At 40.0% G+C, this 576,716-nt stretch overlaps 1 protein-coding gene across 1 annotated transcript; it reads left to right on the top strand.

Annotated features, from left to right (window-relative positions):
* The first annotated feature begins 220,556 nt into the window (after positions 1–220,556).
* NAV3 (neuron navigator 3) lies at positions 220,557–576,367 on the top strand. The gene is given in 42 exon segments (XM_043492958.1): positions 220,557–221,399; positions 328,860–328,977; positions 329,626–329,678; positions 353,962–354,034; positions 360,699–360,882; positions 380,952–381,020; positions 383,873–384,012; positions 396,032–397,067; positions 407,182–407,297; positions 425,520–425,628; positions 425,899–426,282; positions 427,897–428,016; positions 480,001–480,139; positions 493,395–493,671; positions 496,585–497,290; positions 498,720–499,208; positions 506,370–506,411; positions 508,873–509,033; positions 511,474–511,662; positions 514,261–514,311; positions 515,543–515,544; positions 518,301–518,324; positions 520,502–520,544; positions 520,547–520,578; positions 535,801–535,844; positions 535,846–535,882; positions 541,226–541,337; positions 542,567–542,688; positions 543,260–543,280; positions 544,457–544,629; positions 553,106–553,259; positions 555,555–555,729; positions 558,465–558,562; positions 559,753–559,848; positions 560,125–560,293; positions 561,070–561,305; positions 563,417–563,571; positions 564,638–564,709; positions 565,185–565,381; positions 566,137–566,255; positions 570,812–571,015; positions 573,577–576,367. Coding segments are annotated over 42 exon segments (7,104 nt in total). The 5' UTR covers positions 220,557–221,156; the 3' UTR covers positions 573,697–576,367.
* The last annotated feature ends 349 nt before the right edge of the window (positions 576,368–576,716 follow it).

The following is a 576,716-nucleotide window of genomic DNA, read 5'->3' as shown; positions in this document are numbered from 1 at the left end:
TGCATGTACATTGGTACCCATTAAAAAGGTAACATTTACCAACAGATACTACCAGATGCATCCGATGAAGTGAGCTGTAGCTCACGAAAGCTTATGCTCTAATAAATTTGTTAGTCTCTAAGGTGCCACAAGTACTCCTTTTCTTTTTGAGAATACAGACTAACACGGCTGCTACTCTGATACCAGATGGTATGTGATATCTGCCCAAATTGCACATTTTTGGGCTGAGGGGGTTAATTCTTCATATAAGATAAAATGGAGGTCCATTACCTCACTGTGTGGTATCTAGAAAATGTCCTATCTGTCTCAATAGGTACTTATGTAGCCTTCATTACTGACAGGTGTAAGTACTGCATGCTTATATGACACTCATACTGTGCAGATTTGCATCCCATTGTATGTGACCTGAATTTTATATCTGTACATACTTGTCCCATGGCTGAACACTGTGCAGTTCAGGAATCATTGGGTAAATCCCATGATAAAATGATAATTCTAATGATTTCTTTCAGTGTTCCACATCTAAAGAACTGGCAAGTGTCACACAGAACCTGCATTTGCCCTTCCCCTCACATTCTCTCAACCCTGCAGAATTTTTGCACATAGCAGGGCTCCAGGAATGAGCAGGAGTTTTTCTGAAGCTACTCCTTTAACCCACAGGGGCTCAGTGGTGCTGGGTGCCAGAACTGACAGCAGGGAGACTGTGTCTTCAGAGATCTCAGTGCTCTCACCTATTGGCACCCAGGCAGCATGGAGCTGCCACACCAAGAAGGAGGAAGCTGCCTGACTTTATTGCTGGGGTGGCAGGAGCAGAGGGGAACTGGTTGGAAGAGTTTAATTTATAGATATCAAGGCCAGAAGAGATTGTTGGGATCGTCTATTTTGACCTTCTGCAGAACACGGGCCATCGAACTTCCCTGAATTAATTCCTGTTTGAACTAATGGGCTGGGACAGAAGTATCAGAATGAGGGTGAAGGAGAAAGGGCTGTTGCAGGATCTCATACCACCTCTGCGATCATCAGGATCTTCTGGCCCTTCCACCACCTTCCAAAAATGCTCCCAGAATCCCTAACCCCTGGCTGTCCCTCTGGTTCATATTAGTTCTCCAAACTCCTCAGTCGTCCCTCCAACCCTGTTCTTCTGTGAGGTACCATTCCCAGGGCTTTGGAGCACCCTGACAGGGAAATAAGTGCCCATTTCTTACTGGAAAGAAATGTCACTTGTGCAGCTACCTGCCCACAAAGCTTTAAGATTAAACTCTTAAGATCTTCATCTATTTTTTGTTAGCTACGGGTTGTCTTACTGACTTCAGTATGATACACATATTTGAATTTAATACACCCTGAACTGTACAAGGAACCCTAGGATATCAGCTTGAATAACTGGCTCCTGTAGTTTGCCATATTTGACTATGTTAAACAACAGTAAAGATTATTTCAGCTGTATTTCATTGTTCAGTATTATACCTTTTGTTCTATAAATCCACTGAAAATCAGTGATCTGCTCTTCATATGCATAATTTAAAGTCAACAAGCACAAATGTATATAATCTATTTCACTTGCTTGCAAAAGAACATCCGGTATTCCACAATTAACGTAGCTATTTTTTTGCAAGAAAGTCTTGCTGAAGACATTCCTTTGATGGACTACCCAGGTTACGTGGTATCTTCAAAGAACACCTGCTAGCCTGAGGCAGACAAAGGAAAGCATTTGAATGATTGCTGCAGCTGTGGCCTTGTCAAAGTAGGAGACTACATGCACGTAAGGGTGCATGTGTGTATGTGCGTACGTGCAGGTGTGAGGCAATGCTCAGGCAAATAATAAAGCTGCAATATCTTCAAGCATTGCTTATGCAGGTGACCTTGTGCAAGCTTGTAAAAATGCTTTCAGAAAGATGGAAAAGGTATAAAAGACATCTCAGAAACAACACTGCTTCATCGCTCAACAAAGTTTTGGCATGTCTGTTTTGTTGTCCTAGTGATTTACTGCTCTCTCTTTAATGTTACCTAAAGATGGGGGCGGAGGGGAGGAGGGAAGAGAAAGAGAAAAATAGGTTCTCTCTGATATCTACATTCAGTGAACATGACAAATTTTCTTCCTTTTACAAAAAATGTGTTGGGAGTATATTTGTTCATTGAGGTTTTGGTCTATTAACATATTTCTTGTTTATATTTAAAATCACTCCATTTTAATGGAATGCTATAGTAATGGTCTTTCTTCACTCTCAGTATTAGCATTTGCTACATCAATGTCCTTACATCATAGATAAGGACATAGGCCCAGATTTTTAGAAGTATTTAGGCATTGCTCCGCTCCACTTTGCAACGTCAAGTCTCACTTTCAAAAGTGACCAAGGCATGTAAGAACCTAAGTAATTGACTTTCAATAGTACGTAGGCTCTGACATCACTTTTGACAATGAGGCTTAAGCTCTCAAGTCAGTTAGGCATTGTAGTGCTGAGTGGAGCAACGCCTAATACCATTACAAATCTGGGCCGTAACATAGTCTGATTCTGCAATCTTGACACACCTCAAGCTCCTACTGTACAAAAAAAGTATAAATGTCTAAGTAAACCCTAAATTAGCAAATATTTTTCTTGGTATTCTCTATTAACATCCCTAGACCAAAATTTGAACAAGTGGGAAAGCTAAGAATCCATAATTTGTAAACCTTGGTAATATATTAGCATATAAATAATTTGACCTATGTTCCTGATATAATTTATATTATCAGGAAACGTTAATTTTTGGGAGCTTTGAGACGTTAAGGGCCTGATCCAAAGTCCACTGAAATCAATGGTCTTCACTGGTTTTGGATCCTGCCCTAAAGCTTTGTCTAAGCATTTTACAGAGATTGTATTTACAGTTCAAAAAGTGCTGGGTCCTGCAGTCCTTATATAGGCAAAAGGACTGCTGATATCAATGGAGTTTTTCTTGGCTACAAAGACTCCAGAATTAGGCAAACAAATAATAAAGTAACAGTAACAAGGCCAGCACACCCAAAAATTAATTTAGTGTTTTTTAAAATTACCTAGTTGAATAAAATACTAACCATAACAATGGGAGTTGTAACATGAAAAATCAATTTTTTTCCATCATCAACAAAGCCCATTCATTGGTATCTTGGACATGCAAGTGACATGAATGTGTGCATGCCAGCAAAATGTACTGTTCATCTAGCCTTGCTGTTTTCCTTCTTGTAAGGCGGAGGATTTTCAATTTTATAAGAGTGCTGTTCTGTGTCCTTCCTATTTACTAAAATGGAGCAGACGGGAAATAGTTGAAGGTGTGTTTACTAGCATTTCAATTTTCCCATTAAACTCTCTTTCCTAGATTTGGTTTTGGATGGGTCACATAGCTGAACAGGGATCTGAATAATGTTGCAGATCTCCTCTTGGAAGGCCCCTCTCCCATTCACCCAAACATATCTTGTCTCTTCCCAAGTTCTCCTGTACTGCGCTGGGCCCCACCTTGCCCCACTACATCCGTATGTCTCTCAGGGAACACTTTAGAAAATGAAGGACTGAAGACCTAGTTAGGAATTGTAGAGCCCAAAAATCACATTCACTACTACCATGTGTCTCTCAAAAAACTGAGAAGACTCCTGTCCATTGATTTTTACAACAAGCAGTGTTTTTGTCTCTGTTTTTGTCATTGTTGTGAACTGGGCACCTGAAGGCAAAACCACCCAGCTGAGCAGGTAAAATTGACTGCAGGATGACTGAGTTGTATTAGTGTTTGCGCAACATGCCTCAAATGGCATGTGACCAGGATTCATCACTGAATTTGGTCCGCTGGTTGGATCATTAGCTTCCCTGGCCTGAGCCAGGTACTGATGGAGAGAATGACATGAACGCTGATCCTGAGTGCATTTGTGTTTCAAGAACCATCTTATAGCAGGCCTGCCATGTGTTGCCACCCTCCCCTTTCCTTCACCCTTTCCTTCACAATGCCTCCCTGTGAGCCATGTTCCCCAGCACAACTCTCTTGATCCCCTTCTACCCATCTGCCAAAACCCTCCTGGGGAGACTCCTTTGCTCCCCCCCTGAAATCATTCCATGTGCTGCTCTGCTATAAATTGTCCCAATTGTAAAATCCATTTACTCTATGTTAAATGTGCACTATTTAACACACTGTATTATACAATGGGAAAACAGGTTTTAATAATGCAACAAATAACCTTTTCCCTTCCCTTATTACTATTTTAGGACCATGCTAATAAATATGTAAGCATTTGTTTTTAATATGTATTTGTTCTATTCATTGCTTTTTTGATTTTCTGTAGCAGGCTCTTAATTAGAAATGTTTTGACCCGAGCTGAACAAAAATAACTAAGAAGTAAAATGCAAATTATTGGTACTTTCCTTTAAAAAAAATTGCCTGGCTTTGTTTCGTTTTCTGTTTTTCATCCTTATACATTAGTCCTATAACTGGCTGCTTTTCTTTCAGCCCAAATTTATCTTTTAAGCTCTTGCTGCTAATGCATGCTTGATACAGAATAAAACTCATTATGGAATACAAAGTAGAAGTTACACCAGAATGTCGTCTCTGTCTGCTCGAAGGGACTCAGCTGCTTAGCAGTTGTTTGTGTTGGCAGATTTTTGTGTAATCAAATAGCTGAGATGAACACTGCTTTGTATGTACACATACTATATTATTTTCTGACATGCACTGGAGAGGGGATTGGAGAAGAGAGAAGGGTTTGTGATTTGTTTCGTTCTGATTGCCTTTTTTGTTTTCAATGCCTTTCCAGCAAAATGTAGGTTGTAAACACTGGAGTAATATAATGATTATTATTAATTATATAGCACAATGGTACTTTGCTCAGCAATAAAAAGTGACAGATTCATGTCTCCCTGAATTTGGAATCTAAATGAAACTTACAAGAATGTAAACTTTGAACTAGATATTATGGGGCCATGTTTATTCCCTTTTACTTAAGGTGATTACTACTTGTATTCCAGTAAAGTCCAAAGATCCCAGTCAGGATTGAGGCCCCATTGTGGTGGGCTCTGTAAACAGAGTCCATGCCTCAAAGAATTTACAATCTAATTTGTAACAGGGCACAGCCAGAAGAAATAGGAGGGGGCATGAAAATAGCAACAATTAAGGCCATATGGTTACATAGCTTTACTATTGGGCAACTTGATGGTTTCCAATCATTTCTAACATTTTTGTTTATCAAAAATAAAAAGATTGTAACCAGCCTTCTATTATAAATCCTATTTTTCATCCCCCGCTATCTACTTTGACAAAGAAAATTCTCATTTTTAGCCTTGGGACAAAGAAGAAGTATTTTGATGGCAGTAAATTTCTGAGTAAATAGGCTAAGACATTAAGCTTTTCTGTTGCTGCTGTTCGCTAGTAAGGTTTGAGTAACCAGCCTGTATACATTGGCTGCTATTAAGTGGTCAGTGCTTGCCAGCCATGATTGTCATTATTTCCTAATCCAAGTGAATGTGAATGATAATTATTTAGCTGCTTCTCTCTTAAAAATGCTGCCTTTCAGGATTTTGGTCAGTGGGAGCAACTTATGCTGGAGGCAGTGTGGTTTAGTGGATAGAGCACTGGATTGGAAACCAAAAGAACTGGGGTCCAGTCTCAGTTCACTCACAGACCTGCTGTGTGATCTTGGAAAAGCCCCAGTATCCAGATACGTACGTCTACACAGCAACAAGACACCCACTGCTGGCCTGTGCCAGCCAACTTGGGTTCACAGGGCTGGGGCTTTTATTGCTGTGTAGACTTCTGGGCTCAGGGCTAGAACCCAGGCTCCAGCCCTTAGCGTCTAGGAGCTGTGTGCAGACATACCCTCATGTATCTCTGTTTCCCTTCCTACCTTTTGCCTTGTAAAGGTTTGGACTCACCCAGCAGCACTTTCTGCTGGTAGTCTTTGGGAATTAGCTCGATTTCTAGCCCAGAGTGCCCTCCGCAGGCCGGTGATCTGTCTTACCACTGGCCCCTGGTCCCTCCCAGTGTCCTTGCCTTGGGTGCTGCCCTGGCAGTACCCCCACCCCAGGGAACCCTCACCCACTATCTCCATATCACCTCAGTCATGGCTACTGCCAGTCACCATCTAGCCCCCGCACCCTGGGGCGGACTGCAGCGTAAAAGCCAATAATCACAGGCAACATGGGGTTTGGATTAGCTGCCTTTACCCACCCTCAGGCTACCCTCTGCAACCCCAATACCTATATGGACCTGGAACCAGACCCGGCAGGCAGGCAGAGAGACTCTGCCTGAGCTTCTGGCTCCCAGGCATGCTCTGATTGGGGCATGGCCCAGCTGCGGCTACTTCCCCAATCAGCCCAGCTTCTAGCCCACAGTCATCGCCAAGGTCTGGCTTTTCAGCCCTTCAGGGCAAGAGTGGGTAACCATCCTGCTACATGCCTGCATAGACTGTTAGCCCTTCAGGGTGATTTTAACATGGTGACCAGCCCCTTTATGGGCCAGGGGACCTGGGTCCAGCCTGTCCTGTTTGATCATCAGACCCAGCTGGGAAGAGGTTAGGTGTTTTCTACAAAGGGCTGAGAGAGCTCAGTTTGAGGGGAGTTGCAGAAAGGAGGTTAGGTATGCTGGAAGCCCTGGAGCAACAGGGAGAGATGCAACTGGAGAAGCATCTGGGTCCCTGCAACCTGCTTTGGTTGTGAGTTTTGTGTTTGACAAATAAAACTGTGCAGTGAAAGAAGGTTTTAGAAGATACGGGGCATTGTGTAAGTCCTTCCTGAGCTGAAGAGAGAAACCAGTGGCATACAGTGAGAGACTCTTACTTTGTATTTATACAGCATCTAGTACAATGTGGGATCTTGGCTGGGATTTCTAGGTATTACTGTCATCTTATTATTAATCATCACAACATTATGACATAGTTGTAGCATTTCACGATCCCACATCATGACATTGCAACAATAGTACATGGGTCCCAAAAGATATTCCAGGACTTTTTAATGTGAGTCCCCGTTTGAAGTGTGGTCAGTCCTCATATTAGCAAATTAGGGGTTGACAGTACTATCTGAGTGATTTTTCTAAACCTTAAATATTGTGCTTGTTTTTTGTAATCAAATTAGTCTTGGTCAAAGTGTAATCTGCTGTTTCCCTTCCCAGAAATTCCAAACTTCCCAGGAACCAGTCAGATTCTCCTCTGTGTTGCAAGTTGTGTTGCAAACACATCCATGATTACAAACCTATAGCTAGAATTACCTCTCAAACTTGTTAAAAATGAATAGACCAGATCTTCTGCTCCCTTCAGCCTCTGACAGAATAAATAAGCCTCAAACATAAAAATTTCAGAGAGGAGTTTTAATACACATAGACTGGAGCAGAGATAAAGTGGGTGAGATAATATCTTTTATTAGATTAAGAAAAACTCCTATTGGTCCAATAAAAGATATTACCTCACCCCTCTTGTGTCTCTAATGTCCTGGGACCAACCTGGCTACAACAACACTGCATAGATTGGAGCACTTTATTTGTTCAGCTTTTTTGCTTAGTGCTAGTTGTTCTGCCATGTTTTACATTCTGCTCCAAGTGCTGAGAAAGTCTTGCTGTGTTTGGAATAACAGGGACACTTTTTCTCAACCGCTCTATATGTTTGATTGCCGCTTTATTAATCCCTTGTGTTGTGTTGTCTTGAAAGATTTGAATTGGATTGTAAAGTCTTTGGGGCAGGGACTATGTCCTCTAGGGAAATTGCTTAGTGCAACTGGGCCCCAAAGCTGACTGAGGTCTCTGGGAAGTTCTGCAATACAGATTTAACATCATTTCTCCTACTTTATTTGTATGTCTGTCAGGTGGAGTTCCCAATCTATCCTGCTCCTGTGATTCACAAGCACACTGACTCTTCAGGAGCTCTTGCCAAACTTCAATGAGATGCCTCTTTCCTGCTGCTGTAGCCGAATCCAGTGAAGAATTAGAGCAGCTAGTGACTGTACTAAAATTTCTGTCATGCTGTATTTGTACAGAAGGGCACTGTTGAGATATTTAATAATTTCCAGAAATAATGTTTGGTTACCAATATCATTTTTCCTCTAGTGCCAAAGTGCAAAGGAGTGTCTAAAGGGCAGAGAAGCATTTAGGGAAGGTTTGCATTTTATCCTCAACTCTGAACATCCTTCCCTTTCTCAGTTTCTGTTACAACTAAACATATAAATATTCACTTTGATCAGTAATTAGGTGTATTGTTGTATACCTACTGTATATAAATAGAGCAATGTTAGGTTGCTTAAGGGGAAGAAAAACTAGACATAACTACTAATTTTTTTAACCTACACTTCAATGTTGTTGTATTTCCAGTACATGAAAACAGCATTTATTTAAAATTGAAGGATACTTTTTTTGTTAAATTGGAATGACAAAAAGTATTAGTTTATCATAGAATCATGTTTAAATCTGGTATAATTCTGTTTTAGTGGAGAGGGAGACGCTACCTGTACATCAGCCTTCTTTTCAATACGTTTTTAATATTGCATTCCTTCATGTCATCTTCATCTGCCTGCATCATATACTGCTATTCCCTTCAACTGAATTTCTTGCCAGAGTGACATAATACAGCTCTAGCCCTTAGGCTTTGCGACTCAGAGGAAAAGCATCCTAGCTTCCAGACTTTTTTTTTTTTTAATCTGAACGTATGCAGCAGGCCAGTTGCCCTTCCAGTCTAATGTTCTTCATTCATGACATATTGTCAAAACTAGCCACCTAGCTTCTGTGTGTAAAATGAATCCATGACTCACTGTGTCAGGCACTATCAGAATATAAACCCCAAAATTGAATGTGCATTTACAATTTGGCTCATCGACGTTCTTTTCTGCCTGCCAGTTCGTGGTTTGCTTCTCCTTTCCTTCTCCATTGCTTTCCCCCTTCACTGTCAGCCTCATTCTCCCTGCTGGCAATACTCTTACCAAGCTCTTCCTGCACTCTTGCCTTGCTCTTTTTTGCTTTCACTCCCTCGAGTACTTTCTCCTCTTCCTTCCTTTTCCCTACTCCCTTGCTCGTGTTAACTCCCCCTTCTATAGTTCCCACTCTCATTCCCTTGCTGTCCCTTTTTATGTAGAACGTAGTCACAATGAGGCAGGCCAATAAGCACCTTGATCTTTTATTTAAATGTTATATCCCTTCCCCCCATCTTTCATCTGTTTCTGTGACATGTCAGTTCCTCAGAACAACATATGTGTTTGTACAGCATCTAGCACAATGAGGCCTGGACTTTAATTGGGGCCTTTGGGTAATACAAATGACAACAATAGTAGCAACAATAAATGGAAATATTAAATATTCCTTTTGCTGTATGTCTCAAAAATGAGTTTTTAAAGAAGTATGAAATCTACATTTCTTAGGCTTTGCTGATATGAAATCTCATTTTTGTGATCTGATTTCCATCCGCGGATGTTTATTGTGACTAATTTGCCATCCTTGTCTGTAATCAAGGTGGCAGTTGCACTTCTTACACATGCTTTTTCTTTTTGTCTTGTCTCATTTGCTGTTATATTCTATTTTAATTTAATCAACCCAGATTTAAGCACAACATAATTCATCCACGGAGAGGAAGGGAAAAGGCTGCCTCTCTCTGCTGCATGTAGTGGCAAAGTCTCCACATACAGCACAGAAGGGATTTCTGATGTATATGGAGAGAGACCTCTCGAAGGGGGCTGCTTTCAGCAAAGTCAAGCTGATAAGCTTGGTCCCCCCTCTCCACGCCCAAAGGTCTTTCCCCCCGACTTTGCAAAGAGCTCTGTGTGGCTCGAAAGCATCTCTCTCTCACCAACAGGTGAGTGTCTCTCTCTCTCACACACCAATAAAAGATATTACCTCACCCACCTCGTTTCTCTACTTGTGGTAATGACATTTGTTGCATCAGTTCTGTGAGCGAGAGCACAGTGATACTCATGCCCACACGTAAAGAATCTTAAGGGCAGCTGCCAATGCTCTGTGTTTTAATGAAAGATTTTTAAAGCATACGTCCACAATTTGCAGCTTGGAATGGATGAATTCCAGCAGGGTGTGTGAAAAAGGTCACATGGCTCTGTATGTATTGGTTGGCATCAGAAAAGAGAACAAGAGGAGATTTTAATGCACAAACACATAGTGGTTCCCCGTTATGACTCTGAGAGCTCTAATAAGCTTCAACAAAGAACCAACAAATGCTACATCTTTGACACTGCAGTTGCCACCACGGAAAAGGAACATTTATCCACAGTTACCACAAAGTGAAATATGAGGTGCTAGTGTTATTTCCCAATACTTTCTCTACACTTGTGGTAACAATGGGAAAATATTGACTTTTTAATGGTAGGCACTTTTTCTGGACCCATTGCTTATATGCATCTCATTGTAAACTTCTGTTAAGGCCTAAGCACCTTGATTTTGTTGACTCTTGTGTTACATTTAGATAATAAGCTCTTTGGGACAGGACACTTGTCTGTCTTATTGCTCTGTGAAGCACCTTGTGCACTTTTGTGGGTTATAAAATAATTAATAATAATGCATATGTATGCATTGCTATCCTGGAGTCATTAGTACATTGTTTTCAAGAAGAATGATATTAAATCATGGAACAGGAAGTGAGAGTTCTATTCCCAGTTCTACCAACTTCTGTGTGACTTTAGGCAAGTGACTTAAACTCTGTTTTCTCCATCTATAAAACTAAGGAATTTGCGACTCTTAATTCATTAATATTCACAAAAAGCTTTGAGATACTCAGATGAAGGCCCAATATATTTGCAAAGTATTTTAAAAATACATTTTTTTAATTACTCATAATAATACATACTAATTTTTATTTTATTATTCATTTTATTGTTGGGTTCTGGTAGTACCTAGAAGCCCTGCTCATGGACCAGGATCCCACTGTGCTAGGCACCTGTACAAAAGCATAACAAATAGATAGTCCGTGGCCCACCATTAGATGGTTTAGTCTGGTCTTTTTGTCTCTGACAGTGGAATATTCCCAATTGTTCCATAGTTCTGTAGAAGATGACCCCCTATCTTGCTATAAAAACAAAGGTCAATTGTGTAGCATTATGCTATGTGAGGGAGTTGGGGAAATTACTCATCTTAAAATAAGCGAAGGTTTACAGATTAAGCTCCCCTCCCCAGCTACCTCGACCAAGAAGGAGCATATACCTTGAATCATGCTAGTTGTTATCCCTTGTAACTTTTTGCTTAATTTCCTAGTTAGTTTCTTGGATCCTGTTTATTAAATAAAAACAAATCCAAAATCAGAAATTCCATTCACAGTTGGGACAAATCACAGATACAACAAGAAAACATCCGAACTCTCCCCAGCCCAGACTCTTTATCTGGAGAACTAGCGGATCAATTTGATATGGACCCCCATGCCGATTGCCATTTTGCCAAGTTCATCTTTTTTTATTTTTGTTTTCCTCAGTCATTGCTAGCAACTAAAAGACTGCACAAACAGCGAAACTAGAGTTTCAGGTGAGTTGTTCTGCACCTGCAAACAGGCTGGACAGTAGCTCTGCCATTAGTAGTATTAAAGTACTGTTTTAGTAAGTGCCACAGTCTCAAAAACAAAAACAAAACAATGTACGCAGCATATGTCTGTCCTCTTTTACCGTGGTAGATAAGGCTAAATCGTCTGGTGTCTGAGAAAGTCAGAAAGCCAATTGTCCATAAGTCTGACTGTGCATCAATGGAACTTTTATATTTAGGTCAACAGATCCCAAATAAAGATATTAAGGGAGTAAAATAGTAGAAAATGTTCCATAGTATCCTCTGATCCAGAGCAGACTTCCTGTGGGCAGCCTTTATCTATTGTGTGGTTCCCTCGTAGGTTACCTCTGACATACAATTTACTGTGAAATACTTGCCACTGTATTATCCCAGTGCTTGAAGGGAACTCTAGTTTGTGTCTACATGTTACACTTGGTCATAGTTATCTAACCTCTTTCAAAATGACAGTGACCTCTTTGGTTTATTGATTCTCAGTGATTGTTAATTCATCAGGTTGACTATACATTGTGTAGAGAAATATGTCCTTAATTAATTTAAACATGTTCTACCTATCAATTAAATTGAGTGTCCCTTGTTCAGAGGCTGAAATCTGATTGTGTCTCACAAAGCCAGATATTTATTTTATATACCTGTATATTGCCCTGTAAAGTAAAGCAGTGCACAACAAATATCAAGTGTGGGAGAGGGGAGAAAGACAATAGAAAAGAGCTATCCAGAGAACTGGGATTTAGTTCTTCCCTGGAAGCAGATGGAGCTGGTAACACTGAGCTTTCGAGTGGCATCAGTCCCTTTGTAGAAAGAGTTTTCTGGCTCTCAATCCAAAGCAGCTCTGTTTTTACAGATTGTACCAGTTGTGGAAGCCAGCTTGTATGGCAGCCCTGGCCGCAAACAAATAGAATAAAATGGTACAAATAGTACCCAAGAGTCCAGGAAGCCAGAGCTTACATTACTTTAGGTATAAAAGCTGCTGTATAAATACTTGGCTTCTCATACAGAAAAATACTCCCGTTTTCTACATTATCCAGTAATCTGTGGTAATGATCCAAAACAATGCAGTAAACATTGTTATAAGCAGAGATGGGCCCAAGCAGAAAAATTCAAATGTGGACTTGTCTTTCAGAAGTCCCAAAGTTTGTATGTTTAGATCAGGGGGTTCATTTTAGCCCAACTTGAATCAAGATAGAGGGTGGCTTTTGTTTTTCTATTTTTTTTACAAATATGTTGCATTTTATAAGGGCTGTTGTATGCAAATTATACAGCATGAAGACAGCTGCAAAGTACCCCTCAGGTGGTAGTATTTATTTTCCTTTCTCTGTCTCTTTCTCTCTCTCATTGTTGAGAGAATGATTAACGCAAGTTAAGTCATTCTTCCACAGTGTACACACAAAGTGTTGCTGCTGATTCTGGCCAATGCGAATTTGAGTTGTCAAAAATCTTGTAGTGTTTTCTTGATATGTCAGTTCATGGCAAAGCTAGAGAGAGAGACACACAGACAGTTCTCTTTTGTTAGCAGAACAGCTGGCAGAACAGACTGGAAATTGTGCTCTTCAGGAATGAGCTTTCACCAAGGTAAGTCCAGTGTCAGATCTTAAAGTGCTAAATTTGCAACCCACATTGTGCTGTTTTGTTGAGTAACATGGAATTTCAAAAGAGGCAAGTGAAACAGTGGGAAAATAATTTTTCTTTAAAAGAGGGGACTGTGACTGAGGTGATTGCTGTGGCAGCTGTCCAGAGAAACTGGAGGCAGCTCAATGTGGGAATCAGACACTCTACAATGGTCTAATTGTTTATTTTGTCTCATTTCATTTGTAATCAACTCCTCTCTTTCCTTAATGGGACTTTACTTAATAAAACAAGCAAGTAAAATGCCCATTAAAGAAAGAAAAGAATTCATTACCAGCATATAATACTTGTGAAAATGCTTCTCGAATACAGGATCTTAGTTAGAGCAATGCTGTTTTGATTACATTAAATACTATCATTTTCTTTTCTTCCTCTTTTTCCCTTACACAGCATGTGTTTATGATTACCATGGGCATAAAGTTCCCAGAAATGCACTATTTGGAACAAAAAAGGACTTAGCAGAGGGAAGGAGAGATGGTGTTGGGAGGTTCTGTGTGGGGAAAGTACACTTTGCTTTTAATATTTATTTTCTGTATATTTTTAGTAACACTAGAGATTTTAGAAATCTTTTACTACTGTACATTGAGGTTAATGCTAGGGATCAAAAATAAGAGTGTAGTCTTTTGCTGTACTTCCCAAAATACAGATCTTGTTGATTATTTCACAAGTATTTCATATCTTGTATCTAAGAAGTGTAGCTTAGCAAATGTTCCTGGTATATGCCACATGCAGCTATAACACAATCTCTGTTTTAGCAAATTGCATTATTAATTACTCTTCAAACGGATTAATACAGTAGATATCCATACAGTGATTTGGATAAATGAAATATATAGAACTGTTAGTGATTCCCAAGTTAAGGCTTCATTTAGATTTGAACTAAAATCCCTCTTTGTCACACTGTAAAGATTTAAAGTAGTGTCCAAATGGGTGGCACAAGGGGCCTAATCCAAAGCCCACTGAGATCAATGAGAGTCTTTCTAGTGACTTAAGCAGGCGTTGGATCAGGCCCTTGTACTCTTCAGAGGACAACTGAGTTTTCCATATAAAGGACTGAAGTTCTGGAAAACCTTCCAAGGGGAGTAGTGGGGGCAAAAAACCTAACTGGCTTCAAGACTGAGATTGATATGTTTATGGAGGGTGCCTACAATGCCATATGGCCCCATCTGTGACTGCTAGCAGCAAATATTTCCAATGGCCGGAGATGAGACACTAGGTGAGGAAGGTTCTGAGTTATTACAGAGAAGTCTTTCCCATGTGTTTGGCTAGTGGTTCTCTTCCACTTGCTCAGGGTTTAACTGATTGCTATATTTGGAGTTGGGAAGGAATTTCCCCTTCAGGTTAGAGTGACAGAGACCCTGGGGTTTTTTGCCTTCTTCTGCAACTTGAGGCATGGGTAACTCACTCATCTGAACTAAAGTAGATGGTGGATTATCTGTAACTTGAAGTTTTTAAGCCAGAGGTTATAGGTCTATTACAGGAGTGGGTGGGTGAGGGTCTGTGCCCTGTAACGTGTAGGAGGTCAGACGAGGTGATCATGATTGGCCCTTCTGGCCTTAAAGTCTTTGAGTCTCCATAAAATTTGTAGTAAAATATTGAATAATATTCCTGTTTTAGAAAATTTCCCTGTTTATCTCTTACTCATTTGGCTAAAGAACCGCAGTCCCCATGAACTGTTAATTTTTAGTACATATGCATGTATATGCATACAGATACATTATGATAACATCGTGGTCATAGGCCACTTCTGAAAATTTAAGATTAAATAATCAAGAGTTGTTCACCTCATTCAGAGCAACCTAACAGGTATGCCAAGGAAATACACCAACTGCTCAGATCCAGCAGCTACTCCCCTTTCTGATACTAGATGGATCAGCTGCTTCTTTGGAATTGCAAGCCGCCAAGCTATGACAACAAGGATTTCAGCTCTTTCTCTCTCTTTCTCTCCCACCCAGTTCCCCACACGCATCCTAGACCCTGCTAATGGGTTAATGAAGAATTTGTAGAGCTTGGGAGTTGAAGCCCAAGCTTGCATCTCTGCTACACAGCTGCTCCCTTTGACAAACCAAACTCTGGTCTTTCAACTTCCACTGTACAGGCAACATAATAAGTGTTGTTTTGTAGGCCCCACAGAAATGGCTGCAATTACATTGGGGGGGAGGGAAGTCTTAACAATGAAGTTGTGGATTTAAAAAATAACCAACTGTCAAGGTTCCTTCCCCACTCTGAACTCTAGGGTACAGATGTGGGGACCTGCATGAAAGACCCCCTAAGCTTATTCTTACCAGCTTAGGTTAAAAGCTGCCACCACCAAAGTGTTACACAAAGAACACGGAAAGAGCCCACTTGGAAACGTCTTTCCCCCCCCCAAAATCCCCCCAAGCCCTACACCCCCTTTCCTGGGGAAGGCTTGATAAAAATCCTCACCAATTTGCATAGGTGAACACAGACCCAAACCCTTGGATCTTCAGAACAATGAGAAAACAATCCGGTTCTTAAAAGAAGAATTTTAATTAAAGAAAAAGTAAAAGAATCACTTCTGTAAAATCAGGATGGTAAATACCTTACAGGGTAATCAGATTCAAAACACAGAGAATCCCTCTAGGCAAAACCTTAAGTTACAAAAAGACACAAAAACAGGAATATACATTCCATTCAGCACAACTTTATCAGCCATTTATTTATTTATTTATTATTTTATCAGCCATTTAAACAAAACAGAATCTAACGCATATCTAATTAGATTGCTTACTAACTCTTTACAGGAGTTCTGACCTGCATTCCTGCTCTGGTCCCGGCAAAAGCATCACACAGACAGACAGACCCTTTGTTTCGCCCCTCTCCAGCTTTGAAAGTATCGTGTCTCCTCCTTGGTCATTTTGGTCAGGTGCCAGTGAGGTTATCTTAGCTTCTTAACCATTTATAGGTAAAAGGACTTTGCCTCTTGCCAGGAGGGATTTTATAGCACTGTATGCAGAAAGGTGGTTACCCTTCCCTTTATATTTATGACACCAACCAAAATCTATTACAGAGGATCCCTCTTGGCTTGGTAGTGAAGACAGTGTTGAGAATTGTGCTTTACAGCAAGATAGAAATCTTTCTGGTTCACACTTTGACTGAATGTGGTCTCCAAATGTAATACAATAACTCTTCAGAGGATGATTGAATTTTCTCTAATAATATTTACTTATTTACTAACATTGACAAAGGAAACAATTTAAAATGACCCCTTTGTGAAATTTCATCCAATATTCTAAGATTTCAGTAACTAAAGAACCACATATTCTAAATGTCACACACATACACTTTTTCATAGTACCTCAAACACAGGAAGGTCTTCAAATTTTGCTCATATATATTATTCCCCATATTTATTAAAACCTAATTTAGATCTGTGAAAACAAGCCAATGGAACGGCCAAGGTCTCCCAATCATTTCCATCTCCAAAGCTGCCCAGCTTGTCTGCCAGAGCTGTGCTTCTTTCATATAACCCACCATCTCTGGATATAGTGGAGAAAAAAGGAGATAATACTAAAATGGTGGTAATGTATTTGGAGATGAGAGGGATTACTACTATGGGGGCATATTGAACAGGAAGCAGCAGCACCAGAGAGAAATTATGCTCTGAACCTCCTGTGGTTTGTCCTAGTTTTATAGATTCCAAGGCCGGAAGGAACCACTGTGATTATCTGGTTTGACTTCCATGAGTTAATTCTTGTTTGAACTGAAGCACATCTTTGGCTTTTTATTTAAAAAATAAAAAATAAAAAAATCTTGATTTAAAAATTGCCAGTGATGAAGAAACCACAATAATCCTCATTGTTAAAAATTTATACTTTATTTCCCATCTGAATTTGATTAGCTTCAACTTCTGGCTGTTGGGTCGTATTATGTCTTTTCTGCTAGATTGAGAGCCCATTGTCAAATGTTTGTTCCCCATGTAGGTATTTACAGACTGTAATCAAGTCACCCCTTAATCTTCTCTTTGTTAAACTAAATTGATTGAGCTGCTTGAGTCTATCCCTATAAGGCATGTTTTCCAGTCCTTTAATTATTCTCCTGGCTCTTCTTTGTGGAGTGATCAGATGTGTGGCTAACGACTATAAGTGGGGACTTCATGACTCCTCCCTTTGCTTCTGTGGCCAGTTAGAAGAAGTAGGCCACACATTTGTAGGGTGCATCCATGGGGAAGGGCTGCCTGGTTCCCGCATGGACTTGCTAATATGCTGCCCTCAGCTGTTGAATGGTTAAGATCTTTAGACTAGCAAGCTTGACTTGATAGTCTATGTAGATGCCTCCCCCACCCCATACACAGATATTCTCTGAACTCTCTCCGGTATATCAATGTCCTTCTTGAATTGTGGACACCAGAACTGGACACAGTATTCTAGCAGTGCCAAATACAGAGGTAAAATGACCTCCTTACTCCTACTCAGGATTCCTCTGTTTATGCATCAAACGATTGCATGAGACCTTTTTGGACATAGCATTGCACTGGGAGTTCATGTTCAGATGATTATCCACCATGATGCCCCCAAATTTTTTTCAGGGTCACTGCTTCCCTGGATAGAGATTCCCATCTTATAAGCATGGCCTACATTCTTTGTTCCTAGATGAATGCCTTTACATTTGATCATATTAAAATGCATATTGTTTGCTTGGGCCCAGTTTGCCAAGAGAGGCAGATAGCTCCATATCAGTGAGCTGTTCTCTTCATTATGTATCACTTTCCTCCCAATTTTGTGCCATCTGCAAACTTTATCAATGATGATTTTATGTTTTTTTTCCAAGTTACTGATAAAAATGTCAGACTGTAGCTGCACTGCTAAAGCACTGGAATTTAAGTGAAGGACTTCTCCTGTCCAGCAGTGCTTCTCAAATCAGTGGGAGAGCTCAGGGCAGAGGTCTATTGTGGGAGCAGGGCTATGGAGGAGAGTAGTGAGGGGGAGTGAGCCTCTTCACCCTGTCCCAATTCACTCTTCTCACAAAACCCACCTATTTTCTTAGGATTTAAGGATGGTGGAGTTATTTGAGGATGGCTGGGACCTTAAAAAGAATGGGGTATTTATTTAGGGCTTAATTCTGCCATCCTTTCTCCTCAAGTCATCCTAATGAGGTCCAAGGACACATGTAAGATATTTGGTTGTTCAGGTTGTATAGAATGGGGCTGTATTGGCCTGGTTTGTTTCATTTAAATGTTTGTTTTGTGTCTAGGATCAGTGCTGTTAGTATGTAAATTCAAGTAAATAAGAAATCATATTTGTAATCTATTTCATAAACTGGCTTAACAATTTGCCCCTGGCACATTCCTGAGTGATATAGGAGTGGAGGGTTAGTAAATCAGGATTCCAGCCCACACATCATCATAGTGCAAAACAGTCATTTAGGTGATGCAGAGTTTCCACAAGCTACATTACAAAGAAAAATAGATAAACCAAAGTTAATAACAAAGTAGAATATGGTGAATACTTAAGTCACCACACACTAATATCTGAGGTGACCATATTTTTCTATATTCATGTAGAAGATGCATTAGTAGGGTGACCACACATCCTGTTTTGGCCAAGACAATCCCCTTTTTAAGTTCTGTCTTGGCCATCCTGCCTTTTTTGACAAAAAATGGTCATTTGTCCTATTTGCTCTTCCCGACTGATTGGTTGGCAAGAGCAAATGACCAAATGCTCAGTTACCAAAAAAGTGGGGTGCATCCCTGTAGGGGAGTGTGGAGGAACGTAGGGTGGGGTGGTGGAAAGTGACACGAGATGCCAAGCAGTGCGGAGGTGTTTCAGGCAGTAGGAAGCGAGGGGCAGCTCTGGCGAGCCTGCGGGCGGGGGTGTGTGGGGACTCTGGCGAGCCCCATGGGCTGTCCCATTTTTAATTTAGGAAATATGGTCACCCTATGCATTAGTCATAATGATGGTAAATGTTGACTTTAATTGTTGATTTTTTTAAAATTTGCATTAAACACAAAAAAAGAAACTGGTTTCAGCAATGGGAAATCAACTTGGCTAGTCTTACCTGCTCTCCTTTTCAGACAACTATACACCCCTCTAATGGAGTCAGACCTCAGTTAAAAAAAAGAAGACTAGGATGGAAAGAAAAGAAAAGCCTTTACTTTAGAGAACCCTGTGGGAGATAAAACTGTTTCAGCCTCCTGTCACATTCACAAATGATGACTCCCTTTATGTACAGATCTGCTTTGTCATATTATTGGTAAAAGAAACATGGCCATCTTGGTGATGGAATTTAAAATTCACCTTTTTTTTTCTCTGTCTCAAACATTCTGCTTCTAAGTGTGGTCTTTTGTTAGAGAGAGAGCGATTGGGTATTCCTGAGACATCAAGATTCTTGCACTTGGTCTTTATCAAAAGTTTGATACTCCTTGTCTTATGTTTTCTTTCCATAAATATGGAGTCCTTTCTCAAAAGAAAAGTTGCTAATCTTCTTCTAACAATTGCACAATAAGTCTTACTGTAAAACTGTCAAGACCTCAAACATTTGGCCTTTAGCTACTATCTACGCTGTACGTCTTGCTTTTATATTTGAAAGGCAGCTGCAGGAAAAAAAGGTTGTACAAAAAATGTGCAGAAAATTATTTCAGTAATAATAGCATAGCTACTCCCTTTGAATCACCTACAAACATTGGCAGCCTTGTCACTGCAACCACCTTCGTGCGTCCCTAAATCAGATATTTTTTCTTCGACAATATTTTCGTTCACCTATAAAATTAATACTTTGTGTTTGTTGTTCATCAATATTGTTTAATTTTAATAAAAGTAATAAAATTTACCAACACAGAAATTTATCTGCTTCACCAATTCAGGAACCTGCTGGTTGAAACAGAATTCAGATGAATAACATACTTGTATCTGTTCAGGGAATCCAAAGTTTTTTTACATGAAGCACAGGATATATGCTGGCTATGAGAACCAAGCTCAGCCTCAATGCCCTAGTAATGCAGATTCCTATCTATAGAAGGATGCACTGGAAGATAAGTACCTACAGCAATTTCAGATAAAGATATAAATGTTAGGTCAAGTTACCTTCAAAAGAGTTCTGCATTTTGTGGTGAGAGTTTTCAGAGTCCCAGGCTGCTAGTGATATGGAAAATAATATGGAAAACATGAGAATATTATTGGACTGTTTCATGAAGGTGACTTTTAGTGAGAATTAAATTGGACTTCTGAGTCAATGAGGCTATAAAGACCAATGAGTAGAGAACCAAACTGTGGATCATCAGAACAAAAATACAATTTATCTTCCCTGGTTCAGAATCTAAGGAAACTGACTGGCCTTTAACATGCAGATGAAATGTAAGCAATTGTTTATCTGAGTGCAGGTTTTTTATATATGACCTTTTTATTGTCCTAGTACATCTCTAGGGCAAATAAAGAGGTTTTTGATCATCCTGTGTAACTAAACTTTTTAATGGGGATAAGGGGAAAAATACTGTATGAGTAGGAAATGAATACTTGTGCTTCCTTCCTCTAAGTCAGTTTCTTTTCTGAACCATTCCACAAGATAAACATAACTGTGCCTTTGTTTGAAATCTTCTGCAGTGGTAAGAGTTATTAATGTAACCCTGACACTATCTTTGGTAAAATACATTTGTCAATTAGGGGTTGTCTCAGCTGTCTTTATCCTGCAGAATTTCTCAGGTACTATCAGATTTCTCTGAGATTCAGTAGCGCTTGTTCAGTTTTTTGAACTGGTATGCCAAATAAAATAATTTAACTTTTTTGGGGGGGAAAGGAAGTATGTGTGTATATATATATATAATGCTGAAAGAATGAATGAAGTTGTAACATAAAAGGGATAAAAGGTTCAAGTGCTGGGTGTAGAGTGTGTTGTGTCAGGCTGCAGGACTGAAGACAGATTAGTTGAAATTTGAAAATTGATTTAAACAAATAGCTCTTTTGAAGTGTTGTTTGCATTAATTGACATGATCCCCCCACTAAACCCTGCTTAATGACTATCATTGGCCAGCAGGTAAGTTGTGACTATGGTTTACGGTACAAAAGTTGTTCATTTCCCTGTTACCTCATCCTCCTTCCTTCTGTTTGCTAAACCAACATTGTAAGCTCTATGGGACAGAAACCATCTCTTTACATCATGTCTGAATAGTGCCTTGTAGAGAAGGCTTATTTTTTAATGTTTACATTTTAGATTTAGCCATCCTACTTTTGCTAAAGACTAAAAAACATGCTTTTCGTGCCAGTCGGAGCATTTAGGCAGACCTTGGGCAGAAGTCTGAAGTGTCACCCTGTATTGCAGGGTGAGACAATGCAGGGGGGGATGGGACTCCTTTTTTTTTTTTTTTTATCCTCTGTCATATTGCAGATTGGCAGTCTTTGGATACATGCAAATACCTGCTTTTGGCTTGGTTTGACAGTAACCCTTTTAGGAGGAATAATTAATACTACCATAACTATTCTTACTATCATTATTATTTATTAGTCACATATATTCAGGAAGCCCTAAGGGCCACAGTCATGATAAGGGAGTCCCATCGTACATACAACAAACAAAGACATAATCTCTGTCTTGAGGAGTTTAGAGTCTAAGTAAAACAGGTAGCTTATTTAGGGAAATTAGGTCTCTTCTAAGAGCAATTTCTGCTGTCTGTACCTTCCTTATGTCCCTATTTATAATATATTTTAAATGGCCAGAAGTCAAAATATTTGAAGGTTAGAATGCAAACAATAAACTGGAAATATTTTACCATATTAATGTAGACGAATTGAACAATTAAAATAGTATCAGAGCTTTAAAACACTATAGAAGATCATAGATATTTTTCTGTAACAGTGTCGTCTGTCAGGATGCATTTAGATACACTGATACTTAAGCACGAATAATACATGTGGTCAAGGTAATGCAGAAGAAATGTCAGTTTACTCCGTGGTAAGTAATTTTACATGCTAGGTTTTATAGTTCAAAAAATGTTCTAACACTGATTTGTTTTCATTGTTGTTATTATCCCAAAGGCTTCATTGAGTATTTTTAGCTGTTCTCTGTTTTGAAAAGCAAACAAATAGCTTAATGCAAGTGACAATTAATGTACATTTTCGTGCTTTCATTTTTTAAAAATAATCTCTTTGTATGTAACCTGCCTCTGTGGATTTCATATTGTATAAGCAGTTGATAGTGTTTCAATGTTAACTTACATTATGGTGGAAAGGGTTGTTTCATGGCACTTGCTGCCTGTGAAGAGCAATGAACAACTAAACCTTGTTGTGTATTTTACAGTTGATTTAAGTTCTGCACCTTTGTGATGACTAACTGCAGTGTAATGCTGAGTATATACTCATGCCGTTTTGTTCCTTTTCCCCTAATTTAAGGAGGATTCATGATTAAGGGGGATATTTGCAAAGGCACAAATGGTGAAAGCTAATGGGACTTAGGCCCTTAAGCACCACGTAACTTCTCTGCCAATAGTTATATTACCATAATGCCCAGAGGCCCCAAATAGAATCCAGGCCCTATTATGCTAGGCACTACACAAACATATATGAAGATATGGGTCCCGTCCCAAAAATTTATTCACAATCGAGGGCCTTGATCCTGCAGTCCAATGCAGTGGACTCTTGTTCCTCAGGAACTTATTTCAGGGTCAGAGTCTAGATGAGCATATTAAACTGAGTAATGAAAACATTATTTATGTATAGGATTCTGTATAGCTTTGTGGTGTTCCGTTTTCTTATAGGCAGTGGAATTAATGCAGCAGTATTCTTATGTATTGAATAACATGCCAACCACACCTATTTCACAAATGTATTTTTTCACTTTCAGACAGTCTAATGCTGGCAGAGGGCAATAGTCTAGCATCAGAAGATGCATGAGATCACTTTTTTGTTTTCATCCTGATAAAGGGAAATATTCTTGGCAAATATTTGGTGGTGTTCTATGTTTCTGATGATGAAGAGAAAAGAACGGCTTAGGAGTTGCAAAAATACAGGTGCTTCCTTTAGTTTCATCATAACACATGCAAGGAAACACAGCTATATGACACACCCTGACAAGAAAGGAAATTCACTGCTTTATCCTATCTGCCTCAGGACAATATGCTCAATAAATAAGGATGAAGGGGGCATTAGGAGCTATGGAATTTGAAACCAGAAATCATTGATACCTTTGAGCTAAAAGGGAGAGGACTCTACTACAGTGACAGGGCAGGCTGCTTGAATCAAATGAAAGTGAATATCTTTTGTATCCGAATAGGACATAGTTGTATTGATAGCTGGATTTACAAGATTTTGTAGCATTCTCATCATATTTTGCCAAGATTAAGGTGACATCTTCTAGTTGCCCAAGAACTTCAGCAGGTTTGATGGACTTCTATCCGCAGGATGAAAGGGGGACCCTTATGAAGGGTAGACTGGCTTTGTATATTAAAGATGATGCCCCAGTTTGGAGTATAAATAGCAGTGGGCACATCTAGAAGCAAACTGAGGTAGAAGTAAATATTTTATCCTTAATGGAAAAATACAGCACTATTGCTGCATGTCCTTGGTTACGTGTGTACTCTTAATGAATATTATACTGTAAATTAATTTGGTAGGTATAACAGCAATGTTCATCAACATCAGGAATAAACTATCTCTTTCCAATGTTAAACTATTGTTGTATGGTTACTTCTAAAGAAGTTTCCAACTTCTCTTCAACCTGCATGCTCAAAGATCTTAAGACACCTTCCACCTTCCTTTCAGCTTTTGCCAGACAGCATCATTATTTATTCTTTCCACTAAGAAAACATTTTTGGTGGCCATGAATTCAGAGCTTGCAAGTCTTTTCAATGAATTTCTAAGACATATGAACTAGAACTTGCACTGAAATCCCATCAGAAAAAATTCTCTCATCGTTATATGCTAGATGCTAAGGAAAAAAACATGGCATTTAAAATCATAGTACTAGATAGCAAATCATGCAAAACTGAAGTAAACTGAAAGACAATAGTATAGAATTGGAAGAAGATAATTTTTTTTACTTAAGACCATGGTATAATTTGGATGATTCAATATTTGTGAGAGAACGTACTCTGGTTACAGAGGACAAAGCAGCTCATCATGGTTAACACAGTTACCAAGAGACTGATTTTCCACTTCCATGCAAAGTCTATGTAAAGTGCTGCCAATCTGATTTAGCAGTATTTTAGTGACTTTGCACATGGATTGCACAAGTGTAACTAACTAAGGTGCAAGGCAGTGGATAATTGGGCCTCAAACTTTAGTTGTACTCTGAAGAATGACTGTGTAAAAATGGCTCCTTCTTACTATACAGGTTTATGTGATGTGATCATTCAGAGATGCAACTACTTCTTCAGTAAGAAAAATGAGTTTTCAGTCCTGTGATGTGGTATCCATCCCACACAAGCCCTGGAGGGGTTAAGGTGGGGAGCAGGACCAATTAACTCACTAGGCTGCACTTGGAGGAGGAACCAGGGAGAAGGGATTAATAAGATGAGGCTCTGCAGGGGCCTGTAGAAAGCCCAGTAGCTGAGAGCAGCTAGGGGGCTGCAAGGAAGTAGTTTGCAGTCACTGGGAGAAGGGAGATGGGTTTGGGGCTATAGCAGCAAGTAGCCTACACTTACTCTCTAGGTGGAGGGAGTTTTGCAGCTGGGAAAACCCAGAGAGGTGGAGGAGGAGCCAGAAAGGTAGGAAAGGCTCAGGCAGTGCTTAATTTGTGCCAAGGCTGAGCCTGGCAACTCTAGGATTGGCAGTTAAGTGCCCCAGAACCTCTGGGCTTGCTGCATCAGTTATGAATGTAAAAAAATGGCTTGAGCCCCAGCACCTAATTACTTGAACTCCAATACCTCTTTCATTACAAGTTATAAGCATTGGGCTCAGGGGAAAGGCAGCAAGATCTGAGATAGGACAGATCTTAGCTGCTGATGAGAACCCCTGAGCTGGAACCTGGAGAAGAGGGTGGGCCTGGGTTCTCCTACTAGCTACATAGATCAGGCAGGAGAGAGAGGACTGCCTGGGACAGTTTTAATGGGAAGACTCTGATACCCTGCAAGGGGGGAATAGTGATAGTGACCTGGCCAGAAAGCCAAGTCACAAAGAAGGAGCACCTAGAATTGCAGAGATGGGTGAAGAGACTGCCAGAGGAGGGTGCAGCACCTGGAAGGAGCTAATCCCCTGAGCGGCCAGGAGTAAGTGCACCCCATGACAACTCGCATTAATTCCACAGTGCCAACACAGCAATGTAATGCAGAGCTGGGTTCTATTCCAGCTCATGCATTGTCAACTGAACTGTTAGTTCCAACTGCAGGACAACAATGTTCTTTCAAGTTTACCTGTGCAATCCCACTGAAAGTCAAGAGGGTGTTGCCCTGGTGTAGAAGAGAACTAAATTTACAAACCATACAGTTGCACAGATGTAACTGAGTGCAGAATTTGATCAGTAGGACCTTAATTTACTGTTAGTGATGCATAAGCCAGGAAGAAAAATAACTTGGTTTCAGATCTGAGTTGGAATTTGCAGGGTGGGCAAACCTGTTTTTTCTCTTGTTAACAAATTATATTTGATAGGGAAGTCACTGGATTAACGTTTATGCTAGGAAGATCTCACTCCTTCTCACTGACAGTTCCTAAAACCTCAAAGGTTCAAAATACTATTGGCCATCAAATTACTGAGTGAGCTTGTTCTCTACAAGAGTTGCAGAATAGAAACTCCCTAGTTGGAGAACACTGAAATGGATATATTATGTTGCCATCTGGTGTTTATGGATCTTCAAAATGTATTGATTACCTTGTAAGAGTTTTATATTACCTTAGTGCACAGGCTATCTGTAGTGCCACACTTTCCAGTTCATTTCTCTCAAAGATTCGTTATGTGAAAATGCTGTTCTGAGATGTCTACTTAGAATGACTGGTTGGTTGAGCTTTATCATAAGGAGGAGAAAGAATGTACCAGGAACTTTCAAAGCTTTGCTGCCATCACTAAGGTTATGTTGATTTAGTGTTCATTGTTATGTGTCAGTGAAGTGTGCCTTGAGGGTGATAGCACTGTTGAACTCAAACTGAATGTGCTAGAGAGGTTTTAGTACCTGAGAGTGTTGGAGTAGTACGGCAGGGCAAATGCTTGGTATTATTAAGTATTAAGTGAAAACTTGTGAACACATTTTTGCCTCCATATTTGTCATTGCATAGCAGTGCCAAAATCAAACCAATGTGATGTTAATGAGTAGCTGCTAACAAGCCATATACAAATTTAAAGGAAAGAACTCTTTTTTTATGGGACCATTCACCTTGTCCTATCCTTTAGTTCTATCTTCTCTCCTAGGAATTTCGGTGTGTGTATGTATATAATGCATATTCTGTGTGCTAGAGGTGTTTAACCTATGGTCTTAACTGTGGCTCTCCAGGGTGACTGTGCTAGGAAGAAAAATTGTATTTATATTTGATTACAAATTGAAAATGTGTTTTCCCCAATAGCTTTTTTCCTCCTGAGAGAGAAGGGGAGAGTGAAAAGCAAAATAGCCGTTGAGCCTTAGGAGGAGGGGAGCAAGTACTGAGAGAACAGGAAGCTCAAGGTATGTAGTCTCCACAAGAAAAGAAGAGGAAAGGAACCAAAATAGCTGCACACAAATAGATGCAGCAATGCTGGTCCTCCCCAGAAATTGAGTCTAGGAAGAGGGATCGAAGCACTGGTTCAACAAAAATAAGGTAGGGGTAAGACTGATTAATTTTAGGGCAAGGAACAGCCACTACAGTTGTTTTTATAATGGTGATAGGGCCCCAGTAATTGTCTTGAATTGATTTTGAGCAGGAAGCAGGTCAGGGAGGATCGGTGTAGTAACAAGGGATGTGGGAAGGTGGGGGTATTTCTGAATAGCATAGTGGGGAAGAGGGCAGAGATTTGGGGGTTAGGGTGTGTTCCTGGGAATGCTGGAGGCCTGTGGAGACAGAGTCCAGACAGCTAAGTCCTTGAGGTTTTGTTGGGAGGGATGCAAGGGTGGGGTTGCTGGCGAGGAAGGATGCCTCCTCCTTCAGGTCTTTAGGCTGAAAAGGTGGTTTCCAGCAGATGGGTTGGGGAAGAAGGCTGTGATGAGTGTGTTTCTGAGGGACTGGAGGGGGCTACAACCCAGGACATTAGAAGGAAGCACTTTCCACTCCAATTCTGTCTGATACTCAGGAAAAGCAGCTGAGCAGCTTTGAACCTTTGGTGTTCAGGATTTGAGTTGAGAAATACTTTTATGTTCTCAGTGTAGCTTATTGAGAATTTAGGAGAGGATAGCAAGAAGAGGGAGAGGGAAATGATCACTTTAAATGGCCCTTCCCCTCCTGAATGCACTCCCTTGACCTTCTGAAATAACCTGATTGGTCCTTGGGTTGAAAATGTTGGATACCACTGCTGTATGTTATGATAGATGTATGTCATCACTAGCAGTATTTCAGGACCTGCTCCTGCTCCAGTTGAAGTCAATGAGAGCCTTGTCATTGATCTGAAATGGGAGCAAGATTGAGCTCTAAGCATTTAGGACAATTTTTTTACAGTTTTTAAATTGAGGGATGATATTTTTCATATTTCATTAGAAAATACTTGTCCTGGGATTTAGGTTTTTTTTATTAACATGTCTATTAGTTATTAGGAGCAGAGTTTCATAAACGATGAGGCATTTAAGGCTCAAACTAGTGGCCTCCTTACTGAAGGAACATTTTCTTATGAGAGCTAACCAATTTTCTGTACTTATTTTTTCTCAACTTGATTCAGAATCTTCATTTTTAAATGAGTCTAACCACTGAGGTCTACGTGTTGTGCTTTGTACTTTATGTGAAACTAGTCTGTACTACCCTAAGTTTCTATACTTTCCTGAGTTGCTTTTTATAACAAAAATCTGATGTTAATAAGCTCTCTGTGCCGTGCCGCTGACCTAGTTATGTGTGACTGGAGTCAGAATGGGAAGAAAAGACTGCTGTTTTTCTATTTTGGTTTTTGCTGATAAAATAGTTTTAAAATATTAGATCAGAAAGACTACTAGCTATTCTTAAAAAGGTAAGCATGGAAATATGATTAAAATTGCAGACTAACAATGACTTTAATACAGGAGTTCTCAAACTGGGGGGCACGACCCCTTGGGGGTTGTGAGGTTGTTAAATGGGGGGTTTGTGAGCTGTCAGCCTCCACCCCAAACCCTGCTTTGCTACCAGCATTTATAGTATCTTTATTATATAAGAGGGAGTTCACATTCAGAGACTTGCTATGTGAAAGGGGTCACCAATACAAAAGTTTGAGAACCACTGATTTAATATAAATTTTATATTAAATATATATATTTTCAGAAAATTCACATATTGGCTTGAAAAGCATATTTCTTAAATGCAATAATTACTGTAATATGCCAGTTAATTTTTTTTAAATTACAGGATTTTACACTCAAAGCCATGTGCTAGATTTTGCTATGTTAAGAAGGATATAACAGATCTTTTTTTGCTATTTTCTTACCTTGTCAGTTTAGATTCTATTTTAAAATCATTCCATTATTTAACAGTGTAACAACTTGTACAGACGAAATTACCTCTTTAAGGTGACCTAGGCAAAGGAATATAATACCTATTGTTTTGATTTAATTTAAATGCTCCTCTTTGAATATAATGATATTAAACATTCTAAATAAATACATTCAAATGAAGATCAAGAATTAGCAAGAAAAGACACTTGGAAATCACTGAAGGAGAATGCATCAATTTGCAGATGTTACTGCTATTCTAATCTTAGGTTTTAATGATTTTCAAACAAGTAGTGGATGCTGTAGGAAATGTGTAAGAGTGTATCACATTAGCCCTGTTCAAAATGTACTTGCACAATTCATAAATATGAGATAGGCTCCAGTATTCTGCCATTCAGAACATATACTGTATTTTAATAGACATGCAATAGGATTAGAGTTGTGCAGGATCATTACTGTTCACATCCTTGAGCTGCTGTAAACAGTGGGAATGTCATTGTCTGTTGTGGGCTTGTTAGCCTGTTTCTTTCTGTCAGAAGCTTTGTGGAGTAAGTCCTTATTAGAACTAATCACAAGTGTCTGTTATGGCACTGTTGTTCCTGCTCATGTTATTCAATGAGAATGGGGCATCTCTGTATTAACATACTTGTGGTTTATCTGATTTCAGGCATTGATATTTTTACCACAAGTCAGATGCAAATAAAATGAAGATTTGGAACTGAAATGTTTCCCCTTTCTATCCGTGCCATACACATATGAACCCCAAAATATTTGTGTTCTCCAGCAAACAGTAACATGTTGGAAGGAGAAACCCCACTATCTTTTGATAGTGAGTGAGGAAAGGGACACTGAACCAAAATCTTTCTGGGAAGGTTTTTAGAGATTTTTGTCTGTTATTTATTCCTTTCAATTTATATATGTTTTTTTAAAAAACCACCCATCCAGCTGGTGCCTCTTACAAACATTTAGATGAGATATTGCAATACATATACAAATTCAGTAGCTACTACTCCCCATACAACACATAACCAAACAAAAATCAACTTAACTTACAAATACCCTAGTTTCCCCAGACATCCCAACCATCAGTCATCTCCCCCACTTCCCTAAGCTTGAAAATATAGATCTATCTTGCAACATGCCAGGGAAGTCAACAAATCTGGGTTATTTTCCAAATGACAGATGTTAATTCTAAAGCAAAGGGGTCCTCATGAAGATTGCCCAATCGGCAGTTCTTTCTGTGTTAAACTGAGAGAGACCCAGCTCAAACCCCTCTGCTATCTCACCTAGGGCAGTACAGCACATGGACAGAGGTCATCTCTCAAATAGGCAGGTCATAGCAATTGAGGGTTATATGCACAAAACCAGCATCTTAAACTCAAGATGGAAATCAATAGGTAACCAGTGCTCCATGATATTACCAAGTGAACTGTGTATTTTATACCAGCCTTGGTTTCTGAATGGTTTTAAGGCATCTTCTAGAGTGGGTTGCATCAGTGTAACACATGGCCCTGATCATGGCAATACTGTCCACATCTGAAAGAAATAGTTGTGAACTTCTCTCCAGACACAGATTGTAAAAATCAGTATTGGTCTTAACTGGTCATCCAGTACCAGATGTGAATCTAACTAGACCATTATAGTGCAAATGTGAGTGACACACTAACAAAAGATTCCTTTCAATATAATCTTAACATATCTTCCAGTTGATTTTCTAGATTAACTGGAATATTTGTCGCCATGATAAAAAAAACTATAGTTATGATTGTGTTTAACATTTCTGGTATGGACTGTAGTTCTTGAGGAATGATTAGGGTCTACTATGTAAATTTGTTTCAGGCTAGAACTTGACTTGGTTTTTGTCTTGGAAATGATATTTTTTTGAACAAATTTATTTTAAATCGGTCTACATAGATTTTAAATTTAGATGTTTTTACAATTTTGTCTCATGTATTTACAAGGAACTGACAACATTGTGAAATCTTAGATGATCAATTATTATTAAAAATTGCTTGTTTTGTATTGTAAGCATATATGTTACTTTACAAACATAGCATAAGTCATGTTTCCTGTCTAGAAGAGTTTATAGTTGAATATGCTGCTATACCTTCAGTGCAGTCTGTTTAAAAGTATGGGGATCATACCTCACAACTTTATCAAAGTCTGGCAGTGAGTTATTTTGGGCTAACAAATATTTTAAGTGTCACGGGCTTGCATGAGCCACTGGAGCGCCTCATGAGGTGAGCTCACCAAGTCTTACAACAGTCAAAGTAATATTCAGCTCAGGATGGTCCACTAGGGCTTCATATTCCACAAAGTAAACAAAACCATCTTTTGTTGACTCAAACAAAACGATGCATTCAGAGTTAGGCCTGGACCAGACCAGTTTTCTTAGGTTAAGACACAGGGAAATCCTTCCTCTCTTGTTCCAGCTTGACCCAGCACCCCTTGGAAGAAGCAGCCAGCCTTTTTAAATCCTCCCTGTTGGGCCCTGATTGGCAACTGCCTGCTCCTAGCCCTTTTACTTGCTGGAGGACCACTTTTCAGTGGTTCCATCCGCAGCTGATCTTAGGCGGTCTTTCTAGGCAGCTACTGGAGGTCTAAACTCAATGCTCTTTTCCTCAAAAGAACACCAGCTTCCGGTGGGATGTGCCAAGGCAGCGGGGGCCTCCAGCAGGAGGCAGGAAATGCCTGATATACTCTGTCACAAAAAGCCTTATGTTCAGTTATGCTGTTCTTCAAATAATCCTTTCTAATGGTTATCCCTCTTATTGTCAAAGATATTCCACCCTTCTTCCTGTTTTCCCCTCCTTCTCATCCTCCATCATGGGCACTATCCTGCAATGCTTATTCTGGGAAAATTCTCACTGAAATTCGCAAGAGTTTTTTGCCTGAGCAAAATATATAGGATTGGCCCTATATTATTATTTATTCCAAAGATACAGGTATGGTATATCCTCACTTTTAAGCCTGTGCTCCTGACTGAGACTAAGGCAGAAATTTCCTAGGCTCAAGCTGCAAGGTCTTCACCATCTGCAGGCAGTGTCACACAGCAGCCCCCTGATGCTCCCTGTCACAAGTTACTTTCTGATTGCCGTTGGTGGAGGAAATTACTTGCATTGCTGTGGCCAGCTGTCATGCCACCCAGCTCAGTTTGCAGCTTAGCTTATTTTACATCAGAGATCTTGGGTCCTGTCACCACAACTTTCTGATGCCCATCACTTTTAATTAACATTTTAACTGTGTCTGGTCAGAATGTCTTTGAAGGAATATACTAGTTGTGCATCAGCTAATGCCTCTGGGCTTTGAGTCCTAAGGCTTCCCATATCTCAGACTCTTGAAATTGCTGGATTACTGCTTGGTGACTGTTCCCTCTCCAATCCCACATTTCAGAGTATGTGGGAAAACCCAGTAGCTTCAGAAAGTATCTTGAGCATAGGCATACTGACTAAATCCTCCTGTCAATTGCTGCCACTCTGTTGGAATCAAAGGCCAATTTAACCTAGCTAAGGATCTAGCCCATTGTGTCTGTCATGGGCAAACATGATTTTAGCCTCATGTGTCTTGGAGGAAGGGTAATGCCTGGGTCAACTTGTGGCTCAGTGCATAGTTATTACCGCTGCATTGAGCAAAATTGATAGAAAAACCTAAAAGCTTCACAATAGCACTTTCCAGGCACAGAACTCTGGGGTCAGCTGGCTGAACTGAAGGATTGATGCCCTCGTATCCCTTCTTTGCCCCACTGATGTGCCTTGCTTTTCACCTCCAGGAGGATGGGTCTTGTACCACATACCTGGCTGGCATTGTTCTGTTCCCTCTGCTCTTGTCCATGTGGCTCTGTAAGGCAAGGACAGAGTTTGGCTACAGTGGTAAAATTAAACAAACAAGGCCTAATTCTTGTTTACACCAAGGCCACTTTACACCACCCTGGCCGCATAAATGGGTCTTGTGGCAGATATAAATTCCACTACCAATTGTACAAATTCAAAAGGAAAAGTATCATAGCAACATTAGCTCATCCACGTTGCATATGTCTGATATGTAATATTTTGGATGTTAGGTTATTAAATATATTCCCTAATACACACATTAGTTAAGTGCTGTGTGAGTTAGTTAGCCAGCTTTTATAACCTGAGTTTTTCATTTCTAGACTCACAATCTTAATATTGCAATAAAATTTTTGCATTTTGTTTTAATGAATTTTAAAAAGCACAGAACGCCTGCCGACCTAAAAGCTCCCGGCTCTGTAGAAGCTGGCACTTCTGGATGCAGCTGCAGTCTGAGCCTTGGCATCTGCTGTTTGAAGTATTGGAACTGAGTGCAGCTTCAGCTTGAGCTGTGTCCCCTTCAGAGGGGAAGCAAACACATTCCTAGTCTCCTCACAGACAAGCTGTACTGGATGCCTGCTGCCTCACTTTTCTCAATATCTACACACCTAATCATGTGTAATCCTTATGTTACCCTACACAAGGAAAATCTTGTGTGCACACAACCAAATGAATTTGTGATTGTATATGTATTTACACAGACACATACCTGTATTTTACTCTACAAACCAAATCACTTTGAAACTATGTTTATAATGTCTTTGTTTTCCAGAAGCTGGGAATAGGCAACAGGGGAAGGATCACTTGATGATTACCTGTTGTGTTCATTTCCTCTGGGGCACCTGGCATTGGCCACTGTCAGAACACAGGATACTGGTTTGGACCTTAGGTCTGATCCAGTATGGCCGTTCCTATGTTCCTTATGTAGTAGATCGAGACCCCCCTGGAAAGATTACATGATCTCACTTGACTGTTTTGCCTTGCTATTCTGAGTCCTTATGTCATATACCCTTGTAGTGTAGTTAAGCTTCAACCGACATTGCTCTTTTTTCCATAAACAGGGATATGAATCTTTTTGGGAAAGAACAGTTTCATTTTTCAGGCCTTCCAGGTGGAGACACTGCATCCACAATATGCTAGAAGACTGCATGTGTCAACCGTTCAATAATAATAGAGGCCACTTAAACCTCCAAAGATGTAATGTCAAAGGTCTTGACAATTTTAAGCTGCTGGTCAAGTTTTGGTGGAGTTTATTAACTTCAAAGATAAGCTTGATTGCATTCGGAGGAAAATGTGACTTTCGTTGGGTGTCAGATACTTGTGCTCGCTGAGGCACTTACGGTGTTTGGCAAACTTTAGGGTATGAGCTAGGATTTGTATATATGCCCCTCATGGCTAGTTAAAATCTAACAGGCAAACACTGAGTCCAGAAATAGGGTGTCAGATGGTAGGGTCCCTCGTAGCGGTGCAAAGCTGTTTTTCTTGTTCACTCTGATCTTTGGTTTAAATATCTGGTATCTAAATATCTCTCTGAAATAGAAGCAACAGGGAGAGGGACACGTGGATCTGCAGGGAAAATGTTAGAACATCTAAATTCAAAAGAAAGCTTAGATTGTTGCTTAGGTTTTGTTTGGTGTTATTTAAGTTAACAATAAAGGCAGATCCCAGAAATGGAATAAGTTTATACCTGAGAGCGCACTTGTGTGTGTGTGTGTGTGTGTGTGCACGCGTACCCGTGTGTGGACTTAGTTAGGAGCAGAATGCAAATGCCACCTGTTTACAGTTCATTATTGCTGGAGTTAATCAGCCTCTCGCTAATGGCGGACAGTGATCTATCGTCTCAGAAACAAAAAATTGTTTGGCATTTTGCTCAATCCTTTATTTTTCCTTGACTCACTGCATTCTGCTTTTATACTTAGTTGTAGTACAGAGACTGTCTTGGAATCTTTAGTTGACCTCCTTTTAGAGGTGGACAAAAATGTTCAGATACGTGTTTATTTTTTGTTTGGTTGATTTTTGTGGGGAGGGGGATGTGTTTGGGTTTTTTTTTTTTTTTAAAGATCTGCAAACTGCCTTACATACCATTGATCTCCAGGTTTTATTGGGGTCGCTGTGACTTTAATGAGGGTTGACAGAGTGCTGCTTCAGTTTTTCTATCCTTTTCCCTCTGAAAGATCTCAGAGTGTAGTACTGTTGATTGTGCTTTTGTCCTGTATGTTCTTAGACCTTTTCACAATAGCACTGACCAGTTTTCCTAGTTTTGACATGGCCTCAGGGTTAAGCGTCTTTCTATTCTGTGACCACTCCTTTGAAATGTGTATGTAAGGCTATTTAGAGAGATAATGAGGCAATTTGGACTGCAGTGCCTTGCAACCAAACTGGACTTTTCAGTTTTTTGGATTTCTGGATATGTGATTAAAAATTAGGACCTGAATGAAGAGTGTTTTGAAGCTCAGTCTGGATAGGATAAATGTGATGCTGATTGGCTGTAGAGTTGAGATCAACTCTCTTGACAGATATTTGCCCAGCTTTGTTAGTAAGGTGTGCGATTGAGGGGTTCTCCCTCTGCTTTCAATTATCAGCAGTAGACAAAAATTAATTATACATCTTTAATTGGAACCTTTCTGTTAAGAGCCAGACCTCACCATGTTGATCCATGTCTTTGCCACTTCAAAACTGGATTACTGCAATGCACTGTACTTGAGGCTATATCTGAAAACCCTTCAGAAACTTCTGCTGGTGCAGAACTAGTCTTCCTGCTTGCTTACTAGTGTTTCCTGCAGGGGACCTGTGCTCTACAGTATGCATGGGCTTCCAATTAATTTCCAGCTACACAATTTTATTAGTAAAGAAAGGAGATGGAAAGCAGAAATATGTTATGGCAAAATAATTATTAAAAGAAAAAACGAAATTGAAAATAAAAATAAACACTCATTACACACAGCTATTTGTTTTACATCTGCTATGAGCTCACCACAATATGCCAATAAACAGGTTACTTGCACATAGAGTTTGCTGAAATTCTGAAGTATAAAAATAATCGATTTACATTATATCAAAAAAGTGTATTTCACTTGTACTATATATACATATATATTACACTGTGCAAATTAGGACATTTTCTGTTTCTGGGCCCTTAAATATATCCTAATATATTCTGCATTATTGAAATCCTTATTCTAACTATTCTATTTTGAGCCTTAGCTTTCCCTCCTTGTTAACTCTATTTTTAATATTCATTATGAGGTATTAATGAAATTCTATTTCTCCTGTTGAGAGTATGCTTGTTATACTAGCAGACTATCATGCACAGTGGTAAGGAAATTAGATTAGCTTTTTCTCACATTAACAGATTGATTCTGGGTGGTGGCTTTATTACTTTACTCACATCTATTTCAAATCACTCAGTGCTGTTTTGTTCTCCATGTGCCACAAATATGTAAGATTAAAAAATAAAATTATCATGAAGAGCTAGACTTGGATGTTTTCACTTGTATTTGTGATGTGATCTAATTTGATTTTTGCTTTTCAGATGCTTCCATCATAGTCATAGTAAATTATTGTTATTGTTTGCTGTACAGCCAAAATGTAATGGGTTCATAAATCCAAAGCATGAGACATACCGTAGATGTTCTTTAAGATGTACAGTGTAATCAGAAGATAAAGCATTTGAAAGATCAGTTTTAAATAAAATATGCTATGATTCATATAAGAAATCTTTGATTTTTAAATGCATTGTTTTATTTTTAAAAAGTAGTCTTCATGCAATTCCTCTTCTCTTTAGAAAAGAGTCTTGTAATTTACAGTAAGTCCTCTCAGAAAGAGAAGAAAACAAGTAAATCTGGGAGCCTGGATATGCAAGCTTTACTCCCGTTCATTAGTCCTCATGGTCATGTTTGAATCTGCTCTTGTGAGTAAAGACTGTTGAAGATAAATAAGAGTTACAGAATTAGGTCAAGGTTGTTAATGGGGTGATGCCAAATGTTTCCTACTGTTGTTGCTGTAATTAAGTGTTTCCTGTTGACTGGGATGGTGTTAGAATCTTTTACTGTACTTTAGACCAGAGCTTCTCAAGCTATCTGAGGTCGGGGACTGGAAATTTTTTTTTCCAATGTGCGCGCAGACCGGCAGCTGATGGTTCCGCAGACCGCCACTTTGAGTAGCACTGTTTTAGACTACACCTTGATCTTTTTCAGTCTGCTGTTTGGCTAATGTTTAGTCAGCTTTTAGTAGTTGTTTTTGTTTTGTTTATTTAAAACATTGAGGCCATGTCTACACAGCAAGTTACTGCAAAGTCAGATGGTGTGCTGTAGATCCATACCCTGGCCTGCTGTGCAGTGATTCTTTGTGGAGACAAGCCCTCAGATTAATATGGCATAAATAGCTTTATGTACATGTGTATTGTATTGTTTTGTATCTGTAGCCAGAGCCGCCACTTCTTGCAGTTTACCTATTACCATTGTGAAGGGCTAGTCCATTGGGAAGCTATTAGGGTGGGATTTTCAAAAGCACTCAGCATTGGCCCAGCTCTGCTCCAGTCGAAGCCAAAGACTGTCCCACTCTTATTTGTTAAGAACTGGTTAAAGAAATTTGAAATATGTTGGGAAGCAGCTGTGGCTGTGTTTGGCATGGGACATACTCAGGCATGCGTATACAGGGCTATGACTTTAAGGCAGCGTTGAGTAGAGAAGCATGGAGGGGCTGTCTAATTTATCAGCCCCAAGATGCACTGTGCCTCGGGCAGGCAAGACATGTCTGGAAGGACTAGGGGAATTCATGCAATTGCCTTTGTTGTACACTTTTTAATAGGAAGCAGTGTCACTATCCATGGACCACATCGACTCTATCGTTGGTGCATAATGTGTGAGGGTCATGAATCTAGCCCAGGGGTGGGCAAAATTTTTGGCCTGAGGGCCACATTGAGGTTGCAAAACTGTATGGAGGGTCGGGTAGGCATCCGCAAACAGCCTGGCCTCTGCCCCCTCCCACTTCCTACCCCCTGACTGCCCCCTTAAAACTCCCCACCCATCCTACCCCCCTGCTCCCTGTCCCCTAGCTGCCCCGACCCCTATCCACACCCCCACCCCCTGACTGGCCCCCCGGGACTCACACACCTATCTAACCTCCTCCTGCTCCCTGTCCCCTGACTGCCCCCCAGGATTCCCCCTCCCCCCCACAATGTTGCTCAGAGCAGCATGTCTGGCAGCTGCGCTGCCTGGCCGGAGCCTGCTGCGCTGCCCTGCAGGAGTGCACAGCCCCGCCGCTCAGAGTGCTGCCTGGGAAGCGACATGGCTGCAAAGGAGGGGGGGCAGCAGGGGAGGGGCCGGGGGCTAGCCTCCCTGGCCGGGAGTTCAAGGGCAGGCAGGACAGTCTCACAGGCTGGATGTGGCCCACGGGCTGTAGTTTGCCCACCTCTGATCTATCCCCTTTGGGATTTCTAGAGCCACTGAAGTCCCCCATTCCTTGTGTGATAGGAACTCAAGTGCTAAGTTTGTGTCAAACCTCAACATGGGAGCAAAAATTAAGGGGAGGTGGCTTCTTGTGCCCTCTCCCTTCCCTCCCTTGTGCACCCACACAGCGTATTAGGCACAGTCAAATCTATAGCTTCTAAGCTCTGTACTGTATCCACCAAACAGGCTAATTTATCCACTCAGTGGAGAATGATGGAGAGCTGTGCCACCCTATGGGGAGTTTGGGAGGGACTGTGTTTGAAGGAGGCACAAACTCTCATCAAACATTCCAGTGTACAGGACCTGGATAGGCTACACTCCAATTTGGTTAGTGGGCGAGTGCAGATGGAGGAGTGATGGTCTCACCTTTTCCTTCTGCCTTTGGGATTCTCTGTGGCCCAAGGGTGCATTAAATGAGCAGTCCCTGTGCTTCCTGGCATGCAGGAGCTGCAACTGTTTTAGGTATTTGTGCAGGCTCCTTGCACACTTAGGCTCCTGTGTGGGAGGAGGACAATCTCAATCTGACCCTATATGCTGAATTTAGCTCTTGAATGTACTTTCCCTCATTGTTTCTTGAACTCCACCACGGTAGTGGAGTATATGTAGTTTCATGGATAATCAATACTTTTGACAAACACATGGTACAGATAAAAAAAGACGAAAAACAGGAGAAAAGATGGTTCCAGCCTAGATTTTTTTTTTAAATTTGGAAAATATCAAGAAATGTTGGACCTGGATAACTACAGCTGTTTTCTCCTGAATTACTGCAACCTAGAAAAAACCATTAATTGTCTATCAGAATTTTCAGGTAATTAAGGTCTGAGTGAATTAGAGCAATTGCAGTAAAGAAAACCTAGGACCCCGACTTTGTGTGAGTGGATCTTGGTGCCTGTCTGGATGCCTGTTGTCTTCAGTGAGGCTCCACACAGGTGTGTGGGTCTGCCTGAACTAAGATAGTTGCAGGAGAGAGGCCCTTCTGTGTATGAGGTGCACCACTTTTTTCCAGCAGTGTATGTTACACTTCATTTTGAATAAGGGATTCTATAAACATTGTGTAACTTCTCTGTCTAGGTTAGTAGCTAATCATGAGACTGACTTGATTTTTCACACACACACACACAAGAAATTTTCTTAACCTAGTCTGAAATGCGTAATAGTTCTGTACATTGCCTAATCCAAGTGATGCAAGGGCCCAATGCTCTACGGTACTGTTACTAAGGTAATTAAGGTAGTGTCAAGCTGTGTGGCGTGGCTCCAGGGTATGAATACCAACCTGAGACCAGACTGTAAAGAAGAAGGAACACACACCAAATTGGTTGTGAGTTCTATACTTAGATTTCACCAATCCATTATCAAGTGTAAACTCTTTAGGCACCACAACAGCCTTAACATGGAGTCACAGACAATTCCCTTGGGTACGCCCATCTATCTTGCCATCCAGGCAGGCTTCTCTTTGCGATAGATGGTTCCTTACACTAAAAATCACAACTATATTCAGGCTACTCCCAGTCCCAAAGGACTAATCACTTACCTGAGATCAGTTGCACTTTAGATCTCACAGCAAAGATGACCACTTGTAGCCAATCCTATAATAAACTAACTAAAGATTTATTAACTAAGAAAAAACGAGTTATTTACAAGGTTAAAGCAGATACACCCACCCACCCACCTCAGTTTTAGGTTCCAAAAAGTGGTAGAAGCTTCTATAATAAGCAAGTTTTATATGACCTTTAGGGCTAATCAAGGCTAAGCAGCTGGGGATTCCTTGCTTATGCTTAGAAATCTTGTTCTCTCAAAATCTAAGCAGCATACAGATCCTATTTCTTCCTGTCAGGGATTTATATTCTCTTCCCCTAGAGTTCAAGCTGATAGGATGAGTCCTTGTGCACATCTCTTCCTGGGTATGGAGGGAACAGTCAACAAAGTGTTTTGTTCTCTGATGTTCCACGTTGGTTTGTCTGGTTTCTATGGACTTTCTTTTGTTGGCAGGAAATAACACTCCTGTGGCAGAGTAGAATTTCACTCTTGGTAATGTTTCTCTCCTGACTGTGGGGCTTTACAGTTTCAGAGCAAACACTTATACAGTTCCAAAGCAAATGCTTAAATATTACTTTATAACATGGGATACAGATAAAAGTGAGATTAATGCAATTTACAAGCATTTCATAAAGTCTGAAGACATTTCTATAAACTTAACATCTATTTTTAACAATGCTGACATGTAGGTGAGCCAGACTGGTTTCCAGCTATACCTTGGCCAGTGTTCAGTTGAGTTGGCACCTGGTCTGTCACTGTCCCAGGCAGTTCTGCTTTTTATTTGTGGTGGTATTTTTATTATTGCCTACATTTATTCTGAAAAGATGGCTTATCAGTTTGGTGTATTCTAAGAAAAGGAATAGAAGGAATCTTTTATAAGGAAGTCTTTAAATGGTCACACATATAATCTTACATTATGGGAGCGACCACCTTCTCCACTTTCAAATCACTTGGTGCTGGTTAGTTCTTGATGGAAGCATCGTCTACTGGTTAGGGGGTCAGTTCCTCCTTAGTACGGGGGGGGGGGAGGGGAGAGGAAAGGTGTTTGGTAGAGAGGTCTGCATTCCATTGCATTCCACCAGCCTCCTGCCCAGGGTTGCCCAAGGGTTGCCAAAGACCAGGCACCCAAGAGCAGTTTACAGCTACCTTCCCTAGGGCACTGCCTACACCCCCACCTGCCCTATGGTCCAAGTTTTGCATTCTGTAGCAAAAGGTACTGAAGAAAAGGTATTACCAGACTATTGGGCCTAGCAGGTAAGCTCCTTTTTCCCTAGAGGAACTCCTGCAATCTCCCTTCTCAGGAGATCCCAGTGCAGGTCCTTCTCTCTACCTTCTCAGAAAGGGTCTGACCTGTCAGGCTCCCTTTTAAGCTCCACCTTCATCTGGCTCATGCACTGCAGGGGTGTGTGTGTGTGTGTGTGTTTTTTTCTAGGCCAAGAATTGCTCTTTAACCCCTTCAGTCTCAGTGCAGGGTTTATACCCCCTGTCACACACTTCTTAAAGTCTCTCTTGCCCATGAAGCCCCTATGAAGTAAGTCAACAATAGTATTTATTTTTGGATATTTAAAAAAAATAACTGAGGCACAAAGACATGCACTTAACTGAGTCACTTGGTAACTGCATTGGTGAAACCTTTACATGTCTTTGCCCCATTATCCTTATGCTATATTGTGCCTGTCTGGTTATATCATATCCAGAATTAAATTAAAATGTCTTTGGATTGCCGTTCTGTCTGGAAAGCAACTGGTTGCTGTAAAAACAATAAATAGAATAACAAGTCATAATGCATAGCATAGAGTTGCAGAAAGATTCACATGTATAATAATGTTTCATTGTTTCATGTTCTCTATGTATATAAATCTCCCCACTGTATTTTCCACTGAATCCATCCGATGAAGTGAGCTGTAGCTCATGAAAGCTTATGCTCAAATAAATTTGTTAGTCTCTAAGGTGCCACAAGTACTCCTTTTCTTTTTGTGAATACAGACTAACAGGGCTGCTTCTCTGAAACCTGTCATTATGCAAGACACTGAATTTAGCCGTATGGAGTGGAAATCTATCAACTTCATGAAAAAACTCGTACAGATACAGACAGACATCATCTTCCTTTCCAAATGCAAACAGATGGACATCATGCCAAAAGTACTGAAGGTAAAAAAATCCATTATAATCTACATACCAGACAGACTATACTGACAGCTTGTGCCACACGCTCTCAAAGAAACTGCGGAACCACCTGATCAACATCCTCTACAGCAAACAGGGAAAGATTAAGAAAGAGCTCTCAAAACTGGATACTCTCATAAAAAAAACAACCTTCCACACAAACTTCCTCGAGGCTGGACTTTACAAAAGCTAGACAAGCTATTTACAACACACACTTTGCTTCTCTACAAAAGAAAAAGGACACTAAACTATCTAAACTACTACATGCCACAAGGGGCCACAACAGTGGTTCCCTTAATCCACCCAGCAATATTGTTAATCTATCCAACTATACTCTTAGCCCAGCAGAAGAATCTGTCCTATCTCGGGGCCTTTCCTTCTGCCCCTCCACCCCCACAAACATGATACAGTTCTGTGGTGACCTAGAATCCTATTTTCGACGTCTCCAACTCAAGGAATATTTTCAACACCCCTCTGAACAACATACTAACCCACAGAGAGCTTCCAACCAAGACTACAAAAAGAAGGATTCTGGGTGGACTCCTCCTGAAGGTCGAAACAACAGACTGGACTTCTACATAGAGTGCTTCCACCGATGTGCATGGGCTGAAATTGTGGAAAAGCAGCATCACTTGCCCCATAACCTCAGCCGTGCAGAACACAATGCCATCCACAGCCTCAGAAACAACTCTGACATCATAATCAAAAAGGCTGACAAAGGAGGTGCTGTCGTCATCATGAATAGGTCGGAATATGAACAGGAGGCTGCTAGGCAGCTCTCCAACACCACTTTCTACAAGCCACTGATCCCACTGCAGGTTACCAAAAGAAACTACAGCATTTGCTCAAGAAACTCCCTGAAAAAGCACAAGAACAAATCCGCACAGACACACCCCTGGATCCCCGACCTGGGGTATTCTATCTGCTACCCAAGATCCATAAACCTGGAAATCCTGGACACCCCATCATCTCAGGCATTGGCACCCTGACAGCAGGATTGCCTTGCTATGTAGACTCCATCCTCAGGCCCTATGCTACCAGCACTCCCAGCTATCTTCGAGACACCACTGACTTCCTGAGGAAACTACAATCCATCGGTGATCTTCCTGAAAACACCATCCTGGCTGCTATGGATGTAGAAGCCCTCTACACCAACATTCCACACAAAGATGGACTACAGACCATCAGGAACAGTATCCCCAATAATGTCACAGCAAACTAGGTGGCTGAACTTTGTGACTTTGTCCTCACCCACAACTATTTCACATTTGGGGACAATGTATACCTTCAACTCAGAGGCACTGCGATGGCCCCACAGTATGCCAACATTTTTATGGCTGACTTAGAACAACGCTTCCTCAGCTCTCGTCCCCTAATGCCCCTACTCTACTTGCGCTACATTGATGACATCTTCATCATCTGGACCCATGGAAAAGAAGCCCTTGAGGAATTCCACCATGATTTCAATAATTTCCATCCCACCATCAACCTCAGCCTGGACCAGTCCACACAAGAGGTCCGTGTCCTGGACACTATGGTGCTAATAAGCGATGGTCACATAAACACCACCCTATACCAGAAACCTACTGACCTCTATATTCCTACCTACATGCCTTCAGCTTTCACCCAGATCACACCACACGATCCATTGTCTACAGCTCTATGATACAACGGCATTTGCTCCAACCCTTCAGACAGAGACAAACACCTACAAGATCTCTATCAAGCATTCTTACAACTACAATACCCACCTACTGAAGTGAAGAAACAGATTGACAGAGCCAGAAGAGTACCCAGAAGTCACCTACTACAGGACAGGCCCAACAAAGAAAACAACAGAACGCCACTAGCCATCACCTTCAGCCCCCAACTAAAACCTCTCCAATGCATCACCAAGGATCTACAACCTATCCTGAAGGACGACCCATCACTCTCACAGAACTTGGGAGACAGGCCAGTCCTTGCTTACAGACAGCCCTCCAACCTGAAGCAAATACTCACCAGCAACCACACAACAGAACCACTAACCCAGGAACCTATCCTTGCAACAAAGCCCGTTGCCAACTGTGTCCACATATCTATTCAGGGGACACCATCATAGGGCCTAATCACATCAGCCACACTATCAGAGGCTCATTCACCTGCACATCTACCAATGTGATATATGCCATCATGTGCCAAAAATGCCCCTCTGCCATGTACATTGGTCAAACTGGACAGTCTCTATGTAAAAGAATAAATGGACACACATCAGACGTCAAGATTATAAAATTCAGAAACCAGTTGGAGAACACTTCAATCTCTCTGGTCACTCGATTACAGACCTAAAAGTTGCAATTCTTCAACAAAAAAACTTCAAAAACAGACTCTAAGGAGAGACTGCTGAATTGGAATTAATTTGCAAACTGGATACAATTAACGTAGGCTTGAATAGAGACTGGGAATGGATGGGTCATTACACAAAGTAAAACTATTTCCCCATGTTTATTCCACCCCCTCCCCCCGACTGTTCCTCAGATGTTCTTGTCAACTGCTGGAAATGGCCCACCTTGATTATCACTACAAAAGTAGATCTTCCTCCCCCCCACTGCCCTGCTCTCCTGCTGGTAATAGCTCATTTTAAGTAATCACTCTCCTTACAGTGTGTATGATAAACCCATTGTTTCATGTTCTCTGTGTATATAAATCTCCCCACTGTATTTTCCACTGAATGCATCTGATGAAGTGAGCTATAGATCACGAAAGCTTATGCTCAAATAAATTTGTTAGTCTCTAAGGTGCCACAAGTACTCCTTTTTTTTGTGAATACAGACTAACACGGCTGCTACTCTGAAAAATGGCTAATATAGCACTTGCTTACACATATGTTGCTTGTAAATTCCCATGAAAGGGGCACTCTTCTGTTCTTTATAGGAGGCTTGATCCAGGGGCAAAGCTTCTATTTATTTCGGTGCAAAATGACGCATCGCTTATGATGCTAGAGAAGTGGACAATATGCATGCAACATTGTTCATTCAGTACAAGTGTTTTGTTGCATTATCCTTAGCTTGTTTTTCAATGTGTAGCATTTCTTGTGAAGCAGCTGCTTGAACCACAATGTCATGGTTAGCATTTAAAAAAAAAAAAGATTAATTGGAAACTTGTAGCATCTGCGTTTATTGCAAGAGGCCTAGTGTGGATGCTGACTTTTGTGTTTCTATAAATGGTCCATACATCAGGCTTAGGGGCTGTTTTCAAGGGAGAATGTTGCAGTGTGTATGTCACAATTTCCCAATAATGCCAGAGCAGAGAAGCTCTGTGTGTATGGGAAGGGGACAGGTAGAAGAAAATTGTCTGGTAAAGAAAAGAGGCTTGATTTTCTCTTTGAGTTTTGGGCTCTCTCCAGCAGTAAATTCATCTGTTGTGGAGATGCGTGGCACAAGCTGTGTTCTACCCTTGTTCTACTATAGGGCCTGGAGCTGATTGGGCCAGCCTGGTGAGTTGATTCATGGTCACACCATGAGGAGCAGATTGCATTGTCCTTCCTCAGCTTCCTCCCATGGGCTCAAAAACTCAAGTGGCATCATATCAAAAACAAAAATAAAATAAAATGCTCAAGTGTCACTTGACTTCCTCCACCAGCTTTCCCAACCGATGCCAACATAAGTGGACAGTATTGTGAGTAGGGTCCCCTCAACATAAGATTCCTGGCCTAAGGGCTTTTCCCTGAAAAAGATAGTGGGACACAAATCTATTTCACATAGGTATATGGGTCCATCACCACTGCGATCAGGTGCTCAGGCATATCAGTTCCTATCAGTTCTTAGTACTAAAGTGGGAAACTTGATGGAAAACTAAGGCTATTAAGAGGCATTGGAAAAAGTAGACTTACAATTCTGGCTGCTATTAGACACCATAGAAGAGAATAGAGATCACATGGCAAGTTGAAGCAGTCCCTGGAGTAAAACAATAAAAAGTGCTACTTTTCAAGTGGAACAAAGCCAGATGCTGAGATGAGGTCAGTAACTGCCCTCAGGTGCATCAGAGTTCTCTGCATGACTCCCAAACAACCCTTTATGGAATTAACCCCGATTGGTACCAGCTTCTTTTAGTTTGGGAACAAATGACTATCTACAGCTTTAGTCAAAGTGAGGTCACTGGACATTGTACAGAGGGGTGCTGTATGCAGCTATGGGAACAGCTTTGCCCCAATTTCAAGCAGCCTATGGAAATGCCAGAACATGAATTAAACCATACATCTACTTCAGATCAGAGGAATATAAACTATTCCTTCTCAAGGGCTGCTCCCCATTCTATTTCTAGCCTCCGAGAATAAGGAATAAACAGAGAATGGTTCTGTCTGGAACATCTGAACAAGTTCCTAAAGTAGACTTAGCTTCACATTCCCATTTTACCATTCCACAAACAGTTCTCCTGCTTTGCATATGGATGGTAGGGTGTGGGGTTTTTTCAACTTTGATCATTGACATTTAAACTGACCTTTGCTTCCAGGGTCTCTTTCAGGATCATCGTATTATTCAAACTTGACTTTAAGGAAGTAGGAAATTTACTTCTCTCTTTTTCTGGATAAGATTTCTGATTAGGGCTCAGTACAAAGACAAAACAAATTTACAGAATGATATGATTCCTTCAGTATCTTGGATTCATGCTAACCACAGTAGTGTAGTGCCAGGGAAGATGACAGCCTTGGGTGAGGGTGAACACTATCAGGTACAAGATCTCATCTCAGGAGAATGTTAACTGAAGATGACCATAAAGAAACATAAGTGGTGTGTCAAATAAAAATCCAGTTCTTTGTGAGAACTATTGGGAATGCTGATCTCATACACAGATGGGGTTCAGTCACCCAGAGTTCACATGATCCATACCGAGTAGTTCTCTCTCACTGAAGAGGTCAACTATTGCAAAAACCAGTCCTCCATCCAGGACCAGACAAGTTCAGAATGTATATTTGGATGAAGGGATTAGCACTTTTATGGACCCTAGAAAGAAGTTAACCAATAGAACTTTCTATTGGCTGAAGCAAATAGACAAGTGGTTCTCACAAACATCGTAGCACTCATTCCCAAAGTAAATTAAACAAATATTCTTCTATCTGTCAAGTGTCAAAGCTCTAGGAGCATTGAATCTCAGGGCAGCAAAGTCATTTCTGCTGCAATGAGATCTGTTAGGTTGCCATGTGGCCATCGATACATGAATCCATCATGTTCTCCCATTGGTCATCTAATCTTTAGCCAATGTCATTTTTGGCAGAAGTCTTCCCCTCCCTCATTGCTTAGGGAAAAAGAGAGGATTTTTGCATACCTCATTTCAGATGCCCATAATTAATGGATGGTCCTATTTTCCACCTTGGAGGCATGCTGCTATGGAAAGCCCATTGTAACAGATTGGTGGACCTTAGCATAGTGAAGAATAGGAAAAATTATCTCTGCTTACCTGAAAATTTCACTTCTTCATGTAATTAAGTCCACAGATCTAGGCTACTCTGGAGACAAATGAATCATCCTAAAGGGAGATGGAAATTGACACCTAAAGATGCAGGTTTATTCTGTTACGGGAAATTATTCCCATAATCTGCAATAGCAGAAACTGTTGTTTTTCTTCAATAGTTAATGCAACCTGTAAATTAGGGTAGTTTTATTCTATTTTCCTAACCGTGGAAGTTGTCTCAACTGGAAGTAACTTTATGGTTGGGTCACTCCACTCTGCCAGTGACTGACAGGTTTGTTTTGTGTCCCTACACTTCAATCAGGCCAAAGTACCCATTGTAACTAATCTGTGGACTTTATTATTCAGAGAAAGGAATTTGTCAACTAAGCACAGATAAATGGTTCTAGTCTATATTCTGTGTCCTACCTCAGAAACCTTGAAACCTTTTTGTTTAACCTGAAATAAGACTTAAGTATTTTTTCAAACAATCTTCTTGCCAACCTTTGAACTTTTAATGTTGAACTTCTGTTGCATTAACCTAGATTTCTAAGTTGTTTGCAGTGTTAAAGTCATCTTGGTCCCAAGATATTAGAGAGAGAACCTCACTCACCTTCTCTCTCTAGTGTTCTAAGGTAATTCCTGACAACAAGTCTATTACTCAACATGAACCCTGATCCAGAAGGCAAAATAATCATTTTACTTCTGCATTCCTTTTTGCATTTCTTTTCATGAATTCTCTATTGATTTCCTTACTACAGGGAAGTTGACAAGGATTTAGTTGTAGTTAGTCATTGCAAAATCATTATCTGGTTTGCATTCTGTACTTTGCTGGTTGTTGCTTGTATTTTTCTATATTTCTAAGATTTTTGTAATTAATATAGAAAAATACAAGCAACAACCAGCAAAGTACAGAATGCAAACCAGAGTAATTTGACAGGTTTCAGAGTAGCAGCCATGTTAGTCTGTATTCGCAAAAAGAAAAGGAGTACTTGTGGCACCTTAGAGACTAACAAATTTATTTGAGCATACATCGGATGTAGCTCACGAAAGCCTATGCTCAAATAAATTTGTTAGTCTCTAAGGTGCCACAAGTACTCCTTTTCTTTTTAGAGTAATTTGAATATGAGCAAACCAGAATGCATTTGAGTAATTTGAGATCTATGGACATTTAAAAGACTGAAATTTATGTTGTAATGAAACTCTTAATAACAATCTGTAAGAATTTTTTTATTGAAATGCCTTTTTTAGATCTGCATTAGAGCAAGGCAGAGATTGCAAACAATTTTGAAGAAATATTTATTCAGATTTTTAATAAATTTGTTTAAACTGTGTAACCTTGTTGCTGTCAGAGTTGGCAGCAACAAGGGCTGGGTTCAGTATCTAGGGGTTCCTTTTCAACAATACAACACAAAACCAGCTTGAGCCCCCAGTCAGTGACCTGGGACAATTGCACACCCACCCCCTGGGCACCTCTAAGAGGCAATACTTCCCCTTTTGCAAGCACAGAGTCTGAGTGTAGCAAAAAACTTTTCATAAAAAGAGGGAAATGATGGAGCATTAATTTGGGGAAACACCGCAAACAGGGTTTATAAACAAACCATTAGCAAAAGACCGACCACCAAGTAAGTTGGGCAGTATCTTTTTCCCCTCAGGTTCTTAAGTCCAGCAACCCAAAAGTCCCTTTGATGTGCCTGTCCCTTCTCTGCACCCCAGTCACAGTTGCTGTCCTTGGACAGTGCAGACCCAGAGTTCAGAGGTGCATCTTCAGCTTTCACCTCCCACCCTGGGTGGAGTGGAGGTAATAAGGAGGCACCTTACTTGCTCTGCTGCTTGGGCACTCACTCTTCACCTGCTGACTGCACATCTCCACCAGCCACGACAAGAGTCTTCAGGGCCCCCCCACTTAAGAGAGCTCTCAGTGATTTCAGCTGCTAGTAGGGGAGCCTCACTGCTGGTGCACACTGGGCAGTCTCTTGCATCAGAGACACTGTCCCAAAGCAGGATTAATACTTGGGCCTAGGTATCAGTGATTTCAGCTTTTGCTGTGTTTAATAAAATTCTCAAATGAGAATAACTTAGCTGTTATTATACAGTGGAGAGGAAGGGTTAAAGGGTGTTTAAGGCCCCTGGGCAAGGCCCACACCCCCAGGTACAAGTACCTATCCCCACCCTCTCTCAACTCTCTGGGCTTTGGAACCCATATCCCCTGCCTAGTGAGTGCCATTCAGTTGAGGGTGAGTCCTTCCATCGTGATATGCCAGGTACAGTTTTACTGCCCTCAATTCACACAACAAGGATAACTAGCCTTTATTACTCCTGCCCCATAACAAGGAGACTGGGGATCTAATACTAGCCAAAAGTGATCATTTGGGCAAGCAATCCCATCATGCTGAGCACCTAGGCAGGGTGGATGTGCCCATGCAAATGAGATCAGCTCCTGAAGTCCTCTTCCATAGCTCACCAGGTCAGGGGAGAGCTCATTCAGACTCTGCTTACAACTGTATTTGCACCTCCTTTGTGATTACTTTCCATAAAATATTCTTTTAAACACATTTTTTGGCAGTAATAGTCATCGGCCTTCAGTAGCCTGGGACAATATCTGAGTGAATATGTGAATTTGTCCTGAAAATCTCTCTTTTTACAGACTTATAAGACAACCCAATAATTTCATGCAATCAAACTCAAAGATATTGCCTCTGTGGCAAGGTAATATATTTTTAACTGCTGATTTAATCTAACTTTCATGGTATCAATGCATTTTAAAGTTTCATAGAAAGCTTTTCTCATTTATAGGAGGTTCAATATTTTTATCCAACATAATTTCCAGAGAGTATGGAATGTTTTTACATGAGTGCTCTCCTCTGGCCTCTTCAATGAGAGCTAATAATCTCAAATTACAGGTTTTCCTTTTGTTCTCCAGAAATCTGATTTTACAACATAGAAAATCCATTGACCTGACCCAGGACACTAGAGAGCTTTACAGCTGTCCATTTCTGTTTGTATAGTCTGCATATTGTCAAATACAGCTTTAATAGTGTTTTCTGGTGTTTCTGAATTTTCTTAGTAATTCAGGTCTAAAATAAGAGAGTGCTTCTAACCCATTGTAAGAAACTACAAGGAAATGCACTTTTCCAGGAACAGTCCAGGGAAGGTATTGTGGCTCTTAGAGTCACAGTGGGAAGTCACCCATTAGTCTGTGGAAGCTCAGTTCTGCTGGCTGTATATTGGAGATAGTGGTGCCAATGTTTTGCCTATTCCTCACTCACCCGCATGGGGCGTGGGGGGGGGATGGAGGGAGGGAGGGAGATATGGAATAGAGGCCTTGTGGAGACTTTTCCTCCTCTCATTCTCAGACTGGTGATCTGGAGTCTCTGTATATCCTTGAAATACTGAGGGGAGGTTTCTTCCTCACACAGACTGTGAAGAACTGTGGTGACTAGTACCATGTCAAGTGAGGTAGGATAGGATCTGTCATTATATGTACGTGTGGGGGAGCACTGTGGCAGCTGCTGCAGCCCATATCCATAATGTAACTTCCCAGGTTGGAATCTAGCCAGGACAATGTGATTAACATCCCTACTTCTATGAGAAATATTAGTAATCAGGGCCTTGGTTTTAGGCTTCAGTAAGGAAACAGGACCTCCAACAGCATCGTGCCCCTTAATGGCATGCTGAGAGCCCTGGTTCTGTACTGACTCAGAGTTAAGAAAGCAACATAGCAAATAATGAACACCAATCCTGGGGCACTCTGGATTTCACCGAGGAGGTCTTCCAAGTGCTGACTAATATCAATATTTTGTAGCTTGTGAAATTTGATGAAATTATAACTGGAGGCTGTGTAACTGTTTCCATTATCAAAAGGAAAGATATTTGTCTTTGAAGGGGATATTGAGAAAATGATTATTTTAGGCTAAATAATCAGCAGACTCTGGGAGAAGCAAAAATCAGAAAGAGGTTAACACTTTTCTTTCTTTCTGCTCCCTCCCCCAAGAGGGTCATTTTTATCCCCCAGAAGCCCTTTGACTTGAGTTTCCAAGATTGTTGTTTCTCTTGTGGCTACAACCTAGGACCCGCCCCCTTGACAAGCTAATCTGGTGAGTTCAATAGGGTGTTGGAGGGAGGACCTCAGAGTGAATGGCTCCTGCATTGTCTCTTAGATGTTAGCCAATGACTGGCTATCTGAAGCCAATGGTCTCTTACCTCCAGTCAGCCTCTTCTTGAATTGACTTTGTGTTTTCATTCAATAACCCCTGTGACAAAGTTCCTGCTCTACCATGGTAGGTTTTGCGCTTATTGGCGGATTTGCTCACCTTGGAGCTTCATAGCAGCCCTCAGCTTGGCCGTTTTCTGAACCCACAGTCCAGGCTGACTCCTCCTGTGTCTGACCAGGAGTTGGGAGGATTTGGGGGGAACCCGGGCCAACCCAGCCCAGGGCCCTGTGGAATGCAGCTGTTTAGAGTGCCTCCTGGAACAACTGTGCGACAGCTACAAATCCCTGGGCTACTTCCCCATGGCCTCCTCCCAACACCTTCTTTATCCTCACCACAGGACCTTCCTCCTGGTGTCTGATAATGCTTGTACACCTCAGTCCTCCAACAGTCCATGTTCTCACTCTCAGCTCCTAGTGTCTCTTGCTCCCAGCTCCTCACATGCACACCACAAACTGAAGTGAGCTCCTTTTTAAACCCAGGTGCCCTGATTAGCCTGCCTTAATTGATTCTAGCAACTTCTTGATTGGCTGCAGGTCTTAATTGTCTCCAGAAGGTTCCCGATTGTTCTGGAACCTTCCCTGTTACCTTACCCAGGGAAAAGGGACCTACTTAACCTGGGGCTAATATATCTGCCTTCTATTACTTTCCTATAGCCATCTGGCCCGACCCTGTCACACCCCCTTACAGCAGACCAAATATACACAACATAAGTATTCCTCAACAATTACCGACCAATTCCACATCCTTCACACAAACATAGATGGAAAAAATGCTTTACACACACAAGAGAAGCTGTAAATCCAATCATCCACTCTGCTTATTACCTGATTTACATGTTGCTGCTCAGTATATTGCTCCACTGAAAAACAAGTAGTATGTAAATGTATTTGCAGCTGGTCTTTGATCCCAGACAGGCATTTTATTTTCACATTTTGTACTCTGGATCATGAAATGTGCATGTATTTATTTGGAGAGTCTTGGAATATCTGGGTGGACAGGATGCTTAACCCCACCATAAAGCTGCCATTTTTACCCAGATTAAGGGAGCAATAATTCTTTTTTTGGACATGAGGATACATCATATTACTCATGCTCCATGAAATGAGAGAGTTTGTGAATTTGTTTATTTATTTTTTAGAAAACATGTAGGTATCATCTGTGTGAAGATTCACTTTTAAAAATTCCTATTCCCTTTGTGTCACTTGTGTTGATGATGATGTCCAGGAGATAGAATCATGACTCCTCTCCTTCCCCTCCCCGCCCATCTGCTTTCTGCCGGCTCAGTGGTACTAAAGTAGAAATAGAAATTACTCTTCACATCTTTACCTCTTTAGTGTCTCCATTGATAGCACTTGACTTAACAGTTAAAGATGTAATTCTCAAGAGTATGCACTTATTGAAATACAAATATACAGTATATATAGAGCTTGCTTTGTGCAAACTTTAAAATGCTAGCAATATATCTAACCAGCCTTATTAAATGCATGCTTCTTACCTGTATCTGTATCATGTAATGAAGGGCACATACTCCATGGTTTTGCAGAGAGGATATTAATCTACATACAAAAACAGGCATCTGTTGAGGTTATCCAACTAAAAGCATAAAGCAAGAGTGTTGCGGATAGCTCAGATAGACATTTTATTTATATTTTCCATACACAAAGAATGAATCATAGGTCAGTTCCAGCACTTAACTTTGCTCTCCTTCCAAGGGAGTTTTACCACCGATTTCAGTGGGGACAGAGGTAGGCCAATGCACTTTTGAAAATCACCTTAACTGTATGTGATTTATTTTGTATTAAGGAAAACAGAGAAAGGAAGAACAAATAAGCAATCTCCATGTGAGTGAGAGCAGAAATTCCCATTCTACAACAAAAGGTTGAGAAAACCTGACCCAGGTTTTTTAACCCAGGAAGGGTTAAAAAAATGCAGTCTTGAGAAAAAGAAGACTGAAGTGGGACCTGATGAGTTCTCATATTTGTTAAGGGCAGTTATAAAGAGGACGGTGATCAGTTGTTCTCCATGCCTGCTGAAGGGCATTCACTAGGGCAAGAAATAGTTAGCTTAATCTGCAGCAAGGGAGATTTCAATTAGATATTAGGAAAAAATGTCTAACTACTGGTAGTTAAGGATATTAAGTACTAAAATAGGTTACCAAGGGAGCTTGTGGAATACCTATCACTGGAGGTTTTTAAAGATAGGTTAGACAAACACCTGTCAGGGTAGTCTAGGTATACTTTGTCCTGCCTCAGAGCAAGGGAATGGACTAGATGACCACTTGAGGTCCCTTCCAGCCTCTATTTCTATGATTCCATTATTCTGTATTCTGGAATCCCCCTACCAAATATGCAAGAAATCTTTTTCCATTTCACAGGTGCCATATGGAGGGAAAAAAATCCAACAACCCCAGAGCCCTAACTGTGCACACAACAGTCTTGTATGTTGTTAAAGATCTTGATGGTTTCATCTTCAGAATAAATCACCAAATTTGTGTAAGGAAATACAATATATTTAATATATATATTTATATATAATATGTACCACTAAGTCCATTGCACTCAAGGGAGATTCAGTCCTGCAGAGGATAGGAGATATTTCTGACACTGTTGGGATTCTTACAGAGGCAAGCTAACTTTAGGTCCTGCTGGGACTCCATAGGAGTTCCCCTGACAGAGAACCTCTTGGGGCGGGCATAGGGTGCCCAAAAAAACCTCCTGTGTCAGATGACAATTCAGATGCCCTCAATAGACATTAGAGACCATGCTTTTTCCTTTACAATTTCCTCTCAATGAAGGAAACTGGCTACTTTGTAGCACTTTTGTTCTTCCATGTGCTTTTGTTCCTCAGGATCCCCCATCCATATTTATGCTGGCATAAACCGACGGAGTATTTTGAAGTTGGTAGACAATTCAAAAAATAGCAGTGTATCCCAGTCAGCTATTCTCTTTGAATGAAACACTTAAAATAAAATAATGCCTTTAATACAGGTCCTTTAAGCAAGTGAACTATTAATTTGTTTTCTGACAATTTATGAGCAACTGAGAACACATTGTAAAAACCACCTGTGCACATAAATATACGTCCCTCCATTCTGCGGGAAGACTGCTCTCAATGATTTTTCTTTTAAAGTAAATGTTTATATAATTTGTTTTATATGAGCTTTTTGGCTTTGATGGATTACAGTCCTATTGCCTATTCCAGAAAACATAATGGAAGGCCTCTCCAGGAGTGGGGAGTTCACTTGGGGGTGGGGTGGGGGGAGTTCATACATCATGTGCAACTGTGTATTTAGTGGAAACTCATTTAAATATCATGGCCAGTTTTGTGATTTTGTAAATCATTTATGCATGGAATACTACTTATGTTATCTAGAGAACAAACAGTAAGCTCCTTCGGTGGTCATATATTGGAATGGGAAGAGGCAGGGTCTGTACAAACTGGTTGCTAGTTTAGATTCTGATCTCAATTGCACTGTAGTAAGTCCAAAGTAAGGCCCTTGCCTTAGGTGGGGCTACTCTGGATTTATACTTGTTAACCAAGATTAAAATCTGGCCTCTTTATTTATAATTTTTCATTTTGCTGCTTTTAAGTATGGAAAAATAGGTTGTATCCCAAATTCTGTGAAAAGATGAAATCTAGAATATATCTTATCATACTAGGAGATGATTACATTAAACCAGAAATAGGTTAATCTGATTGGTCATTATTTGTTTTCTAATTGATTTTATTTGTTTGTGAAATATTGCTGATGCTCTATATTTGGGATCAGATTTTATATCCACTTCATTGCTGAGTAACCCTAGTTTACTCACTCAATACACAGAAGACCAGAGCAACCAAATTATTTTAATTTTCCAGGGGAAGGAGTCCACAAGTCACCGTTTACACAGCCAGAAAATTTCCCCAGCATGGGAATTGCAACCTAGGCTTTAAAATTCCATTGATCGCAGGGTCACGTAATAGAGATTACTTACCTAAAATGTAGTCCTTAAATCTCCTTAACTTCCAAGCCAGCTTTGGAACAGCAAATTACATTATTTTGCTTTAAAAGTTGAGGAGAAACTGTTCCTGCAAGCCTACAGATAAAAGGTTTGGGTGGAAAAAAAGAGCATCTGCAGCACTGCACTGTATAGTAAGTCAGCAAATCCAGGTTTGATATAGAAAATCGTCTTTGGAATCACATATTTATATACACAGAGCTTAACTTGATCTGAATGTTCAGTAAACTGAAGGGTGTGGGTATGGGAGGAGTTGATCTACCTCTGACTAGATCATCATGTTTTTTCAATCCTTTAAGACATTTCAAATAAAATATACTCCTTTCTCCCCCTTTCCCACTCAATGCTTCATGTTACTAGCATTCTATTAACCAGAAGTTTGTGTTTTATGATCATTTACAGGGAATGTAATAAACCTTTACAATATAATTGTTGTTCATCCTGACTTTGTTTTACTATTCTATATATACCATACATTGGCTATGTTACATTTATTTGATCCTACTGTTTTCTCTGATGTACTCTTTATTCTCTTATCCATTTGATGTATTGTATCATTCATATGTTATCTTTTAATTATAGTTTACTTAGGTATTTTGTATTCATTCCGTCACCTTTCACTCTCTCCTCCCAAAAGAGAGAAACATAATGCAATATTTGAATAAGGAAAAAACAAATAAAGTTTTAGGCTTTTTAATCACTATTAAATATTCCTCAGCCACTTAAAGACTGGCTGCCTGTATGCTTCACATCATACCTCACAGTGTTGCTAGTACTGACTAGTATATTGCCTTATTAACAATAGCATGTACCCATTTGTGACAGACCTACGATCCCTACTGCAATAACCAGCAGAGTTTATTCCCGGCTATGTCCTTTTTGCCAACCACACTCTCCAGTGAGGGGGAAAGGAATCACAGAAAATGATTGCATGATGGCAATCCTCAGGGAAAGCCATTACATAACAATACCATCTTTGCAATATATTTACGCTAAATTTAGTTATCCACACTCTCTAGAGCTTTTCATCTGAGGCTCTAAGCTCTTTACAATAATTAATCAATCAAGCTCCTCTGAGGTAGGACAGTATTATTATTGTACACAGTTTACAGATTGAGTCCCAGAGGGGTTTAAAAAAATATACCCAAGGTCAAATACCAAGTCAGTGGCAGAGCTAGGAATAGCATCCAGTCTTCCTAGAACCCTTCTCTGACCGCTAGATAAGCTTACACTGTCTGATTCTTTTCTCCTGTCTTCAGGTTTGAAACTATACCAGTCAAATAATTAGGGCTGAGAAAAGTCAGGATAGTTTCTTACCCTTATTTCCTATGATCATGATTGAACTAAGTGGCGGATTTGTGTTTACTGTTAGCCCTAGGGTTCATAACACAAAATAGTGCTTACATCGACATAAATATTTGACTAACATAACTCTGACATGTAGTTACTTAGTATTATCTTAATGAGCCCACACTGGACTCTATTCTGTCTCATGATGAATGCTGGCCTTTGTTATTACTTAAAAAGCAGGTTTTTATTCAGTGATTAAATTGAATAAATAGCTGTTTAAAATGATTACACTTATCAAAATAAAGAATGGGAATTGTATTTTTTAAAAAGATTACATGGTTCCTGAGAATTTTTATTATCAAATAAAATGGAGGATCAAAATAACCAATAACTGAATTAAGTATCATTTGCAATTTTGATTGTTGAACCCTGTCTGAATTCTTCCTTCTGTTGATATTTGAAATTTCAAGGACACTCTTGATGTGGGCTTGTCTGTTAGAGGCAATGTCTGCTGATCCTCTGCAGGCATTTCATAGAGGTTTCACATGGTGTGCCCTGTCAGTTTAGTTCATACATGATATATAGCATTAATTATCCGTGGGCTGCTGAAAGGATAAATGCTTTTATTATTGCAGGATACCAGCTAGAAGAAAAGTATTGAGAACAAAGACAGTTGCCATTATTTCATTACTTTTTTTTTTAAATTGTCATTTTCTATTCTCTTAAATTCAGTGCTTGTTTAAAAAGGACTAATTCTGGCAAAGGCTTGTGTTAAGAATAATGGTATAAATATATTCAAAAGTAATTAATAGGTATAAAGAAAAAAAAGAGGTGATACAGATGGAATGCTGAAGTAGACTTCAAATCTAGCTTTGCCCATGTAATAAAACTAACAACATAGATTGGAATGATGCTTTTTGTATTAACTGGTAGTTAAAATGGGACTATGTTGATATTAATTTTTTACTTCCCCCTCAGAACACTGCTGTTACAGAAAAACAGCTATCAAAACAGAAGTGGGAAAAAATATGCCATCTTTAGCTGGGGAAATAACACAATCAAAGCACGTGTAAGGCTGCACAGAATTACAGTGGGGCTCGGTTACAGGGTGCCCTCTATAGAACCTGGATTTGATTCACTCTACAAGCCAGAGTATAGATTCATAGATACTAAGGTCAGAAGTGACCATTCTGATCATCTAGTCCGACCTCCTGCACAGCGCAGGCCACAGAACGTCACCCACCCACTCCTATGAAAAACCTCACCCATGTCTGAGCTATTGAAGTCCTCAAATCATGGTTCAAAGACTTCAAGGAGCAGAGAAGCCTCCCTCAAGTCAACCATGCCCCATGCTACAGAGGAAGGCGAAAAACGTCCAGGGCCTCTCCAATCTGCCCTGGAGGAAAATTCCTTCCCGACCCCAAATATGGCAATCAGCTAAACCCTGAGCATATGGGCAAGATTCACCAGCCAGATACTCAGGAAAGAATTTTCTATAGTAACTCAGATCCCATCCATCTAATATCCCATCTCAGGGGATTTGGCCTATTTACCCATAATATTTAAAGATCAATTACTTACCAAAATCCCATTATCCCATCATACCATCTCCTCCATAAACTTATCGAGTAGAATCTTAATGCCAGATAGATCTTTTGCCCCCACTGCTTCCCTTGGAAGGCTATTCCAAAACTTCACTCCTCTGATGGTTAAAAACCTTCCTCTGATTTCAAGTCTAAACTTCCTGGTGGCCAGTTTATACCCATTTGTTCTTGTGTCCACATTGGTGCTGAGCTGAAATAATTCCTCTCCCTCTCCTGTATTTATCCCTCTGATATATTTATAGAGAGCAATCATATCTCCCCTCAACCTTCTTTTAGTTAGGCTAAACAAGCCAAGCTCCTTAAGTCTCCTTTCATAAGACAAGTTTTCCATTCCTCGGATCATCCTAGTAGCCCTTCTCTGTACCTGCTCCAGTTTGAATTCATCCTTTTTAAACATGGGAGACCAGAACTGCACACAGTATTCTAGGTGAGGTCTCACCAGTGCCTTGTATAACGGTACTAAAACCTCCTTATCCCTACTGGAAATGCCTCTCCTGATGCATCCCAAAACCACATTAGCTTTTTTCACAGCCATATCACATTGGCAGCTCATAGTCATCCTATGATCAACCAATACTCCAAGGTCCTTCTCCTCTTCCGTTACTTCTAATTGATACGTCCCCAACTTATAGCTAAAATTCTTGTTATTAATCCCTAAATGCATAACCTTACACTTCTCACTATTAAATTTCATCCTATTACTATTACTCCAGTTTACAAGGTCATCCAGATCCTCCTGTATAATATCCCGATCCTTCTTCGAATTGGCAATACCTCCCAGCTTTGTATCATCTGCTAACTTTATTAGCACACTCCCACTTTTTGTGCCAAGTTCAGTAATAAAAAGATTAAATAAAATTGGTCCCAAAACCGATCCCTGAGGAACTCCACTGGTAACCTCCCTCCAACCTGACAGTTCGCCTTTCAGTAGGACCCGTTGCAGTCTCCCCTTTAACCAATTCCTTATCCACCTTTTGATGTTCATATTGATCCCCATCTTCTCCAATTTAACTAATAATTCCCCATGTGGCACAGTATCAAATGCCTTACTGAAATCTAGGTAAATTAGATCCACTGCATTTCCTTTATCTAAAAAGATCTGTTACTTTTTCAAAAAAGGAGATTAGGTTGGTTTGGCACGATCTACCTTTTGTAAAACCATGTTGTATTTTGTTCCATTTACCATTGACTTCAATGTCCTTAACTAATTTCTCCTTCAAAATTTTTTCCCGGACCTTGCATACTACAGATGTCAAACTAACTGGCCTGTAGTAACCCGGATCACTTTTTTTCCCTTTCTTAAAAATAGGAACTATATTAGCAATTCTCCAATCATTCGGTACTATTCCTGAGTTTACAGATTCATTAAAAATTCTTGCTAATGGGCTTGCAATTTCAGGTGCCAATTCCTTTAATATTCTTGGATGAAGATTATCTGGGCCCCCTGATTTAGTCCCATTAAGCTGTTTCAGTTTCGCTTCTACCTCTGATATGGTAATATCTACCTCTATATCCTCCTTCCCATTTGTCATGCTACCATTATCCCCAAGATCCTCTTTAGCCTTATTAAAGACTGAGGCAAAGTATTTGTTTAGATATTGGGCCATGCCTAGATTATCTTTAACCTCCACTCCATCCTCAGTGTTAAGCGGCCCCACTTCTTCCTTTTTAGTTTTCTTCTTATTTATATGGCTATAGAACCTTTTACTATTGGTTTTAATTCCCTTTGCAAGGTCCAACTCCACTCTACTTTTAGCCTCTCACTTTATCCCTACATCTTCTGACCTCAATTAGGTAGCTTTCCTTGCTGATCCCTCCCATCTTCCACTCCCTGTATGCTTTCTGCTTCTTCTTAATCACCTCTCTAAGATGCTTGCTCATCCAGCTTGGTCTACAACTCCTTCCTATGAATTATATCCCCTTTCTTGGGATACAAGCTTCCGATAGCTTCTGCAGTTTTGATTTAAAGTGTTCCCAGGCCTCCTCTACCTTTAGATTCATAAGTTTTTCAGTCCAATCCACTTCCCTAACTAATTTCCTTAATTTTTGAAAGTCAGCCCTTTTGAAATCAAAAACCCTAGTTGCAGATTTATTTTTGTTAATCCTTCCATTTAGTTTGAACTGAATTAGCTCATGATCACTTGAGCCAAGATTGTCCCCTACAACCATTTCTTCTATGAGGTCCTCGGTACTCACCAAAATTAAATCTAAAATGGCATCCCCTCTAGTCGGTTCAGCAACTACTTGATGAAGGAATCCATCAGCTATCGCATGTAGGAAAATCCGAGCCCTATTATTATTACTAGCACTGGTCCTCCAGTCTACATCTGGGAAGTTAAAGTCTCCCATGATCACGCAGTTTCCATTAGTATTTACTTGATTAAAGACATTAAAAAGGGCTGTATCCATATCCAAATTAGATCCCGGAGGTCTATAGCACACCCCAAGCACTATCGTAGGAGAGGCTTTACTAGTTTTCTTCCCCAATGTAATTTTTGCCCAGACAGACTCTGTCTTATCCATTGCATCGCTTCTTATTTCTTTACGTTCTACCTCATCATTGATATACAATGCTACTCCACCCCCTTTACCTTTGTTTCTGTCTTTCCTAAAGAGCACATACCCTTCAATACCTGTAGTCCAGTCATGACTACTATTCCACCATGTTTCTGTTATCCCTATAATATCTGGTTTCACTTCCTGTACCAGTAACTCTAGTTCCTCCATTTTGTTACCTAGGCTCCTCGCATTGGTGTATAAACATCTTAATTTTTGCTGTTTGGCCTCGCTCACATTTTGTACCCTATTAGGCACAGTCATTCTACAGCCAGTATAACCTATTAGACTAGTATCCACACCGCCCTCACTCCTTATATACATTCTCCTACCCACGCCTGTAACCATTCTTACTTCATCTTCTTCCCTCTCAATGCTAAAATCTGGCGTGGAGATTTTTTGGACAATTCCTAGTTTAAAGCTCTCTTTATCAGTTGTGCCAGCCTCGATCCTAGAAGTCTATTTCCTTCCCTACTCAGATGAAGTCCATCCCGAGAGAACTGACCTCTGTCCGTGAATGCCTCCCAGTGGTCATACATCCCAAAGCCCTCCTTATAGCACCACTGCCTAAGCCATCTGTTGACAGTCATAATCTTGTCAGACCTTTGTTGCCCTTCTCTAGGAAGAAGAAGGATCCCACTAAAGATCACCTGAGCCTCAATTTCCTTAAGCGTCTTCCCCAGCCTAGCATAGTCTCCCTTAATACTTTCCAGCGAGAATCTAGCCGTATCATTTATTCCCACATGAAGGATAATTAGGGGATTCTTTCCCGCTCCCTTTAGGATCTTTTCAACCTCAGGTCTACATCCCGTATCTTAGCACCCGGAAGACAGCACACCCTTCTATTCTCAGGAGCAGCTCTAGTTACAGGCCTGTCTATTCTTCTCAATAAAGAGTCCATCACATAGACCTGCCTTTTCCTGGTGACAGTGCTATTCTCCAGTGTCTCCCCTGTTCTCTCTGGCTGCAAGTTCTTTCCATTCCTATTTTCCCTTACAATCTTCTTCAACCCATCCTGTATCCTCCTGGGGCTCATATTTGGTGTAGTCTCCCTTGACTCTTCCCCTTTTTCTATAGGGCTAGCCTCTCTTCTCTTCTTCCTTACCCTTCCACCTTCAGCAACTACCTGCTGAGCCCCTTCTTCATTTTCCAACTCTGCAAACCTGTTCCTAAGCTCTATTTCTCCTTCACTAGCCTGTCTTTTTCTCTGCCTGGTTCTTTCAGTCACATGTTTCCACTGACCACTTTCCTCATCCAGTCTCCCCTCAAAATTCCCCAGCCCTGCTTCCATCCGTGAGTCTGAGCTTTTCCCTTCAGATACCTCATATCTTTGCTCCATCATCTGCTCAAACCCCTTCCTAAACTCAACCAGACTTTCCACCTGCATCTCCAAACCTCGGATCTTTTCCTCCATCAGCTCTATCAGACGGCATTTCATGCTGACAAAACTCTTACCGGTACCCCCTCCAGGATCATGTACATACCACAGCTTCCACATCCAGTCATCCTCAATGTGTCTTCCACTACAGTAGTCACTCCCACAGCTGCCTCTGTATCTGTCATCTCCTTCCCACCTAAATCCTGTTAATCTGGGAAACACAAGCCACACCAAAAAGACCACCCCCCCAGCAAAAGCAAACCCCAAACAAGCACCACAAGCCAAACTCCCCTGTTTAGAACTCTGTTTGCTAGCTCTTGTGCTGCTACAGCTGTCTGTGCCACTGCCTGACTGGCTGGCTACCTTTATAGGGCCCCTAGTCAGAAGCCCCACCCCCTAGGCAGGGCTCAGCTGCTCTCTCAGCACAAAGCCCCACCCCCTAATCAGGCTCAGCTGCTCTCCCAGCACAAAACCCCTACACACACACAAATACAAATACTAAAAATACAAAACCAAGTACAACTACCTTCTCCTCCAACAGAACTCCCACTCAAACTCCCCTGTTTAGAGCTCTGTTTGCTAGCTCCTGTGCCGCTGCAGCTGTCTGAGTATGGGTGTGTCAGTGCAGGATTCCCTGCAGGAGGAGAGAGAAGGCTGCAGTACTGCTGGCTTAGGGTGACCAGAGGGCAAGTGTGAAAAATTGGGATAGGGGTGGGGGGCAATAGGTGCCTATATAAGAAAAAGCCCCCAAAATCGGGACTGTCCCTATAAAATCGGGACATCTGGTCACCCTATGCTGGCTGTCCATGGGCAGCTTTAAAAACTGACTATATCTTCATAGGATCTCTGTCAGTTGAGACTGTACAAAAGATGGGCTGAATAGCCCATTTCCCAAGTGTCCTGATCCAGCTCCTTTCAATAGCTGTTTCCCTAAGGGCTGCCTTAGCCAGTTCCAGACCCCTTTCCTGCTGGAAACTATGCAGTGTATCTGATCACCTGAATCTCAGTAAATCTGCCCCATTTTCCAGTTAATCTGTCTGATAGCCATATACAAAATATTTGATCATGTATAGATGTCTTTTTTTTGGTATGACTAAAAATAAAATAAAATACAATGGAAATTGTCCAAATGTGTACTCCCCTCACAGGAAAGTTTTTGCTTCATTTGGTAACTGATCACTCCTTTTTTTCCATGGCGTGAGCCTGTGATTCTCCCATTGGGGATTAGATTGTTGCTGCTATGTAGCTGGGCACACATTGGATCCAGGAGTGCATTGGTTTGCTGGTAGTTCCTGCAGCAGCCACCAGGCCTACAGAAGTTCATGTACAGTGGCCACTGAGAAAAGACTTCACAGAGGTGCAGTGTTCCCTCCTCCACCCCAGTTTAGCCCTCTGAGGGAGAGCTGAAAGGAAATAAGACTGTGTAGGCCAAGACTGAGTAGCTAGAAAAGGAGCTAAGGGCTTGCAACTTGACAGTTCTTGGAGAGGAACAGACTGATTTAATGGAATTAATAGAGGGAAAAAAGCACTTAGAAAATATTATTATCCTGGATATGAAACAAGTCCCAAATACACTAACATTAGAAAATATTCTGTAAGGATCAATCCCACACTGATAACCTGAAAAAGGCTTGATCCTGTAATTCCTGCACATTTGGAACTCCCATTGATTTCCTCTGTATGCATATTGTCAAACACATGTGAGGGGTTTTGAGGTCAAGAGGGCATTTAGAATGCTCAGGAAGAGCCCCACATGGCACCCCAGGATAAATGACTCCCATGAAAACCAGAGGATAAGGAATTGGTACAGCAGTTCTGTTCATCTCCTTTGTTTGCATCCTACTAATTCTACCTTACTGACTCTTTCCTGTTTCTCCCCTCCGGACTGCTGTCACTGAGCTCTGTTCAGTCTACTCTCGCTCTCTCTCTCCATCTGTTCAAAAATCAGCTGCTATTCCTAGTCTGCCTAGAACCCTCTAATACTAAGATTCATTTCCTTTTTAAAATTTTCTTTTAGGAGCAGAGATTACAGGGATAGCTCAGTCTTATAAGACATATATTGCTTAGCTGTTAGAGTGTGAAAGGTGAGCACCTCACACCAGGGGCCAAATTCAATCCCAGCCCCTCAGTCCCTGAGTTGTTGATCACTAAAACCATCAAGAGAGCATTTTGTCAGTTTTTACGGCTGACTCTAACCCTCCTGGGCATTCTTGAGTTGCAGCTCATGAGATGTCTTTTTTTCTGTGCTGTTTTTTTCTGTCTTCAGTCTATGTTCTGTATAATGAACAGGACAAAATTCCAAGCCAAATTTTATTAAAAGGACATCACTAAAAACATTCTGCTGGCTGCTTGTGTACTCCTTGGGAATGCTTTAATGGTTGTGCTTAAAAGGAAAGGTCACCTTTTACATAAGTGCTGTTATTCTTTGACTTTCAGAAATCCGAGAGAAAGGTAGGACCCTCACTGAGGCTGTAAACACAAGGGACATCCAATGACTGGTGTTTCCTGATGTGGGATCCTGAACACTAATAACACAGTTCTGCTAAGACACCACTTAGAATATTGAATTCAGTTAAATAGTCCAAGAATGTGGAATAGAGGGAAGTCAGAGAAAATGATTGAGGCTAGTGGTTTTATTTGAAGAATAATTTTAAATAAGAATATGTAGGCCTTGATTCTGCAAAGACTTATGCACATGTGTAAATTTTATAGACTGTGAATAGTACCATTAAATCCAATAGGATTATTTGCGTGTGAGAGTGGGGGACTGATTGGGATGTATGGGGCAGCAAAATGTCTAGTGCCAGCCCTATTGCCTGGTATTCTGCTAGTCGTAGCTGAGTTCTATCTTGAGGAGAGCCTCACAATTTGGTTTTGGTCATATCTTGTACATTGACTTTCTGCAAAGGAGACTGCCATTCTGGAAGACGAAAAGCAGTACTTGTGGCACCTTAGAGACTAACAAATTTATTAGAGCATAAGCTTTCGTGAGCTACAATTCACTTCATCGGATGCATCCGATGCATCCGATGAAGTGAGCTGTAGCTCACGAAAGCTTATGCTCTAATAAATTTGTTAGTCTCTAAGGTGCCACAAGTACTGCTTTTCTTTTTGCGAATACAGACTAACACGGCTGCTACTCTGAAACCTGTCATTCTGGAAGATGTTTCAGTAGGCAGAGTAGGATGAACGATAACAATTACCCTTCCCCAACCCCAGCCCACAGTGATTTCTATGATGTTGAGAGGAAATATTGTACCTATAAAATGCTTTAAAAACAAAACAAAAACCTCACTTTTTCCCCCCTCCAAACTTTCCTGGATTGGCATGTGTTTTCTGGAATGCTGACGCTTCAAAGGAATTATTACGTCACATTGAAGAGGGTCAGATCTGTATGACACTATTGGTGTGTAACTCTGAAGTTAGGTCAGAACTGAATAAAACCTGAATTTAATAGCCAGTTTTTGACGTAGGTTCTCAATTATTCTCCCTCATCTACAGATAAGTAAATTTAGGGCACTATCCTAAAGATTAGTAATTAGAAAGCTATTTGTAATGTGTTTGGCATTTGTGTACCTCGATGATACAAACTGTATTAAAACCTTAAATAGTTGTGTAAGGGGACTGTTGCCCCCTTACTAACATTCAGTAGGGGTGTTTTAGTTGCTAGCTCCCAGTACTCAAAGGGGGAAGGGTCGATGGAGAATCAGGACCCTGAGACTGACAGTCCCCAGGAACAGTGCGGAGAGGCCAATGCCCCAGGTCAGCCTGAACGACAGGGTGGGCAGGCTAATCAGAGAGTCAGGAGGCCAGGGAGGTCCCGTCCTTCGTGTGAACTGGATTTGCCTGGGTCAGACAGAGTGGGGCCAAGCTAAGGAGAAAGCAGGGGCCCAAGCTGAGCTGGGGAGCAGAGCTGGAGTTCCAGAGGGACCAGAAAAGCAACCCAGAGAGAGCAGACCCTGTCCTGGGAGCAGAGCTGCAGCCCCAAAGCCAGAGGCACAGCCCCAAGAGAGCAGACTTGCCCTGGGAGCAGAGCTGCAGCAACCAGAGCCAGAGGGGCCAGAAAAGCAGCCCACGAAGCAGGTCAGTGCTGGGAGCAGAGTCACAGAAGCAGCCTGCAGAGCAGACCTGTGCTGGGAGCAGAGCAGCAGCAACCACAGGCAGAGGGGCCAAAGAAGCAGCCCAGGGAGCTGGAGGCATAGCATCAGCAGCAGTGCTGAGACAGAGTGGTGGGACTGGGGCTGGGGCTGGAGTATCTGGAGCTGGGTGCAGTGCGCAGCTGGGGAGAGCGAGGGGGAACCTGGGCAGCGGGCCCAGCACAGGGAGACCCCTCAGCCAAGAGGTTCTGTAGGCCAGACTTGGATTGTAACCCCGATAGGGCGGGGGCGACACTGGGAAGAAGGGTCCCGCCACCTAGAGCCTGAGAGCGTGTAGCCACCACCAGAGCAAGTGTCCAACCCACAGCATCCCTACAGCACTGCCAGGGCGGAGAAGGAGGCCTGGGACTTACAAGGAACAGACTGTGAACTGCCCTGACATTCCAGAGACACTGTTTGTGATGTTCCCTGCCACAGAGCGGGTTGATGTGTTTCCTTTAACCTTTCCCATTTTTCCTTATTCTTTTTAAAATTAATTGTTGATTCAATAACTTGCATTTGCTTTAAATTGTATGTAATGGTCCGTGGGTCAGAGAAGTGCCCAGTGCAGAGAGAGTACCCCAGAGTGGGGACATCCTAGCCCCTGTCCTAGGTGACCGCAGCAGGGTTGGGGGTCGAGCCCCCCAGGAATCCTGGGCCCAGCCTCGTTGGGGTTACAAGGACTCTGCCAGACAGGAGAGTGGAAGGGGAGTCCTCAAGGGCAGGGAGGCCACCGGGTAAAGGAAGTGGAAGCGAGGATTCAGATCCTTTCACTAGCTCTCTTCACTGGGGTAGTGCAGAAGCCAGGAAAGTTCCCCACAATAGCGGGACTATTCCTCCGCTTACAGTTGGATTACTTGGCTACACCTTTCTGTTTGTTGAGCCATGAATAAGCTTTCTTGAGTCATTATTCAGTTCATCTCCAGAACTGACAGAACTCAGTACTTAAGGTCTGATTTGGATTCAGTGGGAGCTGCAGGTCCTCAGCACCTTTGAAAGCTGGGTCATAATCAAATTGCCCACAGTCACACAAGTAGATTGTGGAAAAGTGGGATATAAATCCCATGTGTCTAGACTCCCAGAAAAGTCAAGCCAAAGGGGAAAGCTTTGAAATTAAAATTGTCCAGTTGAAATATGAACAGATTTTTTAAAAATGACCAAGTACAAAAAAAAAGTTTCAGAACCTCAATTACTAACTGAATAAATGGTAGGTTTAAACATTAATAAAGTATAACAAAAAAGGTTTCCTCATTTGATGAGATCTTTATTCAGGCTTTCTTTGTGCCTCTTGCAATAATTATTAACATGATCAACACTTACAGCTCTGTAATGAAGGAAGTTCAGCTTTGGGTATTAGTTAAATTGTTAGCTGTTGCTGGGTGAAAACCCTGAATGTAGCTCTTGGCAGATATGAAAACAAAAATAATTATTTACTTTTAAAATGTGTTTTACTGTTATAGCTAAGATTTCAAATAATTGTATGTATTTTTTGGTTAAAGCATTTCAGTTCAACTTTAGTTTTGTTACTATCCATTTGAATAAGCTAAGTGATGGCATTAGGTATAAGGGACTTTTGGAGAAGTGAAATGTGAAGGTAAATAACAACTCATTAGGATTTTGGCAGTAAATACTGGCTTCACTGGTGGCAATTCTGAATGCCATTTGGTGGGATATTAACAGGAGAGGTTGATGCTGTATTTTTTTTAATTGCCATTTAGATTTTATGCCCATGAAAATATTAATTTAGTAGATTCAAACAAAATTGAAAGACAGGGTGTGTTTCATTTCATGGTACTTTGTTAGCTGTACTTATTACTTTGTAGTAAGGATTGCTGAACTCTGGGTTCTAGGTTTCTGTAGTCATCATAACTTTGCTGAAACTGCTGGTTGCAAACATAAAATTATATGGGTTTAGCCTCAGTGGGAAATTCGCAAGCATTTTTAACGTGGTTTGAGTAAATAAACATTTGTCACCTTTCACATTCCAGGTGTATAAAGAAATCTCAAACCCGTTTATTAACTGAGCTGAACATTGAAAAGATACCATATACAAAAGGCAAAAATACCATTTGCTTGGTGATAATTACTAGTGTTCATTTTCTCACTTAAGTGATAGGACACATCACACTGTTGCCATAGCAACCTCTATTCTGTTCTATTAACTGCTTAATGTGAATTTATGAGTGCAAGTTTCAATGTGTGAAGAAAAAGGCTTGAAATAGAGTGTGATTCATCATTTAAAATGTGTACAGCCAAGTTATGGGCTAATTGGACCTTTCTTATTTGTTTTTGAATATTAAAATAGCATATATTATGATCTATAAATTGTGTGGGTAACCAATTAAGCAGGAAGTAATTTAATATTAAATGAATTTCAAAATGATTTAAGTATTTCTCATTTTGAAAATGTTTCAGCTGTTTTGTGTGACATTAACAAAATAACATCATTTTATATTTTTATGAGGAGTTGGAAGGACATTGGCTTTTTTATGGTATATTTGAGACATGTCGTATGTCATTCTCTTTTAGTTCAGATTGTTAATTTTGGGTTTATGGGTCTTATATGGTCCTCACTAATTTAACTTCATTATTGTAATTAGTGTTACTCCTGATTCACAGCAGAGAAAAAGGAGACTCTTATGGTTAAGGCACTGAAAGGAGCTGTGGATTCAAATTCTGGGTCTGGTCACAGACTTCCAGTGTGACCTTGGGCAACTCACGTCATCTGTGTCTGCAGCAGTTCCTGCCTGTAAAGTGGGAATAAAAAACCTTGTTATCTCCCACCTTTTGTGTGTCTTGCCTGTTTAGGCCAGATCCTGTAAACATTTATGCAGATGTATAACTTCATGCATGTGAGCCGTTCCATTGAGTATTAGTGTCTGCAGGATCAGCACCTTGGATTGTAAATTCTTTGGGGCAGGAAATATGTCTTGATTTATTACAGATAGGGCCCTACTAAATTCACAGTCCATTTTGGAGAGCTGCAGCTGCTGGCTGGGAGCCCAGCTCTGAAGGCAGAAACTGCCACCAGCAGCAGCACAAAAGTAAGGATGGCATGGTATGGTATTGCCACCCTTACCTCTGCGCTGCTGCCTTCAGAGCTGGGCGCCTGGCTAGCAGCCTCTGCTCTCCGGCCACCTAGCTTTGAAGGAAGTGCAGAACTAAGGGTGGCAATACTGCAACCCGCCCCATAACCTTGTGACCCCCCTGCGACTCCCTTTTGGGTCAGGCCCCCCAATTTGAGAAACGCTGGCCTTCCCCATGAAATCCGTGTAATATAGTGTAAAAGCACATAAAAGACCAGATTTTATGCAGGGTGGGGTGGGAGATCAGGTTTCATGGACCGTGACGCATTTTTCATGGCCGTGAATATGGCAAGGCCCTAATTATGGATTAGGCTCTAATCCTAGCTGTGGTTTGTAAACTCTACCATAATGAGAATAACATGTTAAAAAACAAACAAAATAAACCCTACATTAAAGGAATGATATTAAGATTGCAAAATAAAGAACCCAAAAGTTAATCAATGACAGAATTAAGACTAATTGGGCAGGACGGTCTTGAAATGTATATTTCAAGTCCTGGGCCCAGGCTGCATGACTCTGGAATGGCATTAGTCCTGGATTCCCTGCAGCGCCACTCCATGACTGCCCCAGGCTCAGGGGTGGCACCAGCCTCCTCTTGGTGGGGTAGGGGCTCAGGTGGGCCTTAGGCTCCTCTCACCACAAGGCCACTCCCTCTGCTCCTCCTCTTCTCCCTAAGGCCCTGCCCCGGCCAGACCAGAAGCTGGAGCTGGGCAGTAGTAAGAACCACCCATGGAGTCCAGGCTGCTGTGGAGAGCCCCGGACCCTCTGCGTGCCCAGGGTGGTGTGCCCTGGGAGACAGGCGGACAGCTTGGGGGCTGCTCTTGGACACACCTGTCCCCTGCCCAGGGCAGGTGGAGAGTCTGGGGCTCCCCATAGTAGCCCAGGCTCTATAGGTGGCTCTTATCACTGCCTGACTCTGGTTTCTGGCCTGGTCATGAGACCTCATGGGGAAGAGGAGGAGCAGGGGGTGGGGCCACAGAGGGGGGCGAAGCTCCTGCATGTATCAGGTTTTTGTATTTTGAAAAGGTAGTCAGCCTAATTAAGACTTCACATACAAACTTAATTTAGCTCCATTCTGCATATACATTAGGATACAGCCTTTAATTATATGATCACATACTACTTTTGGTAAGTTGTTCGGTGTTTAAGAAATGTTATTCTATCTTTGGAAAAAAGTCTCAAACTATTCACTGATGTGTCATAAATATAAAGGGAAGGGTAAACACATTTAAATCCCGCCTGGCCAGAGGAAAACCCCTTTCACCTGTAAAGGGTTAAGAAGCTAGAATAACCTTGCTGGCACCTGACCAAAATGACCAATGAGAAGACAAGATACTTTCAAAGCTGGAGGGGGGAGGAGAAACAAAGGTTCTCTCTGTCTGTGTGATGCTTTTGCCGGCAACAGAAAAGGAATGGAGTCTTCAAACTTAGTAAGTAATCTAGCTAGATATGCGTTAGATTCTGTTTTGTTTAAATGGCTGATAAAATAGCTGTGCTGAATGGAATGTACATTCCTGTTTTTGTGGTTTTTTGTAACTTAAGGTTTTGCCTAGAGGAATTCTCTATGTTTTGAATCTGATTACCCTGTAAGGTATTTACCATCCTGATTTTACAGAGGTGATTCTTTTACTTTTTTTCTTCAATTAAAATTCTTCTTTTAAAGAATTTAAACCTGATTGCTTTTTCATTGTTCTTAAGATCCAAGGGTTTGGGTCTGTGTTCACCTATGCAAATTGGTGAGGATTTTTATCAAGCCTTCCCCAGGAAAGGGAGTGTACGGTTTGGGGAAGATTTTGGGGGGAAAGTCGTTTCCAAGCGGGCTCTTTCCCTGTTATATATCTGTTAGACACTTGGTGGTGGCAGCAATAAAGCCCAAGGGCAAAAGGTAAAATAGTTTGTTAAAACTTGGGGAAGTTTTAACCTAAGCTGGTAAAAATAAGCTTAGGGGGTTTTCATGCAGGTCCCCACATCTGTACCCTAGAGTTCAGAGTGGGGAAGGAACTTTGACAGACGAGTATAAAGAAGCAGGAAGGAAGTGTTTAGGTTTACTGGGAATAATAAGAGATGCACTTTTTTATGTTTGATGCTTTCAGACTGACAATTCTCATTACAGCATATGTAATCAATTCTTTTTTAATAGCACATTCTTAGTAGAATCAGACCCTGGGCTTCATTTTCATGTAATTCCAGGAAAAATTCAATTTTATTGTTGTAATTCAGAAGTTCACCTTTTGAGGATGTCATGTATGAGAATGAAAGACATACTGTGTAGATAGGTGCTTCGGTAACCTATAAGGTCAGACACGACTCACTCCCATGTCCCTCTCCCTTTCATTTTCCATTTTTTCTCTAGATTTTTCCCAATCTTTTTATGCCACATTTAACATTTTTGCTGTGTATCTCTATGGCTCTGTCAGCAAATGAGGAATGCTGCTATTCTGTATTAAGGATGATTCCTACCACTACTAGTCACGGGATCAAAGAAGCAAATTCTGCCCATAGATGTCTGCATACATACATCTCTCATTGAATCAGTGATAGTCACATGTCTGTATCTGGGGTAGACAGTTTAAGGTCAGTTGGGAGCTCTTGATATTTGACTTCATAAGTATATAGTGTTGTCTTAAAATAACCTAACTGAGGTTTTAAAACAGAGAAGATTTAATAGAGTCCTTGACTTTAAGTCTGAAGCGGTGTAAGGAGCAGGGGATGGCGATCAGGCCTAGTGGTTAGTCAGGCACCTGGAACCAGCGCTGGGGTCAGAGTCAGATGCCAAGCCTAATGTCAGAGCCAGAGACACAGTCAGGTGCCAAGCCAGGGGTCAAAGCTGGAGTCCATGTCATGGGTACGGTGTAGCAACAGGACCTGGAGCGAGGCAGGGGATACCAGGAACAAAGTGGGAAGGCAGGACTCAGGCAAGTAGGCAGGGTCAATAGTAGGAGACAGCCAAGGATTCACCTAAAAGAAAAGGAGTACCCGTGGCACCTTAGAGACTAAAAAATTTATTAGAGCATAAGCTTTCGTGAGCTACAGCTCACTTGAGCTGTAGCTCACGAAAGCTTATGCTCTAATAAATTTTTTAGTCTCTAAGGTGCCACGGGTACTCCTTTTCTTTTTGCGAATACAGACTAACACGGCTGCTACTCTAAAAAGGATTCACCTAGTAACTCAGACAACTTCTTGTGCCTCTTTCTGGTTTAAGTAGAGCTTCCCAGGCAATTGGTGGGACTAGATGTCACTCCCAATCCGGAGCCTCATGGGCAGGGCCCTTTGTAGCTAGAGCTACTTTAGCTTCCCTTCTCCAGTGGTTTGGGTGGTGGCTGTGGTCTGAATGCTGCTGGGAGACCAAGGAGGCCATTATTGCTGTTGGAATGCTGACAATAAATGTGATCATAGATGAGTAAAATGAAGTCCTCTATGCTTCAGGCAGTGGTAATCCTTTTGGCATTCACAGAAAAGATGCACAAATATTAAACCTTTCTGAACATATGTGAAACAGATAAATAAAATTAAATAGATGTTTAACTTCCAAGGAATAAAGCATTCTGTCATTTCTCCAGACAGAGTGGGGAAAATGAGAAGTTTGTTGATGTGGAAATCCATGTTCACGATAGATCTCCATCATTGTCAGATTTTTATCTTCCCAGTAAAAAAAAAAAAACCCAGACCACCCTGAAGATATGTGTATGAGTGTTTTTAATAAAGTAGGAACTCAGTTCTATTACTTATCCAGCAGATTTTACAACAATTTAACACTCTACCTTAACACACCACCTTATTACAAATTAACACACCGCCTTAAAATGCAGTGGCTTGAAAGAGACTTTCTCTGTTGCTTAAGATGGGAATCTGTGAATACTTTAAAAACAAGGAACATGTCCCTTGAAGAGTCATGGGACTGGATAAGAGAAGAATAATGGGCTGTGAAATCAACACACCTAGAAGTGATGGTCTGTTTGAAAGATCTGGCCACCAGGTCACCTACCTATCTATCTATGGAAGAGGCATCATAGCTATCAAGTCGGCGGCCATCAAGTCTGAAAAGAAAATGGGCTTGGGTACAAGAGAATGATTATCCTTACTGGTGATGTGGGAGAAGGGAATGTTAATGATGAAAGGAATAATCAGAGAGTAACTTTCCTTTTTCTAATCACTGAACTACCCTGCCAAGCTATGTTAAGAGTACCGTGGAATAGGATAGTTTGCATTTTCACATGTTGTAAGCAGGATGAAGTCTCCTGAATCATATTGATAAAGACATAATTTCTCCTAGAGCCTTAGACTATTGTTCAAAGAAGACAGGAGGATCTGGGTGACTTCCAAATGTAAGCCACTGCATTGTGGGGGAGAGTCTGAAGGACCAGCCACCTGGCATAGCTTCAATTCTTTTGTAGCTTCCTATTCACATTGGTAGAAACCACTGTAGAAACTGTATCAATTCAGCAAGAGCTGAACTCTAAAGGATTTCTCCCAAGTGTTATGATTATATACATAGATGCAAGTGCTTCAAGGTCAAAATATTTCAGTTAATGATTCCTTGCAATCCCTTTTCATTTATTTAGCCAAGACTTCATTGTATCTGGTTTCTATTCAAAACTATGAACCAGGACCTCTGCCCTGCAATAGGTCCTGAGGAACCCCTCTTGGTTTCAGGGTTTGCAATGAACGTTTCAATGATTAGAAGAAGTTAGATATTCATAAATGGAAGTTAGGATGACCAGATGATAGTTAGGAAGAGACGTTATTTCTTTGTAACCTTCTAACATTAAAGCAATAACATTATTAGATTACATATGTGTAGAGGGTGTTCAGGTGCAAACAGTTTATTACTTGTATTGCAGGGACAATGCTAACCCCTTTTTAACAAGAAAACCTGATGAAAATGTGTGAATCAGGGAGTGGCAAAAGGTTGAAGTTTAATCCCACAATTCTTTTTGGCAGCCTGCTATTAAACAAACAAAACATAATCATGTACTCTTTGCTGGGTGGTTGTTCTAAAGTGCTTTGACTTTACAACTGCAGGCATCGTATAGTATAGCAACACAAAAAGGTATTGTAAGCATGTATAGTTAAGAGAGGGGAAAAGAGAAAAAGGAAGCAGGGCAAATGGGAAAAAAATGGCAAGAGAATTTACTGAATTTCAATAATTATAAAATGATCTAGGTCACTGTTTTTTAAGGAAAGAATTTTTTTTATGTTGCTTATTTCATATTCCTGCTAGCCCACTGGGGACCCTATGCAGGAATATTCCCCTCAGTACTAAAATAGGCAAGGTATTATAATAAAAGCAAATAGGGGGTCCCCTTGAACTGGTTGGGGCCCTAAGCAATTGCTTAGGGCATGTCTACACTACAGACTTAAATCGACCTATGTTAAGTAATTACTGTGGTGGCTGATGCCCACAATTCCTTCCTTCTGTTGGTGGTGTGGTGTCCTCATCAGCAGTGCTTCCACCTACTGAAGAGGGACAGTGTGGGGGGCTGAGAGCGAGAGCTCTCAGCTCCATGCAGCTCCCCGTCGGGAGCCCAGGTGCTTCCTGGGCTCCCCGCTCCCAGATGGGAGCAGGGGCCAATCACCCAGGCTTCTCACCTTCCTGTTCCCTGCTGGGGTTGGGGGCCAGCCCCCATAGCTTCTTGGCCTTGAAATTGACAACAGAGCCAACAGCTGACACCCTAACTACACCGACATAAGCCCTACGCCTCTTGTGGAGGTGGAGTTATTGTGTCAGTGTAGTAGGGCACTTACATCAGTGGGACAAGGCCTTATGTCAACCTAACGGTGTAGTATAGATCAGGCCTTAGTCTGCTAATGCCTAGTGCCTGTTCTGCTTATATTCAATTTTAATTATTGGATTGAAGTCCGGGGAAAAATAGTTTTAAACTTGTAGTTGAATCCACGGAAAGATAACTAAATTAACAGTGGGTAAAAAGTGACATGATTTAAAAAATGTTGAATGCTCCTGTGTTTTAAATACATCTATATATTAAGGTAATGAAAGCCATTGTATTTGTATCAGCAGCTGATTATCAAATGTTTAAAATGATTTACAGTGTGTGGAGAGCTGACTGATAGATTTTTTACAAAACTTGCATCATTCCATTTAGGATTTTGAAGCCTGCTGATTTAGACCCAGATTCAGCAAAGCATTTAAACGTGATTAAGTCCCAATGATCTCAACAGGATTTAGAAACATGTTTAAAGTTAAGAATGTGCTTAAGTATTGTGCTGAATAGGGATTAACTTAAGCATGTGCGTAAGTGCTTTGCTGAATCAGGGCCTGAATGAGTAGTCACTGATTGATCTCTGGTTATAGTAGAGGCATATTAGAAAGAGGAATAGTCTGATGTTTCATGTCTCCTTTAGTACAGCCAAAACCTACCTTTGTTTACAATTACTTATTCTTTACAAATATTCTGAGTATTTAGGTAATATTGAATTGTTTTGCATTAAATCTAAGATTCAACAGTTCTGTTACTTATGAAGAATGCAATATATCCTCTCCAAAATTACAGCACTTGCTTTTTAAGAAAAGAATGAATTTTCTGAGAATTTCCAATAAATCCATCAATTTCTACACCTTAACATGTTTAATTTTCTTTTAACGTTAATATTAACTCTGGAGTTCCTGGATTTGTTCGTTTAGGTAATAATTACAACAACCCTATATTGTATTTTACCCTAAATTACTGATTCGATTCTCAGCTTTAGCTCCATCTTAACGTAGTTTTTCTCTGACAATGGGTTAAGCAAGGGTTAGATTCACAGATAGACACTCAGCAATGGTACATCTGATTGGAGTGGGATGATATAATTCTCCTGAAGTCAGCCAGCACTGCCCCAAATGGGAGTAGGTCTGATGGAGAGGTAACAGGGCCAGGCAGCTGGGAGATGGACTCTTTCAGTGATTTCCTGACAAGGTCCATCAGATGAGATCCTCTGGGCTGATTTAGAACTATTCACAAGGGTAGAACCTGTTGGTGAGGGAGGTGATAGTTTCCCCTTCACCACAGCTGTCCTTGGTGGTCATAGAGGGTGCAGATTGTACTCACAGAGGTGAAATTTGCCCCAGTTTCCTACAAGGGATTTTAACACAGAGAATGCATATTCTGGATATCTTGTTACAAAGTTATAGGTATCAGACTGTTTCTTGAATGAACATTTGCCAAAACACTAAATGGGTAATCTCTGATTTGCAAATTTCATGAGTATTAATTTGATTCTGATTATCCTATAAAACCAAGTAATTGGATGATTTCAGTCTGTAAAATAACTCCAGAGTGACTAGAATAGAAGAGATGTAGTTACCTCAATTTTCTGTTTAGTTAACATTTATGTACTCTCTGGGGTGGTCAGTGTGGGAGGTTAAAGAGCAGTGTTTTCCAGTTAATCCTAGAATGCCGTTCCTGGGCAAAATCCTGAGCCCCTTTTATGTATTGGAATTTTTATTGGAATGGATGGCTATGTAAGCAGTCTCTTCAGGGGTCATGAGTTTGAGGTATGGTTAGCTTGATGTGCAAGGGTTGGTGGATGGGATGTTCCTTTGGAGGTAGGTGCAGAGCTGCTTGAGGGACTGTAAGGGAGTGATACAACTAAATACCCTGTGCCTTCCGCCAAGCAGCTCAACCTTGATCTTGGTCCTATCCCTAACCCTCTTCTCCACTTGGAGTTAGGAAGGATACAGACGGAAGGAGAGCCGTGCTGGAACAGGAGACCCAACATTAAAAAAATAAACACATTAGTATCTAGGCCTGTCCCAGCGTGGCTGGCTCTTATGAAGGGAGATAAGTCCCAGCCCACCTGTGACACAGCTAATTTGACTCCTCAGGTGGAGAGACTTCAGCAGGTCATGTGACTACATGGAGACTCTGAGAAGGTATTAAAACAGAAGCTTGTGGTTAGTCAAGGAAAAATGAAGCTTTAGGAAGGGAGTTGGGGCTGGGCAAGAAGACCCATCTACAAGTTCTCTTTTTCCTTTTGGGAAGAAGGCAAAAGGGCAGGCCAGGTCCTGAATATTCTCCATGTGCTTAGAAAGCAGAATGGGGAAGTATCTCAGGCATGAGAGGTTGTGCCCAGGTAAAAGGCTGGGTGGAAAAGTTTTGGTGTTGGGTTTTGGAACTTTATGTTAATGAAATCAGACCCCCAGGAGGGCAGTTACTGGGTGAGCCAGAAGGTGTGGAGTTCAGGAGCCCTGAAGAGGGGAAACCAAGGCAGGGCACTGCAGAGTGACCTCTGGCCTCAAGGGCAAGCACAGGAGGTGGCTGCCCTATTACAGGGCTCCAATCCAGCAAGGCACTTGGCACATGTTTAGTTTTATGTATATACATAATCCCACTGACAGCAAGGGACTACGCGTGTACTTAAAATTAAGCAAGAGCTTAAATGCTTTCCTGAATAGGGGCCTTGCTGTGTGTAGTGGGGTAAGGAAAGCTCAGCCTCAGAGCTGTCGGCCAGGTGAGCTGAGGAGAAACTTATCCCCCCACCAAAAAGAGATGGGGAGGCACTGAACAGCCTAAGTTCTTCCTCGATACTGTAATGAACAATGCTGTATACATCCTTAGATTTTTATAAATGAGCATTACAATATCCAGCAGGCAGGTGTGGGTGGAGAAAGAGATTTCAACCCCTGTCAACAGAAAGGATGGGTCCTAGTCACACCTCAGTGGAGCCCCCGATGCTGCTAGGACACAAGCAGAACTGGGTCAGGTCACACACTTTGTATGGCCTCCATAGCACAGACATGCCAGGATGCAGGATTTAGCCTCACATTCATTTGTACACCATTAAACTACAATGCTACCGATAACAGAGCATGTAGGTAGTTGTTCCATTGTTTATCTATTCAGATACTGTGTGGTGTATGCTAATATAACGCTTTCTTTGTGAGAGCAACAGCATGACATAAATCCTGCCTGTTCAGCTTTACATTGTAGCTCAAGAGGAGCCTACAATTGTTCAAATCACAGTGTACTCCCATTTCTCTGTCAGATAATTATCTTTATTTTATTTTGGTTAAAAAGAATGTGTTGTGGTTTGAGATTGCAATTAGTAAATAAAAGGTTTTCACAGCTAATGGGTTCCCTTTCATACACCAAGGGCAACCTTTGTCTTGCTGTTTTTACAGCTTTTGCCATATTTATTTGTAGAGTAGCTATAGGATAGAGTGAGGTCTCCTTAGAGATTTATTCAACCAGTGATTATCAATTGAAAAACTAATTTCAGATAATCCCCATGAGTGAGCAGGACTCCTGCCTCTTCCAGCACATAGGATGGATGGTGTTCACTTAATGAAGAACTATGCAATATTGTGTTTTGTCCTCATTGTTCAATATGTGACTGCAGGCCTTATTAGCTGCTCGCTGTTCACACCTTACTCAGAAAACCAAATTAATGGGTTTTTCTTTGGTGTTACAGTAGATCACTATAGTGTCTGAGTGCGTCACAAACACTAATCAGTCTTTCTGGAAGTATTTTCTTGCGTACAGGTTGCAATGTTTGATGGGTTTGCGCATGTTTAATGTCTATACTGTGATTTCTGGCTAAGGGAATTTGAGCCAGAGGTGAAACTAGAGGAAAATATAGTCAAATATTATCGCTGAGCCTTGTTGTGTCCAAAGACATACAGTCTGGGTACCTCAGAATCATAAGGCCAGAATCAGATTAACTGCCATCCTTGGATGAATGAACAGATTAATGAAATGAGCTTGATTCATAATTTCTTTACTATTTTGGAGGTATGTATTGGGCATCTAATTTTCTCTCAGTGCAGGAGACGGTTGCAATTTCCCAATGCACTGAGAAGACAATAATAGACCCTTTCATCAGTAAACACAATTAGAGATTACTGTGTTCTGCACCTACTGGAATTGCAAGGGCCAATCTCATTAGACTCTGACTACAGAGTTTGTCTTTTCAAGCTGTAATGCATTTTCCATGTGTCACTTTGTGGAGTGGCTCCTGACTGAGAGTGCCAACCTCAGAGCACACTGTCAAAAAGCAGGGCAGACACCCCAAACTGGTTTTATGTTCTATAATTAGATTTCACCAACCTCGTAACAAATGTGAACTCCCAAAGTACTACAATAGTCTTATAATGGAGTCACAGACAGTCCCTTTAGACACTCCAGCTGGACTATGTGATAAATGGTCACTTGCACCACAGATCACAAAATATTCAGGTTGCTTCCAGTCCCAAGAGATCAGGTCAATTTGTACTTCAGAGCTCACACTAGAACAATGTTGGTAGCCAATCCTGTAATGAACTAACTAAAGGTTTATTAACTAGGAAAAAGGAATAAGAGTTATTTATAGGTTAAAGCAAGCAAGTATATATACACAAATGAGTTCCAACCTGTAATTCAAAAGGTAACACAGTTGTTGTAATCTGTCAGTTCAAAGTATCTTTCATGTCTACACCATACCAAGCAGCATGGGGATCTCCATGCTTATGTTTTGGAATCCTTGCCCCTCAGAATCCAAACAGCATAAAAGAGATTCAGTTTTTCCTTGTGAGGAAGTTTTATCCTCTCCACTTCAGAGTCCAAAACTGATGGGACATGTTCATGCTTAGGACTTTCCTTCCTGGAGGTGGTTAGGAATGCAGTCAACAAGCCTTCTGTCCTTTATGCTACAAAATGTCTCATTTGCCTTCAGTGGGCCATCTTGTATTCAGAATGAACACTTTACCTTAATTTCTGCTGCTTTTTCTGTTTGGTGAGTTACACAATTACAGAGATTTACAATGCAAACATTCAATATAACTTTATTTCATGAGCTATAGCGGCTAGGAGGGAGATCAATACATGCAGCATCCTACAAGCATTTAAAAAGTCTAACCACATTCTTATCAATTTAACCTCTAATATCACACAGGTAAGCAAGACTGGTTTCCAGCTATGCTTTTGAAAGTGTTTAGTGAGACCTGGGGCCTTGGAACGAGCTGGCACCTGATCTGCCAGCATCACAACATGATATCAAACTGGTCGCAATTATTATTTTTTCCTGCATCAGTTCTGGGAGCATCTAGGGCTGAAATATTAACATTTTAAAGAAATACAGGGTACTAATCTGTGACCCATTTGCATCTGGCAGTGGCATTTCTTTAGTACATTTACGCAAAAAAAATCTGGTATCTGCTAAGTGCTGATGTCTTAAATTTAGGCATCTGCTACAGTTTTTTCAACTTTAAATAACTAGGCCAAAATTTGAAAACTAAATGCCTCAAATTCATACATTTAAGTGACTATTTAGGCACCTGACTTTATAGCCTGATTTTTAGAAGTGTTGAGAATTTGCAGCTCTCCTTGAAAATGATGATTTCTGCTCATAATCTTGATCTCAGATAGAACAGGCAGTATAATTTGGGAGCACTTAATTGTCAAACCAAAGATGTTTGGCAGGAAAAAACCCAAAGAATTATGTCTGTGTTTTTGTATATTTGATTACTTTTCTTGAGTGACTGTGCAAACAACTGTACCAATGTTCTTAACTTATGAAATTGCTCCAGGAGCAAAAATAAATACTTGCAAAATGCAAAGCATTGGAGAATTGTCTAGGGCCGGGAGCTCTCGTAGCATTAACTGTACTATACTCGAGCACTTTTCAGTAAAAAGTGTCACAAGGAAATTTTTCCATAACTGAGTCAGTAAGAGCCTCTTGTTTATATTGTGTGGCTTAATGTGTTCCTTTAAAATTTGCTTTTTAACACATTGTGCTGGAGAATGGCATTTGCAATGCTAATGCAATTAAGTAATAAAAGTCCTTCTTAAGCACTCAGTAGGATTATGGAAGTATAGAAATTTGTACATTTCAATATAAAGAAGAAAGTAAAATGTTATTGAACCCTCAACAGAGCATAATCCAATAGCAAAAATATTGTAGTAAAAGTTTTGTGTAGTTACATGAATTACACTTGATTTCAGTGCAAATAGGAAAAAAAACCAAAGTTATTTTTCCTTCTGAGTCTGGTTTTCATAGGAGCTATTATCCATTCCCTAAGCTAATGTAAGAGCATTTTCAGTAGTCAGGTGCCTCTGTAGTTTCAACTCCTCTACATTACAAAACTACATGAACTATGAACCATTAAACTTACTATCAATATATTAAACTACTTTATATATACATTTGTACTCTAAAAGGTGGAGTTAAAAATCAGAAATTTTAGGACATGGATTTCCCTGAAAAAGCTGATATTCACACCTACCCAGTTTTAAGGAAGAGATTGCTTTTTTGGTTCAAGGTATTTAGGGAGCCATCAGTAGAAAGCCTCATCACAATAGGAGCTATGACTTAAAGGGATGGATGTTCTTACCTTGACAACTACTGCTGTGGCTGTCACTGGGAAAGAATGAACTGTAGGCAATAGCAATTCAGGTCTTCTGTAATAGTTCAGGCTCAATTAGAAATATCTTTTTTTTATTGAGGCATCATCAGTAGCCCTTTACGAGTGAAATAAAAATGAATGTGCTTATGTGAACAATCTTTTTTTTTTTAAGTTTTCCATCAGGTTTATTCTATCTTTTTGGTGCTTGAAGTTGGGACCAACACACCAAGGTGGAAGTAAAATAATTAGATGTATCTTTCTAAGACAGCCTAGTAAGGCTATGACATCCCAGGAAGCTTTCAGTCCAGAAAGAGAGAGATTCCTGAATTCCATGTTCAGGCTTAATTAGTGATGTCCTTATGATGATGAGAGAGTGTTCTTTCTGATTTTGTTCAGTATGTTTAGGCTTTTGAAATGGAGCGGCTAATACTTTGTGCAGTGGCTTACAGGAAATATTTTCCCTTTCATTCTGTATTTGAAATTGGAATGAATTACAGAGTAAAGTTTCAGCATATTATTAAAATCACCTTTATCAGCACTGGGAACTTGACAAGAACTAGCAGCTAGTGTATAGTGTTGTGTTTTTTTTATTGGAGATTGCTGAGAAAATAACATATCAGTGAGGCAAATTTGTCTAAAAAGCACTTCTTTGTTTGCAGGCTAATGATGTTGGAGCAACCAAAATTGTGAAGTGAAAATGAAATGGAAATGAGTAACAAGGGGATATAAAGGAAGAGATCTAAGAGAATGCTACAGGAAGAGAAGAGAGACACACTGTCTTAACATTTTGTTCTGCACTTCAAGTTTTTATTGGTGCTCATCATCAGAGATTCTGAGCATCTCTATAGTAACATATAGTAAACATGCCTGTGGCAGGGGAGCATTTTTATCTGTGGTTTACAAATAGGAAACTGAGGCACAGAGAGATTAAGAGCCTGATTTTAAAAGGTATTTACGTGCATAATGGGATTTTCAAAAGCAATCAGGTGCCAAATATTCATTAATTTCAATGGGTGCTAGCTGCCTAAATGCTTCACAAAATTCCACTTGGCACCTAAATACCTTTAAAAATCTGGCCCCAGGTGACTTGACCAAGATCTCACAGGAAGTCTGTGGCAGAACCAGGAAAGGAGCAGAACTTATGAGTCCAAGTCCAAAGACTTAACCACAGAAGCATCTTCCTTCCATTGTTATTGTGATTATTTATTACTTGTGTTCCAGTAGTGCTTAGAGGCCTCAACTAATATTGGAGCCCAATTGTGCTAGGTGCTGTACAAACACATAGAAAGAGACATCCCTACCTGAAGACTTTACAGTCTAAATAGACAAAACAGACAAAGAGGGAGGGAATGAAAATACTGCTGCTTATGTTGAAGGGTGTAAAGGTCTAAACAGAAAAAAAGCTAACTGTATGCAAACTTTAGCCATGGCAAATGTGCCATGCAAACTGCCATTGTGGACAACAGTGAATTGCAAAGTTGAGGTTTCTATTACTGTTTTACGTATTGCAAAACCTGTTATCAGGGTGACCACATATATTTCAAAGACATACATGGCAACTGTTTTGAAAAATACGGGGCAAAGCTTATTTTTAAGAGAGCAAACTCCATTATGGTTTTTATTTAGTGTACAAAATCCTACATTAGAGTATACAACCCTTTGCTGAAATATAGGGCATGGTGTGCATGATGATAAAATTGGATGTGGGATGTAAGACCTGAAATAAGGGGCATTTCTTAAAATATTGTAAGGAATAAGGACCTTATACCTGTCCACTTTATCGATGATTAGATAGTCCAGTATTTTCTATCAAGTATTTTCTAAAGTATATTTGCTTTGAAGAAATATGAGACATGAAAACCTCTGTGAGAAGATGCTCCTCTCACTCTGGATGCAGATGACAGGCCAACTGATATAAAAGGCCATTACTTATTTGATTCCTCTGGTTGGATTGTGCTGGACACCCTCCGGGCTCGCCTTCCCTCCCATCTATGCTGCAGACAACCTTCCCTGAAGGTAACACTGCCACCTTGAGATCAGAAACTGTAAAAACATATTCAGGAAATACAGACAAGACACTTGTCTTCTTTACAGTAGGGGTTTCTTTACAGTAGGGGAATTAGCTACCTTTAACTTGAAAACTTAACTCTTCTGCTCAAGCACAGTAAGTCAACTTTTGTCTCAGATAATCAAACTACTACTCATTAAAAGGTGATTTTCTTACTTTCACCTTTAGTAGTGTCTTTTGGGTGCTTAATTGTGACCTTAAAAGTCATTCTGCTGTGGATGCCTAAAAATATAATTTGGACAGCTATTTTATTTCAATGAGCTTTTTAGTTTTAAGTTATTCTTTTGATTGGGCCTCCCTGTAATCTCAGATGTCACTGATTAAAAACCAAATTCCTACCAAGGTTACCCCTAGACAGTCCCCCAGTTGCCTCCCATGTAGGTGATTGGGTGCACTGATGACAAAGTTGTACCTGTTGATGCAGAGGGGTAAGTGAAGGCAGAATTTAGCCCTAATTGACAATTTTGCTGAAGAAGATAAAACCTCTTTGAGTGCACTGAAAAAAAATTGCATCTGCAGATTCACCTTCCCTTCTTGTATCAGCCCCAATGTTAATTGACTTGGGCTGATCTATAACGAGGGGGGGGGGAAGCGTTTCCAAAAAAGAGGGAACTAATTAGCATTGCAAGGCTTCAGGAGCAGATTTTGTTTTAAATGGACTGTGAATTATTCTGCTTGAAGACATTGCTTTACCAGCTACTGCAACTATGCTCTAATGAAACTTGACCATTATTTTGACACTTAGTAAAAACATATTTGATGGAAAAATATAACCCCCAATATGCTATGCAATCTTCAGCTTTAATTCTCTTCCTAAAGTTTGCATACAGTTAGCTTTTTTTCTGTTTAGACCTTTACACCCTTCAACATAAGCAGCAGTATTTTCATTCCCTCCCTCTTTGTCTGTTTTGTCTATTTAGACTGTAAAGTCTTCAGGTAGGGATGTCTCTTTCTATGTGTTTGTACAGCACCTAGCACAATTGGGCTCCAATATTAGTTGAGGCCTCTAAGCACTACTGGAACACAAGTAATAAATAATCACAATAACAATGGAAGGAAGATGCTTCTGTGGTTAAGTCTTTGGACTTGGACTCATAAGTTCTGCTCCTTTCCTGGTTCTGCCACAGACTTCCTGTGAGATCTTGGTCAAGTCACCTGGGGCCAGATTTTTAAAGGTATTTAGGTGCCAAGTGGAATTTTGTGAAGCATTTAGGCAGCTAGCACCCATTGAAATTAATGAATATTTGGCACCTGATTGCTTTTGAAAATCCCATTATGCACGTAAATACCTTTTAAAATCAGGCTCTTAATCTCTCTGTGCCTCAGTTTCCTATTTGTAAACCACAGATAAAAATGCTCCCCTGCCACAGGCATGTTTACTATATGTTACTATAGAGATGCTCAGAATCTCTGATGATGAGCACCAATAAAAACTTGAAGTGCAGAACAAAATGTTAAGACAGTGTGTCTCTCTTCTCTTCCTGTAGCATTCTCTTAGATCTCTTCCTTTATATCCCCTTGTTACTCATTTCCATTTCATTTTCACTTCACAATTTTGGTTGCTCCAACATCGTTAGGCTGTTCTTGTAATATGTTAGCAGAATACCAATTAGAAGGCTGATCAAAGAGAGCGGACCTGATGGCCTGAGTGCAGCACTGCATTTCCACACAATAGGGATCAGAGGAGTGGGAATAGGGAGAGAAGTGGCAGGAAAAATGGTGGGCAAGGGGAAGGGACAGAAGGGATTTAGTGGCAGGAAATCAAGAGGTGGTTTCTAAATGATGACCAGAAAACGACCCCCAAAGTTGGGATTTCTTGAGAAATGTTTTATTGCAGTTGTTTATTTACATCTAATAAGCACACAAGAGTGTGGACAGTACATCAACATTGTTTACTTGTAGCATGGGTTAGAAGATGGAGAAAAATGCTCTTTGTTGAGACTGTGGTATTGTAGGGGCTTAACCAGATATGGAGGTTGGAATACTGTGCCTGTAGCTTACTGTTCTTCCATTGACAGGTTTCAGAGTAGCAGCCGTGTTAGTCTGTATTCGCAAAAAAGAAAAGGAGGACTTGTGGCACCTTAGAGACTAACATATTTATTTGAGCATAAGCTTTCATGAGCTACAGCTAAGCTAAGCTGTAGCTCACGAAAGCTTATGCTCAAATAAATTTGTTAGTCTCTAAGGTGCCACAAGTCCTCCTTTTCTTTTTGTTCTTCCATTGACTCTCTCATTGATTTTTGGAAGGATCTGGAGAGAGAAAAATTAGTGTTGGCTTTCTCCCTTCAAAAGAGAGAATATTGCTGGCCCTGCCTGAGAATGAATGCTGTTGAGTAAGTACATTACAGACTTACTGCTCTAAATTGTGCGTTTATAGTGGCGTCAGATTTTTCTATAGAGCCGTTAAGTGTAGCACTCATTTCCTGCATATTTAAGCATTCTCTTCAGGAACTCTGACAAAGGAAAATATGTTAATTCCTTTAACCATCAAATGATCTATCTGAAAAATACCTCATTTTAGTGAAAGAGCAGTTGTGATAGAGATGTGTCTTACATTATTTTTAGTTTGTGCTATATTGATACTCTGTCTTCATGTTGGCTGGAAGCAAATGAGGCAAAACCCTGCACAAGTCACATGAAGCCTGCCTGATGGATCGATTCAGTTAGCTTCAGTAGAGTGTGTATACAGCCTGGTGTGGATGTGTAAGTAAAATAGACTTTAATGTTATACCTAGCACAGTATTACCAAAAATGTGACTAGGAATCAAAAAGGGATGTTAAATGTATCTTTGGATTTTGTTATTGGCACCCATCACTGCAGTCTTAAAGAGGGGACTTTTTTTATTTTGTTGTTTTTGTTTTAAGCCATATTAACATGAAAGGGGCTGGATTGACAACACTGGAAATCTGTCATTGATTTGTTTACAGCACACGGGAACCAATGTATAATTACTATGGGTGGTCGTTTTTGTGATTGGAGGCATCTTTTCACTGTAAAGTGGAGTGAGACTATCCATCTATTTCAAACAGGCCTTCCATTTAAAAAAAATTAAGTACGTTTTATTATTTATATCTCATGTGAATATAGTAGTAACATTTTATATGAAGACGTAAATGTTTAGTCAAATTTATGTAATAAGGTAGACACTACAGACCTGACGCATCATATGATGAGCATAATGATCTATATAATAAGATTCTAGTTTTGTCATCTGTCTGTATGTCACTCTGAAACCTAGAATGTCATCTGAGTCAGTGAGAAGCAATAGAGACTGCTACAAGCATGGTTAAGAGCTCTTTTTGTTCAGAATATGAATAGATTAAATCATCACACTGATTCGCAATCTGTTACCATCCAATTTGTAAGTGTTCAGATATTTTAACTTTATGAATTACACATGTGCAGTGTACAGCTAAGTAAAGTATGTATCTATTCCATGCCAAGGTTACTAGACCATTGTGATATCAGACATAACTCAACCAATCACCACCCTTACTCTACAGCTGATTTTTACACCACAATTTCACAGTTGAGCAGAGATGGTGGATTACTTGGCCCAACTGCCATACCTTTTCAGCAGCACGGGCTAGTCATGGACTAGAACCCCATTCTGCTAGGTGCTATACAAATACAAACCAAAAAGATGGTCCCTCCCCCAGGGAGCATACATCCTAATAACAAAACAAGAATCAAGAGAGGGACACAGTGAGACTGGCAGGGCAGTACAAGGAAACAATGAGACAGTTTCGGTCAGCTTGATAGGCGGTGGTCTCAGCACACCAGGGACCTAACTGTCATGTGTTTTCTAGTCCTCATGAGAAAGGAGAGATTTGAAGATGAAAATGAGGTATCTTCATGGAGAGCTCCATCCAAGCACGTGGAGCAGCATGGGAAAAGTCATGAAGGTACTTGGTTAAGAAGTGGAATATGGATGCTGGTATCATGAGCTGCTTGGAGGCAGGAGTTGAACTCTCGATAGAGAATGAGAGGTAGGATGGGGACAGTCTGTGAAGAGCCTTGAAAGTGAAGACCAGCAGTTTGATTGATGCAATAGAAAAGGGTGAGTCAGTGGAGGGACAGAAGGAAATGATTGATATGGTCAACGTGCTGGGCGAGGAAAATGAACTTTTGCAGCAGCATCTGGATGGATATCAGCAGGACAAGATTGCATTTGTCAAGGCCAGAGAAAAGGACGTTGTGATTCTCAGGACATGAGATGGTAAGAGCCTGGATTGAAACTTTAGCTGTGAGGATGGATAGGAAAGACCATATCTTAGAGATGTTATGCAGAAAGAATTGGCAAGCTTTAGACATAGTTTGGAGGTGAAGACATCAAGAGAGGTCCACATGAAAAATGATGCCCAAGTTGCAGGCCTGTGTAACAGGCGGGGTGGTGGTGTTGTCCACAAGAAAGAAGTAGAGGAGAGGGGGAAGATTAAGTGCTCTGTTTGAGCCATATTGAACTTAAGCTGACAACTAGACATTCATGAGGAGATGTCAAAGAGACAAGCCAAGATTTTAGTTTGGATGGAAGGAGACAGGTCTAGAGAAGAAGGTAGAACTCTGAGCCATCCGTCTAGTGGCCGTAGTTAAATGTGTTTAGGGACGAGATCAGCCAGACTTAAGGTGGAGAGGAGGAGAGGACTAAAGAAACCCCTCTGGAATCCCTACAGAAAGCTGGAGGTGGATGAAGAGGATTCTCCAAACTTACACACTGAAGGAACTACTTTTAAAAGCTTGAAAAGAATTATGTTCTTATGTGAAATACTAGGCGGAAACCTATTTTTATTTTAATTGGGTTCATTTATTTCATCTCCTATTTATGAGAGATCGTTTCAAGGTTCTCATTTATTTTTATTATTGTAGCAGAAATTAACTTACGCTTATGTTTACTGTTTTTATTTTACTAGATGGAAGTTTATCTGCTGCAGCTCCCTGCCTGCTACTTCCATAAATCACTCAGCATAACTAGATCTTGTGTATCAATCAGTACTTACCCATGTACCTACAATTTAACAATAGAAGCTAACTAAGATGTAAATACATTTCCTCCCCATGCAAAGCTTGAGTAAATTGGCTTTGAGCAGGGTTTCTCCATGGGGATAAAGGAAACGTAATCATTCCCTACACCACAAAGGGCAAGAAAAGCTGCTCCATAGCTGCAGCTATACCCTCTGAACGACTGCACTCCTTGCTCTGGCCCCAGTTCAATGAAAAGCTTGGAGATGTCCTTACATCAATTTGTGTTCAGCAAAGCACTTAATTATGTGCTTAGTATTAAATTCACTTGGACTTAACGTTAAAGTTAAGCACATAAGTGCATGTTTAATTGCTTTGCTGAATAGGGCTGGTTTGCTGTACTGCGAATGGAGAGTGTGGCCTTTGGACCCTGCTCTATCCTCAAAATTCATCTCAGTGATACTGTAGATGGAGCCTCTTGAGAGCACAATTTCACAGAGCTCAGGGCTTTCCCTGACTTGTCATCTTTATTGACAGAAGTGGCACTGATTCAGCTCCCTTTCGGGACCTAATCATCTTTAGAGAGGTTTGCAGGATTTTGGCTGTATTATAGTGGAGCAGCAGCTCTGCTATAATTAGGGTTGAGAGTCGCTTACTGTTTACAAGACAACTGACTATTCTAAGGGCTCTAAAATCCACAAGCTAACTCAGTTTGCCTTGACATTTGATGTATCCCATGGTGGTGCAGGATAGTAAAAATGTGAGGAAAGGGCTTGTTTCATTCTGGGAAGTATTAATAGCAGTGTTGTATGTCAGAGAAGAGAGGTAACTGTCTGCTGTACTTGGCATTGGTGAGGCCTCAACTGAAGGGCAGTGTCCAATTCTGGGCACCACACTTTAGGAAAGATGTGGACAAACTGGCAAGAGTCCAGAGGAAAGTAACAAAAATGATAAAATACCCAACCTACTATGAAAGGTTAAGAAATCTGGGCATGTTTAATCTTGAGAAAAGAAGACTGAGGTGGGACCTAATGATAGTCTTCAACTATGTTATAAAGAGGATGGTGATCAATTGTTCTCCATCTTCACTAAAGGTTGGACAGGAAGCGGGCATAATCTGCAGCAAGAGAGATTTAGGTTGGATAGTAGGAAAAACTTGCAAAGTACAAGAGTAGTTAAGCACTTGAATAGGCTTCAAGAGAAGTTGTGGAATCCCCATCTTTGGAGGCTTTTAAGAACACACTGGCCAAACACCTGTCAGGAATAGTCTAGATTTATTTGGCTCTGCCTCAGCACTGGGGATTGGATTTGATGACTTCTCAAAATCCCTTCTAGCCTTACATGTCTATGAATGTAAGGTAAATTCTGGGGTCATTTCATCAAGGGGTTCCTGATACACAACCCACCTAACTTGAACTGTGCATAACATTTTCAGATACTTATAACTTTTTTTTGGTGCAGAGCTATTGACTCTCGGGGGATGTGGAGATTGTGGTAGCAGGGCAAGCTCTGTGCTGTTTGGGGAGTGCATGGTAGGGGCTCTGCCTCTCTGCCAACCTTAATGTGGTGTTCTGACACAGCTACTGAGGGGCCAGCATAGCCCTAGATAACAATCCTTAGTAGTATAATTACAGTCAGTAATCCTAATTTCAGTAGCAGGCCAATTAGATGAAACTATAGTACAGAATAGAATAATCAGACAGAGAGATTAACACAGTATGTTGGGGAAGAGTCAACACAGCCATTGTAAAGGGAAATCATGAGTCACCAGTCTGTTAGAATTCTCTGGGGGGGTGGGGGTCAACAAACATGTGGACAAGTGGATACAGTGTACTTGGACTTTCAGAAAACCTTTGCTAAGGGACCTTATCAAAGTCTCTTTACCAAAGTAGGCAGTCATGGGTTAAGAGAAAAGATCCTCTTCGGGATCAATAACTGGTTAAAAGATAGGAAACAAAGATGAGGAATCAGCATCAGTCACAAAAGCTAACAGAATGTTAGGAACCATTATAGGAAAGGGATAGATAATAAGACAGAAAATAACATAATGCCACTATATAAAGCCATGGTACGCTCACACCTTGAATACTGAGTGCTGCCCTGGTCGCATCATCTCAAAAAAAGTACATTAGAACTGGAAAAATTACAGAGAAGGGCAACAAAAATGACTAGGGATATGGAAAGCTTCCATATCGGGAGATATTAAAAATACTGTGACAGTTCATGTTCTAAAAGAGTCTATTAAGGCAATGCTTCTCAACCAGGGGTATGTGTGCCTCTGGGGATACACAGAGGTCTTCCGGGAGGTAATCAACTCATCTAGATATTTGCCTAGTTTTACAACAGGCTAGATAAAAAGCATCAGCAAAGTCAGTACAAACTAAAATTTCATACAGACAATGTCTTGCTTATACTGCTCAATACGCTATACACTGAAATGTAAGTACAATATTTATATTCCAATTGACTGATTTTATTATTATATAGTAAAAATGAGACAGTGACCAATTTTTCAGTAACAGTGTGCTTTGACACTTTTGTATTTTTATGTTTGATTTTGTAAGCAAGTAGTTTTTAAGTGAGGTGAAACTTGGGGGTACACAAGACGAATCAGACTCCTGAAAGGGGTACAGTAGTCTGGAAAGGTTGAGAACCTCTGTCATAAAGTACCCAACCCAAAACAGATGCTCTATTTAAGGAGCAACATAGCTTTATGGAAGAAATCTTTACTCCTTCAATTTTAATTAGAAAAAAATACCACAGAAAATAAATTCTGATTTTTGTAAATATACTTTCAGGGTGTGGGAGGAAATAATGTATATTTGTTTAACATTTAGGAGTTATACCATGAAACAACCTAGAGAACAAACTTTGAACTTTATACTCTTGGATTCAGTTTTCTAATGCTACATCTTTTGTTATTATCAGTATGTTATCGTAACATTGGGCTGCATCACAGAATACCCCCAAATGATTATGTTACCATGTGGAGCCTTTGGATGGATATATATGACCTTTATAAAATAGTCATTTGGCTAGGAGCCTGGAAAATCCTCATACACTAATTAGAGAGGGGCTTAAGCAACAAAATTCAAAATCTAAGTTTCGGTCCAGATTTTGAAGTCAAGGTCTTCTGACTCTCAGTCCAATGTCTTCTCCATTGGCATACACTACCTACTGTACATACTGTGGCCCAGAGAGTAGATCATCTTTCTTTCCAGCAGTGGAAGGACTGCACTTAGAATTCTGTGCAAGTTGGCACTAGAAGTGAAGCAACAAATTGGAAGGAATTCATAGAAAATCATCGACAGTAATTAAGGATTTAGATTCATGAAGATATATTAAAAAGTAATTATATTTAGTTTGACTAAATGATAAAATAACCAATATGCCAGCACAAGATGATTTTCATGGGAGATAGCTGAGAAACAGTAATTAAGAAGAGATGGTAGATGGTTGTCTCTGCAAACATTTTGTTGTGATATGAATATTATTCCTTGGCTGCTTCTTTGCTAATCCACAGAAATTGCATGCTAGAGGGTTGTACAGTGCCTTACATGGCAAGCTGAATTTCAGTGGTAACCATGTTCCTGTATAATCATGTTAATGTTACTTAATCAATGGTGGTGGTGTTGTGCCATTTACAGTTTATCACACTTTCCTATCCTCCGGGGTGGGGCCAGAAATGAGGGGTTCAGGATGTGGGAGGGGCTCTAGGCTGGGGCAAGGGGTTGGGGTGTGGGAGGGGGTTCTGGGCGGCACTTACTTTGGGGGGCTCCTTGGAAGTGGCAACATGTCTCGTCTCCTAAGTATAGGAGCGGCCAGGAGGCTTTGCACAGTGCGCTCTGCCTCTGCCCGCAGGTGCCACGCCTGCAGCTCCCATTAGCTGTGGTTTTCCCCTGGCCACATCTACGTCTAGGAGCGGAAGGATATGTCACTGCTTCTGGGAGCTGCGCAGAGCTGGGTAGGGAACTTGCCTCTCCTATGCTAACTGCGCTTTTAACGGCCACCAGGGTCCCTTTTTGACCAGGTGTTCTGGTTGAAAACTGGACACCTGGCAACCCCTACCTAGCATAAGGGGGATGGACTCACTAGGCATTTCTGTAATGGAAATAATGGATACTAATAATTATGTGACCTATTTATTAGCAGGCTAGCAGAAGCAAGGCAGAGTTTCCAAAATAGTGACATTAGGCACAAATTCAACAGACAGACAGAGTCACATTTGTTTATTGCTGGAAGATAGTACAGAGGCAGCTCCCCTCCTGTTGCTAGATTTGCTGTTACAAAAGAGTTCCCCTTTTTCCCAGAGGCAGGAAACACAGACACAACCATGAACTTCCTTGGAGAGTTAATTTCTCAGACCAGGGCTCTTCCCATTTGGGAGCTGAAACACCATTTAGTATGATTTGTAGCTTTTTAGAGAATGTTTTGTGTACCACGTACTGGGTAATAACATGAAAGGATGCTATATTTCTTAAAATGAAACTGTCTCTTAATAAAGAGAACTATCTACAGAGATACTACAACTGCAGCTAGCATTCCAACCATGGACATACAGACTGAGTTCCTAGGGCCTTCTCCAAATTCTTCCATCCTGCAACCTGTGCTCCCTTCCTCCAAGTTCTATGCAGGTTGCTACAGGGCACAAGATGATTTTGCTGATCTGTCATTTTGTTGTACCTATTCTTTAAATTTGTTTGGATTTTAACCTCCATTTACGTTTATGGGGCAGGGACCATGTATTCTTTTTGCTTGTACTGAATTGAGCACATTGTGGGCACTTAACAAATAATAAATTAAATGTTTGTTTTGGTTTGATTAGTTGTTGCAAACCTGCAGGCATACTATAAAGACTAGTGCACAACTCATTGTAGAGTAAGGATAAATCCATAAGCCAGAATTTTCAAACTTGAGTGTCTAACAGTAGAAATCTAGATAACTAGCTTTAAGCACTCAAGGTTGAAAACTTTGGCCAAACCGTGAGGGGAAAAGACTTCCGTTTCAATATGTCAAACAAGTTGATGTAGATTCTAGATTATGCTGATAATGACAGAGTGAACAAAACACTGAAAATCAGCTGAAGGAGCAAGAAACTAGCTGAAAGAAAAAAGTTGCTGTAATATAAAAAAGAAAACAGAGTAATAAACTGTCTGATTGTGAAGCAGAAATTCTCATAAGGCTGTCTGGAGTAGCCCAGCCCCCAGGTACACACATTATATTCCCTCTTCGGCATTACATAGATGTCCAAGAAAATAGGCATGACTGAAAAACAAAACCCTATTAAGAGAGCACGGAACAATCCGTTTTTTGCTAGTTAAAGGACTTAAAGCATGAAAGAGAGAGCTGAGACTAAAAGAAGGTGAAAGATGTACATGATGTGCATGAAATAGTAAATAATATTTTAAATGCTAGTAAGGATGCCTGAGCTAAAAGCTTTGAGCAGTTCAGACAGTTAAAGTTTCATAAAATAGCCTTTTAAAATCCTCCTGCTTAATATGATTCAGTATAATTTTCCAGTCTGCACAAGATGATCCAGACATTCATTGGCTCATCAAATCCCAGTTTAAATAATACAAAAGACTGTACAGAAAGTTGAGCCATGAGTTTTCTGTCATTTTCTCCCATGGAACTACTTGTTTGAAAATATTAACTCCTGAAAATTCTGGATACTGACTTTGCTGGATCTTCTCAATATCTACACATCACCAGTGGCTTTACTTATTCAAATTTACACTAATTGTACAGAAAACAGTGGATGTCCCAATCTCTGTGCACTGCTGGCATTCTTAAGTATATATTCATACAGAAATGGATTCATGTATTTGATCTGAGATAACATTACCCAGGAAATATGTGATTATAAAAATAAATAAACCATACAAACAAACTCACCCCCTCCAGCCACTCTCCAGCTTTACCAACCTTCTTGCAAGTAAGGGAGAAAAGATGGGCTTTGTATTGTGTTACAGCACATAATTAAAATTTTATAACGTTTTATGTGCTTTCAGGGAGATGGGAAAAAAATAAGAAATAATCCTGGTTTCTGATCTTTAGATCGCCAGATCGGTGCTTAGCTATCAATGTGAGTTGCATCTTAAGTAGGTAGGGAGGACCTGGTCTATCTAATTTATCTATTGTGTCTGTTTTGTGTGATGAAAGGGATCATTTGACTTAGCTAGAACGTGTTTCCCTAGCAGCAGAAGATGGCTATTGTTTTAACAGCCTTCAAATTTAAAAATGAAATGCAAGGGACATGAAAGGTACCCTTGTCTTTGCTTTTCCATAAGTAAGTGCCTCAGGCTGTTATAAGATCAACTAATATAAGGAAAAGAAGATTTGAACATTTATGAGAAGGAGTTTATAATCCAAAATTTAATCCAAGGGATCATAACTGCAGAATTTAAAGATTTAGTTGACTATGCAGATGGATGCAAGAGCCCTTGCTTAGAGACTGAAGTAATTTTACCTGTTTATAAGGGACACTAGACTGAAGTTAAAATTAAATGTACGGTGTGTCCTATTAAAAGTGAACTATGCAGCGTGTGAGGAGAGAGATACCTGGGTTTACGCAGTTATTTATATCTGAGGTATATTTCACAGACCTGAGTTAACTTTTTTTTCTGACAATCTCCATTAGCAAGATTGCCTGTTAGGTAGGAAAAACCAGGTAGAAAACAGAGCACTCCCTGAATTTCTACTTAGATCTTCCACTGCTTTGTTTTCATGGGGATCATCATACAGAACAAGCAGAGGATTCAGCTCCCTAAAGAAGTGGTCCCCCAGAAATCTGTAGAGATTCTATGCCTTTGCACTGGCTCATTGGACTATCATGATGTGAACAACTGCTGTTGCCAACCTCCTCCCTAAGGGATTATCAGAGTGTGAGGGCAACGAATGAGATAATGTTGACAGGGAAAACATGAACTTACTTTGAATAACCCCATACAGTTGAGAGGGAATACTGCCATGGAACCAGGCATGATCTCTCGTTCCCACCCTTCTTACTGTTGACCAGCCTCCTCCCAAGTAACAGATCCTTGTGGATGGGGCCTGTGAAGGGCTGGGGAAAAGATTACAGTGCACAGACCTGTTACTTTCTCTTCCCCTCTTCATTGTCCCAGCTAGATCCAACGGGTATGCAAACTCCAAAGTTAGAATGATAAAAATGGGTGCCTTATGGGTGTTATAGGTGGAGAGCATAGTAACCTATACTTAAGGTTTCCTAATACTTTAGATTATGACTGTCTGTTTTCAGTTGCATATAACTCAGGCTGAATTTTCCATACTTTAGTCTCTGCATGAGTTTGAACTTTTTTGAACTACACACACATAGTATTTCTCTTTCAGAAATGCTCTCTTCCCATCCCTGCTGTATTCCCAGTCCCTCTGAATTTATATTTTCCTTTGCTCTATTTTCACTACACCTTTCATTATTTTTTTTCTCTCTGCTCCTTCTTTCACAGTGTCCTTTAAGCAGAAAATAATTCTAATGGCATGCAAGTTCACATCATACTTTCAAACACATCATTTGAATGGATTTGTGACTAGGCAGAACTACCAAGAGTTTGTCCATCCCCAACTCCTTGCTTTATCTAGTAAATTTCTTAGTTTCTTTTTCTCTTCTTCTACTTACCTTTTTTTTCCAGTTCCTTTAATGCTTTGCTTCCTTTGCTTTCATGCTGAAACTTTCGTCTCTTCAGGCATGAAGCGATTGTCAGCAGGTGCCACTCTTCGCTTTTCTGGCAGTTGACCCATAACATCAGGAGACTGAATTCTATCTGGCCAATGAGGATGATCTTCCTCCTATCTTTTGCTCTGGCTCCTAAAGGGCTTGGAACAACATCTTACACTGGGAAAGCATATCTGGACAGTACATTCTGGGACATCCCATAAGCTGTTACTTAATGAGTGAGAAGAGGCATAATATATTTTAATTGTTATTTATTATTTGAATTGGGGTTGCCCCGGTTGTGAACCAGGACCCCATGTACTAGGCGCTGTACAAACAGAAAACAGAAGATGGTGGTCTGAAAAAATAAAGTTACAGGAGAACTTTTTTCTTGTGAAAAGTGAAGGTATCAAATATAATATAGAAATTGAATAATGAATGATTCTCTTTAAATGTGGGTTTGGTTATACAAGTGGATGGGAAGAAACATTTTGTTCCCAACTTTCTGACATTTGAACACTCAGGACAAAATACTCTCCTCGTATGAATCAATGTGACTATGACACAGAAAATGTTCTGAAATTAATAACTCAAGGTTGAAGATGAGGTTTGGAATTGAGTCAAATAATATTTGACAGTTTTTTATCAATGAAATTATGAAATGTTCCAAAATATACAGGACACATGTATATAATTACCCTTTATTGACAGACAAATCCTTTTTATAAGAGGAAAGATTTCCTGGAGGCAGTGTTGCAGTATGTGCGCAACACTTTGTTCTTTGTTCTCTTTATGATATATCCCTAAATTGATAAAAATATAATAATTGGCAAATTGATTTATCCCTAAATTTTTAAAGTGGTGCTCAAGGTTTGAGTTATACATCTCTCTGACTTTAATTGACTTCCCATTGACTGAGGATTTACATGTGTAGTGGTTGAGATATTTTTTGGAATAAGACCTTGTGTAAATCTCAGATATTGAAAAATCTGGCCAAGGAAGTATTCCGTGTGTTGTTGCTGAAGTTTCTGCATATTTGTGTTTGGTTACATGCTGCTTGGCATTCTGCTGGCTACATGTGCATGGCAGGCGTTTTCTTTTATTTAGTCTCGCATAAAAATACCCTGGGCACATTACACATAAAAAGTTACAATAAATGGCTCAGCCACTCTGAATGAAACCAAGACAGGATATCTGACACCTTGCAGAGGGCAAAATAGTAACGGCTTCTGAATTCTAAATTACCGTTTGACTTTCCCAAAGGTCCTAGCTATTCTGTCAATATTTTGGACTGAGGGAATCAAACTCTTTACTTGGATATGTGCAACAGCACTTAAAGCCATGTGAGTTTTACAGACAGAACTGAGCTGATAATTGAATAATATATAGTGAGCTAAATCCTGAAGTCCTTACTCAGACAAAGCCCATATAGACTTTAACAGGAGTTTTGTATAAGTAAAAACTTCAGGACTTGGCTCAATATTTTTATGAGAAATAATTTATTTTTTTCTAAGTAGGTATTTGTACATGTAGGGGAATTAAATTATGTGTCTTTGGCACTTTCCCCATGACTGTGCTGAATCTGGTTAAGAGTGAGATAATGCTATAAAAAGAGAAATAGCTGGAAGGTAAGGGGGAAACTGTATAATCCTGCTGTTGTGGAATTTTATTCATCTTCTGATACAGAAATTCACAATCTGGGGTTCCAGATGGAATTCAGATACAGCTTCATTTGCTTTTAGGTATCGAGAAGCAAACAAGAGAAACTTGGTATTCAAGAGACCTTCAGTACTAAAAGGTGGTAAAATCCTTCAACAAAGGGAGTTATATAATCTTGCCCTACATCTTCCCACTGTTTGTTTCATTTTACCAACATTATCTCTGCCTTATCCAGACTGTACATTAGCCAGCAAGCTTTCTGGCTAGACAGTAGGAAAGCAGCACACACATTAGAGATATCGCTCGATTGTGAAAACATTTCCAAGTTCTCTTTTGTTTCCAGACTCTCACTAGCTCTGATCTTCCCAGTTCCCCATATGTGCTTGTTGAATAATTCCACAGTGCTTCAGAAATAAGAATGAAAGTTGAAATTTTCAAGGCTAACTCAGGGATTAAGCGCCATGACTTCCATTGATTTTAATAGTTATCTGGCTAAATCCCCAAGAACATACTGATAGATTTCAGTGTGTTAAAGGTTAAGGACATATTACAGACCAAAAAAGAAGGCACTTTTATTCACCCAAACGTTACCAATTTATGGGCCCACTTATCAGTTCTATTACTTTTCATTGTGCTTTATCACTAATGTGCGTTTAAGAAATGTCAATATTTTTATTCTTTGTAGAGTCAAATGTGATGTAATGCAGGATATTTCCATTCTGGAGCATGTTGCTAATTGTTGTTAACAATGCTTCATACAAATCAGACATAAACTGCTAGTATTATCTGACTTCTTAGGTATTGCTTAATTTAAAGACCAGAATGCTATAGTTTGACCTGATGGCTATTAAATTCTGAGTCAAGTGTCACAAATATTACTAATTAGATAAAATGCCCCACTGGAAGTCTTTGATGATAGTCACAATTTAATATGCTCTTGCAAAAGAAGTCTTAGACCATGGAGCAATTAACTTGTCACTGTGTAAGCCCTTACGTTTACTGCTTAAAGAATTACTCTGAATTCTGAAATTAAATCTTGTTACTGTAGTTCAGGAATTCTGCATTTTTGAGGTACTGGCTAAATGGATTCAAAACTTTGTCTTTGCAGTACAAAGTTGTAAGGTAACATGAATTCAACCTCTCAAGAAGGGTAACCTATGATTAAAAAAATGAAAGGTCTTAGAGGGCTAAGAAAAAAGAATAAAAAAATACTTTGATTTAACTTCTTCTTTTCTTTTTCATAGTAGTTCAAATTTGCCAGACCCTATCCAACTGTATATTTGACTTGCATATGAACAACTAGAAGCCAAGTTGAATTGCCTTTGAGGAAAGTCCCCTTTGAATAGCTGTACTATTTAATATATCTACGACATAGAGTCTTTAAAATGAATGCTGGAGTTTTCATCATTATATAATATGTACAATATTTAATGTACTATATATAATATATAGCATTTTAAATTGCCTCTTTGTATAAGTAAATTTGAGTAGCTCTGTTCTCAGGAAGATGTCTTTATACTGAAATGAAATCAAATCTTCTTTTCCATACAAAGCTGGATTTGGTTCTATAGGGGTATCTAATTATGAAACCACATTTTTCAGCATACTGGTGACTGAATTCTCGCCCCTCTTTTTTTTTTTTAAATAATGATCTTCCGGTGTTTTCTGTAGAAAGTTAAGCCCCACTGACATTGAGTAATTGTCTTTAAAGCTGACATACACTTTGAATTTAAAATTTAATCTGTTCAAATCAGCTTGCATTACAAGCGACTTGTGCTTAGCATGTTCCATGAATGATTCAGTAGATCTTAATAGCTACCTTAGTAATTTCTTATGAATCATTGAAAGAGATCACATAGTAAACGTTAGTGGTAAGTACTAGGAACACTTTGCATAAAATAGTTTTCCATGAGCATTGTTGAATCAAGAATCTGTGTCTGTAACTGCCATAGAAAGAGTTGTTTACTGCCTCTTAGATTTATTATATTTGAAGAAGAGGGCATTCAAGATTTTCCAGTTTCTTCCTGTGAAACATAGAATTAGTGTGCCAACCTGACAGCCATAGTACAATGCTTGACCGCTTACATACAGAACTATGCCTCATTGGCCAACTCATTGAGTAAGATAAATATATGTAATGCCAGGAGTGGCTTAATATTGTCAATGAGATGAGAGAAAGTGCTTTTGGCTTCCACAGAAATCCTTCCTTGTATTGTATTCATTATAGCATATAGAGTAGTTTTGCATTTCTATAAAGGCAAATAGTATTAATAGCAATTGGGTGAATTGAAATATCTCATGGAAAGTATCATTAGAAAGGGAGGTTCATATTTTGTAAACTTGATGTTCTAAGGACTTATGAGTAGTATTCAGTGCAGCAACAAAGGAAATATAGTGCTTTTTCCCCTTAAATATGTAAATTATGAATGGGGAATGCTATTATTTTTTCTGACAGGGTAATTTTTTGTTAGATTTAGCTTCTTGGTGAAAGAGAAGGCTAAATATCATCCTTTTGAGAACCTAAATCTAAACCGTGGAGCTGTGATTATCATATATTCATTATATTTAGTGTGTTTTGCTAGAAAAACTTTCACTTTTTTCAAAGTCATAAATATCAGTGAAAAGTGATACTTTTTAAAGCCATGAAACTTTAAGGTATGTTTGTGCCATTGGGACATTGTATGGTGACGCAGAGTAATTATGATAAATTGAGCCATATAGTTCCAAAGAGAGTCAGTAGAATCTGAAACAGTTGTAGAATCCATACATATATTTAGTACTGGAAGAGACCTTGAGAGGTCGAAACATGACCAAGTACTTAACTATCCTTATAATTAGGAACTTTTTCCTAATATCTAACCTAAATCTCCCTTGCTGCAGATTCAATTGATTGCTTCCTGTCCTACATTCCCTGGACATGGAGAACAGTTAATCACTGTCTTCTCCCTAACAGTTATTAACAGGTCCCTCTTAGTCTTCTTTTCTCAAGACTAAATATGCAAGATTTTAGAATGATGTCTAATATCATTTACTGTTTGGGTTTTTTAAACTAAATGAATATATCAGGGATGGATGCAGTATTATAACATATGTGGGGCTTCATTGAGATGGTTTGTTGACCAACATTGACTGGGGCTTATATGAAGAATGTATTTCAGTAAACAAAATTCTAATAACATCAGAGCACTTCATTTTGACTGTAGTTATTTTTGTGTTATATTACATAATAAAATCTAAATGGTAAAGTCAAAATGAGGTGATTCATTAATGCCACTTTGATATTTCCAAAATGAATTTTTTCAAAATGTTTGTTTTGTGAGAAATTTCAAAATATTTACTTTTTGTTCCAATTCAGGATTCAAGGAAATTCTGAAATGTTGGAATTTCCTGACAAATGGAAATTCCAGTTTTCAGCTAGCGCTACTGTAACCCACACACTTCTTGGGTGTGGTGTTCCGTCCTCTCTAGTGGCACCGAGACCACTTAGAGATTAATGAGTCTGCTACACCCTGAGCTAACTGCCATGTGGTTTTTGGCTCATGCATTTAGCTCCAGAGGTCCCAGATTCAATCCAGCCCACTGATGACTGGGGTGTATCAGTGTTACACTACTCTTTTGACAGGCAGCCAATTTGTTTCTGTCTCAACAGTGCTGGTTTATGTTCTGCAAAGACGTTATTATGGTCTATTTTATTTTGGTCTATTTTTATTTCAGTTTTCCTATTAGACCGTAGAATGGAGTAAGCAAGTTTCTTCTCAGCACTTGAGACTTATGGGTCTGAAACATTATCCCCAAATAAAACGATACAACCAGAGCAGTGCAAATATGTCAATGAAATTGATAATGTTCAATTTGAGGTTGTTTGAGTTTTGTAAGATAGTTGAAAATTTATATTACATTTTGCATTTATCATCTGAGAAACCATTTTCAGTGAAAATTGACAAATGTAAATGTAAAAATATTTCACTAAATTTATGAAATATGGAGTGATAAGAACTCCATTTTTCAGAAAAGGATCACCAGCAAATGATATTTTTTTCTTTTTGATGCAAAATATTATTTCACAAAGAAGAGAATTTTTGCTAGTCATGAAATCTCCCAAAACAAAACTGCACAATTGTATATTTTCCCACAGTTTCGTGCAGCGCTTGTTTCAAGAGATATTTTAGTTCTAAGTTATAGACACTCTTCCCTGACTAGCCTTAGAAGTTAATGAGGTCTGCTGAGAGATGTCGACCTGTATATGACATATACTGTAATGGTGGGTAAATAAGTGTACCAGCATGTTAGAAAGTTGTAATCATCTCTGTTCCTGCACAACAGTTTTATGTATGGAATTATCTTTCAAAAAGCGAAGCCTGCTCATTTAGGACTCAATTTTGCCAGGTGTTGAACAGACATGTGAGGTGGGCGTTGAGTGCCTTGCAAGATTGAACCCTTAATCAATCCATCCTCTATGTAGAACACCAGTGTTGAGAATGTCTGAAGGATATTCTGCAAAGTAAGGGCTAAATTGTGCTGTTTAGGTGCTGCCCTCAGAATGGAGAGATGGAACCACACCTCCCAAGGGAGAGTTGCAGGACACCCAAAGCATCAGTGTGGCCTATAAGGGATCAGAGTCAAATAGTCCTACAGTTACTTGAGAAATTATGCATAAATATAACTCTGCAAAAATAGCATCTCTCTCTAATTAAATGTAGAATTGGGGTGATGTCAGGCACAGTCTTATGTTTACTTCTTGGTGTCTGAAATGAACAGACACCATGTAGGAGCCTAAATACCAAAGTATGCTAAGATTACTTAACATGGTTTATGATACATTACTATACATACATATGCATTAGTAAATATATGCCATTTTATGAATATCTGTTACCCACAGCAGTAATACAGCACTGACATTTATATTGTGCCTGCTCTGCTGGGTGGCCTGGAGCAAGTCACTCATGCGCTGTGTGCCTCAGTTTCTCCATCTGTAAAATAAGAACGATGTGGGTCTCCATAAGTACTTTGAGATCTATTGATGGAAAGAGCTATGGAAAGGCTAGGTATTATTATAATTTCCCAGGTGATGGCCCCAGATTTTTACAATCCAGCCTTGGATCCACCGACTCAGTTTTTCTGTCTGTGTGGAAGAAGCTGAAATTTTCTTATTAAAACTCCTATCTCCTCTACAACGATAATGGACTCAAGAGGGCCCGGTTATAATACTGTTATCTCTGAGTGTAATACAAGTAAAAGTATAGTTGATGGGAGCCAAGCACCTCCTGACTTAGGGGTTAAGTACTGATGGCCTCCAGGGAGGGGCTGCTTCAGGAGGAAAAGGGTGTTCAGTCTCAGGCCATGTCAACCCAGAAAGTTTTACCAGTAGCAGCAGAGCAGGCCAATGGCAGGGCCAGGAATACAACCCAAGGCTTTAGCCTGGTCCGGTTTTCATTCAGGGAGGAGGGATAGCTCAGTGGTTTGAGCATTGGCATGCTAAACCCAGGGTTGTGAGTTCTATCCTTGAGGGGGCCGTTTAGGGATCTGGGGCAAAAATTGGGGATTGGTCCTGCTTTGAGCAGGGGGTTGGACTAGATGACCTCCTGAGGTCCCTTCCAACCCTGACATTCTATGATTCCATAATGTCCCAAAGTGCCTCACAAATACATTCAGGTGTATCTATATGATATAATGCTACAGAAATAGCTGTGGTGCACAGTATACTTGATAAAAGGGGCGGGGAGAGAATTTTTGGCCAGTGACATTGGGGCAAGCCCCTTCTCTTAAGAAAATTATTGTGGAGTCTGTTTGAAGCAACAGGTCAGTTTCTCCTAATTTTTCAATGGAAAATTACCTGTGGCAAAAAACCCTTGCAGTCTTTATATGATCCCTATTCAGGAAAACTTTCACTGAAGTTTTAACTGCATAAAGACTGCTGGATTTGTCCCTCTGCCTGTGAACTGGTTCCTGTGTTTGTCACTGGGACCACATCTAGTAGTAAGCTCTGTGTCTGCTGGTTACAGTTTGGAAGATCTGACCCGAATGCAGGAATATGAAGAAATTTCTTCCAAAAGCAGGAATAAATATTTAGTATTCCCTGTGTATGTATGTATGTATGGTTAAAAATGCATATTATCATATTTATGATAAAGAATTGCCATGAAAATAGATTCTCATTTACAAGCAAGTGTTAGGAAGTCTATGTATTTTTAAAATCATGTACACATTTGGGAAATCAGCAGGGCTTGGAGATGAAACCAAAAAATCTTCTGGATTGATTTCTCATCCGTCATTTCCTTGAGCCTAATTAGATTTTTTTTAAATGCCAGATTCAGTCAATTAGGACAAAGACTGCATGAGTTATTTTTTGTAACATGTCCTGTGATATGTCATCTACTAATAGGAACATACGTTAGACCTTTTTTAGTTAGATCTCTTTCATATCCTAACACTAGACCAACCAAAAACAATTGTGACTTTACTGAGGTCCCGTTTCTACATTGCAATCTGCTGATGTGGACTCTTGCACCTATTGAGAGTCTTACTGACTCAAAAAAGGAAAGGAAAGGAAAACTAATGCTTTGGCCCCCAAGTGTTTCATGTGTAACAAAAGACAATTTTCCAAAAGACAATTTTCCATTGTATAAAGATATATACAGAAGAATTAGTAGGGGAAGCAAAAGTGGATGGGAACCTGGGAGGCAGTGACCATGAGATGGCTGAGTTCAGGATCCTGATACAGGGAAGAAAGGAGACCAACAGAATACGGACTTTGGACTTCAGAAAAGCAGACTTTGACAACCTCAGGGAACTTCTGGAAAGGATCCCCTGGGAGAATAACACGAGGGGGAAAGGAGTCCAGGAGAGCTGGCTGTATTTTAAAGAATCTTTATTGAGGTTACAGGGACAAACCATCCCGATGTGTAGAAAGAATAGTAAATATGACAGGCGACCAGCTTGGCTTAACAGTGAAATTCTTGCTGATCTTAAACACAAAAAAGAAGCTTACAAGAAGTGGAAGATTGGACAAATGACCAGGGAAGAGTATAAAAATATTGCTCAGGCATGCAGGAGTGAAATTAGGAAGGCCAAATCACACCTGGAGTTGCAGCTAGCAAGAGATGTTAAGAGTAACAAGAAGGGTTTCTTCAGGTATGTTAGCAACAAGAAGAAAGTCAAGGAAAGTGTGGGCCCTTTACTGAATGAGGGAGGCAACCTAGTGACGGAGGATGTGGAAAAAGCTAATGTACTCAATGCTTATTTTGCCTCTGTCTTCACGAACAAGGTCAACTCCCAGACTACTGCACTAGGCAGCACAGCATGGGGATGAGGTGACCAGCCCTCTGTGGAAAAAGAAGTGGTTCGGGACTGTTTAGAAAAGCTGGACAAGCACAAGTCCATGGGGCCAGATGCGCTGCATCCGAGAGTGCTAAAGGAGTTTGCGGATGTGATTGCAGAGTCATTGGCCATTATCTTTGAAAAGTCAAGGCGATTAGGGGAGGTCCTGGATGACTGGAAAAGGCTAATGTAGTGCCTATCATTACAAAAGGGAAGGAGGAAGATCCGGGGAACTACAGGCCAGTCAGCTTCACCTCAGTCCCTGGAAAAATCATGGAGCAGGTCCTCAAGGAATCAATTCTAAAGCACTTAGAGGAGAGGAAAGTGATCAGGTACAGTCAGCATGGATTCACCAAGGGCAAGTCATGCCTGACTAATTTAATTGCCTTCTGTGATGAGATGACTGGCTCTGTGGATGAGGGGAAAGCAGTGGACGTGTTGTTCCTTGACTTTAGCAAAGCTTTTGACATGGTCTCCCACAGTATTCTTGCCAGCAAGTTAAAGTAGTATGGGCTGGATGAATGGACTATAAGGTGGATAGAAAGCTGGCTAGATTGTCGGGCTCAATGGATAGTGATCAATAGCTCCATATCTAGTTGGCACCCAGTATCAAGTGGAGTGCCCCAAGGGTTGGTCCTCAGGCCAGTTTTGTTCAATATCTTCATTAATGATCTGGAGGACGGCATGGATTGCACCCTCAGCAGGTTTGCAGATGACACTAAACTGGGAGGAGAGGTAGATACGCTGGAGGGTAGGGATAGGATACAGAGGGCCCTAGACAAATTAGAGGATTGGGCCAAAAGAAATCTGATGAGGTTCAACAAGGACAAGTGCAGAGTCCTGCACTTAAGACGGAAGAATCTCATGCACCCCTACAGACTAGGAACCTAATGGCTAGGCAGCAGTTCTGCAGAAAAGGACCTAGGGGTTACAGTGAATGAGAAGCTGGATATGAGTCAACAGTGTGCCCTTGTTGCCAAGAAGGCCAATGGCATTTTGGGATGTATAAGTAGGAGCATTGCCAGCAGATCGAGGGACATGATCGTTCCCCTCTATTCGACATTGGTGATGCCTCATCTGGAGTACTGTGTCCAGTTTTGTGCCCCACACTACAAGAAGGATGTGGAAAAATTGGAAAGTGTCAAGCGGTGGGCAACAAAAATGATTTAGGGAGACTGGAATAGGGGACTGGAACACATGACTTAGGAGGAGAGGCTGAGGGAACTGGGATTGTTTAGTCTGCGGAAGAGAAGAATGAGGGGGGATTTGATAGCTGCTTTCAACTGAAAGGGGGTTCCAAAGAGGATGGATCTAGACTGTTCTCAGTGGTAGCAGATGACAGGACAAGGAGTAATGGTCTCAAGTTGCAGTGGGGGATGTTTAGGTTGGGGATATTAGGAAAAACTTTTTCACTAGGAGGGTGGTAAAGCACTGGAATGCGTTACCTAGGGAGCTGGTGGAATCTCCTTCCTTAGAAGTTTTTAAGGTCAGGCTTGAGAAAACCCTGGCTGGGATGATTTAGTTGGGAATTGGCCCTGCTTTGAGCAGGGGGTTGGACTAGATGACCTCCTGAGGTCCCTTCCAACCCTGATATTCTATGATACAATAGCTACATTTAGGACAGCTTAGCCATTTAAATAGTGAAATAACAAAAGACAAACATTGACTAAATGTGGCACGTTCATAAATCTACATATGGGAGTTCTGACTAGAGGAGGAGGAGCCATGCTAGTCCTAAATATGTTTTGTTTAAAAAGACTTTTTAAATCACTAACCCCTTTCTAACCAGGCTTTCTCCACTGACAGCGTTGGACAGAGGATCTGCTCCTGCTCACTTTGCACCATTCAGACAGCCAAAGGGAGTGGAAACTTCCTCTAAATCCCCGATTGAGGATACCTGTGTTATGGGGGAGTCCCCAGGAGGCACAGAGCTGGAATAGCTGTCTCCTACACCTCCCTTCCTGTAATTCTGGGGCACTGTGCATGTTGGAGTGGGAAAGGGGAGAACGGGGGAGTGCCTGGAGCACATTGCACTTTGGCAACACCCAGCTGATATATGAACCCTAAGACCATAGTTAGCTGATTCCATTTAGAGTAGCCCCCAGGCTGTTCTAACTCATGGTGGGACTGGGGCAGGGGCAAAAAAGCAGGGAGCCATAACGAGCTTCCTGACAGAGAATGGAAACTGCAGCAGAGACTCTGTTCCCACATACTTGTCTAGAGTGAACCAGTGCCGATGTAGAGAGAATAATCACAGCAATCAGCCATATAAAGGCAGCCATTGAAAGCTATAAGTTATCTACTATATATGTGCAGGCCCAGGATCTTGTACCGGTGGATTGCATTGCAGGACTGCAACCTCATTCAGCATAGGGTGCTCTGATTTTGTGTCTGATTTTTGTCTGGAGTGGTCATGAGGATCTATAAAAAGAATATTGCAAGCTGGTGGGGAGAGGGGAATATGTGCTGGCAATGAAAAGGACCGTGTAAATGGCTCCCAGGAGTAATTAAAATATGTTTCAAAATATTTCACTTGTTAAAAATCAAGTTGATAAAGAAATGTTGTTAAAATCATGCCCTTTTGTATATTAGAACTCATGGGTCTGATTCTGATCTTACTGGGCTTTTACATCTGTGTAACTTTACTACCAGAGTTACTTCTCATTTACGTGGTGGCACCTGATACCATACTTGGAAATATTGCCTTTGATTTATGTACTAGATAATCTATCCTCTAAGCTACATGGTCAGTTTTTTACTGTCTCCTATGCAAATTTGTAAATTGTTAAATTTTCTACACCAAAGCTCCACTGTTGTTCCTTGAACATAGTGGAAATATAAGGAGAACTAAAAGCACAAAATTAATAACCTTGTGAATATAAGGGTGCAGATTTCAGATAAAGACTGTTTTCTGGCTTATAGCACCATCTACATGACTTTTTGTTTACAGTTAGATTTAATACCATACATACTTTTTTGGTTTACTTGGTGAATAGAAAGTTGTTTTATGTTTTTGTTAAAGACAACATTTTACGATCAAAATAATTCAGTGTTATAGTGTAGTGATCAGTTGAAAATGGAGAAAAAATGCATATACTTCTTTCATAAAAATGTGATTTCCATAGGATTTGAACACTATTTTTATAATATAAGGAGGATCCTTTATTCACTTAGCTATTTTGTTAACATCCATGGGATTTCAAGTAAATTAATTTACAATAGAAATATATTACTTCACATTGGACACCTGTTACAAATAGCCATGTGACGTTGCACCCCATAATGCTTTATAGAAGTATGCTTATGAGTGTAAATATGACATAACTGGAATATGTTAGATATGCCATGTCACATATCTGTGCAAAGGTTATGTTCTTCTGCATGTATTCATCCTATTTGTATGAATGTATCTCTATTGTATCTGAAACTAGAAATATGAAATATAACCATTAACCAGGACAACTGACTGTAGATGGCTCTGTTTACTTGTAAGCCTTCCTGTGAGTCAGGCCAGGAAGAATGAAGGCTTGGGGTCTCACAGAACATGTGACCTTGTCACCTGGCACTGGAATCCATCTTAAACCTGGTGCTTTTCCATTTAGAAGGAGGGGTAGAAAGCCAGAGAGGTACAAAGGATTCCTGCCTTGTGCAAAAGATATATAAGGGGGTGGAACAGAACAAAGGGGGCTGCAGTCATGAGAAATTCCCTAGCTACCACCTGAGCTGGAACAAGGACTGTACTGTGGAAAGGATTGGGCCCAGAGTAGGAAGGCGTCCAGTCTGCATCCGATGAAGTGAGCTGTAGTTCACGAAAGCTTATGCTCAAATAAATTTGTTAGTCTCTAAGGTGCCACAAGTACTCCTTTTCTTTTTGCAGTCTGTGAAAGAAGCTTATTAAAACATCTCTGAGGGTGAGATTTTATCTCTATTCAGTTTTCTACTGTATTAGGCTTAGACTTGTGTGTTTTATTTTATTTTGCTAGGTAATTTACTCTGTTCTATTTGTTATTACTTGGAACCATTTAAACCCTACTTTTTGTGTTTAATAAAATCACTTTTTACTTATTAATTAACCCAGAGCAAGTATTAATTCCTGGGGGAGCAAACAGCTGTGCATCTCTCTCTATCGGTGTTATAGAGGGTGAACAATTTATGAATTTACCCTGTTATACAGGGTAGAACGGATTTATTAGGGGTTTGGACCCCATTGGGAGCTGGGTATCTGAGTGCTGGAGACAGGAGCACTTCTTAAGCTGTTTTCAGTTAAACCTTCAGTTGTGGGGGATGTGGTTCAGACTTGGCTCTGTATTTGCAGCAGGCAAGCGTGTCTGGCTCAAACAAGGCAAGGGACTGAAGTCCTAAGCTGGCAGGGAAAACGGGCTCAGAGGTAATCCCAAAGGGGTTTCTGTGATGCAACCCGTCACAATCCTTTTTCCCTAGTCTAGATAAAGTCTTACTGTCACTTGTAGAGTGACGATGTCAGTAAAGGCAGAAGAATATAGCATCAGAAATGCACTGCTGTGCACACAGGCAGACCCCTGTTCACCATTCCATCCCTATTCAGCAAAGCACTTAAGCACGTGCTTAGCTTTAGGCACATATTTAACCCTCATAGATTTCAGGTGTTCAGATGCTTTGCTGAATCAGGACCTAAACCCCACATTTGCAGTTTGCAAAGGAAAGTCTGACCCTACCATTATTATAGGGTTACAAATGATGCTGCAATAATAAACAATACCAATGACAAGTTCTGTCATTATGGGCAGAGCTAGTTCCTTTAAAATTAACAAGAGAATTTGGATGACCACAGTTTCACCATAATCAGACCTTTTTCATGTGGAGTTGTCTTTCCCTGTTATAAATGGCTCGGGTAGCACCCCTCATTATTAGGATTGCCTTACATGTCCCATTATAAGACCCTGTTTTCAGTTGCTTGTCACTTTGCTAAACTTGAATGATTTAGGCTGAAATATTCCAAGCCAGGTGCCTGTCTTAGGCTGAATTATTTTGGAAAGTTTCAGCAGAGAGGTTCAGCCCTTTCTAAGAATGAAGCTAGACAAAAATTCTTCATTTTCCAAATATTAAAAATAATGCTGGTGATCTTTTCTTTAGGAAGTTTTAGTGCTCCTGTGCTTTGCAACAGGGACTTTCAATTTGGCACTGGAGTGGCCTTTGTGTCAGGGATGTTCCTTTTACTGTTCTTGTGAAAGTCCTCTCAAATTTAGCATATTATAAGGCAGGGGATTGAAGGAAGAGGACAGGCTGACAGTTAAGGCAGTTGAATGCTGTCCTAAAGAACTAGATTAAATCCCACCCTCTGCCAGAATTCTTGTATGATGCTAGACAAGTCACTTAAACCAAAACTTTCACAAGTGGCCACTAATTGTGTGTTCCTCATTTTGGGTTCCCAGCTTGATACTCTGGGTATGATTTATAGAAGTGCAGAGTGCTCACAGCAGTAACTGTGCTCCGAACAATGCTATATCATGCTAAGTACTCTGAAAAATCGGGTCCTTCAAAAATCAGGCATTTCAAATTGGATACCCAAAATTAATGTAAACTTTTGACCTTAATCTCTCTGTGTCTCAGTTTCCATCTGTAAAGTGGGGATAACAATAGCCCTCACATGGGTGTTGTGAACATAAACTGTTTGTGAAGCACCCACATACTATAATGATGAGCAACATAAAAAAAACTGTGAGGAAATTAATAATTCTGTATTCAGACCAAGATTTGAATAGTGTATAGGAAATAAGGCAGGTGGCAAACACTGAACAAGTAGGACAATATCAAATAGCTGTTCATTAAGTGAGCATTGTCCATTCTGTGCATTGGATGAGGCAGAGGTCCTGTGGAAAAAATAGTATGGAATCATGTAATTAAAGCCTGCATCATAATTCATATGCACAAAGAGGCCAAATTAAGGTTACACAGGCAACCTTAATTCTGGCATTTCCTAACTTTTGAATGCTTGATTTTGTAACCTTAATAATGCTGTTTTAATGTTATTTTTTGTGTGCAGTGTTCTATAGAGTTAAAATCAAAAAGTTGCTGTTTGCAAATATTTTATGCATTTCAGACGTGAACTCTCTCACTCAATGGCAGTTTTCATGAAAGTACAAGGGTAGAATTTGGCCCTCCATTTGAGAAACCATAAGTGAAGAAATTCAGATTTGAGTGAAATGAACCATATGTTGTATGCTATTGAAGCAAAACAATGCACCTTTTGCTAAAATGCATCCTGTTGTGCCTGGTTTGAAGGACAGGTGCTAGGTTTCTTCTTTCACTATGAATTTCATAGTTTGTTAATTTCTGTCACAATATCGATATTATTTAAAATAATGTATTCGTAAACTAAGATTTGGCCTATAACTATATAAAGAGAATTATGTTTAGCTTCTTCATAGAAGGGTAATGTTGTAGCTCATTGATATAAGCAAAATAAAAGTTAATTAAGCAGCAATAAGATTTAGCTCTGTCCATAAAGTCACCTTTTTTAGAAACATAAAATACACGTGTGTATTTTTGACACAACAGTGAATCAGAGACTTCATTTAAGGGTTGGAGTGGGAGGGTGAAGGGGCTGGAGTAGTTGTGACTGTACTTTGCCCTAGAAGTGGAGCCTAGAAGGTTTATGGGGAAAGAGTGAGTTTTGTATGTGTTGGGGGAATATGTATAATATCTAAGTAACAGTGACTATATTTTTGTAAACATTGCCTGCTGTTCCTATCCCTGAAGCCTATTAGTTGTGTCACGACTATCATTAGAATGTAAGCTCTTAACCCAGATTTTTAAAGGTAGTTAGGCATTGCTCTACTCAGTGTTGCAATGCCTAACTAATTTAGAAGCTTAAATGTCACTTTCAAAAGTGATTTAGGCACTCAGGAGGCCAAAATTCCATTGCAAGTCAATGGGATTTAGAATCCTAAGTGCTTAAATTACCTTTTGAAAATGATATTTAGGCTCATATATCAGTTTGGTTTCCTCTAGCTAGCCAGATCATTTTGTTTGTCCTGGATAGAGGCAGCTGGTGAAATTATTCTTTGGGGTGAGTGCTGAGCAGGGAATAGCTATGGATGGACCTGGGTGGGCCACAGCCTACCCAATTAGCAATCAGGTCTACCTAAATATGAACACTAGGCATAGTGCTTAAAGTGAAGGTTGTTGAAGGGGGTACAAAGTGGAGTGGAGCCCCAAACTGGATGCAGGAGCTCATGTGCTGGGGTGCAACATCAACCATCTCTCTATCACTCCTGCAGGGGAGGGGATCTGCTTCATTTCCTCCAGCTTTGATTACTCCCTTTCCATTGGCTCCCAGCTCCCACACCCAATCTGATAGTGGCCACCTCCCTGCCCCCTGGTGTGGGAAGCTCTGAGAGCCCCTGTTCCAATGTGGAGGCAGTAATCAGAGGTGGGTGGCACAATGGCAGAGTCGGTTCTCTGCTGGCATAACAGAGGGGCAGTAGGGCTAAATTTGAGTGGCATTGTGACTTGATGCTATGGGTTCTGCTGCTCCCAGTATCTGCCTCTGCTCTGCTCAGGAGCTGCTCAAGAAGATCTGCTGCCCTAGCCAAAACTCTCACAAGTTTGGCAGCGTTTGTTTAAGAAATGCCTACAATAGGCATAATCTCAGCGTTTCTACTGAGGCAAGATTTACACAAGTTGCATCAAATTAATATCAAAATACTATAAACCACGCAAAACTTCCATGAACATCAATTCACTGCAGAATCTGGCAACACATGCCTTAAAAAATGTAATCAAATGCATTTGGACACATGAGTGTGTGGTACTTGCAGCTTCGCATAAATCTTTGTTGCGGGCGGTTGGCAGTAGACATGATTTAATTTTTCTATTTGGATGAATACCTGGAGGTACAAATAAATAAAAAAAAAAGTCCACATGGATGTTTCAATAGTAAATTGAAAATCTATAGGGATTGTGTAATGAAGAGCCTGTGTTCCCTGCCTTTTAAGACTAGCAAATATGCACGTTTCTTAAGACATGCACATCTAACCTGGTTGTCAGAAGTTCCCTATGGGAATCAGTAGATCAGGACTTTCTTTGCTTTCTTCACTGCAAAATCTCAAACCACATCATTTAGATCCAGTGCTTTGGGTAAAACATGTTTAACAGATTGTTTGAAGACCCACTAACCACATTTGAGACATGGAAGATCACACATATGAGTTTTGGTTTTATGAGTTTTTTGGTTTTGAGAAGATGCGCTCAGCACTGGCAACAGTTATGTGAAGTGTCAGAAGAATACGCAGGGCAATAAATGTATTAGGGAAAACTGATGTCATGTTATTCAGGCAGCAGATGTATTCCAGCTATTGTGTAGAACTAGCCTTAGGTTCCACTCTGTAAGCAAACACAGCAATTCATCACATAACTCTGAAGCATATATATTCTTCAAATCACCATCTGTCTGGACGAATTGGAGAACAGTGCACTTTTCAAATAATGTCTCCTGACTGCATGAAGGCAGTTCCGGAATTTCTACTAAACACTGAAAGACTTACTAAGTTTTTGAAGTTGAGAAAATCATTCCTCAGCTGACTGTATGGCAGTATCACTACTGAATAAAAGAAGTTCACTTTGAAGCTCTGTTCAAGGTTGACAGTTGGTTCATTGCAAGCCTCAGCGAAAGAGTCTTTTTCCTTCAGCTTTTGACTTGGATCTCTTCTTCAAATCTTCCTTGTAAGTTAAGTGTTCTGCTAATTGTCAAGCAATAGCAGGTGCAGATGCAAAACTGCAATCTGACCAATAGTTTTGAAAGAAATCTTGTAGACTGCTTGTTTGATTGCTTGACACAGAGGTCAAGTTTTACCACTTGTAAAATGTTGCTCACTATGTTAATTTCAAACAAAATATCATACCGTTCCACTAAGCTGCACAGAAATTTGAAATTAAACATTTGTCCACTGATGGATCTTGCTTCTTGCGAGATTTGCTTCAAGAAGTACCCGTGTTGCATCATCAGCTATAGATAGCCATGCATTGTGCACTTCTTAAACTTGATACCTTATGGCTCTGACTCTGGTTTCCCAGCTTGTTCCAGACAGTTGTTTCTCTGTAAGACCCAAGTTTCTCTTATTTCAAAAAATATCCCATTGATATGTTGACAGTGAAAAATAAACAAAAATTGCCTGAATGACCTCACCAAAGCGTTCTGCATCAGTACAACATCCAGCAGCATTGCTCAGTAGCAAGTTGAGTGAATGGGCATTGCTAGCCATGAAAAATATTCAAGTTAAGGTTGTGCACCCATTTCTGCACTCCACTATTCTTTCCCCTCATATTAATTCTGTTGACATAATCATGTCTGCAAGAGATAGTCCCATCTTGTTTAACTTATGAAGAAAAACTTCCATCATACCTGCACCAGTTGAATCATTCAGTTTCACAAAAGCTAAGAAGTTTCCCTATATTTCCATGTTTACATCTTGTTTTCCTCATCTTGTGGAAATATATCTTACAATCACAGTGATTTGTTGTATGTGTCTAATTTCTGGTGTACATTCAAGATGACTGAGTAATATTTTGACTCCTTCACCAGGGATAAGATGTTGTCTTTGATTTTGATACTAAGAGGTCAATCAACTCTTCTGAATGTTTTTCCCCAAGGTAATGAAAATAGGATTTATTTGATGTTATTCTTCTCAAATGTTCTTTTGCAATGCCATTAAACATGCCCATCAACTCTACAAATTTTATAAAATGTCCATTACTTGATTTATACAGCCTGTCTGAGTGGCTCAGAAAAGCCAAGTTCTCAACAGCAATTGTCCAAGAAAGAGCCATAATTCTATGCAGATTATTGCCCCAGTGTTCTGTTTTGACTTTTAGACACTGATGATATTGATCAACTGTCTTATTACAGTTTAATCTTTCTTCCATTTTCCCACATCTAGACCAATGAGATGTGATCAAGAGATTTTTCATGACTGCTGAGAATGGCAGATAATTTTTTCCAGTTTCAAATGCCATCACTTGCCAGCCCAGACATCACATTCAAAGTAAAGATCTTGCAGCAAAAACAAATACACTTCCACGGCTTACTGAGTAAAGTTACCAGATCCTTGCAACAATCCCACCATGACATATGGTGCTTGTCGTGATTTGGAGCAAACTTCCTGTTTCCAGTGTGGGAAGTTCAAAAGTTTTTACTTGCGTGGGTCCTTTTGCCACTAGCTGTTCTGCAACTCTTCAGTTTATATTGGACAGTATCAGATCAGCATCAGTCTTTTCGCTAGTGAGGTTGCTTATAGTACTCATATAATCACTATCTTTTTCTTGAAGAGGCTTGGTCTGACTCCAATCCAAGAGTGATTTTTACTTCAATGACTTCATCACAGGCAGTTCTGGTTCTGTATTTTCACAAATTTCCTCCACGTCTCCAGTATTAGCAGCATTCATTTTTTATATATTTTAACATAGAACCTTTCTGTGACTCACAAAAAGCATCTTTTTCTGCTTTGTGTTTTTCATATTTTGCACCAGACAAATATTTTCCGTTATCTGACATTGTAAAGCTCCAAGAAGCAAAAAGCAATTTTTAAAACTCATGTTGGTGTTTGCAGCACCTGAATGATCAAAAAACTCCTAATTGATGTCATTCATTGTTGCTAACAGTTTGTAACCTCAAGTAGGAGTTTGTTATTTAGGTATTAGTGACACTGGTAGACTGCTTTATAATGAGTAACTGAATTGTAAAACTATCATTTCGTTCTTGTTTCAGTTTCGCCAGTTAAGAATTGAAACTATAAATAGCTTCTACCAGAAATATGCTGCCTTAGAGAGCTACCTAGTTTGCCTATAGCTAGAGTGGCCCCCGGCTCTGCTCCCCGTCGATACAGGCTGTCTGTCTTGTGAGGAGCCCAGGTGCCAGGCTTCCCATCAACACAGGGACCATCTCCATCCCCACACCACCCAGCTCTTATTTCCTCCCCATTGACAGAGGTGTGCCCTGCCCACTACTGGAGGGACCTGGTCAGAATCTCATTGGCTCTCAGTTCCCAATCAGCCAATGGGGAGGTAGTCACTGGAGTTGGGTGGCGTGGGGCAGAGTCTGAGACTGTGTTGATAGGGAAGCAGCGGTGAGCAGAGTGGTTCTGAGGTAGGAGCAGCTTTAGTAAAAGACTGCCTTAATCTTTTTTTTTTTTTTTTTTTTTTTTTTTAAAGTCTGTATGGCTTGTCAAATGGTTTTAGTAGATTTTGTGGTCCTCTACTACCTTAAAATTGCATTGCTATCCCTGAGTTATGCATTGCAATGCTGAGTGTAGCAATGACTAAATACCTTTAAAAATCTGAGTCTTAAGGCCAAGGATTTTGTCTTCCTATATATTTATAAACCACCTAGAGCATTTGAAGTATTACCTCAATATATAAAAATAATTGATAATATTAAGAGTTATAATAATTAATTTACAGTAGTTGTGATTACTGTATATAGATTTAATCAGAAATAGTGCCAAGCGAGAGCTTTTACATGCACAAACCTTTTCAGCATTTGGAATGTGCTGAAGTAGATATGAAAGGCTTGAAAGATAAAGAAGGATTTTAGGAATTTTAATACCACATTAGTTTTCAGGCCAGACACAGGGCTTTTATGTTTGTTTTTATCAAGAATGCTTCAGCTACAAAAAGAGAGATAATTTTGCAAACTACATTTTTTTCAGGTAATTAGTCCATAATGTGTTCTATAGTCCTTCTTGGTGTTTTGGAAACATTCTGAAATAGTTCAACATTTCATGTTTGCAAAGGAGTAACTAAATGTAGATTTTTTTTCTATTTGCATCTGTGTTTCACAGTAATAAATTCCATGTGGTATGTTTTAGCATATAAGCTCTGATTCATTTAACTGGGAATGGAACAAACAGTGTAGACTTGAGTACCACCTGCTTTTTATCTTTCATACTCTATAATTATTTGCATATTGTTGGGATTCATGTTTTGTAATACCCAGACTAACCAGCATTCTATACAACCTATGCTATTAAATATGCAACACATATTACTGCTGTATCGTATGCTATTAGAATATGTGTCTGGTACTTGAAATGTCTTAGTAAAAACAGTAAAAAAAGGTGCAGAATGAACATACACACTTTGTTTTTAGTACACACAGTGCTGTAATACAGAGGGGTCATGATAGATTATCCCTGGCTCTTACACTGGGGTGGTGTGAGAAGGGGAAGAGTGCAAAGATTCATGCTGCCAATTGTAAGGCTATAGGGGAACACTGTGATTAACTGGTCTAACCTCCTGCATAACAAAGGCCTGTTTGAAGTAGACCATATCTTTTTTAGAGAAACATCCCATTTAAATATAAAGATTTAAAAATTGCCTGTAATGGAGAATCCACCACAACCCTTGACAAGTTGTTCCAGTGGTTAAGTACTGTCACTTGTTAAACATTTGCATCTTATTTCCAATCTAATTTTGTCTGGCTACAGCTTCAAGCCATTGGATCTGGTTAGACAGTTGTCTGAAAGAACAAAAAGAAGGAGGAGGCTTTTCCCCTTTGTGTGCCCAGCACAGGAGCCCAAGTCAATACCTGCACTTAGGAAGTGCATGGACTGTTCCCTCATTGAACCCCACAGGGCCCTAATCACCTTAAATGAAGCAAAAAGGAGACAAGTCTCTCTTAAAAACCACATTGGCCATAGAGGCCACAATCCAGCAAAGTACGTAAACATATACTTAAGTTCCTTACTGGATCACAACCAGCGTTAGGTGAACAAGCTCACTGTTCTAGAGAGTTGGTGCAGGCCAGGTTGCATGGTCCCCTCCCCTTCCCCCCGCCCCAGTGCACTGAGCTACCTGGGCAGGGTTATTGTGAGGCACAATCCCTCCCTCCTCAAGCTCATTATGGTATGGTGAGACTTTGCATCACCCCTCCTCTGGGCTAGGGACTAACTGTCACAAATGGACCATTAGTGTTCATCTTGCCTGAATTTCCAACTTTCACCACAACATTGTAGTGTGTGGTTACATTAGCCACTACATCAGTGCTTGGTATTTAGGTTCATTTTTCTTTTGAGAGTTGCATGTGGAATCCTCAACCTGACCTGCAACTGAATGAAAAAGTAACAAAGAAAATGACCTTGGGAAATGATTTCCTCATTAATTGGGCCTGATGTTTATATATTACAATATAACTGGCATTAGGCTGGATTTATCAAAGAGATACCAGGTATTGTAGATATTTATTTTTAAAATGTTAATAAGTGGCACTCCTTTCCCAGTACAAAAGTAGAAAGGACTGAGAATAGATATTAGATATTGTAACTTTCATCTCAAGCTTTCTTGTTAGAAGAAAGACCACATTGGTAGTAACTGACAGTTAATTATAGCCTGCCAGTTGTTGTTTGGCCTATATAAAGTGAGTTGATAATTTCACTTCAATCCAGAATGGCCATTTCAGGCAACACCATGACAATTAGCTCTAATTATCATTGTAGCATGAAGTTTCAAGAAGGGGTAGGGAGAAGAACTGAATTAGCCTGAGAACAGAATTATTCTCTCATCCTCTAGAGGTGCTCTTTCCATTGTAGTATTGGCAGGGCTTTGTGGGATAAGACTGCATCACGACTGCCCTGTGATGTAATTGATCTGCAGATCAGCAGCACACTTTCAGTTTCTGTAGTTATGAATCAGTCACCTATCACAGTTAAACACTAAGCATCCAGATTCTCCTATCCATACTCATGTTGAATAGTGCCTTATTCCAGGAGTAGCCCTACCAAAGTCGATATGACAGCTACTGGAGTAATGTGTTACTCAAAGGAAGGGTATCCAAATCTGTTCCTAAATGCATTTTTTAAATGTTTCTCATATCCAAGAGTAGACAAACAATTGTGAAATTTAGTGCATGTTTTACAGTAAAATTGCACTTACTGTATATAGCTTATGGACCAATTTGATGTTTATGAAATGCCATTTCTCTGGAAATGTGATACTTATCGCTAGACTAATCATTTACTTCCAAATTTTAAAAAAAGGAATTGTACTTATTAATTTAAAAACCAATCACCAGTTGTCATCGAAGTCTGCCAACTAAGTGAAGAACTTTTTACCATAGTAGTTTGAACCAAGAAAAACATTCTGAAATGAAACTTGGTTCCTATCACCCTCTTCAGTATTATGGAAGGTCAAAAAGTCTGTTCAAGAAACAGGAAACACTGTGTGTTTTAAGAACTGGTTTAATGTAAATTTGACAGAATATTTAGAAGGATGTAGACAATTGTTTTTAGGCTCCCTCTTTGAAAGCCCTGATGCCTGACAAACTTCAATGTGTTTTATTCTTTCATCAGCCATGCCCAGAGTAATATTTCCATTTCATAAATGGAGCTAGAAATCAACCTCCTCAGAGCAGCACTCATTTCCCAGTTTCAAATCCTGATAAATGTTATGATTTCTATATGCTGATACGTAAAATATGTGAAGAGTCTTGATGAAACAGTATTGGAAACCTAATTCCTAATCTGATATGCTGTGAATTTTCAGTTTAAAGAGAAACTTGATTGTTATGGTGAGGGACAACAGATTTAATAAAATGCAATAAAATGCATAATTCGATTAGTATAAATTGATACCGTAATCCATTATTGCTCAAAAAGGACAGAAAAACAGGTTTTTTATTAATGGTTGGATTTTTCCCCCCTCAAGATAAGTTCTTGCTTACCTAAACTTACATCAGGAAAGTAATTCATATTGGAGGTATGAATTGAATTGGAGGTATGAATTGAATATTGGAGGTTCTCTTTGTATATAGTTACATACAAATTCAACATTGTGATTTCTAAAGTTCATAAAAGTTAGAAGCAAAGGTGCTATCAAATCACTACAGAAGTGGATACAGGCAGGTGGTAAAGATAGTCAAACGGGATTTGACCACAATAAAGCATGTTCATTCAAGGCCATTTAAAAATCAATTACTGTCATGAGTCATTGTTTGACAATTCAATTAAGGTCTATGACTTTCCCAGTTGATTTAATCAGTTACTTCTGCCTAATTTAATAGATCCTATGTCTTTAGCTGTTAAAGCATGATTGGCATTTCCATGTTGAAATGGTTATACAGATATTATGATTTGGCACAATTCAAAAGAATTCACTGTATCTATCTGTGCAAAGAGGTACCTACAGAAAATATGGAAGATGTTCTTTATATACATTTTTTATTGTTGAAAATAAGATCTGAATTAGGCCTTTTAATGAAGCTTCAGCCCTTTTTCTTTACAATCTGTGGTTTGGAATATGCTTATATAAAACTTATGTACTCTTGAAAATGAATGTCAGGTATTATAAAAGTATTTTGATGTTAGATCTTTTATTGCTTAAAGAACTGGTACTTGGATTTGAAAAGACACCTAAAGACTTCTTGGCATTGGAAGCATTTAATGTATTATTCGACCAGTTATGTTTAAAATAAAGAAAATTATTCTTCCTTTTCAGTTCATTTGAAAGATGTCCTTGTGGCAGCATATTAGTTTTGTGATTCAAATATTCACTTTCCCGAAAGTGAGGACTACAGGTGTACACAAACCCTAATGTTGTTCATCATATATACTATCTGCATTTAAAAGAGGAAGTGCTATTAGATGTAATTGGTCCAGATCCTCAGCTGGAATAAATTGGTGAAAGTGCATTGGCTTCACTGGAGCTATTCCAATTTACTCTAGCTGAGGGTCTGGCCCAGTTGACTAGTACATTGTAAAAGGAAGTAATTTTGTGAAATATTTGTTCCATATGTTCATAGATATATATAATGACTGCCCACTTTATTTCTCTTAAAATACATTTAAATGTTCTTGGAATTTATTTCTTATCACTGAATTTACAAACAACATTCTGCAGTGTAATCTTCTTTATGTGGTAACCGCATAGCTTTTCTTTCATCCTTTGTGAAGTCTGTGGAAATATGGGAAGGATGGCCAAGTGTTTTGAAAACAGGACTGAAAAATCAGGGAAATGAGTCTTTTTCTGGGTTCAGCCATAGATTTCCAGTGTAACTTTTGGTAAGTAATTTAACTTTCTTTGTGCCTGAATTTCCCCATCTGTAATATGGGGCTTGTAATACCTACTTGTAAAGCACAATAAGATCTTTCTACATGAAGGCACTACAGATTAAGTACAGAATATTGTTGTATTTTTGAAATTGGATTGTGACTGTAGTGTTAAGTACGTGAAACTTAATATTGCTCTTCATATCTTAATAATATTACCTTACGTTGAAACAAGCCTTTCATCTTGAAGGATGTCAAAGTGCAGAGGGCACCACTGCCGCTGAAATCCATTGTAAAACTCCCATTGACTTCAGAGGGAGCAGGACTTCAGCTATTTGTAAATTTGGACTGGAAGAATTGTTTTGCAATGTACTATAGCACTAAATGACATTAGTCAGGAAATGAGGAATAATATTCTATCTATTTGGAAACATCATAGGGAATTTATTTAACTTGGATGTTCTTGAGTTAGAATTTGACCAGGTTGAGGGGACCAATACCCCATTATTTTTTACAAGTGCCAATGGATAGTAACAAGTAGTCAGACTTCCTGTTTTGTGTGTCATCTGAAATATTTTTCTGGCAGAATGGAGGTCATATTGTATGTGAATAACAGATTTCTTTTTGAAGAGGTAACAGCAGTGTTGTTGTTTAGAGATTCTTCTTTAAATATTTTCTGTAACTGTGAACTAGAATGAGTAGAAGAACAGGTTGGCTTTTCTTAATATATTGCCCATATTTTTTCTAGAAGGTATTTCTATTTCTTATACTGAAGATATATTCTCATATATAGTTTTACTATATGTGCCACATGCCATCTTCTGGGCATTTTTAGAATTGTCAGTTTGTTAAAATTGCCCTTAAACTGCTGAGTTGTTTGTTTCTGTATTTAATTATACAATGAAGAAACTTAGAATAGTTGACATCCATCTACATTACAACATTATCCTAGAAGAAATCTTGAATTTCTTAATGAGTCATTTTTAGAATTGCAAGATAATGGTTTCATTCTCAGTACTAAATACACTGGGTATTGTCTCAGTGCAGGGACAACAATTCTTTGTAGAGCCAACAAATTCATTGACATCACAGGAGTAAGTATGCATTTTGTACAGGCTGCAAAAAAGCACTGTAGGAAATAAAAGCAGAAAGAAATAAAGAGCAATATTAAGTAGCTGAAATGAGAGGTGTTCAAATACCAGAATGATGAGAATGGTATATAAGAACCATAGATAGAATTAGAGTACTTGTGGCACCTTAGAGACTAACAAATTTATTTGAGCATAAGCTTTCGTGAGCTACAGCTCACTTCATCGGATGCATTCAGTGGAAAATACAATGGGGAGATTTATATACATAGAGAACATGAAACAATGGGTGTTACCATACACACTGTAACGAGAGTGATCACTTAAGATGAGCTATTACCAGCGGGGGGGGGGGGGGGGGACCTTTTGTAGTGATAATCAAGGTGGGCCATTTCCAGCAGTTAACAAGAATGTCTGAGGAACAGTGGGGTGCGGGGGAGAAAAATAAACATGGGGAAATAGTTTTGCTTTGTGTAATGACCCATCCACTCCCAGTCTCTGTTCAAGCCTAAGTTAATTGTATCCAGTTTGCAAATTAATTCCAATTCAGCAGTCTCTTCTTGGAGTCTGTTTTTGAAGTTTTTTTGTTGAAGAATTGCAACTTTTAGGTCTGTAATCGAGAGACCAAAGAGATTGAAGTGTTCTCCAACTGGTTTTTGAATAGTTATAGTTCTTGACGTCTGATTTGTGTCCATTTATTCTTTTACATAGAATCTGTCCAGTTTGACCAATGTGCATGGCAGAGGGGCATTGCTGGCACATAATGACATATATCACATTAGTAGATGTGCAAGTGAACAAGCCTCTGATAGTGTGGCTGATGATTAGGTCCTATGATGGTGTCCCCTGAATAGATATGTGGGCAGAGTTGGCAACGGGCTTTGTTGCAAGGATAGGTTCCTGGGTTAGTGGTTCTGTTGTGTGGTGTGTGGTTGCTGGTGAGTATTTGCTTCAGATTGCGGGGCTGTCTGTAAGCAAGGACTGGTCTGTCTCCCAAGGTCTGTGAGAGTGATGGGTTGTCCTTCAGGATAGGTTGTAGATCCTTGATGATGCGTTGGAAAGGTTTTAGTTGGGAGCTGAAGGTGACGGCTAGTGGCATTTTGTTATTTTCTTTATTGGGCCTGTCCTGTAGTAGGTGACTTCTGGGTACTCTCCTGGCTTTGTCAATCTGTTTCTTCACTTCGCAGGTGGGTATTGTAGTTGTAAGAATACTTTATAGAGAACTTTATTTCCCCCCCCAGCCCCCACTGTTCCTCAGAAGTTCTTGTCAACTGCTGGAAATGGCCCACCTTGGCCCACTATAGAAGGTTCCCCCACCCCCCCGCTCTCCTGCTGGTAATAGCTCATCTTAAGTGATCACTTTCGTTACAGTGTGTATGGCAACACCCATTGTTTCATGTTCTATATGTATATAAATCTCCCCACTGTATTTTCCACTGAATGCATCCGATGAAGTGAGCTGTAGCTCACGAAAGCTTATGCTCAAATAAATTTGTTAGTCTCTAAGGTGCCAGAAATACTCCTTTTCTTTTTGCGAATACAGACTAACACGGCTGCTACTCTGAAACCTGTCATTGATAGAATTACTATGTTAGAAGTTAGTTCTGTGCAAAAAAAATTTGAACCAGTTCAAATCCCAATTTTTGGAGACATCTTGTAGTGGGGAATGGAGGGCTCAGTGGGCAGAACATTACATTTGTTGCTACAAAACCAAAAGTAGGATCTATATCCTTTGGACTTGTTCAGGTGATGCAGGCTTTTGTCCCTTTTCATCCATATCCCAACTCTCTCTCTCTCTCTCTCTCTCTCTCTCTCTCTCTCTCTCTCTCTCTCTCTCTGCCAGGTACCTATCCCAAATTGAAATCGTCTTCCACCAAATAGAAATGCCCCGTGGCTTGTCTACCCCCCACTATCTCAAAATCCTCTACTATTAAGGAACAGATCCTGCCACTCTTACTCCTGTTTCATATCTCTTTATTCATTGTGTAACCCTTTGGAACAGTGGTTCTCAAAGTTTTGTACTCATGACTCCTTTCAGATAGCAAGCCTCTGAGTGCACCCTCCCTTATAAATTAAAAACACTAGTTTATATATTTAACACCATTATAAATGCTGGAGGCAAAGCAGGGTTTGGGGTGGAGGCTGACAGCTCATGACCCCCCCATGCAATAACCTCACGTCCTGACCCCCAGTTTGAGAACCCCTGTTTTGGAAGCTTGTTGGCCTTCTTAATAAGTAATATGGACTATTCAACATGAGTAAGAGTGGCTGGATATGACCCTTCATTAGGCTGCTGTTTAGTAGCATTTTGTTGCTTAGAAAATGAAAATTTTAATAGGCGGGTTTAATTCCATTCAGTGGACTAGTATTCTAGTTGATATAAATGAAGGCTCTTTCTACCTACAGTTTTTTTTTGGGGGGGAAGGGGGGAGTTGGCTTATTTTCATTTGACAGTAATAACACAGCTACATACTTAAATTTGTCTTTTGTCTGTTTTGTACTGTTCACTGTTCTGCTTAATAAGATTTGAGGTTCTAAATAGATTTTTAGATTATATATACACAAATTATATACAAATCTTAAAGATAATTGACAGGGGGTCGTCATAGTCAAATTGGATTAGAATTGAGAGAGGAGATCTGGAGGTTTCTAAGATAATTATAACAAAGCTTGCATTTTGATGTGGAGCTGCAGAAATTTCTCTTTCTTTGCCAGGAAATTGATGGTAAATCTAAAAAATGTCAAAGCTGTCCCTTTCAAATGGCCCTGCTATAGATGCTATGTCTCTAAAGAGATACTGTGAATATGCCATCAGAACCCATATAGCAGCCAACAATTCCTTCTTTTAAACCTTTCCCAAAATATTCCCTCCCTTGTGAGCTACTTCTTGCACTTCAGAAAAAAAACAAAATGTTTTTTTTTCCCTGAATTCCCTGGTGGATAATGTGCTTGCAAAAGAATCTATGGGTTTTTATGCCCTATTAACTGCAAATGGAAAAAAAAATGCCCTTGAGACTTGCCTAAGTGAAGTCAGTTTAAAAACTTTTAAATGCAAACTACACAGCTAATGATAGAGCATGTGCCTGAAAACCAATATGAGAGTATCTCTATTAGTTAAATTAAAGAACTGTTAAATGTGCATTTTGAACTACTCACACATTGTGGGGGGAGGAAAGAAAAAATGTAATTTTTAAGGAACAGTAACTTCAGAATTATTGTTACAGGGATTAAGAGTGAGTGAATGGAGCTGAACAGGCAAATTGCACAAAAAATCTCCACTGACTACTCAAAAGCTCACTAATGGGCAGGAAGTCAGAACTACTATACTTGAAGAAATTTTAAATTGAATTTCAAAATGAGAATAATCAGGTATTTCCTATGAACATAGAATTAGAACTAAATAACACAATCCTGCTGGTCGGTTTCAATTTATATTGCAGGCACTCACCAAATTCTCCACCAGTGCAACTTTAATGGGGCATTCCCTGGGGGGAATTTGCCTCTGTTCCTTTGGATATGGATGAGGTTCTTCATTTTTAAGCTACCCAAAATGTAAAACCACCTTACTCAACTCTCAGCTTAATAGATGCCTGTAATGAATCCTTTCCCTATACAGTGAAATACACCTTAATATGCCAAATAGATAGCTGCTTCTCATAGGAAGTCCAGTGTAGTGTAGTTGGGATGGGTGTGCCTATTCCAGTTTAATTGCAGAGGTACTTGTGCACTCTCAGCTTTAATGCAAAACAGAATTGTTCCCCAAATATTGTGTGCCAATAGCTGCACCACCATGAAATGTAAATAGTTCAAAAAACAAAAAGTGGTGTAGGAGAAACTAGCAATATGTCAAGTCCCAAACCACAGAAATATTCTTCCCATCTCGGGAGATAAAATATTCTCTCAATCTTCCATTTTGAAACAGTCTGGAGGAAAAAAAAAGAGAGGGGAATCTGTAACTAAGGGGTATAGCCAATAAGTATATTTTTTGTATATGGTCAACTCCCTTTAACATGTTTGATGTACAACATTTAAAGAAAAGTAGATGTATGGCGTTGTGTTCATTTTAATGTTATATTTAACTTATATTTTTAAGTGGGAGTCCTCTGCCCCCATTTCAGAACTGTAAGGGATTCATATTTACCTCCACTGTACGTCTTCCTCCATGTCACAGGCATTAAGGAAGAGGATTGAATGAGGCTCCCCGCGAATCCCAACAGTGCTCTTCCTACAATGGGGATCTATAGTTAACTTTAATGTAGTAAATCCTTACAAGTAAGTCTAGTTTTGAACTCCTTGAGAAATTGTCTGGTGCAGAGCTTTTTATCTCTGCCAGGGGACATCGGAGAAATTAATGGAAAAGTAGACTTGGAGTGCTACTGTGTGCAGTTCTCAAATCACTTACTATGTAAAACAGGCATTCTGAAACCTACCATAGGTAGTCTCAGCTGAGCTTTCGTATAATCTCTCAGGAACAGATCCTGCTGACCTAATGCAGATAAAACTCCCAGTGAACTCAATGGAAATTTTACTTGTGTAAGGACAGCCGTATCATCACATGTTGTTGTTTGTTATTACTGTAGCGCCTGGGAGGCTAATTGTGTACTAGGACCTCATTGTGCCATGGACTATACCAACAAGAACAAAAAGATCTGCTTGGCTTTGTTGAGCTCTATCCTAGGTCTACTCCTTGTCCAAAGTTGCTAGTTACTTTGTATTACAGTTGTATTAGTAACTGCAGTTACTAATACAATGCCAAACAAACACTGACCTCTGACAGTACTGTTTGACATCACTTACCTCCATTTTCCTTTCTTTTAATTCTGATGGCTCAATAGGACTCCATTTACTACTACTCAAGAATTCTGGAATCCTATTTGCTGCTACTACTAATGGGATTCTGCTTGCCATTTCATGTGTGACAATTTAAGATCCTGCCTGTTTTCCTGATTCCATAATCTGAGGCTCCTCTCTGGTTCTGAAATCCTGTGGATGCTCTTGATCCTATTTGTATTTTCTGTGTCCAGTTTCTATTGTTCTAAACTTTGTAGCTAAATTATAACTCAAGGGATAGGATAGGATAAACCTCTGTGTAACACCAAAGAGAGAGTGGAATTATTTTGTGTTGCCCCAGGAGATAACTAAGAATAATGGGATGAAACTGAGAAAAGGAAATGATAGGTGAATATCAGGAAGTGGTGAAATCCACATCGCTGAGTCATTTAAAATGACACTGGAAAAAGCATGTACTGCGGGGAAGAATCATGCTTTGGTCCCAAGGGAGTGAAGCGAACAAAAGATGACCTCATAGATTTGTTTTGTCTGTTGAATTTTGATTCTTTCCTTGCCATGCTCTTCCTTTCTCTTAATGATTCATTTTCAGTGTATTGTCAAGCATATTTCCACATGCTCCCTGATAGATTGATAAAAGTACAAAGATGATTATTTAGAAATAACTCATTAAAAATGTAGAAAAAAGTTACCAAGTACAGTCATCAGTTAAATTACAGCTTTCCGGGTTTTTGTCCACCCTGTGACTACTTCACAGTTGATGAGTTAGTCCAAGAGTTATAAACAAAATAAGAGATTTCTCTCTGAAATCTTTCAGAAAATTATCCTGACAAAGTCATCAGATGGGCCCAAGCCTAGTTATCTTCTTTTCAAGTCTATCACTGCCACAAAAGCCAGAGAAATGTCAGTGCACTTTTTTCCTATAAATACACATTCTGTTCTTCGTCTCTTCTTTTTGTCCCTTTTGGCTTAATTTAAAATTAATTAACCTATTATACTTAATAGATTTTTATTTTCTATTAATGTGGATATTTTTGGCATCGATTTCCATTTTATTTTAACATTTTGGTTTAATTTCTATTTAATATAACATTTTTTTATGGCCTGAACTTCAGAATCATTACACTAGTTAGCTCATATCCAAACCAAATGACTTATAAACCAAACAAAAGTAAAGTACTTTTGAAATTATGGATTAGTTGATACTTCACGCAGAAATTTGAACTAAGGAATAATTAACATTTCTGGAAATCCCTTTATTTTGGACATAACTAGTTTTCAAAGTGTTTGTTAAAAAGCAAAAAGAAAAGGAGTACTTGTGGCACAAGTACTCCTTTTCTTTTTTCTTTTTCCGAATACAGACTAACACAGCTGCTACTCTGAAACCTGTTAAAAAGCACCAACCTTCCAAACTTCAATTGCGTTTCAGAGAATGAAGTAACAGAAGCCTCTGTTTACTCGGTTTGGAGAAACTGTTTCAGTGTCCCAGATGGTCCTAGTGAGACTTGGGTTTTGTTGTGGTTCCTTAAGAAACCAGAAGCATTTCATTTCTTTCCCAACCAGCCACTCACCTATGCTGTGTACACCCTGAACAACAACTGACCCTCATCTACTTAATTTCTGTATAGCTGAGAGGAGTCATGTGCAGAGGAAACTCCACTAGCTCCCATCAGGCTCTCTGAGCTGCTCCAAGTCCCTCATCCACCTTCTAACCTACAAGCTGCTCTGCCTTCCATTCTTGCTCTCAGCAAATCTTAGGGATCTCCTGGATCCCAGCAGGGAAGCTGGGGTCAAGAGTAAAAGGATAGAGATGAGAAATGAGCGAAGAAAGGGTGCAGTTAAATTGAAGGAAATGAGAGGGGGAAAGCATTCAGAGAACTGGGAAGGAAAGGTAGTGAAGACAATGGGGAGAGAACTAGGGAAAAGAAAAGATAAGGAGGAGAACATTTTGGGTTCAGATTTTGGGTAGGGAGAAAAGACTGAGGGGAACATTTCAAAACCTTTAGGTTAGTGGTCGGTTGAGGGAAGACAGAGAAGTGAGAGGAAACAAAACCAGAAAACCCCAAAAGAGGAGAAGAGAGTATACAGACAGGAGGGGAGAGAAGCAATAAATCAGGCAGGAGTTGAAACAAGTGGTGAGTGAGAATAAGAATTAAACAAGAGAAGGGCCTATGGAGGGCAAGGTGAATATGCTCTAAGGAGCGGGACACATGCAAAAAAATGGCAATGTTTCCCAGATGTTCATTTTGAAAAATTTTTCACCCTAAATCAGATTGTTTAGAAATTGGAACCTATCAATAATGTGACAGTGCACTTCTCCATGGTTGGCCATTGTATTTCCTCGTATATCAGACCTACCAAGAGGACTGATTTTCTTGGTCCTGAGAGTCTCCCTCCCAACTTCCCACAGTGACAGGTCCCACAAAGCAGAAGCTTATTCTCTAGACTCTCAATTGCTAGACTTTTATTTCTTCAGTTGTTGTCTCCCAACTCTAGGGTGCACTGTTCTGACTAATAAGTAGGCATCTTCTGTCTACCTCAATTCTCTGACCCAACTTACTCACTTTTTTGAATTTCTGCTATTTACTGCCTTTGAATATATTAGTGAATGATGTTGCTCTCTAGTGGCTTATAAGTAGAGAGGACCTACTACTACTACTATCAATTTCCTGCTCTGTTCTGCAAAGCAGAATTTATGACTTCTTCACTCTGCCTCTACGTATGGAAAAAGCTATTTTAGTTCATTTTAAAAGGTTTTAAAATGTTTATAATTTCTCCCCTCTGTCTTGTACAGTAGAACTAATCATAACTGGTTAGTGCAATATCTACACTGCAATCAGGAAAAATTATTTCAGCACATGTAGAAATACCCAAGCATGCTTTGATCTACTTAAGTAACGATAACCATGAAACTGCAGCAGCACGGGCTGTGGATTCTCAAGTATGTACCAACATCCTGGGTGGGCAGGTCTAGACTGGATTACGTGCTAGAATCACACCTTCTGACGGCAGTGTGGACATAACCTAAGCTATCTAGCTTCATAGTTGGACTGATGCTAACATAGTTATATATAAATAAAATTTCTCTAAACATATTTTTGTTAAGCAATATACAGAAAATGTGGTGGTGTTATGTAAAAGCTTTAGTTGACCTCATTCGGAATGTTCAGTCTGCATACCTCACTGCTGAGTAATGTGGCCATCCTGAACTCATGCTGGTGCCTTTATATCACAACTCAACATCATGTTGTTTTTTTTCTTTTGTGTGTGTGTATATGTATATATTGAAGTAAATGAAACTACTCGTATGCCTAAAGTCAAGCATGGACCTAAGTGCTTGTCAGAATTGGGTTGAGTGCTCACAAGATTGAACCCTATAAAACACAATATCAAATTTTGATCCCAAGTGCCACAGTTTTTACTATAAAATTAAGGATGGTTTTTTTAAAAAAAACAACTTTCATCTTTCATATAACCTGTAAAAAGCCATTTTACGTTAAATGTGCTACATCATGACTTTTGCAAGGCCACTCTATTTTATCTCACAATGTCATGTGACCTTCTCAACCAAAAGCAGAGCTCCAGAGGTAACATCAACAGTTATCTTGTATCATTGTAAACATTAAAAGTGACAACTGTTAGATAATTCTTTCTGTGTTTTCCCCAGAATCCCACCACTCATTTTAAAATAGTTTTACAAAACATAGTTCTTCTTAAGTCCTTGTGTTGATTGGTAATGGTTAAAAGTCCATTAATTGACATTTAAGTCTGTGTTAAATTCCTTTTCTCGCTATAGTGTTTGTGTCTTGCAATATGAGTTACAAAATTTGGTAGAAGAAAAAGGAAATGTGTCCTTAAAGTTTCCCTAAATGTGTAATAAGTTTAAATTTCTCAAATAACAGACTCTTTTGGCTCCAAATCTGCTTCTAGCATCTGATCTATTTTGCTTCTATTTTAGGACACAGGGTTATGTGACTTTTGTCTAAACCAGTGACTGATTGACTGATCACCAATTTTTGCCACACTCATAGCATGGCTAATGTTCTGCTAAGAGTATAAATCTATTTTATATTGCATGATCTTGTCAACCATTTATTGCATTTGACAGTCCAAGGTTATAATAAATACATATTCATTGAGGGTGTGAATGTAAGTGGTGAGAGAGGGTTTAATTTCAAGACAATGGTTATCCTTTTAATAACAATCAGAGTAATGGAAACAATAACACAACAATAGTAACTGAAATTATTTTTAATAGAAATATTTAATTGGCATTTTATTGACAATGCAAAGAGGAAAAAAGAGTCTGACTGAGTCACAGCCATTCTATGGCAGATCCCTTTGGGTAAATAAGCATATATGGCATGATCAATAAAGGTGAACGTTAAAGTTAGTATGTCACAATACCAGGCATAAAGAAAAATGTGCTAAACTGTGTACAAAAAAAAAGTGCACAGCTATGTGTAAATTGTCAACATGTGATACATCCTACAAGAAAACTGCTTTACTATACATCTTAGTTAATGTTGATGAGAATGAAAGGAAAAAGTGTATAACTTTTAGCAGAAATACTCTGAAAGACTTTTTTTCCATTAAAAGAAAAAGAAATCAGATTATTAAATTGCAGTAAAAAGAGTAATATTTAAGTATTTATTAAGTGAAATAAAAGCTTCCATTGCCAGGAACTATTTTTTCAAACAAACAAGTTATTGGTGAGTTTTTAAGTAAAATTCATTTTTCTATTAGCTTTTCTTAATATACCTCAGGGTGCATCATTAATGAAACTCGGCATGTGGTCTGAATATCCCAAGTTTGCTGATGTGGTCATTTTCATTTCAAGTATTTTTCTTAACTACCATGTGCCAATTTTGCTGAGAATGAAGAAAGAAATTATGATAAAGTTCAGTCATTGTTCCTGGAGGCCTCTTGTTTACATCATGACATTGAAGAGCTATGCCGAACAGCTTTTGTATTCCAGGGCCCATATCATCCCTGTAGAGCAAATTTGCATATCACTGTGAAAATATTCCTTTGAAAAGCTCCCCACAGGAGGATAAAAGATATTGTTGTACATTTACAAGATATAACTCCAAGTTATAATTATACTGTCTGAAACTATTGCTCTATAAGATTCAGGCAAACTTAAAAAGAAAAAGACAAAATGCAAACTACCCCAACAGCCTAGAAATAAACATGCTATTCTCAGTATTACTCCAGCATAGTATTTGTAAACATTGACTATATTAGCATTTCTACAATTTTTAAAGGGAAGGGGTTATATCTCTTGTTAGAATTGCTAATTGAAATGTCTAGAACAAAGGATCGGAACTTTAAAAAAGTAATTTCAGAGTGGCCCTTATTACGGTCAGATCAGATTTTCAAACTCTGAATGCCTGACCTTTATGAACTTTGCAAAACCCAGAAAATATCTTTAATTTTTTTTTAAAAAAAGTTCTGATCCATACATTAAAGATTTGGAAAAGAGCAGGGCACAAGATATATGCTGTTTTTTAAAGCTGTGTGAACAATCAATTGATCTGAAACTACATAACACATTTTCATTGTTCTTGGTGAAAAAAACTGGAAAAAAAATCATTTCAGGTGCAATCCACTGTTTTGTTCCATTTTCATGCATTTTAACTGCTTTTTTAAATTGAAAACAAAGGGATTTTGGAAACAGCATTCACAAAACTATTGGTCCTTTGTTCTATCCTATGGCCTTGTTGGTTAGAGCAGTTCCCTGGACTGTGGGAGACCTGGATTCAAATCCATATTCTGCTTGCTTCAGAGCAGGGACTCGTGCTTGGATTTCCCACATTGCAGGTGAGTTTCATGTTGTCATAAAAATAAAGGGAAGGGTAGACACCTTTAAAATCCCTCCTGGCCAGAGGAAAAATCCTTTCACCTGTAAAGGGTTAAGAAGCTAGGATAACCTCGCTGGCACCTGACCACAATGACCAATGAGGAGACAAGATACTTTCAAAGCTAGAGAGAGAGAGAGAGAAACAAAGGGTCTGTCTGTCTGGGTGATGCTTTTGCCGGGGACAGAACAGGAATGGAGTCTTAGAATTTAGTAAATAATCTAGCGAGATATGCGTTAGATTATGATTTCTTTAATGGCTGAGAAAACTAAGCTGTGCTGAATAGAATGGATATTCCTGTCTTTGTGTCTTTTTGTAACTTAAGGTTTTGCCTAGAGGGATTCTCTATGTTTTGAATCAAATTACCCTGTAAGGTATTTACCGTCCTGATTTTACAGCGGTGATTCTTTTTACCTTTTCTTATATTAAAATTCTTCTTGTAAGAAATTGAATGTTTTTTTTATTGTTCTTAAGATCCAAGGGTTTGGGTCTGTGGTCACCTATGCAAATTGGTGAGGATTTTTATCAAGCATTCCCCAGGCAGTGGGGTGCAAGGTTTTGGTGAGGATTTTGGGGGGAAAGACGTTTCCAAACAACTCTTTCTCAAAAATAAATCCAGATGATGGCAGTGGAAGTCCAAGGGCAAAGGGTAAAATAGTTTGTACCTTGGAGAAGTTTTAACCTAAGCTGGTAAAAGTAATCTTAGGAGGTTTTCATGCAGGAACCCACATCTGTACCTTAGAGTTCAGAGTGGGGAAGGAACCTTGACACATGTATTCCCTGGGCCAGAGAGAGTGAGAATGGCTCTACAACCTGGTGGTTAAGAAACTCACCTGGAAGGTGGGGACAGCTGGGTTTCAGTCACTGCTTTGTTAAATATTGAGTGATTTATACAAAATGAGACAGCTTCAATGTGAAGGATCAAGAGACACCCACCCCAGAATGCTCAATCACCCAATGGTTAGGGCACTCATCTGCAATTCGGGAGACCCAAATTCAAGTACCTGGTCTGTATCAAGCAATGTGGGAACTTGAACCATGTCTCCCACATACCAGGTGAGTGTTCTAACCACAGGGCTGAAGGGGTGTAGCACCTCCTCTGGTGGTTTTGTGAATGGCACTTCAGTCCCTTTGTGAATCTAGCCTGCAGGTACGGCTGCTCACAGCACCCAGTGGCCGCAGTTCACTGTTTCCGGCCAATGGGAGCTGCGGGAAGTGGCACAAGCCGGGCCACCGCTTCCCGCAGCTCCCATTGGCCTGGAACGGCGAACCATGGAGCTACGAGCGGCCATACCTGCAAACGTTCAGGTAAACAAAGCATCTCACAGCCTACCAGGGGCTTACCCTGAACAAGCTGCAAACCAAGTTTGGGAACCCCTGATCTAGCCTATGCTTCCTCCCCACAAATGTTTTGGCTGAAACTATTCAATGAATTTGACATGAAGTCATGACTCGTTTCAGTGGACTTGAAACTGTGTTTTCAGCAAATTAACTATTTGTCCAAAATGTTTTGCCCAGCTCTGTTGATTTTCTTTTTAACAGAAGAACCTCAGCAATCCTTACTAGTGGCTGGGAGGCAAGTTATGGGTTAGCTAAATGAGCAAATTAGCAAGAGAACAAACATGATTAAAAATAAATCAAATATATTACATTAAAAACATGTTTTGTTCTCTCTTTTGACAAGTGCAATTTACAGTAGTTTATTTACTATAATACTTCAAAGCATGGAAGGAAATGTCCTGTAATATATTTTGTAGAAGCAAGAAGTCTTTATAATACGACAACTCACCATAGCAGTTTGCTATGAAATAACTGATTGAGAAATCTGGTGAGACTAGCATGCAATTTATGAGCATTATTGGGTTTTTGGGTTAGCAAAACAAGAACCGGTAAAGTTCTGCTACATATAGTAAAAAAAAAATTAATACGGTGTAGAATCTATGTGAGAATTAGTTACATTTTTAGAATACTGAAATAGCTGACGTCTTAAAATGTTGTCTGTCAGTGTAACAAGCCATAATATCAAAGTTTAATTTTGATAATGATTTTGTTGAAGAATGCACCCTGGAACACCAAAAATCATCACTGTGCCCTTAACACTTGTTATGACCAGTATTTGCAATAAGTCAGTTTGTTTGGGATCCATGCTGCCTCTAGTTTAAAATGTTCCCTGTGTTTGGGGTTGGATGGTAGGGTAGGCCAGGCCAAGCTAATGCTGACTTTCAGATCGTTAATTTCTTATTTACTTTTTAACACTGACAGGGGTTTTAATAATAGGGGAGTTAGATTATACAATGCCTAATAATGAATCTGAGTAGGGAGATATAACATTTGTCCAATCTTTATGAAGAAAAAGACAGATGCTGCTTTTATTCTTCATGTGCTTCTCTAAGAATGAGCAAGAATTAGTAAAAATGGATGTGTAAATCTGAATTGAAATGTCCAGATCCAAGGATGTGATTCAGGCCTCTTACTAGTTGTACACTATGTAACTTAACTGACTTCAGTGAGATTACTTTTGATTTACATCACTATGAGATCATATTCGGACTGAAGAAAGTAATTTTATTTAGATTGTCATCTAGTCACACGTAAGACTGACACTAGATTATGCAGAGATCAAATCATACATTTTTCTCCTGATTGTTCAGCGTTTCTGGGTACAATGTAGTTGGATTATTCATGAAGATATTGTTTCATGGGTGACATTTACCTCTCCTAATATGAATACTGCTTTGTTGTACTTCATCACTGCAATTTAATAGGGATAATATTATGTTAAATTACTTACTAGGTAGCAGACATCTCTCATCTCTGACATTTATATGTGAAGGTGTAGGAGCTTTAATATGGTAACTGTATGAATGCATTCTCTGAAGTTCCACATTCAGTAGCATACTTTCAAATGCTGGAGCTCAAACAGATAAAGTATCCCATATACTAATGGTGCATTACAGTAGGTTTTGGTTACTTCTAACAAGATTTTGTTGATGTCTGCAGCAGTACTCAAATTACACCAAAAATTGCAGAAATGGAATAAAATGAAAAATACTCTCATACAATCTGGTAGAAATCGCTTTAATTTATATTATTATATGGGCCATTGAGTTCTTTGAAGAACATCCAGGCTGTTTCCACACTTATTTTTGCAGGAATATGGTTTAAATAAAAGAACAATCAGAACTATTCTGGGATACAGCCACATTTTTAAATTGCCATTACTGGCAGAATATTATCCAGTTCCTTTGAAATTAGGAATGTTCATCAATATAATAGTTTTCAGCCAGTTTTTAGTCTGTGATGTCCCATTAACATATTGTCCACAGTTAACGTACTGACGGAGCTTTTTTGCTCCTCCTTTGCAAGGCTTGAGCCTGCCATGAATTAAGAAGTATCAGTTCAAAAGTTCAAAGGTTACAAACATGAAGCAGATCGTGGACCTTGCTAAAATCCCCTTGAACTACCTTAAATCCGCCCTTACTTATTACTGTTATTTATTATTTGGTATTACAGTAGTGCTTAGAGGCCCAGTGAGAGACAGCATCTGCTTCAAAAAGCTTACGTTCTAAATAAGACAGACAAATTGTGAGAAGAAAAATGACTTGGGCAAGGAATAGAGCCAGGAATAGAACACAGGTCTGGTGCCATGTTAATTAGTCCACAATATTGCCCAGTCTGAAGGAATACTCATTTAGCATAAAGCTCTCTTCCTTTAGGAGGCAAGAAAGAGGCATTTTAAGGTTGGGAGTAGGGAACAATGCACTGTGGTGGTCTGGGTTCAGTGGAACTTTCCTATGTGGCCATTTCAGCCAACATTAATTATAGCAATCCTCAGGCTTCTTTAAAATGTGCTGCTAGGAGCCACTCTGGTCACAGGATCAGGAGTGATAGAAAGATAGCTTAAATCTACATATTCTTATCCCACCTCAGCTGCACTGAGCGCTGTGTAATTATATCTACTCTTTAAGAAGAAAAGGAGTACTTGTGGCACCTTAGAGACTAACAAATTTATTAGAGCATAAGCTTTCGTGAGCTACAGCTCACTTCATCGGATGCATTTGGTGGAAAAAACTTTTTTCTTTTTTTTCTTTTTTCCACCAAATGCATCCGATGAAGTGAGCTGTAGCTCACAAAAGCTTATGCTAAAATAAATTTGTTAGTCTCTAAGGTGCCACAAGTACTCCTTTTCTTTTTGCGAATACAGACTAACACGGCTGCTACTCTGAAACCTGTGATATCTACTCTTTGTTTGCCATTTTTGAGTCAAAATGTTATTTTTGTTTCTAAACAGCATTTTGAAAGGAAACAACAATTTTTGTTTCATTTTGACTTAAAATATCATTTCATTTGGTTTTTCTGTTTCAAAAAAACCAAACCAACATTTTAAGTTGAAATGAAATTAAAAGTGTCATTTCTAATCAACATATTCATATAAAACTCATTTTGGTTTGGTTTTTTAAAACTGAAAAACTGCAAGGAAACAATATTTCCCATGAGAAAATTTAAAAAAATTAATTGGAATTGACGTTTTGCCGTGAAAAAATTTGGTTCAAGTGAAACCATATGTTTTGGTGGGAAAACTTTCCACACACAAAATTTTGAGTAGCTCTGTTTTGTACACTCTCAGCTTTGTGGTACCTCATTGTGGGAGTGGAATAGAACAACCATGAAAGGGATGTCTGCACTCCAGGCACGCTGAGGAGGTATGAATCTGTGCTGGCTACAAATTTGCCCATATGAAGAGGAGCATTACAGGCACACCAAGTTGTGTACATGGATCCATTGTTCCAAATTATCTGACAAAGGGCGGTGTACACAATTTCAGTCCATAGGTTGCAGTAACAGCTAACAAGGGTGTTAGCTGTCATGGTGCCTCTTAATGGGTTGTACGCTAGTTATTTAGCTTTGCATAACGAAGGAATACATCCAAAGAGTATTTCTGGAAGATAAACATGTGCCTTACGTGTTATTTATATACGGCATCAACGTAAAGAACTCCAGCATTACAAATATTATTTTAAAAATGCACAAACTGGTGAATTTTATTGCTATTATGAAATTTGCTCATTTCATTTCAGTAGAGGTTAGAAGGAAACTCAAGAGCTTCATTGGCCTGTTACAGCAAGGTGAATCACGGTAAAGGAGCCATACCCTCTGTCACAGGGTATAGCTGGGTCTCCGACAACCCAGTCTCAGATACCTGCTGCCATCATTAAACTTCTAACTTCGAAAGTTTATCTCAGGGCACCACTCCCTCTTCTCCCTTGTTACAAGGACCCTGTTTCTAGGAGTAGGGCTCCTTGATAGATATGGTAGTAGATGTCTTTGAAGACCCTTTAAGAAATCCCCATTCATCAAACTTCACTTCAAACTAAATTAAGGGATTTGTGACTTATTGTTTACAATTAAAAATTAAAACCTATGAATGTACTCTGGTACTGATCATCTGGCAGGACCCTCTATCCTTTTTGAGCCTCAGAAAGTCTTATTTCAGGGTTACCTAAGTCACTGGTCTTATGTTTGCCCAGTCTGGTCTCATCATCATCATCTTAGCAGCCCAGATCTCTATCATCCCTGATGGACCTGTCTCTGCAGCCTGGAGGGAACTTTCTTGGCAATTTCCGCCAACTTGGACCAAACCATCTCCAGCTGGCAAGTCTCCACTCTCCCTCCTCCAGTGGTCCTCTTCCAATGCTGACTTTGCACCTAACATTCCAGGGTAGCTCCCAGCAACCCAATGGGCCCTCATAGAGTCTTTAGGTTTCAAAGCACTTTCTCACTTCCACCATATATTTTACCTCCCACAAACTTCACACCTAAAATAATATAAATGCAACCCTTAACGTTCTCCACAGTCTTTCTACAGGGATTTGTGCTGTCAAGGAGGCAGATGTTGGCTAGTTAACTCAGACGGAATGATTCAGAAAGTGTTTCTATTCTGGTAGAATAAAAGTAAATTTCACAGGAATACAGACTCCAGGTTTGATCCCCATCTTATCCAATGAGTCCAATAAATTATTTCATTCCTGTTGCTTTTTGAACATTTCCATGATATTACGATGTATATGCCTTAAAAATGTGGCTTTAGTATTTTTTTGACATCCTTGTTCTGAAATTTTACTATCTTGGTGGATCTTCTGTGTAGCAGTTTTGCTGAAGGAGTCTGTATGCACTCTGATCCTGGGTCAATGTCTACTACATCTTGGTTTAATATGTCTCACAGTATTGTAGTTTTTTGAACAAACCGTAGAGCATTTTCTCCTTCAACTCCCTACATTACCACTGATTCCTACATTTGAACAGTTTTCCAAGGCTTTGGTATCCAGTAGAATAAATAAAATTCAGATATTTCTGAGCTCGGTAATTTCATGTACTATCTCCACCTCAAGACTGTCTCAGCAAGTTTAGTCCATTCAATTTATTTTTGAATGGCTTGAGTTATTATTTATTATTGAAATATGAAGCCCTTTTCAGTTTCCTCATTTCTGGCTGTCTAGACATTTATACTAAGGTGTCTGACCACTTACAGATTTGTTAGAGGAGAACCACTTGCAAATGTTCTGTAAGGCAACTGAATAATCAATTGCTCCAATGTTGAAAGGTGGTCAAAAATCTAGTCCTTTGCACACAAAGAGGCACTAACTTGACACCTCTTTGCTTGATCCTCATAGAGAATTTTTATTGTCTTTTGAGTAGTTAGATGCATTGAAGGCCAGTATCACTGAAGTTTGTAAGTGCTGATCTCAGCTTTCTTTTGAATAATAAAGTTATTGTAAGTATCAACTCTCCTCTTCTTAAAATTGCGATGGTCGTGTCCTTCCTTTTTGTGTTGCTGCTGCTAGAAGAAAATAAGTAGATAAATGAAACTGGAGCCAACACAGAGCCTTTTAATTTCATTTCAGGATACAGTCACTGGTTTATTTGTTCCCTGGCACTGGGAGTATGTACTTGCCTCTGTGCCATTGATGACAGATGGAAGAAAGAAAGGGGAAAAAACCTGACTAAGATTGAAGACAGCCTTCTTATTTCTTATTATAACTGGGGTTGTAGCACTGCCTATTGTAAAAGTTGCCCAATGCTTCCCATTATAAGACATTTATTCAGTTGTTTATAACTTTGCCAGATTTTAACTGTTTGGGGTGGAATTTTTCATCTCTGCCTCAGGATTTTAAAAAAAATTAGCCAAAATAGTTCAGGCGTTTCTGAGAACAAGGCTAGGGAAAAATACATTGTTTTGCAACTTTTTCTTTGAGAAGATCCCCAGGCTTTCATAAATTCCAAGGCCAGAAGGGACCATTGTGATAATCTAGTCTGAGCTCCAGTATAAGAGTTGATAGAACTTCCCCAGAATAATTCCTAATTATACCTTTTAGAAAAAACACCCAATCTTGATTTACAAAATTGTCAGTGATGGAGAATCCACCACAAGCTTTGGCAAATTGTTCCAATGGTTATTACTCTCATTAAAAATTTACGCCTTATTTCCAGTCTGAATTTGTCTAGCTTCAACTTCCAGTCATTGGATCATGTTATACCTTTCTCTGCTAGACTGAAGAGACCATTATTAAATATTGGGAGCAGGGACTTGAAATTTGGCAGGGTGGTGGTCATTGTGTCAGCGACGTCCCTTGTAATGTTCCTGTGAAAAAGTTATAAGCCTTTGAAAATTCCCTATTTGTACATGATCACTAGAGATTTCTTATAGTTTAGTGGCTAAAATCTTTGAAAAATCTGTCCTCACTGGGCATACTCCATTCCATCACAGCTCTTATATGTGATCAGACTCTGCATGCATCATCCCCATACAGTGACGGCACACATCCATTCCAGGGCTGGAGAGGCAAAGCTCTAATTGGGGTCAGGGTCTCGGATCTGGGATTGGAGAGAGACTGGCACTTGGTTGGGCAAGGAGACTGTGATTGTGAGCCAGTAGGGATTCTGGAAGTGAATAGGGCCCTACTAAATTCACTGTCCGTTTCAGTCAATTTCACAGTTGACGGATTTTAAAAATAGAAAATTTCATGATTTCAGCTATTTAAATCTGAAATTTCACAATGTTGTAATTGTAGAGGTCCTGACTCAAAAAGGAGTTGTCGGGGGGTTGCAAGGTTATTATGGGGGGGAGTTACAGTACTGCTGCCCTTACTTCTGCTCTGCTGGTGGCAGCGGCGCTGCCTTCAGAGCTGGGCAGCTGGAGAACGGCGTCTCCATGGCATAGTACGAATGGATGGCATGGTATGGTATTGCTATTCTTACTTCTGTGCTGCTGCTGGCGGAAGCGCTGCCTTCAGAGCTGGACAGCTGGAGAGCGGTGGCTGCTGGCAGGGAGCCCAGGTCTGAAAGCAGAGCTGCCGCCAGCAGCAGCACAGAAGTAAAGATGGCATGGTATGGTATTGTGTTCTGCTGCCTGCAGAGTTGGGCCCTCAGTCAGCAGCTGCCAAGCTCCAGCACACAGCTCTGAAGACAGCAGCGCAGAAGGAAAGGTGGCATGGTATGGTATTGCCATCCTTACTTCTGTGCTGCTGCTGATGCAGTGCTGCCTTTGGAGCTGAATGCCCAGCTGACAGCCACCGCCCTCCTGCTGCTCAGCTCTGAAGGCAGGGCAAAAGTAAGCGTGGGAATACCATGACCCCCCTAAAAATAACCTTGTGACCAACCTGCAACTCCCTTTTGGGTCAGGATCCCCAATTTGAGAAAAGCTGGTCTCCCTATGAAATCTGTATAGGATAGGGTAAAAGCACACAGAAGGCCAAACTTAATAGGGCGAGACCAGATTTCACAGTCCATGATGCATTTTTCATGACCTTGAATTTGGTAGGGCCCTACCCATGAGGGTATGGGGGCAGAGATTAGAAGCCAGTTAGCAGAAGTGAGGGGAACACTGAGATCGGACAAGGTATGTGCAAAAGGCAGGATCATTGGGGCCAGCTGGACAGGGAGACTTGTGTAATAAAGTTTCTGAGAATTCATATTATTTTATGTAGAAACAATATTTTACCTCCTTAATGCTTTGCCCCCAACACTCTGTTTTAAGTTAATGTAAAAGGACACTGAACACCATGCTTGATCATAAAAATTCCAAAAGGTATCAGAAGGTATAGGTTGCTATCATGCCTTTGTTATCTTTGTGCTGCACTTTTAAATTTATAAGGACTCTGCCTGTGTGCCATTTTGTAGCCTCTTATTACACAGGAGACAGACTAAGTAGGATCTGTCATGTAGACTTTCCATTTTTGTTCTTGGTTTTTTGCTTAATTGATCTGAAATCATACACTTGCTTCTATGTGTGTGGGGAGAAAATAATCAGAAAAATCCACTGAGTAAAACTTGCAAAAAGGAGGTACAGTAACAGATCTTGTATGTCTCTTGTGTCTTTGAGTATAATTTGAAATAAGATTGTCAGCTTGTTTAGGGCCCAAAATGTATGTCTGCCTTAAGGAAAAGTAATCCCATGCACCATCCCTGTGAGAGGAGATGGATATGTTTTCTGGTGTTTTACACAGTTGTGACTTCCCTGGTAGACCTTTGAAGTTTCATTACCAAACATGTTGAGCCCTGACCTTTTAAATGAGGACAAAACAATCACAATCATATTAGAAAACTGTTTTTGGAGCAGCACATTTCAAATGAAATGGAAATAACTAACTTCATGAGGTGAAGGTGTTCCTTTAATTTCAGATATATGATATTGTATCTTTTTGTTTTTAGTGAATTATAATAATAATAAAAATAATAATAATAAAATGTCAGTATGATATAGTAGAAAATAGAACAGGCAGCTTTTTTTTTTTTTGTATTAAATAGCTTGAAGAGTTGTGACTCTGTAAGTATTCCGGAAAAAAAAAAAGGAAAAAAGAAAGTGTGTGTATTATCTTCCAGGGAAGTTTGAAGGGAATTCACCTTTCTTTAAGACAGAAATATTTAAGAGTCTTCACTTGTTCTCTTTTTACTTGCATTTGAAAAGGAGAATCTTCGTTTCTAGATTTTGGTCTAGCAATAATTACAGCACATTTTTCTGGTTAATTATAGATACAGCTTTAAATAATAATCACAGAGCTAACTATCCACTTACTTAAAAATCTTTTTTTCATCTTTGCTGCAACAGCTTTTTCATGTCAGTTACAGTCTGTCTAAATGGATTTTTAAAGCATTTCAAAACATTTATACAGACATTTGCACCACGGAAGACAACTCTTTCACAGAGAATGTTCAGTTTAACTTCTAAATACATGTTTATATTTACATAATACTCAAGTGTTAATGCTGATATTTACAATGGGAAAATGTTGGTTGACTTGACGTTTGTCCTTGTGTCTGTGTGTGCAGGAGACAAATCTGATTTCATTTGTTAAACTTCAGGGCTGTCAGGGAGCAGTGACATTTCAAAGATCTCCCAGCATTCCCCTGAATGGAGGCTCTGATGCTATTTTTGCATTTAAAGAGGTTCTGTCAAGGTTGACAGGCCAGTAATGTAGTTGCTTTTACAAAGCAATTGTTGTTTTAAATAACTTCCTCCTATCAAAGATACCAGCCTTCTGAAATAGGCTACATCAATTAACTCTTACTACACTGGCTAATCCACAGGGGGCAAGGCTAATGGAAAAGAGGAAGCAATTTAATAGTATATTAGTTTACAAGTTAAATTTGTTGAAGAACATGCATAATGTACTATATTACACAAGATCACTTGGGCGTGTCACGGTACCAATATATTCTCCACCCTCACTCCCCCCACACCAGTGATCAATAAGGGATTGGAATTGAATCTCGTTTAACTTTTTATTTTCCATGAAATGTATAGCTTGATGAATATAGGAAGTATTATTATTACTCACAATCTATAGATCTCAAGACTCTTCACAAAGATAGGGAAATAGTATTGACAAGGATGATCAGAAGGATTCTTCTGCATAGAGAGCTCTGAAAAGGACAAGCAGTAAAGGGCTTGTTGGAATACAAAAGCGCTGTATTAATAACTTCTGAGACCATCAGGAACTTTAGGACTTTATTCTCATGATGTGGAAGCTTGCAAATACATTTTCTTTAACACACAATGCTTATAAGTTTTGTTATGTATATATGTATGAAAAATCAGTAGTATTTGTACATGGAGGAACACTTCCTTTAGGAAAAACATTTAGAAATGTCCTTGATAGGAAGCGTTCCTGCATGAAAGTTTTACTACTCAGATGCATATTAGATAGGCCGTTTTTTGTTTTTTTTTTTAATTTTCAACTTGAAAATGTAACAAATCATTTAAAAAGACTAATTTCTGGAATCCTTAACATCTGACCTGCACAATACCAGTCCACATCTGAGCGCTATGAATAGGGACATGTTTGGAGAAAAACAGGAGTGCAGCATTAAATTCTATCAAAATGCACTGAAAGTTTTTTTGGAGTGACAGAGTGGGAAAACAGTACATTTAGTTTTTTTTTCTAAAGATAGGAAGAGTCTCTTCTAAATAAGGACTGTTGGCATGCAGGGACTGGAGTGATTTTTCCAAACACATTAATTTTTCAACTGAATAACATTGGCAGTATCCCTGCCAGATTTTTTTTGTTAGGTCCTTAATCTCCATAAATGTTCAGGCTATAAAATACATTTAAAGTTGTTCTAAAAAGCTGAGTTCTTACTAAATTCCAATTTAGAGAGAGACTTAGTGTTCTGATATGTATACCAAGAGCCAAACTTCTGAACTTACAGTCACCCATGCAGTTCCATCAATACTGGCACTCAGATACTACACTGATAAGCATAGTATACAAACCTAGATAGATTAAACTTACTATGGTTCTACAGCTGTTAATTACCAATCCAAAACCTACTGAAGTCAGCATGTGTTCTTCCATTAATTTCAATGGGTTTTGGATCAGGTGAAATCAAACTTTGGATCAGGCAAAATGAGGCCAGAATCCGACTCTGATTATAGTAGTTGCAGAGAGATTCTAGTGACTGCTTTGTAACTTCCTGTCCTCCTCAGTTGAAATATACAACCTTGAATACTATGGATCATCACTAAAGAAATGCCTATAAATAAATGAAATTCCTATAATCTACTCTGTTTTAAAGTAATAGTACTTAATTTCTTTATATATTTATTAGCAAAGAAAGCTGGCAAGATAGTTTGTTCAACAGTGCTCAAGGATCATAAATACAATACTGTCTCCATGCTAACATGAAACTTCCATGCAACAAAACAAGCCTTTTACAAGAAAACCTTAAGTAGGCTCAGCTGATAGCGAAATGAAATCCATATGACAATAGTTACTGTACATCAAGGCCATAATTTTTGGTTTAGAATAAAATTGGTCACCATGGATCTGTCATGGAATATAAGCTCTGATGTGCCATATCTTGGCCTCTTACTTGTTTTACAGTCCTCTTCTGGTTAAGGGCTTGATCCTATAGTGGTTTCATTGGGAGACTCATCTGAGTGAGGAGTACAGTTTTGGGGCTCTATTACTCACCATGAATCTGTTATTCAGTACAATAGAACGTTAGGGCACACAACACCTCTTTTGTCTTCAGTTTTGGATATGAAACTGTCCTTTAACATTTTTTATTTGACCCTTTTCTTCCTAAATTACACCAGATTACTTCAAAGTTATTACTCAGTTTGCTTTCTCTTTCATGCTTTGTTGGCACATCACCGTGAAATAATTTGATATATGACTCAATGATACTCTCTGCAGCATATAAAAATATCACAGACCAGTACATTTAATTCTTCTTTCATCAAATAGAATCTTTAGAGTCCAATCTTACTTAAACCAAATATGCAGGAGGTCAGCCTAGATTATCATGATGGTCCCTTCTGACCTTAAAGTCTGAGTCTATGACTCCCACCCCCAGTTCATTCTAGAATACAACAAAGTATATGCTTTTAACTCAATTCTACAACTCCAGCTGGTGTGAATTGTAGTTCCTTTACTATAAAGTGACAGAATTTCTGTCACAAACAGTTTTAATGGGCCTCATCATGCATCTGCATTGCATTTGTTGGCCTTGTATGTTATGTATTTTTATTGAATTGTACTGTTGTATGAAAAAGGAAAGTCAACAAATGTTATGTTACTGTGAAAGATGATGTAAGGGGTAACACTTCAACCATTCACTTCTTAAACTGTGTTTTAGTGAAATGATATGGGGTAAGTAAGGCTATATCACAGACTCAGATCCCATACATTTGACATAGAGTCCATATTACAAAATACAACTGCGCATGAATGTCCATACCATAACTGTGCCCTGCATGCATGGCAGGTCTTGCTCTTTAATGAGGAAAAGTATAACAACATATATAACATAATACTTACAAGTATTTCTTCCAGTGTTAGAGAGTGGTTCCTTTGAGTCTGCGTTGAGAGAAGAAAGAGAACACCTGGCCAAATTCAGAAGTGAGTCTAAGGGGAGACTAAGTTGGTGTAATTTGCACCTTTTTCTAGTCTTCTCACTGAGCATGTTACAGCAATGTAGAATGCCCTGTATTCATTCACTTAACTTGACACCCACATATTAATGTATGATTTACACTCTCCCTCCTCACCCACTACATTTCAGTTTGGCCCACTAAGTTGACAGAATCTAAGATAGTGTAATGCTAAAGAGCCAGGAAACAAGAGGACAACAAGAAAAGTAACTAACAGAAGGATGTAAGAATGCATTAGTCAAAGTAGAGTGTAGGAAACACCTATTTGAACTTTTACCTTCCGGCACCACACAGCTCCTCAGAATTTATAGGAAAGTGTAAGGTGCATGTATCAGAAGGGAGTATACATAAACATAAAGGAGTCTCACCTGAGTATAAAGGAACATAATTTACACCAACTTACACATTACCTCTGAATTTGGCCCAGTGGTTGGAGTTTTCCAATGCAGTGCATTGTTCTGGTCAGTCCTGAGCTTACTGAAAAGGGGCAGGCTGCATGAGAGTGGTAAATGTGGATTATACTTTTACCAATCTTTGAAGTTCCTGGAAGCATAAACATCAGCTGACTCTTTCAAGGGTTTATTCTTTCATTAGTGCACACTCAGAACTTCCTCTAAATATGGTCCAGCCCTTGTAAAGGCAACTGCCCACGCCTCTCCCCCCCCCTCACAATTAACACAGAGATTTTTTTTTTTCTGTTCAGGGAATGAAGGATCAGGTATTTTACTGAACACAGTAGCAATACTGGAGATTTTGACTGCAGAGAGTTGTAGAAGTGTTTTGGGGTGGGTAGATGATTGAGTGGTTTCTCTTTACCTGAATCAGTTTGTAGTACTAACTTCCTTTTCCTTACCAGTGCATTTGAAAGTAGTTATCTTCATGCCAGATGCATGAGTAATGGTATTTATAAATGGCATTTAATATTCCACACAAACCATGGAGAAGATATTTCAGAAGAAAAATTAAGAGGGATGAAAAAAGATGAATACTTGAAAATTGCTCTGTGAAAAAGTCATTTCCTGTTAGGGTTAATATTGCATTTCTCAAAAGAAACTCAGTATCTGATGCACTCGGTGCTTATTAGGATTTCCCCCTCTTTTTCTTCGCCCTATCTGTACTCTAATCATTCAGTATAAATAACATATTGCAGTTCAAGGCCAATCATTTTCTGTTCTTTCACAAATCAGTCAGCTATTCCATGACATCAATTATTTTAAATGATCCTTATGCTTAATTATTTGGTTAGTGATTTCGGAACAATATTGGAAATATTAGACTTCTTTAAAAAAATTAAATCATATACTGCCAGACAGATGAAAGTTTATCTTGTCCAAAAACATAAGATTCATGACTCATTTTTATCTTTGGTTTCCCGCTGTAAAGAATGGGTGTCAGCTTCCTATGTAATTTTGATTTGTTTATCCAGCAGTTTTGTTTGTCCATGCAGTTTTTTCTGTGCCAATTGTGGTCAATATTTGGTTTCCATAAAAGGTAGGAGTTTTCTTTGAGGCTATCTTTTTTTTGCCATTGCCAAACCCACAACTGATGCACTATTACTTCCACTTTTGTTCTTAATTTAAACTTGGCATAGTGTCTGCCTTTGGTGTAAAACATGAAACAAACTCCATCCTAACACTAAAACTAGGAGGCGACTCCTTTGCTTGAGATATGTTGTGGTTTTATAGAAAGAGGTTTTATGCTTCATAGAGGGTGTGGGGGCGCAAAGGGGGATTTACCTGTGGAAGTCCTTTCCTTCTCTATCCTGAGACCCTTTTCTTTAGGAATAAAAAAAAAAAAGGGAACTGGTTTATTTTAAAGAGAACATTCAGCCAAAAAGAAACACTAACCCTCTCCTTCAAATCTGATCCCTTAATCAGAAAGATCTTTATTTTTATTTGAACAATCTGAAAGTGTTTAAAAGTGGAAAACCCAATTCTGGTTCACACGTCATTTCAACTGCAGTGCTTGTACAGTAGCAGTGGTCATACCAGGACTGAGGAAAACTCTTCTCAGGTTGAGATGGAAGCATTTTGGAGGCTACATATTTTTTTCAGAGCAAACAGTGGATGTGGAAACATTGCAGAATGTAACAATTATTCTTCTTCTTCTTCGAGTGTTTGCTCATGTCCATTCCATATAAGGTGTGTGTGCTCGCCACATGCACTGGGTCTGGAAATTTTTCCCTCAGCAGTATCCGTAGGGGACCGGGTCTGGCGCCCTCTGGAGTGGCGCCCACATGGCATGGTATAAGTGACGCCGCTGGTTCCCCACATCCTCAGTTCCTTCTTGCTGCCAGTGACGGTGCTGGAACGTCTGCTGCTTCGGCTAGAATTGATTCCTTCTCTGTTCTTGCGAACTTTGAAATCCTGTAAAATAGTTGTACATAGTTATTAGTTTTCTTAGTTACCCATAGTAGTAGTTCTCAAACCCTCCATTAGTCCCGAATGCGACCCAGATTTAAGTCCTGTGATTGCTGCAAACGGCCTATGCCCATCAGTAATGCACATACCAGCTGCCTAAGGTGCTTAGGCGAAGGGCACATAAGTGACAAGTGCTGTATCTGCAAGTCCTTCAAACCTAGGACAAAGAAGGAGCGCAATATCCATCTAAGAGCTCTCTTAATGGAGTTGGCACTCACTCCAGCACCAGAGCAGTGGTCTGACTCCACACTGAACACCATGGCCTCTGTGCACAGTGCTCCCCCAGCACCGTCCACAAGCCAACACCAGTTTTCCTCCATGGCTCCAGTCAAGAAGCTGAAAAAGACTGTGAGGGGAAAATCTCCTACCTCCTGCAAGAGAAAGGAGAGGGCAGGGGGTGAGCCAAGACTCATGGTGGGCAGCTCAACACCTGTCTCGGGAATTCGGGCCCCAGCTCAAGTCAAGCGGTGCAGCCCACCTCATGCCTTCCCTGTGGCTCCAGATAGCGGTGCAGGCCCCAGCCAGCTTCAGGTGCCGTCAACTGCTGAAGCCCTTCAAGCAGCTCAGGAGATCCTGATGTTCCCGATGCCGCCATCACTGGCTCCTGCGGTACCCCAGTCTTGGGGAAAACCCATGTCGGGACCTATGCATGTGTCTCCTTCCCCACTGAGAGGGATGTCCTGTCAGCATTCGCCTTCCCGCAGCCGTCATGCCTCAGGACGGGAGAGGCAGGCTCAGCGGAGCCCTCTTTGGTCCCCGCATGGGGAGCACTGATTGAAGGACTCGAGACTTACCTCGTCAGTAGATTGGTGCAGACCTTCTGAGGCATACGTTACCCGGCAAGAACTCCAGGACCACCACCAACCATCTTCAAGGGCCTGGTACTAATCCTGGGACTGATGGGGCACCAGAGATGACTGATCACTGGGCCGTCATCACCCATCTCCAAAAGGAAGGTCGCTGTACTCAGGACAATCCTCCTGGCAATCAGCTCGTAGTAGCTCCCAATCCCATTCAATGTCCTGGTACCGGTTGAGTAGCGTGAGGCATGGATGGCCGGGTATCCAATGCAGATCCGCTGAATGCCTCAGTCCCTGAGAGCCAGACCGAGACAGTCTTGCTCGGACAGGTTGGCTTTGGGACGCAGCAATCGGCACTGGTTGTACAAGAGCCCGATCCTGGTCTCCTGGGACTGACCACTCTGCTGGTAGCTTCGGCTCAGAGCGAGGTTCCCTGACTGCAGGACAAGCCCCGGTACTGATGGTGCCAACTACATTTTCAGCACCAAAACCTGTCCCATGGCCCCAGATGCAGTGGCCGGTGCCATGGTACCTGTGGAACCCTTGGGCGTTCACCCAGCCTTCCCAGGCTGCCCGATCAGTGTCAGGAGCCTCGGAGAGACCAGCAGCCTCAGTATCCCATCCCCCTCCGTTACTGGAGTCTTAGGAAGGTAAGATCCTGCAGGTCCAGGAGGACCTAGGGGAGCAAGCTGCTGGATCACCAATGGATGTGGAGGTTCCCACAGCACTGGCATCATCCTCGTCATTGCCAGACGAGGCTATCATGGGGCCCCCTCACTCAGTGCCTCGGAATGATATCATGGCACATCAGGAACTTTTGAAGAGGGGCACTTCCAACCTGGGGCTTCAAGCAGAGGGATTGAAAGAGCCCTCAGACTCTCTATTCGACATTCTCTGCTCCATGGCCCCTGCCACGGTGGCTCTACCCATTCATGAACGGGTTTCTAAGATCACTAATGCCCTGTGGCAGACCCTCTCTTCCCTGGCCCCTATCTCTAAAAGGGACAAACATAAGTATTTGTGCCAATCAAAGGGCATGAGAACTTATATTCCCACCTAGCCCCCAGTTCTCTTGTGGTCGAGGCAGTTAACTACAAGAAGAGGCAGGGACAACCTGGGGCCACCCCAAAAATAAAGCCTTGAGGAGGCTGGATCTTTTCAGACGAAAGGTTTATTCATCTTCCAGCCTTCAGCTGAGAGTGGCCAACCACTAAGCCTTGGCCGATTTGACTTCAGCATGTGGCAAGACCTTGTCAAGTTCGAAGGGTCACTCCACAAGGCTTCCAAGAAGGAGTTCTGAGCGATCCTCGATAAGGGAACAACTGCAGCCAAGGCAGCCCTCCAGGCAGCATCAGATGCTGCAGGTGCTGCTGCCTGCACCATGGCTTCCGCTATCTCCATGTGGTGAGCCTCTTGGCTGCTCCTCTCTGGGTTGTCCATTGAGGCTCAGCAGTCAATGCAGGACCTGCCCTTCGATGGCCAGGCCCTATTGGCGGAGCAAACAGACAGCAAATTGCATGGCCTCAAGGACTCCTACACCACCCTAAAAGCCCTGGATGTCTGCATCTCAGCCCTTGCATGTAAGCGGCAACAGCTGCAGGGCTGTTGGAGTCATCCTCGGCAGGACCAGCCCCAGAAACAAGCCCGTCCGAGCCACCCGCCTCCACCCTCTGCCCAGTCAGGCTTGACTCGTAATAAGCATTGGGCCAAACAGTTGTTTCGAGGGTGCACCCAAGGGCGACCTACCAGATTATTCCCCAGATCCATCCTTCCTGTATTCTCCAACTGCCTTTCCCTGTTTCTGCCTGCTTGGATGACTATAACCTCAGACCAATGGGTCCTCAGCACAGTAGAACAGGGTTATGCCCTCCAGTTCCTTTCTAACCCCCCTTTCACATCCCTCTTTGGGGACCCCTCTCACAAGAGTCTCCTCATGTAGGAGGTAAAGGGGTTACTACAGTTGGGTGTAGTGGAAGAAGTTCCTCGTGAGTACAAGAACAAGGGATTCTATTCCCGGTACTTTTTAATCCCAAAGGCCAAAGGCAGTCTATGACCCATCCTGGACCTGCGACACCTCAACAAGTACCTAAAGAAGTTAAAGTTCTGAATGGTTTCCCTGGCTTCTATTATCCCCTCCCTGGATCCAGGAGACTGGTATGCCACCCTCGACTTGAAAGACACATACTTTCACATAGCAATCTTTCAAGGACACAGACGCTTCCTCCAGTTTACGGGAGGGCCCCCACCACTACCAGTTTTTGGTCCTCCTGTTTGGCCTGGCAACAGCATTGAGAGTGTTTATCAAGTGCATGTTGGTGGTAGCGGCTTACCTCAGGCACCAGGGTATTCAGATCTACCCATACCTTGATGACTGGCTCGTCCAGAGCAGCTCCAGGTCTCAAGTCCAAAGGGATGTCATAGTGCTTAAGGCCACGTGCCACTCTCTGGGCCTACTGGTAAATGTGAAAAAGTCGATGTTAGTGCCAATACAGAGGATAGAGTTCATTGGAGCAGTCCTCGACTTGACCTCTGCCAGGGCATTCCTGCCACTGGAAAGATTCCACACGTTTACGAACCTCATTGTGGAAGTTTCCGTGTTCACTCTGACTACAGTCAGGGTCTGTCTGCACCTCCTGGGTCACATGCCAATGTGCACTTACGTGGTCCGCCATGCCAGGCTTTGGATGCAGCCCCTGCAACAATGGTGGGGATGGTCTATTACCAGTCCCAAGACCCTCTGGAAAAGATCATTAGCATTCCCCAGATGATACTTGCCTCACTGCAATGGTGGACCGATCGCAGGACAGTTCTGTAGGGGGTTCCATTCAACAACCCCCTCACTCCATCGAGTTGGTGTCAGATACCTCGGACCTTGGCTGGGGTGCACATCTCGGTGACTTCCAGACACGAGATATGGTCCCTGAAGGAGGCAAAGATGCACAAAAACATCACAGAGCTCTGAGCAATTTGGCTGGTGTGCGAAGCCTTCCTGCCCCACCTGTTGGGCAAGGTGGTATGAGTCCAGACGGGCAACACAGCCTCAATATTCTATATCAGCAGGCAAGGGGGAGCATTCTCATTGGCTCTCTGTCAAGAGGCACTCCGTCCATGGGACTTCTGCATCAGCCACGAGATCCACCTGGAAGCTCGTCACCTTCCCAATGTCAAGAATATGCTGGCAGACCAGCTCAGCAGGGACTTCTCCTCTCACCACAAGTGGTCGCTCCATCCAGAGATAGCCTGCATGATCTTCCCCAAAGGTAGGGAACTCCCCAAATGGATCTGTTCGCTACCAGATGGAACAGGAAATGCCATTGGTTTTGCTCTCTGCAAGGTCTGAAGAAGTGTTCCCTCTCTGATGCCTTCCTCCTGTTGTGGTCAGGGAGCCTGATGTATGCTTTCCCTCTAATTCCACTCATCGACAGGGACCAGGCAAAGATCAAGAGAGACAAAGCACTGGTTGTCATAATTGCCCCGGCATGGCTTCGGCACGCTAATGAGCTTGTCAGCTGCCCCTCCCTGATCCCTGCCCAACTGCCCGGACCTGTTGTCACAGGACCACGGCTGGCTCCTGCATCCCAACCTCAAGTCCCTCCACCTCTTGGTGTGGATGCTGCGTGGCTGAACCCGGAGGAATGGACCTGTTTGGAAGGAGTCCAACAGGTCCTCCTAGGGAGTAGGAAGCCCTCAACCAGACTGACTTACCTGGCCAAGTGGACAAGGTTTTCCTGCAGGGCATCCAAGCATGGCATCTCTCCCTTATGTTCTTCCATACAGGCTATCCTGGACTACCTGCTCTGCTTGAGGAACCAGGGCCTGCCGCACTCTTCAATTAGAGTGCATCTAGCAGCCATCTCTGCTTTTCACCCACTGATTGAACGACAGACAGTGTTTTCCCATGACATAATGGTCATATTCTTGAGAGGGCTCGAGAGTCTCTTCCTGCAGGTATGGACTCCTGTCCCGCAGTGGGATCTTAACTTGCTGCTCCCTAGCCTCACCGGCCCACCTTTTGAGCCGCTGGGTTCCTGCTCCCTTTCCCACCTGGTGGCAGTGACATTGGCAAGAGGGGTCTCTGAAATTAAAGCCTTGACCTCAGAACCTCCATACATGGTTTTCTACAAAGATAAGGTTCAGTTGCGGCCCCACCTGGCCTTCCTGCCAAAGGTGGTCTCCACATTCCATATGAACCAGGACATCTTCCTCCTGGTGTTCTGTCCAAAACCACACAAGACCAGTGAGGAGAGGCGTCTTCACGCCCTGGACATCTGGAGGGCCTTGGCTTTCTACTTAGAACATACCAACTCTTTCCGAAAATCGATTCAGCTCTTCGTTGATACAGCAGATAGGATGAAGAGTCACCCAGTGTCCTTGCAGAGGATTTCCAATTGGATTATCTAGTGCATAAGGACTTGTTACGACGGTTCCACCACCGTCAATTGTCAGAGCCCACTTGACAAGTGCAGGCGTCTTTGGCGGCTTTCCTGGCACACATTCCTATCCAGCACATCTGTAGAGCCACAACCTGGTCCTCTGTTCACACGTTTACTGCTCACTATGCCATCACTCAACAGGCTGAAGATGATGGTGGGCTCAGCAGAGCTGTGTTGCAATCTACGCATCCGTGAACTCCTATCCTCTCCAGGGTACTGCCTTGGAGTCACCTAATATGGACTGGACATGAGCAAGCACTCAAAGAAGATAAGACAGTTACCTTTTCTGTAGCTGGTGTTGTTTGAGATGTGTTGCTCATGTCCATTCCGCAACCTGCCCTCTTTCCCCACTGTCAGAGTTTCCGGCAAGAAGGAACTGAGGGTTGGGGGAGCCGGCAGCGCCCCTTATACCGCGCGATGCGGGCGCCACTCCAGAGGGTGCCAGAGCTGGTCCCCTACGGATACTGCTGAGGAAAAAACTTCCAGCACTGGTGCATGGGGCGAGCACGTGCACCTTATATGGAATGGACATGAGCAACACATCTCGAAGAACAGCAATTATGGAAAAGATAACTGTCTTCTACTGCTTAGATCACAATGGGAGTGATAGAATTGGGAGCATAGAAAATGTCTCAGTTTCCCCTATTGTTGTAATTATTATTTATTTACTTAAGTTTGAACTATGCTTCTCACCAGAGTCAGTTGATTATATCATATTGCACCCTTTGTTATTTTAAAACAGGTTATACTGTATGTATTGTAAAAATGTTATAAAATACCATGGATGAAATCCTGGCCCCATTGCAGTCCCTAGGAGTTTTGCCATTGACTGTAATGGGGAAAAGATGTGTCTCTAGGGGATCAGAGACACACAACCTTCCACACAAACTTCCTCGTGGCTGGACTTTACAAAAACTAGACAAGCCATTTACAAAACACACTTTGCTTCTCTACAAAAGAAAAAGGACACTAAGCTATCTAAACTACTATATGCCACAAGGGGCCACAACAATGGTTCCCGTAACCCACCCAGCAATATTGTTAATCTATCCAACTATACTCTTAGCCCAGCAGAAGAATCTGTCCTATCTCGGGGCCTCTCCTTTTGCCCCTCCACCCCCACGAACATGATACAGTTCTGTGGTGACCTAGAATCCTATTTTCGACGTCTCAGACTCAAGGAATATTTCCAACACACCTCTGACCAACGTATTAACCCACAGAGACCTTCCTGCCAACACTACAAAAAGAAGGATTCCGGGTGGACTCCTCCTGAAGGTCAAAACAGCAGCCTGGATTTCTACATAGACTGCTTCCGCCGACGTGCACGAGCTGAAATTGTGGAAAAGCAGCATCGCTTACCCCATAACCTCAGCCATGCAGAACACAGTGCCATCCACAGCCTCAGAAACAACTCTGACATCATAATCAAAAAGGCTGACAAAGGAGGTGCTGTCGTCATCATGAATAGGTCGGAATATGAACAAGAGGCTACTAGGCAGCTCTCCAACACCACTTTCTACAAGCCATTACCCTCTGATCCCACTGAGAGTTACCAAAAGAAACTACAGCATTTGCTCAAGAAACTCCCTGAAAAAGCACAAGAACAAATCCGCACAGACACACTCCTGGAGCCCCGACCTGGGGTATTCTATCTGCTACCCAAAATCCATAAACCTGGAAATCCTGGACGCCCCATCATCTCAGGCATTGGCACCCTGACAGCAGGATTGTCTGGCTATGTAGACTCCCTCCTCAGGCCCTTCGTTACCAGCACTCCCAGCTATCTTTGAGACACCACTGACTTCCTGAGGAAACTACAGTCCATTGGTGATCTTCCTAAAAACACCATCCTAGCCACTATGGATGTAGAAGCCCTCTACACCAACATTCCACACAAAGATGGACTACAAGCCGTCAGGAATAGTATCCCCGATACTGTCACGGCTAACCTGGTGGCTGAACTTTGTGACTTTGTCCTCACCCATAACTATTTCACATTTGGGGACAATGTATACCTTCAAATCAGCGGCACTGCGATGGGTACCCGCATGGCCCCACAGTATGCCAACATTTTTATGGCTGACTTAGAACAACGCTTCCTCAGCTCTCGTCCCCTAATGCCCCTACTCTACTTGCGCTACATTGATGACATCTTCATCATCTGGACCCATGGAAAAGAAGCTCTTGAGGAATTCCACCATGATTTCAACAATTTCCATCCCACCATCAACCTCAGCCTGGACCAGTCCACACAAGAGATCCACTTCCTGGACATACGGTGCTAATAAGCGATGGTCACATAAACACCACCCTATATCGGAAACCTACTGACCGCTATTCCTACCTACATGCCTCTAGCTTTCATCCAGATCATACCACTCGATCCATTGTCTACAGCCAAGCGCTACGATATAACCGCATTTGCTCCAACCCCTCAGACAGAGACAAACACCTACAAGATCTCTATCATGCATTCCTACAACTACAATACCCACCTGCTGAAGTGAAGAAACAGATTGACAGAGCCAGAAGAGTACCCAGAAGTCACCTACTACAGGACAGGCCCAACAAAGAAAACAACAGAACACCACTAGCCATCACCTTCAGCCCCCAACTAAAACCTCTCCAACGCATCATCAAGGATCTACAACCTATCCTCAAGGACGACCCATCACTCTCACAGATCTTGGGAGACAGACCAGTCCTTGCTTACAGACAGCCCCCCAATCTGAAGCAAATACTCACCAGCAACCACACACCACACAACAGAACCACTGACCCAGGAACCTATCCTTGCAACAAAGCCCATTGCCAACTCTGTCCACATATCTATTCAGGGGATACCATCATAGGGCCTAATCACATCAGCCACACAATCAGAGGCTCGTTCACCTGCGCATCTACCAATGTGATATATGCCATCATGTGCCAGCAATGCCCCTCTGCCATGTACATTGGCCAAACTGGACAGTCTCTACGCAAAAGAATGAATGGACACAAATCAGACGTCAAGAATTAGAACATTCAAAAACCAGTTGGAGAACACTTCAATCTCTCTGGTCACTCGATCACAGACCTAAGAGTGGCTATACTTCAACAAAAAAGCTTCAAAAACAGACTCCAACGAGAGACTGCTGAATTGGAATTAATTTGCAAACTGGATACAATTAATTTAGGCTTGAATAGAGACTGGGAATGGATGAGTCATTACACAAAGTAAAACTATTTCCCCATGGTATTTCTCCCTCCCACCCCACCCCCCACTGTTCCTCTGATATTCTTGTTAACTGCTGGAATTAGCCTACCTTGCTTGTCACCATGAAAGGTTTTCCTCCTTTCCCCCCCCCTGCTGCTGGTGATGGCTTATCTTAAGTGATCACTCTCCTTACAGTGTGTATGATAAACCCATTGTTTCATGTTCTGTGTGTGTGTGTATATAAATCTCTCCTCTGTTTTTTCCACCAAATGCATCCGATGAAGTGAGCTGTAGCTCACGAAAGCTTATGCTCTAATAAATTTGTTAGTCTCTAAGGTGCCACAAGTACTCCTTTTCTTTTAGGGGATCAGAGTGTTCTCTGGGCTTGATTCTACCATTCTTACTCACAGTGAGTGTTAACTTATTCCTTGAGCAGTCTCTAGCAAGGTACTAGTGAGCATAAGGCTGAGAAAGCAGTGTCCTTTGGATGGGATTTTCAAAAACACTCAGCATTGACCTAACTCTGCTCCCATTAGACTCAATGAGAGATTTATGATTTTTTCAGTGAGAGCAGAGTTAAGGTAATGTTGAGTGTTTTTGAGGATGCCACCCTGTATGACTGACTAATATGTGTATGAGTGGAGATTATTTCTGTACAGATGGACATAAGACAAAAAGGATCATTCAGGTCACCGAACAAACAAAATCTTAGCACTCTGTCGTCATTGCAGTTGGAATGAGAATAACCAGCAAGCTAATTAGCCCCTGCCAGGACACATGTTCTAGCACATAATTTTATCAACCTCAGGCTTCTTTTTAGCAGCCTATATGTTCACTCAAATTGACATACCAGTCCTTGTTTGGCATTTATAATGTGAAAATAGAGGAAAAAACAGGGAGTGTTATCAGGTTTTTTAGTAATTTTTTAAACCCTTTTGGTTGGTTAACTTGTCCAGTTTGCCTTACAGTACTTATACAAAACCATAGTTTGTCTGAAGCAATCGTTGCACTATACTGTTGTCAGTACTTTATGATCAAGATCAGTGTACAGACAAACAACTGAGCTCTTCTGTCCATCAGGACAAATGCAACAAGCAAAATTTTTCTTGTCAATAGAAATACAAGAATTTTGCTTAATTATTTAAGGCTAGATTGTGAGCATTGCTCACATTGCTAGTAACCCTACTGACTTCAGTAAGAATATTTGTGGAATAAAATGTTGTCCAACTTGGGTTAGAGTTTCAGAATCTGAGGCTGGGTGTACACTACAAACGTACATCAGTATAACTACATTGGTTTAGTCATTGAGATTCAAGTTGCCTTGGTGCAAACCTGTAGGGTAGGCTGTATATCAACAGAGATAATGGAGTTAGCGTGTAGACAGAATAGTGGAGGCTTAAGTCCTGAATTCCCTGCAGCTTCATCAGTAGAGTTGTACTTTGGAGGTGTTTCCCTTTGTCCTCATGCCCTGGTTACAAGTAAAATGTTTTCCTACTTCTGCTTTTGGAAAGGAAAAGGAACAAAGATGCCTTCATATTTGTTAGAAAAGATCAATTCAATTGGTGATTAATGATGTGGCTTGGGATGTATTGCTAGATGGTATTCAATATTTTGTAAATTAAAAAAGGGATTTCTGCTGAATGTAAGTTTCAAATGAAAAGAACAGGGTGTAGATAAAGTACTTTGTTTTCTGCCTGTAAAATGTAAATGTGGGTCTCCGGGTGCCTCAATATTCTAACTGTTGTGATGTTTGATGATAAAAGTCGTATTGATTTGATTTCTACTGATACTTGTATCAGTGCGTTTCTGAAGCTTTCAAAGCAAAATACACCAGGGATTCTGATACCATCAATAACTGATTGGCTACTGAACCTGGATATAATAAAAGGATTAAAGCTGGTACAGCAGCAAAACTTTATTTTGTATTATTTCAGTAGCTATCATTTCATTATTTATACTAAAATTTTCAGAAGTAGATACAGCTACAGCCTATTCCAAAAAAGAAATTAATGAAATAAAGAGCTTCGTGTGAGTACTAATAAAGCTAAATAGTGCTAATGTCATGGTGGGAAGAGTACAATAAAGAATATATATCTATATAAATGATAAATTTCAAATTTATTTTACCGAAGTGATATTATATCATGCTGGGAAGAATACAATAAAGAATATATCTTTCTAGCATGATACAATATCACTTCAGTACAATAAATTTGAAATTAATAATTTCAGGCTAGCATAACCAAGAGGAACATAATCCAAAAGTCTGAGCACAGGACTGTGAGCCACGAATTCCTGAATTTTAATCCAGGTTCTGAAATTTGCTCATTCTGTGGCAATCAATTCCTCTGCCTCAGTTTGCCTAGTTCCAGAATGGAGAAAATGCTTATTTGCCTTCCTCACAATGCTATTGTAAGAAATAATTAGCTAATTTTTGTAAAGTTATTAGCAGAGGAAAAGAACTAAACATGTGAAAAATATCATTATTGCAACAATGTTTAAGGGATGCACCCCATAGTGTATATTCGGTAGCAAGCGAGTTATGCATAGTCAAAAATTCTACAACTGTTTTAAAGCTTTAATTTGTTCAGCACTGTCCTGTGCATAGTGCATTTACAAGCATCACTGCTAGACTACAATTCCCAAACATAATTTAAGATGCATCATTTTCAATATATCTATTCCCATAAAAAATCCATATAGGACATACAAGTAGATCTTTAATAACCATATTATACTATTAGGTATCTCCAGCATCAATTACAAGAATAAGAAAAAAGAGAATTTTGCTTCAAAAGGGTCAATTAAACAAACAACAGGGATAAGACTTTAAGTACGAATCAGATTATGTCTAAACTGAGAAAACCCATCAAGTATTCCATACCTGCTTTGTTGTGCTCTAGTTCATTGTATTATGTTCCCTTAATCCCATCCTGAAACTGGTTAGATGAGTTTGAGTCATAACTTTTGTTTTTATGCAGACCTCAGAGTTTAGTAGAGAAATAGGAGTAGTTGTGACAGCCTCAGCCATATATTTCTGCTTCACTGAGACACATTCCTTTCTCTTTGCCTGCATCTTTGGGCTCTGGTCCAAAAATAACTGGATTGTGTTTATATTCTATCCCCCTTTGCTTTTGCCCTCTTCAGAACCCTGTCATGCTCAGCACTTACTGTCACTCTCATTTCGGTGGTTCCTTCATTATCCTTTCCCCAGTCTTTGTTGTGAGAGCCATTGTAACGAAGCGGCTTTTGGTGGGACACAACTGAGAGTATCAATTCAGGACAAATTGCTTAGAGCAGGGCAGTCACAGCCCAGGGCTGCTTATCCTTTATTACTAACACATACCAAACCAGCTAAACCGAGAGGACTTCGGTTTTACCCCACTGGCTAACAAGAAGTCACAGAAGCAATTACCTCAGATACTCCAGTTCCCTTGTATCACCATCAGCACCACCCCTTATGGGGATGAATGGTTATGAAAACCATTACCCCGGTAAAAGAAAGAGGTTTTCCCAATCCCAAAGGACCAAGCCCCAGACCCAGGTCAATATACAAATCAGATCTTACCCACAAATCACACTGTTGCCAATCCTTAGAATCTAAAATCTAAAGGTTTATTCATAAAAAGAGAGAAATATAGATGAGAGCTAAAACTGGTTAAATGGAATCAATTACATACAGTAATGGCAAAGTTCTTGGTTCAGGCTTGTAGGAGTGATGGAATAAACTGCAGGTTCAAATCAAATCTCTGGAGTACATCCACAGATCCACAGATTTCAGTCCGTTGTTCAGAGCTTCAATTTGTAGCAAAGTTTTATCCAGAGGTAAGAAGCAGGATTGAAGACAAAATGGAGGGGTTTCCATGGCTTTTTATATCCTCTGCCATGTGGAAGGAAAGGCTTTTGTTCTTATTGTGGAAAATCACAGCAGCAAGATGGAGTTTGGAATCAAATGGGCAAGTCCCATGTCCATGTATGACTCAGTTCTTTACAGGTAGAGCAGCGATTGCTCACATGCTACCTTGAACGTCCCCAGAAGACTCCTCATATGTGGATTGAAGTCTCCCAAGGTCCATTGTCAGTTAAGTGTTTCTTGCTTGGGCACTTAATCTGCAAATTCCTTTCTCAAGAAGCTGACCAAATGCTTCACTAATGCTACTTGGAATCAAACACATTGAGATACAAGTACAGAGCCAATATTCATAACTTCAAATACAAAAATAATACACACATACAGACTGCATAATCATAACCAGCAAATTACAACCTTTTCACAGACACCTTACATGACCCCCTTTGTACAAGATTTGGTGCAACTATAGGACCGTGGTTGCAACAATAATCTATATGGTTACAGTTCATGTCAATAATGTAACAGCCATGTTACATTATTTTGTTCTGTATGCCTTTAACACTTTCTTCAGAAAAAGGAGGGAAAAATGGTTCCATCCATGCCACAAGCTCAAAATGTCTTCTTCAACCAGAATTCCTAATCAGTAATTTAGTAAATAACTCTCAGTGATTTTAGCCTCAGCTTGATTGTCTAAGAATGCTTGTGTTTGGTCAGTCAAGATTTTTCTAATCAATTTATACAGAGAGCTAGAGAATCAAGAGCTAAAAAGTCTTCTGGGCTAGAAAAAGCTGAAACAAAAACCTCAACAATGTTCAATTCCTTCAATTCATCTATCAAGATCACTGATTTTAGAGGCCATTGGGTCAATGTTTCCTCCCAATGAAGCCTGCAGTTTGTCACTCTCAGCAGGAAAGGTATGGGTAGACAATGCAGTGCTTTTCATTCAATCAACAACTAACTGATGTTCCACAAGCTGTCAAGCTGTGAATGTTCCATCTTTAGATGTGCTTACAGATATTCTTGGAAACATACCTCTTATGAGCCCTGGTTCAGCAAAGCATTTAAGCATATGCTCAAAGTTAAAGACACTTTTCTTTTTAAATGCAGTTACACAAAACATTTCCATAAAATTCTCAATATGAATAATTTGGGTTCCGTTATAAAATGAAACTGGACCCGTTTTCATTACATGTCAGTTCATCTTTCAGTGCATTTGAGTGAAAAAGATACTTCAGTGAAAATCCCTAAAATTTCCCAGTTTTACGAGGCAATTACTAATTTTGTGAAAACATAAAATTCTGCATATGTGAAATGGACAAAACAAAACTGTGGAAACCTTAATAGAAATGTGCAATACTTTGCACAGACCTACCATTGAACAAGGTCACAACTTGTTGTGCAGGGTTGGGATATTGATGAAGAAAAGAAGAAAAGTCTTCATCCTTCATCCTCTCCTTCGTTATTCGTATACCAGGTTCTGATCAAACAATAAAAATTAAAATGCATTAAAGTCCTACTCAGGCCAGAATAGTGGTCCAGTTTTTGTCACTGATTTTAGTGGAAGCAAGATGGAGCCTGGTGATGGCCTGGAGGGGATATTGGGGAGTTCATTGGAGTTCCTTGTTAAAATTCTCTAAGCAAACTGAAGGAGGTTGAGGTGATTTCTCTGCCTCTGATGAAGTTCACACTATCTCTGGATGCTGCTAAATTACCTTGCCATAGTTGCCATGTCCCTTCTCTCATAAATATATTTCTAAGAGCATATAATTTGGACCAGACTGTGAGTCAAACCCACAGCAGATCAAGGCTGTTCACCCAGCTACCAGGACTCCCCACCCCGCCCCCTGGACCTGCCGTGATGCTGGTGACTGAGTACTCAGGCATGCTACAGCAGCCTATCCTTGGGCAGGGCTTGAGTCACATGACTTGCAGTCACACTGACCCCAGCAGAGCTGCAAGTTAGTTTGTGCAACAGCCCTTCTCGGCCAGGAGCCCTCCTGGTGCCTCACAGTTTTACAGACTCCCTAGACTTTCAGCCCACCTGTTGATTCAGTCGCTGTTCCTGCCCCACCCTTGTTCCAGCCCATTTTAGCCATGCTTCAGCCCTGTTACTGACCCTCTCCAGCCCTGCACCACCCTCCTGACTCCCCGACTCTTGGACTGACTCTCACCAGGCTTCAACCTTTAGCTTGCATTTGGACTCAGACCACTGACCTGATTTGGCTTGTCTGCAAACTATGACTTCAGTTCTGATCCATGGCCTCGGTTTCAGTGCTGCCCTCAGCCTGGTCCTGACTCTATATGGTTGGATTCAGCCCTTGTACCTGTTCATGACTGTGGCTCTAGCCACCAGGCCTGACCACCTCAAACCCAGTGCCTGACACAGACCACACTAAATACAGTAGAATCTCAGAATTACGAACACCTCAGGAATAGAGGTTATTCGTAATTCTGAAATTTTTGTAAGTCTGAACAAAACATTATGGTTATTCTTTCAAATTTACAATTGAACCGTGACTTAATACAGCTTTGAAACTTTACTATGCAGAAGAAAAATGTTGCTTTCCCCCCCTTTTTTTTTTAGCAGTTTATATTTAACACAATATTGTATTGTATTTGCTTTTTTTTTTTGTCTCTGCTGTGTAGTATCAGTATACTCAGCATATTTTCTGGCACTATTGATCCTGCCCATTAGACTGTACTGCCAGGGTGGTCATCCAGACTCAGTTGTGGGGATATAATGCCCTTCTCCTCCCTCCCCCAAAGGGTGGATGGGGTTGTACCAGCCCCATAGCAGTCCCAAAAATGGAAAATAATTATTTTGAATGTGGAATGTAAATAGTAGGGATTGTAGTGCAAAATTTCTATGTTTTAGCTTTCTTTTTATTGTTTTGTTCCTTTTTCTGTTTGTTCCTTGTTACTGTTTCAAAATTGAAATTTATGCTAAGCCACTCTTGCACATTCTCATGTTATATATCAGAGAAATTAGGAGGTCCATAATTGCACGTAATAAGAATCTGATGCTTAATAATTTTGGTGTGAATAATAATGCATATGCTCAAATGGCTTTACAAAAGATGGTAAATATTACATTCTACAGATGTGGAAACAAACACACAAAAGGTTAACTGATTGGGTCAAGGCCAATCAGGGTGAGGCTAAGAAATAGAATTTAGCTCTCCTGACCCCTATACTTGGTCCAATGGACCACAACTAATCCATAAGGGTCAGTTTGTAATAAATTATATGTGTTTGAAGTTTAATTGATAGCCAGGAATTAGTGCAACTTGCTAATGCACGGAGAGCACTGTTAAAGAATACTTTGCATTCTGGCGTACATATATAAATACACACACACATTTTTGTTATTTTCATGTCTGTAGAATAGCACAGTTTGCAAGGAAATTCTCAGCTGGGAAATGTCTTGAGACTGTAGATCATTGTTCTGTACCTTTCCTCTCCTCATGAATTTTAAACATGCAAGAGATGCATTCTGATTCAGTTGAGGGCACAAAAGTAATTATGGACTTTTTCTTTGCTTTGGACACACTTATCTCTGGAGGTTGCTTACATAGATGTGGAGCATAAGTACCAGCTGCATAAACCAGGAATCAGTGGGAAATTCACAGAATACTTTTTTAAAGTGAGCAGAGCAGCTGAGCCTTCTAGACTTCAGAACTCTGCTAAAGCCATCTGGATACTAATATATTAAACTAGGACTGGATGCATTTAGGATTTTTTGTGTGTGGATGTTTAACCCAGATGTTGCACAGTATGTTCATGTGTAGTGAGAAAATCACTGGTTTCAACTCACTGTGATTACATAGCCAAATAAAACCCTTTATCTCATTCTGGATTATCTGTCTTTTGACAATCAGTAGTTGTTCACAGTGTTGTACCTATGTTGGTCCCAGGAATATGATAGAGAAAGGTAGGTGAGATGATGATATATTTTTGGACCAACTTGGTCAAAGGTACAATCTTTCAATCTATACAGAGTTCTATACAGAGTTCTTCGGGTCTGGGGAAGGAAGCAAAGTGCTTAACAATCTGTCCCAACTTGTATTTATCTCAGGCACTCTGCTTCCTTCTGCAGACCTGAAGAAGAGCTCTGCTTACCTCAAAAGATTGTACCTTTCACCAGCAGAAGTTGGTCCTATAAAAGATATTATCTCACCTACCTTGTCTCAATCTTACATGCTGATTCAGGTCTGAGCAAATAGCTGGAGTTTTGTATGTACTTTGGGAGTCATATCATGAGAAGTATGAAAATTGAAATTCCTCTGAACTGTTTGAGAAAATCCAAAGTCTTTCTTATCATGTTAAGTAGTTCATGTATAATCAATAAATAGAACCTTGCATTAACCCACTGAAGGCCCTGCTTAAAAGATCACTTTATATAGTTTATATAATACGTTTAAAGGCTGATCCTGCTTCCTTTGAGGGAGTAGGGCTTAAGTTTACAAAAGTACTTTGGGACCTTCAGAGAAATTCTCTTAGATATTATTTGCATTATTACCTTGCTTTTTTGTTTTTGTTTTTTTAAATACTTTGACATATGTCATATGAGGGTGAACTTTCTTGGTAGGAATAAATGTATTTCAAAAGGCTAGAAAATTGACAAAACATTTTCACTTGTTTTACGGTTTGAGGGGTTTTTCTACAGGAAAAATGTGACTACAGGCAGAGCTTTGCTAATAAAGTAGAGGACCTAATTGACAAAAAATCCTTCCTGGTCACATGCCAGGGACAATGGGCACTCCTAGTCAGAGCTGTCCCTGGGGTATGGTGGATTGGGCGACCGCCCCGGGCCCCGCTCTTTGTGGGGGCCCTGCACTTAGATGAAATAGTGAGGAGGCAGGTGGGCGGGTGAGTGGGGTGAGGAGGCAAATGGGGAAGCGAGCAGCAGGCAGGCAGGTGGGGCAGGGGCAAAGAGGAGCCCCCCTACCAGAACCTCTCTCTCCCCCCAGCGCTTCCTGCCCGCCGGTGGGCCCTGTCGATCAGCGCCTCCCACTCCCTCTCATTACTTACCGCTTGCCATGGATCAGATGTTTTGTGGCATCAGGAGGCATTGGGGAGGAGGGGAGAGGAATGAGGGCGCAGCGTGCTCTGGGGAGGGGCAGAACTGGGTGGGGAAGGGGCAGAGCAGCGGTTGGAAGAGGCGGGGTGGGGTGGAGCAGGGGTCGGAAGAAGTAGGGCATAGGTGGGACCTTGGGGAAGGGGTGGAGTGAGGGCAGGGCCTGGGTGGAGCACCCCCTGGCAGATTAGAAACTCAGTACCTATGTCCCAAGGCCTGCACGCCCCTAGGGATGGCCCTGGTGCCAATTGGTTAGGTGATCAAGCAGGATGAGAAATGGTTTTAGAAAGCTATATCTTCATTATTAATTGGGAGCAAAAGTAGCTAAACTGAGACATCCTTTCTTATTTCCAGTTGGGAGCAGCTGCAACAAGACTTAGATAACATGGATTCCTCTTATCTTCTCCCAATATGGGATGGTAGCAGCTGCCTTTCTGCAGCTCTGGCCTGGAGAAGAGAGGTTATAATTTTTGAATGCAGCATTGAACATCTATCTGTCAGGTATTAGTTGCTTCATTCCAAGAGGATTAGTACAGTGACACTCAATTATAATGCATTTCAATGTATTTTCACTCCTTGGATGTTTACACCTACTTCGGGGTCCTGTCTTTACTAGGGACACTTGGTAAAAATTTCCCAGCTTTGCTACACCCAGTTCAGTTCCCCTAGTGGTAGGAACATTGGAACTCTGTGTGTAGATGGGCTGGTGGCTGCTGCATCGTGTTGATTAGACCTGCTCTGAGCATGATTAATTGTCAAAGTGCTTAAAACACCAGCTTCCTGTCAAAGCAGATTTGAAGCTCCCAGGAGTGATAGTCCATTGAAATACATGACGGCAATGCAAAACTTTCTTTCGTTTCTCTAGAAGCCATTTCAGTATGTGTGACTTTGGCCCCAGAGCTTAACCTCTATGTGTTGGAATTAATTCCACTTTTTAAATGGGTTACATGTTCTACTGTACTGAGCAGTAAATTCCATTAAAATATTTTATGTAGACTCTAGACAAGTATAGTCCTGGCTAATATGCAGTCTGACAGCGTTGGTCTTACTCTCTCTTAGAGGAAGAGCAAGAACTATTGTGGGGTACCAGTTTCTTTCCATCTCTTTCTTCCCTCCACCTGAAGACTCCTGTGGCACCATAATGCTTCTTCCATTCACTGTTACCCTTTGTATCTCAGTATTCCAAAAAGAAGGTCATTCCATTGCTTCTGCTGGGTCCAGGCCCAGAACATGAGATGTCACAGGCAATGCGGTGTCTTATAAGATTGCACTGTTTGCACATCCTTAAAATTGTCTCTGCTGTATAGAGAGTAATTGTTATTTGGGAAGCATAGGTAATGAACTCTTAAATCTTCTTATCCTCAATTATGGGCAGAATTTTCAAAAAGTGTCTAGGAGGCGTAGGAGCACAAGTACCATTGAAAGTCAATGTATTCGTAAGCCACTTAGTTGCTTTTGAAAATTCCAACCTATATTAAGTACAGAAAAGAAGGGTGGTCTCTGTGGATAAAGCAATAGACTGAGGGTCATGAGGTTTACAGTCTGTTCCAGTCTCTGCCACTGATTTCATAGTTGATTTTGAGCAAGATACTTAATTTCTTTGTGCCTCAAGTTCCCCAGCTACCTCTAGGGCTATGTCTACACTTACAGTGGTTTGTAGAGTAAATACACTGCATGCCCCCTAACGTGGGTATAAATAGCAGTGTAGACGATGAGGCATAGCTCAGGTGGGTAGAGTAAAGACATGTCAGAACCTTAGGGTGTATACCCAACATGCTGTCTACCTGTCCAAGCACAGCCTCTCTGGTATACACTGCTATTTTTAGCAGTGTATTGTCTCGCTGCTGGGGCCTTAGCCTGCTGTAAGGAAACACTCCGGCAGCAGGGAAAGGCTGTGACAGTGGAGGCAGCGGGAAAAGGCTCTGAAAGCGCTCTGCTTCTGGAGCCTTTCCCTGCCTCAAAGAAAGGCCCTGGCGGTGGGGAAAGGTTCTGGCAAGGGGAAGGCAACAGGGAAAGGCTCCAGCAGCTTCTGCCTGCTGGAGCCTTTCCCTGCTGCCTTTCATTGCCATGTGTAGCTACACACTGCAGCGTGGAGACAGCCTGCTTTTCACTGAGGCATGTAGCTACACACACCCTACATACTGCCGCTGTGTAGACAAGGCGTAAGTGTATCATGAGGATAAATTCGTTAATATCCTGTAAAGTACTTGGATACTAGTGATAAATTCCATAGAAAAAATCTACTAATCACCAAAACAACTAAGTACAGTACAAAGATCTCTATCACTTTTCAAAATAAGATTTGACATAATGCTGCTGCCTGTTGGCTTTACATTTTTTTAAAAATCTCTTTTCACATAGATCTCTCTGGCACATGTTAAATGCTTGGCTGCCAAAAACAATCAATTTATAGAGAAGTGCATAACTTCCAGAACTGTGAATTATTAAATGATGTGTCTTAAATGTTTTCTGTAAAAACATATTGGTGGTTATGTTTGAATGCATGAATCCTGTCTGGTGTAATCATTCTTGCAAATAATTACTTAGTAATGTAAAACTTGTCTCCTTTATTTCTTTTGCTCTCTAAGGACCCAATCCAACTCTCATTAAAGTTAGTGGGAGTTGGATTGGACCCTAAGATCGAGCAATCTCACAGCAAATGTGGAACCACAGGGCCAAATTGTACTTAGTGACACTGGTACAAATCCAAAATAACAGTAACATTTTCAAAAGTGCCCAAGTGACGGAGGATTTAGGGCCAGATTTTTAAAGGTATTTAGGCACCTACAAATGCTGATTGGCACCTAGTGAGATTTTCAAAAGTGCCAATAGGCACCTATCTGCATCTTTAGGTTCCTAAATACTTTTAAAATCTAGCCTTAAGGTACTTACACCCAGTTCCTTAAAGGTATTTAAGTGCCTAACTCCCATTGATTTCACTTACTTGCTAAGCTACCATGGTGATTAGTGAGATATAAATATCTAACTAGGTGATAGGACCTTCTACGGAGTGACTCCAGTTTTATACTAGCAAAACTCAGAGCAGAATTATTTGGCCCATAGTGAGTTAGCTATAGGGTATGGTTAGACAATTCTACAGCTTCCACAGCTACACTAGAGCAGAAAAAAACATTTACATTTTTTTCCAGTGCCGATTTGTGTACTAAACTTTGAATAAAAGTACTGTGAGAGCAAAGTTTCCTCCTGCAAAACTGGGAATGTGATTCTTAAAAAGAAACAATTGTTAAAATGTTAAAGATATACCTTAGGTAATCTGAGCAAATATTTTGTTCTGTTTAAATAAAAAACCACTTAGCACTACGTAAAAACCATCTCAAGAAATAAGCAACTGATTTTGAAGCATAATGATTTCCTACTAAGGAAGAAATTGACACAATGCGTGAAATCCTGGCTGTACTGAGGCATGTAGCTACTCAATGAGAGTTTTGCCGTTGACTTCAGTGGGGTGCAGAATTTCACCCACTATATTTACCAAGGCTGTGATCCTGCATACAGTTATGCACATGCTTAACTTTATGCATCCGAGGAGTCCCATTTAATGTAATGGAATTACTCACGAGTGAAAAATTATTCATGTTTCCAAGTGGTTACCGGGTCAGGAGGAAAAAAAATCCTATGCTTGTAACACAGGCAAATAAAAGGAAAGAAACTCAGCTGACTTCTAAGGCTTGTGTATAAAAAGGCACATTAAGGTGAGACCACTGAAACTGCTCAGGTGATTAAAATTAAGTGCATAAACAATTGTAGGATCAGGCCCACAGGAAGTAGTTGACAAGGTGCCCCATCATGCCGAGATGATTTATTAGCGGTTTGCCTTAACTGCGAATTTCCTTATTTTCATTGGCACTCCTCCTAACCTTGCTATGATTTAAATAGTTTTTGAATTTGTTTATTTTGGTTTGTAAGTACAGTAGTTATAAATGGCAAAATAAATCAGATAATATAATTGCCCTTTTTTTCCCTGTTTTACAATTTAAGTGTACAAAATACAAACCATAATTACTCAATTCACTAATTACATATGTTCTTCTGGCTCATTATTGTTATGAATGGGCAATAATTTGTTAGAGAGACAAGGTGGGTGAGGTAATATCTTTTATTGGACCAACTTCTGTTGGTGAGACAAGTTGAGTTAACATAACACTCTTAGAAGAAAGCTTGTCTCTCTCACCAACAGAAGTTGGCCCAACAAATGATATTACCTCACCCACCTTGTCTCTCTGATATCCTGGGACCAACCGGGCTACAACAACACCACATACAGTAAGTTATTGTCATGTATGGCCTTTTGGGAAGGGAGTGTAGTCTAGTGGTGATAGCACAGGACTGAGACTGAATTCATGGGTTTTCTTCACAGCTCTTTTACTGAGTTGCTTAGACATGCTGCTCAGACTTTCTGTGCCTGTTTCCCTCTGTAAATGGGAATACTAATACTTACTTTGGTGAAGTCAATGGCAGTTTTGCCTTCAAGGAAACCAGGATTTCATTCACAGCGCCTACCTCACAGGAGCTTAATTAAAATGTTTAAAGATTCTTTGAGATTCTTGAATAAAAAGTTCTGTATAAGTTCAAAGTATTATTAGAGTATTTGTTATTCAGGGAATAGTTACACTTTCACTAACTTTATGTTAAAAGATGTTGCAGATGAGTGGTTCTCAAGCCGCGATCTGTGGTTCATTGATGGTCTGCAGACCACTTTCAGCTTGTCCGTTTTTAGGTGGTCTAAGAAACACTTTCAGGTGATCCATGTAGGGGCTTTGTCACCATGGCAAAGCATCACTGTTCAAGCTTCTTATAGCTCAATTCATGACTTTAAATTTCCAGAGGCTTTCTGACCAATTGATTTTTTTAAAAAACCACTTACCATTTCTGATCTCCCTGTTCATGCATTTCTGGTTCAGGATTTAATTGGTCTAAATTTTCAGTTTAACTTCTTGTGAATGCCAGAGTTGGATGGGAGGAGGAGAAACGTGAAGCTTAAAGTGACACAGAGAGATTAGAGATAGTGGGGACTGCAGGCAATGATGAGAATGTCATTACCAATACATACATAAAATCCTATCCCTAAGGAAGGGGAAATAGTACCACAGGTATCAAAAAGAGAGGTGGGTCATAAAAAAGCAGCTGCACCCATTACGTTATCACAAGTGGGTCTGAATATTATTTTTTATGTAACTGATGGCTATGCTTTCCATTGAATAGAATTGAGAAGTTAGTAGGAGAGTTGGCTACAGGAGAATCTCTTCCTTAAGAAACGGTCTACAATATTATCATGTTTGAAAACCAGTCTTGTAGATTATATGTTGCTAAAATTATGTTCATGTAAAATATGTAATACAATCCACAAAAAGTAGTTATAATTGCATAAGCAATTGCTCACTTCCTTATTATTTTTTAAAAGCAATACAGTTAGACACGATCATAGAAATTAGAGAGAAAAGAATTTAAAATTCAAGATTATACCCATTAAGTTTATGGAGGAGATGGTATGATGGGATAACATGATTTTGGCAATTAATTGATCTTTAAATATTCATAGTAAATAGGCCCAATGGCCTGTGATGGGATATAAAATGGGGTGGGATCTGAGTTACTACAGAGAATTCTTTCCTGGGTATCTGGCTGGTGAATCTTGCCCATATGCTCAGGGTTTAGCTGGTTGCCATATTTGGGGTCGAGAAGGAATTTTCCTCCAGGGCAGATTGGAATAGGCCCTGAAGGTTTTTCGCCTTCCTCTGTAGCATGGGGCATGGGTCACTTGCTGAAGGATTCTCTGCTCCTTGAAGTCTTTAAACCACGATTTGAGGACTTCAATAGCTCAGACATAGGTGAGAGGTTTTTTGCAGGAGTGGGTGGGTGAGATTCTGTGGCCTGTGTTGTGCAGGAGGTCAGATTAGATGATCATAATGGTCCCTTCTGACCTTAATATCTATGAATTATATTAGACTCTATGAATTAAGACAACAAGGTCATCTAGTCCATGGATTCTCAGTCTAGGGGTTATGACCACTCTGCCCATCCTACATTGGAGAATGGGAGGTGTCTTGGCTAGATTCCTGTCAGTGGTCTCAGGGGCACCACTTTAAAAGAATTTGAGCACCACTGATCTAGTCCATTCCTTCAGAGTTAATGCTGAATATCTCAACCTATTCTCCAGGGTTTTGCTTTTGTTTTTCTTTTGTCTAAGAACTAAGATTTAAAGGGTGAAATTCATCCTTGTGCAGAGAGCCAGCTCAAGGGTCTATGCGCCACTTAAATCCTATTTTGAGGGATTAAGAGGGACTTAAGCAGTTAATAGATCTTGTGCTGGCCCTCTGAACAGGGGTGAATTTTATCCTAAATGCCTACAGTGGGAGAAATCCCTCAAAAAAAACAAAACAAAAATTGCTTCTGACTTGTTGGAAACCAGTAAAAGCATCCAAAATCATTCAGTTCTATTTGTTTTGGGTTTTGAAGAAAGTCTTCCTCTGACTTGGGTTCATGCGGTAATTTATTTTATGAGAACTTGTTACTCTGGGGTGGAGAGAATCATGATAGTTCAGGACCAGTTCTTTTATGAAGAGTCTTTTGCCATAATTAGCACTGGTTCCAAAAATGCTGACAAAGCTGAACCACTGCTCATTATGAGTCAAAGCTGGACATGGGTAAAGTTTAGTTGGAAACTTACCAGAAAGGTTTTGAAGGCAGAACTATATTTTATGTTCAGTGTTATATTTTTATCTTCGTTTTCTGTCCCTTTTGACTACTGTTATATAGTTAGAGGGATAGAAAGTCATTTAAGAAGTTAGGATAAAGTTAAATTGCCTGACTCAAACAACCAGAAACAAAACTGCATTTTGAATGGGTTTTAGGATCACTCTTGAGGGCTAAAATGCTCCTTTGTGACAGCCACTTTAAGCAATGTGATATGATAGCACTCAGCCTTGATTCTGCTCATTGACTAAAGTGCTTATCTCTCCTACCAGCTGTCACCGTCATCACTATTTTCAGTGTGGCTCTAAGAATCACCCCATGCAAAGCAAATCGATCCTTCTGGGCATTTCAACAGTATCAAAATCTCTATTAATTTAATCAGATTCATAATATAGAATGTATTTTCTATTGTCTTAACTAGCTGAACATAGTAATGCACACAAATGATGTAAGCTGCTGTCAGTCAGACTTGGCATATGGTGGCACCACAATGATGTATGTGCATGATATTTATATGAATACTTAGGGTAACAGTAGCAAATAAACATCTGGCAGGGTTATCTTAAAGCTGTGGTCCTTTACTGTCTCTTCTGATTAGTTGATGTCTTTTTAAAGGCAGAGGTCACTTGTTTTCTCTTGGGTACAATGGTGTCTCTATTTTGGGGTATTTTGCAAAGGGTTCTCACCAGCAGTATTCAGATGGTTGGACTCTGTTATGAAAGCTTTTAAACACTTCTGTTCATATCTAAATTGTGAACGGAAGGTAAAGATTTTTAATGCTTTGCCAGTGAAAAAAGAAGGTGAAGGCAAATGATGATCCAGTAGCTGAGAAAATATTATTTAGCCTTTCCATGTACGGAGAGGTTCTTTAGGTCTTGGACATATTCAGCAGAAACATGTCTGCCTAGTAGAGAAATAACTGGAGTCCGAACAGGAGGTATACTTTTATCCTTGTTAGTCATTGCCTCTCATGCTCCCATACACCTTCCAGGAGTGGGAAGAGAGGAGGTGCCTGCCTGAAGACTTCTCCTAACCATCCCATCCTGCAGGAGAAAGAAAATGGCACTGAGGAACCTCAACTTTTCCATGTGGCCAGAAAGGGAGCACTAACAAACTCTTTTCTCTACCAGCCACAGGGATTAAGAGAGGAAGTAGAACCACAGGGAGCCCCTACTGCCACTTTACAGATTGGGGTGAAATCCTGACACCATTGAAGTCATTGGCAAAAATCCCGTTGACTTCAATGGGGCCAGGATTTCACCCCAAGGGGAGCCTCTAACCAATCATTTATAGATCTGTGAGCAGCAGGGCGGGGGCTGAGTGGGACTGGGGAAACAGTCTTCCTTTGCCACCTTCCATAGGCCAATCAAGAGGGGAAAGAAGGGAGCTGGTCCTGGAAAGTGGGACTTCCCATAACCTTTTCACACAGAATGGAAAAGTGGAGAGCGTAACCAGGGAATGTCAGAGAGAATCTGGTGAGAGTGGACATGTATACTGGGTTGCTTTTAGTGACTTCTTTCCTATCTTTTCCAATCCAGGCTGGATGTGTCAGTGAGTAAACCTGTTTGCGTCAGGGATCCGTTACAAGAGAGTAGTGCAACATCATTAATTATTTAGTACTGACACACTTTAGAAAGGAATAGAAAATTGGAGCTGCAATGGAATGCTGGACTCATCTTAGACTCATACCTGTACTATAATAAATTGAGGCAGACAAGGGGAAGTGACTTGCTGAAGATCATAGAAGGATAACCAGTGCTGTAGCTGGGATTTGGACCCAAGATATCCTAGCTCTCAGACTGCTGCTCAGATCATGAAGCCACTCCCAGTGGTCTGTAGTACTGCTGTAGAAGTTCAAAGTACCGTTCTCTCCAAGTCTTGAAGCTGAAGAAGTTCCAGGAAAATAGCCCTAGCTGAGGAAGCAAGTGGTGAGAAATTAATAGTTAATCCACTAGGAGGGATTTATTGTTGTTCTTTGTTTATTTTCATCATCATCTGATCATTTTGTCTGTATTTTTGTAGTTTTGTGTGTATGTTTCTACTGTGTTTTCCCTTTTATTATTTTTTGTTAACTTTTCCCAACTCCTCCATACTGAGAATGGAAGAAAAAATATTGCAACACCAATTTGGATTTTCAGTCTGTACCAGATGCTTCTCCTTCTTATTAACCCCAATCCTTACTGAGGTTACAGGGACAAACCATCCCGATGTGTAGAAAGAATAATAAATATGGCAGGCAACCAGCTTGGCTTAACAGTGAAATTCTTGCTGATCTTAAACACAAAAAAGAAGCTTACAAGAAGTGGAAGATTGGACAAATGACCAGGGAGGAGTATAAAAATATTGCTCAGGCATGCAGGAGTGAAATCAGGAAGGCCAAATCACACTTGGAGTTGCAGCTAGCAAGAGATGTTAAGAGTAACAAGAAGGGTTTCTTCAGGTATGTTAGCAACAAGAAGAAAGTCAAGGAAAGTGTGGGCCTCTTACTGAATGAGGGAGACAAACTAGTGACAGAGGATGTGGAAAAAGCTAATGTACTCAATGCTTTTTTTGCCTCTGTCTTCACGAACAAGGTCAGCTCCCAGACTACTGCACTAGGCAGCACAGCATGGGGATGAGGTGACCAGCCCTCTGTGGAGAATGAAGTTGTTCGGGACTACTTAGAAAAGCTGGACGAGCACAAGTCCATGGGGCCAGATGTGCTGCATCCGAGAGTGCTAAAAGAGTTGGTGGATGTGATTGCAGAGTCATTGGCCATTATCTTTGAAAACTCATGGCGATCTGGGGAAGTCCCGGACGACTGGAAAAAGACTAATGTAGTGCCCATCTTTACAAAAGGGAGAAGGAGGATCCTGGGAACTACAGGCCAGTCAGCCTCACCTCAGTCCCTGGAAAAATCATGGAGCAGGTCCTCAAGGAATCAATTCTGAAGCACTTAGAGGAGAGGAAAGTGATCAGGTACAGTCAGCATGGATTCACCAAGGGCAAGTCATGCCTGACTAAACTAATTGCCTTCTATGACGAGATAATTGGCTCTGTGGATGAGGGGAAAGCAGTGGACGTGTTATTCCTTGACTTTAGTAAAGCTTTTGGCACGGTCTCCCACAGTATTCTTGCCAGCAAGTAAAAGAAGTATGGGCTGGATGAATGGACTATAAGGTGGACAGAAAGCTGGATAGATTGTTGGGCTCAACAGGTAGTGATCAATGGCTCCATGTCTAGTGGCAGCCGGTATCAAGTGGAATGTCCCAAGAGTCGGTCCTCAGGCCAGTTTTGTTCAATGTCTTCATTAATGATCTGGAGGATGGTGTGGATTGCACCCTCAGCAAGTTTGCAGATGACACTAAACTGGGAGGGGAGGTAGATACGCTGGAGGGTAGGGATAGGATACAGAGGGCTCTAGACAAATTAGAGGATTGGGCGAAAAGAAATCTGATGAGGTTCAACAAGGACAAGTGCAGAGTCCTGCACTTAGGATGGAAGAACCCCATGCATCGGTACAGACTATGGACTGAATGGCTAGGCAGCAGTTCTGCAGAAACGGACCTAGGGGTTACAGTGGATGAGAAGCTGGATATGAGTCAACATGTGCCCTTGTTGCCAAGAAGGCCAATGGCATTTTGGGATGTATAAGTAGGAGCATTGCCAGCAGATCAAGGGACGTGATTATTCCCCTCTTTTCGACATTGGTGAGGCCTCATCTGGAGTACTGTGTCCAGTTTTGGGGCCCACACTACAAGAAGGGATGTGGAAAAATTGGAAAGTGTCCAGCGAAGGGCAACAAAAATGATTAGGGGACTGGGGACTTATGAGGAGAGGCTGAGGGAACTGGGATTGTTTAATCTGCGGAAGAGAAGAATGAGGGGGGATTTGATAGCTGCTTTCAACTACCTGAAAGGGGGTTCCAAAGAGGATGGGTCTAGACTGTTCTCAGTGGTAGCAGATGACAGAATGAGGAGTAATGGTCTCAAGTTGCAGTGGGAGAGGTTTAGGTTGGATATTAGGAAAAACTTTTTCACTAGGAGGGTGGTAAAGCACTGGATGTATTACCTAGGGAGGTGGTGGAATCTCCTTCCTTAGAAGTTTTTAAGGTCAGGCTTGACAAAGCCCTGGCTGGGATGATTTAGTTGGGGATTGGTCCTGCTTTGAGCAGGGGGTTGGACTAGATGATCTCCTGAGGTCCCTTCCAACCCTGATATTCTATGATTGATTCTATGAATACTGATGGGTTCTCCGAGATGATGAAGGCAGCAATGTCATAAGCAGTTTGTTTTCAGCTCTCTCCTATTTGTCATCCATAGTGCTGTCTTGGTGTATGCTCTTATCAGTCTGTTAGTATGTCAGTGCGTGGAAGGTCCCAGGGCTCAGGCTCCAGGCTGAGCCTGAATGTCTACACCACAATTAAACAGCCCCTTAGCCTGAGGCCCATGAGTCTGAATCAGCTGACACGGGCCAGTCGTGGGTGTTCAGTTGCAATGTAGACACACCCTATTTGTCTAGGACCTGGGAGAGATGTATCTTTGTGATCTCTAGAATGAAGTTATTTATTTTGTCTATGCAACACAGAGATAATTTAAAGGGAATCAGAGTAGCAGCCGTGTTAGTCTGTATTCGCAAAAAGCATAAGCTTTCATGAGCATCCGATGCAGTGAGCTGTAGCTCATGAAAGCTTATGCTCAAATAAATTTGTTAGTCTCTAAGAAAGAAAAGGAGTACTTGTGGCACCTTAGAGACTAACAAATTTATTAGAGCATAAGCTTTCGTGAGCTACAGCTCACTTCATCGGATGCATTTGGTGGAAAAAACAGAGGGGAGATTGATATACACACACAGAGAATATGAAACAATGGGTTTATCATACACACTGTAAGGAGAGTGATCACTTAAGATAAGCCATCACCAGCAGCAGGGGGGGGAAAGGAGGAAAACCTTTCATGGTGACAAGCAAGGTAGGCTAATTCCAGCAGTTAACAAGAATATCAGAGGAACAGTGGGGGGGTGGGGTGGGAGGGAGAAATACCATGGGGAAATAGTTTTACTTTGTGTAATGACTCATCTATTCCCAGTCTCTATTCAAGCCTAAATTAATTGTATCCAGTTTGCAAATTAATTCCAATTCAGCAGTCTCTCATTGGAGTCTGTTTTTGAAGCTTTTTTGTTGAAGTATAGCCACTCTTAGGTCTGTGATTGAGTGACCAGAGAGATTGAAGTGTTCTCCAACTGGAGAAGTCACCCAGAAGTCACCTACTACTACAGGACAGGCCCAACAAAGAAAACAACAGAACGCCACTAGCCATCACCTTCAGCCCCCAACTAAAACCTCTCCAACGCATCATCAAGGATCTACAACCTATCCTGAAGGACGACCCATCACTCTCACAGATCTTGGGAGACAGGCCAGTCCTTGCTTACAGACAGCCCCCCAATCTGAAGCAAACTCCTCCCAACTCACCAGCAACCACACACCACACAACAGAACCACTAACCCAGGAACCTATCCTTGCAACAAAGCCCGTTGCCAACTCTGTCCACATATCTATTCAGGGGATACCATCATAGGGCCTAATCACATCAGCCACACAATCAGAGGCTCGTTCACCTGCGCATCTACCAATGTGATATATGCCATCATGTGCCAGCAATGCCCCTCTGCCATGTACATTGGCCAAACTGGACAGTCTCTACGCAAAAGAATGAATGGACACAAATCAGACGTCAAGAATTATAACATTCAAAAACCAGTTGGAGAACACTTCAATCTCTCTGGTCACTCGATCACAGACCTAAGAGTGGCTATACTTCAACAAAAAAGCTTCAAAAAGAGTCTCCAACGAGAGACTGCTGAATTGGAATTAATTTGCAAACTGGATACAATTAATTTAGGCTTGAATAGAGACTGGGAATGGATGAGTCATTACACAAAGTAAAACTATTTCCCCATGGTATTTCTCCCTCCCACCCCACCCCCCACTGTTCCTCTGATATTCTTGTTAACTGCTGGAATTAGCCTACCTTGCTTGTCACCATGAAAGGTTTTCCTCCTTTCCCCCCCCTGCTGCTGGTGATGGCTTATCTTAAGTGATCACTCTCCTTACAGTGTGTATGATAAACCCATTGTTTCATGTTCTCTGTGTGTGTGTATATAAATCTCTCCTCTGTTTTTTCCACCAAATGCATCCGATGAAGTGAGCTGTAGCTCACGAAAGCTTATGCTCTAATAAATTTGTTAGTCTCTAAGGTGCCACAAGTACTCCTTTTCTTTTTGCGAATACAGACTAACATGGCTGCTACTCTGAAACCTGAAATTAGTCTCTAAGGTGCCACAAGTACGCCTTTTTTTTAAAGGGAATGTTTTTTTTAAATTGTTTTATTTCATTGTAAGTCTGGCCAAATAAAATATATTTGTGTACCGTCGGGCAGCATGTCAACAGCAATGTAGTTCAAACAATGAAGATAATTTCTTTAACATTTTGAGGTTGTCTACGCTGAGGCAGCATTCTGGGTGGAGGGTAAACATTCTAATAGGAACAGTTTATTTATGTGAATCCCAGATCTCTGCTGCAACTGCTGTTAAATATTCCAGACTACCATCTTTCATCTTCTCCTAGATCATAAAATAAACATTTTTCTCTGTTAGTAGTCACATACTATATATGTTCTGCTGTGCTTGGAATTCGGAGTACTCCATAGTGCATGTCTCTTGAAATAATCCTAGCATGTGCATCTCAGCAGCAAAACAATGGAAAAGTTCACCAGATAAGAAGCTCTTCTGTGCCATGTATATAAAATCCTAAAATAATTTTAAAGTAAAGTTTTCAATTTGGATTGGCATTTCTGAACCTTCACTGGTGCTTGTAGCCATTTTGCCTCATTTATGACCCTGGCAGAGTTGAAGCCCAATATGCGAGACTGTGAAATGGTTCATATTTCCATTAATATTAATTCTAGAAAGAAAAATTCAAGGACAATACTGTAGCCATTTATTATTCTTGTGTGAAGCTTGTGTCTGTTGGCATGGGCAATTAGTGATGTAACTGTGGTAATGTGGGGGTGGGGGGAATAGTTATTTACTGGTCTTTCATCAATCAGTTGTAATGAGAGGAAAACAGACACTCAGACACCCAGGGAGGAGGGAGAAATATAGCATTTCAGATAAATTAATTTCAATATGCCCTTATTCCTAAAATGTGGCTTACGTGAGAGCTAAGCGGCAGTTGGGCCTTGTGCTGGCATTTGCACAGGGGTGAATTTCACCCAATATGAATAATAGCTTTTTATTTATTTTGTTTATCCTCTAGTCCTTCTGCGTAGTCGATGTGGCCAATTCCTCACAGAGTGAAAGGTTTCAGAGTGATAGCCGTGTTAGTCTGTATCAGCAAAAAGAATGAGGAGTACTTGTGGCACCTTAGAGGCTAACAAATTTATTTGGGCATAAACTCTCGTGGGCTAAAATCCACTCCATGCATCTGATGAAGTGGGTTTTAGCCCACAAAAGCTTATGCCCAAATACATTTGTTGGTCTCTAATGTGCCACAAGTACTCCTCATTCTTTTTCCTAACAGAGTGTTATTCAAATAGTATTTTCAGACAGGCACCAACTTTAAAGCCAAGTGCTGAGTACAGTTTTTGTAGCTAAGTTAATATATTACTTGAATGTGAATCAGTAAATTGGTTTTATGGATTGTTTGGATGTTAATAAGCAATCTACTGTGACTTTTTTATATGCTGTAGTTCAGAACTGGTACTTAATATTTATGAAGTAAACCACATTAAAAATAAACTATTTGGTAATAACTTAGACACAAAATAATTCTTTTATCAGCTATTCAGTTTGGAGTGGAGCACCTTTTGATTACAGGTATTATATAGTTTACAACAGTATTTTATAACTGATATCCTATTCATTGCAACATGCTGCTGCAGCTTTTGCCACTGATTCACCATTAGCTTTATTTGTATACTGTGTATTTAATATAACATAATTATCAGTTTGTTTAATAATTTTAAGTATTTGAATTTTAAATATTAACACGTATAGCCTGTTCTCTCTCTAATGCAAAAGACTTTGTAAAAGAATATCAAGATAAGTGAATTAACATTCTCTGCCTTTTAATTTTGTTTGCAAATGTATCCTTATTACTTTAGGGCCTGCAGAAATTATATGAATTGTATAAATGCCAGTTGTTGTTTCTATTACAATCAGCTACCTTCATTGATTTAATTTAAGGGAAAAAATTCTGGCACTGAATATTGATTTATGAAATATGTGTGAGTTCATCTCTGTGGTTTGAAATAATTTGGATACATATTTTTTAAAGCAAATATAAATTCCAAAGCAAGATTTTCTTGAATACATTTTCAGATATAGACTCAGAAATATAAATATATATATATATATTTCACTCATGTTTATCTTTCTAGATATTTCATGTCTTTATCTTGATTGTTACTGGTTCTAATTAGTAATGTATATGTGATATTTGCCATTCTCGTGGTAAGTGTGCTTCTGTTCAAGTTTGATTAATTGGAAGACAGGGTATTATGAAGTTAGAAGCTTAATAGTTATGATTTGTCTCTCATATGCTATGCCAAATCAGTATTTTCTTAAAATGGGGTTGAACTTACTTCCAAAATATTAATGGACACAAAATACTTAACCAAAATGTGTTCTGAATTTTTTAAATGGAGCATAAACCTTTGACATTTCAAGTAGTTATTTTGTAGATACAGAAGGCCAAATTCTTCATTGCTTCAGCATATGCAACTCCGATGAACCTCAGAGAATTTGGATAGGAATAACCAATTTATTTGTTCATCATTTGCATATTCGCTGAACCAAGCAATAGCATTCTTAGTGGCCAAGGGGAGCTCTCAGAGCCCACTGCTCAGTTTGTTTAGCTGGCACTCCACAACGTGTATCATTGTTTGATCTGCGCTGCAGCTTGGATTGTCTCACTGACTCCCATGGTGCTGATTGGCTGCACAGGGGCATTGCCTAGTCAGGAATCAGTTAAGAAGGGTCCACTGACGATGTGGCAGGTCGAAGCGGGTGAGCAGTAGTGTCTGTGACAAGGAACTGATTGGTGGTTGGTGTTAATCACCAGTCTTCCCACCACAGAGACTCTGCTGTCATGTGCTGGCGTGGCAGCCTCGAATGCAGTGGGTGTCATGATGAAAGACATGTAGTTGGTGGGCTAAAATGGTCGTTGAATAAGAGCAAGCATGGGTTGGCACATACCTTCTCCAGCAGCTTGCCAGCTGCATTCTCCCTCCTGATGTAGGAGGGAACAATGTGGATCAGAACTGGAATCTATGGAATTGTTCCTGTGATGATGCGCATTGTTGGGTTGAGTTGCATGTCAAGAAGTTTGGTGTGTGCTGACCAAATTCATACTTGTACCCATTACTCTGCTATTGAGTACAAGTGGCAACTGCTGAGATTCTTAGGGTTGGAGCATCCACTCCCCCATGAAGAACCTGCCAGTGTGCTGAGAAGGTTGTCGCACGTCCTGACCTTCTTTGTTATCTTGTTCAGGTGGCTTTTGTATGTCAGATGCTCGGAAAAACAGATGAGTGGGTTACCCCAGGGGTCTGTACTATCCCCAACCTTGTTCAATCTATGCATCAATTACCTGCCACCAACCCAGTCACAGAACTTCATCTATGCAAATGACATCCGCTACGGGCTCCAGGCTCTGACTTTCTCTGAGTTGAAGAAGACTTTGAGTGATGATGCTGTAAAGCTGGCCGATGCTAAGAGGGAACTAAACATCGTAATGAATGGCCAGAGGCTGAAGCATGAAGCATAACCAATGGAGCTGCTGAGTGCTCAGCACTTTTGAAAATTAGGCTACCATAAGATGTCTAACTCTGATTTAGACTTAAGGCCCCGATTTTTGAACATATTAGTCAGGATCTTGGCTTTGTGAAAGTTAGTAGTCCTGGGGTAGAAATTTTACCTACACAGTGGTTCAATCTGTAAATTCTTCCTTGCATTGGTTTCCAAAACAGATTATTTCACAGGATGAGAATGCTGTACAAGAAATTCACACAACTGTTCCTCTGCGGAATTGTAATCAGGAGGGCACTGTGTGGGACTTGGGAACTCTTAGTCTCTTTTGAACCTACTTCAATGCTTGGAGAGACATAAAGCTTTTTTCCCCCTGTTTTAATTGTTGTATTCTAAAACAAATAAATTGTCAATAGAAGCATCTGAAACGCATTCTTATGATTTGACTCTTCTGAGTGTCTAATTGCTTGTCACAGGGTCAGCTCATCATTGGTGACACCTCCTCCTGGCCATCCTGGGGATTAGCTTTGCCAGGTGCTGCCTTATTCTAGTGGTGTCCCTACCCATCATCCTTTCTCACCCTGTAGGCCTCTCTCACTTCAGGAACCACAGCCTCCTCTTCATGACTCGGACCTTTGGCTCAGTCACCATACGTGCTCCCCACTACTGGGGTGCCAAAGTCTCTCTTGGCAAATGGGATTAGACATGGGATCAACCTTCTACTCCAAGTTCCAGCTCAGGGGCCCTCTGGTCAGCAGCCAAGGCCTCCACTGTCCTGCCTTGCTGCTTTCCCCTAAGCATTTGCCCACCATTCTGGCTTCCCCCTGCTCTCTGGGTTTGCCAGCTTCCCAATTCCCTCCTCCCAGGAGGTAAATATTGACTACCCTCTATAGTCTCAGTACACCTCCCTTCACCCAGGCCCCTTTCTGCTCTCAGCTCCTGAGCTTTATAAAGGCCTTTCCTGTTCCTATCCATCTGAGCCTCGTTTAATCAACCCCTGCACCGAGAGGTGCCAGAGATCAGCCATGGCAAGACCTGGTACAAATTAAGTACTGTTGCTGGACATTTGTCAGTGGGCATGCAGGTCATAGAAAATAACATGTGGTTGCAGTTTATTATCAAAGAGTGTACTTGGTCTTCTTTATTCTTTTGAAGGAAACATTGCAGTGTCTATTGTGTCAGTGCTGCAGACTCACCACCTATGGTCTATGTACTGAAAGCTATTATACTTTATTGGTTACAGCCTAATTGGGGACCCCTTAATCAATGGATTCCTGAAACTGTAGTGCTTTATAGTGTCAATGAGTTCTCAGGGACCTTGTAACCAGCACCTTAAAGACACAATTAGATTCATGTCTGAGAAGGAGCTATTATATTCAATCATCTCCAGCTGACTGCTAACATAGATGGCCAAGTTATAAACGCCTGAAAAATAGACATTAAAATGGAAGCAGCATTAGGCCCTTAACTGTAATGACACAAATGGCACTAGTGTCATAAAATGATTGTGCCCGCTTGGCATTCAGCAGAGCATTAAGAATCAGGTTAGTTTGATGAGCAGTGGCCCTAGAGAAAGATTTGGACTCCCCTCCGTGTACGCAGATGGTACCATTTTCCTTCCATGGTCCAAAATCACATGTGATTTATAGAACAAGATTCTATGGGAGAGGGTCAACATAAGGAGAAAAACAAATATGTCAACTTTAGCAGTGGTGCAGCATATCGCTGTGTAAAAAGGTTAGATCTCAGAATAGATCAAACAATTAGCCAATGCTTCTCTCTGGAAGAAGGAAACAGATGGATTACTTAAAGACTAGTATTGCTAGGAGATCTGTGGCATTGACTATAGAGGAAGTTTCTCAGAGTGGCCTCCTAAAATGGCAGCCAAAAGGGAAGAACAAGGAACTGGCAATACACAGAGGAAAGAAACCGGCAGTTTTAAAAATTGCATTCATGGATCTTCAGACTGTGTGTCTCTCCCTCCATCCCGCTGATATCTCTGACTTCGGAATATCAAAAATATTTATAAGGATTCATAGATTCCAAGGTCAGAAGGGACCATTGTGATCCTCTAGTCTGACATCCTGTATAACACAGGCCATAGAATTTCCCCCAACTAATTCCTAGAGCATATCTTTTAGGATCCTATCTTGATTTAAAAATTGCCAGTGATGGAGGATCCACCACAACCCTTAGTAAATTGTTGGAATGGTTAATCACCCTTGCTATTAAAAATATATGCGTTATTTCCAGTCTGAATTTCTCTAGGTTCAATTTCCAGCCATTAGACATAAACATAATCAGATCGTATAACTTCACAATATTGACAACCTCAAGCATTCAAAAATCTTAAATCATGACCCAGAAAATCATGATTGACTTAAAAATCATGACATTTAAAAAACATGGGTTTTGACTCTTTTATTTGCTTTCTTGTTTTTCAGACTTTAAAGTTCAGGTTTTTTGCAACCGTGAGAGCTAGAAACTTTTTAAAATTTTTTCTTAGTTTTTTAAATGAAAGCTCAGATTCTCACAATCACAGGACTTCAGAGCAGGCTTTACAAAAAATATCAACCATCATGAGACTCATGATAAAATTGCAAAAGTTGGAAATGCTGCCTTTAACTCAAAACCGAAATCATATAGAAAAAATAGTATTTATATGCAGGTTAGTCCACATTTAAAATTACCTGTTTAGTATTGTTGGATTATGGCTAAATATCATGGAGGCCAGACTATTCTTTCCATGCGAAAAGCTTTAGAAAGGGACTGTTTATTTGTCTTTCTCTGTGAGGAATCCTCCAATTACTCAAAATTGTGTCTTAATGCAATTATGTCCAGTTATTCCTCAAAGGAGGGCTGAGAATGCATAGTGTTTACTTTACTTCAAATAAGATGCCCCAAACCTGGCTGATTCCCTGGGATCTGTGATAAGTCAGTTTCATCAATGTAGAGGCCCTGTACCCGTAGATGCCTTGGTGCCTATGCAAGACTCTCCTTTAGCCACAGCAGCTGTTAGGGGAGCTGTAGAAAACTGAATATGGGTCATGGAATGTGTGGGGCCAGGGGAATGTGTATAGGGTTGCTAATTTTGATTGGACGTATTCCTGGAGGTTTCATCACATGACAACATTTTTAATTAAAGAATAATCTTTAATTCCTGGAGACTGACTATCCTGGAGGGTGGCAACCCTAAATGTCTGTTCTCTTGTTTTAACTACACCTCTTCCCCCCACCCCCGTAAACCCCAGATTGTACAAAGGGGTTCTGCAGAGCAGAGGCGATGAGTTCCTGGGGGTGCTTCTCTCGCTCCCCTCCAGAGCCTCCTGCATGCTGCTGAACAGCTGATCACCGGAGGGTGGGAGGTGCTGGGGGGAGGGTGAGGAGCTGATCGGTGGGACTGCTGATGGATGCTGAGCACCCACTGTTTTTTACCCTATGCTGCAGGGTATTGGAGGGGGCAGAATGGTGCTGTGGAGCCATCTGATTTCTCCTTCCTTGAGATATTGGGTGAATTTTTGCAATGAGGGCCACTCTGGGGAGGGCAAAATTCTCAGCTAGTAGAAATGGTAGTATGTTTAAAATAAAACCCACTGAAACAATCCAAATTTCCTTTGTGTTGGGAGCAGGAGAGGGATATTATCCCTCTCATTCCCACCTCCTGTTCAGTCTTTTCAGTGAGATAGGGTTGCTAACCCTCCAGGATTAGCCTGGAGTCTCCCAAAATCGGTATCAATCTCCCGGTGACTATTGAAAGCAAAATGGGAGATTTTAATACAATATTTTAAGAAAATAATATGTTGGGGGGAAAAAAATCTTCCCGAATAGTTTCAGTCAGAGTTGGTAACCCTACAGTAGGATGGGAACTGACAATGTCTGCTTTTGCGATTAGGAGGTCCTTTTTTAACCTGCATCTATGGCAGTTTTGAGAGAAATGTTGGTTACAGAGCTCCTTGTGCCCTCTCGCTCCCATTTTTGTTGGTAGACCACCTCCACCTCTGCTCCTCTACCCTGTTCTGTCTTCTTGGTAGGATGCAAAGGCTGCAGTTGAGTCCTGGAAGATCACCATTGTAAGATTTTTGACCTTAGCAAATATGGCTACATATTATGCTTTCTTTCACTTCCTTCAGCTCTCTCCTTTATTTAGCATTGTTTAGCAGTTTGTTATAGATTGAATCTTTTAAAATGGAGATTACTATTTTAACTGGTTTTTATTCTTGAGAAGCATTTGTTTACTACAGCAGTGTCTGAGCATTTTATCTGGGCATATTGCCTCCCATACTTTCATGTCTCTCTTTATTGGTGAAAGCAGACTTTATGTCTTAAATAACGCTTCATTTAGGATGAGCAATAGCTCATTCAGCTGATGCTATTAGGTCATTGGCTGTCTGGATCTGTATTTGCTGTCTAGAGAGAAAAAAGGAGCTATTATTATCCAATGATCCCAAAAAAGTGAAATCATAACTCATATTACTAAACATTTTAATTCTTGTTTTGGAGACATTATATTGATATTGTGCTATAATATAGTGTGTGCTGGGCTGATAATTCTTTTACTTAATTTAAGTGCACAGCTGTCAAGTAAAGGAAGTACCTTGAAATATTCATTTGCAAGCATGTTTCCAGTATACAAGATGTAAATATATTTCTCTAGTGCCTATAATTTTCTGTGGTTTGTGTTTAAATAGTCTTATTGTTTTTATCATGCTCTGTGAAGCAACCTGTCCCATCCTTTCAGATGTTTAGAAAAATAGACATCCTTTCAAAATGAAATCAACAGATGAGAAAAGTAAATCAGGTTCCAAGGTAATCTGGGAATGTGAATTTATCAGCAATTACCTCATTGGAAGACAAATTGGGATGGAGATGGGAGGGCACCCTTGTACTGGAAAAACTGATCTTAAAAACTGAAGATAATATTGAGGGGCTCATTTGTGGCTTTGCCATGAGCAAGGAGCCCTACATTTGTTGCACTGCCCTTGGTGTGGACTGGAAGGCAGACAGAGAGACTGAGACGTACTCCTTTTCTTTTTGCGAATACAGACTAACACGGCTGCTACTCTGAAACCTGAGAGTTACAGTGTGTCTTCTGGGTTCCCCTTGCTTTGTAGGAGAAGTTCTGTGTGCTGGGTTATAGGTCCTGCAGTATACTTCACTCTCTCAACTCACATGTATGCTGGGTGGAGTCAAGACTCTGCCAATTTCATGTCCATCACACTTGAACAGTGGGTGGCGGAGACATACAATTCAAGAAGGCTCCTCATCTGCCTAGATTAATAGATTTTAAAATTTTTGAGGCCAGAAGGGACCATTGTGATCATCTAATCTGACCTCATGTATATCATAAGCCATTGGATTTCCCTGAATGAATTTCTGCTTCAACTTCAATAACTGTGGTTTAACTAGAACTTGTCTTTTTTAGAAAAAGATCCAACCTTAAAATTTCAGTGATGGAGAATCCACCACAACCCTTCGTAAATTGTTCCAATGTAACAGTATCACTCTTACTGTTAAAAAATTGTGTCTTGTTTCTAGTCTGGATTTGTCTAACTTGAACTTTCAGGCATTGGAGCTATTTAGACCTTTGTCTGGTAGATTAAAGGGCCCTGCTCTGGTATCTGCAATTTCCCCCCGTAACTGCCTTATGTGGCCAAACAAATAGAGCCACAATCTGTCATGAGGAGAACACATTTCTTCTTGCATATAGCTGACAATTTGAATACAACATCAAACTGATATTTGCAGGATTCTTTTATATTTTGTAAGAAAAAAACCCCAAGTTTTTCTACTATATGATAACTATTTTTGTAGCTATATGAAACATCTTTACGAAACCATGAAAACAGGTAAACCTTGTTTGGTTTCACTGTAGACTAGAAATGTGCCTGAATCCTGAAATACTTTGTAGTAAAAATTTGTTGAATCTCAGCAAGCTGGTCAAATTTGGCCTGGTTTTGAGAAATTCTTTGGCTTGAATCTTTATTTCCCAAGGTCTTTCCACCCAACAGGTCCTTCTTTGATTGCCCTTCTTGGGAGGAGTTTTGTGTCCTGTTACCACCTGGTCTTTCAATGTGTTCTGAACACCACCTGAAAACCTCTGCCTTTCTTGGGCTCTTCATTGGGTAGCTTATTGAGTTCCTTCGTTCTTAAATCTTTTTAGGCATTGGCCTACTCCTCTCCTCAAACCATCCTCCTGCTACGGATCTTCATGAGGTAAGAGGCCTTTCTGATCCACTTCCCTTAATTCTTCATCAGAATGGCAATATTGGTTCCTGCTGTCACCAATGGACTAAGATTTTTACCACATTCTAGGGCCTGATTTGATGTACTCAGGAGGGCACTGCATGAAAATATGGAAACTTCAGCTTTATAGCTCTTTTGAACCTTCTGCTTCAATGTATTCTGATTTTTGGTGTTCATTTCAGGCTTTTTTTGTCCAGCTTTTTATGTCCTCTTCTAGCAGCGTGTGCACTTTGTTACTGATAGTAAATATAGATCTTGGCTGTGATAGCTGTGTGCGTTTTATTTTTAATTTGTAATACACTGATTATGTTTCTTGTCTTGCAATATAATTCCCATCCTTGCCTTCCCAGTTACTCTTGAGGTAGGTAGTAAGTTCTTGTTTTTGTCTCTTGTCTTCACCAGCAGAAAAAGATACGTTTCCTGAGGCACACAGTCTTGTAGCTTCAGTGCCCCTTCTTGTGGCTTATACTTCCCTTCTTGTATAAGGAACAGAAATGTGGAAGAGAAATGTTCATAAAATGTACTTCAGAAGTGGAAACTAGGATAATCCAGAAGTGTGTCTGCAGCATGCAGCTTCTCTTGACACATGTACGCAGTCTTTATTAAAGCCTAGCACGTTGAGGAATCATGCTACTCCATTGCCTACCTAGCATTTTGAAAATCTATCACAGTAGTTTAAAACTATGTGCAATGATTGCACAATAATTTACATTGTAAAGAAGGAACAACGTTTCTATTACCCTCATTTTTTCATGCCTAAATTACATTCTTGCTCATGAGCCTGAGCAAGCGTGTTACATTCTTTTGCTTAAGAAATAAAATAAATCCACATCAAACAAAATGTATTTGCTATGTTTTTTTCTCTTTCTGGACTCTGTTGCTCAAATTGGGTTGAAATGTTCAGTTCCACTTTATATAGCAAAACCACAGTTTTGTAGCTTTTTCCATGGTGAATTACAGATCAGTTGTGCTTTCAAGGTTGACAGACATGGACTTGGTTAGAGTATTGTATCTTTCTTAAGTTGGGTTCCTTATGTTCCACTGTAGCAAAAACTGACTTGCCAAATATTTTTATTGGCTTGTCACCTTTACTGTTATAAAAAACATTAAATTGAGAATCTATTAAAACCAGATTCTAAAAAGCCTGGAATTCTTAAATATATGTTGGAGTGCTATGTATGGGGTCAATTTAGTTGTCCTCAAAATTAGATAATCTGGAGCATCACGTAGGACACATAAAATTTTGTGTGCAAAATTCAGTAAGGAGAGAACAATGCAAACTTGTCATAGTCATAACAAAATCAAAATTTATTTTTTATGAATATGGAATACTGTGGAGCACTTTAATGAAAAACACTTACGCTGAAAAAACAGAGCATAGTGCAAAATAATTGGATTGTTTGTATCCAGTATGGTACCGGGGCCTGATCATTTAAATTTTTTTGGCAGACTTATGCCTGTTTAAAAATGTTAAAGATAGCCCCCATGTACAGTCCTTGCAGGTGCTGCTTCAGAATGCTCGTCTGAAAAGTGTATACGATTAGTTGGAATGTCTGGCTGTAAATAAGGAAATAAAATCTTTGCTATACCAGGGTGCAATAACATAATATTTATTGTAGCATAATAGTACTTAGCATATTTTATAGTTCCCATTAATGTATCAGCTGTTGCTAAATGCTACTGCATTGTGGTATCCGAGATATCACAATTTTCTTCTACTTTGAATATGAAATAACATTTGTAAATTTGTTATATTAGTTGACAATTGCTTTCTGTTTCTTTGGTGACCATTTTATATACAATTCAAAGTACAGTACAGTACAAATATTGCCTCAATTTGACAACACCGCTCTGAGGCAGGGGGATGTTATCGTTGCCTGTTTAGAAATGGGAAAACTGAGATACTGAAATAAGTGATCTTAGGGCTTGTCTACACAGGGACACTCAGGAAAGTTAACTAAAAATTAACTAAAGGTATGAATGTAAAGTAGGTTACTTAAACTATATTAAACCCCTCATAATTAAGGTGGCCTTGATTTGGTTTAATGAATTAAGATAAACTGAATTAAGGCCACTTTGTGAATTAAATAAACAAAATTAAGGCCACTTTAATTCTGAATGAGTGCATCCATACAGGGGTTTAATGCAGTGTAACTAATCCACATTAAATTCATGCCTTTAGTTAATTTGGATTAACTTTTCTGAGTGTCCCTGTGTAGACAAGGTCTTATTCTCACTTCCCAAGATTAAGAACTCTGAGGACATGGTATGGAAAGCTCTTGCATGACAATGTTTTTGAATCTATGCATTGTGTAGCATAAAGAGTTTACTAACAGCATTTCTTTCTCCTTAATGGAAGGCTACCTTTAAGGATTCTTTTTGGATGTGTCTACATATTATTTTCTATAAAGGCCTGTAGCGGGTCTGTAGCTGGCTTTTCATTCTGTATTTACATACTGATCTTTTGGTTTTACTCTCCTGTTTCTTCTGCCTTTTTGACGGTTTTGGATTGAAACTGAATAGGATGTCTTGATAACCATTTCCTGACACCAGATCTTTGTACAGGACTTCCATTTGTATTGTATTTGGACTCCAAGATGTTGTATATGGAAAAATAATAAAATGCAAAGTTTAAAAAACATTCTTTTTCAGTGAGACTATAAACTCCACCTCAGACTCTTCCTTGCAGCTTTGTTTTCTAATCCTTTCAAAATACTTCCATTCCATTACAGCAATCATGAGTTGAACAGACTTTCAATTGTAGATAGCTGTTTTTTCCTGCTGTTTCCATGTGCACCAGACATTATGCATATGTATCAAAAAGTTTTCCTCAAAATCTGGCCTACTTCTTAAAACAAATACAAGAAGAAATACAGAGCAGTATAATCTCCTTTAGTGAGATTATTCAAAAATTTAAAGTTTTATATGTGCATACGTTTTTGCAGGATCAGTGTCTTAGGGTCTAGTATGTTTATACAAAACATAGAGTGTGCTTCTATAGATTTGTTGCTACCTTTATGATATATATCAAAACCATTGTTTTGGGTTGTTGGTTTTTTTTCACCCTTGTGCTGCACCTGCTGCCTCAACAGTAATTTCCTGAGAGGGAAAATATACCGTTGCCAGGTAGTGCTAACCAGTAGTGTTCAAAAAAGAAAGTAAATAATAACAATCGTGTTAATTTCCACTCCCATCTGAAAAACTGTGAAGAAATCCGATGAGTATCATGATACAATTAACAGCCTGGGACTTGGGTTTTGTCAAAGGTATGACAGTGGCATTAAAGTAAAATTTGACAGCACCAACTGGGGCCTGGTCCATACTAAGGTACTTAAGATGTGTCTGCACAACAGCTGGCAGGTGTATTTCCCAGCTCGGATATTTACAGATACACTCTGTGCTAGCTCTGCTCGAGCTAGCATCTAAAAATTAGCAGTGTGGCCATGGTGGTACAGGCAGCAGCTCAGGCTACTTACCTAGGGGATTTCACAAAATTGCACTTGGGTGGATAGTGCAAGCTGCCACTCATGCCCATGTGGCCACACTGCTATTTTTAGGTGCTAGCTTGAGCAGAGCCAGTGCACCCATGTCTATCTGATCTGAGAATTACGCTTTCCTTGGGGAAATACCCCACTTAGCACCATTGCCACTGGTGCAATGCCCACAGTCAGAGTTAGAATAGGCCAGTCATATGCCTTTTTACCATTTTCTCATCTAGACCTGTTCTGAGCTGGATGGGACAATGTTTAGTGGCGTTGATACTCCAACCATTGCCCAACGCTGGTAGAGCTGCAGCAATGCTGGTCCAAAGTGGGAGATTTCCCCAAAGCTCTTAGTGTAGCATTAAATACACAGAATGACAGGAAGCAAATAAGTCTTTGTAGCCAAAAAAAGTTAGATAACTGGGCTAGACAAGAATGCATATTCTGTCAGTTTTGAGGACCTGTTGCCACGAGGTATGTCAAGTCAGCTGAGGTAATCTGAATTGCAGTCAGAGTATAAAAAAGATTCCAGATAGCCATGCTATATATGTGCTAATGGTCTTGGAGCACTTCTGAGGGCAGATTGTAAATCAATGTGAGGAAATTAAGAATGAGTATGCACCATTGAGCTAAGAAGTACTGGAAGATCCACAGTCAACAAGACACTGCAGGACAGACGTGTTGTAAGTTAGTCTGAGAGTCGTCATAAACTCCTGGGTAATTATTGAGGAGGGATTTGTGAACAAAGGGAATAAATGACTAAAACAAAATCATGAATGGAGAAAGCAGGTCTTTATATTAAAGTTCTCATGTTTCTTCTGCTAAGTGAATAAAAGTAATTCTCATGATAAATGTAAGGTGTCCAGTTTTACATGTAAATATCTTTTCAAATACTTTAATGATTTTTCCCCTAACTTATTGTATTTATTAGGGAAGTGTTCATAGATTATAAAAGATCTTGATATCATATTTTGATACAAACCAAAACCACAAAGAAGCTTTACAGGTTTTTTTTTTTATTGTTTAAAAACAAATTACTATTCTGTTCAAATTTCCTAAGGTATAGTTACTTACTACATTTGCTACTTCATTCCTTCTTATTTAATTAAGATTTCAAAAAGATCTTTTGGAGGTGCATCGACCTTTGCTTCCCAGCTTAATGGCAGCTAAAGGACACAGACATCAAGCTGTTGAATATAGGCACTGAGGGGAACATGTTTGTATGTAAATGAAACAAGAGGCAAGAGGCTTTAGCCTGGTCCTTGGCTCTGGCAGAGAGGTGCTTTGCGACACATTACTACACCTAAAGTTGATGTAGCCAGCTATGGGAAGATCAACCCAATGTCGGTGGTTGTGGCAAGGATAAGATAGCATGGTAATTCTCATGACCCTGATAATCCTCTGCTGTTTCGGCGCCTTTGCAGCTGGCAAAACTTTCTGCAGAGTTTACTTTTGGGGGGAACATCATTGAGACTTAAAGCTAAGTCTGTAAACTGTAGGTCTAATTCTTCCCTATCACTCTTGACTTATAATGGTCTAACAGAGGGGAAAATCAGGCCCTATAGCTAATGTAAAGTATAAAACAAAAAGTAAGAAAACCTTTTTATGGGGAGAGCTTAATTTTTCTCTAGTGTCTTAGGGCCTGCTGGTGCTAGATGATGTACAAATGTAACAAAGAAGTCCCTACCCTAAAGAGCTTACCATCTGAATATATGACAGGAGACAATAGATAGATATTGTTGCAACCTGGCCTGGTACCCCTCTTTGCAGTCAACCGTCTGTTGATGAGTTGACCCAGTAACAGGGTCCTGCATGCTTCCAAGCCAGCTGAGCCTGTGCAGAGTCTAGTTGCTGTTTCTAGCTCTGGGACTCTTATTCCCAAGCTCAGACCTCTTTTCTGATGCCCTTTTGGGACATGGGACTCTGCCATCCAGCCACCCTAGAGTGCAAAACCAGCACCAAAAGCCTCCCAAGCCCTCCCAGTTGTTTACACATGCTCCCCCAGTGTTTCACCTGGACTATTGGTACTCTGTTCTTCTAGTTTAACAACATGGGAGGAAAGCCAGGACACAAGTTTAGCAAAGGAATTTGTTAACTGCAGAAACTGTACATTTAAAGCACTTGAGAGTTACAGATCTTAGAAAATTAAATCAAAGGCCTATGACACAATCTCCCCTGGCCTGATTTCACCCTTTCTGTGAGTTCGAGGTTTGTCAGAATTTTAGGCTAGGCAGTCTCTTCTGCCAGTCCTTCTTATGTGTGGTGATGGTCGACCCCCTGAACAGAGCAAAACTTAGATAGGGTCTTAGATAAGGTCTCTGTCTCCTGTCCAAGTGTTCCCCTGGGATGCTCTAGTCTCATCCTTCAGTTATCCTTGCTCTGCCTGCAAGCCCATATCTAGAAAAACGATTGTTCCACGGGGGTGGGCCAGGAGTTGAGAGATAATCAAAGACACTGGCTCCAGATTGCAGTCTTGATGGCTACTCAGTGCTAGTTCCTCAATGAGGTGTTAAGCACCTTTTCTGGCCTGGGCAGCTTTGTTTAGTGCAATTCAGTAGGCTTACTCTGGGCAAGTTTAGATGTCTGTTCAAGACATAATACAAGATGGAGTTCATAATTTGATACACACATAACCCACTCTGTCACAGATGCAACAGACATGGAGAGAAAAAGATACAGTGAGGAAATTATGGTTAGTGTGATAAGCAGCGGTCACTGCACATCAGTTGCCTAGCCAATATCAACCGTTCTGGAGACATCTTGACAGAGCTAAGTTTTAGGGAAGGATTTGAAATAGGACAATGTTGTGGATTTACAGATTTTTAAAGGGATTTTAAATGATAATCCAAGTGGGAAAAATGTTTATAATAATGAATTTTCAGTCTGAACTGTAGCCTTCCCAATTTTAGCACTGCGTAGACAAAACATTAAAATGTGTTTTCATTTCCCGTCTCCTTCTCTTTGCTCCCTTTTCACAAATCTCTCTGAATGTAATAATTTTGCTGCCTGCTTGCCTCTCTATTTCTTAACTTGTGTTTTATTTTAATCTTTTCTTGGTTGCCATCTTTCTGCCCATATTTTTACAATCTCTCCTTGACAAACCCAAATCAAACTTTTGAATTCAGATGCCTGGGTGACTTCAAAATTAGATAAAATTAATTTGCCCCTCATATAACAATCACAAAGCGGCTCTGTTTTTTTCTTGGGTGTCAAAAAAGTATTGCTTTGGTCATAATTTTTCTGACTGTCTTGATGGTCCAATTAAGGTACTGTAATTTGTACTAGCACTTTTGAATAATGACATTATTTCAGAACTCTCTCTCATAACATGAGATGTTTTAGTATTACATTCAGGCATCTTTCTCACTTCTTCCATTTCAAAGAGTGATTACATATTAGAAAACCTCAGGGCTTCCTTCTGCCCTATGATATGTATGCACAATTCTTGTTGATTTAAAGTTGCACAGTTATGGCTGAGAGCTGGATTGAATCTCCATTATGTGAATTTAGGGCCTGACTCTGCATCCACATGTTGAAGTCTTATTGTTTCAATGAGAATTTTGCAAGTTGGATAGCTTCAGAATCTATCCCTTAGGAAGTATAACTCATTGAATGGCCAGGTCAAAGCTGTTAATGTGCTACTGGCTTTTGAATATAACTATACGTTCTGCTTATTTTTGACTTCATCCAGTCTCATTTGACCATATGTAAGAAAATTAATTAAATATAGTTTATTACACACTATAAATTATACATCTGATGGGCTTTAAATTTACAATACCAATGTTTAACAAGAGGTACCTTGTACTAAATGCAGAAAACTGCCTGGTAACTTTCAGCTTGCCTCTTTAATAACTTATTATTAATGAAACTTTGTTTTTAATATCAGGCTTCTCAAAAGTAAAAAAAAAAAAGTCAAAGAATTAAAAAAAAAAACACAAAAAACCCCAAGAATTAATTTTAATCTAGGAATATACTAGTTATAGGGTATGTTTTAAATCTATGTAATTAAAGGCTTTGGATGAGTTAGGAAGTAGCTTTAGTCATAGGATTTCTGATTGGAGTTTGGTCATGGAGTAATATGGATTTTTTTCCTACATTGATCAGATGTGAGACAGTAGAGTGAGTAGTGATGAAAGTACTTTGGCGTCCAAGTCATGATTCATAAATGCCCCTGTTTGTAAGAATAACAGTACAGTACTGCTATTTGCTCATTGTCAGTAAATGGGTAGAGAAACACATTTGGTCATGAAGGGGATATGGAGAACTTTTATCTTTTCTTCTAAATATTTTGGGTCATGGTTACAGACTCATCCATACCCAATGTGTTTAACAAAAGTATAAAAAAACAAATTCTGCTATTTCCTCTTCTGGAAATTTCATCACAGCATTCTGCATTTCCACTGTTTAAGTCAGCTACATTTTGATTGTGTTGAAATCCATATAATTATCATGCTACACTTAAATATGTCTCTGGCTCTGCTTTTTCCACTAGCAGTTGTGGCTTGTTGAGTTGCCATGATTCCTTACATACATTTTGTCTGTATTTCCTTACATACATTTCCTTTGTCATGGTGAGGAGGGAGAGCTCAGACAGGCTTTCCCTCCAGCCTCACTACCTCAGACCTAGATTGGGCAGCCTTGTGGTAGAGAAGCAATCCACCAACTCCTCTGGTAGGGTTTGGCCCTCCTTCCCATGGGTGGCCACAACTGTGCTCTGAGGTTCCAGCAGTTGTCCAAGTACACCTCTACCCAGATATAATACTGTCCTCAGGAGCAAAAAAAAATCTTACCATGTTATAGGTGAAACCGCATTATATCAAACTTGCTTTGATCCACCTGAAGGTGCTTTACCGTGTTATATCTGAATTCGTGTTATATCGGGTTGCGTTGTATCGGGGTAGAGGAGTAGTTGAGTGTGTATATGTGGAGCTGGAAGAGCACCAGGCTGGTCTCCTCCTTTTCTCCAGAAAGCCAACACTTCTTTCCCCCCAACACCCCATGGAGTAGCCAGGTGGAAAGTCAGTCCCAAGCCATTAGAGACAGATTGGTGGCAAACCGTAACCGCCGGGGGAGTATCTTCTTGTATTTCAGGAGTATCCTGCTGATTTCTATATGCAAAATGGCAGTTGGCATGAAGACTTATGGAGAGGCCCAAAAAAAGAGTCTGTGTTTGGCATCTCAGCAGAGGCTGAGTGGGGTTCATGTGTGGAAGAATACGCTGCCTATGAGAGGAACAGAGTACTTTTGCCATCTTTTAAAAACTTTGTAAATAAAATTAAACAAATTTACTCAATACAGTGGAGGTGTCAATCAATGCAGTGGTGGGGATAAAAGGTTCTACTTAAAAACTTACTAATGGGCAAGGACAGGAAAAATGTAAAATCCAAAATAAAGTAGGCATGGGATAAAACAAAACAGAAATAGGAAAGAAAGAAAAGAACTTAATAAAATAAATTAAAAATAAGTTATAGTCAAGTATTTTGAAAATCAATAAGAAGGACAGGTTTAATAAAGAGGTAATAATTACATTTTTTAAAATGACGGTGATTAAAAAACAAGGCCCCAATCGTGCAATCACCTATGAACGTATCTAAATTTACGGTCATGGAAAGTCATATTGATTGAAATTGTAGGATAGGGGCCCAAATGAGAACTGTGGCAGTTAGCATTTTTCTGATGTTCAGTATTGACTGACCTCAGAATGGAGTCTAACCGTTGCGTGTGCATGTGTGCTGTACAGGGAGAGGGAGGCTATTCTATATGATGATGAACAACTTAAAATACACTGGGCTTGGTCCTCAACTAGTGTAAATTATCATAACATTAATAGAGTCAACAGAGCTATCCTGATTTAAACCAGCTTGACATCTGATCCAATGTTTATAAAATGGACCAAACTACAAGGAGTATTCTGATTGTCCCGTGCCCACAATTATGGAACAGCCACATTTGTTGACATTATTGGTCACAATCCTCCTCCTTCATTTCACATTAGTGGAGCTGGTTGGAAAACGGAAACTGTACAAAAGTTGAAATTTTCCATGGAATGAAAATTCCAAACAGTTTTGATTTGGGACAATCAAAACATTTCATTTTGGTAATTTAGAATCATTTCATTTTGATGGTGAATCCTTTCATTTTGATAAAGTAAAAAAAATCTGTTTTATAATGTCAGAACATAGTATGTAATATATATTATGCATAATGTAAAATGTGATGGAATAAATTAATATTGTAAGAAGTCAAAATAAAATAAATCAAAACAATAAAGTTGAAATTAAATGTTTTTACCTTATCAGAATGTAACATTTTGACATTAGTGAAATGAAACATTTTGACATTATCTGAACAAAATGAGAGTCAAAAGGATTAATTTTGCCTTCTTCCTGTTAAAAAGTATCAGAAACAAAACATTTTTGTGAAACATGTTGATATCTATTATACTCCTTTTTTGACAGGAAAACTGTTCAGATGAAAATTTTGTGAACAGCGCCATCCATTAGGAGCATGCTTTTCTCTGGCCTTGACAAATGCAATTTTGCCCGGCTCGTATCCATTCAGAATGTTGCGGCAAAGATGATTTTCTTACCCCATTGCTTTGACCATGTCAACCCTCTCTTTGCATTCATCCACTAGCTCCCCTTTCTCTATTGCATCAAACATCAGCTACTGGTCTTCACTTTGCAGGCCCTTCATGACCTATCCCTATCCTGCCTATTGTCTTTCACTCACTATTGAGATATTGACTATCACTGCCAATCAGTCTAAAATGCCAGCCCCCATCATCTACTTGTTAAATTTTCAAACCAGCTTTCTCCCATGCTGCCCCTCCTCATTGGCAGGAACTCTCTAAAAAGCTGCCTTACTGTCCATCTGCAAATCCCTCCTTAAAACTGTGATGACTAGAAAAAATGTTGACAACAGTTAGGCCCTTGGTATGCTGAGACCACAGCCTGTCAAACTTACCAGTATTGTCTCATTGTTTCCTTGCACTTCCTTGTCTGTATCCATCTATTGTCTCTTGCCTTATTACTTACCTTGTAAGCTCCTTGGGGCAAGACTGTCCTCCATGAACTTATCTAGTTCTTTTTTTCACCCATCACTATAATATCTGAGTATCTTCCATGTAAAATCAATAGCATCATCAAAGTCCCTAGTGGACTCTCATGGAGACTCTAGCATTTCTCCTTTTCTGAGGTTAAAACTGTTTGGAGAAGTTTTTTTTGTTTGTTTTTGGAGAGGAAGTTTTTGGTTGGGGGTTGGGAATAAAAGTGGTGTTCAGTTTGTTTGTGTTACTCAGCGTAAAAAGGGTTGACCTCCTTGAGATACATCCAAGAAAGGGTGAAAATAATATGTTTACATGTATTTAAAATCATATTAAAACATCGGAGGCTTTAGGATTTGAGTCCCTTTGTGATTTTGCTTAAACTAGCACCTTCAGTGTATTGCTCAGAGGTGGCAATTGTGGCAAGCAACTTCCAACCTTTACATAACCCATTGCTCTTCAGATGTTTATATTCCTATCACAAATGAGTTTTGACTTCAACTTGGCTCCAAGTTGAGTAAGAGAATTTAAATAATAAAAACCCTGCTAATTTCTCAGTGCAGTTCAGAGCAGCTTCAATCTGAGCCAGAGCTGTTCTAAAGATCTCACACAAGAAATGCTGAATAGCCCACTCTGCAGCTGCCAATTTAAGCAAATACCCTGATGGTCCTAAAGTTCCTAGATTTTTCACTGCTTTTTGAATGTATTTTAAACTGATTTGCATAAATTTAAATTTCTCTCCCCCCCCCAAAATATTAAAAGACAACTACTGTGCATATAAGGCCTGGTGCAACAACCACTGAAATCAGTGGAGAGACTCTGAGTCCACTGGAAGTTGAATTGGATATATAGCTTCCACCAAATCTTTTGAACAATTAATCATTTTAGGACCAGAACTGTTAGTGGGAGCTTTGCCTGAATAAGGATTGCTTAAAGGCTGCTGGATTTGGCCCTCAGTTGTGTGTTATTTAAAGTACTGTGTAAATCTAAAAATAATGGGCCAGATTCTCAGCTGGTATAGATCAGGCATAGCTCCACTGGAATCAGTAGAGATATTTAAACCAAACTGAAGACCTTATCTAAAAGGATGAAAATTAGATGGAGCTTGACATAAATTACAGGATCAAAGTTTGACTTGTTCATCTCTCTCACCAACAGAAGTTGGTCCAATAAAAGATATTCCCTTACACATGTTGTCTGCTCTAAAACAGACTATTTCTATTTGAAAAAGTCTCCTGTTGAGTGCCTTTATATAAAACCGACTTTCCTTTAAAAGGGATGAGGGAGAGGGGTAGTCTGAGCAATCTTGAAATCTGAGCTCCAACAAAATCAATCCATCCGTCTCATGAGGAAGATGGACCAGACAACCTGATAGGCATTTTTCCAATTCCAATTTTTGCAGCATTGTCAATGACAAATGGAGGGGGTTTAGTTCATTTAGATCACTAGTGTGCTCATGCAGATTTCATTGATCCCACTGGCTCCCAAAAATAGAAAACGGAGAGGTAGTGTTATGCACATCGTTCAGTAAAGTGACAAAGAAGAAAATTTGTAAAGAGAAAATGTTGTATGAAGAGGGCTCAATTTTGGAGCCACTTAAACTTGACAAATAGATGGCATAAAATTTCAAGGGCAATTTTTTCCTGGTGGAAGCTTGTTAGAATTAATTGGATTTATACCAGGCATACCGTTGGCTGAAAGATTATAATGCAATGCACATTGTAACAAAACATTTAATTGTAATAATTTTAATTATTCAAAAAAGGAATTTGTAATGTTTTCAGAGATATCGACCCAGATTTGTTTACAGGATACACGCATAATATCACTCTATTGGGAATATATCTACTGGGCAAACAGACATCACTCTATAAACTATTCAAAAAACATGTACCATGTTCTACAGTCTAGAAACAGAAGGAATTAGGTGGCCAGGTTTTACAGGGTGTCATCTGCTTAAGCGACATAAAATGGTGTTTTCATACACAAACTGCTCCCACAGCCCTCTTTCTGAAAATGTCTCTCCTAATATTTACATTTCAAATAATCAGATTTTTCCTTGATTTTGAAAACAAATATTTCCAATTATGTTTTGTGTTGAAAATCCCAGTATTTCGTTGCAACAATGAATAGAGTGGGTCAAAGGAGAAGAGAGGTCATCGGTGAATAAGTGGAACATTCAGATATATGCTGGGGATTTGGAATTTTAAACTACTGTGATTTACAGTAGAGCTGAAGGCCAAATTCTGCTCTTGGCTACTGTGCTATAAATCCAGAGTAAGTCACTTGAAGTGCAGAGAAGTTGCTCCGGGTTTATACCAGTGTAAGTGGGAGCAGAATTTGGCATTGGGAGTATTGTTTGTCTTGAATATAAACCAGGGTGAAACAGCCCAGTCGCTGACCTTAAACGAAACCTCTTAAGGTTCAGAACTCAAGTGATGTGTCCCCTACACTCTCAGTTTAGTTAATAAAGCTGGGGGAACATATATTTCTATTTCTTATGCTCTGGCATTTGTCTCATAAGAGACATCCGAGAATACATAATATTTGAATCAGAAGGTGCTGAGACACAGCACAGATTATTACACAACCTCTGAGTTCTGAACTTTAGAAAGTCACATAGAGAGTTTATTGGGAAGGTGTTCGGATATTATGGTGATAGATGCTAGTGTAAGACCTGGATAAACAGATAGAAGGTCAAAAGGAAGGAAGGTTGTGGGCAAATGATGCTGGAGTTTGTCTGAGAGATTAAAGGCAGACAGTTGAGAAGGTTAGATAATGAGAACAAGGGTGACAGGAGCCTTGGGAAAACATCACGAGGAAGAAGGATGATGGGAATCAAGATCCCATCTCAGGAGATCACAGGGAAAGTGAAAGAATTTCAAATGTTCAAGTCAGTCTTTTCTGAAGGGGATTGAAACTTTTTCAGCAATTAAACCTAACTGAACCTTTCAAGTTCATCCATTGCTAGCTACAGACCCAGCTGCTCATCATGTGTGCTGCAGGAATGATAGTGCTGTACTGGTATTGTTTCTGAGAAGAGAACAGATATTGTCTAACTTCTTCTCACCCTCTGGGGCGGGGAGGGAGGAGGGTAAAAACAAGAGAGAGTTTTGAAAAGCAGTGAAGAAAAAGAAAAGCAATCTAATTGCAGCTTTACTACATGTAGGGGGCTAGATCCTACTGATGTAAATTGATGAGAGTCCATTGAAATAATTGGAACTAGACCAATACGTTCCAGCTGAGAATCTGGACCATATTTTTCTGGACGTTGTAGTATCATGATCAATGGAACTGGACTTAGGGGGCCTGTTTTCCCTTGAGGGACTATTATTGACGGGACAGAAGGGGAACCGGGAACGTGGGGAGTGAGGCTGGAAGAAAGTCAGCACATGGACAGAGCAGTGCGCAGGGTTTAATAAAGGTCCAGTTGTTCAGCTGAACCTGCATTCAGCGTCACTCTTTGCTAGTGCAACATGGCGGCAGCAGTGGAGCCATGAATTCTCAGCAGTGCAGCTGCTGGCAGTGTGAGCTATGGAACTCAGTCTGAAGCCCCTGAGCCCTGGAGTTTGTACACACAAACCTAGCCCAGCAGTGAAGCCAGTGGAAGGAGGAGATTGAACTGTACACAGACCTACTATTCAGGAGGATGACAACAGTGGGAAAGCAAAACTTATTTTACCATATTGGGGGACAAAGCAGAAAGGTCTGCACCATGCTGACACTTACCCCGCCTCAAGCCTCACTGCAGTCCTAAGAGCCCTGGGGACCTCTTGCTCCTAAAAGCAGAACAAAATTTTGGTGTGACACAGGTTTCTCTGTAGAGACCAATCCAAAGGAGAAAAGACGGACCCCTGTATAACAGCCTTACACACCCAGGCTGCTACATGCAATTTTGGGGACTTAGACTCCAATTTGGGACAGAATAGTTTGCATTACTTGATATCACCACTTGTGGGAGTGGCAGCTCTGGGATGGTGATTTCACAGACAGATGCTTAGTCATGGGGCATGCAGTGGAAGCCTCGAGAGAAAGAATGAAAGTCCTACAAGGTACAACATCCCCAGAAGTACATGCAGTGAGACAACAGCAAAGGAGAGCAGGGTTCCGTACCCATAGGAGATGCATTTACTGTGGGAGATATCATGAGCAGGTAAAGGAGAAGTGCCTGCAGTAGGACAGCACTACAAGGAAAGTAAAAGTTGACCCATTTTAGCAGTGTGCAAGAGCAGAGGAAGATCTCAGTAAGATTCAGTCAGACTAGTACAAGAGGGGAGGGCATGACACATCAGAGAGCAGTGATGACATTATGACTCTCCTTGAGTCTCAGCGCATATCAGGTTCAGGCTGACAGGACAAGAAAGAAATAAGGGATAATCCCAAGCTGTGTGCATGCCACAATGTTAATAGGAAAATGCCCTGTGCAATTTCAGCTGGATAGTGGGGCCTCCAGCAAAGTTATTCCTTGGGGTGAATTGGATTTGAATACACCCATTACAAAAAGCATATGCAACCTAATAATGTACAACGAGAGCATCATGCGGTCCACAGGAAAGTATGAACTCCTAGATACTATCCCAAAAAACAACAAATAGTACCAACTGAAGTTTGTGGTAGTGAATGGCAGGGCCATCCCTAGCAATTCTGGGGCGCTACGCAGCCTCTCCCCACCCCCGCGGGAGGGTGGCAGCATACCTCTGCTGTGGTGGGGACTGGGTGGGATGGACCCAGGTCTCCGCGAGGGGGAGCGGGGGGTCCCAGGCATCTGGTCGGGGGGAGAGGGGGGGCTGGGGGAACCACCCCCCAGCACTCACTGGTGGCGCGGCCGAGGCTGGGTTGGTGCACTCCCGCTGCTGGTGGGTGCAGGCCCAGCCCAGCTGCAGAGCTCAGGGGAGTGGGGACAGGGCTGGGGGAGAGCAGGAGTGGGGCTGGGCCTGCACTCGCCAGCAGTGGGAGTGCAGCGACCCGGCCTCAGCTGTGCAGCCGGTGAGTGCTGGGGGGCTGAGGCAGGGAAGGGGCGGGGTGGAGCAGGGGTGGGAGCCTGCAGAAGAGCCAGAGCAGGGACTGGAGCAGCTGTGCAGGGCACCAGGAAATTTGGTGCCCCAAATTTCCTGGTGCCCTACGCAGCTGTGTGCTTTGCGTATGGGTAAGTACGGCCCTGGTGAATGGTGAGCATCACACACTTCTTTTGGGGAATACAGGCATACAAGCCATAGATCTGATCAGGGAGCTGTGTCAGAAATTAATAACTGTAGTGCAGGAAGCAAAAGGGGGAGTCCCAGGTACATTGTTTTCAAAGGCAACGGGTGCCTTGAAGGAAAGCTCTGACTGGAAGTGGACCCCATAATGGAATCTGTGTGCTTATCAGAAAGAAAAATTCTAATGTCACTAAGTAATCCGGTATGCAAGGAGCTCACGAGTCTGCAGAGCAGGCGTATCATAGCACTTGTAGAGGCCAGTACAGGCTGGGGAAAGCAGCATTGTAGTGGTAAAGAAGCTGCCAGGCATTGCCAGAACTTTCCAAAGCCAGAATCTTTTTGGTATGGGTTTTGGCACATACGCCTGGATAAAGGGTCCAACAGGCTTCAACCATTGCAACACAATTTGGTGATTACAGAGGGCTGTGCATGCTAATGGCATGGTACCAGAGGAGTTCTAGAGAAGATTCCCCAAGCACTGAATGGACTGCCTGGGGTGAAAATAATTGCAGATTATATCCTCATTGTACATGAAGGGAATAAAGATAAAGAAGTGAAATGGGATCATGACAGAAACCTACCTGTTTCTTCGAGTGCCGGTCCCTCGGTTTATTCCACATGTGGGTATGCATGGGCGCCATGTGCCTGAGTCTGGAAATTCTTCAAAGCAGCGTCTGTTGACCCGCATATGTGCAGTAGGTTACCTCGTGTTCTTGTCCGAGGGTATAAGAGATGGTGTGGGTTGACGCCTCTCCAGTTGCTTCTTACCACTGCATGGCCTCTCCTCAGAATTGTTTCCTTCATAACTTGTAAAGTGAAGTTGTTGTAAATGGTTTTTATATCTTGTTTAGTAGAGTTAGTGTAGATTAGTTCCCTACTCCCACCCATTCAGGGGAAATCCTCCCTGGTTCTAGGACTATGCCCAGAATCCCAGGATTCAAGAATTGTGTCTCCTGCCCTCTTTCTTTCTCTGTCCGTGACAAGCATAAACGGTGCCTGAATGAAGCACACATCTCTGCAAAGTGCAGTATCTGTCATTCTTTCCCACCCAGAGCTAGAGAGTCCTGAGAGCTCCAACTTCAAAAGTTCCTGATGGAGGTAGCTATGAGGCCCCACTCTGACCCAGGATGTACATCAGCCTCAGTTGATTTGCAGCACCCCACAAAGCATGAGCCTTTGAGCGGAGCCTTTGCCGCTGAAGCTTAAAGACTCCCACCACAGGGCTCCCCATGAGAGGGCACTCTCATGGGCACAAGAACAGATACCAGCAGAAGACTGTCCATAAGAAGCACGTTTCCTCTCCGAGCCGATCCAGGGTGGGTGAGATGTCATGTATGAAACCCACAGTACTGGCTCTGCTGAGGGCCCCTAGGCTGGAGGGCAAGGCATGAAAAAAAGAGGAAACCGACAGTGATGGTGGGCCCGAAACAGAAAGATAGAAGCTTCCCGGTCCCATCTACGAATGCAGGTCCAAACTGCACCATTGGTATTGCCTCATTTATTGTCAAGATTGACCGACTGCAAAATATGAGCCAAGTCCTTCAAGTGTTCAGACTCTGGGCCATAGAGAGACCTTTGTAACACCAGAGGATGTATTCTTTCTCTACCCTCAGTCTCCATTCCCTTTGGACCCTGCACTCCTGAGAGACATCCTTACCCAGTAGGAGGAATCATTATCCATGTCCTAGAAGCAGCTTCATCCCCACCCAACAGGCAGGAATGCCCTGGTACCGATGGTACCACTACTACCAAGAGAACCTTCCTTGTAGTCAGAGGAGTCAGAGGATGGAGCTGCACCAATATATCTGAGATGGCACAGGAGCCCCAACAGACAGTGCTTACCATTCCTTTGGATATGAACCCCTCACCCCCAGGGAGATCTGCTACTGATTCCCTTGGGGGGGCACCAAGACCAATGGATCCTTCTGGCCCTATTGGGGCCCTTGGATCCCCTCTCAGGAGTCATAGCGCTCTTCCCCTTCTGATCAGCCAGTTCCATCTGTGTTTGAGGAGGAAGACCTGGAGCCAGTCCTGACAGTACTGACAGGTGCTTCCTCATCATCTGTAGATGACACCATTACTCTGTCATCGCCTTCTCCACCAGATGACCACTGCCAGTATCAGGAGCTGTTGCAAAGGGTCACTAACAATCTACAAATTCCACTGGAAGAGGTCCAGGACCCTCAGCCCTGGATACATTGGATATTTTACAGCCACAAAGACTGACCAGAATAGCCCTTTTGATTAACGAGACTATATTGGAATTGGCTAGAGGAGTTTGGCGTACACCAGCATCTTGTACCACTACACCAAAGAGACACAAGAGCTGTTACTTTGTTCCTGCCAAAAGAGCCGACTTCCTATTTTTCCACCCTGCCCCTAAGTCATTGATGATACAGGCGACTACAGAAAGAACTTGGTCACACTACCAAAAATCTACCCCGGCAGAAAAGGGGCCAAAGATACTGGGTCTCGTAGGTAGAAAGATCTTCTCCTTGGCAGGTCTCTAATTTTGCATAGCTAGTTACCACGTTCTATAAGCTAAATACAATTTCAAGTTCAGTCCATCAAGTTCATACTGGTGACTACATAAGCGTGCAAGTGATCCAGCGTAATAGGAGATGCTTAGGAGCCAGCAGACACAATATCTAAAGAGAGCCTACAGAGATCATCACAGTATGGAGAGGCAGAGGGGAGGCCAACTGCACAAAAAGCGAAGAAATTGACAAAGAGAGTTTGCTAGTTTCAGCAACTGGTCCCTGGGAGACAAAGAGAGGTCGCTTCAAGTGTGGTCACTTGTTGAAGAGACCAAACTACCTCAAAGACTATATAACCAGCTGAGTCTGTAAATAAAGATAAAACTCCAACTTAATAGGAACCTTAGGCCAAAGAGACCCGGGGTGAGCATCTGGGCATCAATTATCTGTTTTTAATGTTTATATTAAAATGTTTTTAAAATAGGGAAGATATATCATGATCAGTGGAACTGGAGTCAGAGGGCCTAGGACTTTTATGGACAGTTTACGAATGGAACGGGGACACAGGGATTTAGGCTGGAAGCAGTTTAGCAACATGGACAGAGCAGTGCACAGGGTTTAATAAAGTTTCACTTTATTCAGCTTAACTAGCATTCACCATCACTCTTTCCAAATGAAACAATTGTGTTGTTCACTGTGATGCTACGAGTCTCTAACAATGATACTGTCAGCTACTTCACATTATCTGCTTTCTTCACTGCTAACAATGTACCATTGTTAATGTCTTCAGTGGTGGCGATAAGTTTGCATTAGCTGATATTCAGAGAACAGTTACTATCACTTTTGCCAGATGTTCTCACTAACTGGCCACTTCATCTTCCTTCTGGTTTTGAGATCTTCATGCTTTGTTCATGGTTCATCCTACCATGCTGTAGGTGAAAAAGATTATTATTTTGGCTTCTTATTTTTTTCATATTTGTGCACGTTGATGTTGCCTTTATGGCGGCCATATGTTTATGTGTTCCAGTTCTAAAAGCTTAGCTGATGGATGCAAGCTGGTGGAGAAATTTTACCATTTGTCTCTTATGTAACACTTTTGTTGAGCTTGAAGGTAAGTCCAATGTAATAATGTAGTCTCCTTTTTGCTACATCAGCAAGGTAATATTTCTGAACAGTATGCTGAGCAGCCTGAAGGAAGCAACTAACATCTGTAGGATCTGAACTTATTTCTGACAGCTGTGTGCTCCTGAGGGCTCCCTTTTTTGTGAAAGATAAAAACAAACCAGGTGAATTGCCAAGAGGTCAGTCATGAATTTTAAACATATGTATATATATGTGTGCGTGTTTATGTATATAGATGGAGAAAGAAGAAATTTGTTTAACTTCTTACTGAAAACCTGCTATTTTGATAACCATTTCAGCTTCCATTAAGATTGATATAAGGCAGCTGTCTAAAATAGAAGTAAGGTGTTTGGTAATGATTAAAGTTTAGCTTGTTCTTGCCACGTATAGAACCAAACACTTTTTTAAATTGGGAAGTTTGAGATTAAAACATCTTATTTTGATGGGGACATATAGAATCATGAAAACTGTTGTTGCCAACATTCCAGAATGCATTCCAAAAACAAACACACACTTTCAGGTCTAATAGGAATTAGTCACATGCAGATACAAGGAAGCAGCTGATATTCACAGTATATGTAGTAGGCCTATTTTTATTTGAGATAGAGGAGGGTTAAATACAGCTCATTCACTCAGGAGCAAGAACATGGTTGAGCTTTTCCCTGGGCAGTTCATGACACATTAGGCTTTTTTAAACTGTTTCCCCCCCTATAGTTTTGCTAGGTAAGTTAGCTATCTCAGTGTAAAAACACATTTATTTTTTGCAGTGAGGGCAAAGCTTTAGTCTGCTTATTTACTTTGCTTTGTCCTCACTGAAAAAACAAATGTGTTGTTACACCGAGATTGTTAACTTGAGAGAACTGCCTTGATGTACAATTGTAGTGGAGACAAGCTTCTGTAGTTTTTATCTCCATGTAGGCAGTTTAAGACAACCTCAGGTAGTGGGTGTAGCATTGAACTCGACTAACGACAGTTCCTGGTCTCCACTAGGATTGTATGTTGAGATAGATACCATATATCGAGTTACCTACCTACTTTTGCAGTGAAAATATAGCCTAAACGTGCCTGAGCGTTAAAGCCTGTTAGAGGTCTAGGACCTCATTTAAACATTAGCAGTTCTGTTCAGAACAGAACAGCCTTTTGCAGATGGCACAGAGCAGTTCATTTGCAGACATTGAGGTGGTGGTTTTGCTGTTCTAAACTGAGCTGTCCCTGCATTTGTTATCAGGAAATGCTGCAGGTTAAATGCCAATACAACTCTTCAGTCAGTGTGGAACGCAGGAGATAAGGGATAGGGATGCTATTTTTTTTTTAAATAGCAATTTAAAAAAAACATGTAATAGTGGAGGAAGGTTTATTTGGTAACAGAATTAGTTGGACCGAATGGAAGACACGTCTAGTAAATGTGACTGCATGCCCACACAGATAAGATGTAAAGGGGGTTCCTACTCCATTAATCTAAATGGGCTATCTAGACGCTGGATCCAGTTATGTAGGAGTAAGCAGGTGCTGTGTGTGTCTGCTTACCCCCTCTCTCGACCTGGTTCATGGGAATGGATGAAAAATGGGTAGAGCCTGGGCTGCTGGGTTGGTGTGCAGGGTGTTAGAATTTGTTGCCGATATAGATCAGCAGCAAATGGCCACCCCCTTGAACAAGACGGAAGCAAGATGTAGATTGTGACTCAAAGTGCTACTCCTGAAGTAGTGTGGCTCATCCACTACCCCTTGCTCAGGGCCTAATATCAAAATCTAGCCCTGAATGTCTAGTCATATTTATTCTTATGCAGTATTCTATATGTTTTGTGTGAACATCAATTATACTAAACTCTCAACACAACCCATTTTCACTAAGTAAAATTTTTTTCTGGCTGTTCTTTATATACACTTTTGGCAGTGCAAGTTTTCTCCATATCTCCCAAACTCTCTATGCAGTAATTTCCATAGACTATAGGGATATCTGCTGGTGATAGCAGAGCTGATTGACTTCAAAGTCTCTCTCACTGTTGTTGCCGAACTTGGCCAAGAATTTGCTCATGACTGTAACAGATGTTTCTGCTTTTTTAAAAAAGACCAATGGGAACCTTATGGAGGAGGTTTTTTTACTTCAGTCCAGAAGTGAACGCCAGCATAGCTGTGATTTTGAAACTCTCTACCCAACTCACAGGAACAAAAGTTGATCAGCAGCAAGTAGATTTGAGCCAGTATTCTTAGGAGCAATGGTTCCCTTTCCAACAGATGAAAGCATGAGTTTACCACTCTGCCAGCTACTTGATGGCAGATAATCAACAAATTCCTGTTTAGTCTCCATTCCTTTAAGATGATAGGTCATTTGTACAGTTCATTAGAGAATGTCGCCATGAGTTTATTTTGTGAAGAAAATTTGGATCAAAATTCAGAATAGTCACACGTGCTGACACAAAGCATTGCTTTGATTAACCTTCTGAATATTACTAGATTCTAGGCCCAGCTAATTACGAGTTTAAACATTTCCTTAGTATTACAAAATAAGTGAGGTAGGTGTTTTTAGGATTTATAGTTACTTTCATTAGCAATCTTTGGTGTAGGGAAACCTTTCCTGGGAACAGTGATGATGGGGGAAGAAATAGGGACCAAACCATTTATTGGGGGAATAAAAAGTTTGAACATCAGTCCAAAATCAAATTCAAACTTATATTAAAGTTTTAAAAGAATGAGTGATGACTTTCTTTCCTTTTCAGACTTCTTAAGATGCTTCCTATGCCAGCTGAAATTTGTTAGAATCTCTTAATGCCTAGAAATGTTATATAGGGTTATGTATTCTAGGACATCTCTGATCTAGAGTAAGAAAGTTTTGAAATCAGCAGCCATTGAAAGACCCGCAAAAATGATGCAAGAACAGAGAGATCCCTTCATAGGTAGAGAACCATTTGGGAATGATAGAAAAGGAATAAGGGGTAGAGGGTATTTGTTGAAAGTCAGGGAAAGGATGCTAGAGAGGCCAGTATGTCTGCTAAAGGTCAGGCAAAAGACCTGTGAGACAATGGCTCAAAGAGCAATCAAAGGGGAAGACAGCAGAGAAGGAAGGAAGAACCAAGGTTTAGGATATATTTTGAATAATCATTCAGACCAGCTAATCAAAACTGAATTTTGAAGATCTCTTGAGGTTTGTTCATCACTAGTTGCAATACCAGCAGGATTCTGAATTTTCAGCATTTATCATTTGCTCCATCTGCTTAGTAAGGAAGAAATGGTTTATCCATTTTTTTTTCTTTTCCTCCTCCTGAAAAGAGAAACTTCTGCTTTCATTAAGCTTTACCAGCTGTCCATATGGTCTAGTCAATAGATCAGTGTGTATGCAATTACTATTAGCCCTTGTTCAATCTTGCTGCAGTTTTTGTTTGTTTCCCAATCGTATTGTGTTTAATCCTGATTACTTTAGACCAAACACTTAAATTATTAAATGCAATGCACATTATCAGAGAAATAATGATCAGTTATGGGAATATTTTAGCTTATGTGTGTTTCTATTAACTTGAAAGCCTGAAATACTCCAGCAAAAGGGGACCAATCCACTGGCTCACTTTGTAGCCTTGGGAAAGTCACTTATCTTCATGATGATTCCTCTTGAAAAATTAATATTTTAGTATTTGACCTATCTCCCAGAGACGATGTGATGCTAAATTATGTGTAAATAGTTTTGAAATCCTCAGTTAAAAGGTGCAAAGACTGAATAAAGAAAGAAAAGGCTCTGACCTTTCTTCTTCACACCAGCTAACATGATAAAACCAAAAACTCCCAGTTGCGTCTTAAGGGTCAAATTGCTCAAAGGATAACATAGTACCCCTGCATGACAAATGTCCCTCTTGAAAAATTTCCTTCTCCCCGTACACTGACAAAGCAGAAGGATTTCCTTTAGGAAGCAGGATGCACCTTTTTCTGTGGCTGTAGTTATAGTTTGGATTGTATATCACTTTAGATCCCAGACTGTTATGGAAGACAATCAAATCTTTTGAATTTAGTATGATTGCAAACAGGATCTGGTTATTACTGATAATCAATCCATTTTTTATGTTGCCCTTTGTTTAGCAAAATTAATCCACGTTTGTTTTGTAAAATGAAATACAATAGGATTATTTTGTTATCTCCATAGCATTTTAACTTAAAGACTGAACAGTTTAATCTTATCATTGTCTAATTAACCAGATTTCTTTTTACACACCAGCTAGAGGCTTTTCATGAGTTTAACTCATCCTCAACTCATTACCACAACTTGGCACTACTTAAAAATCTGAGCCCAGTTTACTTGGATTTGTTACACAAGTTATGATAATAACACTTTTAATAATATTAATATTATCTGTTGCCTTTTTTAAATATTAAAATTGCTTCCCCCAATTATATTTAGGAGGAGGAAAATGTGAGTTTTTGCTATAACAGCATGTACAAAACAGTCAACATATTTGAAACAGTTTCAGGAGTGGAACTAACCTACTTGGAGCCAGCAATCATACCAGCAATAGCCACAGCTGTTGTACTAGAGGGGCAAAGTGGGGGAAAACACAACCTAGAGCTTTACAGCTTCTGGACCCCAGACATTTAGCTGTTTTGACCCTGGAAACATGCAACAACTTCTCTGAGGAGGATTAGACAGCAGAGGGATCAAGTAAATCTCTTGGCACCACTTGGGGCAGGTGTCCTCCTCTTTGCCTCTTCCTGTGGTCTGAGACATCACCAGCTGTTTATTCCTGCATTCAGTTTGGCAAATGTTTGGGGGTGGAGAATAGGAGCAACCTTCACAGCCCTAAAAGTGTCTGATGTCAGAATTGATATGGAGGGAAAGGAGACTTGTGCTGGAATCTTGTACTGTGGTGGATTGTCTGGCAGAGGTGTGGAATGTTGGAAGGATGACTTGCCAGTGGTTGAACGGGGAGGAGAAGAGGATTGGATAGTGGTGAAGAGGGTTGGATAGCATGAGCAAATGATGGGGATAAGGAATGGGGGGTACTTTGCCTTGGAAAGGGATTTTAGTGGTTTGGGGGCAGTTTTGTACATATCAGGGAATGTATTTTGTAACAAGGTATATTATTGTTATATAACTATGTGACTGAATTTTCATTGCCCTCATCTGCCCATCCTCCTATTTCCCCACCTATTGCTGTTGCATCAGGAATACCATTAGAATGCAGGTCCTGTGGGGCAGGGACTGTCTCTTCCTATATGTTTAGAAAACCCCTGGCATAGCACATTTTGAATGCTACTGTAATATAAATAATGTATTATTTATGTTCATTTTTAGTTCAGGATCTTAATCACAATATAATTTGTCCTGTTTTTTCTATTAAAGTATCACGCTATCTTTGAAAAACTGCAGAATCTGCTGCTTTGACATAAACGCTATTGTTTTATGATTGCTTTCTGAGGATGCTTTCCCAAAGTATGATAATTTGGAGATTTTAGCTGCATACTTGCTGTGTGCTGAGGTCCAGAAAGAAAAGGCACCAGCCACCCAAACCTTCTGTGATTTGTATCTTTTGCCCAGGATTCACGCATCTGAGCGGCACCCCTCATTTGTCCTATTTACTATAAAGGGCATGTTCCAATGGCAATGAATAAAATGTGAGCCAAGCCTGTAGGAAGTGTGAGGCTTTCATCTCCTTAATTTTGACATGGATCTGTCCCTCTGTATTACCTCATGACCTCCCTCCCACTGTCTTGCATATTTTTGCAACAACTTCTATCGCCCTACAACCAGTCTCTTTTCCAGATTGTTCCATCAACATGGCACTGTCATCAGCCTTTGGGAGCATGATGCCTAACTGTTAAGCATGATGCCTAAGAGTTCTGGTCTAACAAACCAACCTGGGAAAATGTTGTTTCTGGACCTGGATTTCCTACATCATAGCAAACACTGGACTTTTAAATGTGTTTTGCCTTTTTTTTTCCTCCTCTTTTATTTAGTGGTAGGATAGGAAATCCACCCCAAAAGTTACTACGGTTTACAGATGAGATTACTCGGATTTCACACATTTGTTTACTCTCTATTCAAAGAAGTAGATATGGCAGCTATTCTCTGATCTGAGATGGGATATTAGATGGATGGGATCTGAGTTACCCAGGAAAGAATTTTCTGTAGTATCTGGCTGGTGAATCTTGCCCATATGCTCAGGGTTTAGCTGATCGCCATATTTGGGGTCGGTAAGGAATTTTCCTCCAGGGCAGAATGGAAGAGACCCTGGAGGTTTTTTGCCTTCCTCTGTAGCATGGGGCACGGGTCACTTGAGGGAGGATTCTCTGCTCCTTGAAGTCTTTAAACCACGATTTGAGGATTCAATAGCTCAGACATGGGTGAGGTTTTTCATAGGAGTGGGTGGGTGAGATTCTGTGGCCTGCGTTGTGCAGGAGGTCGGACTACATGATCAGAATGGTCCCTTCTGATCTTAGTATCTATGAATCTATGCATCTGGTAATGCTTATACTGTATGTACACTATTCCATTTTGAGATTGACATGAACTGTAACTATGTGATTAGCCTGTTAGTTACTTAGTGCTTTTAGACAACTGCTGTATAAACAGATTGTTATGGTTAATAATTATTATTTAAGTTTAATGTGCTTAGTACTATACAATTAACCAGAGAATAGTCATCTCTACTCACCACTTTCTCCATATTGTTGATGACACAGTCATCCTTCACATCACTCAGCTTCATAACCTGGGGTCGTGGAGTGGAGTGGAGTGGACACCCACTTGAGCCCAGAGGGGTTTAAAACAGCCCCGAGAGAGGGCTGTTGTAGGAGGAAGGCAGTGGGGGCTGATTGGGGAAGCAGCCTTAGCCGGGGGCCACGCCCCAGTCAGGGCCCAGCTGGCTCTAAAAAGGTTGTGAACCAGAAGCCCAGGGAGACTTTCTTTCTGCCTGTAGAAGGAGAAGGACCTGGTTGTAAGGTGCTGAGCAGGACACCCAGTTTGGAGCAGGGCTGGGGAAAGGCCAAGGGAACCTGGGAGCTCTGGCCTAGGAAAGGCCCAGGCTGTGGGTCTTGGTAACGTCTATTAGGTATGGGGTTGCAGGGGCAGCCACAGGTAGGCAGAGGAAGCAGGTCCAAACCCAACCTTGCTGTGATGAGTGGCTCATACTGCAGTCTGCCCCAGGGTGCGGGGGCTAGCTGGTGACTGGCAGGAGCCTATAACTGAGGTGAGGTAGGGATAGTGGGTGGGGGGGTTCCCCTGGGAGGGGGAGCCCCAGGACTGTGGTATACTGCCGGGGGCAGCACCCAGTGAAAAGGGCACTGGGGTCCTGGGAGGGACATGGGAGCCAGCAGCAAAGCGAGACACCAGCCTGAAGATGGTGCTCTGGAGGCTGGAACGCTAATTCCCTGAGATGACCAGCAGGAGGTGCCGCCGGTGAGTCTGTGTCTGGTTATAGGTCATCTTTGACTCCTGTTATGAGATGCATAGATACCACTGCTGCTATGACTGTCTTTCTCACCCATTGCCTAACCATGTCACTCCCCTCTTGAATTCCTCCCCTCTCTTTTCTCAGCTTGGTCAAATACAAGCTTTTGTTCCTTATTTTTAAAATCCTTCACCAGCTAACCCTGTCCGCGTACCATTTAGTTTCTTATTGTGTTGCCTCCTGCCCATTGAGCTCCACCAGCAATGCTAGCTTCTATAACCTATTTGTCCACTTTGCATGCAAGCACTTTCTCCTGTGGCTGTACACCTGTAACACCCTCCTCCAGCTAGCCTGGAAAGCCTACTCTTTATTCTTTCATATCCCTTCTATAGGCCCACATCCACTGTGAAGTCTATAGGAAGGTATCAAGAATAGCAGCTAGGAAGATAGTCAGTAGGGACTTCAGATATTTATCTTATTTGCTTGTTTGTTTATCTCAGATTTAGAATTAAAAAAAATGAACTGACTTGTAACTATCTTGCTGTCTACATAGCAGGCCTACACAGCTGTTTACATAGCTTTTACTCATTCTTCTTTACTCATTCCTTCAAATATTTCAACCCCCACTTGCTGCATGTTGTCGTTATCAGATTATAAACCCTTCAAGGATTTATTCTGTTTGTAAAGCACCTAGTACTGTGGAGCCCTTAATCCGATTGAGGCAGTTAGGCAGCAGCAGAATAATAATAACAATAATGTAATTAAAACAAACTTTGAAAGATTAACCTATTACTGGTACTGATTATTACCTCCAAAGTCTGTCAGCTATACTTTACTTTTTTGTTTTTGTTTTTTTAATCAGTAAAGAAGTAATAGGTTGCTTACTGATTACTTTTAGGGTTTTTGTGTCAAGCAAGTGGGTTGTGGAAAGAGAGTAGAGGCACCATGACCTCATCACTCATCCTCAGGAGAGGAATAGCAAGATTGCCAAAATATGTAACTCTGTTTATTTACTTCTCAACGTTATAATTTTAAGAAAGAATGTATTGTAGTTTTGTGCTGTTTTAAGAGAGTATCTCATTTACTGTCCATTAGTCTTGTCAGCAGGTTTTTCGTCTTCAAGCCTTGGGGGTGGAACTAATCACCCTGTGCTTTAGTCCAAGCTCTGAAAATCTCATCTGAATTTTCTGCCTCACAACAGGCAAAATGGCAGATCGCACATGTCTATTTGTCTACAGCTTTAACTGTAACAGCTGTGTATAAAGATCCTCAGATCCTGACATGTACATTCCCTTTATGATGATGCAGGAAGACAATAGACAGCACAAGGTGCCTTCCGCCTTTGGGCTATATGCAAGGACTTGGAACATTGCATTCTGCTAGCACCCTTGCTTGTAGCAAAGAGATGCAGTGTATAGATTCATAGATTCCAAGGCCAGAATGGACCACTGTGCTCATCTTGTCTGACCTCTTATATAACACAGGTCATAGAACTTTCCCAAAATCATTCCTAGAGCACATCTTTTAGGGAAAAAAATTAGGGTTGTCAAGCAATTTAAAAAAAATTATGATTAATTGTGCTGTTAAACAATAATAGAATATCATTTATTTAAATATTTTTGAATGCTTTCTATATTTTCAAATATTGATTTCAGTTATCACATAGAATACGTGTACGGTGCTCACTTTATATTTTTTATTACAAATATTTGCACTGTAAAAAAACAAAATAAATGGTATTTTTCAATTTGCCTAATACAAGTACAGTAGTGCAATCTCTTTATCATGAAAGTTGAATTTAGAAATGTAGAATTATGTACAAAAATATAACAGCATTCAAAAATAAAACAATGTAAAACTTTAGAGTCTACAAGTCCACTCAGTCCTACTTCAGCCAACTGCTCAGACAAACAAGTTTGGTTGCAATTTGCAGGAGATAATGCCGCCTGCTTCTTGTTTACAATGTCACCTGAAAGTGAGAACAGGTGTTCTCATGGCACAGTTGTAGCCAGCATCGCAAAATATTTACGTGCCTGATGTGCTAAATATTCATATGTCCCTTCATACTCCAACCAGCCTGATGATGGAGTCTGCTTGGGAATGATTCAAAGCAGAGTAGACTGATGCATGTTCATTTTCATCATCTGAGTCAGAGGCCACCTACGGAAGGTTGATTTTCTTTTTTGATGGTTTGGGTTCTGTAGTTTCTGCATCTCAGTGTTGCTCTTTTAAGACTTCTGAAAACATGCTCCACACCCTGTCCCTCTCAGATTTTGGAAGGCATTTCAGATTCTTAAACCTTGGGTCGAGTGCTGTAGCTATTTTTAGAAATCTCACATTGGTACCTATTTTGTGTTTTGTCAAATCTTCTGTGAAAGTATTTTTAAAACGAACCTGTGCTGGGTCATCATCCAAGACTGCTATAACATGAAATATATGGCAGAATGTGGGTAAAACAGAACAGGAGACATATAATTCTCCCCCAAGTAGTTAAGTCATAAATTTAATTAACTTTTTTTTAAATGAGCATCATCAGCATGTAGGGTGACCAGATGTCCCGATTTTATAGAGATAGTCCTGATTTTTGGGTCTTTTTCTTATATAGGTTCCTATTACCCCCCCACCCCAGGTCTTGATTTTTCACACTTGCTGTCTGGTCACCCTATCAGCATGGGAGCATGTCCTCTAGAATGGTGGCCAAAGCATGAAGGTGCATACTAATGATTTGCATATCTGGCATGTAAATACCTTGCAATGCCAGCTACAAAAGTATCATGCGGACGCCTGTTTTCACTTTCAGGTGACGTAAATAAGAAGCTGGCCACAGTATCTCCAGTAAATGTAAACAAACTTGTTTATCTTAGCGATTTGACTGAACAAAAAGTAGGATTGAGTGGACTTGTAGGCGCTAAAGTTTTACATTGTTTTGTTTTTGAGTGCAGTTATGTAACAAAAAATTCTACATTTGTAAATTACACTTTCACAGTAAAGAGATTGCACTACAGTACCTGTATAAGGTGAATTGAAAAATACCATTTCTTTTATCATTTTTACAATGCAAATATGTGTAATCAAAGATAATATAAAGTGAGCACTGTACATCTTGTATTCTGTCATAATAGAAATCAATATATTTGAAAAAGTAGAAAAACATCCAAAATATTTAGTAAATTTAAATTGGTATTCTATTGTTTAACAGTGCAATTAATTATTTTTTTTTGAGTTAATTTTTTGAGTGAATTAACTACGATTAATTGATAACCCTAAAAAAATCCAATCTGGATTTAAAAATTGTCAGTGTTGGAGAATCCACTATGACCCTTGGTAAATTGTTTCAATGGTTAATTACTCTCACCGTTAAAAAATGTACACCACATTTCCAGTATGTTCTTTTCAACACAACTGTATCAGACCCTCATGTCGGATGCAAAGAAAGAAATTGTCTTGTGGTGTTTATCCTGTTAGCCACTTGCTGGCACTGTTGGTGATGGTAGCACCCAAAAGGGGATAAATTGAGGGCACTGCCATGGGTTTGCCACTCTTCTGCGTCAGCCAGCTGAGCTTGGTTTGTTGGGTTGTACCCACTGCAAAATGTGCTCCATAGGAGGACCCTTGGGTCACCGGAAATTCTCCCTCACGTCTCCTGCTACAACCTAGGGAGTTGATGGCTATAAGAAGGAGATAAGAGTTGACTTTTTTTGCCCTCTTTTATCATTCTGCTGCTGTGTAAATGAAGAAAAAAAATTGAAAATATTTTTGTATAAATAAAGTGCTGTTGTATTCTGAAAAGTAAAGGAGTACTTGTGGCACCTTAGACTAACAAATTTATTTGAGCTTAAGCTTCCATGAGCTACAGCTCACTTCTGAAAAGTAACTCTCTAAAAGAGCAGTGTAAGGGTCCACATTTATTCTTTCAAATTTGCTGAATTTAAATTTTTTAAAGTGTCTTTTCTAACTGTCACCACGACAAATGTAACCTGAGATCCGAAAGTCAAACTGTCTTTTTTCTGACTTGAGTATCATTACTAGTAATACATATTCTGCAGTTGGGACTTGGTTAATAATTCTGATTGCAGTGTTTAGAGCCAGGATAGCATCCTAGTCATCCCGCCACAACAGTGTCTGTTCTGGAGAGAGAAAGAGGAATAAAAAGTAGAAAAGACATATTTGTTTGTCCATAATGTTAACAAATATGACTCACAAGGAGTTTGAGTCAGATGGTACCATTTTTACTCAGATGCTTTTTTCAGCAAACTTAGTCACACTTAAAAGGGGCTCACCTGCTATGGATGCTTGAGGGAATTTATGCTTGTTTGTTCTTTTATTCTGAATAATGTGCATAGACTTCCCCATACTTTGAGAAAGAATAGAGGGTTCTTCCTGCCCAAGGAGTGTTTTAATGGACAATGAATGAATTATGAATCTATGTCCATAATTGATTTCAATGCTAAGGTCTGTCTACACCTAGATTTGACCAGGACATAAAGTAATATTGTATGTCCCTTCTTATCAACGTGTATAGTCCACTGTGACTGATTTTGTAGCTTGTTCTGGCTGGCATTCCGAAGTGTCAAGGATTTGATATTGCCAGATAGAGTATTTTTACAAATAATGGACTGAGAGTAGACATGGATTTTATGGAGATTTAAACATTTTTAGAATGGGAAGTGTTAACTGAATAGATGATGTAAGCAAAAAAACCCCTGAAATATTATGTTGACTAGATCTTGTAACAATGCTTGTGATGTTCCTATATCCTGCCCTTTGTTTTTATATGGATTTTTCACAGCAGAGGCAGACGTTACCCATGCTATGATTCAGCGTCTGTTGCTAGCCACGCTCTTGCATGATTTTAACCTGATTTCACGGGATGAACAGGGAATGAAACAACGTAGCTCATTGCTGTCAGCGATGAAAAATAGGCAGGAATCAGACAAACAGCTTCATCTCAGAGATTGTTTCCGGGCTAAAAACTCTCCCAACAGCTGTTTGCTTTGGCTGCCACTCAGGTTCAATTTTTTTTCAAGTTTTTGTTTTTTTTTTAAGATGTGGGCTGGTTATTTATATAGTCAGGAAGAGGTCTGTGTTTCCAGTGTTGTGGTCTCAGTGCTGTTTTGACAGTTGGAGTACAAGGAGATTTCTTCTTTTTCTGCCCCCCTCCTCTCTTACCCCCCCCCCGATATCCGTTCACTTAATGCACAGAATGGGAATGCTGTAGAGAGAAGAAAAAGCAAATTTATGAGGTTTTTAATCCCAGACAGGCAGCTTTGTGTCAGTTACCTTCAAGAAAAGTTCACGCCCCAAAGGAGTGTTTAGTCTTACACAGCCACTGACTAAGCTGTGTGTGTGTGTGTGTGAGAGAGAGAGAGAGAGAGATGAAGGAAAGTTTTTTGCCTTTTCTTGAAAGTTGTAGTATTGTTTTAAAGATGACTTTTGTTTAAAGTATTTGTTCTGGAATTACTGAAACTGGAGTCAACCAGACTGAGGTCAGAAGCATTTTCTTTGGCAGAAAGAAGATACTTTTATAGAAGCCATGCCTGTACTTGGGGTTGCCTCAAAGCTAAGACAACCAGCTGTAGGGTCAAAGCCTGTTCATACTGCCCTTCCGATACCAAATCTTGGCACGACTGGGTCACAGCAGTATTCATCGAAGTCTTTGGAGCTTACTGGGGCAGAGAGCTCAATGCTTTCTTGTCAGCTTACATTAAAGTCAACCTGTGACTTTGGAGAGAAGAAAACTCTTCAAGGAAAAACCAAGGAGACAGAGGATAGTAAGGTTAGTTCTGAACTTTACCTGCATATTGAACTCTTAAAATGTTGGTTTACTTATGCAAAGTCTGATATCTGTCTTTAGCAAATAGCATGGTGGATGTGGAGTGCATGTGTAAAATAGGAACTAGTTATGTAAATAATTTTCTATAGCCAGTATACTAACACACATTGTAACTGTGTTTAGCTCATTGTTGGAGTTTGAATATATGTTTTCTTAAAATGTACATTTTATGATATCTAATGGATTGATCCTTCATGACAAGCTTCTGGTGAGGGTGAGTCATATCGCACAGTGATAAAAATCATGCTGAGACTCAGATAAGTAGAACTATCACATGACAGGGCTTAAGAAAATATTGAAACTTGGCAGCTTCATGTTATATTGCAATGTTAAAAAGGGCTCCCACACCCACACTTACTCCCCAAGGGAGGTGCCTTTAAAATAAAAACAATCCATTGATTGTTCTGTCCAATTTTCAAAAGATCTGGCTAGACTTGCTGCAGAAACTTTGATCCAGAAAAACAGATCCTTAATGAAAAGTTACCTGTCTTATTCACTTCTTTAAAATAGCCTTATCTTGTCTGCGCCCCTTCCAGAGATCTTTAACCTGCTCTGATTTCATTGTGATGTAAAGCAAAATGAAACATGTTGGTCTGGGGGCAGATGCCATGATTTTAAGACTTTTAAGATGTTTGTCTTTAGTCATTCCTAATCTCATTGCAGTAGTTTAAATATATATTATGTTTTGGGGACAGCAATACCGTTAAATCCGTTCTTGTCAGTAGTGTACAGTTTTGTGGATCCTTCACCTACCACAGGGGTGGCCAGCCTGTGGCTCCAGAGTCACATGCGGCTCTTCAGAAGTTAATATGCAGCTCCTTGTATAGGCACCAACTCAGGGGGCTAGAGATAGAGGCGCCAACTTTCCAATGTGCTGGGGGGTGCTCGCTGCTCAACCCCTGGCTCTGCCACAGGCCCTGCCCCCCCTCCACCCCTCCTCTGAGCCCGCGGTGCCCTCTTTCTCCCCCCCCCAGCCTCCTGCACACTATGAAACAGCTGATCGGGAGGTGTGGGGAGGGAGGGGGAGGTGCTGATTGGCAGGGCTGCCCGTGGATGGGAGGTGCTGGGAGCCGGGGGGGGGGTGGACGGAGCTGATGCAGGGCTGCTGACATATTACTATGGCTCTTTGGCAATGTACATGGGTAAATTCTGGCTCCTTAGGCTCCGGTTGGCCACCTCTAACTTACCATGTTCCAGGGATTAACATGTAATGTAGCAGTGTTTGCATGCTTACTTTCCCTCTCTTTATCAGTACCGCTGATTCCTGAACACTGATTACCTCACTGTTATTAAACCGATTTCTATAATGGCTTCGTTTTTATTTTAAGGAAACTTGCACATCATAACTATTGCAGTGGTAGCAGACACATAGTGTATGTACTTTGTGTTAGTTTGAGAGTGCTGTGCCTTGAGAAGTCCAGGTTTTGTGTCTAAAGCAAAGGACTGGGAATCTGAAGATTTCAATTCTGTTCCCAGCTCTGCCACAGACTTCCTGTGGGATCTTGGGCATTTCCCTAATTTCTCTGTGCTTTCAGTTTCTAACTGTCATAGGGTTCTCTGAAGCACCCAGCATTGCCCCTCACACAAGAGGGTAGTTGCTTTATAGAAAAACTCTATAGAAATTCAGAGAATTATTATTTCCAACTGTTGGGGAACAGAAACAGCTTCATTTTTCATCAAATGATTGCAATGTGAAGATTACATTAAAGCCTTCTGACACACTAAAATGGTGATATGCTTTAAAATGTATAGCTTCCTGCTTAGTAGTTTTAGATGTTTTCTTTAATGTTGTGCTTTCATGGGTACCATGGGGGTAGTGTATCAGTTCTGCAGGTTATTTTCAGAAAATAGCATGCAAATAGCATGCAAATTAAAATAGCCACTTAGTTGTTATAGTTAATGTCAACAAATGTTTTGGAAGGGATATAAAACCTCATGCTTCTGGGTTTAAACCAATCACTGAGGGGTTAGGACGAGAGCCTCATAGAGGCAGATTATCTCATGTCTGCCTGCTATGGAGTCCTTGCCTCTCCCTCTGAAGCATCTGGTGCTGAGCACTATTGGAGCCATACTAGACTAGATGGATGATGGGTTTGATCCAGTATATGAATTCTTATGTTTCTAGGCTCAAATTTTCAAAAGAGCTCAGCACAAATAGTTCCCGGAGTTCTCAGTGAGAGCTGCTTGGTGTTGAGCCTTTTGAACATCTGGCCCTTAAAGGCTAAGACCAATATGGTTACACTGAGTCTAAAGTTAGGTTCCAAAATCCTTAATTGGGCACCTAAATAAAACTAGCTGGATGCTCCAAAGTGCTGAGCACTCAAATTTCTCACTGACTTCTGCAGTTTTTTTATAGTGCCTGAAGCCCCTGCTGAAATCAGGGGACACTAGAGAGAAAAGCTGTTGAAGTCAGTGGGAAATATGAGCGATCAGCACAATTGAAAATCAGACCAGTTTCATTTAGATGCCTAAATAAGGATTTTTAGAATCTAACATTACACACCCCAGTTTGAAAATTTGGCCCACGTTTGTTTTATTCTATACCTTCTGGTTTATTTGTAAGCTTTCTAGTTTTCTGTTTAAACTTATAAACACCAATAAAATAGTCCCAATACTCCTCCCCCTCCAAAAAAAAAACAGAAAAAGAAAACATTGCTTATTCATTGAGCACTGGAAAAACACCAGAAATGGTTAACTGTAGCTAAGGATTATCTACAAGGACCAGTAATACAGACTATAGGGGTGTGATTTCTAAAGCGCACTCACATGTTGCGCATTAATTGGTCCATGTAGACCCTGCTGGTTTGCACTAAAGGTTATCTAGTGTGCTTTAACATAGTGCTTCTTGAAACAGTGCTATATTAAAGCACATTGGGGAAAATTACAGAGAAATTGCTCATTATAATATAGTGAGTATATATAATATATATAATATAGTGAGTAATGTATACAATATACATCACTCCTAACAGTATATACAAAGAGAGAACCCTGAAAACCCATGAGTTTTGGACATCTATATTAAAACTCAAAAATTGCTAAAAAATATAAACCCTGAAAAAATGAAATTAATAAACCCTGAAAACAGAAGTCCTATATATTTCCCATTCACATTTTAAATCAGTCCTGGGAGGTCACTTTGTCAAAATATTTTGGGGCACAGGTAGATGGTTGTGTTTAGTAAAACTACCTTTAGGTTCTCATTGTTAATAAACACCAACATTCCAGCCTTAAAATTATTGAATGATGTTTTCTCACATCACTGAGTGGGAGATCCACTCCTCCCTGCCTCCCACTCTTCCCTTGGTTACCTTCAGTCACATTAGCTAAAATGTGCAGCTAAGCACATGTTTTCATTGAGTTATTGGGGTTAATGTCCCTTCAGGTTTGCTTTGGGCAGATGTAAATTCCACATTACTGATGGCACTGTCCCAAAGTTGACCACTTTCGAGTGCTGTTCTCAATAGTACTTGGGTTGATTTTCTTGGTTAGCAAACATATTAATCAAACATATGATATTCCTACATGGCTCTGTGGTATACAGTGCTGTACTTTAAGAATGTTTCCATTATAACAGTGATCAGATAAAAGGTCTTTTACTTAAAGTGTAATGAATACCTAGTCAAAGTTTCCAAATGAGAGAGAAATCTGCTTATACAGTATACAGTTGGTGTGCTTATGGTATATAATTGGATATGTGGCAACTGATTTTTGAGGGAAAAAATGTTGAATGTATATCTGTAAAAGACAATGGAATATATGAATTAATCATCTGGTTAACATTTGTCCTTGGCTGCTGTATTCTAGATTCAACATTGCTTTTTAGGGCATTACAAATGCAACAATGGTGATCACTAACCTCTCTTGTCATGTCTGGAAGACGCTCCGATTGACATATATAATCTCCATTGTATATTCAGTCGCTATAAGTGCTAAGATTTCCAAGATAAATCAGGATTTACACATGTTAACACAGTAGGTCACTCTGCCATCCAGCTGTTTCCTCCATGACCTTCATGTACACTTCACCCGATTGTTAGAGACTTTTGACACTGCTGTTGGCTTTCTCACATTATTACATTGCCAGGGCTGGCTATGAATACTGCTGCAGAAATTAATTCAGTGCTCCCTGTATGCTCCACTTTCCTCACTTGGTTCTGCTGTCCTTGCACGTGTTGGACAGTTTTGTGGACATGATATAGTTTGTTTCCAGCTATAGTAAGGTCAGTCTGCACAAGAAAGAGTATTTCCCTTTTTTTTTTTTTTTAAAGAAAAGTATTGGATGGAAAAAGTGTTTGAAGATATGCTGTTTCGTTTTTGGTTGGGTGGGGAAATAATTAAACCTAGGAAACTCTTTGCAACAAGTAGTTTATTCATTTGTTCATTATTTGTTCATTATTTGAAACTGTTTGGCACATAGTTTATGCAGACATGTTTCAGGTCCAAGACCGCTCTTGAATTATTACATGCGACTTGCATCAGTTATGCTCATAATGCCATATGTTCTTTGTTCTGTATTATTAGTTACCTAAGTCACATGGTGTTATAGCGGCTTCCTGACTGGCTGACTCCCAAGCCATTTTAGGAGCTTTTAGGTTGATCATGTGAACACTTATGGAGTGAATACTCACACCAAATATTTGTACAAATGTATTCACAACACTCTTTCCCTGGAAATCTTACAGTTTATACCTATGTATGTGCCTAGAAAGGGAATGCAGTTGTTGGAGCGAATTCAGAAGGTGCAATCCTGGCCCCACTGAAAGTCAGTGGAGGAAATGATTTAACCCCTGGTTATCATTAAAACCAATGTCCGTAAATACCTTTTTATATTATTTGTCCAACTTTGGATATCAGTAGTTCATGTTCCAGAGATATCATTTTCTCATTGCTTGTTGAAAACCATGAGATCAGAATAATCCAAATTGCTTTGGAATAGTTTGTAATACTGTCTCTTATTGTAGAGAACGCCATCAATCCGTAATAGGACTGAAAAGAAAGTGTCGAGTGAGACGGTAGGTAGATAAATAAATTAAGCAGAGGCTGGACACTAAAGAAATGTAGGCAGAATTTCTTTATTCAAAGTTTACATTTTGCAAAAACTACTTTTCAGATTCACCAAAATTATACTTCTCTGCACCATGCTGGCCGCCTACATACCAGAGGTGATTCAATCCAAAAGAGGGTAGGGTGGTATGGCTAATGTCCTCCCCCTTAGGTGTTTTGTGTGGATGAACAAACACTCATGTGAGGCCCACACCAGCAGATAATGCTGACAGAATGCTTTGACTCAGTACATCCCCGAGCCACGTCCTCTTCTAGCCAGTGTTTTACCACTTTTTGACCTCGGCCAGTCTCTATAGTAGTCTGTGTTCTGCTCCCCTGACCTTACCCCTGTGTCAAAACTTTCTGTTTCAGGGGCTCTACACCTTGGCTTATGCTGGCAGAAACTGGCAACATCTCAAGTTGACTCTGCCCCATTCATTTTTGGTACCTCTCCTAGAGTTTGCGACTTGATTGATAAGATTTTATCCTTCAGACCTCAGTTAATTTATTCTTGTTATCCTATAAATCTCATATTAGTATGTCATTGCTCCTCCTGTTCAGAAACAGTTGATTGTTTCTAAACAAGTTCTGACTATTCTAAAGTTGGTCCAATTCCTGCAAACCTAAAACCTCCCTATGTATAGCAACCTTCAGACCTATATTGAGATTCCTGTAACATAGTATTTACTGACCTTTAAGAGAGGTTACAGGCTAAAAGTTTCCCAGCCCCTTTTCAGTATTGAACAAAATAATTCTTTGTTGCTGTCAAAGGAACTCTGAGAATTGTAGAATACTGCAAGGCTTACTGAGAAGAAATGCCAGAAAATATATCAGCCTTTCCCGACTGAGTGGGGCTCTAACAGGTGAAATGGGGAATCATTCAGCCCAGGGGTGTGTGTGGAAAAGATCTGTAAAGAGGCAGTATAGAGAAGAAGAGGTAATTTAGTCTTTGACAGGGACCGCAGCTCACAGAGGAGAATGCAGCATTAGGTACCAGGAAAGTTCAGGAGGATGCAGTTAAATATTGAACTGAACTGAGCTGAAATGAAATATTTCAATTCAGTTCCACAAACTGAAACAATGTTTTGATTCAGGAATGTCAAAACATTTTGTTTCAATCTAAAATTTCTAAATCAAAAGTTTGGTTTTTTAATGAAAAGTTGAAATTTTCTATCAGGGAGAAAAGTCACTTCCTGACCAGCTCTGAGTATTAGCCCTGTGTCAACAAAGCCAAAGGCTGTAACCCAGGGAAGGACAAAGATGTGTTGTTTTGTAATTGAAGTTTAACACTTGTCAGTGGGTACAAGTTCCAGAAAGTAAATTGAGGCATGGTCAACCTCTGTGACAGAAAGGTAAGAATCCATTACTTTTCCTAGTCTGGTCATGAATAGAAAGCCAGTAATATATCTGACCAAATGACTCTTGAGGTCTAGTTTAACTTACATCCTAGAACCATACCTAAATCCTGGTTTGAGGTCTTCCAATGTACTTTAGCCTACTATTCCACTGTGATGTTGGAACCAACAGGAAAGGAAGCTGCTCTTTTTTTCTGATTGCTTGTCCGGAGCTTGTCCATGACATAGTAAGTCCCGCCTCTCCCCAGACACCAGACTCGAGGCAAAATTCTGCTCTGCTAATGTAAACAGAGCTTAACTCCAATATTCTGCTCTCCGTCTATGGGAGGCGTGCCTGTTAATATCAAAAAGTTCCGTGAATGTAGGAAGAAGGGAATATGTTTCCCATAATTCACATTTGGCTTTCTCTCTCTCTCTCAAAGCCATTTCCCCACTTACTCTCCTTTTATCAGTGAAGCACCAGATCTGGATGGCTAAGAGTATCTTTTTTTATCTTTTTTTTTAATTTTTTTTTATTTTAAACTGGTCTTGCAAAGTAGGGAACACTATCACAGCTCTCAGTTAGCATGCTTACTAACCCTACCTGATTTCACGCACAGATACTTAGTCAAGTTGTTACTTCAGTGCTGAATTCCATCTCCTCCTTGGTTTGGCTACTTCCTGCTGACAGTAAGTTTCATCCACCATGGCTGAGGATATGGAGCTGGGTCATGGAGTTGTACACTGTTGAAAGGTATAAGTAAAGGAGCTCCAGGAGATAAGGGCAAGGAGCCACTGAGGGCATGGGAAGAGAAGTGGAGAAAATGATCCGGAAGTTAAGATGCACAAACCTATGGAACCATAACAATATACAGTCCCAAAACAACCTTCCTCACCCAATTGGTGCCCCCTACCTGCAGCTGAATTCTTAAGCGGAGGAAGTGGCCTCCTCAACCACTGCACCCTCAGGGGGGGAATGGCAGGCCCATTTTCTCTTCCTGCACCATTGGAGGATTTATTTGCCACTTTCTTGCGATAAGGTGACATAGGGGTTTTCTCCTCATTCTGTCCAGTTGAGGGGTGTGTGTCTGAGGGCTCTCTCCACTATCCCCATGTTACTTTAGTGGTAATCTGTACCATCTATGTCTCCCATCTGTCTGTCCCAATACACCTACCCCTGTGAATCATCTATCCCTATTTCTTGCAACCTCTTTCCCTACATCTGTTGGTATCCCCTTCCTCTATCCTTTTCTGAGTCCTTTTTCCTCACATATTGATCTCTTCTAAGAGCCCACATTATGTCCCTGGATTCCCTCTGATTTCATGTCTCTTTTCTTCCCATGTTTTGGATGACTTGCACCCACTATCTCTGGGTCCTCTTCTCCCAAGTGCATCTCCTTTTCAGTCCTGAGATAGTGACCCTGGGAGAGTAGGAATGGGCTCCCTTCCCTATATCTTCCCAATCGTGCCTCTGTCCTCACTCTCGCATTAAGGGTGTCTGAGGATCTGCTATTTGGTATGGGGTGGGAGGAGGAGGCAGCTGTGGTCTGTTCTTCTGGCTGCCTTCTCTGCTGCTTATTTAGCTTCCAGCAGAAAGGCCAAGGATAGAAAAAGGGCAGTGGAGGCAGCCAGGAACCTCCTGCCTGCTCCCCACAGTGGCCGCTAGTGATGGGAAGCCAACATTGTTTTTAAATTGCTGAATTAGCTGCCAAAAACTTCAGCCAGCACTGCAGACACCTGGGACTGCATGTATTTAAAATGCAGGGCAGCCTTAGCCAAACTGGGACAATTGGCAGGTACTCAGGATGTCAATTATTTTTAGTTTTTTGTCTTTCTTTGTATTCTTTGTATTCTTTCTCAAACAGATAGCATTCCTTGGTGGCATCTTTAATATGCTATCCATATCGAGCACCATCAGCATATACTATATTGTCATTGATTTAAGAGCATTCTACTGTATGTGCTTAAAAGCTGCTTTACTCTTAAACATTTCTCTCATCATCATCTTTACCAACCACATTTCAGTCTAATTGAGATAAATGTACAGTAATCCAGCTAGGTAATTCTCCAAACCTATATGTTTATGAGTAAGATACATTTCCAAATACATGTGTGTGGTCAAAAGCTGCTCTTTCTGTGGTTTGGGTTTCATTTGTAATGGTGAATAAGGCTGGGAGGATACTTACCAGTCTGAGCTACAAGCCTCTGCCTGTTTAGTGTTTCTTGGTTTATTTAATTATATTTTATTTTCTGAGCAAATGAGAAAACAGAATATAGATCAAGTGGGTTGTATGGTGAAAACTGGTACTAAACTTCAACGGAAAACAGTTGTTATATATTTGTTTTACATTTGTGCCGAGAGGCCCCAACAAAGATTAGGCCTCATTGTGATAGGTGCTGCACATACCCATAGTTAAAGACAATCCCTGCTCCACAGACCTTACAACATAAATAGATAAGACAGACAAACGGTGGGAGACAGTAAAACATATTATCCCCAATTTATAGATTGGGGATCAAGGCAGAAAGACTCAGTAATTTGCCTTCAGTCACACTGGGATTTTGTGGAAGAACCAGGAATTAAACCCAGATATCCTGAGTTCCAGTTTACCACCATAACCACAAGACCATCCTTCATCTTCTGTGTATTAAAAAAATAAAATAAAAAAAAATCAATTTTGAATGAAATGTCCCTGTAGTGGGTTATTTTTCCTTTTTAGTTTTTATGGAATGTTCTTACTCCTCATTCCAGACAAAGTCAATGATAGTTGAAGGTCCTGAGCGTTGCTCAGGATGAGCCTCGGAGTTAATATACGATTTAAGTTTTTCTGTAGGAGCAAGTAGACACTCTATTTTGGTTTTGATTTACCTGATTAACATACATTGTGCCATATGCCTTTAGGAATACAGGATGTCTTGTGTTCCTTATAGTGTAGAGAAAGTATGCTCCAAAATCATGTTTATTGCTAGGCTCACCACTTATTAAAATGTGATGTGGGAAGAATAAATAGTCACAGAATAAAAGCAGGCCTCTTTCAGGAAAGGTTTTAATTTTTGATCATGATTCCAGCCCATGAATATTCTCCAGTTTCTTTTTGGCAGAAATGCTTGCACTTGATAGACAATAATGGCATCAATTACAAATGTGAATTGCTTGTTTTCTTAAAGCAAGAGTTAATTTCTGGTCTAAGTTTGCTGTCTGCTTTTTCTAATTTAGTAAGATCTTGAGTTAATTTTGTAGTTTTTCCTTGTACTTACAAATAGTGCACATGGAGAGTAGTTAATTTTAATGCAGCTCTGTTTCACTTTGACCTGATTCACAGGATGAAGTTTGGAGACAGCCCATGATTTAACAATAGCCTTTTGACAGCAAGGGTGTTTGGGAATTAAGCTGGAGAGGGGGGAGAACATCTATCTACTCTCAAATTTATTAGTGGAATAGTTTGTACAAATCTTCAGTTGCTCATGATGTTTTTAATGTCACCACCCTTTCTTTTTTTGTTTTTATTGGAAGGAGAAAATTGGCTGAAAGATAGCATAACTTATTTAAAATTCAGTAAAGGAATGCACAGTGTTTTGTCTGGTAAATGCAAGTAGATAATTCCCTTGTGTAAAGTGTGCAGCTTTCTGATGGCTCTTATGTATGCACTGTGTAAACTAAGTTGAGAGGACTTGGAAAATAAGCAAATCAAATCAAAGGGAAGCATAATCCTAAAGTGGCTAGGGCAGGATTGGAGTATATCTGGGTATATAAACTGAGAAGGTGCCAGCCACTAAACATGTCTGCAACTCCTTCTGAGTAAAACATGAGCAAAGAGAGCCAAGTTCTATATTAGGATTGTGCTAACCCACTTTCAGTGTGACATTTGTTCTGCCTTATCTGTCTAGCCGTTTTTACTTATGAGACTCTTCTCTGCTGCTTTGCCACCACTGTGAGCCTATCACTATGGAATATGTTCTCATTCAGAATATCTGCTTTTCACCACTTGGTCAAAATAATTATTCAGGTGACACTGTCCAATTAACACAGCTGCCATTCATTTGAAAATCCAGAGCCAGCGGACATGTTGGGGTGTCTCTTGCATTTCCCTTTTCAATGTATTGTTCTGCAAACCTTCACTCTAAATGTCTAACACCTGGCTTTGCATCTTGATAGTACTGTGCTAGACTGCAAAGGATTTGGCTGTGGATGCTTCCTGTTGTGCATCGGGATTTGATTTACAGGACAGCTGTAAAACCACCAAAGCTGAGTAATCAGAATGGTCATGCGCAGAAAGATGACTCCCTAGTGAGTGTTGGAAAACAGTAGAACACTTTAATTAAGCAGGAAAAGGCTGCATGGCTTATACATGATTTAGGATGAGTAAGACATAAGTCAAGGTGCAGGACTTTTACTCATCACTAACTACAACAATGGAATTTCCTGGCAACACATCTATGCAGTAAACAGGGCTTCATTTTTTGTAAATTGTCTCTGAAACAGAAAGGAAGAGAGAACCAAAGGGACTGTGTAATTTATAAATAGCAATGGTTATGTTAAAGGAAACCTCTAGTGAATAAATACAATGGTTTAGAGAGCTAAATAAATAGTTATAAACAGGAATATATGTTGAAAATAAATGTGCAAAACTGTTTTAGAAATATCTGTCACTGTTTTAGTGTCTCCAGTCACTGAATGGGACTGCTGCCTTGCTCAGTGCTGGCCAGCACTCTTAGTCAGAGACCCATTGTGCTGGAAGAGAGAACTGAAGGAATATTAGGGAGCAGTAGAAATCTGGAAGCTTCAATGCTGAGTTCTATTTATTTTAAAAATATGTTTATATCCCGGTTAACAGGGACATGGCGTGGCCCAGTGAATAGGGCATGGCCTGGGAGCCAAGACACCTATCTTCTCTTCTAGGCTCTGCCAGTGACTTACTGTGTAAATTACTTCACTTTCCTGTGCCTCAGTTTCCTCATGTGAAAATTGGGAATCATGTTACTTGTCTATATTTGCAGGGGGAAAGGACTCTTCAAGGGCTAAATACCATTATCATTCATTGTTTTAATAGTAATTAAACCAGATTACCTACTTTTGAAAATAGTTATTGAATTTATGGTAAAACAACTTTGAAGGACCCTTTGATTTTAAATGGTGAAGTAGATTGTTTCAGACCTATTTCATGTCATCAGACTCAAATTGGCAATTTTCTGTTGGTTTTTAATTTTTTTTATTATTTCACTTAAGTCACTTTAACAACCTGCTTATTGGTTTATCCTTGTTTGTAATTAGGCAAACTGAGAAAATGTACATAATAATGCCATTTTCCCGCAAAAAATATTATTCTGATTTAGTGACAAAAGTGGTGGGGTTTTAGCATAGTGGTTGCTTCCCATCAGTTGTGTGTGCTAGAATCCCATCAGTACAGTATTTTACAAGCTAGATTTTAGATTTGCACAGTATTATAGCTAGTTTTGAAGGGGTGTAAATGAGTCCTTCCATGGGGACTTCATCTTGATGTGGTGGGAAGGCTTGGGCGTTCTAATAACGCCCTGAGAGCTATGCTGGTAGGATGTTTAACTCCTGGTAAGGCCAATCAGCACGGACAGGTCAAAGGGTAGGGACCAGACAAAAAGCAGTCCACCTGGTAACTGGCTGATAACAGATGCTGAGTGGGATTCAAGTAACTTGAAAAACCTCATGAAGTCCAGTGGTTTCAGGTGGTTGAGCACCCAGGGAGAGTAGTGGGACCTCCCGATGGAGGAAACGTTATCAAAAGGCAGAAGGGTTAAATCACAGATTTAACCAGTGGCAGCCACAAAGTGGAGGGAAAGCAATGGAAAATCACCCACTGTACTTTTTCCTACAAGAACTTTCATGGAAGAACAAGAGAAAAGCGATAATTCATGTGTGGTGCTGGATGGTAAGACCCTCAAGTCAGAAGGCCTGACAAAGTAAACAGGGGAGGAGGTTCTGGCCATTAAGAGTACCATTTTCAGTTGTTATGGTGCTGTACCCAATCCTGCTGGAAGTACAGCACTTGATGCTTGCAGCAAGGTAAAGAGTGAACTTTCTTCTCCAAATTTCCAGAATTGGAGCATAAAATGTGAGGAGTATGTATGAAGGGAAGCTCACTGTGACCATATGAAATATATGTATGTGGAATTCCAGAGCTGTGATGGAATGGTAGGGGCCCTTTCATGAGGACGAATAGGTACACAGTGAACTATTCAGGATCTGAGAAAATTGGATCACATTTATCTTATCCTAGGAGACATCCAAGTGTCTTCTTGGATATAACCCAATCAGTGATAGAATCAGTACAATTCACTTATGACCAAAGCCACGCAACATGTCAACCATACAGATGTATGATTCTACAACAGCTGCTGAAGCCACTCCAATTAATGAGTTCTATGAGCAGCTTGAAGAGACACTTGTTAAATCACCAAGAAAAGATATCTCCCTTGTAATTTGGGACCTGAATGCGAAAGTTGAAAGTGTATGGCCTCATAAAGAAGTAATAGGAAATAATGATATAGCAATGCTGGAGATTGAACACCCAATGGCTGAAGACTTTCCCAAGTGCAGAATGCAAGTCAGATTATCAACCACTAGCCTCAAACATAAAATTAAAACTTAAACTTAAACTTAAAAACTTAAAAGATAAGATATTTGTCAGGACCACTGCACTTGAATCTGATCAGAATCAACTAAAACTGCATTACTTCTGTCCAGAATGGGTTTGAGGCATTGTCACTGGTGAAAGAGGAGAACAACTTGAATGAACTATCAAGTTTGAAGCTGCCAAAGTACACATTCCAAAAAGTCAGCATAGTACCACACCATGGCCAACTGAGAAGGTGTTTGAGCTGGCAGAACAATGAAATAGTGTGGAAAAAGAATGGCTGAAGAATGTAGAAGAAAATACAAGGTACTGAACAGAGATCCAAAGGTGGATTAGACAAGATAAAAGTGAACACCATACAGGCAAAATGTACAGAACTTGAGAACCACAAAGAATAATACAAAATGCCTGTTCAGATTGGTTAGACTTCTTACCAAAAAGTTTTACCCATAATCTAACACAGTAAAAGAACATGATAGGAGAATCCTCACTGAACGTGATGATATCAAACACCAGAGGAAAGGTCACTGTGCCAAACTATATGCCTCATTAGAGCCATTCACAGGATGACAGAAAGGAGAGTGCAGAGATGAACCATCAATCCTGTAAGGGGAAATGTTGTGTGCTATTATGAAAACTGTGCTTGGGAAAGCACAAAGAGTAGATAATGTACCAGCAGAACAACTAGGGGTGTCACCTACTACTTCACACTTAGACCCATGTGGGGTATCATCAAACAACTACAACTCATACTCAATAGGGACCTCATCATGAAAAATATTGCCTGAACCTCCACTCTGGTCTTCAAAGAACCCCCCAAGCTCATCAGAAGCAAGCTCCCCATAGACCAAGAGACACCAACTCAAAGTGGCACCAGACACTGCCAGAACAACAGATGCAAAACCTGCAGATATATCTCTATTGCTACAGTGATGAACAGCCCCCACTACACACCTTTCAGGATCCATGGATCCTACACATGCCTATCCAACTTGTCGAATACCTCATCCCATATACTAGTAACAACTATGGGCTTGTCTACACTGGCACTTTTTAGTGCTACAACTTTCTTGCTCGGGGTGAACCGCCTGAGCACTTCAAGTTTCAGTGCTGTAAAGTGCCACTGTAGACAGTGCACAAGCAAGGTATAAGTACAGGAAAAGATGGGAGTTGCCTTACCAAGTGTGAGGTCTGATGTCACACTTGGTAAGGCAACTCCCATCTTTTCATGTATTTATACCTGCTCCTGTATTTTCCATTCCATGCATCTGATGAAGTGGGTTCTAGCCCACGAAAGCTTATGCCCAAATAAATTTGTTAGACTCCTTGTTGTTTCTACCTTGAATGGTCCCTTAGAATATGTGCTAACTACTTTATGCTAAACAATATGTTCCACCTTTTATTTAGCTGGGACACATACTTTCCCAGACCTGAAGAAGAGCTCTGTGTGGCTCCAAAGCTTGTCACTCACTAACAAAAGTTGGTCCGCCATCTCTCTAATATCCTGGGACTGACTCACTGCAAACTCACTGCATACAACTTTGGAGGAGTAGGACACTATCATTAATGGAAAACTTGACTCTTTCTATCCAGAATATTATTAAAGATAATCCCATATAATTGGAGAGAACTCATACAATCTCATTGTGAAACCCTGATATAAATTCAAACACTGGAGGATCGGAGGTGATCACATTTTCAGACTGAAGGAACAGAGAAGGTATCCTGCACTTACAATTAATTGCCTCAGCATAGATGACACGAAAGAGCGTGCTCTCACTATTAGACCCTCTTCTTCTTCCAGAGTTCTGCTCCTTGCCAAACTATGGGTGCTACGGGTGGATGCAATAGTTTCAAAACCCATTCCCACTGCAAGAACTGAGAACAGACTTAAAATTTGGTCCAATGTGAGTATCTTTCTACTGATTGTGGATTATTAATAAAAAAAAAGATACTGGTCTTTCAGAAAGATGATTGGCTTCAGTTAGAGAAGCTACAATGTGCTGTAGATTTGAGTATCTGTCTTGATAGAACTTCCATTCGTACATCTATATCGTACATCATCTATGGCCAGCTTTTATATGGAAATTTTTTTAAAGTAGTATTGTATACCCCCCAACAGGCACTCTCTGATGCAAAAATAAGAGAAAATCAGAGTTAGGGCTCTGAATGCCCCCTCCATATACTCAGAATGACTATAGCTGAGCTCTTATAGAGGTATTACTCCTAGTTTTGATGCCACTTACTGTAGTGGTATAGGGATTGGGCACAAAACATTATCTCGAATGTTCTTTCTTTGTCCAGCTTTCCTGGAAGGACTAGATGTGGTGTTAATTAGGCTGCAACTTATATTCTTAAATATCTAGACGTACCCGGTAGATAAAATTGTACAGTGCAGGTAATTCCATATACATTTCCATATAGTTGCGGGGGCTCCCCATTTCCAATCTTGGTCCCATCCATCTCCCTGCTGGGACCCTGCCATCCCCCCTTGTATGACTGCCATAATAGTCATAGGAGGCCCCAACCCTCCTTTCTTCACTCCTTTAAGGGATTTCTTCTTTAAATGCTTTACCAATCAATTTTATCTGATCACTATCCATTCCATAGGAAGTGCCTGCATTGGACTTCTGCCACAAGCTTACATAATTTGCAAAGTTACGGCCTAACCCCATTTCCCTACCACACCAGGTCCCTAACTTGATGTGGGGAAGGCAAAAACCCCACCTTGCCTCAGCCAATCTGGCGGTGAGGGAAAATTCCTTCTCAGCACGTCAAGAAAAAGGGGTGTGTGACATTTTGTACCATGGGAGAAGCGTATTGTAACACCCATATTTTTCATTTTCATATAATTGTGATCCCACACATAAAACATGCTTTGTAAGGTATCAGGGGAAAAGTTATGATCTGCTGAAAGTTATTTCTCTATCCATATATGTGTATCATAATGCATATAAAGTTATGAGAATTGTGTTGTATGATGGTCACTAAAACATGCTGTAAACTGGGGAATCAGCCAAATATTAGCTCCCCAGAGACAACAGCAAGGAAAGTAACTAACACCCAGGAGGGGTGTCAAATAGCCCATCAAGAGCCATTGTCCAGTAAGGGAACTACAATGCAATGACTCACCTGCATGAGGCCCCACCAGGGGAATTGCTCAACCTTGCTTAAAGACTCAGCAATGCCCAGCAGACATGCCTGGACTTCTATTCTACAAGTACATGGACTGAGAGTATAAAACAGAGTGGACACATACTGGCCTTTCTCCTGCCACCACTTATGCTGCAACAAAGACACTGAGAAGAGGACAAGACTCTAACACAGGAGATTGGCCCAGGTTTAAGGAACAAGCCTGTATTTAAGGACTGCAATATCCAGTGGGGTGAGAAACTCCTTAATCTAGTTGTTGCCCAGTCTATTAGGGTTGAGAGTTTAGACTGTGTGCTAATATTTTATTTGGTTTTGGTAACCACTCTGACTTGTTATGCTTTGATTTATAATCACTTAATCTACCTTTATAGTAAATACATTTGTTTGTTTGTTCTACCTGAAGCAGTGCGTTTGGTTTGAAGTGTGTCAGACTCCCCTTGGGAGAACAAGCCTGGTACATATCAATTTCTTTGTTAAATTGACAAACTGATATAAGCTTGCAGCATCCAGGGGGAATAACTGGACACTGCAAGCCAGAGGTGCCTAGGGTTGTGTCTGGGACCGGAGATATTGGCTAGTGTCATTAGCTTTCAAGTAGCTGGGAGCAGCTTACATGCCAGAGGCTGTGCGTGAACAGCCCAGGAGTGGGGGCTCTCACAGCAGAGCAGGGTAAGGCTGGCTCCCAGAGTCAAGGATTGGAGTGGCCTGGCAGATAACACCAGAGGGGAACATCACAGGAGGCAACTAGTGTAATGTCCTCAGCAGATAATGATGAAACCTGGTATTTTAACCACTTCCATGGACAGAAGGAAGGGTGGGCTGTGCTAGGCTGGTCCAGGTTAAAGAGGGCTTCCCCAGAACCACCCTGGATATAAATACCCTCCCCTCCCTTCTTGTGAGCTAGGGAGGGGTGGGGTCAGGGTCCGTCCCCCCACCCACCAACATGCTCCAGCCGTACTGCTGCTTTCGTCTTTACCTGGAATAGGTAATCCTCTCGGGGAGGGGCCTTAAAGTGGGCAATGAAAGGAAACCCCCTTTCCTCGGAGCTTGCTGGACAAGCCCCATCCCTGCATTTAAAGGGGGCAACTCACTGTTGTTGTCTAGCCAAAGGGCTTAATAAGGGAAGGACAGATTTCAAATGAACACAAAAGCTTAATATGAATGCAGTTTTGTGCACTTTATTTTCTCCTAATGCTTTTATTTTCTGGGTTGCTTCCTCGTCCCTCCATTTTGAGTGCATCTTGCAGTTGCTGTAAAGATGTTCTGAGCTGTGTTACAGTGTGCCAAGCGTTGGCATGCCTCACCATATCTCAGAGCAGAAAACATGGATTGAAATGGAGACAACTAAAAGCATTAATAATGCAAAACATTGACTCAGTACATTGCTACAGCTCCTCTGGAGCCACTATGATACAGTGAGGTAATAAGCACGGTTTTGACACTTCGGCTCCATTATGCTGAACTGTGTCTACTGGAAGCATTATAAAGTTAATATGTCTCTAACACGCAGAGTATATTAAATATGTATGTAGGACAAGGTTTGTTTTATTATATATGTATGTGTTGGGGAGGGAAAGGGGCCATAAAAATAATTTCTTTTTTATGAGTGGGAAGATTTAGAAAAGAAATTTTCTTTTAATATTTATACTGGTAATATTTACACCTGCAGAGAGTTCCTTCCTGGTATAAGATAGCCCTGCAGCATCCTTACCTCAGTGATTTGGTCCTCTGGCTAAGCCATTAACAAAAAACTCCACCCCTTCTAGGGTATACAAGTCTAAAAAATAAACCAGTTTCAAACTGGGCCCGGCCCTTTTCTGTGGGTCTGGTCTTTTTTCAATAACTCAGACTTCTTGACACACTTCTGCCCACACGGCTTAGCTTCCCTTCCTTGGCTTCTTTTCATCTCTTCTCTCCCCCCTTTTCTTCCCCGCCCCTCGTGCCCCTTTGGGTTGCTTGCTGCTCCTTACAAAACAGCCACTTTTCGGCTTTCCTACGTGGAGTCTTTCCCTGCTTTGGCAAGCCACTTCCAACCCTACCTACCTAGAGTCTTTTCTCCCCTGCTGTTTCAGGGTCTCCTGCAGAAGGCTTCTGTTCTCTGCAGTTCTCTCTAGGTGTCTGCTGCAGTTGCCTCCCCCTTTTCCAGCACCCAGGCCTCTCCCTTATCTATCCTAGAAGCTTGGTTGACTTATGTGACCCATTTCCTGCAGGTGAGGAGGTGAGTTGGCTGTGTCACAGGGGGGCTGAGACCGTATCCCAAGCCAGCCACCCCGTGCCAATAGTCTTATAAAAATGACAAACAATACTTATCACTAAGTGCTGCTCCTTTTCCAAGCTCTTACAAAGACACACTAATTTTCACAATGACTCCAGTGATACGAGAAATAATACTAAGACGTTTTATAATTTGTTGCAGCAGACAGTTTTTATAACAAAACAACCAAATCAACTGGTGCAATTTTGGAAATAAATAAATGAATAAAATGCCTCCAGTCTTAGAGTTTGTCATGTTTCTACCCCATCTAATAAAACAGATTTATAAAATGATTGAGGACCCAGTTCAAAATAACAATAAACCCAAACAAAAACCAAACCTAGAAAGTATTTTTCTTCATTGCTTTTAACTTTTACTTCCAGACAGAAACAAAAGTGTGAAAATGTAAAAATTTGTGCTTGTGTTATTTCTGGCCCAGCCAAAAGCAGGAGGTACCAGAAATCTAATGAGACTCCCCTTTTATTATTAGATTTGAACCTCAGCTTTCTTCAACGCTAAGAATCCCAGATATGGTTTAAGAAACCACTGACATTTTTGAGTGTCTCTCTGGACTGAACTTCTGAAGCTTTTAAAAAATTCATCCAACATCTCTAGAAAGCCTTCCACAAAGAGGTTTTATAATGAAAGTTTGACAGAAACTGCCACAGCTGGTGCCACTCTTATGGAGAATCCATTTACTGAAGTGTGTGTGCATCAATTACCATGTGTGTAACTGAGTTTCAAATGATTGACGGGAAAGAAATGAAGGAGAAAGCTAATTAGCTTTGCATTGAGAAATGGGCCTGGAATAAATCCCTCAGCTTTGAGAAAGTTTTTGGGTACATATCTGAACTTTTTGTGATTCTGGCCCATCTGCACTTTGACATATGACTGGTAGTTTCTGATAATCAGCTAGTTCTTACTTGCTGCAGACATCTCATCCTTGTATGTGAAAGGGATTGGCTCAAAAGGAGAATAGATTCCTGTATACATTCTCGATGTTAAACAGAAAATGAGATGTTGTACGCAAGCCTGGAAAAGGAAACAAAAAGACTTTACTCTCTGACATGCTCGCTCCCTCCCCGACCCTTCAGTTAAATTTGTTTATTGTACACTATACTCTCTGCAGAAAGCTGAAAGGAGTGAAGTACTGTAGATTATAGGGTTTTTTTACATATGTTGAATATTTAGATTCTGTGTTGCTTTCTGTTTGACTTTTTATTGTGACTGGTATGTTGACGTCCTTGGAATTTCAAAACAGTATAGATGACAGTTTCCTAATTCAAGAAGTGTTGTAGCAAACAGAGGGGAATTCTATATTAGACCTTGTCCTAATAGATAAAGAGGAACTGATCACAAAAGTAAAAGTTAATGGTGACTTCGGTACAAGTGATCATGACTTGATGATCACATTTATCATGTGCTAGCAGAGTAAAGTCCAGACCAGTTATATGGTGCTTTAATAGGGCCAGTTTCACCAAGCTGAAACCACTTATGAGCCATATCAGCTGGGAGGAAGAATGTAATCAGAAAAATGTGAATGGTATTTGGGAATCATTTGAGAACATCTTACTAATTGACAAATTGGAGGATTGGGCCAAAAGAAATCTAATGAGGTTCAATAAGGATAAATGCAGGGTCCTGCACTTAGGATGGAAGAATCCAATGCACCGCTACAGACTAGGGACCGAATGGCTCGGCAGCAGTTCTGCGGAAAAGGACCTAGGGGTGACAGTGGACGAGAAGCTGGATATGAGTCAGCAGTGTGCCCTTGTTGCCAAGAAGGCCAATGGCATTTTGGGTTGTATAAGTAGGGGCATAGCGAGCAGATCGAGGGACGTGATCGTTCCCCTCTATTCGACACTGGTGAGGCCTCATCTGGAGTACTGTGTCCAGTTTTGGGCCCCACACTACAGGAAGGATGTGGATAAATTGGAAAGAGTACAACGAAGGGCAACAAAAATGATTAGGGGTCTAGAGCACATGACTTATGAGGAGAGGCTGAGGGAGCTGGGATTGTTTAGTCTGCAGAAGAGAAGAATGAGGGGGGATTTGATAGCTGCTTTCAACTACCTGAAAGGGGGTTTCAAAGAGGATGGCTCTAGACTGTTCTCAATGGTAGCAGATGACAGAACGAGGAGTAATGGTCTCAAGTTGCAATGGGGGAGGTTTAGATTGGATATTAGGAAAAACTTTTTCACTAAGAGGGTGGTGAAACACTGGAATGCGTTACCTAGGGAGGTGGTAGAATCTCCTTCCTTAGAGGTTTTTAAGGTCAGGCTTGACAAAGCCCTGGCTGGGATGATTTAACTGGGACTTGGTCCTGCTTTGAGCAGGGGGTTGGACTAGATGACCTTCTGGGGTCCCTTCCAACCCTGATATTCTATGATTCTATGATTCTATGATACTAGATGCCCCAAAAGCCACAGCTGAGGAAGAAGGCTATGCTGCTTTACACACACACACACACACACACTCACTTTTTTAGATGAGAAATGAAGATAGTTGTAAAAAATAAAAAAATAAAATATAACGGATGGAAGAAATGGGAAGTTGATGGTCATGAATATAAATAAGAAATTAGGAATTATAGAAAATTGATGAGGGACGCCAAGGCACACAAGGAGAAATCTATGGCCAGCAAAGTTAACGATAATAAGGAGGTATTTTTGAACACGTGTTAGGAACAAAAAAAAAATCCTGACAATAGTTTGTTACTAAATGGAAATGGTAGAATTATCAATAATCATGCAGAAAAGGCAGAAGTGTTCAATAAATATTTCTGTTCTGATTTGGCTGGAAAATAGGTGATCATATAGTGAAACACTTTCCATTCCACTAGTATTGCAGGAGGATGTGAAACAGAAGCTACTAAAATTAGACATTTTTAAATCAGCAGGTCCAGATAACTTGCGTCAAAGAGCTGGTTGAGGTGCTCACTGGACAGTTAATGTTAGTTTTCAATAAGTCTTGGAATACTGGGGAAGGTCAAGAAGACTGGAGAAAGCCAATATTGTGCCAATTAAAAAAAAAAAAAGACTAAATGGGATGATCGGGTAATTATAGGCCTGTCAGCCTTACATCAGGCAATATAATGGAGTGGCTGATAAAGAACTTGATTGATAAAGAACTAAAGCAGGGTAATGTAATTAATGACACTCAACATGGGTTTATGAAAAATCAATCTTGAAACTATCTTGAAATTTTTTTTGATGAGATTAGAAGTTTGGTTGATAAAGGTAATAGTGTTGTAATAGACTTAAAGTTGTGTAAGGCATTTGACTTGGTACTGCATGACATTTTGCTTAAAATCTAGAATGATAAAAAATTGATGCCACACACTAAATAAATTAAAAACTGGTTAACTGATAGGTCTCAAAATGTAACTCATCAAGTGAGTCTGTTTCAAGTGGGGTCCCTCAGGGATCGGTTCTTGGCCCTATGCTATTTAACATCTTTATCAATGACCTAGAAAAAAACAAATTCATCACTGATAAAGTTTTCAGATGATGCAAAAATTGGGGGGAGTGGTAAATAACAAAGAGGAAAAGTCACTGATTTAGAGTGTTTTAGATCACTCAGTAAACTGGGTAAATGTAGTAAACAGTAATATGGCTAAATGTAGATGTATATATTTGGGAACAAAGAAGGTAGGCCATACTTACACAATGGGGAACTCTATCCTGGGGAGCAGTGAGACTGGAAACTGATTCTGGGGTCGTGTTGGCTAGTCAGCTGAACATGAGCTCCCAATGTGATGCTTTGGCAAAAAAGCTAATGTGATCCTGGGCATGAATAAAGAAGGGAAGCTTGAGAAAGAGTAGAGAGGTTATTTTACCTCTGTATTTGGCACTGATGTAACTGCTGTTGGAATACCGTGCCCATGAATCAAGAAGGATATTGATGAATTGGAAAATGTTCACAGAGGAACCAAGAGAACAATTACAAGATTAGAAAACATGCCTTATAGGGATAGACTCAAAGAGCCCAATCTATTTAACTTAAAAAAGAGAAATTAAGGGGTGAATTGATTGCAGTCTGTAAATACTTACCTGGTAAACAACAAATATTTATTAACGGGCTCTTCAATATAGCAGAGAAAGATATAACATGATCCAGTAGCTGCAAGTTGAAGCTAGACAAATTCAGACTGGAAATAAGGTATACATTTTTAACAGTGAGAGTAATTAAACATTGGAACAATTTACCAATGGTCGTGGTGGATTCTCCATCACAGGGAATTTTAAAGTCAAGATTGGATGTTTTGTTTTGTTTTTTAAAAGATCTGCTCTAGGAATTATTTGGGTGAAGTTGTATGGCCTGTGCTATGCAGGAGGTCAGACTAGATGATCAGAATGGTCCCTTCTGGCCTTAGATTGTATGAATTATTATTTTTTTTCCCCCTCAGCTACCATAATAAATAGGGTTGGCATGCCATTGCCCCTATTTCCTTGTACCGTATATGGTACAATGCACAGTGCATGTCAATTTCTGCACAGTATAGTCAAGTACGCTCATGTACAAACTGCGTATGAGGAAAGGGTAATGAATCGGACTGTTTGAAAAGTCTGAGGAAATACTGATAAGTAAAGTAGCTCATAAATTCCACACAGACAATTGCTCGTTGCTCTAAAGGTGAAAACTGAGCTGCCCCTCACATCCTGCCCATGACTGACTGACTTAGCAGTAAATGCTCACTCGATGAAACTCTGCGTGTGTACCTTTCTGCCAATGTACATTTGAAAAGTTACATGTACTAAAAAATTCCAGTAATCAAAGGCTGCTATTCAATAAAATCATGTTTCCTTAAATAACATCTTTTTTTTAAAAGATGCATAATATTGGCGCCCAAAGAAATACAGCTGATTATTGTTAATTCAGTGACGTGTATATGTGGCTAATAAAGTTGGTCTATCTGCAGAACTAGCAGTGGAGAGGAGGGAACACAAACAGTTGGAGGAGATCTCCTTTCACTGCAAATAAATTGTGTGGGAGTGATGAAAAATATTGAAGGGCTTAAAAAAATCCAAACTATTTTTTCCTTTTGCGTGGGTCAGAGAAGTCTACGATCAATTTACACAAGCAACAAAAGCTTCAAAACTCTTGCAATTTGAGAGGAGGGATGTTTCCCCCTTGTAATATTGTTCTTGGTTTTACTTAAATAGCAGTCATACATTTTTCATTAGTGATCACACAGGTTTCTGGAGGCTGGTAATATCTGAAAGTGGGCAGCCAAACCTTAACACACAGAGATATGCTCAATGCCCATTTAGAGAGCTGGGTTACAATCACATGGTGTCTGACTCAAAACAAGTTAGGAAAAGCATATTCTGCCTCCTTTGGGGGGCCTCCACTTCCCTGCAAGAATTTGAAAAAGTATTGCGAATCTGAGTGCTAAAGCATAATGTTTGTTGTACCCTTGAGCAGGACACGAGAGAGAGAGGGCTGGGTCCTAAGCTAGTGTAAATCTACATAGTTCCATTAAAGTCATCAGATCTATGATTTCCATCAGCTGAAATCCGCTTCTGAATCTTCAGAATAGACTGGGAATATAAACCTAAGGAAAATCAAAATGAGAATGAGGGGATCCAAAATGCTATAGAGATGAAGATACTAAAGTATGTCACCTGCATATAAAATTGATAGATATAAACAGGGAGAAAGTAAATGTCCTTGCCATAGCGAAGTCAAAATGGGACATTACCCAAAGATACAGTAGGTAATCACTTCAGTTTTACAAATATCAAGCAATCTTACTGTGTGTATACAGACAGAAAGAAAAGGAGTACTTGTGGCACCTTAGAGACTAACAAATTTATTAGAGCATAAGCTTTCGTGAGCTACAGCTCACTTCATCAGATGCATTTGGTGGAAAAACAGAGGGGAGATTGATATACACACACAGAGAACATGAAACAATGGGTTTATCATTGCCCCATCATCTCAGGCATTGGCACCCTGACAGCAGGATTGTCTGGCTATGTAGACTCCCTCCTCAGGCCGTACGTTACCAGCACTCCCAGCTATCTTCGAGACACCACTGACTTCCAGCTATCTTCAAGACACCACTGACTTCCTGAGAAAACTACAGTCCATTGGTGATCTTCCTAAAAACACCATCCTAGCCACTATGGATGTAGAAGCCCTCTATACCAATATTCCACACAAAGATGGACTACAAGCCATCAGGAACAGTATCCCCAATAATGTCATGGCTAACCTGGTGGCTGAACTTTGTGACTTTGTCCTCACCCATAACTATTTCACATTTGGGGACAATGTATACCTTCAAATCAGCGGCACTGCGATGGGTACCCGCATGGCCCCACAGTATGCCAACATTTTTATGGCTGACTTAGAACAACGCTTCCTCAGCTCTCGTCTCCTAATGCCCCTACTCTATTTGCGCTACATTGATGACATCTTCATCATCTGGACACATGGAAAAGAAGTCCTTGAGGAATTCCACCATGATTTCAACAATTTCCATCCCACCATCAACCTCAGCCTGGACCAGTCCACACAAGAGATCCACTTCCTGGACACTATGGTGCTAATAAGCGATGGTCACATAAACACCACCCTATATCGGAAACCTACTGACCGCTATTCCTACCTACATGCCTCTAGCTTTCATCCAGATCATACCACTCGATCCATTGTCTACAGCCAAGCTCTACGATATAACCGCATTTGCTCCAACCCCTCAGACAGAGACAAACACCTACAAGATCTCTATCATGTATTCCTACAACTACAATACCAACCTGCTGAAGTGAAGAAACAGATTGACAGAGCCACAAGAGTACCCAGAAGTCACCTACTACAGGACAGGCCCAACAAAGAAAATAACAGAACGCCACTAGCCATCACCTTCAGCCCCCAACTAAAACCTCTCCAACGCATCATCAAGGATCTACAACCTATCCTGAAGGACGACCCATCACTCTCACAGATCTTGGGAGACAGGCCAGTCCTTGCTTACAGACAGCCCCCCAATCTGAAGCAAATACTCACCAGCAACCACACACCACACAACAGAACCGCTAACCCAGGAACCTATCCTTGCAACAAAGCCCGTTGCCAACTCTGTCCACACAGCAATTCTGGGGACACCATCATAGGGCCTAATCACATCAGCCACATTATCAGAGGCTTGTTCACCTGCGCATCTACCAATGTGATATATGCCATCATGTGCCAGCAATGCCCCTCTGCCATGTACATTGGTCAAACTGGACAGTCTGTACGTAAAAGAATGAATGGACACAAATCAGACGTCAAGAATTATAACATTCAAAAACCAGTTGGAGAACACTTCAATCTCTCTGGTCACTCGATTACAGACCTGAGGGTGGCTATCCTTCAACAAAAAAGCTTCAAAAACAGACTCCAACGAGAGACTGCGGAATTGGAATTAATTTGCAAACTGGATACAATTAGGCTTGAATAGAGACTGGGAATGGATGAGTCATTACACACAGTAAAACTATTTCCCCATGTTATTTCTCCCCCCCCACCTCACCCCCCACTGTTGCTCAGATATTCTTGTTAACTGCTGGAAATAGCCTACCTTGCTTGTCACCATGAAAGGTTTTCCTCCTTTCCCCCCCTGCTGCTGGTGATGGCTTTTCGTAAGTGATCACTCTCCTTACAGTGTGTATGATAAACCCATTGTTTCATGTTCTCTGTGTGTGTGTATATAAATCTCCCCTCTGTTTTTTCCACCAAATGCATCCGATGAAGTGAGCTGTAGCTCACGAAAGCTTATGCTCTAATAAATTTGTTAGTCTCTAAGGTGCCACAAGTACTCCTTTTCTTTTTGTGAATACAGACTAACACGGCTGCTACTCTGAAACCTGTCATTATACAGACAGAATAGCTCCAGAGAGATTTTCCAAGAGAGATGGTTGGAAAACACACTATTGCAGGTAACTTGAACTCCCCACTTCTCTATCTCATCATGGTTTTACACAGTCTTTGCATTCAGCTGCCAGAAATGGAGGCCCCACATTCATTTGGTCTGACCACTTTTCTAAAGGGAAAAGGGTGATACTGATCCAAAAGCTTTTGATATTTTTTTTTAAAAAGTCTGGAAAAAGAACAATTTAGCTATATAGAGATGGGATATTTATAAAACGATTCTCAAACTTTTCCACAGTGGGTCCACATCTTTATAGAGAACTTTTTTGAGGATCACATCCTCTCCCCTTCACTGTCATGTGCATGCACCTCTGTTCTCATTGATGATTGAATAACAGCCCTTAGACAGGGAAGTATTGATGTAGTTTAGCAACTGAAAGCGAGTCAGTACCATGTGACCAGATAGTTCCATGTGGACCACTGGTGGCCCTTGGCCCCCAGATTGGGAACACTGACTAATAACATTTTACCCATTAAAAAGGCAAGTGAGCAGCCCCATAGGTAGCAAGATAAATGGTTGGTGAGATGCCTGCAGCCACAGGAACATCAGTTTATAGCATCACTTTTCCGGGTGTACAGTAAATGGGCCTATCAAAGGTATGTTGTAGTGTTCTGCAGTCGGTGCAACAAAGGCAAGAGGTTTAACAAAACACAACTAGTACTACTCTACTTTCCTAACAAGTGCAGTGCTCCTGTGTGTGGGGAGATAGTGAATTGTAAGAGTAATAGTTACTCACCTTGTGTTGGTGTGTTTTGAGTATGTGGAAAGGAGAGTAGGATAAATACATGAAATGTTATGGATTAGAAGTAAATTTGTCCAACTTGAATATTTAATATTTCTATACCTCTGTATGTTTCACCATATTTTCATAAGTGACTACTGATTTTGCCTGCCTAAATATTTTTGGTGCCCAATTTGAGGCACTTCAAAGGGGCCTGATTTTCAGATATGACTGAGCATCCCATCTCAAAATCAGACCCCTTTTAGATTAAGCTGGCCATCCAAAAATTGAGGGCATCATAATTAGTCACTTCTGAAAATCTAAGCCTCCCTCTTTTTCTTTCCTGGTTAGGTTAACTCTTTCTGGAGGCTCAATCTATTTTTTCCTCCCCATCTTCACATTCTCATTCATTTTCTTTATGGGAGCCACATTGAGTGGGACCCTAATATATGGCCTTATGACTAGGAGTTATCTTTCCTTTCAGCAACTCTATTGGCTTCCCTCATTCTTCCCTCTTCCTCTATTTTTAGGCTTATTCTTACTAGGTGAAATCAAATATTGATGAAAAGTTGAAACTGAAATAACTTGCAAGCTCATTTCATTCAAAAGTCAATTCTTTGCCCAAAGTGTGCCAGTCATGCAAAGAGTTTGCAGTAGCTCTAAAAAAAATTGCCCATCAGATTTAAGTATTCTTTCCTCACTAAAGTGACTTGCATAGCTCCCCCACACTGTAGGTCTCTTGAAATATAATAATTGTTTACAGCTGAGATGCTCTCTCTGCATGATAAAATACGGTATGGATATTTAATGGCACAAAAAACTATTGATTATTCTAATGAAAGTGCATAGGCTACCTTAGAAACTGCCATAGAAGCTGATATACAAAGGTTTTTCTTGTCTGTCCCATTATATAAACACAGGAGTAAGACAGGTCAGATGAGATAAACGTAAAATGTAGTGGTGTTTGGAGACAGTTACAAATCACTGGCTCAGCTTCAATAGCAGTGAGCTAAATTCAGTCCTCAATGTAACTCTATTGAAGTCAGTGTAGTTACACCAAGAATATGTTTCACTCCGTGTCCATTATGGTAGTTGTAGTGTAGGAATTGTACAATGTGGCTTACTTTAAAAGGGTTCCTCAAAAGCTCTCTTTCTTGGGTTAAAATATTTTTTTTGTTTTATGATCCTTTCATACTAGTCTTTTAGGGTCAAAGATCACATATTTGTAGACTTTTATCCATAATATCTAAACATGACAATATCTCAAATAACAATCGCATACTATAGATAATTATTAAAATCAGAAAATGAAAGTTTGCTGCTCTTTCATTATTCATTAAACATTCGTATTTCAGTAGAGCCCTGTCGGGCTTTACTGTATAAATAAGAGGCATCATGGCCCCTGCCCCCAAAGGACTTAGTCTTATAAGAACAGCAACATAGGATAGGTGGGGGAGAGAGGGAGACAATATCACATACCTAATTTTTGTATATGTTTGTTTTTTGTTTCTTTGCAATTATGTATGATTATATAAGTATTAATTTTTCCTTCCTGACCCTTTGCCCAGCCATTATATGCTGGCTGATTTCTTGTTAGACATCACAGCAGACATTTGGGCCCCACACTACAGGAAGGATATGGATAAATTGGAAAGAGTACAACGAAGGGCAACGAAAATGATTAGGGGTCTAGAGCACATGACTTATGAGGAGAGGCTGAGGGAGCTGGGATTGTTTAGTCTGCAGAAGAGAAGAATGAGGGGGGATTTGATAGCTGCTTTCAACTACCTGAAAGGGGGTTTCAAAGAGGATGGCTCTAGACTGTTCTCAATGGTAGCAGATGACAGAACGAGGAGTAATGGTCTCAAGTTGCAATGGGGGAGGTTTAGATTGGATATTAGGAAAAACTTTTTCACTAAGAGGGTGGTGAAACACTGGAATGCGTTACCTAGGGAGGTGGTAGAATCTCCTTCCTTAGAGGTTTTTAAGGTCAGGCTTGACAAAGCCCTAGCTGGGATGATTTAACTGGGACTTGGTCCTGCTTTGAGCAGGGGGTTGGACTAGATGACCTTCTGGGGTCCCTTCCAACCCTGATATTCTATGATTCTATGATTCTATGATTGCTCTTGAGATGGGTGTTGAGCGAGGAGTCTCATGGCCAATTCCAGGAAGGAATTCCATGCCCAAGAGGTGGGGCTGAAGAAAGCATAGATGTTTGTGGGAGGACTGGATTCATGTGTGGTACATCCTGCTGTTGTTTGGTGGAACAGGGGGCAATATGTTAAGAAAGAAGAGTAGTTAAGTATGGAGGGGAAGAATTGTAAAGGACCTTGAAGATAAGAATCTGAAACTGTGGAGGATAGGGGGGATAGGTCAATGCATTCAAATAAGCGTGTAGAGATGGCCAAGGAAATAATCTTAGTACCTGTTTTTTTCTATTAATCAAATGACATATAGAGTAATTGCTATTATTTCTTTGTTAAAGCATATTGTACTTTACTATCATCTTTTCTGTAAATTGTCATGAGATCATAATAGTACATGTTAAAAATCAAATTTTGTCTATTTTTAAGAACATCCATTTTGATATCTACATTGGCAAGCACCTCTCTAGTTCTTATTTACAATGTATATGCAGTTAATCTTGGAAAGTGCAATGCATACATTTGAAAAGAAAATTAAGGGGTTGATTCTGAATCTGATACAGGTCATGAAACAGGGCAACTCTTTTGACATCAGTGGAGTCTTTTGCAGAGGCATAAGTAAGATCTGAATAGGGTCTAAAGAACCATAAGAATGGCCATACTGGATCATACCAATGGTCCATCTAGCCTAGTATCCTGTCTTCTGACAGTGACTGATGCCAGGTGCTTCAGCGGAAATGAACAGAATAATAGAGAACATTTATTTTCTTCCCTGTCCCAGCCTGGCAATTTGCTTTAAGCTGACTTGAGAAGGTTTTTTTGCATAAATACACTTTCCCAGTACATTATCAGAATCTTTTAGGTTCTTAAAGGAAAAATACAATATAATCACTTCTTATTTATTTTCCTGTTGGCTTTTACTTATACAAAGTGATACAATCTTGCTCACTAATCAATATCCTAAGCAATGGTCTCAAGTTGCAGTGGGGGAGGTTTAGGTTGGATATTAGGAAAAACTTTTTCACTAGGAGGATGGTGAAACACTGGAATGTGTTACCTAGGGAGGTGGTGGAATCTCCTTCCTTAGAAGTTTTTAAGGTCAGGCTTGACAAAGCCCTGGCTGGGATGATTTAGTTGGGGATTGGTCCTGCTTTGAGCAGGGGGTTGGACTAAATGACCTCCTGAGGTCCCTTCCAACCCTGATATTCTATGAAATACCTATACACATTGTGCTGCATCAAAGGTAAAAATATGAAGTCTTCTCACTGAGTGAATAATAGCACTGTAGCCCTCCTGTAATTAGCCTCTCTGTTTTTCTATTCTATTTCTATGTTCTTTTGTGGTAACCATTTTTTCCCGACCCAAAGTCTCCATGTTGTTAGCCATCTCTCTGACCACAGAGGGCAAGATCGTGATATGACAAGCTCTGAAGTATCATTGCAGAGCTTCTGCTTTGGCCAGAGGGGATTACTTGATAGCAACACATGATCATTCATCCTCCTTCCCTTCAGGGGCTGAACATTTTGCTTACATAGCACTTCTAGTCCCTGTTCAGCTGCCTCTGACAATTTGATATGTGGGAAGTGTTCTGTGACAGGCCCTCTTGTCATAGACAGACTGAGAATTACTGACACTATCAGTCAAAGCAGGGTCACCGTTCTGAGGCTGGAGGTAATTACTGTGTCCATGGAATCCATGGGATGGATAAGATATGAGATTACGGCAAGAGGGTGACAGTGTCTCTGATCCATCTGAATTCCTCCTTTTCATGGTACAGATGTCTGACACATGTAGGCTAGAACTGGATGAATAACTGATTTTTTTTTAATTCTTATTTGTGAGTGTGTGAATATTTAAGTATTCAGTGGAGCAATAACTTGAACTTGCATCTCCCACCTCACAGGGGATTGTTCTGACTACCAGGATATAGACATATATTCATTCTCTCTCTCTCTTCCATTATTTATGCCCAGTGGAACATCTTCAGCAGGAGTGATTGAGAGAGTCCCAAACCACAATGCCTCACAGCACAGTAGTTAGGGAACTCTTTTAAGCAAATAGGAGAACCCAGTTCAAATCCCTGCTCCACATCAGGCAGTGGGGGGGAATTGAACCTAGGTCTCCCACCTCCTGGGTGAGTGCCTTAATTACTGGGCTAAAAGTAATAAGGGTGCCACCACCACGACCTTCTCTTTCTCTTATGGCTGTTTTGTGAATGGTGCCAAAGTCTCCTTGTTCTAGCTTGGAAAAAAAATTGTCCAAAACTATTCAGTGAACGTGTGTCAAATTCACAATAGGTTCACTCAACCCAAAATTGGATTTTTTTTCCCAGCAAATCAAGTATTTGTCTGAAAAATTTTGTCTAGTTCTAATACAGGCATCTTAATTAGCTCTGTGTGCTACTGTGGCAACATCATCTGTATGCTGGTTAGCACATTTCTTTGATAAGAGAACCGGTTTTAACATGACGTTTAATGTATAGTTTTTCAACTAAAGTATTTTATGTGGGGATATTTAAACTTAGTGTAGTTTGAGATTTTCCAAACCTCACAGGCTATTTTTGAGGTTTACAAAGCTAGTTAGAACTTGGGAACATCCTTCTGTTACTCATCCCCCATTATTTCAAACTCTTCTCTCTTCCTGCCGGCACACCCCATAGGTGATTCAATTTTTTTAAAAAAATCTAGTTTCAGGGAAGCCTATGGTATGTGTTAAGGATAGAAGAATGCCCCCCTGCTTTCCCACTAGAGCTAGCTTTTCTCCTAGTGGGTGGCCTGTATACAGTATGTATACTATATAATGTGATCAATACAGCATCTGTCTCCTTCTCTGCTGCTTTGCATAGGAACAAAGGACATAGGAATGGAAGGGGACCACCTTCGTTACTGAGTCCAGACCCGTGCTGTCACAGGCAATCCTATCAGATAATCTTAATCATAAATTTATCAAGCTGCATATTAAAATTAGTTAGGTCTCTTGCCCCCCACTACTCCGATTGGGAGGCTGTTCCAGAAACTCACTCCTCTTACAGTGAGAAACCTTCTTCTAATTGACTGCCTGAATTTATTCATGGCCAATTGATGCCCATTCATTCTTGGGACAATAATGTACTGTTAGCTTCAATAGCTCTTTCCTCTCTAGTGTTTGCCCTACTGATGTAAATGTGCTTTGTTCCCAGGCTTTCTATTTCTGGAGTTTCTGGAAAACACCTGTAAAAGTCGCTCAAATTTTCTTCCGTCTGTGCTTATTTTAGGGCTTGTCTTTGCTGCCGGGGTAAATTGACCTAAGTTATGCTACTCCAGCTATGTAGTTTAGGTCGACTTATCCTGGTGTCTTCACTGTACTGCGTCAACGGGATACGCTCTATGGTCGACTTACTTTACTCTTCTTGGGGAGTTGGTATACCAGAGTCGACCGGAGAGCACTCTGCTGTCCATTTAGGGGGTCATCACTAGATCCACTAAATCGACACCCACTGCATCGATTGCAATAGCTCCAATTTACTGGTAGTGAAGACAAGCCCTTAGACTGAAAATTTTTGAGGTCAAATCTTGAGGTCAGTCTTTACTAAGGAAAATCTCTTGTTGAAGTCAGCAAAGCCGAGTAACCATTTCAAGATTGGGTTAATGGAAGAGTAGACAGTAAAAGTAATTGTTTGTAATCTGCAAAGCTATCACACTCTCACCAGTAGTCCCATAATAAAATAATATATTCTTTCTGTTATATTTGTCCAAGCCTGTTTAGAAATGAATAGTAATTTCCTTAAGCAGGCTGACTTCCAGACATGATACGTGAGAGAGAAGGAAAGACGAGACAAAACTGGCTTGATATACCTTTTCATTAGGACAGGTTTCAGAGTGGTAGCAGTGTTAGTCTGTATCAGCAAAAAGAACGAGGAGTACTTGTGGCACCTTAGAGACTTATGTTCAAATAAATTTGTTAGTATGTAAGGTGCCACAAGTACTCCTCGTTCTTTTCATTAGGATAAACCTACAGTTCTTAGTGCCTACAGTTGTTGCTATCTAAGCTTTTCTTTTTTGTCTTTGTAAAACTAGATAATGCTTTGCAGTATTCCTGCTATTGCCTAGATTCTCTATACTTAGTATTGCGAGCACTTAAGAAATACCAAAATTCAGTTATTTAGTTGGAAAGACAACTAAAAAAGCTTTAAAGGGTATCCTTGGGATTTTGAAGCACGCATTTTAGTTGTTCAGTCATACGTTTTTTCTCTGTGTTCGAATAAGGCGGCATTATGTAAGGGGCCAGAAAAACAAAACAAAATTAACTGTTTGGCACACTTCATAGAAGTTCAGTCAGGGAGGAAGAGAGGATTTAACGGTCAGAATATTAGAAGCAGCTGTGGATACCTCAAGCAGGTTTAAAACTTTAATAGAGCTGCATATGGTTTTAAAAGCAAATGGGGAGGAGTGCTGGCATTGGCTCACACAATTTTTGAATGGCAAGGAACATAATATTTCAGTAAGTCTTAGTCAAGCTGTTTTAATTAGCCTATAAAAGAAAAAAAGATCTTATGAACTAAAAACATCTTGCACTGAGTGGGTAAACTTGATCAGTTTAGTCTGAATTATTTGGCTTCAGTCTACATGTCTCATTTGATGTTTGCTGGCCTATGAACAAATGCAGAAGAGCCATGTAGAAGAGAAGGGTTGGAAAGTGCTGTGGACTCTGTACTTTTCAGAGACATTTGTCCCTCAAATTTGTGTACTTGAGCCAGAGAGTTCAGGATAAGGCTTTGAAAAGTAGTGCTTCAGCCACATTTATCTGGCATTGATTCATACACAGTGGATACAACATTGGCACAATTACAAAAAGGGAACTGATTACAAAAGTGTATGGTGTGGTGGTTTTAATAGGGTCACAGTTTATTAAAATCATACCAAGCAGAAAAGGAAAACTCTTCAGAAACTTTTCTTGTTTCTCTGTTTTTACCTTCTTTTCCCGTTCCCTTTTCCCAAAAGCTCTTCCTCTTTTTTTTTCCCCCTAAAAAAAAAAGGTAGAATCCAGCTATTTTAATATGGGATCATTAGAATACTCTGCGTCTATAAAAGAACCAAAAGATCATTTTGTCAGACAACCAGTTATTCATTGTGCTACAGAAATGAATGCAAAGTTCAGGATGATCACAATGATGAGTCTGTGAAAGTTCACAGTCAGATACTCTTCTTGAATGTAACATGTGCTATGAAATCTGGAGTTACTGTATGGTTAAAACTAGTAGAACCAGTTTTTATAGTTTTTTAGGGCCTAATTAAACCATTGGTGAACTGACACCAAAAACCCACTATCTGTGAGTTTAGGAAGTTTGCAGATGTCTGTAAGTGCAAACAAACCTGTCTGGCTTGAATCCTTCATGTTTTAGCCACCTGCTGCATAAGCAACAGGACGGGTAAAAAAGACAGTTGCATAGACACCCTGTTCTTTTACTTTCCAGACAGAAAGCTTAGCAGCCAATTTTAGATAATTGGGAGAAAAACAGAAAAGAGGCAATAAGACCCCTCTCTCCCTGCCCTGGAGATTTAAAGTGTTTTTCCTCAAGGTTTACTATGCTGTCATAAGATAGAATTGTGCTTTTACAAAAAAGGGTTCAACTCCATTTCTCCAAACCATTAGAAAAACTGCTGTTACTAGAACATGGCCCAAATGTTATTGCAATTTAAGGGTGGGACTTAATCAGCTTTATCATATGATCAAAAGAGCTACTAGCTCTGAAATAATTTTCAAGTAAATCTCTTATACTGCAAGCCATGTCGTAATTCTGGGTTAACTCCCAAATATGTTGTCAAGGGTTGGAGACCATTTTTCTTTACCCTTCCTTCTGGTGTTTTCTCAGTAGAGATTTGTGATTCTTGCGGGGGAGGGGGGCGAGGGGGCAGGGAGGTTCTTCTTTTTTTTTTCTTTCCCCCCCCCCAAATGGGTAAACTTGGCTTTCTGTAATTCTTAAGGGACTTATCTAGATGTTGGATGCCCATTAAAATTAATTCTGTTCCAGTTCAAACGTCTTTGGAGAAGTACTGAGTAAGGCAACAGTCCCTTCACTCCCCTTATATTAGACTAAGTACTAGCTACATTTCATGTACTCAAATTCAACAAGCAAAAATGTGCAACTGTTAGCTCATTTTTTCAATGGCGATTTTGGCCAAATGAGAATGTTCTATGCCATTTTGATTATTTACAGGTTTTTGTGATGAAGATAAGGGTCCATCCAAGATGCTCCTTTCTTCCTTCCACCAGTGTTGTCTGGATCTGTTGGCTCCATGATGAATTGATTTTAAATCCAGCAATGACAAAATAGAAGTTCTGCCATTGGTGAAGGAGGATACAAATGCCAACATGGCCAGACTTGCAGAGGATGCTGAATAATTTGAGAATGTTTAGTTTGGCTTCATATTACAAAGGGGGTGGGGAGGTTGAGGAAAGAGACCAAGAGTCAGTTTTTGAATTCATTCTGAGATCTGGATAATCCACATAAAGTAAGAACATGTTACAATGGAAGGAAGTAAATTCAAGAACACAGAGGTTATATCCTACTTCCTTTGCTTTTTATACTAGCATATAGTAAACTCATTACACTGTACTAACGAAACGGATAGGGGACTAGAATTGCTTTCCTGAGGAAGGTGAATAATTTTTCAAACCTGATTACTAAAATACCTTAGTCCCAAAAAGAAACCTTGCCTAATGCCTACATATTAGATTAGGTATGCAATGTTTGGATTAACACACACTCTGTTCTTGTAAATCAGCACGTTTTTATTCTGAATGTCTTTTTCCATTTATTACAGCAGAGTGGTTGCTGTTGTCTTGGTGAGTTGTGTGACTTCACCCAGAGAATTGCCTCAGTTACAACATACATTAAATAATCTTCATCTGATAAACATGACAGATTTGTAGTTAACACCAGTGGTTTTTTCTAATGCCAGTCTCAGATAAACATGTGGATAGTGTCTGCAAAGGCAAGCAGTCAAAACACAAAGGACAAACTAATGGACATATCTGTCCAACAACAGAAACGGGATGTGTCCTCTGCAAATATAAGACAATTTATTTGCATGTGGATATTTTAATGGTCTATGCATTTTTATTTCATAATCATAGAAGCACAATATATTTCCTATTAGAGAACTCTACATGGGATGTCAAAAAGATATGAAGAGAGACTTCCTACTTTCCTGTTGGTTGAACATTTATTGGACCACACATGTCTTTGATCATTCACTAAACCACTTAACACATTCTGTATTACAGCCATTGTATGATGAACAGTACATTAAAGCATATATTACTTTTTAAAGTCTTTTAATGAATTTAATCTTTTTGCAGTAGAAAACTTCTCTAACTTTGGGTATGTTAGCAATTCCTTTAAAAACAAAAAACCACACACGCACACCCTGCACTGAAATCCAGTACCCTTTTATTTTCTAATTGCAAAAGGAACATGTATTCACTTGACATAAAAAATATGAGATGCATCCGGTTGGCTACAAGTAGTGTTCAAGCAGGCTTTTAAAGACTCATTTGGGATGAAGAAAGTTGAATTGTCTACAGAAGGAAAAGAAATTATTAAACCACAAACAATTATGTTTAAAACAAGATTGAGAGTATGACAAACCCACAAAAAATGAGGAAATTCAGAGTACAGGTTGACAATTTGGTCAGAGACAGTTTGTCTATAACTCACCCCATTTTTATGGATGTGTTACAGTAACAAAAGTAAAAGGAAACAGAAACAGTAAGGAACTGTTCTGGTCAGTCGGCTCTGCAACAAATGCTCTAAAATATTTCTGAAAATCAAACTTATATTGGTCAAGCTCTGGAAGACCTTAATTGTTGTCATGCAAGTATAGATTATATTTTAACTTGAGACGCAGAATGGGCCAAAGTCTGTGATTTTTTAATAGCACATAACTCTGACCGAAGTCTATGGGTGTTTTTGCAAAGAACCACAGAATTTGGTCAAATGTCAACACAGATTCCATGACTATTGTGAGTTTAAGAGCAACCTTTTTATATTACCTAAGCAGGTTTTTCCTTATGATTGTAACGAGAGGTGAGCTCAAGTCATGAAATTCAGACATGAAGTTGGATAAATATCTTAATTACTACCCCAAACTTCTTTTCTGGCACACTACACGCTGTGTATGGCTTTAGAAATGTTACATCTGACATCACTTTGGATTGAATTCTACCCCTGAATGCAACTGGGAGCCATGCATTTCTGAACAGAATTTGGCCCTTCCACCCTTAGGGTCTTGGAAAGCCAAATGCCCTCATGATTATTGTTCTTTATAATGAACACATCCTTGGAGCTTTACAGAACATATAACACTGGTTGTCCACTTTCTTTCTTTCAACAGCTGAACAGCAGCTTGCCGCTGCTAGCAGGTGTTCCTAATGAGTGTCACCTAACCATCCTTATGAGATCAAGCTGAAAAAAGGTTGCTCCTGTACCTGAGGTTCCTGCATGGAAAAGAATTATACTCCTAGTGGCCATCTGTTTAGCCATGTTCTTCTATTTATAAACAGACAGTGAGGGTAATCCATATCAGATGGATAAAAGATGTTATCACACTGTATATTTTTTTGTGTTTCGAGTCTTCATCTGGGTTGTTAAAATGCTGGATTATAGTAACTAGTTACATATAAACACAATACTTCTTACAGTACAGAGTTACTTTTTACAGATGTATTCAGGAAATGTAATTTCCTTTAAGTTAATTTTCTTGGTAAACTGACTTCCTTTTCTTGAGTTGAACGATAATGTTATGGAGTTTAACCCTGTGTTCATATTACTTCCCCCCCCCTCCTCCTCTTCAGCAGTAAATGACAATTATGTGCCTTCAAACATATATTTTCCTGGTTTCTGACAGAGCATTTAATTTCTGTGCTCTTCAAATGATCATTATCTACAAATTTAGGCATGATATTTAGACTCATCTCTCCTATGCACAACCTCATGTATCCAAATCTGTACTGTTTAGGGGATCTACTCTTTTTTTTCCCGAGGGGTTATGAAAACAAACCTTTTTATCCCTTTTCAAAGTTTCTCATATGATCTTACACATCAGAGTCACTTTACTTTACCAGGAGGCTATTTTCAAAAATTTCTTAGCAAATGAATGGAGTCCAAATAGTGCACATGATTTGAATTACAGTTCTACTGCAGAGGTCTGTACAAGAGATTTTTCTAGGGGACTCCACTCACGCTCTAACATGCCGAGTGATGGGTTTTCACTCACTTTTGTGTTTTCACTCGCTGCCATTATGTGCACTATCAGAAGGAATGGGATATGTTTTGTCTCAGTCCCTTTGATGGCATTCTATAAAGGTAGTCAGCTCAACTGCAAGCCAGTCTAGACATTGAGAGTTATAAGATGCAGTGGTCTGAATTTAATAGATCCTGGAATCTCTTAAACTTCCTGAAAAACTTTTGATTCAGACTTTCTCCCATGTCTAAGCTAGTAGACTGGACACTCTCTGTTGATGATAATTTCTGGTATGGTGATCAAGTGCTCACCCCTCCCTGCCAGCAGCAGGGGAACTGAAAAAGTCCGCTCTGTGTTGCAGTCACAGCAAATTAGAGGGATCAGAAGCTCTTGCAAGGGCTTCTGGGCCCTGTAAGTAGTTGTACCATGAAATACTTAAGTTCCCCCAACTACTTATGGCCAAGTTACTACACCCCCAGAAGACTTTATGGACAGTGAGATGGATGGCCCCTTAATAAGTATTATCCAAGCCCTAGGAGTTCCCATGTGCCACATGACATGTATTCCCTCCTCCTCCTCACCTACCCACATCTGCTTAAAGTATTGGTGAAATTGCATGCATCAGCAAAACTACAAGGGGCATCCCTTAATAGAGTCTCTTTTGAGCTACATGAAGTTGTTGTGGCACCTCCTTTATTTTCACTTGCCCCCCACCCCTCAGCAAAGTGAACCCTTGGTAAAGGCATAGGCAGATTATCTGCTGTTGCAATCTCCTTCCAACTGTCTTTTCCCTAAGGAGGGCCTCTGCGGAAGCTAGTGTTGATCTCTGAATGAATCTAGTTGTTTGGGTCACTCACCCTAATTTAGTGTTCCTGAAATTGATTTCCTGAAAGGCAGCATGAGACATCTCAGTGAAATACAAACAGCATGATGATATTCCCTAAGTAAATAAAGCTGGTACAGTTCATGCATGGCTGTAGCTATCTTTACTCTCTTGCTTTATACAAAATATTTGCCCTTAGAGCTATGTGAGTGTTTTAGTATTGCAAATTTTTCTACTTTTCACTGAATGATAATTCTGTCAAATGAACAGAAGAAATTTACTCTCCACAGATCTCATGCATCCTTATATAGTGCTTTCAAAGACTGATCTCTGACTCTGAGTAATAACATTAATGTTAAACACTGTGCATATGTATGCAAATTATACAAAGACTTTAAAATACTGAAATACTGACTGTCTGACATACTAATATTGACTGTATGATATGAACTGTACAGTGCATTGTAAATTTCAAAAGAGATTATGCATGAGCAGAGAAGTGGTAAAAGCAAGACTTTTGAAAAGACAATTAATCTTACTTTATGTGTCTTCTGTGAATATGAAGGGCAGAGAGTTCTGGATAGCAGAGGGAGAATGTGCAAATAATACTCTATGGCCAATAGAACAAAGACATGATTTAGGAACAAAGAGCTATCTGAGGAGCTGGGAATCTTGGCACATCTGGTGAAAGTATAGGAGATGAGAAGGTCTGATAACACAGGTGATACGGGGAAATCTGTGGAGTGCTTTGTAAATGTGTTTTGGAATCATTGAAAGGGATGCCACGTGGCTAATCACAAAACCCCAAAATATCAGAGAACACTGAAAACTAGTAAGCCTAATGTCAGCCCTGCACTGAAATATTCATTTTGGCACTGAAGTATAATGTACCAATGCTCAGTCTGCCTGCTCCATTCTTCTGACCAGGAAGGGTCTTGCAATTTACAAGAATCCTGCTCTCGGCAATGACTGTATGCTTCATTATCCTGATTAGGCAGACAGAGCAAAGCTATGTGCCACATGCATCATGTGTCTATCCATCTTTTACTGGCATTCCTCACCACAGTATCTGTGAAAGTATGACTACTAAGAAATGTAGTTCACTGTGTGTGTTGTGAATGTGTTGGTCAGCTGGCAATTCATGTATGTTGCTCTTCTCACTTTGGTGTTGGGAGGGTAATGGGTGTGCTTATAGAATTTAGAGGCCAGTCCTCATTTTTTGTGTTGTTTTGAGCACACTACTTGGGTCTATGGGAATTCCTGAGTTCCAATCACAGCTATTGCTCTAACTGGCTTTGAGAAAGTAATTGAGGCCATATTTTTCAAACATGGGAACCTAGACATAATGCTTAGGGCTTGCTCTAGTAAATCACTTAAGTGTGTGCTTAACTTTAAGCATCAGAGTCGTTCCATTGACTTTAATGGGCCACTTACGCTTGAATGTTTTGCTGGATCAGGGACTGATTTTTCAGAAGATCTGAGTGCCCACAGCTCCAGTCAAAGTCAGAGTTATCTGCTGGTGTTAAACACCTCTGAAAATCAGGACATCGGGCACCCATGTTTGAAATGTGGCCTAAGAGCTGTTCTTGATGCATTACACACAAAACATGCTAAAAAGACACCGTGACAGTGTTTCTCTTATAAATTATTTTGGAACGTAGCCAAACACTCTCACAAATGTATGCCAAAAGAATAACGGTGATATGCTTCATAGCTTTATATAAATTCTGGATCATATTAGGCATGTTGCTTATAGTGAAAGTTACCAAAACAACCATAAAAGCTACTTATTGCCAAATAGTATTATTGAAGACGATCCTACTTTAAAGATGTGCATGTTGGTAGAATTAGTTCTGAACCAGTCTGTAACCCTCACATCTCCACTCATTCTTCAAAGGGAGATCAAAGAGTCTATTATCCCCCACCTGTTGCTCTGAGCTTTCGCCCGAGACATGCAAGATTAATAATGAATTGATACCGTTCCACCTGCATGCTTCTCTGGATAATGTAAAACAAATTATCACTATGTAAAAAAACCTCAAATTTGTAAAAGCAAGTAGTTCAAAGTCCATAGGACTGGTAAAAACCCGAAGATTAAAAAATAAAATAAAACAAAGATAAACATGGAAGACTCATCAAAACTATAGTTATGTTGCTGGTGAACAGCTGGACAGATTTCAGAGTAGCAGCCGTGTTAGTCTGTATTCGCAAAAAGAAAAGGAGTACTTGTGGCACCTTAGAGACTAACAAATTTATTTTAGCATAAGCTTTTGTGAGCTACAGCTCACTTCATTGGATGCATTTGGTGGAAAATACAGAGGGGAGATTGATATACACACACAGAGAACATGAAACAATGGGTTTTATCATACACACTGTAAGGAGAGTGATCACTTAAGATGAGCCATTACCAGCAGCAGGGGGGAGGGAGGAAAACCTTTCATGGTGACAAGCAAGGTAGGCTATTTCCAGCAGTTGACAAGAACATCTGAAGAACAGTGGGGGTGGGGTGGGGGAGAGAAATAACATGGGGAAATAGTTTTACTTTGTGTAATGACTCATCCATTCCCGGTCTCTATTCAAGCCTAAATTAATTGTATCCAGTTTGCAAATTAATTTCAATTCCGCAGTCTCTCGTTGGAGTCTGTTTTTGAAGTTTTTTTGTTGAAGAATAGCCACCCTCAGGTCTGTAATCGAGTGACCAGAGAGATTGAAGTGTTCTCCAACTGGTTTTTGAATGTTATAATTCTTGACGTCTGATTTGTGTCCATTTATTCTTTTACGTAGAGACTGTCCAGTTTGACCAATGTACATGGCAGAGGGGCATTTTTGGCACATGATGGCATATATCACATTGGTAAATGCGCAGGTGAATGAGCCTCTGATAATGTGGCTGATGTGATTAGGCCCTATGATGGTGTCCCCAGAATTGTTATGTGGACAGAGTTGGCAACGGGCTTTGTTGCAAGGATAGGTTCCTGGGTTAGTGGTTCTGTTGTGTGGTGTGTGGTTGCTGGTGAGTATTTGCTTCAGATTGGGGGGCTGTCTGTAAGCAAGGACTGGCCTGTCTCCCAAGATCTGTGAGAGTGATGGGTCGTCCTTCAGGATGGGTTGTAGATCCTTGATGATGCGTTGGAAAGGTTTTAGTTGGGGGCTGAAGGTGATGGCTAGTGGCGTTCTGTTGTTTTCTTTGTTGGGCCTGTCCTGTAGTAGGTGACTTCTGGGTACTCTTCTGGCTCTGTCAATCTGTTTCTTCACTTCAGCAGGTGGGTATTGTAGTTGTAGGAATGCATGATAGAGATCTTGTAGGTGTTTGTCTCTGTCTGAGGGGTTGGAGCAAATGCAGTTATATCGTAGAGCTTGGCTGTAGACAATGGATCGTGTGGTATGATCTGGATGAAAGCTAGAGGCACGTAGGTAGGAATAGCGGTCAGAAGGTTTCCGATATAGGGTGGTGTTTATGTGACCATCGCTTATTAGCACCGTAGTGTCCAGGAAGTGGATCTCTTGTGTGGACTGGTCCAGGCTGAGGTTGATGGTGGGATGGAAATTGTTGAAATCATGGTGGAATTCCTCAAGGGCTTCTTTTCCATGGGTCCAGATGATGAAGATGTCATCAATGTAGCGCAAGTAGAGTAGGGGCATTAGGTGACGAGAGCTGAGGAAGTGTTGTTCTAAGTCAGCCATAAAAATGTTAGCATACTGTGGGGCCATGCGGGTACCCATCGCAGTGCCGCTGACTTGAAGGTATACATTGTCCCCAAATGTAAAATAGTTATGGGTGAGGACAAAGTCACAAAGTTCAGCCTCCAGGTTAGCCGTGACATTATCGGGGATAGTGTTCCTGACGACTTGTAGTCCATGTTTGTGTGGAATGTTGGTGTAGAGGGCTTCTACATCCATAGTGGCTTGGATGGTGTTTTTAGGAAGATCACCAATGGACTTTAGTTTCCTCAGGAAGTCAGTGGTGTCTCAAAGATAGCTGGGAGTGCTGGTAACGTAGGGCCTGAGGAGGGAGTCTACATAGCCAGACAATCCTGCTGTCAGGGTGCCAATGCCTGAGATGATGGGGCGTCCAGGATTTCAAGGTTTATGGATCTTGGGTTGCAGATAGAATACCCCAGGTTGGGGTTCTAGGGGTGTGTCTGTGCGGATTTGTTCTTGTGCTTTTTCATGGAGTTTCTTGAGCAAATGCTGTAGTTTCTTTTGGTAACTCTCAGTGGGATCAGAGGGTAATGGCTTGTAGAAAGTGGTGTTGGAGAGCTGCCTAGTAGCCTCTTGTTCATACTCTGACCTATTCATGATGACGACAGCACCTCCTTTGTCAGCCTTTTTGATTATGATGTCAGAGTTGTTTCTGAGGCTGTGGATGGCACAGCCACCAAATTTTCCACCAAATGCATCCGATGAAGTGAGCTGTAGCTCACGAAAGCTTATGCTCAAATAAATTTGTTAGTCTCTAAGCTGGACAGAGTACTTTTTGCAAGTACTGAGAGTAGTTTTTAAGCCCTTTGGAATAAGGACCATATCTATTTACATGTTTCTATAAAGACCCTACTGCACTTTTAAGGTACTATACAACAAAAATAATTGGGGCACTGGGATTATTATTTTCTTCAATATCATTTGAGAATATCAGAAATGTGTTGGTTGGTTGATTCTCTAATGTTAGCGGTATCCTTGATTCAAAAATAAAACATGGAATTGTACCCAAGAAAGTAGTCCAGAAAGTACTCAACAGCCTAAATTAGTCTTCACGGCTGTTGTCCCATAAGAAATGCCTTCTGGGCTGTCCAGTTACATAGGCTAATTCAGATTCATATGAGGAATATCTTTTTTCCAGGAATCACAGATGGCTGAATTACAGATTTTGTACTGCCCCCTTTCCTAGAACAGTCTCTGATTTAGCCCACCTGATTGCCGTGGTAATTGAGTTCTGGAAGGATACCTTGATGGGGTAGTTCACTGAACATAAATTGGAATTGAGCATGTAAATGAACATTGTAAATGTTTTTCACTGAACACAGCATGTATTTCATTCAACATCAGTTAGCAGTTGAAAGACATTTTAAAGAGCTAGGATTCAGTTTTAACCCCTAATCTGCCCGGCAATGATTTTCCTTAATTCTAGTGTAACCAATATGATCAGGCCCTTATGGAGCTTTTCCTGTGCTGACAGGTTTATTTGTGTAAGCCAAGGAGAACCAGTGGCCTCTGTCTCCATAGATATTACATGTATTGAATAAAATAATGACCTACATTTACATAGTGCCTCCAAGCCAGAAGTTCTTTACAAAGTCGAGTGCATAAGGGATACTTCCCCCAACACCAGAATGCATTACCTCTTGGAGGAGCTGCAATAGCCATTTAACATCAAACATTGTACAGCGTAGTTTAGTATTGGAAATAAAAATTGATTATCCAGTGAAAACTACAGGAGGAAAAATATGTAGACTATAATTACACCAGTTGGACTTTGGCCAGAGTAGCAGAACTAACACCTCGTACTCATGCATATATGCACTTTGGGATCTTTACTGATCACAAACAGTTAAGAGCTTACATTTACATTTTATTTGAAAAAAGCATTCCTGTCTCTCCCCCCTTAAAAGCGACATACGTGGCTTATTAATTTTAATTTATTTATAGGAATTTCTATGGCCCTCGTCACTGTAGTATCTCAGTGCCTGACAAGCATTAATGAGTTAAGTGTAGGGAAGTATTATCATCCTCATTTTCCATATGGTGAAAGAAGAAATAGAATTCAGATTTCCAGCCCTCCAACTCTGTGTCTTACTAACCGCAAAATCATCCTGCCTTTCCTTCAGTTCACAAAGGGAAGTATGCCACCTGCTAAGTAAGCAACACCACTTCCCGTAGCCTCTCTGTTTTCCGTGAATGTCTGAAATACAATTACTAACTGGTCCCAAACCTACGTTCACATGAGATCTGATGAGCTCATAGTTTCAAACTTTGACTATGGAAAAGTGCTATATATAAAATAGCCATAAGTAGAAAGGAAAGAGTTTAGCTCTGTAGTGATTTGGTGGCCTCCAACCAGCAAACTGCTTCAGCTGGTGGTGAGGATCCAGCCATTGGGAGCAGCTTGTAGGATTAGAGCCTATTAAAAAGAACCCTGCTAAAGAAAAGAGAATCCATAAACAGTCTGAATATCCATGCTTAAATTGTTAAAACGTTGTTTATAGTGTGTTAATGGAGATGACTTAAATGAACAATGTACCGTGTATGAGGTGGTTCATGATAGATGAACATTTATGAATGCCATATTTTGTATATCAAATTAGAGATGCTCGTACCAGATTTGGGGAAATAAGAATGAATTTCCCCATAAAATTGACATGTTTCAATTAGCAATAATACAGCCACACACATTTTTTTGCAGGAAACCATCTATTGGGAGGAAGAAAGTTAAATCCTGAATCACGAAATGAAGAAATGTTAAGCATTTAAAAGGATAAAGCAAAAATATTATTCGGAGTAGAGAAATTATTTCACATCACTGTTAACTCCCCCCCCCATTCCTTGAATAGAATGGTAAGTGTGTGAAATACTTTTGTTGAGAAGTTAGTGGGGACTGAGTTCTGACCAGTGTTTTACCATTAGAGAACAGGTCAGAAATTTCCTCAACTAAATCAGATCCCTCTCCTTTTCAACCCTTTTGCCAACAAAAGAGGCCTAGTAACTGGATTTATGCGCTATTTGAACATGTATTACTGAATCAGGTTATGATATCTCCAAAGACCTTACTATTTTTTATTATAATTATTTTGGTAGTGAGCATCATCTGATTAGAGATGGTATCATTTTCTCCTGGCCCTCCTCATTTTTTTCTTTTCTTTTCTTTTCTTTTCTTTTCTTTTCTTTTCTTTTCTTTTCTTTTCTTTTCTTTTCTTTTCTTGGTCCTGTGTGACAAGCAAAGGACTTCCTGAGTTCAAGTTTAAAAGCTACAAACACAGTCTTCCCTACTCCCTGTTACTCCCCCGACACTCATACTTACCTTTCTCATTCACTCTATCCTTCTCTTTCTTCCTTCCCCATGACCTGTCATTCCTCAATCATTCTATAACCACATTCATTATCCCCTTCTCTCCTGGGGTAGACAATGATATAGAAAATGGGAAAGACAGAAAGATACAAAAGCCTTTTCTACACTTGATTCAATGAAACACATGACTTCTACCCACCTCTCTCTCTATACAGAGGTTATTGCCAAACTTGGCTTTGTAATTAGCCTTTTTTTATTTTATTTGTTCTAGATCCATAGACCTCCCAATTCATAGAATCATAGAATATAAGGGTTGGAAGGGACCTCAGGAGGTCATCTAGTCCAACCCCCTGCTCAAAGCAAGACCAAACCCCAACTAAATCATCCCAGTCAGGACTTTGTCAAGCCTGACCTTAAAAATTTCTAAGGAAGGAGATTCCACCACCTCCCTAGGTAATGCATTCCAGTGTTTCACCACCCTCCTAGTGAAAAAGTTTTTCCTAATATCCAACCTAAACCTCCCACACTGCAACTTGAGACCATTACTCCTCGTTCTGTCATTTGCTACCACTGAGAACAGTCTAGATCCATCCTCTTTGGAACCCCCTTTCAGGTAGTTGAAAGCAGCTATCAAATCCCCCCTCATTCTTCTCTTCCGCAGACTAAACAATCCCAGTTCCCTCAGCCTCTCCTCATAAGTCATGTGTTCCAGTCCCCTAATCATTTTTGTTGCCCTTTGCTGGATGCTTTCCAATTTTTCCACATCCTTCTTGTAGTGTGGAGCCCAAAACTGGACACAGTACTCCAGATGAGGCCTCACCAATGTCGAATAGAGGGGAACGATCACGTCCCTCGATTTGCTGGCAATGCCCCTACTTATACACCCCAAAATGCCATTGGCCTTCTTGGCAACAAGGGCACACTGTTGACTCATATCCAGCTTCTCGTTCACTGTAACTCCTAGGTCCTTTTCTGCAGAACAGCTGCCTAGCCATTCAGTCCCTGTATCAGTGCATGGGATTCTTCCGTCCTAAGTGCAGGACTCTGCACTTGTCCTTGTTGAACCTCATCAAATTTCTTTTGGCCCAATTCTCTAATTTGTCTAGGGCCCTCTGTATCCTATCCCTACCCTCCAGCGTATCTACCTCTCCTCCCAGTTTAGTGTCATCTGCAAACTTGCTGAGGGTGCAATCCACACCATTCTCCAGATCATTTATGAAGATATTGAACAAAACCGGCCCGAGGACTGACCCTTGGGGCACTCCACTTGATACCGGGTGCCAACTAGACATGGAGCCATTGATTACTACCCATTGGTCTGTGCTATCCATTGTCTAGATAATCAAAAAATCCATGCAGCTCTGAATGACAGTCACATACTGGCATGATAAAAAGTATTTATCTTACATACCAAATCAAGGGAAAAATGCTTAGCTGTTACAAATGTAATGCTATTAATTTGTTCTTACAACAAGTACTATATCTCAGATCCCTCCACAGCTATTTATAATGTTCCTTCAAATATAAACTAAATAATTATTAATATATGTATAAGTAAACTATGCATCGACATAACAAATAATGTATCTCTTGGGGTATATCCCTAAGTGTTTTAGGGCAAAGGTGAAAAATGATACAATAGGAAACCTTGTGTGTGACTTGGGAAATAGAATCTGATTTCTGTATTTTATTAGAAAGGATTAGAAGCAATGGGAAGGGGGAGAGGATGGATAGTGAAGTGGAATTATAATAGAGTCAGGGAGTCAATTACTTGCAGGCAGGCTTTTCCAGATGTTGGAGATGGCATGGGAGAAGGATCAATCCCATACTACCAAGAAAAAGAAGGCAATGGGAACAAAAAGGAAATTGGCGTATAAAGGAGTGTGTAGACTGGAAAGAGATGAAGTGAGAAATTCAAAGGAAGGGACAGGTCTGTGGAGAGTCATAAAACAGGGACCTAGTGAAGAATTCTGTGGGATGATTGTTGGAGTGAGGGGAGGCGCTGCTGAATTTTGCACAGATTGAACCATGAAGGATTGAAACTGGGCAAGAAGGAATTAATGTACTCAAGGTGAACAATGGAAGAGTGGATCAAGTGTAGTGTCTGTGTGTGTGGTGTTTTCAGAGCTGACAGGCTGATTTATTCCAGGCCTGAGAAACGTGAAGGGTGAACAAGATTATAGATTCAAGCCGAAGGTTCCCAACCCGCTACTCGGGTGAACGTTTGACAGGAGTCTAGGAGTTTCGTGCTGTAGCTTTGATGACTAGTGCTCTGGTTACCATTTACCAGGACAGTCATTTTGAATATGTTGAGTTAAAGGGAGTTAGTCACTATCATACATATGAAGAATGTGGATAAAGGCACAAAGTGAGGAAAGGAACAGAACAGTGAAGGGGATAGAAATGTGGTTATTACTTGCATTGAAACAATAGCCCTTTCAGCAAAGGACTTCACTGTGAGAGAGCCATTGTGGAAAAAGTCTAGCAGCAGAAACATAGGATAAATTAAGTGTAAGCCTGAAAGGCTTTCCTACAATATGTTGGGACACAACCCACCCTGCCTTCTAGTAGGAAGGGACAGAATTAAGGTAGTCTGGCTATTGAGAATAGAGATTTGGGAACAGGATGAAGGCAGGCCAGGGAATGGATAGGCCGAGTGGATCTGTCCCTTTGTGGACTGTTTTACATGACTGAGATCAGGCAGTGTTGAGTTTGTCTCCACTTTCACAGAATGGGATGAGGGATCATTTATCCTCCCGCCAAATCTGAGGAACTCCCCAGTCCTCAGCTTGGCTGGTTGGGTTGTGTGCTGGGGAGTGGGTACTGGATTAATGCAGAGGTACAGAGAAACCAACAGGATATTCACCTTTGGGTCTGCTCCCTGGCAAGATAGTGGGAAATACAGCTTTGCCCAGGGGCTTATTTGAATTTAATTGTAAATAATATGAGCACTAAATCCCCTAAAAGTTTTACAGAGGGTGGGATGCACTGCCAACAGACAGAATATCAAAAACTATTGCCCTATAGAACGGATGGATATATTTAATGATAAATTAGACACGCATCTGAAATTAACAGAATAAAGATTACTGCTCATGAAAATTGGCTGGGGACAGCAAAGCGAAGGTAGGACTTGATTTAGAATTAACAATGAAATACTGTTATATATGTGTAATTTTAAAAGACCACTGTGAGCTGCTTGAAAGGATTTCCAGCAAATGTTACTTCTGCAGCATTATGTCGTGTGACATTTTTTACTGTGCACTGAGAATTTTATAAGAAGTAATGGGAATGACAACGCTGCCTTGAAAAAGCAGAAGTATCTGAGTAAAGAAGCCCTCAATTATTATTTTCTATTAAATAGGGTAATATGCATTTATCATTAGAGAGATGCTCTGTTGGGATCCAATCGCAATCCAAGCTATCTCCTTCAAAGAGGAAACGGGACGTGGAAATATTACACATTTCTTTAACCTACCTGGTAACTCTTTGGCACATTTAATTAACCTAAGTGCTCATTCTTTGTCACATAATGTTTCTTTAGCAGCAGAAAACATACTTGAATTTTTAGGAACTCTTTGAATTGGAATTCAGTCTTAGGTCTTATATATACACAGATATGCACTGATTTAACTACAGGTGTGTTTTTAGATTGATTTAATTAAATCTGTGCAAGCTTCCGTGGAGACATTTTGATTTAGCTTAATCATTTAAAAAAACAGAATAAGATAAGCTACAAGACATTTATAAACCAAAATGGTAGTGTCTGCACACAAGCTGCATCAGTTTAACTAAACTGGTTTAAAAACATAGCTCAACTGGTGCAAGTGTTGTGTAGCCAAGGCCTAACTAATCTGCTTAAAAGTTCTGTTTTAGTTCAGAAATACCTGAGCAGAATATAAGTGACTGGAGGAGCAAAATTCAATTCTAATAAAATATTAGACTGCTTTTAATGTAAATCACCTGATGAGGGAAGTAACTTTCATTCCACAATTGGTCATTCTAAGAGCTGGAAAACATATTTCCTTTGAAAAAAAAAATAGGGGGTGTCAATGTGGATATAGAAAAATCATATTTACATGTTAAGAGTTTTACGTTGGGTATTATTTTTCAAAGGAAGAAGCCAAATGTTGCTCTTAGTTACACATACACAACTTTCCTTGGGCCAAACTCTGTCCGATGGGGTTAGTTTCTATGCATTCAAAGATGGAACTCGGCTCCTGGATTTAAGGAAAGAGAGACTGAAAAGCTTCTTAGGATATTCTAGTAAATTTTAGAAAGTGTTTGCAAATACTTCACCAAAAGATAAATAAATCTGTGCAAGTGAGACAATAAAACCAAAGATTATTGCTGTTTTGTGAGTGGCACATTAAAGCAAACTATGTGCAAGGTTCAGACTACCTGCAAGATGAGGCATCTATGTTCATTTAAGATTTAATTCATCCAATTGTAATTCATATTAGATTTTCCTGTTAATGTTTTTTGTAAATTACTTACTGCAGAGAGGGGGGCCCTAAGACCAAATGGTGCCCCAGGCAAAGAGTGTGTCCGCCCTGCTCTGTTGGTTAATCTTTTAAATACCTTATTTTTATTGCATTTATAGCCCATTTAATGACTTTGATCTACAATTTGCATGCATTATTTATCCCTGTCATATAAGATGATAAATTTGCAAGCTAGGTTCTGTAAATCTGTATTTATTCATGCCGTATATACACAAATAAAAAATTGTTTCCTCTAAGCTTATAAAAACTTTTTAATTTTAAAAATAACTGAAATGTACTAACAACAAGAAATTGAACTGTGCACAAACATAGGGTGGACCAGTATTGAACAGTGTTACAGTAGGTGACAGCCTTAGAATATTAACCCTAATCCTTTAATTCAAAAGGTCGCTTTTCTCACCTTTGCCCTCATGTCCTGAAGCACAGCATCAGAGAGATCAAAAAACTGGCCAATGGCATTTTAAAGCAATAAAATAGCACCTGACATCAATCTCTTGTTGGCCGTCATTGATCAAAGATATGTTTTAGTGAATCTGAGCTTCAAAAAGCTGTGCTCACCACTCGCAACTGTAACCAGCAGTGAAGCAGAATCCTCAAAGCTATCCACACATTAGGAAAAGTGTGCTTCAGCTCTGTATCATGAGTGAAATGGAGAATTTGGAATGGACAGTGCTTCCCACATGGCAAAATGTGAGGAATGTTGTCTAATTTGACATAGAGGTCTTTATCGTTGACATCTGAACATTCCCCCGTGTCAGCATCTGGTGAAATTCCATACAATTGTTCAAGAGTGTTTTCCTGTCCACTGGCATCTTACTAAGGTCATACAAAAAACCCAGGTCTTTTTGTGGTGCTTCATTTCTCTGAACCTTTCTTTGATGGACACTGGAGCAGTGTCAACGAGCGAGGAAAAAAACCCTCCCTCTTGTTCCACAGACTTAGAAAGTCATCAAACATTATGTGTTAAGCATGGCAAAAGAAGTAACCATATTTATTTTATATTGTTGCATAGATTGAGGTTCAATAGCTATCTCTGGGCTCTCATTAAATATGTCCTTTATTAGTTGCTGCTCATACGCTTCAAGTTTTAAAACACAAGTATGCTTTCACAATTACACAATAAAACAAGATTCACAATATCGGAGCTGGGCTTTCACATTAGTTCGTTCTTATATCTCACTGACTGAGTGACTGACTGGCCCTTTATATACCTGCGAGGATATGGCTGACAACATTCTAGGAGGTTCGAGGAAAATGTGGTTCTTGGAAAGTCTAGAAGGTTCTACAAAAGTCCAGAACATCCTAGGAGATTAGTGAAAAATGAATCCACATATGGGATACTGAGGAACTGTCCTAAATTGAACAAATGGAACAAATTGATAAACTAAGGAGTAATAAGTCACCAGTACCCAAAAGTTCTGAAGGAACTCAAATGAAATTGCAGAACTACTAACTGTAGTCTGTAACCTATCATTTAAATCAGCTTCTGTACCAAATGACTGGAAGATAGCTAATGAGACGCCAATTTATAAAAAGGGCTCCAGAGATGATCCCAGCAATTACAGGCTGGTAAGCCTGATTTCAGTACTGGGCAAACTGGTTGAAACTATAGTCAAGAACAAAATTGTCAGACACATAGATGAACATAATTTGTTGGGGAAGAGTCAACATAGTTTTTGTAATGATTTTTGAAATCATGCCTCACCAATCTACTAGAATTCTTTGAGGGGGGTCAACAAGCATGTGGACAGGAGGATATAGTGTACTTAGATTTTCAGGCAACCTTTGACAAGGTCCCTCACCAAAGGCTCTTAAGCAAAGTAAGCTGTCATGGGATAAGAGGGAAGGTCCTCTAATGGATTGGTAACTGGTTAAAAGATACAAAACAAATGGTAGGAATAAATGGTCAGTTTTCAGAATGGAGAGAGGTAAATAGTGGTGTCCCCCAGGGGTCTGTACAGGGACCAGTATTGTTCAACATATTCATAAATGATCTAGAAAAAGGGGTAAACAGTGAGGTACAAAATGAGGAGAGATTAATAAGACTGGGACTTTTCAGCTTGGAAAAGAGCTGAATAAGGGGGGGGATATGATTGAAGTCTATAAAATCATGACTAGTGTGGAGAAAGTAAAAAAGGAAGTGTTATTTATTCCTTCTCATAATACAAGAACTAGGAGCCACCAAATGAAATTAGGCAGTAGGTTTAAAACAAACAAGAGAAGCACTTTTTTCACACAACACACAGTCAACCTGTGGAACTCCTTGCCAAAGGATGTTGTGAAGGCCAAGACTATAACAGGCTTAAAAAAAGAACAAGATAAATTCATGGAGGATAGGTCTATCAATGGCTATTAGTCAGGCTGGACAGGGATGGACATCGGATCAGCCGATGAAGTGAGCTGTAGCTCACGAAAGCTTATGCTCAAATAAATTTGTTAGTCTCTAAGGTGCCACAAGTACTCCTTTTCTTTTTGCGAATACAGACTAACACGGATGCTACTCTGAAACCTATAAATAACTTCATAATTTATATCACATGAATATAAAGTGCATTGTATCATAGTAGAAATAGCACCCTGGGCTTCACACCTGTATATTTTCTGATTCAAAAGTGAATGTTAAATCTCTGTCTGGTTGTGTACATAACTCCATAAATGATCAGCTCTGTCAGTGTTGATAATTGTCAACCTGTGTTGAATTGGCCTAAGAGTTTTTGGCATAATTGTTTTACTTCCTTCCACCACCTGCAAATACAGAGCACAAGAAAGAACTAAAGTGAAATAAATAGCAGCTGTTCTGTTCCGTGCTTTATAAGTTTGTGCTACACCAGAATTCTCAGTGAGAGTTCAAAGCACTCGAGACAGGAAGATGGGAAGGTGATACAAACTGCTAACTAGAAATAGTTTACAGGAAGGGTCATGTGAATAGAAGGGCCTTGAAATCTGGCATTCTGTTTTTGTGGCCTGAGGAGATTTTTATTTGTTCATCTTTCTATGATACTTCCAGAGAGTATAGAAGTAATGGTAACTAAATATACTGTAAGGATGTATATAAATACTTTGGTAATAAAAAAAGACCAATTAGAGTATGGGAAAGCCATATCCTATCAATATGAATGACTTTGCTATGTAATACTAGTTTTCTTTAAAAACACAGATGCATCTGCTTAAATGTGTTTCCCATAGAAATGTAGTGCTGGATTGTTCCAACACAGTGAAGATTTACAGTCTTCTGGAGTTCGCATTGTGGGTATTAAAATTATTCTTATTCTTGGTATTCAGTAATTCCTGTATTTTTACAGTGCAAAGGTGTTCACCACCTGCTTCTGTGAGTATCTACCCTACTACATAAGGGTATCCAGTAAGGGATATGCGAGATTTTAGAAAGTCTTTTCTTCTCTTTGTAATGATTTCAAATGTACAAATATGGAAGGATGTTCCTCATTTAAAAAGATATTGAGTGATGAGGACAATAAAATCAGGATTTTCCCCCCACATTTGCATTCCTATTTAATGTAATATGTGAGGAAAGTTTCTGCATGTGCACAGCTGGTGTTTCAGAGTTTGTCATGTGGTTTCTAAAAGAACCTCACTCATAAGACACCAGTAAGATGAATTAATCTTTACAGACCACTGTCCAGGTTGGCTGGCCACAAATATACAACTCTTACTCCACTCTAAAATGTCCATCTATATTTTATATTGATCTCAAAACAACTATGCACTCTCCACAACAAGGCTAGAAATGAACTATCAAAGGACTATATGCTGCACTCCCCCAATTGGAAGTTTGGTCATATGCCCTGGAGGCAATATATGGCCTAATTCATTTAGACTTGCTGCCTTAGAGACAGCATGCCTAATGGTTATTATGCTTCCCCTTAGGTCTCATGGTCTAACTGCTCTCTGGACCAAACTCTGCACTCAGTTATATCCACTGAAGTCTTGAAAATTCGTGCTTTAATAGTCTGGCAGGTAGAGTTGTGTGATACCTAGTTGTTTTTTTCATTTACTCACTATCATCTGATTAAAATATCACAATCACATTTATTTAATTTAACCTTTTCTCATAAGATAAGGTTTGAGTCCTACTTCCCTCTTCCTCTTTGAAGTCAAAATTCACAGTGACTGATAGAGAAGAGAAGGAAGCAGGTATCAGCTGGTGATCCAGAGTTCAGCAAAATAGATGGACCAAAAAACTATGATTCAACTAAGAAGCCTACACCCAAACTAATCAGAGTGCACCTTCAGAGTGCCAGGAGCATTTGCTGCACCAGAAAAGGAGATCAAAGAGGCCTAGTCCTGGAATGGAAAGGACTGCTGATATTCATTTTCAAACTAATTGAAACACAACGAAGATACCAAAGAATAACTGTACCACCCCTAGCAGTCGTCTTCATTTCAGAAATTTGAGACTCTAATTCTTAATAACCACATATTTTTAAAAGCATAATTGACATTTGGGTAGAGGATGGAATGGTCATACTTAGCTCTTGCCAACTTTTACTATTTCCCTTGAATTAGAGATTGGTAATGTAAAAGTATTGTGAAAATTTAAAAAATATTAAATAAGAATAATCTGTTCCTGTAGAATATCCATGTGGAAATTTAAAGAACTAACCTGCTTTTCACAGTTAATGCTGTTTTAAACCTTGTCTACGTTGGGGATGAAACCTGGTTACAATCGTCAGTCGAGCTGCACTAGTGCACACCCCTCATGTACACAGGCCAAACCACTATAAGCAACAATTTACATCTGTGCCTTTCAGTCCAGTTTCAAGCAGAGGAAAGAACACTGGTGCAATTTTTGTATATACAGTTTTGCTTGTCTGGTTTGGGGTTTGCACTAATGCATGCATGAAATACTCATTGTTGACAAGGTCTTAGTTTTTGCACTTCACTCATTTTGGACAGAACCACTAGACGTGTGAGGCCTTGTTTATAGTCTTTTCTACTTCTTTCTTTGGTACAGCAGTGCTGTGTCTGGATTGCAAATACTGCAAAGGGATGCTTTGATTAGACTTCATATAAAACAATAGTTTCCAGTGAAGTGAAGAGCAAAAATTCCTCTGAATAGTTGTATTCATATTAGATATTACGAAACCCCTTTCCCAAGAAAATCTAAATATCGAGCCTATACTATGGTATTTGACAAGGTCTATATGTAGATGAAAAATCCTATAAAATGTATTTTGTCAAAATCCTTAGTTGGTCTACAATAGTAATCTATATTACTAACACTGGAGGAATATGGAAAACTTTTTACAATTGTGTTGGCTAGTTGGTTGGTTGGTTTTTGCAATTCACTTAGTTTGAAATTCACCCCTGTGCAGAGAGCCAGTGTAAGGCCTGTGCATCACTTAAATCTCACTTATGGTAAACCCTCAAAATAGGCTTCTAGCAAGACATAAGTGGTGCATAGGCCTGAGATTGGCCCTCTACAGAAGGGTAAATTTTACCCTCGGGGCCCAATTCAGCAACCTGTATTCACACTCATAGAATCATAGAATATCAGGGTTGGAAGGGACCTCAGGAGGTCATCTAGTCCAAGCCCCTGCTCAAAGCAGGACCAATCCCCAATTTTTGCCCCTAAATGGCTCCCCCAAGGATTGAACTCACAAACCTGGGTTTAGCAGGCCAATGCTCAAACCACTGAGCTATCCCCCCCCCATGCACTGAGTAGCATTTACACATATGAATATTCCAAATCTCTAGTGACTCAAATGGGACTACATGTGTTTGAGCGCTAACTAAGGCCTTGTCTACACTTGCAAGATAGAGTGCATTAAATCAGCCCTGGGCGCCCTAACTCTTGAGGTGTCCACATTGGCAAGGCACTTAGAGTGCCTGGATTCCGCGGCTGGAGCGCCCCTGTAATCTACCTCCACGAGAAGCATAGAGCTTTCTGTGCCTTGGCTGAAGTGCTAGGGTATCATTGTGAAGGACGTGTTGCATTACTGCACTGTGATTGGCCTCTGGAAGTCAAGTGGCCACTCTGGTCATTGTTTTGAACTGAGTTGCAAGCATGCGGATATCCCCCTTTCAAAGCTCCGTTTCTGATAGCAGGCTGCTTATCTGCTCTGGGACACACGGCAAACCATTACTGTGGAATGCTCCTGCTGCAGAGGCAGGCATTTGTGCATGTGTGTGAGAGAGAGAGAGAAGCGAGGGGATGGGGGCTGATGTCGGGTTTCCCCCTCCCCCCTGCTGCTGCCTGAACTTACAAGACAGCATCCTGACACACTCTCTGCCCCCCAAAACACACTGTCTCTCCCCCCACATACACACAACACACTCCCTGCGCTTTCCCTGCTGCTGTCTCTGAGGGCTGGTTTAACTCCCTGCGCTCTACATCTGCAAGTGTAGACATAGCCTAACGTGAGTTCTTACTTTGGAGAGTGAAGCTTGACTGGCCAATGTAACTTCCTAGTTATTGCAGAGATTTTTGTTATATTAGCTCAGTGGTGGCGCATTTGGGATTGCCAGAAGGCAAGAAATGCATCCATCCAAACCCTGCCTGCTGTCTTGTTTTCAATCAAATTAAATAATAATAATAATAATAATTAATAATATATAATGAAAATGCTTCTGTTCATATCAGAACATCATATCATACCCATTTTTCATAACAAAATTTAGACTTTAGGCATAAGCAAAGTTAGTTTCTTTTTATTTTTTCTTATACCTTATTGATTTTTCTATTATAACAGTCTCGTCCCTCTGAAATCCCTTTGATTTTTCCTTAAATTGGCCCTGGGAAGATGACTAAAATCAATATCAATTTTAGATTAAGAAGTTAAACTTTTTCAGTGCAGTTTTTAAATTACTTGTGTGTAAGTAGGGAAAACTTAACAAAGTGCCTGTATTCAACAAATGACGGAAGAAAATTCTACAGATAAAAGAAATTATAATGACAGATTGGCTACTTTTTTTTAAAGTTCTAGTTGAGCAAAAGCTTTATTTTAATTAAAAGACAACACTGAGTAGAAGTAGAAGTGGAGAAAAGACATTTGGTTGATTAATATCTGCTTTTTTCAGTGCCTTGTGGATTACAGATTAATCCTGCGTTAAACAGAATGACTGAATATACTCCTGAGAAAATGGCTTTCAGGAGTCCTAAAGGAAAGAATGTGGACAAGTAGACTTTAGCCTTCAAATATTCTGTTGTCCTCTGTCCATCAGCCAACTAAGCTCTAAATTCCTCCCTGAATCATATATGAAAAAAGGACACATAATAACAGTACCCCAAGGTTCAGCTGACGCACAAAAGACTTGAGAAATCAGTTGGAAGTGAGATGAAAGAAAGTACACTTAAATCAACAGGGAAGTCAGACTCTTGCAGTGAATACAAGCAGACAGTCTGTAGTTTGTTCTTAATATAAGGTCATAATTTGAGATTTTGTGAGGGCGGGGTTATTTTTTTTTAAAGTTACTGGTTTTTCCATAGAAAATCTGCACAGTAGAGTAATCACATGCCCTGGATTCAGTGAGTTTAATCATATGTATGTTAGAGCAGTTTAATTATTCTTGTTTCTGAGAGATGATGTTTATTTATTCGTTCATTCATTCACCTCCTTGGAGTTTTAATAAACATTCTTTAGTTATCACGATGAACATCCCACAGTGGAAAAAGCTGCAGAAACCAACACAGTTCGCAATGGTTCAAATTTTAGGCTGATCACAATGTATTTTTAGGAGTTTTACAAGAAAGTAGTTCTTTCCCATCACAGATTTTGTCTGCTCATTTTTCCTCAGTGAGTTTTTAGTTTGCAAAGATTTAAAGTCTCTTGCGTATAACACAAGATACTGCCATTTGGAAGGTAATTCCTTATGAAACCACGAATAGTAGGTTCTGCAACTTATCTAAAAGCACTATGTTGCAGAGAAATGTTAAGCATGAACAGCAAGTTAGGACCTGGAAAGGGGTGTATTCAGAATCTCTCCTTTACAAATCCTACTTTTTATTGTCTTCTGGGAAATTCTGGATCAGTGGTAGCCATTCCTGCTGCCTCAGTGTGGCTGAATCCTGTGGTCTGAGTGTGCTTTATTTCCTAATGAGCCTTTATAATCATGCTCCCTTTTTCCCTCACTCCAGAGTTATCAAGGTCTGATTTAATTGCCATGATCACCTGAGGAAAAAAGAGTAATTTAATCCAAAGAGTTGGAGGTTATATCAGCCAAAGCATATTAATGAGTGCATGTTTTTGTAATCAGTAAGGACCTACTTAATTAGCAATATTGCAGAACTTGTGGATCCTGCAAATTTAGGCTTCCACTGCAGTTTTGACAGTGCAAGTGTTGCTGTGTACAGGGCTGAGAGTGGAAGTCCCGGGCCCACACTCAGCCCTGGGCTGCTGACGGCAAGAGCCCCTGTTCTCAACCCCAGGCTGTCAATAGCGGGAGCCCATGCTTCAGCCCCAAACTCTCACTCTCAGCCTCAGGCTCCCACTCTCGGCCTCAGGTGGCCAGAGCTGCCACTCTCAGTCCCGGGCTGCTGCTCTCAGCCCCAGGTGGCTGACCTCAGGAGTCCCCGCTCTGAGTAACAGGTGTCCAACGGGGGAAAATCACACAGAAATAATAATGGATCTTATTACCCCAAATAATAAAGCCCATTATTACTTTTCTGTGATTTTCCATGGCTCATCTGCAGCTCAGCCACAATTTTTGAATGATAATCCCGCTACTCAAGTAGGGCCTGAAATAATCAGGCTAATAATGACCTCCAGATACTGCTAAATATGGAGAAAAAACCCCCAAATAAAACACAGCTCTAAACATTTCACAAGACTGGCTTTTTTCACATCATCTGAGAATTTCAGTTTGGGCTTATTTATTTGGGGGTGTTGTCTTGAGATGCCAGGAGACATATTCTGGCATTTATATAAATAAGAAATGTTTTGTAACCCTCCTCATTGCCAAAAACCCAATCACAATCCCTACAGGATACAAAAGGAATGATAAGTCCTTGAGAAGGATAATCAACCTTCATAATTTAAATGGCTAGAAACACAGTAGAAAGTGGATCACACTTCCTATCTAATCAAGCAGACCACTTAACCCACAGTTTCATTTGTGTCGTGTATACCAAGGAGACTTATATTTCTGTTCCTAGGATGAAGGTCAACTCTGCCTAGATACCATCTGATTCAGGGCTATAAAATGCTTGAGTAAAATGGGCTTTCTGAGGGAATTAAGTGGATGGAATTCACATGCTCCAAACTCATTAGGGTTTCAGCCCCTCAGCTGCCTTTGTTGCAATCTATCATCTGAAATAGTGATCACAGCACTTGCATACCACCTTCTAGCCAATCATGTGTCCGGTGGATCCTTTCCCATCCCATTTTCGAAAGTTCCCTTTGCTGAGCCTCCCTCTGAGGTATGAATGGATTGCAAACACTGCCCTTATGAATCCGATGCATCCAATGAAATGAGCTGTAGCTCACGAAAGCTTATGCTCAAATAAATTTGTTAGTCTCTAAGGTGCCACAAGTACTCCTTTTCTTTTTGCGAATACAGACTAACACGGCTGCTACTCTGAAAACTGCCCCTATGGCATATCTACTCAATCTGCACCCAACCACTCCTACTACCCTGCAGATCCAGGGGTTTAGATAGCATACAAGGCCCTAAATTTGGATTTCCATAGTTGCACATTTCCTACTCAAGCCTTCATAACCAGTGCAGTTGTTGATATTTTGATTTGTAAAAGTGAGGGTAAAAGAGGTCTGATTTTTCAGATGGTGCATGCTTATCAAGATTTAAATTTTCACATTACTGATCAGTTATATATTGCATTGTTTTCTGACATTTTTGTGTCTTATCTTCTAATTAGGAAACTCAGCTTAAATGCCTTAATTGGCTGCAAATCTTTGTTTACAGATTCTCATGGAAATGATTCTAAGAAAAAACTTTAAAGAAAAAGCATCTCAGAAAAGTTAGTACAAGTGACAAACCGTAGGAATTTAGCCATGCTTATGGGAAAGGTACGGGGATATATAGAGTAGTTCACCTCTAGAACCAGTTGTTCAAATCCTACCAACATCATTAATAGCTAGCTGTTTAATGGCCTCTGTAAATTAGTGTGTGGTCTTAGTATATAGGTTGTGAACAGATGTCTACATCTCAAAAATCCACTACTAAACTGGAACTAATTTGTACCCTGTTGGAAGTCTCAGCAAGGAGGCCAATGACTGTGTTAGCATGGAGATTAAACTAGCTTCTCATTCGCTAAATGGCTGTCTAGGTGGCAGCTGAGACAAATTGGTATGCCAATGCTGAGAAACTTGCTGCCGTACATAGCATACCTGTTCTTTGGGTAAATGGAGAAATACAGTCTCTGTGGCTGTCAATCTGACTCCTTAGATGAGCATCAAATTCAGTTAAAAATGGAAAATTAGCAGTGGATATTGTTTTTCAAACTCAAAAAGGCAATAGGACTGATTCAGGCCAGTTTAAATCTGGAGTATCTGCTTTGAAGTCAGTGGAGTTACTCCATTGTAAATCTATTGTGAGATGAGAATTGGGCCCTGTTGTGTTTAATAACATAGAAATAATTTATAAGAACATAGAACATAGAAATCAAAGAGCTATAAAATGGACCTTTTAGCCATCTGTAGATAATGTGTGTGTCTTTCATTAATCTCAGCATTTAAGTTGAGAGCTGTAAAGTGCAAAATCCTTACAAAGCAGTAGTTTTTCCTCCTAGGGCAGTAAACCCCAGAAATAAATGATACATTCCTTTTCTGGGAATATTTTACAGTCTCGTGGAAGGTTTGAATGTGAAGTAATGAAGATATTTGTGTGAACCAGTTGTGTGCAACCCCATACAGTTTTTATTCCATATTCAGAATAGATATACAGAATATTATGCTGACAATGGTTAATTTATTCAGGAATATACATGGTTAGAAAGTCCAGTCCACTGATTTGAATACAAGAGAATTTATAACTGTAAGGTTTTCCAGGTGGCCAGAATGTCTTTACTTCTATTCATTTTTGTATTTGCTCACTGAAATGTGAACTGCTAAAGGGAAACAGATTTCTTTAAGAATATCCCCTCTTGTGTTACATGTTACATCATCAGTTATGGACTTCTCCTTTTCACTTATGGGCATGAATGCCTTCACTAAAAGCAACTTCTAAGGAATTGTGTACCACAAAACTGCAAAAATTCTAGCAATTCTGCGTGATCTAATTATTATAGCTATAATGACTGTTATCTTAGATCACTTCGTTTTTCATTATGTCATTTGGCATGTGTAACTATGTATCAAGTAAACGTACTAGCAAAGATTTACAGAAGTGACTAGTGATTTGTAAAAGTGAGAGTAAAAGGGGTCTGATGTTCAGAAGCTGATGCTTATCACTTTCTGGAAATCAGACCACTTGAAGGTATCTCACGTTGGGTACCCAAAACTGAAACATCCAAAACCATGAGTCTAATTGTAAATTTGTTGCCACTTTATGTAAATTATTGCAGACATTGGAGACCAGGGCTAAATTCATATTTTTGTACATGGTTTGAATATCACCCTAAACCTATACTTTATTTCCTTCTCTGAAATTCTCATCCAGTCTTGAGATTTATCATGAAGGTATAGTTGAAGAGACCTTTAAAGATTGCCATTACCACTTTTCCTATCAAATTTTATAACTTTGTTATAAAATACATACCTGACTGTTTTACTGAAGTTTGATCTGACATAGTATAAGGCTGGGTCAGTGCCATGCACCTGGGTTATGCATTAATATAGGTCCCTCAGCTTTGAAAGGAAACCTGCTGGGTATCATATCTTGGAATGTATCATTTAAATTTCATATAGGTATATGCTTAAAAGGTAACTTTTAATATCTTTATTGTTGTCTGAATATGGAATGAAACCCCTTAAGCAACCACTTTAGGAACCAACAAAAGTGAGTTATGTTAGCAGAGTTAGGGCGTGATCTAAAGCCCACTGAAGTCAATGGAAAGATTCCCACAGACTTCAAAGTGCTTTGGATCAGATCATTGGTCTTTAACTAATTTAAAATTCTACTCTTAGCCTTTGGGAGACCTTAAAGTTATTGCTTAAAACAAGGGATTATTTATTGAAGGTGTCCTCAGTGCAGGTTCCACTTCATATATATTAGACATAGTGAATAAAATCTCCCTTCTTACCATCTACAATGGAGACAGACACGTATCCCACATATGCAATGCGGATAGTTATGTGATACATAAATTTGCAACTATCTGATAAACCGCATTTACCATGCACATTTGACAGTCTTACTTGCACTCTGCTCATTCTATCTAGGGTTACTATTCATATTCTAAATCTGAGTGGTATAAGGCAGCCACCCTTGGCTTTGGAATCCAAATCAGATTAATAAATAACAGATGAGGCATTGGATCTTGCTCTTGAACATTTGGGTGCGTTGTATATTAGCCTACAGGTGACTGAAAATAATTCTGAGATCTGAGAGAATACAGTGGTTGACATTGTAATAGACTTGCTTTTGATTGGTTGAATATGATTGTAACTCACTGGTGGAGTGAAACAAAACAATGCGTGTGTATGGACTGTTGTCACCCACTGCCATGTATTATAGTTATATGATACTAAAGAGGCAAATAATATAGGTAAAATGGTAGTTAACATGGGCCAGGTTGTGGCTGAGCCTTACACAGGTGTGTGGATCAGGGAGCAGAGCAAGCCATCCTGCACCCCATGAGTATACATCTTTCCAGAAAGGCTGGGGAACAGCCAAGGCACCACTAAAGGTTTGTGCAGTCCACCTATGTACAGAGCTGCCTATGGCTCACTGTGGCTTCGCATTGCCCTCTATGCATTTTAATGGCTAAATGCTACCATTTGGTTCCATACTTGGAAAAATGGTGATGCACTGATATGTTCAAAGATACACTGTCAAGGCTGAATAATTATTACATTGTATGTTATTTAGCTATCCATTTAATATCTGATCTACACAGGCATCCAGCCCTTTCTTCTCTAATCTTTGCATCCACTGCCTCTTTCATCCTGTGTGTTATGCGGCAGAAGCCTTACCCTACAACAGAGAGTAAGATCATTGTTTTTGGGTATTCTGACAATGATTCCATGTCCTCATTGGTCAGGAGGGGTCACTTTTTCCCAAGTTTCTTCAAAAAGCTCTGTCCTTTTGTTAAGATGATGTTATAATATACTTTTGGCATGTCTGTTCTAATATGATAATCTCTGGTCAATTTGTTGTTTTTCAGTTTTTTTATTGCAGCCTGTCCTTCTGACATCTCTATTGGACTAATATTGATGTCAAGTTGATCAAATTCACGTTTCATCAAAATTTGATGCTGAGATTGGGACTGGTTCTATTTGAGGACTTCTTTGAAATGATCTGCCCATCTGCTTTTCTGTGCTACTTCAGTTGTAAACCTTTTCCTGTCTTTCCTTTTGATGGGCTCATGTGTAGATCCTGTGTAGATCAGATATTCACACAAAGGACCCCATCACAGAAGAATGTATAGAATAGCAAGCTCCCCTATGAATCAATTTCATTGATTTTCAAAAGGCATTTGACAGCCTGCACAGACACACATTGTAGAGTATTCTTCCGTACTACAGAATCCTAGATAAAGTCATCAATATCATCAAGCCCAAATACAAAGAGGCATATTGCTCTGTCAGGGTGAACAACCACACAACAGAGTGGTTCAGTGTGGACACTGGCATGAAACAGGGTTGTTGTTTTTTTCTATTGTTGTTTGGTATTTCCATAAACTGGATAATGAAAAAATGTATTAGCAACACAAATGCCAATACAGCATGTATAGAGGACAAATGCCTAGAACACCTAGACTGTGCTGATGATTTTACATTACTGAGCAACCTGAAAAGTTAAAAAGACAGACAGCTTGGCTAAACTAGCAGGCCAAGCATTATTTATACTAAAAAGAACATTATTGAAACCCAGATGTCAAGTACTAACATCACATTAGAAGGCAAAAATCAAGAAAGTAGAACAGTTTGTCTACCTGGGCAGCACCGTATGAGCCAATGGAGACCTCAAAAAGTGGTGTTCTTGAATTGACATCAAGGATAACAAAGACATCCACAGCACTTACTAAAGTCAACAAAATATGGGAATCAAAGAAATATGGCACCAGAATAAAACTGAGAATTTTCAATGTAAACTTAATCTCGGGTACTAATCTATGGCTACGAAAGCTGGAGATCAACTAAAATGTTAGAAAACTAGACACCTTTGAAAATAAGTGCCTCTGAAAGATTCTGGGCATTGATTGGAAAGACTTCACCCCCATCAAAGTGATCTGAGAGATCACCAACCAGTGGTCCTTTCTACCAGATTCAGAAAGAAGTGCTGGATATATTTGAGGGATGTACTCTGGATGCCAACCACAGATTCCCACATGAAGCTGTCAAGTGGAAACCAACATGTGTGAGGAAACAAAGATGCTGAAGAAAAACTTAAGAAGAACCCTTAGCAGTGAGGACAAAATAATTATTCTCAACACCATAGAGCAAATGGAAGCAACAACAAATGACAAAGAGGAATGGAAAAGACTAATTTCCACCCTGAGCAGCAACATTGGGCATGGGAAGGATGTTAAAAAAATCCACTTAATAATTGATATTTCCTGATGTGTGTGTTTGTATACACACCTTAATGTTTTAAATGCATATTGTTGCACCTAATTGATGTTTTAAAAGGGAAAATTAAAAAGAAAGAGAGAGAAAACTGATAGTGCCTGTCAGCATTTAAACAGTCTGAACTGGACTTTGAACTTCACACTACCTTGAAATGAACAGAATGTTGGAGTAAAGTTCACACACTTCACTGAGGTGAAATGGAACAGAGGATGTGTGAATTTGGGAAGAATATGCTATGTGTGTCAAGGGGACATTTTCAGTCTCCCGCTTGCATATTGCCTCAGCTTCAGCACCTGAGCCTGTCCGGCTACACCAAGTTACACTATCTAGAGTCTACGTTGGATTGTCTCAAAGGGAGCCAGTCTAGGGATCTGCTAAAAATCTTCCATAGATTTTAAGGCCAGAAGGATCATGATCATCCTCCTGTAAAACATAGGCTATAGAATTTCATCCAGCTATTCCCTCATTAAGCCCACTAACTTGTGATTGAGCTAGAGCATAGCCTTTATAAAGACAACCAGTCTTGACTTAAAGGTTCCAGGTGCTGAAGTACTTGCCACATCCTTTGGCAAAAGTGCCCTATCCTATTTAAAAGATTAATTTCCCTCACTTTAAATTTGCATCTTATTTTCAGTTTTAATAAAGATGCAGATACTGTTGCGCATACTCAGAAGCAATTTTTCTGCTGATTAGAATTTGTGCGTTTCATACCATTCCCACTAAAACTTAGCAAATGTCCTATTCCATAATAAGGATTAGTACCGAATACTACCAATACAGCTAGAAGAGAATATAATCATACACATTCTCACTAGATAGAACATCCATGATTTCTACTCACTCTGCTTCTCTGTACTGGATGCCTTGAAATGGCAGAATAGCTTTAAGGTAGCCCTGTTTATTCAGAAATGAAATAATCGTGAGGGACGTGGCTATATAATGGAGACCTCCTTAGGTATCTGCCCTCTGATTCTGCCCTATAGCGCCTTAGGCTGGCAGGTAACACATTTTGAATATCTGCTTCAGTATATACCTCCCCACTTTCTAAAATAGTTTGAAAACATTAATTGTTCAGAGGTTATAATTTTTTTAAAATAATTGTTTATCCTTGTCTGACACTCCCCTTCCTTTGCATTCCAACAGTGTCATTGTGATTGGTTTTCTTTGGAATTTATTACGTGTGCATGAATGGTTGTATCTGTAGATAGATATAATTTTAGAAAGTAAGAGAAGACGTTATCAATATGTATATTTTATTCATTTATTACATAGAAGCACCTGTCTCCTGACCCTTAGGTCTTACTGTTATACCTCTATTTTAGTGTGTGTTTTGAATATTTATGCTAGCACACAGTTTCTAATTTCCATTCAGATTAATTTGTATTACTCTGTACGCTGTGCTTTATAGGAAATATGAATGATTTCTTACCATCATAGTCCTTTCAGCATTGTATGTGCAAACCAGAGTGGTGTAAAAGACTTATCTCAGTAGTCATTTGCAAATAATGCTGATTTAATGGATTCTTAACTTTGAAAATTTGTAATAGGTAGTCACTTCCGTATTTTAAAAATCTGCTAGACATTTGTGCAAGGAGAATAATTAAATACAGATTGATTGTACCCGCTGTATAGAATATAAAGCAATGTGCTTTTGAGCTCCACGGATGCTGTATGAAAGCTAAACATTGGCCTTAGCATTTTGTAACAGTATTCTTTACATTAGCATTTTTCTCACATTCAGTCTAATCTAATCTTATCGTGTCTGTCCATCCCATGATTGTATATAGTGCCTATCAAAGTAGTATCTAACACTTCCCAGATAAATTAGAGCTGATGGCAAAAATTCAAAGTTTTCTGCTCTTTTCCCTTTTGTGGTTAGTGAAAGCTTTACTTGGGATAAACATCTGTTCTCCTTCTTTTAGATAACAATTACAGGTAAGGCCCATGTATAATGCAATTATGCATATATAGGGTGACCATGCATTCTGTTTTGGCCAGGACAGTCCCCTTTTTAAGCCCTGTCCCAGCCATCCTGACTCTTTTGGCAAACTGGGCACTTGTCCTGTTTGATCTCGCCAACTGACCCTATGCCCAGTTTTGCAAAAAGAAAAATGGGGCATGTCCCCCTCGGTGGACACAGAGAAACGTTCAGGGGGGTGAGCGATGACAGCAGGTGGCTTGAGCCAGCCCCACTCAAAGGAACTCAGGCGAGCAGCAACACCAGGCAGCTAAGGCCAGCCCCACACTACAATGCCGGGTGGCTAGGGCCAGCCCCACACATAGGAGAGAGGACGCTCAGGTTAGCTTTGCATGGTGTCTTGTTTTTACTTTGAGAAATACAAAGAGAGAGGTTGTTCCAGACCTATTCCTCTGTTAATTACCTTTTAATTATAAATATTGAATACAATTATTATTAAAATAATAGATCTGGTCTAACATTTGGTGAATAAAAATTGTACAGCAGGATTACCTCAGTGATATTTGTGTCATTTTTTACTGCAGATAAATATATAAATTTCCATACTAGATCAAGCTAAAGGTCAGTCAGGCTTGGTGTACTGTTTTCAGTCGGGTTTGGTGTATTTTCAGTCAGGGGTCAGTATCAGATTTTTCTCAGGAGGATGATGTGCTCCAGAAGTATCTAGCAAAAAGAAAAGGAGTACTTGTGGCACCTTAGAGACTAAGGTTTGTTAGTCTCTAAGGTGCCACAAGTACTCCTTTTCTTTTTGCGAATACAGACTAACACGGCTGCTACTCTGAAAGAAGTATCTAGCTATTCAGTGCTGAACTTGAGGTGGAGAAGAGATTTTTTTTCTTCACCCTTGTAAGTGATTATCTTATTATTTTAAGCATGGCATTTTATTAATATAATAGCTATCTCAGCTTGCTTTATGTACCAAAGTAATAGTGGTCATGAAAATTATCCAGACACAATATTCTGAGTTGACGCTAACAACTTGATATGGTAAAGAAGTATTCTCTTCCATATGCTCTAAATTTAGTGCTGTTTAGTTTAATTTTAATTTCAATTATTCTGGCATTAAATGAGAGGATAAAAAGTAATGAGCTTTCACTGTGCTCTTCTTTATTTGCACCTCCCCCATTTGCATGCACCTGCTGCATGCTATGCTGACCATGCATCTGCAAAACATCCCTGATTCTTTCCTGAAGCTAGTTTCATACCACTTCCTACCCTAGGAACACAAATGGGTGTCTTGTGGATATCAGCAGTCACTTACTCCCTTTTTGTCCCAGAAATTTCCATCTAAGGCATCTGTGCTGAGGAAGCTAAGAATTTGATACCAGTTGACAATGTGATTAGACACAATAGGCAGAGTTGATATCTTGCATGGTACCATTATCATCAATACGTTTGAAGAGTAACCTCTAAATTTTGAATGCACTACATGAGGTTTTGCGTAGAATCACCTTTAAAGTGAATTGGAGCTGTGCTGCTAAAATGTTGTGAAATGGGCATATTCTGCTCTCTGTTCCGCCAGTGTAAATCTGAAGTAAGGTTTGAAGGCATTACTCCAGACTTACAATAGCACACCTGCAGAACTTGGCCTATTATTTTGAAAGGTAAACAAGAGTCAGTCCAGACATTGTGTTTGATCTCCCTAAAACAATTACCCCATAAGGATAATGAAACAAGTTTAATTCAGGAAATACAGAGTCTCTTTGCTGCACAAATAAAGTATTGAATGATTTTTTTTTGTGTTTGTTGGGGTTTTTCTTCCTGCTTCCCCATAAACCAGGATGGTTTTGGGGAATTTATATATTTCATAGATGTGTTTTTGTAAAATAAAAAGCATTATTACCAAGAGATGAAAAAAACGTAACAGAAAATGAATCCAAATAGCTGAACCCAAATGATGCTGCTTCTGTATGGGGAAGGGTGGGGTGGGGGGGGACACTTCCTGTGGATAGTTTTTGTCTGCTTTTGCTTTAGCCATTGTTTAAATGCAAAGGTTACCATGAATACTATGAAACGAACAACACTGATAGGTTGGATTTCTTTTTTTTACTGAAATACTAACCACTCTGTTGTTGAAAACTCTCCTTTTCCTGTGAGCATGTTAATGAAACAGAATAACTAACCTATTTATTGCTTTAGGATTTTATCAGCTCGATTTCAGCAGATGGATGGCTAGTGAGCTCTCTAGTATTGAACAAATTCCTCTATTCTCAGGTTTTCATTAACTTTTATTTTTACCCTTATGGGCTTTCAAAAGAGATCAGAGACTTACTTTTACCCAACTTTGCTTTCAGTTTCAATCTTCATTCATTTCCTATGTGGTGCCCTTTTTTTTCTCCAGGCCATTGTGCTAATTCACATGTATTGTAATGCCTTGTTTGTGCTGAGCAGTTCATTATACAGTTTACTTGGCCACAGTGTATTCTGGGGTTTGAGTCCTGGGTAGAATGCCATAAGTAAACCTTATCCACTGAACATGGCCTTTAATATACAGATATATATATATTACGGGTATAATGAAACCTGTACACAAGGCCACCTCTGTGTTAATAGACCACCCCAAAATATCCACAAACATGCTGAGTACATGTCTGATCACCCTTCCTGGAAGTCCACCTTGTTTAAGCAATCAGCTTTTATTAGTCAATTATATGGTGCTTCAGATAGCTTTCATGGTAGAAAAGTATATTTTTAGAATAGCGGCTGTTGTCTTCTAGCACCTAATGTAAAGTTCTGAGCTCTGCCTTATATGGAAAATAACTAGACACTATAAGATTTAACCTAAATGAGTAAAACATGATAGATGGATAGTGGGCTACATGCTGGGATCATTTGGAAACTGAGTTAGGCTTGAGAATGCTGTGTTAAGAATGGCTTCAGAAAGATCATATTACACTGAGGCTTTGGTCTGCATTGGCTGGGCAGACTTCAAGGTGAAGTTCAACAAACCACTTCTGCTTCCATGCAAGAATAGCACAGCTGAGGTCAGTGGAGATGCTTGAGATGGAGGCTCCTGACTGTAATGAGAGCAAGCAGAGGCTTAAGCTATGGAATTTGGTTCCCTCCATCATCTGCCCAAAGCATATTTTTGTTAGTCCTCTAGGCATGCTGCAAAGCCCTTCTGGTAAGGGGCATAGGTTGGGGTGCTGCTTGAACAGGGTTTTACTATTGTTTGTGGAAATTAATTAGGAGGATCCTGGCTGGGTAATTTGTTTGTTATGGATTTTATCCTGTTATTTGTAGTTTAGTTCTGGTACTGCACCTAGACCTATAGATAGGCGATACGTAATTTGAAATAAGTAAATAAAAGCACAGCTGTTGGATTCGAAGATGTGGTGAGGTTGGGAGACAGAGAGAACTCCTGAGCTTGTCAAGTCATATAACTTCTTTGCTTTCAACTTTAAAATGGGGAAATATATTTATTTCCCACCAGTGCTGTGAGGACACTGAAGATGAAAAGTGCTAAATAAACACTATTGTTAATTATCAGTAAGATAATTATTTTATCATGTATTGTTTTTATATGTAAGACGTACAGCTTATCAGTAAAATTTTCAAGGGGATGCAAGAACCAAAGTTCTATTTTCAAAGGACACTTAGGCACTTGGGAGCCTGATTCTCACTGAAAGTCAATGGGACTGAGGCTCCTAAGTCACTTATTCACTTTTGAAAACTTTCCCCCTTTATGGGTGGTACAGATAGTAACACACGTAATCAGTGTTGTCCATCTATTTCCATTTGAAGACCCTGTTTACAGTTGTTTATAATGGTGTCAAACTTTAACCATTTGAGTTGAAATTTTCCATGCTGAATGCTTGCCACATGCTGAAATTTCAGCCAAAAATGCATCAGCCCTTTCTCCAAACAAGGTGGGGGGAAATATGTAGTTTTGCACTTGTTAGAAAGATTCGCAAAAAGAAAAGGAGTACTTGTGGCACCTTAGAGACTAACAAATTTATTTGAGCATAAGCTTTCGTGAGCTACTATGAAATGAGCTGTAGCTCACGAAAACTTATGCTCAAATAAATTTGTTAGTCTCTAAGGTGCCACAATACTCCTTTTCTTTTTGCGAATACAGACTAACACGGCTGCTACTCTGAAACCTTAGAAAGATTGTTACAACCATTTCACTGAGAAACTCTAGCACCTCCATGTTTTGGAACAGGGGCTTGAAATTTGGTGGGGGCATGCGTGAATGTCAGGAAAGTGCCATGAAGTACCCCTATGAAAATCCTCTATGAAAAAGCTCTAATTTGAACATCTAATGGGCTTCTGAAAATCTCAGTTTGTAGATGCTCAGTAGAGACTTGTTGAGAGTTTGGAAACTGAATTTTCAAAGATTCTATCTATATTGAGCATGTTCAACTCCTGGATTGCATCAGGACTTTACCTGCAGTTGTTCCTCCCATTAGCCAGGAAGTGCAAATTCAGAACATGAAAACTGACTCTCCTTCCCTTTCAGTGCTCCCATGCCAACACCCAAGTAGGAAAGAGAAGTAGGTGGAAACAGCGTGATTGAAATTCCGAGAGGTGAGGAAATACGCCTAGTGAGGTGATGAGGGGGCTGACTGAGACAAATGGAGGTGTGAGAAGGCTGGACCAAGGATCTAAGGGGGAATGGATAACTGGGACCAGGAGCCTGGGAGCAGTGGGGCATAGGGTATATAGGTGACTGGGATGAGGAGTCACAGATGGGGTGGGTACTAGGACTTGGAGCCAAAGAGGAGAAATAGGGGACACTGAGACTCAGGGACAATGACAGGGTATGGAGAGGCCAGAGGCAAAAGTGTTAGATTTTGAGGGGGACGGGGGGGAAAAAGGTTTTAATGACTAACGCTCTCAACCTGGAATAAAGCCCAGGATTTCTGAGGGTCACCCCATTAAGTCATAATTGATCAACCACTTAAGGTTGCTGGCATCCTGTGCACTGAATGAGGCAGTGGTCCTGAGTAAAAATAGTATGTGGTGGTGTAATTAAAAGACTGCACCCTAATGCATAAGCTGCAGGGCTCAAATGCAGGTTGCAGAGGCAACCTTAACTCTGGCATTTCCTCAGATGTGAGTGTTTGACTTCACAATCTTAATTTTCTTTTAATATAATTTTTGTGTATAATATTGATATATGTTGGTATTGTCTTTTTCAGCCTTGGTAATATTTGATTTGTGAAAACAAAAGGGAAGGATGAACTTCAAAGTTCGCATCCTGGAAGCACATTCTAATTTCTATATTTCTTAGTTCCTTTCCCCGCCCGCTTCCCTCTCTTCAATTTCCTTTTTTCTTATGTTATTTTTCCATTTGCGTTGTATTTTACCCCTCTCATTCATCCTTATTTTGCAATCTACTGTTTCTTGTCATAGAATCATAGAATATCAGGGTTGGAAGGGACCCCAGAAGGTCATCTAGTCCAACCCCCTGCTCAAAGCAGGACTAAGTCCCAGTTAAATCATCCCAGCCAGGGCTTTGTCAAGCCTGACCTTAAAAACCTCTAAGGAAGGAGATTCTACCACCTCCCTAGGTAACGCATTCCAGTGTTTCACCACCCTCTTAGTGAAAAAGTTTTTCCTAATATCCAATCTAAACCTCCCCCATTGCAACTTGAGACCATTACTCCTCGTTCTGTCATCTGCTACCATTGAGAACAGTCTAGAGCCATCCTCTTTGAAACCCCCTTTCAGGTAGTTGAAAGCAGCTATCAAATCCCCCCTCATTCTTCTCTTCTGCAGACTAAACAATCCCAGCTCCCTCAGCCTCTCCTCATAAGTCATGTGCTCTAGACCCCTAATCATTTTTGTTGCCCTTCGTTGTACTCTTTCCAATTTATCCACATCCTTCCTGTAGTGTGGGGCCCAAAACTGGACACAGTACTCCAGATGAGGCCTCACCAGTGTCGAATAGAGGGGAACGATCACGTCCCTTGATCTGCTCGCTATGCCCCTACTTATACAACCCAAAATGCCATTGGCCTTCTTGGCAACAAGGGCACACTGCTGACTCATATCCAGCTTCTCGTCCACTGTCACCCCTAGGTCCTTTTCCGCAGAACTGCTGCCGAGCCATTCGGTCCCTAGTCTGTAGCGGTGCATTGGATTCTTCCATCCTAAGTGCAGGACCCTGCATTTATCCTTATTGAACCTCATTAGATTTCTTTTGGCCCAATCCTCCAATTTGTCTAGGTCCTTCTGTATCCTATCCCTCCCCTCCAGCGTATCTACCACTCCTCCCAGTTTAGTATCATCCGCAAATTTGCTGAGAGTGCAATCCACACCATCCTCCAGATCATTTATGAAGATATTGAACAAAATATTTTTTTGATATTGTCCTCTATCATCTTATTATTTAAGATCTTTTAAAATTATATGCAGAACATTTCTGTTGTGCTTTTTCTCCACCTTGAATAGTGAATCAACTCAACTTCCTCTGAAACCCAGTCCTGCTCTCTATGCCCAATTCCTCCTGCCTTGAACTATTTAATGGTGGCATAGCCATTGAGAATACTGCTGACGGGAAGTGTTCTCTCCTCATAAAGGAATAGCTGGTGATGTAAAGCTGGTATATCTGTTTCTGTCTACCTGCTGCTATCCTCCTCTGTATAGGGGCATGTCAGGTGCAGAAAAGGAGGCAGTCAGAATGTGCTGTGCTCTGGAGCAGAGGCTCTCAACCTTTCCAGACTATTTTCTGGAGTCTGATTTGTCTTGTGTACCCCAAGTTTCACCTCACTTAAAAACTACTTGCTTACAAAATCAGACCTAAAAATACAAAAGGGTCACAGCATGCTATTACTGAAAAATTGCTTAATTTCTAATTTTTATCATGTAATAATAAAATAAATCAATTGGAATATAAATTGTCTTACATTTCAGTGTATAGTATATAGAGCAGTATAAACAAGTCAGTGTCTGCATGAAATTTTAGTTTGGAGGTTAATACTACTGAACCAGAAGAACCTGTTCTTTCCCTGAAAACAATCATGAAGTCATATCTGGTCATTGATACGTTACAGCATTATGGCTGAAGAGCTTACACAGTAAGTGGTAGGCTATGGGTGGCCCAAATTGCCTTTTCCCCTATTGTCCCATGAAGAATATTAAGCCATATATTATGTAGGCATTTCAGGCATGATGCCTTTCTTTGCAGTACTTGCTAAAATGCCATGGGATTTTTTTAGTGTTGTTGCTTTTAAACTTGGTGAGTGAAAGGAGTGGAAATCATAGAACATCTTAAACAAAATTCATTGTGCATATAATTTTCCAGTGGCTCCAGGGGCTTGAGTCAGTTCCCTAATTAAATATGAATCTAGTTCACCAGACTGTTTCTATATTAATATAGTAAATATTCCAGTCCTTTATTCAGTTTGGTCATATTATCCATAGCTCCCAGTACATCATAAAACCGTCTTCCCCTTTTTGTGGTAACTGCTTTTATTTCAGTGAATGGTAAGCACATGCAGCCTATAAGTCTCCAAATGCCAGATATTGATTCCAGAGCACCTTCTAAAATTCTCACTCCCATGCTGGATGCTCTATTCCACTCTGCCATCCTACTTTATTATGAACCTTTGTTTTGCAAAGTTATGTAACTTCTTATACTGATTTGATACAACATTTTGATTTACTGTTGCATTTAATTTTATGACTGAACGTCATGAATAATTTGCCGTTCAGTTAACCTCATTCAGTGTGGGAGTATTGCAACCTTTCCCTATTGTAAACTGTGCAAATGCAGTACATCTTGAATCCCCAACGGAGATATATTTGGATCAGTATGTAAAGACTTGTGATGCTGGAGAATATAAAAATAAGGTAGTTCTAGCAGCTGTCTTGTGCATTAGAAGCTACTGAGAATATAAGCAAAGGAGGGAAATTACAAAAAAATGAAAGCTGCCTTCAGGCTAACAAAATCTTTTTCCTTTCCAAGTTCCTTCCCTATTCCTTGATTGAATACCCTCTCATACTACTTAAAGCTTCAGTCTGGTCTGTCATACTGCTAAACAAACACTTCTTTTTCAGAATCCCTCCCGCTCTTTACTTCTCTGGTTGGTTGAATTTGTCTTGACCTGTCCTACTCCCTCCCCCTCATCACCAGTTCCATTGTTGTCCAAAATCCTCTTCCCCATCCCTGGACTCCACCTGACTTCTCAACCTTCTGGAGAAAAATAGCAGTCCAGCTCTTTCTGCTCCATGGTTCTCCATCTATTGTTGGAAGGCCATAAACATAGTCAGTGTGGCTCGGCTAAATCTGGGAGAAAAAAAGAGCCATGATTGTGAGAAGTTTCAGTGTAGGAAGTGGCCTCTGTAAAAGACAGGGCCAGAGTCTTCAAAGATGGTTCATTTCAGGTTGTCCTTCTCTAGGCACTCTGAGCTTTCTTTAGACATCATCCAGGTGACACGTGGAGAAATAGGTTTTCCCATAATGCAGGAAAAATCTTTGGCCATAAATTTGAGATGGTGTTCCAGTTGGAATTTTGGATCGAAGACAGTGGATTTCTATTTTGCATAAGAGACCTTTTACCAGAGTGCTATGCCCTGGAGATGTCTTAGAAGAAATACTGGATAGGATTGTGCTCCCCACCCCTTTTCAATCTGGGCTGGGCGCCATTGGCTTAGACTATTCAACATAGTCCCAAGGTGGGGATTTATGGTGACAGAATAAAAAATATATTTATTTTTATTTAGATGACCTGTTGATCTTCATCAACTCTCTGCCTGCTCTCAATTTCCAATATTTTAACATCATAATTAAACAAGTTGACTTTAGTGCCAAATGTCTCAAGCTTTAAATGAGTGAAATTTCAAAAGATAATGAGTGTGATTTGAAACACGCTGGAAAGTCCTTCCCCAGGAGAGTGAGATACATTAAAACATGTTTTAAAATTAATCCAGAAAAAGTGACACAACAAATGAATGAGACTTGGCAGATCAGTTGACAAGATTAATCTGTAAAAAATTGTGGCTGATCATATTAGGACTGGAAAAAAAATGTAAATGGAAAACTGTTTGTTAAGCATGTGTTATACATTTAGGTTCCAATACAAATAGGTCTGAATTAATCTCGTCCTCCCAACCTCCAGTGTTAATGGAAATGAATATTGGACTTGGATTGGACTATCAAATCAGATAAGCCTTTTTCTTCGTTTATATTTGGTTTATGAGCCCTGAAAAAATGTGCCTTTCAACCTGGCCAAAACATTTCAGGGCTCTTGCCTACACCTGTCAGACTTGCATGACTAAACCTTCCCAAAATTACAAAGAAAATTTCAGGGTGTGGGGGATTTTCTCCTTATGCCTTCAGGAGTTTACCAGATATTTGAAGGTCTCTCGCTTTCTTAGTAGACTTCTCATCTTGCTGGTTGCAGGCAGTGTAAAGCTGACTGTAAGACCCAGGTAGCTACTGAAACCAGTACCAGCTTGAGATAATTTTAAATGTGCCTTTCAGATGAAACGTCAGTGAACTGAAAGGATAATTTGGCTCAGTCTTTATACAAATTTGGCTGCATTTCAGCGATGGCTAAAATAATCCTTATGTATGTATAATATTATTTGTATATAGTTTGTACATTGTTTGTAAAGCTCTTTGAGATCTTCCTGGAAGGAAAGTGATTTAGATGAATATAAATCATTTTAATTAAAATTGTTTCAGAAGTGCATTTCCAGTGACTGCTTGGGAGTTGAAATCTGCTGTGTGCAGCATAGTCATTGATCAGCTGGGAGAGTGCAGAATTCAGCGCTGAGCCTTAAAAGCATCTAAAGAATCTATAGGTGTCAGATAGAAAGGGCCTGGTGAAGGGAGCGGTATTTAGGGGGCAGGTCTGGCTGGTGAAGGGGAGCATATAAATGGGAGTGTATTTCCAACAGTTAGTCTGGATTTTGGATCCCACATGAATATTAGCCTGCATGAACAGTTTGGCTTTTTCAGAGGACCCATGCGAAGTTAAGATGCTTTGGAGTGTCACTTGCTCTTCATCAGGAGACTTAAGCTAGAGAGTATTTATTAGCCTTTAAAAAAATCTTTATTGGCCCAGCAGCATGATGAGGCAGCAGTTTGGAATAAACATTTATAAGCTGGATGGGGAGGAGTAATGCAATTAACGTGAATTGGTTTCTTCCCATTTATTTATTTATTTTTCTGATGATTCTAATAAAGGTCCCTGAGAGTTTACTTTGGGAATTAGATACCATTATGACTTGAATTTTATGAGCCTCCCACAGATATTGTTTGAAACTCAGTATCATGCAACCATTTTCATCATTGCAGGTCAATCTTGATTTAGATATCTGGTGTATATTGTCTGAAATTAGTTTGTAAGCTACTCAAGAAAGAGATTGTGTTTTTATTTGCACTGGGAGATGCTTTGTATTCTATCTAGGAACCTTTCAAACAAATAAGAATCAATAAAGTTGCATTGGCTGTAGTGGGGGAAGCATGGTACAGGATGGGGTATTTTTTAATTCTAAGGGAATTTGAGTTCAGCACTCACACACACACAGACTTTTTGTGCAGTAGAGGCAGGTTGCTGTTTATGAAATGGATTCAACTTACTTTGCAGCAACTCTGGCAGTTTTAGAAACTGTACTGTCGGACCAAGTAAGGAACCACATCCCGTTATAGAACAGTTAATATAGTGTGAAGGCCTTCAGAGAGACGGTCAAGAGGATGGAAGGGATAAGAAAGTAAAAAAAAACCCATCTAGAGTATATTATTAGTTCACTCTGATCAACATCAGGTCTATTTGGAAAGGTGTCTAAGTGTTGCCATTGGATTAAGCTAGAGCTGATACTTTTTTAAAAAGGATAAATTCCTGGCACATTGCGTGGCTCCCCCCCCCCTGTTGTTGGGATGTGCTTTTTTATTCCATTTTGAAGCTGGTAGTTTGGGTGGGAAGAAGAAGCCAGAAGAGAAGAATTATGGAACGCTCTCTTTCCCACTGCTGTCTTTTTGTGGTGATTTTTTAAAAAATTTTGGTTAATATATTTGAGTATTTTCCAAAGTATCTTTTTTCCCCAAGTTTGATGGAAATTTTGAAAAAGGACTTTGCCGGAATCTGAATCTAAGATGAATCAGCCTAAAAATTATAAATGTTGTTGGTACCTCTGGAAACATGGCTTGTGGTCCTACGTCCTGCTTTTGGAATATCATGTGAAGTTAAAGAATTAAAGTAGTGTGCTCACTATTTTTTTAAAGCTTGCTTCAGTTATTTCACTGATGACAATGAAAACAAGAAATGTGTGATTCTATTTTATAAGGACATATATAATTTGATTGGGCCTGGCAATATCCTTGCCCTCCTGCTTTGATGACATGGTTAAACAGGTCAGGTTTTTGCCCAAATGGAAAGTTTCACATACTCACTCAATGATAAATTGGCCTATTGTTTATTTTGCTCCCCTTTTGTTTCTGCAGTCTTTCACAGGGAGGTTAGTGCTTGTACCTCCATTGTCCCAGCCGCAAGTATACTTTATTGGTTTGTTTCATCATTGTCATTAATATTTTTGTTTGTTTGATTTTCATCTCCCTTCTAGAGTACTTCCTTCAATGGTAGTTGGTAGTTTTGATCACTGCTGGTATTATGCTGCTCACTGCTTCAATTATTGTACAAGTAACATTCAAAAACTGTTAAACAGGGTAAAATTGAACTATTGGTATATATAAGCACAACGTAGAGAGATGCAAAATTGAATTCTAATTCTCTTTGTAGGTTTCAGTATATTAACATTATTTCAGTGTGCCATTCATTAATTTAAAATTAATTTATAAAAGAATTAATTTAATTAAAATTAATTTATAAAAGATCACTTGCTGTCAGAACAAAAGTGTCATACATATCTGCAGGGACTTGTTGCTTTTCAGTTGCCAACCAGTATAGATTCACAGTAGCTAGAGATAAAAAAGACCAACAAGATCAGAGTCTGCCTCTCCTTTGTAGCAGGGTATTGTGGTGTTTAAATGTTGCTTGTAATTATTAGAATTGGGAGCACTAGCTGTTGGGAGTCTGAAAGGACAGGAAACAGGAAGGAGGGGGAGGAGTTGAGAGGCTGGGAGAAAGCTACAGAGGGTGCAGCAGCAGCTTAGTAAAGAGGTTTCCACTTTGAAAATAAAGTCTTATTAAAGCTTGTTAGTACCTTGCCTGGTTGATACAACAGGTATCTTCCCTCAAAAGCTGGATAGGTTGAAAAAATATATAAATATACCACAAGCCAGTAAAGATTTTCTCAATTAAAAAAAATCAAGAAATCTAACTTGCATGGTATTGTGCTAATATGTTTACTGCTCTTTGCTGGAAATATATAATGATGCAATGGCTGTTGAGCCCCTGCTGTCAATATACAAATATGAACCATGGTTTTCATTACATGCATTTCTATGTGATGCTTCAGTATTAGGAGTAAATCTGTTTATTTTATAATGATCCCCTAATGGTGTGAGATTCCCTGTTAGCCAATAAGATGTCAGGAAAGCAGTTCCAAACCATTATTTTTGGATGTATCTTTCTTTCTCTGGCCCATCTGCACTTCTACTATCATTTTTCCAACTAGAGAAGCAGGTGCTCTGCTAAATTTTAACATTGTCTTTAATGAGATTCTGGCATCCTAATACTTCCTGGGAGGTTTGTGGATTTATCCATATGCCATTTAGATACTTGAATTAATCCTTTTAATCTTGCAGAACAGAACTAATTATCTCATGTTATGCTTGATTTCTGTCTGATACAAAAAACGTATTATACACTGCATTCAAAAACAAAAAATTTCAATTGATGTCAGTTTACTGAAATATACTAAGTTGTTTCTGTTAGAATTACAATTGCAAATATACACCGTTGTAGTGTTTGCACTAAAGGCACCTGTTTGGAATTTATTATTGCCCTGAATTGATTATGGATGCTAGATATTTTGTTTACATAATAGACCTTAATGAATTAATATTTTTCACTTCTCCTGTACCAGAAGTCCTTTAGAGTTAATACTGTTGTGTGGCTCACAGGTAGTGCCAGCTCTAGCTTTGAAGTGTAAATGATTGGCAGAAAATGCTAAACATAATGTTGTTGAAGCTACAATGAACACAGTCAGGGGAACATTGAGGAGCGTAAGAGTGAGTCTATATTGGGAATTGTTGTTGTTTGGAGGACTCCATTGTTTTGAAAAGGAAATTGGGGTAGGAAAAGGGTTACAGCTGCATATCTGCAGAACTCTGCGTATGTCAGTAAGTTACCTCTCTAGTATTTCTTAGGATTTTAATACAGTTCTTTCCCACAATATGAAACACTCCAATTGTCAATGTAAGTGGATATAGATTTACAATATATTTCTTTAGTTTAATATAGTTTTTACTGACTATATGAAGCACTCTGCAATTTTGAATATGTATAGAGTCCAGATTTTACCAAACAAAGCTTTCCAGATACTTTCTGCCAAAAATCCAAGCCAAGAAAATAAACCACTCCCATAAAACTATGGGATGCCAGTTAATAGTGGCTTTTAGCATACGCCTTCCAGTTTTCATTCTCATTTAGGCATTTTGAGTGGTTGTTTCAAGAAGCATCCACAAATTGTATGGGTTTTTTGTGAGTTTGTTTGTTTGCATACAGTATATCAAACAAATGTACAGTAAAATACTGTGCACTTCCTGATAGGATACTAAAATACTAATTTTATATTTCGGGTGATGCCTTTCATAGTAAAGTCTCCTGTAAATAAAATGTGTGCTTAGCAACAGATGCCCTTGGAGGCTAGTCTGGAAACTTACAAGGGAGGTATTATTTTTGATCAAATAAGTTGCTTTCTATTTTGATCAAAAAATTGGAATTGACACTTGAAGAAAAATAACAAGGTCATATCTCCACTCCTTTCCCCATAAAAATAAGTTACTAAATAAAAACTCATTGGCTACTTTAGCTATTTTATGAGTGCAATGGTTAAAGGGAGTTGTTACAAGAAATACATATCAGATTGTGTCAGACAAAAGATAAGGAATCAAAGTCCAGATAAACTCTTCCTACGTTTGGGCTCTGCAGAGATTATTCATACTAAATTTATAAATATTATTATTTATACTAAAAATGCATGATTACACATTCTGGGGTTGATTCTGCACTGGCTTGAAGCTGTTGTTTGCAAAGAAGACCTAGAGCCAGCCAGAAAATATCAGTATACAGTGATCTTCCGGTAGAGGAGAGCCAGTATAGCAGATCAAAGACCACCACCACTGCTGACAGCTGACATAGGATTGACTCGGGGTTCCTTGCACTACACTTGACTCCAGCTGTCATATCAGCTACTTCAGGCAGCTGCCACTAACTGGAGAGATTTAAGGCTGCTCTAATTTATGCTGGGGGATTGGCCTGCCCAGACCTGGCCCAGGCTCGAGTGTGTGCCATGGCAGTATACAGCAGTATTCATCTGTGTTTACTCAGTTGGTGCAGTGCAAATGTATTGCCATGTTTTTGAACACTGGTTTTGTCCTATTTTTTTTATTTTAAAAGGATGGAAAATCCCGTAGTAAACCACTGCAGTTAATGTCTTTCTTATCCTTTTCTTAGTTAATTAGGTTCCCTATGGCATATATACTGAGCTTTCAAAGCAAAATGATCTTTAAGGAAACAATTCAGTGGCTTTCTATGCTCTGTAAAAGGACACCACAATTCAAAATGTGTTGTCTCCTTTGACATTTGCTAGCTCGTATTATTGGATCTGACTGAGAGTAAGGTGTCTGGAAACTGTGCTCTGTTTTTAATACATACGTATGTCAAAATACATATATGGCTGAAGGGAGTGGCTTAGTGGTTTGAGACCTGATTTTTAGAGGTGTTGAGTAGCCAATAGCGTCTGTTGACGTCACTTCAGTTGAAATTATAGGCACTCAGTACCTCTGACAATCAGGGCACTAAGCCTAGAAATATCTAGACTTGCACATTTAAATCTCAGCAAAAAATCAGCCATTTTATCCATATATGGTAGATACCTTGAATTCTGCAGCCTGGGGGTGGTGGTGTATTTCTTTTCAGTGCAGAGTAAGGGGAGGCAAATGTCTTAGTTGTCCCAGGAGGAGCTCTAGTTAGGGGTAAAAGACTCAGTGTTTCTCTTCTGTTGATGCCTTGCTGTGTGTGGGGGGGGTAATTACTTCACCTCTTTATGAAATGCAGTTGATTCGTCATCTTGTGCTTGGCCAGCTGCTGTGGCAGAAACTGGAGGAGGAGGATGTACAGCCCAAGCTCCCTATACTTACTCACAGAGGGAGCATTGGGCAGCAAGAGGTAATCGTTTTGGATTTTAGAATAACATAGTTTCTGTGAGTACCTGGGTTAATCTTACCATAGAGTCATAGAGTTTCGGCCAGAAGGGACAAGCAGATTGTGTAGTCTGACCTCTTATATATCACAGGCCATTAAACCACACCCAGTTACTTCTGTATTGAACCCAATATCCTGGTTCAGACTGATGTACTACAGTTCTCAGGACACTAAACTATTGTTTAGCGCCACACAAAGAGTACAGGAGGGACTGAGGTGCACCAATGGCTGAGGTCCCATCAATGGCAGTGCCCTTGAGTAATAAAGTGAGGGCCCTGTTTTAGCATGGTATTGCTGTTAAAAGCCAGATACTCATCATATTACAAACATACACAGTGCATTTATGAAAAGAAAAGGAGTACTTGTGGCACAAGTACTCCTTTTCTTTTTGCGGATACAGACTAACACGGCTGCTACTCTGAAACAGTGCATTTGTGGACTCTATATTTTAAAGAGAATTTTCTAACTAAACTACAAGACAGTCAAGATATTGTTGGTAACTTATCTTTTCATAGCTATATCACTTATAAGAGTGTTTCATATACCTTTTTCAGGCATGGTACTTCAGGAACAATAAAAGATGAGTAAAAAATAAACATTTAGCTTTCTTTAACAGGAATTTTGTACTAGACAATACAACAGCAATAGTCATCTATAGAAATTGACTTGCATATACATGCCAGCTACCATAAGTACAGTTATTTTTAGTCTGGTTGTCTAAATTGTCTGGTTTTCATTGACCAATAATAACTATTGTTTGAGAACAAAATCCTACTTACAACTATTATAACAGTTGACTGCTTCAACTCATTTTAAACGTAACCCTTCCGTCTAAAGAATATCATATTTGCAAATGATCAAATACAGTGAAATGACTAATACAGTTTCTTATTACAAGCATGTGTCAAGTACTAGATACAAGCAAATTTACTCTAAGTGTATGATACTTTATAAATGAGATCTAAAATGTTCCAATTATCTCATGTCTATATGCATGGGAATAGCATTTTTGTCTTAATTGTTAAAATCATTTGAGCATTTGTGTTACAAGCAACCTAAGAATACTCTGTACCATGCTAATCTCGTTCAATTCCATTCCATTGTCTTTCCTGACCTAGAGAAAGGAGTTGAATTGGCAGAATTATTGGTTGTTTAGTATACATGAGTACTTGTGTTACAGCATTACCAGATAATCTTTCTGATGGGATTAAAAGAGGGAGTAACTTGATCAGATGGCTGTCAAGAAATATATTTTATATGGACTGGAGTTGGTTAGTATTGGGAGGCCAGAAAAGAGGAGGTTGTTACAGTAATCAAGCTCGGAGATGATTAAAATTTGAATTATTAGGCATCTAGGTTTATATATTCAGGCTTAGATACTTACTTAGTTATTCCCACCTGCCAGATCTTGTGGTAAGTCCCCACTGAAACCCTTCCAGCTGTCATTCCTGATCAATCTTCAGAAGTTTTTTCCAGCTCTCAATTCCTGCCAGCTTGTTCATTCAAATATGTACACTTGGGCTGGGAAGTCTTTTGAATGTGCAGCTAGAAAAACAAAAACAAAGATGCTAAGACTTGCATGTTCAGGGAAATCATTCTGTCCCTCCTGGAATTTCCTGGAGCTCCAGGACAGTAGTGTCTAGTTTGCAACTTCCCTGCTGTTGTTCTATAGAACAACCTAGCCCAGTGGTTTTCAACCTTAGACTCTACGAGCCCACACACTATGTGTAAAATTTCCAAAGGGGTCTGCATCTCCATCTGAAATTTTTTAAGCATCTGCAAATGAAAAAAAGATTGAAAACAACTGACCTAGCCCATCACATGCAAACTGAGGCCAATCCTGGTCCAATTGCAGTTAAAGGAATAACTCCCATTGATTTCAGTAGGAGCATTGGCAACTTCTGTATCATTCATTCAGAATAGTACTTTTCCTTTCCATAGTACCTACTGTTCAAGGATTTAAAACCAATTTATGAACATTAAAGGCTTGACCTGTAATTATTAATATCCCCATTTTATAGATGGGGAATCTGAGATATACATGAAATCTGTGGTGAACAGAACCCAGATCTCTTGTCTCCGAGTCCTGTATCTCAGCTACAAAACGATCCTTCCTCTCTCAGTCAGTACCATTCCGGTTGGCTTTTCTATGCACCAGTGGGATATTATTATTAGAGTGCTTTATGATATTAGCCCATTTCCAAAGAATGTAAGATTTGCCATATGGGATCAGACCATTGAATTATCTACTCAGATATCCTCTCTTTTTTCAGTGGCCAATATCTGATGCTTCAGAAAATGATGAAACCCCTCATAATGTACATAGCCAATTGTGCAGCACTCTACATGGGAGGAAGAGTGGGAGAAAATGTGGGGGCAGAGAAGTATTTTCGGACCCCATACCTTAAACCTGAGATCTGATTATTATTATCTCAGATTGCACAGCTACGCAACTCATTAACGGACATATCATTTATCCAGACTTCTCAAAACCGAGCCATAGTATTTGACCTTATGGAGTTAGCAATTTAGACAGCAGACCAATTCTAAACTTGTGAACTTAGAAACATTCCATCACAATTGTAAAAGGCATTTTGATGTATGCTTCCTACTTCAGCAAAAACAGACTAACAGTATTAATGGGTGCCAAAGGACACAAACCTACCAGAACTAGGTACACGCACCACTGCTGAAAGTATCACAGCTTTACCAATGCTCCCTTCCTGTAAGCAATCCCAAAGCTACTGCTCATCTTCATTTTTTATGTCATTAAATGACTACAGTGTGTGACTTCCATGCTGGGCGTGGGAGGTGAAACTCTTTTCCTTCCATTGCTAGTAATTTTTTGTCTTACACCTGAATTGTTTCTGGCTGAATCATTTAGCAACATAAATAATATATTCTTAGGCTTGGCAGAATTCATTTAAAAATTGTTTTAACAGATAGCGTCAATGTTTATATTTAAGTATTTTTTTCAACATTTATTGATTTAAATTTTCACAGTTGCACAAAATTGTGGGTTTTAAGTTTTTTTTTCTTTTCATCAATTTATATTTTCACAGTTGCAGGAAATTAAAGTGGGACAGACAATAGTGGGGTCATAAAATTATGATATAATGGCAGATATTAAGATTCAAAAAGTTAAATCTTTATAACCATTAAAATGCAAATTGTTAACATCACATGTCAAAATATACAAAATATCCTTAAATCAAACTCTAAGAAGTTCTCAGGCATTTTTTTTTTATTTTGCCTCTCTGTAATATCTGTTATTGTCAATGGAAATATTTTGTGTCAGTTTGTGTGTACACTGAAATTGCTGTTTACTGACATTTACTGATTAATCACCGATCCTTCCAACCTTCATATTCTTCAGCTTTCCATTTGCTGCTCCACTATTTTACTTTCACTTTCATCGGTGATGTGCTTTGTTCTGATTTTGATACCTAGATAGGATGACAGCATTGAGTGGTGGCAGGGCACTGCTGGGGAAGCCTCAATCAGTTCCTGCCACTCCAGTCCCAATTAGGGGAAATGGATTGGGGCTGGGTAAATAGCCTAGGTTTACTTAATCACTGACTGCATCTGTCAGCTTCATTAGGCAGGAGCTTTCAGGTGGGAGGAAGTGAGTGAAAAGGGGGGGACGGAGACCAGGAGGAAAGGGAGGCTCAGGGAGAGGTATCAGTGGTTGGCAACCTGCGGGCCGCGGGCTGTACATGGCCTTTCAGGGTAAACCACCGGCAGGCCTCCGGACAGTTTGTTTACATTTGCATGGCTTCCCGCAGCTCCCATTGGCTGGGAACAGAAAACTGTGGCCACTGGGAGCTGCGGGAAGCAGCGGCCAGCATGTACCTGGTGGCCTGCCAGCGGATTACCCTGATGGACCACAGGTTGTCCACCATGGCAGTATATAGTAGGAAACTGGTGGTGGGAAACGGAAACAAATAAAGAGCACGGGAGTTGTCCCAGAGTCTGTGAGGAGTGGGGCCAAGGGGCTGAATGCGCAGGGGCACAACGGGCACTCCGTTACAAGGGAAGGACATTGAAAACTGCCAGAGTCAATGAGCAACCCAATTCCGTATAAAATAGTAAAAAGGGATTAGGTTGCTTCAAATTTTTTGAATGGAATTAGCACAGAGGCGTATTTCATGTCCAGTGGCAAATCGGATTTTAAGGATTTGCAAGCGAGATATGGCATATCATTTTCGTGTAAGCAATGTGCTCAGAATCTGCTTTGGTGAACAAGACCGTTTCCATTTGTATGTCTGACTTTAATGCGTAGCTTTAAGAATTCCATGTACAGAACTTTGCAGGCTGTAAAATCAAAGACTCTATTTTTAAAAATATTGTAGGAAAAGCTTATGTCTTAATCACATGCATCTTGTTCTCAGTGAACAGGACATTATTACTGTTGCATTATTATTGTGTCAATATTCTAGATTAATAGTCATTGCAAAGGAAAAGTGAGGTTTCTTAACTGTAGAACACCTCCAGTAGGTGAAAGCCAAAATCGTGAGAGATGCTGTACACCCACAGCTCACTCTCTGTGAAGTCAAAGGAAGTTGCAAGTGCTCAGCACCTCTAAGGATTTGGCCCATAGAAAATGCCTATGGGCCAAATCTTCCTAATTTAGGGCTAGACTGTGCAATCTGCACAAAATCCTGCATAAGGGTCAATGCAGAGCTGCACTAGCCCAGGGGAACAGTCTCTCACAGGGATGCATGATGCATGGGCTGGTTCAAAGGGGGCAGGAAGAGCCTCCTTTTGGATGACTTGCTTCCCAGAGAGAGACAGAAGTGAGTATTCCCCATCACAGGGGCTGCTATTGTAATTGGCCCTTGTGTGACCCATACAAGGTGTTATACCTCCATCTGGGATTGCCCTTCTCCTGTGTACCCATGTGAGGATGGATTCCAACCTAGTCCTTAACCTAAATATAAACAGCTGGCTTCTGCTTATCTATTGTCTTCAGTGGAGTCACTCTGATGTACAGTGCTGAAAGTGAGAGGAGACTTTGGCCTGGAAACTATAATATAAGATCCAACTGGAAAACATCTTTACATGTTTTAATTCCTGTGTTTAGGGAGATGAATGTTGTTTATGTTCACTGTAAACTGCAGCCTCTAGTCTTGGCTCTTTGACATCCTTGCTGGGTTAGAGAGGATATTGCCTGTGCTTGGAAAAAGGTGATTACATTAAGCATTCTGCTGGTAAACTGACTTCTAGCAAGTATACTTAACATGTGCAAACACACCTGTTTAAGCATGGGAAGAGGGCAACATTTAATTATTCTTTTCTTTGAACTTTGAGCTGGGAATGCTGTAGTTTGTGGGTAGTCCAGCTGGGTTTATTTACTGTGACATTGGAACAACAACAACAATAACAATATATTTATACAGAAGAGGCCCATAGCACTGAACGCCCATGACCACACTGTAGGGCTTTATTACAGGCATGTAAATTCTCCATAGTGTTATTACTACTCTGGTGCCACCGGGTTACTCATGGGCAGGTTTCTGTTTCCTTAAATTGTTCAGTATTTGGTACCAGGTAAGAAAAATAACCCTCCTCTCTACTAAGCAATCCACTAATATTTGCTGCATATTCTTTCAAATACTTGAAAGGCTGCCATAAAAAAAAATGGAGAAAGGCAAAGGAATCAAACTACAGCATAGCAGATTTAGATTAAATTTTAGAAAAAGAAGAGTAGGGCAATAGAACAAACTGCCTTGGGAGTTTGTGGAAGATTTTCCGGGTACACCGCAAGAAGGACAGGAGACTTGTTACGGGTTTTAAACAGGCCACAACTTTATTATATAGATGTCTGGGACTATGCAGCAGATAAAGTGAACAGTGCAGGCAAATCCATGCTTATTCAAATCAATTCTTTGGGGCTTCCACTAGCGCCCCTTTGTTTCCATCCAGGTCCCCCAGCCGACCCATGGCTTGGATCTTACCATCCACGACCCTCGTAAGAGGGTTAAGGAGGGCTATGAGAACCGGGGGGGTGGGGAGGGCGTTTGGATCCCTGCCATAGCAATCATGGGAGTCCCTGAACCCCCTCCCCCATTCTGTTCCTTTATCCAATACCTCCTTTTAAGTCCTTTACCAGGCCATTTATCTGGTCACTGGCTGCCCTTCCTATGGAGTACCTGCACTGAAGATCCGCCCAACCTTACAAAATAAGTTGCGACATATGGCCTACCACCTTTTCTATTCCCCAGAAAAGGTCCTCCCTCACACCTGCTGTGGGGAAGGTGAAAAAACCATACTCCACCAAAACCAATTCTGGTGGTGTGGGAATAATTCCTTCCCAGACCCTCTTTAAAAGGGTTGACTAGCGTAATGCCCACAGCAGGTCCTAACCCAGCCTGCCATTCACCTCCACTAGGGGAGGGAGGGTGGGTGCTGGCCACCTCGCTACATGGAACAAAAAGACTTGCCCCACCAAGGTTTGTATCTTTACAAACTCTGCACCCCTTTAGTTGTAGTGCAGTCATTCTTCTCTGGAGGTTTTCAAAATGAAGTTGGCTAGCCATTAGTCTTGGATGATTTAGACACACAAATCCTGGATCGTGGCAGGGGATTAGACTAGATGACCCTTGTAGGCTCTTCTAAGCCTATGATTTTATGATTCTATATTAATTACATGGGATTTGATTATGTGGTCTGTCACACACATAGCCTGCACTGCAGTGTAATACTGCTTGAATTTTCCCATTATGGAGCAATATGTCAGCTTTACAGAAAGACACTTGTCATATTTAAAAGTCAAAGGGCTAAATTCAAGGTGAGCTGTAGCCTAGAAAAGTGTCCACGAGGTTGGGAGAAAGGAGGCCATGAGTTGTAAGCTTACCCTTTCTACTCACTGCTGTTGATATTTCTGTGAAGTTCTCAGTAAGGTTTTATACTTCTGCCAAATATAGAAGAGTCAGAGAAAAATTGTTCAGGTGTTGTGATAGATGACATCTTCATTCTCAAAGCTCTGTCAGGTGTTCTTATGGTTTTTTAAATTGAATTATTGGTAAGGCAGACCACCATGCTCATTCTCCTTCTGTGGTCACAATAGATAGTTATATAAGTCCACTGGCTAATACAGAACAACAATCACCTCAGATTGCTGCTGCTGACCATGAAGTATGGACTTGCATGCAATGGAGAACTTGTTCAGTTCAATGCAATCCACACGTCATGCAAGTTGAGCCAAGGTTGTCTACTTTCCTTAGTCAAAGTACAGAAAACCATACATATTTGCTATTCGTTTTTCTGTTAACTTCTTTAGTAACTCTGCTCGTAATGAATTAGTCGCCTGGAGCAAGTATATCTAAAATGTTTAGGTAGTAAAACTTTTTTTTTCTCGAAAGGGAAAGGAGTACTTGTGGCATCTTAGAGACTAACAAATTTATTTGCGCATAAGCTTTCATGAGCTATAGCTCACTTCATCGGTATTTTCCACTGAATGCATCCGATGAAGTGAGCTGTAGCTCACAAAAGCTTATGCTCAGATAAATTTGTTAGTCTCTAAGGTGCCACAAGTACTCCTTTTCTTTTTGCAGATATAGACTAACACGGCTGCTACTCTGAAACCTTTTTTTTTCTGTATCTGCAGATTTAAGATCAAAGGTAAGAAATTTTCTCGAGTGTTGGCCTACTTGTTGAGTCATTATTTCTTCATAAAATCAAACTAAGGAATCCCTCCAATTTTCTCTGTAATTTAAAAAAAGAGCCTTTTACTAGTAATGGCTGAAGAACATCTGTGAACCTCTCACAACCAACTAAAATACACAATAAAGAATCATCTGCTTTATTAAGAATGCAAATTTTTCTTCAGTGGAACAGAATGATTTGTATTTACACATGCACTCTATGGTAATTAAATATCCTTCACTTTATAGCTGATAAAAAGAGAAGGGTGCCTTTCTTTGTGGATGGTTGTGTTCTAAACTTTATCTCAATGCTGATTATGCAGTTATTGCCTTGTGCCCTCTGTGTCATTGTGGTGGCTGTTTGATTAGAATTGGGAGCGTGCCACCACAAATAATTAAAATATCCTGGTTTTAGATGATTGTTTACAGGACTGTTTCGTATCATTAAGTATGACTGATCGTTGTGAACATTATATGTACCATTTTTAGGATGTAGTAATATTTTTAATGGGTTACAGCACAAACCACTTTATTTTTCATATGCTATAGTATGTATTTTACAGCCACACTTTTTATTTCAGATGTTTCGTGAAGCATCCCTTTGGGGCACAAATTAAATCATATCCCATGTGCATGTGTGTTTTACTTGCTTACTGTTTGACATCCGTCTGTACTGGAGTCTTGTTACCTGCATGCTTTTCCTGTCATGTTGTATAAATATCCATTTTTGAGTGCATACATCTATCGATTTATAAAATTTAACCAAATTGAGGGAAATACAGTACTTTCACATGCACAATACACAGACACATAATATTTTGAGAGACTCACTTAAGAGTTATCTGGCTGAATCTGGGTTTGTTTTATTAAAAAAAACCACAGACTGAAGAAGCAGATCACCCACTTTCTTTCAGTGTACAGAACATCTTTTTTCATTCTTCATTAAACAGACACAGATGAATCTTAAATGCTTCAGCAGATTCGATCATGGAGCTTTCGGCTGGGAATTCTGTTCCTGTATTAACATAAAACATTACATTAATTGAGATGTTCACATTGAATATGACAGTAAGCATATACTACCTGGAAAGGGAAAGCAGAGAACAATGTCCTATATTCAACAGTTTCAAAGCATTCTCTGGATGCAGCTTGACTTGGAATTTCCATCTTCTGCTTCCTCTCCAGCTTATAATTTCCATGTACTGAAATTTGGTAAAAGTGAAATAAAAATGTATTGGGTCTCTATATGATTTCAAAATATTCCTTCAGAACACACTTGCTTAAAGTTCTGTCACTGATAGCATGATTCATTGAAAGCACCTTAACAAGAATAGACTTCTATTTTTAAAGGAGAGAAAGGACAATTGTATGAAAAATAAAGGACAAAACTTATTTTTAGGGGATATCATCTCATGATATTTTGTGTGCTTGTGATATATGATTAGTACCACAATCACACATTTATATCACAGTGTGTCTTTGGCATGACGGTTGCTGAAATATGGAACAAAGTGCATCCCATGTTAGCTTGATACATGACATGGGACGTGAGGCCTCAGTGTCTGAGCCAAAACCCAATAAAATCAGCATTCTATCATAGATGTCATCACTGAAATTCAAATATTTTTAAGGAGCCTCCATTTGACCTCTAATTTTGTTTCTGGAGAACTATATGATATTGCTTGCACAAAATTAGAGCAGTTCCCAGAGCACTTTACAATATTGTCCAAATTTTACATGCAGAGAAACTAAGGCAGTGTGCTAAAGTCCCAAATTTTCACCCTTTTTGTCTGATTTAATAGATTAATATATTTAAGGTCCAAAGGGGCCACTTTGACCATCTAGGCTAACCTTCTTTATAAAACAGGCCATAGAACTTCCCTGAATTAATTCCTATTTGAACTAGAAGCATATCTTTTATAAAATAATCCAATCCTGATTTTAAAATTGCCAGTCATGGAGAATCCATCATAACCCTTGGTAAGATGTTCCAGTGATAAATTGTCCTCACTGTTAAAAATGCGTGCCTTATTTCCAGTCTAAATTTATCTTGTTTCAACTTACTGCCATTGGATCTAGTTATACCTTTGTCTGTTGGCTTGACGAGCCCATTATTAAATATTTGTTTCCCCATGTAGGTACTTATAAACTGTGATCAAATCAGCCCTTAATCTTCTCTTTGTTTAGCCAAATAGATTGAGCTTGTTCAGTTTCTCACTGTAAGACATGTTTTCCAATTCTTTAATCATTCTCATGGCTATTCTTTGAACACTGTCTGATACATGAACATCCTTCTTGAATTGTGGACATCAGAAAAGGACAAAGTTTACCAGTAGTGGTCATACTAGTACCAAATATAGAGGTAATATAACCTCCCTACTTCTATTTGATATTCTCCTGTATATGTATCCAAGGGTTGCATTAGCCCTTTCAGCCACTGCCTTGTACTGGTATCTCATATTCAGATGATTTTCCACTATGGCCCCCAAGTCTTTTTCAGAGTCACTGCTTCCTGTGATATGGCCCACCATCCTATAAATATGAGCAGAATTCTTTGTTCCTAGTTGTATAACTTTACATTTGGTCATATTAAAACACAGATTGCTTGTTTGCGCTCAACTTACAAAGTGATCTGGATCACTCTGTGTTAGTGAGATATCCTCTTCCTTATTTACCACTCCCCCAATCTATGTGTCACCTGCAAACTTTATTAGTGGTAATTTTATGGGGTTTTTTGCAGGTCATTGATAAACATATTTAATAAAATAAGGCCAAAAACCTGTCTGCGAGGAACCCCACCAGAAAAACACCCATTAGAGGGTGATGATGATTCCTCTTTTACAATTAAATTTTGAGACCTGTCAGTTATAAAACCATTTAATGTGAGCCATGTTAATGTCATGTTGTTATGATACGTTGGCTGGAACCAGGAAATGCTGATGGGCAGAAAAAATGAGAAAACAACAGTGGGTGAAAAAGTTAACTAAATCCCAAAGCAAGTTGAGTACATATTCTCTCCTTCAAGCTTTGAGTGAAATTTTAGGATTTTTCTTATTTTATTTAACGTGATTTGCTTATCCCTTGCTACAATTTCTTAGTTTAGGAGATAGAATTTTCATGCTTGAGTTGATTGGGATTTTAATCAATGTCCTCAAAAGATGCCAGGCAATAGCACAGCTTAGTCCTGCTCCACCATACCTCCAAGTCCAATTTCTGATTTACAAATCATATAATTCTGCCATTTTACAAAATAAGTCCTTTTTACAATGGTATAATAGCACATAATACAAGAACATATGCTATGTATGTGGTTTAGATTAGAGTTACAAGGGAGATCAAATCAACTTTCTGATTAGAAAATAGTTGGAACCTTAAATATGGAGAGGCTATCACCAGTTCATAATAAGCTAAAGACCTGTCTACCTGACTGCTGCTCTCCATGTGATGAACTGCCAGAGCTGTGGTCAGAGGAGGTGCTTGAGCAAGTTTCCTCTCTTTGTGTATGACAGGGGACTGCTGGCAGGGTGTTCCAAAGTCTAGAACTTGCTTCTCCCTTGAGCTGAAATAGCTCAAACATGATGACATGGCACACTGCAAAAGCCATCAAAGTTTCACAATTTTCAGACCAAACCAGTTTTTCAAGTCTCAGAGATTGGGGGCAAAAAAATAAAAAGACTTTATACTGGACACTGGTTTCAGCCTTATTTAGTACTGCCTAATAAATAAGTTTCACCATAAAAGTTTCACCATAAAACCTCCTAGGCTCTGTGCTGTATGGCACTGCTGTGGCTTATATGATGTTAGTGCCCTCTATACCCAGTCATAGCCTGGTTGAGGCAGAGTGGCTTGTTCCGTCTGAATAGCAAGGAAATTGAAGAGTGGAGGGTGTTTTTAATTTGCAAATCACTTCACAATAGCTAGTCTCATTTGAGTTTGTGGATTATTTTACTCCACTTATTTTTACATGCATCAGAAATATTTTGTGACCCAAAGGAAAGCCTATGTAAATGCAGCTCTGTTTACCCTTTGCATGAGTCTTAACTCTGCCTGTTGTGGATTTATTAAAGAGAATATAAGAGACTAGATATGGAACTTATCCCAGCCATGACAGGACACAGATGTTTCAGAGATTTGAACAAGAGAGTAATGCAAGGTTAGAATAAATGCTGTAAAGACCAATTAGATTATTTCATTCATTCCCAAAAGGGATAATCACCGATTTTATTAGCAAAAGATTTATCTATTCTGGTTCTTCCCATTCTTGCATTAATGTTGGAGCTCTAAGCATGTTATGGACTGGCCCTATGGATGGTCAGAATGTATGGCGGCACATATGTAGTGACAGGAGGGGAGCAGGAGCTCCAGCAGGGCAGCCAGAGCCAACCATGGCTACTGCCTGAGGGAAGCTAGTAGTGTCGGAGCAAGAAGGAGAAGGGCATCCCATGCTCCAGTTGCACCATCCCAGAGGCATGAAGTAAGTACTCCAGCAGAGCAGCCTGAACCAGCCTTTGCTTCCTCACAGGAGGACACCTAGAGAGCTACTGCCTATGCCTTTTGCTGCACACCTCCTGCTCTGGCTGGCAATGGCAACACTGCTCCTTCCCAGATCACCTTCTTCTCCCTGCCCTCCCAGCTCTGTTTCCCAGTCTGTGGGGGAGGAGATCTATTTGGCAGTGCACAGCACAGAACTAACACTAACTCCCTTAGCACTAATAATGGACATTTTTTATAATGAAAGAATATCACACACATGTGTGCATGTGCGTGTGTTTCAGTTTCATCCCATTCCTTTCAATCCGATTATTTTCTTGTCACTCTACTACCCCTGGTTTGGTTCTATTGTGTCACTTTCCCCCGTGTTGTTACAGGCTCAGATTTTTGCAGGTATTTAAGCATTGCCTCTCTCAGTGTTGCAGTGCCTAATAGATTTAGAAGCCTAAATTTCATTTTCAAAAGGGGAGTTGGCACTTAAGACACTAAATCCCATTGAGTGTCAATGGAATACAGGCTCCTATGTGCCTAAATCCCCTTTGAAAATGAAATTTAGGCTCCCAAACCAGTTAGGTATTGCAACACTGAGCCCTGCAACACCTGAACAGCCATAAAAATCTGGGTCATAATGCCTTAGGGAAGACTCTATAATGGTTAATTTATGGTTACTTTATGCTACCATATGTAATGCAGCTAGTGTGCTTCTCCATCAACCACTATGCCCACTCCAGGCTCTTCCCCTGCCCTGGAGACTGAGCAGTATCCCTTGTGGCACCACCTATGCCCTGCAGGAAACCCAAGGCATCCACATTGTAGTGAAATGCACTGTGAGGATGCAGCTGAATCAGATTTCAATCTGTGTTTTATATGAATGCAAATATACATGGTAAATAGTGCATTCTCTGTTTTAAATGATCGTTGGAAGGTAATTTGAAGGCCTAATATTTACAAGGAATGCTGAACCTGAACTGAGATCTAAAGACAAAATCTGGTGCATTTAAAATGAGAAATCTCCAGGACTAAAATTGTTCTAGGAATCTCTGTATGTGATAACTAGTGTTGCCTCCTGTTATTTCTGAAGGCTCAGTGCTATTATTAATAGTCTTGTGGTGTCATCACTGCCATAAAACAGGTCTGTAGAGCAGCACATGTCTGCTTGATTGTTTTGCAGCTACAATATGATTATCTAGCTCCTTCCTGTGGCACTTCGCAGCTACTGCATGGGACCTATAATACATTACCTGCAGTGAGCTAGTAAAAACAATGATGTGATCAATCTATAAAAAAAGTTAATCCATCTCGCTGCAATGAATGAACATATTGTTAGGTTATATAGGAAAAAGGGTGTTGTTATTTTTGGGGGTGGTGGGATAGTGTTTTTTTTACGTTTACCAGATACAAATCCCTACACACACACACACACACACACACACACACACTCTCTCTCTCTCTCTGCCAATTTTGTTGTCTTTCATCTGACTGAGGGGTAAAGCTTGGAAAGTCTTTGATACCAATGGTGTATATTGGTCTCTAGCACTTGTGGTGAGCTAAAGGTGAGCCAGGATTTGGTATGAAATGTGAAGAAAGGGAAAGCAGTAAGTCACCCCAAAAGTTACGGGAATGATTGGATTCACAGTCTGAAATTGTACCTGGAAATGTATATCAGTCCAAGAAGGGCTAGATACGTATTCCAGAGACTGCCAATGGCTGCTTTACGGAGGGTTGCTGCTGCTTTTTTGCTTAACTGTGATTGGTGAAGTTCCATTTAATTAAATTGTATTTTTAACTGAGGATCATTGAAGGTTGTTAATGAATGCACACTCCTACTTACAAGATAGAACCAAAAGTTAAAGATCCTGATGTTTCAATTATTTTGCTCTTTAGATAGTTTCTATTCATTAACAAGTAATTGTCCTCATTTGCTCAACTAGGATTCAGAAACCTGCATTACAGGTTATAATTTACTGAATATTTTGTTAAATGAAAAGCATTGGCTTCCATTTTGCCTATAATTTAAATCACTCTGTTTTCATTTTCTGGATTTATAGTTTAATCATCTTAATATTTTCCCCTCTCCTGAGATTCACATAATGTCCCAAAGAACTTTTTGTTTTCTCAATGATCATATGGAAAGCCAGATGGAGAGATGGAAGAGAAAGCAATATTTAAAAATAACATGTTTACTGCATGCAGCTTTTGCTGCCTGCAATTGACAGGATGCTGCCATACACCTGGGATGCATTTGATTTACAGCATTTTACAGTATTGATTTTCAGCACAGCAGGAGCCTTCCTTCCATTCTGTTGAGGTTGAGCTCAATCTTTTAATATTTTTAGTTTAATTAAATTTGATATTCCAGTTTTTGTCTCTGAAAGTTTCTTTCTTTAAAGAGAAAAATAAACTATTGCAGACCCACACTAATTTTAGCTTTAACAATTAGCTGAAGTAAAAACGTGGCACTGTTAGCTTAGTACAAGGGTTAAATAATTTAGCAGGTTGATGTGTGTAACTATTCTACTTAAACTGTAACTATTGGAAGACCAAACAATATATGGATTGTGTCTGAGATCAGAGGTTTTGACTCCTAGGTCACTGATTCAAATCCAGTCGATAATGGCAGAGACTCAGGGCCTGGTTCTCTGGTGCCATCCAGTGTGCCACAAAGGGGCTGTAAAGGCTTTAGATCTGCTTACTGGAGAATTCCTCTGAGTAGGGAGTAACCTGAACAGCAAATACCCAGTATAGCTTAGTCTACACAACACCCTCACAGCCCCTGACAGAGGGAGCATGGCCAGAACACGACTGCAACCCAACTGTTCTTGACTATTGCAATAGGCCCTTGTGGGCAGCCAGGCATATTTTAGGGCATCTGTGAGGCTGCTCTTGCTTATTCTGAGTGTTGGGCAGGGCACTGGATGGCACCAGAATTTGATGAGGCACTAAGGTAATATAAAGCTACCTTTGCCCTCAGTGATGTTTTGGGGACCACCGAGACCAGTAAGGGGATCTGTCACCACCTGCCCTTTAACTTCAGGGGTATTTGTGCTGTGCAGCTATGCTTCAATTCCCTGATACCAATTGCCTACCCACAAACATCAGGTCTGATCCTGGCTCTCACCAGCCTCGTTACAGAGTGACACCAATAGCTCTTCCAGTCCTGCGTCTCCCCAAACACATTCTCCTTCTGAATTCTTCATTACCAGACACTCAGAACATTCTCCTCTGATCAGCCCTGAAGGCATGAAACCAGACCCCCAGATACCAGCTTACACTGGCACATACGCTTCACGCAGTTTGCACACCAGAGACTGGCTTGGGATGAAGATAAATAAAAAAGTGTATTTAATAGAACAGCAGCTTCAGAGATGAAATCCTAAGGGAAAGCAAACACATACAAGTCACACAGAAAATAAAAGTAATGATGCAATCTCAGGCTTTACACTTTCTTGTTAGATACAATCGCTTTTCTAATACAAGTTACCTGTTGCCTTAAAACACTTTCCCTGTACCCCCTAGCTGTAGGAGTGATCCAGTGTGCACAGACCATCTCCTTCCTAGAGGCAGGCCCCCCAGGTTCTGGATAAAAAAAACCTCAGTTCCAAGCCTGCTTTCAAAGGCCTTTACCTCCCCGCTCCCTTCATTCCATAGTGACTCATGGTTAATTAGAGGGGAAAATTCCCTCCAGATTTGATGTTTGCAGCCTGGATGTTCTTTTCAATTTTGAGTTGTCTCAGTGTCTTTCCAATAACTCTAATGGCCCACCATAGTCTTTTCCTTGGCTGGGCAATGAATAGTTCCTTGTAGCTGCTTTCATGAAAACAAATGGTGTGGGAGGAGCCCCTCCCTGCCTGATGGTTCACCTGCTCTGAGGTGTAACTGAAGTTTATGAGCACAGTTTTCTATATACACAAATATATAAATGCATAACCATGGTCTATATACATGGCCATCAAGTTCTGAACATTACAAGCTTTCATAAGAGACCTTACTAGACATATTTTATAGTACAATGACATAGTATGCAATCAGTTGGTTGAACTGCTTATTTTGAGAGTTTAAAACTTTTGTTCTCCTCTTGGGGTGTCTGGACCCTGATTGTCTCCCCCACTATATTTTTTTCACCAAACAGTGCAGAATCAGGCCCTGAAAGTCGTTTCTTATTGAAAGTCTTGTCTGGCCCAGCTAAAATAACTTGCTGGTCTCAGTCACGTTCCTAACACAGAAGTGCCCACTGCACAAGACGCATCACTATAAACATTATTAAATTGTTGGCTGCTCCAATAGACAGCCTAAGTATTCGATGGACACAAAGACTGAACGTCTCTGTTCAGTCTTTCCATAGATGTCCTTTCTAAGTCAAGGCACATTGATAGGCCAGAACTTGCTGCTGGCCATGTCGTATTCTATGGGTAAATATAGGCAAGTTCAGCTAGGAAACAGGCTGTTAAAAATAGCATAGTACAGATGCTTTGTGTAGGTGGGGGGACAGCGGTGGTAGGGAAGCATATGGTGGGCATTGAGACAGTGTTTGAGTTCTTTCATGGTGTTCAAAATGCAGCTATTTTTTATAGCAGGTGCTAAATGCTGTATAACTGGATGTGGGGAGTGGGTGGCAGTTACTGATCAGGTATCAGGAAAACATAGTGCTCCAGACAGTGGCCTAGTTTATATATTGCCTGTTTAAATAAGTTTGAAAATACTTGTAAGGCCCAGGCATGGAAAAATGCAATAAAGGGTTTTTAAAAATATGACTTCACTTGAGTCACATTTAACTAGTTCTGTGAAGCTAAAGTAAATAAGAAGGGGGTATGGGTGCTATGACAGCAGTGGAATTACAGTTTACCCCACTGCCCCTTTCTACCTTACATATTAAAAATTTGTGACTAGATCTTTGTGAGTGGGACTTCACGGGGTTGTGGAGAGGGCAATAATTAACCAGTGTCAATGACAGAATGCCAGGTTGGTATATATTTTGGCAGCTAGAGAAGATGTCTGTTTCTTCAGACTCTTATAGACTACCAACTTCGATGACTGGAGAAGGTGTCTAATATCTCCTTGCTGTTTGTAACAGTTGGCTACAGCTCTTTTTTCACTGAGCAACATTGGCATAATGGTGTGACAGTACAATAGACTAACTTTTGTAAGGAAGGATGTCTTCTCAGTAGTAAACACTTTTTAAAAGATCCCTTTTAAAACCTGAAAGCTTCTATTCTGTAGAAAGCAAGCAAAAATTGCAGATGGATTCTCAAACCACAGGATATGGATTTTACCACTGTTTGTTTATCAGACTGTCTAATATATGAGCATTTACACAAAGTGATTAAAGCACAGAATTGGGAATTAGTATATCTGGTTATGTGCCCAGCTCTGTTCAGCCTCGAGTGACTCACTTAAATCACTCCGTGTCTCAGGTTCCCCACCCCGAAAAAAGAGATTCATTATGTTTAACTATCTCACAAGGATATTAAGGCTAAATTTATTAATGCCTGTAAAGCACACTGAGATCCTCGCATGGTGGGTGCTAGAGAAGTACAGTGTATTACTACTTCATTTTGGCTGACAACAGATGTGAAATCAATTTGACATTTGACATTTCCCCTGTATTCCACAGGATATGCACAACTTTCAGCAACCCATATTAATTTTGGAGTGGGTATGCTATAGAACCAGTGATTTATGATTAAAGCACGCCCCCCAAGAAAGAAAGGAAACAGCATATCAGAATTTCCCCTTTTCACTTCCTTAAACTGCAGTATTCTAAAGCACTTTGTTTCACTATAGATTCTGCCAAGTGCATCTAGTGTATTCCTCACAGCAATGTTTAAAGTATCAAAATAAAGTTCGTAACTATATTTGGGTATCAAAGATTGTATAATTTCCCCTGCTCTTGAGTGATAGAATGACAAGCAGTTCAAGAATGCTAGGGGAAACCAATGTAACTTGAGAAGGCCTGTTCCCTAGTTCAAATTGCTCTGTTTCAGAATTGCAAGTAGTTAAATCATCACAGACACTGGGACCACACAGATATAGTATTTGTTCTTTTCTGTTATCGTGTTGTTGAGACTGACCCTCTATGGCACAGATAACACAGACTCCCTGTTTACATTGTTAACTGTTCAAGCCTAATGTTGAAGTTGAATAGTCTTTTGTCAGACGTGTATGTAAAGAACAGTGGCAAGAGAGGAAACTCATTGTCAAGGAAATGAGTAAGTCGGTAGTTCATTCCAACAAGCAGTAATAAGACTGCATTAGTAAAGTAAGTGATGGCTCTGGGAGGAAGCATAGCAGTGACTCACCCTGGTGTGTATGTGGGTTTTTTTTCTTAGACTTTCACTGCGTTTAAAGCAGCATGTCCATCAGTTTAAAGACTTCTAGGAGAAAAAGATTTTTGTAAACATAATTGAACAAATAATGCAAGCTGACATGGTCTAGTGCCAGATTCTGCAAGATGGTAGGCATCCTTGTGACACTTTCTGGGGTCACATGAGGTGTCCTGGGTGAATTAGCACCATGCGACCACTGTGAGACGGAGCCCTGTCTGGGCCCACCAGGGGACATGCTCCCCAGTCACTGGCTGCTGGCAACACAGGCACTCTGCTTCGGGCTCCACGTGCCCTATTCTTTCCTCCTGCAGGCTAGTGATTACATCCCAATTTGTTAGACTCGAGTGCCAGTCCCTTATCTTCTGGAAACCCACAATGTACATCACTCCGCTGCCTCCATGGAAGCAGAGCACCCAATTCACTGCTTTCACCTCACTTCAACACTCTTCTTAGCACAGGGCACTTAGGTGTGTCTATAACAAAACCAGATTGAGGTTTTTTTAACAGAGTTTGAGATAGAGATTCAAATAAAAGCAAGTGAAAGGATTTGGAAACATAAAGTTACAGGTAAAAAAACCCTATAAAATTCAATCAATAGCCTATAGACATTAACAAGTTACTTTCCTGTCTGATAAGGTATTTCTCACCCATTGGACAATTCTTGCAGTGCCTGCCAAGTTTAGAAAGATGGGATCCACCTTTTTCCTCTGTGATGGATAACAACTTGTGCCTTTTCTTCTACTCTGATACAGTTGCAGGCTATTGTCTCTGAACCCAGGGGCTCCCCTATTCAGAGAGCTCTCTAGGGGCTTGTTATTTTTTTTAAATGCTTGGTTCCACATGGTCTAGACAGCAAGCAAAGTGCTGTCTCTGCAAACGTCCAATTGTTCTCAGTGTTGATTGAGTTAGCCTTGAGACACCGCCTTGCCTCAGGTGAGAAGTCTTATATCTATTGTTTTGCAATTTAATAATCTACATGGGTGGTTCTCAAACTTTTTTTTCCACGGACCACTTGAAAATTGCTGAGGGTCTCGGCGGACCACTTAATGATCTTTCCAAATGTTTGTACTGTTAGCTAACTATTGTAAAGCACTTTGGATAAAAGCACAATATAAAAAAAACCCTCTTAATTATAATTAATGTTTTTTGTTCTACAAATAAAAGCACACAATTCATATTTTAATATCAATAGTCTTACCTTTCTAATGCAATGGATGTGTCTTCTCTCCCCCACCACAGCAGTCCCCAAGCTGCGGCTGGGAAGGGGGTCTCTCCCTCTGTCCCCCACTGCGACAGCCCCCGAGCTGGGGCTAGGAAGGAGGAGGGTCTCTCTCCTGCCATAGCAGCCACAGAGCTGAGGCTGGGAAAGGCGGCTGTTTCTCCCCTGCAGCCACAACCCTGGAGCTGGGGAAAGTCACCTCTTTCTCTGGCTGCATCAGCCCTGCACATCCCCAATTCCCCCCACCCCTTCTTCTCACCCCACTACACCCACCCAACCCCTATTCCCCCCGAGACCACCACCTCACCTTACATGTGCGTCTTCTCCAGGATCCAGGCACCTAATTAGTGGAGCCACATCTAAACATCTCCACTAATTAGGTGGGTGGCCCTTCATTCTCTTGTATACGGCAGGTGCACACCTTAGAGGGAACTATCCACGGACCACCTGAATGGAGCTCCGCGGACCACAGTTTGAGAACCTCTGATCTACATTTTACATATCTCTTAAGTTATTTCGCATAGAGGTATCTCACAATAACCATGACAATCAGCTAGTTCTTAGTTTTTGGCAGAAAATACACATGACCCCTTTGGTTCAATATTGAGAAGATGGTTGGACGCAGGGAAAATATACTTGCCTGATACATCTGTGTCACAGTCCTCAGCTCCCACTTGAAGGTGCTCATCATGTCACACTATTGGGGTCCTAATAAAAAGCAGATGGAACTGTTGACCTGTATCATTGTCTTTCCGAGTCTTCTCCATTCTGCACATGCTGGATGTGAGAGTTTTCTATCAAATGGTGTGGGGGCATTTTGTGTTTACACTCAAGGAATCTTTTTAAAGATAGATAATTATGAGCCCTTCAGATATTCTGATAATCGTGAACTATAAAGGCCTGCTTCTCTATTTCTCATGCCTTTTTCTTCAGAGAGTTTGGTGTAAAAGAAACAGCACATCAGCATGAGAACATTCTTACAGTTCCATATATCTGACATACATGCTTCTCATTTTTTACAACTAACTTGTGAACAGTTGGATCCCTGAAAGAATGGACTGAATGAGATGTGCATTCTCTAACCGGGGGTGGGGAATAGAGAGGAGGGCAAGGTAGATAAGAGGGTGGTGATCCCTGCGGAAGAAGAGGAAACGAAACCGTACATTCCATTCCAGCTGTTTGATATTTTATTTATATCAACAACATTTTAACCTTTTCAATTTGGACCATTTTGTAGGTGAAGGATCTCCTGGGTGCTTCACTGCTGAGGTGTGGTCCACTGACGTTGCTTTGAAAAATTCTGATTTATATGATAAATATCTTTCAATATTGGTGTCTTTGTAACTTTTTCTTTGAAGTGTTAAAATATTGAAAAAAGGGAAAGTGTTGGGGTGTTTTGCTTGTTTGGAGGACGCTGTCTTTTCTTTGGATATTAGAAAACAGCTGCTGTTTTGTGAGAGGGATCGTTTGAGTTGTTGTCAGAATTGGGATTGGCATAGCTGATTATGTCTGGGTGTGCAGCATGAAGAAGGAAATGCTTGACAAAGTTTTTTTTTTTAAATTTGTAATATGAAACTAACCCAATGTAATTCGGTCAGATATTAAATTACATGTGGTTTAGTGGGCCAATTTCTTTGAAATAGAGAAAATAGTTCAGATTATAGTACACTATAGTAATAGTTCAGAGAATGGCTCTCTTCAGTTCTTTCAAGTAATATCTCTCAAAGTTGAAATCCTGGTAGTAGAGAATGCATTATGCTGTACATTTGATCTACTGGTTTTATTATCATGAATTCATGGTGTTCCACATAAGCTGTGCAATCTTTATCCTTATAACCATGCTTTCTATATAGGCCACAAATGCTAAAGAAACAGTACTTTAGAAATGTTGTAGAGGAGGGCTTCTCAAACTTCTTTTCATCGTGACCCCCCTCTGACAACAAAAATTACTACACAATCCGGAGAGGGTGGGGGTATGCTTTGGGCCCTGGGCGGTGAGGCTCAGACTTCGGTCCTGGGCTCCAGCAAGTCTAAAGCCAGCCCTGTGAACCCCATTACAATGGGGTTGCAACCCACTTTGGGTTCCCAACCCACAGTTTGAGAACCACTGTTTTAGAGAGATTAAAAACATTTTAATGGGGCTGCTTTTCATCTCCCTCCTCTCCTAAGCCAGGTGAATGGGCATCACAACTGTGGATGAAATCAGAGTTAACAAATGCAAGGTGCTGTACAAAGCAATTTTCTGGGTAAAAAGGGGAAATCTAGCATGGCGACTCTTACAGAAGTGCTCTTTGGGAATGGGAGAAAGCAAGACCCTCTTTCATTTCCAGAATGTAATGCAGAGAAATTATTTTAAGTTCTACAGTGGTCAAGATAACCAGTTATTGACATATCCTCAGGTACTTGAGAATAAAAGCATTAGATCAAGCAAGTTATCCTGTAATTTACGACATTTCTTATTACCAAGTGGAGAGGAGCCTTTTAATGAAGTGTTCAGGAACTTACAGAACTTACATGGGACCAAAGTTCCCAGGAACTTTGAAACTCTCTCTCTCTAAGTGCAATACTTTATGGTGAGGTGCAGTAATTGTGTCATGATGGAGAACAAATGCTGATCTTGTGGTTAAGGTACAGAACTGGGTTCCAGCCCCAGATTCTCTTCCTGTGTCAGCCACAGATTTCCTATGTGATGTGAGCAAGTTGTTAACTGCTTTGTGCCTCTGTTTTTAATCTGTAAAATGGAGATAGTACTGTTTCCCTACCTCCCCAGAATTCTGTGTGGTTAAATAAATGCCTGCTTATAAATTGAGCTGAGATCCTTGGATGGAAGAAGATGTCAAGTGCAACACATTGTTTTCTGTGTTTTCTTCCAATGGTAATATCACTGTTTATGGACATACTGTAAAAAGTCCTTGTGTATAGTACATAGTAAAGATGAGAATTACCACAAAGTCTATGATGTCTGTTGCCAGCAGAGGATCCTATTGCAGTAGTAGGTTTTCCTTAGGCCAGGGGTGGAGAGCAGCGGGAATCAACACAGCCCATGAGGTAGGACAGTGTTGGCTGAGAAAAGGCTGGTGGGGCATGGATTCGACGCTGCTGCACAGCACTCCTTTTGAGCTTGCAATGGTAGCCACAGCTGCCTCTTCCTGCCAGGAACCCCGAGGGAAAGACTCCTAGTATTTTCTGCTATGCAGTGATCCTTGCTGGCACATGGAGGTGTAATTTCCATCTCCTTTCAACAGGCAACTCCGATCCCTCTGTGTGTGTATACTGTACATCAGGGGTCTCCAACCTTTTTATATACAAGATCACTTTTTGAATGTAAGGGCAACCCAGGCTCGGCCCTGCCCCTTTCCCGGGGCCCCGCCCCTTCCCTGAGGTCATGCCCACTCACTCCTTTCCCCCCTCCCTCCGTCACTCGCTCTCCCCCACCCTAACTCACTTTCACTGAGGGGTTTGGAGTGTGGGAAAGGGTGCAGGCTCTGGGTTGGGACCGAGGGGTTTGGAGTGTGGGAGGAGGCTCCGGGCTGGGGCAAGGGGTTGGGGTGCAAGAGGGGGTGCAGTCTCTGGGAGGGAGTTTGGGTGCAGGCAGGGGCTTCAGGATGGGGCAGAGTGTAGGGGGCAGGAGGGGGTTCAGGGTGCAAGAGGGGATGCGGTTTCTGGGAGGGAGTTTGGGTACAGGAGGGGGTTCGGGTAGCAAGAAGGAGTATGGAGTGCTGGCTCTGGGAGGGGGCTCCAGGCTGGGAGTTGGGGTACAGGAGGGGTGTGGGCTCCTGCTCGGCAGCACTTACCTCTGGCGGCTCCTGGAAGGTGGTGCAGTGGGGCTAAGGTAGGCTCCTTGCCTGCCCCGGCCCCACACCACTCCCAGAAGCAGCCATCACATCCCCTGCAGTCCCGGGGGGGGGCACATGGCTCTGTGTGCTTCCCCTCTCTGCAGGCACAGCCCCTGCAGCTCCCATTGGCTGCAGTTTCCCTTTTCTGGCCAATGGGAGCTGCGGGGCCAGTGCTTGCAGGCAGGAGTAGCGTGTGGAGACCCCTGCCCCCTCCCCACCCCCAGGGGCCTCCGGGGCATGCTGGCTGCTTCTGGGAGCAGCACGGGAGCAATGCAAGCAAGGAGCCTGCCTTAGCCCTGCTGTGCCACTGGGCTTTTAGCGGCTGGAGATCGCGATCGACTGTCAGAGGCTCCAGGATCAACCAATCGATCACGATCTACTGGTTGGTGACCACTGCTGTACATATTGCTGTGCACTCTGTTTCAGTATCTATCTGCACACTTTCTGTACAGTTATTCTCACTCCCTTTGCTCAGTTCTGGGATGTCCTTCAGGTAGCATTTTTTAACCTTGTGTCGATAAATGTTGTTTCTGTGCTGTCAAGTTGCTGAATAAGATGGGCTGGTCAAACTCACCCCACCCCTAATTTTCATGGAGAATGGACACAATATACTTCCAGACTATATGCTGTAATTCCAGTGACATGACTACTGTACATTTGTTGCTCTCACTCTCTTCTGTGCACATTACAGCAGGCTTAACTATAGGCCACAGAGCAAATGAACTGTCGCAGAACAGCAGGAAGTTGTGAATATTTGCATAAAATGAAGCAGAAGCATTTCAAATACAGTATCATGAACGTCAAGTCCAGTGAACCATTACACACACAAATTTCTGTTACCGTTTCCTTTAAAATCAGATATTTTAAATTGAAGTGTGTGTAAATTTAGAGAGATGGAAGTGGAGGGTGGTGGGGTTGTGGTGGAAGTGATTGATCTGTGACAGCAGTTTCCTTGATAGTCATAAGGGGAACTTTTTTCTTGGTCACACTGAGTTTGAACACTCATGAAAAAAACTGAATCATTTCAAGTTTAAAATAAGAGACAAAATGGCAAGAGGAGGGGAGGAGTGTGTTTTTTAAAATAATGTTAAGACAGTTTCCTTTAGTGCTGACTTCTTAAAGTGGAATGTGATGCAGATTAGTTCTCATATGTAAGCCAACATTTGTCTTAACAATTTTTATTGTCTTCTTTCTCTTTTCCCCTCTCTCCCTCCTTCCTTCTCCTCTGCTCTGCAGATTTACACTGACTGGGCTAACCACTACCTAGCAAAATCTGGCCACAAGCGGCTGATCAAGGATTTGCAACAGGACATTGCAGATGGAGTTCTGCTAGCAGAAATCATCCAGATCATTGGTAAGATCTGTGCTCAGAGAAGCAGCATGAGCTGACTCCTTGCATGAGGTGGGGGGAGGGATATATAACTTAAGTTGGATGTATTTAACAATGGGATGAACCCAAATAATACATCCTGACTTGGTCCATATATCTCTGAAATGTATGTATTTTTAACTTGTCTTAATGTGTGTGTGTGTGTGTGTGTGTGTGTGTGTGTGTGTGTGTGTGTGTGTACTATACTTTAAATGGCCCAAACTGTTTCTTACACACTTTGAATTGTCAGAAATGAATGCTGCATTAAAGCATATGTCTCCCATGTGTGCATTTTGTTAATTGGCGTGGCTCATACTTTCTGGGATGCCTTGAAACTGTATCCTGACCCTGCAAAGACAATTTTGGAAGATTTCATGTCAGCAGTCATTTGGCAGGGGCTGAAGAATTAGCAGCAACCTCCTTCACACTTCCCTTCTGCATGATTTGTGCATGTGGAAGAAACTGCTGCTAACAAGAGTGTTGTTACTGTAGGGCTGTACTGTACTTGGAAGGGAGCTCTGTGTCAACAAACCCCTGCATACTTTATTGCTTTGCCTTTTCTATTCTTCTTCTGTTGTTTTTCCCCCCTCATTTATTCTTGTGGTTTTTTTTCACGTTATTGTTTTTCTTTAGCCAATGAAAAGGTTGAAGATATCAATGGCTGTCCCAGGAGCCAGTCTCAAATGGTAAGAATAACATATATTCTTAGTAAATATTAGAATCTCTTCTCTTTGTTAAGATGCTTTTTAATGATTATTTATTTTGTTTAACTGTGGAATACTCAAACCCATGTTTACTATAAACTACTAATTCTCTTTTAATCTTCCTGATACCTTTATGCATATGTTTGGTGCTTGTCAATTCACTTTGGTACAAACTAGCTCAGGGTCTTGAGTTAGCTGAGCAACAAAATTTCTTGAGTCCCAGTTAACATAGTGAACTGTTGTAACAAACCTGCTGTTCTCCTGAATATCCGGATAATTTCATTTAACTTCAGTTTGAAAGGCAATAAACCCAAGAACAAATTTTAAGGGGAAATCTTTGTGTCTGGACAGCTGGTTTGAAATACAGGCCTTGCCAACTTATTTTTGAATATAAATAGCCTTTTGGCTTGCTCACTCTGAAGTCCATTTAAACGCACTGACTCCAATATTTTCAGAAATATGCATGTTGGGCATATAGCTCTCTGAGCTATAACTGGCTGCCAGCTAGAGGCAGGTTAATACTCTCAGGCAGCTAGCCGTAATTGACTGTGATTCAGATGGAAGCTTGTTCATTTTTTGTTGTCTTGATTGGCTAGTAAACTCCAGGCTTAATACGAAAGAACTTCATTAGCAGGTTGTGGAAATAACAGGTACAAAATCTGATTTTCAGTTACATCACCTCTCATCTGTGGCAATCATTTGATATCAACACTGCACTGTCTTTGAACTGCTCCACTAGACCAGTTCCAAGGAATTGTAGCTGCTTCTTCACATTCAAATAATATGTGAATAATTTACACACATTCGCTGCTCGCAAGGCTTTGGGAGTGAGAAGATTTGGGTACGTCTTTTGGTGAGGTTGCATACTAACAAACTACTGAAACTAGACAAGAATGTGGAAATTGGAGGTTATCAAGAGTGTTTACATTTAGTCACCTATTTTTAGGCAAGGTTTTTTTTTGTAAACTGGAAAAAGAATAAGGAGAGATTTTTAGGTAAAATGAAACTAAGTAATGACGTGGTTGTTTTTTAAACTTTGACAGAAACCAAAATCATTAAAGTGGACAGTATCATCTAGTGTTATCTCTGCTTTCTAACTTTTTATAACAATACACACACAGAGTTATTATTATTCATTGCTTGTATTACAGCAAAAAGTAGAAGTACCAGCTGAGACTGGAGCTCTGTTATGCTAGGCACTATGCAGACAAGTCGTAAAAGTCAATCATTGTCCTGAAGAGCCAAGACACATGTTCAGGGCAGGAGGGAAAACAAAATTGTGGAGAGGTAAAGACTTGCCCAAGGTCAGATGGGGGCTGGGAATTGAACTCTGTGTGCTAGGCCATGCTGGCTCCCTTGTTAGCGTTTTTATAGCATTTTAGACTTGTAGATCTTAAAGCAGCCCACCAGGGTTGGGAAGCATCATTTTCTTCAGTTTTGCAGATTGGAAAATGGAGGTTGTGAGATGTTAAGAGGTTTGCCCAATGGAATACAGTAATGGGAGAGCTGGTAATAGCACCCAAGTCTCCTGAGTACTTGTAGCTTGTACTGTGCCCTAGCTACTGAATCTAGCTGCTTCCTTTTCAATAGCTGTTTGCCATATGCTTGCTTTCCTGGCATCATTTTGCTGTTTCTTTTACTTCATAGGATGATCACTATTTGCCTTTGCTTTCTCCCCTCCTACACCCCAGTAAACTTGTGACGTTCCCACCGGGGTAGCTCTCCACTTTTCTCCTTAATTTGTTTCATATTGCTAGATTCATAGCTTCCCAGGCCAGAAGGAACCATTGTGATCATCTAGTCTGAGTGCCTATATAATACAGGCCATAGAACTCCCCCAAAATGTGCTAAGATTGCATTCTCTTTCTATGTCATTTTCAAGAAAAGTGCCCCTGGACAAAGTGTTCTGATTGAAAATGTAAAATAAAACAACTTTTATTTTTAACACATTTTCCATACAATAAAAGTTAAGTATGTAAATGCTGATGCATGGATCTACAGTGGCTGCTTTGTGCTTCTTTGGCACCACAAAGTAGCTAGAAACCTAGTCGTTCTGGGCCACTTAATGTTCCTCCTGTGTAGAGGGAATCTTTGTGTGTTGTAATGGCCCAGTGTCTCATCCCACTCTTGGTTGCAGTCATAAGGTCATGGGCAGGACATACTTATGCCTCAGCACTTCACGGTGCTGGAAAAGTCCATTGGGGACATTGGCGGCCTTCAGGAATAAAGCTATCTTTGCTCCACCTCTAGCTTATGTGAAGAAAGAGGGCATTTACCTGGGTGTCCTGCTGCTGAAAACATAACTTGTCCTGCCGCGACCGAAAAAACACAGCAGGCAATGGATGTGGTTTAATTAGGCTGCAACTTTATTTATGTAAAATATCTGGGAGTACCCGGCAATAAATTGTAAAGTGCAGGTCATCATCATTTCCTGAATCATTGGAATATAATCCCCAACGAAATGCCAGCTATCCCGCGGCTGGGAACTTGACACCTCTCCTTGTATGGGGTGAAAGGGAGCTGTAAAAGAAGGGAAGCATCAGCTGATGCTCCCCACTGGTCCAGATGTGGGAACCCCAAACCCAACTACTTCAGCTCCCTTAACAGAGGCTAGGAAAAGGAGGGAGGTTGGCTCCCTGCTGTATGAGACATAGGACCCCCAACTCCCTTAATCAGCTCCCTTAAGGGATGCTTTCCTTCAAATCCTTCATCAATCAATTCTATCTGATAACCATATCCCTTTCATAGTGAGTACCCGCACTGTACATCCGCCACAAGTTTTACATACTACGTTGTGACTTTATAACCTTAACCTCACTGCTCCACCCCACCAGGTCCCAGACTCACCGTGGGGAAGGCAAAACCCCTTACCCTGCCTCAACCAATCTGGAAGTGAGGGAAAAATATCTTCCCAGCCCCCAAAGAAAAGTGCAACTAGCAAAATGCTCTCAGTGGATCATGAGGAAACCTGGTCCTTTTGCCAAGTTTGTGAGTGATGTCAGCCCAATACGAGTTAAAAGGGGCTTCTCCAGGGCTGCATGGGGTATAAATACCACCCCACCTCTTGTCAGCATGAGGGGCAGCACAGTGACCTGCTCCGGACCTGGCCCCTAACTGCTTCCAGCTCTTCCTGTTTGTCCCTGTAAACTTTCCCCCAACCCCTGCCCCCCCATTGTAGGGGGAATCTCTTAAAGGGGCCATGCCCCTTTTATTTCAGACAGGTGGACAAAGCCCACCAAATGGAAAGCTGTAGTGAGCGCATTCTCTCTATATATAATCCAGTCACGTTGCCAGCACTGATTCATAATTAATCAACAACAAACAAAATACCTTCTTAGTGTTCTTTCTGACGCTTGTCTGTTTTGGAGATGATTTTTAAGACAACTGAGTTGGTAATTCAACTATAATTTTATTTCCTAAAAATCTAGTTTTTAATTATTTCCTTGCAGTGATCTACCCAGATACTTCCTTTTCAATGTCTACAGTTCATGCTCATATTGACAATGTGCACATAGTAAGCTTATGGCCAGTGGGGCACCCCTAAATCTTTCAATTCTTCTACCTGAACAATGGCACTAAATTTTATCAGACTTTGATGGTGCCTTCAAAACAGTCACTAATATAATCAAAGTCTTCTTCACAAAAGTCCCAGGAGCACATTCACATTGCGGGTGACAAATATTCATTGCTGAATACACAAAAATTGCTGGGAGAAACAAAGAACACTAATCCAAAGCACAAAGCCACTAAAAGCATTCTAGAAAAGCAGAGCTTCCATACCAGAGTCACATATGTAATGATCACCACAAACTTCAGGGTTCACGGACTTAGTTGTCACATGCTGTCAATTGACAAGTGGGAACTAAACTAAAGGGAACACCTTTGTTCAGCCATCCACCAAAGGGTTTCTCTTTCTTCTAAATTCATCTACCAGCTTTAGAACAACAGGAGATACCAGAATTTTGCACTTAAGAATGGCACTTGCCCTTCTCCTTCCTTGAATGAACAGAATGGTATGCCTCTCCCTGTCCAAAAGAGGGAGTAGTTTTTTCTCAAATTAGGAACATTGGGTTTGGCTTTAGAGCACTGGTGAATCCCTGCTATTGGAGACGTGATGGCTAGACATTGCAAAGTAAAGTTGTATATCAAAATCAGGCAGAATTGCTCCACTAAGCCAGTGGATGCTTTTTGCCAATTTAGAATTGTTCTTTAGAAATCAATGTTTTCCCCTTTTTTAATCCATATTCATGAAAGTGACTGTTCAGAGAATATTTTCCTTAATATAGCAGGGATTATATACTTTGTGAAAATTGTTTGTTTGTAAAGAACATTTTAGTTTTGTGTGAAATGCTTCAAATCTGGAAACACTTGATGGTTCTAGTGTGGTCCCTAGAGTTCCACATGAAACTCTGTGGATCTCATTGAATGGATACTAGCAAGGCTGGTATGCCTGAAGCTAGATCAACCATCATAGTTTTTATTTGCAAGTGTGCCTGCATGACTGTCCACACTTTAAAAAGGATGGTGACAAACTGGAAAGGTTTCATAAAAGAGCTGCAAGAATTACCTGAGGTCTGGAAAACAAGCCTTATATTAAGAGACTAAAGAAGCTCCATCTATTTAGCTGATCAAAGAGAACATTAAAAGGTGACTTGATCATGGTCTGTAAGTATCTAAATAAGAAACAATTTCTGATAGTGGGGGATTTCTAATCTACAGGCTAAGCATAACAATGGACACAGTTTGGAAGTTGAAGCTAGAAAAATTCAGACTGGAAATAAGGTGCAAATGGTTAACAATGAGAGTAATTAACCACTGGAACAATTTATGTAAGGATATGGTGGCTTCATTATCAAAGTTCAAGTCTTTAAGTCAAGAGTGGATGTATTTCTAAATTATATGTTCTAGATCCACCAGAAGCTATGGATTTGATTCAGGAATTACTAAGTGAAATTCTATGGCCTGTGTCATGCAGGAAGTCAGACTAGATGATCATAATGGTCCCTTTTTAGCTTAAAAGTCTTTGAATATATGAAAGGAGAAAAAAAGGGATGGGCGTGGGAAGCTTGGATTGCCTTCATTATGGTGAATTTAGCAACTAAAACCCATGAGTTGTGTCCAAACCCAGTGATACCCTCTACTCTGAGAAATAAAAATTATAGATGACGAAACATTTTTTTTTCTTTCTGGGGAAGAGGACTCAACAAATATTCTGTATTTTCCTCATCGAATTTACAGGCAAAATTCAACCTCCAAATTATATCGCCTGTGCCCCTCCCCAGTGAAGGAAAACAGAATCTGCACAGAGAGGAATGGATAGATTGACACCCATATACTGCCATCCTGCACACACTTGTGTGAAATACTGAGAAGCTGGGAACTTCTCTGTGTTTCAACCTTTGGTTTTGAGGAGTTGATACTAAAAAAAGTATTATTGTTTATTTTTAAAAATATGAGGAATTTAGATTAAGGATACCAAAGGTCAAATCTGTAAATATTGCAGTGAAATTGGTTATATACATTCTGGATATCATATTGATGTTTACACATCTGAGTATTTCCAAGCCAGTTTTTCCATTAAAGTGTGTTATACTCTGAAATGGTTTATATTCTGCAATCAGATTACAGGTGGAAATATATATATTTTTAAGAAATATAGGAGTAGGAACTTCCTCCCTAAATACCATTACCACACATTCAGTCTGGGAATTTGAAAGCCAACTTGAGTTCCTTACTTCTTATGCCTGAGGCCTCCTCTACAGGCCAATTTCTGACCTCAGTTATACTTGTGCAACCTCCTTGCCTTCTAATTCTGCCCCCCGGTGTTTCTTGAGTAACCCCATGCTTTCACTGGATTTGTGCAGATGTACACAATTGGCTGTAATTGGAATTTAGTAGAAGTATGCAATAAATTCTAGAATCAAGCTCTCTCTCTCAGCTGTGCTGGCTCTGCAGTGCTAACATTAGTGAAAAAAGCAGTAGAAATGTGTTTTAGTCACTGCTGTAAGGAAGCATGATTCTGGGTACACAAAAGATACATATCCACCAAGCAAAATGGTGCCATTTTTATGCAGTCACTTTCAGAAGATTTACTCTTCAAGGCCCAGATATTAGCACTGAAGTTTTATGAGTGTACATTTTGGAAAGCAAAACAAGGCAATCTATTTTCCCATTAGCAGGGCAAAGTCACTGGGCTGAATGAGTCTCTTGTAAGTTTTTAAAATAACTTTGAAATCTTTACTGTTTGAGATTCATCTAGATAGAGGCACATGAAAAGGGATCACCCACAAGTTCTCTCAGAAAGACCACAATATCAGTATTGTTCAGACAGCAGGGCAGTTTCCCCTATCTATCCTGCATAGTTATATGACTTCTGTCACTGCAATGTCTGAGTATGCACTTCCTTCCACTTCTTAAAAGCCAACGTCTCTTCTAAATAGTGGCTTCTAGACTATAGCTATAGAACTGGCTAGCAGCATAGAGTCCAGAATTCTATGCACTGAAACCAATATGATTTTGTCTATGGGCGTTGTACAGCTATAAACTAAGAAGGGCATTGCACTTACTAGGGAAGGTAAGAAGGTGTGGAAGCTATATGTGTTGGTCTCACTTGGTTGGAGGGGCATGCAAGGGAATTTAAATTTCACTGCTTTTGCGGGGGGGGGGGGGCAAATTCTGTGTCCGCACCATGGCCCCAGGGCCAGAGGAGCTGTCAGCTCCCACTGCAGCTCCAGGGCTGGAAGAGAATGCTTTCCGCACTGCAACCCCCTGGGGCTGGAGGAACTCTTTGCCCCTGTCAATTATTGAGAGGCTTGCTCCCTGCCCCCTTGTGCATGCCCCGGCTTGGCAGGAAAAGGCTTTTGATCGTCTATAGTCAGGATACTGGAAAACTGAGTGTCCATTCTGTACAACGGGGCAGAAATTAAAACAGTTTCATTAGCATCTATGATATTTTCCTTTCCAAGGGAAATCTGTCAGGGATATATATTGTCATCCAGTTTATTTATTGGAAACATTGGCTAACAAAACTGGGGAATTAGAGGGAATTAGAATTGGGGCTGAAAGACGCCTTTTGTCTCTCTCATAGATGAAACTGTTATATACCTAAATCAGGCTGAATTGCTCCACTAAACCCATCAGTGCATTTACCAATTTGGCCAAGAATCTAAACTTAGAGTTGCTTGGTCAAAATCACTGTTGTCTCCTTTTAATGATCAAGTCACTAAGGATATGCTTAGTGGGCTGTAGAAAAATTATAATAGTTACATGTGTAGTTTGTCCACAAAGAAACAGAACTGATTCCATTAAATACCAATTATATACTTAGAATAATATAATACGGACTTAGTATAGTAATTCACCAATGCTATTGAAATACTTAAAGTCCTCTATATGTACCGTGTCCCCACAATGTGTATGTGTGAATATTTTACAAAATATTGTTATTTTAAAAGAATGTTTACATTCTAAAGTCAAAGGTCAGGAAATGCCACAATTAAGGGTGTCCAGATAACTTTACATGCCCCCATTATGTATATTTGCACTGTGATACAATCTTAATTTATGTGATCACATACTATTTTTCCACATGATCTTTACCTGATTCAGTGCACAGAATGGGTAGCTTTTCAATATTGGCAAAAGTCCCCATTAATTTGGGTTCCAGTTTGAGACACCTGGGCCTGATTTTTCAGAGTTCTTAGCATGTGTATATACTTTTATACGTTCAAAGCACAGCTCTCACTTACTTCAGTTGCAGTTGTGAGTGCTCATCACTTACGCAAATCTGGACCTAAACATCTCTTGTTGGGCATTCATAAAATGAGGAACAATTAGTGGCCACCTGTGAAAAGTTTGGGTTAAAGGACTTGACCAGCATGAGACGGAGGGCGGAAGGGAGGATGACACACACCTCCTAACAGCGTAACTGGTATTCTCTATGTGGACCAGCCACTAGAAGGGGGGTATATGTGAGACAAATACCTGCTTGTCAATAGGATTGACAGATACGTGCTTACAACAGAGAAATGTTATGAGTCAAAATATGGGTTCTCTACCAGATTCTGGGGGATCATCTGACCTAGTGGTGATATAGGCTTCTTTCCCTGGACACCAGCTGCAGTAGCATTGAGCACACAGGAAGGACTAGCTCCCTACTCTCAATTCCAGAATTCTCCAGCTATGAGGAAGAGCCCTTGCAGGCTAGAGCATGCTTAGTGCTGACAGAGTGTTCAGAGAATTTAGCTGCCAGCCTCTGACAAGTATCTACTGCACTTGTACAAACTGATTTTCAAAGTCATATAACCCTACCAAATTTTGGTGGCTTTTAATGGGGACAGCAAAAAACAACCCTCTAATCCTAGGTTGACCTCCCTGTTGATCCCAGGTCAGTTCCTGTTCCAAAGTATGCTGGCACTAAAATTCTCAGTGAAACAGCTGTAAGAAAGTTTAAACATCGACAGCAACAATGTATTTTTTCTCAATCCTCATCTCATCTATGATGTTTTTGCTGAAACTTTTCCACACCCAAAAAAAAAGAAAAAAAAAAAAGAAAAGAAAAAAGAAATCAGTCTGAGGCAGGCAACGAGCATGGGAAATTTCAGGCCAAATGGCTAAAGTTTCTCAAAATTATAAGCACCTGACAACAGCATTATAATGGCAAATATTAGGAAATTTGGCTGTAGCTTTTGCTGCCTGCTCCATCTATAATAATATATATGTGTATACCACAGACACAAACATATAGGCAAACACATTTTTTTGAGGAAGGAAGTATTGAATTTTAGTTCTCTCAATTTCATTTTTGCCATTTTTAATCATGACTTGTCTGATACGATTATAGTCCTGCTTTAGTTTTTTTCCTAGAACCTTTTATTCTGCACTGAAGCAAGTAGTCCTCTTTGCAACCATATGAGATCAGAGAACATTAAAAGAACCACAAAATTTTTGACAATTTATCTTCACAAAGTGACTCGGAGTTATTCATTTGCACCAGACTGTGAGCTATATATTCCATTGAATTGCTCACATCTGATTGTGTGATGTCATAAAAGAAAATGCTCAGCAGGAACACATCCTGGGTATCATGTGCTAGAAAACAGTGCACTAATCAGTAAAGAGAAAGCACATGCACTCGTTAGCCCTTTTGTTTAGGTTTTCGAGTTGCTTGTCATTTGAACACATTTAATCCCAAGTACAAATCAGCTGCTATTTAATGAAAAAATCATGTATCAGTTTCAGTGAAGATAGAGAAAACACTCATCCTATATAGTGTAGTATATTAAAATACACTTAAAGTTGATCATGAACATATAGAAGAACTATGGCAAGTATTTTAGAAAGCACCTGTTGGTTACAGCAGTGAATACATTTCTCCCAATATAGTAGTAGAAGGATTATAGTAAATATGTCTGCTATATAGTGGTGTATCTTTATGATCGTGTATAGCAAAAAAAAAGTAGCATGTTATGAATACTGGGAATGTCTAGAATGCTTAGCATATTTAAAAATAGCAGATAAAAATCATGATAGTTAGGTGAACAGCAAAAACACAAGTTCAAACTTTATAAGAAAACAAAAAGTTGTTTTGAAATGATTTTCTTTTACAGTATGTCCTAACTGGCTTGTATTAAATGCCAAGTTTCATCAAATGCTTGTGTGAGTCTTTTGGACTTGGATTTAAACACTAAGGAACTATATTACAATGTATGACCCCACCGTGGGAAATATAATTAAGATATATTTAAACTGAGTTAATCTGCTAGTGTCACAGACAAGTTATCACATAGTCTTTTTATTTCAGCAGAGTTCATTAATTCCCCTCCATGTAAGGGCTTTTGACCATGTTCATAACAATATAAATTGAATCTTCTTATTTTTTATGTAACTTACCTATAAAAATTTGCTCTGACCTAAAACTTAGTACACAAGATCTCAGTTACAATTGACTAGTACCACTTTTCTTTTTAAATAAACATGTACATTATCTGCCAGCTTTCTGGTGTCATAGGAGTATTTAAAACAGTCATGTTATGGTTTGAGGAGGCATGGGCCAGATCCTCAGCTGGTGTTAATCAGTATGGCTCCATTGAAATCAATGGGACTATACTGATTTACCTTACCTGAGGTTCTGGCCCAGTGTTTGGATATGGATTAGTTTCACTGTTGTGGTTCAGAGTCAGTCAAAGATAAGGCTCAAGTTTGGACTTGATCATACCAAGATCTCACATGTTGATAGCATAAGATCCCTGCTATCTTGAATGGCGGAGATCTTACCAGATCAGCGTTACTTTTGACACTTTGGTCACTTCTGCTGTTCTGGCTCAGTACTTCTCCTCCTCAGGCCCCTAAACTATCTTTTTGCAGGAGCAATTACCCAGGTTTACATATACAGTATCAGCAACAGTGTATGGAAGTTTTAGGTGCGTAGGTATTCTTCATTTTTACACATAAACCTGGGGCCTCCCTTTGGACCTGTAAGGTCTTTGGACCTTCTGTGATAAGCAGTCAGATCCTTACATGGTGTAAATTGGCATAGTTGAAGATGTGGTCCAAATACTTCACTTTTTAATAACACCTACTGGATGTTGGGGTGTAAAATGTTTGGAGAACTATTTCAAACATTTTTACATTCATGTACTTCACATAGATATGCTAACTTTGGCTATGGCTAGAAGTGAAAGTGACAACATACAATATGGTATCTTGTACATCCAGGTAACTCAAGTGCTTTGGAAGACTGTGATAACATTTTTTTGGCTAAGCTTCCAAGGGGGGTGCACAAGTACTCCTTTTCTTTTTAAGGAGGAATCCTGGCTCTACTGAAGTCAATGGCAAAACTCCCATTAATTTCAGAGAGCCAGAATTTCATGCTCAGACTTAAGCACGGCTTATGAAACGGAACTTTGACGTTTCCCCTTCACTAGGACTTTAGGCACAAAACTCTGTGTTAAGAGTATGGTGAAACCCCACAAAGGGTGCTCAGATAGCCTGTTGATGAGCATGAGATGAAAACATAGATAGATGGCTATACTGCAGGAGTTGGTTTATATGTGTAATCTATTTTAATTCTTTATAGTGCAGAGATATGGCAGATTAGAGCGTTCCTTATATGAAGTTTTCAGAATATTGAACATATTGAATATTGAACCACACTTAGGTACAATAGCATGATTGAAGACTAGAATTTGAGCCTTACATCTGAACACTCGGCTTTTGTGGGTTTGTGATTTAAATTTGGATTTCTTTTGGTAAACTTTGCCATCTCTTTTATTTAATGTGGTTTTACACCTCTTAAATTTTCATTTAAGTTTCAGTTTTATTTGAATCAATAACTTGAAGACTGAACTTAAAAAGAAGCCAATGACATTGGTTAAGCTTTGTTTTTCCTTATAGGTTCCTGAGAGCCAGAAAACCAGCCATGTGACCATAGGTCTGTATGAGGTGTAATTAGATTTCAGTAAACAACTCTCTGTGCAATGCTTTGAATATTTAGAGATTGTGACTAATTATTAAGTATTTTGTAGGACCTTTCATCTGATGGATGAGCTCAGTGGGTTTTTTTGTCAGGGTTTTTTTTTTGTTTTTGTTTTTTTGTTTTGCATCTTTTGAGTGTCAGGAGTTCGCATGTTGTAGGAATGATTATTTGTTGGCTGTAAGTGGAACTGAACATTTGCAGAGTCAATCACAGGTCTAAAGTGTGAAGTATAATTACATTAAAAACTGACAGGTGAATGTGTGTAATTAAAAAAATCAGGGTTGATTCTTATGAAATCCAAAGGGCAAGTCAGTAGAAAATATTAAATTCTCAATGTCTCTCCTCCACATGCTGTAGCATTGTAGCTTCCAATATAATCAGCAGTGAGTGGTTAGAAAGCAAAACGGGCATTGGGATGGATTCCATTTGCAAAGTTCATGATATGTCTAGGAATAAAGCGCTCTATAGTTTTATCTGTTTCTGTATCCTGTAAAGAGAACTGAAATGCCCTCAAAGGTTTAAATCTTCTAAATAGGCACTTTATTATAGTCTGTATTTTGACCCAGTGGAGAGGAATTTTGTTTAACAGAGTAAGGAATACATCTGTACGATGCCTTTCACTTTTCTGAAGCTGGTTAATCTCCATAAATGTTTAGATAAAGGTACCTAACTGAAAGTAAGGCATTGCATAACACTAAATACTATAGGCAGATTCACTGAAATAACAAAGTGCTTCTATTTGTTGTATGTGCTTATATTTAAACATGAGCTCCCAGTGTAACACCATGGCCAAAAGGTACTAATTCAATCCTAGGATATATAAACAAAAATACTGAGTGGGAGTAGGGAAACTATATTATTTCTGTATTTTGCACTGGTATGACCATTATTGGAATACTGTGTCCAGTTCTGGTGTCCACATTCAACATCAAGGATGTTGATAAATTGGAGAGGGTTCAGAGAAGAGCCAAAGAATGATTAAAAGATTGAAAAACATGACTTATAGTGATATACTTCAGGAGCTCCATCTGTTTAGTTTAACCAAAAGAAGGTTAAGGGGTGACTGGATCATGTAGAACATATATTTGACAGAGGACTCTTCGGTCTAGCCGACAAAGGTATAATAAGATCCAGTGACAGGAAGTTGAAGCAAGACAAATTCAGACTAGAAATAAGGTGCAAATTGTTAACAGAGAGGGTAATTAATGACTGGTACAACTTACCAAGGGTTGGGGAAGATTCTACATCACTGGGAATTTTAAAATCAAAATTGGGATATTTCACTAAAAGATGTTCTAGCTCGAAAATTAATTCAGGAACGCTCTATGACCTGTTTCAAAGAGGAGTTTTAACCAAATGATCACAGTGGCCCTATTGGATCTATGAACCATGTAATATCCTTAAGAAAAATACCTCACAAATCTTTAGAGTAGTATTTATCTTTTATTTTCTGCCCTTCCTATATGTGCAGCTCTTTTTCTGATAAGAGAAATTCCATACATGTACACAGAGTAAAATACCATCATAGGGAACTACAGTAGAACTCCATTTATCCGACCCTCCATATTAACTAAACAACCAACGCACATGGGTCCAGAAGCGGGCAATCTTTTCGGTGGCTATTAGATGGCGATGCAGCCTGGCACTTTCCCATTCTCTGGATTATCTGAATTGTTGATTATTCAATCTGGTCCTGGTCCTAGTTAGATTGGATAAACATGTTTCTGCTGTACTGTGAAGATCTAAGCAGAGAATGTTGTGCTTCATACAACTCACGCTCTAACCTTCCAAGTGACCTTTTACATTCTTGTATGAACAGATCAGTACATCTGCCTGTTGCACAGTCCAAGTATTTGGGAAGTTAATTTGCTTTAACATTGCTGGGGTCACTGTTAAAATTTTGCATTGGAAGTGTAAGGTGGATGAATTTGGGTCACATATTTCTTTTTAATATCTGTTGGAGATGGAAGTGGAAGGTATGTGGGTTTTAAATAACTCCAGCATCATTTCCTCAAAAATTTTGCCTGCGAGACCTTCCACATACCAGTAGTTATTATTCTCTAAGGGGAATTTTCTCCCCCAAATGCCTCCAATAACTTTATTTTTAATTTGTGTAGATTTTTTTTGTTGAAAGGCCCTGGCTGAAATTGGAACAGACTTTTGGGTTGACTTTACTTGGGTAGTTTAATGCTACGTATTTTCATTAAATGCTTACTTAATTATTCCGTTAGTAAATAAAGACTTTGTTAGGGAACAGGGAATATCAATAGGCTATACCTAACATCCAGAAAAGTATTATAATTTCCAAAGAACAATTCTCCTATGTCCCTTATATCCAGGTGAGGTAACAGGCCACCTGCACCAGTGAGTAAGCAGAACCAACTTAACATCTCCCAGTAGAACCAACAACAGCTGCTAAAAGGATGGGTTTGCAGATGTACATCACCCACTCGGACTCAACGTTGTCTTCCAGCAAAATTGCAAAAATACATTTAATATCAAAATAACATTATTGGGGAGCCATTGGAAATGGAACCCTTGACTAGGGAATTAGATTTTTTTAAAATCTTCTAATAATCTATTCTGATCTTTCCCTCTATTTTTGCAATTTTTACTGGACTTTAGGTGTGTCTCCAACCTTGACCCTCCACACCAGTCACCAACCCCACCCCTCAATAGCATGAATCCATATTTCCATGGAGAGCACGCTGCACAGTCCTAGGCAAAGGGAACAGTGCTGCAGAGGCTGCTTGGCATAGGAACATCCATGCTTAGAAGTTTCCCTTGGCACACAGATACTGGACCCAGTAATCAAGGTACCTGAAGATTCCTCTGTGGGAACAGAGTAGGTTTTGTATGACTTCAGGACAGATTCAAGGCTTTGGTTAGGTTCCGCCCCCCACGCCCCCATGAGTTCATATTTGGAAGTATTTACTGATTTTGGTAATAAACTTGATTAAATTAGACATGTATTTTTTTATAGTGGACATGGATGAAAGCAAAAGCAATTCAAGAAGTTTTGTTTGGGAATCTACACCATTCTTCCATTGTGCCATGTTGATAAGAACACTCATTTTAAAGAAGTGAGTTCAACATGAAATTAGTCATTTTCCCAAATTTGAAACTAGCTCACTTTCAGATCTTTTATGCCTGTTAAACAAGTGTACACTATACAGTATCAAAAAGCACCCAGCCAGTTAGATGTATTGTAATGCTTGTAAGAAAGAGGATCAGAAATCCAGTCCATGTTGTGTCCTGAAGTTCCTGAGTAGCTTTACTCCTTATATGACTTAATATGGAAAAGAGATGGAGTAAAAATACTTATTACAGCAGGGACTAGCCCTTCTTGAATATGTGGAAAGCACCTAGCACATAGTGGGAGCTACCATAAATAAATTAATAGTAAAAATACCAGATACTACATAAACATTTTACACCTTTTTGGTAAATAAATGAACCATAGGGACATAGTTCCTGTGAAAAATTGGTGAAAGCACCGACACTACCAAAGGAAATGGAGTACCTAACTCTTCGTAACTTTTAAGAAAGATGAGGCCAATCCTTTTAATGACTTCCAATAATTCCTTGTTATTTACACTTAATGTACATTTTCAAGAAGAGAAACAGCTGTATTGTATGGGGAATGGGTGTGACCCCTATATTTAAGTTGCCTTACACTTTCCAGATTTCTATAAAAGGACTTGGCAAACTTTCAAAAGAGCTGAACACCCTGTTTTCACATCCAGAACAATAGGAACTTCTCAGTCCTGAGCTGTTTTGAAAATCAGGCCAGGTTATATAGGTGCCTAAATGCAACTTGAGTAGAGTAGAAAGTCTGGTTCATAAGGATGGACAGATAAAAGAAAAAAAAAAGAAAAAACTTGGGCTACTTTTCCATTCCATTATTCCAATGTGACTCAGTTGACTTCAGCAGAGTCACAATGGGATAAATTGGATGTAACAGAGAATCAGGCCCAAAACTCATACTGGCAAAACCATAACGTCTGTGTGTGCACATGCACACACAATGTAATTGGAATAGCACACAGTGTTTTCTTCTATAGCTTGTTTGCTTTGCTACTTCAGTGTCCCCTCACCATCACTACTCTAATGGAGAAAAATACTCGAGCTCTGGGTAGTTTATTTATCTCATGTAGTTGTAATACCTGGGAAAACTATATGGTTTTAAAAGCCTTCAGACTCGTATGTCACCTGTGTGGCGTATTTGGTCTGCTGTTGATTATTCTAATCTCTAATAAAAAATGTGACTACAGAATTGCTAATACTTTTCTCTTTATGACTGTACCTTTATAATTTTCTACACATTTAAAGAAGAGGTAAAATAAGTATTCTGCATGTTAGTTAGTAAGTTTGCAAAACAGGGAAACATGCTGAAAAAAGGCTCCCAAAAGGAACAAAGTTATAAGACAAACTAAAAATTTGGGTGTTTCCCACACCACAAATGCATTGCCAGCAAGACACAGATGTGTGCGGTATATGAGCCAATGGAAAAAAAAAAAGTGAGCAAAGATACTGTTTTCGAATACTCCAGAATGGCTTAAAGTGGGCTAGGCCAAAAAAGAGAATAAGTGTGTGTATGTATGTGAGTGTATATGTGACCTAGCCAAAAGTGATGTTGCACTGTCCAATTTAAGTGGTGATTACAATATAGGCCATCCCCACCCTTGAAATATTTTCCTGTTCTTTCCAGGGCTCACTGCTTCAAGCAGTGGGGCTATAATGGATATACAGGATACAGGGACTCACGCAGTAGGAGAGGACCCTGTGCATATTTCTGATTGAAAAGGAATAGAATTATAGTTTAATTGTCTAATTTTTGATCTTTGTACTCTTATTTCTCAGTCAGGCAGATCTGCATCAGACACTATTCCCTTGTTTTAATAAAAATAATTCTGTAATGGTCCACAATAGATAGTAGCGATACTGTTATGCTTTGGGTGATTGCTATAGAATTCTGCGCTATATTTGGATACAATAATAACAGCTGCTATAGAAAAACCTAAAGGCTGGGTCTCTATCGGGTACATTCCTGACTAGCCTCTCTGATACAGTAGGGCGGTACTCTTCAATGAATACATTAAGAAAGACCGTTTCACATTCCTATCACTCTACTTCTGGTAGCTAACATTAGAAAGCATTGCTATGTTCTTTTAAAGGGAGCTGTGTCATTAGAATATATTCAGGTAAGCTGTCAGAGCCCTAAAACTTTATTATGAACTTATTAAAAATCTTATAGTTGAGTAGTGACAGACGTGAGACAAGAAGAAATATATTCATCCCATAATGAAGTTGTGTATCTCCTATAATACAATGTATTAGGTATTTTAAATGATGATCACAGAATTGACTCCAGAGTCTGATGTATTTGATCTTCTAGTAGTCTATCTCCCTTCTAATGCAGGATTTTTCCAGTTGCATATTTATTACAGTTTTGTCCAATCTCATGTGAAATGCCAAGTGTTAGGCCTTCTTGTGTTCTTCTGGTGACAGTTTCACAAGCTAATACATGTCAGTCATGTGCTTTCACTGATATTCTGGCTAAACGTTCCCCTTCCTAATAATCTGTTTTACTGAAAGGAGGCTGTTAAAAATGGTATCTTCTTTCTCAACAGATCTGTTCCTTGTGTGTATTCAGAGTATCATATTCTAGTGACTCGCTACATTTTTACTGCATGCCAGACCTGTCAGCACTACAGAACTTAAATGAGAATGAGCTGTATGCTATTCCATCTTGTTTAACAGCAGCAGAATAGTTTACTATTTTTGCATTAGTTATACCTGGAGTTTTAATTTGCAAGGTTGCTTATGAGGGTGTCATTTGACCTGTATAACTTTTATTAGTAATAATGATCTATAAGAGGGAGAAAAGCAAACCTGACTTTCAGAGCTCAGGTTTATATGGTGGGATATGTAAAACAAACAAAAAACTTTATTTGTAAGCAAAGCACATTAGAAATGGAATCACTGTGGCACAAAATATACAGAATTCCACAATAGTTCTTTTACATACTTCTTTTGAAGTGTGTTGTATTACGGAAAGTATATGTGGCATTCCATGGTTAGTTAGTTTCAGTAACTGCCAGAACTGCCAGAAATTTTTCTGTTTGCAAGTCAAAATTTTTTTCTAGCTGCTAGCCCTGTGAACTCAATGAGAAACCTGTAAGTCAAGCTATGTTCACCTTTCTCATGCATCACACCTATAATAAAGTTTCTACAGATAAATTCTTTGAGTAGCTATACCTTTGTGACCTAATTTCCTTTAGCTGTGCTGCAATTGGAGCTCAATATGTGAATCAGAACAGAACCCAGCTCAATTTCCAAAGATGTGTTGGCTAACAGAAATAAAAGAAATAAAAATCTACTTATATCACTAAATAAACGGATAAAATTTGGAAATATACACAGGGAGCAGATTTGTATTAAACAAGAAGATGTTATATTTACAAAGACACCTTCATACTTCACTTTGAGGAATCCAGAACATAGCATGGCTGTTTAACAGATACAGGCATATAGGCAGTAATCACATTCTTTGTGCATGTTCTTTTAAGGTAAGGAAACTTTGCAGATTTTTGTCTGTCTGCTGTGAGCTTCAGAAGAAGGCATACTAATCAAATGCAGAGATTTATCAGAGCTTCATATGAATATAGGCAAATATACTGCTTTATTAGTCATTATTATTTGTCTTATGAGTACCTTGTAGTTCAATTTAAACTTGGAAGTGGAGAAAGTATTGTCTGCCAACCAAAGGAGATGAAAGCTAGTCTTAGTAATAGCAAAAACAATCATAATAAATAGACATATTCTATATGATGAGTCACTGATGAGTTTCAATCCCATAAATGAGCTATTCCCATAAATCTACTAACTGCTGGTATTAGGTATTCTCATTCATTTGTGGAGAAGTGTCTGCTGTAGTTATTTATTTCTATAGAGCAGAGGTTCTCAAACTGTGGGTTGGGACCCCAAAGTGGGTCATGACCCCATTATAATGGGGTTGCCAGGGCAGGCATTAGACTTGCTGGGGCCCAGGGCCAAAGCCCGAACCCACTGCTTGGGGCCAAACCCAAAGGTCGAGCCCCACTGCCTGGGTGACGGAGCTCAGATTTTGGCTTTGACCCCCCTTCCCTGGGTGGTGGGGCTCGGGCAGGCTCAGGTTGTGGTCCCCCCTCCTGGGGTTGTGCAGTCATTTTTGTTGTCAGAAAGAGGTCATGGTGCAATGAAGTTTGAGATCTCCATTATAGAGTACTAAAATGCCACAATGCTTCCCATAAAAAAAATTCATATCTACAGTCCTTTATTTGTTACAGCAGATTTTAATATCTATCTTCTTTAGTATTACACATAATAATTAGGTGTATCGTATTTGTGGTATTACTGTGTATTTCTTAGAGATGGATGGGTCCTAACTACAATAGATCTGTATCTGAATGATCAACCCCCTAAATTTTGGGCGGTATTTAGATGTGGGGACTTGGTTGGATCCAATATCCACAGTAAGCCTTGACATTTGGTATTTTTTAAAGACTACAAACAAAAAAAAAAGCATGCATTTTTGATAAGCGATTTTAAAAAATATAAAGATAAAAGACCTGATCGTTAGAAGGAGCCTACCATTTTGTGGGAACAACTTTGCAGGCTCCATTAAATGCGATATCATTTAGACCCTGCTATCTGATTGTGATAATAGAGCGGGTTACAGACATTTTGCCTGAGTTTATGTGTGTCCACAAAATTGGAGCCAGGTCTCAAAATCAGCCCCAAATATTGCTGAATTTAAGAAAGAAGATTTATATTATTACAGAAACTTTTGGTCACTCTGAAAATTAATCTCATTGTCAAGCATACAGACTCACTGGTAGCAATATATTTTGGTAGGGCTAGCTACGTGTGTGTGTTTGCATCTATTTAATATATGAGCAATGAAAGATTTATTGTGTGGTTACCTATTCATCCCTGGCTTTTAATAAGAGCTATGTTTTGTAAATGATGTGATAAAATCTGAAGTAATGATTGAAAATACTGTTTAGCATATAGACTACCTGAATGTAAAGATTGTATAATATGATGAGCCATTACTGTGGGATTCCGAAACCAAAATCTCTGTTTCAAAAACAGTTATGGTTGTGAAGTGACAAAAATGTATTATTTTTATAAAACGGGCTGAGCAACACTTTGGGGAATTAGTGATAATGGTGCAAAGTTGCTCACCGGTAGCCCGATCCTGCACACATTTATATGTACACCTCTTTTGATAGAATTGGGCCCATGTTTGGTGTTCCTGTGGAAATCAGTATGCCTACCTGTAAATCTTGAGAACTTTACTTTCCTGAACTGGTTTCGGTTAGGGTTGCCAACCCTCCCGGTTTCGCCAGGAGTCTCCTGGAATCAGGCTCTAGCTCCTGGAGGCTACTGAAGCCAAACCGGGAGATTTTAGGTTGCAAAAAGTCTGGTGGCACAGTGGGGCTAAGGCAGGTTCCCTGCCTGTTGTGGCCACGTGCCATTTCCAGAAGTGGCCGGCACATCCCTGCAGTTCCTGGCTGAGGGGCCCAGGAGATCTCTGCGGACTGCCTTCACTCTGAGAACCGCGGCCAATGGGAGCTGTGGGGGCAGTGCCTGTGGGCAGAGGCAATGTGCAGAGCTGTCTGGCCCCTCAGCCCCTCCACCCAGGGGCCACAGGGTCATCGTGTCGGCCACTTCCGGGAGTGAGGCGGGGCCAGGGCAGGCAGGGACCCTGCCTTAGCACCACTGTGCTGCTGACTGGGAGCCACCTGAGGTAAGTGCCGCCAAGCCAGAGTCCACACCCCTCACCCCCTCCTGCACCCCAACCCCCTGCCCCAGCCCAGGGCCCCCCCTGCACCCAAACTCCCCCCCCAGAACCTGCACCCCTCACTCCCTCCTGCACCCCAACCTACTGCCCCAGTCTGAGCCCTCTTCAGCACCCAAACTTTCTCCCAGAGCTTGAACCCCTTCCTGCATCCCAACCACCTGCCCCAGGCTCAACTTGGAGCTCCTTCCCACATTCCAAACCCCTCAGCCCCAGATTGGCTTTACTTTAAGTTTTCAACTAAAAAAGCTGATGAAGACTGCATAGATAAAAGAAAAGGTTTAACCTATTTAAAATATCTATTGTTTACATCATCTAATTGTAAAGCATATTAAAAAATGATTCACCCTCGTCTTAATGTACAAACCTGTAGGTAAACTGGTAAATGCAATGAATTTTGTTTTCTTTGAACAGGCATCATTTGCACATTCACACATTTTACAATAAGATTTATTGGCACTTTTCTATCCACAAAGCATACGGGGGATAAATTATTAGCTGATTAAAAGGTGCTTAGCCTGGAGATTATCTTTTTTTTCCCAGGCTGGAACAACACTGTTCACCTGAATAGCAATGCAAATAAATAAGGAGGAAGCCCTTCAATTATTCTGCATATCTCCTATGACTGCCACTCTCCTTCTACTATTTGAAAATAATATTTTATAAAATGAACAGAAACTTTCTGTTTGCTTTCAAGAAGTGCACATTGAAGAAATATTCTCTAAAACCTACACAGAAAGTCTCTTTTAACATGTGGGCAATGTTTTTAAAGGTGAGAGCATGTGCCAAAAATGCTTCACTCAAAACAAATTACACTAAGCTAAGGTTGCAGAAAACAAAGATTGATAACGTAAATTCCTTATGGATTGATCAAACAGTTTTCAGGAGCTACTAGGGTATATAGGGAGTGATGAATAATCTCTTTCCTCATCCCCTTTTTTCTACAAATAAATACAAATAATATGCTAGCTAACACTTTTTAAAATAAATATATTTACACTAGATCTGGAGTAACTACAATGAAGTCAATGGAATTACTCTATATTTACACCACTGTAAGATCAGAATATGGCCATTATTTCTGCCATTTTCTAAGATGTTAATGGAATTTACTTGGGATCATTTGGCATCATAGAAAGCAAAACCAAACTGGGTAATTTAGAGCCCAATCCTGAAAACAATTGAACGTGAGTATCTTTACCCCTGGGCATAACTTTTGTACAGGAAGAGGCCCTTAAACAATATAATTTGCATTCCTTATGCAAAAATATCTTGATGGGAAATTCTGCTTTATCAGGGAATTTAACACAAATCAAGATCTGTCTAGAGATGAACGATACAAAAGTTGAGTTCGTCTTTCAACTTTCAGCGCAAACACTGAACTACTTGAAAGAAGGCAAATTTTACCGTAATAAAAAGTCCTGGAGATTAAATTGAAAAAAAAAAGGACTGAGACTGAACATTCAGCAACACCTACCTACAAAAAATTAAATCAAGGTTTTTTGACACACTTTATGATGTTACCGAGACATATTTCATAGCAATCGTATGCCCTTTATAGTGGGATCAGGAGACTGTGGCTATAAAAATCTGAACTAATTTATTGGGAACATTTGCAGCCTCTGTCACTTAATGTGTCTTAGTTATTTTTATGTGGTGTGTATATATATAGTTGGGAGACAAGCGTATTTCATAAATATAATAGCCCTAATGGTAGTTTTTAAAAGTGTGATTATGGTCAGAAAAGAAACTATAAAAATATCACCTAATTACTTCATATGTCTACTCCCTACAGCCTGTGTCTTGCATGCCACATCTGTTAAACTTACTGTATAGCTAAAGAAGTAAAATGTAAATTCCATTTTGCTTCTGATTCCTCAACAGAACTGTAAACTACAATTCCAGAACCATTAGTGTAGGTGATAGTATATGAAGCAATAAGAACACAGCTTGGCTTTCAGACAATAGGCTGTGATTTCAGGATAAGTCTTACAGTCAATTATTGTTTTGACTTGCAAATTGAGCAAGTTTGATATGGGGGAGTCATTGATGAAGAATAAATCAGAAGCCCTTAAATGTAACTTTTACAGTCAGTTTTCTGACAGTAATTGCATTTTAATACAACTTTAGAGAACGGTTAGAAGATCGAATAAGCCACTGGTTAATACATTCTTGGAGTCCTCACTTTCTTTCTCTTCCAGTCTAGAAAAGTTTGTTTTAAAAGTATTCCATTTTTAACCTTTCAATATATCCATAAACATTACTTTAATTGCCTTCTTCTTGCCTTGGCTAACCACAGTTATTCTTTGAACTGACACCCCAACAGCTCCAAACACTTTTTATTCAAACGTACAAACAGATGAGAATAATTTTGCAATTACAAAAGTTCTAAGAGACCTTAACCAACTTCCACTCCTCAATGCTGTTTCAATCAAGAGTGGTATGGATCTCTGAACTCCATGTTTATTTAAGTAGCTAGTGACATGGTTAAAATAGGCTGGGACACAGCTTTACTTCACACCAAGAGTGGAAAGTAGCACTCTATCTGCTTATGCCTCAGGGACTGCATGCTTTTCATTGTGACAAACATGATGAATGTCGTGTAGACCTGACACAAAAACCACAGACACCTGATCTACAAAATTTTTGTGCCCGGCTTCCTTTTCAGAAAATACTTTAACCCTAACTATTAAGAAGGATGATGTTCCTCATTAGCACAACAAATATAATTAAAGTTATAGAGCAGCCTAGCTGAACAGAACCTAAGGTTGCCAACTGTCTAATCATACAAACCCAAACACCCTTTTTCCCACCCCCCTACCCCACCCTGAGGCCCCATCCCTGCCCCTCCCATTCTCTGAGGCCCTGCCCCACTCACTCCACCCCCCCCCCCGTTCCTTCCATCCCTCATTCTCTCTCACCCTCACTCACTTTCACCGGGCTAGGGCAGGGAGCTGGGGTGTGGGAGAGGTGCGGGCTCTGGGCTGGGGCTGAGGGGTTCGGAAAGTGGGACTGGCAACATGTCATTTTGCCCATTTTTGATAGAAATTTAACGAGTCAGATCAAATCATTGCTTGCCAAGTTATTAACTTAAAATATGTTGTTTAATGTTTCAAGATTTATGAAATATAAAACAAACAAACAAACAAAATACAGTACCACAACAACCAAGGATGTTGACTCACAGAAACACTGTTTGGAACTTTCCATTTTCCTAACCTATTAAGAAAAAGTCATTACATTTATTCTGGGATTACTCATTTTACAGGCAGAATTGTCATTCTTATATTGCTCTTGCTCTGTGCTGCTTTTCCTGTCATCTACAGCTGTGCTTTGTATCTGTGCAATGTGCTGGACCAACCATGGCAGTAGACATCCTGATGACCTTTACTGAGGAAATATACTTTAGAGAAATTTTAACATAAAATATACTAATAGATGAGTTTTTAAAAAAATATTAAGAAAAACCAAACGAGGACTCATTGCTCTGACATCATCATTTTCTCAAAATTACACTTCATCCCAGACAAATACCTTCTTTGGCACACTTGTTGAATGTTTTTGCTCACATTCTTTCCTTAAGGCAGTCCCCCACATCTCCAGACACACATGTAGTGTTTAATCCTCTATGGATGCTTTCATTGCTCTTATTTGTAGTGTACAAAATCCAGTTTTATGTTAAGTAGGTGGGTTGCTGATCTGTCAGCATGCCATTCTGGATCGGGCCTTTATGAATTGTTTTAAAGCGCCAAAGTGGACAATGAAAGCTTTATAGCAATGCTCCAATTAGCGGTAATCATTCTTGTTAAACTTTGGAAAAGAGCTGTAGTATGTGATGAATGTAAAGTATTCATTCCCTTTTTCTCCCCTCTCTGCATTCTCACTTTAGTACATTTTGTAAAATAGCCTTAAATTGCTTGTTATTTCTGTTCATATTGCAGATTGAGAATGTTGATGTCTGCCTTAGCTTTCTGGCAGCCAGAGGAGTAAATGTTCAAGGTCTTTCTGCTGAAGGTAAGAAAAATACATCATCAACACAGATAATGGAATTCCTTTCTGAAAACTAATTTTCTTAATACAGATTACTTGCAACTAAACACCATTCTGAAGCTGCATTGAAATACACACACACACACATACACATATACATATAGAGACGGGGGAGAGATAGACATGGTTTAAGCTTCCTTTCCTGTTTAATTAAAAATTAAATCAGAAAATTCAATATGTATATGAAACTTGGGGCAATAATTTAAATGAGTAATTTACTTTTCTGTATGTTGGTTCCTTTTCCTTCCCCCCCAGTGATTTATAGCTACAGGGATTTCCAGATGTACATTTTTACATATTCATACATAAAGCGTATTGGATTGGAACCTACAAATATGCAAGCAAGTGCCTTTGCCCATGTAATTAGTCCCAGTAAAGACGACTCACTTGAGCAAAGATATTCATATGAACAAACATTTTTAAGAGCAGGCCCAAATCTAGTAAATATTTGTGTGTGTGGTATGTATAAAATGGAACAGTGACTGGACCCTTAGGAAGAGATGCTAATTCTATACATATTAATATCTAGTAGTATCCCTTTTTATTGTATTATAACTCTCAATTTACAGTCTGATGTACTACTACTTATGTATGTTGATATTTAACATGTTAAGTTAAGCCTGTTCATCCAATTTTTAGCTTAATTAATGTGCTATGCTTGCATTCTAAATACAAGTGATACTAAAACAAGTGGATTTTTATCACTGCCTTTATGCAGTATTACGGAAATAGTATGATGAATAAAGGTTTAACCATGAAAGGGGTTGAGCACTCTTGCAAGGTGCTGAGTACCCTGGATGCCCTTTGACTTTAGTGAACGGTGAGGGTGATCCATACTTTGCAAGATTTGCTAATTGTTCAGTTTTGCTTTAGCACAATTTACTGAAAGGTAAAAGTCTGAGTACTCCTTTATCAGAGCTGGCAAATGCAATAGAGTTTCTTTCTAAAAGGTACCCAGCAAGAAATCTTTGAATGAGATCTTCTGTTCCATATTAAAATTAACCGAGACTTCTTATCTCTCACTATCGCCATCTCAATATGATCTTAGTAGAACAGTAACATTGCTATGTAAGTGTGCACAAAAGTACAGCATATGGTGTCTTTTTCACATTATTACTCAGTTGTCTGATTAGGGGAAATTACTCCCTTAATTCAGAGTATTACCTATTTTGTGCAGATATCATCTATTCTCTATTATATCTTTCCATCTGCTAACGAGAATACTTGGCATTTATATAACGCCTTTCATCTGAGGCTCTCAAAGCACTTTACACATTGAATTTATTCTGAAGTATAATTTGGATATGAAATCCATGGCGTTTTACACTATCAAATGAGAGAAAAAACAATAATTTATTTAAAGGCTAGTATATCATCTCTACACCACGCTGTAGCATGTTTTAGATGAAAACCCCTTCTTAATTCTACTTCTTGTTTAATAACAATGATCAACACACACTGAAATTCACTCCTGCAGCTATACCTTCTGCTTTGCTTGGATAACACGCTGTCGGTACTTGTAGCCTATTAAAAGTATAATGTTAAAAACAGAAATATTTTTAAAGACTTGATCAGTCTTTGTACCCTAATTCTTCTTAAAGTGGTGAGTACACATCTCAGTCTTTTTTTTTTTTGGAAATTCATATTTTAATGCAATTATGTCTGTTTTTTAAATATTACAAAAATACATTTTATTGATAAAATAGCCTCACTGTTTGCAGCAGACAGATGGCTTCCCTAACTATTTTAAAGAAAGAAGGGCTTGATCCAGTATTTCCAAGACTGTTATTTAAGCCAGTGGGAGTTTTCAGTGCTCAACTAGTGCAGGATCAGGGTGTGAGTAGATAGAGGTTCTGGGTGAAATTCTGGCCCCATTAAGTCAGTGGCAAAACTCCCGCTGACTTCAGTGACAACAGGACTTCACTCTCTGTTTATTAGAGTAGGAAACACATTACAAATATTGCATTATCATCTAGAGTTCTATAACCACTGCATTTTGATTATTTATTTGGCTATCCTATATAGGACATTCCCTGGGGCTGTCATAAGCCAATAATTTATATTGTATATTATAAAACAGTGATGCTGAATTAAATGCTCTAATGAGAGACTGTCCACTGGGATCACTGAAGGCATCATTTAAAAAAAAATTGTGCTAACTGAATCTAGCAATACTTGAAAGGCAAAGTCACGGATATACCCTTCTCTTTGATTACATAATGCACTGGCATTTTTGTCCTGCTTAAGTCAGTATACAGCAAAATGGAGAAGCTCTAAAACGACATATACTGTATTGTCATTATGTCTTCATTTCTGTAGATTTTTGGTAACGTTGTCCCTCTTTCTTTATTTTAAATGCTGTTGTGTCCTTATTAGTTTTTGGTGTTTCACTATAAAATATTTATTTTGTATTAGAAAACATGTAAATTCTCTCCTAGCAATTTTGTGTTCTGTTGAAACCATAAATAATAATGATGATTAAAAAAAAGGCAGAAAGTTCCTTCCAAAGAATGCTGATGACATGAACTTTGAGTATAAAAGTAAGGTTAAAAATTCTTGGGCAATATTGTGCTCGCAGTCACACTAGTGTAAAGTTGGAGTGAATCCTTTGAGACTATTGAGTTCAGTGAATTTACTCCAGATTTACCAGAGCAGAAGGTTGACTCCTTTAAGTTTATTTCTTCAGCATGAATTAAATGTAGTCCCACCATTCCTCTTTAGGAGAGGTAATTAAGGAAAAGAGAAATATAATTCATCCGTTTTTCCTTAATAAATGCAACTTGAACTTTTAAGAGACTCTTGCCCTCGTTTGTCAGAATATTTACGTTTAAAGCTGGTTATCTGGATTTTATAAACTAGTAAGTCTGTTTCTTGTAGTAGGCTTTGGTGAATGGTGGATTATTCATCAGTTCATGCTGCAAATAGTCACAGGAGCAGTAAAACCTAATATCTAAGAAAGGGTTTCACAACCAGCTGCCACCTTGTTTGACACTTGAAAAAGGAGATACTGAACAGAAGTAATTTTCAAAACTGTATTGTACAATCACCATTGGAGAACCCAAAGGATAATAAAGAATAAAACAGTAGAAGCAAAATATAATTTTTTTTCAAGTGTGAATATATACGTATCTAAAAAATGTTTTTTGGGTTCGTCAGTGGTTGGAGAATCTTAGCAACTTCACAGGTCTGAAAGTATGGTAATAAAAATAATTGTTTTCTCTCTCTGAGTTTTTTCCAGAATCTGTGCATTATAAACTACACAGCTAGCTACACATATTTTAGGGCATCCTGTTTTTAGCCGTTCATTAGTTTTTAACTTTCACTTTTTATTGGGAAAAAAATTAACTATGATGCTGCCAGCAATTTGAGTTATAAAGTTATTTAATCTGATTATCTAAGGGGGAGACAAGATGATCACATCATTATTCAGTATTGCATCAGGTATAATCGGAAAATAAGTTGGCAATTGTTAGGGAGAATTTATTAGGAGTGGAGGACTGGGGACTATGATTAATCATTTTCTGTTAAAGGAAATGGTTTTACAAAAAAATCTTTCTGGAAATGATAAGAAATAATTATTTATATTACTCTTGGCCTAGTAGCTCATTTTGACATACAGATTCTGCCTTTTTACAGAAACTTGTGAAAAGCTGTTGGTCTCATCAAACTGATAAAAGATAAAGTTCAAAACTGATCATATCCTGCTTAAGAAGTAAAAATAAATATGGTTTAAGATGGAAGTGGTAGATGAGTGGGTGTGTTTAGCTTAAAAACAGATAGAGTTTGGTCTTTCAAAGAGAAGATTCTTCTTTTATTAATCATTTCAAGTCAGAAAAATTAGCCTGTTGCTATAAAATGACTAATAAACAAACCAATATCAAGCACAGAAAATAATTTTAAATAAGAATTGTGCTTTAAATGTCATCAATGAGGTTGTCTTTTGGAAGAATGTTCTTAAAAAAGGTTGTTTCACTCTTGTTTTTTTAATGGAGCGCACTTACCTGAACAATGAGTCCAGTCTGACTTCAGAAGTCCTAAAAGAACATAACATGTAGGAAGTGTTCTTCTGTACAGCTCTGGTGGTTCCATGGGAAGCTGAAGATCTTATGGCAATTTTCATAGTGTTCTGTTCAAATTTCCCTCTCATTAAAATAGGCTTTAATGTACATGGCGGTGTTTGCTATTGTTTAATGGAACAAATGTAAGTTGGCTGCTATGTTTTGCCAACACATTCATGTATGTGCTAGTAGCTGAATTATTCCTTCTTAAAGAGAAAAAAATAGGTTGCTAAGGATAAGACTGTGAAAATGCTTATATAAATTCTGTTCTAAAAAATTCATTAAAAAGTGCTATAAAGCTCCTGCACTTTAATACATCTACATTTGCAGGAATAATAGAAATCTAGCCTGAGATACTCTTTTGCAAGATAAGGTATTGAACAATTTAGGTTAGACATTGTTAAAAAATTGTAAGTTTGATGAAAACCTTTCAAAGGAGGGAAGCACCAAAGTAAATTGACTGTGAGGTTTTGAGCAGACCCATGTGCTCCAGATAATTTCTTTAAATAATATTTTTTTCCCCTGAGGCTACTTTCTTGACATTGGGATCGTTTATAAAATGGGAATAACATTGTTTATTCAGGACTTAATCTCAGTCAAGAAGCAACAAAAGTAGAGAGTGAGTAATGTGAGAGACAGGCGGAAGCTACCGGGGATCATCTTAGTTATGATGGTAGTGTAGACAGAGGAATATTTGAACCGTTAAAAAAAGAAGAAATGGTTCTTCAGTCTTTCTCATTCAATATTAGAACATGAGATGGAAAGCTAAAAATAATATAAAAGAAACATTAGAAAAGCTTCTGAGAAATCCTAAGCACCAGGTTCTGCTATGAAAAAGCTGGCTCATATATGGTAATCTGCAGTTCCAAGTCTGCTGTTTTTAATTTGTGGGAGGACACACTAAAGCTATTTAATAGAGGTCGGTATATAGAAATCTGCAGGTAATCTGCCTTCATGCTGTGTGCAGTAGGATTGGCCTACCAGTCCAACACATGTATGATCACCTGGAATTTTAATGGAGCACAAACAGAGAGAGGAACTAGAATCTCCAAAACATCCTTGCAAGACAATTTAGTTTCTTGTGCTCAATACTGTCCATTCCTGCTTATCTGCTCTTGTCTCTGCTCCACTTTCTACTTCCTTTGTGCTGGCAGTGCCAATCTGGAATGTCTGCTCATCTGCTTCTCCCACAACCTTCTTCACCTGATTTCTGTGCTGATTCCTAGGCAGGGACAGTGTCTCTGAAGTGACCCAGAAGGCCACTACCTTTCCTCCATCAGATCTTTCCACAATACATTATACATCCACAGTGCATACTAGAATTTGGTCAACTAACAATGCGTAAATGGGGTGGGGGACAGCCAAATAGAGTGGATGTGTATTTATATAACCCCCCTCAAAATATATCTAGATGTAAACAATGTGTATATGTATTGCTAGTTTCTCTGTCACCCACCATTTGAATATTCCTTCTCTTTTTAGATGGTAGGTTCTTCAGAGTTGAGACAATGTCTTCCTGTATGTGGACAATCTGTAGCACGTAACCAAAATATAAATAATAATAAAGCACATACAATATACTGTATTTCCTGGTAGAAATGAAAAAAAGGCCAGACGCTAAGAGCAATTACAGTAGAGTTGTAAAATTAAATTCTGAACTAGAAGGAAAGAGGATTGCAACCACCTTTGTGGGAGGATTATTAATTGCAGTTTTGATGCAGTATGTCTTGGGGTTGGGGAACTGTTTTGACCAATTCACATTCTCAAGAGGTGTGGACAATGGCTGAAAAATGGAGATATGGGGCTAAATCCTCTCAAATGCTTGATCTCTCCAGTCGGACAGCATAGCCAGCTCACATACAGTCATTCCTGCAAACCCTGCACAGAGGGTCTATCAGAGTGCTGTGTCTGTGATGACCCCAAATTGATTAGTAACTGGCTAGTTTTCAAATATCTCTCAACTACTTTGGTCTTTATTCTGTGGGATTTTTTTCATTAAAGATATTTTAACTATCTTTTAATCAAACCTGTTTGCATATAACCACAAGTAGAATTGTTTTATTTTAAATGTTGGATTGGGAGAATTTTGATTAAGAAATATAAATAACTTCTTTAGCAACTGTACTCCTGTCCCCTATACTTCTCACAAGTCTTTGTACTGATTTTAGGCAAAGGGAATATATTGATTTCACATTCATTGCAGATCACTTGAGCTCTTGAGGGCTGTATTGCATTAGAAATTCTATCTGTGTTTGTGTTCATGTATGTTCATGTCTAATCATGGCAGCATTATAAAGACAGATGTGTAGTAGAGTGTTAAGAACAATCTGCTACTATGTTTGCAGTTCTCCAGTAATGGAGATGCTACATAAGAAGTAATGACTGATAATTAAGCAGTAACTGCAATAACAATGCTATTAAGCAATAGTGATACCTAATATGATGCTTGAATACTCACATACACGTATATATACATATATCTATATGTGTATATAGACACACTCAAATATACACACCTACACATACAAAAGTGAGAGTCTAACCCTGGTGTTTTCACTTCTTTTTTATAGAAATAAGGAATGGAAATTTGAAAGCCATTTTAGGACTGTTTTTCAGTTTGTCTCGGTACAAACAGCAGCAGCACCATCAGCAACAATACTACCAGTCTTTGGTAGAGTTACAACAGCACGTCTCTCATTCTTCCCCTCCCGCTGAAATCAGCCAATCCAAAACACAGCAAGATATGCAGTCCAGGTAGGTTAAAGTATTTTTCTCCGCTAAAAGGGCCTTTTTATTTGTTTGTTTACAAAAAGGCCTCGAGCTCTCTCTGTTTGGACAGAAATTTGTAGAGGGTCAAGACCAGAAAAAGCTTGTCATTAACTATTTAAAAGCCTTTAGCATTTTACATAGCTATTACTTTGCTATGCATAAGTGCACCATAGATATTTTATGTGCTGAGGTGGTATAGTAGTTGTATTCCTTTGGAGCAGAGCTGGATGAATAGTGAATATTATCACCATATTTGGTTGCATTTTTTCATGTTTTTTTACTGTGTTCATGCACTTTTATGTTTGCTGTGCAAATGTTCTGGAAGATGACTTTACTGGCCTGGATGTTATAGGGAACAGCACATTATACGTGAATATTAGAAAATATCCATGAAAAGCAAATTATGAATTTGTTCGCAGGAGTATCTCACTTAATTCTTAGAGCTAAACTCATCCACTTGGGGAAAAGAAAGAACACTGAGTCATACGTCTGCCGAATCAAAACCAACTAACACACCTCATATGTAGTATATTGACCATTTGCAATGAATTTCACATGCCTACTCTCCACAGCGAGAGTCATTTGCCTAACTATGCAGTGAATAATTTCAAATAATGAATAAACGAGAAAAATATTAAGCTATTGGAAAACCGTTCACAATAAACAAACAAACTCCCCTATTCTATATTTTCTGTGAATTATTTACGCAGTCTACGTGAGTAGTTTAAAAGAAAAAATAGTGTAAAGGGTCAGCTGGCTTTTCTAAGTGTTTTGTCTTAAGTGTTTGGTTTAAGTGTTAGGTATCGAAAGCCATCGAATTCACAGTGATGGAGGTTTTAGCTGTTACATTCCATTGGTTTCACAGTGTAGCTGAAAAACATCTTATGAAAGGGTTGTTATATATTGACCATGACATGGGAACTATTTTTTAAACACAAATATCTCCTTCATTTGAAAACACATTAACACTATTGACTTTACTGGAAAAAGCAAAAGATAGTACAGACAACACATATATAAACTCATTTAAACTGTAGCCTTTAGACCGGAGCGTTAATCTTGTAAATGTTCAATTTTGTTTTGTTTCATCCGTTTGTTTGTTTAAATGATAGCTGCTTAATATGTGAACAGCAGCGTGTGGAAAAATGTGATATGTCTCACTCAATACTAGATTGTAGAAGTATCAGAATGCACTAAAAATGTTTTGGTACTTGTATTCATTCACATGTACAAATTCTTAAACTGTTTTGTTCTCCCTACATTAATGTTTAGGATAAATGTTTTTCCTCCTCTGCTGAGAAATTGTCTACCAGATTTCATTTCAGTAGAAATTTTTGCCTTGAAATTATGAATACAGTAAAAAGTTTGCAGTGGAAGTGCTGGTTGGGGCATTTTAACTGTCTGGTCTCATTTGAAAGGCTAAGAAAATTCAGAAATAGTAGTGTTTAGATTTGCCTTTGATATCAGTTTCAAAAGCACTGATCTTTTTTTGCTTTCCACTGAAAATTAAACTATATGCAGATTTTTTCTTGTAGAGCTCTAATTTAAACACTGATCCTGCAAGATGCTCAACTCCCATGGAAATCACCTGATAGTTGAGGGTGCGCAACACCTCATAGGAGTCAGTCAGTATCTTGCAATATTGGGCCTTATGTACCTTTGCTTTTCACAAAATAAAGACTTTGCTTTTTTCAGTTTTGCTTTTTCTCTTGTGCTGGAAGTGACTTTGAATGAGGCTCCCCATGTACTCAGTGTTCAGCACTCTGACAAATAGTAAATAAGCCTTTGCTGCTGATGCACTTTACACCTAGTATAATAAAAGAATTGGAAAGTTTATTATAAAGCAAGTTGTCAGGGATAGGCAGCAGTATGTCCATATTCCTTCCTCCGCTTCACCACCACTTTACATGCAGCATGTACATATGTGTAACAGGGTCCATGACCTGCCTCTCTTCCTGGGGCCCGCTTGCTGCCCCCAATAAGGCTCACAGAGGCTTCAGGTTGTGCAACATCCATGTCTTTATTTACCTATAGTTATCCCACCACCGGTGTTTATCTATTTATAAGCTTTACAGGATTGATTATTCAACGTCTTTTACAGGCAGAGTCAGCCATCAGCAAGGAGGCCTCCAGTTCCCTCCCTCCCTCCCTCCCTCACTCACTCACTCACTGACTTCTCCCTGGCTGCCCCCTAGCCTTCTGGCTCCCTCCCAGCCTTTATAGCCCTTGGCTTGTCAGGCCAGCAGGTGTTGCCAATCCTCAGGCCAGCATCAGGCCTTTTCCATCAGCCCCAATCTGTTTCCCCTGATTGGAGCTGACTGGGCAGCGGCTAATTAGTTGCTTTTACACCAACACCCTGCTACAATATGTGATTGTCAGAGAGACTTTGAAGGGAAAATCAAAATTTTATAACAGATTTGTAAGAGAGTTATTACAGTCTGTTATCCTGTCCTTTGCTCTGTAGCAGCAGGCACAGGGTTAATTTTAGACGGGGTGCCTTTCATTAGTAGTCATCCGAGATTTCAAAGTTTTTTGAATCAGCCATCTACCTACACTTCTTTTCTCCATTGCTACAACTTGAACTGCCTTGTGGTATCTTTTGGAGTACTGGCATGATGCTAGTCTTCCTAGCCAAAGTAGTGGCTCAAAAGATGGATACAATAAGCACAAAGATCCTCCCCTTGGTTCTGTTGACTGTGTATGCCTCCTTATGTTGAGAGCTGTGATTATGATATATTCAGACCCCTGATGTCTCATGCCCTCTTGGAGGATAAGAGGTGCAAGAGTTGAAGCAAGTTTAACTAGAAGTCCTATCCAGATGAGGGGTCACTACTTCACTTAGGGTATGTCTATGCTGCAATTAAAAACCCATGGCTGGTCCATGCCTACTAACTCAGGCTTGCAGGATTCAGGGTAAGGGATTGTCCGGGCTTCCTTTACTAAATCTGTACTAAATCTGTGTGCGGTTGAGATTTGGTCCCTGAATTCCCCTTGTATCACTTTACGCTATGCTGAGCTATTATAAATCTCTATAGTTTCCCATTTGGTTAACAGAAAACAAGAATTCAGTTATTATATTCACACTTACAGAAATTTGATCTCATTCCCCCAGTGATCACCTGCGATCCCATCCATCTCTTGAACTTTTTATGAAGGAGATAACTTTACAACATCTCTTTTGCAGTATAGTTTTAGTGACCAAGACTCAGGCATTTGGTTCTGAATGTTTTCTTTAATATTTCCCTACAAATACTTGCCATTATCTTGTTCTGCTAGTAGTTTAGGAACCAATAGAACATAGAAGAATTGACATCATGGAAAGTCTAGTATGTTTATTAAAGTTAACACTTTTCTTTTGCTGCTGTTATGGAGGAAAAACAGGACAATGTCATATAATAATGAGCCTCTAGACTGACAAAAAAATTAGTGCTCTTGAAAAATCTGCATGGAGAAATATATATATGTATGTGAAATATCTTTATGACACAGAGCAGCACTTTATCTGCTTGACCATGATTTTTTATTGTAGATATAAACAAAAATAGCATTGGGCTAATTGAGTTAGATGTTGCTTGGCTAGAAGCATAAGGTGAATTAACGTTAATGTTTCCACATAAAACAGAACCATTGACATATTTTTGACAATTAATTTTTAACATAGGGACTTAAAACTTACCTAGTTCATTAAATAGTAATAATGTCTCAATAAAATGTAACATAAAATTGCCTTGCACTGGTTCTTTTTTCTGTATTATCAGAAGAAATTATCCTACTCCAATAATCTATCTAGTGGAGTTAATTAAATTGTACAGTTCTATCCCTCCATACCTGATCTTAATCTTAAAGATGATTCTCATAAATATAAAGTATTGTTATAAGTCTTCCTTGCAGCTATTACTTGAATATTTTGTTGTATTAAATTTCCTGCTCCAATTTCCACTGTATTTCCTTAAGAGCTCCTGTTTTTAGGTGATGTTTAATGCTCTGAAAAACTCTGTCAGTTAGAAAACTAAGGTTAGCAAATTATTCATGGCAATATTAGGGACATGTTCAAAACATTTTTTGTCTATAGCAAATGTATGCAATACCTATTTGAGGCCTATGACCCATTTTTACCCAGGAAAAATTCCCACTGATTTTTGGATAAGGACTATAGAATTGGCCCTTATGTGGAAGAGGCAGGATAACTAATATTTAAATGGTGTGTTTATCTTCATTCACTCATAAATAATGATTTATATAAGCCTTCACATTAATTATGAACATCTGTCTTCTTGTATGTGGGTTAATGGCAGTACAACCCACTTTCTATTTCTTCTTTGTATATTTTGTTCACCAAGAGCACCTACCTGAGGCCACTGTGAAATACTCTGTGTTTAATGGGCTGTATAAATTCTACATTTAAATGTATTTTGTGTATAGATGTAAACACAACAAAATGTGTATACTACACAAGGAATATGTTTTATATACATTTTTTTAAAACGTTAACATCAACATTCAATTTTCATTGTGTAATTTGGAGCTTTGAAAATGTCTTTTATTATTATTGCAATTCCTTATTAATAATGTTTATTACTCTGCTGGGGATTATCTTGCTATTTGCTCCTGTCTAGTTAGTCTTTTTCCCCAACACACACACCTCGACTGCCTGTTCAACCCAGTGGTGAGAATATTTGAATGTTGGTCTCTGTGTGTTGTAGATGTATTGTTGTAGTTTGTGCTGAAATATACAAATATGTGATTCAGACTAATTTCATTTATTTTTAAAAATAGATTGGATTTGAATTAAAGTAGTGTATTAAAACAATCAGGTGGTAGACAATATCCAGAATATTGCCCCTTTAAGTGAAAGCATTCAGAAATCTCGAAGTATTTTGTGGGTACATTTCAAAGTGACATAACAGAAGTGTAGTAGAGACCACAGGTTGGTGAGAAAATTCATTTTGTGGCAGTCAGATATGATAAGACAATTGCCTAGATTCATCTTGATTTAGCCTGAGATGAAAGAAAGTATTAGTTTTATTACTTGTGTTTCAGTGAAGCACTTTGAAAAGTTAACTTTTTGTAGATAGTCTACTGCTGTAGAGATAAATATAGTCTAGATTATACAAGTATTGGCCAAGATTTTAAAAAAATAGGTTCCAAAAGTCAGGATCCTCCGTCTTTATTTCAGCAACCAGTAGCTTCTATTTGATTAATGTTTGCTTTGCTGTTTTATTTCCTTCATCAGTGAAAATTATGAAATTATGAATGTCATCATTTCCACTTTGAAATACAGGCCTCAGGTGAATCAGTTATAAACTTGGAAAGGGAAAATACCACCAATAAGTCGCATTGAACATGATCAAAGTATAACAGTGGGTAAAATCCTAACCCCATTGAAGCCATTGGGAGTTTTGCTGCTGGGTCAGTGAGGCTAGGATTTCACAGTAGGAATGTAAAAGAAAGGCTCAAAATACAAGTTTGATCCAGATTTCAAAGTTGATGGTGTTTGGATCTGGGGTTTTCGTTCAGGCCTTTCTATGATTGTCACTGGGCTTGAACCCACTCCTGATCTCATTGAAGTCAAAGGAGTTTTGCTATCAACTTCAATGGGAGAAAGTTTGGGCTCTTTAGCAGCAGCAGAAAAGGAAATAAGAGTCTGATAGAACCAGGTACTAAAGTGTATCTGAATCAACAAAAATTGCACTTCATAGAGCGCCAACGAGGCTGCTTTTGCAATCATTACAGTCCCCTTTTTAGTAAGATTATTGTGGAGAAGCAAAAGTTCCAGTACATGCTTGCAGTCAGAATGTTAAAGGGGTGGCAGGATAAGGTTTGCTCTGAGAGAGGAGATAATGTGTCCAATCCTGTAAAACCAGTTCAAGCCAAACTCCAAACAATGGGAGTCAGACCTGCATCAATAGGGCAGGATTGTGCCCTCCAAATGAGTATCATTTGGCCTACAGACTTCTGGAGGCAGCAGTTAGGTTTCAGATTAAGGAGGCAATGTCTTGTGCTGAGAATGGAGAGAGTTAAAGGAATTTACAGTAAGAGAAGTGTCATTATCCAAAGAATAGTCAATTTATGGAAAAATATTAAAGATAGCAATGCCACTAAATATGAACAATACTAAAAATGATTTAGACACCTACTTAGAGGAAAAATATCTGGTCAGTAAGAAGCAGTAACTCAGTGGAAATAATAGACTTAGATTGGTTTTCTCCTTCCATCCCAAAGTTTCCTGCGTTCCTGCATGACTAACTATGAGACTTTGCTGCTACAGTATCTTAGATAGGGGTCTCATGATTTAGTTATGATTCTGTTGTTGCTTTGAGCTTTGGCAATAAAAAAAATATCATGGTGCTGGTGGCCTTATTTATATATGTCAGTACAGATACATGACAACAATGGTTCCATTATATTTTTTTACCTTTTGCTAGTGGATTCCATTATCACAGCAATACATTTAAACTTGCCATTGTGTTGATCTTCCAACCACCCAGATACTAAAATAAAACACATGTGGATGAAAGCAAAAGTTCTTTCTCATTTATGGATTAGGCAGTAGCTGGTTTCAGTGAGCTGTCAGCAAAATTCCAAAAGATGGACAAACTATTTTATCACATACAGGAATGATGTGCGCAGCTTGAGATCCAGATGGATTTTGTTAATTTGTTATATTAAAGGAACACCCTGTTTTTTTAGGAGCATAAACAAAGTTAGGTGGCTGATCTTTGTAAGCAGTTACATGTATAGCCAATACACTGAACTGAGTTTCATTTTGCTTCTTTCTCAGAAGTAGTAGAGGAAAAATGAAGCATGTTGCATTCACAACTTATTGTATCCTATACTATGCTAGGTACACAAATGTTAATGTAATGCCTGCGATTATGAATGTAAACAGCCCCAAATCGAAATATGAAAAAGCAGATTCTAGTCTCGGTTACACCACAGTAAATTCAAAGTAAAGGCATTGACTTCACTGTTTTTATTGGGGAAGCTGTATCTTTACAGTCTGCTCAAAGTGAGTGGTGATACATCACTGCACTACCGCATGACTAAACCAAAGAATTAATTGTAACACAGTGAGTCACAATTTCCCTCCGCCCGTCCTGTGTCCAATTACCCACTCTGGTAAGGGCAGAGCCAAGGCTCTTCTCTTTCTCTGTCCCCTCCTTGCCAACATGATCTCATTGGGAGTATCCGCTGTGTAGCTCCTGTTCTCCCCCCTACAACTAGTGTCCGTATATAAGCAGATGTGAGCAGACACATAAGGCGGACACATTATTCCCTCTTTCTCCTCTTCGTTACTTGAGTAAAGGCTATTACAATCTACCCCAAAGCAATGGTTGTCTTAATAATGTTAATATATACTGTATATACTTAAATCCATTTGGAAGGCCATGCAGAATGTAGTAGAGTGTTTAATAAGTGGTGCATCTCTTTGTGAGCACATGATGCTCTATCCCTAACCTTAGGATCTACACTAGCTGCTTGTTGACTTCCTCCTTGACCTTAAGATGTTGTTTTTTACTCATAAAGCCCCAGTTGTTTTGAGACCTTCCTACGTGAGAGACCAGCTCTCTTCCTATTCCACCCTGCTGCATTTGAGATCAGTGAAGGCATTTGGGCTGGAGTCATTTTGGTAGTTAAAATAGGGAGCTGCTGGGATTGACTCTCTGCGTGGGCCCCCCATCTTTGGAATTAATTCCTCCCATTCGTCCAGATTGGTTGATCTTTCAGGCATGCTGCAATGGCCAGTCAATTTCAGCAGGCATTTAAAGATGGTTGAGGTGACTGGAGTTAGATTTTGGGTGGGGAAAATGAGGGTCGTGAAATATTTATTTGTAACCTATTTGCTGACAAGTGGTTGGTTTATTGGGAGGTGAAATGTGCTTGCTATTTTGATGTTGGTATTGTATTTGTTAATTAATAGCAAGGGAGTCTAGAGAGTAGACTAGGCATTCTTCCATGTTGTTCTATTGAAAACCAATCCACTAAAATAGACAATAGCTCTGATTACAAATTGTTTATTCAAGCAAATATGGTATGTGTAATGCAGATGGGTTTTATAAATTGAAATAGTGATTTTCTCTATTAGCCTTTCAGTCCACTTCCTGGACCTGTGGGTTCAAATCCCATATAAGTCAGCAGAAGATGGTGGTCTTATTCTAGCTTCTGTTTGTTTACTTCACATAACTACCAAGTGAATTTGCACATTTTGCATTGACTGAAAGTTTGTGCAGGAAATTACTAAAATAGTAAGTGTGTTTCTGGCCAGAGTTCACTTTGAAGTCATTAAAAAAGCAATATATGTAAATTTGTATATCACCTGCCTTATGCTATACTTAGTTCATGTTAGTGTTACCTGCATAACAGCTTCATAAGTAATAATTTTAAATTATTCTTTAAAATATCTGTTCTGATGTTAAGGGCCACATTTTCAAATGGCCTTTGAAAATGCAGCAGTAGTATTTGCAGAAACACCCATCCATGTGCTTCAAAATCCAGCAATTGTGCATACAAATCAGACAGTTGTGCATTCAAATACTAATTTGTGCTTACACCTTTTTCTTTTTTTGGAGGCCCCTTTCAAAGGCAAATTTGAACCTTCACCCAAAGGGGACATTTAGGACTAAATTTGTGATGATAGGTGTAGCAGAGACTGGCAGAGCCCCCTTGGCTCCTGCCTCTGCTAAGCCCACAAAGTCACTCTGAGACCGTGGAGTTAGTAACCACTGGTGCAGTTTATTCACAGATTTTTTTCCCACCACCATTTCACCATATAGAGTTGGTCCTTCATCGTCGCAGGCAGGAGGGAAGAGCAACCTTCCAGCTTCCTTTCCCTTTCTTTCTGCTTCTCCCTGGCTTCCCTGACCCCAGGCTAATTAGGCAGCAGCTGTCTCTACTTCCCCAGTTAGGGCCAGGTTACCTCCAGCCAGCAATAATGTATTCCCTAAATGGGAGTTGGCGTGACAGAGGGATAAATCAGCAACCCTTTGCCCAGCACCCTGTCACAATGGCAAATAAATATTTCATAGAATCATAGAATCATAGAATATCAGGGTTGGAAGGGACCCCAGAAGGTCATCTAGTCCAACCCCCTGCTCAAAGCAGGACCAAGTCCCAGTTAAATCATCCCAGCCAGGGCTTTGTCAAGCCTGACCTTAAAAACCTCTAAGGAAGGAGATTCTACCACCTCCCTAGGTAACGCATTCCAGTGTTTCACCACCCTCTTAGTGAAAAAGTTTTTCCTAATATCCAATCTAAACCTCCCCCATTGCAACTTGAGACCATTACTCCTCGTTCTGTCATCTGCTACCATTGAGAACAGTCTAGAGCCATCCTCTTTGAAACCCCCTTTCAGGTAGTTGAAAGCAGCTATCAAATCCCCCCTCATTCTTCTCTTCTGCAGACTAAACAATCCCAGCTCCCTCAGCCTCTCCTCATAAGTCATGTGCTCTAGACCCCTAATCATTTTCGTTGCCCTTCGTTGTACTCTTTCCAATTTATCCACATCCTTCCTGTAGTGTGGGGCCCAAAACTGGACACAGTACTCCAGATGAGGCCTCACCAGTGTCGAATAGAGGGGAACGATCACGTCCCTCGATCTGCTCGCTATGCCCCTACTTATACATCCCAAAATGCCATTGGCCTTCTTGGCAACAAGGGCACACTGCTGACTCATATCCAGCTTCTCGTCCACTGTCACCCCTAGGTCCTTTTCCGCAGAACTGCTGCCGAGCCATTCGGTCCCTAGTCTGTAGCGGTGCATTGGATTCTTCCATCCTAAGTGCAGGACCCTGCACTTATCCTTATTGAACCTCATTAGATTTCTTTTGGCCCAATCCTCCAATTTGTCTAGGTCCTTCTGTATCCTATCCCTCCCCTCCAGCGTATCTACCACTCCTCCCAGTTTAGTATCATCCGCAAATTTGCTGAGAGTGCAATCCACACCATCCTCCAGATCATTTATGAAGATATTGAACAAAACGGGCCCCAGGACCGACCCCTGGGGCACTCCACTTGACACCGGCTGCCAACTAGACATGGAGCCATTGATCACTACCCGTTGAGCCCGACAATCTAGCCAGCTTTCTACCCACCTTATAGTGCATTCATCCAGCCCATACTTCCTTAACTTGCTGACAAGAATGCTGTGGGAGACCGTGTCAAAAGCTTTGCTAAAGTCAAGAAACAATACATCCACTGCTTTCCCTTCATCCACAGAACCAGTAATCTCATCATAAAAGGCGATTAGATTAGTCAGGCATGACCTTCCCTTGGTGAATCCATGCTGACTGTTCCTGATCACTTTCCTCTCCTCTAAGTGCTTCAGGATTGATTCTTTGAGGACCTGCTCCATGATTTTTCCAGGGACTGAGGTGAGGCTGACCGGCCTGTAGTTCCCAGGATCCTCCTTCTTCCCTTTTTTAAAGATGGGCATTACATTAGCCTTTTTCCAGTCATCCGGGACTTCCCCCGTTCGCCACGAGTTTTCAAAGATAATGGCCAAGGGCTCTGCAATCACAGCCGCCAATTCCTTCAGCACTCTCGGATGCAATTCGTCCGGCCCCATGGACTTGTGCACGTCCAGCTTTTCTAAATAGTCCCTAACCACCTCTATCTCTACAGAGGGCTGGCCATCTCTTCCCCATTTTGTGTTGCCCAGCACAGCAGTCTGGGAGCTGACCTTGTTAGTGAAAACAGAGGCAAAAAAAGCATTGAGTACATTAGCTTTTTCCACATCCTCTGTCACTAGCTTGCCTCCCTCATTCAGTAAGGGGCCCACACTTTCCTTGGCTTTCTTCTTGTTGCCAACATACCTGAAGAAACCCTTCTTGTTACTCTTGACATCTCTTGCTAGCTGCAGCTCCAGGTGCGATTTGGCCCTCCTGATATCTTTCCTACATGCCCGAGCAATATTTTTATACTCTTCCCTGGTCATATGTCCAACCTTCCACTTCTTGTAAGCTTCTTTTTTATGTTTAAGATCCGCTAGGATTTCACCATTAAGCCAAGCTGGTCGCCTGCCATATTTACTATTCTTTCGACTCATCGGGATGGTTTGTCCCTGTAACCTCAACAGGGATTCCTTGAAATACAGCCAGCTCTCCTGGACTCCCTTCCCTTTCATGTTAGTCCCCCAGGGGATCCTGGCCATCTGTTCCCTGAGGGAGTCAAAGTCTGCTTTCCTGAAGTCCAGGGTCCGTATCCTGCTGCTTACCTTTCTTCCCTGCGTCAGGATCCTGAACTCAACCAACTCATGGTCACTGCCTCCCAGATTCCCATCCACTTTTGCTTCCCCCACTAATTCTACCCGGTTTGTGAGCAGCAGGTCAAGAAAAGCGCTCCCCCTAGTTGGCTCCCCTAGCACTTGCACCAGGAAATTGTCCCCTACGCTTTCCAAAAACTTCCTGGATTGTCTATGCATTTAAAATACTATTTTTCTTTGTTTGGTTTAAGGAAAATGTACTGGTTCTTAAAGATGACAGACTGAACCTTTTGGTAATCTTCTGTTTATTCATACAAAACTGATACAGCATGGCAGCAGCAGTAAATAATTCCCCACACAAACCCCTGTCATAATACGTCCATGTCATTTTCATTCTCACAAGAAACAGAGGAACCAATACTGTTGTTTGGTGTAAAAAAAAAAAAAAAAAAAAAAGGAGGACAATAACAGTAGAAAAAAACCTATACTTCTTTCCCCAATTGTTTTACATTTAAGCTTTTCTCTACCCCATCTTTCAAAGGTTCCCCATCTCTTTTGGCTCTTCATTCAGACTTGTGAAAGGCATCCTGGAAGTTCTGTCAATCTCCTATTATCTGCCCTGGTGTAATGTTTATAGTCATCAGGAGTTCTTCCTCCTCCCCTGAGATATATCTGGTGTATATCATCACATCGTCCTCTGAAAACCTGGGAAAAATAATTAATTTCAATTGATAGCACTGATTTCTCATGTCAATAAATTATCCTCACCATCTGTTTAAGAACTATAATGTCTCCTTCACTGTCATCTTGTTCTTTTTGCATTTCAAACTGTAACTATAATAGTTTCTTCACTATCTCTCCTCACAATTTAAATAAAAATTAACTCCATTCTGTAATCTTTTAAATATTTAATTCTACCTGGCACATGCCTTATTCTCACCGTTCATTACTTTTTACACTATCTTGCTTATGTGCATTTGGCCACAATTTATTTCTCCTGGGGTCTGATCCAAAGCTTATTAAAGTCAAAGAGAATCTTTCCATTGATTCCATTGAGGCTTTGGATCAGGCCTTTATTGCATTTGCAATTAGAAGAAACAGAACCCTTAAAAATACATTAATTTTTCCTTGAGTGGTTCTCTGTTTCTCTCTGTGTTGCTCCTATTGCTTTACTACACTTTTCTTACTCTTTCAAAATTTGCTCTGGTGAAATTACATCCCGATTTGCTCCCCCTTCCCAGCCCCCAGGCTGGTGTCTCTTTAATCCTATTTAAGAGGACCTCCCTACCCCCATTTTACAAACATTTACCAATATGCATAACTTCACACTGCTGAGTAGTCCCTTGTGAATGTGAAGTTAAAGTTGTGTGTAAATGATTGCAGGATCAGAGCTGTAGAGTGTTGATGCTTATCATCCCCTCTATCTTAATTCTACCCACTCTGAAGCAAACACTGACTCTTTCCAATTATTTCTTGTACATAGGAGACATGGCACAGTGCTGTAACATGGCCAGAAATGTATGATTCATTTTTTTGCTTGCATTTATTCTCTTCTCAGTTTATGTTTACACAAATTCTTCTTTTACTACTGTCCTTTCCCCCAGCTATTATCTCCTAATATTCTCAGTCTCATTGCATGAGATTGATTTCAGAGTAGCAGCCGTGTTAGTCTGTATTCGCAAAAAGAAAAGGAGTACTTGTGGCACCTTAGAGACTAACACATTTATTTGAGCATAAGCTATTGTGAGCTACAGCAGCCGATGAAGTGAGCTGTAGCTGTAGTTCACGAAAGCTTATGCTCAAATAAATGTGTTAGTCTCTAAGGTGCCACAAGTACTCCTTTATTTTTTACATGAGACTAGAATTACTTCATATTGTTATGCTGCAGATACCACTTAATGAATTAATTAGTATGTTTTGGAACACTTGTGTATGAGATCAGATTCTCTATTCATGGAGAAAAGAAAAAAAAAAACCTACTTCCAGCATCAAACAATTACATGTTGTTGTTTTTATCAATTAGTGCCCAGGCAAAAGGGATTAAGATAGAAATTAAAAACATGAATGTTTAATATAGTTAAGTATGAGATATACCACATTTATAAGAGATAGACAAGCTGTTTAGAAAGATAGCTTATATAGTGGTCTGTGTTTTGTTCTGCTTAATAAAAACACTCTGCAACATGAGAACATGCCAAAAATTATGATAGGAGTTTTATTAATTTCTTTTTATGGTATGACTCATTTTATGCCCCAATTCAGCAGTCCATCCTCATACAACAAAACACTTACACATTTGCTAAATAGGGATGGTTTTAGGAGCATGTTTAACTGCTTTGAGGAATTGGGGCCCTAAAAACCTCAATCTTATTTTAGCATCCGCAAACGAGTTTGTGTTATCCAGAATGGTATCAAAGGATCCAAAAGAAGTCAGATAGAAATAAGAGGGAGCAAGAACTAAATGCTATGTAGCTCCCCCTTTCTCCTGCCATCTGGTACGAAAGATTCATTATACATCTGCTTCTTTTGCAGCTTTAAGACAAGAAATTAACATAGGTACTCTGAGATAGACTCATTCTGTTACTGGGTCCTTAGTGGAACTAAAACAGAGTCAATCAGAGGTGAATGTGTATATGTATGTATATATACATATTGCTGTATGGCTGCAATCCCAATCTGACACTAATGCAGCACATTGTTATTTAATTGGGTGCTTTGTGTGGAAAAAATATTATTTTTTTTAAAAAGGTGTTTGAGGTACCTAAAAGTACTTATATACCAATTTAACTAAAATTGCTAAGTTATTGTTTGTTGGCGGTTTTTAGTAATTTTTTTTCTTTTCATTATTTTATTGACATTCTTTCTTGTGTCTTTAAGGGTTGTCATTTCATTTAATTGTTATTAAACTTTTACTTTGTGGTAGTGCTCACAGGCCCCAATCAGTATTAAGGCCCCATTGTGCTGTCCAAACATATACAAAGGCACAGTCCCTGCTTTGAATGATCTATGTATATCTGAAGTCGCTTTTTTGCAAGAAGGAAGTCAATGTGGAGAAAGCAGAAAAAATAAGGGGGGAGCAAAAAATGCCTGAGGTAGGTGGGGAAGTGAGGAGCCCTGGCTCTAGTGGGGAACTTGGGAGCACAGGAAGTCATGAAGTTTGAAACCCCAGGTTGCTAGCTCCCTTCCAGGTGGGCTGCTGAGGAGCCAGGAAGCTTAGGGAAAATTGAAATTTTCTGGCAGAAATTTTTTTGATTTTGTGAAAAGAAAAAAAACAACAACAACCTACCTGAATATCATTTTGACAGAAAATTCCCATCTGTCTATAGTGAGTACTCACCCCACCAACATGGTATGACTGTATCTTGTCATGTCAAATTCAGGTATTCAGTAGGGTAAAATGATTTTGATCCCATGAGAAAACCTTTTATTTCTGTTTTTGTTTGTTTTTTGCTTTTGTTTTGTTCTTGAGTTTTTTCTCTCTCTAACCAGAATTAAAGTGTCCAGCAACTTTAACAAATCACATGGCTGATATTTTCAGAACTACAACCTACAGGACATCTATACATTACAGATGGATTGGCACACTACCATCATACTATAAAGTAACAGCTGCTAGAAAGACTCTGTTTTCAATAAATAGCAAAGGATATAGGGAGTCATTACATGGGTTTCCATTGAAGCTGAGGTTTAAAGTACTCTCAATTTGACTCATGCTGTGTATCCAGCTTCCGATGAGCTCTATCCTTCAGCTTTATGTGCTGTATACAATTTCATGAAGCTTCCTCCTTCTCATTCCTTCCTTCCTGTACCACTCAGCTATTAATGTTCTTATGCTGTTTGTCTGCAGGCAAGGGAGTAAGCAGACTGATTTCCCTGCAGTTGACTCCAAAGTCTGCCATTAATTCATTGTCTGCCCTTCACCCTCACTCTTCACAGATGGTCATTTGAACTGATGAGTTCATTACACTTTCCTCATTCTTTCCCAGTTTGCTTTAGTAAAGTTAAAATTCTGATCCCCCCTCGTCCTCTGAATTAACCAGCCTTTGGTGAACAGGCATCTAAGAATCTTTAGCATTGTTACTTATGGAAACTTTTGAGGGATTTCATGCACCTGCTAGGAGCAGTTTCTGTTTTGTTTAATTGTTTGCACCGTCTCAGGCCTAAAGATCAACAACAGAAATTAGCCATTTTTACCATTTCATTGGGATTGTTGTGACTAGGTTAGCAGTCTATGCTTCCTTAAGTTGTAAGAGAAAAAAAATGTTACGGCTGATCCAAAGTCCATTGAAGTCAATGGAAAGAATCCAGCTGATTTCAAAGGGCTTTGGATCAGACTCTTTCTTGCCTTTTTCAAACAGGAATTTCCTAATGCTGCAATGTAGTACTGCTGCCCTCGGTCTGAGGGCCGCCCAGAGGATTCAGGGGGCCTGGGGCAAAACAATTTTGGGGGCCCTTTAATGAATTAAGCGCCTTTTTAATTTTTACTTGCCCATCTTCGGCGGCATTTTGGCGGCAGGTCCTTCACTTGCTCTCGGTCTTCGGCAGCACTAAAGGACCTGCCGCTGAAGACCCGGACCCTCAGTAAAAGCGCCACTGGGTGAGTAAAAACCCCGCAGCAAGTGGTGCCTTTTTTCTGATCGCTCCCCCTGTTCGCTCCACCTGGCTATGCCACTGGCCCTTCCATTAAAAAAAAAAAAGTTGGAATACTGTAGAATACTGTATTCTCATGGGGGCCTGGGGCAAACTGCCCTACTTTCCCCCCTGCCCCCCGCCCCCGGGCGGCCCTGCTCAGTCCTGTGCCTATTTATTAGGCTGCATTGACTGTGCCATTCTTGTAACTGTTACAACCAGTTTTGATGGGAGCAGTTAGCCAAAAATGCAGGGTCTTGTGGGTCATTCCAGTTAGGAGGAAAAGTTAATGATGGAGTCAGGTAGTTTTTTGATGCAGCCCTTGTCTATTTACAAAGTGTGTACAGCGTCCTGTTTCCTGGAACATAGCAGGAATCAAACAAGAGACTGTGTTTTTACTCTCAGTTCCGAGCCCTTTTCCAGTCAGCACTTAGCCCACAAGATCCCTCTTCTAGAGCTTGTGTACAAATAGAGCTGTTTCTATGTGTAGGAGCTAAACAGGAATAAGGCACTCTTGTTCTGGAATAAGAGTATGGACAGGAACAGCTACTGTGCTTTAAATTTACACTCTACCTTAATCCACGTTAACTTTCAACTATGGACAAGTCATTTGCTTTTCTTGGGACCACATTCCCAATGCTGTTTTCTTTCTTTCTCTCTCTCTCTCTCTTTCTCACACACACACACACACACATTCTCTCTCTCTCTCTCTCTCACACACACACACACACACACACACACACACACACACACACACACACACACACACACACTTCTCTACTACAAACAATACTCAGTGAAACCCCTCCTCCCACATAGTTCATATTCCTGAGTGGGCCTGATGTGCATTCTTTTTTGGCGGTGACATGTGCCTGTTTTTTGTGCCTGGAAAGCCCCTATTGCTTTCCAGCTACCAGGTACCAGTAAGGAACTTAATGGCATCTTATAATTATCTTAGATAAGCAGCAGTTACAACCCAAAGTTTCAATGCACTTTAGACTAACACATAATAATAATACATTCAAATATGAGTGTGAGCCTGCACTGTATGTGTAAAAACTTCATTTTTTTTCTGATTGCTAAATTATGTCTATAGGCAATCAGCAGTATTGGCAATATTTTCTTTTTAAAGGGTAGTATAATTCTTGCAAGAATGCTAGACTTTTGATGTGTTGAAAGTCACATCCAATTGTTCTGGAGCAATTTTTAAAGTGGGGGTGCTGAATGTGATGTATTTGGGTTGTTATTCCTACTTCAAGGCAGGGGGTATGGCAGCACGCCCAGCACCTGTAGTTCCAGCGCCTATGGTCACATCTGTAAGTGTGGGGCTAGCAGTTTTGGAAAAAGTAGCTGTGCAAGAAGCTAATCAGTCCATCATCGTCTACTGCTAACCAAGAGACATAAACCAAAAGTAATTAGGGACTTGATGAACCCATTGTATTTAATAGTTACAGCCTTTTTCTCTCTTCCTCCTCCCCCCACACTTATTTCACTTATCTTGGGAAAATGAATTCAGTTTTCAGAAGAAGAGGGACTAAAATGCTTTTTAATAGATTTTGGAGTTTTGAAAGCAGTATCAAGACAGCAGCTCCCTGAACTTGGAAGGGGTTAGATGGAAACAGACAGATACTTTGCTAGCAAGCATTTTCAGCTGAATATCCCTCTGCATTTTGTCTTCATTTAATGGAAACGGCACCCTCTGTACCTGCAGACTGGCACACCAACACCTCAAGAACATGGAGAAGTCATAATTGTCTGATCTTTTCAGCTGCCTTGGAAAATTATTGTCCTGCTAGGTCAAAAAGCTACCATAGCGTATCGCTGTACATGGCATTCACAGCTTTCAGTCAGTGCCTGAGATGCATTTTATTCACTTTGCTTTAAAAATCACTGTCTGTGTTAATTGTACTTACATCATTTTGTCTTACACTCAGGAGTTACTCTCAGGAATTTTTTAACACATCATAATTTTCACATTTTATTAGTGTGCCTTCCAAACAGTGTAAAAGTGATACCTCAGCATTATGATGCCTTCATGTGACCTGCCAGGTGTGTGGGAGACCTCAAAGGGTGAGCTATTAAGGCAGAGAATTAGTCTTAAATATTCAGCCTCTGAAGTAAAAACGAGAAGTTGTGCTTGCTTTTGAGCTTCAGGTGCCCAGCCTTTTATTGTGAGATTGCTATAGATGATAAAATAATACAATATTGTAATATAAGATAAGATATAAAATATTATGTAACATGAGTGCGCCCATATATAGAACATGGGCTAATTATTATTTTAAATCCCAGAGGAGATGCTGTCATTTAAAACCATGAATTGTCACTGTTCTGAGGTTATACAATATGTCTATTCCAAAGGGCCGTGGCATTGCTGTCTCTTTGGTGGTTCCACACCCCAGCGTTAGGACTCGTATACTCTTATTTCTTTCAAACAGTGTGTAAGCAGGGGCCATTTCCAACCTGCAGATACAGTTCACATATTTTTAGAGGCCATACTGTGATCCCTTACTGGGGTTGTATTTATTAACATGGAAATTAGCAACAATAAACACAAAGTTCAGTTCCCACTTTCTCAATAAAAGTCTGGGCACTTGAAGCTCAAAGGGAACCAAAGTATCTTGTTTTTACTAGAGGCTGAATATTTAAGAATACTTCTCTGCCTTAATATCTCACAGTTGGAAAAGGTCTCCCACCCACCTCTTTGTCATCCTGGCAGGTCAAATGAAGGCATCATAATGCTGAGCGTTCACTTTTACACTGTATTCACTATTTTCAGTCACAATATTCAGCTAGACTAATACGCTGCCTAACCTAGTGCATCAGCAGAAACCACTTAACTTTTTCCTACCAGAATCAATACCTCCTAGGAGGGAGAGGTGTTTCTGGCAAATAGTGCTAGCCTATTATACAGGGCCTAAGTGCCAGAGGTGGTGGCTGCTGCTGCTGCTACTGCTACTACTTTAGTGATTTAAAAATATAAAGTGTGGGAGTTGCTGGGTTTATGCCAAACCAATCAAAATGGAGCTTGCATTTTACTTGGTTTCCTCCCACATCCTCAAAGCCCTAAGGCTCTGATTTCCCATTTCACGTGACCTATGATTAAAACCACCTTTGTGCCTCCCCATGATCTGGGGCTCTGAGACCTGACGGCTGCTCTACATTGTATCAGCCATAATAGCTTGCGTATATCGGCTGCAGCTCCTCCCCATAGCCATGCGTCAGACAAACCCCTCATGCAAACTGCTGGGAGACCCGGTCGTGTAGAGCCACACTTCACTAGGGAGTGGCATAAACTGGCCATAAGGCAACAGAGATTCAGCACCAGGCATCTCCTGCTTGATTGGACACACGTCTGGCCTTCCAACAGGGTTCTGTTGTAGTAACCCCCTAGCACAGACATGTCTCGTATTGCAAAAATGCCCTCTGCATGCTGAAAGAGGCTAAGATGCAACTCCCTATGGAATGTGACAGGAAACCTAAATAAATAGCAGGAGTCGCCTATTAAAGCATCTGTCTGAGCAATGCACTTTGTTACAATTAGCTTGAGTGATAATGAACACTTCTATATGGCTACATTTATCAGCAGGGTATCTTTCCTTTGGAGTCAAGTATCAGAGGGGTAGCCATGTTAGTCTGTGTCCACAAAAACGAGGAGTCCAGTGGCACCTTAAAGACTGACACATTTATTTGGGCATAAGCTTTTGTGGGTAAAAAACCCACTTCTTCAGTTGCCTTTCCTTTGGTGGGTTCAATTTATATCTGCATTTTGTGTCCAAACTGGGTATGTAGCTGCAAATCGGAATATTTGTTCTCCTCTAGCTACCTAATTGCAGATCCAGATCAGGTAGCTGGAGGCAAAAGTACTTACATATTTGCCTGCAGTTCTTTTTGAAGACGCAAAAACACAAACACAAATGTTGAAGCTGCAGATTACACTACCAGTGCTGAAACTTGGGCATTCTGAATTTTTTCCCAAACTGTCTATACCTAAACGTTAATATGTTTTGCTAAGTGAGGCAAATTACGGTGCCGTCCATTATTTCATAATCTGTACATTGCATTACTCATATCCTGCACATTAATTCATTCTTTGCTGATTAATTTGAGTTTTCTGTACATGTTCAGCTTGCATTACATTAACTCATAGTTTGCTGGTAAGTGTGTGCTTTCTATATGTGTTCAAAAATTCTTTAATTCAATTTCTCTGTTTCTTCTCATACAGTCTGAGAGCCAGATATGCAACTCAGTCTAATCACAGTGGAATTGCAACCAGTCAAAAAAAGACTTCTAGGTCAGTTAATATCTCTCATTTATTGCTTATTAGTGATACTCAACTGAGTCAGTGCCCATTGGTATTTTATTCTTTGGACATAAGTAAACATTGCAATGTGTAATCATGCAAATTTTGTACCACAGAGCTTTGTCATGAGAAAGCCTTGCACCTGACTGGCAAAAGCAGATTTGTACAATACCATTAGCCATATTTCTGATTGTTATGTATCCTGCATCTTTGTGTCCTGCATGTAAAGTATCAGATTTGAAGGGTTAGAAGGCTTAGGGAGTTAGTAAAGCTTTTGACTCAACTTCTTACTTGGGTCACAAGTGAAAATGAGTTTGGAAGTCCATCCAAAGCTCCTGTGTCCACATCACAAAATCATCACACAAGTCTACTTCATGGAGGGTTGTCTATTTTGGTGGGATGTATTCCTGGAGGTCTCAGCACATGACATAGTCTCTAATTAAAGATTAATCTTTAGTTCCTGGAGACTCCAGGACAATCTAGGAGGGTTGGCAACCCTAAATTCCTGGATGTCAGGAGCAGAGGAGCAAAGATGTAGCAGACAAACAGTTACGGACTGTGTCTACTGTCCCTGGTAAAGCGCCTCTTCATGAGATACTTGGGTTTGGAGACACTAAGGGCCTCAGCTAAAGCTTGAAGTGTATTTGATAGAGCTGTGTGCAGAAGCTCACACTTTCCCTGCCTGTCCTGTTGTCCACTCTAGCCAGTGCTACTAATCTTTCACTTTCATGAGCACTAAAATCCACAAACAGATTTTTAGAAGAAAAGAATTCAAGTCCCTCTTGCTGTTGTAAGTTTGTGTTTATGACAAGCAATGTCTTTATTAATCACACTGTTTGCTGTACAGTTCATTGCTGAGAACAATGAACTATAAAGAATGTAATCCACAATAAAGCTTGCATTTCATAATGTGGTGCACTAATACAATCTGAGTGACTGGTGATAGCTTGCAATGAGCCATACCAGAGTGTAGTCGCTTTATGCCTGTGATCATAGGTCTTCAGTCTCATTTACTGCTGACACTATTGTCTTGTCCACCATTCAGCATGTGTAGGCTAACAGTTTTTATTGTCTAATACTTTAAATCTATGACAGTGTTGCCAAGGCCCTGAACAGAGGTATGTGACTTGTCCCTTATCTGTTACTTCCTACTTTGCATTTCCTTGGTTGCTTAAAATGATTCTGCAAAAGGGCGATTTGTAAACTGAGTTCAATTAATGACCGTAAATGAAGTAAATTGGAAAGTATGTAGAGCAAGTGACCTCATGTCTAATGTGCTTACGGCTGCAAGTTCGAGGATTCTGGCATGTAAAATATACACTTAAGTACTTTACATTTTAATAGAACAGATGAATTTCCAGTGTTGCACATGACTTCTCATTGCTTTTTTTTTTCTCATTACCTTTGACAAACGATCTCAGGGCTCTGACTGCCTGTCAAATTAGGGTAATGAGAAAGAGCAAATGGATTTTTAAGTTTGTTTTAGTGCATTCTTCAGGGAACAGAAGATCACTAGAATTCATGGGTCATGCTAAAGGTTAGAATGCATACAGCTGTAGAGACAGTCTGCTCTGGTCTCAGCACAGAGACTAGTGGGGCAGGCTGGCAGCCAGAATGAGCCATAAAATAATGAATGGATTAGCTCTCTGAGGCTTAAATCAGTAATGTAACAGTATGTGAGGCTCTTTATATATGTTATCTAATGAAACTAAAATGATTTCAACATTTTTGATTTACCAATGTGTTAAGCAAAACATTTATAAAAATCTAACATTTTGGAGTCCTTTATAATGTAATTTCTTTCCTCTCTCCCGCTATTGCCCTTTCATGATGAATCATATGATGACACTAGTATCATTTGAGAACTCTACAATAATTCATGCTGTTGTTAGCAAAGTCTTTGAAATTACTCATCACATTTGCATAGTCCATCAGTAACAGAATATGGGTATTATATCTCTATTGCAAAAGTCTGTTGATGATCTGAGTATTTTATTATGTGTTGTATAAAAAAGGGGGGGTATATTTGCAACGGTGATGGAGGAAATTTGAAGCAGACTTGTATTAAATAATCTTATGTCAGAGAATTGAATCAAGCAAAATACAATGATCGTTTATACATGCTACAGATAATGGCTCCTAATTTTTTCATAACACTACTACACAGTAAGGCTCAGATGGTGGCAGCAAATAGTAACAAATGAACTGCATAGTCTGCATTATATTCTTACATAGGGTATACATACATCTGCAATATCTACCTTAGCATATTTATTTTCAACATTCTGCATTTGAGATAAATATGCAGACCAATTTGAAATATAGTTAGAGCTACAAGCCAATAGCTATTCAAAATGTATTTGAGTGAAGTGGCTTAATAAAAGTCTAGTTATTGTGCTATAAATGCAATTAACTACAGTATGTACCAGATTTAGAGAATTTGGGGTATTTCTTCAAAATATTTGATTGTTATGTTCTCTAGTCAATTTTACCATATTTACTCCAGAAAACAGACTTGTGATATATTTAAATAAAATATTACACTGTAATAATGTATGTGGGTGAATCTGTTTTAGCAATGTTAATGGCAAATGCAAAGCATCCTTATGTTTCCTGTGATGCTATAAAACATCTTTTTCCCTTTTGTGTATGTTAGGATTAACTTTTATTTTCATTGATCCTGTTGAATCTAACTAACTTGATTCCTGTCATTCTTTGTCATTATGTGAAATCATTGTTATTCATTTTACTGGTTCCATACATTGGTCTGACACTTGACAAAGTGTGTGTTTGATGTCTTTGCAACTTGTACAACAAAGTAATTTCTGATTATACTATTCTAGGCTTCCAGGGCCCTCAAGGGTGCCAGCTGCAGGCAGCAGTACCAAGGTCCAGGGAGCTTCTAATTTAAATCGGAGAAGTCAGAGCTTTAACAGCATTGACAAAAACAAGCCTCCACAATATGCAAATGGCAATGAAAAAGGTAAGTGCTGAAAAGCCAACAGTAACTGTTTATAGACAACACACAAAGTCTGAAAGCAGAAAAGAAACAATCCCATGTGTAACACAAAAATGATAATTAAAGATGGGCCAGGAAGGTGGTGTTGAGATTAGGTTCAGGTTCATAGCTGAATCAGGGCTAAAATGTGGGTTTGACCTAGTCAGCACTGAAATCTTGTGAACAGTTATTGCAATATTTTTACCCCCATTGGTGAAAATGTCATGAGATTCTCTGTGAAGTAAAAGGTGACTTGATGTTTCATGGGGGAAATACTGAGTCTGATCCAAATCCCATTGACTTCAGTGTGCTTTAGATCAAACGCTCTGTGGAGTCAGCAGTTCGTGTGGGATTTAGAACCAAAATCTTCGGGTTGCATATCCAGACCAGAACCATAATCTGAGGGATGAGTTCAGACCTGGAGATTTAAGTTTAAACCCATTTTCTGAAAATTTTGAAGGGGTTAGGATTCAAGTTTCATATTTTGTATCGTCTTTAATTACAAGCTGCTATTCTATCTACTGATTTAATTCCTTATGTTTTCCTGTTCATCCTCATCACTTCTTGATCTCCTCCCTGGCCTATGGAGCAGTTTTTCTAGAAAATGTCCCTCTTTATTCTTTATCTCAACAAGAAGAATCTGAAAATTCAGTATTCTGAGTTGTGTAACTACTCCAGGCCTCTTTCTTCTCTGTGTAATGAACGGCATTCTATTCATATCTCTGGGTTAGAATATAGTCGAAAATGATACAATATGCATAATACCCATTTGCATCCTTGGGGTCTGTGGGAGGAACAAATATGCAGTGAATGTTCTTCATCTAAGCAACAGGCAACTATCCAGATTTTTTCTGCAAAATTCTGATGAACATGCTTTGCCCCAGCAGCATCTGAAGATATAAATCCATCCTTTCGATAGTTAGTTATTTCATTATTTTTACTATCAGGGACAAGTATTTTGGATAGCTCTGTAGTTGATTTTATTGTATCATCAGCTTGCTTATGGCAAGACATGCAGACTAAATCCATAAAGCGTACAGGATATGTACTGAGCAGACAATATATAGTTCACAAATACTATAGTGGACTTATGAAGTAGGAGGTGTGGCTGCTTGAGTGAAGGTATGTACAATAGTTTAGGTTTTAGAAATGAAACGTGATTTTGACACAAGTTTGCAGTTGAAACAACAACATATGGAGGAATGAATGATTAAAGGTGGGAAACTTTTTTCCATATTTGTAGATGCTAGTTTTTTTCAGCTCATTGCTTGCAAACTGTCTTTGGACTGCTAAGGCTTGCTGTGCAATGCACATTTATGTGGCTTTTTCTGTGATGGATTTCTTTACTTTTCCATTTCTTCCTTGCACAGAATAAAAACCTTGATGAGATTTTTAGTGAAGTCATCACTTGAAAGAGAATAAGGGCTGCTTTGTTTGTATATAATCATTCGATTCATTTTACAGGATATAGAAAACATAATGTTGCATAAATACTGAGTACTATATTTCAAATTTTCTGTCTCTGCTCTTTTTTCTTACTTCAGATAACAGCAGCAAAGATCTGAATACATTGATTTTATATGAAAACATAAGCCAAATCAAATTTATTTTACAGACATATATATAAAAGCAGAAGTTAATGCGGATAAACAACTATAGTGAGTGCTGGGATAGCAAAATATTTCAAGTAGGATCCTAAAAGGACAAACAGAAAAGTGTATCAGAATCCACCATATCAGTTCCTTGCCTAAAGAAAAAAACCTGCACCAAACTGTTTTTAAAGCTAATTATCGTGATGTGTATTTTGTTTAATGTTTCTGTGACCAGTTTAAATAGAAACATTTTCATATCTAAGAACACCTCTGGCATGAATGTCTAGAAGAATTATATGAAACAAACTTTCTTTCTAATAGTACTACTACTAAATAATAATATTTAGCACTTGCTACTAAAGTAACTTGAAAAGTTTTTTTTTCCACAGCAGCACAGCACAGGGAACTGAAAGCTCTATTTTTAATGTATGGTCTTTGCCATGGGCACTACAACGAGACAAATTAATGCTAGCAGCCCAAGTAATACCAGTGTATAGTGCTTTCATAATATTAATGACCATTCTGATAACATTCCTGTATGGTAAGTATGAATATATTACAGATAAGTAAGCTGAGGCAGAGAAGTTAAATGGCTTGCACGAGGAAGTGATTGTGGGAGTAGGCATCAGAACTCAGGAGCTGCGGACTGTCAGGCCTGTGCACAGACCACGAGCAGTGCATAGTTCTCTCCAGCATGACTCAATATATGCTGTATGGTTTGAATACATTACACAGGGTTGTTTACACACATTGACACAGTTACATGTTATCAGGAATTGGTAATATTTGAAGCTCCAGTTACTGTATAATTAAGATGGTTTCCAACTCAGTTACTGTCAGGGATGGACATAAATTTACAGAGTCAAGTGCCCAATCCTGCTCCAATGCAACCAAGAATGGATCAAAAATCAGATCTGGCCCCAACCTTTACACATAACTTGACAGTTCCTGGACCCTTTTTGAGGTTCATTTGTAACTTATAAATAAGTAGGGGTGTATCCCGTAAGAAGAATTCACATGAGGCGAAATTCTGACCTTGTTGAAGCCAATGGGAGTTTTGCCATTGACTTCAGTAGAACCAGAGTTTCACCCACAAAGTCATTCTGCCCGAGTTAGAGTTTACTTTATGATAGCTTTGATTAGGACATGTCAGCCCTGAGTACATAACACATATCAAAAACCTAAACACGCCAATGCTAGAGGATTGCAGTGAGTTGGCTCATATGGGCTCAGTCAGCTGATCTTTTTTCTTCTTCTCTCCCCAGGATGCTATATCCTTTGGAGGGATTTCAGTGAGAGTATCCATCTTAATGGAGTGTCTGCTTCTGTAAGAATAAATAAAAAAGAAAATAATAGAAATAATTCTTTCATTTTGAAATAACAAGAATGAAGTAATTTAGATTAAATTCACACTTTTTAGGAAGAACAGCCCTGCAACAATACACATTTATCCCCACTATAGACTTGTTGCAGTGATTCTCAGACTGTATTTGGTGTACCATCTTCAGAATTTCAGTCAGTGATAGTATACTTTAAACTAAATCTCATACAACCTGACTGCAGCCCACTTACCATCAATATTGCATGTTACCACAGTTTGAGAATCTCTGTTCTACAGCATCTATAGCACTCATTCTGCAGAAGGACTGTATAGTGTAACATTGCATGAGTTGGAAAGATAAATGTTGTCAGTTAAGAGTAGGAAAGAACAAATGTTCTGATTAATGTTCTCACCACAACGTGCTGAAGAAAAGGCTTTTAGAATTTGACTATTGCCCCTAAATTATTTGTGTTGCATGGGGCTTAAACTGAAATATTTTCACTGTAGTGAAACAGGGTCATATGACTATAACCCCATTTAATACTTTAAAAAAAAGCCTAATAAAGATAAATGGTGAACTTCTGGCTATGAATGTTTGTAATATAAGATAGTTTTACCTATCTTTGGGGCATGCATATGTAGCTCTCCTGTGGAGGTTTTCCTAAGAATCAATAAGCATGTGGGGTGGGCAAACTGGTTTGAAAGTGTTTGGTTATGATCTCATATTTTCATTGTCAACAATCTATTGGCTAGTCTAAGCTGCTTTCTAATCTTCACAGAACTCCTGTTGAATTGATTGGGGTCACTCATATGCAAGACATTTGCTAAACTTTAAAAAAACAAACAAACAAAAAAACTTATCCCCCTTCTCATATATTGACTGTTACAGAGCACTCCAATTGTATTGAGTAAACACACCTTGTAAAAACCCCTGTCACATCAGACTCCCTTTTAACGTTTCCCTTTTTCTTATGTGTAGTCACTCACCCTTTAACCATAGCAAAATAGTTCTAAAGCTACTTGATACTAACCCTCCTTCTTCTCAAAATACATAAATGCATTGTGAGATTGCATCTTTGGAACCATCATTGCATCGCTCACAATTACATTTCCACCCTGCTTTTATTCTGTACAACTCTGACAAATTGGCCATGCACTTAGAGGCAAATCCAGTGCCTCACCTCCATGAAGGCAGTAGAACAGGTGTGGTTGTACCACATAAAGGATGACTGAAAAAGGGATTGTGCAGAAGTATGCACCTCTTTGTGGTATGAAGTCCTTTTATGGGGCAATGTACTGCTCTACAGCAGACACATGTTAAAGAACAGAGCTATTTCAGCAAGGAGATGAGGTAGCCTTCATAGACTGGCTCCCCAGCCATTTTGTGGGTTTGTGTTGAAAATGTCTATACCTGTACATTTCACAGGCCCCTGAGTTACAACTGAGGCTTTGGTCTGGAAATGTTACATGAGAGATTCTATTATATTAGTATTATTAGGCCTGTATGTTTGTCCTGCTTTCATTTTATGTCCATTAATTTGTTATGTGCCTTAGGGAAAATCTGACATTGGCTACTGTCAGAAAGTCTGCATACAGGAGAGGTAGTGCAGGATGGCAGTTCACTACGCCAATCCAACTCTCTCTCTAAAAAAAAAAGTACTGTAAGATGATGCTTAGGGGTCAGAACATTCTTCTTGGTGTATATTCCTGATCCAGTAACATATGCTTATGTACATATATCCCTGTCATGTGTCCCTTTACACAACCATATAATAATTGTTCTCATAGCAGGAAAAACCTGAGCAGCTAAGTAGAAGAAGATCGTTGTGTGGGTGGCTGTTTCTGATTAGCATATATGTAGGCAACAACTGAACTGTCATTTGTGCTGGATTGTATATGCAAACTTCTATATGAGTTGGTGATTTACAAGTGTCATAACCATACAGCTAAGGGTAGCCTAGAATTCCTTCTTACCTGTAACGGGTTAAGAAGCTCAAATAACCTGGTTGGCATCTGACCAGAGGGACCAATGGGGAAAGAAGATACTTTCAAATCTTGCCGGGGGGGGAAGGGGCTTTGTTTTTGTGTGTTCTCTTGGGAAGCAGAGAAGCATCAGGTCAGAAAACTTCTTCTCCTATAAACCATCCTAAAAGTCTCTCATATTACAAAAATTGTAAGTAAAAGCCAGGCAAGGCGTGTTAGATTATCTTTTGTTCTGCTTGTGAATTTTTCCTTTGCTGGAGGGAGGTTTATTCCTGGGTTTTTGTAACTCTGAAACTAAGCCTAGAGGAAGTTCTGCTGTGTTTTTGAATCTTTTGTTACCCGTAAAGTTATTTTCCATCCTGATTTTACAGAGGTGATTTTTACCTTTTTTTAAAATAAAATCCTTTTAAGAACCTGACTGATTTCTCTATTGTCCTAAGACCCAGGGGTTTGGGTCTGTGATCACTTTGTAACCAATTGGTTAGGATATTATTCTCAAGCCTCCCCAGGAAAGGGGGTGTAAGGACTTCAGGGGATATTTTGGGGGAATAGGAACTCCAAGTGGTCCTTTCCCTGATGCTTTTTTAAATCACTTGGTGGTGGCAGCGTACCATCCAAGGGCAAAGAATTTGTGCCTTGGGGAAGTTTTAACCTAAGCTGGTAGAAATAAGCTTAGGGGGGTCTTTCATGCGGGTCCCCACATCTGTACCCTAGATTCAGAGTGGGGATGGAACCCTGGCAACAAGTTTAAGATGTAAACATAGAACTAGAATGTAAAAATTAAATACACGAATATATCAGTCAGTATCAGGAAACAAAACCTTTTATTCCACTTCATTATCCATAAAGATGGACTATGGGTATACAGCTATATAGCATCTGTTTAAAATGGAGATAGTTTGCCTGACAGAGTATAACGTAAATTACATAAGGATTTTTACATTTGTCTGTGGTGTCACTAATATCTGGATTCTGAACTTTAATACGGTATATGTGTTACAAGAAAACAGAATATCTTATTTCATGTATCTCTGATGCCAGTTGCTATGATATATGTACAGGCTTGGAAGGATTTGATCTTTTTTGTTAAATGTCGGTAAATGTTGATTTTGCCATACATACACAAACTGACAAAAACATATTTTCTGTTGGTGAAAATAGAAATTCACAAAAAGGTTTCAGTTTTTATTTTGTTTAAAATTTCCCATGAATTTATCAGTATTATAGAAAAAATAGAAGCAGGTAAAAATCAGTACAATAAATTAATTTCACAGTTTTCTCCGTAAATATTGGGGATAACATTGGGGGACTGGAGCACCAAAAAAAAAAAATACAAACCCAACAAATGGCAAGAAGTAAGAAAACTGAAAGTGAAAGCAGTTCAATGGTTTATTTCATGAACTGCACATTAACAATGTGCGTGCATATGCATGCGCATGAGTGTGTACGTATATCTTCCATTAAATTGCTTGCTTTAACAGAAAGCCTCGTATTTACACTCAGCCTAATTTATTATTAACATAAATACAGCTACCTAATGTAATGTATCTGATTTTCTTCACATAATCAGTATTTTCATGTACTTGAGTGGTCCAGGACTGTGGTGCCAATCAGTAAAAAAAACAAAAACAAAAAAAACAACCACTCACAAATAATAGCTTATGTAAAACCTGAGACTTTTGCAATAAAAATCAGTGAAAATGGAAAATGAAGGTAGGCAATGAAAGACAAGTGCTGCTTGAGAACATATTAAAGTTTGATTTAAGGGTATTTACTTAGTATATTTGTATGTGTTATGTTGACAATTTTTGTTTTAAAGCTTTAACTTTTTGAATCTCCACATATATTGTCATTAAATAATTATTGCTTGTCCCCCCATGATTAGGGCGATCAGACAGCAAATGTGAAAAATAGGGAAGGGGTTGGGGCGTATTAGAAGCCTATGTAAGAAAAAGACTAATAATCGGGATTGTCCCTATAAAATTGGACCGTCTGGTCACCCTACCCATAATTTCACTCAACTGTGAAAATTTAAATAGATAAAAATTGAAAAAAAGCTTAAAAATAAACATTGATACATTCCATCAAAATTATTTTTAAAAAATCAAATTCTGCCAAGCCTACATATATGCAGTTTGAATCAACATTCTGGAAATATTGATTTATGCCGTTATTGAAGAAGAAAAGTTAGTGTCCTTATGCCATAATAATAAACCTCTCTTCACTCTTATAAGCTGGTGACCTACAGATTTCAGATGTAAAACTAAAATGTAAAAATTAAATACACAGATATATTTTGTTTGGATTCACTCTGTATCAAAATTACCACAAGGTGGGGACAGATGTCATGTAATAAATAGCTGAGTTGAACTGAATGTGCACCGCACGCTAACAGATCTGCAGGTTCAAGGAATGCATTGAGAGACAAGGTCATTCAGTATCAGGAAACAAATCCTTTTATTCCACTTTATTAATTGTACGATGCACTACTGATAATACACTTGGGCACACAAACAACTCTCTTTAAGGAACATGAAGGGGGTGATTTAAATTAAAGATTCAGAGCCAAATTAAAACTCTCAGTGCATCTGTCACGTATCTGGCGCTGATTACAATTTGTGATATATGTGTTATGAAGCAGTGACTTGAAGGCGCCTGTGGGTACTTGCTGTGTTTACAACACAACAAGCTATTGAGGAAATGCCAAAAAGTAATTTTTACTTTGTTTACTACTGTCTCTTCATTACACAAGCTTAATATTACTCCAAAGGAGATATGATAAGGGAGGTTTTGTTTTGTGGGTTTTTTTTAAATCAATACTTTTTGTAAGTACATGAACACAAGTTAAAACGAGTAACCTACAGCGATACCAGAATATCCGAGTTAACACTCCAGAACGTAGTGGAGTCATATATTGTTATATATAGTCTGCATATACTTTTAACATTTTTAACAATGAAGCACATGAAAACTGGGAATAAAGGCCACAATCCTCACGTGTAATCAAGGAGTACTCAGTGCATGTCCAGACGTGAGTGCAAAGGAGCCTTTGCTCACCTCACATCCTGGGCCATCGGCCACCAGACCGGTCCCTGGAATAAATTAAAGAAGCCTAAACCTTGCTATAATCGACACCAGCAATCCACAGCCCCTAGGATCTGCTCCAGCAGCTGGGGCTCACCAGAAAATAATAGAGGCCCAACCACAACCTCTGCACTGGTGGCTGGGAAGGAGGTGGCTTTACAGCAGCACCACAGTAGGCCCTGCTTGAAGGCTACTTCATGCCACTAAAAGGCTAGGATCTGTCTCAAAGCATTCCCAGTTTTGGGGGTGTATTGATGGGACAAGCTACCAGAAGAGATTAGAATGAGATAAACTCTCATCTATTTTAAAGACCACCGTAGACTCCATCTATTTGCTAAAGTTTTCTCACAGTAACTAAATCCTACAGAGTTTCCTGGAACTCGGGAATGATAAAGAGCAGAATCTTCTGTGAAGTCCACTGCGAGCATAGGCATGCAGAGCTAATTCATCTGGGCATGGCCTGTATATTATCATGACAGGTGTTAGAAAAACTAAGATAGAGCATCTGTTCAAGATGGAGATAGCCTGATAGATGGCATCACTAGGATCTGGATTCTTGACCTTAACTAATACTGTATTTATGTTAGGAAGAAACAGATTTTTGTGGATCTACGGTGCCTATTGTTATGATGCATGTGCAGTCTGGGTCAATACTGATGTATTTTGGTTTTGTTGAAGAAAAGTTAGGGCATCCTCTCCCAGGATGCTTACAAGCCTCTACTCCCTCTTATGAGCTGGTAACCTGCTTTCATTTAACAATGAAAGCAATCTTTGAGATATAGAACTTATAGTGCAAGAAACAGAATTGTTAAATAGCCCTGGTTTAACACGCAAAGGAGAAATGCTGCTAGTGTCCTTTCTCACTAACTATAATATTTAGATTATTGGACCTTGGGCTCATGTTTCTACATAAAGCTTTAAGAGCAGTTTTGGTAACACATGAATAGTATTTCAAGTGGACATTTGGTAGTCGTGCCTCAGAAGTATCTGCCACTCTGAAATTGACACTGAATAATATGGACACGCCTAAGCATCCTTTCAGTAGCCCTCCTGGTGTTCTGTGCAACAATACAAAATACACTAACTTGAAACATCATCTGAGCTAATACAATTATGCACAATAATTGAGAGAACATACTTGGTGGTTTTACTGGGTTTAATCACCATTAACACTTTGTTTCTCTGATGCCACAGAGTAATGTTAACCAGCAAATAACACTCAACTACTCAGGCCCCCCCACACTTAGCAATGTGGGCTTAATTTAAAAGAGCTCATTCCCAATGCATGTGTTTTTCATACATCTGTCTGTTTTGCTTAAGAAGGCAGGCTGCTTGTTGGAAAATATGGTTAGTGTTTAAAATATGTTCAACTGTATTGATTATTACACAGAGGGCCTGATTCTCATTTATACTAAAGCCCCTATGCCCTGCTCTGGCAGTGCAAATGGGTTCTAGGACTAATCTATAAAAGGATTTAGTGGTCTACCTCACACTTTAGGACCTAAATCCCAAATTGAGATCCTCAAAATCCTGGTTCAGCTGCCGCCTAACCCAGCATGTGCCCACATTCCCTAGATACAGGAGGGTGGGTCTACATAAACAATTTGTTCATGGTAAATTTGGGGCATGCATGAATCAACCTGCCTTGGACTAACTGTCCATGTGGACCCTGCTGATGCCTATTAACATTCATTAATGTGTTCTGATCTAGTCCCATTTCAGTGAGCACTAGGCAGGCTAGCGTGGAAAAGATACACACCCCAACTTGTAGAGAAATCCTCAGTTTCTGCTGATGGGTATGCACACAGTTGCTAGAGACCTGATATCCAGTGCCTTGTTCACACCTAACCCTCAGCAAGATTAACAAACTAGTCATCCCCTACCTGGCCTGTGGGATCCAATCTGGTAGGACTCAGGTCATATTAGAGAACGTCAACCAGATTGGGACCCAAGCTGAAGCTGTCTTCTACCTTATAGCCCAGTGGTAAGAGCACTTCCCCAGGATGTTGGAAACCCACTGAGCGAGGGGGTACTCTGCGGTGGGTCTCCCTGTCTCTCCTTTTCTAACTCCTTTACTTGTTGGCTTTTGTGAATCCTGTTTTTAGGCATCTAACTCTCCCCGTGCATTGTATAGGAGGGAGTCTGGGTGTCTATCATAGGGCTGCAGATTCCACTGTGCAGCAGCGTGCTTGAAGTTAGGTATTGCAACACTAAAGCTGTTTCACTGTGTATAAATAAATAATCCATTAGGCCAGAAAGAGAGTGAGACTGACCCTATTGTACAATGGGTAGGGCACTCCCTTAGGATGTGAGAGTCAGAACCCAGCCTCTGCTCCTGTCCGTATTTAATTATTTTATAGAGTCTAACAGCTTCAGCAGGAAAGACTGAGAGAGCCCCCACCCTGGAAAATTCTATTGCCTGGGTGTTAGTTCACACTAACTTGGGAACACCCAAGTTCAACTCCTCCTGAGTCAGAGTAGAGCCTTGAAACCGGGTCTCCCACTTCCGAGGTGAATCCACTGGGCTACAGAGTATAAGGCCACTGATTGCCCTCCTTGTTTTTGGCAAAAAAGGGATGAATTGATTTAGGCGCCTAACTCTGAGAGAGAGTTCAAGGCTCTGAATCCTGGGTGGAAGGAGGCGCTTCCCTCCAGCCTGGAGGTAAGTGCCTAAATCTCTTTGCAGAGTGGAGCTTGGGCCACACCCCTCTCCTTGGCATTTCCTATTAGCTAGCTTAGGCAGCTCTCTGTTCAACTTGCTGGCTTTTGTGAATCCTGTTTTTAGGCATCTAACTCTCCCCGTGCATTGTATAGGAGGGAGTCTGGATGTCTATCATAGGGCTGCAGATTCCACTGTGCAGCAGCGTGCTTGAAGTTAGGTATTGCAACACTAAACTTAAATTCCCTTTGTGGATCTAGCCATTAAAGTAAATAAGAATCAGATCCTAAATAACTGTCAGTATTGTGCTGTTGCAGAGCTAGCAACTGCTATCAAGTACTGTCAACAGTGAAGCTTTCCGATATATTTTCTCCTGTCCTGGAAAATACACTGTAATCAAACCTCTGTGATCAGTCCTAACAAAGAAATATGGTGACCAAAAGGTAGAATTAAATTAGACATTTCAGGGCAGTGGCCCAGAGATGTGTTGGTATATGTGCTAAACATTTTTTGCTTGTAGGAACAGAAACAATATTTCCCAGACCACTATCTCTAGTACAGGTTTCTCAATGTAAGTGTTGTATTTCCCAAAAACCAGAAAGGAAAATCTTTACTTTCGTTATCTTTCAAAATCCATCTTTTTCCCCTTCAGCATCTCAATTCTGTGATTGGAGATGTTCGCTAATTTACTGACATCTGGGACATCTTCTGATCAGAATGCTTTCTTGGTCTAATATTAAGATACGATTAAATCACCATAAAAGGTTTTCCTCCTTCCTCCCCCTCCTTCCTGCTGGTAATAGCTCATCTTAAGTGATCACTCTCCTTTCAGTGTGTATGATAAAACCTATTGTTTCATGTTCTCTGTGTGTGTATATAAATCTCCCCACTGTATTTTCCACCGAACGCATCCGATGAAGTGAGCTGTAGCTCATGAAAGCTTATGCTCAAATAAATTTGTTAGTCTCTAAGGTGCCACAAGTACTCCTTTTCTTTTTTGCGAATACAGACTAACATGGCTGCTACTCTGAAACCGATGATAATCTTTTAATTATTAAGAGCTTTAGTTTCAGAAGTGAAAGTTACATGATACCTCTGTGTTCTCCTCAGCTCTGAGAGATGGATACTCTAAAACAACATGACAGAGAAGCAAAAGCATTCTTGTTTTGCAAACCATATACTTAATTGTAGCCTTCTGTATAAACTAAGTTTAATATAAACTGCATTTTCTGTCCGTTTTTGAAATCTCAGTTGCATCTGTGCTTTTAAAGGCATAGCTAATTAGAATATCATTTCAGAGCAGGGGGAAGAAAAATAATTCTGTCATTGCAAAATATATGATTCTCACTCTTTTTTTTTAAACAGATTCACCAAAAGGCCCTCACCCATCTGCAGGCATGAATGGAAATGTGCAGCATCCCTCCAGCACTGGGCAGCAGCCGGTCTCTGCCATACCTTCTCCAAGTGCCAGCAAGCCTTGGCGCAGCAAATCCATGAATGTCAAACACAGTGCCACCTCCACCATGCTGTCCGTTAAGCAGCCTAGTCCCGCCACCTCCCCAACTCCGTCTTCAGACAGGCTCAAGCCACCCCTTTCTGAAGGAGCGAAACCCCCTTCATCTGGACAGAAATCCATGCTGGAAAAGTTCAAACTGGTTAATGCTAGGACTGCTTTAAGACCCCCCTTGTCATCAAGTTCAGGACCCAATGACAGCGGAAGAGAGGATGATACCTTTTCGGAGTGTGGTGAAATGGACGGCTTTAGCAGTGGGCTAAATAGTGGTGGCTCCACCAGTAGCAGTCCTAAAGTGTCGCCTAAGCTAACCCCTCCAAAAGCTGGAAGCAAAAATCTCAGCAATAAAAAGACTTTGCTACAGCCAAAGGACAAAGAGGAAAAGAACAGGGACAAAAATAAAGTTTGCACTGAGAAAATAGTAAAGGAAGAGAAGGACCAAGTGACTGAAACATCAACAAAGAAGAGCTCAAAAATTGCAAGCTTGATCCCAAAGGGAAACAAGACTACAGCAGCCAAGAAGGAAAGTTTAATACCCTCCTCTAGTGGGATACCAAAACCTGGATCAAAGGTACCAACAGCAAAGCAGAGTGCTTCACCTGTTTGTGCAGGAAGTAAAGAGTCTGAAAAATTCAGGACTACAAAGGGCAACCAGTCTCAATCGACAATGAAATCACAAGCTAATGAGAGAGCCTCCACTTCCTGTAGTCTTGCTTCTTCTGAAGGAAAGGAATCTAGCCCAACTCTGACCCCTGGTTCTTCTGCAGCTCTTTCTGTCTCAATGGCTGCAAGCAGTGGACAAATCACAGGAAATGGCATCGTCCAACTTCCTCAACAACAGCAATATAGTCACCCAAACACTGCCACAGTAGCTCCTTTCATTTATAGGTAAGGTCACTAAAACAATTTTGTGTTATAATTTATAAGATGTGTAACTGGAACTGATAGAATAATTCATAGAGAATCAAATCGCTAGTGGATTTTATCTGTTTGTTGCCAAGCTGTACACAAACATGATTTTCCTAAATTTGTGGACTACTCAAAATTACTCTATGAATAGTTGTTGTGGACATTTTTTGGTTTGTAGCTCATACATGGGCAGTTTGTTGTGAGTATTTGCCATTTGAAATTCAAGCTGTTTTGACTGGATATGCAGGTCACATGATGCGTTTCTAGTGGATGAGCATAACTCTTAAAATCAGATTTCCAGTGTTGAATACTTTTGCTTAGATTTTAAAAGCTATTTTCTGCCAGTATTCTGCAATATTTGCTTAGAATTCGCTGTTTCCTAAATAGTCTTAAAGTAAACTTTATTGGAATCATCACAGAAGGTGACACAAAAGAGGCATTAGCGAGGGAAATAATTTAAAAATTCTTGCAAATATTCACCTAGGGCGAATTAGGTGAGCATGGGGGTAGATTGCAGCATCCTGATTCTACTCTACTGACCCCAGCATAACAATATTGCAGAAGGGCATCTTTACATTACCCAGAAGATATAATCTCTTATGTTAGTGTAAGCGGGGGAATAGTCCCGCTATTATGGGGAACTTTCCTGGCTTCTGCACTACCCCGGTGAAGTGGGCTAGGGAAAGGATCTGAGTCCTCGCTCCCACTTCCTTTACCCAGTGGCCTCCTTGCCCTTGAGGACTCCCCTTCCACTCTCCTGACTGGCAGAGTCCTAGTAACCCCAACAAGGCTGAGCCCAGGATTCCTGGGGGGCTCGACCCCCAACCCTGCTGCGGTCACCTAGAACAGGGGCTAAGGTGTTCCCACTCTGGGTACTCTCTCTGCACTGGGCACTTCTCTGACCCACTGACCATTACATACAATTTAAAGCAAATGCAAGTTATTGAATCAACAATTAATTTTAAAAAGAATAAGGGGAAATGAGAAAGGTTAAAGGAAACACATCAGTGGGTTAAAGGAAACATCTTGGCCATGCTCTGTGGCAGGGAACATCACAAACAGTGTCTCTGGAATGTCAGGGCAGTTCACAGTCTGTTCCTTGTAAGTCCCAGGGCTCCTTCTCTGGCCCTGGCAGTGCTGCAGGGATGCAGCAGGTCAGACACTCGTTCTGGTGGTGGCCACACGCTCTCAGGCTCTAGGTGGCAGGACCCTTCTTCCCAGCGTTGCCCCCGCCCTGTCGGGGTTACCAATCCCGCTCCGAGTCTGGCCTGCAGAGCCTCCTGGCTGAGGCGTCTCCCTGTGCTGGGCCCACTGCCCAGGGTTCCCCCCTAGCTTTCCCCAGCTGCTCACGACACCTGGCTCTGGACTGCTCCAGCCCCAGCTCCACTCTGCCTCAGCACGGCTGCTGCTCTGCCTCCACCTCCCTGGGCTGCTTCTCTGGCCCCTCTGGCTCTGGTTGCTGCTGCTCTGCTCCCAGTACCGGTCTGCTCTGCAGGCTGCTTCTGTGACTCTGCTCCCAGCACTGACCTGCTTCATGGGCTGCTTTTTTGGCCCCTCTGGCTCTGGTTGCTTCAGCTCTGCTCCCAGGGCAAATCTGCTCTCTCTGGGCTGTGCCTCTGGCTTTGGGGCTGCAGCTCTGCTCCCAGGACAGGGTCTGCTCTCTCTGGGCTGCTTTTCTGGTCCCTCTGGATCTGGCCCAGCTCTGCTACCCAGCTCAGCTTGGGCCGCTGCTTTCTCCTTAGCTCAACCCCACTCTGTCTGACCCAGGCAATTCCAGTTCACACGAAGGACGGTCTCTCTGGTCTCCTGACTCTGATTAGCCTGCCCACCTTGTCATTCAGGCTGACCTGGAGCATTGGCCTCTCCCCATTGTTCCTGGGGACTGTCAGTCTCAGGGTCCTGATTCCCCATTGAGCCCCCTTTGAGTACTGGGAGCTAGCAACTAAAACACCCGCACTGAATGTTAGTAAGGGGGCAACAGTCCCCTTACATTAGGTGTAGTGGATTGAAAAACAAGAGGTAAACTGTGGCGGCTAGAGATTTTCATTTTACATGATAAGGAAGCTGTAATAAGGGAAGCCACTATTATGGCTGGTTTCAGTAATAGTGATTGCAGTTTAATAAGGTTTCAAATGTCAACTGTTGGAGGATTTTTAGATTCAGTTGGGGGTAAATTAAACATTTAAAAAGGAAAATTTGATAAACTGAGAAATGTATTATTAAGTAGAATAGGCTGGCAGTTTTTGTTAGCAAGTGGAACTTGTAGATAAAAATTGGCTAAAGATTAAAGAGGTGCTGGAATAGACGCAGAGGGAGCATATATCATTATGTAAAACTAAACACAGCTTCAGAACCAATGTGGGTGAGTGATAAATTATTTAAGTTTATTGTGATTAAAAACAGAGCTCCAAAAATTATGAGGGGGAAAAAGCCATAGAGCATAGTTTTTATTTATTTTAATATTCAATAGCTGGCCTCTTCAATTAAATATATAGCCGAGCATGTGTAAGAGAAATATTTAATGAATTGATGTGATTCTGAATAATTGAGTAAAGATCACATATTATGGTAATTTATTGCCTGGAACAACTTCAGTGATATATGCAATTTACTATACTGAATATAAAATGAAATATATATATGAATATAGAGATATATGTGGACCCCATTCTGTCCTTAAATGCATATGAAACTAACATTTGCCACATGGTGATGCCATTTCATTGCATGTTGTTACAATATGGAAATATGTTATCTTTTTGTTATGCTGCATCAAAATGCAAAATACATTTGGACTATTAAAGGGGAGATTCAAGTGCATTTGCCAATAGAATTTGGCTTTATGAGTAATCCCTAGAATGCCTCAACCAACTGTATTTGAAGTTAAATCTTGCTTGAAAACAATTCAAAAGGCAAAAGTCTAATCTCACGCCAGTGTTAAGAAGAATAACTCCACTGACTTGGCTGGAGTTAGTTCAGATGTACATCTGTGGAACTGAGAGCGGAATCTGTCCCACAGATACTGTACTGAATGCAGATACATGCTAACTCTATTCCTTGCAGGTCTCAAGGTCTTTGAAATAGTAGACAATGATTTTATAGCAGAGTATAAATATAATCAGAGACAGAATATCCATATTTACAAAGTCAGCATAATTATTCCTGGGGGGCATATGGTAAATAGTGAAGCCAGGTTGGTGTATTTGCATTTTCTCACTAGTAAACACAACTGTTTTCTTAGTTGGCTACCGCAGTGTATGCACATAATTCTCAAGTATGCCTGTTAGCTGCTAAAATAACTCCAAAGAATAATGGGCTGATTAACAAAAATCACTGTCCAAAATAACTGTTTTTTACACAGTGCTGTCAGCTGGAAAAAATGCCCAATTCCTGCAAATATACACTGCTGTCCTTGTAAAGCGATAGGCCCAGTGTAATTCAGCAGAAACCCAGCAAAATTCTATACATAATCCTGCAAACCCTTGTAAAATTGTATCAGCTACAACACAAGGGTCCAACCTGCACAGGCTCCCAGCAATGTATCATATGTAAAAAGTAAGTTATTACTTTAGCTGGGTTACTTGATGGTAACCTTTGAATATCAAATACTAGTGAGCTGTAGCTCACGAAAGCTTATGCTCTAATAAATTTGTTAATCTCTAAGGTGCCACAAGTACTCCTTTTCTTTTTGCGAATACAGACTAACGCGGCTGCTACTCTGAAACCTATACAATTACAGAGAGTTTCTTTGGCCACAGTGACACTAATGTGGATTTAGGGATAGTAGAGTAGTAGTAGGGACTGTTGCAAAGGAGTTTCTTTGTGAGATGAGCATGTATTTTTCTTTCTACAAGGAGTATGATGGCATAGTAGTCATTATGTGTTGTAGGTAATGAGTCATAGTTGTTATTAGTGTGTTGTATCTAAAAGAGAATATTCCATAAGCCATCTGAGGGGTAACCATGTTAGTCTGTATCCACAAAAACAATGAGGAGTCCGGTGGCACCTTAAAGACTAACAAATGTATTTGGGCATAAGTTTTTGTGGGTAAAAAACCCACTTCTTCAGATGTTCCATTAGGGTGCACTGAAAGAATTTATTATGAGTGGCAGCCTTGAACCCTTAATACACAATTGCTATCTGATGTCATATTTATCCCCCTTAAATACCAGGGCATGCAGATTCATCAGGGATCACCACTTTTCTTCAAAGAAAAGATACCATAGATGTGACTCTGAGGGAATCTAAACTGATGTGACCTTAATTCCTCCAGCCTCCTCAAAACATAACAACTTAGATTCAAACACAGTTATGAATGTGCAACTAACAATCCTATACACGTTGCCTCTGAACTTGGTCCACAGAGTCCAACTGATCTAAGGGTACATCTGCACTGAAAGTGGGAGCATGATTCCTAGCACAGATAGACAGATGTGCTAGGTCTGCTCAAATTATCATGCTAAAAATAGCAGTGTATCCAGGGGTAGCATGAGCAATGGCTTGAGTCAGCTGCCAGAATACAAACCAGACTGGATCACCTGGGTACCTACTTGGGCAACTAGCCTCAGCCACTCTCTTTGCTACCCTCGGGTGTAGTTTACTTGCCAAACGGCTTGATGAGAGGGATGTAACAGGAAAAGTAATAGAAGGGTCTAAGTAGGTGTACAGTTAGTTCAAATAGTCCTGGTGCTAATTTAGCCTACAGCTTCTTACACACTGAGGGAACTACAAAACTGGTGTAAATTACACCATCACTGAAATTCAGTGAATTTGGCTGTGGAATTTTACTCACCTGCACACTGTGCTGCTAAGCGTTCAGATACAGAAGGGAGCTTTTCTACATTTTCAAATAAATAGATCAATTTAAGTTACATCACAGAATACAAAATGTACAGACTCAAAAGCTCTCTCTCTAGTTTTTCCCAGGGTCACACTGTGCTTACAGGGCCCTGCTTGGCGTTCTTTGCCTCTCCCTCTCTCTGTCCTTCTCTGTTCTCAGTTTCCACTTATACATACATATATAAATACACATACACACACCTCCACACATGCCCCTAATGGAACCCTCTGGCAAATGGTGCTAGTTTCTGGGCAGATTCTATTAGGATTGGTTTTAGATGTTGCACCTTAACTGTCTCTTACAACTATCTTAAATGAAGGGCTTGTTCACACATCTGTTTAAACGAGGTTTTAACTTAACTTATTACAAAGTTTCATCCAGCTCATAACAATATGCGTGAAGTTAGAGTCATTGCTAAATGAAGGACTGTCTGGAAAACATTTGCACCTCAGCATGCTGTCGGGAGTAAGATTTTCAATATTGGTTTAATTAATGAAACAGTTAACAGTTTACTAAAAACTGCTCCCTACTTCTCTTCCTGTTTGGTGGTTCAGACACTTTTATTACTAGACCACTGGTAAGGGTTTGCAGTTATATGGGACTTGTACTGCTAAGATAGGTGAAGTATGGGACATGAGTGCTAAGGTAGGGTTGAACCTCCATAGGCACTGAGAAATGATTAATTAATGGCACTGGACTGTTAAGGAGTTTTGTATCCTAGCTGTAGTATTTTGGGAAGAGTTTAGCTACTCCCTTTATTTACCGCGGAGGCTCTTTACAACTCAGCATTTACCAATCAGCAGTGCTTGCCAATACCTCAGTGTCCCCTGTTTTAAAGATAAGAAACTACTGTGGTCACCAACTGTGGTAGAGAATGTTGAGTTTTCAGTTGCACCCACTGTCCCAGTAATTTATATATTGGTTATGAAATAGCTTACGATAGATTGTGCTGCTAAACAAACAGCAGGTCATTTTTGTTGTTAATTGGCAACTCACAGAAAAAAACAGGAGTGATTTATCTGAATTTGCCATTTACATTCCCTGTTGTGAGATGAAGATGGCAAATTACCAAAGTTTTGCAATCATAGCTATCATTATAACACTACCCACTACATGCTTTATTTCCAACAAAAACACACCAAGGTATTTGAAACAGCTCCCTCCGTACACATCTTTACTTCATGAGAAGAGGCCAATGCTTCCAACAGAAAATGGCAGGTAAAGAGAGAATAAATGTAGGGAGAGTGGGGGAGGGGGAAGATTACAGTAAACATTTTTGGCTTATTTCTCAGATAAAACTAAAGTCCAGTACTTCAGTTACCTGTTGTTTATTGCCTAATGATTATTCTTTTTAATATATTTTTGTATAGTTGTGATGCTGACCTAGGCTTAGATCAAATAATCAATAAAAGCACCCAAGACAGCTGCACTTCTGGAAGTTGTTGTCAGAAAAATTTTAAAAAAACATCATATGGAATCTTTCAGAATGTCAAGTAATAAAATTTTAGATGTCATCTGTGATTATCAAAAGGTGGATATTCCATTAAAAACAGGAAGTTATTGAATGTATTAAAGATATTAATTATTGTGTGCAGAGGTCCAAATTCTGCTCTTAGTTATTCTTGTACAGTTTAATTTAAATTAAATTTAGTGGGGTTTCACAGATGTAGTTGAAGGCACAATTTGACACACGTTTTATTGAAGACCAATTGGAGGTAAAAATCATTTCCTATTGTCATGATTAATACAGAAAGGAGATTTTCATGACAGTTGTTTAATTAGAACTAATTAACGTTCATTGCAAATGTTCAGCGCTAGAAGATAAGTCCGTGGTGGGGCTTTGCCTCACCTGCAATTCTTTTTGCTTTCTTTGATCTCAACACAGATGTGCAAGAATTAAAAAAACAAAGAGGGATGGAAGAGTAATATTTAAGGTTAATGAGCAAGTTATTTAATTTTCTGTGTGCTAGCCTGCAGACATTGGGTCAAATTAATCCCTGATGTAATTCTAGAGAAGTCACTGGAGTTACACCAGGTATTAGTATGATTCCATTGATTTTGCTCCCCTCAGTGCACTGGAAAAGACTTATCATTTGCAATGCAGATTGCACCGGTCTTCACTGCTGAAGATATTTATTAGCAACAAGTGAAACTAAAATGGTCCAATTAAGCATAGGAACATCTGGATGTTTGATCAGATCCTTATTCAAACTAGCACACCCTGTAGGCAGGGCCAAATTAAAGCAGTCCCAAACATATATGGCCCCCACAGTCATACCTTGATCCTCCCTTAATTTGAACAATAGTAGCAGAGTACACCACTACAATAGCTGAGGAGCCCAATACCACTCCTGTTTGGACAGGCTGGGGCCTCCCTCTTCCCCTGTGCCTGGGCAAGCAGGGGTCCATCCCAAAAGAAGGATTCAGCCTCACCCACCCAGGCAGAAGATTCTGTATATGTGGGTGTGCCCATTGCCATCACCCTAGCAGAGCCCTGATGGGGTATCAGAAGGAGGGCCCAATCACTGAGTCTCTACTGAAGTTGTGTCAGCAAGGGCCCCCAGAGTTCCAGAGGCTAACTGTGCTCTAGTGGTGGTGGGACCCAAGCATCTCCCCCCACACTCCCACTCCTACCCCCACCCCCGGCTCAATGGCTGCTGTTCCTCTCTCTTCTGGAGCAGATACCTTCTTGACCTCCCACTTCCAGAGTAAATAGAAGGCTTCGTGTACTCCTCTGCAAACTGAATTTAAATTCTGCTGCAAGATCCTTGAGTTCTTCCATGGAAATTCTGCAGAAGCTTTAGATAGTCAAAACAACTGAGGTTTTATGTAATTAAATATGAAAATGCCAAATACAGCCAGTACAGCGATTTCTGTGTTGTTTATTTTGGTAGCAAACCCAAACTGTTTTACATTGCCCTCACACTTCCAGTTTTGAGTCAGATAAATGGGGCAGATATTTCATGCCTCCCAAGCTATTGTTTCTGGCTGTCTGCAAACACAAGAAGACATCACTGAATCATTTACACTTGGTTCATATTTTGAAGTTATTCTTTGCAACAATGAAGACTAGAAATATAATTACGTTTTTAAATTATAGCTTGGATTATGATGTCATCATGTGGCTCCAAGAGGTAAGTCCTTGGCATGTGCCTTGTTTTCTATGCCACAATCAACCTTGCCTGTGAAGTCTGCAAATTTGGTGTAGAAATCTTGCAAGTGTTTTTTTCTCACAGTATTTCACTACTTCCACTCCTGGTCCCAGCTGGAACCAAGTTTTTGAAGAGCAAAGAAAATAGAGGGGGGACAAGGTTCTATAAATGAAATCTGTCATATTACTAAAAAGGTTTGGGTTGAGCATGGGCAAGAGAATGCTTAGGATGGTTCTCATTTTATCTACACAGAATTGCCCATCAGGGTAAGAGCCTTTTCACCTCTTTCTACCCCGGTTATGACCATACAGTCTTTACTGCTGAGTGAGATTCCTCATTGTCACTCTGCTGCTTAGGACCAATTCTGAAAGACCTTGAGCGTAAAACTACCAGGGATGCCATGCTTGCAGCCCATGGATTCCTTGTAGTATTAATTAATTAATTAATTAATTAATTAGTGTGTCACAGGAAATAACACCCAAGAATCAAAACCAGTTCATATGATGGCAGTTAGACATTTGCTTCTTCAACATTCCACAAAACTACAAAAACTGTCTATAAAAACTATGCATGTTGCAAGCTATCGTTTGTGTTTACATTTCTGTTTAATACAGTTTTAAGTACCATAAAGAGGTAAGAATTCTACTCAAACAGATGTGTTTGGTTCTTTGTATATTAAGATCTGGTCCCTCATTCACTTAAATGAGTTGCTGAATAAATCCATTAAATATGCAACTTTGAAGTAAATGTAGGAAAATAATTAACAGGTTGCTATTTCATAAAAGAAATTGCTTTTAAAATTAATCCTCAAATTCATCCAGTATTTTTATCAGTTACTCCTATGAAAGGCATCTGTGCTGGGGCCGCCCCAAAGAGCAGCTTGTGCTTTCCACAATATGTTGTGGAAATGGGAATTTTAGGAGTCTAGATGTAATTTTCAAAATTGGAAAATATAAATAAAAAAGGTTTTAGCAGGCCCTTATCAGAAATCAGAGGCAATTAGTGTTTTGGCATGTAATTTATGATTGTCAGCACAAGATGTAAGGATGGCAAAACTGAACTCTAAATTAAGATTTTTAGAGGGAGTTTTGTGTCTTGTTGCACCCTGTTCACACCATTCCGTTTTTGTGTTCTTTTTCCACTACTGTACAAACACAGTGATGACCATTAAAAATCATCATTTACCAACAGTTTCCCCATCCTGCTTTCTGAGACATTGCAGATTTTCCCTAAGAGGCAACTATTGTAGGAACCCTTGGGAAATGTTGACTGTGTAATAGTTTACCCCTGTTTAGTGACAAATAAAGGTATCCAATACTGTACTCCATAGTCTAACAATGTGTTTTATTACATTTTAATAGTTACCTATATTTAGTTCACATATGTTCTCAAGAATACTGGTCATTTGTTAGCAATCTAGTAGAAACGTATAATTTTTTTCTGTATCTCAGCATTTCCCAAGAGTTGGGTGGTCACATGACTAACAGTAACATTATGAGGAGGAGCCAAACTGCACATAACTTTGAACATTTGGGGATAGATTTTGATTTTGGATAGCCCTAACCAAGGGATTGTGTGTAAACTGTACTGCTCCAGGGATGCCCCAGGGGATAGACACATGCCTCTTGAGTAACAATTCATCCATTTCTTCCCCCTTTGCTCCCAGGGATAATTTACTGCTAGCCTTTACCAGCAGTAAATTACTATCTTCTTACTCCTCACATATACATAGATGCTGGCTTAGCTGTTCTGGCCATTGAGTTGGGGGTTAGACTGTTCTCTGCCTGAATATTGCCTACCTGTCTCAGGGAAAGATTAAGCAAACAAGGGCCCCTGCTTATTCCTGTATTCCCTGACTCAAGTCTGGGTTGTTTATGTGGGGATGTAAAGTCCTTACTCCTTTGGTGAAGTGTGTCGTTTAAGACAGAATGTAGCACCATGCAATGAGGATAGAATGTGGCATTCATGATATTTTCACTGTATTCCTTTTGTTGAGATGAATACAGTGCAAAAAGATGGCAGTTATGCCCTGAATTAACATTTACCATTGCTGTATGTATAACAGACATCTGTTATAATGAGTCTTCTTGGTTGATTTCAGAACACACTCAGAAAATGACAGTACCTCTTTACCATCTGCTGACTCCTGCACCAGTCCAACTAAAATGGATTTATCATACAGTAAGACTGCCAAACAGTGCCTAGAGGAGATATCTGGTGAGTAAGCATGTGGGAAAAACCTGAGTATAGGAATGTATATTTCTTTGTTTACATAGCTCTCCTAATAATAGCTTAGCAATGGTTTAAAATAATACCTTTGACCTCTACTCATTATATTAAATATGCAGAGAAAGTGGATCACACGCTGTTAGCACTTCAACTGCAAATTCTTTTATCTAAGCTGTCTCACTTAGAATATCCTCTTCATCATTTTGCAGAAATTGGAGTGTTCATAAATTAGGATTTCAAGACATTATTATTACTGAATGCTCTGTGAGGAACCTTGAGAAACCTATCTCGTAATGTGTGACACTAGGAGAATAAGATCAAATCAAAATGTCAGAAGCTGAAGTGTTAATAACATAACATTTTTATTTCTGTAAGTGAATCTAGATTCAAAAAAGGGAGTAACTGAACAAATCCTTACAGTTGTGCTAGCCTGTGGCCCACTCAGCAAGGTTCTATCTTGGGGTTCCCTCTAGATATGGGTTGAAATCCTTACTAAATTACAATTGTACAATTGTATTTTTTGTGACTACGGGTCAGATCATCAGCTGTTGTACGTTGGCATAGTCCTTCAATGTCAATGGAGCCATGACAATTTACATCAGCTATGGCCATTTACGGTCATAAATCTAGCTGTCAATGGGCACAAAACAAAGTGTGTCACAGCTGAGTTTCTCATCAGGATTGAATTGCATAGAAGAGCGGTGTACTTTTAAAGGGATTGTTTGTCTGAACTGTGGTTTCCTTTTTTTACTCTGAACCATTACTTTCAAGCTCATTTTTATGAGTATAAAGGGTGAAATGTTCTGGAGGATGGCGTGGATTGCACCCTCAGCAAGTTTGCAGATGACACTAAACTGGGAGGAGTGGTAGATACGTTGGAGGGCAGGGATAGGATACAGAGGGACTTAGATAAATTAGTGCAGTGTTTCCCAAACTTGGGAGGCCACTTGTTCAGGGAAAGCTCCTGGCGGGCCCGGTTTTGTTTACCTGCCACGTCCGCAGGTTCGGCTGATCGCAGCTCCCACTGGCTGCGGTTCACTGTGCCCGGCCAATGGGGCCTGCAGGAAGCGGCAGCCAGTATGTCCCTTGGCCCATTCCACTTCCTGCAGCCCCCATTGGCCGGGCACAGCGAACCGTGGCCAGTGGGAGCCGCGATCGGCCGAACCTGCAGATGCGGCAGGTAAACAAACCGGCCGGGCCTGCCAGGGGCTTTCCCTGCACAAGTGGCGTCCCAAGTTTGGGAAACACTAAATTAGAGGATTGGGCCAAAAGTAATCTGATGAGGTTCAACACTGACAAGTGTGGAGTCCTGTACTTAGGATGGAAGAATCCTATGCACTGCTACAGACTAGGGACCGAGCGGCTAGGCAGCAGTTCTGCAGAAAAGGACCTAGGGGTTACAGTGGATGAGAAGCTGGATATGAGTCAACAGTGTGTCCTTGTTGCCAAGAAGGCTAACAGCATTTTGGGCTGTATAAGTAGCATTGCCAGCAGATCGAGGGACATGATCATTCCCCTCTATTCGGCATTGGTCAGGCCTCATCTGGAGTACTGTGTCCAGTTTTAGGCCCCACACTACAAGAAGGATGTGGAAAAATTGGAAAACGTCCAGCGGAGGGCAAAAAAAATGATTAGGGCGCTGGAGCATGTGACTTATGAGGAGAGGCTGAGGGAACTGGGATTATTTAGTCTGCAGAAGAGAAAAATGAGGGGGGATTTGATAGCTGCTTTCAACTACCTGAAAGGGGGTTCCAAAGAGGATGGACTGTTCTCAGTGGTAACAGATGACAGAACGAGGAGTAATGGTCTCAAGTTGCAGTAGGGGAGGTATAGGTTGGATATTAGGAAAAACTTTTTCACTAGGAGGGTGGTGAAGTACTGGAATGGGTTACCTATGGAGCTGATGGAATCTCCTTCCTTAGAGGTTGTTAAGGTCAGATTTGACAAAGCCCTGGCTGGGATGATTTAGTTGGAGATTGGACCTGCTTTGAAGACTTCCTGAGGTCCCTTCCAACCCTGATATTCTATAATTCTGTGAAATTGTGGCCCATTGAAGTCAACTGGAGTTTTGCCATTTTGCCCCAAATTTTCAAAATTCAAACAAACGTTAAAAACCACATCTGGTTTTTCTCACTCAAGATGTAATTTGTTTAAAGGAACTCATTTGACACACACAACTCTGAAATGCTATCACACTTAGAAAGGATGATCAAATTTGCCCCAGTTTTGTCAGACTGCTTTGGCATCTGGCCTGATTCATATTAAAGTGGAGGTTTTATCTTGCTTCAGTATAGGTAACTGGCTCTGTTTCAGTTTTTCCTCAAGTGTCTCCAAACTGATGTCCCTCACCTGCCAAATTCTTGATCAACTTTTTGACAAGTAGCCCAGTCTGAAACCTAATTAAGTGTTCACTTTAGGTTCCAGTTAGATATATATTATCATGGAAACTTCTTGCAGAGGGAAAATGCATTCTAAATTAGTTAAACTTTATCTATCCTAAAGGCAGATACACGGCTCATTGGTCTTATTGTAGGCATAACAATTAAAAATGTGCACATCTAAATAGGTGTAAATATTACAAAAGATGTTTCAAGAAATTATCCGCAGGGATGGTAAAAAATCACTTTTGTGCCTACTGTAATGATCCTCTAGGATAGCAGGTATCCAGTCCTTTTACTGTTCTGCGTAGAAGTGGAAAATGCAACAAAAAAGAGAGAGTGGCATATGGGGCACTAAAGAGACATCAGAGATGTTTCTGATCTCATTATTCAGACTCTGTCATTAGCTGCAGACTGCCATAATGGGCATCATGGTGGCACCACTGTGAGAGTTCAGCCATAGTTTTATTGTAAATTTGGCACACGGAGGAAACCAAATGTGTGTCACTCATAATTGGCAGTTAGAAATATGAGGAATGGCTGGATCAAACAATCACCCTGTGCAGCAAATGTATTATTAGATATATATGTGCTGAAGAATATCATTTGGAATCTATCCATGTGCTGGCTATTCAGGAGACTGCTCTAGGATGAGCTAGGCAGGGGTAAGAGAGAGATTTCCAAGCTCCCAAGTATATTCCAGCCACTCAGTGGGATAATCATCCAGCAAGGGGTGTCATTTGTACCAAGGACACATGCAAGGGTGATTTTTTGTGATATGGACTCTTAAGTAGATAGGAGTGGAGAGAATTATGAGTTGTTTTGTCTTTCTGTAGTCTTTCTCTATTACATTCTATTTAGGTTCTTATACTGTGCCCATTATCATGTTACCTAAGACCCAGGCTTGTTTTGGTTTTTGAATGACTTGATACCCAAACCCACTAGCCAGAAGTACAGTCAGTCAAAAAAGGGTCTAATTCTGCAAGGCGCTGAGCGTCCCCTGCAAAATCATTTATACAAAGGGAATTGAGGTCACTCAGCCACTCACAAGACTGGGCTCAGAAAGTTCTATCCTATTTGCATATTTGTTTCATTTGTCTTTTTGGTCTCTATTATTGTTTTTAAAGTGCCAAGTGTCTATTGGGTGTTTTGCAAGGCAAATGGAAAGACAAGATTCCCCAGTCAAAGTTCTGGCAAATCTAAGGGCCTGAGCCTGCTTGCACTGTATAAAGTGAAGCACATGCATAGGTCTCTGCAAGATCAGGGCCTAATTTTAGGTATGGGGTAACAAAAAATGAGGAAGGGAAAGAGAGCAAGGAATAGGGTTACTAGAGTAATAAAATAAATTCTAATCCTAGTTTTGCTATTCACTCACTGTATGACCAAGAGCAAGTTGGTTAAGCTTTCTTCACCAGTTTCACCATCTGTAAAACAGGGATATTTGCCACCCTATGTTGCAGAGGTGTTGTGGGCGTTAATAAGCTAATTATTCAATAGCACTCTGAAAAAAATGTACATCTCTAGAATTGGAAAATATTATTTTAATAATCCAGTTATGTTACTAAGCTTTTGCACAGTGTTTACATGTTTAAAGAGTTTAGCATGCCTGTTAAGACTGATTCCCCATTCTGGCACTTCCAGTGCAGAAGGTGGGGGGCCTGCAAGGACTCTAAAAAATAATACTTGCCAATCCAGACTCTATTAAACTCCCAAGGTTACAACTTCTCTCTGACCTTGGATTGATAGATGTTGCCACCACCCAAGTGCAAAACCTTTTTGAGAACCCAGGAAGGCACACTTGGGACTTCCTTCCTGTGGGGTACCCTCAAGCCCTTTCACCCCCCTCCCCCTCCAGGGAAGAGCTGAGAAGAAAAACAAAGGAAAACAGATGTTGTCACAAGCTAATTAAACAACATGCATAAACCTCTTAGGACACAAATATGTAATTCTGTTCTTAAAAAAGGTAAATTTTATAAATAAAAAAATAAGAAAATACATCTGGGATTTAGGCTTTTGCTAGATTTAAAAAAAAAACAATTACAAGGATTAAGCATCGAGAATAGCTTTCTTGAGGTCCAGCTAAAAGGTTACAAGCAAAACAAAAGCACCTGGGGTTAGCACAGAGAAATCCACAAGCCATAAAGAAATAAAAGAGATAAACCTAAATGCGTCTTCCTAGACATTTCCTAATCTACTTACATATCTGGAGTTTTAGATGAGTAGTTTCTAGGCATAATACTAATATTTTTTCATACCTGGCCCAAGGTTCTCAAGCATAACTGCTCCTTGTCTGCCTCTCCCCGAGAACAACGACAGACAGACAAAAGGGAGTCTTGTTTCAATTTTAAAAAGTTCTAGCCTTCCCATTGGCTCTTTTGGCCAGGTGCCCACTCACTTCCTTTTACCTATGCATAGCAGTAAGACTTTTAACCCTTTACAGGTAAAGCAAATAGAGAACAGCTACTAAGAGGGATTTTATAGCTACTAGCTGGTTGGGTGTTCATAAAAGCTACCCCACCCCTTCATTTATCACAATACCATAAATAATTATACATGAAGTTGCAAATATTAGCTAATTATAAATACACCATTCCTGATGTTTCATGTGGAAGCACTATACAAAAGTTAGGAAGGAGGCAAGGAATCATTTTAAGAATTAGAATTATATCCTAATATTAGCAGTGGGATTAGCATATCAACTTTGTATTTTCAGATGTGCACTTTTTTCCCCTTTCTAAAAGAAACACTTAAAAAGGATTTTGTAAACCATGTACACATGTACTAAGAATTAACTAAATTTAGCATGTTATTCTAATTCTGTGGATTTTGAGGTTCTATTATATAATTCATTAACAAAGAGCCAAACTGTGCATTCAAACATCAAGGAAAGTTGTGTGTGCTTATCTGAGAACAGAATTTGTCCATAGATTATTAAATTTGTAAATCATTTTTAAGATTCCTTTGTATGTAATGCATTTTACAAAATAAGGTTTATTATTACTATAAGCATGGGAAAATTCCCTATTGTCCTCTCTAAAAATGACACTTCCATCTTTAGGGTCCAGTATATTAGATTGTCATGTAATTGAGGAATATAATGTAATATTTGCTACTTCAAAATTTCCTAATGTGATTTCTGTTATATAGCCTGTTACTGTTCTTGGTTTTAGTTATGTTTGTTTGTTTCCATTTATATTTTTTTAAAATTTAAAATGGGAGAATGAGCTTTAGAAGACTATATTTCAGTAAATAAGCCTGGGATTCTTCCATATTGCAGTCTCAGGTATTGTCACATTATGGGGGTACATGGTAGATCAGAGGGTAGGTTAAAATCATTGTTACAAAGGGCAAGTTATCATAATTCAGAGTTCTTTGTGCTATGCATTCATCCCAGGTACATGTGTGCATCTAATATATTTTAGGGGATGATGAAGATAATAATAACCTGGGCACCTGAGACAGGGGTACCATGGAAAAATAGTATGTGATCATGCAATAAATGTCTGTAGTACATTACATATGCACGAAAAGGGGCGAATTAAGATTGCACAGGAAACCTTAATTGTAACATTTATAACATTTAAGTGCTTGACTTTGCTACCTTAATACATTAAATAAGCTGTTTTATCTGGCACCTCACCAACCGGAAAGCTCTATAAACTGGCATTTCTGATCTTCATTGAAAGTCCAGTTTATAGTGCAGGCGGGCAGGGGTTGGGATGTGGGAGGGGGCTCAGAGTGCCGGATCCAGGGGGCACTCAGCTAGGGCGGCTCCCTGCAAGTGGTGACCTGTCCCAGCTGCTCCTAGGCAGAGGCGGTGCCTCCACCCACAGGCCCTGCCCCCGCAATCTCCATTGGCTGCAGTTCCCAGCTAATGGGAGCTGTGGGGGCAGCACAGAGAGCCACCTGCCATATTTCCACCTAGGAGCAGCTGGGACAGGTCACCGCTTGCGGGGAGCCGCCTGAGGTGAGCACCCCCTGGATTCAGCACCCCAAGCCCCCTCCCGCACCCCAACCTCCAGCTGCGCACCTCCTCCCGATCCCAAAGTCCCTCCCTCTTAGTTAACCCCCATTTTTCATTTACCAGCACCCTCCATTCTCCCAACATGCCATATAAAACTGCTTTTCCTGTAACATTTTAAATGTAATTTTTGTAATTTTAAATGTAATTTATTTCTTGTGTATCTATCTATTTACACCTATTTTAGATAGATAGATAGATAGATAGATAGATAGATAGATAGATAGATAGATAGATAGATAGATAAAGTACACACTTTTCTGCTGCCAGGTAGATCTTGTTGCTGACTGCAGCATACACAGTGGCTGGCTGGAGGACTAGATGCATTTCTCAGATTTCACACTCTTGTGGATGATATGTGTGGGCAAGCCCATTAACAATCTTGAGTAGTATGGAAGAGTCCTGCCCTACTGCTTACCCTGAGGAACAAGACACTGCCGCCTTCTCTCCGTTGCACACCAGTGCTGCATTAATTTGAAAATGAAGCAATTGAAAATAGTCCTTTGGCCACTAGCATTGTGCAAACAGAATAGTGTTCATTGCTGACATTCTTTCTCTCTCTTTCTTTTTGGAGGAGCAGGGGAAGTGGAGTAGGGCTGGATTTCCTTTACTTCATTTCATTGTGAACAACCTTCCCATCTGAGTCTCTCATTTTCTTTCCTGTATGCTCTTTGTCTAGAGGGGTCCAGCAGTGATTTAGTTTTCAAAGTGATCATCACTGACATCATTAGATCTTTCTTTCTTTTGTTGGAGTCCCCCAGGAAAAATGCACCCCTCCATTTTGTTGCTAGGAGATATATTTTTATCCAGCCCTACCTTCAGTAGCAGCTGTAAAATGAGAGGCTGAAAAGCAAATACAACACTGGGGCAACTCTTAATGCCTATCTATTACTAATATAGAAAGTCTGCAAATAATCTGTCCTTTTGTATCATTAACTCCTGGGGTTTCCCACAATACAGTGTGTTACAGGTATATTATGATGCTGACAGAATCAGTGTATTGTTATGTAGCATTTCTGTATTTATTTTGGACATTTCTGCACAGTATTTGGCCAAATTGATTGCTCCTGGGTAAACCTTTGTGTTTCAAAGATGGGATAAAATTCTACTTTAGTGCTAATTTTCTGTTCAAGCATCTTAATTATTGATACAAGTATTTTCTTCCCACTGGGAGAAGATATATTTTAAATGTTAGTCTCTATGTATAAAAGCAACATTTAGCTCTTGTGAACTTTGTTTCAGACTTGAAATTGGATGGCTTTGTAAGAAAATTTCATTCTTTCCATAGAGTATTTTATTTAATAGGTTCCTTTTTGAAGTTGTGAAGCCTTGATTTTGATCAAAGCTTTATAATTCCTTAGTAGCTTCTGATTCCCAAGAATTTTTTTGAAGGAAGAAATGAAATCTCTCACTTTATAAATCACTGCCACAGAGTGGGTAGCATCAGGATCCATTCTTTAGTTTCTTTATCCTCTTAAATTATATTTATTCATTTACAGAAGAAATTGCAAGATTCAAGAGCCATTTGCAAATCTGCTTTTTAATTGCCCACAAAGGGAGCAGCAGGGAGAAGGAACAAATAGTTTGTCATTCTTATCTTCCAGGGAGAAAAATAGCATTTCAGTGTGAGCTGTGGCTAATATTGTAGCGGCCTATTCAGGCGAAGCCTGTCTTGAAACCTGTGGCATTTTAAACTGGACAGAGGCTTCTATGTCTCCGGTTTAAATCACCAGGATGTTTGCTGCCATGGCAGCCAGCAGCATCCACTGCAGTAGCAGGGAAGAGTCATAGATCTGGGAATGCAGGTTGAATACTAAAATGTGAGGAGGCTTGTGCAGAGCTTTGCTTCAGTGGTTAATTTTGGCTCTTATTGAGCTCTGACGCGTAGGCTGTACTTGCAGCTCTGTGTCAGCCCATCTAAAGTAAAGAGCTGTGCGTTGGGATCGGTCATGATCTGGTGAGAGGAAAAAAAAGCACAAGACAGTACTTGGGCTGTAATTTGGACTTCAGAACACTGCAGCTGTAGAGAGAGATACAGGCCCATCATTCTGATGAGACTGGTGATTGGATGAAGAAGGGAGAACGCAGTTGGCTTTTGGGATTACTTCTATGTGGGAACAGAGTGTTTGATCAACTCTCTTCTGCTTGAGAGAAATTCAAGTAAAAATGCCTGTAAGTATTGCAGATTAACGTGACTGGAAAGAGGTAGCTTAACACAGGCAGCAATGAGAAAATGACTGTGCCTGTCTAGTCATTTACAGCACATAAACTGGATGCTTGAGCTTTGCTTTGCTTTTCATTACAAGTGCAAAGATGTGCTACATGGTGTGTGCATCGTACAGTACTGAAAGGGTCACACCTGAGACCTGCTTAAAGATCTGAGCTACTGTAGATCTAGGAATATGAAATCTAGCTGAGGTGAAGCTTTAGCTGAAAGGATGCAACGACCTGCTGAATTATCAGTTTTCAAAGGCAAGGATGTTAGAAGAGGGAATGCTAGTCTTCAGAAACAGAAGTCTTTGACCAACCTTATGCTCATAAGTGAAGGGGAGAAGAGACGATACTCATACAGGGAGAACTGGTTTGGAAATGCCTCAAAGTCTAGCCAGAATTGTCATCAGAGAGAGGCAGAAATTGGAGATAGTATCTCATTGTCCAAGTTGCTCTCGCAGTCGGTGCACTCTCTTCACCATACCAGCAGTGCAACACCCCAGGAAACTGAAGTCTTATCACCTGCTGGAAGCAATAAGTCAAGTAGAAGATCTGGAGGCCAGACTACAGATGCCAGTTTTGAGGTTGGTAATGAGGAAAGGGACAAATCAGATGATGAAAATGTCCCCTGCAAGTCAAATTTCACTAGCAGGAACTGGGCAGAGGAAGAAGAAGAAGGCTGTCTCCGTGAAGGGACTGCACAGCTGGATGAGGATGTCATAATGACAATGCTGGGTGACCTAGAACAAGTACTTTACACTGATATATTAGGTAAGTTAATTTCTGTTTGACACAAGAAAGAGCAGAGAGTTACATAAGTATTAGAACAGATCTGCATGGAGCAGACTTCTGTTGTTGACAGTAATATTGTGAGACAGAATTGGGTTTGTTTGCAGTAGTATATAAAATTGAATTTTAGAGTATTCCTCTCTTGCTTCTTTCATTCCTTTTAGTTTTAAAGAGTGTAGGTAATGAAGACCAGTTTTTAAATCTTTTTGATAGGTACATTAGCAGCAATACAGTATGTGAATAATTGAGCACAGTTTTCTTAGCTCTTTAAAAATAAAGTGAAACGTGTTAACAGTTTATTAATAAATATTTTATTTCTGTTTTAATAACTTTCCTTCTCATTAATGTAAAATTAGGCTCCTTGGATTCTTAACAAGGATTGTTTTATGTAGGCAATATTATGGCCTAGTTATGACTTTATCCTCACATTTTCCCTCCGCCCTGCAGGTAATCTCATCCATAAACATGGAATTTCAATAAAATTGTGGGTGCCAAAGCTTCACATTCTAGCTACATCAATTCATGATAGCAAGCATCTAAATTTCACAGTCATAGGAGCTTCAAAAAGCTTCTGAGCTGCTGATATTACTTTTCATCTCATTCCTTGGAAGGATGGGTTGTCCAAAGTGTTCATTTCAGAAGCTTTTTGCTGTTGTGTAGGAAAATGGTTGAATGGTATGTGTCTTTTGCCAAGGCTGTATACCGTGTATTTAGTCTGTAGGTTTCCTACTGGTACATATTTGGATTCAGACTGGAATTAAAGATTTAGGATGTAATTTATGAAGAAAGTAAAATTTAGTAAAAATGTTTCATTTTAAACTAATATAGAAATTAGATATATTTTTAACATTTAGGACCAAGAGTACTTTACACTGAGGTGCCAGGTTTGACTTCTTGCATGGAGATTAGTTAAGAAATCTGAATGGTATACCTGACTCTGTCACTTGCACCTCTGTGAGCTTTCACTTCCCCACCTGCAAAATGAGGATAATTATACCTGCGTTTGTAAAGTGCTTTGAGATCTAAGGATGAAAAGTTCTACATGGGAGCTTATTATTATTACTATTATCTGGTAAGACCCTATATAAGTGAAATTATTATTTTATTATGATCTGCTTCAGGCATTAATTACAGTTAAGGCTACATTTTAGTCATGGGTATTTTTAGTAAAAGTCCTGGACAGGTCACAGGCAGTAAACAAAAATTCACGGCCCATGACTTGTACTATATACCACTAAATCTTGGATGCTCAAGCTGGGGGCCGGAGGCACCACAGATGCTCGGGGGGGGCGCCATGGGTGCTCTGGGGGGAGCAGCCCAGGACCTCCACTGTTTTTTTGGGGGGTGGATGGTTGGTGGCGCTCGCAGGCTCCCTACCTAGCCCCGAATGGCTCCCTGAAAGCAGCACATGTCCCTCCCTCAGTTCCTAGGCAGAGGTGCGGGGCCAGGGGGGCTCCACGCGCTGCCTCCGCCCGAGCACCGGCTCCGCAGCTTCCATTGGTCGGGAACTGCGGCCACCCGGAACCCTCACCTCCTCCCGCATCCAACCCCCAACCCTGGGTCCCCTCCCACACCCAAATTCCTGCTGCTGCTGTGGGGGGTGTGATGGCCCAAGACTCCCGCAGCAGTAGCCAGTGCGGCTGGCACAGGGACTGCCCGAGCTGCTCAGGTGGCCCCCAGGCCAGCCACCTGCAGCAGTGACAGAGGTCCCAGAAAGTCACAGAATCCATGATTTCCATGACCTCTGAGACAAATTCACAGCCTTAATTATAGTCAGCATGTAAATTTTGGAATTATCATTATCAGGGTTACTGATAAAGCAATTAACAGTAAACATCACTACCGGGAGTCTAACATACCTGAACAGTGACTTCTTTAAAAATGATCATTTTGATTGTCTATGTTTGTATCTCAAACAGGGGAGAGAGAGAGAGAGAGAGAGATGTAGATATTTGCAGAGAGAATCCATGGTTTAGCGTGCTATAAAGCTGCTCTATGCAAGAGTTTTTGATGTCTGCATTAATCATGAGTGTGAAACCTTGAATGAGTGAAGCAGGTCACTCCAGATGAGTGGAAATAAAATCTTCATACTATATCCTCATGTAATCTGCACATGACATGCCAGAAGGGAAAAAAACTTAGAACCCTTTTAATTATTTTTAATGATTCTATTTTTCTTTTTTCCTACCTGTAAAGCTATTTCACTTTAGTAACATGAGCGTACCAGTAAAGACCTAAAAGAACGATAGAAATTAAAACTAATACAGTTTAGAAACCTCTAGAAGTAATACTAAATCACTTTTCTTTACATAATAACGTTACAATTTCAGTCAGATATCTTCTCATCTGTTTGTGCTAGAAACAAAGAGTTTTGTGCCATTGGAAATGCGGGATTATTCAGTTTCTAATGGCCTTTTCTTTGAGAGATTACAGGAGAATAGACTTTAAATATGTCATATTTCCAAGACAGAATCTTGAGCTTTGGAGAGTTAATTTTGGGAGAGAAATACTATGTTTTGAGGGAAACAAATGGTGGCCCCATTCAAGGATCAAGACTACATTATCACGTACTTTACACATACACAATAAAAAAAGACAGGCCCTACCCAATGTATCTTATATTCTAAATATATGACAAGGGACAACAGGTAAAAACAAACAAACAAGGGAAAGGAAGAAGATAAAGTAACAGTGAATATTAAATATTGAAAATATTAGCAATAATTTTAAAATAACTACACACAAAAACACACACCCAAATAAAAACATGGCATTTCTAAAATCCAAAGATTTTAGAATATGGAAATGAATAGTTAAGGCAGATAAATAATCAGATATCCTCCATCCCTCAGATAAATATACACATGTTAAGTATGGATATTGCACAGTCTAAGAACGGCCTTACCTCTGCCCCCTCACACCTATAAACCCTACCTCAGTGTACAGACAAGGAAATCCTCCTACACCATCCCATTATATATTATATACATTTCCAACATGGACTACAAACCTTTACAAATGAACAAGATCCACAGTCCCAGTCTTCCCTCACACCATATCTTCCTTCTTACCATCCAGTTCCAGAACTGAGATTTGACCTTCCCCATCCCAGTTTGCATTATGTTCAAAATAACATGCATATTATGTCTTATTTTTGCAAACAATTACTCCCCGCACCATTTCCCCATCCACTGCTCCACATGATACAGAAATCCCAATGTACTGCCTCCCCCCTCCATGTATAGACTAGATCAACAGTTCTCAAACTGTGGGTTGGGACTCCAAAGTGGGTCGCAACCCCATTTTAATGGGGTTGCCAAGGCTGGCGTTAGACTTGCTGGGGCCCAGGGCTGAAGCCAATGCCCAAGCCTCACTGCCTGGGGCAACGGGGCGCAGGTTACAGGCCCCTCCACCCTGGGCTGAAGCCTTCTGGGTTTCAGCTTTGCTTCCCCTCCCCGCCACACCCGGGGTGGCCGGGCTTGGGCAGTCTCAGGCTTCAGTCCCCCCTCCTGGGGTTGTGTGTTCATTTTTGTTGTTAGAAGGGGGTTGCACTGTAATGAAGTTTGAGAACCGCTGGACTAGATGGGGTTTGAGAACCGCTGGACTAGAGACTGCCCTTTTTTTTTTCCCCACCTTCACAGTGTAAGTCACAGACCCAACCTTCCAAACCCCCCATACTATACCACATTTAAGCAAATCCACAATACACATATAAGCCTGATTTCGGAAAGGTACTTAAATGGATGCCTACCTTCAAACACATGAATAGTCCCATTGATTTCGCTGGGACTACTCATATGCTTAAAGTTAAGCACATGCTAAAGTGCTTTATTTAGTTAGGGCCATTGGCATCAGACATTAGGCTGGGTTTACACACATATGTTCCACTGCTCTAACTATTCCAGATGGGTATGATTTTTACAGAAATACTTACACTGGAATAACCCCTAGTGTGGATGCTGTTATATTGGTATAAAGGTGCCCATACCAGTATACTTTATTCCTCTTCATGTACATGAATAAGCTATAAGAATGTTTATACTTGTATAACTGTGTCCATACTTGAAGTATTGTACCACTTTAACTATACTGATATAATTAAGACAGAACAATTTTTGCCTGTTGACAACCCCACAGAGTTCTCTGACTGATACTGTACTGCATTCACTTACCAAGGAGGAAAGGAGTTGTTTTATCTGGGAAATACATTGGTTTCAGTTGTAACGGTTTCAAAAATGTCTGAAGCATTTGTTTGTTGGATGGATGGATGGTAGGTAGGTAGGCAGGTACCAGGATGCAGAACTGAGTTGAAACATGAACCCAAAGGAATGTACCTCTAGCCAAAATTTCAAACCGGAGAAAAAAATTAGTGACCTGTAGCCCAAATTTCCTTTGCTTTTCCAGTAAATTGGGCTATTTTCAGATCAAAACAGTTTAGGGGTGGAGTTAAAATTATTATGGAACCTGATTGCAACCTTAACTAATGTGCAATAACTATCGGTTACAGAGTAGCAGCCATGTTAGTCTGTATTCGCAAAAAGAAAAGGAGTACTTGTGGCACCTTAGAGACTAACAAATTTATTTGAGCATAAGCTTTCATGAGCTACAGCTCACTTCATCGGATGCATTTGGTGGAAAATACAGAGGGGAGATTGATATACACACACAGAGAACATGAAACAATGGGTTTATCATACACACTGTAAGGAGAGTGATCACTTAAGATAAGCCATCAGCAGCAGTAGGAGGGGGAAGGGAGGAAAATCTTTCATGGTGACAAGCAAGGTAGGCTATTTCCAGCAGTTATCAAGAATATCTGAGGAACAGTGGGAGGCGGGGTGGGGGGGGAGAAATAACATGGGGAAATAGTTTTACTTTGTGTAATGACTCATCCATTCCCAGTCTCTATTCAAGCCTAAGTTAATTGTATCCAGTTTGCAAATTAATTCCAATTCAGCAGTCTCTCGTTGGAGTCTGTGTTTGAAGTTTTTTTGTTGAAGAATAGGCACCCTCAGGTCTGTAATCGAGTGACCGGAGAGATTGAAGTGTTCTCCAACTGGTTTTTGAATGTTATAATTCTTGACGTCTGATTTGTATCCATTTATTCTTTTACGTAGAGACTGTTCAGTTTGACCAATGTACATGGCAGAGGGGCATTGCTGGCACACGATGGCATATATCACATTGGTAGATGCGCAGGTGAACGAGCCTCTGATAGTGTGGCTGATGTGATTAGGGCCTATGATGGTGTCCCCTGAATAGATATGTGGACAGAGTTGGCAACAGGCTTTGTTGCAATGATAGGTTCCTGGGTTAGTGGTTCTGTTGTGTGGTGTGTGGTTGCTGGTGAGTATTTGCTTCAGATTGGGGTGCTGTCTGTAAGCAAGGACTGGCCTGTCTCCCAAGATCTGTGAGAGTGATGGGTCGTCCTTCAGGATAGGTTGTAGATCCTTGATGATGCGTTGGAGAGGTTTTAGTTGGGGGCTGAAGGTGATGGCTAGTGGTGTTCTGTTATTTTCTTTGTTGGGCCTGTCCTGTAGTAGGTGACTTCTGGGTACTCTTCTGGCTCTGTCAATCTGTTTCTTTACTTCAGCAGGTGGGTATTGTAGTTGTAGGAATGCTATTTCCCCATGTTATTTCTCCCCCCCCCCACCCCACCTCCCACCGTTCCTCAGATATTCTTGTTAACTGCTGGAAATAGCCTACCTTGCTTGTCATCATGAAAGGTTTTCCTCCTTTCCCCCCGCCCCCCGCTGCTGGTGATGGCTTATCTTAAGTGATCACTCTCCTTACAGTGTGTATGATAAACCCATTATTTCATGTTCTCTGTGTGTGTATATCAATCTCCCCTCTGTATTTTCCACCAAATGCATCCGATGAAGTGAGCTGTAGCTCACGAAAGCTTATGCTCAAATAAATTTGTTAGTCTCTAAACTATCGGTTAATAACACACATAAACTATATATATATATATATTTAGCTTTTGCCAAATGATACCTTACAGCTTCCATACTTACTCCCCATTCTAAGACACATTATTTTCATTCCTTAAAACATGGAAAACTGTGGTATCATAGATACCACGATGTGGTAACTGTTAGTGGATATTGACTTCTTAATTATGACTGCTGTATGCATGTATATCCACAGTCCAGTCAAACAAAGGTGATTCTGGTGGGCTGAGGGATGCAGGCAGAGGAAAATAGCATAGTAAATTCTACATTCTTTGGATAAATGGGAGGTATGTGGGCCTTTTTTTTTTATTAAGACGTCTTATTGGATCCTCAGCTGTTGTTAGAAGTTAAATAGCATTTGTGGCCAAACCATATTTTTACCTCTGTGGTTCGCTAGCAGTTAGTGTCAATTCCAGCCTTAGGCTGTCCTCACTAGAGTTTATTCATTCCTTCATCACCTCCACATTGATTATTGGATTAATTAAACCCCCTTCTTCCTATCTAGATTTCTGCTGCCAAAATAATCTTTCTGATTCACTGTTTCAGTCTGGTTGTGCACCTCTTTGAGTCCCTTTGCTCAATGCTCATTGCCTGGTGTGTCTTGCCTTGAAACACCTACTCTAAGATCTCATAGCCCCGTCTACATTATAGTTACATCTGGTTGGAAAACAGAATTTCTGTCCCGCTGAAAATTCCAACATTTAAACATTAAAACATCAAAAAAAATCCTTACAAATTGCAATGAAAAGTCAATTTTTGGAAATTCCTCATGGGACAGAAATTCAGAAAGTTTTCTCTTTAGAAGCATCAAAATGTTTCATTTTGATTAACATAAATGGTTTCAGAGTAGCAGCCGTGTTAGTCTGTATTCGCAAAAAGAAAAGGAGTACTTGTGGCACCTTAGAGACTAACAAAATTATTAGAGCAGCTGCATAAGCTTTTGTGAGCTCACGAAAGCTTATGCAGCTGCTCTAATAATTTTGTTAGTCTCTAAGGTGCCAAAAGTACTCCTTTTCTTTTTTTATAAATGGTTTCATTTCAATAAAATTGAAACAGTATAATATAATATTAAATATAGCATAATATAGTATCAACATTAATATGTTAATATAATATAAAAGTGAAAACAACGTTGTCACAATGAAACAAGAATGTCGAAAGGATTTGTTTCTAAATTTTCCAGCAAAAATATTGGCAAATTTCACACCAACTCACAAAATATTTTAATTTTGATGAAACTCTCTTTTCCTGTGAAAAATTGTTCTTCCAAATTTTTTTTGGTGATCTCTAATAATGGACTTAGTTTTCTCTTGCCTTTCTCTCTGACTCTTCTGCTCTACCAGTGACAAAACCCTTTCCTCCCATCACTGATATTTCTATGCATTCTATGTTTAGATCTCACCTATAAATTTACCTACAGGACATGAAGGGAACAAAAGGTAACAACAACACAAAAAAAGCCAGCAGTACGAAGAAGTGTACCTGCCTTACTGAGTAAACATAAGATTATGTTGTTATTACTTTCTCTCCCCTTGTATGTTTCTGACCTTCTCTTTTGTGTCATGCTGAATTCAGATTCTCAAGGTGTTCTCCTGTCATCAGCAAATATGAGATCGAAGCCAAAGCAGTTGCTTAATATCATCAGAATCCTGAGATGGAATTACCAGGGAAATGCTGAACTTAGAGTTAATGATCAGTCCTGGAGTCAGGGAGGAATAGTTTTCCCCATTTGTTCAGAATTGTACAAATTGCTAGAATTACGTCCACCCCCACCCAGCTCAAAGCATCACAAATGGGACACTGTCATAGGCAACATTCTGGGCGTGATAAACCACAAAATCTGTGATACTCTATGTTATTTAATACTATACTCTTCAAAAGAAAAGAAATGCAAATACAGCGTAGTTAAATGATTATGTTAAAATAAACAAAAACTGCTAAATAAACTATACCATTTTAAAAATATATTAATTTCTGATTTTTAATGTCTATTAAATATTTGGTAATTTTTGTTATTATTATGTTTTATATTTCATATTGTTTATTAGGCTTTGCATTCTTCCTGGGTAACACAGTATTTCACTATGTGTATTTTATCTTTGTGGGTTTATTTATTTTTTGTATAGCAAAAAATTGTGGCTTTGATGCAGGAACTTCTGGGTGAAACCGTGTGGCCTTTGTCATGCAGGAGGTCAGATTAAATGATCATTATGGTCCCTTCTGGACTTAAAATCTATAAATGTATTAATTTTATTGGGACTTAGTGTTTTATGACCCCTGTGAGGGTTATGGGAAATAAGGCTCCAGCTCAGGAAAGCATCCCTACTCAGGAAGTGTGCTTAAGTACAGGCTTAACTTTAAGTGCTTTCCTGAATAGGGATAGATTTTAAGTGTGTGCTTAAATGTTTTCCTAAATCAGAGCCTTAGTCTCCACAATCCCCACAGGGACAAAATCAAAACACTGTAAGTCTGAGTATCATTCATAATTTTTCAGCCTTATCGAGACCCCTCCACTAACTTGCTATTTTTAAAATGAGCTTTTAATCACCACAAAACTTATGTTTGCTGTGTGTGTGTGCGCAATATTATTGGCAAGATGGGTGTGTGCATGTTGTATATGGGTGGATGGATGGACACATCTACAAATACACTCTGGGAGCTTGTGTATATTCAAATTTTAAATGATATGTATGATATGTATGTGTATACATATATAAATTATATCATGTATATAGTTGTCTGCACACATGCATATGTTAGTTTATATCTATATTTGTTTACGCACACACGCATACCATATGTGCACGTGACTGCACACCCACACAGAATTTATATTATTGTTTTTGTTTTCTTACAGGGGAAGACCCAGAAACAAGAAGAATGCGAACAGTAAAGAATATAGCAGATCTGCGACAGAATTTGGAAGAAACTATGTCCAGCCTTAGAGGGACCCAGATAAGCCACAGGTACTATTTGTGCATGGACTCATTACGTTTTGGAGTGTAGAAGAATACTTGGAGTCAAGACCTGCAGGCTTACTATTAGAGGTTTGCAAGGGAAAATTAACAGTGCAGTTTGTGAAGATAATATTCAGATTCACACAGATAATATTTGTTATTATAATGCCTGGTTTACATTTCTACGCTCCACCTATCCATTCCACTTTTGCTCATCTTTATTTCTTAGAAAGAGAGAGAGAGAGCACAATTAATTGACTTCTACGTTTTGTTTGGCAGCACATTGGAGACAACTTTTGACAGCACTGTGACAACCGAAGTGAATGGGAGAAGTATACCAAGCTTGACAAACCGATCCACACCAGTGACTTGGAGGCTTGGCCAGGCTAGTCCTCGCCTCCAGGCAGGAGATGCCCCATCCTTAGGTAGTGGTTACCCTCGCAGTAGTGCTGGCCGCTTCATACATACTGACCCCTCACGATTCATGTATACCACACCTCTTCGCCGAGCAGCTGTTTCTCGCCTCGGGAATATGTCACAGATTGACATGAATGAAAAAGGAAGCAGTGATCTGGACATGTCCTCTGAAGTTGACGTTGGAGGTTACATGAGTGATGGGGACATTCTTGGGAAAAGCCTCAGAACAGATGAAATCAATAGTGGGTAAGTGGCATTTTACCCAGCCAAAACCCTAATGCAGGACAGGGCAAATTGAACTGGATTTTGTATAAAGAAATCTAACCTGGTAAATGTAGAATTGTGGACAGTATATAATGCTTAAACAAAATGGTTGTGCTGTTCTAACTATTGTTTGTCCCCTATTGAAGTAAATGAGAGTTCTGGTATTAGCTTCAGGGTGAGCAGGAGCAGGTTTTTAGAGGCATTAAGATAAAGTATTTATTGAGGTTTCCACAACTGTTTCGTAAAACAGTTTTATTGTGCCTTAGGGGTTTTTTCAGTATTTTTCTTACATTTTTTTGGATGACATCTTGTATTTTCAGATGGGGCTGAAGAAAGGCAGTTGCTAACAGGCCTGACTTTTTCTGTTTGCATGTTAGATGCTGTCTGTTATAGTCTTGTGTAACAGGCCTTTACCTCAGTTCTTCAACTGTGCATATCATTTCTGACCTGTAGGAATATCCTTGGAGATAGGAATATGTCAATCACTATTTTCTTCTGGTTAACCCAGGAGCAATGGATGACAATTATTTTCATTTCTGCATCCTATTTGTGTTTGTTCAGTTGATTTTCAGGGACTGATTTCAAGCGGATGGTGAGACTAGACTACTGTAATTTTTGCATATAGAGATTCCATGTCCTGGCTCCACTTAAAAAGACCTTTTTAATGTTTTTTATTTTAAATACAAATGTGCTAACAATGATATTCCCGGTTGATTTGTGGGTATCTCTGAGACTCTTGTCTTTGCGACTTCAGACAGGAGCCTTATACTCATTTGCCACTTAGGCATATTTGTATTAAGTAATTTAAACTTTGAGAATTTGCTTTGAGGGCTAGAATTCCAATATATAATTTAAGACAAAAGGCCTCATTTTCAGTATTATCAATATTTGAATTATTCTTTGTTGCTTCCAATGTACCAGATAGTGTATAGCAGGCAAAGAGCAATTTAAAGCGTGTTTTATATACAGGGCACATTATAATATGCCAGGGTACTTTTAGTGGACATCAGAGCTTCACAGTAATTCTGTCTGCTCAGACAACTGGAAACATGGGACATAGGAAATTATGGGACATAATTCACCAGTTTATACCTAGTAGATCAAATCCAGCTCATTAGTCACAAGTGATTTAAAGATTGTTAACATCTGAAGGCTATTCAGTGGCTTATGTGAAATTAGTTGAAAGAAAAGGAGTACTTGTGGCACCTTAGAGACTAACAAATTTATTAGAGCATAAGCTTTCGTGAGCTACAGCTCACTTCATCTCACGAAAGCTTATGCTCTAATAAATTTGTTAGTCTCTAAGGTGCCACAAGTACTCCTTTTCTTTCTGCGAATACAGACTAACACGGCTGCTACTCTGAAACCTGTGAAATTAGTTGTTGGTCTGAATCTAATTCTTAGGGACATTTGACCACATTTGTGAGGGAGACAGTGTGATGAAAGGCAATATACTGAGAGTATTAATACAAAAGTACTATAAGGTGGGAAAATGTTTACTTTGAGCTTTGAATTCGACAGCCCATTAGCTGTAGAACAAAACATAATTGCCAGATGTTTGCATTTCCTACTGATTGACCAGACATTTATTTTCAGGTACATGACAGATGGAGGACTCAACCTGTATACAAGAAGTCTGAACCGAATACCAGACCTAGCTGCCTCCCGAGATGTAATCCAGAGAGGGGTGCATGATGTGACAGTGGATGCTGACAGGTAACACCTTTTCTTTCTATAAAAACTATTGGAGCTTACAGACAAGGTCTTATCATCATTCATACCTGCCAGCATTTCAAAGCTATTTCTGAGTAGCAGTGGATGACGGCAGGATTCATGGATCATTGGGATCTTAGCCCTCAGGATTGAGAGGACCTAATGCCACAGTAAGTGGGGGAAAAAGTCTACCTGGGAACATGAGTCTGTCAAAAGGAAGAGAACATGGAGGAAGAATCCATTTTGTGAGGATGGGGGAAGAACACATTTTGTGAGGATAGGGGAAGAACATCAAGGAGTCCAGGATGGGGGTGCAGTTTGCGGGTTAAACTCTCTGAAATGGGACATGATGATTTTTTATGGTAAGTCTTCTAAACAGGGATACATGGGAAAAATAAATAGAGTGAAAATGGAGCAAAGAGCTGGCAAAGTGAAAAGCTAACACAGGGAAAAGGAGGAGAAGGGAAGGAGCAGAGCTGGGGGCAGGAAGCAATATACACAGGACTCATTTGTTCCAGATGGCCACCACCCTGCTTTTGGAGCAGCATAGTGCCAAATGCTCTATGGAGTGCTCTAGTGTCAACTCTGCTCAGCTCTCCATCCACTTTTTACCCCCAGGGAAGCTAGAAGAAAGCAGCCCCTGTGGATGCAGGGACTGAAATTATAACCAGCTTCTGTGCAGGCATGCAAAAGGGAGAAGACTCCTTGCATCATCCTCTCCTTGTGCACCTGTGCAAAATCCAGGCACAGTCCAGCCCACTATGTATACCAGAGATTCACTTGTGCAAGCCTCGTTCAGAAGAGGATCTTCTATCCCTTTTCCTTTAGCCAAAAAATATATTTTTCAGAGATGGACTCAAGCCACCAAGTCTGGGTCTAAATTCATAACCCATCTTTTGCAGAGCTAAGAGTTGTTCAGAGCTCGGATTTTACTCCAGACAATGCCAGAGATAAACTCCAGCTGCAGAGCTTGGCAGTGTTGAGAATTCAGGGTGTGGTTTTTGTCCATCTTTTAAAAATCAAGTTTCACTTTGGGGGAAACAAAGAGAGGGTTTTATCAGGGGGCGGGAAAGATTCACAAATTTGTACTGTTTTTGCAAACCCAGCAAATTAGCTGAAGCAACTCCCATGACCTCCAACTCTATGAGGTCAGTCCATCCTTGGGATTTCTGATTATTTATAATTTCCTAAATTGTCTGAGGAAAATATGTTCATGATCCAAGGCTTGTACAGTCTGGATTAGTCAAACAATACATATAATGTACAAAAAGATGGTTTTAATCTGGAGGTGCGGTTACTTTTCTTTCAATGCTTTTCTTTTGTAAATTAATTATCATGGATTGACTTTGCCAAAGAAGTTTGTTTTAAAGAGGAATCTAAGAAGAGAGGTTGGTTTAGGGAAGGAAGATAATTCCAAGCATTGAAGGAAATGCAAAGGCAAGAGTAGGAGAGGAATATATATAATTTGATTAGAGTTTTCTTAGGCAATAAGAGAAGGAGGAGGAGGAAATGAAAGATGAGATGTAGTCAGGATGGAACCTTGTGTGGAACCTTGACTGTGAGGAGAAGCAGCTTAAATTTCATGTGTAAGAAAAAGGATGGAGTTTGGAAGATGGGAGAGACAGGATGAGTTTAGCATTAGTTTAGCATTAGGTATTCAAAATTGTTAGAGATGGGCCCACGCAGCAACATTCAGATACGGTTGAATCAACAAAACAAACGGTTGTTTGTTTTTCTGAGTTCTTGTAACCACAGAACTCATGTTTGCCAAAATGAAGCTGATGCACAAAAGAGTTGTGTTTGATCATTCTAACGAAATGAAAATAAATTATTGTGCATTTCAACAATGTGCACTAGGTGGACTAAGCCTAGGTGGAAAAAACAAAGCAAATTTTTTTTACATCACATTTTACACCAAATGTGATGTAAAAAGGGATGTGAGGGCTCCAGCTGGGGTGTGGGCTCTAGGGTGGAGCCAAGGATGAGGGGGTTGGGGTACAGGAGAGCGCTTAGGGGCTACGGCAGGGAGAGAGGACTCCCCTCAGCTCTCTTTCCCCGCAGCAGCACCTGAGCTGGGGGGGGAGAGGCGCCTCTTTGCGCCACAGCAGCTCTGGGGCTGGAGGATAGGCGCCCCTCCTATAGCTGCGGCAGGTCCCCCAGCGGGTTCCTTGAGCACCTGTGAGGCACTGAATAGCTTCTACAGGGAACTTAGATGGGAGGTCTATAGTCCTATATATCTGCCTTTTGAGGTTATGAAGGACATATATGTGCTCCTTCAGAGAGAGTAAAGTACCAGTTGCCTTGCCATAATGCCTCTTAATGATGTTATTGCATGATCTTTTTGCCCCTGCCCACCTAGTTGGAAAGTACTTCATTGGCAGCTGTGTGCAGAGAGAAAATATCTTGATATTACAGCCAATAGATATTTTACATTAGCATGCATCCAGGGAGGGCTTTTTTCTATATTCTCTCCATTACTACAGCCAACAACTTTTGCTGAAAGTGCCTCCAAGTTCCTGATGGAAATTGCACTTGGGTTTTCCCTGACACCTTTAATTCCTTTGTATCCTTTATGACTTTTTGTATTCTTCAGTTAGCAGCATTGTGCTCTCCAGCCAGGTGGGCTAATGGTTTCTCTTTGGGAAAATGCTAGTTATGACAGATGCACGCACTGGGTCTGATTTTCGTGTCACAAACATGGCTAAAAGAGGACTCACTCCACTGAAGTCAGTCTGGGTACAGTGATGTAAAAAGAGGAGAAGCAGCCCTACGGTGTTAATGATTACTCAGTAAGCAACAACAACTGGGCTCTGCCTCTTTCCCTGGGACTCTCAGACAGCCAACTAGTGGAGGAAGGTTCTCCCCTTCCCACCCCATTTGGAAACCTAGCATGAAAGAGTTCTTTCTAAATAACTTATAGGTTGTTCATAACATTATAACAAGTTTAAACACATGAACATCCAATATGTCTGTCAAAGTTCAAGAGTTGCTTACATAATACTATATGCACAAAGCTCTCAAAGGATTAATTGTAGCAGGTCATTTCACTGTATGATTCATGTCAGCTCAGAGAAATGGATGAAGAGACATTGGAAACAGCAGAATTTAAGATAGTCCCATGGTTCTGGTATTGTAGATTTTCTTACTTGGACACTTTTTATCTTTAAAGTCCCATTTGCATGGGTCATTTACTGTTGTCTTTCCTGAGGTGCAAGCAAAGTTCCAGCTTGAGCAGATGGATCTTTTGAAGTGGGTGTGCATAGCTGGTGGTCCTTTTGTGATGGAATTTTATTTTTATTTATCATCTTGCCCTTCTACCTTGCACTCTTATTGTTGCCTTTTGGGATTCACTAGGAGAGCATCTGAGGTGCATTCTTAAAGTTTGAACCCTTTTTGGAAGTAATATAAACTAAAGCCGGTTAGATGTAAGAAAACAGAATTAATTAATTCCCTGGAAAGTAGAAAAATAATTTAGAAGTGAGTGATAATGATTTGCAAGCCATTCTGTGTAGCCAGAAAATAAAAAGCCCGACTGTAGCCAAATCCAACCTTGTTATAAGTCAATCAAGTTGTTTCTACTTATCTCAGGACGGAATTTGGCTCACTCTATCAAAAAGTTATGACATTTTCCTTACTTTCACACTAATCAGCAGAAGTGGGTCACCCCATCTTTCTTCCTCCAACACTATCTTTAACTTCATCCTTTCTCAGTAATGTGCCAGACCTCAGGCCAAGCATTCCATTTAGTTACATTTTATCTCTGTGAATCTCTCCATAAATTAAGCCATGTGCTTGGGGTCACGTCCAAAAAGTTAAGTGGCTGGTTCTCCATGAATGTGTCTCTTATGTGCCTTGGTCACTACCCAGCTCGAATGCATTTTTATTGCACTGTGCTTGACATGAACCCCTTTTCACATGGTTTCAGCATTCTTATGTTTAGGGCTTCCTTAAAACGCTTGTACCATCTGTTATTTGTGCAGAGGATTTGGCAGTCATTTTACGCTCAGCTCAGGCTGCTCTGTTGTTTATTCTCAGCCAAACCATAATCACCATAATACATTATTAATTATAATTATAATAAAATAAATCCAGATTTTGCCTGCAATTTATTAACTAACTTCCTGCCTGGCTGACTTTGAGTCTTTCCCAGTATTTGCCTGAGTAGATGAATGTTTAGTAAGAATATTGTATTTTCTTAAAAAAGAAGTTTGGGGGATTGAACTGTGAATCCAGTTTCACAACATACAGTTCTGTTAGGAGCAGAAAGGATTATGAATGATGATTTCAAATTTTAGTAGATGATATAGATTGTTTCCCCTACACACTTCATTTTCAAAATTTTGGTCACTATATTGAAATCATTGATATTATTTGGAATTTTACTCATCAGACTGTTTGTCAATACATAGGTGTTTGGTATACCGTAAAAGTCATCTGCCTCTCGGGACACTCCTGCTTGCCATCTATATTTCAGTCCTGTCATCATTCTGTGCCTTCTTCCGTGAGTCCCTCTTGTTTAGTACTAATCTGATTAAAGTACCACTGTTCTCTCATATTAATACTATAAATGTTGCCTTTTCATTTAACCTTTTTGCTGCCTTTGATGGTTGTGATCTCTACGGCATTAATAAACATAATCACACCAGGTCTGTGAAATAAGAGGTAAATAAATCAGTGAATAAATGTCTGGTTTTTGCCCAATCCAACAGGCCTTACTCAGGCAAAACTGGGAACCCTACCAACTAAGAGTCTGCTGCTCTTTGCGTTACAGCTTGACATTCCTCTGTTGCATCTGCCTTCCTCACAGAGTGCATCTGGCATTGGTACCCTATGGCACACAACAAACAAGGTCATTATATTAGTTTGGAAAACTGGCATGATTTACCAGATCATGTGACCTGCTTTCATAATTTTTCATGGCTGTGATTTTGTAGTATACTGTATAGCCTAAGGTCACAGTAACAGAGAAGTAACCTCAGTACTTTTGCTGTTATTACCCTGATATCCCTGGAAAACATAATTAAAGAACCCATCTTCTGGTGTAATTTAGATATAAAACTTTGTTTTTACTATTATTGCTTTCGTCATCAGTTTTAATCTTCCAAAATTTCTCTCAGCATCTGTTAACCTCTTCTATCATTTATGTTTGTTGTTTTCAAATCATCTTGCTTTTCCATAGTCCCTGTTGTAAATCTTTACTCATTTTAGCATATGTTGTTGCTATGCTATCAAAAAACAATACTCAGCTAGGAGTATCTTTTTCAATACATATTTTTAGGGTTTTTTATTATATTTCTATAAACCAGCAGTGATATTCTAAACTATATAAAATCTATACATGTTTTTATACAGCCAATGCTTGATAGATAAATCATGTCAAATCAGTGCTGTTGATTTATTTTGACACCTTAAGTCATTAAGCGTACAAAGACACTTTGTGGATGAATGTGTATTCTAAAAGATCATAAATTAATCTTGAAAGCTTGTGCCTTCCGCCAACAGAAGTTGGTCCTGTAAAATGTGCCACCTACTTTGTCTCTCTCATATCCCAGGACCAACATGGCTACAACAATACTGTAAACATAAATCAATAGTAAGTTTTATTTTAGCATGATTTGTAAATATGTATTAATTTAGAAAGGACATTTTATTTTGATTGACTATTACTGTGTTTTCAAAAGCAAGAATCCGGTCAATATAAATAAAATAAAGCTACCTTTGATCTAATTTTTGTGGGATTCTACTCTTTCTTTGGTTGCTTTACATTTTTATATCAATCGACAGAAACACAAACCAAAACACTAAATATTTAATTTCAAATATCTTATTAATATCAACAATATAAACAATGCTGTTGTTATTCTGTCATAAGTATGTTAAACTGTCACAGACCTGCAATATAATGTCTGCTGATATTAAGCTTACATAAGGAAATTACATTGAAAAGGAAAGAAAAGTAGATGGCAGATGTTTAGCTCAAAACAAGAATGAGCTGCAAATGATTATTTATGGGAAATGAATAACAAATGAAGATTTCTCTTTCTCTGTTTTTGTTAAATAGTAACAGAAAGAGATAATATCAGTTAATTAGCTGGTTCAGATTTGTGAAAGTGACATATATGGAAGTAAAAACAACAAGGAGTCCTTGTGGTGCCTTAGAGACTAACAAATTTATTTGGGCATAAGCTTTTCTGGGCTAAAAGCCGCTTCATCAGATGCGTGGAGTGAAAAATACAGTTAGCAGAATATATATTATAGCACATGAAAAGATGGAAATTGCCTTACCAAGTGGGGGGTCAGTGCTAATGAGCCAATTCAATTAAGGGGGAAGTGGCCTATTCTCAACAGTTGACAAGAAGGGGTAATTCACTTGGGATGGCAACTCCTATTTTTTGATGTGCTATAATATATATTCTGCTTACTGTACTTTTCACTCCGTGCATTTGATGAAGTGGGTTTTAGCCCACGAAAGCTTATGCCCAAATAAATTTTTTTAGTCTCTAAGGTGCCACAAGGACTCCTCGTTATTTTGCTGATACAGACTAACACGGCTACCACTCTGAAACCTGTCACCATATATGGAAGTAACTTTTTAGTCTTCTGCAAGGAATGGAAGTGAATTTGGTTTTCATCTGATGCTAAATGGGCTAAACCATTTAACTTATTGTAGAATCATTAGGCTGAGAGGCATCCATTTGCAGCTGATCCATTGTACATTCTCTTTAATCTACCCTTAGAGAGTGAGTGGTATGGACATATTTATTAGTGTCATATGCATTCTATTTGCATTCTTCATTTCTGCTTAACTCAATGTTTATTTTAAATGGTTATAAATTATTTGCAGTGAGGCTGGATTTCATTATATTTTAACAAAGTGCAAATATTTCCTTTCAGGAAGAATGTAGATGGGATTGTTTTGAGTTTAGCCTACTGTTTCTAAGGAGGATATCAGTATGCATGATGAAGACTCTCTCAGACATGCAGAGTGCTTGAATACACCTTCAGTAGCAGCATCTTTCTGGTCCGCTACTGTAACTAATTACTAAGGGGAAAAGAATGATATACTGTCTGTCTTTAATTAGAAGAAGGAGATGGGAACAAGCTTTTGACTGCTCACAAGAATACTCCAGGTTTAATTATATAAAGATTTAATTTGATTCTCTTTGGTATGGTATGCATTTGATTCCAGAAGCCAGGGAATACACTATATTCTGTAAACTGACTTGGTTTCACTGATGACTTGGGGAGCTGGCCTTCTTTGATGATTGTCTTCTGCTGTTGTGCCACTAACAAAGAGCTATACTTGTGGCACCTCAGAGACTAACAAATTTATTTGAGCATAAGCTTTCGTGAGCTACAGCTCACTTCAGAGCTGTAGCTCACGAAAGCTTATGCTCAAATAAATTTGTTAGTCTCTAAGGTGCCACAAGTACTCCTTTTCTTTTTGCGAATACAGACTAACACGGCTGCTACTCTGAAAAGAGCTATACTGGAGAGCATACCCTGTAATAAGTAGAATTGAGATTACAGCTCTGAATGATTACAAGAATGATCTATTTTCGACAATTACTTCATTAGCCCCTTGTAAAAATTGTGTGTCTCTTTGTGTTGGGAGCTTTTCAGGGTTTACTATATGGGATACAATAGTATCTGCCCAAAGAATGGATCACCAACCTACCCTTTGCTCTACTTTGCCTTAGGTATTGATGATCCTCAGAGATACCTGCTTCCTCCTAGGGAAAAATATTCTAATTATTAAAATAAAATGTCTTGCTCTCCTGCCTTAAAAACTATATGTTTAAGAACTGCTTATGTACTGATTGACTGTTTACTAAACTTAAATAAACATATGCATGCTCGGCAGGCAAGGAGAACACCATTGCATGACTCTTGAAATTAACCTCTTCAAAGGAAGTAGGCTTATTCAAAACACTGAAAATCTCTTTCCTGGATTTTTTGGCTAGAAATCAGTGTCTTGGAACATTTTGCATTTGGCACTTAAGTAGAATTCACAAGTGATGGGAAATTATGAGTAAAACTAAGGGCCAGATCTTGGCCAATCCTGCAACATCCATGTAGGGGGGAGGTAAAAATGGACATAAGGCTCCGTTGTGCCAACTAGCTATTTTGTACTGCACCTCTGCCACCCCTCCAGGTGGATGAGGGGTGGATGGGGCTAGGAAATGGATGGAGCCCTAGTAATGCCCCTCCAAGACACTGGGTCAGGACATTGGAGAATGTGCACTGCTCTGAGCATAGGGCTGTCCCTGTTGGAGCAGGGGTAGAACTGAAAGGCATGTTGTGACTCTTTTAGCTGTGTCCACACAGCACACCACTGGAGCGGTTGTGTAACATACATGTAGCTGCACACCACAGTGCAAACCAGGCAGTATCCACATTGTGGTGTGTAGCTATATGTGCCAATGAAAGGCTCTGACAGAAGGGAGCCAGAGGGGAAAGGCTTCAGCAGCTCCCTGTTGCCAGAATCTCTCCCTGCTTCCAGAGTCTTCCCCTGCTGCCGGAGCTTTTCAGTGCAGTGGGGAAAGACTTCAGCAGTGGGGAGGCAGTGGATGCTACACTGCTAAAAATAGCAATGTAGTTGGAGAGGCATGGCTTGGACAAGTAGAGAGCAATGTAGGGTATGTACATATCCATACCCTTCAGGCATGTCTTTATTCTATTCGCCATGGTCCAAACTGCTATTTATACCCATGCTAGGAGGCTAAATGAGTATGTGCACTACACCCTGCCAAAAGCAGTGTTCAGTGTAGATAGACGTACACTTTGAGTTGAAATTCACTTCGTGGGCTACTTTTGGGACATGTCAATAAGATGCTATTCCATACATGGGGCCGGTAGGAAAATTACAATATGTCCCTAATGTATATTTTCAAAATGAACTTTGGATTGGCAGTTATGATGCAAAACAAATTATGCAAATTATGATGGAATTTTACTTGCCCACTATATACTAGAAATAAAAATGATTCCCAGGATCCATGCTGAGAAATTATCATGCAGTATTTGTAACTAGGTGAAAATGAGAAGGCTGAACAGGTTATGGAACATGAAAGCCTTTACATTTTCAGAATAAGAAAAGGCTATTCAGCCCAGGAAGTTTGGTACAGTCATTGTCCAAGTTGACAGACCATGAAGCTGTGATTTGGGAACGATACATCACAGAGAGTAGCCACCAGTCAATGTACAGAACATCACTCACTGTGTAATACTCTCTGTAGAATACTAATGTGTTCACCTCTTTCTTTGAAAGGTTTCTTTCCATACAATTCTATCACATTCTACTTTTCAAATCTAAATTGTGTCACTTCTGAGTCTCTCTTGATCAAGAAAGGAAAATATGATCCTTTTTCATAAAGGAGGTTCTGGAGACTTGCTGCCCTTATTTTGGGTCCCCTGTGGTGACTTCTCCTAACAGACAAATATTTGGTACATCAGTATGCTTGCAGTTTGTTTTCATTTGAAGTTACAGCATTAATCTCATCTGCATCTAATTGTTAAAATATTAAGCCTTCAAAGATTTCCTTGCCATATGTAAACAAAACATTGTCATAACAATTTAAGCAGGATCAGATGTGCAAAATTAATAACGGAACCCGCAATGCATTTTACAAAATCTTTTGTACCACAGGATACAATTAATTCGTAATTCAAACCGGCTAAGTGCATCGAATCATTTAAAAGAATAAAGTTTCTTTGTATCAAATTTAAAAAAAACACACTTTTTCCTAATTTAAACTCTCCTAAAAGAATAAGGTGTTAAAAAGTTGCCAGTGTGTTTTGGCTGTGAGGTTTAACTTTCTTAGTTATTTGCTTGGGAGAACTTATGGTCCAGAAATATTTCAGATTGAAGCAAAGAACAGAAAAGGGTGGACACTGAGTGGGTAAACTCATGAAAACAAAAATTGCTTCATTCCATTTTAAAAGAGTTTGAAAAGAAATGCATTGCCTTGGGAACAACAATAATTGACAGTACAGGTATTTCTCATTCCTCAAAGTGCTTAATTTGGAAATAAATCTTATCAATATACTTTAGAGGATTGGTGTTTTTTGCTTAATATATCTGTGATAAAGTGCTTGGAAGTAAAAGGTGAGCCAGCACTCTAATCACTCCGACATTAAGTAGATCCCCCAGAGAGGTCTGAGGGAGGAACTGAATGTAATTATCTAACCAGGTTCAGCATGCTAAGGGATTAATTAGCCCATCAGCTGAGGACTGATTAAAAAGGCACAGCAAGAAAATACAAGGAGAGGAGCAGGGCTGACTGAGCCTAAGTTTAGAGAAATCTGAAGGAAGGGAGACCTCTTCCCGTCTCAGGCCCTTGGGGAAGGGGTGATGTATAAGTGACACTGTAAATCATTGATACTCAGATCTCAGTGGTTCAGGAGCCAAATTAGAGATCAACATTACCTAAAAGAGCCACAGTAGTGTAAATTCATTGTTTCATTTAATACATATATATATATATATATATATATATATACACACACACACACATTATATATATTCTACATTACACCCATGTGAAATGTGAGAATTATATATAAAAATGACTGACCAAGTATTCTACAATTGGTGAATATAGTAAAAGCATCCTAATTGGTTAATATCTTAGATAGGTTAATAATTAAATCACATAATATTTTAATATCAAGTGCTGCAAAGAGCCACAGGAGACACATTAAAGAGGCACTTGTGGCTTCCGAGCCTCAGTCTGAATATCACTGCTGTAAGTAGTATTGCTGTATGGAACTGTAAAGGTGTTAACCAAAGATCTGTAATAAACTGCACAGTGTGGATACCTAATCAGGAGTCTGAACTATGTCTGCGATGTCAGAAGGCAGGAGCAGAGCATGCCCAATTAAAATATCCTACAATTTTAAATCAGACACTAATATATTACCTTATCCAAAAATAAATGAAATTAAATAAATTGAATAAAATTGAACAAATTGCTGGGGAAAGGAGCTGAACAAGAAATCATATGATGAAAAACATTACTAGGTCATTTAGTGCATATTCCTATTGGTCAGTTTAGTCTCAAGTGATTGGGACTTTCACCACTCTCTTCCCCCACAAGATACAAGCAGGGAAGGGACTGTCCACAGGTGGATCTGTGCAGGAGTGCAGATGACTACCTTCATGGCACCACTCACTCACCTCCTCAGAACTTTCTGGAGCTTGCTGTGCATAGGTCCAGAATTGGAACTGTGGGAGAAAGTGGATTTGGGTGTACTGGGGACAGGGGTGGGTAAACCAATGGCAGGCCTGTAAGAGACACTGGCTCCCTCTGGTTCCCACAGAAGTTTCCAGGAAATGATGATAAAGCCAGGGCTATTTTATAGTTTCTGTGACACCTTTCTGAAGAGTTGCATGGGCATCCTCAGGAAAATCCTCAGGAAAGGGATCTGTTGGGAGCCTCCATATAAATGTCACTGGCCTCCTTTGGATCCTGCAGCGAGGGAGGGATAAACCTACAAGATACAGTGCCTTTCCCAGACAGACACCAGGCATGTCCTATGTGGGAGTTGCCTTGACCTAGGCAGAAACTCAGCAAAGAGTACATTAATGTAGGAAGGACCAGAAATGCTTTAGTAGCCTTCCATTTGGGAAGTCTAATTAAGAGAGGGATGAAGACCAGGTCTTCTCCTCCCCATTACTTCCCCAGTTGGCTACATCCGTCTTGGCTAGGGGCCAGGGAGGCAGACCAGCTAGCACGGAGCACGCCCAGGCAGAAATAAAGGTCCAGAGCAAGATGCAGTCAGGTTGGGAAGCAGGGGATGATAAATTCCTGGGTCTCCATGACTTTGCCCCCCACTCATCTTTCTGCTGTTACTGAGTGGTTCACAGTAGAGGAGGGTGTTTTTGTTTGTTTGTTTGTTTGTTTTTGGCACGGACATTTACACCTTCAGTGGAATGGTGTCCATACAGCTGAATTTTGTGAGAAGTGGTTTCCCTGGAAAGAGGCAGGTCAAGTCCAGAAAGAAGCCTCCATCTGTGACAAAAAGGGCTACTGCAATCCTGGGATGTATATTCAAGGGAGTAGTGAGCAGGTATAGAGAGCTGATTTACCTTTGCAAATGGCATTAGTAAAACCAATACTGAAATGTTGTTTACGGTTCTGATGTCCACATTTTGAAAAGGATATTCGAAAAATGGAGAAGGTACAGAAAAGAGCCACAAAAATTATTCAAGGGGCTGGAAAAAATGCTTTACAGTGAAAGATTTAAAGAGTTCAATCTGTTTAGTTAGTCAAGAAGAAGATTAAGGTGACCTGATTACAGTGTTTAAGTACCTTCACAGCAAAAAAATACTGGATACAAACAAGCTCCCTAATCTAGCAAAGAATGGCATAACAAGAGACCAATGGCTAGAAGTTCAAGCCAAACACTTTCAATTCACTAATCAGGCACAACATTTTAATAGTGAGGGTGATTAACCTTTGAAACAAACTGCCAAGTTAAGTGGAGGATTCTCCATCTCTTGATAGCTTCAGATCATGCCTTTCTGGAGGATATGCTTTGTCAAATACAAGTTATTAGTCTCAATACAGGGATAACTGGGTGAAATGCAACAGCTTGTGAGATACAGGAGGTCAAGCTAGATAATCTAATGGCCTCCTCTGTTAATTTCTACAAGGACATTGCCAGAGAATCTCAAGCAATGCATGAATTTGTTTTTTAATAGTCTTCCTCGGGGAAGCTGTGAGACATCCCAAATATAGATATCGCAGTCCCTCTGTGAATAAAATTAGTTGGCCTAACAGAGGAAACTTTCATTTCCTAAAAGATCATTTTGACAGAAAGTTTGGGAGAGATCATAGGCCTGTCACAGACTATTTTGGTGAGTTTGGTGATGCCCTTCTGCTCCAAGGCATTATCTTTTGGACTTTGGCTCTAGATTCAGACTCTCTAAAGGATGACAAATAGATGAAGGTCTTGGTCAAATTCTGGTAACCTCACAGGGAGGAGAACCACTGGTAAAAATCGTGGCACCAAAAGTTCCAGAATACGCAGAGGTTCAATGCCCCTCTTTTTAAAGGTGAGGAAACAAGCTTTTCAAGGCCTCTATGTTGCAAATGTACTGCTGGATCCAAGGAGTTCTTCCTTTTCTTGGAATTATTCAGATACTCCTTTCACTCTTGTTACAAGAATATATTCCAGTGGACTATTTGCAGGTACTGAGTAAGACAATTCTAGGCTCGCTCAAAGATAGAGGCCCACACCCTCAACTGAAGGGGAGGAATCATTGGACCCAGGCTGCAACTGAATATATATTCCAGGGGAGCTACTGGGCAAAGAAAAGACAAAGGCCAGCAAAATCCACCAAGCTGCCTGAGGAGAATTTTTGCTGGTAGGCAAGCAATTCTCTCCCCCTCATCTTAGGGAAAGGACAGTTATCCAAGATGTTAAAATGCAAAGGATGTGATACAGCTCCATTTTTACCCATAATTCACATGAGTAGAGGTGCTAGGAAAAGATAATATTGTCTTAGGTTGAGTTTGGTTAGAGTATATCAGATACGTTGTTTTTCATTAATTTTAGACAATGTTGAGAGCAACTTAAAGTGTTCTATAAACTATTCCAATTATAAATTGCAGAAAAATGTCAAATATGCTTCTAATTGGTTTATTGTCCCAGTCTGGAATGTGGTTGCTCTTAGCTAGTCATTAGTTTTGTTTATATTTAAACTTGATCATATCTATTTAATTATACTTATAATTTTTATTGGAGTGCTTCATGCAGCTTCATGTGCTATATAGTACCTTGGGGCATGGTTGGTACTGTAAACCTTGTTGATTGTATTATTGTTATTGATAACTGACATCCTGGAAATAAGATGTTACCATTGGCTAGATGATAAAGTGTTGATCTTATTACTCACCTTGCTTTTGTGTCTTGTGTAAAAACATTAAGGCCACAAACACAGTAACCGAGAATGTAGACAAATTCTGATTTAAAAAAAAAATCAAACCAATTTTTTAAAGAAAAGGTGAGGTTTTTTTTTAAGTACTACTGTTTGTTTTAAATTCAAGCTGTGCAGGGCTTCATTACTATGAAGTCTCTTACCTACTTGTAATTGCAATGAATTGTCACCACATTTTAAGATTGCTTCAAAAGATAGTTCAGTGGAGGTAGAAGGAAACTCTCCACTGACATAAAACTTGAGAGGTTTCAGAGTAGCAGCCGTGTTAGTCTGTATTCGCAAAAAGAAAAGGAGTACTTGTGGCACCTTAGAGACTAACAAATTTATTTGAGCATAAGCTTTCGTGAGCTACAGCTCACTTCATCGGATGTAGCTGTAGCTCACGAAAGCTTATGCTCAAATAAATTTGTTAGTCTCTAAGGTGCCACAAGTACTCCTTTACTTTTTGATAAAACTTGAGCTAATTCCTGCACCAGCCACCCCATCACCCAACCTTATATCCTAGGTAGGAGTGTGTTGTATCTACTCTGTACTTCACTGACCTTCATCTGGTGTAAGGTCCCATGCATATACTAATGCATGCCATGGCCAGGACTGGTCCTGAGTACCATGCAGAATCAGGGAGCTATAACCACCACCTCCCTGACAGACACTCCCTTACATTCCCCATGGTGCACAGTGTGGATGCATGGGAAAATCTGTCCTGTAATGCAGTGCTATATATGTGCTAAATATCAATATTATGGTGACTGCAGGCACCATGGAAAAAAACAACTTTATGAAGTAGAATTTTCCTACCAACCCTCTCTCCCCTCCTAAAAAATCAGTGACTCCTGGTGAGTCTTCCTAAAAACAACAAAAAAATTCTAGGCCTGACTTTCATCGCCCCGATCGCAAACCACTGTGCATTAATGTGACTGAACAGTGCAATCCTTGATTTTATAAATAAAGAGAATAACCATATATCCTTGTTTCAACACTTCTACTTTACCTTGTTCTTCTCCAACTGTTTTACACCACTCTGGCAGCACAGAAATCAGAAAGCATCCTTAACCAGCTCCCTGTGGACTCCCCTTTGGAAGTATACACCGGGTAGTATACATAAGGTGTAGCAGATTTTCTGGACTCCAGTGCAGGGAATTCTCCTTGGAGACAGGACGCATGGTGATGCCCGGAAGCCGGAATGGCCCCTAGGGTAATGGGCAATTGGGCATAATTTATGTTATGTGTACACTGCAATTCGGGTATAATTCATGCTCATATAGACATACCTGCACTAGCTGTAATCTAGCTAGCTCAATAAAAATAGCAGTAAGGAGGCAGCAGCATGGGCTATCAACACGAGCACAACCTACACTGAAGCCCATGGCAATCCAACATCACCACTATTTTTAGTGAGCTAGTTAGTTAGATTACAGCTAGCATGGGTATAGCTACATGAGCTGCAGATTACAACCCCTGACTGTAGTGCAGATGTAGCCTTCGAGCAACATTGAGGCTCCTCTAAATTACACTGAAAATCAGCTCTCCCCCAGTCAGCCCCAGCATCAAGGAAAATGCAAAGATGATCTAGAGCCACCTTTGCTCCCACAACTCCTCAGCCTTGCCAAGTGTTTCTCAGCCACTATTCATAATCTAGCTTGATATTTTCATAATGATACTAATTATCAGTGCCAAGTTGAGGCTGCTTTCACATAAGAGCTACGTGATGATCAGGGGGCCTCTTGTATTTCTGCTAGTAATGTTTTCATTTTCATGAAAAATTTTCTTACCTTTTTATTGCTATTGCTGATCAAGTAAGATTATATTTTTATAATCACTTCAAGACCCCAAATTGATTTCTGATCATAAGACTGCAGTGCTGAAGTGCATCAGCCAGCAGTTGCTGGGAAAACAGCACTTCTCATTCAAGTGGCAAGGCTGCATTTTGTGGAATGTAATAGTTTCTGGAGTCTCAAATTTGTATGTTGCTAGAATTAGTCTAGCATAAATCACAGGTAACAACAACTCCATCTAATTATCTAACGCATTGATTTTTCAGTTTGTTATTTGAAGCACTGAGCCCATGTACTAGCTAATAGCTATGCTAATGTGGAAAGAAAAAAAAGAAAGGTAGGATAATTTAGCAATAAAAAAGTAGTGTTCATTTTGTCCTGAAGATGAGATTTCCATTAAAATTGGTAGGTATAACAAACTGCTAATTTTCCAATGGCTAATACTATGGAGAATTACGTAGTAGAACTGTGAATAAAACTAAGTTATAAGAGAGAATACAAAGATTTGGCTGACATGCATTAGGCATATGCATTTTTAAACACAGAGAGGCACCACTAGGAATTTTACACCACTATATCTTTCACAAATTGACCATCTTCTATTGAATCTCTTGTGAAAAACTTCTTTTGAGTTAAAAAAAAATCATTCATGGTGTGCCACAGTATAAATTTTCTACTGTACATATGGCCACGTCTTGCTGCATGATGTGCAGTTAGTTCAAGATGCTGGATGTGACAGTTGTAGATTTAGTGAATGACTTTCTCTTTTCACTTGACCCTCAAGAAGTCCATTAGGAGAGATTAATAAATTAGTGTGCATACCCTGGCAGCCTTTGTTCTTTAGGGAAACTTAACCAGAGATGAATCTTGCTCTCCTTTCCAGCCTCTTGCTCTTCATGATCAGAGAATAAATAAGGATTCTAGACAGCCAAAGATCCTGATTAAAGAATAAATATGTGACACCACTATGGTTTTAGAAGAGTCTTTTATGATTTCACCAGGTGAATCTCATGAGAATGTTATAGTGGTGTGTTTTAGTAGATAAGAATGGTTGTTATGGTTACATTTTAATACGTTGTCCCTTTAAAACAGATAAAAAGCCGACTCTCCATTGACCCATTGAACCCCAGAGTCCTTTCATTTCTCAAAGGAGAAATCATGTGCTACACACAGTACAGTGTTTACCCTTAAAAACTTCCTAAATCCTCACCAAGATTACCATGGTATTCCCTGGTATATAGGTTTTCATAACAGTAAGTATAGAGAATACTGTGAATACTTATCTATTTATCTAAGGCAAAAGTGACAAGTCTGTAGTGACCAATGTATATAGGAAAGTCAACAAGTCAACTCTCCAGCAGGCTAAACACTGAAAGGGAGCAAACAGAATGCACTGGGGGCAAATAGTCCTGGTACTTGACTTCAGAGCGAGGAAATGCCAGATTATATTTATAACTGTAGTCCAGGGCTGGAAAATAGGATTTTGGTGACTCTTGATCCACCACAAGTCTCCCAGAGGTAATAATTGAAGGTTTGCATGAGACATAATGAAGAGATATTGGGGGGAAGCATATTTCAAAGTGGCACATGCTACATATGTACACAAGTTATATGGTACTCACCCATCACAGCTGCCCTTCTGGCACTAGCTGGTGTACTAGGGTCAGGACCATCACCTCAGCCCCGTCCCTTCCAAGTAGGTTATTCTTTGTTATTTTAAGGGCTGCCAGCTATGCAAGTAAATCCCTTTTTATGATGAGAAAATGCAAGCATTGTGGCTCTCTTCCACATAGGTACACTGGGTCCCTGTGGTGGAATAGGAATGACACTTTGGTACGGGGAATGAACCATAGGAACAGCCAAATCTGCCATGAAAGCTACAGTGTAGGAGATGTGACAGAATCTGTATTCCAGCTATCCTCGGGTGCCAGAATGACCCTTTAAGGCCATTGGCAGCCCAGGGGAGGTTAAAGACACCCTAAATTCCCTACTGCCCCCAATATCTTGGGACCCAAAAGGGGACATAAAGTTATCTCTATCCCCGTCTTTCTCATTATGTGCCGAGTGCAACTCAGATGGGCCAGAGACTTTCATTCCTGGTATTCAACCGGATAAATGAATAAACAAAAATAACTGGTTAAAACCAATCAGTATTTTTGTGTCTCAATATTTTTTTCCTTGTGAAAGAATATAAAATCGATGTATTTGTTGGATGGGAATTTACAGAATCAACCCTTCCTTTTTGGAAAATGCGTATTACTTTAGTTTTTCTCTAGCAAACTCTTTCCCTTGACTTTTCAAAAATAATGGTTATTGGTACAGTGAGTTAGTCTGCCAAACTATTTTTTCTTGTTAAAGACAGATTGTAAAAGGAGGTCACTAGCTCAGCTATTTTTGAGTTATCATTAATTTAAACCCACTCTTCATTTATTAATGGGCTTGCTTTCTGTCTAGCACTAGTTTTTCCTCTGATATATTTATAAAAAACTTTTGTATTCCCATTTGGATAGTGTTACTTCATGATGCTTCTTTGCTGCCCTTATCTTTTCTCTGCAAGACTTGACTGAGTGTATATTATTAACTGGTTGCCTCCATCTTTTGCATTTTCGATACAGGACTTTTTCAAAAGCTCTGATCTTTGACCAGTTTTTTGTGAAGTCGCATGGGCCATTTCTTGTTCCTTGCATGTTTCTTTTATAGAGGAATTGAAGTCTGTGGCATCTTTTCGCTGGTGTCTTGTAGGATTGTCCAGCCTTCTTGGGTGCTAGTAATTTTTAATACTTGGACTTTACTTGTTAGATATTTTAATTCATCAAAATATAATTTCTTAACATGTAATATCATGGTACTGCTATGTTCCATAAGCTCATTCCTTACTGTACTGTACTGAATCTCAAGCATTTCTAATTGTTTTCATGTTCTCCATCAATTACTCTATATTAGAAAAAAGAAACTCCAAGATGGTTTCCTTTCTAACTGGAGTCCCTACTTTTTGGGTCATAAAGTTTTCTTCTACCTAATTTAGGAACCTGTTTGGTGATATAAGCTTGGTTGAATTTGTTACTCAACAGCTATCTCTCTTGGTATTACAATCCCCATAAGCATTATGAGGTTTGGTCTAACAAAATTCATGATGATGCTCTCCTTTATTTTTTTTCTTTTATTTCTTGTATCCTCACCTAAAGAATTTCACCATCTCATCTTTAGATTGTGAAATTGTAGCTCACTGGTAATGCAGCTTTTATATATAGCTTTACCCTTTCACCTTTTCATCCCATTCTGGCTTTCTGATAAATATAGAGACAAACTATTTTCACTTTCTCATTTTGTATATGAGAATAATGCCCCTTCAGGTTCTAATTATGTCCTCGTTTACCTACCTAATATGTACATTACTTATGTACACACACAGCTGTCTATGGGAATTTTAGTACACAAGTAATCTTTTTTAGTCTTCAATTCTAGTTTCACAAGAACTCCATCTTCTGCCTGCTGGAGTTATTCTTCTCCCATTTGGAATGAGCATGACATCCCTGCATTAATGAGGATGGCTTGGTTAATATCCTGCACACTATACTGAATATAAGAAAAGGAGTACTTGTGGCACCGTAGAGACTAACACATTTAGGTGGGCCATTTCCAGCAGTTGACAAGAACGTCTGAGGAACAGTGAGGGGTGGGGGGGAGGAAATAAACATGGGGAAATAGTTTTACTTTGTGTAATGACCCATCCACTCCCAGTCTCTATATAAGCCTAAATTAATTATATCCAGTTTGCAAATTAATTCCAGTTCAGCAGTCTCTCATTGGAGTCTGTTTTTGAAGTTTTTTTGTTGAAGAATAGCTACTCTTAGATCTGTAATCGAGTGACCAGAGAGATTGAAGTGTTCTCTGACTGGTTTTTGAATATTATAATTCTTGACATCTGATTTGTGTGCATTTATTCTTTTTCGTAGAGACTGTCCAGTTTGACCAATGTACATGGCAGAGGAACATTGCTGGCACATGATGGCATATATCACATTGGTAGATGCACAGGTGAACGAGCCTCTGATAGTGTGGTTGATGTGATTAGGCCCTATGATGTTGTCCCCTGAATAGATATGTGGACACAGTTGGCAATGGGCTTTGTTGCAAGGATAGGTTCCTGGGTTAGTGGTTCTGTTGTGTAGCGTGTGGTTGCTGGTGAGTATTTGCTTCAGGTTGGGGAGCTGTCTGTAAGCAAGTACTGGCCTATCTTCCAAGATCTGTGAGAGTGATGGGTCGTCCTTCAGGATAGGCTGTAGATCCTTGATGATGCGTTGGAGAGGTTTTAGTTGGGGGCTGAAGGTGATGGCTAGTGGCGTTCTGTCAGACGTCAAGAATTATAACATTCAAAAACCAGTTGGAGAACACTTCAATCTCTCTGGTCACTCGATTACAGACCTAAGAGTGGCTATTCTTCAACAAAAAAAACTTCAAAAATGGACTCCAATGAGAGATTGCTGAATTGGAATTAATTTGCAAACTGGATACAATTAATTTAGGCTTGAATAGAGACTGGGAGTGGATGGGTCATTACACAAAGTAAAACTATTACCCATGTTTATTTCCCCCACACACACACACTGTTCCTCAGACGTTCTTGTCAACTGCTGGAAATGGCCCACCTTGATTATCACTACAAAAAGTTTTCTCCTTCCCCCCCCCCGCTCTCCTGCTGGTAATAGCTCATCTTAAGTGATCACTCTCCTTACAGTGTGTATGATAAAACCCATTGTTTCATGTTCTGTGTATATAAATCTCCCCACTGTATTTTCCACTGAATGCATCCAATGAAGTGAGCTGTAGCTCATGAAAGCTTATGCTCAAATAAATTTGTTAGTCTCTAAGGTGCAACGGGTACTCCTTTTCTTTTTGTGAATACAGACTAGCACGGCTGCTACTCTGAAATCTATACTGAATATGTTTATTATGCAGCATTGAGATAGGGACAGAACAATAGAGACAAAAGACAATGACAAAAGATAGTTGTATGTATTCTATTTGAAAATGAGTCTTTAACATCCTGACAAATGCCTTTGATGTGTAGCATTCAAAGAACTGACTTTAGCTTTGCAAAGTGGGTGGAAAAAAATGTGATCGCAAGTGATACTTGAACATAAGAGGAGGACAAAAGTTCATAAGCTGGACAGGAATATATTTCATTGAAACAGGCTTTCAGTATTTTTGCTGTCCAGACTGTTTTTGTATTTCATCTTTTTCTCAGTAGTTCATTCTTTGACTTGAGAGATGTCATCATCTATTAGAGAAAGGGGGAAATGATTTTTTGGAACATTTATTTTCTGTCTGTTGAAGTCATTTGTGCCCGTGGCTCATATTATTTTCATACTTAGCTGCCTATGAAGTCTCAGACATTGTCAGTGTGGTCATTTATTTGCAAGCGTATGTGTGCCATGCTGCTGGTTTGTCTTTTTCTCAGATTTTCTGCCTGACAGTTGTGTTTTTGTTCTTTTTCTCTGTAGCACTAGCCAGTTAGTAGCCCTAAGTTTTGGTTTACTCTGATTTTCGCTCAAGCTGACGTTTATGGGAAATGAGAGAGCTTCAGGATGTTGGGGAATAAAGAGGGATGATTGGCTGCTGCTCTGGCAATGATTTATTAAAGCAGCTCTCTTTATATCACTGTACTTAAGATTCTGGCAGCATTTACCATTTTAAACCCAGAGAGCCAGAGATTTATAACTCCTGAGGAATAGTTTGCTGTGTGATAAACTTTAACATTCAAGGTCAAAGCCTAAGAATTAATTCCTTTTAAAATCAGCCATTTATAGGTTCAGATTAAATTGTGGCCCTTGCTCCCATAAATCAGTGAGTTTGGGAGCTATTTTGCCCTCACATAGCTCAAATTCTAACTCATCTATGTTTTCTCAAACAAAATAGCATGTGTTCTGCAATATTAAGGGAAAAGGAAGGGAACTGTTTGGGTTTCAGCCTGATTCATATTATGAGAAGGTGTATTTTATTATTTAATATATAAGAGGCGCATTGCTGGTGGCAAAAGAATTAAGTAAAGGATGGAAATACTGTTCCAAATATGTGAAATGCCTCTGTATCTAGGAAAGGGTGTTTTTCCCCTACCTTAGCTAATAGAGAATAGTGCGTTTCTGACTATCAGTCTGTACAGTTATTGCACTAGATGTACTGTATTTCGTGCTAGAAGTATACCTGGATTTAATTGCCATTGCCTGGACAAAAAAATATCCATCATCAGGCCGGATTAACCTTCTGTAGGCCTGGCGCCAAACATATTTGTGGATTCCTATGGGGGCAAGAGGGCATGGTGCGGGGGAGCAGGGGATTGGTTCTCGGAGCAGGGGGCCTGCCAGGGCAAAGGGGCACGGTGCAGCTGGGATAGCCCCGCCCAACCCAGTGTGAGGGCACTGTTTAGAAACTGGCAGCCCCCAGTCGCACACTGGCCCGCCCAGCCCTGCACTGCCAATGCACCTCTTCCCCTTGGGGACAGGCCCATGCACTGCACCATGCCGTACCCCCATCCAGCACCCCCCCCATTGTTCTATGCCTAGTGCCACACCATCCAGAGACTCTGCCACAAACCCCTAGGCCCTGCCCAGAGGACCCCCCCACACACACCACCATAACTGCACAGTGCCCTGCACATCACCACCTACTGCCCAGTGTCCCACTGCCCACAGACCCCCCCACAGTGCTCAGTGCCTCCACCACCATAATTGCACAGTATCCCCCACAGACCCCCCTCACTGCCCAGCACTTCCCCACAGACCCCTCTATCACAGCGCCCCAAAACACACAAACCTACCCCACCCTCCAGTTTCCAGCACCGTTCACTCCCTCACTGCCAGCACCCCTCCACAGGCCCCGCAGAGACCCATGGCCTGCTGGGAGGTGACTGTGTCCGCCGGGCTGAGCCAGCAGCACACCAGGGTCAGTCCCAGGGCGGGAATCGCTCCGACCCTCAGGAGCAACGCAATCAGCCAGGCTGGATCAGGAGGGGGACTCCCTCAAGAACCTGCCCAGGTGTGCCCACCAACCCCGCTTGCATGGTGGAGCCTGGTTGCTCGGTGGTGAGCCCTTGTATATAGGCAAGCGGGACCTGCCAGCTGGGAGCAACTCACACATCAAGGCCTGGGCCATGGATTTCCCTGGGCAAGGGACCAGACCCAGCCATGTGGATGGGTTAGATGGGTCTGTAAGGGCCTGGCGCCATTATAAAGCCCATACTGTCCATCAGTCTCAGAATGAGAAAATGTATCAAAAGCAAAAATCTAAAGTTCCAGAAAGAATATGTTATCACTGGTAGTTTTTTTATTGGTTCCATAACAATAAATAAATTGGCATGGCTGGTGATTTGTTTTAGTACTAGGGATGGCCTTAAAGAACTCCGGGATAAAGATTAGATTGCAGGTGTTAAGAACCTATACAACAGTTACTATCAACGAATGAAGTCCTTTCTTTCTCACTCCTTCCCCATCTCTCCCTCCGCAGCCATTCAATGTCCAAGCCACAGTGCAAAAACTACCTTTCCATAATGCAGTAGAGTCAGGGCCTCATCTAAGAGGACTTTATACAGAGCAATGATCTTCAGTGGTGCACTTCATGGGACTGTAGACAGAGATTTGTGGGTGGGTCACAGTAGGCAGGACATGCCAGCAATAATCTGTTTGCTCATTCATGCGCGTGTGCACACACATGCAGGTATGTGTATGTGTAGGTAATTGGGGGCAATGGACTGTGACTAGGATTCCAATCTGTTCAAGTTTTCCCCAGATCATTCCTTTTGAGGTAAATCTTGGAAAATCTGTAAGAGTGCTGAGAATTAGCTGTCCAGTTTTATGGGCTATGGGATGTACTTTTTGCTTGTTTGTTTGTTTTGTTCCTCAGAAATGGCAGCCCTAGATGTGGCTGCCTGGGTGCATTAAGCACTGTTTGTCTCCATCTTTGTAGGTCCTGTGTATAACAGCTGTTTTCTGTAGACTTTGAATGTGTTTCAGTAAGCTGATCGGAGGTAAACGCTAAGAGGATGTGATCTTAACAAATGGGTAGCAATGACATAGCTAAGTTTATAGCATTTACATGATAAAGTATAGCAAACATCTTCAGAAAGTGAACCCATAAGTAATGACACTACACATCCAAGAAATAAATACAGTGAAAATGTTTTGGTTTAAACTATTCATCTAAACCTGTTGTAGAGATACAGTACATCCAAGACACTGTTTAGCTTCCTACAGTCAGTCGAACTAGATAATTACAGATTTACTCTGACAGGGCTACTTAGAGCTGCTAATTATTTAACAAATACAAAATGTTTACTTGACAACAGCATATTTCATGTATATTTCAACTGGATGATTTTGTACATCACATTATAGTCCTGCATTGGAAATTGATAAGATGTGCATGTGTGCTTTGATTTTTCCCTTTCCTGCAATAGTACAGAAGAAAATATACTACTCTATTGTCATATTTCATGTCATAATAATATTTAGCAGTTACATATCACCAGTACAAATCACTTTTCATTTTTCAGTTAAATTTACAAACCTTAATTTATTCTTCCACAGTCCTTATCAGTGGTTATTATCATTATTTTATAGATAAAGAAACTGAGGAAGAAAGATTAAACTTGCCCACCAGATGAGATTATCAAATAAGCTAGGTTTCATCCGATGAAGTGAGCTGTAGCTCACGAAAGCTTATGCTCTAATAAATTTGTTAGTCTCTAAGGTGCCACACGTACTCCTTTTCAAATAAGCTAGTTTATGGAATTTTTGTCCCTCCACTTTGCTGTGCCAGTGCTGGCAGCCTTCATCCCAAACTTGTCCATTTTTCCCCCAGAAACCTCTACACTTCCCTTTATGCAAGGGGCAAGTCTCTGCATCAATATTCATAAAGTTGCCTCCTTATCCTTTCATACATTTCTCCTTAAACCTACTTTTGCCATGATTCCCACAAATCACTCTCATCTGTCACTGATTAGGCAAATGACGTCTGTTCTGTCTCTGACGTCTTCTGTGCTCAGCTCTGTTACCTCATTCTCCCACCATTCTTCACCCAGTTTGTCTGTTTTCTCCTCAAGTTACATCCTATCTATCACATAGATTGTGAGCTCTCTGGGGACAGGACTCTCTTCTTTGTTACATGTCTGCAAAATGTTGAGCACAATAGAGCCCCTACAAGCTACCATGATTCAAATAATAATTATTAATAATAATACATAATAACAAAATAATAATCATTAATAATAATCCAACACATCCTAGAGAATTAGTTTTTGAGCTAGGGTTAGAGTTTAATCTAACCTGCTGCCCAAGCCTATACTTTGAGCACTTGACTATGCTTTTCTTTCAAAATATGATATCATATTGTGCTGTCCATTTCTCAACAGAATTTCCCTGTGAAATCAATGAGGAATCCTGCTTAAAAATAAATGGCATGATATGGCTCATGAAAAGAATAATTGTAGCTTATTGAGAGCATGAAAGTCAACTTAGCTGTGACTACACTGGAGGTTAGGTTGGCATAGCTAAAGTGCCTAGAGGGTGGATTTGTCACACCCCTGAGTGCTATAGCTATGTCAATCTAAGTTTTAAGCGTAGACCAGACCTCAGTTTCCTGGGCCTTGGGCCCAATCTATTGAGATCAGCAGGGTTTCAGAGGTAGAACTTCAAAACTAATAGCTCTTGCATTCTCCCTTAAGTGTTGGTAGATGGGCAGCTATCTCAAGCCATTGTACTCTTTCCTGCTTATGTGCAGTCAGCCTCTTCTTGAATTAAATTTGTTCATTCAGTAACCCCACTGTCATAGGGCTCCCTGCCAGGAACGCACAGTTGTCTCCCTCCTGCAGTCTCCCCAGAAATAGTCCAAAGCATCTTCTCAAATATAAATATGGCCCTGGTGGGATTCATTTATGTTCTGTACACATAAATCATAGAAATCCCAACACCATAGTCCAGAATTCCCCCAGCATAGTCCAAACAGTGCATGCAACGTACAGCCCCGGCGTCCCTGGCCACACCCAGTATGGCAGAGCAGCCCTCTTCTGTCTTTATAACAGGACAGCTACCTAAGCCCTTCCAGCTGGAGTGTAGCTAGCTCTACCGTTCTCAGCAGGAACTCCAACTACATCTCTGCTGGGTGCATCTTTGCCAGGGGCGCATCCCTGAAATGTCAGTGTGTAAGCTCCTCCACTGCTCCCCTGTCTTCAATCCTCTCCAGCCCTTGGCTATGGGCCAGCTCAGAGCTAGCAGGCAACTACCTCTGCTGCTGCTCCTCATGCCTTCATCCCTGTCCCTCTCCCTGGGAATGGCTTCCTGGTTTAGTCCCTCTGTGGCAGTGAGTACAGATCTGTCTCTCCCTTCCTACCACCTTGCTGTGCTGAAGAGACCGCCCCCTTCAAGTCCTTCCTTCAATTGGACCATACCCAGCAGGCCTGCTGGGGAAAGGCTTCCTGGGCCCAGAGTTCTTCCTGTACCCTTAACTCCCCGGAGTGGGGTTTATCCACCCCATCACAGCTGCGTATGAATAAAGGGTTAGGGTCAGACGTACTGTAAAACGGAACCATTCCCCACCCGAAGTTATCTTGGCGGGGGATAAGAAACAATCCATCTCTCACAGCCTCCGGGCAATTACTCATTAGGAACAGGCCTGTGGTTCCCCACCTGTGAGAAGGGGTAGGACATTAGTAACTCCAGGGGCCTTCCCTTCCTCCTGATCTACCTAGCAAGGCTGCCTCAGCAGAGCCTTACGTACTGAGTTTCCAGAACATTCTGGATTTAGGTTTATAGCTGCAACCTAATTACCCTCCCTCTTGAGGGACATCACAGCTCCTCATGATACCCTAGGATGGAGCCTGAAGACTGGAGACTATGACAAGGGAGCTAACAAATCACTTTACCCTCTTGTCACGGTACCTTCTCTCCAATTCTGCTTTGTACCCATGTCAAATCCATCTGTAAGGTGGAGTGCTCCCATGCTATTACTGGATAGATTCTCAGTAAGTAACATAACCTTAACTGTGATAATAGCTTTATCTTGACCTAACTGTTAAAAAGGGTCTCACACATAGAACACCAAATCCAGTAAAACAGATTGATCTTTCACAGGAACAGCTTGAAAATGGGAGAAACCTTATTAGCAGGTTTCAAAATACACTAAGCAGTTGAAAGGTTTTAAAGTATACTAAAGCTACGTTATGCTACTTCCTACACCCAAATGAAGGATGAAACTCTTTACTCAATATGTATATGTACAAAAATGCATTTTAAACAATAACAGTCTCTTCTGTGGGGTGGTGAAACGTGGCTCTTTGGTTTGGTGGTTCCACCAGAGGTGTGTGATTAGGATAATGCCCTGCCTACTGGGTTTGGCATCACTCACAGCTCCACACAAATTATCAAGCAGTGCTCTGACCTCACTCCCCCCACATCCCCTTTTTTCTTTTTGTGGAAGCCCACCAATATTCCCCTACAATTTGAAATATCACTAGATGCTGTTCCCTTGTAGGCCTTAGTGAATGAAGAAGACCCACCTACCAAACAGGAGAATGCACCGGGGAGAGCGGACAGTCACCCCCCAGTAGTCAGGGGTCAACTGAAAAGGAGAGAAAAAGTAAAACCCATCCTTCTCTGAGCTCCACACTCCCCTGTCTGCTGTTATGTGGGACCGCCATTGTCTGGGCTGTTCACAACTCACACCGGTCTTTGCCTCAGCGCAAGCCTCTGTAGAACCGACTGCAGGTACCCCACAGGACTCGCTGCCTTCTGCTGGCTCAGGGGCTTCTACGAACTCCCCAGGCCGGGACTAATCATGCCCGCCTGCAAGGCTAGTCTCAGGGCAGTGTGGTGGGGTAGTTTGCCACCTACTTGCTGGGTTTGCCACCTGTTTGCGGTGGGTCCCTGCTAGCAATGCCTCTCCCTCCCCCCCATGGCTCCACCCTTACCCCACCTATTCCCCTCAAAGTTGCCCTGCTATGGTTGCTAACCCTCCAGGATTGTCCTGGAGTCTCCAGGAATTAAAGATTCATTTTGAATGAAAGATTATATCATTATGTGATGAAACCTCCAGGAATACATCCAATAATCATTGGCAATCCTATTCCCTGCCCCACCTCTTCCCCCTCAGGCCTCACCTCCCCGTCCACTCCTCTTCCCCCATCCCCACTGTCACTCACTGCTTTTCCCCTCCCATCCCCCTGCCTCTACCTGTGTAAGGAGGGTTTCACCTGCGGAGCCAGGGTTGGAAGCTGCAGCCACCCGACACAGCTAGGAGGTGGCCCCGGCTCTCATTTAAAAGATGTGAAAGACTTGAAGCAATCTAGGGGGCTCTTCTAGCAAGTCTACAGCGTCATGTGGTGCTATTATAATTACTCTTTCTGTCTTCTTTGCTTCATTTCCTCCAATTCTTTTTCTTGTCACAACTGACGTTTAATTAGACTGTGTTTTCTCATGGTTTAAGAACTGTCTCTTATAGGTTTGTATATAATGCATAGCACAATTGGAGTCCCAATCATGATTGGAAGATAATGAATAAACTTAACAATAAATTATAAGTGAATTATTTCAATTTATGAATCTCTGATATTTTGAAAGAGATAATAACTCATATCTATGGGTAAAGCTTTACAAGCTACTGAAAGCTCCCTGAGATATTTCTCCTATTTTTGAATATACATAATAAAAATTAGGTCTTTGGCTGCTTCCTATTTTTAGGCAAAAATAAGAAAATAACATCGATCCTATCTATTCCCTGCCTAGTTTGGTTGCCACCAGTATATGGGTAACTATTATTCAGAGGTCACTTTATTTAGGACGCTGAATTATTTGGCAATGAAGGCATAGGTATTATATAGATGAATAAAAATGGCCACATCAAAACACAGAGGCTTTGGGAAACAAGTGCTCAGTTATGTGAAGAAATATTAGCTATGAAATACTTTACGCAGACAAAAAAAAATTAAGTATACTGCCATTCACACTAAAAATATCTGTTGGAAGATAGACCATCTCTAGACTATGCCCTTTGGTGATGCGTGTTACAAACACATTGGAGATAGAATAGGCCAGTTATTGAAACTTTCACATTCACATACCATGAGAAAAAAATATGGCATATTATAAGACGCCTTTATTGTATACCCACAAATAAAAAGCAGGTGGCAACGTTCTACTTGCATTTCAAGATATCTAGTCTATTGAGCCTCATTTATGACTATATTATGGTCCTGTCTTAGTCTGAATGAGATGGAAGTGTGGCATATATCTTACTGAGTGTAATTTAATCTAAGCATTGGGGCCAAATCCTTGAGTCTGACCTGTGTTTTCTTCTATGCTGGTTGTATGCTATATTCCCCCATGACAAAGGGGCATTCCCCGGCTTTGGTTGTCCAAAAGGGCCAGGATATCATTTGTTTTCTTTTACTAGATCTGCACAGATGTCTTTGCATTACTAGTGAAGCAGATGAAAGCAGTCCTTAAATAATTTTGTTTTGTTGCCCTCCAAATGGGTGTATCCCATCCCAGTTCCAAACATCAAACTACAACTGAAAGTATTGATTCTGTACCTAGTAAAGGGTAGGTGCCCTACACTCCCATTGAAGTCAGTAGCATCACAGAAAAAGGGGTGATGCACATCAGAGAGCCTTGGGACTTCTCTACACACAGCTTTTTTTACCAATTTAACTATATTGGTTTAGAAATATATATTGGTCATATATATATAACCAATTTAACTATATTGGTTTAGAAATCGATGCACTTGTCTGGTGTGGACTAACTTATACTGGTCTGAGGCGCTTAAAGCTGTATAGTTAATTTCAATATATTTGATTTTAATATATTAATCATTACCAAATACCTGCCTTTAGAAAGGCAATTTAAGGGTTTTATTATGTTGGCTTCCACTCTTACCCTGCGTACACAGAGTGTTCAGCTCATATTCTAAAGGTGAGGGGAATCAAATAACTCATCTGAAAAGAGCCTGGCAGCAGCGAGATCACTGCAGGTTTGGAACGTGAATATTCATCAGATGAGACTCACCTAAAATAATCAACAGGCACATCATTATATTAGTCTTTCTCCAGGAAAAAATGTCAAGTTTGACATACCGTACGCTGCATTTATAACCTGACTTAAAAAATGATTACGTTTTAGATAGAGGAATCTTTTCAAGCAGCATTAAACAGAACATGTTAGCAGTTTCCCATTAAAATGCTTTCAGTATTTCTAAAGTTCATTGATTTCAGACACATAAAAGGCAAAAGTGTGTAAAGATATAGACTTACTACTTTGCAGCAAACTACCTCCTCCACTCCAAACGTTAATGATAAAAAGAGGAAAAAATACACCTAAATAACATTCCATCTCCCATGTAGAAGTGCTAGTTTGGAGAGATGGCTAGATTAACACAGCAGACCTAGGCTCCTAATTGCCACTTTATTCTTTCTTTCTCAATATCTCCTGTTGAAGCTGACTTTTTATAAAACACTTAAATATCATGGAAACAAAAACTAGACTCTTGGTCTCCCACCTCTCAGGTGAGTGCCCTAACCACTGGGCTATATAGTCATTCTCTCTCTCTCTCTCTCTCTCTCTCTCTGGCCTAAAGAATATTTAAGTATTCTGTACAAAATGTAACAGCTTCAACAGAAGATATTGAGTGCCCCTCCTGCCTCCAATACTCCATAACACAATAGTTAGTGCTGTCACCTGGGAGAAAGTGTCTATTCCACATCAGGTAGTGTGGAGATTTGAATACTGGATTTCCACATCCTCAGTGGGTTCTCCAATCGCTGGGATATTGGGGGCACCACCACCACCTCCTGTGGTTTTCCTTTTAGAAAATAGTGACATGGCACCTAACTCAAAGAGAGGGTTCACAGCTGTACATCCCGAGTGGAGGGAGGTGCTTCTCCTCCAGCCCAGACTTTGGCCAGATCTGCACTAAAAAGTTAAGTAGACCCAGCTAAGTCACTCAGGGATGTAAAATATCACTATGTAGACAGTACTAGGTTGATGGAAGAATTCTTCTATCAACCTAGTTTCCACCTCTCAGGGAGGTGGATTAACTATAGAGACAGGAGAACCCCTCCTGTTTCTGTAGTGAGTGTCTTCTACACTAAAGCACTGGAGGTATGGAGTAATCTGCTATAAGGGAAAGTTTCTTCCTAACATCAGGTAATTTATGGTTGCTTTATGCCTTGAAGCATGATGGTTTTTATCCCTTAGATGTTTTTATCCGGTGTAAGGTAGGTGTCGGCATTCTTGTTATTTTTATAAACATCTAATACTTTAAAAAAAAAAGTACTAAACTTCCAGTTTCAATGGCATCTTGTGGCAGTGAATTAATTCCACCAGTTAATTATGGATTATGTAAAGAAAATATATTGTATCAATTTTAATTTTTTGGCCCTTCAATTTCAAATTTATTTTGTTAAATCACCCTTTAGCTTAGAATTTGTGTCCAGTTTCTGCTTAGTGAGACTTTTTCCTTCTTTTGTAAACCCCTGAAAACAAGCAGTTTTTAATAGAAATGATTAAATATTTTTAGCTATTGAACTGTAAATAGTGCTGAGTGACTGTAGAGGTTTGCTTCGACAGGGCTCTCGTGGAAGCTGTAGATCACAGAAAAGCAATAAACAACAGAAAACAGTGTAAGGACAGAAATAGGCTCAAGACAGAAAATTTAAATCAGTAGAGCACTAAACAGAATCAAATGTCAGCAAAAGACATCTGGACTAATTTTGCTATAAACAGCTTGTCTTGGTTCTTGTTCAGGTTTGTTTTATATGAAAGATCATAGTAGAGGTAACTATTTTGGTAGTGGGAGAGCAGAGGAAACTCAGGAAGATGTAGAGTTTGTGGCTCAATCTGTGAGAGAGCCTTTAATGGCTTGTTTATTTTAAATGGGTGTGTACTCAAAAATCCCACAAAATGTAAGCCATCCAGACAATATTGACAGTTTTGAGTATGACCAGAGGCTTGAACCACCAGTTTATCACATTCAGCTTCTCCAAAGGCTTTAAACAGAATTGTTATAATGGAAGAGTTATATGAAACAGCTAGTCTCGTAGGCTTCTCATGATTCCTCACATGTCAGACAGTACAATGGATGTGTTGTGATTACATCCCAACAATCTGGGGAGAGAACAAAACCCAAACACTTTAAATAGGAGAAAGCTTGAATGACCAAATAAGGAAATAGTGGTCTAATACTGCATGATATAACCAAGTTGGCATTTTTGTCATAAAAATAACAAAGTTCATAATTGTAATATGTTTATTGAAATACTCATGGCTTTTGAGATTTTGTGATTTTTGCATCTGGGTAGGTGGATATAAGTAGCTGAGGCAATTTCTGCATCTGGTCAAGCAATGTAAAAATCTTTTTACAAATACTTCACTAAAAATGAATTTTGATTCAGGCAGTTTGGACCCTTTCACTATTTTGTGTTCACAAATACTAGTTGGATGAAGTTTTGTTCAGAATTATGTTTCTGAACAGCAAATTTCAGGCCCAGCGCTAAAATTTGTTTAATCCAGCAAATGAAAGAAAAGTTTAGGTCAATCAGTCAGGAAGAAGAAGCTAATATTATGTGAGTGGGTGGTCACACACAAAGCTCAACGATTGAGTTTTGAATAGTCCATAAACAACTCGCTTCGAAACTGTTTGCAAATAATCTTTCCAACCCATAGCTCAAATATGTTCATTCACTAACTGATTTTACCAATACATTTGTAAAACTTGTCTGTTTGTGAACAATTAACTATCAGAAAAAAGGGCTCCATTACTTGAATAAATGGTTTTGCCAAATGAATTGTTCGAGTTGCTCTACTAGGTTCAGTGAGAAAGTTGAGAGCTGCCAGTTTAAAATCTGGGCTTTGCATAGAAGATGAGAGAGAGCAAGAACTCTTATTATTAGGACCAGTGGTTTAGCATAAGGTGACGGGAGGACAGAGATTCTGTGATATTTAGTTTGTAGTCACAGAGCTTATAAAGATGATTTAATTGTCTGAACATTATGGCTGTTCCTGCTGCCTCTGTAGTGACTGAAGCAGCATAGCAGCGCTCAGTGTCTGCACTGCTTTGAGGCTGAATGGGTGTTCTCGATTCATTTCTACCCTAGTGGGTAGATGTTAAAAAAATCACTGTCACCACCACCTTATTAATATTCTTAGCAGAGGAGCCAAAGAGCATGTAGTATGAACTATCCTCATAGCCCTAGGAGTCATCCTGCCAGTTCATTTTTAGGCACACTGATAATGCAGTGTAAAGGCACATGAACCTGTCAGTCCTGCACCTTTTATGGGAATTGAGAACTTCAGGGTCTAGGCATGAAAACTGGGCACTTTTTATGAGCAGTAATAGTCATTTCAGAGGAAAAGTAAATGTGTAAAGCACCCACATGTGTATTGTAGAGACAGCATTCCTTCTCTCATATAGTTATAATGGACTAATTCATTGTTGCAGACAGTATACTGAGAATGAAGTACCCTTTAACTCAACCTTATATGTCTAGGATTCAGCCAATCAAGCAATTCATTTGCCTAACAGCCTAGCACTTCTTGCTGATGTCTACAGCTCTGGCCTTTGTAAGTAAAATCTATACCATTCTCATACTGCACAGGAGTGTACGGGTCTCTTTCTACTATAATCCATCACATGTTTATGATGTTTTGCTGTCTGGGTTTCTGATGGCTTGCTTGCATTAGTCAAGATTAGTCAAGATTAGTCTATTTATCCTTAGCTTTCTTTTACATGAGATAAACCTAATTCTAGTCCCTGTTCTTTTCCCTCTCAGAAGAACCCCAGTCTTTATTCCAACTCATACTTTTCCTCCCCTTCTCATGTGGGCAAACACCTTCATGCTCCTTGTGTGTGAAGAGCGCCCTCCCCAATTATCAGATTCATCTCCCCTATCATTTGTTGCTGGTTTTATTCTTCCCCTTTTTTTTTACACTGCCCCTATTATCAGTTCCCACTGGGACTCTTCTACCCTGTTGATTCCTAACTTGAGGAAAGGGAGGGGTCAGGAGCTGGTGGAATGGGAGTTTAGTTGCCTCTGGAATACAGAAAAAGTGACAGGAATGGCTGCTGACAGAAATGTGAGATGAGTCAAGAGTCTTGGAAGGTCCTTGTCCTTATTTAATTCCTTCTCACCATTTTGAGCTTATCAAAATGTATCCAAGGCACAAAGTTCTTTAATTCTATGATGTAGCGTTTAATATTGGAGAGACTGACACATTTCTTGAACTTTGAATGGCTGTTAGGGTGGTCTAAGAAAGGAGAGAGTCTTCAGCCCTGTGACATAGTGTAGGTAGCACTTTTGAGAGAAGCAAGTCCTGGCCTTCCCTTCTCAAGGGCACTGCCAGGATAAGGCATAGGCCTTTCCCTAAGGTACCGGTTCCTGGACTAATGTGATTATGGCTGAATCACAGCTTTCATTTTGGGTGGGGGGGGGAGAGTAAATTTCTGTCCCTCATGGTTGTGAAGAAAAACGTGTCTTGAATGCATCTACTTCAACAACGTCTACCTGAATCTGCAGACAGCCTTAACAAATATCTGAGAGGGGTGGACTGCCCCTTGTATCTCATTAGGGTATTAACACCAAGACCTACTTCTCAAGGGGTCAGGGGCTACAACCACCACTCCAGAGGAGAACTCTGTGAGGCAGGTGGAGAAGAGTACAGTGGTCATGGCCCATCCACCCAAGCAGATACCTCAGGGTTGCTAGAGTATGTAAAAGGGCAGTCCCTTGATGTCATGCCTGTCTTTTTGGAAAAAAAAGTAGGTGATCCCTGATGCCACTCCTGGCTGGGGGAGAAGGGAGCCCCATGGTGTTGCCTCTTTTGGGCAAGAGGCTGAAGCTGCTACTGTTTCACCAGATGGGAGGCAGGGCCACTAGGGGCACCATGTTGTAGTGTGCCTGGGGCCTGGATTGCCATAATTCAGCTCTGCTCAAAAATAGTTTCGTTCTGCCCCACCATACACTCAAAACCTTTCCTTCCACCTCACACAGAATCCCTCCCCTCCACCCCCCCTCAGATTCCTAGGCACTCTAAGTAGATCCTGAGATATTAAACAGTAAGTAGATCCCAAGGCCTTAGGCTCAAGAATACAGTTCTGCAGCTATCTGTATAAAGTATCAGCTACATATTGGGATGTTATGATTACATATTCTTTTATTTTCTGAGGAAGATGCCTAGAGGTAAAAAACAGTAAAATGGGTCCCATATTAAAACCTGTAACATGCACCGTGCCGATAAACCGTGTCAGGAATGTCTTGAATGCCTTTTTTCTTCTTTGCTCAATCTTTCAATGATAGTAATTTGGGCACTTTCATCCATTTGAAAGAGAGAACTCGTGGTGAGATACATTAATGCTGCTACCTTTTGGGCAGAAAACAGTATTATTAATGCATATCTCCATGGCACTTAAGGGAGGAATGGCCATATGAAATGTTCTGTTGTCCAGAAGTTGGACAATGACTTTCTGAAAACTTTATGTTCTGAGTTTTAAAGCAAACACAGTTATTAAAAAACTGCTTCACAGCACAAGTTTCAGCAATACCTGCAACAAAGACAGCACGTTATCTTCAGGGACAAAGGTTTACCATTCAGGAAAGCACTCTAACTCATGCTTAACTATAAGCATCTGCAGATGTCATAGGTGGGCATATGCATAAGTGCTTTCCTGACTTGGACCAGAGTGTAGAAAAGTTGGAAGTTCTATAAAATGTTGGAATCCTTTGTTAGTTATTTAAAAGCATTACTAATGCAGATACAACAACAAAAGTACCTGTGAGGACAAGGCTACAATGAGATCCCAGTCCTAATTGGAGCCTCTGGGTGCCACAAAGTACAATTAATATATAATAGTCATTAATAGCCATTTGAATTAGAGGAGATGTAAGCAGTGAACATGACTGAGGGACATTTAGAAATGTTGCAAAAACCTAACATAAAATCAAAGAGGAAAGCTACTATTAAACTTAATAAGCAGAACTTCCCTTAAAATAAAACAAGCATATGTGAGTGTGACCTTTTGGGAGGTTAAAGCATTTTTAAATAAATGCTCAGAGCAATACTGAAAAATCCTGGCAAATTAGCTCTGAAGAACAAGATTTGGAAACCGTTTGAAGTGCATGTTTACTAAACTCGATAAATAAATCTCCAGGCATAAAAAGAGCCTAGAAGAGGTCAAAGAAAAAAAACACCAAAAGAATTTTAAAAAACCCCCAAACCTCACAACTGAATATGAATATTACATGAAACGATTTATTACAAAGAAACTAGCAATGGAGAAATGGCTTCACTAGATAAAAAAAATCAAGTCAGTGTGGGCAACATCAGAATAATTGGTATTTCAGCTGGAAAGGAATTGCCCAACCCAAATGAATGTGCAGAGAATTTTTTGACTAATTTACTTAATCTGAAAACAAAGTGATCTACCAAATAGTGAGAAAAGATTTTTATTTTATTTTTTTGTCTAGAATGCAAAATGGGAGAAAAGCATGGGGTGGGTTTGGGAATGTTACTTTATCTTCTTCTGAAAGCTTTAATAAATTCTAAAGGAATATTATCCACCAGAACTTGGTCCTTGAAAGCAGGAATGACTTCATTGTTTCTTCCCAGGCCCCATAAACTGAGGCATGGAAATGAGTAGTGAGTGGAATGCAAGAGTTTCATGAAGAAGGCCTAAAAATGGCCTAGTATTCTTTCTAGCAAAGCTGTGAATCTAATACTGGAACACTAAACTAGTTCTTCATCAACTTGAGAAAATATGAAAAATATGACACCTTAACCCACTCATACAGAAAATAAAATAGCTTTGTGTCCTGTTAAATTTATCACTTCTTCATGACAAACCATTATCAGTATCATGCAGGTGAAAAGAATAGTGTGACTAATGGTGGGTCACATGGTACCTAATGTACTAAAATTTGTATATGGGGTAGGAACCTAAATGAGTTTCAGATGATGATGTTTCTTCCTATTTATTCCTTTTGGCAGCATCTTCCCCGCCCCCGGCCCCTCACTTCCCACTATAGGATAGCAGATTCAGTCCCCTGAATCCATGGATGTCCTGAGATCCATATGGGGAAACCTCCACAGAGCAAGGGTATGCGCAATGGAAGCCCACTGTTTCCACATAACTTCCCAAGATTAAACCATTCCTATGACTTCCAAGTTGTCATTCGTGTGGTTACCTCCAAACTCGGTGGTAGTTGTGCTGACTCAGAGAGGAATTTACTATGGGTTCCTCCAGTAGCAACTACTTAGGGGATTTGTGACTGATCTTGTGAGGAGTATGTGATGGAGAGCTGGTTCCTCCCCTCCACAGCCCCTGCTCTGGTTCACCAGTCATGGAGCCTTTACTGATGGAACTTCCACAGTATCATGGGGCAGGATGCATGGGAGCCTGCTTCCCCCTCCTCAGGTTTAGCCCTATTCTAGCACACTTACTCACTCTATCCACTGCATTTTGTGGGGCAACAAATTCCAGCTCTTTCTCACAACCCAGGCCACAGCTTGTACACTTAAGCACTACCTACACCAAAGATGAAACTACATTAAAACTGCTGTCTTAAGTACAGTTATTGCTGGTAGGGTCATAGAATGGATAACATGACCATCATGATTTAATACTGTTTATTGCATTAGCATAGTAATATATGGCTTTAGTTATAATACAGTTTAATCAGTTATGAGAAAGAAAAATAAATCCCCATCCATGCTTATCAGCAAAATTGGGGTTTAAAACTGTTAGCAACTGTACTTAAACAGTTTATGAAGGTGGAAGAAAGAATATGTATGGGGGAAAAGATTACCAGCAGACTGAAACTTTGCCTTCTGGTAAATGCCTTTGTCTTGGTGACAGCTGAAAAGTAATTATCCAGGCTGGGGTTCTCCTCTGAACATTTAGTACTAGGACCTATAGGTTTACTTGGTTTTTTATATATTTTTAAACAAGTTTGAATAAAACATTTTGATTATTCCAATACCACACTTTGAATCAAATGGGAGACTGACAGTTTACAAAAGTGAATGTCAAGGCTGTGAATGTCACAAACCAAAGATTTTTGGTTTTAATGTGATTTCTCTTAAATGGGCTGTTTATGTTCACTTATACTGTGTGGTTCTGTTTCCTGGTTTGTTTGCTGGGTGGGAGCTGACTATGTCCGAAATTATTTTGATTGCTAATACAGCAACCAAGTAACAAGGTAACAAGTAAGGTTGCTTTACATCTCTTTTGTATTTGCCCAAGAACTTTAGGAGTTGTTATTTATTAACCTGAATTCAACTGGTGCTAATTAACTTGTCTGTATGTGTGTTTGAAAAAATTTAAATGCATTCTTGGATCCAAACAGTGTCATAAAACATAACAAAGAGCAGCAGGGGGCTAATTCCATCAAGAGCTTCATTTCCACGGTTTATGATGATAGTGTCAACACTTTGTGATGGAATTATTTCCTTGCATCTTACTTCAGCCCATACATCATTTTCTATGGGCCATTTGAAATTTAATTAAAAATGGATGCTGTTTATCTGCTTCATATACTACCAAGAATCGCATGTTCCTATGAACAATATATCTTTTTTTGTCTGATATCTATTATTTCATTTGACTAACACCTGCCTTAGCAGTTCACTATACATAGTTTTTTCTTTTGATTTTTGCCTTATTCTTATTACATATCTAGAACTAGCTGATGACCCGCTAATATATCTATCATATTTTATTAACAGTTGTATACAGAGACAAGTAGAAGCAAAAGTGACTCTGAATCTCATTCACCTCTTGAGCTGTTTCTATTCAGATTTCACAAAATATATAAAATTAACAACAGAAAAAAAATTAAATATTTTATGGATCAAATTGGAAAACCAAATTATTTTCTCCTGGTGCTAAGTATAGATTATTTCTGACAGCATCTATAAAGCCTTGGGAAGAAGAAAAAAGGGCTATGTAGACTCTGAAAAATGTACTATTTGTGGACTAGAAATAATTTCTTTGGTAGGATGTAGTTTTCTAATTGGAGCTTCCTAAACAAACGGTTGGTTTCCTTAAATATGAAAGAAAATGATTCCCAAAGTGGTGAGAAACAAAAGCATCTCAGCATATTTATTGATATTTTTTTCTTAGTTGTAAACAATTTTCCTGTGAAAAAGCTGAATAAATCTATTTTGAAATATACATGACATAGTGTTCTATCAATGACCCTGAAGTAATACAGAATTTACACTTCAGTGGTTGCCTTGTGAAAGGACTGACAGGTAAGGAATGCATTGCACTTGCAGAGCAAAGGGAGGTGAAGTATGACTCTAACTGGATATGTTTTCATTTAGCTCTGAGGGGAGAATAGCTATAGCAAAATTTATAACCCATGTACATTTTTGGCTGGATTCTTACTTTGATTCTCACAGTCTGTGGTTTGAAACAAAGTATTGATTTTATGTACTTAGTGCCATCTTTAATCTGTCTATTAAGGGTCATTGTCGCTGTTATATAAATAATGAGCTGCAGTGCCCAGAGTAGAAGACTTAACATTGATTAATAGATGATGGATTGAACTTGGAAGGAGAGAGTTTGCCAGCTGATATATTGGGACATAAGGAGGGGTGTTGCTTTGAGTAAAACAGTCCAATTATTTTCTTATCTTTTCTCTTTAATGAGCTGGGAGATCATTTCTGCTTTCACAAGTCAGTTCAGGGATTAGCTAAAACATCTCTATTCAAGGCTAAATCCTGCCCTTACTCTCCTGGTTTATGCTGGGAGCAGAGGCAGCAGAGAATCAGCATAGTGCAAAGCTCAGGGCAGCAGCCTGGACTGCACCGCAGAGCTCACTTTACTGGTGCTCTCTCTAAAGGAGCACTGTGCACCCCTGGTTAAAGTACACTGTACACTGCTAGTCTAGAGGCTGAGAGATGCATCATACTCCTTAACCAATAGACCAGGCCCCCATGGAACTGTTGAGGAAATCGGCTTTCTTCCCTATTGTAGCCTTGCTCAGGCGGGGCAAAAAGACTCCCTGCACCTTCTTCCAGCCCCAGCTCACACATACAGCATAGGGCAGGCTTTGGCACAGTGTGGCGACGTCTGTAACATGGGGCTAGCTTGTGATACCTTTACACTGCATGTAGCAGCTTACTTCACAAGTAGTCATACTGACTTCAGTGACACTATTCGTGGCATTAAGGTACTATCCAGAGGGTGAAGGGGGCATTACAATCTTGCCCATAGTAAGGAAATCGCAATCTGCTAGCAATTATTAAGCACACATAAAAATATGCATCTAGTTCACCAAGAATAAGCCCAGTTGTAAGGTGTTTCCTACCAGCACTCTTCTGCTTAATTACTGCAATGGACCAAACACTAGCTGCATGGTCAGACATCATACTGTTTTCAAAACTAGATGCCACAGCAGGTTTCTTACAAGTGCCTCGTTAAGGTCCAAGTTGTAGCTTGACCTATGCAGCCATTCAGGTACATAAGTGGGAATAAAACTCCATGCCTCCTTCATGGCCTCCCCACATCTCCTCTGCAGTCACAGAGGGGAAAATTTTAGCTGCGTGCCCTTCCCCTCTCACCCCAAGTGTCAAGAGCTGGTAGCAAGTTGCTACTCCAAAGGGAAGGAAGTATGCCTTTCTGACATTCCCATTGTCATTCTTGCTGGTAACAGCCCTGTAAGAGAACTGCCTAGTGGGCACAACATATGGATATGGGAGAATCCAAACTAAACACATTTCCAACAATCTTCACTTGCTTTGCTCAGTATCTGTTAAACTTTCCAGAAATGGTGGGTGGTCTTTTAAGCATTTCTAAATTGCTTGTCGCCATGGTGTCAGGACACCAACAATATCATCTATTGGAAATTTTTATAGCTTGGGAGAGTGATCTCATAGCACCAGATGGCAGACTGAAGAGCAGCTGCCTACATATCAGGACACCTCTGTGAAAGAGAATGTTATGTTTAGCCTTGGTGGGATTTGATTTGATAGATGTCAGTAAACGTCAATTGCAGCTGACACACTGAAATCAACATTTAAAAGTATCAATCAGTAACAGTCAGCAGGACTACAGCCCCTCCCCCCCTTACCCCCCTAGGGCTGGCAGGGATCCAGAATCACCAGCTCTGCAGCCCCACTGTCATGGACCTGCTCCCTCATGCCCATAGTAGAAGAGCTGTGTATGGCTTCCTGCACTGCCGCAAGGCAGGTGACACCAATCCCTGCAGGCCTAAGGTGTGGGGAAGGCTGTGGTCCTGACAGGGCAAAAGCTGGGACCCCTGGGCAGAGCTGCGAGGCAGAGGACAAGTTCCCTGACAAGGGGGAGGCCACCCTGCTGCTGAACGGTTCCTACCTAGGGACAGAGCCATTCAGCAGTGGGGCAGCTCGTCATCCTCCTTGCATTCGTGGCCCAGCGTCTCTGCTCTTCCAGGAATGCAGCCTTTTCCATACCTTACACCTGCAGGATAGGGTGTCTCCGGCTCTGCAGGAATTCAGGGCACCTTTTGTAGCCCTGTTGTTCCGGACCCACACACTCATTCGCTGGGAGTGCTGAGGGTCTCTGCCCTGCCCCACCAGGACCGCAGCCTTCCAGACCTCTGCAGCAGGCTGCCCCGCACCTTGTGCCCAGTCTCTTGAGCCCCCTGCAACCCTGCGGTCAGTGCTACCCTAACCCTAATTCCTACCCAGCCCCTTAATTTTCACAATTATAAAAATAGTTAAAAAATAATCAAATCTTTAATTAAAATCAATTAATCAGCAAAATTATAAAAATGAAATCTGCCAAACCTAATTATGCTCAAATTTAAAACAGGCCTTACCAGTGAGTTTGGTTTATGTCTCTGTAAATACATGCTTGATGTGTCACTGTAAAACAGATCACAAATACTTAAGGCCAGATTCTGGCCCCCACATTGGCACCACAAACCAGATAGAAATTTGGCTGATCTGGCCCCACTTGAGGATTCTTCCTATGTGGTGGGATCCTAAGATGGCATAGGACTTAATGCGACTTCCCACCCCCATTTTGGTTGTGCCAAGCATAACTCAAATGTAGTGCAGGATTTGAGTCTAAGTACTGTTACTGGGGTTAGAAGTCTTTGATGAAAATCATAGAGTCATAGACTTAAAGCCAGAAGGGACCATCATGATCATCTGCTTTCACCCCTTGCAGACCCCAGTCCTCTTGCTGAGTCATGATTTAAAGACTTCAAGTTACAGAGATTCCACCATTTACACTAGTTTAAACGTGCAAGTGACCCGTGCCCCATGCTACACAGGAAGGGGAAAACTTCCCAGGGTCTCTGCCAATCTGACTTGGGGAAAATTCTTTCCTGACCCCAAATATGGTGATCAGTTAGACCCTGAGAATTTGGGCAAGACCCACTAGCCAGACACCTGGGAAAGAATTCTCTGTAGTAACTCAGAGCTCTCCCCATCTTGTGCCCCATCACTAGCCCTTGGAGATATTTGTTGCTAGTAGTCTCAGATCAGCTACATGCCATTGTAGGTAGTCTCATCATACCATCCCCTCCATAAACTTATCAAGCTCAGTCTTGAAGCTAGTTAGGTTTTTGCCCGCACTGCTCCTCTTGGAAGGCTGTCCCAGAACTTCACTCCTCTGATGGTTAGAAACCTTTGTCTAATTTCAAGCCTAAACTTGTTGATGACTAGTTTATATTCCTTTGTTCTTGAGTTCACATTGGCACTTAAATAACTTTTCTTCCTCCCTGGTATTTCTCCCTCTGGTGTATTTATAGAGAGCAATCATATCTCCTCTCTGCCTTCTTTTGGTTAGGCTAAACAAGACAAGCTCTTTAAGTCTCTTCTATAAGGTTTTCCATTCCTCTGATCATTCTAGTAGCCCTTCTCTGCACTTCTTCCAGTGTGAATTCATCTTTCTTAAACATGGGATACCAGAATTGCAGAGTATTCCAGCTGAGATCTCACCAGTGCTTGTATAATGGTACTAACACTTCCCTGTCTCTACTGGAAATACCTCACTTGATTCATGCACAACACAATTATTTTGATGGACAACATATTGTTTTTCCTCTAAAACTGAATGTATCCTAAGAAAGACAACTTATGGGCCAAGTGCAATGATCAAATTGAAGGGGACTAATCGGCTGCCTTATCAGTGGGAAGTGATGCTAAAAGCAATGTTTAGGAAGAAATGTCACCATCTGAAACTCAGTGAGGTTCGTGCCCTTGTCTAGATTTCAGTAGAGCAGTAGAGCAGATTCAGGATAGCATGTGATCCACCATTAATAAAACTATTCTTCAACATGATATTGACAATAGTCTGTCAGAAAGAGACTGATCAGTTTAATAGAACACAGAGCTATTTTGCTTTCTCTAGCTGGGTTAGGGTGTACAAGTCAACAATGTACTTGTTGCTCACTTCCTCAAATTTCTTGAGTCAATGGAGACCTAGTTTAATATCCCCGTATTAGATTCACAGCTTTGCCAGAAAGCATAAAGGGACTTTTTTTTTTGCTTTCATTATGAAACTGCCTGCATGAAATCAAGATTGAACAAAGGAAAAATAAGACTTGCAAGAAATGCATCAAACTGTGACAAAGTGGGGAGTTGGATTCACCAGAGTAACCTTCCAACAGACCCTATAGCACACTGACTGGACTGTAGTTGCCTTTATATGGCTGATGGTCTGCTTGTGAAAGGACTTTTCATTTTGAAGCTTTAGGGCACTCTGGCTTGAGGTGCTTTCAAAAATTAATGACAGATTCCAAACAATAGTGCAGTGATCAGTAGGGTTATCTGCACTGAGCTAGCAAATTCAGGGCCTTATATAAGCTCATATAAATAAAGTCTGGGGAATGGAAGGAACAATTACTATATCCACTGCGTCCTACAGTGTTGCCTGACAGACCTTGACCGCAAGTAGTGACATTTTCTGTAAAAGGACATTATGGATGTTGATTATTTTTTTGGAATGCATTGAGCAAGCAAAACTTATCAGCACCACATCCACTCATCATACAGAACCTAAAATCAGTCTGTACAAAACATGGGTTCCTGAAGTCCTTGTTACTAACAGAAGTCCTTAAATTACATTCAGTGTTAATATTTATTATTTATTGAGTGTCAAAATTGTATTCAACAATGTGCAGGACACAGAGGATGTATTTTCTGGTCTGTAATTTTCTGCCATTACCTCCATCACTGACACAAAGAAATTGCACATGTCTGCAGGTGTTAATTGCATAGGGTTTAGTCAAGTGTTGTCTGGCTCGTTTAATAGCCTTTGTGCCAGAGCTCTGGCAAAGGGAACTTTGTTCCCCTGCTATGTTGAGCAATGTCTGATCCCTTACCAAATATTTTAGTGAAAACACTTTTGTATATATGCTTAAAAATAGCTTTTTGTGACCGTTAGTACAAGTCAATCTCAGTCATTTGGATGTTCATGGAAAACAAACACAAAAGTAGCATCAACAGATCTGAATGTAAATTATTTTTAAATTTGAGACAGTACATGTAGGAAAAATGTTTATAAATTCATCCAGCTCTGCAGTCTAATTGTATACACACGTATACACATTTTGACTTCAGACACCTCACTATTAGCCCATAATATTTCCAGAACAATTGGGAGCTAGTCAGGTCAATTAGAACCAGCAAAAGATTACTATACCAAGATCTGTCCACTGTTCAAGCACTGGTGAAACAAGGAGAAGAGTGATATTGAAAGCTAACTAATGGACATGTAACTGATGTACAGAGCAAGTTTTTCATTCATAGAATTCATGGAATGTTTTCTGTGTTCAAGCAGTTGGCGCTTTTCATAGAGCATTTGGATTTGTGAAGTATTAATAGGCTGCCTTCTGTGATAAGAGGAGACAATTCAGAAGTGATGGTCTCCACTTAAGTAGAAGGGGTATTTTTGGCTTCAAAACTGGCAGGATTTGTTAGGCAAGGAGTAACTAGAATTCTCTTTTAGCCATCTGAAATAATCTGTTAGGCACATCTAATTTATGAAACAAGAACTGAATTGTTCTGAAACAAAAGGAGAAACATTAGGAAAATTAGTGCACAGAAGTGTCTTTACACAGCGTCAAGGAACATGGGAAATAAGCTTTTGGATGGAGCTTATAACCTAGTGAGTATGACTGAAACCTTGGAATAATTCTTAGAACTGGAAGGTGAGTATAGATAAATATTCACACACACACACGCACAAAATCCCACAGGTATGTTAAAAGACCATTATTAAGGGTGCAAAGTCTAGCACTGAAAAGTTAGGAAATGCCATAATTAAGGTTTCCAATGCAACTTTAATTCTGCCCCTTTGTGCATATGCATTATGATAGCTATTATTTACATGATCACATAATATTTTTTTCACAGGACCCTTGCCCCATTCAGTGCACAGAATGAAGGGTACTATGAGCTATTAGATATTTTGTTTTCCCCATGTTGTTCACTGTGTGTCACTAGGCCTTATTTACTATACACTATTCAAATCCTACTCCGAAGACGGAGTTTCCTCATTGGATTTTCTATAATGCTCATCACTATAGTATCTCAGTGTGTCACAAATATTAATGAATTTATTTCCACAACTGCCCTGTAAGATGAAGGGTAGTGTTATTCCCATTTTACAGATGGAGACTAGAGGCAGAGCGAGAGAAAAGGTCAAAAGCATCGGCTAATATTGAGGGCCCAATTTGAGACCCAGCCCCAAACATTGGTGGAGATGGGCCTCCGGGCCCTGAATATTCCTGGAGTACAGGCACCATGGGCCCATATAACTCGCCACCCCTGTCCAGTTCTGAAGGGCAGCATTCAACTGCTGAAAGCATCCTTTTTTTTCCTATAGTACCCTGCCTCTTTCACTACTTGCCTTCCAACTTATGCAATAAATGAAGGAGAGGTTCATAAAACAGTGTCCTTTACTATAAAATCCCAATTCATCACCACCTTTATTCCATCCAGTGCATTGAATGAGGCAGTGGTAATTGTAAAAAAACATAATTAAAGACTGTGGCATTGTTATGATTATGTAATTAAAGATTATATCACAATGCATATGTGCAAGGGGGGCAAATTAAGGTTACACAGGCAACCTTAATTCTGGCATTTGCTAATTTTTGAGTGCTTGACTTTGCAACCTTACTAATGTTCTTTTAACATAGTTATTTTGTGTGTAATTTTCTAGTTTTTTTCTAAAAAGCAAATGGGCGGGAAAAAACAAGAAAAAACCACACCTTTAGTTCCTTTATACAGACTTCAGCCACTTGAGCTAACAGAGAAACTGATAGCAGTAGTATTTTGTTATCTTCTATGTGGACCAACAGTAAAGAGGGATGAGACACATTGTGCTATTGGGTTTCACAGGTATTTGCAGACAGCAGAAAAATGGGGACAACTCAGAAATCTTGGGTTCCATTCCAGGCTCTACCCTGGATATATCCCCTCTACCCTGTCCCTGTCTCTTCCCCGTCCCTGTCTCTTTCCCATTCCTAGCACCTCACCCCTGCCTCATTCTCCTCATCTAGCCAATCACAGTCTCCTTGCTCAGTAAGTCTGAGTCTCACCCTCCAGACTCCCAGTCCCAAACTCCTGGCCCACAGCTCCTTATTCTTTGACCAGCCAGTCCCAATTCCCCCCTTCTGGCTCCTCATCAGAACTCTCTCTCCCTGTCTCTGGCCTCAAGTCACACACCTCCCCATCTGTTTCGCATCACTGCTGGCTTCAACTCCCAATTCTCCATTGTCTGGCTTCTCATCAAATGTCAATGTTCCCCATCCCTTGTTACTCTGATGGGCCATATGCCGAAGGTTGCCGACCCCTGGTTTATCATTTGGCTACATTTTCATGAGGACAGAAAAAGGCACATCCCTTATAGAAAGGCCATCCCCTTACCAAAAGTCAAGTTTCCTTCTCCAAAGCATGGGAGTGGAAGAAATTTTCAAAAAGGTCACCACAGTTTTTTAATATGGACAAAACACTATTTTCCCCAAGTCTCATTGTAAGAAACAGCTGAACGGTCTTGGCTAAAGTTTAAAAAAAAAATCAGCCTGAGATAGACATCTGGCATGAGAAATTTTAGTCCAAACAATTATAGTTTGGCAAAATTACAAGCAACTGAAAACACGATCTTATATGGGAAATATCAGGCAACCTTAGTAATAGATAGTGCTACCAACGACCTTTATTATTATGCAGGAGAGATAAAAGAAAAAAATAGATTAAAGATTTATACAATATGTCAGAAGCCTCTAAAATGTTCCTGAGTTTGACAGTGAATAGTGTATTGAAGGATAAAAAGAAATAGGACCAGAAGTTACTGTGTGTATCTGCTCCCAATCATCAGGAATAGATGAGAGGTAGAAGGAAATATCCTTGGACCAGCTCTCAAGGCTGTATGACCCTGAGAACTTTCTACAGGATAATACACTCATCACAGTCTTTAGTCAAACATTTGCTTGATAATAGCTACAGCTAACCATTTACTATCAATAAGAGTCCTAAATTACATACAGGACAACTTAATTATCCAGAAATGAGATAACCTAAGCTTAGAGAAGCCATACTAGATCTATTTCTTACCGATAGGGAGGTAATGTCTGAGAATCTGAAATTACAATGGTAGTATTATAATAAGAGAAGTGATGCAGTTACATGAACACTGTAAAAGTAGTCTGGACGGTGCGCTAAAATGCACTCAAGAGAACAATCTTCCACGACCAGGAAGAATGACTTACATTACCTACTTCGTAGGGTGTTTCCATCTCTAATATTTCTGAATCTGCTGTATGATGCAAAGCATTACATCTTCCAACATAATTAGCTTAATGGACTATCCTCAGCAGAATTTCAGATGGAAAGAAGACTTAGGACACTTCTGTGTGTGCTTCTAGTTCAACTTCAGCATACTGTGAATAATCAGACTTGGAGAGCTTCCAAAGGAAAGATGCTGAAAAAGCCCAGAACCAACAAATAACTATGATGGTATGAGTGGAACAAAAATGAAATAAAATAAAATAAAATAAAATAAAATAATTGGGACTGAGCATAGGCAGAAATTAAGTTCAAGAGCTCCTAAACATTTGGAAGACTTCTGACCACCTGAGATTGGAGAAATATTCCAGCCTAATGTAGTGAAAACTCTGAAAGGTCAGTAGAGTAGCTGTCAAGCATTTCTCTGCATATCTTCTAAGGCAGCCAGAAGTGCTTCCAGAGCTTACCAATACACTGAGTGAGTCTTCATGACAAGTGTGAAACATCACCGAGAAGCCATAGGAGAGTTAAAACATGATCTGAAAGATTAATTCCGCCAAGGCACTTGAGCTTCAGAATACAGAGACTGTCTGTATGTAGATTTTGTGAACATGCTTCAGTTACGTAGTTTTAAAACTGAGATAAATTAGAAGATTTGAACCTTCTTCCGGAAAGGTTTATGGTGACATCCTCAACTAAGGATTAAAGGTGTAAAGAAAAGAGAAAATTGGAGTTAAAGATTGAAAAAATATTGTTGTGAGTTGTACAGCTCTGAGAAATGCTCTAAGACAGGTTTAATAAAATGGGTGTGTTTTGTTCTTAGTATTTTATACTCAAACATGGTGCCTGTGACAGCATACAACACAACATCACATCCTGCTGATTGTATTTGCCAGGGCATACTGTCTTTGATAATATCTAACTATAATTAAAGGTACTTCCAGTTATTATGCTTGACAGTACTGCAAACAGTATATGCCTAGGTTACAAGTAGTATTTGAATAATGACTTTTATAGGCTGTGAAGCTCCCTATCTATCACATTAGACAATGCTAAAAGGTTGAAAAGGCAGCAGATATAAATGATTAGTGGAAACAAATAGAAGTCCTAGTAAGGCATGTGTAAAAGAGTCTCTCTGGGGCACCTCCCTACCTGGATTGAGGCCCCTTGCCATGCTCCGTTACCACCACAGGCTCAGCCCAGTCCAGGCCCAAGCCTTTTAGTTCTTGCAGTGGGCCCTGCCTTTACAGGCCGTCTTGCTTTGTTCACAGGTGGGGAACAGCAAAAGTTCAAATTCAACAGAGAACAAGCCCCTTTTGGGATCAACAAAAAGAGACAAGGTCAGTGGCACCCCCTAACTTCAGGGGTGCCTGCATAGCAGCTTTACTGCAGTCCTTCTGGACAGGTAGCTAAAGGAGTCTCTCCCTGCTGGGCAGGGCCAGCTCCAGCTTTTTTGCCACCCCAAGCGGCGAAGAAAACAAAACAAAACAAAAAAACCCCCGATTGAGTGGCCACCAAAGAGGAAGAGAGGGAATGAAGGACTTGCCGCCGAATACCCGGACATGCCGCCCCAACTTTCCATTGGCCGCCCCGGGCACCTGCTTCCTTCACTGGTGCGTGGAGCCAGCCCTGCTGCTGGGGTTGCCCCTGGTTTCACAGACTCTTCACAGAGCTGGGAAAGTCTCTGGCATTGGGTTCCTTCTGCTGCTTCAAGAGCCACAGCCTTCTCAGCACTTCCCCTTACGGACAGCAGCTTCCTCCTTTTAAAGTGATCCGGTCTCCTTTAGTACACCTTTAGAACCTCCTTCGCCCCTTCCCTGTCAATGTGGGGTTTATGCAGCATGTTTTTAGAATCAATCAGATATAAAACTGCATTCTTAAATCGTGTTTACTGTCTATGACATGGCAATGGTGCAGAAGCTCTATTTATTTGTAGCCCTTACACTGAATACCAGAGAGTGCAGTATTGTAGTCTGCTCTCACCCTTCTGAAATAAGTTTCTTTTGCCACTGAGGTCATGTACTAAACTGAGTCTCTACCGTTGCAGTATTCAAAGTAACAGTCTCTGAGGCTGCTAGGATACCGGCCAGTGCACTGAACTTTCTGATCTCCTCAACATCTAGATAATTTGTAGCTGCTACTGTCACATTCCAAAGCCTTCCATGTAGTAATGAATATGTGGGTTTAACCCTCTGTAGATGCACATGTACAACAAGGATTGTCAGATTTTTCCATTGTTTTCCCTGCTCTGATATTAGCAATACTATAGATCCCCAGTGTCTAGCTTTATTCAACCTGTTAATAGAAGCTCCAGTTTTTAATATATTTGGATGCAAACTGTAGGACTTACAGAATCTGCCTTTTACAACTCTGGGAGTCTATAGGCCCCTGACATAATAATGTCGGTAAGGCTTATTTGATATGAATCGAATTTCAGTATTAAACGTTAAGTGATAGACTGAATTTTTCACACTCACTGGACTGGCTGGCTCCTGTATGAAAGAATAAAACTGTTGAGGGAATGATCCAGACCTGGATTAATAAGGGAACGGCAGGCCAGGATGGAAATGTGTTGGGTGAACTCTGCAGAGAGGCTATCATATTGCCTGTCTAGTATTACTACTCTCTCATTTACGGAGGCATACAAAATATAGCCTTGGTAGCATGATACTTGCAGCTGTATGAAATAGTTTATTTGGAATTCAGGTAGTAGCAGGCACCACTTTTGTCTGTTCTGTGGCAGTTTTGTACTTGCTTACATTCACCTGGAAGATCTCAATTTCTCCTAATCTCCTTAACTCCTCCATTCTGCCCTGTGTGGGTTTTTCCCCATAGGATGTAAAACTCAGGATCAGATTGTAACACTACAGAGAGGTACTCAAGTGGAGAAGGGCCAGGAAATGCTGCAAGATTCCTGTAGTCCGTTGAGGGGAGTGGCTCCTCCTCCTTCGGGTCTGTGGGCAGCCAATCTGCCCCACGTCTCTGGGGGTCGCCTGATGTGGGGAATCAGGGGGGTGACAGGAGACATGAGCTCTGGCCTGTGGTCAGGGCCGAACAATAAACACAGTTACGGAGCCCCAGCCTCGGAGTGGGGCTGCAAAGAGTCTCATGCTCCGGCCTGTACTCAGGCTGGGCAGCAAACAATCAATCAGCCTAGGCTCTGGTTCAGAGCGGGGCAGTAAACAAAGTCACCAAGCTCCAACTCTCACTCAGGTGGGGCTGCAGGCAGTTAATGAGGCCAGGTGCTGGTTCAGAGCAGGGCAAGAAACAAAGTCACTCAGCTCCAACAGACAGGGGTCTACTACCCCTGGGCCACTTCCACACTCCCCCTCCACAGGTACCCTGCTGGTCCAATGAGGTAAGGTGATCAGCGAGTGCCTCAGTTGCCAGCAGAAGCTCTGTCGGGGTTGGGCCAGCCGGCGGTCCGGGCCAGTCGTCTGTCTCCTGCGGGGTCAGGTCATCCTGGGGTCTGGGTGGTCCGGGCCAGTCATCTGTACTCTGCGGGCCTGCAGCCACCTCCCAGCACGAGTGCTCAGGGGTCGCATGTATTCCCTCCAGTGGCTGGGCCCCTACTGAGCTTCCGGGTCCCGCCTTTATACTTCCACCCCTGCCCCTTGGCTCCTGGGGGATGGAGCTAGGGGTTAGGGCTCTGCCCACGAGGGGGTGGAGCCACCATCTTCCTCTGTGTCTGGGGAGGGCCAGTTCCCCTCACTGAGTTTCCTCTGAATTCTTCTGTAAGGAAGTTGGAGATGGAGTTTTTCTAACTCCCTGTACCCCAGTCCCTCCAAGTTAAAAATAGGGCTTGCATGAGAATATGTAGATGATCTTGCCATAGAGCTGTCATAGCCCTCTTCCATATCTGCTTCCCAGATCTCCTGAGGCAGAAAGGACAACAGCAACAATAGTTTGTGTTTCTATGAAATGTATAACTTCTATTCTCTAAGTAACCAGTTCCAGTGAATGTTTGATCAAAGAATCTTGCTCTGATGACACAGCACCCACCAGACAAAGGCTGAGACAAGAAAACAGTGCTATTGGAAATATTGGCTGCCTAACTGACAGTTGATTAGGCTGGAGAAGAGATATTTCCTTTATTTTTCTGTAGGCTGGAAATCCATAGGGTACTGCAAGCTGTTAATAATGCTTTGGCTATCAATACAGGTAGCTTTAATGGATTTCCCTGCCAATGTACTGAATGTGATTGCAATGAAGCATGAAACAACCTCTTTTAATGACTTAAATTAGTGTTTGCCCAGAGCTGATATTACATTTTTAAAGACGTCCTGGTCTTTCACTAATTGAACAGCTACCAGTACACATTTGAAAATGTGTGATTAATTAGAAATGTCTGAAAACTAATGCGTATTGTACATTAGCAAATATTACTTAATGTTCATTGTGTAAAAGTCATGCAAAAAAGGTACTATAGAGACTATTGTTTTGAGGACATTTCCTGTCCGTTGGCTTTCAGTGGGTAAATAGAATCCTTCTTTTTCCACAGCTGGGATGACAGCAGCTCAGTTAGCAGTGGCCTCAGTGACACCCTTGATAACCTGAGCACGGATGACCTGAACACCGCCTCATCTGTCAGCTCTTATTCCAATATTACTGCTTCTTCAAGAAAAAATGCTCACACTCAGGTAAGTAGCTTTTCATTGCTGTTTCTTACAATACCCTTTCAAGTGCATAGTACACCAGCAGGGCTGGGTTAACCCATAGGCTAATAAGGCTATCACCTTAGGACCTCCTATTTTTAGGCCCTACTGGTCAGGCAGGGGGCGCATCCAGGCCGGGTGAGTTAGGGAAGTGAGCTTAGTCACACAGCCCTGCTGGAGCGCTCCAACCAGAGGAAAGGCAAAGCAGCCCCCTGTGGCTTGGAAGGAGCTCTGCTGGCACCCTGCTGCTTCCCCTCCCTCCTGTCTGCATCTCCCCATGTGGCAGGAACACACTGCCAGGTATCCGGTTAACACTGGTGACCGAACACTAAAAATCCGGTTATCACGGGAACCCATGCCAGCCACGGGTGTGGTTTGAGCAGGCTTTGTCCCCGCCCCCCCACGCCCCCCATCCCACACACCCAATTTCTCTGGAGCTCTGCTTAGCAGTCACGGAAGGAAGAAGCTCCCTCTGACCCTCTCCTTGGCTGAGGCTGGCAGGCAGCTCCAGGATGCTGCCTGCTGGGTCCTAGTGTCCATCTTCATCATCTATGTGTGCTGGATCCTGTTTCTGGACAACTGGTGAGTGCCTGTGGCGGGGGGGGGGGGGGCGGGAGCAGGGCCTGTATACCAGGAAAGGTGAATTTAAACACAATACATACAAAGTATACAGCATACTAGAAAAAATATCTTCAGTGGCAGTACATCCAAAACAAATGACATGAGGAATATTGGCCATGGTTTTCTACTATATTTATTTTCAAGAAGTGTTCCATTCCAGTAAACACAGAATGTGGTGTAGTTGAATCTGGAATATATAGATTTCTACTCACTGCATCTTACTCTGTTACAAATGGTACAATTTAAATTCATCCTATTTTCATCTGTCATGACATGTAACATATCAGGGAAGGAAATTGTAGACTTCATAGCCATAAGGAAATTATTTCCCTTTTCACTCCGTAGGGAGAAAGGAACTGGCAGAAGGAGACTGTTCTCCTGTCTCCTCCATGAGGAGAGTTGAGCCAAGGGCGGGAGGTGTGAGCTTTTATTTTCCCCAATCCCCTCCAGGAAGAGAGGGGGACCTTTGAGAATGTCAGGGACATGGACCTGTGGGCATCTTCTCTCCCCTGATTCAGACCTGCTGGGACAGCTACTCAACACTCCTGCTCTGTTCTTGTGAGTGGGGTTTCAGTGCTTCTTCTGGGTTCCCCTAGCACAGGAATCTGAGATCTTCCAAAATAAGGGCTCTAGTGGGCTGCTGCTCCTGATCAAGCCGGGGCACACCTGTGGCGAACAGTTGCTTCAATTCCTGCCTGTATGGTGGTGTGGAACACCAGAGGCAGCTTTCTGCTCTTGGAGTGATAAAGCAGCACTAGTACCACAGTTGATAACTTTCACGTGGTAAATAAGCACCCTGACTTTCACAATGAGCCAAAAATCAGGCTAATCCCATTTCAAAACAAGGCCAAACAAGTCAGTCCCTAAGAACCCCAACACTCTTTGACTAGATCCCTCCGGTGTGCAGTCTGGGACTGTGGTGGGCCTGCTGTGCACCCCTGACTCTCTCCCTGCATGCTCCTGCTTGCCCCCACCCCCACCCCTTTCTGGGAGCTGATCAAAAAAAGAAGGTTTCAGAGTAGCAGCCGTGTTAGTCTGTATTCGCAAAAAGAAAAGGAGTACTTGTGGCACCTTAGAGACTAAAATTTATTAGAGCATAAGCTTTCGTGAGCTAAGTGAGCTGTAGCTCACGAAAGCTTATGCTCTAATAAATTTGTTAGTCTCTAAGGTGCCACAAGTACTCCTTTTCTTTTTGCAAAAAAAGAAGCTACAAGCTAAACAAACAACAAGCTACAAGCCAAAAACTAGCCAACAAGCAACTCACAAGCCAATTAAGCCAAAACCAAGCTCAATTTCTGCATTTTTTTCTCAGGTTTGGCATGTCTGACTAATACTATCCTGTCTAGTACTCATTCACAGTCTGGCCCCCAAGCTTGGCCTTGTTTGTGCAATTTTATATTTATTTTTTTTATCCATTTATTTCTTTCAAATTAAAAACATTTAAATAAGCTGCTGTCCCAAGGTCTGGACACCATTAAACAAGTAGAAATTCCACAGTATCAAAATATTGTGCTCATAAACATCAATCAGCAGAAAACAGATAAAACCCCTTCCAGGAAAATATGTCATTACCCCTCACATCTCCTCAAAGACCCAAAAGAGTGTGCAGAAGGTTAACAACTGCAGGCTCTTGCAGTGCAAAGAGGAAAATGAGTCCCAGAGTCAAGGGGCCTTCACAAAGAATGCCCTGCCAGATGGCTTTTGTTTCTAGAGAGGGACTGCAAGTTCGAGCTCCTCAACTGATCACAACTAAAAGACCACATGGCACAGGTGTCTCAAGTAACCTGATCTCTGGGCTTTAAATGTCAACACTGACACTGAATTCCACCCGGACCCACTCATAAGCAGCCAGTGCAGCTCAGTGTTTTGTGCTCTCAGCATGCTGCTCCACTTAATATGTTCTGAGCTAACTTCAGTTTCGTTGTGGTCTTTAGATGTAGCCCTATGTAGAGATGCATATGCTGCAGCTGGGAGCATGCTTCCCAGTGCAAGTAGACAGATACACTCGCTCTGCTTGAGATAGTGCACTAAAAATAGCAGTGTAGATAGGGTAACACAGGTGGCAGCTTGGGCTAGCTGCCCAAGTACATACCAGGTGGTCCAGGGAGGTTTGTAGTCAGGTGCCTCACCCGTGCTATTCCAGCTACACCGCTCTTTTTAGTGCGCTAGCTCGAGCAGGGCTAGTGCATGTCTGTCTACTCACACTGAGGAGCATGCTCCCAGCTGCAGTGTAGACATACCCTAAGCGCTCATTTTAGCATAAGAAGATGCAACAAAGTCACATTGGGCATTGTTGCTACATGAGCTACCAGTGGCAGGTCCAGAATAAGTCAGGTCTTTAAATTTCAGGCCTGTGGCACAAAAGGTGGTCAGACCCCCTCTATCGGTGTGCCAATGTAATCATCTTCAGATCTTCAGTTGTTCTCTCCCAACCTACTGGGGTTATCTCCATCTTCACAAGGCTGGGCTTCAGCCACTTAGGGATTGTCTTCATTACGCTGCAATGGAGATTTCAGGGTGTGAATTGTAGAGTGCACCAAAGTGTTGTGATCCAATTGCCCTGTGTGGACGCTGCTGGTGCAAATGAAAAGATACCTAGTTCACGTTAACATAGTCCTCTTTCAAACAGGCTATGTTCATATAGCTATTATGGCAGCTGTACTCCAGTTGGGGAACATCCCCGGCAACAAAGAGATAGTGGGCTCCTTGCTGCAATCAATGTACATAACTGGTGTAGCATAAATGGGCTGCAGCATAAGGAGGAAATTGGCCTGTTTTGTTAATAAAAGAGGATTAACAGTCACTTCATGAATGGAGGGGTGGCAAAAGTACTTTTAAGAAAAGGATTTTGTTTAGCATTTTTGCAGATGATGCAATTTGCTTTAAAAATGTATCTCTGCATGTATTTAAAAGTTTGTCCTTGACGAAAGCTCTTGGAATATTACAGTCTCAGTATCATCATCATCAACAAAAACTCTCTGCTGAAGAGAGTTTGTATGCAGTATTTGTATGCATATTTGCTTGGATTCTTTTCCCATCTTCTTTGTACAAAATCTGTTTCCCTGCCAAAAGCATATGCAAGACTATATTAGCATAGTCAAACATTGCATTTTTTATGCCTCAAATACCATACATTTCAATAGCAGCCAATTATTACTATATGCTGTCAAGGGTACTCACTCATTGCAGGTCACATCTCCTCTTGGCTGTTCTGGGAATTGGCTCCCTTACAGGTCTGACACCTTTCCTTGCAGTTTCTCAACCTGTTGTCCTTTCTCTCACTCTGTGGCCCCTCTGTCACTCTAGGAGCTACAGCTTCCTCTTCATGACTTGGAACTCCGGCCAGGTCACTTCATGGTTTCCCCTGCCAGGGTATAAAGTCTCACTGCACCCATTGTCCAGGCAATGCCACTCTGTCAGTGGTTGGTAGAGGAAAGCAGGCCAGCTCACTATTCCAGGTTCCAGCCCAGGTACTCTACAACACGCAGCCAATGTCTGCTCAGGGTCCAGCTTTGCTGCTTTCTCCCTGGACTGCTTCCTATTCCGCTTCCCAGAGGTTTTCTGCTTCACCCTTCTCTTTTCTGGGTATGCCTTTCCCCAGGGCCAGGCTGCCAGGATCCTGCTCTTTCCCCGGTTCCCTACTTCCCTCTCTAATGCACAGAGATTGGCTGGAGACTTCCTAACTGCCATGCCCTCTCTCTCTCTGTCTCTTTTTATGGTGAAACAGATTTGCCTATATAGTCTGTAGCTGCCACCAACTATAATTCCTCAATACTTAACATTTTATAGCCTCTCGCTCTGCCCTGTGTCTTTCAAGTAATGTAACAGCACCTTTCAAATAATAACAGGTTTCAGAGTAGCAGCCGTGTTAGTCTGTATTCGCAAAAAGAAAAGGAGTACCGGTGGCACCTTAGAGACTAACAAATTTATTAGAGCATAAGCTTTCGTGAGCTATCTGATGAAGTGAGCTGTAGCTCACGAAAGCTTATGCTCTAATAAATTTGTTAGTCTCTAAGGTGCCACCGGTACTCCTTTTCTTTTTTCAAATAATAATCCATTTTCTTCATGTTTTTACTATATCACATCATGTATTTTTCCACTTAAGATGTTTAAATTCCTCAAAAAGCTTTTCCCTTTCTTTTTCAAAAGAAAAACATACATACCCATAAAAGGTGATCAATTTTTCCTCCACCCTACAGAGCACACATAGTCCATCTTTGTGTCTTTTTATTCAAAAAGGATTTTCAGCCAAAATGGCCAGTTAGTATTCTAAACAAAAGCACTTTGTTAGTTCTATCCAGGCCCAGAAAGTATGTCATAATCCTCAAATCTAGAGCACAATTCAAAACAAGATCTTCATCTTTTTTCATTAATCCATTTTTTTTTTTGCCATTTCTCTTCTAAATTTGTCTGTACTAGGCTTTTGAATCCCTGTTTACTCAGGGGTATTGCTGCATCAATCCTTCCATTTCTTACTGCTTTGGCTGCCATTTCATTCCCTGTTATCCCAAAAAGTACTGGGATCCAAGCTGATGCTACATGTATCCCTATCTGTACTAACTCTGTTAGAAATATAACTTCATTGATTAAACCACTTGTGCATACTGAGACATCCTTTTTTATCACCATAAGGCCTGAAATTGAATGCGAAAAAACTGACTGCTGTTTCTGCTGGATGTACATCCCAGATCCGATTCAATGTTAGCACTACAGCTACATAGTCAGATATTCTTTTGGATGTATTAATTCCCAATATTTGTATACAATATGCCATCCCTATTCTTCCTGTTTTTTTTTTTCGACCCATCTATATATATTTGACAAAACCAACTCCACTTTTCAACTGTAGACTGGTACACTTCATTTTTAATACCTTCTGTCTCTTTTTTTATTCTTAAATTTATAAAATTAATCTAACTCTACATTTGGACATTTGACTTTCCATCCATAACTAATTTTCCCATAACTAAAAATTTTGACTTCATTCAACTTTTCTTTGTTTTTCAACTGCTGCATCACACTTTTAACTCGAATGGTATGTGGAATTCTAACGTTGTGTGCTTTAGTTTGCCTATCAAATTCCCAACAATCATCATCAGTTTGTTTGGTACTTTCATCATTGCAGTTCCCAGTAACTCTGGCCTGGAAAGTGAGGTCCAGTAGTTTCATTCATCGTGTAACTGGCATTTCACTAGAAGCTATCTGTAGCGCATATAAGTGTTGTAATAAACACAGCACACACAATTCGTAGTGCCTGGGCTTGTATTAAATCTAATTTTTTAAGTTCTGATTGTGATGCTGACCCAAAAACTTAGCAGCTGTAGTCAATAACTGGTATGATTAAGGCTCTGTATACCATCAACAATGTTTTCCTATCCACCCCCCACCCTCAAGTAGGTCCAGCAAGACTTTTAAGCAGGTTAATCCTTTCTGTACATTTATCTTTAACATAGTTTATATGATGTTTCCAAAGTAATTTAGCATCAAATATTACCCTAAGAATTTTAACCTTTTAACTATGTCTATTTGTTCTCCAGATATATACAGTTAACTTTCCTTTGTAATTTTCCTTTTTGTAAAGATCAGTCCTGTGGATTTAGCAATGGGAAACTTGAAACCCCATGCATTTCCCCAATCAGAGGTCTCCCATAACATTTTGTTGATTCTCTTTTCTGCTACCTTTATATTCCTGCTCCTAACCCACATAGCACAGTCATCTGCAAATAGAGTGACACCTACACCCAGCACTTCTTTTTTTGGGAGATCTTTCGCTGCAGGAGGGGCCTGGGTCTGTGAATGAGTACTAGACAGGAGAGTATTAGTCAGACATGCCAAACCTGAGAAAAAAAATGCAGAAATTGGGCTTGGTTTTGGCTTAATTGGCTTGTGAGTTGCTTGTTGGCTAGTTTTTGGCTTGTAGCTTGCTGTTTGTTTAGCTTGTAGCTTCTTTTTTTGATGAGCTCCCAGAAAGGGGCGGGGGTGGGGCAAGCAGGAGCATGCAGGGAGAGAGTCAGGTGTGCACAGCACGCTCACTTCAGTCCCAGAATACATGCCAGGGAGATCTAGTCACAGAGTTTTGGAGCAAGTGCTGAAGGAACCAACTAGGGGCAGAGCTCTTCTTGACCTGCTGCTCACAAACCGGGAAGAATTAGTAGGGGAAGCAAAAGTGGATGGGAACCTGGGAGGCAGTGACCATAATAACATGAGGGGGAAAGGAGTCCAGGAGAGCTGGCTGTATTTTAAAGAATCCTTATTGAGGTTACAGGGACAAACCATCCTGATGTGTAGAAAGAATAGTAAATATGGCAGGCGACCAGCTTGGCTTAACAGTGAAATCCTTGCTGATCTTAAACACAAAAAAGAAGCTTACAAGAGGTGGAAGATGGGACAAATGACCAGGGAAGAGTATAAAAATATTGCTGGGCATGCAGGAGTGAAATCAGGAAGGCCAAATCACACCTGGAATTGCAGCAAACAAGAGATGTTTAAGAGTAACAAGAAGGGTTTCTTCAAGTATGTTATCAACAAGAAGAAAGTCAAGGAAAGTGTGGGCCCCTTACCAAATGAGGGAGGCAACCTAGTGACAGAGGATGTGGAAAAAGCTAATGTACTCAATGCTTTTTTTGCCTCTGTCTTCACGAATAAGGTCAGCTCCCAGACTACTGCACTAGGCAGCACAGCATGGGGATGAGGTGACCAGCCCTCTGTGGAGAAAGAAGTGGTTCGGGACTACTTAGAAACGCCTGACAAGCACAAGTCCATGGAGTCAGATTCACTGCATCCGAGAGTGCTAAAGGAGTTGGCGATGTGATTGCAGAGCCATTGGCCATTATCTTTGAAAACTCGTGGCGATCAGGGGAAGTCCCAGACAACTGGAAAAAGGCTAATGTAGTGCCCGTCTTTAAAAAAGGGAACAAGGAGGATCCTGGGAACTACAGGCCAGTCAGCCTTACCTCAGTCCCTGGAAAAATCATGGAGCAGGTCCTCAAGAAATCAATTCTGAAGCACTTAGAGGAGAGGAACAGGATCAGTCAGCATGGATTCACCAAGGGCAAGTCATGCCTGACTAATCTAATTGTCTTCTATGACAAGATAACTGGGTCTGTGGATGAGGGGAAAGCAGTGGACGTGTTGTTCCTTGACTTTAGCAAAGCTTTTGGCATGGTCTCCCACAGTATTCTTGCCAGCAAGTTAAAGAAGTATGGGCTCGATGAATGAACTATAAGATGGATAGAAAGTTGGCTAGATTGTCGGGCTCAACGGGTAGTGATCAATGGCTCCATGTCTAGTTGACACCCGGTATCAAGTGCAGTGCCCCAAAGGTCGATCCTTGTGCCGGTTTTGTTCAATATCTTCATAAATGATCTGGAGGATGGTGTGACTGCACCCTCAGCAAGTTTGCAGATGACACTAAACTGGGACGAGAGGTAGAAACGCTGGAGGGTAGGGATAGGATACAGAGGGCCCTAGACAAATTAGAGGATTGGGCCAAAAGAAATCTGATGAGGTTCAACAAGGACAAGTGCAGAGTCCTGCACTTAGGACAGAAGAATCCCATGCACTGCTACAGACTCGAGACTGAATGGCTAGGCAGTAGTTCTGCAGAAAAGGACCTAGGGGTTACAGTGGATGAGAAGCTGGATATGAATCATCAGTGTGCCCTTGTTGCCAAGAAGGCCAATGGCATTTTGGGATGTATAAGTAGGGGCATTGCCAGCAGATCGAGGGATGTGATTGTTCCCCTCTATTCGACATTGGTGAGGCCTCATCTGGTGTACTGTGTCCAGTTTTGGGCCCCACACTACAAGAAGTATGTGGAAAAATTGGAAAACGTCCAGCGGAGGGCAATAAAAATGATTAGGGGACTGGAACACATGCCTTATGAGGAGAGGCTGAGGGAACTGGGATTGTTTAGTCTGCAGAAGAGAAGAATGAGGAGGGATTTGATAGCTGCTTTCAACTACCTGAAAGGGGGTTCCAAAGAGGATGGATCTAGACTGTTCTCAGTGGTAGCAGATGACAGAACGAGGATTAATGGTCTCAAGTTGCAGTGGAGGAGGTTTAGGTTGGATATTAGGAAAAACTTTTTCACTAGGAGGGTGGTGAAGCCCTGGAATGCATTACCTAGGGAGGTGGTGGAATCTCCTTCCTTAGAAGTTTTTAAGCTCAGGCTTGACAAAGCTCCGGCTGGGATGATTTAATTGGGTATTGATCCTGCTTTGAGCAGGGGGTTGGACTAGATGACATCCTGAGGTCTCTTCCAACCCTGATATTCTATGATTCTATGATTTATCATAATATTAAATAATATTTGGCTGATAAAACTTCCCTGTGGTGTACCATTTTTAATATTATATATATTCAGCATAACTTTAGAAACTTTGACTTGCATGGTCCTTTTACTCAAAAATTCTCTAATCCACCCATACATTCTTCCGTTTATCCCTGGTGCGTTTACTTTGTACAATAACCCTTCCCTCCATAGCTTGTTATACATCTTTTCAATATCTAGAAAGACAGCTATCATGAAATCTTTTTACCTCATACTTTTTTGTATTTCAGTTTCTAATTTAGCAATGTGATCACTAGTGCATCTTCCTCTCCTAAAAACCACTCTCTGCCTTATCTGTAATGCCATTGTTTTCCAAACAAACAACCAATCTTTCATTCATTATTCTCTCCAACATTTTACACAGACAGGATGTAAGGACAATTGGTCTATAGGTATCCACTTTTGTGGAGAGTTTGCCTGTTTTTTGTATTGCAATTACTACTGCATGTTTCCATTCAACAGTCTCAGTCCTTTGGTCCATATAGTGTTAAATAATTCCAAGAGAACCCTCAAATTGATTTCACAGACATATTTAAATATTATGTTATGTACCTTATCTTTACCTGGAGATCTATTTTTGCTGATATCAATAGCTTACTCAAGTTCTCGCATACAAAATCATTAATTCACTATAGTTTTTTCATGTTTAGAAACATAGAATCATAGAGTTGGAAGGAACCACAAGGGTCATCTAGTCTAACCCCCTGCCAAGATGCAGGATTTGATGTGTCTAGACCATCCAAGACAGATGGCTATCCAGCCTCCTTCTGAAAACCTCCACTGAAGAAGCTTCCACAGTCTCCCTAGGCAAACTATTCCATTGTCCTACTGTTCTTACATTTAGGATTTTTTTCCCCCTGAGATTTAATCTAAATCTGCTATGCTGTAGTTTGAACCCATTGCCTCTTGTCCTGCCCTCTGTGGCAAAAGAAAATAACTTTCCTTCATCTTTTTTATGGCAGCCTTTCAAGTATCTAAAGACCTCTATCATATCCCCCCTTAATCTCCTATTTTCCAAACTAAACACACCCAGTTCCTTCAGCCTTTGTCATATGGCTTACACTCCATCCCTTTGATCATCGTCGTTGCTCACCTCTGGGTCCTTTCAGGTTTCTCTATACCCTTTCTATACGTTGGTGACCAAAACTGGACACAGTACTCCAGCTGAGGCAAATGTTCGTTTTAAGGACACTTTCACAGCAGATTTGACAAAATGGTAAGAAGGTACCAATGTGAGATTTCTAAAGATAGCTACAACACTTGACCCAAGGTTTAAGAATCTGAAGTGCCTTCCAAAATCTGAGAGTTACGAGGTGTGGAGCATGCTTTCAGAAGTCTTAAAAGAGCAATACTCTAGTGCAGAAACTAAAGAACCCGAATCACCAAAAAAGAAAATCAACCTTCTGTTGGTGGCATCTGACTCAGGTGATGAAAATGAACATGTGTCGGTCTGCATTGCTTTGCATTGTTATTGAGCAGAAACCATCATCAGTATGGACACGTCCTCTAGAATGGTCATTGAAGCATGAAGGGACAAAAGTGTTATTAGCACATCTATCACGTAAATATCTTTCAACGCGGGCTACAACAGTGCCATGTGAACTCCTGTTCTCACTTTCAGGTGACACTGTAAACAAGAAGCGGGTAGCATTATCTCCTGCAAATGTAAACAAAATTGTTTGTCTGAGTGATTGGCTGAACAAGAAGTAGGATGGAGTGGACTTTTAGGCTCTAAAGTTTTACATTATTTATTTTTGAATGAAGTTATTTTAGATACATAATTCTACATCTGTAAGTTCAACTTTCATGGTAAAGAGATTGCATTGAGCTGAATTGAAAAATACTATTTCTTTTGTTTTTTACAAAGCAAATATTTATGATAAAAAATGAATATAAAGTGTGCACTGTACCCTTTATATTCTGTGTTCTAATTGAAATCAATATATTTGAAAATGTAAAAAACATCCAAAATATTTAAATAAATGGTATTCTATTATTGTTTAACAGCGCGATTAATCGTGATTAATTTTTTAATCACTTGACAGTCCTACCATAAACCTTTATTTTTTCATCACTCATAGATCACCTATACCTTCTCCAGTATTTATCATATTCTTTATAGAATGAGGCTGTGTCTGCATGTTTTCCTGTGCTGATTGTCTCTTCCTTTTCCACCTGATGCTTTGAGAGTCTCCTTATAGCACTAACACAGCTGCTACTCTGAAACCTCATGAGATATGTTAACAATTTTTCTCTTGTGTATGACTTTAGCTTGCCTTGCCACGATACACTCTCTCTATGCCAGACTGTCATTATCACTGCAGTTGCTACATTTGACCTCTGTCCCTTCCATAGCATTTTCATAGGAGTGCTCTCTCCTACATTTATCACATCTTGTTTTCCCTTTGCAAGCTGCTATTGGCACTTATAACACCTTAAGGGAGAGATGATATATGGCTTGGTTCTTTAATATCTGAAACCTTAGTGTTACTTTCTCGGGTAGAGTCCCTCCCTTACATAAAGAAAAGGAGTACTTGTGGCACCTTAGAGACTAACAAATTTATTAGAGCATAAGCTTTCGTGAGCTACAGCTCACTTCATCGGATGCATTTGGTGAAAAAAACACAGGGGAGATTTATATACACACACAGAGAACATGAAACAATGGGTTTATCATACACCCCCCACCCCCCACTGTTCCTCAGATATTCTTGTTAACTGCTGGAATTAGCCTACCTTACTTGTCACCATGAAAGGTTTTCCTCCTTCTCCCCCACTGCTGCTGGTGATGGCTTATCTTAAGTGATCACTCTCCTTACAATGTGTATGAAAAACCCATTGTTTCATGTTCTCTGTGTGTGTATATAAATCTCCCCTCTGTTTTTTCCACCAAATGCATCCGATGAAGTGAGCTGTAGCTCACGAAAGCTTATGCTCTAATAAATTTGTTAATTTCTAAGGTGCCACAAGTACTGCTTTTTTTTTTTGCGAATACAGACTAACACGGCTGCTACTATGAAACCTCCCTTACATGTAATCAGTACAGCTACTGATGTCTTGCTTTCTCCTCCTCGTTTAATAATTAGTCATTGACTTTAACACTTTCTCTTCTCCTATGCTTATGGTTATCTCAACATTGGTCAGCTCTAATGACACTCCATATATTATCCCATTTTTTTTCCAGTCAAATACTTTGGTAGTTGCAACTTATTTTTAACTTTCCCTAAATTTTAGTTTTTAGCAGTTTGTCAGCTTGTTCTTTGTTTTTACATTCAACTAAGAGATCACCATCTCACAGCTATAGACAACCTGTGACTGCCAGTAGTGGGCGGACACAATGTAAAGTGGGGGCCATGTGACCGTCCCAGGTCTAACGTCTGGGAGGAACCTTCCAGCCCCACGTCCTAGGCCCAGGGCAACCAATCCCACCAGCTTCTGGGGATGTGGTGGGGCCAAAGGAGCAGGGAGAGAGTGCGTCTGGGGTGACCCAGGGAGACTCATAACACCGGTGTCTTCCTGAAGCTCCCGTGCCCTCACAGACACCTCATCAAGGCAAGGGGCACGGCCAATGCTCCTACTTTCAGCTGAGCAGAGGTATCCTGCTGCCGGCGCCTTCCCCAGCAACCCCCAGCTTTGTGGGCTGCCACGCTCTCCCCGCCAGAGTTACCTGCCCAGTGGGGGTGGCGGGGGAGGCTCTGTCCTTCTCCTGCTGCACTTCCCCCAGCTTGCTTTGGGCTTACTTGGCCCCTGTCTCTAACAGCCGGGCCCAGGTGGGAAGCGGAGAGGGCGGGGCAGAGTCACTTCTCTTGCCAACTGAAGGTGGCCAGTCAGGGTTGCTGCCTCTGTGCAGCATGGTGGGTGTCTGCGAGAGAGCCCAGCTGGAGAGGCAGTGGCAGCAGACTGCCCCCTGCTCAGCCTGGCTGCCAGGGAGCGGGGCCAAGTGAGCTGGAAGTGCCAGGGGTGAGGAGCAGCAGGAGAAGGCTAGAGGTCCCCTCCCCCGCCAACAGGCTGAGCAGAGCAAGCCATGCAAGGGCAGCTCAGCACTCAGAGAAATCGAGGGGGGTGGGGGGGGGACTTGTTTGTGAAATCCCTAAGGAGTGGAGGGACAATAAGGGGTTACAGCTGAAGACTGAGGTAAATTGGGTTTCATAATAGCATTCATAATATAATCTGTGGTACAAAGAAATCAGTTTGCTTTATTCTCCTTCTCTTCCTTGGATTTAAGAAATGAGAAAATATTGAATGAAGCTGAGACTTACCATTTCCTGTGACGTAAATGTCTTGTAGCTGAAGACTGATTCAGAGAAACGGTCCGTAACAGACAGTGAAAACTGGGGCAGCACTGAAGAACTGAAGAAGCCAGAGGAGGACTTTGACAGCACTGTAGATGGCAGTGGTAAATGGAAGGGCCTTCCCTCGGGGCTGTCCGAAGACTCAGAGAAGGGAGGTCAGAAAGCATCTCTGTCTGTTTCACAGACTGGATCCTGGAGGAGAGGCATGACTGCACAAGTTGGAACGACCCCATCCAGACACAAAGCTGGGACAAGTGCTCTCAAGACACCAGGTAGTATTATGGCTCAGAAAAAAAGAGTTTGTAAGGGATTAAAAATAATTAATAGATGTTATAAGCATGTCACAGGCAGTTGAAGGTGTTACAAATGGTTATAAACAGTGGTTATAAGCCATTGACTCACCTATTAGTCTCTACAACAATTGATTACTTAACAATTAAAATATATATTAATCATTTATTAACCATTTATAGATGTACCCTTAAAATAAAGGTTGACTGAATTTTGCTTTATTGTCATGGGAGTAGATAATTTCTTATCAGGGAATTGTAATGTATTGTTACCCTGATTTTCTTTCTGTTATTTTATGTTCTCGGAAAGATTTACATCGATAGTTGTTGCGAGTGTAAAACAAAAACAGCACAGATTACAACAGTATAGGGGAAAAGCATTCACACTGAGGTGAGATAAACCAAAGTGACCATTTTTGAATCAAAGTTTAAGGGTCAAATGAGGCTCCAGCTATAAATAGTGTAGCTTACTGCTAAGAAAAGAATTCTCTCTCTTCTTTTTAAAACTTGTGAAACTTTTTCTTCAATACTAGATGACTTGCAAAGGTTCATAGATATATCATCCCCACAAAGGCCACTTAAAAATAGTAGCAGCCAGTGTCAGTGTTTTGGCAATCTAATTTTGAAGCCAAAAATCATAAGATGGTAGGAAGTAAAGATGGAAAAGACCTCTATTAGATTGTCTAGGCCAGGGATCGGCAACCTTTGGCACGTGGCCCATTAGGGAAATCCGCTGGCAGGCCGTGACGGTTTGTTTACCTGCAGCGTCTGCAGGTTCGGCCAATCGTAGTTCCCACTGGCTGCGGTTCGCCATTCCAGGCCAATGGGGGCTGCACGAAGCGGCGGCCAGCACATCCCTCGGCCCATGCCACTTCCTGCAGTCCCCATTGGCCTGGAATGGCAAACCGAGTCCCGTGGGAGCTGCGATTGGCCGAACCTGCGGATGCTGCAGGTAAACAAACTGTCCCAGTCTCCCAGTGGATTTCCCTGATGGGATGCATGCCAAAGATTGCTGATCCCTGGTCTAGGCCATCCTTCTGCCAGTGCAGGGTTGTTCTCTGCAGTACATTTTCTAGCATGTGGCCCTGTCTAGTCAAAAATGTTTCTTTCAAGATCATTTAAAAAATATTTTATGAACCTGCAAAGGAGCCTTCAGCCCAAGTCTGGCATGGGCTACAAGGCACCTTTGCGTGTCCCTGATTCTGGAGCTGACAAGTGCTAGTCTGGCCCCAGAGTGTAAATTTAGAGAGGCCTGAAGACTGCTTTTATCTACACCATCTACAGCACCCCTTCTGGGTTCATTCCAGCAGCTAGAGCTCATCTGGACTCAGATATGCCCTGGCTATACCCCTGCACTAGCAACTAGGATTTGGGTGGCATAAGGACCACTACTTCTGCTCTGTACCACCCAAGGATTTCCCTATGCTAGTAGAATCCTCTGTTCCATTGGAGAGCAAAGCAGCCACAGTGCAGCAGAAAACTGAAGTTTTTATTTATTTTGAAAAAAATCCATATACTCTGTGTATGTATGTATATATGCACATATGATATATACATGTGTGAGAGAGTATACAATGCACTGTGTGTGTATATGTACATAGGTACCTTTTTCTACAATAATGGAGTTGGATAGAATAAGAGAAATGTAATAAACTTGTTCCTCTTCATGACAGTTAGACACTACATGAGGAATCATAGAGCTCCATAGAGCTACAAACTTGCTATAATAACTTGCTATATTAATGAAATACTATGATGTTCTCAAAATAATTGTCTTTAGAAGTTCTTATGATCTTAGAGTAGGCAATCTACGAGAAATCAAAATTAAAGAATGCAAAGAGAAGTGACCATTTTGATTGTCACCACAAAGGTGTTTGTAAAGGTAAAATAAAGTGATTGTTTTAAATCATATTTGTAAACATTTTTAACATTTCACAATAGCACTGTATAGCAATGTAATCTAGAAAGATGCATGTGTGTGTGTACTAATGAGGACAGTCTCACACAAATAACAATCGTGAGGAGATACGACAAATAAAATTAAATCATAATACTGACCTGATGCTAGATCAACAGTATTATGACTTATTATTGTCATTAGATTGTAAATACTCATTGATAATTGTTTGCACTTTTACTATCACAATGAAATTAACTATAAGTGAATGAAAACATATGCAATGAAAGCAAAACTGAAGGATGAAGACGAATTCATTTCTTCAAAGATAGGTAATGTATTTTTGAATTGTTAATTGCTGTTAACGTTTTATTTTCACATATAATTTCTTCAGTATACTGTATTACTAACCAAAAAACAACTTTGACTAAAAATCATAGTTTGAGCTTCAAGCTCTTCTTACAAATCACACGAGCTATGCCCACATCATGTATGTGTAGCTAGAAATCCTCAGTAGAATTTCAGTCTTTTAATACCTGATGCTTATCTTTAATATATTGCATCTGGTACTTACTACTGCCAGAGATGAGATATTGAACCAGGATTAGATAGACTTAATATCTAATATTGAACCAGGACTTAATTGGTGTGTTCTCTTATAGCAATTTATCTGCTTGTATATCGTTTATATCTCAAAATACAACCATGTAGTAATTATATCTTGATATTAAAAAGAAAAGGAGTACCGGTGGCACCTTAGAGACTAACAAATTTATTAGAGCATAAGCTTTCGTGAGCTACAGCTTTAATGCATCCGATGAAGTGAGCTGTAGCTCACGAAAGCTTATGCTCTAATAAATTTGTTAGTCTCTAAGGTGCCACCGGTACTCCTTTTCTTTTTGCGAATACAGACTAACACGGCTGCTACTCTGAAATCTTGATATTAAGATACTGTAGCTATAAATACGGAGGTCTATATAAAATATACTCTTAATTAGGAAAAACAGATGATGCAAAGGCTTCTGAAAAAGTGAAAACTCCTCTCAAAGGCACCTCTATACAGCGCTCTCCATCAGATGCAGGAAAAAGCAGTGGCGATGAAGGAAAAAAGCCTCCCTCTGGCATTGGACGATCAACTGCTACTGGCTCCTTTGGATTCAAGAAGGCGGGAGTGGGATCTTCTCCTATAATCACCACAAGTGGGGCAACCATAACAAGTGGGTCAGCAACTCTGGGGAAGATGCCCAAATCTGCAGCCATTGGTGGCAAGTCAAATGCAGGGAGGAAAACTAGCTTAGATGGGTCACAGAATCAGGACGACGGAGTATTACATGTTAACTCGAAGACCACGCTGCAGTACCGGAGTTTGCCGCGCCCTTCAAAGTCGAGCACAAGCGGTATTCCCGGCAGAGGTGGTCACAGGTCCAGCACCAGCAGCATTGACTCTAATGTCAGCAGCAAGTCTGCAGGGGCTGCCACCACCAAACTGAGAGAGCCCACGAAGATTGGCTCAGGGCGTTCCAGTCCCGTCACCATCAATCAGACAGACAAGGAAAAAGAGAAAGTGGCAGTGTCTGATTCCGAGAGTGTTTCATTGTCCAGTTCCCCCAAATCCAGCCCAACCTCCACCAGTGCCTGTGGGACACCGGGACTCAGGCAGCCAGGATCCAAATACCCAGACATTGCCTCGCCCACATTCCGAAGGTAATGGGTTTGCTATGAAATCCTGCATTTAAAAATAAATAAAGTGTGAAAGAAATATAAAATATTTATTAACAGAATTCTTAAGGAATGAGGCTCTCATTGCAACTCTGAAATGAGTGTGTCTTGAATTTTGACCACTGTCCCACAGTAGCTACATGTAAATCATGAAGAGTATAACAAGTTCTCATTGAATATTCAGAAAAAACCCCAAATAGAAGAAAGTCCTCTCATTTATGGAGGTTTTGTCACTTTAATAGTGTTTGCAGCCTGTGGGGGGGAAAAAACTAATGAGCATTTATTTGGCTCCATAGAAATACTGATTAATAAAGTATTTGCTTTTAAAATTGTCAGCAACCTCTAGCTACAAGGATTTTATTATCTTTGTCCTTTCTCGTCAGAAACATTAACAAAATGTGAATCCATTGGAAATGCCCTAGTCTAATGTTTATGAAAGTGCACTAGATGAAAGACTTCCATTGTTTAATTAAAAGCCAATGCTGCCCTCCTGTGGTCTATTGCCAATACGTCTCCATTTAGTGGCTGTAAAATGACTGACCTACTGTTGATTATCATGGGCTTTATTATAAATAAAATAGATTGCTATGCCATCTTTATTGATTATTTTATTTATGTGACAAGTTCTGCATTTATATTGAGAGTGTATTATGGACTGCAAACAAAGTGCTTAAGATATTTTCAGCAAGAGACTAAATCATCATTAACTATATTTCAACGTATTTTGCGGGGAGTGGGGAAGAATATAGAAACATAACCTCCATAAACTGCTGGAAACAGCCACATGACATGCATGTCTGTCCTTTCTGCCCTTGAAAAAGGATTGACACATTTAGCTCTGTGTATATTATTGTATCTGACTAATTACTGTTTGGCTCATATCCATACCACCATCTGTGCAAAAGGGACAGGGGGGAGTGTGTGTGTGTGTGGGGGGGGGGGAATCTTACACAAGTATTTAGCTGTTTGACACTGTGAAGAGTACCCTTTTACTAATGATTCCTGCAATCATTTTAGCTGCTTATTGGAAGTAATGTTTTTAGCAGTCTAATGGTTTAATTTAGGAATGTAGGACTTAAACTAACTACTGGATTTGGTTGAAAGTTTAATCTGTTTATGCAACCATAAAACCAAAGATTTGCTTGTTTTTCATCTCTGTGTGAAGGTCTATACCTAAAGAGAACACATCTGAAAAACAGTGAATGAGAGCTTTTGATAATAAAATAAATCCCATGTTAGTGTGATGTAGTTAAGTGTATTTAATGTTGAGAGGTGATTAATCAACAAAGGAGTGCATTATTTTAGTAGCAGTAATTAAATGTGGAATTTGGCTCTCGTGATGTTATGCCTTGAATGTTTAAGGTGAGTGTCAGTTTCTCTGAATAACAACTAAAACTGTTTGTTTTACTTTTAGGTTGTTTGGTGCCAAGGCTGGTGGCAAAGCTGCCTCCGCACCCAATACAGAAAGTGTGAAACCCACATCAGCAATGCCCAGCCCTAGTACCACATTAGTACGGCAAGGCAGCCTAGAATCTCCATCTTCGGGTACAGGCAGCATGGGCAGTGCAGGTGGGCAGAGTGGTAGCAGCAGCCCCCTCTTCAGTAAACCCTCGGAATTAAATACAGATGTTGTAAGTTTAAGTCACTCCTTGGCTTCCAGTCCAGCATCTGTTCACTCTTTCACATCAGGTGGTCTCGTGTGGGCTGCAAACCTTAGCAGCTCCTCAGCTGGCAGTAAGGACACACCAAGTTACCAGTCAATGACTAGCCTGCACACGAGCTCTGAATCTATTGATCTCCCTCTCAGCCATCATAGCTCTCTCTCTGGATTGACAACAGGCACTCAGGAGGTTCAGAGCTTGCTCATGAGGACTGGAAGTGTCAGATCTACACTATCGGAAAGGTGAGCTTAACTGTAGACACAGTGAAAACAAAAACAGTGAGAATGCAACAGAAACAGAAACAACAGAAAGAGAAAGCCCAAAGGAACACCATCAAAAAGAGAGAGAGAGAGAGAGTTAAAAGTAATTTCAGGCACTAAACCTGGCACACAGCTCTTGGCCACTTTTTGCAGTTTTACAAGGACATTTTCTTACTTTTAAAAATATTTTTTACTCTCTTGTTGTTCTGTGAAAGAGCAGCACAAAATCAAAAACCAACAAAGGCCCCAATCTGGCAACTTGTTTCCCATGGGAGATCCTGTGTGCAGTCCCCATTGAGGTTGATGGGAGGTTCACTTGGGAGGTAAACTTGCAAGGTCATGGCAGGGCTACCCAACATTTTGACAAGTTCTGCACAGAAAATGCAGGCCAGAACAAGAGAAATCCCACCTCCCCATAATCTCTTCACTATCTTGTCTACCCAGAACTGCTGTACTGCTTTAACTATGCAGGAAAAAGTACAACTCCTCTAGCATGGAAGCAGTTATATCAATATAAAGGTTCTTATACTGGTATAGTTTATGTGTCGGTACAGGGAGGGAAATAAGTTGAACTAATACGGAAATGGTTTTCCCATCCCTGAGAGCTTTTGAGATTTAAAAAAAAAAATTCTTGACTTATGATGGCAAAAAGTTCAAATCCCAAATATTTTTTGAACCAATAACCAAAAAAAAAAAGGGGGACCAGGTCAATAAAAGTGTTTTGTTTCAATACTTGTGAAATGTTTCCTTTCAATTTCAACCATTTTCAATTTTGTAAAACATTTTTAGTATAAATTTACTAAAAATTCAAAGTGAAAAGTAGCTTTGAACTGAAAACCAAAACTGTTTGTTTAGAAAATGTCAAAACCGAACATTTAGACAATTTCAAAACTTTTTTTAAAAAAAAATTGGAAGATTTGTCAAACCAAGCCATTCCTACAAACAGTTCCATTTTTGATGTTTCGGCATTTTCCAATAAAAAAAATGTTTTGTTGGAAAATTCCCAACCAGAAATAAGCTGTACTGGTATAAGGCACTTTTGTGCTGGTATAACTGCATCCCCACTTGGGGTTGTACCAGTTTACGTATATTGGTAAACAAATTACGCTCATAAGCATCATAGTTATGCCAGTGCACAATCTGTGTAGACCAGCAGAAAGTTAAAAATACATTGACACACACGTGATTTTAAGTTGTCTTTGGATCCTCAATGTGTATGTAATAATTACATTATATTAGGGCTGTCGATTAATCACAGTTAACTCACGCGATTAACTCAGAAAAATTAATGATCTTTAAAAAAATTAATCACGATTAATCACAGTTTTAATCACACTGTTAAATAATAGAATACTAATTGAAATGTATTAAATATTTTGGATGTTTTTCTATATTTTCAAATATATTGATTTAAATTACAATGCAGAATATAAAGTGTCCGATGCTCACTTTATAATATTTTTATTAAGAATATTTGCACTGTAAAAATAAACAAAAGAAATAGTATTTTTCAGTTCACCTCATACAAGTACTGTAGTGCACTCTCTTTATCGTGAAAGTGCAACTTACAAATGTGGATTTTTTTTGTTATATAACTGCACTCAAAACCAAAACAATGTAAAACTTTAGAGCCTACAAGTACACTCAGTCCTACTTCTTGTTCAGCCAGTCGCTAAGACAAACAAGTTTGTTTACATTTACGGGAGATAATTCTGCCCTCTTCTTATTTACGTCACCAGAAAGTGAGAACAGGAATTCGCATGGCATTTGTGTAGCCTGCATTATAAGGTATTTGCATGCCAGATATGCTAAACATTTGTATGCCTCTTTATGATTTGGCCACCATTCCAGAGGACATGTTTCCATGCTGATGATGCTCATTAAAAAAATGTGTTAATTAAATTTGTGACTAAATTCCTTGGGGGAGAATTGTACATATCCTGCTCTGTGTTTTACCTGCATTCTGCCATATATTTCATGTTATAGAAGTCTCGGATGATGACCCAGCACATGTTGTTCGTTTTAAGAACAACTTTCACTGCAGATTTGACAAAATGCAAAGAAGGTACGAATGCGAGATTTTCTAAAGATAACTACAGCACTTGACCAAAGATTTAAGAATCGGAGGTGCCTTCCAAAATCTGAGGTATGGAGCATGTTTTCAGAAGTCTTAAAAGAGCAATACTCCAATGCAGAAACTACAGAAACCGAATCACCAAAAAAGAAAATCAGTTGGTGGCATCTGACTCAGATGATGAAAATGAACATGCGTCGGTCTGCACTGTTTGGGATTGTTATTGAGCAGAACCCATCATCAGCATAGATGCATGTTCTCTGGAATGGTGGTTGAAGCATGAACAGACATATAAATCTTTAGCACATCTGGCACGTAAATATCTTGCAACCCTGGCTACAACAGTGCCATGCAAATGCCTGTTCTGACTTTCAGGTGACATTGTAAACAAGAAGTGGGCAGCATTGTCTCCTGCACATGTAAACAAACTTGTTTTTCTGAGCAATTGGCTGAACAAGAACTGGGACTGAGCGGACTTTTAGGCTTTAAAGTTTGACATTGTTTTATTTGTGAATGAAGTTATTTTTTGTGCATAAGTCTATATTTGTAAGTTCAACTTTCATAATAAAAAGATTGCACTACAGTACTTGTATTAAGTGAATTGAAAAATACTTTTTATGTTTACAGTGCAAATATTTATAATAAAAATAACTATAAAGTGAGCACTGTACACTTTGTATTCTATGTTGAAACTGAAATCAATATATTTGAAAATGTGGAAAACATCTGAAAATATTTAAATAAATGGTATTCTATTATTGTTTAAAAGTGCGATTAATCACGATTAATTTTTTTAATGACTTAACAGCCCAACTTTATATTTTACCAACTGAAAATGACAATATTGTACATAATATTAAATATGATTTTTTTAGTTTATAGGGTAATATAATATGTTCCTCCAGTAACTCCTATTACTACATTTCAGAATGAGAAAGTCAATAAGAAGATATGGAAAGATGTTGAGTATATGCTAAATCTTATAGTTTTGCAAAAGATGTTTAATATCACATTAAAAATGTTAATGGCTTGGCATAAGCAGCTCCCACTTCTAATACTTCATGTATTTGTTCAGTGATTTAATTTCAGTGATTCCAAATACTTTGGCCTTTGGCGATATTTTAAAATTTTGTATCTGTCCACGTGGGGATATTTTGACTGAGTCGTGAGAGAGCCATATATGATGATGATCTGGCCTCAGAATGAATCAACACACAGATTTCTAGAGAAAGTTGTCATTTCTTGATTTATAGCCCCAATAGGATCTTTGTAGTCTGATTTTTTTTTCCCAAAAGGTCTGTTAAAAAAAAACTGTGTTGTTTTATACAGTTGAACCTTCATATGCTTTTTTCCAACAAAAATATTGTTTCACAATATTAAGAGACAGAAAAAGGTCCCCTTTCTCTTCACGCTGTAAGCCACAGTTATGGGGCACTGGTTGCTTTCCAGACCCATACTGTTAGTAAACTGGAAAGCCGTGCAGGAGTAGCTGTAGCAGTATTTCTTCTTTCTTTCTTTACTGGGAGCAGTTGCATGAGAATGAAAGAACTTCTAATAAGCTGCATCGCCGCCTGAGGGTATAGCTATATCAGCATAGCTATACCAGCAAATCCTTTTAAGTCTAGCCAAGGCTTGAGGTGCGAATTTATACCACTATAACCGTATAGACACACTTATTCTGGAATAAGAATGGCTTTCTCAGTTTATGTTATGTTAAAGCCCCCAAAAGCCAATCCTATATCCAGAATAAGAAGGTCCACATGGAAAATAATGCTCGTATAATTTCTATCGGTTTAATTATATCGGTATTGGCTGGGAAACTATCTTGTGTAGACAAACCCAAAGTCAGAGATTCCTCTGTATTTTTTACCTCTGTGGAGTATTTACAACTTTTATGTTCCTCTTCTGTGTGGCCAGAGCAGAGGAGGAGGGATATTAGATAAGTGTTGCAGAATTAACACCTGTCTAGATGGTCAGCAGGCAGCATCATGGGCGGCTGTGCTCAGCAGCAGTCAGGTAGCTGGTTACCTGATGTTGAGAAGGAGAATGTGGGCATTTATGCACGTCTGCTTGCAGCACTGCTGTTGGTAGTTTACAAGGTGTATGATGATGTTGGTATTTATAACATTTTGTGCCATTCTCCCCCTCAGTCATTCTGACTTAAAAAGGCAGTTCACCATACTTGTGATGGGTCTTCCAAGAAACTCCAGATCAACACATTAAATCTGAGTTGTTTGTACATTATCTTTTTAGGTCTATAAACAGTAGGATCAGCGTAGCTGTGACCTAGCAGTATTACTCTGCATTACATTTCAGAAAATCTACTTTCATTTACTGGTTCTGGTTTTTCCTTTAATCCCATAGTTATTAGGATTTGTAGAAGCAACATGCTCAGCTTCATAAAGGGGGAAGGAGTGCTTCCTGATGCTAAAAAAAAATAAGACCTGGCCAGTTAAGGAAGCGAATTAACATGCTGTCATATTAGCATTAATTATTAATAACTGCAATGTGGACATCTCAATTTTGGAGGATTAGTCACAGGATTTAATAATATTTTTAAATACAGAATAAATGCTTGTTTAGTTTCATTTTGGGCAGCTAAATCATTTCCATTCCCCAGTTAAAGAATATTCACCTCTTTTTCCTTTGGGTATCCACATTCAACCCCCACCTCACCCCCCACCCCCTTAAAGTGGGCTCCTAAATTATGGCGGCTGTTAGGTTGTAGTGTGGACATGAGTCACAACATTTCAGGCATTGGTTCTTTAAATAGCGTCACTATTTTAGGAGTCATGGTGTATAGCTTATTTCGATACATGAAAACATACACCTAAAGAAATGTCAGAAAATCTATTCCTTCTCATGGGTTTTGGAGTATACACAGAAGGAAATGTTGTTGCTATTATGATCATTATTATTTGTTATATATTGAAGTGGCACCTAATGGCACAAATCAAGAATCAGGGCGTTGTTTATTACAGCGGACTAGTAAATGCATGAACCATGCATTTAAATCCATGTAATCTCCTTCTCAGCCTGGGTTAATTTTTGATGACTGTTCGTATACCATGGTTAGGCTGGAAATCAAGTTATAGGTTTATCACTGGACCAACCACATGTAGACAGTTATAGTCAAGCTTACACTGCATCACCTCTATGGGCATGTCTGTGCTACCTCAGGTTCAGACTATCGTGTTGTGAATAGCAATGAGCACCAAAATGCTGTACTAGAACTCCACCATGTGGATGCTGGAGACGTGAACTAAAAGATTCCTAGTTCACATTAACATAGACCTCTTCAAATAGGACTACATCAATGTGAGGTAGGAACCTTTTAGTTCATATCCATAGCGTCCACATTGGGGAGTTACAGTGCAGCACTTTACGCCACAGTTGTTCACACCCCTGTAGTCTAAACTGTGGGGCAGTGTAGACAAGCCCTGAGTAGCTTCCATCAACTTTTCTTCTCCCTGTGCAGAGTGAGGCCCTGACTAAATTAGGGACATTTGTTTTATTAATTCCTACCATTGCTAAGACCGGTTGAGCTCCTCTGGAGTTAGTAATGCTGAGAGCCCTAGCTGAGATGAGTGGCTGGTTAGAGCATTTTCAACATTTTGTCAGCTAGACCTGCTGTGAGCAAGGTTACATAAAACTATGTTGTAAACTTCAGCGCCCCATCTGCATGAGGGCTCTCAGCACTGTTAACACCACTGAAATTGAGCCAGTTAGCAATAGTGTGAAAGTTTTAGAACATTTCCCTAGGAAGGCAGTGTCGATCCAAGTGACTGTCTCTGATGCTTCTCTCAGTGGTGTAAAGTACATGCTGATCAGCTTTGTGGTGATGGTGTGATGGAACATAGAACCACCCTCCCCATACACACACACACATGTTTCATTTAATCCTCATATTGACATTGAATTATATTTCCAAAATAAAATAGTGTATTTCACTGAAGAGCCAGATCAAGTGTTGCAATTACCAGTCAGCTGAAATCCTAGATCATAGGCGCCAACTTACTCAGATCCCGGGGGTGCTTGACCCCCGCTCTGCCCCAGGTCCTGCCCCCACTCCACCCCTTCCTCCAAGGCCCTACCCCCGCCCTTCCTCTTTCTGCCCCACTCCACCCCAGGTCCTATCCCCACTCTATCCCTTCCTTCTAAGACCCACCCCTGCCACACCTCTTTCCACCCTCTGCCCCACCTCTTCCTGCCCCTGCTCCTCCCCTTCTCCCCAGCGCCTCCTGTCCACTAGCGGGGGGGGGGAGGTGCTGGGTGCTGAGCACCCACTAATTTTTTCCCATGAGTGCTCCAGCCCCGGAGCACCCATGGAGTCCGCGCCTATGGCCTAGATAATTGAGGGAAGATAAAACACCTGAATTATTTCTTATTTGAAGGAAAGTAAGTGACAGTCCTTTTAAGCAGCTCCTTGTCTCTGGAAGGATTTACACTGCTAAGAGCCCACTTCTCCTGTGCCTTGCATCTCATGTTGTTGTTCACTCCAGCACAAAGTGAGTTTTAAAATGCTGCTACCATCTGATCTCGTGGCATTTTACACCCCATCTGCATTTGCATTGATTGCACAAGAAGCAAGACAATGGTAAATCAGTCTCTATATATTTAGCACATCTTCCTACAAGCAGAATCTGCCACTTAGCTTCTGGCAAGGCTACGCTGCCTCTTTGCAGGTGTCACAAACCTACATTTTGCATAGAAACATAGCAAAAGATCACAGGGAGCTGTGAAAAATGCAGGTTCATTCTGTGACCATATGACTCCCATACAGGTCAAGTCGGTAAGGAAGATTAAGAATTGGAAGGCAGAACTTCTGTCTGATTTGGACACTCGCCAAATGGCTATTGACCCAGACCAGAGCATGTCTGGATAAAAAATGACCATGTGGCAATCCATGTCCTGTCTTCCTCTCTAATGAGTCAGGGTTTTATCACAAAGAGACATTAAAATATATTACATCTCCTTTTGTTGTATGAACATATCTAGACTTTTAGAGTTTGTAATTCTGAACAGTCCTGTTTACTATATGTCCTTAGGGGTTTTCTTTGTTTTAACAGCATGCAGCTTGACAGAAATACACTACCCAAAAAGGGACTAAGGTATATACTTTATTCAGCATGATTGCAGCTTCTCTGTTGTTCTGTAACCTTTTCTACATTGTTTCTCCGTCTCTTTCTCCTTGCTGATCCTGTTTACAACAGAGCTCCTGGTGCTTAGGTTTAAATCAAGCAAACTAAACCCTTAACATTAGATTTTCCAGTCTGGCCTAGTGAATAAATTGAGTATACAGATATATCTTGGAAAGCAAAAACTATTAAAAATAGTTTCCTTATATGATGAATGTTAAGAGACCTTCAATACAGTAGATAAATAAGAGAATAACAAAGTATCTTTGCAACACAAAGCAAACTGAAAAAGGGCAGAATTACAAGGTTTTAGACATGGGCCAGATTGTGGCTCTAAGTATAAGTAGCCATGGATTTGGTGGTGGGGGAAACAGCCATCGCAGATCCGGCTTGGGGGGTTAAGGATCCACAATCTAAAAGAGATACATTTCAGCATCCAGGGATTGAAAGCATAAGACACATCCCAGCTCTACTCAGACCCCAACCCAGCCACCCACATGACCTCCACTCATCACTGCTCTCTCCTTTTCAGATAGGGAAGGCTATCTTCAGACAGGCTGCCACCCCTGTCCTAGGCTCCAGGTTGGGTGGCAGGGGAAGAGACTATATGGCTACTCCTAATGTCTCTTCAGGTAAGGCTGCCATATCAGCCTGTCCACTGCTGTAATCCAACAAAGCTCTTCTGGATCAGCCCACCCCCCTTCCTCCCCCACACACACACATAGTCTGACATACAGCCCTTCCCACACTGGAACTGTATGTCCCAAAGCCCTTGTGCTGTTGATAGGGAGTTACACAATATTTTCTGGGCTTCGAAGTCCAAGTGCTAGGAGTGGGTGTAATGATTTCTGCATCTCCCCAATGCCCTTTGTATGAGAGAGGATCAAGCCAAATTTCCCACCACCCCTTGAAGAGCGCTGTTGGATGGAGGGAGTACTCCAAAGAGACAAATAGGAAAAGCAGCCAGTTAGTACCCCTTGAAGAGTCCAAATGGGAGGTGGAAGTTTGTGGTCCCATCCTAAAGAAACAGCAAGGGTGAGTGAGGCCGGGGGTGGGGTGGAGGGCAGGGAGTTACGAGTCAGTATTTGGGCATAGATGCCTAATTAGCTGTTGTCACAGGATTTTTCACCATTTTGGTCTGATGAAAGCTGGATCCCAGTTATGGTCTGTACTGCTACTAGGGCTCTGTTAAAAATCCAAACCCTGAATTTTCACTTTGGCTACTTCCAGATCCAGAAACCATTAGGGTAGCCCACCTCTACCAGGTTTAAAGAGCAGCATAATGCATCATTTTTTTAAAGAGAGAAAAGAAAGAATTATTTAATCTGAATAGGATACTTTTAAAATATCCCACAGTTGGCATGAGAACAGTGACATGAGAAATTACAAATTCATTTAATCAGCTTCCTAAGCAGAAATGGAAGTGCCTCATAAACCCAGAAGCTAAGATAGCAAAAGCCTGGGTTTCTCTGGAATGACTGCAGAACATTGGTGGCACATGATAGCAGGGAAGAATGTGAGAGTGCTCTTTAGTTGGCATGGAATTGTGCTGAATGAAGTTTTATGGTGGGCTGTCACAGACAGAAGTAAAATCAGGCTTCTGATTGAGACTCAAATGATAAGAAATACCTGCACATTTCTAATGCTAGATTTTCCCTTCCTCTAACCTGACCAATGGCTTGGTTGTTCTCCCTGTTCTACCTTCGATCAGTTACGCTCATTGTATTGGTTAGAAATAGCATACGGTTGATTGATAGATTTGGTTTCCAAACTTTTTTGTTCCAGAGAGCTTGTTTCCATTTAAGTGATGATTTGTCCTTACCTGCTTCCCTCCCCTTCCTAATTTGGCAAAGGACATAATGCCATGTAGCATTCCACAAGACTAACATCCCATTTGATCACAGTAGCTACCATTATCAAAGGAAATTCCTTTTTTCACAACTGTTGATCTGTTTCTGCTCTCTTTGTCTTACCAAATGTCCACATGCTCGAACACTCCTGTGGCACATTTCTGCAGCCAGTCATCTTTCTTGGCTTTCCAGTCTGTCATTCATCCACTCTATTAGTATTACTATAAGGTACTCGGCCTTTGCCTCATATTATTCGCCTGCTACAGCTTTTTAAGGCCTTTTCTCTCAGCTCAGCTGTCTCTTTGGTATGATTTATTATCACATTTCACCAAAAAAAGGAGAATGTTATTTTTGTTTGTATGGGGTTTGTTTGTTTTTTTCCAGAAGTGTTTTTCCCCCCGGGAGATTTAAAAAAGATGCTTTAAAGTCAACTGTAACAATTGAGTAATTGTAATTAGATACAGGACAGTCAAGATTGTTGTTCTGCCTGACCAACAAAGCATATCTGATGTTGACTATTGTTCGTTACATTGTGAACCCTGTTTGTCGTTGTTGTTTTAAATGTGCCGGCTCTGATTTTTCAGATATACCCCGTCATCTCGGCAGACCAGCCAGGAGGAGGGCAAAGAGTGGCTGCGCTCCCATTCCACTGGAGGTCTGCAGGACACCGGCAGTCAGTCCCCTGTCGTTTCACCTTCAGCTATGTCTTCCTCTGCAACTGGAAAATATCACTTTTCCAACTTGGGTAAATGAATTTTTTCCCTTACTTCCCACATTAAAAAATAATCATATAACTGACTATTTTACAATGCATTGTTTAGGCTGTCTAGCTAGGTACCCTTTTTTTTTATTCCCCCACGCTCCTTTACCATAGTATCTGGGCACCCCACAAACATTAATGAATTTATCCTCACAGCATCTCCATGATATAGGCAAGATTTTATCCCTATTTTACATGTGGAAAAGAGGCACAGATTTCCTGCCTAAGGCCACACAGGAAGTCCACGGCAAAGCTAGGAATTAAACTCAAATCTCCTGACTGTTAATGCAGCGTCTTAACCGCAAGACTGTCCTTTCTCCCTCACAGCCTGATCCAGCCATCAGCAGGATTATTTCCAATGATTTTAGTGGGCATTGGATCAGACATTTAATCCCTTCTCCCATTTGGATAATAGTACATACTGTAGCTTTGTTTTGAGATGGGCCCAGATTCAACACTGGGAACATTTGGATCAGTAGACAAACTTCTTGGCTGGACCATTTATCTGTTATGGGGCCAACCACAATCCTGTCTCCAAATGACCCCACTCTTAAGAATAGTTTGAATCCAGGTCAGGATCTGAACTTGGCTGCTCTGTTCCTGCTCTGGATTTTATTACTAAGACCTTTTTTTCACCTTCTCTTTATGACAGAAAATGCTACTTTCGGTACCTGTAGTCAAATAAACTAAAGACTTGAATGGGTGTATGCTTTTTTTTCTATTAGTTGTTTTTGGATACACACATAGTAGTTTCATTCCAGTTTTACAATGTTTTGTGTTTTGTTTACTTTATATGATCTTTCTGCTGAAATTTTTTATTCAGCAATTTTTGAAAACTTAGAATCTTAAAATGCTTTGTTTGTTGGGTCTGTCTCTCTGTCCTCCCACAGTGTTTGAGTCTCACTGGCTTAAACAGGATCAAATGTCAGACCTGCTGTAATTGTCATGGTGTGAACAGACGGTGTGAACCCTAGTTTTACACTAAGCTCTTATGTTTGAGGCCATTACTACAGAACTAGCCATAACCTGTGAAACATTCACACTTCTGTAGTGCTGCTGTTAGATCTGTATCCTCTGTAGGTTGCAGCCCCTAGAGAGCAACTTTATCAGGCACAAAAATATAACGCTTTATTATACTACCTAAAATTCTGCACAAAGCCATTTTTATAAGCAAAATTAGATCTAGTCTAAGCAAACCACTGGCTGGGACATTTTCATGTATTTGTATTGGTTTTAAACATAAAGATACCTCCCTTTAGCACAGATTTCTCCTCGCTACGTATCACTATTATTTTTTCCCTTCTTCTTTTATAGCTCTTATGCTCACTTATTAGCTTTTCTCACAGCAGAGACCAATATAATGTACTATTGCAATAGCTTATTTTGCTCTGTCCTTCCTCTTTTTTCAGAGTAAACAGTGCTGTGAATAAATGGCTCTCAGAAACAAACAGACACTGCAGTTATGATTTTCAGACACATCCAGCTCTGCTGGGAATCTTTTGGTCTGTAGCAGCAGATCAAGACACAAATCAACAGGGCTGACTTTGAACAGACAGTATGTTTTTCTAGGCCCTAATTTTACATGGGCCAAGGGGCTCATATTAAGCCTCCCTTTTCACTGGCAAAATCAACTTTCAATAGCTGAGAGTAGTTTCCTGAGTGCTGATCTGCAGCTAAACCAAGAGTAGATCAGTTTTTATTTTGGCATAAGCTTTTCTGGGCTAAAACCCACTTCATCAGATAAATGTGTTAGTTCTAAGGTGCCCAAGGCCTCCTAGTTGTTTTTGCTGATACAGACTACACGGCTACCACTCTGAAAAGAGTAGATCGTTACTCCTGTTTCTTAATGTCAGCCATGGCCCATGTGGGAGCATCTGTTGAATATGGTGGTAGGTGCTATAGAATACTCTAAATAGCAAACAAGAGATTAGAAATGGATTTTGCAAAGGGCCTAGCTCAGTGGAACCTCAATTAATAGGTACTATTGTAATCTATATAACCATTATAATAATATTTGAAAAATTAACTGCAGAGAATAATTGGCTTGGTTAGTAAAGTTCTCATGTGAACAAAAAGACAAATGAAATAATTCGCTTTAATTCTGTAATGGTGGGTTCATTTCTTTCTCTGGTTTTCTGTCTTATCCATGATTGCAGCCTCTCTTTGCTGACAAGATGAACAAGTGGCTTAGTCAGATATCACACTTGGTATTGCTCTGTGTTCTGCAGCATTATTATGTGTAACTCCAGTTTCCCCTAGACTGACTACTTTGGTTTTGCATGATAACTTCAGGCCTAAGAATGAAAGCCTTAATTTCATCAGCAGTGAAAAGCCCACTTATCCCTGCTTGCCGCTGTTTTCATTTTGCACAGAACCAAATCCCCAATAATGGAACATACCTTACAAATGACGCTTTGCATTGCAGTGAGTCCAACCAACTTGTCCCAGTTTAATCTTCCTGGACCCAGTATGATGCGTTCAAACAGCATCCCTGCACAAGACTCTTCTTTTGACCTGTATAATGACTCCCAGCTGTGTGGCAGTGCCACATCCTTAGAAGAGAGACCACGAGCAATCAGTCATTCAGGCTCATTCAGAGACAGCATGGAAGAAGGTAGGGCTGAGTTAACACTTTGATAAGCAAAGGAAACACAAATGTAGTAGGATTCTATTTAAATGGCCACCTTGAGTTGTAAATATTGAAATAATTTAGTAAACCTTTCTGATTTATAGTGAACTGGACTTGTAGTACCTCTTGCTCTGTTTGAGCACAAGAGCAGGTACTTACAATAAGCTGTGATAGGCAAGGACATGTTCTTTATACACTGATCGCATTCTATGTGTGACTTATTAATTTCCTGGAATAGTTTTTGAACTATAGGAAGTAGGATGCAGAAAATGTGGAAGGAAGGGCCTAACTCTTATTCTTGGGAAATGATATTCTCCTTTCGACATAAAATGCTTGTCCATGCCTTGGTTATCTCCTGCCTTGACTACTGCAGTCTCCTCCTCACTTGATGGTCTTATTCCTATCTGTCTCCCCTCCTTTTTTTAAAATGCTAAAACAGTCTTCCTCACCTCTGTTATTATTGAAGTGATGACAGTGTGCTTGGCACTGTACAAGAAACAAAAATAAGGATAGCCCCTTTCCCCAATCAGCTAACGTTTGTGAGACAAAGAGGAGACAGGATGTAATGAGTGACATAAGTAACAGATTATGTATGTTTTAAATTGTTTTATTTGGCTTTTTTATTGGTATATCACTGTGTGGCCTTGGAAACAGGACAGATTGATTCCTCAGTCATCTGCTTAGAGAAGTTAGATGAATTGATGCAAGCATACAATGTCACCTAAGGATAAGATCTTGACAGGACTAGTGACAGCACCCTGAGGGAAAGGGGCAGTCAGAAGGAAACAACAAAAGGAACAGTGGAAGAGTGGAGAATAAGACTAGAAAATCCAAGTTAAAACAGGGCGCCAAGTATGAAGTTGCAATGAAGAGGCCATCAGAGACCTTGGAGAGAGCAGTTTCACTGGAGCAGAGTAGGTGGAAGCCAGACTGGAGTGAATGCATGACTGAGTTAGGGGAGAGGAGGTCAATACATCAGTAGTAAAAGGACCTTAGTAGTTCATAGACCTTAGAGGTAAAGGGGAAAAGGGGCATGAGTTGATATAGATGAAAGGGGAAATGTGGCCAAAACGTATTTTATTTTGGATGGGAAATTAGAGCTAACTTACACAGTGAAGGAAAGGAGCAAAAAGAGCATAAAGAAAAGGAGTACTTGTGGCACCTTAGAGACTAACAAATTTATTAGAGCATAATCTTTCGTGAGCTACAGTTCACTTCATCGGATGCATTCGATGAAGTGAACTGTAGCTCACGAAAGCTTATGCTCTAATAAATTTGTTAGTCTCTAAGGTGCCACAAGTACTCCTTTTCTTTTTGCGAATACAGATTAACACGGCTGCTACTCTGAAACAAAAAGAGCATGTGAGGGTCAGAGTTAGAGAGACTGAATATGTGAGAGTAAGGGCAAGGGAAGTTAGTAACTGGGAGGGGATGGTATCAAGGGCAGAGCAGGAAATGTTCACAGAGTGATGGCGGGTGGAAGGAGGGGTTGCAACTATCATTTATAAATTTCTCAGGATGGGCATTGGATCCTGTAGTATCTTGAAGTGTACCCAGGATATTGGCAATGATTACCAAATACTAAGGTGATTTAAAGTCTAGGTTGCCTATCAAGAAATGTTTTAATTGTTAATGTCTCATGCATGGCACACACACATGCTTCAGACAGTTCTTAAAACAACATAATATGGTAATATTTTTTCCTGGTTAAGAGCAAATATGAAACAACATCCACAACTGTGGAATTTTTGTTCAGACAATACGGAACAACATTTAATGTTATTGTATTAAAGATAAACCAACAGATCTTCTCTGAGGTTCTGTATTAGAGCATTTTCCCTCAGTATCTACCTTAAACATTGTGAGGCTAAACAGAAGTGGCTTTCAGCTGTTCTCTCACTGTAGTCCTAACTGGCCACTTTCCAGAGCCCAATGGCGCATTCATTGGGACCAAATCCTACAGTCTTTATACAGTGCTTATAGAGGGTAAAATCCTTTGATGGTCAATGAGAATACAGCAGTGCATATTGCAGCACCACTTGCCTTTAAATACAAAGTGCCAAAACAGACTGTAAGTCCAAGCATGCAGTGCTCTGTGTTGATCTGAAGAGAATTACCAGATAAGAAAGACCTAGGCATTTACAGTGGCTCCTGTATCATTGGCAAGGCACTCCTCCATATGAAAGATGAGATAGCTGTGCTTTAGAATTCTGCAGTCAGCTCTTTTCCATAGATGGGTGTTTGTAGCTCCCTCTCTGGTCTCTTGAAACTCTGTGTTTATCAGGTGCTTTGCTGCCAAACAATAGAGATAATGTTTGGTTTACTGGTGAAAATACTGTATCTCATTAAAAATCTCTCATACCTACAGTACACAGGCAAATGTTTCTCCATGTAGAGCAATCATTTCAAGTTCAAGAAAATAACCGCTGTTTGTGTACACTGATAACCTCTAATAGCTGCTCTTTGTGGAAGATTGTTTCTCATTTTGAAAAGAGATGCTCTGCTATTGAGCTCCACAGGAAAGGTCTCATGCTGTTTCATCAATATTTTATATAATGACACTTTTTTCCCCATTTTTTGTAGTACACGGGTCCTCATTATCACTGGTCTCCAGCACGTCCTCGCTCTATTACAGTAAGTATTGATAGTTTAGGAAAATAAAAAAGTCCTGCTTGTGATATTGTACATCTCCAATAAAGCTTTCTAGCTCACTAAATAGTTTTAAGTTTAGGTGGATTAAAATTGCATGTAAGTATTGCAAAAATGCAGTGGAACAGCTATTTGACTTCAATTATTATACTTTTGCTTTTTCATATAATTAGCATCTTTTTTTTCTTTAAGTGATGAATTTAGCGCTCACTAATCCTTCTGTGGTATAATTTGAAGGCTGAAATATAAAAAAATGAACATGCTGAGTCCAACCTCACGTGGGGCTGCTTATTATCCACTGCACTATATTATTGTGCTTCGTCATTTTTGACTGATTGCATTATTGTTTGGTGTTTGTGCTACAAGCGAGGTCTTGTAATTGGGTGCCCTGTGAAGCATTCTTTTAATGTTACTGTTTGAGAAATTCCTCTTAAAAGTAAAGGGTTGTTTGGGGTGATACAATGTCTAGTTTAAATGCCTGTTGATCCTTCACAAAAATGACAGTATCTAGATGTTCTTTTCAAAGAGAAAGTAGTTTCTTTAAAATTAATTTATTTCATTAAATATGTTCGCCCAGCCCCTATGGAAGTTTGGTTTTAAGTCTTCATTTGATTTGGGCTTTTTTGTAAAAAGGAAACATTAATTCTGATTTTTGTGTGATATGTTGTTGCACCTGTTATGCTGTTGAAGGGCAATGATTTACTTACAAAAGCCTTAATAACAGAGTAGCTGCAGTGTAAGACATATGTCCATATTTTAAATGAGAAGAGTTATGTATGTGTTTTGTATATTCTCTTGAGTAATAGATAAGTGATCCTTTGTAATCTTTTAGGTAACTACAGTTAGAATAGATGTTGTCTAGCCCCTCATGAGGATGAAGTGCAAGGAGCATGTTTTCTCAATCCTCACACCCCTTTGTACCCTATACCTTTGCAGAAGGGGCATCCTTTGTCTCAGTCCTTGTGTTGCTGGTGACAAGCTCTGACGTTGTCTACTGTTGACAGTTGCTGCCTCACAGTCACTACTGAAAAGTCAGCATGCATCTCTGAATTGCCTCTTGGGGTAGAGTGTCTCACACACACTAACCCCAAAACAGTCTCTGGCAGTAACATTCAGAATAGTGCCTTTCTCTTCCATTTTCCTAGTGGAAGAAGCCCTGCTGCCACTTCCCCCTCTTAGCGGCATTATAATCTATTCTCATAGGGAGTATCAAAAGCTGTATTTCAGCTCTGTTGTCAGTTTTTAGGAAAACTGGCCGACGGATAAAAAGCAAATGATAAAGTGACACCTGGAGCTTTCATCATTTGTTTGATCAGTCAGTAGTTTTGCAATAACTCAGTCCCAATATTTTTATTGTTGCAAGGATATAATAATAATTTGTGTTTGCATAACCTATGCCACTCAAGATCTCAACGTACCTTTCAACCATTAGCTGAGCCTAACAGCACCATATTTCAAATAGGTGACCTGAGGCACAGAGTTTTAAAAGCTTAGCCAGGTCCACAACACTCGTGACTAGCAATACATTTTGAGACTTCGAACTACCAGTTCCCTTCTTTAGCCACTAGACCACACTTCTTGCTAAGTTACTGATTATTTAACCGTGGTAGTGGAAGCTATAGACAGGTTTTGTTAAGGGCAAGGAAAGAATTAGGATTATAAAACTAGTGAGATTGCACTTGCAGGAAGAAAATCCTTGATCAGAATTTCTCCTGCTGGGTCCTCTGTGCTCCAGTGAAAAAGTTCAGACAATCTTGCAGCAATTAATCAGGAAGCAGTGCACAAGTGGAAACATTAGACAAAAGATTGGCTTTCAGTATCAGATCAGCTGAACATAAAGAACAACGTTTCATTGTTCAGTGATGTTATGCTGTGCCCCACTTCTTCCAGAAAGAGGTAGCTTCAGAGGGGTTATGGTGCAATAATTCATTTTTTACCATTATTAGATCCCATCAGGAAGAAGAAATAAAGAGCTGGAAGTTTTCTGCAGTTCAGGCCAAAAGTACCTTGCAAGAATTCCATAGTAGCCATTATGCAGTAGTAGACATTCATTTCAATAAATGTCTCAAGTAATGATGTTTATCAATCTCTTTAACCACTGCTTTCATTCTTAGCATTAATTTTGCTGCAGCTTAATCAGTATTTAGTGGGGAGACCAAGAGAGAGTAGCAGGTAAAGAACATGATATTTAGATTATTATCAGCAGAGATCAGCAAAAGAACTGGAGTCTGAGATTCAGAAGGATGTACTCTTTGACTTGTTGCTATTGCATTTCTCACAATGGAGAGGTCCAATGAGAAAGGACTTCAGAATTCATCAGTTTTTTCAGTATGCATTGGTTTTTTTTAATTGTTTTTTTTGTTTGATCTAATTCCATTTGTGATTTCAGATGGCATTCAGACATATTGCAGATCTAGCTTTTGGAGACATTGTGCATGTAAGGAGCCAAACAGTTTTGTTTCACAGCACAGTTTGCCATATAGTGGGTATTAGTAGATTGTGGCATACCAATAATTTCTCAGCTTTGACAGTAAACTGGTGTATCTTACTCTATAAGGAGCTGACAGAAGGTGCACAGTAGTGTACATTTAAAATAGGCTAATGTAATTTATACCTTCTTAGACCCTTCTGTTTGTTGCTTTATTTGCTGTATTCCTCTCTACTGGCTCCACAACATGTGACATATACTTAGAGTCCCTTAGATGTAGTAAGCCAACTAAGAGGCGATGTGTAAGGGAGTTGTAAATTACATGTTAATATTTTGTTGTGAGGCTAAAAATTTGATTGTAGTGGAGTCAGTTTAAGCTCCCTTTAGACTCCAGTAGACTTTCCTCGGAATTTGGCTGTCAGTATCACATTATGTTCCAAAAGCCTGGGGCTGGACTGTTGTGGTGTTAGTTTGCATTTTAATTTTAAGCCTTAAATTAATTAGTTTTGTGTCACAGGTTATAGTTTACAAGTTGGTATTGCCTCCACAACCCCATTTCGTTCCTTCTGTTTACATCCTTTACCTAGCATCAAAAGACCAGTTTTCTGGAACTTGTCCCTTTGAGGAGTGGGTATGGCTTCCTGTGTGGACTACCTGACTACCTGTTCCATTCTGTTTTTTGGCCAAAGGGAGTCATCTGATTGCTCCTTTGCCAGATATGTACTTCCTCCTTTGCCTGATATGCAGTGGCTGCCATAGTATTGTCAACTGCTTTGGGCCCAGAAATGAAGCAACCTACAACATATCCCCATGTGGCATTTTCAGTTGCTTCATTCCACAAGCACAATAATATTCTTGGAATTCTTTTGAGTTCCTTGAATTACTCCTCTTCATGATCATTGGTTAGAAAAATCTTCATGTCTAAATGCCCTATCAGTGGTCACCATTAAAAAGTCAACATTTACAAAGTGGAATGTAAGATGTAATGTAATGTAATGCCACTGTTCCATATTCGAAGGCCTGCATTTGGTAGTAGCACAGTATCTCAGATAACATATTTTCATAACCATTAGTAAATGTTGATTTTAAATGGTGCTAGATATTACTGTAATTATATTACTCTATTAGATGGGTCGCCTGATTTACAGTAAAACATCTGTAATTCTACTAGTGATTTTGGTGGTGGCATCAATGTACACACAGTTACACACACACAGTTACATTGCAACAAACTTTCCTTGATTTTATAACTGCAGTTGTTGTTACTGCAGTTCTTCTACTTTCTTAAGAATCTTTTAGCAATTATAATAGACCTGATCCTGCTGTCATTACTCAGGAAAAACTTTATTTGTACTCAATTTGAGTTATTCCAGTAAGGGCAAAAGGAGTTAATTCACTGTTTTTTATTACAAATCTTTATTAAGTTTACAATTCAATTCTTTGTGCAGCTATATTGGGACATGTAATTTCTTGCTATTTTTGTTACCTTTAATATATTGCATTTGATTCTGTTTTTAAAACAGTTATTTTCTCTCTTTTCTTGCAGGCTGAAGAAAAGGCGCATTCAGAGGTAAAAATCTTCCCTCAATGTGATGGGATGCTTGTATAGTAGTATTATTAGAGCTCATTAGTTGATAGTATTGCTACAAAGTGGAGATTTACTGCAAAAAAAGACTCGATGCTAAAAATGCGTTGCAGCTGTGCTGACAAATGGTTTTCTAGTCCTCAATCTGCAGGATTTTTGGATCAGTTACAAAAAAGATGGAGAGAGTCAATCAGTATCTCGATCTTGAGGCTGAAGGGGTCGGGATTTGTCTCTTTTCAGACTGCATCAGTACAGTTCCCTATTTAGCCAGAGGCATCTATACAGATCAATGCATGTACTTCCTCTTGGGAGCAAGAAAACAAAGTCCACTCTTGAGCCTGTATCACCCACATCCTAGCATGTTGCACAGTCCTAAATTACTGAATCAGTCCATGTTGATGAATTTTAGAGAAAAGCAGATTGTTGCCACATGTAAATCAGTTCTGAAGTAGGAAAAAAGCCACTCTCCTCATATTCTATATGAACTAGTAACAAGAGTAGGTCAGCAGCTGGATCCAATTATAGCCTTACACAAAGGGAGATATTAGTCGCAGTAAAGAGGCTTTCTGCTGGAGCGCGGGTAGTAAAATGGCACCAAGGATCTTGCTGTCACTTCGCACAGACACGCACTTTTTTGAAACACTTTCTTAACCTTCCTTGATTCCTGCAATCATTCTTCTTCCCTACTCAAAATTTTTAATATACGGCAAAGGGTTGATAATGACACTTGTTAAAGGTGTTATGAAATACTGTGAAGGTGGAAAGAAAAATAAGCATATCCTCTCTTACCCTACAGTATATTTCAATATTGATTCACCTAACACTTTCTAAGGTCTTTTCTATGAAAGATAAAGCAGAGAATTACTGTTAACTTACAGCAGCTTAGGTGGCATTTTTACATACTTCACTTCCCAGTGCACAGAGGTGAAATCATCCCTCTTTTTTGCATGAGGAGCTTCTTATCACTCTGTGTCTTGAAGATGAGTTTCATGGACATTATCAATCTCTAGGGAAACAGGGTATTGAATAGCACAACATGAGAACCACCTTATTGTAGCTGCAGGTGTGTGCTACAAGTGTAACTAAAACAAAAAGGGGGAGTAATTGGCATTGAAAACAAGGGAGAGAGGTTGGGGAAGGGAAAAAAGTCAGTCCAGAATGAAGAAAAAGCTTAGTAACCTATGTCCCTTGTTTTGCACCACGAGAACATCATTGGTTCCACGCTAGCCTTTGTATCTATGAGAACTCATCGATTTTTAAAGCATGCACAATATTTTCTTTTTGATTTTCATGGGAATCACCTCGTTAAAGCACTGCAACGTCCTTTATAAATGTAAGCATTAATGTGAAAATGTTGTGTGTGCTCACTTTTCTTGCCTGGCTTTACCCATCTTATTTTTGTGCTGGGGAGGAATCCATTGTATGTGAGAATCTGAGAGGTTTAGAGTGAAATTCCCCCAGTGCAGAGGATCAGCACAAGGCCTATGTAGGTAACTCTCAGGTAGGAGTTAAGTGGGGTTTAAGTGATGCAGAGGCTTTGTGCTGGATATCTGTTCTGAGTGAATTTAGACTTGGGTTACATTTATTTTCACTCTTGAAAGTATGGAGAAGAATTTAAATGCACTTGTTATATTTGGCCCGCAGTATTTTAAAACATATGAGGCTTTAAGAGGGCATACAGTTATATTGCACTGAATGCAGGGAACATTTTCTTATAGCACATGTAGTAATCCTTGGAGTGAGTGCATCAAGTTCTTTTATTTTCAGGATCTAAGGCTTTATCAGGGGATGGTACAAATAATATTATATTTATGAGCCAATTTTTCAAAAATGAGCCCTAGAAAATTTGGTTCCAAACATCACATTTGCATGTCCAGGCTGGGAATTGTGTACATACTGTAAGTACCCATTTGGACATCAAATAAGAGCTCCCATAAATGGGGCCTTTGAGTGTACAATGAAAACATGCACAAATGCTATGTGCGCAGTTTAGATGCCAAACTATTATGATTTTATAATTTGGCTTTTTGAGTAGTTTTATGATTAATACATATGGAATTACAGTACTGTAAAACATTAATGATCCTCTAAAGAAAAAATAAAGGAAATGCAATAGCTGATGAAACAAAAATGTGATATGAGTTTATCTGTTCTCAATCCAGCAAATTCATAAACTCCGAAGGGAACTGGTTGCATCACAGGAAAAGTTGCCACCCTCACATCCCAGCTTTCAGCTAATGTAAGTAGTTTTTGTTTATTATTGTAAATAATTCTTGAAACAAATGACTTCCAAAATCTGCTGGTGTACTAAGTTCTTAAAGATGTACCATAATCTTTTAATTAAGTGCATGTGAAAGGTGCCCAAATCACAGTCCTGGAGACTTGAGGTCCTTTTAACTATGTATTTATTTCAATGTGTTTATAATGCACAGAAAAGGTTGGTCTGGGGACCTATAGCCACTGAATAGGTACAATATGGGCATCCTACCAAATAGCTTGACCCTAAATGGAAGAGTTCATCTCCTGGTGTTGGAGCCTTTCAGTCTCCATGCTGCTCAGTCTTTAGTGTCTCCTCTGATACTGTCAACAAGAGTACAAACTATAATGTTATTTTGTGATGTGATACCTGTTCCCTAAGGACCCAGTTCTGCTGCCCTTATTCATGTTTAGTACCTGAATAGTCTCATTTTACCCAATGTGGTAAGGATGACAGAATCAAGCCCAGTGAAATGAAGCCACCAATCCATTTTGTGGGTTATTGAACAAACAGTCGAATGTAAAGGACTTGAGTCATATCTGGTCAGAGTCAGGTACGAAACAGCAAAGTATAGTAATGGTGAAAGACCCTGTATTCCATTATATATCACCTAAACCACCAAGTCCTCAAAACACCTGTTTGCTTGTCTGAGCCATAATGAAAGTCTCATTTTTGTGATGGTTATTAAATTTCTGCTACAGAGTACGTCTATTACATTTTTAAAAAATTGAACAGCAAATTTGTGGTGCTGCCTTACTGAATGATATAGACACCAAAGGAGACAGTTAATTCATATCAGCTGCATAAAAATAAATTTTTTGAAGATTTATTTTATTAGTATGCTCAGTAAAAAAATATAGCAAAATCCTCTATTTGGAAATTCAAATAATACCTTATAATCATTTTATTTATAAATATAAAATAAATATTGAAGTAAGTACTGTGTTTGAAATATTTTGTGTTTCTTCCAACTTCTGCAAAATGAATTAATTTGGCTTTCAATGAAGTAGGGAAATTGTCGTTGTCATGCCGTAAAATGTAAAATGTCATCTTATGATGTGGTGGGCGGAGAATTATCCAGATAGCTTCCTTAGATATATGGTTTTCTTACAGTATACGTGTAATGCATATATATGGAGTTGAGAAGGTTAATATCAAGGGACTTTCCAACATAGCTAAACACACAATTGTCCAGCCAGTTCTCCAGAAAGAGTTTTTACAAACCAAAATTTTCCAGCTATTTTCCTGTGTTGAATTTCGGATAGAGAAATGAAAAACTTAAAAACCATCACTAACTTCACCTTTGCTCCACCAGTGTCCTAGACCCATACAGTTAGGTTTCACACAAATATGCCACAGAGACAGTGGTATTTGCTTAAAGGACACCTTGCACCTAACCATGGAAGTGGTCAGACTTTGCAATGATACAAAACTACTCAGATGTTTATCCAAAGCAGACTGTGAAGAGCTACAAAGGATCTCACAAAACTGGGTGACTGGGCAACAAAATGGCAGAAGAAATTCAGTGTTGATAAATGCAAATAATGCACATTGGAAAACTAATCCCACCTATACATATAAAGATGGGTCTAAATTAGCTGTTACTACACAAGAAAGAGATCTTGAGTCTTTGTGGATAGTTCTCTGAAAACATCCAGTCAATGTTCAGTGGAAGTCAAAAAGCAAACAGAATGTTGGGAATCATTAAGAAAGGGATAGATATAAGTTGGATATGAGTCACAGTGAGCCCTTGTTGCCAAGAAGGCCAATGGCATTTTGGGATGTAAAGGGGCATTGCCAGCAGATCGAGGTACATGATCGTTCCTCTCTATTCAAAATTGGTGAAGCTCATCTGAAGTACTGTGTCCAGTTTTGGGTCCCACAGTACAAGAAGCATGTGGAAAAATTGGAAAACGTCCAGCGGAGGGCAATAAAAATGATTAGGGGACTGGAACACATGACTTATGAGGAGAGACTGAGGAACTGGGATTGTTTATCTGCGGAAGAGAATGAGTGAGGGGGATTTGTAGCTGGCTTCAATTACCTGAAAGGTTCCAAAGGATGTCTAACTGTCTCAGTGGTAGCGATGACAGAATGAGTAGTGATCTCAAGTTGCAGTGGGGTTAGGTTTGTTGATATAGAAAACTTTTTCACTATAGGAGTTAGAAGCACTGGGTGCGGTTATTAGGGAGTGGTGGAAGTCTCCTTCCCTTAGAAGTTTTTAAGGTCAGGCTTGACAGAGCCCTGGCTGGGATGATTTAGTTGGGATTGGTCCTGCTTTGAGCAGGGGTTGGACTAGATGACCTCCTGAGTCCCTTTCAACCCTAATATTCTATATTCTATGATAAAAAGATAGAAATCATATTGTCCTCTAATAATTCATGGGACGCCCCATCTTGAATACTGCAAGCAGGTGTGGTCGCCCCATCTCAAAGATATATTGGAATTGGAAAGTTCAGAAAAGGGCAACAAAAATGATTAGGGTATGGAACAGCTCCCATCTGAGAAGAGATGGATAAGAGTGGGACTTTTCAGATTGGAAAGAGATGACTAAGGGGGGTTATGATAGAGAGCTATAAAAATCATGACAGATGTGGAGAAAAAATAAGGAGTGTTATTTACCTCCTCAGAACACACGAACAAGGGGTCTCAAATGAAACTAATAGGCAGCAGGTTTAAACAACAAAGGAAGTATTTTTCACACAATCACTAGAACTGTGGACTCTTTGTCAGAGAATGTGTCGTGAAGCCCAGAACTATAACATGGTTCAAAAAAGAACTAGAATGTTCAGGAGGATAGGTCCATCAATGGCTATTTGCAGGTGAGTAGAGATGTGTCCCTAGCCTCTTTGTGGTGCCAGAAGTCGTGGAATGGGGACAGGGGATGGAGCACTTGATGATTACCGTTTCTTTTATACCTCCCTAGGCAACACCTGGCTGCCCTGTTGGAACAGGATACTGGCTAGATGGACCTTTGGTATCGACCCTGTGGCCGTTCGTATGATCTTATGATAATTTTGAACAGCACCATTTCGGGCGTATTTCAGTCTCTGGTGATATCAGTGCATGGACATAGCAGTAGGATTGAAACTCGGGGAGATCATAAAATAACAGAGGAAGAATAAAACATGTTATGAAAATTGGTCAACACCATATCATTAATCTCAGAAGAAAATACTTTGTGGCTTGGAGTTTCTCTGGACCATAACGAACACTGCAGGCATTCCAATAGCTGCAAAAAGTACCTTCCTTTATGTTGTATAGAAGTCTGAAATTCATCCGTATAGCAATAGAGTTGATTATGAGATCCATGCATTTGTGGGGATCCATGCAGATTATTGGAATGCACTCATCTAGCCATGACACCTCAACACACACATGCTCCAATTGGAACAGCATACAGCAGCTTGCTGTCAAGCAATACCGGTCAGCAGGAGCACATCTTCTGATCATTAACACTGAATCCCAGATTAAGTTGAGGTTTCAAAGTTACTGGCTCCCTATGGAATGCCAGTTTATTGAGATCTTGGCTTCGCTCTTCAAAGCCCTCCATCAGTTGCACCAGGTTATCTCAGGAACTCCTCTTCTTGATGACCAAGGCCAGCCACCACAGGTGCGCTCCTCAGGAACAAGAAACGATCACCAAGAGCAGAGTAGTGAGAGGATGACAGAACTTTCCTAGCAGCTGGTCCAAAACTGTAGTGATCCTTTGTTGTTTAGTGTTGCTGCTGTGCTGGTCCCAGGATATGAGAGAGACAAGGTAGGTGAGGTAATACCATTTATTGGATCGACTTCTTTGGGAAGGTCCAAGCTTTCGGGCTATGCAGAGCTCTTCTTCAGGTCTGGGGGAAGCAGAGGTCTGAGCTAATATGATTGACAGCTGTTAAAAGGAGTTACATGTATTGGAAGCAGTCACTTGAAATGATGTAGGCAATTGTGGTTACATTGTTATGCATAAAGGGTTGGAAGTGGGAAATTAAGGGTAACAGCAGTGTGGTGTGTTATAAATTGTTGTAATAAGCCATAAAATGATCCTTCCTGTAAGAGCTAAAATAACCAAATGCTTCTGACAGGACTAAAGTTCTATCTTTTCAATGTAGCTCTCCCATCGTATCAATGATGATAATTTCTTTTTAAAAATCTTACCTATCCTAAAATAAGGGGAAGAGGCCCACAGAGATGATGCAAATTTAGACTCTCTGTAGGATTTATATAATTCTATAAGCTATTCAAAATACCACAGTGATGAAAGCAGTACAAATATAGATAGATGTAGGGAAAGGAGAACATTATAAAACTGTGAGTGGAATTCATATGCTGCAATAACAGTGCTGATCTATAACTAATGGAAACTGGGCTATTTCATAGAGAGCTCCCTGTTCCTCCCAGTTGTCATACACAATTGACATGAGTTATTGAACGTGTTATCAGGAGATAATGCAATATAAGGAATGTGAGCACTGTGTGTACTGTGTACAGTTACCATGGTTTCAGAGTTACCAGATAATTGTTGTACAATCCAGTGAGGTTTTTAAAAGCAGTTCAGGAAATAACTACAGTTACAATCTTTGGTGAAAGTTGAGATGTTTGAGAGAGAATATTATTGTACATTTTACTTGGAGTGTACTTCCCTAATAATGTGTGATAACATAATACATTAAGAATGCACTATATCTACTGAGTGCCTTACTTACTTTAAAACCTAGAGGTACTGAGAATTTGGGGATGGCTAAAATTTAGACCTACAGAGATTTCCATTAATTTCAGGAAATGTCTGTGCATTCTCAGGTACCAGTGTGTGGTAGCTTTGGGAAAATGACGATTCTCTGATGAAATTAGGAATCCCTCAGTGTGGCTTGCAGTTGTTGGGTTACTCCACTGAGATTTTATAGCCTGAATGACACCATCTTGGGCTGTTATTTTTTTTTCTTCATATCTTACAAGGAAAACAGTATTGGGCTCGATCTTTACTTCGATGGGAGGTCAACATAACAGACAATCAAAAAACCAAGGATGCCTCAGGATTCGTAGATTCATAGGTACATAGATACTAAGGTCAGAAGGGACCATTCTGATCATCTAGTTTGAACTCCTGCATAGCGCAGGCCACAGAATCTCACCCACCCACTCCTATGAAAAACCTCACCCATGTCTGAGCTATTGAAGTCCTTAAATCATGGTTTAAAGACTTCAAGGAGCAGAGAAGCCTCCCTCAAGTCAACCATGCCCCATGCTACAGAGGAAGGCGAAAAACCTCCAGGGCCTCTCCAATCTGCCCTGGAGGAAAATTCCTTCCCGACCCCAAATATGGCAATCAGCTAAACCCTGAGCATATGAGCAAGATTCACCAGCCAGATACTACAGAAAATTCTTTCCTGGGTAACACAGATCCCATCCATCTAATATCCCATCTAAGGGGATTTGGCCTATTTACCCTGAATATTTAAAGATCAATTACTTACCAAATCCCATTATCCCATCATACCATCTCCTCCATAAACTTATCAAGTAGAATCTTAAAACCAGATAGATCTTTTGCCCCCACTGCTTCCCTTGGAAGGCTATTCCAAAACTTCACTCCTCTGATGGTTAAAAACCTTCGTCTGATTTCAAGTCTAAACTTCCTGGTGGCCAGTTTATACCCATTTGTTCTTGTGTCCACATTGGTGCTGAGCTGAAATAATTCCTCTCCCTCTCCTGTATTTATCCCTCTGATATATTTATAGAGAGCAATCATATCTCCCCTCAACCTTCTTTTAGTTAGGCTAAACAAGCCAAGCTCCTTAAGTCTCCTTTCATAAGACAAGTTTTCCATTCCTCAGATCATCCTAGTAGCCCTTCTCTGTACCTGCTCCAGCTTGAATTCATCCTTTTAAACATGGGAGACCAGAACTGCACACAGTATTCTAGGTGAAGTCTCACCAGTGCCTTGTATAACGGTACTAAAATCTCCTTATCCCTACTGGAAATGCCTCTCCTGATGCATCCCAAAACCGTATTAGCTTTTTTCACAGCCATATCACATTGGCAGCTCATAGTCATCCTATGATCAACCAATACTCCAAGGTCCTTCTCCTCTTCCGTTACTTTTAATTGATGCGTCCCCAATTTATAACTAAAATTCTTGTTATTAATCCCTAAATGCATAACCTTACACTTCTCACTATTAAATTTCATCCTATTACTATTACTCCAGTTTACAAGGTCATCCAGATCCTCCTGTATAATATCCCAATCCTTCTCCGAATTGGCAATACCTCCCAGCTTTGTATCATCTGCAAACTTTATTAGCACACTCCCACTTTTTGTGCCAAGGTCAGTAATAAAAAGATTAAATAAGATTGGTCCCAAAACCGATCCCTGAGGAACTCCACTGGTAACCTCCCTCCAACCTGACAGTTCGCCTTTCAGTAGGACCCCTTGCAGTCTCCCCTTTAATTTGTTAGGTGGCGCTTTTCCTTCCGTTACTAAACCAGTGTTCCTGCATGTTTCAGCACTGCCCCAGAGAAAACCAGGAAGCAGATTGTTGCTCAGCGAGTCATAATTTGCCTCCCTGTCTTCTCCCATGCTCTCGTCTGATACCAGAAGCAGCATATGATACCCCACAAGCAAGCCGGACTATGCTTGCCAGCATGTTGGAGTGGGAGAAGTAAAGTCTAGGCTCTATCCAGTCCCCACCCTCTCCCACTCACTTGCACAGGGATGGGGGAGACAGGGGCTCTTCCCCCTCCTATGCTACAACCTGCAATACAGATAGCCAGTGGAAGGGAGGGAAGGGAGTAAGGGGTTACAAGGTGGGTTTTTTTAGTCAAAATTACTGTTTGTTTAGATTTTTACTTCATTTTAATTTTTTAAAGGAAAAACAACTTGAAAATGAAACAAACAACATTTTGTTTGACACAAAATGATTCCTCCCCCTGCATTTTTTTGGAAACAAATTATTTGCACAGCTCTTTTGTGCATCTGTGTGTATAACAAGAATTCAAAGTGGTAAGACCTCCAGTATCACAACAGCACAGTAATATATAGACTATATTTGTCCATATGTACTATATATGTAAATCTCTGCATGAGAGTATGTATTTGTGTATGCAGATACGCACCGTGTGTGGTGGTGATATCCATGTGCTAAACTAAACTTATTATGCTCTCTTGACTGTGTCACCTGCCTACTAATCCATCTCTCTGGAGACTGCTTATACCATTCTAAACTTGTGAGCAGTTTTAAAAGAGAACCTGTTAGCAGCAGGAAAAAACCTGCCGGAGAAACTTCTCTTTTTTTCCAAACCACTCAACATCAGGAATTCCTCCAAAAAGATGTTAGATGAAAAGCAACCATTACTTATATCTACAACTTTCTTGCATGCTGTTATGAGATATATATTTTACAAATCCATCTGGTGAAAATCACTGTCAGAATTAAGCCAGTCCTAGGCTGCTTCCTTCCCTTATCACTGGTATAAAAGATTTAAGGCCTAATAGAAAACACCTTCCTATAAACCCAAAGAATCAAAGGGACCCTCTTGCTGATATGCTACATGTAAGTATGTTGTGTTTCCTTAAGGATGTTTATCAGATCTTATTTACTATTAATAAAAAGTGCAGAAGGATTTATGTTTTCAATAAACTATAGCTTATGCAATCATTTAATTGTTATCTGGACTGTGAAATTTATTCTGTTCACAGAGTAAAAAACCAATATAAATATTGAAAATTAGTTTAAAGGTAATTTTTATATAGTTAAAATTAATTATCATATGACAAACTCAGGTAGGCTTTTCATTTTAGTTAGACCCTTTCTTCATCTTAGTAAACACAGGTTTTAGCTATCAACTAAATTCAGAATTCTTGTTGTATATCTTTAAAGCTCTGAGGCATACTTGACAAATCTCCTTCATTTCATTCAGTTTGATACCAAAGTTACCTACATTCCACAGAAATGTGGAGTTATTTAAAGCAGAAATAATCATGAAACAGTCAGTGTTCTAGAAGTTACACTAAAAGGAGGAATCTTACAGCATTTTTAGTTCCTTGCATGAATAATTTTGTGGTGTCCCTCATGTTGGGTCTTTGTCACACATAACCTCTCATTTTTGGGCCACAACAAGTCAAATGTTGTATGAGAGTATTTCCTGTATTGTATTAAACATTTCAGATATCCCTGTTGTGGAAATATCCTTCTTTTGATCCTCAGTTCTTGAGCCTCCAATTTCCCAGTCCTTTCAGTATCTGGAAAATATGCAACCCTTTGTTCTCACTCTGTTCTGGGGAGGAAACCCTATTGCTAATATTCATCATTAATAATTATCTCCTAAGCCACCCACCCAACTTATTTTACTGTATAAAGTTTCTCTTGGCAAAGTCAAGCAAAAGTACTCTGTGGGAGTCAAAATGGAACATTTTGTCTTTCATTTCATTTCTATATATTATGCAACTTTTCCTTCATTTGCTTAGTCATAAAAGCATCTTGGTAAGGCTTATGCAGTACATGTATTGCTACAAGAATTGACAAATTGAAATACGATCAGATTAGCCAAGGCTTTCTGTTTTTGGGTTGAAGCCTGTCAATTACAAGGTAGACCATTTTTCAGATATTTGAAAACCCTTGTTAAAAGTTTTGCTTGTTTGGGTTTATTTTTGTTATGCAAGTTCTGTTATATCAAGCACTGTGCTTCATTTTATCTGTTTCTCTCATTTGATAAACTCCAAAGTGTTTTACTTGTGAGTGATTAAACCTACGCAGAGTCCAGCTGCTGCTTGGGTGCTTAATTTACAGTTAGTTTGAGATTCTGGCTTAGTCTGTGCTTGGTTCTGTGCCACTGAAGGGCAAATTGCTGTACTAATTAAGAAAGGTCCTTTTAGTTCAAAATTATCCAATCAGCAAACTTCCTGCTTGACTGACAAGGGCTCAGATTCCAGTCATCAGCCTGAGCTTCAGTCCTCCCCTGTGTTTTCAGTGTGACTTTGATCAATGCCTTGTACTGTATAAAGCTGAAGGGTGCATGACGGCAAAACTGTAGTAGACCCAGGATGCCATTAGAAAACAGAGAAGGTTCTTTGGCTAACACTCTTGTTTGGCCAGCCCTGAACCACTATCCTATGGCCAAACAACAAGATAATAGCAGGAGGCGAACAGGAAAGGTCAGCAGATATACATTCACTTCTTGCAATCAGCCAGATCCCTTGTGGCCTCTCTCACATCCTTTCATTCAGCCATGTCAGGTGGGAGGAATTTTTTTTACTTATCTTTATTTTATAAATGTGAGCAGAGCAGTATAATCTATAAAGAATGTAAGCAAACATAGCATTGGGTATATAGACATCACATTCAAGTTGGGCATTAAACCCAAGATTGTATTTTCCAAGAATATCATAAAATTCAGTGAGTAAAATCAGGTTCTGGTCTTCTTACAATTTGGGACTCATTCTGTAGATCCTATGCACGCATGTCTCCAGTTGCTTTCCAAGGGAGGTGTAGATGCAAGGAATGCAACATCAGGTCCTATAGTAAATTTGGCATTAGTTGTATAACTAGTTACAAATGAATAATATTTGTATATACTGTGCTCTAGAAATGCTTTTAATATTGCCTAACAACATATTAAATGGCTATGCAATTCCTTAACTATGGCTCCAGAGTATCACTTCAAATACCAATACTGCACTACAGATGTAAAAATACAAGTGTTTGTGTTGAAATAAGTGGCATTTATGCTAATTATTCTAGACTATTTTACTCATTATTTTAATTGTGTAGATTGTAACTGAAGCCATCTTCATAATCAACTAAGCCTTTTGAGATGCAAAGGATTGATTATAAATATTTTTTAAAGTATTTTCATTCAGAAATATTATTTTATAAGAAATAAGGAAAGGCTCTTTTTTCCATATTATGGATGATTTCAGTTCCTCACCCAAATACATCAAAAATATATTATTACTCAATTTTTTAATTGGAAATTCAAAAGTGTAAAATAGGTACCTCAATTAAATTTCTAAATATTAATAAGGGTTTTTTGTAGAGCAACTGTTGCCTGGCATTACACATTTCAGTTGTGGTTTGGGTAATCAAACTGAGAGGACTTTTCCAGTGAACAATCTGGCTAGATTGTACTATGCTTAGTCACTCCAGTAGGAGTAGTCCCACTGACTTCTGTTTAAATAAGTGCTCACTAAAGTCCAGCCCTTTGAATTAAAAAAAAAATAACATTCTTTATTTGGTAGGCCATTACTATATTCTATTGTGATAGATAATAAAGGTAATAAAAGCAAATATTATTCAATACAAAAATAATTCTCTAATTATTTTCAGCATACAGTTTGCTTCTCATTCATGAGGTTTATGAAATAACTAACTAAAGAGCATGTTTTGAGTCCCTTAACATCCGCGAACTGAGTCATAGTTATATTCCTGACAGAGTCTCTCAGGCAAGATCCATCATCATCCAGATCCAAATCCACTCATGCTTTAAAATTATGGAATTTTTAACTGCAAGGAAAAAAATACATTCTATCATAGACTAATTTTTAAAAAAAAAACCCATGATTGTGACATAGCTATCATTCTCTAAAGCTTTTCATGCCACAATATGTTATATGTACATCAGACAATATAGCTTTTCAATCCTTAATTTTTCCCATAATCATCTGGTTAAATATTCATAGCGACATGCAATGTAAATTAAAGATTATACTATATGGAGCTCTGAATTTAAGAGATAGATTATAATAAATATGCCGAATTACCTTCCGAAGACTTGTACTTCATTACATCATAATCATGACAGAATGGTATAAATTATGATAATCAGAGCAAACAATTACATGTCCTCTTTATGGTTTGCATGCCCACACCAAACAAACTGACGCTTGGGAGTTATACTCATGGAAGACTGCGTGCACATCTATTCACAGATTTTTTTAATGAAGCAATGAATGGAGAAACTCCAGTATCTTGCTGTTAACAAATGTAAAATAGGAGAAAATTGGCTGTAATTCCTCTATGAGAGTATGTTCTACTTCAACTCTGATTATATACTGAGTCACCTGTCATATTCAAGATAATTAAAACAAAGTAAAGTTGCCTGGATTGTTTTGATAATACAGTGCTGATTTTTCAAGTCGAAAGTGGCCTTAAAAACTAATGGTGGTTTTAAAAGGCAATTGCTGTTTTCTTTTAACTGACATGAGAGTGTGAGATTAGTGTAAGAAATCAAGTTGTGCTATTTCCAAAACATCAAGGATGACTTTAAACAGTGTATATATATATATTGATTTTAAACTCTTATATCTCCACTGTAATTATATATATATATATTGTTTAACAGTATGATTAATCACGATTACATTGTTTTAAGTTAACTGTGATTAATGGACAGCCCTAAAATCACAGTTAACTTAAAAAAAATTAATTATGATTAATTGCACTGTTAAACAATAGAATACCAATTGAAATGTATTAAATATTTTTGCATGTTTTTCTACATTTTCAAATGTATTGATTTCTATTACAACACAGAATACAAAGTGTACACTGCACACTTCATATTATTATTTTTATTACAAATATTTGCACTGTAAAAATGATAAAAAGAAATAGTATTTTTCAATTCTGTTCATACAAGTACTGTAGTGCAATCTCTTTATCGTGAAAGTTTAACTTAAAATGTAGGGGGGGTTTTGTTACATAACTGCACTCAAAAACAAAACAATGTAAAACTTGAGAGCCTACAAGTCCACTTAGTCCTAATTCTTATTCAGCCAATCACTAGGACAAACAAATTTGTTTACCTTTACGGACTATACTGCTGCCTGCTTCTTATTTACAGTGTCACCTGAAAGTGAGAAGAGGCTTTCCGGCGTTGCAAGGTATTTATGTGCCAGATTTGCTAAACATTCATATGCCCTTACATGCTTCGGGCACCATTCCAAAGGACATGCTTCCATCCTGATGATGTTCATTAATGTGCTAATTAAATTTGTGACTGAACTCCTTGGGGGGAGAATTGTATGTCTCACCTGTTCTGTTTTACCCGCATTCTGCCATATCTTTCATATTATAGTAGTCTTGGATGATGACCCAGCACATGTTCGTTTTAAGAACACTTTCACAGCAGTTTTGACAAAACGCAAAGAAGGTACCAGTATGGGATTTCTAAAAATAGCTACAGCACTTGACTCAAGCATTAAGAATCTGAAGTGCCATCCAAAATCTAAGAGGGACGAGGTGTGGAGCATGATTTCGGAAGCCTTAAAAGAGCAACACTCCGATGAGGAAACTACAGAACCCAAACCACCAAAAAAAAAATCAACCTTCTGCTGGTGGACATGAGTCAGGTCCGCTCTTCTTTGGATAGTTATCGAGCAGAATCCCTCATTAGCATGAACGTATGTCCTCTGGAATGGTGATTGAAGCATGAAGGGACATATCAATCTTTAGCACATCTGGCATGTAAATATCTTGCAATGCCGGCTACAACAGTACCATGTGAACATCTGTTCTCACTTTCAGGTGACATTGTAAACAAGAGGTGGGCAGCATTATCTCCTGCAAATTGTAACCAAACTTGTTTGTCTGAGTGATTGGCTGAACAAGAAGTAGGATGGAGTGGACTTTTAGGCTCTAAAATTTTACATTGTTTTATTTTTGAATGCTGGTTTTTTTGTACATAATTCTACATTTGTAAGTTCAATTTTCATGATAAAGAGATTGCAGTGCAATACTTGTACTAGGTGAATTTTGTTTTTTACAGTGCAAATATTTGTAATAAAAATAAATATAAAGTAAGCACTATACACTTGGTATTCTGTGTTGTAACTGAAATCAATATATTTGAAAATGTAGAAAACATCCAAAAATATTTAAATAAATGGTATTCCCTTTTTGTTTAACAGTGTGATTTATCATGCAATTAATTGTGACACATTTTTTAATTGTGCGATTAATCATGATTAATTTTTTAATCACTTGACCGTCCAAATATACATATAAACTGTACTCTATAATTTAGGCTGACAATTTCATAAATGCATGACATATATGCAAAACAGATAACTGTACACACAATTGCTGATTAATCTCTAGGAAACTACATGTTTTCCATGTACACTTAGGCTCATGTTTATAAAAATTTAGCCCTTGAGGCATGAAACTTTTCAGGACAAGCTTAAGGCTGAGTTATGAAATAGAATATATATCCTTGAGCATATGTTGAAAGCAGATTGTTTGACTACTACTACCATAAATAATTAAATTTATGACTCTTTCTATGTCTACTTATAACACAGACTTTTACATGATGTTGCAGAATCTTTACATCACTCTAAAATGTGTACAAAACTATTTACAGCGTTAAAAAAACAGTTCTGATTTGGCCAGTCTCATGTGCATAGTATCTTTCCATCTATGAGAAATAATATGCAGAGCGAGGGGATGGGAGCTTCCTTTCACCTCCCAACTGCATACCTTGACATGGGCCAAACAAAATCTTCTGTGTTGTATCCTCTTCCCCTACCATTCATCTGCCTTAATCTTTTTTAGATTGTAAACTTTTCAGGACACAATTATTTATTTCTTGGTGCTTGGACAATATCTAGAAGATTTTGGGAACAACTAAGTACACCTGAATACATTTGAACAACATTAATAATTGTGCTCACAAAAGAATTAGAACTTGCATCTGCAAAAGCTGTTGAGTAGCATATATGTTTGTATGCACCAAAGAGTTAATTTTGCACATAATGGGTGCTTGAGCAAACACAGTTAACCTCTTTGCATCCACAATGCCTACTTTGGGTGTGCATGTTTTGGAAACACAGTACAGGTGCCTAAATTTGAAAACTTTGCCTATAGTCACTTTCATTTTTACTATTTGGTTTTGTGACAGGAGATTCCATAATTCTAGCATGTACTCTATTCTCAATTCCCCACCAGCATTCTATGTATTTGATTCAGGAGTGCTCTGCCCTTTGACAAATTTTATACTGTTTTAAACTAACTTTTCAGACCAATGAATTTACATTTTGTAAAAGAACCTCTCTCCTTTAACCATATCTTGTTCATCCTCTCTCATCTTGTCAAGTTCCTCCTGCTCTTTTCTCTTCTTTTCCAGTATGTGTAAGTTAAGTGGCAATCCCCCAGAAAAAAATACGTTAAGCAATTTTGTGAATCCTACAGAGCTCCATGGAAACTAGCGTCCATTTGCCCTCTTACAAACTCTTAGAGAGAAATCCCTCCATTTGAATATTTTCTGATACTGTTAAGCATGAACACACTCTTTCTCCTTCTAAGCGACGCTACAGCCATAAAAAGTTAATAACATCACTGACACGTTTTTCCTGCAATTCCTTGGTGGTTTAATAGCTGTAACATTTTAGATGCCATGACAATTGACCTCTTCATCTAAACAAATAAATACATAACAACTAACGATGTGTCTATCTAATACTTCTTGAATATAGTCTGTGTTGGGTATTCTTAGAAATTTTGAATGAAACATTTTAAAAACAAAGCATTGCTGAATTTCAATTTCTGTTTGTTGCAACATTAAAAAATGTAGGCATCTAACTTCAAATAAATCAGTGCCTTTATATTAAAACAACACAAGGGATATATATGCAGGCTCAACCCACTATAAAGACCAGTAGGAATAAGATTATATTATGGCTCTCTGCAATGTCTGACACTTTCAGAAGAGTGTTGCTGTATTAGAGAAATAGACAAAGTAATAATATCTTAAAAGGTCATCATGACAGTATCTAGACACTTCCCATAGTCTGGTTCCATGGACTCTTCTAGAAGAGCTTTGTATCTGGAAACCTGACAGGTTAGAACTTTTCTTTAAATTCAAGTGCATGAGTCCTTCTGCTGTTATTTTCAGTAATGGGAAATACTAATGTCAGGGGGGAAGTTCTATTGCCCAGAGTGACAAGAAAAGCAAATCATACTTAAATATCTTGAAGGCTGCAACTAAAGAGTTGGAGAAGATAAACCTGAGTCTGGAAAAGTGGAAACTGCTGTGGCAGTTGGGGTGAGGTGGGAGAAAAGCAGGAGGTGAAGGAGAAAGTACTGAGTGCTACAGATTACAGATTTTATTAGACCAGCCAAAACACATGAATTATACGTTATGTACCATGGAAGCTTTGCTCAGTCCATTTCTTACCCTACTGACATTTCAGTATGTTTTTCTTCTGTTTCTTTCACAGGCTCATCTAGTAGCAGCTTTTGAAAAGAGCTTAGGAAATAGACTGCCGACTGCAGAGCCTAACAATGACAGCTGAACAAAAGGTATGCTAACAAAAGCAGGCGCTTGAATGTGGAACATAGCAGATTATTTTAGGGTTTGTGTTTAAATTTAAAAAAAATATTGAAAGAAAGGACAGCTGTGACAACAAGACAGACACATCTTTCTTTCCTGGCCATTGTGATCAAATCTTCATAAAGCTCTATAAGAATTAAATTGTGCCACATCAGATTTACCCTAACAAAATCACAGTATAGTTTGAAGATTAAAATCTTTCATTTCCAGATTTTAATTAAAACATGTGACTCTTGATTTAATCCATATGGAAAGATTCTTCAACAAAAGCTCATCATAAACAATTGGAGTATTTCGTTCCAATCCGACAACATTGTCAGAATACTAAAAATTTGGCAAAAGACAGGATTTAAATATAGAAAAAATGACCCTGATGAAAGAGTCTATGAGACGTGACCAAGCTGTTTTCTAACAGATTTGGTTTGATTTTGCTATTTAGATGGGAAGAATATCCAAACCTAATACCTAGTATATATAATCAGACACATGGTCCCAGTTAAAAGAGCTGCTGTTGTAGGGCCCAATTCTGTCATTTGCTGAGCACCATGACCTCATCCAGCAAAGCATTTCCTAAACTTTAAATATTTGAGTATTCCCACTAACTACAGTGGGCTACTCACAGTCTTAAAGTAAACCATGCACTTCAATACATTGCTGGATGGCAGCAGGGTGCTCAGAACCAGTTGGAGCTCCCAGAATTCTGCTACCCTTCCTTATGCTGAGTAGCCTCTTACTCAGCAAGTGCTCCCATTGGGCCAGATTTAACCCTTTGCATGCTGGTAAGCAATTATTCACACAAGTAGCTTCACTGAAGTCAATGTGAGTAGTGGTTCACTGTCTGGCCTCCTTTTGATTAAGTGGAACCGCTTGCTGAGTTAGGAACTACTCTTGGTGAGTAAGGGTGGCAAAACCAGCCCTTAAATATCTCATGATAAAAAGCATTTTTGCAACTTTTTTTATATTAAACAAAAATGTTCTCAAACATTTTATGTTAAAAACAATATTTAAAAATCTTTTGTAAGTCTAGTTTCCCTCAGCAGGCCCCTATCCAGAAGAGATTAAATGCTGACATTGAAACAAATCAGCTCATAAGTAAACTCATTTTCCCAGAGACTTGAGAGCATGTTTTGCTCCTTCTCCTCTTTCCTCTGCCACTGAGATTAAATTCCTTTAGCAGCTTTAATCCTTATTATATAAAATGAGAGTTAGAAGGATTGATTCTTAATGCAGCAGTAATAAAACTATTTTTAATTAAAATTGACTCTGCATTCCAGTGTGGAATTTATGGCATGGAAGTGGAACAATGTTACTCTGTAAATTGCATAGCTATTGCATAGCTATTGTTGTAAAGCAGGTTTTTGTGCTTAACATTTTATGTACAGTTTAGAGTTTTTGGTAATGATATACAAATTGAGGATGGAATTCATCCATTAAAGAATCATCTTTCAAGTTAAGGGGTGTAGAAGAGAATATTTGATCTGCGTTAGGCTATATAATGTTCTTAATAATATAATGTCTTAATGAATGTTCAGAGAAGAGCTTTTCTTAGATCAATCTTTAGTGCTGAAATATTTTATTTTTCTTTTATAAGATTCATAGATTCATAGATAGTAAGGTCAGAAGGGACCATTCTGATCATCTAGTCCGACCTCCTGCACAGCGCAGGCCACAGAATTTCACCCACCCACTCCTATGAAAAACCTCACCTATGTCTGAGCTATTGAAATCCTCAAATCGTGGTTTAAAGACTTCAAGAAGCAGAGAATCCTCCCTCAAGTGACCTGTGCCCCATGCTACAGAGGAAGGTGGAAAACCTCCAGGGCCTCTTCCAATCTGCCCTGGAGGGAAATTCCTTCCCGACCCCAAATATGGCGATCAGCTAAACCCTGAGCATATGGGCAAGGTTCACCAGCCAGATACTACAGAAAATTCTTTCCTCGGTAACTCAGATCCCATCCATCTAATATCCCATCTCAGGGAATTAGGCCTATTTACCCTGAATATTTAAAGATCAATTAATTACCAAAATCACATTATCCCATCATACCATCTCCTCCATAAACTTATCGAGTAGAATCTTAAAGCCAGATAGATCTTTTGCCCCCACTACTTCCTTTGGAAGGCTATTCCAAAACTTCACTTCTCTGATGGTTAGAAACCTTCATCTAATTTCAAGTCTAAACTTCCTGGTGGCCAGTTTATACCCATTTGTTCTTGTGTCCACATTGGTGCTGAGCTTAAATAATTCCTCTCCCTCTCCTGTATTTATCCCTCTGATATATTTATAGAGAGCAATCATATCTCCCCTCAATCTTCTTTTAGTTAGGCTAAACAAGCCAAGTCTCCGTTCATAAAACAAGTTTTCCATTCCTCGGATTATCCTAGTAGCCCTTCTCTGTACCTGCTCCAGTTAGAATTCATCCTTTTTAAACATGGGAGACCAGAACTGCACACAGTATTCCGGGTGAGGTCTCACCAGTGCCTTGTATAACGGTACTAAAACCTCCTTATCCCTACTGGAAATACCTCTCCTGATGAATACCAAAACCGCATTAGCTTTTTTCACAGCCATATCACATTGGCAGCTCATAGTCATCCTATGATCAACCAATACTCCAAGGTCCTCCTCCGTTACCTCTAACAGAGGCGTCCCCAGCTTATAACTAAAATTCTTGTTATTAATCCCTAAATGCATAACCTTACACTTCTCACTATTAAATTTCATCCTATTACTATTACTCCAGTTTACAAGGTCATCCAGATCCTCCTGTATAATATCCCGATCCTTTTCTGAATTGGCAATACCTCCCAGTTTTGTATCATCTGCAAACTTTATTAGCACACTCCCACTTTTTGTGCCAAGGTCAGTAATAAAAAGATTAAATAAAATTGGTCCCAAAACTGATCCGTGAGGAACTCCACTGGTAACCTCCCTCCAACCTGACAGTTCGCCTTTCAGTAGGACTCGTTGTAGTCTCTCCTTTAACCAATTCCTTATCCACCTTTTGATGTTCATATTGATCCCCATCTTTTCCAATTTAACTAATAATTCCCCATGTGGCACGGTATCAAACGCCTTACTGAAATCTAGGTAAATTAGATCCACTGTGTTTCCTTTGTCTAAAAAAATCTGTTACTTTCTCAAAGAAGGAGATCAGGTTGGTTGGCATGATCTACCTTTTGTAAAACCGTGTTGTATTTTGTATTTTGTCCCATTTACCATTGCCTTCAATGTCCTTAACTAATTTCTCCTTCAAAATTTTTTCCAGGACCTTGCATACTACAGATGTCAAACTAACTGGCCTGTAGTTATCCGGATCACTTTTTTTTTCCTTTCTTAAAAATAGGAACTATATTAGCAATTCTCCAATCATTCGGTACAACTCCTGAGTTTACAGATTCATTAAAAATTCTTGCTAATGGGCTTGCAATTTCAGGTGCCAATTCCTTTAATATTCTTGGATGAAGATTATCTGGGCCCCCTGATTTAGTCCCATTAAGCTGTTTGAGTTTTGCTTCTACCTCAGATATGGTAATATCTACCTCCATATCCTCCTTCCCATTTGTCATGCTACCATTATCCCTAAGATCCTCTTTAGCCTTATTAAAAACTGAGTTAAAGTATTTGTTTAGATATTGGGCCATGCCTAGATTATCTTTAACCTCCACTCCATCCTCAGTGTTTAGCGGCCCCACTTCTTCCTTCTTAGTTTTCTTCTTATTTATATGGCTATAGAACCTATTACTATTGATTTTAATTCCCTTTGCAACGTCCAACTCTACTCGACTTTCAGCCTGTCTCACTTTATCCCTACATGTTCTGACCTCAATTAGGTAGCTTCCCTTGCTGATCCCTCCCATCTTCCACTCCCTGTATGCTTTCTGCTTCTTCTTAATCACCTCTCTAAGATGCTTACTCATCCAGCTTGGTCTACAACTCCTGCCTATGAATTTTTCCCCTTTCTTGGGATACAGGCTTCCGATAGCTTCTGCAGCTTTGATTTAAAGTAATCCCAGGCCTCCTGTACCTTTAGATCCATAAATTTTTCAGTCCAATCCACTTCCCTAATTAATTTCCTTAATTTTTGAAAGTCAGCCCTTTTGAAATCAAAAACCTTAGTTGCAGATTTATTTTTGTTAATCCTTCCATTCAGTTTGAACTGAATTATCTCATGATCACTTAAACCAAGATTATCCCCTACATCCATTTCTTCTATGAGGTCCTTACTACTCACCAAAACCAATCTAAAATGGCATCCCCTCTAGTCGGTTCAGCAACTACTTGATGAAGGAATCCATCAGCTATCGCATCTAGGAAAATCTGAGCTCTATTATTATTACTAGCACTGGTCCTCCAGTCTATATCTGGGAAGTTAAAGTCTCCCATGATCACGCAGTTTCCATCAGTATTTACTTTATTAAAAACATTTAAAAGGTCTCTATCCATATCCAAATTAGATCCCGGCGGTCTATAGCACACCCCAAGCACTATCGTAAGAGAGGCTCTACTAGTTATCTTCCCCAATATAATTTTTGCCCAGACGGACTCTGTCTTACCCATTGCATCGCTTCTTATTTCTTTACATTCTACCTCATCATTGCTATTCAGTGCTACTCCACCACCTTTACCTTTATTTCTGTCTTTCCTAAACAGCATATACCCTTCAATACCTGTAGTCCAGTCATGACTACTATTCCACCATGTTTCTGTTATCCCTATATTATCTGGTTTCACTTCCTGCACCAGTAGCTCTAGTTCCTCCATTTTGTTACCTAGGCTCCTCACATTGGTGTACAAACATCTTAATTTTTGCTCTTTGGCCTCGCTCACATTTTGTACCTTATTAGGCACAGTCATTCTACATCCAGTATAACCTATTAGGCTGGTATCCACACTGCCCTTGCTCCTTATATACATTCTCCTACCCACGGCTGTATCCTTTCTTAGATTCATAGATTCTAAGGCCAGAAAGGGACCATCATCTGACCTCCTGTGTAGCATAGGCCATAAAACTTCCTCAAAATAATTCCTAGAATGTATCTTTTAGAAAAACATTCAATCTTGATTTAAAAATTCTTAATACTTCATTTTATTACACAGCATTTGAAGCCACATAAATGCAAATGAGAGTATGTTAGCTGAATGTATTATTTTTGAAAGAAACTATATAGTCTATCTGGGAGTTAATTTTACCCTTGTGAGAGCCCACTGACTTCAGTTTGATCACTGATGTCTTACAATTTTTTTTTTATTGTGGAAAAACATTTTTCCTTTGTTATATATTTTGAAACTCTCTCCGCTGTTCCCACAGGAATCTGAGCTTATAGAACTAAGAGAAACCATTGAAATGCTGAAAGCCCAAAATTCTGCTGCACAAGCTGCTATTCAGGGAGCTTTGAATGGCCCTGATCATGCCCACAAAGGTATGTTTTTGTCACTGTCCAAATAAGTACTAATTTATTCCCCAGAGAAGAGCAAAGCTGCTGGTTTTCTGTTATTTTGAGGACAGTATTTGTGGCAAGGATGAGAGAATTCTGGAGTCAGTATTTGTCATATTTGTGGTGTTTCCACAGCTGAAAAACTCACATGCATCACCTATGTGCCACACAATTCTTGGAGCCCTGACTTCTCAAATTTGTATGGTCGGGAATCAGTTGCTGAGTGCTGAAAGTTAACTCTTTCAGTACACCTGTGGATATAAAACATGTCCAAGACTTCACATAACAAACACTATATTGCAAAGGTGTGCAGGATCATTTATGCTGTTAATCAACAGTCAAAAAAGAAATAACCAGAGAAGAAAGAATAATAACGAAGGTAACTTTTTGTAAATGTCATTGATAGTTTTTTATAAGTAGCATTATTTATGAGCAACTAGCCCAAGACTGTTTTACTAAATGTCTTCAATACAATATAGCTTAATTTTAGAAAGTGGCACTTCTGAATAATTCCTTTAGAAAGTAGGTTCCTCCCAGTATTTTGGGGTGTATGCAAGGAGTATGTTTTCTGATGATTAGAGTATGGCTATTAGAGACTTAAAAAAATAATAAAACCAAAAGCTTCACTGACCTATATTCCACTTCCAATATCCTTCACCTTCCAGGTCTTTTATTATATTTTATTTTCAATAAACTTCTGGTTGCTGATTCCCAGGGTGGCATGTCAGGGAGTAGAATCTTGCTTCAAAATCCAGTTCAGCCAAGGGTCAAACAGTGTCCAGACTTTTCAGACAACAGCTCTGTAAGAAGTAAGTCAGTGCTTTGAAAATTATTTAAGCAACTGAACTGTAACATAGTTAGGCCCCAATCCTGGATAAGGATCTGCTTAAATATAAGGGTCCACTTGCATGGATTGCTGTCCGGGATTGACACCTCAGTGAGAGCCCCCTATTTAATAAGATGCTTAAACTTGTGCCTGGCTTTATGCATGCGAGTAGCCCTTTAACTTCACTGGGACTACTCACATGCTGAAATAACTTGTTGAATCAGGGCTAGAAAAAACATCAATGCCTGTTACATATAGTATGTGTATTTGGGCTCCTTTAGAGAAAGAAGGTGCTGCATAAATGTAGGTATGATTATTATATTGGAACTAGAGTCCATAGCACAGATGAACAGATGGTTTATACAGTATTTTCTTCTTTTTTTTTTAGATTTGCGTATAAGACGACAACATTCCTCAGAAAGTGTTTCCAGCATCAACAGTGCCACAAGCCATTCTAGCATTGGCAGCAGTAATGATGCTGACTCCAAGAAAAAGAAAAAGAAAAACTGGGTATGTGCTCAGCAGGTTTAAACCCATCGCCTAGATATTATGTAGCTTCCTCGTTCCTGAATAGCATAATGGCCCATTTCATCTACAATATTCTTGTGGAGCCAGAGCGATATGGAGCAGTTCATACAAAGTCACACTGTGATGTTCCTGGCAAGCCAAAAATTGTTGATTACCAGTGGGAAATTATTTACATCAGTCAGGATCAATTTAAAACAAAATTATAACATTAAAATAGCTGCTATGATTAAACAAATGACTGGGCTTTGATAACACTGTTTTAATTTTCTTTAGTAAAATGGATTCACTTAAAAATTGTTACCAAACAATGAGCTGAAATCTGTTAATAGTTCGAAGAGTGAAAAAGATACAATGTTTAGAGAAATAAAGCTTTTTAATCAAACAAATCACAAAGATATCACACGTATGAAAGTTTTATTGAAATATTTTCTATACATAATAAAAAAATATGTTTTTGTTGTTTAAAAAATGTTTATGCAGGTAATATTTTAAAATACTCATCAGCCTTCATTCCCTTGATTTGTAATTCCCCACTCTTTCATGTTTCTGCAAGGTGAACTCTAGAGGAAGTGAGGTGAATATAAACCATGGAAAATTTGGCATGCATTTATAAAGAACCCTACCTTGGCATGATTGCTATTCATTTTGGCAGTAGGCTTTTGTACCTTCTAAAAACAGATTATCCTGTATGTCTTCTCAGTTTGTCTCTATTCATTTTAATCTCAAAGTTTAAAATGTAGAAAGGGGGAGTGTAGCCAAAATCCATTTCTTTCTTGTTAAAAATCATGAGCTGGAAAGAACTTAAATAATATTTCTTTGATTAGTGGTCACACTCCCCACTCTCCAATTATATCATTGAAGTGAAGTGCTTAAGTGCCTTACTGTTTTTTAGAGGGATCAGCTTGTCATCAAGCTTCATACAATTTTAACGAGAGCAATTTTCTGAGGTAAAGCACAATTTTTCCTAATATCAGTTACTCTTCTGAATAGACCAATCTATCAACGAATGGGCTAATTACAATGTGAAAATTCATTGCAAACAAAACTGTTGTCCTCTTGGTTCCTGAAATAAATGGCTCTTTGGCTATTCTGTCCCTTTTCATTAATGGATAAGAGCTTCTAGCAAGAAAAGGCAATGCTTGTATATATGAAGAACTTGCTACTTTAAACACAACTGCAATAAAAAAATACCTACTTTTCAACTAATGTTCTTCTCAACAGTAAACTAAAGGGCAAAACTTATATCACAGCTTAAATTCTCTTGCTTCTGATCCTAATTGTAACAAATTATATGTTTGAATAGTTCTCCAGTTCAAACTCTTAATAGAAAAATAAATTAACAAACCACATCAATTGGATTTTGTCTTGTACTTTTTTAGCCTTTGATATCAGCAATGTCTGCCTGTATTCTAGATACAAAGTGGTTATTTAAAACCAGTCACCTTGAAGGGAATGCCATGGAAATGGAATTCCACAGGAGGTTCAGGGTTTTAAATGAGCACCCCCTTAGCCAAAGCACTTGATCCTGCACTTTTTCCATAGCATTCAGTTTGCGCTGCGCTGAATTAATAAAAAAAACACTGTATCATATCTTTAGAGATACTGTGTTGCATACGTTAATACCCTGCTTCTATATACTGACCCCAGGCAGTGGCTAGGATGGCATCTGCAAACTAACTCCTCAAAATAGAAGCTGCACAAATCCAGAGAAGCAAGGGAAGTAATTTTTCTCTCTTTCTCTTTTCTCCAGCTAAGAAGCTCATTCAAACAGGCCTTTGGAAAGAAAAAGTCCACCAAGCCTCCTTCCTCCCATTCTGACATAGAAGAGCTCACCGATTCATCTCTTCCATCATCACCCAAATTGCCCCACAACTCAGGGGACTGTGGGATATTGTCAATGAAACCATCACAGTCGGCGTCTGCGTAAGTCTCTCTTTCTATACTAGCTGCTCTAATCAAGTATCTGGACTGTGAAACAGACCTCCTTAAGCCTGGCCAGTTCTATCTCAGAAACGATCACCAACATCTGCAACCTTTTCATAGCTCTCTCTCTCCATCCATCATCTCCTGGTTCTGACAAAAATCTGCACCCCCCCCTTTAACCACTGTTTCTGCAGCAGCGCTGTCTTAAAGCACAGCCCCACTTCCTCATCCTCTCACACCCCCTGTGTTAAGTCATCCCCAAATGGCTGTGTTGAGGGCATTGGGCTTTTCTCAGTCTTCTTTGCAGTGTTCTGCTCCACCATCTCCTTTGAACAATGCTCCATCAGACAACACTCTCCCCATCTATGTTGCTGCCATGTACCATCCCCCTGGCTCCTTCCCATCTCCCCTTCTGAGAACATCCCATGAGCTGCTGGACACCCTTCACTGCACATTTGTTCTCTTCGCCGCCAGTTCTTCTCCACTCTGACTCCTACATCCCCAACACCAGTCATTTAGTCACTTTGACTCCCTCCTGAAATCCTCTGCTTCTGCTGCACCTCCTCCACACACACAAAGTAGCTGACTTGTAAAAGAGAAGCTTAACTTTAGCTTCCCTCCCTTCCTTCCCTTGTCCTCTCTCCCACCACCTTTCCTCACCAGTGCCATTTTATTCTTTCTCTCTGTCTCTGACACCAATCTCACTTGCTTATTGTCTCTACTATCTGTACCTACGTCTACTCTCAGCACCTCTCCCTGTATCTCCCTCCCTTTATGCTGGCTTTTTCTCCACAAAGAAAAAGGCATAGTCAAGAATCCCCCACCTCAAAAAAAGCACCCTTGACTTCCTTTCTTTTTTAACTGCCATTCCATCTGCTCTCCTCCCTTCACTTCTAAACTCACTGAATGCACCATTTAGAACAATTAATAGAGTCCAAGGCCAGGAGAGACCATTGTGATCATCTAGTCTGATCTCCTGTACAACACAGACCATAGAACTTCCCCAAAATGATTCCAAGAGCAGATCTCTTAGAAAAGCATCCAATCTTGGCTTTAAAATTGTCAGTAAGGGAGAATTCACCACAATCCTTTGTAAATTGTTCCAGTGGTTAATTACTCTCACTCTTAAAATTTTACACCTTATTGCCAGTATGAATTTGTCCAGCTTCAACTCCTAGCCATAGGATTATGTTACTCTTTTCTGTATTAAACTGAAGAGCCCTGGGATGGATGATAATCACTGATGGCATTGCTGGTTAGGGGCTAGGCCTCTGCTCACCCCACCTCCAATATTTCTCCTGGGCCACAGTCACACCCTGTTTTGGTCTGCTTTTTGGGTGGGTGTTGACTAGACCCGCTTGTCAGGTCACCAATCAGTCTCATCTCTCCTCGGGCTGACTGAATCCCAAGAAAGATATGGGGTCCCCTGCCTTCATGACTTGGGGGAGGCCCTTTAGTCCATCTGTTGACCCCTGCAGCTGTCCAGTCAAAGCTGTGGGGTTCTAAAAGTCTTTACCCTCTCCTTCCTCCCTCAAGGGAGAGTCTGGAAGTGAGGGTTTCTGTGCCCTTTGTAAGGAGGGGAGTTGGTAGGGGTGCCTGGGCCCTCCCTCTCCACCAAACTCCAGCCCTGTCAAGTTGCTTCTGCGCTATCTGGCTCCCTTTTGTGCTCTGCCTCCAGCTCAACCATACTCTTCAATATGGATGGGGGGTGGCTGGGTGCGGTCATCAGGGCCCAGAGTTGCTCTTTACCCCCTTCAATTCTGGTACAGGGTATATGCACCCTATCACATGCTCTCCACCTCAAGTTCAGTGCCAGGGTACCATTATGGATCCCTTATTCTTCCCCTACCCATGAAAAAAACTCCATGTCCTTATGGTCCCTTGCTGCTTGGTGAATTACTTGGAAACTAGAGGGCAGCAAGAAAAGCTACCATTGCATGATCCTAGGGTTGGTATCTTTCATCAAGTTCAGCCAATGGAGGGGTGTGTGGTCTATTACTAAAAGGAAAGGATTCCCCAACAAATAATATCATAAGGCATCTAGGATCCACTTCACGACCAGGGTCTCCTTCTCAGTTACAGAATAGGATATTTGGGAAAACAGCTTCCTGCTAAGGTAAAGAATGGGATGTGCTTCCCCTTCAAAGTCCTGCACAAGTACTGCCCCAAGAATCACATCTGAAGTGTCAGTCTGCAGTGTGAATCATCTTGGAAAAGTCTGTACTTGAGAGAACTGGTTTCCAACTTAGCTGACCTTTCAGCATCTTTGAATGCCTTGTTGCAGGCTTCAGATCACTGAATTTTCTTAGGGCTTGTGTCTTTTATCAGATTTGCCAGGGGGCCACAATGGTGGCAAAACTCGATACAAAGAGTCTGTAATAGCTGGCAAGGCACAGGAAGCGACACACTTGCTTTTTTGGTGGTTGGCATGGGGCATTGGTCCAAGGCTTGTACTTTACCAATCTGCGGCTTCAGACACCTGTCACCTACCGTATAGCGGAGGTAAGTTACCTCCCTGCTGGCCAGTCTACATTGGGCAGAGTTGTCCGTTAGTCCTGCCTCTCTGAGGGCTTGCAGTGTTGCGGTAATGTGTTTTAGGTGATCGTTCCACTCATTGCTAAAAATGACAATATCTTTGCTGTATGCCACAGTTTAACGTCCATGGGTAATTGGTTCATTAGGCGTTGGAAGGTAGCATGGTCTTAAAGTAGTAGACACCAAAAGGGGTAGAATTGCAGTCTTCCCTGGTGATTCAGTTTTCAAAGGAATCTGCTGATAATATTTTGTTAGATCAAAAGCGGATATATATTTGGCAGCTCCTAGCCTGTTCAGCAATTCATCTATCTAGGCATGGGTACTCATTGAATTTCAGTATTGCATTTGCTCTGGAAATCAATGCAGTCAATGTACTGACCCATTGAGTTTTGGCACAAGTATTATGGGTACCCACTCACTATGGGATTCCTCAGCCACCCCGGAGTTCAGCATGGCCTGCAGTTCTTGATGGACTATCTCTCAAATTTTCAATGGAAGTGGTCAAAGGCTTTCTTTGACCTTTTCCCTCATTTTGGTGTCCATGTGATGGTAGGTGCCTCCAGGCTGCACCGAGAATCCTGAGGAGAAGGCTTCAATCACCTATCATAATCGTTGTTTTTGTTCAGGCTGGAGTTCTCCCTCCATTGGTATTGGTCCTGCATCATGGTGCTTGCAGGTGATCTAATGAGTTTTTGAAGGGGAGAAGGTGCTATGAGAAGGCCTTCTTGGTCCCCCAAACCTTTAGCAGTTGCACTTGATATATTTGCATTTCTTATCCCTCCCTGGCTGGTAGATATCATAATTGATCACCCCCACCCTTTGTAAGGACCCAGGGACTAGAACCTGGATCTGCAGAGCCTGGGGTGGTTGATATTTCCATAGTGCCACTGGAAGGCCCTGTAGAAGCACATACAGGGAGCACTGTGGAGAACAGGTGCCGCAAAAAGTACCACTCATGCAACCCAGAGTGACAGTACCCTGTGGCCCTCTGATTGGACAAGTGTCCCTACTTAACCCCAGGGTCTGTCTAGGAAGTTGTCTGGGCAAACACACAGATCTTGGCCTGTTACCATGCCAGACATTACCTTGTCTCCTGAACTCTAGTCTCTGACTCCAGCCTGATTTTGACTCTGACTACTGCCTCATGATCCTAACCTGGTATTGTCTCTGATCTCCAGTCTCTCACTCCAGCCTGACTTCAAGTCTGACTCTTGTTTATGGAGCTTGGCCTTGAGACTCCTCTAACTCTGGCCAGGCGACTTCTGTCCCTGGCAGGCAGACGTCAGCCCAGCTGTGACTGCCTACACCCTGGTCCCTTACACCCTTCTTTCCACCTCAGATGGATCCTGCCACTTGGTCAGTCACTTTGAATCTGAGGTCAATAGCAACAATAATATCCTATATCTAGGCCCAAATTCTCACATCCTGGCACTTTGGTTGCAGGTCCGTTTCTGGTTCTGTTGGGATTTCAGCAGGTTTTCTTTAGCAGAAGCCTTCAGTGTTTCCAAATTCTCCATCCGGTGGATCATATACTGTACCAAATTGGCTTTCTCATGGTGGTGGTCTATGATCCTGCATGGCTGTCTCCCATATAATAGTTCGAATGGTGAGAACCCTGTCAGTGCCTGTGGCACTTCATGGATGGCAGAAAGGGGTGTGGAAGTTACTGATCCCAGTAATGGTGATCCAAGGTCACAAATTTCCTAGCATCTCTTTCAGTGTCTTACTGAAGTGCTCCATCAGCCCATCTGTCCGGGAGTGGTAGACCAACGTCTGCAAGGCCTTGATTTTTAAGAGGTTGCACAATTCTCCCATTAGCTTTGAAGTAAAGTTAGCCTTCTGGTAGGTCATAATCTCTTTCAGTATTCCCACACATGCAAAACCCCTCATCAGTTCAGTGGTGATGGTGGCTGCAGTGGTTGAGTGAAGGGGAATGGCCTAGTATGTTGTAATATGAGTCTTTATCTCTTTTGCTCATATATAAAATACTGGTACATGTTGTTAATATAGTCAGGCTAAAGTCTGATATTTTCCCTTCTTTAATTTGCCATTTAGTGTTTTTATATGCCATAAACTATATCTTCTTTCCTTTGCAGAGGTTTCTTTTTAATTTTTCTGATCTAAGTCTCATGTTCTAAACTTTTTCTTTCCTCCGCTTGCTTCTGTCTGTCTAATGTGCATATATGCAGGTCATCTCTAATCTGGGCACTAAAGAAAAGGCAAAATGGTCATGTGATATACAAGCATAGATCCTGGTAAAAAGGAGTGTGAGGCATGGAATTGCATATCCAAGTGCTAAACTGAAGAGCGTGTCATTTTCTTTCCCAAAATGCCTTTGCATGCATTCTGGCAATTGAAAGCTGACCTCTTTTTCATCTTTGCATACTACTAGAAATAATAATACTGATTATGCAGTGCTTTTCCTCTTTAAAGTATTTTATAAACATTAACTATTTAGAAGAAGTAATAAAAGCAAAATAACATCAGAGCAAATTGACTGCAAGAGTTGACTGGTGCTGAAGTGTGGCAGAAACTTGTTGTTCCATTTTCTGACAGTTCTATGTCATGGAATGGATTTAATTAAGATAGCTAATGGGTTCTGGAACATGGTGTTCTGCATGACAGGTGAGGCGAATTATACTATTGTAGAATAAGAATCAGGTAGCTACTGGGCTTCACTAGACAAAGTCAAGTGAAATGCTTCTGTCTCTGTAACTGCATTATGCAATGGTCTCCACTGTAAAAAATCAACATTTAGCCACAGTTACATATTTACCCTATTATATGTATAAGTAAATAACTGCAGTATTTGAGAATCCATATATTATAATGCGGTGACTATAGGTAAATATGATAGCCCCTCAGGGACTGTCTGTTAGATCATAAGGGAAGGGGCTATATTTTTGTGTATTGCACAGCACAAAGCACACTATTGGTGTCTAATTAATAGTAAAAAGAAAAGGAGTACTTGTGGCACCTTAGAGACTAACAAATTTATTAGAGCATAAGCTTTCATGAGCTACAGCTCACTTCATCGGATGCATTTGGTGGAAAAAACAGAGGGGAGATTGATATACACACACAGAGAACATGAAACAATGGGTTTATCATACACACTGTAAGGAGAGTGATCACTTAAGATAAGCCATCACCAGCAGCGGGGGGGGGAAAGGAGGAAAACCTTTCATGGTGACAAGCAAGGTAGGCTATTTCCAGCAGTTAACAAGAATATCTGAGGAACAGTGGGGGGTGGGGTGGGGTGGGGGGGAGAAATAACATGGGGAAATAGTTTTACTTTGTGTAATGACTCATCCATTCCCAGTCTCTATTCAAGCCTAAATTAATTGTATCCAGTTTGCAAATCAATTCCAATTCAGCAGTCTCTCATTGGAGTCTGTTTTTGAAGCTTTTTTGTTGAAGGATAGCCACTCTTAGGTCTGTAATCGAGTGACCAGAGAGATTGAAGTGTTCTCCAACTGGTTTTTGAATGTTATAATTCTTGACGTCTGATTTGTGTCCATTCATTCTTTTACGTAGAGACTGTCCAGTTTGGCCAATGTACATGGCAGAGGGGCATTGCTGGCACACGATGGCATATATCACATTGGTAGATGCGCAGGTGAACGAGCCTCTGATAGTGTGGCTGATGTGATTAGGCCCTATGATGGTGTCCCCTGAATAGATATGTGGACAGAGTTGGCAACGGGCTTTGTTGCAAGGATAGGTTCCTGGGTTGGTGGTTCTGTTGTGTGGTGTGTGGTTGCTGGTGAGTATTTGCTTCAGTTTGGGGGGCTGTCTGTAAGCAAGGACTGGCCTGTCTCCCAAGATCTGTGAGAGTGATGGGTCGTCCTTCAGGATAGGTTGTAGATCCTTGATGATGCATTGGAGAGGTTTTAGTTGGGGGCTGAAGGTGATGGCTAGTGGCGTTCTGTTGTTTTCTTTGTTGGGCCTGTCCTGTAGTAGGTGACTTCTGGGTACTCTTCTGGCTCTGTCAATCTGTTTCTTCACTTCAGCAGGTGGGTATTGTAGTTGTAGGAATGCATGATAGAGATCTTGTAGGTGTTTGTCTCTGTCTGAGGGGTTGGAGCAAATGCGGTTATATCGTAGAGCTTGGCTGTAGACAATGGATCGTGTGGTATGATCTGGATGAAAGCTAGAGGCATGTAGGTAGGAATAGCGGTCAGTAGGTTTCCGATATAGGGTGGTGTTTATGTGACCATCGCTTATTAGCACCGTAGTGTCCAGGAAGTGGATCTCTTGTGTGGACTGGTCCAGGCTGAGGTTGATGGTGGGATGGAAATTGTTGAAATCATGGTGGAATTCCTCAAGGGCTTCTTTTCCATGGGTCCAGATGATGATGTCATCAATGTAGCACAAGTAGAGTAGGGGCATTAGGAGACGAGAGCTGAGGAAGCGTTGTTCTAAGTCAGCCATAAAAATGTTGGCATACTGTGGGGCCATGCGGGTACCCATTGCAGTGCCGCTGACTTGAAGGTATACATTGTCCCCAAATGTGAAATAGTTATGGGTGAGGACAAAGTCACAAAGTTCTGCCACCAGGTTAGCCGTGACATTATCGGGGATACTGTTCCTGACGGCTTGTAGCCCATCTTTGTGTGGAATGTTGGTGTAGAGGGCTTCTACATCCATAGTGGCTAGGATGGTGTTTTTAGGAAGATCACCAATGGACTGTAGTTTCCTCAGGAAGTCAGTTGTGTCTCGAAGATAGCTGGGAGTGCTGGTAACGTAGGGCCTGAGGAGGGAGTCTACATAGCCAGACAATCCTGCTGTCAGGGTGCCAATGCCTGAGATGATGGGGCGTCCAGGATTTCCAGGTTTATGGATCTTGGGTTGCAGATAGAATACCCCAGGTCGGGGTTCTAGGGATGTGTCTGTGCGGATTTGTTCTTGTGCTTTTTCAGGAAGTTTCTTGAGCAAATGCTGTAGTTTCTTTTGGTAACTCTCAGTGGGATCAGAGGGTAATGGCTTGTAGAAAGTGGTGTTGGAGAGCTGCCTAGTAGCCAACTGCAAACTGGATACAATTAACTTAGGCTTGAATAGAGCCTGGGAATGGATGAGTCATTACACAAAGTAAAACTATTTCCCCATGTTATTTCTCCCCCCCACCCCACCCCACCCCCCACTGTTTCTCAGATATTCTTGTTAACTGCTGGAAATAGCATACCTTGCTTGTCACCATGAAAGGTTTTCCTCCTTCCCCCCCCCCCCGCTGCTGGTGATGGCTTATCTTAAGTGATCACTCTCCTTACAGTGTGTATGATAAACCCATTGTTTCATGTTCTCTGTGTGTGTATATCAATCTCCCCTCTGTTTTTTCCACCAAATGCATCCGATGAAGTGAGCTGTAGCTCACAAAAGCTTATGCTCTAATAAATTTGTTAGTCTCTAAGGTGCCACAAGTACTCCTTTTTTTTTTGCGAATACAGACTAACACGGCTGCTACTCTGAAACCTAATAAATAGTATGTAACAATAGTTTAATTTTACCACCATAGCTCCGTTTTTATCACTGCTACCTGGGGAAATCATAGCCTTTGCACAGAAAAAGTGACACAGCTGAGAAATATAGTTCAAGCCATTTGAAAATACAGCCATTCCACATTTGAAAAACCAAGCATGTAAAAAAAATTCTTGGTTTTTGTACATACTCAGTTTTTACATCTTTTTTTTCCACCACAGGAAACTAACTAAATTTGAAAGATAAAAAAGAGAAATGATCATTTCATCTGGACATTTTAACTTTTTTTTATTATTATTATTTTGCAGTTTGAACCTCTTCATATTGCTTTCATAAAATTCTCTCTCCATTCCTAGGTTTTACCAACAGCAACCATTTTCTGTTCTTTGATATGTAATAATGACACTGCTTGTAGGAGAGATGCTTCCTTTAATCTTCTGCCTATTTTCCTTCTCCTCTTTAGGATATGTGAGTGCACAGAGGCAGAGGCTGAAATTATTCTACAGCTAAAGAGTGAGCTAAGGGAAAAAGAGCTAAAGTTAACAGACATTCGTCTCGAGGCCCTCAGCTCGGCACACCATCTTGATCAGATTCGTGAAGCCATGAACCGCATGCAGGTCAGTGCAGTGGCATAAGTAAGTAGGGCAGTGCTCACATAAAGCATGCTTGTTTGGTTTTTATTTCTTCCCATTATTTTATTTTGTTTATGTAGAGAGATGTTGGTACACAGGAACATGAGAGATTGATAGCACTTCCTAGAGACAGGCTTGATAACTCTAAACTCTATAATGACAATATTAATTCATATCATTTATATTACACTAGCAATCAAAATGTGTGTTGCAGATACACTGGAAAATATAATCCCTTCCCTAAGGCTTTTACAATCTAAAAGGCTTGGGTGGGAAGAAGAGATATGACAGACAATCAAAGAGATCAGGAAGCTGATTGCTACACAGCTTGTTAACTCAAGGAGAGGGAGGGAGGCATTATTATTTTTATGTACATGGACTATCCCCTCTGCTGGACTCATTAGTTCCTGACACAACTCTTCTCCACAAACCCAAACAATTTGTTTTTACTAGCCAACTAAAATTCTTGCTTAATTATTACCCATGACCCCCTCTCATGTCCTCCCTCAACCCAGCTTATCAGCCTGTATCTTCCCAACCCCTGCCTGCTGACAAACTCCCCTTCCATCTGCATGAGACCTTATTCTGTGAAGAAAGGGGAAATTCAGAAAGGTGACTGCATTCACTGGAAGAGTCCTGGGGGTTTGGAAGCATGCTAGCTGCTCCCGCCATTACAGGATCTATCTCTGGAGCTCGTAGCGGCAGCTGCAGTCTTCACCACAGAGCCCTGCTGATTTAGGGCCTATCTGTGTTCAGTCCTAGCTGCACCTTCCCATTCCTACACCCTCATCTGAACATTCAGTCTCCGAAGTGCAAAAACCAGCTCGCAGGGTCTGGAACCTGAAATGAAATTCAGAGGAGGGCTCCAGCCCAGGTGTGCTCCTAGGATGGATGGAAGAGTTTGCTGTGGTCACATGACTCCACAGGGTTGGGACAGTGCTTGGCTAGTCCCCAGTCCCCTGATGCTCCTGGCAATCACTGTTGTTGCCATGTTTTTCCTTCCTAGAGCATTCTTAAAAGGGAAACCTTCCTGGGCTCTCCAGCCCACATGGTGTTTCTGGGAGTGGAGGGGAAAATAAGTTGTATAGCACTATACTGTACATACTCAGAGCACCCTAAAACCTTCCCAACATAGCTTTCTCATTGCCCATCATTCTAATGTGGCTCAGCTGGGCAAACTGGTGCAGTTAATAATTTCATATATGATGGGGAAGGGTTTGATATCACATGACTCATTTCACTGGATCCCTATTCCAGATGTGAACCCAGGTGCCTTTATTACCTGCTGGCATTTTTTACATGTTTGACCCCTTCTCTTCACTTCCCACCATTCTTTGCTTGTTTGGTTTCTTTCATTGGGGGTGGGGGGAGGATTGCTATCCTTTATGTTTTTACTCTTAAAATGTGGTTGAAGAGCCCTTTATGAAAGTTTCAGACACTTAGCAGAGTGTGAGTGTATATGGAATTAAATCTGATGTGCAATGCCCATCTCCAGGAATAAGCAGTTGCTGTGTATTGTGTTTCATGAAGCGTCTAAAAGCTAGATTTAGCTGGTACCAGGCTGTGCTCAGGCTAAGTTTTCATTTGATTATTGTAAACTCGATAATCTCTCGGCACCTCAGAGGATTTAGCTAATAAAAAAATCCTGACTGTTCTGATTCATCTGTCACTATATGTTTTCATCAAAAGGTTGGGGTTTTTTTGGCTGTTATGTGAACAATACCATGTTGGGATGATCAAAAACTGTGTCTGATGTCAACAATGGTTATAAAACAGTTTAAACTATCTTATTTTTATTGTTTGGTTTTAATTTAATCTCCTTGGTGATGTCATTGATTCAATGTAGTTTAGCGGCAACGGTAGTCTTCTGTGACTTTAGCAGCATTATCTAGCTGAGATTTTAGTAACCACTTAAATGAAATAATTATTATATAAGATATTTGACAAAGTAAAATGGCTTTCTGGAGTGAAAATTCCAAGTGCAATATGTTAGATCTGTAGTAAACACAAGGACTTGAACATTGTGTTGATCAGCAGTGATATTGATGCAAGAGTAAAAGGAGCTTTTAGCTGTCCCCCCTCCCATTTCAGCACTGAAGGGAATCCAGTTTCCGCTAATTGTATTGTACTGTTGATATATTGTTGCATGCTGCTACAGAGCTGCTAAATCAGTTAGCTCTTGCTGGTGAGCAGCAAGTTGCCTGTACAACCACCCAGTGCTCAATGGTTTTCAGAGACAAAAATCTCCCATGTTTCTATACTGATTTATTTTTGTTTTAGAATGAAATTGAGATACTGAAAGCTGAAAATGATCGCTTAAAGGCAGAGACCGGAAATACCGGGAAGCCGGCTCGACCATCTTCTGAGTCTTCAAGCAGCACATCCTCCTCTTCATCACGGCAATCATTAGGGCTTTCTTTGAACAACTTGAATATCACTGACTCTGTTACGTCAGGTGAATAATACATATATATATATATATATACACGATTAACATGAATTAACATTCTTTCATTTTTACCTTCTTAAAGGTCCATATTTCAAATGTGCCTTCTGAAACTACACATGCATTGATTTGTATGCATAAACCTCAGATTTGCATGTGCTAATGGGTGTTTGCACATGGACATCACAAACAGTTTTGGTGATCTCTTTTGAAAATTTGGCTTTAGAAGTCAGAGAATAGTAATATCAGATTATCTATCCTCTACACAGTATGTTCCTAGCTCCTAGCAATGTTTCTCTTTGATTTTTGTATGCTACAGCTTGATATTTGATAAGAAGGGCACCATTGTAGAACAGGTGCTAAATAACTGCTGAAATATGCATCTTTGTGGAACAAATGTGAGCGTAGTTGCTGAAACTTTCCCTTTTATCTGCAGATATTGTATTGTTCATTTCCTGCGGATTCCTTAAGAATGAACCATTTCTGCAATCAGGAAGGAAAGTGAACACTGTTTAGAATTAGATTCTAATAATTTCTTGTGGAATACTGATATGTAGTCTAGGTTGGGATGACCTTTTTTTTCCCCATATACAGTCGGGTCCAGATCAACCCATTTACCACTTACTGTAGGGCCAAATCCTGCTCTGCTCACTAAATCCTTTTATTGACTTCTGTGGGAATCCCCATGTAAAAAAGCAACCAGGATTTAGGTTCTGAATATTCCCACATTATACAATACCATAGTGTCTGAGAATAGATAATCCCAATCTCCCCACTATAATTCTTCTGCACTCATTGCATACAGTAGCCAAGAAACAGGAGTACTGTCTCAACTGTAAGAACGATGAGCATAGCAAAAGCAGAGAAACATCAGTAATGCACATCTGTAGAAAGTAAAATGCAATCTCTGGAAGCAATAACAGTGTGGCTAATAATTATAGATGGAGTCTGGGCAATACTACAGCTGGGGATGTGCCAAACTGCCTGACAATAATTTGAGTTGGCAGTCAGTCACAATATCTTGCCAGTCATTGATTACATGGGTATTTGAGCCTCTCTTCTGGTTTAATTTTATATTTTATATGAAAATCAGCATGTTTTTCTTTACACACCAGCCCTTTTTTTGCCTGGATTAACTCACTGAATGGATGAGGCTGTGTTGTCCCTGGACAAGGCATGAAGTGTTTTTTCTACTGCAAACACATTCATTCAATACCTGGGAGGAAAAGTCGTATTGTGCTTCCTCCCCCCTTCCCTACTCTATGGGAGGAAGTCCTCAATACCAGAGCAGTGGTCCATTCAATAGTACTAAATTTAGAAACCTTTTCATGAATAGATCCTGAAATTGCAGCTCCAGATCTCTTGGTTCTGACTAAACCTAGAGTTCTATTAAGTCAGATACAGCAAAAAAAACCAAAACAAAAGTAAACAAAAAACCACTATAGACTTTGTATAATTCTGTGTGTGCTATTTATGCATGCTCGTCTAGTATGCAAGCTGATTACTTCTGATTATAAGAACTAAGAAGTCTAAGGACATGCAGAGGAGGGGAAGATCCCATTCAAACATGTACCCATTCCAACGTAAACAATGCCTATCATTTTGCTATGGCAGCAGGGAGCTTGCAAGTGTGTGAAGTTTCCACCATCAAATCTTCTAGGACTGTTGTAGAAACCAACAGGTTATTAACCAGAGGCGCTGGTCCAGTTAAGTGTGATTGGGGGTTGCAACACGTGAGACTAATGAAGCCCTAACTGGAGTCTGCTCCATTGGCCAGGCAAGCTATGATGGGGAAGAATAGAGATTTTGAATTATTCAGACAGTAAGTGAAAAGCCTCCAAGAGTGGAAGCCTTCATGCTATGCTAAAAAATCTTTGTGGGGAAAGGGAAGTTTGGGTTCCTTGCAGGAATATTATGCAGGAGCCCTGTTGAAGGAGCTCGTGAAGAGGCAGGTCAAGAAACAGATGTCTAGAGGAAGATGGAGATTCTCTCTACCTCCAAGACCTCTGTAAAGTCCTGCATTGCAACCCCATCATCGGAGAAGTGGCTAGGCACCGAGTGAGTCCAGACTGAATACAGACTGAATACAAAGCAGTTTCCTGGGCAAGTTCTTCCTTCTGATCAACGAAGTTGATGACATGAAAAGAACAAGAAGGGAATGCAGTTCTAGAATCTGCATCATGAGGAAAGAGGGACTCTTCCATGTAAATATGTTTCATAGGTGTAAGGTAAAGTCTGTTGGGAAGTGAAGGTAAAACCTAATGGGCTTACAGCAGCAAGAGTTTTGGCTTCAGGATTTTCTGTTTTTCAACTGACAGCATTTTAAAGGGCAAAGTGGATATCCAAAGATTATGTTTCTACATAATATGAAGTTTAAACTAGGTTGTCACATGGATCCATAGTAGTTTTGAACACACTCCGTAAGGAAAGCAAAGAAAAAAATGTATTGTAGGTAACTGAATGTATAGGTCCTCTTTTCAGGATATACACAACCAAAGCTTATTAGGAATGATTGCCTTCACCAGCTGACAAATCATTACTTTTTCATTTCCAACAGCAATGGAGGAGAAGTAAGTAGCAATTAAAGCGATCATACTGCAAATTGTTGTGATAGATTGTTGTGATAGCAGCCTTTCTTACTAAGAGACCTTGCAACAAAAATTAAAATAACAAGTAAAACAAAGCTTATATCGCTTCTCAGTTTAATCACATTCTATAAAATATGTTTGCTTCTTGTGTTGTAGATATTTTACTGGATGATGTCACAGATGGAGCCCTCCCCAAAGAAGGCCACAGTGTTAAAATTATAGTCACCATAAGTAAGGGCTATGGTCGATCTGAGGTACATTCATTTTCCTGAAGTCCTAGAATCACAGATATAGTAAATACCACCACTATAGCTGAGCTATTTGCACTATTTTCAGTCAGGGACTGAAAGTCAAACATTCAACATACACCCTTTTTTTTAATCCTTTTTTCCTATATTTTCATCTAATCCAGGCATGGTCAAATGCAGTCCCCAAATCTTCTGCATTATGGCCTATTGCTGCTTTTATGAAGGCTCAGACTAGGGTGACCAGATGTCCCAATTTTATAGGGACAGTCCCAATATTTGGTGCTTTTTCTTATATAGGTGCCAATCACCCCACACCCGTTGTCCCGATTTTTCACACTTGCTATCTGGTCACCCTAGTTCAGACGGACTACTAGTCTGACTCACTTTAAATTGGAGTATTGCATACTGGGACCTGTAGTCTCTTCAGATGGGCTTCTGTTAAAAGCGGTGGTCATTGTAATTTAGATATAGCCCTTGGCAAGTTGCAAGTATGCTCCTCACGTGGACAAAACTGAGATGTCCGAGTTAATCAATTTTGAATCATATTCTCATGATCTCATGTTTAGTGTTCCAAAAATCTATTTAATATAGTGTAACCTGTATTTGTATACTGTGAGTCTTACTTTATTTTTATCGCTCAGGTGCCACCACAAGTCTACATCACTTTTGCACAGATGGTCCCAAACACCTAAGCTAAAAATATTAGCTCAAAGTCAAAAATGTATAATATAGTTTCAACCATAGATTTCTTAAAGAAAAGAAATCAGTTCGACTACTTTGAAGTTAAGTGACTCAGTGTTAAGGGATAGGAGCTTACTGGGTCACAATTCAGTATTTTTATACTGCTAGGCCCAGATCCTGTCCTGCGATAAGGCAGCTTTGTACTACCCCATGAAGCAAAGGCTAACCATTGATGTTTAACTCATGCATGTAATCCTAAATACAGGAGAAACCTTAGAGCTCTGTAATCTATATAATGTACTTTATTTCCACATATTCAACAACATAATTAAAATAATAGGTGAACAATGGCATGAAGTAAGACTGAAGTGTCCACCTTAACATTACTTATACCTATTTTTATGTGTTAATTACTAAGTTTTAGCGTTATATCTTAGAGATCTTTAATGTGGGTGGCAAACTGATTTCCTCCAATTTTAGTTCAGTTTGTGAATGCTCTCTCTTTCTCTTTATAGGATCAAAAGATGCAGGCATATTTGATAGGATCCATTGGGATTAGCGGGAAAACCAAATGGGACGTTTTAGATGGAGTAATTAGACGTCTCTTTAAGGTGGGGCATTTAAAATTCGGTTGATCAGTTAACTCCATATTCTTTGTCTCCCATAAATCTACTTGCTTAGTTTAGACTTGCGCAATTCATTTTTTTCAAATATCTTAAGTTAATGCTTTTGCTCTTTTTTAAGTTTACATATGCTGCTCTGTAATGCATAGATCTGAGTCTTCTTTAAATGGGATTCCACCTACACTAAAGTATCTGTTTTAATAACTTATCTCACATGAGATGACCATGCATGCTTTTATATCTTGTATGTATGTATAATTTTAGGAATATATCTTCCGAGTGGATCCAGCTACTAGCCTAGGTTTAAGCTCCGATTGTATTGCTAGCTACTGTATAGGGGATTTAATCAGAGCCCATAGCCTGGAAGTGCCTGAACTGCTGCCTTGTGGATATCTGGTTGGAGATAATAACATCATCACCGTGAACCTGAAAGGTAAAACCACAACTATGTTTTTCAGATATTTTTCTCTTCTTTGTTATATCCATTCCAACCCCTCTATTTATCATTTAAACGTGACCTTTTTTCACCCCGTGTCCGGCACAGGAAATCATTTGTCATGTAAGTTCTTTGTATGCGTTTGTATAATACTTAGCACATTCAGGCATCTTGGTGCTGTAGAAGTATAAATATTAAATAATACAAAAAATATTCCTCTTTTTCTCTCGCTGACTTTAAAGTCACAGCAAAGGACAAATGGCTTTAATAGTGACCCAGGACAAAATTCAAGAATTTCATTCAGAAATGTTTATAAGCCATCCTGCTCCACAATAGGGACTTTAAATATTTCAAAGAGCTGTAGATTTTTTCTATGTTGGGGGCCTTCAAAAGGACTTTGCATCATTTGATGTGAAATCTTTCTGCTGGTAACCCTTGTTGCTGTCACTTCAACCTTTTTATCTTAAATGCCTTTAATGTTTGAAACACACATCTCTGCCTCACTGAGCCTTCTCTTCACATTCACTTTGATTTTGTTGCTCCCACCCAGCTACTCCTGGTGGTGGTGCTGCTGCTGTTTTATCTTTTTGTCCCTTAGGAAGTATCTGTGCAATTCCACCTGTATTCAAATCCTGGAGAAGATAGAATTATTAGATAGGAGAATTTACCTGCTCTCAGCATGGCATGGATGTCAGCAAACACCATGGTGATTTTATGCTTATTTTAGACATCACCTTGAATGGAGACAAGTTATTTTTTTCTTTTATTCCCAGGAGTGGAAGAAAACAGTTTGGACAGTTTTGTGTTTGATACACTAATTCCTAAGCCAATTACCCAACGGTACTTTAATTTATTGATGGAGCATCACAGAATCATCCTGTCAGGACCCAGTGGCACTGGAAAGACCTATTTAGCCAACAGATTGGCAGAATACATAATAACTAAATCGGGCAGAAAAAAAACTGAGGATGCAATTGCTACTTTTAATGTAGATCACAAATCAAGCAAGGTAAGTTACAATTAAAAATGACGAATTCGTTGCCTGATTTGTAGTAATGAGTAAGAGTTAGTCCTGCTAATTTACACATTGCTTTATTCCCCGGTTTTTGTGGTTTCCTATAGAGATTGAACCTCTAATCAGAGTGAAACATGCAGCCACAACTCTTTGTAATCTGAATAGTGCATCGTGATATTGTGTGGAAGAGATGAATTTTGGGGCACTTGTAGGACTTCCACTTCACAAGATGATAAAGGCAGAATAAAATGCCATTTTAACTCTAGTCCATGCAGTTCCAGTAACTTCTCTCTCTGAATACATTAGCTGTACAATATAGTGCTAATCTGACTTGCATTTTGACAGTGAAAATGGTTGCCCAGAATTATTGGATGGGAGTAGGAAGGGTGATCTAGTGCACAGGGCACTGGATTAGCACTTGGGTTCAATCCCTTGCTTAGCACTATATAGGTTCTGGTTGCTACTGTTTTCTCCTGTAATCTACAGTTGTGGTGCTGATAATACAATATTTAGCCCATGCTTCAGACAACATGCAGGTAGAATTAACTGTATACCTCAGATTGCCAAGGTATTGATGGGATAACCAAATTACCCACAAGTAACTCATAAGCCACCTATTACTCTAAACAGGGTGTGTAAATTGATTGGTACCCCAAAAAATGATCAGAAAATCAATCTCTTTGCTTAGAGTTTTGTGATGAGCATGTAGCACTGTTAGCATAGATTGAGAAGAAAGTCCACACAGACCATAGAGGGGATAAGAGAACTATTCCATCATAAACATATATTTTCATTCCCTTTATGCAAATGATTTGTGATATCATTCACTCTGACAGGGAAGTGCTCACATTTATCAGAATTATATATATAGAGAATATATAATGTGAGGGAGTCACAAAAACATTGCTTTGCTGGCTCACTGGCAAGTGTATGTGTGTATTTTCCTTTCATTTTTTTCTTTATTTTGTGCTAAGATTATTTGACAAGTAAACCTCATAGTTTGTAATAAAGAAAAATAAATCCTTGTCATGTGTGCTTGAACAATACAGATGGTGCTACAGAGCTAAACTATGAAGAAACTCATGATTTTCCCCCAAGGCACCTGGTCAGAAAAAGCCTAACATATTTATGCAACCAAACAAGAACTTTCCCAAAGCAACAAATAACATGTTTCTACTTTTAAAAAATGATTTTGCTATCATCGATCCAGGAAATGTTCTAGTATAATGAGAATGAGATTTCTGTCCAAAGTGCCAGGGATTCACAAGGATTGTTGACAGACCGTGTACCGATCTTGTGAAATCACTGAGGCAAATTCTGAGTGAGGTGGGAAATGAAAAATCCCTATCCTAAGAAAATGCAGGCTGAGCCATACTCTCATTGCTGTGCTGTGTGCTATACTGTAGACTGCACACAAGGGACAGCTAAAAAGCTGGACTAGCCAGGAGACTGAGGAACAATAAACTATCAAGAGCAAAATAAATTGTCATGATTACAGACCATTCTTCCCCAACCCCAAATCCACCATTACTTCCCAGGTAGCTAGCTGACAGAAAGAAATAAATGTAAGCAATACACTTTATTGTGGCATGTGACATAGCAGCACCAAAGGGTGCAACAGGTGGTCTGTGAGGGGATGAAGATGATGGGCAGAAATCTGAGGGAATGGGATCAGTGAACTAGATGAGATAACAATCTATTGGTTTAATTGGGTTAATTTGGTGTTCCTAAAAGTGGGGGACTGATATGTGAACTAAATAGCTCAGCCTATTGGTAATGTATTATAGAGTCTTTTATTACTGGATTGCTGAGAAATGTATCCTCAGGATAGCAGGACACAAACTTTATTACCTTACCTTTAGTGAGACTTACCTACATTTTCGTTTTCACTACATCATGTCAGGTATATATTTTTTTCTATATACAGCTGAAACTTCAGTTTTGCCCTGGCTGAGAAACAAGTCTTTGGGGTTATGGGAACTCAGTTGAGATATAAGCTTTGGGGGAAATTTCTTAACTCCCCTTTGTGCCTTTGAAAATCTCCCCCCTACTAAATAACTAAATGCATTTTACTCTCCTGTTTTATTTGTTTTCTTTTGCTGAAGGATCTGCGTCAGTACCTAGCTAACCTGGCTGAGCAGTGCAGTGCTGACAACAATGGTGCTGATCTCCCTGTAGTAATAATTCTTGATAACCTCCACCATATTGGTTCTTTGAGTGATATCTTCAATGGTTTCCTCAACTGTAAATATAATACATGGTAGGTAGCAGGTCTTAATTTCCCTGCCTTCTGTGATTAAAACAATTGAAAGCTCTTTATTAGTGTGATATGATGAAATATGTTATAAGGAACCCTTGTAACTCATATCCCGATTCAGCAAAGTACTTAAGCATGTGCTTAACTTTAAATATGTGAGTAATTCTATGCCTATTCAGCCAAGCACTTGTGTGTACTTCACTTAAAGCATATTTTAATGCTCACTGACTTCAATAACATTTAAATGTATGCTTAAAGTTAAGCATGTGCTTAAATTCTTTGCTGAATCAGGATCTTACCCCTTCCACTGCTCGAGAACACATCTATGTCATGGAATACAGGCACATTAGTTCCAGGAGAAGATCCCAGAGCTTGTGGGAGGGTAACAACAGATGCATGATGGTAGTTATCCCCAAGGTGTTTTCCTGGATACAGTATGGACCCCTGGAGCATGCTATACGGTAGCTTGTGGTAGCTGTTTTTGTGGTAGACCTCCTGTTTCCAACAGCTATACTGTGAGCCAAAAATTTACCTGGCTGTAGAAGAGTGGAAAAGTTGTTTAGACGTGGTACCAAAGGAGAATGTGATTGACTAGCTGTCTTTCGTGGTCAAAAAAGAATAAAAAGTAATTCAGGTATTTGAAAACTGCTAGCGGCCTATTAATCAGGCTATTTCTGCTATAAAAGCGCCTGTGGTAAGGGCTTCCCTTCATAAAATATTTGTGTATTATGGCTCAGTGCTCCTAAGATTCACTGGTTCCTGGAAGTAAAACCACTAAACAGGCCACAGATAATGAGGTATATGAGCACTGTTTTGCTTCATTTATTTTTAGTGCTTATGACCACTAGTAAAATGTAAGTGTGAAAAGGAAAAAAATGCAAGAACAAATATACTAAAAATAAGTCTGGCCAGAAATCATTGGAATTTGAGACCAAACAGCATCTGCACTTTCTTTTGTCAAAGATGGCTCCAGGCAAGATGAAAATAAAGAATATTTTCTGAACAGCCTCCTGGATGGATTCTGTGGCAGTGAAGCTTCCTACTAAATGTATTACTTTTCTCTTTTTAGTCCCTATATTATTGGAACAATGAACCAAGGGGTTACTTCATCACCAAATCTAGAGCTGCATCACAATTTCAGGTAAATACACTTTCTTTGTCTTTAAATGTGTCTGTTTTCCCCTGTGCAGGCCTCTGAGCCTTCCTTCCTCTCATTCCAGCTTATCCTCCAATACCCATCTTGAATTTAATCACACTCTACAGCTGTTTGTCTCTTCCCCCTTTCCCTTAATGACAGCTGTCTGTGTGGCACTTTTCCGCCTGGCAAAACAGACAGAATATCATTCCTGCTATCCTACTGCCATGGAGCAGCATGTTCAGAATTGTAGTAATATGCCCACCTTATATCATCCTGGATTTCCATTGACTCAGAAAGCACAGGAACTGAGATCACCTTTGTGATACAGACTAAATAGATTTTTATGATTTATTATTAGAATTGACTTTTATTTTAGGAGATAAGTAGCATTAAAGACCGATGTCATTGTTTCTGTGTTTAAGATGGAAGGCATTGTTTATGTGTTGTATGATTATTTGATGTTTTCTCTTCACATTAGGTGGGTGCTATGTGCTAATCACACAGAACCAGTAAAGGGTTTCCTGGGCAGGTATCTGAGAAGGAAACTGATTGAGACAGAAATAGACAGGAACATGCGCAATAATGACCTCATCAAGATCATTGACTGGATCCCTAAGACATGGCATCATCTCAACAGCTTTTTAGAAACACACAGCTCTTCAGATGTGACCATTGGTGAGTTCTTGCAAGACAGTGTGCTGCTAGACTTTTCTCAGCCAGGAGAGTAAAATAAGGGTAAAGCCTGAACCTTTCATAAAATTTGTGAAAGTTGAATTGACTTAGTAAAATCTTGTGTTTAAGCTGAGACTGAAAACATTAAATCACCATGGGAAATATGCTTTGCCAACCTGACTGAAACAAGGGAGTAATGGAAATCGCATGGGGAAGTCTGTTGTCCTGGGATTTCTATCCTCACTACCGGACTAAAGAGTTTCATATACAGTGTTTGCCATGGAAACATCGACCTGTGCAAGAATCTCCCCACTAACCATTCTACAATTAAAAGCTTTGCTGCATATCTACACACTATAGTTAATGTAGACACAGTTACACTGGTATAAAAGAGCTTGTGCTGATATAGCTAATTTGGGTTCAGCAAAGTGAAATAAACTATACTGGCAAAAGCACTTTTCTGTTGGTGTAACCGTGTCTTCATTAAGGCTTATAATGGCACAGATATGCTGGCAAAATATCACATCCCTTTAGCTTTGCCGCTAAAACATTCAAGTGTAGTTCAGGCCTTAGAAGAGGGGGAGACGGACTCTAATTTTTTAATAAAATGAAGCTGAACTCAGTACTAGCCAATAATTGTAGTGTTGGATAAACATTCTCTTTGTTCAAGTATGCCTTGGTAGTCATCTTCCCTTACATTTTTTGGAAGGTTTTTTCCTCACAGTTCATGTTATTTAACAAAAAACTTTTCTTCTCAGGTCCTCGCCTTTTCCTCCCCTGCCCCATGGATGTTGATGGCTCCAGAGTGTGGTTCACAGACCTATGGAACTATTCTTTGGTGCCATATCTTCTGGAGGCTGTGAGAGAGGGACTTCAGGTATGTAGGTAGAAACACTGTCTTGCTTCAAAAGAAAAAGCATTTTTTGGTTTTGGTTTTGTAAGCTTTTCATAGAATCATAGAATCATAGAATATCAGGGTTGGAAGGGACCCCAGAAGGTCATCTAGTCCAACCCCCTGCTCAAAGCAGGACCAAGTCCCAGTTAAATCATCCCAGCCAGGGCTTTGTCAAGCCTGACCTTAAAAACCTCTAAGGAAGGAGATTCTACCACCTCCCTAGGTAACGCATTCCAGTGTTTCACCACCCTCTTAGTGAAAAAGTTTTTCCTAATATCCAATCTAAACCTCCCCCATTGCAACTTGAGACCATTACTCCTCGTTCTGTCATCTGCTACCATTGAGAACAGTCTAGAGCCATCCTCTTTGAAACCCCCTTTCAGGTAGTTGAAAGCAGCTATCAAATCCCCCCTCATTCTTCTCTTCTGCAGACTAAACAATCCCAGCTCCCTCAGCCTCTCCTCATAAGTCATGTGCTCTAGACCCCTAATCATTTTCGTTGCCCTTCATTGTACTCTTTCCAATTTATCCACATCCTTCCTGTAGTGTGGGGCCCAAAACTGGACACAGTACTCCAGATGAGGCCTCACCAGTGTCGAATAGAGGGGAACGATCACGTCCCTCGATCTGCTCGCTATGCCCCTACTTATACATCCCAAAATGCCATTGGCCTTCTTGGCAACAAGGGCACACTGCTGACTCATATCCAGCTTCTCGTCCACTGTCACCCCTAGGTCCTTTTCCGCAGAACTGCTGCCGAGCCATTCGGTCCCTAGTCTGTAGCGGTGCATTGGATTCTTCCATCCTAAGTGCAGGACCCTGCACTTATCCTTATTGAACCTCATTAGATTTCTTTTGGCCCAATCCTCCAATTTGTCTAGGTCCTTCTGTATCCTATCCCTCCCCTCCAGCGTATCTACCACTCCTCCCAGTTTAGTATCATCCGCAAATTTGCTGAGAGTGCAATCCACACCATCCTCCAGATCATTTATGAAGATATTGAACAAAACGGGCCCCAGGACCGACCCCTGGGGCACTCCACTTGACACCGGCTGCCAACTAGACATGGAGCCATTGATCACTACCCGTTGAGCCCGACAATCTAGCCAGCTTTCTACCCACCTTATAGTGCATTCATCCAGCCCATACTTCCTTAACTTGCTGACAAGAATGCTTTGGGAGACCGTGTCAAAAGCTTTGCTAAAGTCAAGAAACAATACATCCACTGCTTTCCCTTCATCCACAGAACCAGTAATCTCATCATAAAAGGCGATTAGATTAGTCAGGCATGACCTTCCCTTGGTGAATCCATGCTGACTGTTCCTGATCACTTTCCTCTCCTCTAAGTGCTTCAGGATTGATTCTTTGAGGACCTGCTCCATGATTTTTCCAGGGACTGAGGTGAGGCTGACTGGCCTGTAGTTCCCAGGATCCTCCTTCTTCCCTTTTTTAAAGATGGGCACTACATTAGCCTTTTTCCAGTCATCCGGGACTTCCCCCGTTTTTCCAGGGTATGTTTCAGAAATGTGTCAGAGTGATGTGTTGTGCCATGGTGACAAAAAAAAGGGGGTAGAATTCTAGAAGTAAGCGTCAGACCCCTTTTCTCCTGCACTTCCTGATGAATGATTTGGCTTTTCTTAAGACCGTGCTTGTCTGTGACACGGTGATACACTCTTGTTCTTCTCTTCACTTGTATGTAATGAAGAGCAGGAATTCAGGGTCACCACACCCATTGCGAGGGAGGACTTCACAGGGGAAGGACCTCAAGGACTATATACTCATGGAGGAACAGGCTGTAGCAGAGCTCCAACCTTGTCCTCGTGGGTCCCACGCTTTCAGGCGGTTTATGCTAGCCTCAGAGGCTCACTGCCACCCTCCAGTAGCCCTTCTCTTTCTAGGGCCAGGGTACAGTCTACTGAGTCCTTTTTATCATAAGCCAGCAAGGAGGTTGATGAGAGAACTCCCACAGTCTGTTGTCCCTACCAGCTTATTCAAGAGAAGTTTGGCCTCCTGTCCTGGCAGGGGCCTGTCTACCCCTCCCAGGAGGTGTTTCTGTAGTGGCAGGTTCGGGGGGAACCTGGGCCCATCCTCTACTCTGGGTTCTGGCCCAGGGACCCTAATGGCAGCAGCTATTGGCAGCCGACCTTTCACTGCCAGAATTGCTACATTTCCCTAGGCCACTTCCCCACAGCTTCCCCGCTTCTCTCTCTTAATGCTTTCTTCACCCTTATCTTAGGGCTCCCTTTCCAGTGGCTTGAGAGTGTCTTCATTATCCAGCCCATCAGCCACACTTCCTCTCCTCTGGCTCCCTGTCTCTCCTCAGACTGAGTACACATTAGTTTAACAGCCTCACTGGACTCTTTGCAGGTTAATTGGAGTCAGGTGTTTTCCTTAGCCTAACGGCTTCAACTGACTCTTTGCAGGCTAATTGGAGTCATGTGTCCACACTACCCTGGAGCAGCCCCTGCTCTGGTCAGTCAGGGAACAGAAAACTGCTTATCCAGTGGCCAGTATATCTGCCTTCTACTACTCTACTGTACACAACTGGCCTGGGTCTATCACAAGGCATAGCAGAGATGTCCACCACAACCCCTCCTATCCCACCCACAACTCTTCCCAACATAACCCATCTTTCCGCAAACACCGGGGTATGGACTGCAACTTTTGTAGGAGGCAGTTCCCCCATGCTATGATTATTTTCCAATGGGCTTCTTCAGCCACTTTAAGGCACTTTGTACCAAGGGGCTGGTGGACATGAGAATCTGACTCTCTTTTGTCTTACTGCTCCCTCAGTTTCTGTCCTCTCTAATGTCTCTCTTATTCCCATCTTGTCTGTGGCATTTTTGCTTCTCTTTTCTTTCCTCTATATTCCTAACTATTCCCAACTTTCTTGGAGTAATCCTGCTACCTGATTTTTTTTTTCATTTTCTATTTGGCCCCTTTACATTTGTTCTCTTTTTGTTCACTACAACTTTGCATGCTATGGAAAGAATGGTATGGAAAGAGAGACAAGGTGGGTGAGGGAATATCTTCTGTTGGGCCAGAAACAAGCTTTCAAGCTACACAGAGCTCTGAAGAATTCAGAATTCTGAAGAAGAGTGCTGTGTAGCTGAAAAGCTTGTCTCTCTCACCAACGGAAGTTGGTCCAATAAAAAATATTACCTCACCTACCTTGTCTCTCTAATATCCTGGGACCAACATGGCTATAGCAACACTACGAACAATATGGTGTGGAAAGGTAACGTTTGCCAAAAATTAATCTGGTGATACAGCCAACGCTCATTGAAATTACTGCTTCATACAGTGAGGTCTGGAATCTTGCATTATTGAAGCATCTCTCTTTTCTAAAACTGCTTGAACTAACTGAGATAGAGTACTGAACATATGATAGGCACTGTCATGTCAAGATAAGTGCGGTTTATTTAGTCCCGGGGGGGGGAACTAATAAGAAAAAAAATAGTGTTAGTCTCTCATGCTCTGCCCTCATGCCAAGTCCCACCCACTTGAGACATTCGAATGAGTCATTTTCATAATATGGTTATGTCTTTTGTTTCTTGAGTACCTTAATAAGCAATGAAATAATTAACATTTAAACTGCCCTCATTAAACTGCAGAGTTAAAACAAAAATAAACTTGATATCAATAGGAGTAGTTCAATTAATTTTCACAATCATGAGGGCTACAGACTTTTTTTAAATGAAAACTTCAATTCTGGAGCATAAGATGGCAGCATCCAGAAGAAATTATTGGTTTGTCACAAACAGCCCAGTTCTTAGACATTCTGAATTGTTTAACAACAACATAATAATATACAGAAGTCCTACAGACTTGCTTTATATAGATATAGATATAGATATAGATATACTGCTGGGCCTACACTTTACAGAAAAGAAATGTTCTTATAGGAAGCAATAGGACCAAGATAATCTGAGTCCAGGAAAGATCATTGTGACACTCAGAGAAAATAGGACTCTCTGAGTAAACTGGAGATAAAAGGAGCTAGGTGAATTTCTTCTCTTCATCTATTGAAGGTGCTCCCTGCTAAGATTAAAGAGGCTTGCTTATTGTTCTGCTACAGCTTCCCTAAGCCTGTATAAATGGAACATCTCTGTTTCTATTTCCTATGTCCCCATTCTTTGCAAGATGCGTGAAAATAATGTCACTTAAAATGAGTTTTTTATTTTCCAACTACCACGCAAACAACTTCTTGTGATGTTTCTCTCTCTTTTCCCAAAGTTCCACTTCACATTTTATCAAAACTTGTAGCTTCTACTGTTCTCAATTTCTTTTAGTTCTCATTGGGGGTTGTTAGGTGTGGAGCACTTTTGAATACGCAACCATTTCATTTAGGTGCCTATTGGAAGTGAGCTCTTCTGAGATTCAGGCCATCGCTGTGGGTGTTGAGCACTTTTGAAAGTTGAGTCTCTGCTGCAAAAGTTGTTTAGATGTGTTTGATTTCATTTGTCTGATATTATAAATAGTAATGTATCGAAAAGCACGCAGTCTAAATAACTAAATGTATTATATCCATAATTTAGATGTATGGTAAAAGAGCACCATGGGAGGATCCTTCAAAGTGGGTAGCAGTTACTTACCCATGGAGCTCCGCACCTGTGCAGCATGAATGGCCATCATTACTTCAGTTAAGACCAGAAGATGTTGGGTTTGAGGGTTACACATCGACACAAGAAGGAACAACCTCCAAGCACATACCACAAAGCGACACAGAAGGGGATCCCTTGGTAAGAACGAAGCTTTTTGTTTACCTTTGTAGTCTGTGTTTCAACCTAGCAATTTGAAATATAAAGAATATACCAGTTTACTGGTCCATTATATATTTAATTTATATCAAAAAGAAGAAGAAAAGCAGGAGAACGTATCAGAATAGAAAGCATCACCCTTATGTTACAATTCTAAAATCTCAGTAATTTCATTGTATGTATTTCCCATCGTCTAGGTCAGGGATCGGCAACCTTTGGCACACGGCCCATCAGGGAAATCCGCTGGTGGGCCGGGATGGTTTGTTTACCTGCAGCATCCGCAGGTTTGGCTGATCGCAGCTCCCAATGGCCTGGATGTGCTGGCCGCCGCTTCCCGCAGCCCCCATTGGCCTGGAACGGGGAACCACGGCCAGTGGGAGCTGTGATTGGCTGAACCTGTGGACGCTGCAGGTAAACAAACCGTCCTGGCCCACCAGCGGATTTCCCTGATGGGCTGCATGCCAAAGGTTGCTGATCCCTGGTCTAGGTGCTTGCATGACCCTCATCATTGACCTAGCTGAACACTTCACACACATTAATCAATTGACCCTCAAAACACCCTGTATAGTTGGTAGATATTATCTCCATTTTACAGATGGGAACTGAGAAACTGAGATTAAGTGACTTACCCAAGGTTTCACGCACACAGTAGCAGAACAGGGAATTGAACATCCTTCTTCCCATTCATAGGAATATCTCAGAATAACTTATTATTACATCATTGCTTACTATATTGGAGAAACAAGTCAGTCAAAATCATTACAAAACAAAACATGTAATGCATTGTTTTATTTATCCTTTTAATATGCCCAAGGATGTTTGGATTAACTATTATGTACCGTGCTAAAGGTATACTATATCAGCCATACTAAAGTCCTATTATTTTATAAATCTCACTCAGTAGACTGCCTTTGTTATCATTTATAATTTAAATATAGAGAACTCCACTGCACCTACGCTGGGGGTGGTATTCCGAGAAATAGAGAAAGCCCAAAGAAAAGAGACCTTCTCTGAAGAAAATGCTCCAAAGTAGATTGGCACTAAAGAAATTACTCCTGAGTCCCCACAAGTGCTCAAGGCGTTAATCTCCCAGAAATCAGACCCAGCCTATATGACCCACTGTTTCCCACCTGACAAATATAGGAGTGGTCCTTTGTCCCTTTAGGATTTGCAGTGTGAATGAATCTTCTGGCCACATTCCCAGCCCATTCACTATCCTTTCCACATTGCAGTGTGCAGAAATGGCTAAGGCTCCTCCATTGTAGTGCAGAAGTAGTGTCTCACCATAATGAATCTTTGCTGTCTGGACCCTCTCCCATCCCCCAAGTAGCAAAAGTGTAGCATCTTCACTGCATATAGGCTTGAACCTGCATACATGAAGCCAATGGGAGGGTTGATACTGACTTCAGTGGTGGTGAATCAGGTCCATTGACCCTGTATGAGATAACAAGGCATTTCAGAATTTGTCTTATACATAGAATGTAACACATACGCACACACATCAGTATTTGTCTCATACATAGGTTATATAACATGCACATTGAATTTGGAGCTTAAAGCTGCTTCGTAGTATCCACAGTACAATGTTCAAAGCTTATAGGATTATCTGTGAATGGTGTAGCTATGAAGTATAGAGATTTAAGGATTCCTAAGCAAACTTGAAAAGGGTTCACACAAATAAAATACCTTCCCTATTCTTACCTTTCATTGCATATTTTTTTTGTTACAAGGAACCTGAACTGTTCACCTAAAATGTGGCACTGTCTTAAAATTAGGTTAATGTTTTTCAGTGCTCTGAGGACTTTGGCATGAGTGCTGCTTTATAAATAAAATTATCGTCATTATACTGAGTTTGTCGCTAAGAATCTGAGCAATTTTCTAAGGCAGGCTTTGGCTTCTGAATGTTTATCAAATGCACTACAGGCTCCGATAATACCCAAATTAATTATGTTATGCTTCCCCTTTCCTCAGGACTATGGTCTGCTGTTTTCTGTTACTGTTCCTTTTGCTGAGGTCAGCTCTTGAGCAGCAGATGGTACTCTTGTATGTAGCAGCTGGCTACAGTCCACCTCCCGACACACTCTCTCTCTCTGAGAGGGTGTGTGTTCGTGTGATCATGTTTGCAGTTGCTTTTCCAATTTATTCTGCCTACATTAGCCAAAACATTATTGGAGGCTTGACTGTCTCCAAATACGGGCCCAGATGTCCGGCTGTGATACTGTTTCCTTTGCCTGTCTGTGTTGCAGCTGCAGCCATTCACACCACTGAATTGCAGAGTTATTAGGCAGCGCTCTTATATCCCCTCTGGCTTATTAGACCTTTACCACTCATGCTTTTATTTAAAGCACAGAAGGCTGGGCAAGGGGTGGCAGCCAGGAGGAGCCACTGATATTTTGCCCATTCTGAAATCATTTTGCCCTTTCTCTCACTCTGGGTACCAGCACACAGCATACACCAGAATAGTTTAATTAATTTTTGACATAGCCCCTGCTGCATTAAATGCTACAGTGATTACATAAACATTTCCTTACCTTGTTTTTCAGATGAATATGCTAATGCGGCTCCAAGAAGCAGCAAATTACTCGAGTGCGCAAAGCTGTGACAGTGATAGCACCAGCCACCATGATGACATTTTGGATTCCTCTCTTGAATCAACTCTCTAGAGGGGACGAACCTTGGTAGAAGATTATAGTAAAATCTATTGCCACTGACTACTGCCAGTATTAAAGCAGCACATTGAGGTCCCTGATCAAGGGCGGTGTGTTGTAGGTAGGCAGGAGGCTTAACTCTGCAAAGTCAGGAATTAAAATCTAAGCGGAAAGCTTGAATTTGTTTAATTTCAAGGCATTTCAATATCAGTGGAGCCAAGTAAGACTCCATTAATCAACTGGAAAGGGCCCTAAATGGAGGGCAACTAAGCAGATTGCACATGTGTTAGCCAAACTGGAACCTTTTTTTGTTTTTCCTCTCTCTCTCTCTTTAAAAGTTTACAGTGAAAACTTTTTGTTTTTTCCTTTTCTTTTCTCTGAGGTGCTGCGTTAGCAATGCAGTCTTCTGATCCTCTTCTAACCTCTGTTGTGCCACATGGTGCTGGTCACAGGACTACAGTAGTGTTTGTCGTACACTACTGCCCATTCCAAAATGAATCAAAGATGATGATAGTAACTCAATAAGCACAAACAGTATTGTGCTATCACCAGAAAACACTACTGTGATATGCTGGATAAGTGCCAATTTAATTCTTAATTGCCATGGTCACAGTGACACTCTCCATGAAGTTTTTAGTGTACAAGTCACCAATTTTATAAAGTTGTTTTTACCACAAAGGTCTTTTTTAACCACCTGCCCACTCCTTTACAGTTTTATACCAATTATTAACCAACACTGACTAAAGGCTTTTTTAGGGCTTCATTTGTTTGAGCCTTTTCAGTGGAAGAAGGAACATTTCCTATGGTGCTGTTTCACTGCCTTAAAACATATTTCTAAAACAGTTTTACAGTTGGTTTAATTCCTAAACCATTGGTAATTTACACTGTTTTTTTTCATTTACTAACGAAATAACGTCAGTTAACACAGTAGCCTCATATCTGTATATCATGATTTTTTAAGAAATGGATAGGAGAAAGAACAGTTGCTATATAGTATTTTTATCTTGTGAATAGATTGCTCTGCCTACCCTAGGAAATATACAAGAAACCCAGAACCCACTTCCACTATCACCTAAAAGCTGAGAAAGTTGACCCAGATCCATTCAGTCCTGTGGAATGGAGTTTTTGAAGGATAGATGTTTCGAATTCTTATCCAGCAGAGCTGGATGCACTTGATGCAGCATGAGCACAAATATTTGTTTATTTTTTTTCTTTTTCTAGTTTTAAGCATGTTGTTTTGATTGCTATTGTTGTACATGAAAAAAAATAAACAGCATTAAAGAACACTGAAGCAGTGATGTCCACTGTGGAAGAGAAAGAGTTTATACTGTAAAAGTGGGTTGGTTTTGCACAGTCTACTGGGTGGGTATTGTAAATATAAAAAGCCTTGCACAAATCAAAACAAACAAACAAGAAATTGTATTTTATCCTGTTGGTGTTAAGAGATGTTACACTTGCTGAGATTTCCTCAATGTCGCAAACGAAGACAGAATGCAAACCTTAAAAGCTGTTTTTAACCTCGTGTGTTTGTCCTGTATTTACAGTTGCTATGACTATGCAGGAGCTATCAATGCTAGAGTGAGCATGTTTCAATTTGTATATTAAGACAATACATTTTGGGGGGCAAAAAATGAAATTTTAAGTGCATCTGTCATGGCAGGCTACAAACAGATTGCATGAAAATTGATCAGAATAATTGTAAAAGCTATTGCCACAAGAAATAACTGGATAAAATAATTTTAAAAAATAATCCAAGGGCTATGGCATTGTGTATACATACTGTACACTTAAATGGATGTTACCTTCAGGATGTGTAATTGGTGCTACTAACTCTTTGTGGCCACCCTGTGGTCATTTGCTGTAAAACAAAGACAAAGAAATCAATAGGAGTACCAGTGGCACCTTAGAGACTAACAAATTTATTTGAGCATAAGCTTTCATGAGCTACAGCTCAGTGAGCTCACAAAAGCTTATGCTCAAATAAATTTGTTAGTCTCTAAGGTGCCACAAGTACTCCTTTTCTTTTAGCGAATACAGACTAACACGGCTGCTACTCTGAAAGAAATCAATGCAGTTTTCAATGGCACTGAGCTGCATCAGTGAATCTAGCAGTCCCTACACGGTGCTATTGCCCTAGTACAAACTCTAATTGATTTTATGCATGTAGAATGTAGTCAGACTGATGTGGAGCCCCAAAACTTAGATCAGTTTCTGTTGTAAAACATCAGCACATGTATCTGAGAGCTGACTAAAAAACCTGCTGCTCTTTGTTATATATGTGTTCTGAACAAATTTGCAAATCTTTTCCTTCCATTTTGACACAAACACACACAATATTACCATATACAAAACTTCCTGCAATACATCTCAGTGAGTCCACCTAGTTTACAACTTAAAAATTGTTTGTGAAACATTTGTCTGTATACATTTTATATTTTGTACATTTTTTGATGTAACATATCATGTAAATAGACAGAAACAGTGAAATAAATCATCTGAAAAGTTTTGTAGTCTTTGTAAAGCCCTAATAATAAGTATTTGGTGTCATCGGACTTAACTGGATGATGTATTTTTATTGGTTTATTGTTCCTCTAGCTTGTAAACCAGCTTGCATATATTTTTTTGCAGGTGTGCACACTGTATCTGTCTAAATTATTACTTTGTCATTAAAGTGGAATTATTTATTGAAAGTGCAGTCTGGTGTCTTTGCAATCAGGAATACTGAATGATTGGGTTGTATTTCAAAGGTAAAATATGTAAACAAAATGGCAAATGGAAGGAAGTAATTTTCTATATATACTGCATAACTAATCTTTAAAGAATGAAAGCATGTATTCTCTCTAGTTCCGGTGATCCTTTTGCTGCTTTTGAATGACAACTTCCAGGCAGAAATCCAAAACAGAGTGGCTAAATAGTTTAGGAACAATCTAAGGGCCTCATTCTCGATTCCACCAGATTTATTCAATTGCAACACTACTGGTTTCACCCATGTAAAATCGTTCCTATAGTATATAAGATTTTAGGGTTACATCCTC

Source organism: Dermochelys coriacea, chromosome 1, assembly GCF_009764565.3.
Source record: "Dermochelys coriacea isolate rDerCor1 chromosome 1, rDerCor1.pri.v4, whole genome shotgun sequence".
NCBI lineage: Eukaryota > Metazoa > Chordata > Testudines > Dermochelyidae > Dermochelys > Dermochelys coriacea.
The sequence above is the reverse complement of the archived record's forward strand: the minus strand, read 5'-3'. Positions and strand labels throughout refer to the sequence as shown.